Here is a 406062-nt window from a genome sequence, read left to right on the forward strand (position 1 = left end):
AACAATACAAGTCTATCATAAAACTTCTGAAACAATTTTTATCTTTCAAGAGCGCATGGGAAAAATCTAATCTAGGTGCTTTAATTTCAAACATGTAACTTCATGTTCATTGCCATATTTGGATTTGCTCTAGTATTTGGATTTGGTTCAGTAGAAGTAGCTGGAGAACCAGGAAGCTAATGCTCTTCTTTCAGTCACTATACTTTTGGAATGACAGTGGAAGGAACTGGTGGGGTTAATGGGTAAATTTTCGGGAAATATTAGTGATTTTGTCACTTTCTCTGTACACTGATAAACCTTGTGTAACATTACAGAGAAATAAAGCAGCGTGAAGCGGGAGAGAGGGCGCAGCAAGGCTGAAACAGTAAAAGGAGCAGTGTTCTCTTTCATGCCAAACCTCCCAGCGTGTGAGCTTCACCCTACAGTCAAGGGCCATCAGGAAGCGATTTAAGTCTCTTCCAAACCTTCTGGCGAAACAAAAATGCCAATCAGTTTGCGAGATAAACACTTTACTGACAGAGTTCCCCAGCAACTGTATCCTTTAATTTTTATTATAAAAGACGTTTTCCTTTACAGTGGAACCGTAAACCCCGCTAATGACACAATTTCTGGTGTTAGAGATTTGTGAGTTAGCACTACTTTGCAGGAATTAAGACTTCGAGCAGGGGCCAGAAGCAGGGATTTTTGCCAAGGCTGCTGACGAAAGACGGCGCAGACGTGAAAATGCCTCAAGTCCCCTCGAGCGGTCTTCAGTCTAGGCTCAGGTTTACCGCGACAGAGCCAGTGCCCTACACTCTCATAGCCGGGAAGGAGATGGACGCTCGCGGCCACAGCGGGCTGAGCGGGCGGCCGGGATGGAATCTCCCCGGTCAGCCCCGCAGCGTTGACGGGCGTCGCGGCGAGCCAATGGGCGTACGGGGGACGGGATTGACGGGCCGGGGGGGCGGGATTTCCCGCGCGGAGGCCTCTGAGCTCCCGGCTGGGGCGGCGGCGCCGGCGAGAGGGCGGGCCGGGTCAGCTGCTGCAGGCGGGGCCGCGCGCCGAGCCGTGGGCGGCCGCCGAGTGTCCTGCCGCCGCCCAGCCTTCGCCACGATGCCGGGGATCGACAAGCTGCCCATTGAGGAGACGCTGGAAGACAGTCCGCAGGTGAGCGGCGGCGGGCAGCGCGCGGCCTAGCGGGGGCCTGGCGCCTCCGGGGCCCGCGGCCCAGTGGGCGCCGCCGCCGTTCGGGGTCGCTGCCTGCCGGCCGGGACCGCGCCCTACCCTCCGGGGCCGGGCTGGAGGCCCGCGCGGCCGAGCCGCGGCTGTGGCGGAGCGGCCGCCGCTGTCTCCGGTGGGGCCTGGCCTGGCGCCGGAATCCGCGCCGGGTCTCCGTTGCCTTTCACGGGCGGTGCTGTTTGTATCGCGATGGCGAGCTAACTCCTGGCAGTCGGAGGAGGCCTGGCGCGCAGGGGACGGCAGCGGCTGGTTTTCTTCGGAAGGGGCTGCGGGGCGGACGCGCCTGGCTCCCCGCGCTCGCGGTGGCGGTGTCCGAGTCTCTGCTGTGCGGTGGTTGTCACTTGAGCTGTGCACCACGCGGATGACGGAAGACGCCTACGCTGCTGAGCCTTGGCTTGCAGACTTGGCCCGAATAAACTCATCAGAATGAAAACCCTGCTTTGTGCGTTGGGGAACATGCTGGTGTGGTTGCTCTAGCTGAAGACAGTTTGGGAAAATATAACTGTTGGGGTTCTTCTTCAGTACTGGATGAAATCAGTTGTATTTTAAAAGGTGTTAGGGCCTCTGACTTGCATCAACTTACATCCGCCTTTATATAGATAGTAAGGGCTTTTAGAGATTGTTTTATATATAAAACAATGTTGCTGGTGGATTTCTTAAATATTACTTGCTGAGAAATGCATATTTCATATGCATTTATAGTGTAATGTGCTCCCCTTTCCCCAAAAAAGAAAAAGGAAAGGGCTAGGGCTTGTTTTCCTGGATGACACTTTTGCCGTGGATTTTGTGCCAATTTTGATTTCCAGGTTGAAATTTGGCTCTGATTGTAGAATTGATTTATTCTTTTCTCGTTCTGAAAGCTATCTTTATAGGCCAGTTGCTCGGAGGTAATGTACTCTTATCAGGCCATATGAGAAAGAGACACCCACATTCTGGGTTATCTCACAGCTGGTTTACATTTTGTTTAATGACTTTCCCAGTGTAAGATCTTAAGCTATATTTATTTTAGATGATTTGCTACAATTTTGTGGTTGTATTGGTCAGAATAATTTTATCTTTTTGCTTTTTAAAGATTGAGATTCCGTACACTGAACTTCTTTTACCCAGTTTCCTTTTTATAGCACACAAAGACTGAAAGAGAATGAGTTGCACAGTGCCCTGTCTGTGACTTTCAGTGAGGAAATAATCTTGAACTTTCTGTGTAAAATTAGTTTATAACTTGAATCAGGCCCATTCTGTAGCCCAGGCTGGCCTCAAACAGGCCTCCTCCGCTTCTGACTACTGATTGCAAGCTTGAACCACAAGTACTTTCAGTTGTTGTTATTTTTAATTTAAAATTTATTTTTATGTATATGGGTGTTCTGGCTCCATGCGTTTGTGTACCACTTGCATGCTTGTTGCCCCAACAGGGCAGCAGAGGGTCTTGGATCCCTTGGAACTGGAGTTACTGATTGGTTGTGAGCCACCATGTGGGTGCTGAAAATTGAACCTAGATTCTCTAGAAGAGCAGTCAGTGTCTTGAACCACTGAGCCATTTCTCCAACCCCTGTTTTTTAATTGAAAACAATGATTTTTTGGAACTGGAGACTGGATCCAGGACCTTGCACTTGCTAGGTAAATGCTGTATCAGTAAGATAAATCTTCACTCTTGCTTTTATTTATTTTTTGTATGTATATGTATTGTACATGTATGTATATATGTGTTTACACATCCCTGTGTGTGTGCTCATGTTCATGGAGGCCCAAAATTGATTTATCTTCTTTGATTGCTTACCATTTATTTACTGAAACAGGGTCTTTCTCTGAACCCTGGGTTTGCTAATTCAGCTAGTCTAGTTTGCCAGCTTGCCCCAGGTTTCCTGTCTCTGTCTTATAAGTGCTGAGAGCACATATGATCTCCACACATGTACAGTTTTTACATGGGTTCTGGGGAAGCTGGACTCTGGTCCTCAAGCTAGCAGGGTAAGTGCTCTATCTGCTGAGCCACCTTCCCAGCCCTTTTAGTGTGTGATTAAGTGCAGCTACTCTTGTATGTGCATGTATAGGTTAGAGGACAGCCTGAGGTGTCCTTCCTCCTCAGCACCTGCCTAGCTGGTTTTTTTTTTTTTTTTTTTTTTTGGAGATAGTGTCTCCCCTAGAGACCTTGGTCTCTCAAGGGATCGTGTAGGCTAGGCTGACTCGCAGCAAGCCCCAAGGCTCGTTTATGCCGTCCCAGCACTGGGATTACGTGCACCTGCCACCATACCCAGCTTTTTACATGGCTCCTTTATAGCTTAAATCTCTTCATAGTATTCTGAATTTAAAATTCCAAGCCTGCGTATTTCCTTAAGTGATTTAACAGGCATCTCTTAAAATATTTTATTAGCATATATTAATTACACATAACAATGGATCTTATTATGACATTTCTATTTTTGTTGTATTTGCCCCTTACCTCTCTTGTTCTCCCTTTCTCTTCCCAACAAGTTCTCTTTCTTTCATGTCTTTTAAAAAGATTTTTGTTTTGTTTTGAGAGGAAACTCTTGTGTTGCTTAGGCTAGCTCGAGAGATCTCTCTGCCTCAGCCTCCAGACTAATTGAGGCTACAGCTGGTGTACCTTATCCAGCTCTCACTGTTGTACTTTCAGAGTTTTTCCTAGTTATGCTTTTATAAATAGGGCTGAGATTAATGTTTTCTTATATATGTCCTTCTCAGTTTATCTAGAAAGTAATCCAATAAAAATAAAGAATATGAAAACTCTCAAAGCTCCTAATGTACTCTTTCTTTTTGATTTTTTTTTTTTTTTTGTAATAGGCCTGGTTATTTTGGAACTCCATTTGTAGCCTAGGCTAGCCTCGAACTCATAGAGAGCCACCTGCTTCTGCCTCCTGAGTGCTGGGATTAAAGGTGTGTGACATTATTGCCTGGCCTCTGACTTTTTTTTTAAGTTTTGATTTATAATAAAGCTTTCAAAGTTCAAATCTAATTTATTTAACATAAAGGTATTATTGAAAGTTATATACTGGCAAAAGATCTGAAGGGGTAAATTTAAGCCTCTACTAGAACATGTTTTGTCTATGTTGTTTTGAAAATAGGAATCACAGTGAATCTTGTTAATTTATTATTATTATTATTTGGTTTTTTGAGACAGGGCTTCTCTATGTAGCCATGGATGTCCTAGATCTCGTTCTGTAGACCAGGATGGCCTACAACTCAGAGATCCACTTGCTTCTGCCTCCCAAGTGCTAGTATTAACACCACTTATGCCTAGCTTTCTTCTTTTTTAATGTTTTAAAACAGTGCTTGAGAGACAGAGAATGGACCACTAGAGGGAAGAAGAGTTTGTTACATTTGGCCAATGGTAGTTCATGTGTGTAAAAGTCTTGGCAAAGCAGAGTATGAGACTGGACTTCATATGTCACAGAGGTCTTGTACTACATCCTAAACCCAATTGCTTAAGTTTTTCCTTTGAATACAGGAAGTTAGTCAATAAAAATATAAAGTCTGTCCAGGTGTGGTGGCTCACGCCTGTAGTCTCATTACTTCAGAGGCTGAAGCAGAATGAACACCATGGGTTTGAGGCCAGCTTGGCATATCTTTAACCAACTATATGTGTGTATTGGGGTGGGGTAGTATCATCCTTTAGATTTTAAGCTTTCATCGTCCCCCACTTTTTTTCCTTTAATTTGGCTACCATGCATTGCTTTTTTTCCCCCATGCATCTTGTTTTTAGCTTTAATTTCAGGAATTTTAATTTGTAAAAAACACACCTTTGTTCTTGCTTATGCTACTTTTGTTGTTGTTGTTTTTTGAGGTAGCGTTTCCGTGTGGTCCTGGTGTCCTAGAATTCTCTCTGTAGAATAGGCTAGCCTCAAACTCAGGGATCTGCTCCTCCTCTGTCTTCTAAGTGCTAGGATTAAAGGTGTGCACCACCATGCCCAGCTTTAAGCAGCTACTTTAATGAAATGAAGCAAATAAAAAAATCTTTGGACTTCTTGACATTACTATCAAAAGTGTTTAAATAGATTACAAGTCAGAATTACTAAAGTTGTAGTATTTTAGTGCTTTAAAAAAAGTGTTTCATGCCGGGCGGTGGTGGCACACGCCTTTAATCCCAGCACTTGGGAGGCAGAGGCAGGTGGATCTCTGTGAGTTCAAGACCAGTCTGGTCTACAAGAGCTAGTTCCAGGACAGGCTCCAAAACCACAGAGAAACCCTGTCTCGAAAAACCAAAAAAAAAAAAAAAGTGTTTCATTGTCTGATTTATATACTGATTTATGTAAACTTGAATTTATTTGAATTTATTTTTATTTTTTTATTTTTTATTTTTTTACAGACAAGGTCTTTACTGGGTGTATTTGAAGAAGATGCTACCGCTATTTCCAATTATATGAACCAGTTGTATCAAGCTATGCACCGGATTTATGATGCACAGGTAAAGAATTTAAAGGCTAACACCATATTGGTTAAAAGAGACTCTCTTAGCACATAAGGACAGAGGTGGTGTCTACTTGACTTACTGCTACTACCTCACTTGTTCTTAGGCCTAGAGTAGTATCTGTTGAAAGGACAAATGCATACTGCGATGCTTTGAATAGGAACAGCCGGCTCCCAGACGTGCATATGTTTGCATGGTTGACCCATAGGGAGTGGCACTGTTGGGAGGCATGACCTTGTTGGAGGAAGTGTGTCACTGTGGGGGTGGGCTTCGAGGTCTCATATGTTCAAGTTAGGTCTAGTGTGGCATTTACTTCTGCTGTCTGCAGATCAAGCTCCTTCAGCACCATGTCTGTCTACGTGCTGCCTGCCATATTTCTGGCAATGACAATAATGGACTACACCTTTGAAACTGTAAACCAGCCCCTGTTAAATGTTTCCTTAAAGAGTTGTGGTCATGGTTTCACTTCACAGCAGTAGAAGCCCTAACTAAGACAAATATACTAAGTATATTACAGAACTTACATTTTGGTTAGATTTGTAGTATTAAAAAAGTGACAGGATTGTAGGGTCCATTCCGTCTCCTCAAACATAGTGAGAGCTTTCTTTCTTTTTTTTTAGATAAATATGCCAAGTTTTTTCTTTTTTCCTTTTTAAAATCAGGCATTTGTAAACAAGAAATCATCAATTACATAACAATAGTTCTTGTGTAGCAGAGTAAGCCGTCATATTGTTATTAGCAGCAGCGTAGGGCTGGAGGGTGCAAGGGCAGTTATGAAGGGAAAGGTGGGCTTATTTTTCTTTATTTGATGAAAATGTCATTTGAGAATCCTGACTTTAACCCAAGAGGCCCCCCCCCCCGGCCCTAGGGTGAGCATGTGGGGAGGTACCACAGAAGATACTCTGCATAGGAATTGGGGTTAATGGGTGGCCATGGAGGACACCACATGGGAAATGCCACAAGATGCCTCTGTCCCCTCTGGCAGATGAGCAATATTTCCTAAGTTAAAAACAACCCAGAAAGCAAGACAACCAGCAGGTAAGAAAAGTTTTTGGAAAAGGAGTCCCCATATACACGTCTAATACAGTGATGTGAAATGGGAAAAGCATCCACATGCCACGCGAGTTGTTTAACACTGGCTAGCTGTGTATGAAAAGCAGGACGTTGTGTGTAGAAGTTAGCTGCTCACCAAAGAGTGTCACTGCTGTTTTTTTTTTCACCTTCGTTAAAAATCTTTCAGGATAGAAATGTTGAGTAAACTGATAAAGGGTTTAACATACAGGGAGAGTCTACAGCCAACATGATGGAAACTTCTTCCTTTCTCTGAAAAGAAATTTGCAGCCTTCTCAGTAGAGAGCCAGGCGTGCAGTGCCTGGTGCCGTGAGAGCTTTCTAACGGAATCCACTGATGGATTAACTGAAAACCTCATATTGTTGTACTTAACTTGATTATGCTTTTAACTTTAAGGAGCCCCCCCCCTTTTTTTTTGGTTTTTCAAGACAGGGTTTCTCTGTGGCTTTGGAGCCTGTCCTGGAACTAGCTCTTGTAGACCAGGCTGGTCTCGAACTCACAGAGATCTGCCTGCCTCTGCCTCCCGAGTGCTGGGATTAAAGGCATGCGCCACCACCGCCTGGCCTTTTTTTTTTTTTTTTTTTTTTTTTTTGATTAAAGATTTTGAAAGTAGCTAGCCTCTGTCTAGTTAGTAGAAGGCTATGACTAATTTTTCTTGTTGAATAGACATAAAACTTGAGGCTATGTTCATATAATTTATAAGCTTTAACAGCAGCCTATTTTCTATTAATGCACTTTATTTGTGATTAGTTAAGTCTATTAATTTTGTTTTGTTTTCCTTCTCCTCCTGTCTATTGCTGTGATAGTTGTATCCCCTTCCATAGGTTTTGCAAAGCTTCATCCTGACTACAGATATTCAGTTGATAAATGAAGCATTATTTTATTATATCATGACTGAAAAAGTTAATCAAAATACCATTCATCTGGCTGTGTTGCTTTGTTATGTTCTATGTTAAGCACATTGTTTTTACGTTATTAAATGCTCATATTTCTCTAGATTGATGACTAATCAATCATTCTCATAGAAACTCTACAAATTTTGCTGACATTATGTACAGTTTACTTCTAGCTTTTAATATATTTAATGTTTAGTTTAATGTTTAGTTTTCACTAGCAGAAACCCTCAAACCAAAAAGCAGGTAAAACACATGGACCTGAAGCTGGGTATGGTAGTGCACGTCTGTGATCTCAGGGCTTGGGAGGCAGAGGCAAGAGGATCAGGGTTGGAGTTCAAGGTCATCCTCAGCTACTAGGGAGTCTGGGCTACAGGAGTCCACATCTTGTTTGTCTTCCTTCCTTTCCTTCCTTCCTTTTTTTTTTTTTTTTCCTTTTTTGAGACAAAGTTTCTCTGTGTAGCTTTGGAACTTGTCCTGGAACTCTCTCTGTAGACCAGACTGGCCTTGAACTCATAGAGATCCACCTACCTCTGCCTCCCAGAGTTCACATCTTGAAAAAAGAAAAGGAAAAATGTTACATTTCTGTAATATTGCTGAATTCTTTGACAGTGCCTTTTTTCTGGTTTACATTTTCTTTTGAAGCATTTTTAGTGGTAGTTCATTTTCTATTGCTGAGAAGTTAAAAAAATATGCATACAGTATAAAGTGATGATAAATGAAGGTGGCCTAGATATCATCAGTTACATTTTTATTAACTATAATCTTCTGCTGATTTGAATCCTGTTTTTTTTTTTTTACTTTAGAATGAATTAAGTGCAGCAACACACCTGACATCGAAACTTTTAAAAGAATATGAAAAACAGGTACATGTATTAAGGTTTAAAAGCATGATTTAACACATGTAACTATATATAACAATATATATAAAACTATATATATATATATATATATATATATATATAACTTTTTTATTCAGAATCTTTTATTTTAGTGTTTTAGAGCAAGGGACTCACTATACAGTTCAGGCTATTTTCAAACTTATGGTCCTCCTGCTTTGGCCTTCTGAGTGCTGGGAATCCAGGCTTTTACTACCATGGTCTTTTAGGACTTCTTTTTTTTTTTTTTTGGTTTTTCGAGACAGGGTTTCTCTGTGGTTTTGGAGCCTGTCCTGGAACTAGCTCTTGTAGACCAGGCTGGTCTCGAACTCACACAGATCCGCCTGCCTCTGCCTCCCGAGTGCTGGGATTAAAGGCGTGCGCCACCACCGCCCGGCTCTTTTAGGACTTCTTGAGTTTACAAAATATGCCATTGAAATTTCACTGAGTCCTTCTTGTTAGTGATTTAATGTTAGAACTAAGGCTGTCTGGTTTTTCAGAGTTCTCCTTTTTACTAACAAAGAAACTGAGCTTTGTTAAGGTTATGCTGTTAGTTGTTTGAGGAACCTGAGCTAAAGCCAAATCTTTGAACTCCTAGTATTGAGTATATTCCCGTATATCATGTTAGTTGATTACTTATAGACATTTCAAACAGTGTTTATTAATTATGTAGATTATTTTATTAAAAGGGTATTTTGGGAGTATGTTCAAAATTTTAGAAGTTTCTAAAATTACTTGAAAGCACAAGTTGTGTTATTCATAAAAACTACAGCCTTGAGCATTTTTCTCACCTGTGTTTTTCACTTCTCAGCGTTTCCCTTTGGGGGGTGATGATGAGGTCATGAGCTCTACTCTGCAGCAGTTTGCAAAGGTTATAGATGAGGTGAGTTTTGATCCTGTGTGAGTAGGTTGTTTATAATTAGTTACTCAAGTCATTTAGCTTTTACTGAAAACTATAAACATTTGATTACATTTTATTTATTTTGTGTGTGTGTCTGTGTGTGAGTGCTAGGGTACCGTAGTTTATGTGTGGCTGTTAGAGAACAACTTGCAGGAGTAGACTCTCTCCTACCGTCTGAGTCTTGGGATTAGATATCAGTCATCAGGCTTGGTAGTAGGTGATTAATACCACTGCGCCATCTTTACAGCCTTTAATGGGGGAGCCAATATAGTTATGATTCTATAAGAAGTTTTGTTACAGAGTAGTATCAAAAGGCACAATTTTCACATGATGTTTGTTTTCATAAAATTAATATTTTCTTACCTAATTAAAACGTTATTTTCCAAAGAATAGGCTTATATGTAGGCTTCTTCTATTCCTAGTCCATGATCATTCAGTTTTCTCACTGTTGTTTGATGTAGACAGAGAGGAGTGAAGCTGTCTGCTGTAGCTAGGCACTTCGTGGGTTTTCTTTTGCCCCTGAGCAACACTGTACTGTTCAGTCCTCATTAATCCATAGCCAAATTAATCCAGTAGCCAAAATTAGTCCTTAATTTTTAAACTGTTGATCGTAACAGGTCATAAAACAACGTGAAGGCCTAGGAGTTGGGAGGAAAGTAGTGATATATGTTTGGAGAACCATAACTGTTTTCTACTCCTGCTGTAAAAGCTGTGAGTGATTGTGTGGTTATTCTCGTATACATACATGCTTGGGATCCAGCCCAGGGCCTCAAGCTTGGTAAGTCCTCCACCACCTAGCCCCAGTTTTTCTAATGTCCTAATAACTCATTATAGCAGAGTATTATCTGAGGCCATCAGTATAAGTAACACTGCTGGGTTTGGGATGTAGCTTAGTGACTGAGTACTTGCCTAGGATACGTGAGAACTGAACAAACAAAACAAAATACTTGTAGGAGATGGAATATTTTCTATTTTTTTAAATTATAGTAAAATACATTAACATTCATAATGGTTATTCCATTCACAGTGTTGTACAACCATAATAGTTACCTAGATCAAGAACATTTTCATTGCTGGGTGATGGTGGTACACGCCTTTAATCCCAGAACTCAGGAGGCGGAGGCAGGCAGATATTTATGAGTTCTAGGCCAGCCTGGTCTATAGAGTGAGTTTCAGGACAGCCAAGGCAACAAAGAGAAATCCTGTCTTGAAAAACCTAACCAAACCAAACAAAAATATTTTATCATTCTAAAAGAAATCTTTTCCCTTTAATCTATTACTTTCCCTCAAATTTCCCCAAGTCCTTGGCAGTGATTACATTTTACTTTCTGTCTCTATATATTTGCCTATTTGGATATTTCATATAAATTAGTTTATATAATTTGTGAATTTTGAAGTGTGTCTACTTTCATTTTGAATATAAGTTTATTTGTGCCAGTACTTTATTCTTCCCCCCTTTTTTTGGTTTGAATAAATTTTATTATAAAAATATATATTACCACATTTTGTTTATCCACTCATGGGTGTTCTGTTTAGTTAGGACCATTCATATACTAGTTTGATCTTTTATTTTTTGTGTGCATTGGTGTTTTGCCTGCATGTGTATCTATGTGAAGGTGTCAGGTACTCTGGAACTGGAGTTGCAGACAGTTATGAGCTGCTGTGTGGGTTCTGGAAATTGAACCCGGGTTCTCTGGAAGTGCAACCAGTGCTCTTAACTGCTGAGCCATCTCTCCAGCTCCCTAGTTTGGTCTTTTAGACACGGGCTTTCAGTTCTTCTTTGGTATCGTCTCAGGAGTGGGATTGCTTGGTTTTATGATAATTTTATGTTTAACTTTTTAGGGATCACCAGATTGTTTTATGTGTGCCCTATAAACAGTGTAGGGGAGTGCTATTTTTTCTTTATACTTGCTCACAAGAATTTTCATTTTAAAAATAACCATTTGAGTTGGTTGATAGTGGTGCATGTTTTTTTTGTTGTTGTTTTGTTTTTATTCCAGAACTTGGGAGGCAGAAGCAGGCAGATCTCTATGAATTTGAGGCTAGCCTGGTCTATAGAGTGAGTGAGTTCTAGGACAGCCAGGGATACACAGAAAAACCCTATTTCGAAAGAGAATCATGTAGTCATAGTGAAGTGGTATCTCATTGTCATTTTGACTTGCAGTGTTTGGATAACTAATATGATATTGAGCATTTTTTCATGTCATTATCAATCATTTCTAGTCTTTGGGGGAAGTGTCTGTTCAGATCCTTTCCCCATTTTTAAATGGGCTATTTTTTTTATCATTAAATTGTAAGAGTTCATTTCCTTGATTCAGATTGCTCCTGAAACGTGGCTGGCAAATGTCTTCTCATTGTGTTTGTTATCTTTATTTACTGGTGGTATCTTCTGATGTACATTTTTCATTTTAATAGAGTTCATTTTAATTTTTATTTTGTTGCTTGTACTTTGATATATCTAAGCTAGTGTTGTCAAATAAAAGATCATCTTAAATTTTCTTCTAAAAATTTTAAGCTAGGCATGGTGGCGTATGCCTTTAGTCCTAGCATGTGGAAGGCAGAGGCAGATGGATCTCTGAGCTCAAGGGCAGCCTGGTCTACAGAGTGAGTTTCAGGACTGCTACAGCTATGTAGAGAGACCCTGTCTCACAAAAGAAAACAAATAGAAAAATAAGGATTTTTTGTTTTGGTTTTTGTTTTTTTGAGGCAGGGTTTCTCTGTAACTTTGGCTGTCCTAGAACTCACTTTGTAGACCAGGCTGGCCTTGAACTCAGAGATCCTCCTGCCTCTGTCACTCAAGTGCTGGAATTAAAGGTCTGTGCCACTACCTCCTGGTAGGAATTTCCTTTTTACTATACATTTCATATTATACTGCATAATTTTTATTGTTTCCATATGTAAAATTATATCAGCCTTTTAAAAGACCAGATTCAAATTTCTATATAATTAGTAAATGTCTATGTGTAGGCATTTATTAGTTGTGCCATTTGTTAGTTATTTGGTCTCTTTGGTTTTTCTTTTACTAGCTTAGTTCTTGTCATGCGGTACTTTCAACTCAACTTGCTGATGCCATGATGTTCCCCATTTCCCAGTTTAAAGAAAGAGATCTGAAAGGTATGGAAGTCAACATGTTCATTTTCATCAGTGCTAGTAGAGTGAATTTTATTTCTTATTTGAACCAGTTCTGACCACAACATGCCACTTTTACTTAAAGCAGTTACTAAACATTTATGGAAATGCTTGATAGATATTTAACTAGTTCCTAACAAATAATAATGTCCTTTCCTCAAAAAGGAGATGGGTTAGCACTAGTCTGTGTCTTAGAATTAGGGAATAAGAAGGTTCTATTGGTGCTCAGAGGAAATGGTCAAAAAGGCTTCATCAATGACATGAATGAAGAAAACTGTGTTAAGAGAAAGGAGTTTTCTGTTAGAGAGAATGGAATTCATAAAGGTGTAGGTTGTAGAAATAGATCACTTATTCTGAGAATAATAAGAAATTCAGTGCTGGATGTGCTGAAGCAATCGAGAGATGAATGTAGAAATAGGTTAGAAAGAACTAAAGCATGGTAAAGGTGTTGGACGTAAGTCTGTGAACAAAAACAAGCCAGTGGATTCTAAAGGAGTTAGGTGACACAGTCCATTTGTGTTCAGAGGGAACACATTGGATTTGATATCCAGGAGACTAAGAAGTTGTGAGTCCAGTGAGGGAAAAAGAAGAATGGAAGGTGATGGTGCTGAAGAGTAGAGGTTCATATGGGCTGGGGGAGCTAGGGGCACAGGCCCATCCAACAACCGCAGTAGTTAGTGGACTTACTAGTTGGTAGATAATGTCTCTAAGGTTGGTAGGTGACCAAATGAGTGTTTATTGATCTGGTTCTTTTTAATAATTTATAAACTCAAAGTAGGTTAAGAAAAATCAAGCACAGCAGTGAATAGGTTAGGTACTTAAAGACAAGTGTCTTTAAGAGGTGGAGCTAATAACTGAAATGATCCTTAAGAATGGTCAGGTCCAAGGTGGAAAGAATAACTCACAATCTCAGGAGACTGAATGGCACAATCTTTTCTTTTTCACTTAGCATTCGAAATTATTAATTATATATAAAAACATATTAATATGATAGAGTCTATTATTGCCAGTATTTGCATTTCTTAGCACTTAAAGTGACTTTTAATACTTGTTTGTCTCGTATTTGTGGTAAGTAGATCTTCTGGTGGTGTATTGTTAATGATTTTTGAATCCTTTGTAGACTAACTGAAACTAACTTTTCCACCTTCAATATAAATTCCTGGTTGAGTTTTAGTTATGGCTTGAACGGTACTAAGTGCTTTATAAATAGAATAAAACATTTCATAAGTATTGCTAAAATGAAATTATTTTTGAACTTTTTCAGAAATACTGACACTAAAAGAGGTATTTCAGATTGCTAGTAATGGTAAGCCCTAATATATTATACACTAATTTCTTTTATTCATCTATTTATCAACATACATCATGGCTGACTTTTTGTAATAATTTTTAAAAATTAACTCAGTTCATTGGGTAATATCATCATCATCATTTATGCCCCGGCAATGCTTAAGCATGCATGGGCAGCCTTTTATGACGGTTCTCCAGTTGTTCCTATCCGAGGCAGTCCTAGATGCTTGTGTTACTGTCGTACCCGAGGTTCCACGTCTTCCTTTATGTTGTCTATTCAGCGTTTTTTGGACCTTCCTCTTGGTCTTATCCTGGGCACTCCTCCAAGCAGTGCTATCTTGGGTATCTGCCGTTATTCATTCTCATAACATAGCTGAAGTATCTCAAGGGCTGATGTTGTATCTTGTAGTTTACTTCCTTCTGTAGATGGAGATGTCTTTTAACGTCATTGTTGTGTAGCCTGTCTCTTCGTGTGAATTCTCCTGAGACATGCCATCTTAAACACATTCGGCCCCTGTGAGGAGCATTTCACTGTCCAGGTTTCAGAGTTGTAAAGAAGGCATCTCAAGACAAGCGTCTCATAGACTTGTAATTTTGTTGTCGTATGTCTCTTGCTGACAAACCTTTCCTAGTGCCTGGAATGCAGCCCTCGCTAACCCTATTCACCTCTTGACGTCTGAAATAGTTCCCTCCTTTGAACTGAGCTTCCTCCAGGATAGACAAAGTTGACTGCTTGAGGTTCTGATTCTTTATTACAATGTTAAAATCCTTGTGTGCCCTTCCCATGTGTTGTATCTCAGTCTTCTCCATGTTTACTTTCGTGCCAAGGTTTTCACTGACTTCCACCCTCTGTTTACCATGGCCTGCAGCTCATTTGGACTTTCGGCAAGTAGTGCTGTAGTAGCTGTGAAACGCAAGTTATTGATTCACACACCACCTATCTGCACTTCTGTCTTCTCATCCTGCAGGGCTCATGCTATTATTAATTCCAGGAATATGTGAAAGAGTAGTGGTGAGGACGCATCCCTGCAACACCCCTACAATTGTCGTAAACTGGTCACTTAGTCCTCCATAGACTTTGCCTAATGCAAAGGTATCTTTTAGGCATTATCTCGTATTCTTATGCTTTTCTCTGAGTACCTGTAGAACCTCATTGTTTCCCAAAGTCTTTTCCTCCAAATGCTATTGAATGCCTTTCTGAAGTTGATGTAACAAATAAGTTTTTTCCAACTTCTTTGTATTTTTCTGCCAGTTGCCTCAAGGTGAAGATCTGGTCAGTTCTGCTCCTGTTAGCTCTGAATCTGCACTGGGCCTCTGCTAGGATTTCCTCTGTTCTGCCCTTGATCGTTTGCAGGATAATGGAGGAGAAGATCTTGCTGCTATGGCACAACAAACTAATGCCCCTGTAGTTTGAGCAGTCCACTTGTCCTTCTTGTGTATGGAAATTCTGACTTGAGTGCTTCCATTCCATGGGAATCTCTTCGTGTTCCCATATCTCTCTGAAGAGTCTGAGAAGCCTCGGCCCCTGAGCCTATTGTAGCTACCTCCAGCTCCTCCACTGTGATGCCATCCACTCCTGGGGCCTTTCTGCATTTTGCTCTCTTGATAACTTCCTCTATCTCTCTCCTGTCAATATTTAATATTTCCTCGTGGTCTCTGGTGTACAAATGACTGCTGAAGTGTTTGTCATCGTAGTCTACGTTGACAGCATTAGGGTCGTTGTATGGGTGTCAAAGTTAATATATAATGGTTAATAGAACATTATGTTTTTTCTTTTCTTTCTTTTTTTTTGGGGGGGGGGTTCAAGACAGGGCTTCACTGTAGTTTTAGAGCCCGTCCTGGACCTAGCTCTTGTAGACCAGGCTGGCCTCGAACTCACAAAGATTCGTCTGCCTCTGCCTCCTGAGTGCTGGAATTAAAGGCGTGCGCCACCACCACCCGGTTAACATTATTTAAATCAATGGAGATACTTTGAATATACTTTTTTATAAAAAATATTTGAATGGCCATTACATCAGTCTTATAACTTGCTATCTTCATAATGCCTAAAGAGGTTGTAAATATTCTCTTTTACTTATTTCCTAAATAGTCCAGTTTTCTTTCTTCCTCTTTCTTTTCCTCTCATATTCTCTTTCTGTGTCGGGTCTTGAAGTCAGGGCCTTGTGCATGCTAGGCAAGCACTCTACCACTGAGCTCTCCTATTTTTTTTTAAAAAAGTTTTCCAATTTAGAATTAAAAGTAATTTTTCCTTTTTCTTTTTATTTATTCTTCTCCTATATAAAACATCTCAACCTCATCCTCCCCTCTCTCCATTCCTCCCAATCATTTCCCCTCCCTCAGGTCAACTGCTTCTCCATTTGCCTTTGAAAAAGAGCAGGCACTTTTAGTAGATCATAGTTTTTTTGGAAATTAATATTTTCTATCAGTTTGATATATAGTCACCTAATTTAAGGGAAACTAGGCTGTGGGGAAATTTGAACACAGTGGTCACGTGGAAGGGTATTCTTAACTAGCTCTAGTACAGGTGTAGTTTTGCTAAGTACAGTTGTACTGTTAACACTCATTTCTGTTTTCCAGATCATGATGCTGCAATTAACAGATATAGTCGATTGTCAAAAAAGAGAGAAAATGACAAGGTGTGTGTACACACTTTTAAAAACATTTTTAATTATTTTTTTGTGTGTATAGCTGTTTTGTTGCAGGGATGTCTGTGTTCCATGTGTGTTAAGTGCGAGGGGAGGCCAGAAGAGGGAGTCAGAGCTCCTGGAACTGGAATGCCGGATGGTTGTGAGCCACCATGTGGGTGTTGGAGTTGAACTTGAATCCTCTGGAAGAGCTGCTAGGAGCTGCGAGTGCTCATTACTGCTGAGCCATTATCTCTCCAATTTAGTATACGTTTTCAGTATCATAGTTAATGGCCATTTCATTAGGTGATTTAGTTTTTCTTTTTTCTGCTTAAAAGTAGAGCCAACAAAGCCGGGCGGTGGTGGCGCACGCCTTTAATCCCAGCACTCGGGAGGCAGAGGCAGGCGGATCTCTGTGAGTTCGAGACCAGCCTGGTCTACAAGAGCTAGTTCCAGGGCAGGCTCCAAAACCACAGAGAAACCCTGTCTCGAAAAAAAAAACAAACAACAAACAAACAAACAAACAAAAAAGTAGAGCCAACAGATCATTGCTGTAGTATTACTCTCAAATTATTTTTTCCTAGCTGTTCAGAATCTTTCTGATAACTGGTCTCTTAAACAAAATGCTTTTCTTCTGCCAGTATTTGATGTTATAATTAAGCATAACCATTTTAAAAATGTAGCTGATTTCTAGTATATAAAACTTGTTTTTTTGTATTTTTATAATATTGCATATGTTCTGTTTTCATGTGATCACATATGTATTCAGAAATACCTTGTGAGATACAGTATATGCATGCAATAACAATAAAAAAAGAGGGCATAAATTTTAAAGAGAACAAGGAGGAGTACATCAGAAACTTTAGGTGGAGGAAAGGGAGAAATGTTGTGTTTATATTATAATCTCAAAAAGAAAGGAAAAAATTACAAAAAGAAAAAGATAATTCATTTCATAAGTATTCATGGTGATTTGGGTGAGGAAAAGGTAACCTTAAATTGGGTAACACTCTGTGCTGGAAACTCATTAAAAAAATTATATGATTAAAACAAAAAGAATAAGTCCCACACAACCTCAGTGAATTGTCACACACAGAACTCAATGAAATTCTGGTATGAGGCTTTCTCTACTTAAAGGAAATATTTATGTTTCGATATTTCTTTAAGGAATGAAACCCAGAGTATTACATAAGATTTGTGGACAAATGCACTTAAATAAAGATTAAAAAAGAGAATATTACCAAGTTCTAGGTGATTTCAAGGCCTGAGATATAGCTTCTACCAGTGCTTGCACATGAGGGGATCTCTGTGCAGGCCTTGGTGTTTGCCGCCCTGGCCACAGCTGCAGGCAGAGGCACATTGACCGCTCATGGGGACTGACAGCTGAGTAGCATTTAATGTGCAGCAGCCACTGTGACAGCAATGGGAATGATTCTCACACAGTGATGATTCCTCCAAACTGGTTCTTGTTTCTAATTTAGTTCACAAATTGTCCAATAAAACATACACAATTTGAAATTTTTTTGCCTTAGAGGAGTATATAAGGGTCTAGGCTATAACATTTGTCACATTTTATATTGCTTTTGGCTATTCCAAGTATTTTTAAAAAGCATTCATCTTTTTTTTAATTAGAATAATTGTTGAACATCTATTTATCAAGCAGTATGTTGGATACCTTGGGGGAACAATGTGAGTAGGCTCCACTCTTACTCCTTGAATGCTTTTGTGTGAATACGTCGTTTCAGAGTACAAGGATGGAGAGACTCTAGATTAACACGAGATAAATGCAGTAATAGAGATTTTCCTAGTTGTACAGCTAGAGCTTTATTGGTGAGTTGGAGAAAATACTTGGAGGTGACATGTGCATTGTAGATAAGTGGACAGCCCTTTGGGGATTAAAAAGGACTTTCCTAAACAAACAGAAAAATTCCAAACCAAAGCAGTTCTTCTGTGGAGGCATGTTTCTGGAGTTTGGGGAATATAAGGGTTTAGAATATTGGTGCTAGGGTAAAATTTTGGTGACATATCTGAGGTATGCTACTACCTTACTTGAAATCACTTACCAGTTACTTACTTCTATGCCTTTATTCTCTATGTAAAACAAAAATCCATGAAACAATTGTGAAAATAAAATTGGATAGTGAATGTAGAGTTTTAGCAGGTTTCACTAAATTTTAAGCATGCGGAGATGGGAGGAAACCATTACCTTCATTTCTTTGGATATGTTTGGGGAGAGATGGCAGAAATAACAAAGTAGTTGGGGGCTGGGTGTTGTAGCTCACACATGTCATCCCAGCACTTGGGAGGCAAAAGCAGGCGGAGCACTGAAAGTTTGAGGACGCCCTGGAGTTGAAGCCTTGCCTGGGCTACAGAATGTTTTAAAACAGAGCAACAGCGCCCCACCTCCCCAAGCCCAACAAAGAATAGTTTGGGCCCAAATTACTACATTTATGGCCTTGAAATTTGTGTTAGAGGAAGTAAGTAGTCATCAAAGGGTTTTAAGTGGGTGACATCATACAGCTATAAAACAAAAGCTGTAATGAGAATGAAAGGGGCAGTACTAGAGCAAACACAGTAAAAAGAGCCCTAACATAGTTTGTATAGTTGTGATAAAGGTTCTTAGTAAAAGAGGAGAAAAAGGAGTTTTGAGAGAAGAAAAAACAAGGAAGGACAGGTGTCACGAGGAAGAAACTGGTTTTGATTTTGTGCATTTCCGTTGCATATAAACACCCGTTTTTATACTCAGAAGCACATGAAGAACCATGTGCTTTCCTCTGGTGCTTGAGAGTGCCAGGGAGGAGATGAGAATTTACCGCCACCAAATCACTGGTGCATTGGGATAATGTTGGAACTTGATAGGTACTCCAAGGGATGGAGGGAAAGAGAGCCTAATACATATTAGACCTCTAGAAATGCTCAATGAAAATTTGTTGAGTAAAATAACTCAGGGAAATATGTTTATTTTAAATGTGAGCTTAGGAAAATGAGCAGGTGCAGTATGAATAATAAAGACCCAGAGACAGATATTGGGGTTCAAGCTGAAGATCAGAAAAGGAAAACAGCCAAGCCACTAGAGAAGTCATACCTCTAGCAAGACTGGGAGACTGAAGACAGAGCCCTGAGCATCTGTCTCCTCCATCTTATATTCCCCTTTAGTGCTGGGATTAAAGGCGTGTGCCACCACTGCCTGGCCTCTAGTGGCTTAGTTTTACCCTCTGATCTTCAGATAAGCTTTATTTATTAAAACATAAATAAACTATTACTATAAGCAGGTTCAAAAAAAAGACTGGTAGTGAGAAACCCAGAAGAGAGAATATGTGGTGTGAACAGAATAAGATCGGATATCACTGGCTAAGTATGATGGGCTCTCTTTGTCATGCTTGTTACAGGTATTTACATTTGTAGTTGTATGTAGATATTCCTTTTTGTAAGGGATATGGTTGGAAAACAAAAATCATTTTACTCAGTGTGTGTAATGGCTTTTGAATAGAGTAGAAAACAGAAAAGCTACATTCATTGATTATTTATACACTGTTTTCCTTGGTAGACTCTTCATAGCTTCTATTAAAGATAATTCAAAATTATTATTGTACTCAAAAAATTATTTTACTCTTCATTCAAAGGTAAAGTACGAAGTAACAGAGGATGTGTATACTTCCAGGAAGAAACAGCACCAGACGATGATGCATTATTTTTGTGCATTAAATACTCTTCAGTACAAGAAGAAAATAGCTTTGTTAGAACCTCTACTTGGATACATGCAGGCTCAGGTAATACCATAGTATGTTTTGGGTTATATCCGTTCTAAAAGCCTTGTATTAGGTTTGGTATTTGCATTAACTCTAAGAATATTGTAAGCTGTTGTCAACATACTAATTTGTATTGTGGTTTTAAAAAGTAAAAAGACTGTAATGATTATCCTATTTTAATGAGGTTGGGAGAATGAATTTCCTTTGCATTTGAAGTTCTAAAATGTTATAGAATAAATGAAAACACATTCTTTTTTTTTTTTTTTTTTTATTCTTTTTTACTTAAAATTTCCAACTGCTCCCCGTTTCCCATTTCCCTCCCCTTCCTCCCACATATTGCCCCCTCCCCCCGCTCCCCTCCCCCTATCCCCACTCCACTTCTCCTCCCCCTAGTCCACTCCCCCTCCCTCTCGATACTGAAGAGCAGTCCAAATTCCCTGCTCTACATGAAGACCAAGGTCCTCCCACTTCTATCTAGGTCCAGGAAGGTGAGCATCCAAACAGGCTACGCTTCCACAAAGCCAGTTCATGTATTAGGATCGAAACCTAGTGCCATTGTCCTTGGCTTCTCATCAGCCTTCATTGTCCGCCTTGTTCAGAGAGTCCAGTTTCAACCCATGCTTATTCAGTCCCAGTCCAGCTGGCCTTGGAGAGCTCCCAATAGATTAGTTCCACTGTCACAGTGGGTGGGTGCACCCCTCGTGGTCCTGATTTCCTTGCTCATGTTCTCCCTCCTTCTGCTCCTCATTTGGACCTTAAGAGCTCAAACGGTTGATCCAAATTGGGTCTCTGTCTCTCTCTCGATCCATCGCCAGATGAAAGTTTCTGTGCCATTCTCCTTGGCCTCTCGTCAGCTCTCATTGTCCACCACATTAAGAGAGTCCGGTTTTATCCCATGTTTTTTTCAGTAGCAGTCCAGCTGGCCTTGGTGAGCTCCCAATAGATCGGCCCCCCTGTCTCAGTGGTTGGGTGCACCCCTCATGGTCCTGACTTCCTTGTTCATGTTCTCTCTCCTTCTGCTCCTCATTATAACCTTGGGAGCTCAGTCCGGTGCTCCAGTGTGGGTCTCTGTCTCTATCTCCATCCATCGCTAGATGAAGGTTCTATGGCGATATGCAAGATATTCATCAGTATGATTATAGGATAGGTTCATTTCAGGTTCCCTATCCTCAGGTGCCCCAATGAACTAACTGGGGACATTGCCCTGGGCTTCTGGTAGCCATTCCAGGTTCAAGTATCTTGCCAACCCTTAGGTGGCTCCCTTAACTAAGGTATGAGTTTCCCTGCTCCCCCATCCAACCTTCCTTTACCCCCAATCACCCCGATTCCCCCAGTTCCCCTCATCTCTCCTTCACACTTTTCTCTCCCCATCTCCCCTCATCCTCATCCCCATCCCACCCCACCCCCCAAGATTCCCATTTTTTGCCCATCAATCTTGTCTATTTCCCATAGCTGGGAGGATATCTATATGTTTTTCCTTGGGTTTACCCTCTTGTTTAGCTTCTTTAGGATCACAAATTATAGACTCAGTGGCCCCTATCCATGGCTAGAAACCAATTATGAGTGAGTACATCCCATGATCTTCTTTTTGGGTCTGGGTTACCTCACTCAGGATCGTATTTTCTATTTCCATCCATTTGCATGCAAAATTCGAGAAGTCATTGTTTTTTACCGCAGAGTAGTACTCTAATGTATATATATTCCACACTTTCTTCATCCATTCTTCTATTGAAGGGCATCTAGGTTGTTTCCAGGTTCTGGCTATTACAAATAATGCTGCTATGAACATAGTTGGACAAATGCTTTTGTCATATGATAGGGCATCTCTTGGGTATATTCCCAAGAGTGCTATTGCTGGGTCCAGGGGTAGGTTGATCCCAATTTTTCTGAGAAACCGCCACACTGATTTCCAAAGTGGTTGCACAAGTTTGCAGTCCCACCAGCAATGGATGAGGGTACCCCTTTCTCCACAACCTCTCCAGCAAAGGCTATCCTTGGTGTTTTTGATTTTAGCCATTCTGACAGGTGTAAGATGATATCTCAAAGTTGTTTTGATTTGCATTTCTCTGATTGCTAAGGAGGTTGAGCATGACCTTAAGTATCTTTTGGCCATTTTAACTTCTTCTGATGAGAATTCTCTGTTCAGTTCAGTGCCCCATTTTTTAATTGGGTTAATTATCCTTTTAAAGTCTAGTTTCTTGAGTTCTTTATATATTTTGGAGATCAGACCTTTGAAAACACATTCTATTCAGACTTTTTCCACCACAGTTGAGTCAGTGAACAGAAAACTAGATGAATTTCAGTGTAATACCCACTGCTGGAGTTTCTTTTCATTATTGTTTCATAAATCTGAGAAAGAATGAGCAAGTTTGCATACTACCTGAGTCAAAAATAATAGATGAGGGGCCTAGAGAGATGTCTCAGTGGTTAAGAGCACTGACTGCTTTTCTAGAGGACCCAGATTCAATTTCCAGTATCTGTAGGATGGGGAATCTGACACTCTCTTCTGAGCTCCAAGGGTATGTTCATACACGTGATGGACAGACATGCACACAGGCAGAACACTGATATGCATGAAAAAATAATGTAGTTCAAATGCCCAAAAAGGTACACCTTAGGAAAGAGGCTAGAAACTCGAGTTTGGGGAAATAGATCAGTTCCTAAAGACAGGAGGTGGTGGTGCACGCCTTTAATCCCAGCAGTCTGGAGGCAGAGGCAGTCTAGTCTACAGAGCGAGTGCCATACAGAGAAACCCTGTCTCAAAAACAAAACAAAATACCCCAAAAATTTGAATATCACTTCGGGCATAAGAGTAGCCTGATCATGCCAGAGGCCACCCAGGGTTACACAGTGGGTAAAGTCCTCCTAAAATATGGAAAAGAATACATGGTGGGGTTTAATTCTGGTCTCCTCAGTGGCTCTATGTCTGGTAGATATCATAAGCCACAGCCTGTTCCTTCAAAAATGGAATAATCCCGTGTCATTTCTATTTAATCTGTTGTCCTAGAAATTGTTGATGGGATTTACTCTGAATATCTTTTGTGTGCACGTTTGTGTTGTATGACCTTCTACTCCTCCTCCACCTCAGATAAGTTTCTTTAAGATGGGCTCTGAAAATCTCAATGGACAACTGGAAGAATTTTTAGCTAATATTGGAACAAGTGTTCAGAAGTAAGTATTTTGTTTCCATTAAAATGAAAGTGTGGCACTACATTAACTGCTGGATGCCATAATTTAAACATTTACAACTTTTAGTTTTCCTGCCATGAGTGTATTTCTTAGCTTTATGACTAAATTTTGGACTTTTTACTATGTTTTCCCTAGAATGTAAACGCTAGATTTATAACACTGTGAAATTTGACAGTTTTAATAATTGAAAGGTAGATTTTATATCTGAATAATAAAAATACATAACAGTAATAATTTCTAAGTGAAATTTTCTTTGAAGTCTCATTCATAAAAATTACTTGGAAGATTACTAAGCAAATCTTGTTTTTTGTGCTCTAGTGTTAAGGGAGACAGCACTTGTGATCACCTCTGCTGTCTGGGTAGCAGTACTATTGATCTGGAGCATGGAAAGATGAAATTGGGATGTTTTATTTTCTTTTTTGCAGTGCTGAGGCTTGAACAGAAGTCTGCTATATCACAAAGCACTGTGGGAACTGTTTTATAATTAGGTGTTTACTAGTGTTCAAATTTGATATTGTTTATAAATATCTAAGGTTGTTTTTGTTTGTCTTTTTTGTTTTGATTTTTGTTTAGTTTTTCCAAATCAGAGTTTCTCTGTGTAGCTTTGATACCTGTCGTGGAACTAGCTCTTGTAGACCAGACTGGCCTCTAATTCACAGAGATCTGCCTGCCTCTGCCTCCTGAGTGCTGGGATTAAAGGTGTGTGCCACCACTGCCTGGCCAAAATATCTAAGTTTTAAAAGGTGTTTAAAATGAATTTATATTACTTTAGCTATCTTACAGTTGCTTCTTTAAATAATTAAATTTATGGGCACATAGGATTGATACAGCATTTTTTGTTGGTTGTGGCTGGTAGTAACTGGTCTGTTTTCTTTATTAGTGTCCGAAGGGAAATGGATGGTGATGTAGAGACCATGCAACAAACAATAGAAGACTTGGAGGTCGCCAGCGACCCTTTATACGTGCCTGACCCAGATCCCACCAAGTTTCCTGTCAATAGAAATTTAACCCGAAAGGCTGGATACCTAAATGCTAGGAAGTAAGAAAACTATTGCTATTTTTACATCTCATCTTGTAATATCCAATAAGTATAATGTATAGTTTGTATTGTTTGCCAGATGTTTTGGTTTTACTAAAGGTTTAAATCTTTTTAAAAAATATGTTTTTATTTTCTTTGTGTGTACATATTTTTATTATTATTATTTTGTGCATACGTGCTATAGCACAGTTTAGGAGTGGAGGTAAGAGGACAGCTTGTTGGAGCTGGTCCTCTCTTTCCACTATGGGGGTGCTTGGGATAGAACTCAAATCACTAGCTATGCAGGAAGTGACTTGAACCATTAGGGCCATCTTGGCAGCCCAAGGTTGAAACTTTTTAGTGGTGTATTTATATGAGCCTGATGATATATGAACATTCGTGAATACTTAAAAAAAAAATATACTACGTAAAGCCAGGTGGTGAGGTACATGTCTTTAATCCCAGCACTTGGGAGGCAGAGGCAGATGGATATCTGTGAGTTCAAGTCCAACCTGATCTACAAAGTGACTGCTAGACAGCTAAGGCTGCACAGAGGGACCCTGTCTTCAAAACAAAACAACAAAATTTTTACCTTACTATTTATTGAATAATTTGGATTTATGAAAGAGATAAAACCAATTTGAGTCTAAATAAGTCTATCATAATCACAACATTGTATTAATATTAATTACATACTTAACTATGTGATTATATCAAGTCAAATTTGAGTTTTCATTTGAAACTGGGTCAAATCCCCTCCCCCACCCCCATCTCTTTTTATTCCCTTTATCAATGCTGGCTTAGAACCCAGGTCCTTGAGTATCCTACACACACGCTACCCCATTGAGATAAGTCCCCAGCCTTCACTTGATATAGGATGGTGAAGTTGATTAATCCTAGAAATAAAATTGAATTTTTTCCCTTGAATATTGAACTAGAATATACATTTTTGATGTGTCAGTTCAACAGCTTCAACTTCTAATTTCTACTCCTGTTTTTGAAACTGTACACACTTTACACAAGTGAGTGAACGTGAATAAAATCATTTTAGAGTGAGAAAAAGTGGTATGTCTTCTTGATATCTTTGTGCCTCTTCGCAAGTTGTTTGTTTTCACATGCTTTTTCTTGTGTCTGTGGATGATAAGGGATTTTTAGGTGTCATTATTAAAATATCTATGTACTTTCTTTAGTAAAACAGGCTTGGTGTCATCTACCTGGGATAGACAGTTTTACTTCACGCAGGGTGGAAACTTAATGAGTCAAGCACGTGGAGATGTGGCAGGAGGCCTGGCCATGGACATAGACAACTGCTCAGTTATGGCTGTGGACTGTGAAGACAGGCGATACTGTTTTCAGATCACTTCTTTTGACGGAAAAAAGTTAGTATTTTTCTGCTGCTGCTAAGTCATACATTTAAAAATAAAATGCAGAATAATTCCTTTTTGTTTAATATAGACATTTAGAATTCCTATGTATTGTTGGCGTGTTCTGTGTTGTGTGGGTTGGTCAAAGAAAGAGGTCACTCCAAGATGAAATTTTTAGGCCTGTGTGGCAGTAGGAAGGTTTAGCCTCTGGTGAACAGCCAACCAAGACGTATTTATTTATTGTTCCACAGAGTTGCTTTTTGGGTAAAGTGTTTCCTCATACAGGGTCCCTATCTCATCTAATATGCCTCTCTAAAAGAAAGCACTGCATGCCCTCATGACCTTAGTCCTTTTTCCTGTGTATCTTTTGCAATACACAGTCATCCCAGAGCCTCAGGTGTTCCAGACGCTTATAGTGACCAATGTCATGTGAAGGATGCAATGCCCCTTCAGAAGACAGTTCTACCATCACGGAATCACTGTTTCCCACAAGGTCAGAGGACTTCTAGAAAACAACTGTCTGCTGTAATGTTTACCTTGGATATAGTGAAAACTACTCATTCTAATGTCTACCCTACAATGACTGCTAAATTCCTACAGCATTTTATTAAGGCAGTTTGCTTTGTAATTTAATAGACATGAGTTCATTTTTTTCTGACTTAAATGATTTTTTTTTAATACTTTGAAGTTGTCAAATCAACAAATGGTGCAGACCTGTCATTTCATGTTTGAGACTAGTCACTGAAGAATCCTGCACACTAGTGGGAAGACACTATAAGTTAGAATGCCAGCCAGGGGCTATTATTTACTCTGTGTTCTTGGACAAGTTACTTATAACCTCTCTGACCTCTTTTTCTATACATCAAATACAGGCAGAGGAGCTGTCAGTTATTGTGAGGAGTTGAAATTTAACACACCATATATGACATAGATTCTAACAATGGTTCTATTTTGAAATGTTAATCACTTACTTCCGGGTAGCTTATTTTGTCCATTATTATCATGCTCCTAAAAAATTCTATTGCTTTTGCATTAAACAAGAATCTATAGAGTAGGAAAATTCTTTTGAAAAGCATAAAGATAAATAGGATAATAGAAAAAATCCTATAATTTTATTTATGCATTTTCCTTCCTTCCCTCTCCCTATCCCCTCTTCTCCTTTGCCTTGAACCCACAACCTTGAGCTAGGCAATTCTTTACCACAGAGCTAGAGCCACAGCCCTTTTTGTACAGTTCCATTTTGTGACAGGTTCTCAGTAAGTTGTTTAGACTGGCCTTCAGTTTGTGGTCCTCTTACCTTAGTCTCTGAAGTAGTTTAGGAGTGTTTAGTAGTTTATAAGTGTGTCACCGTGCCTGCTAAGTATATTTTCTTAAATACTTGAAGGATATTTTGTATACATAAATTGCATCTGCATCCATTTAAAAAAAAATACAGGATTGGAGAAATAGCAGTTAAGAACACTGGCTACTTTTACAGAGCTTCTATATCCAGTTCTGAACACCCACATCCGGTGGCTCAAAACTGCCGGTAGTTCCAGTAATAGGGAAACTGACACCTTTTCTGTCCTCCAGGGACACCTACACTCATGTGCCGCACATCAACTCAGATACATATAAATAGAACAAATCAATTAAATAAAATCTGTAGTGGCTGCATTATAATACTTAGAAAAATACAACATAATTTAAACATTTTCCTAATGATATATATTTAAGTTAGCTGAGATTGATTTTGACCTTTGAACTTTCTTATTATTTAGAAGAAACTGGGGCTAGAGAGATGGCTCAGAGTTTAAGAGCACTGGCTGCTCTTCTAGAGATTCTGAGTTCAGTTCCCAGGAATTGAACATGGTGGGTCACAACCATCTGTAATGGGATTTCAGTACCCTCTTCTGGCCAGCAGGTGTCCATGCAGATAGAACACTGCATACATAACAAACAAACAAACAAACAAACCTTTCAAAAAATGTATAAGAAAAAAAGAAGAAACCTCTTGGTTCTCTGAAAGTCATTTTTTCACTCCATAATAGTAATGTACATTAAGGTACCTTTTTCCATAAAAGCTAATTTCTGCTCAGTATCGTAGCCACATAGTTATTTTCCTAGTTAGTCCTTCTACAGACATGCAATGAATGTCAGTGCTGTATATTAGAGTGTTCCTGTTTCCATTAGCAGGATTAGCAAGTTGCTAGCAAGTTACTATCAGTGTTTTACATTTTTGTATTTTTAGTTTTTGCTAATGCTTGGCATAGTTTCCAATTTTTCCTGAATTGATAGAAAACTAGAAAAACTGCAATATTCTCTTAAAATGGCAAAGGCCATATATTTATGTTAATGATTCATATGTTGGAACTTTTATTTAACCTTATAGAGTGTGAAGCTGTCAATAATGAAGTTAGTATTTTCTAGTCAAATCACCGGTAGAAATGCCAGGAAGCTGAAGTGCATTTTCTTCTTTTACGTTTCGTCTTCTGAGTATGGGTGCTCCTGTTTGATTTTGCACATTGTGTAGTAGAGAATCTCTTGGAGTGGTTTTCTTTCCAGAAAATCTTGTCACTTGTGTTTTTTTCTTTAATTTTAAAGTTGAAGCTAAAGCTTTCACTCTTTTTTCCCCCTAGATCTTCAATTTTGCAAGCAGAGAGTAAAAAAGACCATGAAGAGGTAAAATTTTTTATAAGGTTAATTTTTCAGCAACATTTAACATTTAAAACTAGTTTTTTTTTTCTGAGAACAAAACATAATGTATTCGTTATAGAAAATTTGGAAAAATCCTAGTTAATTAAAAAACATTTTAAAAGTTCTCTATTCTCAAGCAGCAGTCTTAGTTTTCTAGCAGCTTTACAGCTGGAGGGGCCTCAGCCACCATCTCTGTGCTGTCTTAAAGTCTTTTGTTCAGTGATGACCTTGACTCTCCAGCTCACTGACCTTGGCACTCCTTGCTGTGGTTAGAGTGTTGGAGTGCAGTGGCCGCAGGCATGCTACCACGAGAGCAGCCAAAGCTTAGAACGCTGGGAAAGTGAAAGACAGAAGAACAAAGATTTGGGAGTCTCTGTTCTTCCTTACAAGCCTTTTAGTTTTGGCTCCACTTTTACTCCTAGTATACAACACATGGAAGGTAAAGTGATAGCAAGACTGATATCTTAAAGACTTTTCAGAAATAGTCTTCATGGAAATATACCGTAGCTTACTTTTAAGCATTTTTATTTAGTATTATAATTTTATTGGTAAAAGACAGAGTTGGAAATTCTTTTTAAATTTTTTTATAATTTATTTTTATTTTGTGTTCCTTGCCTACATGTATATGTATTTATATGAGGGTGTCAGAAGCCCAGGAACTGGAGTCACAGACAAGTGTGAGCTGCCATGTGGGTGCTGGGAATTGAACCCAGGTCCTCTGGAAGAGCAGTCAGTGGTCTTAACCACTGAGCCATCTCTCCACCCCCTATAGTTGGAAGTTCTATAGAAACCTACCTGCATTTATTTCTCATGGGAAAGAGTAGTTGTGGCTTTTGAGGACACAGATGTTTTTGCTCTCTGTGTGGGTTACCAGGGTATTAGTTTCGTGAGCCTCTTAGGCACAGGAATCCTTGAGAGTGAGGCAGAAGATGTGGAATAGTGTTTTGTTTTGTTTTTTTTCAAGATTTATTTATTTATTATATATACAGTATTCTCAGTATTCTGTCTGCATGGCTGCCTGCAGGCCAGAAGAGGGCACCAGATCTCATTACAGATGGTTGTGAGCCACCATGTGGTTGCTGGGAATTGAACTCAGGACCTTTGGAAGAACAGGCAGTGCTCTTAACTGCTGAGCCTTCTCTCCAGCCCTGAAATAGTGTTTTCTATTTTGAAATAAGGAAGATAAATAAAGTTCATTACCCATAAAGAATTTGTGTTTAAATTTTTACATAGGTGTTATGGTGATGACTGAGTTCATAATACCATGCTTGGTGGGAACCAAGGGAAGATGTAGTATAAAAAGATAAATATATATTATTAAGTTACAATTTAATGTAATTACTATTTATAGCCTTATATAAATAAGTTTATTTAAAAATAATTAATCTGATATTGCTTGCATGCATATGTTTATAGCTAGGTCTCTTGTTTTTGTTTTGTTTGTTTGTGGTGCTGGGGATTGAATCCAGAGGCTTACATGTTTTGTTAAGTATATGTTCTACCACTGAGCTACATCCCCATCCCCAAGGTATTTTCTTATGAAGATTGTGTGCTATTTCTAATGAAAATTCTGTTTCAGTTTAATATTGAATAGTCTTCCTTAGTAGAAAGACTTTATTGAAAAAAAATTAGTAATCATATTTAATTATTTTTTCCTTTTCAGTGGATTTGTACAATAAACAACATATCTAAACAAATATACTTGAGTGAAAATCCAGAGGTACTATTTTTATTTTCTTATTCAGATCTATCAGAGTGAAGTAATTTTGTGGTTTATATTGCTGTTTCCTTTTTCAAATTATGTAATCTCAAGTACAGAATCCATATAGTATACCATGTATTGTCTGTCATAGAACAGTATTTTATTTTAAAATGTACTGAAATCAGTTACTTCAGCTGGTATTGAATTGACAGTTTAGCTTCATGGTGTAGGTAAAATGTAGGTGAAGCTTCATGGCTTCCTCTAGCCATGATGGTAAGGGAAATGGTAGCAGTGTGACATTTTATGTACAACATGTTGTGATAAGAAACATGTGGTTTGGGCTGGAGAGATGGCTCAGCAGTTAAGAGCATTGCCTGCTCTTCCAAAGGTCCTGAGTTCAATTCCAGCAACCACATGGTGGCTCACAACCATCTGTAATGAGGTCTGGTGTTCTCTTCTGGACTTCAGGCATACACGCAGAAAGAATATTGTATACATAATAAATAAATAAATAAATAAATAAATAAATAAATATTTAAAAAAAAAAAAGAAACATGTGGTTTGCCAGGCGGTGGTGGCGCACACCTTTAATCCCAGCACTCGGGAGGCAGAGGCAGGCGGATCTCTGGGAGTTCAAGGCCAACCTGGTCTACAAGAGCTAGTTCCAGGACAGGAACCAAAAAGCTACAGAGAAACCCTGTCTCGAAAATCAAAAAAAAAGAAAAAAAAAAAGAAAGAAGCATGTGGTTTAAAAAACACTCATGGTGATCACTCATAGGCTTACATTCTGAGAATGTTAGGATCAGTGAGGACTTTGATTTAGTGAAAATTCTGTGGAGATGACAGAAACCTGAGCTATGTTGCAGATAATACAATAAAAACTAAAGCTTAGAAACAGAAGTGACATGTAAATGAACCAGCAGTGTAAATAAAAGTTTTTGGTCCAGAATAGAAAACTAGAGTCTGCATACAGATCACCTGGAAATCTTGCTCAAATAAATATTATGATTTTGGTACATCTGTAATGATATAGCTTGAATTCTCAGTTTGTAAATTATTCTTTGAGCAGCAAGGATTTCAAACCTGGTGGACCTCAGCTTGTAAATTTAGCCATAGGTACAGTTCAGATGTGTAGGTAGAATCCAAAGGTACTGGTAGTTGAAGGCGTGGAATAAGACCATGCTGTATGAGAGTTGGGAAAAGACTCGGTCCTAGACAGGATCTGTCTAAACCCAGTCTCCGTGGGCTGGCTATGCTGTAAACCCAGGTGCTTCTCAGAGCTGGGTAGGGATTGATGATTTCAGCTGAAAGTCTAAGTCTTAAGCTCTTTACTGTACTCCAATAGGGTTTCTCTGCTTGTCTCTGCCCCTCTCCCCAACCCAGATAATGGTATGTGCCACCATGCCCAGCTTAAGCTACCATAGATGTAATGGTGGATTTGATAGGAGGGTCTGGACTAGTTAGTAACCGACTGAGTAAAAGGTAAATAAGAGAATGATAAAGATGACTTCCAGGTTTTAAATTTAAAGACTTTTCATTTAGAAAAAAGAATTTTGTTTTTGTAAAAATGAGATGCCATCCAGGATATTTACAATAATTTCATGAATTAATAACTATTCTAGAAGAGTTCTTTTATATTTAATGAGTATTTTCTATTTCTAAATTTTTATGTTCTATAAAATATTTTGAATTAGGCAGTGTGCTTGGTGATAGTACAAACCTTAATCCAAGATAACTGGTAGTTAAGAATTAATGGAAGAGTATTTTCTTATTGTGTGTGTTCTTAGAAAGAAATTAGAATTATTCTTCAACTATAGGAAGTTCATAATGATTGAAATTAATGTACCTTACTAGTAAGGTCAGAGAATGGAAATATTTCAGTAGCTTTAGTTTGTATTTTAAATGTAACTCAAAAAGTTAGTGACCATTTTGAGAAATATACCAAACTTTTAGTTTCTTATATTATTAATACTAATCTTTTTCTTTTTCTTTCTTTTTTTTTTTTTTTTAAACAAAACAAAATAGGAAACTGCTGCACGAGTAAATCAGTCTGTTCTGGAAGCTGTCACTCCTTCCCCATCTTTCCAGCAGAGACATGAGAGCCTGCGTCCCGCAGGGTGAGTTAGTATACGGGGCTATGTAACAGACAGTTAAATAAGCTGTTTAAACTGTAGTGAGCAATCTGATTTTAACAGTACTACTTAGATAAGTACCAGATCATCTCTGAATAACAGAAGAATATTTTCAAAACAGTAAATTCTCTAATAAAGGATGTGTGTATGGGTACACGTTGACATATATGTGCCTGTGCAGGGCAGAGGTTAATATGGTGGAGAATTTTATTTTTGAGACAGGGTCTCTCACACACCTGGCGTCATTGATTCGGTGGGCTGGCTGACCAGTGAGTTCCTTGAATCTACCTTTCTCAGCACTCCAGTGCTGTTGTTGCAGATGCCTGCTGCCATGGGCAGCTTTTTAAAATACAAGAATTTAAGATTAAAACCCAGGTTCTCTTGCTTAGGTAGCAGGACTTTATTGGCTGACTCATCTCCCAAGTCTCGGTTTATGATTTTTAATTGGAAAGAAAGGAATCTTTTTGTTTTGATTTTTTGAGACGAGGTTTCACTGTTTAGTTTAGTTCTGGCTGTCCTGGAACTCACTCTGTAGACCAGGCTGGCCTGCCTCTGCCTCCTGAGTGCTGGGATTAAAGATGTGCACCACCACCACCCAGCAAGAAAGGAATCTTTTACTAAATAAATAGCTAGCTAATTTGGGATTAAGCTTTTACTTTTTGAGTCAGGGTCTTATTTTGAAGACAGGCCAGCCCAGGGTTTGTGCCTCTGTGCCTTCACACCCTAAGTGCTAGGATAACAGGTCAGTGCTTCTATACCTGCCTTGGTAATGCCTTTTATTGGAATTTGCTTTATACTTTTATTGACTTAAAATATTGTTTTCTTTTCTTGTAGTCTGTTAAGCATTGCACTTCTGAAATAAAAAAACTAAATTTAGTGCCTTTTTGTTTTCCTTTGTCTTTAGACCATCTCGGCCACCCACAGCTCGGACCAGCAGTTCAGGATCCTTGGGATCAGAGTCTGCAAATTTGGCTTCCCTCTCTCTAGATTCTCTTGTTGCCCCAGATACTCCAATACAGTTTGATATAATTTCTCCTGTGTGTGAAGATCAGCCTGGCCAGGCAAAAGCCTTTGGCCAGGGAGGCAGGTGAGTGATGCTGTCATGAAGACAGGTGCTGTGATCTGTGAAAGTTATGATTCTACCTGCGGTGCATTTCTGCACTACCCAGTGAACCCTGGGCTCTACCCATTTCTGCCTCCTCAGATCTGGGATAGCAAGTGCACACAACCTTGCTTGGCCATCCATTTATTTATTTGTTTGTTTGTGGGGGGATGTTTGAGACAGGGTTTCTCTGTGTATCCCTGGCTGTCCTGGAACTCTACTCTGTAGACCAGGCTGTCCTCAAAGATCCACCTTCCTCTGCCTCCTGAGTGCTGAGATTAAAGATATGCATCACCACACCAGACTGCTTGACTTTTTTACATAAATTTTGGGAGTTAAACCCATGTCTGAGCCATGTTCTTAGCTTCTGTCCTGTTTCTAATGCCAGTTTTAGACTGCTACTTCCAAGACTTCCTTTGAACTGAACTTTTCCCTTCTATCATTGTAGTTGTGCCATAAGCTAAGAATAGGAATGGGGGGAAGTAGTTTTTAATCTTTGGTTTACTTTTATCCTTGCATTGTTACTTATATCTTGAGTAATAAAGAGTTTAGTTTTGTTTCTCTTTGTTTGGTGCTGGGAATCGAACCTAGTCTTTGTGTGCGTCCTAGGCAAGCCCTTAGTACTTATTTACACATGTAGTACCTATGTATAGGCCCAGATGTAGGAAATACAATTAACAGGAAAACTAGACAGTTTTCAAATCTTTGTAGTTAATTTGCAATTTGTACTTAACTCAGATTCAGATTTTTACAGTTCTAGGAAATCCCTGGCATTTTCATAAGTTCCCAGTATTATTGCCACATTAGTCTTCCTTTATGTTAACTTGTTTAAATTTGAAAACTTTTGGAAAACAGTTTGAGGATTTTTGTTGTGTGTGGCTGAGTTTATGTCTACTAAATAAATACAGCAACAGAAGATTGCAGTAGATAAATCAGCCAATGGAGATCCATTGGGTTGGCCTATTACTCAGTGTGAGAGTGATGCTCATGTATTTTGGCCATCCTATTGTTCATTAACAGAGAGTTCTAAAACTTCTCTTTATAAACATGTAAAGTTGTATGACTCAATTTTTAATTCTGTTCTCTTCCACGTGGCTCATGGTGATTGACCTATTTGTTCATATTTTTTCCTAAACTTCAGACGTACAAATCCATTTGGAGAATCCGGAGGAGGCACAAAGTCAGAAACTGAAGGTAGAACTCATTGCGATATTCTTTTCATATTGTTTGTATTCTTGCGATAACATCTGGGCATATGGATTTCTTAGTTTTGACTAGTATGAACAGAGCAAATTGGGTCACAAGAAAGGATGTACAGGTGGGTTAAGCCTAGAGCGGAGAAATGACTTAGGTGGAAGGAGTTCAAGTGAACAGAGTGGACTGGGCTGGTGTACAGCATTTATTTTATGGTCCAAGCCTGGAATGAAGGGCTAGGTATGGCAAGGTAGAGAGGTTGGATGTGGTGTATGAGGGCTTGTAGGTTGCGGGTAGACAGAATAGGTCTTGGTGGAATCCCAGAGGTTGGTTGCTGCTCAGCCTGGGGTGGCCAGACTAGGCTGAGGCACTTGATGTGGGACCTGGGTGGGTTGGGTGGGGGAAGGGTATGTTCAGTTTTCCAGTACCTTATATTTTTTTTAAAAGACACTTTTCAAATAACTAGACTACCTTCAAATTCACTATGTAGCCAAGGATGACTCTTGCCTTCTTCCCAAGTACTAGGATTACAAGGCATGTGCCAAGTTACTCAGCCAGTAGCTGGGTTTGTTGTTGATTTTATTGTATGTATTGTGTGTATGTGTGTTTTGTGTATCTGTCGGTTTTCTGTTTGTGTGTGTGCAAGTGCATGCATACATGTTTGTGCTTGTGTAGGCCAAAGGTCCATACTGGGTAACCTCCTCTATCCTTTTTCACCTATTTTTTGAGACATGACCCCTCACTGAATCTGGAGTTTGCTAGCCAAAAGTTCTCTCTCTCTGTGTCCCTTCCTTATGCCCGTAAGCCCTGGGGTTATAGATACCCACTGTCTCATCTGCTCTGGAAGCCAGCTTTCATGTGGGTGCTAGGCATCTGAGGTCAAGTCCTCATGCTTATGCAGCAAATACTTAACCCATAACACGCTGAGTCACCAGTCTGAGACCCAGTAGCAGCTGTCGTTCATTTATTCTTTCTTTCATTTCTTTCTCTCTCTAACCATCTCTCTTCCTCCCTCCCTCTCTTCTTCCTTCCTTCCTTTTCTTTGGGGGGGGGGGTGCTGGTTTGAAACAGGGTTTCTCTGTGTCACGGAGCTCTGGCTGTCTTGGAACTCACTCTGTAGACCAGACTGGCCTCAGACTCACAGGGATCCATTTGCCTCTGCCTCTCAAGTGCTGGGATTAAAGGTGTGCGCCACCACGCCTGGCTGCAGCTATTTTTCTTAAATAAAATTTTAAACTTACAGTAAAGTTATAGGAATAATACAAAGAATTCTTTTTTATCTGGAACTTAAAGTTTCTATTACTGTGAGAAGACACCATGACCATGGCAACTCTTATAAAGGAAAACATTTAATTGGAGCTGTCTTAGAGTTCAGAGATTTAGTCCATTGTCATCATGGCAGGAAGCATGGAAACATGCAGGCAGACCTGGTGCTGGAGAAGGAGCCTAGTGTTCTCTATCTGGATTGGCAGGCAGCAGAAAGAAAGAGTGAGCCACTGGGTCTGACTTGAGCTTCTGAAACATCAAATCTCACCACCCAGTGACACACTTCCTCCAACAAGACCACACTACTACACAAGGCCATACCTCCAATAATGCCACTCCTTGTAAGCCTGTGGGGGCCGTTTTCATCCAGACCACCACAAACCAGGTCACTGTAACATTATATTTTGCTGATTGAAACTGAGGCCTTAATTTTCCTAAAGCTTGAACACTGTAGTGTTAAAGGTTATTTTTAAATACCTCCTTTAGGTTTTATTTTTCATTGGAAAATCTAAAACCATGCAGTATATTATTTTTCTTGGGAAAGAACTTTGAGGTTTAAAGATACATAAGTATTTAAGTAGAATGGCATGTGCTTGTAGTACCAGCATCTGGGATGCTAAAGCAGGAGAGTTGTGCTGCAGAACCAAAACCAAAACACATCCCTACACCATATGTACCATGTTGTGTTGCAGACTCTATTCTTCATCAGCTCTTCATTGTCCGATTCCTTGGTTCTATGGAGGTAAAGTCAGATGACCATCCAGACGTTGTCTACGAAACAATGCGCCAGATCCTAGCTGCTCGGGCCATCCACAACATCTTCCGTATGACAGAATCACATCTGTTAGTCACCTGTGACTGTTTGAAGTAAGTAGTAACCTCTCCAAAATAAACCTTACAGGAAAAATAATTTTTTAATTCAGCCTAATTAAAAAGTTGTTTTCCAAATTCTTAATTATTGTAGGTTAATTGATCCGCAGACCCAAGTTACAAGGCTCACAGTGAGTTCTGTGTGATTCAAGCTTTAAGTATCTTTTGTTTATATATTAATTTTATAGTTTGATAATAATCTGGTCCTATGTGTCCTAGTATGACAGTATCACTTAAGATTGATCTTTAGGCGATAGTTACATATAGTGCCAGCTCCACAAAATTATTGAGCACTGTGTAACTTAAAGATTCAACACATTTTGGTGCAATTAATAGTTTTTATCTCTAGAGAATTTATATGCCAAGGAAATTAGCAGTAGGAATCAAAACATAAACATAATTGAGTTTATTCTATAATTCTATATTTCTTTATAGGTGCAACTGTATGTTTTTGTTTAATTATTTACTAAATTATTTTTGTAGTTAAATTTGTATTGATAAATATGTTATTAAATAAGACTTAGTAATTAATATGTTTTTTTCGTAATATCCGACCCAAATATAGTATGATTTGTTACTAGATTCAATTTAAAATTTGTCTTTAAGATTCTATTTGCAATATTTTTAGAATTTAACATGAGAGTTTATCATCTGAATGCTGCTGTAATGATTTGGAAGATCTCATATTTGTTTATGGTGTTTCTGTGGCAGTTTCCATTACCGTGTGTAGTTTTATATGCTACACACCAAGAAAATAAACGACTTTTTGGATTTGTTCTCCGGACATCAGGCGGAAGAAGTGAAAGTAGTTTGTCATCAGTCTGCTATATATTTGAATCAAACAACGAGGGGGAAAAGGTACCTGGCTTTCAGAATGTTTGTTTTATAAAATACCTATCAGAGTCTCTCAGGTTATGCCTAGTCGAGCTGAGCTGCTTGATGAAAGCGCGCTGCTCTGGAGAGAGCCACCGTGATGAGTGGAGCCTGTCAGGTTCTGTAAGCTGTTGATAGCTGGTTCCGTTTTCTTGCCATGTTAACTTCTCCTGGAAATATAATACATTCCCATAGTCATTTTTAGGTGTTACTAATTTATGTCAGTATCACCACCCAAAAAATTCATGTTTGCACAGCTTACTAGTTCAGTAATGATTTTGTAAAGTTTTGGTTTTTTTGTGTTTTTGATAATGTCATACGAGTGCTGTGTCTACCTCATTTCCTCTCCTCCCTCTCCTCTTTCCAACTCCTCCTTCGTCCTCCTTGAAAATCCATGACTTTAATTATTATTATTATTGGTGTGTGTATATGTGTATAAGCCTTACTGAGTCCATTTAGTGTTGCTTTTATATGCATGTGTTTAGGGCTGACGACTTAGAATTGAATAACCTATTGGGGCTTGTCCCTAGACAAAACAGATTCTTCCATTCTCAGCAACCATTGGTTGCCTGTAGCTCTTCATCTAGGGACAGGAATTGTCTATTTCCAGGTCTTGTTTAGGTAACCATATTGTTGAGATTTTATGGATACATCTTCCCTGTCATGTCTAGGAGACACTATCTTGCAGCAGATGTCCTGGTCTTCAGGCTCTTACAGTCTTTTCTACTCTTTCTCACATGATTTCCCGTAGCCTGAGGTATAGGGTTGTGCTGTAGATGAGTCGATTGGGCCTGAGCACCCTACAGTCACTTATTGTCCACACTTTGACCAGTTGTAGATCTCTGTAATCGTCTCCATCAGTAATGAGTTGATATAATGAGAAGCAGGATGGGCACACGATTGAGGGAAAAGCCAGCAGTAGAAGTTTCTTCAGAAGATTCTAAAGAAAACATGCTTAATTTTTTTTTTTTTGGCTGAAATATTTTTACATTTTTTAATTTAAATTAGTATGTTATCTTGCACTATTTTAAAACTAGTTATGTCATCCATTTGGGCATTTAAAAATTATAGTGTAATAGAAAAGTATCTGAGGTCTTTCTTTTTCCTCCTTTTAGATTTGTGATTCTGTTGGATTGGCAAAACAGATAGCACTGCACGCTGAATTGGTAAGAATCAGAGCCACTTAAATTTCCAAGGATGTCTAAGCTAAAGCAGGGTAATAAAAATCTTTCACACAAGCAAATAAATAAAATTGTTTTGCTAAACAAGATTAACAGTGGTTGCTATTGCTCATATAACATTTAGAATCTGGAGGCAGGTGGTGGTTGTACACACCTTTATTCCCAGCACTCCGGAAGCAGAAGCAGGCAGATCTCTGTGAGTTCAAGGCCAGCCTGGTCTACAGAGTAAGTTCCAGGACAACCAGGGCTACACAGAGAAACTCTGTCTGGAAAAACTATTGGTGTGCCTTATATAAAAGTGCTGAAAAGTTACAAAGGTTATGTTAGTTGAAACGTATAAAATTTAAAGTTGCTTCCTATTTAACATGTTTATTTTATTTCCCACCCCTTTTAGGATCGTAGAGCATCAGAAAAGCAAAAAGAAATAGAGAGAGTAAAAGAAAAACAACAGAAAGAGCTCAGCAAACAAAAACAGATTGAGAAGGTATTCCTTTATGTGAGATTGATGTGACTAATTCAGCACTGTGACTCTCAGACAGTTTCCAATTGGAAGTCCGTTTCTACCACATAGCCGGATGATTCATTGCGTAGTAGGAAAGGGGGACCTGAATTGCATAGTAGCTGCCATGAAATAGAGCATAACTTTCTGTTAAAGAAACATGCCAGAATTTTCGTATATCAATAATAGACATAATTGTCTTGCTGAAAGCCACAATGACTGTGAAAGGGAAAATACTTATATTAAGCATCAGTAGGCGTGTCATATTCACATATGTACACACACACACAAGCATACATACAAACATGCATGCACACTGCATTTAGCACAGGTTGGTCCTGGAAACCAGACTGGGGTAACAAGGGAGTGAAGAAAGGACAGACATGTGCACAGAAGAGCTGGGATGAGGAACTCTTCCTGATGGAGTGGTGCTTCCTACTGCACAGCAGCCCCAGAACCCAGAGTTTCTTATGAACGGTTCTTACAGAAGGGTGAGCAGTCTGTAGGGCTCTATAGGGAGCAGTCTCAGGTTGGAGCCATTCCTGAGGTTGGAGGAGGGACGAGGAAGCTGTTTTGCACACACTGTCAACACAGACGAGAAGGTAGCTTTGCCAGTTCCCATGGGTTAAAGACACTGTAGTCCTTGACAAGCTGTGCTCGTGTCAGTAATATGCATTCACTCAGAGCTTCCTCCATTTTCCCTACAGCACACCCTACTTTTTTTTTTTTTTTTTGGTGTGGTACTAATGATTAAACCTACAAAAGGGTAATTTAAAGTACACAATTTTCAGAACCAAAACTTGATTAGGTGATTCTATTAAGGGTGGTGGCATTGATGGTAGAAAAACAAGAGAGAAAGTAACTAGGGCATACTTATGTGGAGAGACCAGTAAGAACTAGACGTGAGTTGGATATATAGGCAAGATCTGAGGAAAGAAAATGACAAAGACAGCACAGAAGGACAGCTTAACTGAGGGGAGTGATATCTGGAGAGGAGCAGGGAATGGGGTGCGGAGGACAGTTTTACTCTCTGACTATACTGAGATATGAGGATATTCAGTACTTGGTTATTAGCCACAGAACAAGAAAGGGAGGATAAAATAACACACTTTTTTTGCATGTTTGTTTTTATGGTATTATTCAAAGTTCACCCTGGTGTCTCATTTGCTGAAAATACTTAGCCTTTCTTTTAATCAGATTACCAGAATTAAGCATGTGACAGGATTGGAGTGGCTCTCAAGCACAGTAAAAGTACATAGAAAACTAAGTCTGGGACACCATGTAGTTTTCCATTTGACTGCTGACAGTTAACTTAGTTTCTTTTTTATCTTTCCACCAGGACTTGGAGGAGCAGAGTCGGTTGATAGCGGCTTCCAGTAGACCAAACCAGACTGGTAGTGAGGGCCAGGTTGTTGTCCTTAGCAGTAGCCAATCAGAAGAGGGTGATTTGGGAGAAGAAGGGAAAAAAAGAGAATCAGAAGCATAATTTTTTGCTTTTTGATTGATTTTCCCCTTCCCCTGGAATGTGGCACAAGGTAACCGTGTTAAAAGATCAAGGAGGAGACTAAGCTTTATATTTGCTGTTTCAGCTTCACTTAAGAAAGACTAAGCATGATAACAAGTTATATTGAGCATATCCTTAAAAAATAAAATACTATGCATTATCATCAAATTCTGCTTACCTAAATAAGACCTGCTTACTTTCCTGTAGTAGATTGCTGAGAAATCATACTTGTTCAAGACATTTTACTTTGTGAACGCTTTTTATTTTGCAGTGTAATTGGCTGTTTCCATAAGAAATCATTTATTCTTCAGATTCTGACATTGGTATGTGTGCTCTCTCCCTTTCTTTAGGAATGTCTTGTTGGTAGTGAGGGAGTGTTCAACCAAATGAGCTTAAAATCCTTTCTGTTGAGACTTCTACAAGTTTGCTAATATTCTAACAATATTAAGTGTGCAGTAGGATTTGTATAAAATCACTAGGACAGTGGCAGATGGTGCTCTCGATTTCAGGGCATTTTCTGGACTTGCTCTACGTCTCTGATGTACTGTGACATGGCATAGGAAAGAGACTCAAGTGTCTTTGCAGGTGTTTGATGCAGTCCTTGGTATTTTGTCACCGTCTTCTCAGTTCTCAGGTTGGGACTTATTGCTGCAGAGCAGTGAGGGTTGGAATTTATTGAAAGATTTTTGTTGTTGTTGTTCAAACATTTTATATTAGAGTTGACATGTAAAGGGAGTGTTATAGAGTGATACATTGTATTTTCTGTATTGTGAAATAATTTTTTATTGATAATAAGTGACATTTCAAAAGATGTTGTATAACAATTATGTTTACTGCTTAGAATAAAAATGTGCAGTTTGGTTTAGAGAACATAATCTTTTAAATTTCAGACTGATAATCCCTGTATTTTCATAATCCCACATTTTGATAATGAATTGAATAGCCACTTTATATCCACAAAGGCAAATAATTTATGAGTGTAGAATAATTTGTACTAATTATTGTAAATACTTTTACTTTTCAAATGAACAAAAGATCTAATTCCATGAAAGACTGAAAAGGAATTGAACACCTCATATAGTATAGGACCAAGGAAGGAGTTAGCTTGCTACCAAGGTTGACATGTCCCTCAGTTCATCTTCTGTCAAACCTTTCCTCACTCAGATTTTAATCTTTTAATCAGATTTTATTTTCATGTGTTTTACATGAAAAAGTGTATATATGTGTATGTGTACAGGTTAAATATATTGAGTATTCTACATAGTCATACATTTATAGATTTTCAAGCGGTTAACCACTCATTTCACAAGTAATTTTCTCTTAGTTCTGAATTGAATATAGCTCAGTTTCACACTCTGTAAGTACAGTTTTCTGTAGTCATGAGATATCTATATATATATATATATATATATATATATATATATATATATATATTTGATCATGATACTGTTTTTAATTCATGTGCCAAATGGGTCTAGTGCTTACTTAACTCTTTAAACTTTTATGTTACCCAAATATACAGTTAATAAGTAGCAATTTATGGAGCCCATTTGGTTAAAAGTCTGTTTTGTACTTTCTGAAGGGAATGCTTTCACTTTAGTGTTTCCTTCTTGTTAAAACTAGAAATTGCTGTGCTCAGTACTTGACTACTTGTGGCAAGTCTTGCTTTAAAGATTTTTTGGGGGGAGGGGGTTTCAAGACAGGGTTTCTCTGTAGCTTTGGAGTCTGTCCTGGAACTAGCTCTTGTAGACCAGGCTGACCTTGAACTCACAGAGATCCGCCTGCCTCTGCCTCCCAAGTGCTGGGATTAAAGGCGTGCACCACCACTTTTAAGATTTTTGAGATTGGTAAGGTTTCTGACTTTTATTGTTGGTTTTGTTTTGTTTTTGTTGTCTGATTTTAGCAGTGTTGGGGATCAGACCCAGGCTCTCATATATGCTAAGTAAGCCCTCTACACTGAGCTGTATCCCAACCCAAGTTTTCAGTTTCATGAAGTGCTTTCTTGATATAAGATGTCCTGCGTACTGCAGGGGAAATCTATTTTACAGTAAGAGTGGTCACCATCGGGAGACAGCTTTAATTTCTGCTGCTATGTATGGCAGCAAAATGCTGTGATTTGGATAAATATTCAGGCTAGTGGTGAGAGTTTTCTAATTCTTTTTAAGTCACGTTTCTTAGGAATTCCCACAGTTGCTATCACGTCCACAGGTCAGACCAGAATGTGTTCCGACGCCCAGGACATGTCCTGAGTGCACTGAACATTTTCCATGGCCCAGCGTCTGTTCTGCCGCTGTTAAACTATAGGGATTTTGCACAACAGCTTTAGTCAGCTCTCCTGCTTGAAGAAAGCTGCCTGTGAGCTTCTTCCTAAACGTTGATGCTGATCTTGTTCTGTTGTACTGTCCTCCAAAAGCTCTCCCAGCTTCTTAGAAATTAACAAAATTTCTTTAAAAAGGAAGAGAAATTTAGCCTGCCTAATTCTACTGTGCATTTGGTTACCTATATTGACAGTTCTTACATAACTGTGTAATAAACTCAATAGAAAACCACTTCCTTCTGTATCCTTGCTAGAGACTTGCTGTAAATTTGCTAGAGACTGAAATTGTACCTTTGAACAGAGTCCCTGAATCTCTGAAGCTATTCTTGTTTTTGTCTTGTATTTAAAGACTACTTGGTGTTTAATTTTAAAAAAGAATTCCTAGCTTCACAGTTTTGGAATGAGGAAGTAGCCATTATCTGAGGAAAGAATAGCAGGATGTGCATAACATTGTAGGCGACGGGGTTCCGTGTGGTGGACGCTTGCGAGCCACTACAGGGACCACACTGTTTACAGTTGGAACTGACCATGCTGGCAGATCCTGAAAGCTTACCGTATTACAGAATCCTCCGGCATCTGAATGAAATGAACGTATTAATTTGCTTTGGTTAACAAGTCTGAGCATTTGTAGTAAGCAAGCTTTTCATCTTGTTTTTAGCAAGTTTGATTTATATCTCTATAATGAGATTTTTATTCTACATTAATAACAAAGATTTGAAACCAGAACCATGTGAACTTTTAATCAACCTCTAGCTACACTTGTAAGTAACTGACTTCAATTAATATGGATATTGGGGACTAAATGATAATTAATGTGCAAGACTGCTTTGTATATTTTGTGATTTTTGTAATGTAAGTAAATCGATTAACTCTTATTTCACTGATGATATTAACCAACTGTGCAGTGTACATATATTGAAAATCATGCAGATCTCTCTTTAAAACTGGATTTGTGATCATGGTATAGCTTGTGGGGCAGAGAACTTATTTTTTCATTTGTCAAAATAGGTATTTGCTGACAGGGCTTCAAGAAGTATGTTGTTGGGTTTTTTAAATGTATAATAAAGTCCATGATTTTTTTTATAAAGACTTTATGTATGAAATATTTGCTAGTTACTCTGAATTTTATTTCCCTACATAATTTCAGATATTTTCAGGCTGGGGCTGGAGAGATAGGTTAGCAGTCAAGAGCACACATTCCTCTTCAGGGCCTGAGCTCAGTTCACAGCGGCCACAGCAGATGGCTCACATTTGCCTGCAATTTCAGCTTCCATGGATCTGATACCTTCCTTCTAACATCAATGGGCATTGTGCTCACATGCACCTCCCCTCCCCCACATCCCCACATTACATACATATTCTCTGTAAAAAGACTACAAAAGTCACGGCCAGGTATGGTTGTGAATACTTGTGATTTTACCTTCTGAGAGGCAGATGCAGGTGGATCTCTGTGAGTTCCAAGCCAGCAGAGGTACTTACTGAGAAAAGACAATCCTCAGAAGTAGCATCTGCTATTTTGAGCACAAAGAAGTTGCATTCATACACTTATTATGAGACCAATACACAGCTTTAGAACTGGGTATATTTCAGTTACTTGGAATTTGTAATAGCTTCTAAGGCAAGCCTAGTAGCCTACGATGGCTTTGAATTCGAGGTCCTCCCCCTTTGCCCCCTGAATAGTTTGGATTATAGGCATGTGCTACTGCATTTGGATGAGTTTTTGTTTTTTATTTCTTTTTTTTTAATATCTATTTATTTATTATGTATACAATAGTCTGTCTGTGTGTATGCTCTGTGTGTTTTGGTTTGTTTTTGTTGTTTTCCTGAGACAGTCTCCTATAGCCAAAGCATCTTTGAATTTACCAGGTAGCTGTGGATGACCTTGAATTCTTGATCCTCTGCCTCCCAAGAGCTGAGATTACAGACATATACCACTATGCATGGTTTCAGAGCTACTTTAAAATTTATCTTTGCCAATTTCACACATGTACATATTTTAATTATATTTACCCCCATCACCACCTCTTATCCCTTTTCCATTCCTGCTGAGCCTCCTTTTCCTCTTAATAAGTTCCGCTCATGCAAGTATGAAGACAGGTCAGTACAAATGTAACATGTAAATAACCTACTGGAGTTTGAACCACTCACCACCAAGGAAAGTGACTCTCCTTTCCCTCAGCAGCTGTTAGTTACCAGTAGCTCCTTGAGAGCCCTCCCTGATCCATGCTGGGTTTATTTATTTGTTTGCTTTATTCATTTAGAGAGAGAAGTGTGTGTGTGTGTGTGTGTGTGCGCGCGCGCGCGCGCGCGCGCGCGCATTTGTGTGTCATGGTGTGTATGTGGAGATCAGAGTACAACTTGCTGGAGTTGATTTTCTCCTACCACTGAACTCTGGGGGTCAGATTCTGGCCATCAGGCTAATGTGGGGAGGAGCACTTTTCCCTCTGGCACCACAATGGAATGCTGGTGTGCTCCGTCTTGTGCAGATAGCCACAGTTTCTGTGAGCTCATGTGATCACGATAACTATGGCAAGTACAGTGTTTCATAGCAACCCTGCCCATCCTCTCTCTCTGACTTGTGTATGTGTTTCCTATCTTTTAAATTTTTATTTACTTTTTACATACCAATCCCAGGGCCCCCTCTCTCTTCTCCTGCTCTTCCCACCCCCATTCTGTTCCTCAGAAAAGGGTAAGGTCTCTCCTGGGAGGTCGACTAAGTCTGTCCCATCACCTCATTGAGGCAGGACCATGTGTGTCCCATCTCCCCCCACACCTCGCCCCTATGCCTAGCAAGGTGTCTCTCCATAGAGAATGGGCTCCCCAAAGTCAGTTCATGCATTAGAGTTAGATCCTGGACCTACTGCCAGTGCGTCCATCTACTGCCCAAGCCACACCATTGTCACCTGTATCAAGGGGCCTAGTTCGGTCCTGTCTCTGACCCATAACAGGGTTTCTGCCCCTTCTGCTGCTGTGTCTTTTGAGCCCCACAGAGGGATATTATGAATGTTTTGTTTAAGACCAAGCACTCAACAGTTATTTATTCTTAGCATTTTCATCAGTTATGAGTCTTTACCTTACTTGACACCTACCAAAAAAAGAAACATCTCTGATCAAGGCTGAGACTAATTTATGAATATAATGTGTTTAAGAGGCACTTTGAAAACATGTTCACTCAGCAAAACAGCAGCAGGATTCTTCCTAGGGCTTATGACCTCTCCAGCCTGGGGCTTTAAAAACAACCACAACACCTCCCCAAAAGTAACCCAGGTTTATAGTACGAGGCGTGAATGAATACCTTCTTGTGGAGTGAGTCTCAAATCCAATCAGCAGTTTGGTAGCTCATCGCAGTTGCATCAGGGGTACATGTTGCCTGGCAGTTCAGTACTGTCCCTAACATAGAGTCCCGTACCCCGCCCCCAGATGCCTTCATAGAAGCTCCAGCTCTAGGAAAGCTAGCCAGCAAGGAGGAAACTTCCGGTTCGTTTCTGGATATCTTTGTGTCCTGCAACCAGAGTGCGTGATATCTTCAGCAATATCATCTCACCAATGAGTCATGGCGGGCAGTCAAGAGCAAGAGCAATAACCTGTATTGTCTGAGAGACTGCTGAACCTCTTAACAGCTCACAGAGAGGGGTCCCACACAGAATGACTTTTTACATGATGTAGACTACACTGAAGTTTTAATTACTGAGCAAAGAGAAAGTCATTTAAAACAAGTAAATTGTGAAGAAAATGCTGCAGATTATACCTTTTTCCTCCAGAATAGGTCCATTACCAGGTTCCTGAAAAACTCTCTTGTCCGCAAAGGTCATATTCTTTGTAAAGGACGTAAGCTTTTAGACGGTTGGGCAATGGAAGAAATGACATAAAGACAGGGCAACGCAGATGTAACCGTCCCATACACTTCCGGATCTTGAGGCGGCACAAGTGTTTTAGAGAACGAGGGTTTGCTAAAACAGAAAGAATCACTTTGTTTTTTGGTGACTGAGGGCTTAGTTGGCAAATGTATTTGATATCTGTGTTAATAGCATTTGTTTGCCATTCTGTCTGTAGGGCAACAGCTCTTCAGTTTTCATCGCTGTCTTCTGTATTTCAGAAGCACGTCAGTTGTGAGTCTGACTTGGTGAGACTCCCAAATCTTTCAAGTACTTAAATATCAGCTCTCCCATCCTGTCTCTTGGAATTGGCTAAAAGTTCAAAGATCACCCCAGTAGAAGCAAGATATAAGAAAATCTTATTTTGACCCAAGCAAGAGAATTCATTTTGGGGAAGCATCATTTTATATGCTACAGGGTTAGAATGTAGCTTTCCCTCTTTTTATTGCCAGTTCATAACTTCTAATTCTTGGGTATGTATTGTTCCCCATAGCCATAGCTTAAATGGATTGGGTAAAAAGTGTTATCTGTTCATAAAGTAAGTAATTAGATTTCATTTGATGGGAAATGATCACACATTATTAATAACAAAATTAAAGACTAGTATTTTTCTATTCTTTTTAGGTCAACCTTTTAATCAGAAGAATGTTCTAAAATAAAATAGATAAGTGTTTTTGTAAGAATTATCTATAAGAAAGATACTTACTCAAGATCAAATGTATTTCTGGCCAGAGCTTCTGTTTTTCAAGCACAGCTTTCAATTTTGAGCAGATTTGCACTTGATCAACATAATCAAGCATCACACGGACAACTTTTCCAGAGAGATGCTGTAGCCATGACAAAGTTATGACTTCACAGAACTGAGAGGAGAACAAGCAGAAAGCAAGTAAAAGAGTGCTGAGCATCCGTGGTTTGGCGGCATAATGAAAAGAGCACTAAACTCAGTGCATGAGCTCGCCTGACCTCAGTGTGGCCCCGGAGCCTCACAGGGCAATGAGGTTTGGCAGGTAGTTACCTGTGTGTTCTTCTTGGCCGTCTGCAATAAAGATGGCCTTGTAACTGACAGTTCTAGCCATCAGATGTGAGTGGGAGTCTGGGTAGTTGGAATGTGGGTGTGTGTTTCTGTTAAATACAACACTGTCTAGTTGGAAGATAACTTAGTTCTGGATCTTGTAGGAGAAAAGAATGAGACACTTGGGTTATTTTTAAAAGACATTTAGCATCTTTAGTCGAGCCATCTTGCTAATCCTACTTTTTTTTTTTTTTTGGATAGACTTTTACTATGTTGCTCAGGCTGACCTCAAGTAATGTTTCCTGAGTAGCTGGGACTGCATGCATCATGCCCAGCTGTCATTTCACTAAAGCTTTTGTGTTTTTCCATTTTCTGTTATTTATAACCTAAATCTGATCCTGATGCTGTTTGTCTTTAAATAATGTACGTGCCCTTAGACAAGATGCTCAAATGAGAAAGTTATAATGTATGTGCTGTTCAGAATAATACCAGATGGTGTATGCCTAAATGCCAAATCAGTGTAAATAAAGTAACTCATACACTTATTCCCTGAAACACCACCTTTTCCTTCATCAAACTGTTTCAAAATCTTTCATTCACCATCTTATTTGTTTTCAATTTTTTTTTTTTTTTTTGAGAGGGAGCATGTTTTGAGACAGGGTTTTTCTGTGCAACCTTGGCTGTCCTGAAACTCACTGTATAGGCCCGGCTGGCCTCAAACTCATAAAGAATCACCTGCCTCCCAAGTGCTGGGATTAAAGGTGTGCACTACCACCACCCAACCCTTGTTTTCAAATTTTGATAATATAGGTTCAGGTGTATAGAACATCCACTATGTACAAAGCACAGACCTAAAAGGCAACAAAATGAACAAGAAGTGATGTATATATATATTTCTGAGGGATTCAAATAGTTAAAATGATAATTCTAGGTAAATGCTATTAAAGAAATATCCACAGTAAGAGAATTGATTGAGGGAGGAAACTTTTAGGGTGGATAAGGAAGGGCCCGTGGGAGAGGACACTTGAAATAACACCAGAAAAGTGAAAGAAGCCATTTGAAAGCCCTGGAAAAAGTTGGTGAGGAAAATAACAGAGGAGTTAAAGCAAAACCAAGAGACTGATATGTGATTCTTTTCATCATAAAAATGGCAAAAGGAAATGGGCTCATCAAATTTGAGAGCTAAAGAAACAGTGATTATAGGTATGTGGAACTTGGAAACATTTTAGCTAAGTAAATCATTCAAAGAAAAAGCTAGAGTACAAGATCTTTAAAACCTTGCTCTTGTGTTGAACTTGTGAAACACCTCATATTTCTGACTAAAGTCACTTTCTCCTCGGAGTTCTTTCTACTTCTTACATCTTCCCACTGTGGGTTTATCTTATGATGTAGCATACTGGAGTCTTCCCAACAGGAGCTTCTCCAAGGGCATATTGTATCTATTGTTATAGTTCTAAGACTAGAGACAATAACTGTTTACCAAATGCCACCAGTGCTGTGGACTTACCATAGTATCTTTAATAACTGTAGGTGTCCAGCCTTCAAAAGTACAAAAACGATGAACTCTGTCCCCGTGAGGACAGTCAAAACATCGCTCTGTGTCATACCCATAATTCAGTAGCATCCTGAGCATGACTTCGTCTTTCAGTGAGTATTGCAGTGCCGATGGGAAATGCAAAGGGTTAACTCTGCAGAAGTAGTTGACATTGGCCCCGTGCCTCAGTAGTAGACTTATGAGCTCATGGTTGCCCATCCTGAGAGCTATCTGTAGGCAGTTGACTGGGTCTTGATTGGGTAGAGCGCCAGCATTCAGAAGCAGTTTAACTGAAGAGAGGTCACCATTTGAAACAGCGAAATACAAGGCTGACTTCCTTTGATCATCATAATGTTTACGGACTCTCTGATCTAGCATGAAATTCACATCAAATCCAGCCTGAATGAGAATTTCCAGACATTGGGGGTGAGCCCCAGCTGCTGCACAGTGAACTGGACTGATCCCACTCCTCTTGATGGCAGCAATATCCGTAACTGGAACCAACATCTTTAGAGCTCTGGGAAAAAATTTTCAAATGCACTTCAGGTTGTTACAATGCAGAGTTAACCTATTTATGAGATTGTTAGCCCTACATTGAATGATATATGTTAACCAGATGGTATTTAGGATCCCTACCAAAAGTGTTAGTTTCTTCAAGAAACTCAGATGTCAAGTAAAATTGAATGGAACTACTGTTAAGGGAAAAACTCCGAATTAGCCAGATTACCTGAGGCCCAAGGTTTCCATGTTTCCCAAGCAGTTCTCTAAAGAAATTTAGTTATTACTATTTCCTGTTTCTTACAATTACAGAATTGAACTTACAATAAGTGGCCTTTGTCAGCTGCCACATGTATGGGCAGGTGGCCTGAGCTTTTAGGGATGTTGGCGTCAGCTCCATACTCTAGCAAGAGAGTCACAGAGTCTGGATTTCCTCCTCTAACGGCTTCAAGTAAAATGGAGGAAGAATCAGAGGCCTGACTGTGAACATCAGCTCCTAGAAAGAGGAGAAGGCTCATTAGGCAAAGATTCTTTTCCACTATTGCTTAAGCAATCTTAATATACCATCACCTCCACAGAGAAGCAGCTCAGCCGTTAAGAGCAATTGTTGCTTTTCCAGAGGACCAGTGTTTGTTTCCCAGCACCCACAAGGTGGTTCACAACCATTGGGAACTCCAGTTCCAGGGGATTTGATGTCCTCTTCTTACCTCTGTGGGCACTATACATGTATATGGTGCACATACACACATGCAGACAAACACTAATACACTTAAATATAAAATTTTTGAAAAACAGTCAGCACCTGTTATAGTAATACACTAAGAACCGAAGACATAAAATATGTGCTTCCTTTTCCCACGTGCTGTATAAACTAGTTGGGAAGAAAACCATGGGCTAAGTAGTTCAGTTGACTTTCAGAGTTTAATAGATCGTTTGATTCATATTTTACCAAGTATTCCTACTTGAAGTCCAGTAGGAATACTTGGTAAAAGCAGCTTTCTTTCTAGACCGGCTTATAAAAGTCACCCTTTCCCACAGCATGCTTACATGCAGAGTGGCCCAAGTGGCTGGCTACATTTCTATGTCAACTAATGATGTTTTGATGACAAGGGACATTAGTTATTTTTCAAATGATTACAGACTTCATAGTAAAAGACCCTAATTCTTCTTAGTTAAAGTTGAGGGCTGTCGATAGCTACAGAGGTAAGTGTATCCACACTTCGTCGAGTATGTAGGTTAAGTGTCCTCTAGAAGATCTAGGGCAGGGACTGGGAGGGGAGCTGGGAGCTGAAGAAAAGAAAGATGTCAGAGTAGATGCTAGAAGTCTCGATAAAGCCGAGTGCATTCTGAGCATATTTGGAGCTCAATAAAAAGAATGTGCCTGTAATATAGAAGACTCCTTCATCACAAGGGCTGCACAAGAACCTCATTTCTAGAATGCAGTAAGCAATAATAACCAGTTTTGAATGTTCACTACTATGTCCTGGTTCCTTTATATGTATAAAAATTTCTAAACTTGGGGCTGGAAAGATAGCATAGTGGTTAAAAGTACTTATTGCTCTTCCAGAAGACCTGAATTGAGTTTCCAACACCCAGGTTGGATGGCTCACAAGCACCTTTAACTCCAATTGTAGAGATTCAATGGTCTCTTCTAGCCTTCTTGGACATCTACACACTAGTAGCACACACACACACACACAGACAGACATGTAATTAAACATAAAATCTTGGGCAAGAGTGATGACACACACCTTTAATTCCAGTACTGGAAGGCAAAGGCAGGTGGATCTCTGAGTTTGAGACCAGCCTGGTCTACATGGTGAGCTCCAGGACAGCCAAGGACAGCCAGAGCTGCATAGAGAGGCCCAGTCACAAAAATCAAAGATAGGGGGCTGGAGAGATGGCTCAGAGGTTAAGAGCATTGCCTGTTCTTCCAAAGGTCCTGAGTTCAATTCCCAGCAACCACATGGTGGCTCACAACCATCTGTAATTACCTCTGTAATGAGGTCTGGTGCCCTCTTCTGGCCTTCAGACATACACACAGACAGAATATTGTATACATAATAAATAAATAAATATTTAAAAAAATCAAAGATAGATTAAAAATAATCTTACGGAATATCTAAACTTCACAACCTCAGAAGTAGGTTCTAATATCCTCATTTAAAGGTGAAAAAATTCAGGCTTTCTGAGTTTTAAGTTCCCCAAAGACACAGAGCTAGTAGACAAGCAAGGTGATTAAGATGAGAAAGTGGAAATTTTGATTGGTATTATTTATAAAGTAATAAAAAAGAGGAAAAAACAAAACAACAACAATAAAAATTTGTGTGCACATCTCCATAGCCAAGCTTACTTCTTTGAGACCATGTTGCTACTGTGCCGCACAGGATGGTAAAGTATGATTTAGAGTCAGATATGACTTCAAATGCTGGCTCACTGGCTAGCCTATGATGGCTAATCTAAAGGGTTAAAAAGATTTAAAATTTGTTCTCTTTCTCCATCTCTATATTTAAATCACTGATCTAAACAAAGGTTTACTCTTAGTCTAGAGATGTGGTTTATTAGAGTTCCTTTGAGAATGCAAAAGACTGGTTTAAACCCTAGCAATACACACACACACACACACACAGAGACAGAGACAGAGAGACAGAGACAGAGAGACAGAGAGAGAGAATTCTTAAAGATCTGGTATTTACTTTTTGTTATTCTAGCGAATAACATCTAACAACGTCTCTTAGATCACATGTCAGGTGTCATGCTAAAATTTAATAGGCATTTGATGGAGATCTGCTTCCTGTATAGAAAAGAAGTAAGTGTACAAAGGACAGAACTTTTCTTCAATATAGGGGACTCTGCCATCTAGAAAATTGCAGACTGGGACTACATATTACTAAAACCCAAAACTTCTGGATATAAGGAGAATTAAAAAAAGATAGGTATACTGTTGGGACTTCATACACTGCTTCATTAGACACATTAATGATGATCTCAATGATCTATAAGTTTTCTGACCAAAGGTTCCTGCTAGTCATCCCAGAATCTAGAATGGCCATCACTATAATTCAGTGTTGCGGTAAGGGAGTGGGTATACTGGAAGAAGTGTTGCAGCTGGTGCTGCCTTTGATTCTCTTTCCTCAAGTGCAGGCTGAGGTTGATATCTGCCTCACATATTTAAAGGACTGTGCGTGGCACACAGACTGCTAAATGCCTGTGGCATAGACAGTGCTCTGTAAACATGAATTGTCCTGTTTTCCCCAGGAGTTTGGCTGTTAGAGCAGAGGCTAGGACCCGAAGCGGTCAGGAGGAATTTGCTCTTATCTTAGCAACTTGGTGACAAATTGCCTCATGAATACCTTGGGGGTGTGGAGGGAGAGAAACAGAGAGGAGATATGCTAGCTAGCTAGATGATAGATGATAGATAGATAGATAGATAGATAGATGATAGATTGATAGATGATAGATTGATAGATGATAGATAGATAGATGATAGATAGATAGATAGATGATAGATGATAGATGATATATAGATAGGTAGATAGATAGATAGATAGATAGATAGATAGATAGATACATAGATAGATAGATAGATAGATAGATAGATAGATAGATAGATAGATAGATAGCAGATACACAGTAATATTAGTAGAATATTCCTTTACACTGTGTGAAGATACTTCACTGTGATTGAATTAATAAAAAGCTAAGCAACCAATAGCTAGGCAGGATTTTTAGGGTAGCGAGAATGCTGGGAAGAAGAAGGGGCAGAGTTGCTAGGAGTTGCGAGCCAGAGATGGAGGAAGCAGGAAAGCAGCATGAGCCGTGCAGCATAAAGGTGGTAAGTCCATGAGGCAGAAAGTGAGTTAATAGAAACAAGCCTAAACTATCAGTTGTGCTTTCATAATTAATAACTCCCTCATTATGCTAAGAGAGTTTTACTTTTGTGTTAGTTGCTCTTTTCTACAAAGTCTCTGCAACAATCCATGTTCTCTCTCTCCCTCCTCCTTTGCTCTCAACTTTGTCTCAACCACATAAATATCCAGTAGCTACTCACAGCTTACAAAACAAAACAAAACAAAAATGGGAGATGGCTGGCAGGACAGAAAAAGTCTACCCATTCTAGTTGTAGTGCTTCAAGTAAAATGCTGCAGGTCCCTGAGGGGCGCAGAGGCAGGGGGAGTGGGCAGGGCTTGTCTCTTAAAGGGACAGGACAGACCATTACAGTTGTGTGTTTTTTTAAAAATTATTTATATTTTATGTCCATTGGTGTTTTGCCTGCATGTAAGTCTCTGTGATGGTGTTGGATCTCCTGATACTGGAGTTACAAACAATTGTGAGCTGCCATGTGGGTTCTGGGAATTGAATGCTGATCCTCTGGAAGAGCAGCCTTGCTATTAACCACTGAGCCATCTCTCCAACCTTGGGAGTAGTGTTTTATATCAATGAGATATCTGTTTTTGTTTTTTGTTTTTGTTTTTTGTTTTTTTTTGTCTTGTTTTGTAAGCTGTGAGTAGCTACTGGATATTTATGTGGTTGAGACAAAGTTGAGAGCGAAGGAGAAGGAGGGAGAGAGAGAACTTGGATTGTTGCAGAGACTTTGTAGAAAAGAGCAACTAATACAAAAGTAAAGCTCTCTTAGCAGGATGAAGGAGTACTGGGCAAAAGTCATCTGCAGCCTCAGAATTTGTAAAATTGTGTCACAAGAAATTCATTCTCCATGTTCAGGCTTTTGTTTTTGGACAGGGTTTCACTGCATAACCTTGACTTAGCTGTCCTGGAACTTGCTCTGTAGACCAGGTTGGCCTTGTACTCACAGTGATCCACCTGCCTCTGCCTCCTGAGTGCTGGGATCAAAGGTGAGCACCACCACCGTCCAGCTGAGTTCAGGCTTTTAACAGTCAAGATTCACACACAATTTTCTCAAACACTGGTCTTTATAAAAATGTTAACATGTATTATTTTGAAATACCCCATCAGGAGGAACTCTTGGGGAACCTGGAGAGATGGCTCAGTGGTTAAGAGCACTGGCTGCTCTTCTAGAGGACCTGGGTTCAATTCCTAGAACCCACATGGCAGCTCGCCACTGTTTTAACTCCAGTTTCCAGGCATCTGACTCCCTCTTCTGGCCTCTGTGGACTTTGCATTCATGTGGTAAATTTAAATAAGTATTAAAATATTAAACACAAATAAATAGATCTTTAAAAACAAGCACTAAACCCTACTAACCAAACCCAGCCCTGGCTCTCAGTCCTCCTGTAATCAGTCACTAAGCAAATCTTGCCTTTCTGCAGTAACAGTTCCATGATTTCAGTGTGTCCGCCTTGAGCAGCAAGGGCAAGAGGAGTAAACCCATAGGAGCTCCGTGCATCTGGGTGTGCCCCCGAAGTCAGCATCAGCTTTACCATGTCCCAGTTGCCGAGCTTGGCAGCTTCATGGAGAGCTGTCCTCTTGTTGGCACATCGCAGATTGACATCTGCGCCATGACTGATCAGCAAGGTAGCCATGTCATAGGAGTCTTTCAGAACAGCTGGGAAATTGTGAGGTAGACATTATATAAGAGAGGCTTAAGGTAAGTGGCATATTAGCTAGTGCCCTGCAGTTTCTTAAGGAATTTTTCCCCTCTTTCCCATGCTCCAGCATTCTGTTTAGTGTTCTGCCCAAATCTGTGCAATCCCCGCAAGCCAACAAGGAGACTGAGTCCCATATGTAAAAGCAGTACAGGTGCTCCCTGAGGTTCTTTTGGATGAAACTGATCATGGAGTTGCAACAACCAAATCATAGTCCCAGCTAGAGTCACAGCACCACAAACACACAACATGAATAAATGGAAGGCAAACATCCAGAGAGGAAGACAGCTGCCCACCATCACTGTGAAAGGCTTCAGAGTTTAATGTGTGTTTGCCTTTATGTGACTATTATCACGCCAGACACCCGCAGTTTTGAGGGTGTGGGGCTGACCCACACTCCTGTGGTGTAGTGCTCTGTAGCTTATGCATGGCCTTCTCAGAAAGACTCAACCCCAGGAACCAGCCATTATTATTCTCTGTCTTTCCCAACTATCTTTCTTCTTCCTCAGAGGATTTTTCTTTTTTAAGTTTTGTTTCTTGGGATATGGTCTCAAAATACATGCTAGCTTTCAGTTCACTGTGTGAGCTAAAAGTCGAGAATAGTTACAAGTGGAAGTTACAAGCTGGATACAAGCTAAAACACAGGTTTCTCTGTCCAGCAGGGACCAAATGGACAGTGTGGGCATGGAGAAGACCTAGACCCTTCTTTAAAGACAAGCTGCCCATTTACCTGTAAAAAGAGGAGAACTGCCTTCAAGATTCTTAGCATTTGGATCGCAGCCATTGAGAAGTAGAAAATGGGCATTTTCTAGGAGGCTACTGCTGACAGCCAAAAAAAGTGGTGTTTCTCCATTGTGGGTGGTTTGTTCCCACATACTGGGTTTGGTAGCTGAAATAAACCCATCACACCACACAGGTTAAGATGCAGAAATAAACTTATTCTTCAGAAGCATCAAGGGGAGCGAAAAGGAGTTTACCGCTCAGGGTTATTTCCAAGATGTTCCTGTTTAACTGCACTGCCGCAGTATGCAGAGGAAGCCAACCATCCCCATTGGCTTCATCAAATGCAGAATGGTACTTGGTTAGGTGTGCCAGTGCATCTTCCTTACCTAGTAACAAGGAAAACAAAACAGATTCTTATTTGGCACACACGGGAGCCCATGCTGCTTCTGGAATCTACACCAAAACTGGTGGAAGGAGTGGAATCCAAGCACCATCTTCAGTGACAGGCAAGTTTAAATGTCATGAGACCAGCATTGAGGCCTTGCACCCAGCATTCCACCCCCAGCTCTGTCTGCACAGGAGTTCTGGCATTCTTTGATAAGTTATGCTGAAGTATTTTATCCCAGAAAAGACCACTTCAGACTCTGGGTCACTCGAATGCCTTGTCTATAGGAGAATAGTAAAAAACCAGAGACAGATACTGGGGTTCAACCTGAAGATCAGAAAAGCAAAGCAGCCAGCCACTAGAGAGCTCTTACATCTTTGAAATCTTCAGACTGAAATAGGAGTGAGTTCCTGTCTCATTCTGCCTTATATTCCTCTCTAGTGCTGTGATTAAAGGCATGCACTACCACAGCCCAGCCTCTATGGCTGATTAGTATGGTTGCTGGGATTAAAGGTGTGTGCCACCGCTGTCTGGCCTGTATGGTTGACTACTGTGGCTGCTTTGTGCAGACCTTCAGGCAAGCCTTATTTATTAAAACACAATTAATATACCAATATATTTCCCCTTTTTGTCTAAAAAATAAATAATATGAGAAACTATATGTAGTAAGTACAATTTATAAAATAAATATTGGCAATAAATACATCAACAAATCTAGTACACTTACATTTGACAAATTCTGAGAAAATATTCCATATCTATACTATCTTGGTGAGCCCAAAGTCTTGTACCTAAATTACTTTCTATCATAACTTGCTTTCTGCATCTGGCAAATGGGGAAAACTATAACTATCTAGTCTTCAACTCCCTCAGAGGCCCAAGGAGGAAATAATATTAACCACGTAAGCAGGAAGTGTGAACAAGCAACTTCCATAAAATGTGAGAAATGACAGAAACAGCTGGCAGTCTGGACAGTCACCCAAAGTTCCTCTGCAATGTTGGGGCGTCCATCCATATCCTGTAGGCCTAGCACATCTGACAGACGTTTCTGTGAAGTAGGATATTCTGAGGGGTTGTCCCTCTTTGTCTTGACAATATTTGACAGTCACTCTCTTGTGTCCTGCTTGTCTAATTAGGACAGCGGACTGTTGAGGCAAGGGCACTTTCTTGACCAGTGGCTCACATTGAACACAATGAAAGTAAACTCCATGTGGAGTTTCTTCAATGCCCATCATCTTCTCCAAAGTAGATGGAGCACGGAAGGAATGCTGCCACCACTGTAGCTCAGCACACGTTGAAGGAGAATAGGAAGAGTACTTAACTGTCTCTATTGCTTCAACTATCTTCTTATGGTCAGCACTCGAAATGGAATGGGACCTGCACAGAAAAAATACGTAGTTAGAAATCTAATGTTTCTGATGGAAGCCCAAAGGAAAAGGCAAAAGCTTTTACTCAGGGCTGAATTCCCATACGAGGCAACCATGAAACCTAGAAGACCACTTGCCACGAGGGTGGGCATGGTGGGCATGCAGCCTAGTGTTAGAACTGCTTCTCTAACATGCACAACATCTCAGGTTTGATCTCCAGTGCACATACCCACGCATGCACACACATGTGCTTGTGCATGCATGCAAGGGTTGGGGGAGAGAGAGAGATCCCATTTGTAAAATGTAGTATGTTTCCCAATACATTATAGGGAAACTGCCTCTCCAGCTCTGTCATTAAACATAACTTATTAAACATAACTTCTTGGAGGCAAGGAAAAGGGTCGACTTGGGAGCCTAGACTGCAGTATATGTCCTCAATAAGTGTTGCTGAATTGACTCAAATCTGTCTGAGATTGAAATATCATCATACCACATAAAAAATTGATAGCTACTCTATGATTTAGAAAAAAAATATTGTTAGAAAGTACATAATCAGGGTGTGGATTCCCCATAGGCATAATTCTTTCTCAGGAAACAGTAACAGTTTAAATCCTTTTATGAAAATACCTAAACATCAAAGCATTGTATATGAATTTTTAAAATTTGAGACAGGCTCTCACTGCGTAGCCCAGGGCTGCTTCAGATCCCTGCCTTGTTTCTGACTGCAGGCGTTGCAGGCAGGCACCACTGTGCCTGGAATCAATACATGCATCCTAGATTCCTTTCTCTGATTACTCAAGGAGTCCAGGTTGGATAGAATGAAATTTCTTCGACCCTTTGTCCTGTTCACAATGTGGTCAGTTGCTTTCCTTTAACATTTAAAACTGTGCTTACGGGTTGAGTGCTGTGTTAGTTTCTTTCTGTAAGAAAGGACTGCACTGTTACTGACTTTAAACAGCAAAAACCCGTTCCTTTGCAGTTCTTTGATTCTGGACTCTGGACAGATCTGGCTTCTCCTGAAGGTTCTAGTTAAGGCTCTGTTTTCTTGTCTTCTACAGCTTCTAGAGCCATCATGTGGTTTTTGGTCTGTGGACCCATTCCTTGTTCCTCCAGGTCCTTGATTGGGTGCAGCCCTCCCTTCCACGACACCTTTAGGTTCTTTCCTTTTCCTGCCTCCACCTTCCCCTAGGGTCCTTGTGATTACACTGGGCCTGCCCAGGTCACCTACACTAGGTGGTTAGCATGCTTAATCCCGTTTAAGTTTACTGCAGTTTATTATGTAAGGTTTGCACATTCAGGGTCTAGGTATTAGGGAGCAAGCACTTTCAAGTGGACCACTACTCTACACAGCAGAAGAATGTTCTTGTTTTCCTTTGTGTGTGCGGTCTGCGTGTTTACATGTTCACATGTGTAGTCATGTGCAAGAAGAGAAGAGGCCATCATCTGGTCCTTTCTCCATTGCTTCTCTACCATGTCTCTCACCTGGCGCTCATTGTGTCAGCCAGATGGGCTATTGGCTGGCCAGTGTGCTCTAGGTACTGACATGTCTCCGTCTTCCCTGAGCACATCACGGATGTACTCCACCATGTCTTGTATCGATGTGGTTGCTGGGTATCTGAAGTTAGGACCTCATGTTTGTGCAGCAAACACCATACCCATCTCCCACTCTAGATTTTCAACACCAACAAAAACCTGACCCAATTGACAATCTTCTCTGGGTATTGTACAAGTTTTGAAGTTTAATAAGAAAATTTATGTAATGACTATAATTTCAATTTCCATGAAATATTTCCTTACTTAGTCAAAATCTCTTACACTTTTAGACTAAAAATATTAATTAAAAATCAATTGCTTGGGCCAGGCGGTGGTGGCGCACGCCTTTAATCCCAGCACTCGGGAGGCAGAGGCAGGGATCTCAGGGAGTTCGAGGCCAGCCTGGTCTACAAGAGCTAGTTCCAGGACAGGAACCAAAAGCTATGGAGAAACCCTGCCTCAAAAATCTAAAAAAAAAAAAAAGAAAAAAAATCAATTGCTCGGTTATGGATTTAATACCATAATCATAAAACTGATATGACAAGACAACCTAATGGTCTGTACCCCATTTTTTAAATTGGATTATGTGATCTTTTGTGTTCAGTTTCTTGAGTTCTTTGTATACTTTGGAGATCAGACTTCTGTCTGATGTGGGGTTAGTGAAGATCTTTTCCCATTCTGTAGGCTGTCATTTTTTCTTGTTGACCATGTCCTTTGCTTTACAGAAGCTTTTCAGTTTCAGGAGGTTCCATTTATTAATTGTTTTTCTCAGTGTTTGTGCTGCTGGGGTTATATTTAGGAAGTGGTCTCCTGTGCCAATGCATTCAAGTGTATTTCCCACTTTCTCTTCTATTAGGTTCAGGGTGGCTGACTTTATGTTGAGGTCTTTGATCCATTTGGCCTTGAATTTCGTGCATGGTGATATTTATGGGTCTATTTTCATTCTTCTACATATTGATAACCAGTTATGCCAGCACTACCTGTTGAATATGTTTTCTTTTTTCCATTTTACATTTTTTGCTTCTTTGTCAAAAATCAGGTGCTTGTAGGTGTGTGGATTGATATACGGGTCTTCTATTCAGTTCCATTGGTCCTCCTGTCTGTTCCTGGGTCTTTTGCTTTTCTATATAAAAGTTGGCCTAAATACCCCTAAACTGAAGAATGTATAAAGCAAATGTGGTACATTTACACAATGGAGTACTATATGGTGGAAAAAAATAATGACATCTTGAAATTTGCAGGCAAATGAGTGGATCTAGAAAACATCATATTGAATGAGGTAACCCAGACCCAGAAAGGTGAATATATTATGTACTCACTCAGTAGTGTCTTTTAGACATAAAAGAAAAACCAGTCTACAAATCACAATCCCAGAGAACCAGACAACAATGAGGACCCTAAGAGAGACATACATGGAGCTAATCTACATGGGAAGTAGAAAAAGACAAGATCTCCTGAGTAAATTGGGAGCATGGGAATCATGGAAGAGGGTTGAAGAGGAGGCGGGAGGGAGGGGAGCAGAGAAAAATATATAGTTCAATAAAAACAAATGAACACAAAAGACAACCTAATTAATTCGCTTTCTCCATAAAACATTAAGTATTTAAATATTATTTTAATCACCATCCTAAAGCCAACACCGGTGTCTAGGAACAGTAGTGTGGCAGGAAGCACAGACCGTGCGAGCCCGTCTGACTCTTCAGCAGCGGAGTGAAGTTACTTTTCTGTGCCTCGGTTTCCTCATTTCTAGATGAGAAAGGTCACAGCACCCCCTAGAGAAGCGATGGAAGTTAAAGCTTAAGTGAGTTAATAGTCATGAACAGTTCATGGCATGCTGTGATCACACCATGAATTTGTTAGTTAGAACATACTCTAGGACACTGGAGAGATGGCTCAGTGATTGAGAGCAGGTACTGCTCTTGCAGAGAACCAGGGTTTGGTTTGCAGTTTATACCCACCTATAACTCTAGCCTCATGGGGACCTGACACCTGTGGCTTCCACAGGCACCTGTACTCAATGCGTAAGTCACACCACACATACATCCAAAATACAAAATCAATCTTTAAAAATTCCTATAGATTTGATTTAATCCTCATTTCCATATTTAATTGTAATATCACTTGAGGTTAAAAAATATCCTGCTTTACTGGTGAGTAGAGGTTGCCATGCCAACCAGTCTGAGTTATTATCACCCCAGAGAAAAAAATGGTTTCAACTTCAGGTGGCCAGTTGCCAATCAGAGAGCATGCAACTAGCTGTGTATGACTGTGAACTGTCCACACCCAGGGTGAGGGTGATTCTTACACCATTTAGAGACCTAGTGGCTGTTTTCTACCATATCGTCAACAGAACTTGAATCCACTCACCCAGAGGCATCAGAGGTTACAATCCCTCACTGGATATGAGTAGATGAAGATTGGGCTCCTCACCTACCTCGCTGAGATAATTTTCTTTGAGTTGAAGTTGAGTACCTTCAACTCCCTAAGGACAATCGTTGTATGGTCTTCTCTGGCCCTTCCTCTGCTTTCCAGTGTGCATCTTCTCACCCAGGTGTGCTGTTACACTCCTCCAATTATTTTTTTTTTATTTATTAAATTCTTAATCCTTTCCAAGATTTTTTTTCTGTGCATCTGGGCATCATATCCTATACATACTTAAATTGCAGTTATTCATTAGGAATGTAGCTCAGTGGTGTAGTGTATGCTTTGCATCCACATGGTCTTGGATTCAAATCCATCTACCACTGAAAAAAGTAGACAACTGTGGTGGCTTGAAAGAAAATGGTTCCCAAAGGGACTGGCACTATTAGGAGGTGTGGCCTTGTTGGAGGAAGTGTGTCACTGTGGGGGTGGGCTTTGAGGTCTCTTTTCTCAAGCTTCACTAGCTGTGACAGTCAGTTGAGTTCCTGTTGCTTGTAAGCTGTAGGACTCTCAGCTATTCCTCCCTCGCCGTGTCTGCATGCTTACTGTCATACTCCCCTCCACAACGATAATGAACTGAACCTCTGAAACTGTAAGCGATCCATTCAAATGAAATGTTTGCTTTACAAGGGTTGTCGTGATCATGGTGTCTCCTCACAGCAATAGAAACCTGACTAAGACAACAACTCCTGGGGCTGGAGAGATGATTCAGAAGTTAAGAGCACTCGCTGTTCTTCCAGAGGTCCTGAGTTCAATTCCTCGCACCCACATGATGACTTGCAACCACCTACAATAAGATCTGGGTGCCCTCTTCTGGTGTGCATGCTGTGGGATAGTGTTTTTGTACACTGTAAAGATTTGTCACTTGTATTGGTTTAATGAAATGTTGATTGGCCAGTAACTAGGCAGGAAGTATAGGTGGGGCAACCAGACTAGGAAAATTCTGGGGAGAGGAAAGATGCAGTCACCATTCAGAAGCAGAGGAAGCAAAATAAGAATGCCTTATTGAGAAAAGGTACCAAGCCACATGGCTAAACATAGATAAGAATTATGGGTTAATTTAAGTTGTAAGAGCTAGTTAGTAATAAGCCTGACCAACAGACCAAACAGTTTATAATTAATATAAGCCTTTGTGTGTTTATTTAGGACTGAATGGCTGGAACTGGGTGGGACAGAAACTTCTATCTACATGTGCAGGCGTACATGCAGGCAAAATACTATATATTTAATAAATCAATCTTTAAAAAGGACAACTCCCTGTATTCTAACTTTCCTTTCTGTTTTGCCACAGTAACGTTAATGTCATGACTAGTCTCAACTGTTAGATACTTTTTGACACTCATTGCCAAGGAGGCAGACATTACCTCTTGTCTTCTGATGTGTGCTGAGTTACTTCTGGCTTGTAAATATCCAGCAAACTCTGCTGAATGATGAGCTGGGTGTCAAAGTCAGCATCTGTGTCCTCATCACTGTTGGAGTTATCCATGTGGGACTTGGAGAGGTTCACTTTTGACTCAGAATGAATTAAAATACTTTTCTAGTTGTGAAAAGACTTCCAACTGCTTAAAAATAGGAATGACACCTAGAAAACTAGAAAGTTGATAGGATTGATAAATGAAGAAAATGCTCATTTTGAAAACAAATATTCATTAAAAATTTTCCCATGAAATTAAAAGTTTTCTGGACTGCTATAGATTCAATATAAATTAGAAGTTTCTGGCTGGGTGGTGGTAGTGCATGCCTTTAATCCCAGCACTCTGAAGGCAGAGGCAGGAGGATCTCTGTGAGTTCAAGGCAAGCCTGGTCTACAAGAGCTAGTTCCAGGACAGGGTCCAAAAGCTACAGAGAAACCCTGTTTCAAAAAACCAAAAAAAAAAAAAAAAAAAAAAAAAAAGAAGTTTCTGTAAACAGACATTTTTTGTTTGTTTTTCAAGACAGGATTTCTCAGTGTAACAGCCCTAGTTGTCCTGGAACTCACTCTGTAGACTAGGCTGGCCTCCAGCTCACAGAGATCGGCCTACCTCTGCCTCCCAAGTGCTGGGATTAAAGGCGTGCGCCACCATTGCTTAGCGTAAATAGACATTTATTTAAAACTTATTCAAGAAAATCTTCCCTTCATATGAAATTTAGGTCATAAGTCATTGCCAACTATACACCAGACATTAATATCTAAAATATATAAACAACTGCAAAAATAAGTACCCAAACCCTCAAATGATCTATCTAATAAGAGGGCTAATGAACTGTAGAGATAGTTCTCAAACAAAACCAGTAAATTAGATGCTATAGTACCAGAAGGTGCTCGGCAGGCTTCTGCAGGAGAGAAGACATCAAGAGCCTTCCCCAGCACTGGATCCCGCATGCCACAATAGCAGCATGCTTAGGAAGATTGTTTCCTGTAGTGTGAGAACTAACCACTTACTGATCGTCCATGATGCCTGCTCCACAGGAGAGATTTCATGCTTAGTACGGTCAGCCTGGTCATGCTGCTTGAGGAGACCACAGGCCAGTGGAGGGAGCCTACTATGGCTGTTTTACTAAGTAGATACACTATCAAAAACTGCTTTCTGTGGTTTATAACCATAAATTTATGCTGCTCTAATCCTTGCTGAAGAAGCTCCTGTTTACGATGAGTGGTAATATAGAAACCCACACATGGGTTCAGTGTGGGTGTCAGTAACTGTGAGTGCTCAGCCATGGGTGACTCACATATCTGCACCCCTATCTCAAGGCACACTGAGGAAGAAGGAGCAGAAAGGATATAAGAACTGGCAGATGGGGAGGAGAGCTGCAAATGATGTTCAGACAAGATACAGCTGTGGCACACAACTCACAGCAGCTGTGGTTATTGCACAGCACCTATGTAAAATGAAGCCTGTCTAATGCTAGCATGGATGCAGGAGAGGCCCTGTGAGGCCCTGCATCTCGCTGAGGAACCATTGACACTTGATAGCTGCTGAGTGAGGGAAGGTCACTCTCTTTCAGGAAGTGGCTTCTGGTAGTTTCTCATACTCCAGGGGATGTCCCACACCTGTCTACAGAAATGGGCAGCACTGATTGGACTCGGGGCTTTTGATAGCACTGAACCAGAGAGCATGAAGCTGGGATACAGAGAGGGAGGGGCTAGGAGGAGCTGGAGAGAAGTAGTAGTGGATGGGCATTTAAGATGGCTTGTATTAATGTATGAAAATTTCAAAGCATAAATAAAGATACTATTTAGTAAACAAAAACCAACCAAAAGAAAATGGCCAGTAAATATCTAAAGCGGTATTCAACATCAACCTACTTAGCCATTAGGGAAATACAAATTAAAACTGTTTTGGAGATGACTCAGTTTGTACACAAACATGAAGACCTAAGTTTGCACCCCAGCACCCATGGGAAAGAAGGGTGTAGCAGCGCAGACTTCTAAGACCGACACTGAAGGGACAGGGTTACATATAGGTAGATTCCTGGAACTTCCTAATCAGCCAGTTTAGACAATTGGTGAGCACAGGGTTTAGTGAAAGGCCTGGTACCAAAAAATAAGGTGGAGCAGATCTCTGCAGTCTCCAAAACAACACAGGCTGTTGCCACGACCCTTCTTTGCTCACAATAACTGATAGTTCAGTGCTATCAAAAGCCCCCTGAGTCCAAGCAGTACTGCCCATTTCTGTACACGGGTGTGGGGCATCCTCTAGAGCATGAGAAACCTACCAGAAGCCACTTCCTGAAAGAGAGTTGGTGTGGGATTAATGTCTGTATTCTGTCAATTACATTTTAAATAAACACTGATTGGCCAGCAGCCAGGCAGGAAGCATAGGCGGGACAACCAGACAGGAAGTAGAGGCGGGTCAATGAGAACAGGAGAATTCTGGGAAGGAGGAAGCCCATTTCTCCCCAGTCCTGTCCCAACCACATAAGAAGGAAGATGTGATTGCCCCACTGAAAAAGGTACCGAGCCATGTGGCTAACATAGATAAGAATAATGGATTAATATATGTTATAAGGGTTAATAAGAAGCCTGAGCTAATGGTCCAATCAGTTTATCATTAATATAGACCTCTATGTAATTTCTTTGGGACCTAATGACTGTGGGAACCAGGCAGGTCAGAAACCCAGACAACAGAGAGTGACCTTCCCTTGCTCAGCAGCTATCAAGTGTCATTGGTTCCTCAGCAAGATGCAGGGCCTCGCAGGGCCTCTCCTGCATCCATGCTAGCATTAAACTGGCTTCATTTTATGTAGGGGCTGTGCTATAACTACAGCTGCTGTGCATTGGTGTGTGCAACAGCTGTATCATGCCTGAAAGTCATTTGCATCTCTCTTCCCCATCTGCTGAAGATTCTAAAAACTTTGGCGCAGGAAAAAAAATCAATCTCAAACCAACCAGTATGGCTAGCTTTTAGTAACACTCAAGACTTCACAGCAGCCACGGTTACCTGTAGACCTGCACAAGATCAGACTCTTCAAATTCTGGCATAGATGGAGTACACGACCTCTGACCCCATCTCTTATGGCACAACCATTGTCAGTTGCTATCTCCTAGGTGAGTGAAAATCATTTTTAAAAAGGGTGTGAGTACTGATAGGGTTTCCACGCTCTGTGGGACGGCCCCACATCCACCCACACACACATGAACTTAGTGGGTGACAAAAGGAAAAAATCCCACAAAACAAAAGAAGGACAAGAAGCTGGGAGGATGACATGTTGGGGGACAATATATGATCATATTTTGTTGTATGCACCCATAAAAATGTTAAGAATAAAGGAAAAATTAAAGAGAGTGGAGAGCAATAGAGAAGTACACCCCACACCACCCCGCCTCTCTGCCACACACATACACTACAGGACAGTAGCAAGGGACCAGGAGAAGATATGGTTTTAAAGGAGGGGGAAGAGGACCAAAGGAGAGTGATGAAAACATATGATATGAAAGTCAAAAGGGGACTGTATGGGCAAGGAAGGGGCTGGGCAAGAGAGGCAGGGAGGGCAAAACCTAGGGAAAGGAAGGAGCAAAGTATAACATGTGTGTCTGAAAATGTTGTAACGAAACCCGTTTACATGCTAACTTCAAAATTCAAAGCAAAAAAGGTAAAACAACAACAAAAACAAAACATATAAATAAATAATTAAATGAAAGGTTTTTTTTTTAAGCCCAGGCCATTTTTGTAATATTGAAATTGACTTATTTTAGACAGAACTTGTCTAAATGATTCTATCACCCAGAAGCTCTTCTGGATACACAGAGCATGCCGTGCTAATACTACTTTACGTGGTAAAGTGAAAGTGAGCGCGCCATGGGAGTAAACACATCACAGAGAATAGGAAGAGCAGCAGCGGGAACAAGCCAGCGTGTTAGGCGTATCTCCATGGTTTGAAAAGAACATTGCCATTTTAGTATAGAACAGGCTCTAAAGACTAACTTTACCTTTTGTTTATCCTTGAGGATGGCTCTGGCTCCCATGTGGCAAGTGCATCTGAAGCTCCACTCCCCTCTGGCGAGCATTATAAATAGCTTTACTATAAATACTTGATCATAAGACAGTCTGGCATGTTCTCCTTGTTTTTCACATGTGGGTTTGTGCTGCCTGGAAACATGACCTCTTTTCTTCACTGCTAGATTCATCACATTTAAAAGATTTCATCCAACTTGGCAGATATAAAGTATTTGCAGGGGGTTGACCATGAAAAAAATCATTTTGCCACTGGAGACCAGAATTTCTTACTTAAGAGGAGGTGGCAGTTTTGCTCGGATGGTATTATCAGAGGTGACATGACTCCTGATCCTAGTAGCACTGGCCTGCAACCCCAGCTGCGGGGAAGGCTAAGGCAGGAAGATTCCATGCCCAATGCCTGTTTGGGCCACAGAGTGAGTTCGCAGCTAGCCCGGACAACTTAGTGGCACCCTGTCTCAAAGTAGAAACTAAAAACGTGGGCTGGAGCTATAGTTCAGTGGCAGAGGACTTGCTCAGCATGCACAAGACCTCTGGTTAAATCCCCATCACCACCAAAGAATAACTGCTCCACAGAGTCATTCTGTGGCCATACCCGCACGTTCCCTGAGCTGCAGAACTGTAGCCTTAAGCACCCTTGGAACCCCAAGAAAGGGATGACATTTCAGAAGTTATTTTTAAATTTGTGTGTGTGTGTTCAGGTACTGCACACATATGTGTACATGTGTTCAGGCAGAGATCAACCTAGAGGTATTACTCCTCAGAAACCATCCACTTTTTTTATAAGATTTTTATTTTATGTGCATGTGTGTGTACCTGCATGTATGTATGTGTCCCTCTGTGTGTAGGTGCCCTTGGAGGCCACAAGGGGGTGTTGGATCCCCTAGAACTAGAGTTGCAGGTAGTTGTGAGCCACCTGATGTGGGGGCTGAGAACCGAGCCCAGTTCCTCTGCAAGAGCAGCAAACACTCTCAACCATTGGGCCATCTTTCCAGCTACCTTCTTGTCTTTGAGACAATCTCTTTTGACTGAGAACCTAGGGTCTGCTAACTAGGCAGGCTGGACAGTGAGTTCCAGGGATCTGCCCGTCTCCATGTTCTCAGCCCTGGAATTACAAAGTGCATGCCACTACGTTCAGCTTCTTCTCTCTCTGTTTTTTTTTCCTTTGAAGGTAAACATTTTTGAGGAATTTGTTACTGCACACTTCAGAGAGAGTTATGTAAGAAAGCAAATTCTCCTGTCATCCTAGGAATAAATAAGGGCATAAAATTTCATCTTAAATCACCAGCATCCAAAATGAACAACAAAGGAAAAAGAGCATTTACTATATATTTCAGATTTCTTTGGTTGGGGCAATCCTCATGTGGTATTCATATTTCTTCTTTTAATTCATATTATCCAAACAGTAAAAAACCAGGAAAAAATTTATAAAGCTAGTGGTTGCTGAAACTGGGGAGGCTCTCCTGCGTCTGTGCAGGTTCCTGGGCTGCAGCTTGATGGACACTTGTTGGCTCTTTCCCTTTGTAGGTGTTAGCTTTTTAAGAACTTCGAATTTTCAGAAATGATGCGTATGTGTGTTTGTCTATGCGTAGGCATCTGCACATGAGCACAGTGCCTACACAAGCGAGAGGAGGTGCTGGATCCCAGGGTGCTGGGAACTGACCTCAGCTTGTCTGCAGGAGTGCTGTAATATTTTAACTGCTGAGTCTTCTCTCCAGCTACCACATCTAGATTTTGTACTTGGGTTCTGGGCACTGAACTCAGGTTCTCATGCCTGAATGGCAATCACAGCTGAGTGATCTCCCCAGACCCACGACAAAATGCAATTTTTATTAAATTCTTGTTTTGTTGAAATATTTATAAATCCACAGTGTATATTAATATTACCAGTGCACACTAAGTAATAAGAATATCAAGTATTAAAAGTAACAAAGGAGAGAGAGAGTCAGCAGGATGGCTTGGAGGGTAAAGGTGCTTGGTATGCAAGCCCGATGACCTGAATTCTATTCTCTAGCCCCCAAGGCAGAAGTAGATCTAACAGCCCCCCCGCTCCCCCCCCGCCCCCCCGCACAGTTAAGTTATTCTCTGATCCTCACACAGGCACTGTGGCACGCATGCCCCTCCCAACTCTCGCTCGCTCGCTCTCTACATTACACTGAAGAGACTAAAGTACAATTCTAGTAATAAAACAGAACAAAAAATTAAAATAAAGGGAACACTTGTTATTTCCAATGAAAAATGAAATGCCAGCCGGGCGGTGGTGGCGCACGCCTTTAATCCCAGCCCTCGGGAGGCAGAGGCAGGCGGATATCTGGGAGTTCGAGACCAGCCTGGTCTACAAGAGCTAGTTCCAGGACAGGCTCCAAAACCACAGAGAAACCCTGTCTCGAAAAACCAAAAAAAAAAAAAAAAAAAAAAGAAAAATGAAATGCCAAGAAGGGCAATGTTGCTGCAGCCATGGAAACCGGCACTGACCACCGGCCAGCTTTCCCGTTCCACCTTAGCTTCCTTGTTAGTCACAAGAGTACTTTGAGATATTGGAATAATTTCTTAATAATACATACTATGGCCTTTGCCTTAATATTTTCTTCACTGTGCTTTTAAGTATTTAAAATGCTCGTGTGTAATGGTGTCAGGTAGCTGGGAAGAAAAGACCCGTTCAAGGAAGGATGCCACCACGGTCAGTTTGAGAATGTTTTTATAAGTGAAGATTAAAAAGTTATCAGATGTTTTCTAAATCTGTTCAGTTTAGTTATCCAGCTGACAGAGCATTGCCACACCACGCTTGATCCAGTGTTGGACAGGCAGGTCCGTTTTTAGCAGCATTGCAATGACAAAGTTGGTGGAATGTCCTGTAGTGGAAAGAGTTCCTTTCCGTTCACTTGTCTTGTAGAGGGGACAGACATAAGCGTTTGACTTCACAATCTTAGATTTTTCATCTTGAAAAAGAAAAAAAAAAAAGAGAGATATTTCCATTGAAGAAAGAGGAAACAGTGATTGTTTCTAAAAGAACAACTATTTACTTTGTAGTAGAATGGCCAAGATCTTAAGTATGATATTGGAAAGATGGAGATGTTTTAACAGTAGGTATATCAAGGCAAGTGCTTTCATACACTTCATGAGTCTGGGTCTAGATATCAAGAGTTGATTATGAGAAGGCTTAGTAGTTAAGAGCACTGGCTGCTGTTCCAGAGGACCCAGTTCAGTTCCCAGCACCTACATCTGGCAGCTCACAACCTTTTGTAACTCTAGATATAAGATGTCTAATGTCCTTTTCTGACTCCTACAGGCACCTGCACACACATAGCATATACAGACAAACAAATTAATAATTAAACTCTTTAAAATAATTATGTGTATACATGTGTGTATCTTTGTGTGGGAATGAGAGTATGTGAACCTGAATTCAACTCTCCAGAGTCCAGAGAGGTCACTAGATCCCCTGGAAATGGAGTTACAGGTACTTGTGAGCCATCCAACATGGGTGCTGGGAAGGCAACATGGGTCCTCTGGAAGAGAAGCAAGTGTCCTTAATGCTGAGCTATCTCTTCAGCCTCATAAACTCTTACAAAAGAGTTTTGATCTCTGGGAAGGCATGAAAAATCTCCGGAGGATATGGGATGGAAGAGAAAGAGGACAAGATAGGGAAGAAGTCCTTTATATATAATTATTACATATAAAGTCAATTATAGTGTGTGTGATGGAGGAGATTTGGGAGAAACTGCCTAGAACTCTAATAGAACTCCTTAGAACTGCACTTGACATTTGGAGTGAGAAATGAAGCAAATGCCAAGAAGTAAGGTATCCCTGAAGGTATGAGGCTGGCTTTACCTGCCAGCCTGCCTTAACGTGCCAATTAGAAGAAGCTGAATTTCCTGCTTGTTTTTTAGCAGGTTACTAAATAAGTAAAATATGCCACCTTCTGCAAACTCAGAAAATAATTGATGTACAATTCTTAGAAGGGTTTTTCTAAATGAAAGCCACGCTAGTCATAGTTGAATCACATTAATAGGGAAGATATTCGATATGTTGGGTGGAGATTGCAGGTAACTTGTGAATATGTTCATCCACTGTATTTAAGACTAAGAAATTGGGGCTAGGGGTGTAAATCAGTGTCACACTTGTCTAATAAGTGTGAGGCCCTAGGTTTGATCAGAAGCACTTCAAAAGAGTGAAACTAAAAACAATTTTTTAATAATTAGAAAAATGAACGAGTCTCATTGTTATTGTTTAGTTTACTTTTAGAAAAAATGATGATGGTAGAAAGAGCAAGTGCATCCTCTAAGGGGTAAGTTGACCTCGATCCCATCTCCTGGTTGGCTCCAAGGCCTATGGGTCTCTTACAGCCAGAAAATGCTGGGCGCTTGCACAGTCTGCATCAAGCCCTTTGTACTATGCACACTTAGCAAAGGCACTCAGCCAAAGTGTGGGAAGGGGAAAGAGGGCTGTCACACCGTGAGATTTGTTACAGAAGTGTGAGGATGGAATAAACAAAATGGTATCTTAAGAAGATGGTTATTTTCGAATTTATATACTCTGTGCGTGTGTGTCATGTGTGAGCTGGTGCCTGCTGAGGCCAGAACAGGGTGTCAAATCACCAGGACTGGAGTTACCACCAGATCCCCTGGGGCTATAGTTACCAGATGGCAGATGTGGGGGCTGGGAACTGAACTTATGCCTTCTGGAAGAACAGCAAGGGCTCTTTACTGCTGAGTCATCTCTCCAGCCCTTCCTTAAACCTCTATCTTATATAGGCTAATAGCATAAAGAAGCAGAACAATGATCCCAAGACATTTACAGCACAGACATTCCATCTTGTGTAAATCACAAATGAATTAAAACCTAAAAGGTTTGAGCAAAAAGTTATTCAGGGAAATAATTATTTTTTGTAAAACTCTAACATATTCTGTTACATATTTACTTGGTTTTATCCATATGATGGGCATCAGGTCAAACAAAAGTTTGGGATGTTGTTCAGCAAGCAATCCACTGCAAAGAGAAATTGATGGATATTATTAGTTATTTCTGAATTTTGCTATTAGAATGAAACTTCAATTTGGACACTGGCCTTCAATATGAGAGAGGACCAAAGATTTTTTTTTTTTTTTTTGGTTTTTTGAGACAGGGTTTCTCTGTAGCTTTGGAGCCTGTCCTGGAACTAGCTCTTGTAGACCAGGCTGGCCTCGAACTCCCAGAGATCCGCCTGCCTCTGCCTCCCGAGTGCTGGGATTAAAGGCGTGCGCCACCCCAAAGATATTTTAAAAATTAGATTTATATACAAAGAGAGGAAGAGTAGAAAGGGAGAGGGGAAGGGAGGAGGATGAGGCAGTGGCGAGCAGAGAAAAACTGAAGACTGTGGAAAGGCGAAGTATGAAGCGGCGAGCAAACAGCAGCGCCCGCCAGTTTTTAAGACTCGCCCCTGAGGCAGACCCTGTGCTAGCACACTGCACCCTCACGAGGATCACGTCCATTCCCACTCCACAGACAGAGGCTCAAAGACTAGATAATCCTCCAGTTCCCAACAGGGTCGAGATTCAAGCGTGAGCTGGGCGTGGTGGCACAGCCCTGCAAGTTCAGCAGCACTAAGTCAGGAGCACTACTGAGCCCAAGGTCACTGGACACAGAGGGAGACTGATAAACAAGACAAAACAAATATAAAATAAATTAAAGTTAAAAAAATAGGTCTGCCTCTTTAGAGAACCCGTTTTCTTCTAGTATGCCACATTTCTTGGGCAGGGGGATAGGAAGGAAGGAAAATTAAATAATTTAAGAAGGCAAAAGAAAATGGCAATAAACTGATGAGGGGTGAAACCAGCCATGGTGGTGCACACCAGCAGGACTATACTTGAGAGGATGAGGCAGGGGGATAAGGAATTCAAGGCCAGCCTGGACTACATTTGTGTGTGGGGAATATAACTCAGTAGTTTACAGGGGATTATTAAAGTTAAGAGATTGTTATGAGTCTCAGAGGAGACTTTGGACTTTTAAACAGTTGAGACTGTGATAGACTATGGGGCCTTCTGCAGTTGGACTGAATGCATATTGCATTATGATAGGATTACAAGCCCACAGAGGCTATGTAGTAGCTGGGCCTCTTCATTAACTCTGTCTTGAAATTATCTCTGTAGCATTAGTGTATTGCTTCTTCTTCAGTGATTTTCCTACCTCATTTTCCACAGATTTGGGAGCAGAGTCCAATCCTATCTTTGAACAATAGAACGTGCAGGTAAATGAATTGTTAAGAACCAGGGCTCAAAGGGAAATGTTCTGCCTTGTCTTCACACCTTTACTTATTTTAAGCTGGGAAAAGCTTAATAGTTTCCTCTGTGTTTCAAAGAAAAAAGCTGGGAATCTCTGTCTACACACACAAAGAGACACACACACACAATATATACTCATTCATACACACACAGACACATATACACAGACACACACACATACACATACCCAAATTTATACATACATATTGACACACAGACACAAAGACATACATACAGACACACACACACACAGACATACACATACCTATACATGCATATTCACAGAGACACACAGACACACGCATATATACACACTCATACACACATACGCACAGACACACACACTTATACATACATATTCACACACAGACACACAATCAAATGTAAGCAGAAGATTTCCAATCACTAAGTAGAAGCTTTATTAAGCTATCAGTTGTTTAAAACTGATTCAGTCCTACCATTACAGGACGGAAGGGAGCAGTTATCAAATAGAAGCAGGGAAATAATTTCAGCTAACTTTTGTACTAACGAGACCACTAAAATATTAGCTAAAATTGTTAGGAGCTAAAAATAATCACCCACCAACTGTCCCAGCCTGAATAATGACTTGCCTTGTGTAAGAATTCTGATAACAGGCTACTTCTCAGAGAAGAGATCCTTTGGTTTGGAAAAAGACAGGAGACCCCCTATGATTAATCTATGGTGGTAAAGGGTTTGCACTTAAAGTACTAACCTGCTCCCATCCCAGCGTGCGCCATCAAGATATAACCCGTGAATGTAAACGCCATCTTCCGGCGCAGTGTCAGAGTCATGGGAAGGGATCACCTGAGAAGAGACCCACACTGTCAGTGTTCTTCAGCACACCTTCATCTCATGGAGAGAACTGTGGCTCAGCAGTCAGGCATAGCAAGAAAAACACCTGTATAGTATCTAAAAATATACAATATTATATAGTTGCTCTCTGATGTGTGCGTACATGCGCACGCGTGCATGCAGGTGTATGGACATGGATGTGGATGAGTGTGTTATTCTCCGGGAACCATCTCCCTTGCTTTGTTGGCCACTGAGTCCCAGGTATCTGCCTGTCTATCTCTCTAGCACTGGGGTTACAAATGCATGCCATCTGGCCAGAGGTTTTCTCCTTTTTTTTTTTTTTTTGTTTTTGGTTTTTGGTTTTTTTTCAAAGACAGGGTTTCTCTGTGTAGCCCTAGCTGTTCTGGAACTAGTTTTGTAGACCAGGCTCTCCTCAAACTCACAGAGATCCACCTGTCTCTGCCTCCCAAGTGCTGGGATTACAGGTGTGTGCTACCACTGTCTGGCCTGGCCAGCAGTTTTACATGAGTTCTAGGGGTAGAATTCAGGTCCCCAAGCTTGTGTGGTAAGCATTTTACTAACTGAGCTATCTACTCAGCCTTGTATAGTTATTGCGAAGTATTTTATCACATTAATTTTTGTTAACATAAAAACAATACTGGGTTATTTGTACCAGATATTGACATTACAAAAGTTCTAAATATAGTAAGACAAGAATTACATACTTTACAAAACATAAGGAATAGAAAAATAATTTGGTTATATTGGACCTTAATATATAAATTTTGCAAATCCTTCTTGCTTAAACACATGACTGATTTAATATCATACTGTTGTACCTCAAATTCGTAGCCTAGTAGATCAATCGGGATGGTATATTTTCTGGCATAATTCTGCATAGCTCCAGTTAAAAAAGCTTGGGTGAAAAAGAAACCAGAGATCCAAAACACATTGGGTTTTCCCAAGTTGTCCCATTCCTATAAAGGAAACAAGATGCGTCATGTCTGTCTTCACAGAAGTGCCACTGCACATCCCAGCCCCGACTCGGATTTCACCTGTCTCCCCAACATCAAGTGCTCCCTCTCCCCTCTTTTTTTTCTATTTATTCTTCTTGGAAATTCAAAAATGGCTTTAGCATTAATTTGATTAAATTTAACTTGAAAAAGTCAAATGTGCAAAAGGCCAACTGTAACTGTGGGTGTTCATTATATTGTGTAGTGCAATGAAGAGCCACCACCTTTAGAAATGTCAGCCCTTAACTAACAGCATAACTCGCTAGAGCTGGCGCCTTTCCAGATCTTGAGCCCTGACAATCCCTTTGTTTGCATGGGCACTGCCTATTCCTGATCAGGGATTCGCAATCTTCTTTCTGCTCCAGTGTGCACGGTCCTCTTGCTCTTGTCTACCCAGTGTCTGAATCATGTCGTTGAAACACATCAGACCTGTACAGGTGTTTGTTTGTAATCTAACAAATAAACCTTGCCTGAAGATCAGAGTGCAGAGTTAAGCCTTAGTCAGCCTTAGAGGCCAGGCAGGGGTGGAACACAGCTTTAATCCCAGCACTTGGGAGACAGAGGCAGAATCTCTGTGAGTTCAAGGCCACCTGGGCTACACAAGATTAAATCTGTCTGAAAGAGAAACAGAGCTCACACAAAGGTGATCACAACACTTGGGATCATGTGTCTTTAATTCCAGCACTAGGGAGGCGGAGATAGGAGTGATATGATTGGGCAGAGAGAGGAATATAAGGAAGGAAGAGACAGGAGCTCAAGGTAGTCTGAGGATTAGTGGAGACGGATGAAGTCTGAGAATTTATAGAGACTGGATCACGCTTTTGGTCTGAGCACTGGTAGAGGTAAGAACTCTCTAGGGTTGGCGTTTCTGTTTCTCTGATCTTGCAGCATTAACCCCTATATCTGACTCCGGGCTTTTATTCTGAATACCAATTAGGGTTCGTGCTACACTGATCATGCATAGTTTGGAGCAGATTTATCACCTTGCATAATTCTTCAGTAGTGCACCAAAGTGAAACCAGACCTCCTAGTGTCCGACTCAAGATCCCTTTCGACCTGGAGCCAGGGTGTATTTTCAAGTGTGCCTTTACTTTTAGGACGTCTTCACTCTTAGCCGGACTGCAAGGTGGTCCTGTCTGTGCTGAGTGAGCGCCTGCTTTCTTTTCTGCTTCTGAGGGGGTTTTATTGCCCTTCTTCCACTCTGCCTGCACGCTCAGCTCGAGCCTTTCTGGGGACAGAATTCTGCGGAGTCCTTGAGGGGGGCACGTGAATAACGTCCGGCCAATCACACGCCCAATCATGGTGGCCAGAGACACAGCGTAAGCCAAAGATGCAGAAACACTGGCTGAAGCTCTTGCTACAAGTTCTACCCTGCTCTCAAAGTACCCCCGCAATTTTCCTCACACTCTACCTTCCTGTAAAAGTAAACTCTCAGACGAGAAAGCAGAGGATTGAGGAAGAAACCAGTTTCTTGTCTTTTACTTTCCTGAGCTCTGAACATCTTTGTGTACATATATGCGCATGCGCGGCCTGGGAAGGGAGAGTCAAAGAACTTCTCCCATTTTTTCCTTTTGAGATAAGATAGGAAAAAAGCTCTGATTTTTAAGACGAAGGACAAATGTCAAGTCAGAGCCTTGAGCTTTTTGTGACTTCTGAATGTTAGAATCACAGGACAACATTAAACAGTCGTGTTTGGGAATCTCAAACTTAAAACTTTCATAAATATAAATGTCACTTGAGTTTGACTAAAGTAAAATTTCCATTTTCTATTCAGTACTTCAAAACATGCATTTTATATATGCATTTTATATATTCATACATTTTGGTCGGATAAACCAGGAAACAACTAATCGCCTTCCAGTCATCCTAGGGACCTTAAAATGACCTAACTGATTACTAATATCTCTCTATTCAACAATGACAACTATGTATTGTGCTATGTGGTAATTTCTGACAATATTTGAATGAATATTTTATTTGAATAATACATATTTTAAGCATAAAATTATCTATTATGCATCCACCATTTATCAATCTATCTACTCCCCCCCCTTCAATATTTTACCTTTAAAAAATTCAGCCGGGCTAGGAAATCTGTAATGTAACTTCCAAGGGGCTTCAGACTTGGGTAAGACCTTTCCGCCCATATTTCTGGAACCTTCCCAATAAGCAAGCTGCTTGAAAGGGCTTCCAAGGCAGAGTCCATTACAACCACACCTTTGATCGCCTTCTTAAGGTCCCGCAGAGTGTTACGTATCGTTCTGATCAAACTGCAGTGAAAGAAACTGTGTCATCCAAATACACTTGGCAGTAAATACCCTCGTGTCATTGGCCAGGAAAGACAGCTGGAAGCAGTCACAGTCCTACGGGAGTGTTTCCTGAAGCATGGCTGTGCCCACTTGCTAGGTAGTGTGTGAGGTAGCTGCAGGTGCCATTTGAATGAACATTTTTCATTTTAGCCATCACTTACTTTTTCTTTTTTGAGACAGGGTTTTATTATGTAGCTCTGGATGACCCAGAATTAGCTATGTAGACCAGACTGGCCTTAAACTCACAGAGATCCCCCTGCCTCTGCTTCCTCAGTGCTGGATTAAAGGTGTACACCACCACAAGTGGCATACTATTTTGAAATGTAGAATAAACCAGTAGCATATCAATTTATTATTATTTGATATTGATATCAAATAATATCAAATACTTTTCTGGCTATTATTGCTGAGGACCTAGATAACTTTAAAAATTATATGCTGATAAATATAATTGTGTATTTATGGAATAAAGGTGCTATTATAATTTTTAATATCATTGGAAAATCATGCCAACTTCATTAACACATCATTTTAAATATTTCATATTTTATGTCATAGAACATTGGATATTTACACTTTTATGATATTAAAATAAAATGTACAAAATTATTATCTGTATTATGCATGTTGTGTGACTGTTTTGACAAACCAAGCTTTTTCCTTCTGTCTAGCTGAGACTTTGTACACCTTTACTGCCGTCTCCCAGGCTCTGATAACTACAGTTGCACCCTTTGTCATAGAAGATTACTTGTTGTGCACAAACACAAAAAGATTTAGTACTCGTCTTTCTAGGTCTGGCTTATTTCACTTAGCAAATGTTCTTTGGTCCCATCCCTGCTGTCCTGAATGCCACAAAGGCCTTCCTCTGGAGGGGGAGATCCTGTTCACCGTATGGTAGGACACGTTCCCTTTATGTTTTCATGGGTACAGTTTATTCTGTAACATTGTTATTGTGAGCAGCAGTGTAGTAAACATAGGAATACAGACATCTTTTTGACATATTGATTGAAAATCTTTGGTAAATACTCAAAAATGATACTTCTGGGTCATATGATATTTTTTTTGAGGCCCCTCCATGCTCACATGATGGATACACACATATGTATATATAATCATAGTATTTGTATAAGAACTACTGAATTATGGTTGGAGATGTGACTCAGTTGTAGTACATCTTCCTAGCACATATGAGGCTCTAGGTTTCAGTCTTTAGTACCACAAAATAAAGAGGCAAGCAAATAAACAAACTACACCCCTCAAAAATCCAGAGTTAAATAGAGCAACATGGTATTTTAATATAATTTACTTTAATATATCAACAAGACCAGAAAACAAAACAAACATAAATATTACAGAAAACTCATAACAAAACAATTTTCTCTTTCTTGATCTACTATTGAATTACAAAAAGCTCATAAAAGTCAGAGCAAATAATTTGTTTATCATGGAATACCTAGCCAACTTCAGTAAGAAAAGGGAGTCAGACATAGTGGTGCACTCCTATAATTCCACAGCATCTGCAGAAGTGGAGGCTGCAGGTTTAGTGGTTCAAGGCCAGCTTGAGTTACGTAGCAAATAAGAGGCCAGCTTAGGCTATACTTTGTCTCAAAACCAACCAACATATAAACAAGGGCAAGTCTGAGGTTACTCATGGTTAACCTGGGCTACAGAACTTAAACATAAAGAGAGGAAGCACATAGTACCAGCAGAAATTGGGAGAAAGGGCATGTAGGCTCACTCTGTCTTTAATTTAAAATTTAAAATTCTGTGTATGTTTAGGTATTGGCGTACGGCTATGAGCAAATAAGAGCAGTTGCCAGAGGAGGCCATGGAGCTGGAGTTCCAGGAGGTTGTGAGCTGCCTGCTCAGGCTCCCAGGAACTGAATTCAGGTCCACTGGGAAAGCAGCAAGTGCTCATAGCCACTGAGTCGTCTCTCCAGCCCCATCTTTACTTTGTGAAGAGAACAGTAATGGAACAGATGAGAAGTTATTTGATTAATGACTATTTCTATTCAATAAGAGTAGATCTCCTTTTTATCATCATTTTTACATTATAAAAGATTCTCTCCTGGGGCAAACGGCTACTTCGCTACTTAAAGAAAAAATAAAATTGGACATTGGGATAATGTCTTAAGATTTTTAATTCAGTACCAGTCAACCACGTTTCCAGCTTTGGCCAGTTGCCCCCTGAGGTCCCGGGGATGTACTTACTTGTTGAAGCGCTCCATCTCCTGCACTAGCACGGTGTTCATGCTCTCTTCATACCTCACAGGGTAGCGCTGCAGCGCCGCTTCAATGTCAAAGTCGTTCGGGAGCTGCGAGAACAGACGTTGAAAACCACGAGTTACTCTCAGGAGAGACAATAAGTTTCATTTGCTCTAAGATCAGTAACAGTTAACATATAGATAATCATTATTTTTGCTTTACAGATTGGACATTATAGTTCTGAAAATCGGTGTAGTTTCTTTTTGCTAATTGAGTCTTGTTTTCCATGAATAACATGTGTTTACAATTTCATAACTGTTTTATGTTCATGTATAATCAAGTATCACTCTCCGATGAAATAGTTAATCTCATAAATGTAGAAATGTTCTAGAGCACAGGGAGAGGGAAAGCCACTTAGAATGTGAGTCCTATGCGATATTCACAGACACTGAGGTGAGGAGATGGGGAGGTGAGGAGATGGGGAGGTCTTTGGAATGCTCAAAGTCCTCAGACACTGGAGTTCATACCCCTGAAGTGGTCAGCGAGTTTCCCAATTAGGGAATGCTTGCACTGAGAGTTAACCTTCTCTTTCTGTACCAAGAATCTAAGTGGCATCACTCCAGTGACCCTTGACTCAGCGCTCCCCCAAATACATCTCAAATATTCTTCCAGGTCCCTCCTAGGAATCTTATTGGAGACAGCATTCATGAAGCCAACAGTCTTTCCCCACAGAGGTAAACTATAGAAGCAGGTTTGAAGGGAGGCATACTGCAAAATCAGCAGCTTGGTGGCCAAGACTGTTGGCCTCTATTATGGTGGCCTAGAGTGCCACTTCCCTCCCTGCTGTAATGACCAGAGCCGGGATTACGTGGGAATCCCGTAGTGGAATAGGGGCCGGATTCTGCCATGTCAGGGTGCCTGTCATCGAAGTCTGTGCATCTTTACAGTAGTTACACTGGGAAGAGAACTATAAAAATTGCTGTTGGGGATTGCAATCTATTTGAATTTTCCTTAGTCGCTGGACAAAGGTGGCAACAGAGTACCATACCACTTCAGCCAGCATCAGTGCGCTGGGCTATCTGCTGGGCTATCCCGTGGAAAGGGAATTGATAGCTGCAGGCTGAGCACTGATATCCCCTCCTAAGGTACAGATAAAACACCATGTTCACCTTGAACCAGCAAGTTCAGAACATTCCATTTTTAAAAAAGTCTTTTAAACTTTTTATTTAGAAATAAAAATAAATCATGTGTGCATTAGCTCACCCACAACTATAGTTACTAAGAAGTTGGCTACATAGGAGGCATTTTACAAACCACTTCATGTTAACGTTCTCCTTACTGTCCTCAAACCTTTCACTGCTGAAGCTACTCTCCACCTAGCAGACTGGAAACAAACATCCAAGGAGTAAAGCTTGTTGATAACAGTCAGAGTCCAGCTTCATGGAGCTTCCAGTGCACTTGAAATTTCTATCGCAGCACGAGCAGCACATTTTAAACTAAGTATTACCTGCTCCAGGATGTCTTCAGTGATTTCTAACAGGATCTGGTCGGTACTTCCTGAGGAGCCTGTCTGTTTGGAGCCTCCCTGGGTGAGGAGCAAGGACTCAAACAGGACTTTGGTTTGTTGAAGATCTTTGGAGATGTCAACATTTTCATGTAATCCGAATATCTCAGGTTCTTGAGTAAATGGGAGTTTCTATTGGAAAACAGATTAAGCGTGCATCATATGTTCACTGGGGGTCAGGATATGCCACTCCCAAACACACCACCTTTGCATAGCCATTATTTTAAGCTAAAGGCCCAAGATAGGCCCTAATATGCCTAACCGTGGGGTGTTTGTGTTGTGCCAAGAAGAGGTGAGTTCTTACTAGATGTACTGGGGTGAACCTGCAGATTTCACTTAGATAACTGTATCTTCCATTAGCTTCCCACATGTGTTTCTTAAGCACTTTCTCACAATTTATTGCCCCTTAAGGCCCAAGGCTTTTCCTCTGTGTTATCACTGTATTTAAATGGCCTTATAAACCCCAAAGTAAATTGTTTCTTTTGGTTTTCAGTCCTCTCACCGAAGCTCCTGTATACATGAAATATTAACATGAGCACAAATGATTTGCTATTTCTTTCATGAGCTGTGAGTACCACAAGGGCAGAGGAAAGTGTGTTTTTTCCTTCCCTACTACAAAGCGTTAATTCATAAGACAGATGTGCAAACAACAAAGGTTTAAGAATCAACTCAACATCAACTACCCCGAGCGTCAGATTTTCTGATGTCCAGAATTACCTGAACAAAATGAGTCTGAAAGTTTATTAGAATCTTGCTTGTCTAAACTTGTTTATTAGAGGGTATAACTCATCATTCAATTAAAACTCTCTCTCTCTCTCTCTCTCTCTCTCACACACACACACACACATACACACACGCGCACACATTCTCTCTCACACACACACACGTGCACACACACTCTCACACACACTCATACTTTCTCACACACACACACTTTTTCTCTCTCTCTCACACACACTTTCTCACCTCTCTCTCTCTCTCTCTCTCTCTCTCTCTCTCTCTCTCTCTCTCTCTCTCTCTCTCTCTCTCTCTCTCTCTCTCTCTCGTCTTACCCCATTTCAGACCATTTACCTTAATGAATTCAATGTAGTCCTCGTAAGTGCCTTTGGGAGGTGCAAAATAGTTCCCGCTGGGAGAGAACTTGTAGTGTGGGTTCTCGATGAGCTGCGGGCTGTAGAAGTCGGCCAGCATGGTCAGCAGGAGGCGCCTGTCCCAGTCGTCCGTGACTCTCCCTCCGTAGTTGCACTCCCCAGTCAGGTAAGTGATGGCCTCGAATGGGATCGTGTCATATTCATTTATAAACAGCTGAGGCAAAGATGGAAGTGAAAAACAACTTTAAACTCTTTTACTTCATTTCTATTTTAAAATGGTACTCTCTTTTTTCTCTCTGCCTGTGTAGAAAGGGGGTGGAAAGAATTGCTACCATAGTGCTACTGAATGTTTGGTGGTCAGTATCTTATTTTAAATTACTTTGTCTCCGTTCTTCATTTTTTTTTGTTATGAACATACTGATATTTATTTACTCTTACTCTATAGTCCAAGCAGGCTGCTTTCCCAAGTGCTGGAACGACAAGGGTGAGCCACCATGCCCGACTCATATGTTGACTACTGTGTCTGTATTTCAAGGGTGTGACTATGGAGCCCAGATCAGGATACCGAGTGTCCTTCTCTACTACCTTTTGGCTTTGCTGCCTTGAAACAGTAAAGTAAACAGTGAACTGGAAACTTGCTTTCTTTTGGCTAGGCTAATTGGCCAGTAAGCTCTGGGGCTTAGCCTGTCTCGGACTCCCAATGCTGGGGTTATGGGACATACACATAGGAAGGTGCTAGTGACTCTGAGTCAGAGGCTCAGACAGATGAAGTGCTCTTTCCCAGTGGGCCATCCTCCCACACTCAGAATGCCATTTTCTTGGAAAAAAAATTAAAAATCACGTGTGGTCATGTGCATGTGTGTGTATGTATGTAGTATGAGCTCATGGGAGTACAGGCGCCCCCAAAGCCAGATTGACATTGGATCTCCTGAAGCTGAAGTTACAGGTGGCTGTGAACTCCCAGCGTGGGTGCAGGAACAGAACTCAGGTCCTCCGCAAGAGTAGCGTGTGCTGTTAACCACTGAACCATCTCTCCAGTCTTCATGATGCTTTTTTTAAATGAGAAAAATATTTAATTTAAATAAGTGACATGGAAATTGCTAAAGCTTTTAAAAATGAATGCTAATAAGCCTTCTTGGTAACTGGGGTCCATTTTTATCTGCGAGGGGACTCAGCAATGCCTGGAGATCAGTAAATCATAATTGTGGTGGGTGTGAGGTGCTGTTGGCACTTCTTGGGTAAAGGTATGGGATGCTCTTCATGCACAGAATAGCTGCCCATAGTTCCAGAGACCAACAAGGCCAATGCTGAGATCCTGTGCCTGTCCTAGAGCACCTTTCACGATGAGATAAAAACAAAGTAATTTTAAGTCTTAGTGCTGGATCCTTGTTCACGTGGTGACATGGTTTCAATACAGAAGTTTCCTTATCATAGCAATAACAGTAAAGCTATGGTTTGCATGGCTTTCCCACTGTCTTATACGTCTGCCATTAAACCTGCAGAACATGAAACAGGAAAGTGTGAAGAGATGAGAAGACTTAAGTTTATTTCTTTCGCTTCTAGATCCTATGCTTTGCCCAGCATACAGAGGAAGTGTGCGCGCTGCAATGATATGTTACTTGCTGAGACAGTTTTGTCTGTCTCTGAATTACAGAAGAAATGGTGCATGGTTAGGAAAATATTTTTTAAGTTTTCCAGAGCCAAAGTAAGGGCTCAGTCTTTTTTGAGACTTTCATGTTTTCAAGAGGAAGAGAATTGTCAAGAGATCTGAGAGGGACTGAGGAAGAGGCAGTGTTATCCTTTGAGGAAATGAGTTATGTGCTGGATGAAAAGTTTCCCCTCCTTCTCTTTGGAGGAGGATACATGTATGTTAAACTGGGTCCCCCCAAACTGGAGGAGACCCCTAGGGAACTGAATGTTAAATTGGTATCATTGGCGGGAAATGGAGACAACTCTCTCGCTGTTGTTTAATCACTTAGCTGCCAGTTTCTGCTGCGGCCTTGGAGAGAGGTAGCCTGCCCCTGTGACCAGGTGAGGATGGCCCCCACTAGGTGAAAGACGGAGCTAGCTGATGTCTATGAATTTCTGGGAAGGTTGAGGTCATGAGACTGCCACCTGAGGCCCGGCAGATATCGAGTTCTCAGTTGCTCATAGGTTGTATGGCAAATGTTTGAAGCAAAATATTCTCTGTATCTACTACTAGTTTCAAAGCCAATGCTCAAATCAAAGTCATTTAACATTTAATTCATAAACACCCATTTCTGCAGCTATAAGGATTTTCAAATGAAAGACTTATTTGTGTTTAAGGTTTCTGATTCATTATTTTTAAAAGACTTGATAAGATACTAATAATTTATTTTAATTATTTTTTTCTCCTTCAGTGCTGGGGTCCAAACTTGGGCCTCGTGTATACTGGGCAAGTACCTACAACTGAGCTACATCTCCAACCAAGCATCAATAATTTCTATAAAAACAATCTGTAATTTTTATTGTAAAGCCTGGCATAAATACCATTAAATGTGGCCTAGGGACTGTTAAACAGTACTCCTTCACAAATGCTCATTCTGTTCTCATTTTACCTGCAGTTGCCGGATACTGATGCGTAGGTCTGACTCGTTAAATCCATATGGAATATTCCAACCCAGAGGACCGAATTTTTTTCTCTCTTGAACAAGGGCATGAAAAAAGCAAACTCCGAAAAGCAACTTCTCCCACACCTTTAATGCAAAAATTGCACAAAAGGAAAATCTAATTAGATTTTCTTCAGTAGAAGAGCAGACGCTCTTTCATTACAGAGTTCTGTGATCAGATGCCGCTGCCGACTTTGATTTTAAAAAGGCATGTATCATACTTTCTACAAAAGCATTCATGTTGTGCTTAGCTCAAATATTCAAAGCTAAGCAAACCATGATATTAAATGTTACTAAAATACAAATTATCACTATTTTATTAACGTGTTGGTTAATGATACTTGCCATTCATAGCTCTCTCTAATCTCAGCACTCAGTATTATCTTGTAGATTTCTGGGCATGTGCTTGAGACTATAATTGCAAAAGAATGACTAAACAAGAGAATATGAATAAATCCCAACATACAATTCTCAACTTTATCACTTTTCATTTGGGAACACCAATAAAAGCATTCTTCGTTGACCACTCCCTGACGTCTTCCGGTGTCTAATACGGATGCTCACCCATCTCTTTAGTCTCCCAAAGTAGATTTCAAATATATTGAAGGCATGTATTTCAAATTAGAACACCTACATAGCTCTAAGTCAATCCTTCCTGTGATAAAGTGGTATAGATTGTTTTTGTCCCTCCTTCCCTTCCTATTTGTTTTGAAATCTTGTTCTGCTGCCTAGGCTAGTCTCCTGGGCTCAAGCGATCTTCCTGCCCAAGAGTCTGGAGTGGCTAGGACTAAGTCACACTTCCCAGTTTCTTTATCATTAAGATGCGGACCAGGCATGGTGGTATAAGTGTATAGCCTCAGCTGCTCAAGCAGGAGGATTGCTGTCCAGGAGTTTGAGGTTACTCTGGGAAACATAACACAATTCATCTCAGGACTGAAGCAGAACAACAACAACAAAAACAATCACAACCCAGCCGATCCAGAAATGTAAGCACACTGTACCTTAATGAATAGACTCCTTTACTGAAATATACATAAGTCAAAGTAGATATTCATATGCCAGGTAATGGTATAGTGAAATAAACAGTCAGGGAGAGAAGAATCTTTTGAGAAAAAATACTTGTTACATAACTATGTTTCTTCCTCCAGATACTTACATAGTAGGTCTCTGCCACTACCACTCTGCCTTCTCTCCCATGACATCTTCCAGTGTCTAATATGGAAGTCACATGGGTCTCCTGTATCAGTGCTCTGGAGGACCTCTCCAGGTTTCTCACAGTAGGCTGAAGGCATACTAATAACATAGCTAGCTAGACAGAGACAGAGGATCTCCCATTGCATCAATTTTCCAAGCAAATGACATAGTTTCATTCTTATTTTTGGTGGAATAAAAAAACTCTTCTATGTGTATATGCCACATTTTTTTTTTTAAAATAATTCAGCCATTGGCAGATACTCAAGTGAATTCTATAGGCTATCTGTTGTGACTAGGGCTTCAGCAAGCATAGCTGCATGGATGCCCTGTGTTGTGTTGCCTTAGAATCCCTTGGCTGTTGTGCTGGCTAGTCTAACGTCAACTCGACACAAGCTAAAGTCATTGGAGGGGATGGAGCCTCAGTTGAGAAAATGCCCCCATAAGATCAGGATGTAGGCATGCCCGCAGGGAATCTTCTTAATTAGTGATTGATAGGGAATGGATCATCCCAGTATGGGTGACACCACTCCTGGCGGGTGCTCTTGGGTTCTAAAAGAAAGCAGGCTGAACAGACCCTAAGAAGCAAGCCAGCACCCCTCCATTGGCTCTGCATCATCCCCTGCCTCCAGGTTCCTGCCCTGTTTGGATTCCTGTTCTGCCTTCCTTCCATGATGGACTATAATGTGGAAGTGTGAGCCAAATAAACCCTTTTTTCCCCACTTACTTTCCGTCATGGTGTTTCAACGTAGCAACAGTAACCTGAATGAAGAGCTATCCAAAGGTGGTGCATCTGGGTCACACGGTAGCTCTAGCTTTAGTTGTTTGAGGAATCTTCATACTAACTCTGCATGGGCTGAACCAACTTGCATTCCATAAGCAGTATGTAAAAGGGTCTCCTTTGTCTACATCCTCGCCAGTACTCTTGTCTTTTAGATAAAGGGGGTGGGATGAGATAAAATTTCTATGTGTCTTTAATTTGCATCCCCGGTGGTTAAGATGCTGGAAAGTTCTCCATGTGTTAACTGGCCATGCGTACTACATCTTCTGGTAGCTGTCTGTGTGCTTCCATAGCTCATTCATTGCCTGGTTTATTTTTAAAGGTCATTGCATATATCCATTGTCATGGCATGTCATACACGAGGGCATCTTCAAACAAGTGTATATTGTACACTGAGTACATTTCCTCCATACTTCTATATCTTTTCTTTCCCATTATCCTCCCTAGATAGTTTTGCTTCTACTTTCATGTCACACACATACATGATTTATTATGCAAAACGGAGAAAAACATTTAAATAAGAAAAAATATTTTTGACTTGGCCACTTAATATATTTATATCCCCTGCATCCATTTTCCTGCAAATGATACAACTTCATTCTTCGTTATGACTGAAGAAGTCCATTGTGTCTGTATAGCAAAGCTCCACATCCTGGCTACCGGGAGTAGTGCTGCAGAAGAGATGTGTGCAGGGGTCTCTGTGATGTGTTCACTTGGGGTCTTCTGAATAAAGACCCATGTGTATCGCATGGAAGATCTATTATTAGTTTTTAAAAAAGATTTAAATGTTTTTATTTTATGTATAAAGTATGTGTCTGATTCCCCGAGTGTGTACCATGTGCATGCACTGCCCATGGAGGCCAGAAAAGAGCTTTGGATCCCCTGGAGTTGGTGTTACAGATGGTTGTGAGACACCCTAGGTGGGTGGCTGAGGAGTCTTTAAAGCCTCTTGTTTGTTTTCTTAATGTCTGCCATTCTAACTTAGGAAACAGGAATCTTTTCTTTACTTTAAAAATATATATAATCTATTTTTATTTTACGTGTATTGGTGTTTTGAACGCATGTATCTCTGTGTGAGGGTGTCAGACCCCCTGGAATAGGAGTTACAGTTAGTTGTGAGCCACCATGTGGATGCTGGGACTCAAACCCAGGTCCTCTGGAAGATCAGCAGTGCTCTTAACTGCTGAGCCATCTCTCCAGCCCTGAGGAACTCTTAATGTAATTTTAATTTGTATTTCTCTGATAGCTAGTGAGGTTGAACATTTTTCATATTTTACTGAACATTTTATTTCATCCTTTGCGACGACTGTTCATCTCATCCCCTTTTCCTGACTGAGTTGACTAATTTCTTGCTGAGTTTTGAAAGTTCTTTGTATGTTCTAGATGTTCATTTTCTGTCAGATATAGAGCTGGATATATATTCTCCAACTCTCTAGGCTGACTCTGCAATCGATTAACTGTTTCCTTTGCTATGCATCAAGTTTTTAGTTTCATGATGTCTCATTTGTCGATTTCTGGCATTATTTCCTGAGTTACTGGAGTCCTATTTAGAAAATTCTTGCCTGTGTCCATATCTTACAGTGTTTTTCTCTATCTTTTTTTCCTCCAAAATTCTCAGAGTTTCAGGTCTTGGTTCATTTGGAGTTGATTTTTTGCAGGGTGAGAGGTGGGATCTAGTTTCACTCTATATGTGGGCATCAGTTTCCCCAGCAACACTCGTTTCATTTTGTAGCCCAGGCTAGCCTAGAACTGCTTATGTCATCCAGGCTGGCCTCAGATTTGTAGCAATCATCCTGCATTAGCCTCCTGAGTACTGATGTGGCGAGCATGAACCATGAGCCTGACTGTGAAAGAGTTTCAGTTATGCGATGGAAAACAAAGTATTTGAAACCATTATTGCTAGAACACAAGTTCTTCAAAGGTGTATTTCTCTGTGTCTGTGTTTTCTTTGCTTTATATCTAGTACTTTGGAATGTGCTCAGCACACCTATTTATTGAAAGAATGGTTAAGTTATATAATATAAAACACACTTGGGCTTTAGTTTATAGACTAAACTACATCCACTCAAAACTATTTCAGTGTTCACTGTGCCTTAAGCAGAAGGACAAATCATATAGAAACAATTCATGCTACATTAGAAAATATACCCAGTTTAAAAACATGCTAAATAAAAACATTATATTAGCATGTTTAATTGACTATAAGAATACAACTGGAGAGTACTGGAAGCTGGACATTACCGGTTCTTTGCCCAGGCATCCCTTGAAAAACTGAGGATCGGAAATTGGATCAGAGAGATATGACTGGAGGAGATTTAGCCGAAGACCCGTGGGAGGTTCATTAGTCATTTTTACTCCGTTCTGTAGAATTGTTACTGGGAACTAAGACAAAACAAATGAAGTATTATGAAAGATGACCGTCTTGAGCCCTAAAATTGCAAACATCACTGGATTAAAAATGAATAGAGGAGCAAAATATTTCAAAATTTCTGAGAGTTTTAAAACTTAAGCAGAATATTTCAAAATCTCTAATAGTTTAAAACCTAATTGAGAAGTATAGCACAAGAGCTAAGTAAGCGCACTGGACTCTATCACAGGAAACTTACCTTTGGGGACGGATAGCTTGTGAGCCAAAGCCTAAAAGTTGAATTGCAGATTTCAGTTGAAAAATCTTCACATATTTTTTCCAGTGTGGGCATCCAGGAAACAGCAAGGTGACAGTTTTGTAGACAAACCCAAGTTCCTTCTTCTATCGCAGCTGTAATCATTTTTGCTGCGACTGGTCCTTGTCCTTGTCCCAGTGAAATAGCTTGGAACTTATTTCCGGACATAGATTTATCATTTGCAAACTTCAGCAGACCTACAAGGGCAGAAATAAAAGACACCATTTCTGCCCTATTCTAGTTTATAGTTCCTGTGCATATGTGCTTTATCATGGAAAATCCTAGTTATCTTCCCTAAGCACCAGATTTGTTAACAGATTTACAATCCTATAATAAATGCATACTGAACAAAATGTTTTAAATTATAAATTAAAAGTGTACAATATATGCTGGACACACAGTGCATTTATAAAAATATATATACATTTACATATATGTATGTGTATACATATACATTCAGGCAAAACATACACTGAAATAAATTGTGTGTTGCAGTACATATACTTACTGGCCATAGGATCTGCTCCTGGAGACAGCACAAAAATCAAGGGAATGGTGCAGTTCGAATCCAAGTAACTCTTTGTCAGATCAAATGGTGGTGGTTCTACAAATTTTTTCCCTAGTTTGTCGGTTACATAATTTGTTATAGCTGGGGTTATCTGGGAATAGAGAAGATACAGTCTTTTGAGAAAGTTTTATTGCATACCACAGATTTACTGGAAAACAAACAAAAAACAAGAGCATTGCTGTGGTCTGCAGGGATCATGCAGTGAGAATGCAGCCGGCCAGGGAGAAGGCTGACCCACCAGAACGAATGTGTTCTGATGAAGGCAAACCAAGTTTGCAGGGCGCTGGGCCCACCACCTTTTGCATATTGACTGGTTCTCACAGTGGGTCTCTGGTGAAGCCATAAGCACTCTCCCTTGCTGCAAGTTTCAGCAGAGTATGGACAAGGGGGAACAACTCTTTCCCACGTACTGGCGTACTGGGTCATTCCCCCAACCCCACTCTGTGACCTCCAGTGGGAAACTCAGTCACGCAGTCAATAACCCTGGTTCCCACAGTCTAATCTCTGCTTCATTCCCTGAGATACATTAGAAGCTGGAGATGTGATAGCTCGGTGGTTGGGAGCAGGGGTGGGGTGTGACAGCTCGGTGGTTAGGAGCAGGGGTTGAGTGTGACAGCTTGGTGATTAGGAGCAGGGGAGGGGTGTGACAGCTCGGTGGTTGATAGCACTTTTTGTTTGGCAGAGGACCTGGGCTTGGTCCCCCGGACCCACATGGCAGCTCATGGTTGTTTGTAACATCAGTCTAAGTGATCCAATTCCCTCTTCTGACCTCCATGGGCACTTGGCATCACATAGTATACATACTTACATACATAATGCAGACAAAACGTTCACACTCATAGAATAAATAACTCTTGAAAGGAAGGAAGCAAACATAAGCAAATATATTAGGCTACCTTGCCATTTGTCTTTGGGCTGTTGGGAGTGAAATTAACTTCTTAGCAGCTGTACTTTTTTGTGTCTTTATTATAGTGTGTTATTTTATATTCTTATAACCATTATAAGAAACATATAAATTATAACCATACTTAGATCTAATATATTGCTTCTCATGCCGCCATATAAATAAACAAAAGATGTCTTTTTAAGGCCATGAAAGCCAAATATTTGGTCAAATAGTAGTCTACACTTTGTTGCTGAGACTAATATTTGGATCAGTGGACTAAGTAAAGCTGATTTCCCTCTATAAAGCAATGTGGGTCGGTCTCATCCAATCAGCAGAACAAGTTACAGGACAAAAGGGCAGGGGGAAGATGTCTTCTCAGACTGCCTTTGGATCTGAGCAGCAATCTCAGTATTTCTCTGGGTCTCAGGTCTGTCTCCCAGGCTCCCTGTAGACTTACCAGCTTCACCATCTCATGACCCACTTCCTTAAATTCAATCAGACTAGAACGTCCCACATGGCACGCTTTAATTCAGTTTAGTTCAACCCACTTTGTAGAAACTGACTGACCTTATAATATCTACCCGTGCAGTGCTTTGAGTCCTGAAGATACACAGCAAAACAAGATACGGATTTCCAACATCAAGAGTTCCCTCGTCTATCCAGGAGACCCTAACAAATCAGCAAGTACTGTGTGTTCTAGGGATGAGCTCAGTGGTGTGTACAGTAAGTTCAGCCTTCAGAGCATGGATGGTAAACAGTACCCACAAGGGGTGGGACTAACTCCATTGCCACCGAGATTCAATCGCGAGGCACAGATAGGTGTTCCCACATGCAAAGCAAAGCAAGACTCTTACCAGGTCAGTTCAGCAGAGGTTCTCATCTTCACGAGGAAACTACCCTTAGTTTACTATAGTTTTCTTAGCTTCATAAATGTATACAACTTTGAAACTTTTTGACATAGACATACATAGCTTACATAGACATTGCACAATATTCAAAAACATTTCCCTTTCTGGCCCAACTCTACATGATTTTTTTCTACATTTAAATTACATTTAAATTTTTATGATTTTTATTGAGGATTTTTGAAGCTAGGTCTCACTCCGTAGCCCAGGCTAGCCTGAAGCTCCTAGCAGTCCTCTTACCACATTTTCTATGAGCAAGACCCAGAGAAATGGAGGAATTTCCCCACTTCTTCTTCATACTCTGGCTAAAATTGTAAGTAAATTCATTTCCTTTAGCTTATTGTTGTTTATAGGTTTTCATTACCAGTCAAGGAGCAAAGCTCGGATCTGGCTACACAGTATTGGCTGGTTAAGAGGCCGCCATGGACTACGGTGTCATCATGCATCACTAGGCTGTTATCTTTAAGACTGGCATGCCGCAAACTGCAGTTTATCTGAATCTCAGACTTGTCTTTTACCTTATCAGGCCTTAAACACCGAAGAATTATTATTTTCTGCAATTCATTCAGCGTCTTGTCCATTGGTTCTGGAAATTTCACATTGTGCGGCTCTTTGCTGTCATAGATCTCCCGCCACTCATCTGTGTGCTCACAGAAATGCTCCCTAGTGGAAAAACCATTGTTTTATTGAGAAATATTTTAAGAGATAATCGAGCAAGGGAAGAAATAAGACAGTAAGGGGACCATGTTAAAATCACTAGACTACAGGAGTTACTCTTTTGTTATTGTTTGGTTTTTTTCACGACAGGGTTTCTCTGTGTAGCCCTGGCTGTCCTGGAACTCACTCTGTAGACCAGGCTGGCCTTGAATCTCTGCCTGCCTCTGCCTCCCGAATGCTGGGATTCAGGAGTTGTTCTTGAGGGGAGGCAGGGAATGCATTCTATGTAGGAATAGGTAAATAAACACTTCTGGCAGAGGAGGAGAAGATGTGAGAGAAGAAGCCAGAACCCCTGATTCAGGCGGTGCAGTTCTAGGGAGAGTGATGGCATGGTTCTCCACAGCCTGCAGGGCTCTGGCTTCAGCAACCTCACCCAGCTGTGATCTCCTCTCTGACAGATGTAGCACGGTGTCATCTCAGTCCTGAAAAGAAAGGCCACTTTTCCTTGCTCCCTGGACATAGAAATTGTAACAGCTTCATAAAGGAGAGCATCAGGTAAAAAGAATTGGAGAGTGATATGAAGAAAAATAAAAAAAGCCAGAAGTGGGTTTTTTTCCAGTGTCATCAAATGACTGCCAAAAAAGAAATGTCATCATGGTCTGAAACATTTGGGGCTGATGCCCTCCACCCACTTTGGGTCTGGATGCTTTTGTGCCCACTTGGGGTCGGGAGAAAGTAGCTGAGACAATGCCCATGGCTCAGTGTTCCCTGCCTGGGTAGGCGGAATGGAGTCTGCTAGGAGTGCACAGGCAGGAGAGCGTGGTGGATTCCCGCCGCTATACACAGAGATACTTCCAGGCTGTGCAGTGTGCTGCATGGCAGATTTAGTCATTACTCAGATAAAAGGGGTTTATGTGCTGCATGCTCCTTCTCAGAGTTAAAGTGCTGAGTGTGGCTCCTACCTGGTGGTCCCAGAGTTGGCGGTAATGGTACCTCCGCCAAAGGCAGAGAGTGGCAGAGCCAGCATCCAGAGCCGCTGCAACCAAGCTGCTTACCATTTAAAAAGTGCTCCTGGTCAGAAAATGATTACAGATACGCAATAAAGACAGATTTGGATAAAAAAAAAGACCTCTAAATGGCTCAAAGTGTTGGATAAATATATGTAGTCTTGGGAGAGAGAGAAAAAAAGAATATAGACAGTTATAAAAGAAAGTAAATGGCTATAAAAAGTCTTTAAAGAGTCAGAGTACAGACAGTCATAGATAAAAGGAGTAAAGAAAAATAAGCCACGTAAAGATGGAATATACACAGAGAGTCTGGATTATGTATATTATTGTGTTGAATTTTTTGACTGTGAAAGAGCTAAGTACAGAGAGACATTTTATTGTACAATTTTGTTTTATATATATATTTCTGCTCTTGATTAATGTATTGTGTTTGTGCAGCTCATTTAAAAATGTAATGTATAATTAAGAAATATAGGTCAATAGAGATAATCATCTATAATAGTCAAGCTTGTAGTCATGTTAGTTAGGTTTTCTAGATATATAGATATATTTTAGTTAGATAGATAATCTTTAAACCTTTCAAAGACCTATGGAATATGGCATTTAAAATGTTTTAAGAACTTAGGACTTTTTATAACAGTGAGACACATCTGCTCCTGGCAGCACCAATCTACTTCAAGAGAATGATGGGCATCAAAGAGGCTGGCTCCTCATGGAGTTTGTTAGCAATTTGAACAAGAAACTGTTCTTGTCTGGACTGCTTGATGTTATGCTGTATGAACTGGACATGCAGGACCGACAGAAAAATGACTGCTGAACTTGCCTAATAGTGAGACAGTCCTTCAGAGTTCCTGCTTCATGAAAGAGTCTGCCAGATATTCTGCAGGGCACAGAAGAAAGTGACTGACAAACTGCCAATATAGGTGGTACTGTCTTTCAAATTTCCTGCTTCATGGAAAAGTCTGCTGGATACTATGGGTCTGTAGGCTGAAAATGGATGCCCCAGTGTTACAGAAGAACTTTGGGTGACTGTCTAGGCAGCAAGATGTCTCTGTCAATTCTAGTGTTTTGGAAGTTGCTTACAATGTACTTCTTGTTTATTTTTATAGTATATATACTATATATATTATAAGTATTATATATTATATATAGGTACTATTTCTTTCTGGAGTCTTTGATGGAGTTGAAGAATAGATATAGTTTTTCTTAGGTATGATAAAAGTTAGATATAAATATTGTAATTATAATTCTTGCTTGATAACTGTTTTGTCATATGTAGTTAAAGTTAAAATCTTCTTCTTCTTTTTTTTTTTTTTTTAGACAGAAAAGGGGAGTCCCATCTGTATGCTATGTATTGCCACTGGTTAATAAAGAAGCTGCTTTCAGCCAATGGCTTAACAGAATATAGCCAGGCTGGAAAAGATATAGAGTAGGTGGAGTCAGAGAGATGCCATGTAGCTGCCCAAAGGAAACAGATGCCCAGAAACTTGTAAACCACGAGCCTCGTGGTAAAATATAAAATAATAAAAATAGGTTAATTTGCCAGGTGGTGGTGGTGCACACCTTTAATCCCAGCACTTGGGAGGCAGAGGCAGGTGGATCTCTGGGAGTTCGAGGCCAGCCTGGTCTACAAGAGCTAGTTCTGGGACGGGCACCAAAGCTACAGAGAAACCCTGTCTCGAAAAACCAAAAAAAAAAAAAAAAAAAAAAAAAAAAAAAAAGTTAATTTACGGTATAAGAGCTAGCTAGCAATATGCTTAAGGTATTGGCCAAGCAGTGTTTTAAATAACATAGTATCTGTATAATTATTTCAGGTCTGGACAGTTGGGAATGAACAAGCAGACTCTAGCATCAGGGGGAGAAGGGAGGGTGGAAGGGAAAGAGGAGGGAGAATGGGGCAGGAGAGAACTCCAGGGAAAGGGATAGTCGAGATGGAGGAAGGATAGAGATGAGAGCAAGGAAAGAGATATTTTGATTGAGCCATTATGGGTCTGACAAGAAACCTGGCACTGGAGAGATTCCCAGGAATGTACAAGGATGACCCCAGATAAGACCCTAAGCAATGAGGGGGGCCCGAACTGGCCTTGTCTTGTAGTCAGATTGATGACTATCTTAAATATCACCATAGAGCCTTCATCAGCAACTGATGGAAACAGAGGCAGAGACCTGCAGCTGAGCACTGGGCTGAGCTCCCAAAGTTCAGCTGAGGAGTGGGAGGAGTGAGAATATGAGCAAGGAAGTGAAAACTATGATGGGGTCACCAATTGAAACTGCTTACCTGAGCTGATGGGAGCTCACTGACTCCAGCCGGACAGGGAAGGAACCAGCATACATCTAAACTGGTCCCTCTCTATGTGGGTGATGATTGTATGGCTGGGGCAGACTGTGGGGCCACTGGCAGTGGTGCCAGGATTTATCCCTACTACTTAGACTGACTTTTTGGAACCTATTCTCTTAGGATGGATACCTTGCTCAGCCTGGAGGTAGTGGTGAGGGCCTTGGACCTTCCGCAGGGTAATGTGCCTTGCCCTCTCCGGGGAGTGGATGGGGTGGAATGGAGAGGTAGTTGGAGGAAGTGGGAGGAGGGAAGGGAGTGGGAGCTGAATTAGTGTGTAAAATGGGGGATAATGGTTTGTTTTCTTTTTTTTAAAAAAATAAAAGAAAAAATATATAAAGACTTCTTTGGGTCCCCTTGCAGGACTGGAGCAATGATCGAGAAGATGCACCCTTGCCAGTGACAAGAGCAGGAGACAGAAATCGGTCAGGTAGTTTAGGACAGAGACCTTGGTTCCTGTACTTGGCCAGCAGCTGGAAATATCTGTGTTCTGTTCAGGCCAGAGGCTAGAAACGTCAGAAAAAGCAGGGCAGGCTTGATTCCTACGTTTGCTTTTTACCTTGTTTCTCTCCTAGATGGACACTCTTGCCTGGAAACTGTTTGTGAGGGTACCACTGAAACTGAGAGGCATCTTGGGTAAACTGACTGGACTGGACTGTTCTCCTCTCCACGTCTCACCCCAGCTTCTGCATAAGCCTGACAAAACCCTCCTAGGCTGGACACTCAATAGCAACTCGATCCCTGGAATCTGTTTCTGCTGTCCAGGAGCTCTGCCTTCCTCATAGTAAGTTTTATATTAGGATCTATTCTAACATGTCTAAAGCTCACCCTTCTGGGGTTCTGAAATTTCGTTTTTCAAGTTTACAAGACAAGAACCTGGAGCCATGGACTCAGTGGAAGTTGTGTGTGTTTCTGAGCGTATACACCCTAACTCCTGGGTGAAAGCCCACCTGAGGCCAGGATCCTCTGTCACACTCAGAGACCCATCTTTTGACCTTTTCTCGGTGTTACTAGGGTGATTAATTACACACATTTCTTGCTCTAAGCCTTCCTCTGTAGGCCTAAACCTCATGCCAGTACACTAAATATGGGCTTGAAGGGATGATTGGACCCCTGAGTTTCTCTTCCCAGCGTTGGCCACTGTCACTTGTTTCTTTCAGTGGTCTATCCGGATAGATGACAGAGCTGCAGGAGACCTTGCTTCTGTCCTATGTGAAGTGGCACATTATGTGAAGAGCCTGTCTTTCTACTAATCAATAAACTAGAAAGAATCATGGAAAAAATTTAAATTACAAATTTAGTAACGTTAAGTAATCAAATGTACACAATTACCTGAGTCCTTGGAAGACGGAAAGTTCACTTGCTCTACAAATTTCCTCCCAGCTTTTATCCTGTAGCCATTCTGGAGCAGGATTTTTTTCGGCACTCTTAAGACTCACTCCTCCAGTTAAAAGAAACATCAGTTCCTGGTATTCAATCTCTTTCTTGGCCCTGTGTTCCCAAACAATTGTAAACTGTTGTAAACGGTTGATATTAAAATGGGATTATAGCAGCTTCTGTGTCCAAGCCTGGATGGAGCAGCTCAGACTGTGCTTAGCCTCACAGCTAATGAGGCAACAGCTGTCGTGGGAACTCAATACACCGCGCAGAATGTAGCCACTAAGAGACAGACAAGGTGGCTTATGGTTGTTCCGCTGTCTTCCCAGTGACATTCCCCAGATGCAGAGCAGAGGTGGTAAAAACTAAAGCCTGGCAGTGTGGTTCAGACAGGAGGCAGAGTTGGAGGGCTTGAGAGTGGACCCGTCACGCACTGCTGATAGTGGCTGTAGCTCTGCTGCTTAGGGACCTCTGCTCAGGTAAAGCTGAATCTTTACCTATGCTACAGAAAAGAATGTCAGTGTGGAGCAAAGTTAACACACTTCCAAAGCAGAGATAAGGAAGAATAAAAAGGCACAGAAAACTAAGGGGACTGGGCAGGGGAAGGGAGTGTGCTGGCAGCCTGTCAGAAAGGAGTCTGGGAATCTCACACAAGTCTGCTTAGTCTTTGAGTACAGTAGAAACATCTTAACTTCCTCTGTGACCCTTGTGACCTAGGATTTTACTGCATCAGTTGTAATCCCACCTAAGGCACACTAGGAACTATGTTCTCATTTACTGAAAACAAAACCCTCTGAGATATAACTTCAGAATGCAACAAAACCAGTATATCTGGCTACTGTAAAGATACAAAATTGCAACTCTCTTGGGAAGCCCATAGCCACAGCCATGAACGCCTTATTGCTTTCCTTACTGGCCCACTTTCTATTAACTCCCGTGTTTAAAAGCTATGTTCAAGGCATCTTCTAGCAAACTCCAACTCTGCTTCTCTGATGTTCAAGGCATCTTCTAGCAAACTCAGCTCTGATGCTGGCCCATCCTGAAACTGTTTTCTGCAGTGAAGCCAAGGATCAATGACCCAGCTTTCCCTCACCGAGGTCCTTGACTACTCAGTCTGCTGGTGCTAGGAGGGGCGATGGCTCTGCCCCACCACTGCTGACAGAAATAAGAGATTGTACGCACTTTAATTCAGGTGGCAGGGGGACAGAGAGAACACGTTTACTTAACGGAAAATAATAGCACACACCTCCTGTACACGGCACATTTCTAGAGAGACGGGTGCTTAAGTATCTCTAGTGGATACAATAGTTCTGTGTTTTGAAAGGATACTGTTAAAAGCATATAATTTATGACAAGGACTAAAGATTAAGCAATATATAATTGAAGTACAAAAATATAAGCTAACTTGTTTTATTTTTTAAATCTCTCTCTCTCTCTCTGGGTGTGTGTGTGAGTGTGTGTGTGTGAGTGTGTGTGTGCGTACTCACTGCATTCATATATGTGAGTATAGGCACATTTGCCATAACACATGTGTAGCTGTCTGAGGATGACCTGGGGTGTTGCTCTTTGCTGTTCAACCTGTTTGAGATAGGCTCTGTTTGTTGCTTTTTATGCCAGGCTAACTGGCCCACAAGCTCCAAGGGTGTCCTCCTGTCTCCACCTCCCACCCCACCCGAGAGCTTTGGGGTTACGGATGCTTCCATGTCACCTCTCCGTGGTTACCAGAAATTCAGGTTTAGGTCCCCACTCTGGCACAGCGACCCACCTCCCGAGTCACATTAATTTTTCTTATGTTAAATCAATTTCTTTTGTAAATGAAATTTTGAGGTGGTTTTATGAATTCACTGTGCTCAAAGGGCACACACATCCTGATCTCAAGTAAACATAATTTTTTTTCTTTCCATCCTTGTTTGAGATGGCTTTAGGAAAATGAACAATATACAAGGCAGACCTATAGAATAACACCTGACTTTAATGAGTGGATAGCTATATAGATAAAAGGTAAAGTTTGACATCTATTTTAGATTAAACCCACAGATCTGTTACATCTGGCTTAGATCTAAATGTAAAAGGAAAATAATGAAATTTAAAGATAATTATGAATTTCTTTATATCAGTGGAGTTTTCACTAAGCACAGGTCATAAACCAGACAATATTAAAATTAAGAATTTGTGTTAATTAAGAGAATGAAAAGGCATTCTAGATAGTGAGTGACAGTCACACACTGTTGGTGGGTTTGGATTTACATATATAAAGAACTCATATAAGTCAGTTAGAAAACAACAAAAATCCAATAGGAAAAATGGAAAGTGATAAAGATTTCTTTTTTAAAAAAATTTTTTATGGTTTATTTAACTTTATTTTATGTGCATTGGTGTGAAGGTGTCAAATCCCCTGGAACTGGATTTTCAGACAGTTGTGAGCTGCCATGTGGGTGCTGGGAATTGAACCTGGGTCCTCAGGAAGAGCAGCCAGTGCTCTTAACTACTGAGCCATCTCTCCAGCCCCGTGATAAAGATTTCTAAAGTTCCTGTGTGTGTGTGCGCGCGCACACACACACACACACACACACACACACACAAAGCTTGACATCATTAATCATCACAGAGATATAAGTTGAAACCACAAAGGAATAGTGCTTATCACATACTGAGACATATTTGGAAATGACAATAAATGACCATACTTATAAACCAGCACTTGGGGGACTGAGGCAAGAAGATTATGATTTCAAAGCCACCATCTGGCCATTGAGGACCCTGATGCAAAGAGAACAATACAGGAACTTGACTGCTCAAGGGATACAAACCAGGACAGGCAAATAATTTACATATTTCTTTCTAGATTTCTTCCAAACTAAAGTGTGTGCACTAGAGCACCAAGATCTTCATAAGCAATGCTTGCGGCATTGTTATTTAGATGACACCGAGGGACAAAAGCAGACAGAATGCCTACTTTTGGATACTGTTTATATAAAAACAAAACTAAACTACAAGATTGGAGAATAGAAGAGCAGTCACCCTTAGGGGGTGGACAGGGGTGAAGCTCACAACGGTTCAGGGATGATAAGACCATTCTATTTCCAAGTTTACCTTTGTAAGAGCTGACTTAACTCTGTGTCATATTTTATGAACATTTATGTGATATATAAACATTAAGTATTAAAAATAAACACCAGAATATCAATATTATTGTGGAAACTATTGTTATGAGGGAAATACTGAATTAAACCAAGCAAGGCATTATCCTATTCTCTACGAAGTCATTTTGTAGATTATATTGCAAGGCAAGCTTTTAAAGTAAATAAAATATGAAAATACAAGTCACGTACAGAAGAAGATTGGCACATAATAAAAAGGAGAAGAGTAGCTTGTCCTTCTCAAACAGCGATCGGCAAATGTTGCAGTATAAGTTGTATGTGAAGTGGTCATTCAAATATCGCAGGCGCTTTTCCAAAATTTTGGATTTGTTACTAAAATGTTAAAAAAGAAAAAATATGTTATCAAATCAAAATAGGAAAAATAAGTGACCTGAGTTAACTTATAACAAAATGGTTTAAATTTATTGAAGTACTCATCACTAGAAACATTTGAAATTACTCATAGACAAATGTAAAGCTTTTCAAATCTGAGTATTTGCTAAGAGTCCTAATTCCTCCATATCATAACTGAAACATACGTCAGTTCTTCATCTTGACATTCCTCCATCATGAGCACTGTATAAATTCACATTCTAAGCCACAACTGGGAAATTTTAGGGATTTTGATTATTCAGGAGACATTGTTCTACCAAGAGCTCACATAGAAGAAATCCCTTACGGTACACGTGTGAGCTCAAGTCCCATGTTTATTCTGCTCAGTGAGTGTAGAACTTACCAAATACAAGATGCTGTTCTCAACACTCTGAAAACATCTCACTTAATTCCCAAAGCAGCCAAAAGAGACAAATACAATTATTATTCCTGTAGTAAGGGTAACTTACTTACCTATAGTCTTGTAGCTGGTGTGAGGTAAAGCGGAGATTGGAAGACTCTAAAACCTGTATATTGTGACAGCTAAACTTGGTTGTCAACCTGATGGATTTAGGACCTTGTTGTAAAGTAACCTCTGGGAATGTCTGGGAGGTTGTTATACACCCCCCCCCCCCCACTGGTTAACTAAAATGGGTGGTACCATCCCTTGGGCTAGAGAAGGATTACATCTGTCAAGGATTCCTTTAGACTATGTTAATTGAAATAAGTTGTACCTCCTATGGGCTAGAGGAGGAAGAGAACTGAGCGCCTGTGTGACTAAGCCCCTCACACCCTTCTGCAGGCCTTCCAAGCTCAATGGACCTGCAACTGTGAGCTAAAATAAACCTCTCTTTCCTTAGGTTGCTTATTTCAGGTATTTTGTCCTACAACAAGGAAAGTAACTAATGCATTTCTGAATCAATTAAAGTGAAAATACCTAGCGAATAAATAGAAATGTGTTATAGCCTTTTAGACACCTCAAAGCTGGAGCATGAGACATTAAGATTGTCAGCTAAAAGAAATCCTGAAGCCAGGTGGTGGTGGCATATGCCTTTAGTCCTAGCACTTGGAAGGCAGAAACAGGCAGATCTCTGAGTTCGAGGCCAGCCTGGTCTATAAAGTGAGCTCCAGAATAGCCAGGGATAAACAGAGAAACCCTATCCTGGAAAAACAAAACAAAAGGAAGAAAAAAATGAAGGAAGGAAGGAAGGAAGGAAGGAAGGAAGGAAGGAAGCAAGGAAGCAAGGAAGCAAGGAAGCAAGGAAGCAAGGAAGGAAGGAAACCTGAACATCATTGGAACACTTAAAAGACAGAAAGAAGAGCCAGGTGTGGTGCCACATGCTTTAGTCTCAGCACTCAGGGAACTGGAACAGAACAATTGCCAGAAGTTTGAAGCCAGCCTGAGCTAATAGCAAGTACTAGGTCAGTCAGGGCTACATAGTGAGACCATTTCTATATGTTTAAATCTTAGGAACACGAAACAACATTTTAAGTCTTTCTCTTTCACTTCCTCACACTTAGTATTCTACAATGAAAATACTAAAGAAGTAAATGGAAACAATTAGATTTTTTTTTTAATGGAAAGGATGGTGAAAAATCCAACCTAGGGAGAATGGCTGAAACTAGAAATCTGCTTACCTGTCATGAATAGAGTTGATATAGAGGTTCACAAACCAGATGAGAGAGTATTGGTACATGGGATCGATGTTAGCCAGGTCTGCAATGCTAAAGAATAACACTGATGAATGTTTGGCGATGGGTCTATAGCCTTCCCGGGACTCTGCTATTTTGAGTTCTGTTTTTTCTGCAACCTGGTAGAAGAGAAAAATCAAGATGAATGAATAGGGAGTGTCTTAATCATTTATTTTTCATATAATGAATTTTATATATATTTGAAAGTACTTTAACCCAATAACAAATTACATGAACTCAAGAATATACTTTAAGTACATTGTACAAGAGAGGAGTTTCTTCCTAAAAGAAAGGAAAGGGAAAAATCACAGAGGAGGAAGAGGAAGGGGAAAAGGATGAGCTTTACACTAGAGATTAACAGTGCAATCGCCCACTAACCATGACTGCTCATCTGAAGAAAGTTAGTCCTCAATCTCCGCCCGCGTCTAACATTATCTATCCTCTTTTGTTTTAACAGGTCAGAGGAAGGAGGAGAGGGGAACAGAGAACAGCGTGCACATGTCCATGTCGAAGATACTACCATGGGTACTAACGCTCAGGACAAACTCTATCCAATAGTAGTTTCATATACGCTCACAACACTTTTCTCAATTAGTTTCTCACACACTTAACTTCTTTGCAGTTAAATAGTACCATAGATATCCAACCCAATCTGCTAGGTTGATAGTCACTCTATGGGAAAATGCTTAGAACACTGCCCCAACCCACCCTCCTTGGTTTGCTATGGTTTCCTATCCACCAGTTGATGGATGGGTTTGCATATGCAGCCTTGATTCTGTAGAATAATCCCTTTTGTCACTATACAGTCAGGTGACCCAAGAGAATTAGAACTTCAGTCAGGTGGTGACTGTCATAAGTGCTAGCAGATGGGGAAACTTTCTGTGTTGTTTTCTACATCTCAGATACATGTATACAGAAACGAAGACAGAAGTTTTGCAGAAGCAACTGATCTTTTGATAGTGTACAGAAGCATAGAAGGGCCACATAACCCCAGTAAGGGAAGAGACAGTGTGGAAATTCAGCGTTTCTGTTCATCCTTCAGCCCTTGATACATTTCATATCATAGGAAATAAAATATTCTAATGTAGATTTTTTATTTTAGCTAGTCTAAATGGAGTTCTATTCTTTGTCAAGTTTCCCCCAAATTGATAAAATATAATCACAAATGGCCTGAGAGTTCTGAACCTCAGTCTTGATTATAAGAAGAAAAACAAATTTAGTGGCAATTGAGAATTAACAGTATTTTGGGCGAAGAAGCGCCCACCACTATGGCCACCTTTCCTCCTCTCTTCCACCCCCAGTCTTGCTTTTGTCAGTGCCACCTTTGGGCAGGTGGTCCTGTGGTGCAGAAGAAATCAAACTGAGCAAGTCATGGAGGATAAGCCTTGCCTCCAGCTTCCTGCTTTGGTTAACCCTGATTATGGACCGGAACCTGTGAACTAAATAAACATCTCTTTCCCAGGTTGGTTTCGGGCAAGTGTTTCATTACAGCAACAGAAGTAAACCAGGACATCTCTCCTTTGATAATCAGTGTGGTGGTGGGGATGATGGGTTCATCAGTTTCCTCTGCTCTGATAAACAAGAATTGGGAAGACAGACACCACAGGGTATCTCGGCCATGCTCTCGTATGTGGGCTGCCATAGAGTATTTATCTATGACATTGCCTTTTTGGTTCCTCAAAAAACGTAAGATAAGGGACCAAACACCTGCCAGAAAGAATCCTTATCAACACATTAGTGTAAAACCAAACCTCTTGGACATCTGTCCCCAAGTGGAGCTGCACTGGAAGGGGAGCAGAGGGAAGAAGGTGAGTGATTAACTCAACCTCTGTTTGCTGTAAACAAGTGACAGGGGCTGCAGAGCTGACTCAGTAGTTAAGAGCCCTAGCTGCTCTTGAGAAAAACCAGGGTTCACTTTCCAGGACCCAGACATCAGCTCAAAACCATCTAACTCTGGTTCCAGAGAATCTGACCCTCTCTTCTGGCCTCAGAAGGCACCAGGCAATGCATTAGCAAACAGATATATAAGTATACAAAAACACTCATATATATGCATCTATATAAAAACAAATCTTTGAAAAATTTAAAATTATTAAGACTATTTTAAAAGAAAGAGAAAAGAATATAAAAGTTTTAAAGGTCCTTAACTGAGATGATGAGATGGCTCGGTGTTCAGAGTACTTCCTGACAACCCGAGTTTCTCCCCAGACCACATGTAAAAAGCCAGATGAGGTGGTTCCCATCTGTAACCCAGAACTTCTATAGCAAAGTGGGAGGTGGAGACAGGAGAATGAGCTGGAAGTGTGTGATACAGAGGAGGAGCAGAAGCAACAAGAAAGACCCAGCTTCAGTAACGCAGGAGGAGGGAACCAGTTCCAGAAAGCTGGCCTCCGACTTGCATGTGTGGAAGCCCTACCACTTGCATGTCCCGTTTCACAGACACATCCCTGGGGGGAAAGAGATGCGCTATAGAAATGGCCCCTGCCTGAGTGATGAATTAGATATATTATCGGCTGTAGACCACCTGCCTCCTTCCTCCACTGCCACTTACGTCTCCCGTCCTCTTTGTCTCTCCTCCCTCCCTTCCCCCATCTCCAATAAGCCCATGAGTGACAAGCTGATGTCAGAACATCCCCTGTTGGTTCTAAGAGTCAGTTATTGCTTGGTCAGTCAGGACTTATCTTCACATACCTCAAACTCCAATCACTAACTGGGCAAGACAACTTTTACAGTTTTTAGATGAAGAGAACTAAACTAAACAAGCCTGATAGACTGCACACACAGAGAACACCTGTCTTTCTTCTGTGTGCAGATAATGTGTGGATTGAACTAAGTTTAGATAAGTTCAGCAGTAAGATACCTTCTAAGCTTACAACTAGTCTCTAGTTGTTCATATTTTAGCAATTTTTCTTTTCCTCTTAGAATGTTAGAATCCAAACATTTCTAGGAGTCTTTCTTTTCACCTGCTGTTTCTTCGTTATTTCGTTAGACATTATTTTGGCAGAGTCTAAGACTTTTATTGCACTTTCATCTTCCAAAATGTTCCCTTCTGAAGACGACAATGTTTCCAGAATCCTCGTCTCTATGTCTTTCAGCTGCTTCTTATTAGCTGCAGACTGAAGAATAAGGGCATTCCGTTCCTCCTCTAATTCTGGTCTAAAACAGACAGAAACATCTGCTGTAAATTTGTAACAATTAACCTAATTTATACCTAAATATCACCTATAACATTTTGTGACTATTTGTATCATCTTATAGCTGTAACAAAAACTAACCAAGTTTATTATGGTAAGGGGAACACTTGTATACTGTGATAGCTCATTTCACTAGTCAATGTGGTACAATCTAGACCTGCCTGCGAAGGGAGCCTCAGTGAGACCCTGAACCATGAAAAGGAGAGAGGGAGCTGAGTGCAGACAGACATGTATCTATTGCTCTCTTCTTCTCATAGCTGGTGTCATGTGACATGTTCATCCATTCTCTCGCTGCTGTGACTTCCTTGCTAAGGACTATAAACTGGAACCGTGGGCTAAAATAAACCCTTTCTCTCCCAACTCCTTTTTGTCAATGTATTTGATCATAGCAATAGGAAATGAGAAGGCTCATACAAATATTGAGTTGAGAAGTTTAAACAAAGAAAACATCATTTGCATGCTTAAAATGTGAATGTATTAGATAAACCCTGATGGCATAGCTGGTCACATACAGGGAAATAAAAAGACTGCAAGGAGGAGCTTATTCATTCTTTGCTTTGTCATCATTAACTCTTCTAAAATAACAGTCACAGGAAGAAGGACTGTTCCTCCTGGCTTTTTTAGTGAAAGGCAAAATTGGCATTAAGCATTAATGATCAAAAATAGGATCAAAATTCAAAATAATAGCATCTGGTGTAGAGTGTGCTATAACATAGGTCTTGTTCATAGTTAAAGTTTTGAAGTTAACAAAGCTACTTTTATATACTTGTAATTTGATCTCACTCAACGGACCACTTAATAATGTCATATTAATTTTCAACTAGAATCAATTATTTTCTTTCAGAGAAGTTTTTTTTTTCTTGCAGCTTTTCTGGGTATTGTTATTTTATCTTATTTGAAAAACAGTGAATTTTAGTAACAGAAAAATACCAAAATACCAATAAAACCATAAAATTGCCTATGCTCTTACATACTAAGCAAAATAACTGCTAATATTCAGGTATATTGTGTCTTAATCTTTTCCTTTCTTTTTTCAGTTTTGAATACAGACAGATTCATTCATCAATTTTTTTTATTTTTCTGTACAATAATTTATTGAGATCCCTCCCTCAAAGCCTTTGCAAGCTCGAGGTCACTTTTTCCGCTTGTAGATCTTCTTTGCTAGTTCCAGGAAGATGGCTGGGGGCAACGGTGCAGAGTACTGCTCCACGAGGCTCTTGAGGCGGCTGCAGCTGTCTTCCTCGTACTTTAGGAACACAGCTGGCAGATCCAGCGCTCCATACGGCGCTTTCACCTGTGCCACCTTCTCTGGGTCCTTCTGCCCGTAATTCTCCTCTAAGATCTGACGCTGTTGCGGAGTGGCTCGTAGCAGACACTGAACCACCAGCCAGCTGCATTTGTTGTCCTGGATGTCAGTGCCGACCTTTCCAGTCACACTGGGGTCACCGAAGAGATCAAGGTAGTCGTCCTGGATCTGAAAGAACTCGCCCATCTCCAGCAGGATCTTCTTGGCATTGGCATGTTCCTTCTCCCCATCAATGCCTGCCATGTACATGGCAGCCGTGACAGGCAGGTAGAAAGAATAGAAAGCCGTCTTGTACTTGACAATAGATTTGTACCTCTTTTCAGTGTATCTACCAAGATCCACATGGCCCTGGGGTGCTGTTATGAGGTCAAGGGTCTGCCCAATCTCTGTCTGATAGGAGCTCTGCAGAAAGAGCTCCAGCAGGTTCAGGTAGTAGGGCTGCTCCCTGCAGTACAACTTCAGCAGGCGGTAGATGCAGGCTTCCAGAAGCAGAGCATCATTGACAGCATCCAAGCCTATGCCTGGCTTCTGGTACCAGCAGATCTGTCCGCGTCGAGTGAGAGAAGAATCCATGATGTCATCTGACACAAGGAAGAAAGCGTGGAGCAGTTCCACACACCAGCCCACAGTCAGGGCCCGCTGCAGACTCTCGGCATCCTGTTTCCCGGCTCCACCAGCTCCCAGAAGGCTTGGAGCACAGTCAAACCCCGATTGTACTTGCCTCCCACAGCATTGTACTCCAGGACCTCCTTGAGCCGGGCAATGGCATCGCCTGTCTCCGGGTGTCCTAGCTCGTCCTCAGTCAGCACCTTGACAATCTGGGAGAAGTGCTGGACAAAATCCTGCCTGTCTTGGTTACAAGCCTCCAATTTCTGGTTCCCATTCATTCTGCTCCTTAACGCGACTTCTCCCGGGTCCGTCATTCATCAATTTTTAAAAAATACAATATTACTTATACTACATATGTAGTTTTATATCCTGTTTTCACATCCTATCCCAAGCATTTCTAAATTTAATATTCTGTATAGAAGTCTGAATACATTTCTGATTATATCTATGGCCTATATTACTATGGGCAAAATTTCTAGCTCAGTCTGATAGAAGTCACAGTATGTACTCTGAATCTCACCTATAATAAAAGGCCAATATAACATGACCTGGCCTAAAAGTTATTACTGAAAGGCCATTTTAAAGGATTATATAATTGCTTTACTTATAATGACAAAATATAAACTTTAGTCTTTTCAAAATAGTCACAAAACAAAAATGCTAAAGGCTTACAGATATTCTCTAAACCACATACCTCTCCTTTGCAACAACAATGCCCAGTAACTGGTCTTCAAGCCCTTCTGGTGTTATCATGAAGTTGAGCAAAGACACTTTTGTGGCCAGCTCTGGCATGTAGTGTGGGTTTCTCAATTTTGTGGTGATATAAAACTTAAAATCAAAAGAATATTCAATAATGACTTCACCAAGCCGGATGCAATCAATACCACCTGTATTTCAGGAAAAAAGCAGATAATCAATGAGCCAAAGTTAGTCTCTTTTCCTATGTACTCATAAAGCCTCACCTAAGCAATAAGCAAAAAGACCTAAGCAGGCTGGAAGGGAAAACAGGGGACAAATGCACTGGGGTCGAGATGGGTAAGCAATGACACAGCAGGGCTCATCCTGGAGCAGCACAGACATTGTCTCCGTTGTCATGGACTTTTGTAGATCAAGATACTTTTAGAGTTTTTTTCTATCAAATTTTAACTGTGATTCCAAAATTTTTGTATGATTAAAGATCACCAGTGCTCACCAGCAGGAAGCTACGTCGTGGGTAATGTTTACCTGTGTCCAACTCTGGCCCACACTCTTGTCATTACTCAGAACTAAGTACCAATTTTGACTTTCTGAGGTCAGTGATCATAAGATAGGGTTTTTTGTCTTGCTTCATGTGTCATGCTCTCAACAGAGCTATTCCGGGTAGTACTGGCTAAGGCAAAGAAGGAGGGCAAAGTGCTGATCTTAGGATGCCCGGTCGAGGTCACTCTGAAAGCTGCTTTCTTTGCCTACATAATAATGCCACAGGAGTTCTACATCATCATCATCATCATCATTAAGCTTATGTATTGTTTTTCTTTCACGCCTCAAAATAATCCAATCATTTAGTTCTACCTTGTTTAAAAGTTTGTCTAAGTAACAGCGGCTCCAAAGAGGGGTCCAGATCTTCACCAACATTTTCCAGCAGGAGTGGACTTCCAAACTGAATGCAGTTCTCCAGAGTTCTCATGTAGTCCGTATCTGAGAGCTTAATAACACTAAGCTGGTTTTCTTTCTCAGAGTTTTTGATCCACTTATTGGCTTGACCCTGGGGGTCAATCATTAAAGGCCTAGAAATTAAGAAGAAAATTACAAGAGGAATACGTAAATGATGCAATTTCTTAAAATCTATTCAATTTAATTAAATGTTGCCATCAGCTGTTACAAAATATTTTGCATCAAGATTTATCTTCACAAAATCCCTAAGATTATTTATGTATAGGTATGTAACAATAATAACTAAAGAAGAGGTCATGAATTTGCCAGAGAGGGGAGCACAGGAGGAGGAGAAGGGGGAGAATACACACACACACACACACACACACACAGATTATTCATATACGCAATGCTAAAAAAATTAAAAATTTAAATTAAAACAAAAAGCAGAAAAAGTACCCCTGGCTAAATTGGGTGTCACAAAGCAAAAACAAAAAGAGGGGAATGTACGATGGGTGGGAGGAGCTGGGAGAGGACAGGTGGTGGGAGGAGCTGGGGGAGGACTGGTGGTGGGGGAGGAGGATAAGAGACAGTAAAAGGATGAGTGGGACCAGAATATATTATATACATTTATGAAATTGTCAGGAGAATAATTTTAAAAATAAAAAAGAATTTTATTCTTATAAATGAAGAAATTCAGTCTCACATTGGCCCAAATTCCAAGATTCTAAAACTAGACCTAACTAGTGTTAGAAGAACTAGGAATTTGTGAGTCTGTGAGTGTGCTGTTTCCAATAACATTGACATCACAGCAATCTTAACACATGGCATCAGTTACTGTAATGTGAGAAATAACGGTACAAAACATTTGCTACAAGTTTAATATAAAAAATACACCAGCTAATAAATGATTCTTACAAGTTTGTGAGTGAAGCTGTGTAGAGCGAGAGCCCATGCCTAGCATATATTAAAATCTATTTAGGAATGTTTTTCTAGGACAGTAAATAAAAGCTTTGTGTTTGATAATGTGGCTGGAGTGACAGCTCAAATGAATAAGAGCATTTGCTGCTCCTGCCGAGGACCCACGTGGCGGCTTACAAGTGCCTGCAGCTCCAGTTCCAGGGGACCACACACACTTTTCTGGCCTCTCCAGGCATCTAGGCATGCATGTGGGTCATAGAAATACATGCAAACAAACATTCATGCACATAAAATAAATAAACGTATTTTTTAAAAGAGTATATAATTAATTAGGAGAGAATAGAACAGTGGCTACTCAACCTGGGACCTGCTGGAGAGTGGAGGCTGCAGAAGAGAAATGGGTATTATATTCAACTTCAATATGAGGAGCAATTTCTAATATTTAGAAAATTACTCTCTTTGAAAAAGAGTCTCTTCAGTGGTTATTCAGCCACATTATCATTCAGTTTTAAATCTTCTCATTTCTTTTTTTGTTTCTTTGTTTTTGTTCTTCAAGACAGGGTTTCTCTGTAGCTTTGGGGCCTGTCCTGGAACTCGCTTTGTAGACCAGGTTGGCCTCGAACTCACAGAGATCTGCCTGCCTCTGCCTCCCAAGTGCTAGGATTAAAGGCGTGTGCCACCACCGCCCGGCTAAGTCTTCTTATTTCTAAAGCATGCCATGATTATACTCTTGGGTTCTCATAGTCATCTGAGTGAATATGGGGTCCTATTTTAAGCACCCCACCATGTCCTTACAATATCCTGATTTAGGCATAATTATTGTCCCATTTTATAAATAGAGAAGCAGGCAAGAATGATTTAGAAATCTTTAATTCGATAGGATAACTGAACAAATGGTGGACTCAAATGCTGATGTGTTTATACAATGAAATATAATCCTCCCTGAAACAATGTACGCATACATGGAGTAACATGGATGAATTTGAAAACATTTCTGCCGAGAGGAAGATGTTTCATATACGTTTCAAGAAGTAGAGATGATGTTCTATAACAGGCATAACTAATCTACGTTGAGAAGTAATTGGAATGATGGTTTCCTGGGTGGGATGAGAGCAGGAAAGGAATTAAAGGAGGTACGTAGGAGGTATGTAGCCTTGCCCTGCATCTGGATGTATGCACAGGTGTATACTCTTTTGAACTCGCTAAATGGTACATTTGAGTATTCCTATTTTGTTATATATAATTTTTTTACCTCAAACAAAAAATACAAAACCTGATATTGATATATTCGACAATATGCATGTAAATACATTTAGAAAGATGGGTTAGCAGAGATCTAGGTGGGTTCGTGATTAAGCAACAAATAAAACACAGTGCTAACCGTAGAGTCTAGGGGTGACTCATCACACTGGTGCTTCTGTATAAGTCTTTCAACTTTTAAAGATTTTTGAAGAGTTCCACATAAATGCAAGGAGACCCCTTATGTTCCTTACCATCGTCTGGAATTATTAACAATCACACCGTTGTCTATGGAGAATGCATCTGTTGGCAGCCCGGCAATATTCCAAGCTCTAATTTTTACTGGGTCACCCAAGGTTTTACTCAGTGAGAACTCCTCTGAACATGGGATTTTTTTCTCCTGAAAGAAAGAAACAAGAGTCTGATGGTCTTTTTCACATTACTAATTGAAATATTAAGTTAAAATACATATTTAATTGCTATAAATAAGGATTGTAAAAAACAGCATTGAAAGTTGGATTTTGAGAGTATTTTACAAGTTAAAGAAGAGGAAGGGAGGAAAAGAGAGAGAGAGAGAGAGAGAGAGAGAGAGAAAGAGAGAGAGAGAATTTCCATATTTTTGGTGTTCTTCCTTTCACTGTCTTAATCACCATCACATTTTCTAAATACACATAGAACATTCTGTTCTAAAACAAAATTTACTAAGTGTAAACCTGGTACCTTGCATAACATGCTCCAGTCTTCTGTGCACTCTTGTCGGAATCCAGAAGTGAAAGCGCCAAGGTAAGCTATTACTCCTGCTGACACTAAGACATCACCAGTTAAGTTCTCATATGTTATTTGAAGGTCATTGGCAGCTTGAGACCATCTGTGCAACAAACCAAAGGCAAATCAAATAATAACAGACGATTGTATGGGAAGGGCTGGCTGGAGGGAAGGCTCGGTGGTTAAAAGCACTGGCTGCTCTTCTAAAGGACTAGGGTTCAGTTTGCAGCGTCCACATGGTAGCTCATATCTATACGTAACTACAGCTCAGGGGATCCAACACCCTCTCCTGGCCTGCACAGGTTCCAGACATGTATGTGGCCCACAGACATACATGCAGGCCAATAAACAGATAAATAAAATTAAAACAATAGAAATGAAAGCGCAGGGGTCTTCTTTTCTAAATTCTGTAAGAAAAATATATGATGCTTAGTAGTGGTGGGCCACCACACCTTTAATCCCAGCAATCAGGAGGCAGAGGCAGGTAGATCTCTCTGTGTTCAAGGCCTCCTGAGCCTCCTGAGCCTCCAGGACAGCCAAGGTTACATATCAAAGAAAAAAAGGGAAAAAGATATGAAATATTGGGCTTATCTGTAAGATGAGAAGGGTTGGATCCCTTGCAGCTCTGCTATGCTACATTATATGAATTTCCACATTTCAATATTAGAGCAATAGGCATATCTTGTAGGACTCAGCCTTTCCAACAATGACAACCCCAGCATTTTTGCTTTGGAATTTTCTATTTGGTCCCACTGTTTGCTTAGGTATTTATGTTTAGAAAATTCATAGTTCATCCCGGAAATACTATTCTGAAGCAAGACTCTTTGATACTCCTTAAATTAAAAAGCTGAGATCCTACAGATAAAGTCGATAGCTTTTCCATTCACCAAAATCATCACGATAGAGGTTATTTCAAAACCATCTGACCTGGACTAAGTTACTACATCATGCTATTCATTGAATAAGCATTACCAGTAATGAGATACTGTCCAGTCCAATTTAAAGCTACATAGAAAACTGGAAAATATCTGCATAACCAACAATTACCATCTAGATTAAAAACTGTTAAAATTGCGTTTTCTTTTCTCCTCCTCCCCTCTCTAGATTTTTTTATTATTTTTGGTTTTGTTTTTGAAAACAAATTATAAATTCTATCCTCAACACTTAGCTTGCTCCTTTGGAGAGTCCCAGCCAGGTGCTTGACAACATGCCGGCTCTTCTCAATCAGCCACTGTAACTGTGACCAACAACCAATAATGGTCCCCCCTCAAGTCTGTTATCCTTAGCTCTTGTTAGAAGCAGCAGGCTCTACCTTGATTTCTCTCCTCCCAGCCCTCCTATTAGCTTTGAGGCGCGTTCCAGCTTCTTAGCACACAGTTCCACCTGATCTTCCAAAGCTGCCTTCTCCTCTGTTTTCTCGAGAAAAATCTTCTGTAAATTTTCCAAATGATGCTCTACTTCCGCAAGTTCCGCCCTCTTCTGATTCAAAAGCTCCATTGTCTCAGCTAAGGACTTTTGCGCCTCTGATAAGCGAGCTTTCTTAGGAGCCACCACCTGTTTGGGAACAATATGCAGATACTGTGTGTTCTATGTAAAACTTAGATGTTATGGGTCAGACATGGGATAGAACAATAAATTATACATAATAAGTATTTAAATCTTACATAAAACAAAAACACCTATATACTTAAAAATATACAAATCATTTGGTTTTGTAAACTATAGTATGTAAAAAAATTACAAGGCATTTTAACGTAGAGTAAAAAGTATCACAATATCCAGCAATGTGTTTTAAAATAATGAGAAGATGCCAGTCAACTGAAAATGGGGAGAGGGAGCCAGGTGATTCTGTTTCTTCCTTTTCGTTTAACTTGTTGATTGCTCTTTTGAGACAGATTCTTTTTTATGATTTTTTTTACTTTTTTAAATTTTATTTTACATTCCAACCACAGTTCTCTCTCATACCCCTCCTCCTGCCCCCCCACCTTTCCCCCAGCCCACTCCCTATCCACTCCTCCCAAAGGGTAAGGGCTCCCATAGGAAGTCAACAAAGCCTGACCCATTAAGTTGGGGTAGGACCAAGCCCCTTCCCCCTGCCAAGGCTGAGCATGGCACCCCACCATAGGCAATGGGTTCTAACAAGCAAGCTCATAAACCAGGCATAGTTCCTGATCCTACTGCCAGGGGCCTCAGACAGACCAAGTCACACAACTGTGTCCCATATGCAGAGGGCTTATTGGGTACTTTGGAGGCTCCACAGCTGTCAGTCTAGAGTTCATGAGTTCCCACGAGCTTGGTTCACCTGTCTTGAACTCACCATATTTCTCTCAAACTCATGACAAATTCCCTTGCCTCAGTCTCCAAAGCACAGGTATTAGAGACATCAACCACCATACCTGGGTTCTCGTTCTGTTTCTATGTAGTTTTTTTTGTTTTGTTTTGTTTTTTTGGTTTTAATGGTTTTTAAATTTTTTTTTTCCTAAGTCTGTGGCCTTCTTCCAAGTCACACCAAAATCATGCTGGCCTTGGAGAGATTAAGACTATGATAGTAAAAATACAAAGACAGAAAAGTTTTGTAGTAAGTCTCACTAAATTAAAATTTCCTCAAGAACTCTTAAAAAGACACTTTTCTTCTTGAAGAGAAAAATGATTTTTAAAATTGCTATTTTCAAAACAAAACAAAACAAAACAAAAAAAGGCCGGGCGGTGGTGGCGCACGCCTTTAATCCCAACACTCGGGGGGCAGAGGCAGGTGGATTTCTGGGAGTTCTAGGCCAGCCTGGTCTACAAGAGCTAGTTCTGGGACAGGCACCAAAGCTACAGAGAAACCCTGTCTCGAAAAACAAACAAACAAACAAAAAAACAAAACAAATAAAATTGCTATTTTTGTGCCCTTAGAATATCAAGAATAAGCTTTAGTTAACTCCATCACTGAATCAAGCCATAAGTCACTGGTATAAAAAAAAATTAGAAGATGATCAGAGAGTCTGGGCCAGTCAGAAAGTGAGTAACTCACGGTGGTACAAGTTAGAGGAAAAGACGGCAGTAAGCAACACTTAGCAGATTCAAAATGTCTCTCTCTGGGCTAAAATTCTAAGGAAGAATGTAGATGCCAGAAAGCTCCCCCTTCCAATTTTGACTTCAGAGGAGGCATTGCTAAAGTCTCTCCATCACCTTCGTGTGCTGACACGGAACAGCTGCACTGCTATGGAAATGGCATGCAGAGGTACAGACGGAAGCAACGCTGTGGGGTCTCTGGAACTGAACTGGGCGATAGCAGACCTGTCATGACACTACTCCGTGGAGAGAAGTTCAGTAGGAGATCCTAGATGAATCTGTTTTACTCCCTGAGCAGAACTACACGAGACTCTGTTCCATAAACTCAAACTCAAAAGCGCCTACCTGACTCTCAGCATATGCCAATGGCTGCAGCCTGGTCATTCTGTGCCTTGAGCTTATTCTAGTACACGTTACCAATAGTTCCATCTCTCCTTTAGCGTATGCTCCTCCTTTCCTGGGTATATTCAAGTGATGCCTGTGTTTTTATGTTCATTTACTAAACAAATTGTAAAACACTCAACTAAATTCTCTTGATTTCTCAGGAATCTGGGCCAGTTGGATATTCCATTAAAAAAAAAATCCCTGCTGAATTCAAGCCATTACTTCAAGGGATCTTCCTTCACTCTGAATTTAGCCATACTGGATCTTCTTACACTGATGGATCAGCTCACTTAGAACCTTTAAGATAATATAAATTCTTGTTATATTTATCTATTTATATGTGCGTGTCTGTGCATGTGTGCAGTATGGGTGCATGCACAGCATGCCACAACATACATGTGGAAGTCAGAGGACAACTAGTTGAGACTTTCCTCTTATCATGTAGTCCCAAGGGTTACAGGCCTAGTGGCAAGCATCTATATTCACTAGCCCATCTTGCTTACCCTGAATCGACTTTCAAAACAGAACTTTATTGAGCTATGTCACAAATATGTGATAAAGATTTGCTATTGTATAAGCTAAAAAAAACCTTCTAAATATCAAGAAACCAAGCAATCCAGTTAAAATCTTGTTTATGGAACTAGAGAGTTCTCAGAAAGAAGAAAAACAAGTAGCTGAAACATCATTTTATAAAAATGTTCAACATCCTTAGTCATCAGAAAAATGTAAATTAAAATTATTGAGATTATTAATCTTATCCAAGTCAGGAAGTCTATGATAAAAGAAAGCAAAAAGCCAAATTATGACAAGTTCTTGGGTAGAAATGGGGAAAGAACACTTATCCACTACTTGTGGAAGTGAAAAAATTGTATATGTGATATGGAAATCAATGTGAAGGTCCTTCAAAAAATTGAAAATAGATCTACCATACAGTCCAGCCACACCACTCTTGGATATAGACCCGAGAACTTTATGTCACCATAGAGATACCTGCTCATCCATATTCATTGCTGCTCTGCTCACAACAGCCAAGGAATACAAAAAACTTAGATGTCCAACTGATGGACAGACAAGGAAAATGTGGTATATTTTCATAATGGAATATTATCCAGATATTAAGGATAATGAAATTAGCCAGGCGGTGATAGCACACGCCTTTAATCCCAGCACTCTGGAGGCAGGGGCAGGAGGATCCTGAGTTCGAGGCCAACCTGGTCTACAAGAACTAGTTTCCAGGACAGGCTCCAACGTTACAGAGAAACCCTGTCTCAAAAACAAAAACAAAAGAAAAGAAATTATTCTTAATTCTTAATGAATATTCTTAATGAATGAAATGGATGGAGCTAGAAATAATCATTGTGAGGAAGGTGAGCCAGACTCAGAAAGATGAAGGTAGTTACATGCTTTCCTTCATTTGTAGATAGATGTTAGCTTTGAATCTTCAGATGTGTATGTTTCATTTGGAATACCCACAGAGGTCTGGGAATAATTAAGAGGCCACGGGGTGGGGTAGAGTTGGACTTTCAAGGGAGGGGATATAGAAATCACTGATTTAAAAGCTTAAAGGGGCCAGGCGGTGGTGGCACATGTCTTTAATTCCAGCACTCAGTAGGCAGAGGCAGGAGGATCTCTGTGAGTTCGAGGCCAGCCTGGTCTATAAGAGATAGTTCCAGGACAGACTCCGAAGATACAGAGGAACCCTGTCTTGAAAAAGGGAACGAATAGAACAGAAAAGGTTTAAATTGAGGTGGGGGATGGGAGGGAAGGTTAGGGAAAGGAATACAAATTTTAACTCTAAAGACTTAAAAAATCATATAGAAACCTATTTACTACTATAGAAGCTTACATTCTCTCTCTCTCTCTCACACACACACACACACACACACACAGAGCATACATATATAACGCACTTATCGTACAGTGGAACAACTATGGCTCTATTCTATTAGACAGCACAAGCTACCAGAAGTCCAATGCTGTTTGGAGCTGCTGATCAGTGAAGTCCCACAGACCCCCAAACACTACAGGCTGCTGCCAACAATATTGGTTACCCTCTAGAACTTAGATAAGACCCCTGCTGCTGAAGATGCCATGTACTTGAGTTACAGAACTTGGAGATTCCAAGTAGGCACTAACCCAGAAGCTCCATCCCATTGGCTACTTCCACAGTGCTGGGAGGTGCTATGAAAACCACCAGAGGGAGAAAGTAACCCTCAGTCTTACCCAGCTGTGAACCCTGTGAGCTACAGTAAGGATGAGCTTTGGCAAGGCACGACACTGGTGTAATAACGACATAGAAATTATGGACTAACCAGCCACTTTCTGACTGGGTTTACGGTCCACTCCACAAGATGAAGCCCATACATGCACTATTGTTCAGCCAAGAACTTGTGGCTAGGATCAAAGGTCTAGGGGAGAACTGCTAGTCTGCTAAATGAGCAGAGTATTAAACCTAATCACTGACTTATTTGTGGAGCGGTGTATCTCTCAGCCTTCATCAAGGAAGCTTCCATGTGCAGTAAATGGTCATAAACAGAGACTCACAAATGACAGAGGTATAAAAGCCTGCAGAATACTTAGCCCTAAACTGGACACATATACTGTGCCTGCCCCTAAAACTTGGGGATCATTGCAAAAGAGGGGGCAGAACGATTCTAAGAGCCAGAAATGGTAAATAAGGAAAAGGAAGCCGTGTCCTCTGATACAACAGAGCAGCTTCATATGTGAACTCACAGCAGCCGTGGCAGCGTGCACGAGCCCACCAAGCTCAAACTGGGCCGGATCCCAGGATGAACAGGGGAAGTGGACATGAAATCCATTTCAACTGAGGAGCTGTTGGCAACTGAAAGCTACTGGGAGAGGGAGGGTCAATTTCCTTTAAGGGTGTTGCCACCAGGGGTTGGCCAAGCTCCAGTGGAAGACCACACGTTTAAGAACGTATGGGCAGCACAAGCTGGACTTTATGGGTAGAAAATCACAAAGAGAACACAAAGTTGGGTGGGTGGGCAGGGGAGGGGAATGAATCTGTGAGGAGCTGGGGGAGGTGAACACAGTAAAAACTCGCTGAGTGAAATTCTGAAGGACCTAATGTGGAATACATTTAAAACTTAAAGTTCACGTTTTTATTTATGGGACTGTTTGAGTTGGGATTGGGTGTGCACGTCATGAAAATACCTTAGCGACTCGGTCATACACCTCCATGGCCATGATCCACTTGCACAGCCCCTCAGCTGCAGAAGAAGCCTTAGCAACCTTAGGGGGATCAAACTCGGGGTTTGTCAAGTACTCACTGCGGATCTTCTGCATAACACTCACCTGTATGACAGAGATTTAGACTGTAAGATTAACACATTCATCACATAATCACAAAGAGGAAGAAAATCATAGGTAATGAAAACATTTAGATTTTAAAGAGTTACACTGAGGGCCCTTGAGATGACTTATTGGGTAAAAGACACTTGCTGCCAGGCCTGGTAATCTGGGTTCAATCGCTAGCACTCACATGACGGACGGAGAGAGCAATCCTTTGGCCTCTACCTGAGTGCCATGGCACACGTACCCACACTTATAACACACACACACACACACACACACAAAATAAATAAATAAAATGATTTTTTAAAGTTATGTTGTTTTTAAAAGTAAAAATTTTTGGATAATTGTAAAAGTATAATTAAAGCAGAAACAAATATATTTATGATAAAAATATATAGATTTATAATTATTGAAGAAAGGTGCCTCTTTCAAATATGCTAACAAGACTGTGGATTGATAGAACATTTGAAAACAGAATAATTAGCATTAATAAATAACAATTCAAATGGAAAATGTTACCTTCTTTATGTAAATATGAACAAGATTTTCTAATAAAGGAACTATTATATGAAGGTATTTAGAGAACTTTTCAAGTCAACAGTACACTAAAATATGAATTTATTGACTTTCTAATTATCTGAAAGTGTCTTTTGTTATAAAAATATATTCTACATCCATTAATAAATGTTAGTATTCCTTTATCAATTATCTTAGTCTCACAAAAGGATTATCTCCTTATGTCTTATCAGACAGTGAATAATTTAAAGCTCTTTGACGTCAGGACAAAGTCGCATTTCGAGAAGAAACTCCAATATAACTTACTGGAATATAACTTACTGGAATATAACTTACTGGAATATAACTTACTGGAATATAACTTACTGGAATATAACTTACTGGAATATTGTCCTTGTCGTACTCTCGCAGATCTCTTAAGAAATTCATATCTCCCAGAAGTTTTTTGCTAGGTCCCCAATAATCCAATATCTACAAATGAAGTTTATGGAAATGTACTAGTTATACAATTAAAAGCACATACTAGTCAGAAAAGCGTTTATATATTTTTAAAAATCTTAACTTCTTGAAAATAAAGGCCCATTCCATGCCAGAGCTGGTGGCGCACACCTTCAGTTACAGCATGCTAGAGGGGGCAGGTCGATTTCTGTGAGTTCAAGGTCGGCCTAGTTAACTTATACTTACAGTGTTCCGGGGCAGTCAGGGCTATGGGTAAAACCCTGTGTTTAAAAAAAAAAATAGGAAGAGACTCTTCTCCCAAAAACATGTTAAATATGTAAAACATGATGTATTTTAAACATGGATATAAACTTAATATTAAAATTTTAATCATTGACCTGAAGGCTATATGTCACATTCTTACAATCTTAGCTACTAAATACAGGCCTCAGCACGTACTGACATAAGAACAGGAAGTCTGTATGGACAGAGAAGAAAATAGAAACAACTGGAACCACAGCTTTCTGATACCATATTTACTTCTGTAGTTATGAGTCCATTAAACCTGAAAAACAATATTTCCCCCCTGGATTACAGGTTGTTAGTATTTAATCTGATAATGGTAAAATAAATTCTGTTTTTGCCATTCAATAATATGATTTAATCTGTGCCCAGTTATTACCTTTCCCCCAGTTCCTGAAGGATCTGAAATTTTTTCTGGTTTTATATCTTTCATGACACAAACAGCAGCCATAACGAGTTTAACACCAGCTGGAGGATTCTTCATTGATTTCACAATTGTAATATCAGCCGGCTATATCAAAAGAAAAGAAGACATCCTTATAAAATAGCTTACTTTTAAATAATGAGAATTAAAGAAAAAAGATGTTGGGGCTAGGTGTGGCAATATTCTTCTATAACCTCAGAACTCGGGAGGTGAAGGAAAGGGTGCTAAGCTGTGGCCAGCCTGGGTTACACAGTGAGATGCTATCTCAAAAATAAAAACAAAAAGTAATTTTAGGAAATAAACATCTTGAGAGTGGAGCAGAGACCAGGCCCAAGTCCTTGTGAAATGATGTAAAGGAGCAACAAGCACGTGGTAGAACTACGATCCGCACCTGTCTATTGTTAGGAAAGATAGCACCAGGTGTCTTAGTATCCCAGTGTCCTTCTGAGATGATCTCTGATATTGATCTCGTCATGGATCAAGTGCTGGAAAGCTAGTGGGTATCTTGGTCCCTATGTGGTACAGGTTCCACTATCACAGCCCCCAGGTCTCACTAGAACTCACACAATGGGTGGCTTGAGGAACATGTCTCACTGCTATGGGTGAGTGTGGAGCCGTACAGTTCTGTAGACAAGGTCTGTGGGCTTCATTCTTGGAGAAACAGTTCCTCTATTAGACCGTTCTGTGGTTTGTCTTTGTGTGTTATTCTTAGAAGATCTTAAGATCTTCTGTTGTTCTTTCAATAAATTGTTATTTATTCATAAATTTCCTTAAATCTTCTTGACTTCTTATACTAAATAGAATCAACTAGGGCCCTAACTCATGTTAATAATACTGCATAGCAGGAAATACATAGCAGCAGACTCTGACCAAAAGCAGAGGCTTAGACCAATGTCCTGAACTGGCAGGATTTGAAGGGACTAAGATTCTTGTATTAGAGATTAATCTTAAAGTTCTTGGAACACAGTGATAAAATAGTTTCTTAAATAAATGGTCTTGGCCGGGCGGTGGTGGCACACTCCTTTAATCCCAACACTAAGGAGGCAGAGGCAGGCGGATCTCTGTGAGTTCGAGGCCAGCCTGGTCTACAAGAGCTAGTTCCAGGACAGGCTCCAAAGCTATAGAGAGAACCTGTCTTGAAAAATTAAAAAAAAAAAAAAAAAGGTCTTGGTTGCCTGGAATGATGTTTCTATTAAAAGCAAATTGTTTTGGGGTTCAGTTCTCAGCACCCACAGGGTGGCTTACAATCATTCTTTACCCCACACTTACTAAAATAACCTAAAACCAATTTTTAAAATATAAACAAAATCTTGTTAAATTCGTCTGCGGTGACAAACCTCTACAGGGAAAATATGCACCACGTGACTTTTAAGTGTGGCAGGAAGCATAAAGAATGGTAACAATGGGCTCTGGGTGGTGGATTCTGCTTTGTTCTATAACAATTTCTAAGCTACACTGTTTATTGTACTGCTTGCAACCAAACCAAAGTGACAATATGCCACTACAATTATGCAGTTTCATCTAAATCTTTACCACACTTCAGGTACAAAAATATTGGGACATAATTTCAAAGAACTTTTACTGGGCATGTTGCCCACGACAAACTATCATAATACTGTGTTTTTAGACCAAGATATCTGAGTACCATAAGTTCCATGGTGATTTGGTTTTCTTATGGAGATTAAAGATGTTTTTGTTGGGATAAATGCATCACAGAATACAATCCAGTTAAACAATAATGCCCCTTTTGCCACAGTCCAGGAACTTTTAGGACATTCACCCAACACTAGTTTTGTTTTCGAGGCCTTAGCCAGAGTTTTGAGGATTCTACCTGTGCACTGTGACCTTAAGTATATCTGTGAAAGCTGTTCTTTGATAGTCTAGATGAGAGAAGTTAATCGGATGATCCATTTATCTAGCACCTGATTGTTAGTTGAAGATATTGGTTAATTTGATCATTTTGACATTGAATGATGTTACGTAACATGCACTGCATCAGGAAGCTCTCCATATTAACTACATCTAACATTAACTACATGCTTCCTGTGTAAGGCTCAGTTTTATGAACACTGGTGTTTATAAGGGTTTTGTAAAAGATCTCACTGTGTGTTCATATTATTGGAGTGTTCATGATGTTGTGATTCGTGTTAAGACTCATTTCAAATTCAGTGATATCATTATCCTGACAGCCATTGACTTGATTTGCCATTCCTAGAATTTCTGTATGGCTTGGTTTTCTGTGCATCAAATGGATTTATTTCACATTTCATTTCATTAGTATATTTGCTGAGACCAGCTATTTGAAATGAGTTGCAATTTTGACTTCCTGATTGATTATAATTCCCCAAAGAATCAGCACATTCCTTTCTCTGCTCACCACTCAAGTGCGTTTTGCTAACACACTGTGTTGCCCTCATTGTGAGGGACGGCAAACTTGATGGGAAGAGACTCCACAGGGTGCCTTAAGGTTTTTTTGTTATCTACCTGTGTTCTCTGTACATTTGACCAAGGCAAACATTTTGAATGACTTTCCCCCTCTGATGGAGGAAGGTTATTGGTTAAAAAATAAAGAAACTGCTTGGCCCTCATAGGTTAGAACATAGGTGGGTGGAGTAAACAGAACAGAATGCTGGGAGGAAGAGGAAGTGAGCTCAGACTCGATAGCTCTCCTCTCTGGGATAGATGCGATGAAGTTCCCGACCCTGGATGGATGTGGGCTAGAATCTTCCCGGTAAGCGCACCTTGGGGTGCTACACACATTATTAGAAATGGGCTAGTCCAGGTGTGAGAGTTAGCCGAGAAGAGGCTAGATATAATGGGCCAAGCAGTGTTTATTTATTTTTTTATTTTTTTATTTTTTGGTTTTTCGAGAAAGGGTTTCTCTGTGGTTTTGGAGCCTGTCCTGGAACTAGCTCTGTAGACCAGGCTGGTCTCGAACTCACAGAGATCCGCCTGCCTCTGCCTCCCAAGTGCTGGGATTAAAGGCGTGCGCCACCACCGCCCGGCCCCAAGCAGTGTTTAAAAAAATACAGTTTGTGTGTTGTTATTTTGGGGCATAAGCTAGCCAGGCAACCGGGAGCCAGGCTGTGGGAAGAGGCCCACAGCTCCTACAACACCCCTCAGGCCATCTTTTCTATATCAGTCTGACTGTTGAGTTTATAGTTTTGTCAGGTCTCCCACATGGAAAGTTATGGTAATGATTAAAGAAGCAGGCAAAGAACAAGGTCTGGATACTCTCAGCCTCCCTAGTCAACAGGTCATGACTCTCATATTCTGTTGGGTGAAGTGTTCTGGTTTTGCCTAAAGAGCCTTAACAGTCACACACGACACAATGTACAGCAGAAATTGCAACTCACAGTTTTCTATGCACATATATCCAGGAAGCCGCAAAAGCAGCTACACATTAGTTCTTCCCTTTCCTTTCTGGCCCATGTGCAGAACCTCTTGGGATTCATAAAGACCATTCATTGCATTTCCACTAAGCTATCCTGACTGAAAATTATACATAACCAAGGAAAAGCAAACATGCAAATATAGCACTGTATCAAAGAAGAACTGTTCGGATGTAAGTTTCATTTAACTTGACAAATGAACAGTATAGCCCAATATAAAATAGACATAAAATAGAGTCATATAAAATTTAAAATGGAGCTCTAGCCCATTAACCAAAGATGTGTATATTCCTTCCTTGTTGATGAAACCCAAGGTGGCAAATTCAAATACTTTCCTTGAGTGTGTCCAGCGCAGACAGAGCTGCCTCCAAGGCTGGGATCGCCTCAGCCAGATCACTCTCACACTCATTCTTCAGAGCCTGGGCTTCTTCCGCCTTCCCACTGGCTATCTCTTCATCCAACTTCACAAATTTTCTTTTTGCCTCTACTTGTGCAGACTCTATCTCAATAATCTAAAGAAAAGAAATAAGGTGAAAATAGAGACACATTTTCAAGCAGCCTATTGTTTCTTCAAGCCTAGAGAAAAAAACTGTTTGGGAATTAGGGAATTCAACACATCATTTTGAATAGGAGAAAGGTTTGTTAAGAAAAATTAAGTTGTGAAGTTTGAAGGCAAATGGCTAGAGCTGGAAACAATCATTCTGATGGGTTGGTCACCCAGACCCAGAAAGACAAAGGTCCTATGTCTTTTGTGGATGTTAGTTTTGAATTTTTAGATATGTTTGTCTCGTTTAGAATACCCACAGATGTCAATAAATTAATAAGGAAATGAACAAGGAATAGATTTCAAAGGAGGGAAGACAGAAGTAGTGATACAAAGGGGGAAAGAGGAATAGTGAACAGGAATGGTCAAATGGGGATGGGGATGAGAAGGCAGGTTAAAGGAAGAAATACAAGGAGAGATAATTAACACCAGAGACTTTCTGAAAAGAAAACCATATGAAAAACTACTATTGCGGAAGGCTCCTAAAATGTAAACATCCACATACACAGAGAACTTCAATAGATTTGCCCTATAATGATACCCTACTAACCAACCACAGGTTAACAAAAAGCTCAAAATCAGGAATATGCTACCTCGATAGGATTTATTGGCCAGTAAGGGCCTATAGACACCCAGATATAACAGGTTGTGACAAAAAATTAAGACTTAGTTTCTTTTTTATTTTATTTTTTTATTTATTTTTCCATTCAAAAATTTACACTTCCTCCTCTCCTCCCATTCCCCTCCCACTTCTCCACTCACCTTCCTCCCTCCCCCTCCCTAAGACTTAGTTTCAAGAGTAGTTTTACACACCTCAACTGTCCTTTTTTTTTTTAAATATTTATTTATTTATTATGTATACAATATTCTGTCTGTGTATATGCCTGCTGGCCAGAAGAGAGCACCAGACCCCATTACAGATGGTTATGAGCCACCATGTGGTTGCTGGGAATTGAACTCAGGACCTTTGGAAGAGCAGACAATGCTCTTAACCTCTGAGCCATCTCTCCAGTCCCCTCAACTGTCCTTTGATATCAATAAAAATATTGCTTTCCTACCTGCATCATGCGTGCATTTTCAATTTTAGCCTCCTCCAACTTGGGCTGTAATTCAACAAGCTCTAGTTTCATTTCACCAACCTAAACAGACAGTTTGTCATTAAGTTTTCACTGCTGTAATAGGTGACATAGAAATTAGAGACTTAAATGCATCATAAAATTCTGGCCATGAGAAATCTTAATTTTTCCAGTTCTTTGCATGCTAAAATAATCGTGAGAGCATATCCAGTTCTTCTCACAAAAGGCTTTGACTATTTTAGGTATTTCACAAGGCACTGGGACAAGTGACCATGGAGGAAATAAAACCATAAGAGAAGTGCCAGCTCAGGTACTCTCATCATACCATGACATATAAACAAAACACCAGTGAGTATCAGTAGCACTGGACTCGTTAGAAAAAGCCTACCTTATGTTTAGCATCTGCTACAATAGAAAGCCAAAATAGATTCTTCTACTCTCAAATGATAACAAATTATTTAAAAATAAAACAATGTATTTTTAAGTCGCATTTGGGCAACTTAATGAGTTTCTCTAAAAGTTATTCATCTATAAAATGAGGACCTACAAGTCACCACCTCTTGGAGTTGCTAAAAGAATAACTGAAACAATGTGAGTGAAATACATAGCAGAACCTCGTACACATCTTACTGTCAGCCAACAGTTGCTGTTGTTTTTGTTATTAATTTTTTACATTTATCAGTATATATTATTATTTTGGACAGCTTATCAAGTTTACCTGAGACTCAGCAAAAGCTAACTGGTCAAGTCCATTCACGTAGCGTTGTTTTGCTTCCATGACAGCTTGCCGCTTCCTAGTCAACAGTTGCCGGAAGGAGCCAATAAGTTCAAGATAAGAAGTAGCAGTGACATAGTTATGTCTTCCCAGCTCTTCTAAGAACCTAGAAAGGAGTCGGGCAATGGGCTACAGCATAAGTAATGGATTCCACAACGATGTAGATTCAGCGCAGCATTAACCATAGGTGATTATGAATAAAAGTTAAGGTTTATGCAGAACATGCTAAGTCTTTAAACTTCATTAAACTCCAGAAATCTATATATAACCATATTCAAAGTCCTTATCTGAAAAAAATCAAAGAATAATGACACATTTAAAAAGAATAAATCAACCAACAAAGATGTCTATAAAAGGTGAACTACAGCAAAAAAAAAAATACAGTTTTTATTTTTCTATGTGTCACACACCAGGAGGCTCTAACCTTGGTAGACAAGGTAAGACACTCAAATCATTGTGTGAGATGGGCAAGCATCCAGAAAGGGAACTGCAAATGGGACAAGCATGAGTTACACTGTATGTTACATGTTGACTGAACGTATAAGGCCACACACGTGAGATATATATGCCTTAAAGTAACTCTTCTGTATTACTGCTTCTAAAACATGCCTCCTCTCAACAGCTTCCTAGTTAGGTCTACATCTTCCTCTTACTCTTTACCCCACTGCTGCTGCTCTGCTTCCTCTGCTTCCTCACAGCCAAACTCCGGACCCGACCCATTCTCCAAACCCAAGAGAAGTAACTTTGTTTCTCATATATATGCGATATGTATGTGATATTACAGGGGATAAACACGGGAGGCAGACTACAGCACACTTCTTGGTACCACATTCCCAGTCACTCATACTGGCTAACTGACTCTATGTCATCAATACAAGAGCACTTGAGTTCACGCCTCTAGGAGACAAGGACATAGGGATCAATAGTTAGAACATACACGATGGAGGTATCGACCCTCTCCCCACCATTCAGTCAACTCACCTTCTCAGGAATTTCCGCCCAGTGTCTCAGCAACAGTGTTTTACCTAAGAAATCTGCCACACCAACCACTGTTGATCAGATCAGGTCTCGGCATGAGACACAATGATAATCACATTTGGGGATAAAATTGGAGCAGGAAGCTAGAAATAATTGGTTAGCTTCTTCCTCCAGCTAAAACTGCAAGAAGTACACACAGAAGCCAAGAGGCGGGCAGCTTCCTCCAAACACAGTCAAAGAGAAAGCAAGGAAAGGCCAGAGGTGAGCAGTGATGCACACCAGAGAAAAAACAAGTTGTACGTTTCCCGCAGATTCTAACTTTTGGCTGTTTTTCAGATCTTTGTGAGACAGACTTTCATAAGTTCTTCTTTTCTATTACTTGCTAGTTGAGGGTTTCAACTAATTACATAACCAGAAAGATCAGAAGAAAATGAAATAAATATTAAAACGCCGCACTTTGGTGGAAATTGCAAGGCATTTGCATATTTTCAGCATCATTATTCCTGACCTTTCTGAGAGGACCATAATGGAAGTGTGGAAGTGTTTACAGATCGGGACTATCTCTTGCCGCTCAACCTCAGTCAGCTCCAGGGTTTCTAAGAAATTCACAGCCACACGCTCAAGAGCATCTTCAGGCCATGGCTGGAAAGAAGGAGAAGAAAAGTTTATGAAAGATGAGCAGTCTCCAGTGGTTAGGAGCACTGGTTGTCCTTCCAGTGACTCCAGGCTCAATTCCCAGCACCCATATGATAGCTCACAACCGTCTGCGGCTCCAAGGTGTTACACCCTCACACAGACACACAGGCAGGCAAAATAACAAAGCACATAAAAGAAAAATAAATGAATTATTTTAAAAAATATGAGCAGTCTCACTCCAACAACATAAGTAGTGACTTCATATAGAAGAAGAGTTTAGGAATATGAAGTTGAAAATGGAATGAGGAAAAGAGAATTAAGCAGACTGAGGTTCCAATATTTTTTAGATTTCTTTATACATGACAATGAGAATAAGACTAGCACAAAAAGCATTAATGACATGTTACATATTAAGAACATAATTATGTCACTTTCACCTCTCCTCTACTTGGACACCTGTTAGGCATCTCAATTTTAGCATGTCCATTGTAGGAGATGCTTTCTACTCAATATTAATTAGTTCCTTTCCCCATATGAGAACAGAGTAAAAAAAAAACTTATTTAATTTGGATTTCTGTCATTAGAAGTCCTTCATAATCCCTATCATAACATCCAAAGCTGAAGTTTTTATTTTCTTCTACCCAAATGTTCTTCTTAGCTAGTCTTTTCCACATTAGTGAAATGCTTTCTTCTGCTTTATCCAGAACTATGCCGATTGTGATCTCACTCCAGTTCTTTCTTTCTTTTTCCTCTGACCAGAATCCTGCTTTCTCAGACCTTTATATGGCTCACTTTCTCATTTCCTTCATATTTATACCCCAAAGTAACATAAAGTGTTCCTGAAACACTCTTTCTAGAACCATCTTCTCTCTGTTATTATTCAGCCTCTTGTGATGAGTGCTGTCCCCAGAACATACTAATACCTCACGTTCCATTTACTCATTTGTCTACTACTGGCTTCCGTTCAACCCTTCACAAAATTACAAAACCCTTGGAGGCAAGCACTTCCTTTTTATCACTGCTGGATCTTCAGTGCCTAAAACAATACTTTGCAACAAACATTTCAAATGTTTAATTAAACAGGTTTTGCTTCTTTATGTTTTTATTAGAATATTTTCCTTATTTCCTTTCTTTCACTTTTAACAAGATGCTTGAAAGTTTTTCCTTTTAGAGTAGTGCACATTTTAAGATTTTTTTTTTGTTGTTTGTTTTGTTTGTTGCTGTGGAATATTCCTTCTGTACACTGTGTAAATGAGGCTGAAATTGGTTTAATAAAGAAGCTGACTGGCCAGTAGCTGGACAGGATAAGGTTAGGCAGGAAAACCAGACTAAGGACACTGGGAAGAAGGGTGGAGCCAGAGGAGTTGCCAGTGAGACAAGGAGAGGAAACAGAATGCAAGATGAAAGAGAGGTAATGCCATGTGGCAGAATTTAGATTAGTAGAAATGGGTTAATTTAAATGTAAGAGTTAGCTAGTAACAAGCCTGAGCTATTGGTCAACATTTATAATTAAGTTTTCACATGGGTTATTTGGGAACTGGTGAGCGGGGAAAGAAAAGTCTGGGTATGGTTTATTTATGTTTCTTAGGACAGGGTTTCTCTTTGTGGCCCTGGCTGTTCTGGAACTTACTCTGTATACCAGGCTGGTCTTGAACTCAGAGATTTGCCTGCCTGTGGACTGAAGAAGATCTTGACAACTGTAAGGCTCCATAATCATGGGAACCAAATTCATTCATAATCCCCCACCTGTACACACACACACACACACACACACACACACTTTTCTTTGTATTAAAATTTAAAATATGGGGGCTATTGGAATTGGGCTCGGTAGCTAAGAACACTAGCTGCTCTCCTGGAGGATCCAGCACTCACATGGCACTCACAACAATCTTTAACTCCAGTTCCAGAGATCTGATGCCCTCTTTTGGCCTTTTGGGGCATGACTGGTGCACAGGCATACGTGCAGGCAAAATACCCATATTCATAAAATAAATTGAAATAAAAATAATTAATTAATTAAAAAACATAGTAGTCGAGCAAGATATGCTACTGGTGCTGGGATGAGGTTCTTTACCACTGTTCAATTAGATTGGAGGCTTGCTCCACAGGAGTAAACACACACACACACACATACACACATACACACATACATACACACACACACACACACACACACACACACACACACACCTCAATCCTCAAATGGCAAGAACCAGCATAGGCCCAAACTAGACTCTCTGAATGTAGCTGACAGTTGTGTGGCTGGGGCAGACTTTGGGGCCACTGGCAGTGGCACCAGGATTTATCCCTATTGATAACTGGCTTTTTGGAACCTATTCTCTTTGGATGGATACCTTATTCAGCCTAGGGAGGGCCTTGGCCCTTCCTCAGAGCAATGTGCCTTACCCTCTCTGAGGAGTGGATGGGAAGTAGGGTGGGAAGAAAAGTGGAGGGAATGGGAGGAAGGGAGGAAACGGGAACTGGGATTGGTATGTAAAATGAAAAGAGATAGTTTGTTTTCTTTTTTAAAAAAATAAAAATAAAACAATTAAAATTTAAAATGCAAAAACCCATAAAATTATAATAAAAATTTGGATTAATCATATCATATACAATATACAACATATATGCATTATTATATATTATGTTAAACACACACTATCCTTTGGTTCCAACTAACCTTCGATGCAACTGGTTAATTTTTATAATTCAAAAATTCACTGTTTTCACCAGTCCACACTTTGTATATCATCATCATGTCTCTCTTCTTTCTAACTATTGCTTTTATGCTTTCTAGTCCAGACTATGAACCTTCTCAGTCTTATCCGCTCCTGGTGCTAAGTGCTATGCCCATCATTACAGTAACTTATCGATAAACACGTGCTGAGTACTAATCCAGCTTAAATATGACTTTGGTAAAAATTTTCAGAATTAGCAACTCTACTCCCTTGAAACAAAACGAAACAAACCTGAAACCAATCAATAGTGCAGCAATTGATGAGGGACGGGAACTGTCTCAGCCGGTTGCGAAAAGCGTCTCCTATGGGGCTGAAGGCCACGACGACATGAAGGTTGTCTTTGCAGCGGTTCACAAAGAAAGCAAACAGGGCCAAGGGACTGAGCTCGTCATGCTTATTGCCAGCCTGAGCCACCGGACGGACACCCTACAGAGCAGAAACCAGAAGATCAGATATTAGGATAGGAGGCTTGTATCACTGTCTTTAAATTCTTATTTTCATACCATTGGATGTTTAAACAACTATCTGTCAAGAATTTACCTGGTAAAGATAATCAGAAAAACTCATCAAGATTATATGTAGGCCTAAATGCAACATCATTTTAGAGGAATAATGTAAACTAATATAATGTCCGTCAGTAAGAAACTGACTAAACTCACAAAACATCCTTCTCACTTTCACATTAGCTTTTACATAACCTTTAAACAACAAAGAAAAGCCAGACTCAGAAAGACAAGCATTGAAAGCATGCTTTCTCTTATGAGCAAAATCGTGTGTGTGTGTGTGTGTGTGTGTGTGTGATCCACACGATGTGCAGTAGAAACGTGAAGAAAGGAGTCTAAAGAAAGGGTGAGGAGAATGAGAGGATGCTGGGAGGGGAAGGACAGAAAGACAAATACTGAATGTTCCCTCTCAAACATGGAATTTAAATCTAAAGCAGAACGAAGCCTACATGGAGGGAGGTAAAGGCCAGGGGGCGGTGAGAAAAGCACAAAGTCGTAAGAAAGCTTTAGTGTGCACGCATACGAAAACAGGGAAAACGAAAGAGGTATTGTGTATGCGGTATGGTAACACTGGCAAAATAAACAAAAACTAAGTTATGTAAGAACACACAAAATATGATTCCCTTGTGTTAACTTTAAAGATATGTCATCTGGAGGTAAGGTATGCCCACTGGTTTAAGAGCAGCATAATGGGGAACTAATAGCTTTCTGATTGGATATGAGGCCTGCTCCACAGAAGGGAATTTATGCCTGGGACTGTCAACTTGGTCAAAACTCCATGGCTCAGGAGGTCCTAAGGCCTAAGGGAAAGCCTGCTACTGCTGCTTTGCTAAATGGACGTGTTGTCAAACTGCCTTCTAAAAATTCCTGTTTATCAGCCAGTGCTGTCCTCATCTTTGGTTAGCGAAGCTTCTTTTTGCAGTGGGCCGTGGTTAATGCAGAAACTCACGCCCGGAGAGTGAGTTTCTCTGCAGAGTCCACAGACCCAAATGGGCCATCTCTATCATATTCCCCTACCCACACCCCAAGGCTCAGAGAACATCATAGAGGGAAAGGTGGAAAGAATGTAGAGGAAGGAGAGGGGGAGGTGCTGGGAGACGCTGTCTTCTGGCTGTGAGTTGCACTAGTGAACTCATGGAAGCTGTAATTACCTACACCAAAAAGTCAGCATTCCAGCATGGATGAAGTAGCAGCTCACTAGTCTTCACTCATACCTGAAGTGCTACTGAACTGACAGCTGCTGGAGAAGGGAGAGTTAATTCTATTCAGGGGCATGGCCACTGGAGGCTGCCTCTGCCCCAGTGTACGGCCCCACACCCAGGTACATGCTGGTAGCGCTAACTGGATTCACTGAATTATTTAAACAACAACAACAACAACAAAAAAAAAAAACCATGAGGTAGGAAGGAGGGGGTTGTATGTGAGGGGTCTAAGGAGGGATAAAGGAATTAATGAATGGACATGATCCAGATACATTGTATACATGTATGAAACTGTTAAAGAATAAAGAAAATATTTTTAAAAATATGTAGACTGGATGTACCAGTGCATAACTATATTCCTAGCACTTAATAAGCTGAGGAGACCAGCCAGAGCTACAGTAATGAGACCCAGTTTCAAGAAAAAAAGGCAGATATAAGCTGGGTGTGTTGCACATCTGTTGCCCCACCTATTTAGATGGCTCAACCAGGAAGACTACTTGGGTCCAGGTACTTGTGGCCAAGCCCCAGCAACACAGAAAGTTCTCATCCCAAAAACGTACGCAGGGGATAGAGAGATGCCTCAGTGGTCAAGAGCACTCACTGCTCTTCTAGAGGACCAGGGTTCAGTTCTCAGCATCCATGTCTGGTGGCTCACAATTGCCTGTAACTTCAGTTTCAGGGGATCTGAGGTAGGTACTGGCACACAATCACATACAAATAAATAAAAGTAAAACATTTTAAGCCGAGCAGTGATGGCACATGCCTTTAATTCCAGCACTCGGGAGGCAGAGGCAGGTGGATCTCTGTGAGTTCGAGGCCAGCCTGGTGTTCCAGGACAGGCTCCAAAGCCACAGAGAAACCCTGTCTCGAAAAACCAAAAATAAAAAAAAGAAAAAAAAAAGAAAAAGAAAACATTTTAAAAGTGTGCATAAAATATACAAATAAAAAATAGGGAAATAGAGAAAAGTTTAATAACAAATAATAACAGTTAACAGCTAAAGTAAGCAGTAAAGTCAGGCAAAGATAAAGAAGTCTTACCGCCATGAAACAATATTTATACACTAAATACTTGATAACTGTTTTTGTTGTATATAGTCTTACTACGCTAAAGTCAAAACCTTCCTTTTAATTAGACAAAAGGGGAAAATGCTGTGAAACAATATTTGCACACTGAAAATATATAATGTTCTTATTGTTACTAAAAAGGCTGATTGGCTGAGAACTGGGCAGGAAGAGATTGGTCAAGACAGTCTGACCCAGAGAGAATCCTGGGAAGAAGAAGGGCAAAATCTGAAATCACGAGCAGACACTAAGGGAGCAGGAGATGAACTTACCATGCTAATAAAGGTACCTCCATGTGGTAGAGCACAAATAAGGAATATGGGTTAATTTAAAATGTAAGAGTTAGGTTGTAACAAGCCTGAGCTATTTACCAAGCATTTGTACTTAATATTAAGTCTCCATGTTGGTCATTTGGAAGCAGATGGTCAGAGCAGGAAAACTCTGACTATATCTAACTCCCCACAGGTAACTATTTTTTGTTTGGGGCTATGAAGAATGAGATCTTCCTATTATTTGGGAACATCATCATTCAGGAGTTGTCTTGATGGTATTGCTCAGGAAAAAAGCAAAAGCATTTTTTTTTCTTTTCAACCCAGGGCCACAAACTAATAAACATACCAAGGGTTGCTGAAGGGTTTCTAAGTGTTAAACACTACGTTAAGTGCTTGTTTTGTTTTATTCCCTTACCTCATTATAACCCTATGTAGGGGGGACTGCTGTCTGTGCTCCTATTTCATAGAAGGCAAAAGCAGAGGGCTTAGACTACCAGGCTGACTCCATTTCAATCCGGGAGGAAACATTCAGATATAAGTAATTAGTTCCATGGATAAAAGTAAATATAGTCAATGTAAAAGGAGTAAGTCTTAGAAATGGGGACCAAAGTGTCTGACAGTTGACAGCAGTAGGTGCTATACAATTGTATCTTGTCATTTAGATCACAAAACTTGACTTTCACATGTATCATATATATATTAGAACTGTAAGAAAACACAGTTTTAGTAAGACTTTTGAAAATTATACCGGACAGCAGAAAGTCATACAACTAATCAAGGTAGATATTGGTCATGTTTCCTTTCTTCCTGTGTCTTTTGTTTATGTCTTTGTTTTGTTTTTGAGATAGTATCTCAAACTATAGATCAAGCTGGCACCAAAATGATGATCCTTGTGCTTCAGTCTCCTGAGTGCAGGCATTAAAGATCTATACCACCACACTCAGCTCTGATTCTCTCACAAGCTTAAGAGATGATATTAAACTCTCATCGACCATAAGCATGCTAAGTAACATATATTTTATGAAGATAACAATTATAGAATAATTTCTGACTTAAAACAATGCTAGATTTTAACTTTACTAAAATGACATATTAAACTAATATGGTTTAAATTGTATAAGCTATATTTAGCTAATTGCTTGATTGTATAAGTTCTGTGTATCCTGAAGAACAGAGCAAAGTGTTTATGATAAGAAAATTCCTGTGCTGGGTGCAGGATTTCCCCGCAACGCGCTTACCTCCATTACTTCTTGCTTCTCATCTGCTGCAAAAATGTTAGGAACCTCGCCAGTATTGAGCACACTGTCAATATCTTCTAGGAAAGCTTCCTCTTTAATCTGAGTGTCTGTGATCAGAAAGACTGTCTTCTGGCCCTTCATGCCTACATTTCTTAACAAGGTCTTAAAGGAAAAATGTACTAATCAGCAGAATGCAGTGGATCGTGTAGGTTTTGCTTTCCCCTTCCTTTTAGGCTTGAGTTTAAGGGTTTGATTCTAGTGGGGCTGTCGGTCAGCAACTCCATTTCTCCTATACTATAGGTGAGCAATACAAACCACTTAGTTTCCTGAAGCTCTGAGACATAACAGTTGGTAAGAGGCATGTGATTAAGAATGGCCTATTACTTAGTGACAGTGTCCTTTGCTTTACAGAAGCTTACTTTAATGATTGAGTTGGACTTAAAACATGGCTCTTGTACTGAGAAGGATGCTTACCAAGACTAATAATACAAAATACTTGAATCAACTGTGTTGCCTCATGGACTGAACCAGCTGGAAAAGTGAGACAAATGAATACTTAAGGGAGTATAGAGAAATTTCTAAACTGGGCCCTTAAATTGTATCTATCATGCTAAATTACTATCCACCTCTGAACACTTACATAATATAAACAACTTCCTCTTTTGCTTAAGTTAGCTAGAGCTATTTTTTCCCCGTTGTTTTTGGCCAATCACAAACAAAATTCCCAACTGAAATGGACTTAGTGGTCTGGTGGACATGATGTGCAGATATCTGTTAAAACTGACCACTAAAATATCAAGAACTTCTTAGGAGATTATAGGTACAGCCAGGATTAAAATTAAGTGATATGATAAAGCTCCTCCCAGAAGTCATAAATTATCAAACGAAAAGTATAGTCTCTGGTGTAGGTTACCGCCTTTGGAGCTATTGGGCAGGGGCTTCCCAATGATCTTCCCTACAAAACAAACAAACAAACAAAAACAAAAAACAAAGACCACACAGGCAAGGGAGTGGCGAGGGAGACTTGGTCACTCACTGGACTTGGTGGTAGCCCTACTACTGACTGAAAGGTGCGTAGCAGGCAGGAAAGGAAGAGGAAAGGCCATCCACAGTCCTACCGGGCTGTGACCCCTGGGAACTACAATGCCCAATGGTCAAACAGTGGCATGGACATTATGATGTGGGGAAAACAACAGTTTTGATTGGTCTAAGGCCTGGTCCACAGGAGAGAGCTCATGCATGGTACTTGTAAACTTGCCCAGAAGTCTTTGGTTGGGGGTGGTGATTTTCCCTAGAGGGATAGCAAACTAGTGTTATTTTTGATAAGTGGACATAACATTTGTGCTGGATAGTTTTATGTCAACTTGGTATAAACTAAAGTCCTCTAAGAGGAGGGAACCTCGATTGAGAAAACATTTCTGAAAGATCAGGCCGTAGGCAATCCTATAGGACATTTTCTTAATTAGTGATCAATGCAGGAGGGCCCAGCCCATTGTGGATGATGTCATCCCTAGGCTGGTGGTCTTGGGTTCTATAAGCAGCACCCCCCATAGCCTCTGCATCAGCTCCCACCTCTAGGTTCCTGCCCTGTTTGAGTTCCTGACATCCTTTGATGATGAACTGTGCTATTGAATTGTGAGCCAAATAAACCTTTCCTCCCCAACTTGCTTTTGGTCGTGGTGTTTTTTTCAGAGCAATAGAAACTAACCAAGGCAGCATTAAACTGCTTCTAAATACTTACCTTTCTACCCACAGATTAGTCTCTCACCCCTCATTAGAGAATTTTCTCATTATAGTGGGTGGTCATTAACACAAACTCACAACTAGTAGAGACACAGAGAATAACTGAGCACAGTGTTCGGCCTCAAACTGAAAGTCCACGTCATTCCCTTCCCGCTGGGGCTCAGGAAACATCCCAGAAGAGGGAGAAGGACTTAAGTGCCACAAGCAGGGAATGACTGCTATGAGATTCGATTTGGATATGGGAATCACATATTCCTGTGAAATAAGTCTTCCCAAACCAGGATGGAGACAGAGGCAGGGGCATCCGTGAGAACTTGCATTACAAAGTCTTGCTCTGCTATAGAGAATTTCCTTTAGCTTCAGTGTCCACAGTGAAACAGAGACATCTATACCTGCCATACCCGAGGGCTGTACCAATGGAATGAGATCATGTAAGTAAAGCGCTCATAGCAGTCACCTAACGGGTAGAGCAGTATTACTATAACTATATAATATTATAGTAATACTGTAGTAATATACAAATACACACAGCTACACAGTCATTTTCGCACTGGATATCTTCATAATTTTTTTACCTTCATATCCTCTCTCCATTCATTCATACCATAACTCTTAGAAATTTCTGGTTGGAAAATCTGCATTTTTGCCATCGATGTAGCCAGACGAGTTAACGATTGCCGACCGCTTCCTCCAAGCCCAATTAGCAACGCATTTCCACCAGACTGCTTTAGAATGCGGCATATTCTTGATAAATGTTCCAAAACATACCTACCAAAAATAAGTTATTTTCCATAGCAATTTACATGAACCTTTACTTACCACTTTATCATACATATTTGATAACATCATGTTGCACAGTAAATATACAACAAAATTTACTGAAAAACTAAAGCATGCAGGAACTGGGGTTGGGGAAGTTCTTGCCTCAAAAGCTTAATGACCTAAATTCAAATCTCCAGAACTCACATAACAGCTGGATGTAGTGGCATTTTATTTGTATTTTAATAAATGAAGTTTGCCTGAAGATCAGAAAAGTGAAACAGTCACACTGGTCAGCCATACAGACCAGGCAGCAATGGCACACACCTTTAATCCCAGTAGCTGCACTAGCTGCCACAGAAGCCAGGCGGTAGTGGTGCACGCCCTTAATCCCAGAACTAGAGAGGATTATAAAACAGGAGGAGACAGCTCTCAGTCTCATTCTGGGATTCCTGGAAGGCAGGATCATCATTTTGGACTGAGGTAGAGGTAAGAGCCAGGGGCTGACTACTTTGCTTTTCTGGTCTCAGGTTGGCTCCCAATATCTGTTTCTGAGTTTTTATTAATCATGTTTCAGCTGGATCTAATAAGCATTTGTGATCCCAGCACAGCTACAGGAAATGGAGGCACAGATCTGAGTCCTAGATGTCCATCAGGCCAGTTAGCCTGGCTTATGCAGTGGCAAAGAGGTCCTGTTTTAACAAGATGGGAAGGTAAGCACTGGCACCTGGAGGTTATCCTCTGAACTCCATACTCTGTCTGAAAAAAATCAGGAGTTTCTTTTTATTAATAGAGATTAAGGGGAGTGTTGGCTGAAAGAGGCAACTTAATAAATTACTTGTACTTTATATTGTAATATATGTGACAGATATTTACTATATATTTCATGAAAATTTATAAATAAAAGTTTCAAACACATACATAAACACAGGTACCTAGTTTCTTGATGGCTTTTTGGACCCCATTTCCTATGGAGGGATACCTTGCTCAGCCTAGATAAAGGGGGGGAGGGCCTTGGTCCTGCCTCAAGTGATGAGACAGACTTTGTTGACTTCCCATGGGTGGCCTCATCCTTTCTGAGGGGTGGAGGGGGTGGGGTGGGGGGAAGGTGGAGAGAGGGAGGAGGGGAGGGAGAGGGAACTGAAATTGGTATGTAAAATAAAAAAACATTGTTTTAAAAAATAAAATAATAGAAAAAATAAATAAAATATAGGTACCTAAACACAACAAGATTCATTCTGCTTTTGTGAGTTTGATTATACTCATCTAGGCACTGGTCAACAACAATATTAAACTGTTGAATACTTGAAATTTCAATGTAAATTCGGTCATCTCCTTCAAGATCAGGATTCATATAATCCCCAAACATGAGATTTCTTACGTCTTCTTCAGTTACCTGTAGAGTATAAATCATAAAGTTATAAAAGTTAAATTACAAAATAAATTTAATAAAAAATATAAATGGTTTTATGTATGTCATGGGTTGATTGCTAGCTAATTACTTTAAATATTAAGATAGCAAACAATGTCTAAAATTAACATATAAATGATTATTTGGCAACTAAAAAATTTTGTTGCATTTTCTATAGACTGGGAATAAAAAGATTTGTTTTTATTTTATGAGATTTTTGCTGGTTTGTATCTAATTGTGTTGTGTGTGTGCTATGCCTGAAGAGGCCAGAAGTGGTTGTCAGAGTTCCTGGAGCTGGGAATGTAGGTGGCTGTGCACAGCCATGAAGGTGGTAGGAATCACCCCGGTCCTCTACCAGAGCAGCCAGTGCTCTTAACTGCTGACCCATCTCTTCAGATACTTTTTCTATAGACCGGAAAGCCATCTTTTCCGACTCGCTTTGCTAAGAATAGCATATGAGTTGGTACCATGCTATGCACTCTGTACGGTCTCATTAACAGCCATTATAGAATAATCTAAACACCTAAATAACTCCAAATGACCTCTATACCACATACATTCTTATGGACTAACATCAAAATAAACTCCTACCCACAAGAAAAAGTAAAAGAATGTGTTCAATAAAAAGCAAGCACATTTTTGTAAGATAAGTTCATTAAAATTACTCATGAAATCTCATTTTAACCTGACATGCTTTTGATTGCTATACTTACTGGAGCATTCTCTTTTCGCAGATGAGAAAAGATAGCATCAAATGGCTCCTTAAAGTGGTCCTTGATAACAGTTTTAATTAATGTGAAGAGCCAGTTTCGATCATCATCATTAATGAGGCGATCATAAAACACGCGGAGAACCTCATGCACAAACAGGCGGATCATAGTGTGCTTGCTCTCCACAGCCTCTCTCTCAATGAGCAAGCATCCCCGGATGACACGTGAGAAATCACGCAGATTGAAGGTATAATGAGATTTTGCAGGAGTGGGCAAAAGATTCTCCATAGATTGCTTATATATCTGTGGAGGAAAGAATGCAACAATTCAAAAATGAAATACCTATAATTAACAGCCCTAAAATAGTATAAATAATATTTCATTTATCCTATTAGATTACATGGCTCTGGAAAGCATGTAAACATTGAACCTAGCATGGAGTATATGTTCATTTTGATCTCTAGCACTCAACCAGGTACTATGAAGCTGAGTGAACTGAATAGTACCTCAACTTGGGTTCCATTTAATCTGACTTTAGTTCCCATTCACTGTCGTTGTTCCACTTACAGGAAATCTAGAAGTTATTAAGCAGTTTAAAATCGCAATAGAAATTAAAATCAGGTAACTCATTCTAAAGCACCCCAAATAAAGAAGAAATAATGTCTTTGAGATTAGCAATGACTTTAAATCTATCAATTCTCTCCCTTCCTTCCTATTAGACTCCTCTTATTCTTCTTTTATCTTAATTGACAAAATATAGAAACAAAGTATATTTTTCCTGAATGATGTATTCATCATAGAAAAGTTAATTCTCTTTAAAAAGGTTAATTAATCTTTTAATATATCCTGACAAAAAAGAATGACAAGACTATTTTTTTTTTTTTTTTTTTTTTTTTGGTTTTTCAAGACAGGGTTTCTCTGTGGCTTTGGAGCCTGTCCTGGAACTAGCTCTTGTAGACCAGGCTGGTCTCGAACTCACAGAGATCCGCCTGCCTCTGCCTCCCGAGTGCTGGGATTAAAGGCATGTGCCACCACCGCCCAGCAACTATTTTTCATTTGCCTATGTTTGTAGTTTATTCCCCTGCCTACCCATGGTAGATCTCTAATACTTCAATGACAGAAAAAAATCTCTTCTACATGGCCAAGGCCCACTCATACCAAGTAATATTTTAAATATTATATTATACAAACAAAGCACTTTCCTATATCAGAATAAGTCTTCCTCTTAGTCATGGTTTGAATCTGAAATGCTCCCACCAGGGGCTCTCATGTTGAAGGCTTGAATGGCAGAAGATGGGCTTTGGGAAGAGATTACATCCTGCACTCTGACCTAGACGGGTTCACAGGGCAGTGCGCTAGCAGGAGACGGAAGAAACTACAAGGTGTGGTCTAGTGGGAGGAAGTAAGTCACTGTAGGCGTGCCCTTCAAAGATATACCTTCTACCCAGACCTCTGTTTATCAAGCCTCAGACAGTTCAGTTTGGTGAGATTATTACTAAATTACCTTTGAGTGCATTATTTTCCCTGTTAACACTTGCTATGAGGTTGGTTCTGGCTTATGAGTAAGGGCAGATAACACACCCTGAATCAGGAGGTGTTCTTTGACCACATGGGCATAAGTATTTTATTCCCATCCTTGCTTGCTCTAAGTTTTCACCGAAATGTATGTGGTCTGAATAAAAGCAATGTGTATATAATACGATGCTTACATTTATTTTCTTAAAAAATTACACCCGTAAGACCAGGTCAGTCCCTAGCCTAATTACCATCTAAGAGGCTTTCTCCAGCAGCTGACGGGAGCAGATGTAGAGATTCACAGTCAAACTGTAGGCAGAGCTCAGGGAATCCCACAGAACAGGGGGAGAAAAGATTGAAGGGGACAGAGAGGTTGAGGACACCAGTAGAACACGCTACACAGAATCAACTAAGCAGGGCTCACAGGGCCTCACAAAGACTGAAGTGGCAATCACAGAGCCTGTGTGGGTCTACACTAGGTCTTCTGTATATATGATATGGTCGTTAGCTTGCGGGACTCCTAACAGCGTGAGTGGGGGGTATCTGTGACTCTTTTACTTTCTCTTGGGACCCTTTTCCTCCTAGTGGGTTGCTTTAGCCAGCTTGATATGAGGGTTTGTGCCTAGTCATTGCATCTTGTTATGCAGTGTTTGGTTGCTATCCTGGGAGGCCTGCTTTTTTTCTGAAGGAAAATGGAGGAGCCGTGGATCTCAGGCAGAGCAGAGGTGGGAGGCTGGGAGGAGTGGAGAAAGGGAAGACTGCGATTGGGATGTATTGTATGAGAGAAGAATAAATAAAAAGAAAAAAGTATGAAGAACAAGAAGGAAGACAGAAAAGAGGAAATTTAACAAATACCACAGTGGGAACCTAACCATCAAGAAAATAATTATGATGTGGTAGGTACTGGTTATGAGCAAATTCCTTACAACCTTAGGAAACATGTATCATATCTCATTTTAGTGATTAAACATTAGGCCTCCAAAAGGTCAAATTGCTTGTCTTAGAACATCCAGTTAGGGATAGCAGCCAAAGCTCACCCCCAGTTAGGTTCTCCATTTTCAAAATCTATGCTCTTCCTGCTCTTAAACCATCTGGAACAGGATCTCAGACAAAGGAAACCACAGATGGCCCAGGGAATGACATTTTTTAAAGAAGACCAAGTAAGGAAAGTATCTGCCACTAACACGTCTTACATTGCACTACTTGCTCACCTCCATAGTTCCACTGACTATCTGGTTTCCAATTATAAAGTAATCTGGAGGAAATTCACGAGACCTAAGGTAGAATGCCATGATTGATGAGAAAATTCGGACCATAGTTTCATCACTGAAAGAATTGATGGTGCAGATATTGAAATGTCGAATAAAACGGGGAGTGACTGCATTCCTTCCACCACCTGGAGGACCCATGGCTGCTATCAGTTCTATGTCAACCAGTGTGATTTTACTGGTGTCCTTAAGGTCATACCTAGAAAGCACACACAAAGACAAAGAAAGAAAAGATAAAATGAAGCACGGATAACCTTAAAAATTTAATCTTAGCTTTAGCTTTTGTAAAGGGAATAACTATAAGTTAGGGGTGCTTGTTCCACTTTGCCTAGGACGAGTCTGGTTTGTGCTTGCTATCATCAACACTGTCTTTCTATTCTTTTTTCTTTTTTTAGGATTTTCGAGACAGGGTTTCTCCATAGCTTTTTGGTTCCTGTCCTGGAACTAGCTCTTGTAGACCAGGCTGGCCTCGAACTCCCAGAGATCCGCCTGCCTCTGCCTCCCGAGTGCTGGGATTAAAGGCGTGCGCCACCACGGCCCGGCTGTCCTTCTATTCTTAGCAGTGTCTCAGTTTGAACAATGAAGTATACATCACTCTGGTATGGTAAAGTCCTGATCTTCCTGTCATCTAGGGTCTTTAGAGTGCATTAACAATGTCTAAATATTACCCACACAACTTGTATACAGAGAAGACTCCACTAGAGAAACATAAAGCTTCAAAGAAGTCCTAATCAGGTATCCAAATAACAAGATCTAGTGACTATTTTCATCTGGTTAAGTTCTTCAATAATGAAGCTTTCATGAGAAGGTGTGAAGCATGGGGAGTCGGGCTCACAGGCCTTGCAAAAATTAATGCTTTTACACAAATAATGCCTTATGTAGAAAAATAAATGTAAGCACTGATTTTATATACCTTTCACAACAATTAATTCAAAATGGATTACACACCAAAACATTAAGTGCAAAACCATCACAGTCTTAGAAGATAACATTGGAGAAAAATCCTAATGACTTTAGGTACAGTTGGTTTTTAAGCTGTGGTAACAAAAGCCTAAACTGTGAAAGAAATAATTGAAAATGGGATCTTCATTAAAATAAAAACTTCTATTTGTGAAAGGCAATAAAGAAGATAAGAAATAGATTAGGAGAATATATACATATATATATATATATATATATATATATATATATATATATATATATATATACTGGGTTTTACTTTGTAGGGCTAGCTTCCTGAGTGCTGGGATTATGGGACTGTATTACCATACTCGTCTTAAAACCAAACATAATATTACCATAACAATTTGTGAAGGTTAGTTTTAATTGTCAAAATTTACAATTCCTCAGGAGATGGGCTCTGAGAATATCTATGTGAGATTATCTTAATTACATTAATTGAAGTGGGAAATCCCGTCCACTTTGGGCGGTACCATATCCTAGGCTGGGGATCCTGGGTTGTGTAAGAGTGGAGAAAGCAAGCTACACTTGGTGCCTGCATTCTCTTCCGACTGTAGATGGACTGTGGATAGCTGTATAAGTTCCTGATGCCCTGGTTTCTTTACACCATGGTAGACTGTAACCTGGAAGAGCTAAAATAAGCTCCTTTTCTCATAAGTATTTTATCATAGCAACAGGAAAAGAAATTAAGATACTAATTACACTAGCTATTTATGTAGCTGGTGTTTATCCGATGCAGTTTAAAATATATCCACAAAATATTTTCATACAACTGTCTGTAGCAATATTAACAGTTATCTAAACCTGAAAATAACCAAGATATCCTTCAACAGGTGAGTGGACTAATAAATTATAGAACATCTATACAAAGCAATATTAACCCAGCACTAAGGAAACATGAAAGAAATTAGAATGTGTATTACTAAGTGAAAGAAGCCAGTCTATAAATGCCATACACTGATTCCAATTATGTGACTGCTACAATTTAAATGTGGAATAGTTTCCAAAGATCCAAAGAAAAAGCTTGGTAGCCAGCATGAGAAGTAGCAGAACTCTGAGGGAGGAGGACGAGCAGAAAGTATTCAGATCCTTAGAGATCTTCTTCTTTGCTTCCCAGTTATGAGATAAGCAGTTTTGTTTTCCAGGGAACTCCTACAGCTGATAAACACCTTCAGCAAAGTGGCTGGATACAAGATCAACTCCCTAAAAATCAGTAGCCCACTTATATACAAATGTCAAACAGACTGAGAAAAAAAAAATCAGGGAAACAACACCCTTGTGCAATAGCCTCAAATAATAGAAAATATCCTGGGTATCCTAACCAGCAAATGAAAGACTTATATGATAAAAACCTCAAGTCTCTGAAGAAAGAAACCGAAGAAGATATTAGAAGATGGAAAGATTTCCCCATGCTCATGGATCAGTAGGATTAATATAGTAAAATGGACATCCTACCAAATGCCATCTACAGATTCAGTATAATCCAATCAAAATTTCAACATAATTCTACAGACATTGAATGGACAGTACTCAATTTCATATGGGAGAACAAACCCTGGATAGCTAAAACAATGCTGTATAATAAAAGAAATTCTGGAATAACACCATTCCTGATTTCAAGTTATACTACATAGCTATAGTAATAAAAGCCACATGGTATTGGTATAGGCAGGTTGATCATTGGAATAGAATCAAAGATCCAGACATAAATACACATATTTATAGACACATAGTTTTTGATGAAGAAGTCAGAAATACACAATGGAAAAAAGAAAGGATCTTCAAAAAAATGGCACTGATCTAATGGGATATTGGCATGTAGAAGAATGCAAATAGATTTCGTATTTATCAACCTGCACAAAAACCAAGTCTAAATTAACCAAAGATCTCAACATAAAAACAGACACACTGAACCTGATAAAAGAGAAAGTAGGGAATAGCCTTAAATTCATTGCATTGAAGACCACTTTCTGAACAGAACACCAATTCCACAGGCACTAAGATTGACATTATGGGACTTCATGAACTGAAAACCTTTTGTAAAGCAAAGGACATAGTCACTAGGACAGTTTACAGAATGGAATAAGATTTTCACCAGCTCCACATCTGATAAAGGGCTAATATCCAAAACATATAAAGAACTCAAGTAACTAGACATCAACAAGCTAAATAATTCAATTAAAAGTGGGGGTTACAGATCTAAACAGAGATTTGTCAATAGCGAAATCTCAAATAGCTGAGAAACACTTAAAGGTTCAACATCCTTAACCATCAGTGAAATGCAAATAAAAACTACTTTGAGATTCCATCTTATACTCATCAGAATGGCTAAGATAAATACCACAAGTGACAGCACATGCTGGTGAGGATGTGGAGCAAGTGGAACACTCCTCCATTGCTGGTGGGAGTGCAAACTTGTACAGCCACCATGGAAATCAATATGGTAGCTTCTCTGAAAATTGGGACTCATTCTATCTCAAGACCCAGCTATACCACTACTGGGCACATTCCCAAAGGATTCCCACTTGCTCAACTATGTGCATAGAGGCTTTATTCATAATATCCAGAAATTGGAAACAACCTAGATGTTCCTCAATCAAAGAATGGATAAAAATATGTGGTACTAAAATTAGTGGAAAAAAAGAGACTATATGAATTTGAAGAAAAGCAGGAAAGGGTATGTGGGAGGGCTTGAAGGAGAGGGAAGGAAGAGCTGTTGTAGCTAAACTGTAATCTCAAATATTAAAAAGTATGACAAACTCTTCAAAAATGGAGTATTACTCAACTGCTTAAAAATGACATCATGAAATATGCAGGTAAATGGATGGAATTAGAAAAAACTTCCTTAGCAATCAGGGAAATGCAAATCAAGACAACATTAAGATACCATCTTACACCGGTCAGAATGGCTAAAATCAAAAACACCAATGATAGCCTCTGCTGGAGAGGTTGTGGAGAAAGGGGCACTCTCATCCATTGCTGGTGGGAATGCAAACTTGTGCAACCACTTTGGAAAGCAGTGTGGCGGTTTCTCAGGAAAGTCGGGTTCAACCTACCTCTTGACCCAGCAATACCACTATTGGGAATATACCCAAGAGATGCCCAAACATACAACAAAAGTATATGCTCAACTATGTTCATAGCAGCATTGTTTGTAATTGCCAGAACCTGGAAACAACCTAGATGTCCTTCAGTGGAAGAATGGATGAAGAAAGTATGGAATATATACATATTAGAGTACTACTCAGCAGTAAAAAACAATGACTTCTTGAATTTTGCATACAAATGGACAGAAATTGAAAACACTATCCTGAGTGAGGTAAGCCAGACCCAAAAAGAGGAACATGGGATGTACTCACTCATATTTGGTTTCTAGCCATAAATAAAGGACATTGAGACTATAATTCGTGACTCTAGAGAAGCTAAATAAGAAGGTGAACCCAAAGAAAAACATATAAGCATCCCCCTGAATATTAACCTTCATCAGGCGATGAAAGAAGACAGAGACAGAGACCAACATTGGAGCACTGGACTGAAGTCTCACGATCCAAAGGAGGAGCAGAAGGAGAGTGAGCACGAGCAAGGAACTCAGGACGGCGAGGGGTGCACCCACACACTGAGGCAATGGGGATGATCTATCGGGAACTCACCAAGGCCAGCTGGCCGGGGACTGAAAAAGCATGGGACAAAACCGGTCTCGCTGAACATAATGGACAATGAGGACTACTGAGAACTGAAGAACAATGGCAATGGGTTCTTGATCCTATTGCATGTAATGGCTTTGTGGGAGCCCAGGTAGTTTGGATGCTCACCTTAATAGACCTGGATGGAGGTGGGTGGTCCTTGGACCTCCCACAGGGCAGAGAAACCTGCTTGCTCTTTGGGCTGAGGAGGAAGGAAGACTTGATTGGGGGAGGGGGAGGGAATGGGAGGTGGTGGCGGGGAAGAGGCAGAAATCTTTAATAATTAAATTAATTAATTAATAAAAAAATCAGCAAGGAAAAAAAAAAAGAAAAAAAACCATCCTGAGTGAGGTAACCCAGAACCAGAAAGAAGAACAAGATATGTACTCACTTATAAGCGGATATTAGCTGTTAAGTGAAGGATAGTCCCACTACAATCCACAGACCCAGAGGGTGATGTGGGATAAACTTCTGTATATATGTTGCTTTTATTGGCTAGTGAATAAAGCTGAATAAGGCTGTCTTGGCCAACCTCTTAGCAGAGTAAAACCAGGTGGGAAATTCGAACAGAGATATATAGAGAGAGTAGGCAGAGTCAAGGACATGCCTTGTAGCTGCCAAAGGAGGCAGACACTGGAACCTTACCTGGTAAGCCACAGCCTCATGGCAATACACAGACTAATAGAAATAGTTTAATTTAAGATATAAGAGCTAGGTAAGAATACACCCAAGTCGTTGGCCAAGCAGTGTTGCATTTAATATAGTTTCTGTGTGATTATTTGGGTCTGGGCAGCTGGGACACGAACAAGCAATCTCTTTCTACAAGAGGGCTAAGTAACAAAGAGTTCTAAGGGGCACTACCTGGATCTCCCTAGGAAGAGGAAATAGAAAGGACTATGTGGGTGGACTGAGGGTGGGTATGGGAACAGAAGGGATCAGGTAGAGAAGGGAAGGATGGAGGAAGAGATGACTGGGATTGTGGGGGAGCACTTAGGAGCTAATGTGGAAACCTAGTGCAGTGAAGCACCTTAGAACCTGTGAGGATGACCCTCGTGAGGACTTGTAGTAATGAGAATATAGAGGCTAAACCAGCCATCATCTTCAGTAACCAAGCAAGACTTCCAGTGGTTGGGCTAGAACACTGGCAGCCACCAAACCTTTGACCCATAACCTGTCTTGCCTGAAGTCCTAGGGCAACTGTGGCTCAGAATTTGGAGTGGGACTGGTTTTACTTGAGGCTCAGGCCACAAGAGGGAGCCCATGCCAGACACTGTCTGAATCAGGAACTGGAAGCTGGACGGCCCAGGATCCTAGGACAGATCCAAACAAAAACTGGCAAAAGAAAAAAAGTCAATGAAATGATTCCTAATGATATCCTGCTATGCTCAAAGATCAGTGCCTATCCCGGTCATCATCAGCGAAGCTTCCTCTGGCAGAGAAGCAGAGATCCACAGCCAGACATTAGGCAGAGTTCTGGGAACCTGAAGAGTGGGAGGAAGGACTGTAGGAGCCAGAGGGGTCAAGGACACCAGGAGAACACGGCCCACAGAATCAGCTAAGCAGGGCTCACAGGAGTTCACAGAGTCTGAAGCGGCAATCATGGAACCTGCATGGGTCTGCACTAGACCCTCTGCATATATTGTTAGCGTGTGGGACTCCTAATAGTGAGAGTGGGGGTGTCTGTGACTCTTTTGCTTACTCTTGAGACCCTTTCCCTCCTACTGGGTTACCTCATCCAGCCTTGATATATAGGTTTGTGCCTAGTTTTATCGCATCTTGTTATGCCATGTTTGGTTGATATCTCTGGGAGGCCTGCTCTCTTCCAAAGGAGAGCCTAGGAAAAGTAGATCTGGAAGAGGGGGAGGTGGGGGGCTGAGAGGGTGGAGGATAGGAGGCTATGGTAGGGATGTACTATATGAGAGGAGAATAAATAAAAAGAAAAAGACTTTAAATAAATTATTTACCAATGTCCACAATCAAAAAACTGTCGTAATAACTCAATAGGAGGTTGGGCTCCATATTTCTCTAGTGAAGGCATATTCATATCATCTATAAACACTACACACTTCTTTCCCATAGGTGGTCCAAATACTCCCTTGCGCCTTTTGTCCAATCTAGCCATGATGATGTTCTAAAAATTTAAAAAGAAAAAGTATATTTATCTATGACAGTATTACAAACTTAATATTATCATCGTTGATTAAGTCAGTATTAAGATCTATGTGGTCAGGATTCATTGAATACTAGTAACAGCTACTGTTTTTTAGTCAATAGCTTAACATAAAAGTTAACATTAGAAAAAATTACTAACAATCTTTGAGAGGAAATAATGTTATGTGTTTAATTACTCTAAGTTACTCTTACTTAAAATGATACTAAACTTTATACTCAACATCATTTCAAATAACATGTGTTGAAATGCTCCCCTGCACTTAGAGTTATCATAGGTATTTACACAGTAAGCTTGCATTCCATATACACATCTATAATTCTATAATCCTTTTTTCACACTGGATACCCCTTTCCCTAAGGTTTAAAAGCATTATTTTTTTCAACCTTTGTTGTTTTTTATAGCCAACATAAATGTATATGCTTTTTAAATATTTCTGATACATTTTAAACATGCTTGTCTGTTGTAAAACTGAATGCCAAAATTATTTTATTCAAAAATTTTACAGTATGCCAACTTAGCAAGACTTTTAATTAAGAACAGAAGTAGGGTTGGGGAGAGTAAGAAGGCACAAATTTAGGAAGAGATGCTAAGTGTGGCAATTACAAGGAGTTTCATGAAATAGCTTCAGCTTGTTATATTTAGGGGCAAAAGAAGATCATGCAATAGATCATAGTGGACCAACAGGTGAGCAGCAAATGCCCCTAAAAGCCACACAGAAGAGTATAAAAAAAAACCAGATATTCTCCTGTGCCCGCCCACCACTCTTCTATGCACATATGTGAATGTCTCTTAGACTTTCTTCTCCAGTTAAATCAATCATTGCTTCTCAAGTCAAAATTAATGATAAATCTTAAAGGGCTAACGTACAAGTGTTATCTTTCGATCCATGGATTTACAAAGTTGCATATTTAACATATAGCGTTAAATACTTTAATATTTATCAAACAAGATAAAGTATAATGTTTACAAACCCAAATCCGGTTTTATACATACCTGAACCTGATTGGCACTGGTCCGTGCAGAGAAATTCACATAGAAAGGAAAGTACTTGTCTTTTTCCAAGTGATTCATTAGCTTATCCTTGACATACACTGACTTTCCTGTACCAGTCGGACCCACAAAAAGCAGTGGCCTTTATAAAAACAATGAATAACATAATTCAAAATGGAAGAAAGTATAAAAGCATTTTTCTGGAAAAAACTCAAGTAAGTATTTTAAAAACTTTAAATAGCTGGGTGGCGGTGGCGCACGCTATTAATCCTGGGGCTCGGGAGCAGAGGCAGGTGGATCCTTGTGAGTTCGAGGCCAGCCTGGTCTACGAGAGCTACTTCCAGGACGGGCTCCAAAGCTACAGAGAAACCCTGTCTCAAAAAACCAAAAGAAACAAAACAAAACAAACAAACAAACAAACAAACAAGAAAGCCAAAAACAAAGAAAACAAAATCTTTAAATAGTAGTCAAGTCATTTCTACTAAAACTCCACATATGTGTAATTGTTCATGAGGACTAGTAAAGACAGAGCCAAGCACACCTGCCAGCCTGATGCCCTGAGTTTGGATCCCTGGAATCCATGTAACAATGTCCTGGTAGCTGGTGTATGCAATCCCAGCGTTACTAATGTGGGACGAAAAGCAGGGATAAGAGTATTCTCCAAAAGGAGAGACTGAACCTGTACATAAAATGCATAGATTAGAGAGGTGGTGGTTTTTGTGAGTGCATATGTATGTAAAGGCATGCTCAGGCACCAGACGTATGGAGTTCAGAGACGACCATGGTGGTATTCCTAGGTACTCACCACCTTTTGTTTGAGGCAGGGTTCCTCACTGGTCTGGAACTTGCCGAGAAGGCTAGGCTAGCTGGCCCACGCGCTTCCCGGGTTCTGCCTGTCTGTCTCCCATCTTGCCGGGGCTGTGATTACAAGCGTGCACCACCATGCCTGTTGCTTTCTATGTGGAGTCTGATTCTGCATCTTATGGATAAATACTTTATTGACTGAGCCATTCCCCCATCCCAGAATATATAGCTTTTCAATAGTAACACTGCAGGTGATTTTTGGTGACGTAAGAGGTAATGAACTATGGGTCTGTTAAAACTTCAGAGTGAGCAATAAGAGAGCCGAATTCTAGGTTTTCCAATAGTAGTAAATATCATTTAGAACATGCTAATTAATTCCCAGCCATGGTCTCAGTCACCTGAAACTCAATGACTTCAAAGTTCACTTTTTAAAATGCTACCATTTTATTAGAATGGTACTGTTTTATTTAGAATTCATGTTTATAGTAGAGTTTCTTACTTTGCATAGGTAATACTCAAATCCATTAGAAAAGTATATCTAATTGTGTCCATTGTAGGGATGATGAGATCTTGAATCTTGGTTCGTTTGTCTTCTAAATTAGAACTTTTAATTAATTCATTCCAGTGGAGCCAGCGGCCTCGGTTTTTTAGCTGCAGGAAAATATGTTTTAAAATATTACAACTATGCACTTGCTACATCTGAGAGCATCTGTTCAATACTTACACCATTTGCTTGTAAAGATGTGAGCCTTTAGATAAAATATAACTGTAACACAGTAACATTTTAGCATTGACAAGGAAAAGTTCACTCAGTCAAAAGATGGGTAACAGACACAAACGTGCAGTTTACAGAAGAATAAATACAAACGGGCCACAGACGGCCGCTGCGGTAAGGGTTTGTGACCCCGAGACACCATCAAAAGGCCATTGACATCACAGTCAGAGCCTCTGGGCCTGGATGACAGGGGACTTTACTGTCTTTTTGAAAAGTAAGTTTTATTAAAAATTCTAAATCAGGGAGAGATGGCTCTCTCTGCTGCTCTTCCAGAGGACCCAGATTCAATGTCCAGAACCCACATGTCAGCTAAGAACTGTCTGTAACTCCAGTTCCAGGGGATCTGACGCCTTTTTCTGATCTCTGCAGGCACTAGGCACGCACATACATACATCCAGACAAAACACCTATAAACATAAAAAATTTTAAATATTCTAAAGGAAGCTTCCCAAAATTAAAAACTTTAGCCTTTTCCTCCTCTAAAATGAAATATTATAATTATTCATATAAAATATAAGTAATATCTTCAGCCCATAAAGCAGATTAATAAATAAACATCCATTAAACTACCACCCAATTAATACAACTAATTTTTAATGATAATCCAAAGAAAGTAAATATCACTTTATCATAAACTCAATGTATCTAGAATTTATGACCTTTAGTTTTTGAGACAGCTATAGCTGTGGCTGTCCTGGAGCTTACTATGTAAACCAGGCTGACCTTGAACTCTGTCTCCTGAGTGCTGGGACTAAAGGCACACACCACCATGCCCAGCTGAATTTATGCCCTCTTAATATCTAATCTTTCCTAAATGACTGTAATATGTCCTTTTGCATATGCTGAGTATTTGTTTCAAACTATTCTAGTGTAACTTAAGTTACAAGTTGCTAAATTTTGGTTTTGTATTTTTCATGTGTTGAAGTAAATGAGCTATAATCTAACTAAAAATAAAACATCATTTGAGGCATCTGTATTCCTTTGCCATTTTACCTTTTTGATCTAGGCTGATGTTTAGACAAGATAATCAGCAGAGCTGTACAATTAAAGTCTTTTAATTCCTGCTGAGTGGTTAATTCCAGCACTCTGGAAACACAGGCAGGTAAATCTCTCTGAGTTCAAGACCAGCCTGGTCCAGGACAGCCAGGGAGGGCTACAAGGAGAAATTTTATCTTGAAAAAGCAGAAACAAAACACAAAACAAAACCAAAGTCTTTAAATTCTTTTGAGCCACTGGCCTGACGTGCTGCTGTCCTGATGTCTTCCAGTCAGGACCAGCTCGACCATTACTTTCTTCTGATTATTCTTCCCTTTCCCTGTAGATCCCCAAGTCTTCTACTATCTAATTATAACAGTTAATTCCGGCAAAGTAGTCAGAGTCGAGGAGCTGCTCCAGTTCTAGAGCTGGGGCTAACAATTTCTGCTGCATTCTATTGGGCAAACAGGTGCCACAGCGCACAAATGGAAGTCAGAGGACAACTTCCGGGAGCCCTGCTCTCCTCCACTGCGGGGCAGACAGGGTAGAACTCAGTTTGGGTGCCAAGTGTTTTTTACTCATTGTCATCTCACTGGCTCAATAATTCATTTTTAAAAAAACTTGTAGAGTCATATTAAAGTTACACACACATGTATTTTAGAGTTAAAAGTTTTATTTGATTAAGAAAAAGATGCCAGATATGATGGTGCACACCTTTAGTCCCAGCACTTAGGAGAGTGAGGAATGCAGATCCCCGAGTTCGAGGCCAGCCTGGTCTATAAAGCGAGTTCCAGGACAGTCAGGGTTACACAGAGAAACCTTGTCTCAAAAAACAAACAAAAAGATTAAGCAAAAGAACAGTTAACTCCCATTTTCTCTTTCCCAAAGGCAACTACTTTTATCTATCTATTTATTTATTTTATTTTTAATAATAATTTATTTAACTTTATTTTATGTGCAGTGGTATTACTGTCAGATTCTCTGGAACTGGAGTTACAGACAGTTGTGAGCTGTCATGTGGGTGCTGGGATCTGAAGCCGGGTCCTTCAGAGTAACAGTCAATGCTCTCAACTGCTGAGTCATTCCCCTACTTTAACCTGCTTAAACTAGATATTCTGATATTTACTTTCAGTTTTTAGAAAGCATGCTTTATGCTATTGTCTCTTGATTATTTACCTTTAGAGATTATTTCACTGACTTTTTTCTATGACTAATAAAGATAAAACTGGTTTTGGTCATATTCGTAAAACTCTAAGTATGATTTGGGTGAAGGAGTGAGTTTTCCACTGTTAGTTGGGTTTGAGTCCATTCTCTTTCTAGATTTCAGTAAATTAGGTAAAATTATAACAAGGCTCTAATTAGATCTTATAACCATAAAATGAAATTTGCATGAATAAATGACTGATTAAATATTTTCTGCTTTAAAGAAAACATTTGAGTCCTTTAACAGAGTGGAAAAGTAAATTAAGTTGTATGTGACATCATAACTGGACTGGGTCTATGAGAGAAGAGAGAAGGGACCAAGCACCTCACCACAGAGCCACGACTCTGGTGAACTCGGGCACTGTGGGTGCTGACACAGGTTTTTGTGTTTCACATTTGTCCTGATATGCACTTTAGGTCATACCTCATACATGTAGTCATAGACAAGGCCTTTTTCATCAAATGGGCATTCCCATTTACCCACAGAGTTTGGCACTGGGTCTTCTTCGTTCTTCCCTGATACAATGGATCGTATGAAATTATCAAAAGCAAGGCGGCCATTTGTATCACAACTTGCTCCGATTGACCAAATCAAGGAGAATATAAAACAAGCCTGTTGGTGAAAAAGTTAACTTATAGTGATTATTTTTAAAGAAAATTTAGAAGAAATAACTAAAATTTAATATATTAAGACCTGCTTACATTACTGGGAAAGGTCATACAGATAAACAAAGTAGAACTTAGTACAGCTAAATTATATATAGAAGCATTCCTTTGGGATAGTGATAAAAACTTAAATACCTACATCAAATGGCCTAGGGACCTGTATTTAATTTGCCCTTAAATACATTCCTAGCAGTGAAATGACATATGTATAAAAACATTGGTTACATCACTATTTCTTCCTGGAAGTCTGGGTTATTTAGAGTATGCCACACATGCTGATGGATATACAGCTTTTAAAAATGATGTAACTCTGTACCAAGACATACTGCAAGTGAGATGCAAATTAGTAAATATCATTTGTAATATAATAGTAATTAGTGACACATAAAATACATACACAGGAAACAGTGTGTGTGTGTGTGTGTGTGTGTGTGTGTGTAATGTCTTTATAAGGCTCTGTGGGGCACTAGAAATCATTGCCTTGAGGGTGCCTGGGAGATTGGTATGAATGGAAAATATGCTTTTAATTTTTGAATTTTATTCTATGTACATGTCTTATCTGACTAAACAAAAACATTACCCCCAAATTTTTAATCAGGAATGAATCTACATAAGTCTTATGAAGTGATCTGAACCATCTGATAAAGTTGCAAGCTTGGGTTTATCAAGAGAACAAAAATTTTCTGAAAATATACAAAATTATATACAGATGGATAATTCCTGGGATCATTTTATGAAGCTAATGATAATAACTGTGGAAGAATGTGAAGAGATCATCTTAAAAAGACAACCCAAAATATAAGGAGAAACGGATAAACAAACTTCACGTAACACGTTTGTGCAGGGCGGGAAGGTGAGAAGGAAGGAGTGAGGAGGGGTTCCCGGACATCAGGAAAGCCTCGAATGTGAGATGTCTGAGAGACTTTCCAAGGTGAAAAGATTGTGTTGCATTTTGTTTATTTATTTGTATGTGTGTGTGTGTACACATGCACACACACACACACACACACAAGCACACATGTGGCAGTCAGAGAATAGCTATTGAGGGTTGACTCTGTCCTTTCCACTCATGTTAGTCCCAGAGATTAAACTCGTCAGGCTTGGCAGCAAGTGCCTTTCCTTACTGAGCTATCTCCTGGCCTGCGAGGCAGATTTTTTTTTTTTTTTGTAGCAACAAGGTAGAGGAGAAACAATGAGAGGGAAATGCTGCTGCTGTCACACCACGGAAGAGAAAGGGAGGGCAGGGTGCAGGAAAAACAAGGTGGCAGATTGGAGAAAGGCATACACAGGGAACAAAGATTTTTAAAATCTTTCTTCTTTTGTTTCCCTTTGCTCACAATTGCCATAGTGTCTGATCTTCGAACTCTAGACACTAGCTAACAAGGGCTACCACTAATGTCTCCCTAAGTCCTCCATGGACTGTGCCTGCATCCTCCCATCTGGCTGCATCCCTTCTCCCAGTCTGTCATGATTTCTAGATGCCCGCTTAGCACTGAGACAAAACATCAGTGAATCTGAAGCACATGGACTTAATACCGCACCACCCCGTCAAGGACTATCAATATGAGGTCTTTCATTGGGAATGCGCAACTTGAGCTCACCCTGATGTATTTTATTTTCTTTAGAGTTGTTTTTAGAATTAGATGCCAGGTCAGGCAAACTTCGTGCCCCACCTATTCTTCAGTGATCATCAGAAAAGTTGCTCTGGTTTATACAAAAAGTCTTTCTGAATACAAATATTTTCTGTAACCACATTTTAATTTAAAACCACCTTAAACATGAAACAAACCATGGTCCAAACACGCGTGTGCTTGGTAGTGGGCTCATTCTCCAGCACGCTACAGAGAAGGACCTCAAAGAGGCGTGTGAGGGAGACGACCGCGTTGATGTTACTTGTGGGAATCAGTTCCTGCAAAGCGAAAACAAGGAAATGCTTTTTACACTTCCCATCTCATTTGGAGAAGAAATGTAAATCATTTTATAAAAACATATATTCTTTATAACATATATTCTTCATATAATATAACATTCGATATATTCTTTATAACATTTAAACTTATAGAAAACAAAGTGTAGGCACAATAAAAACATCTCTCCAAGATTTTTAGTTTGGCTTATTATAAGACAAAATTGTACATAATGTATTCTTATTCTAAATCCGATGATAAATAGAAATTATGTGCTATACAAGAATAAACAATATTCTAAGGAGAGTGGAAATCAAGTCTTTGACAGCCATTCATTCAGTTATCTATTCTGTTTATGAAAGACATATTATACTTATAGCCATAGAGCAAAGTAGGAGATGTGGAAATAAGAGACACGATCTCTGAAAAGGAGCAACGCCGAAACAAAACAGGACCGTATAATACAGTGAGATACTTATATGAAGGAGGCAGTCTCAGAAGAGAGAGATGGGACGAGATTACTCAGGGCAGACACAGGTCCAGAAACTGATTTCAGGGAACTGGAGAAGGATAAATAACAACAGTCCTTCCCAAGGAAAAAGAAAATGAACTGAATTATCAAGGAAAATAAAAGTTAGGAAAATAGAGGAGGGGAGGATATTTAGGGCAGTAGAATTATGTCACAAATACAAGCAGATACAGATTACTAAGGTGAGCCTACAGGATAGAAAGGAAAGAGGACAAAAAATTATGCTTGGGAAGCAGACAAGAATCAGACCCCAAGAGTCATATGGGCTTTGTTAAAGGAGATTATAGGAAGAAGGCTCCAAAGAAGGAATTTAAGTAGAGAATGGACAGCACGGGTGGACATTTAGAATCTCCATTCTAACTGTGAGGTGTGGACTGGACCAGAGCAGTGCTACTGTGATGGTCCAGGAAGGAGAGAAATCAGCACCGAGGCCACTCTCCAGGGAAGCCTGAGCTGTGGGAATAGCTGGAGAGATGACAAATGCAAAGATTACCAAGGAGGATATAAACCCGCATTGCTTTAGAACTGCTGCATACAGAAACCATGACAAACATGGAAAGGAAAGCAGCGGTCATTGCCTGGGAAGACGGAGCTTATCTGGATTATTTGCTTGTCTAGTAGTAGGGATTTAAAACCGACAGACTGCTAAGAACTTTTACTTTCCCTATGAAGTCACCATAAATAATATGTGCAATGTGCAATTGTCTAGTGTTTTTCTTTCAATACCATATCTTTTCTCTTTCTTAAATCCTATTATAGGATGGGAAGCCACTGAGTTTCTTTCTGTATCAATATATTAAGTGTTTGTGGGTGTTTATGCACAGGTGATCACCACTGAATTGTGGTCTTCTGAAAGATCCTTCTATATTATAATCCCAAAAAGTTATGGTAAAAGATCTTTGAAGATGTAACTAAGAGTCTGGAGGACAGGACATCATTATGAATTATCCAATAGGCATGAAATCTGAGACACGAAGAGAGACAGAGAAGTGCCACAGAGAGAAGGCCATATGAAGCTGGAAGAAGGGATTGGATCTTATAGCCATGAGCCTCAGAACTGGGACCACCAGAATCTGGAAGATAAAGGAAACATTCTCCTTCAGCGTTTCCAGGAAAGCATAGCTCTGCCAACATACTGATGTCAGCCTCTAAACTCCAGAACCATAAGAAAGTAAAGGTCTGTTATTTAAGAGACCACATTGGTAGTAACTTGTCAGGACAGTCTCAGGAAACTAGCACAGCATAAAGAATCTTCATAAAATGCTAAAAGCTCATGTGAGTTTAAAAAGATGCATATTTAAAATATTTTAAAATCTATTTTTATTAAAGTGTGTGTGCGTGTGCACATATGTGCACATCTAGTGTAGGTGGGCAGAGACCCTGGAGTTGGAGTTACAGACAATTGTGAGCCACTCAGCATGGGAGCTGGGACTGAATGTAGCTCCTCTACAAGAGCAGTGAGCATTCTTAACCACTGAGCAACCACACTAGCACCTAAAATAGTTTTAAAATATAGAAAGTAATTGGGATTTTTTTAAAGGTCTAGAAACTATGACTTGATATAAATAGTAAAGCTAAAGTAAATTAACTTGATATAAATAGTGAAGTTAAAATAAACCTTTTAAGTTATTTGTAATTTAAGAAGTATAAAACCAAGGAAGGTTGGGCATAGAACAAACATGCTTGCAATCCCAGAACTTGGGAGGTGGAGGCAGGAGGGTTAGAAGTTTAAGGTTATCCTCAGTTACATAGTGAGTTCAAGGCCAAAAATGATAAATAAATAAATAAGTAAACAAAGTTAAAGAAAAAAACTAGCTTTAGTTAGTTGTTCTAGCATAGTGACTGTAGATTTAGTTAAGTTGAACAGAATCTTCTGAAACTGGAGTAAGTCAAAGAATTATAGTGCTGTTACCTTGCATCTCTTCCTGCGGAATGCTAAAGAAGGTGGTACTAGCCATTTGAAAAGTTCTTTCAGCAGGGTTTGATGCTCTGGTTCATTTAGAGGCTCTTTCAATGAATTCAACCATGAAGCCACAAGCGGTTCCCATCCTAACTGTGATGGTTCCAAATAAATCATGCCACAACGACTCACAGTGGCAGGCTGGAGAGGAAGCAGAGTTCCTTTTACCTGATAACGCTCAGTTAGCACTGCTACGTCCATCCACAGTCTAGGTCTGCCTGTTTCTACAGTTTAACACACACCAGATGTCCCCTGTACAGAAAACTATTTTCAGTTAGGTCCTTAGACATTCTACACCTCTTCGTGTTTATGCATCATCCAGTCACGATTTGAAATACCCAAACCTAGTTAATCTCCTTGAAGACGTCTTGACTCTTCTGCAAAACTAGGTCAAATACAAATATCTTTTAAGGTCTTTCTCTCCCCATCCCCCATGGATACCAATCTCCTCCATACTCTTAGAGCACTTATGTGTAACTGTGCATTGGGAGTAGTTATTAGCATGCTTCTCATCCCTTTTAAACATACATTGAGTCTTATTAATCTCCCTATCCCCTGTGTTAAACCCATTTTAGGACACAAAATATTTTGATTCAATTAACAAATAAGCAAACAAATATATCAGTATTATATTAAGAACTTACGGAAGCCTGTGAAAGGTCCATTGTTTCAAAGATGAGGCTCATTTGAGGAGACATTTGAATGATTTCTCCACTCATAAGGCAAAGCTAAAGGCAAATATTTTTCAAATATTTTAAAATTTAGAATAATAAAAAGCCAGAGACAGATATTGGCGTTCAAGCTGAAGATCAGAAAAGCAAAGCAGCCAAGCCACTAGAGAGCTCTTGCCTCTATCCTCAGCATGACTGCAGACTGCAGTGATCTCCACCAAACACAAACTGCAGACTATGAGCCTGAGCGCCTGTTTCCTCCCATCTTATATTCCTCTCTAGTGCTGGGATTAAAGAAAGGCATGCACCACCATCGCCCGGCCTCTACAGCTAGCTAATGTGGCTGCTGGGATTAAAGGTGTGTGCCACCACCGCCTGGTCTGTATGACTGACTAGTATGACTAGTTTTGCACTCTGATCTTCAGGCAAGCTTTATTTATTAAAATACAAATAAAATACCACTATAAGATAGAATGAATATGTTTATAGAGAAAACATGTGCTATGATATAAAGACATTAGTATGGCTGGAAATCAAAAAAAACTAGTCTAGCCCCATATTTATGAAGTCTCCTTAAATTCTTTAATCTAAAACACTTCCTCTTTTATTAAATATGTAAAAAAATTCATCAATTGAATTCAGCCTTTTTCTCAAATACGTATCTTTTCCATTATTATTAAAGCTACTTTATCTCAAGCTTCTTGGCTTTGAGATGTTGTGGGAGGTCCTTCCGCTCCTCCAGCCAATAGCCGCTGAGATACCAGCCCATTGGGGCGTGGTCTCTTTCCCTTTAAAAAAAGCGGCTACTTCCCTCCTCCCTCTCTTTACTTCCTGCTCCGGTTCCTAATTGCGCAGAGGGCTGTTGTTTGGGACGGTTATCTGTAAGTTTTTTCCCCTTTAAATAAATACCACCCTATTAATCATAATTCCAAACTGGTGTGGGATTGTTTATGACTTACACCTTCATTGAGATTACTAAATTTTAATAGTATTAGTAACTATTACTATTAACTATTAATATATCAAATTATTTTTGCTACAATGTCTTTCCCACATATACTTTTCTGTGTCCTCTTCGTTTCTACAATCACCACTCTAGACTCAGGTTTTCCTTGTCTAGTCATAAGTCAACACTGAAGCATATAACATTTCTGGATTCAACTCCTTACGTATAAAATAGAGTGGCAAAGAGTTGCATTGTGTAATATGGTAGCTACTAGCCATAAAGAGCTATTTGTATTTATCAATGTCAAATTAATAAAGTTTACAATGTCAAATTAAATAAAGGTTAAAGTTCAGTACTTTAACACTTTTATTTTCCTGGTGCCAGAGATGGAGTGAGGGCCGTATGTATGCTAGGCCAGCGCTCCACTTCTGAGCTTTCTCGGCACTGCTCGCTGAGTTCTCCTACTCTACTAAGGCATTCTACAAATGAAATATTAACAAGCCACAGGTGTCTGATTGATGCAGATATTTCCAAAACTGTAGAACATTCTACCTGAGAGAACGCATCTAGAATACTTTTAAATGTCTATCAGGTTATATCAATAAGTACTCTTCCACTTGCTACCACGTTGGGATAACATCATCGCTCACCCCTGCTGTGTTGTCTACTAACTACGTACACTTCACCATCACGTACAAGTCAGCCGTCAGGCTACCCTTGCCTTGCTGTCACCTACCAGGACCCAAGGATTCTCCCCTTAGCAAAACCCTCAGCTCCTGACCCAATCTCATTCTAAATGCAGCCTGGGCCAGGCTTCATAAGAATCAGCATTTTAAAACAAGAGCGTCATATGTTCCTGACCACCTTGTCTTCATTTATTTACTGGTCCCAGTCATTCATTTCATATAGCTAGAAATTTAGCTCTTGGGGGAAAAAAACTAAGCAATTTTGAACTATTAAATTCAAGCATCTTCATCTCTCTCCACAGCTCCTTACCATCCAGTTCTCCCTTTCCTCTGCCACTGATGCCTAATACACTTCCCCCTTTACTAAGAGTAGATTTTCTTCTCACATAATATATCCTGATTAGTTTCCACTCCTCCATGCCTACCAGTTCTCCTTCCCTAATACACTTTCTCTTCAGTTTTGTAAGGAATTTCTCATTATCTCCTTTGTGAGGTAAGTTCTGCTTTATATCCATTGCTTTCACTATTCTCGTGCCCTTGTCTTTGAAGTCTTTGTGTATTTCTAGGACTGCAACATCACCTTTGCCTATGCCAGGCTGCTTATCTGTAGAGAATATTTCACAAAGCCAGCCTTTGGCAGAATGAATGGTGATTCGAGCATTTTAATTTAACCAGGTCTTCAGTACCCACAGATACTTCTATATTTCCCTAAGCCAGTGGTTCTCTACCTTCCTAATGCTGTGACCCTTTGATACAGTTCCCCATGCTGCGGTGACCCCCAACCATTTCATTGCTACTTCATAACTGCAATTTTGCTATTGTTTTGAATCATAATGTAAATATCTGATATGTGACTCCAAAGGGTCATGACCCACAGGTTGAGAACCCCTGCTAAGCAGATCTGCTTCCCAGTTTGCACTATGGCTTATTAAAATTCTCCTTACATCTGTCAAGTACTGAGGTATACCACTCATGAAGACAAGCTGTCATAAGGTTTCTCTTCATCTTTCATCATCACCTCTGTCTATCCAAACTTTCCGGCTACACTCCACCTTTCATCTAATGTGAGAGCACCCTTATATTTGAGTTTAAATTCTATACTTCATCCTACTGATTAATTCCTGCTTTCTGACTTATCAAGGCTTGCCAGTTTACTTTTTACTCTGAGTGCAATCAATATTACTAAGTGAAAAGAAAGAAAAATATAATGACCAACAATGATAAGGTACTTGAATATAATTTGAGTACTAATTAAATGAATTTATTACTTAGTAGAACAGTAATTTCATATATGTATGGAAATAAAATGGGCGGGGGGATAACCTAATGGTAGAGTACTTGTTTAACATGTGCAAGGCCCCAGGATTCAGTCCCCAGAGCCACAAAACAAGTATAGAAATAAACTAAAGTACATTCGATAGGAGAATACTAATACAGGCATGGAAATACATTAAAATACATTAGATAAGAGAATACTAATACAGGCATGAAAATACATTAAAATACATTAGATAAGAGAATATTAATACAGGCATGAAAATACATTAGATAAGAGAATACTAATACAGGCATGGAAAAGAATAAGGACTAAAGTAGAATACAACAACACAAATACCTCATTACATGGATCAAAACAGAAAAGCATTAAAGATAGAAATCCATTAACAGGAAACCCAAGATCTGCTAAAACCAATTATTATTGGTTAAATGATGATCTCTAGAAGATATACTGACTTCTAGTATATCTACTTATACTAGATTATGGAATGTGTACGAATGAACCTTTGGGTTTAGAGAATTTTATGCATCTTTATTTTGGTAACAGTGAAGAAAGTGTACAAATACATTAAAATCATAGCATCTCTTTTTAGACTTTTATGACCATTTACTCTTAATTAAAATAAATATTATAAGACTTTCATTGTCTAGTTCTTTTATATACTGCTCATGTCCTAGGGTAACATTTTACAGATAAAAACTAAAGTATTCAATTTAAAAAAAGAAATAAGACTTCTTTTCTTATAAAATATTAAAGTTCTATATGAAATTATATCATTGAAATAACCTTCTCTTTTTTATGGTATGAGTGTTTTGTTTACATATATATCTACACACCACGTGTGTGCAGTGCCAAGGACTGAGTTACAGGTGACCGCTGGGAACCGAACATGGACCCCGGGTCCTTGGTTCCTTGAGGAGTAGCCAGTGTTCTTAAGGGCTGATCAATCTCTCCAGCCCAGCTTGATTTGCTGATAGATTACTGTGGTGGCTTGGATAAGAAAGACCTCCACAGGCTCATGCATTTGAATGCTGAGTCACCAGGGAGTGGCACTATTTGCAAGGATAAAAAGGATTAGGAGGTGTGTATGGCCTTATTGGGAGAAGTCACCTGCGTGTGGGCTTTGAGGTTTCAAAAGCCCACACCAAGCCCCAAGTTTCTCTCTCTGCCTATGCGTGATGTAGCTCTCAGTTACTGCTACGGTGGCTGCCTGCAGGCCTCCACGCTCCCTGCCATGATGATAATGAACTAACCCTCTGAAACTGTAAGCAAGCTGTTAGTTAAATGCTTTCTATTGTAAGAGTTGCATTGGCCATGTTGTCACAGCAACAGAACAGTGACTAAGACAATAATTATGTCGACGCAGTAGCTTTAATACAATACACTTTCATTCTATTAAAAACAAAAAGACTTCCTATAGCATAGTCTTTACTGAAAAGGCAATTTATAAATGTATTCAATTTTTACACACTTTAGCTTGAATATATAGCCCTAGGATTACTTATGTCTGAATAAGTTCTGCTCTAAACAATAGTGATTTACCTTTTTATTATCATCCAAGACTGTATTCATACTTTCTATCCACAAAGTGTCAATAGGACCATCAAATACAACCCATTTCCGGTCAGGTGATTCTGCTAAGGCAAATTCTCTAAACGTGTTCGCCACAATGCCATCAGTCCACTGAGGAGAGAAGAAAATGCTGAAAGGCTCATTCATAAATTAAACTGGATTTATCATTAAAAACAGAAATACTTATAGTTTCTTGCTTTAATATACACTGACTACAGGCAAGAGTGTTATCTTGTAGATTACCTCATGAGACACGGGGTCAAACTGCCCAAACAGCTGGCCCATAGTAATCGACTTCGGGTTTACAGTCCTGAACATGACCTTTTCTTCCTCTCCATAGTTGCGTTCATTCATAAGAGTTAAAGTATCAGCCAGCACATGCAGAACTTTTGTCTTCGCAGAAAAAGGCTCTCCTACTAGCATAAAACTATGAAAGAGAATTATAGAATAAGATGGTAAAAATATGGCTAATTAAATTATTTATACCAGCATAGAAAACATCACTTTGTGTTAATCACCATATATAATTTTTAAATTTCTAAAATGTTTCTTCCGGTAGATGAAAATACTTCTCTTCTAAACTGATCGAGTGTACACTGAATTTTCCACATTCATAACACTATCAATAGTAGAGTATAACAGAAAGTCTTTAAATGACAATAAACTTTTATTATTTATATATTCTTAAAATAAAACCCAAGGCAGGGGGAGAACTGTTTCTAAAGCTTTCAATTGCTGTAGTGGCAAAATGCTCTCTGCCAAAGATTTCCAGGCCACCTCCAGGCACACAGGCCTCCTTGCCACATCTGTGGAAACACGAGGTGACTGATTGCAATGAATGTCACATAAGGCAGGTAATTTCCAGCAAGGGAACTGACGGAGTCGTCACCCCTCTAATAAGAACGCAATCCACAATGTGAGATGGCGGCTACTCTGTGTGCCTATTATAAACAGAGTCTCCCTGAGAACCTATAAATGAACATACAGCATGCATGAAAAATACGTCTTTGTATTGTAAATCGCTAACATTTTAGCACTGGTTGTTCCTACAGTGTAGTCAGCCTATCATAGGAAGGCTGTTCTTGCCATAATAAAAGAAAACCAAAATATATGATGTTGACTTAGAAGCCAGGGCAAATTAAGATTCCAGGGGATTAACAATTGTAGTTATACATGGTAAACCATTTGATGAATTTAACCATTTAGATAAGTTGGAAGACTGATGATACACCTAAATAAAGAGGAAAGGGTAGTGAGTACAGTATTATTAGGTACAATGAAAAGATTGCTGGGTTTACTAAGACTGTAAACAAAGAGCACACAGGATGGGAGGGAGAGGTCTGCCTGCAAGTGGGGGCGGGGGGTAGAATAAGGGAGTTCAGAAATTCAGGGACATGTAGAATCCTCATGCATATTGGTAAAAAATTAAGAACATTTTTCAACAATAAAAACTCAGATTGACATAAAGGATGAAATCAAGGACAGGGCTAGTTTACCATATTATTAAAATCTATGAAGGTTCTCAGTACAGAAGTCCTCCAGTCTTTAGGAGTTACATTCTAGTCCACTCGTGGATACCCAAAACCATATTTTCTGTAGAAGTGTAAATAATACTATGTTATTCCTGCATATTCATAACTTTTACAAAGGTTAATTTATAAATTGGACATAGTAAGAGGCTAACAGCAGCTAGTCATAAAATAGAATAATTACAATAATGTACTTTGAGAAGATGAGATGACAGTGGTCTCTCTCTCCAAATATGAAATTGTCCCTTTAGTATTTTTAGACTGCAGTTAGCTGATTGTGGGTAAATGAAGCCATAGAAATAACAACTGTGAATAAGAAGGGCTATCGGAATCATTTTATGAGAACGTGACTTGCTGAAAACACGCTAGAGGTGTAGAGTCTACTAAGCCTGGCGGGGTTAAGGATACCGCAAGGATCTAGAGAAATAGGACAATAAACCTGTACTTAGGGAAGATGGAGGGTAAAACACATAAAAGTTGATTAAATTTCTGAAGATGCCCACTGATTTCTACCTCCTGATTCTGGTCTAACCTATGTAGGTGCTCAACCCTAGCTGCATGAGGATTGATTTACTATTTCCTCATTTTAGTATATGTTTGAAGTTTTATATAATATACAAAAATCGTGATTATTAAACCCTAACTTTCTGTGAGCAGGAAATGGCTGGAATAATTTTTCAGTTACTATGAATAACACTTTTCTTTCTTGTTACTTCATGCATATTGAGGAAAGAAGACAAAAATAGGGAGACCTTTCAAACATTAAGTTGAGCGTCTTGAAAACAATTGATTATAAAGACCTTCCCAGGAAAGAAAAATCAAGCAGAGTTAGATACAAGATGTTATAAAGAGCCTTAAGTTCAATTTAAGTGATCTAGTAAAGGAAAAATATACATATAATTATGAACACAAAATTACATATCTACTTTAATAATGCCTTATAAAATAAATTATATATACAAAGTGTTTACAGCTGCTCGAATGGTTCCCTACAAGGAAGAGGTCCTGAAGCTTAAACTCCATTAGCTTCACAGTAAATCCCTCTCTGGAAATGGGCACCATGTGTCCAAGTGGATTTCAGAATTGTTACCTAACAGTGAGCTGTGTTTACTTCAGTTTCTGAGATAGGATCTTCATATATGGGCCAGTCTGGCCTGGAACACAAGATCCTCCTGCTTCAGTCATAAGCTATGGTTACAGGTGTGCAACCCACTCCTGGTTGCTATGGTTACAGGTGTGCAACCCACACCTGGTGGCTAGGGTTACAGGTGTGCACCCCCTCCCCCCGCTTCTGGTTCCTAGGGTTACAAGTGTGCAACCCACTCTTGGTTCTTGGTGTTTGCTGTAAGCTACTGAGAAGGGAGAAGTCATTTGATCTCTAGCCTTCCTAATATATAAAGTTTATTGCCCTTTGGTTCTTTAGTTTAATTTAAAATAACATAAAACTATGGCGGATCATCAATACTCTTACCCATGTCGAACAATCATCATTTCATACGTCTGAATAATTTTTTCAAGAAAAAATTTAACAGGCTGAAGATTGTGTGCTTGGCATGCTTCATGTGTACACTCCAAAAATTCCTGAAACAAAATAAAAATGGAATGTGTTTCTATGAAATGTTATTAAAATCATGTTAGAAAGTTTTATTTTTCAAATAAAAAATAAATAAAACTAAAACGCCGTTAGCAGGCCAGGGTATTTTATTAATGGTCACAGCGTCCTAGTGCTGGTTGCGTGTTAAATAAAAACAATTCTTTTTAAAGGTGTTTGACAAAAGTCTAATTTTGGTTAAGACACAAAAAAATATGCTAGATAATCCTTCATATCATAGCAAGTAGGAATAAACAGAAAAGCTAAAAAATCGTTTAAAATTTAAGAGTCATAAGGTATTAAAAATGCAAATCATTCTGAAGGAACTTAAGTTCAGACGGGGTTAGTCTTTCCTGGGTTTCCTCGCTAGTTTTATGTCAACTCAACACAAGCTACAGTCATCTGAGAGGAGAGAACCTCAACTGAGAAAATGCCTCTATAAGATTGGCTGCAGATGAGCCCGTAGGGCATTTTCTTAATCAGTGATTGATGTGGGAGGGCCCAGTCAACAGTAGGTGGTGCCACTCCTGGGCTAGTAGTCCTGGGTTCTATAAGAAAGCAGGCTGAGCAAGTCATGAGAAGTAAGCCAGTAATCAGAATCCTCCATGGCCTCTGCAATCAGATCCTGCCTTCTGGTTCCTGCCCTTTTGAGTCTTGTCCTGAGAACCTTCCATGATAAACTGTGATGGTAAAGTGTAAGTTAAAGAAATCTTTTCCTCCCCAAGTTAATTTTAGTCGTGGCGTTTCTTCACAGCAACATAGACCCTAAAATACAGCTACAGCACTTTTAACGCAGTGCAAATTTCTGATCCCAGCACTTGGGAGCAAAAGCACGTAGATATATATGAGTTTTGGGCCAGTCTGTTTTACATAATGAGATCCAAGCCAGCTAGTGATACATTGTGAACCGACTCAACCCTACCCTGAACCCTCTTCAAAAAATAAATTTCTGCTGAAGGAAAAGACCTATACTATAGATGATTAGCATATCAAAAGATGGAAGAATGAAACTCACTGCCAAGAGTTAAGTATACCCCAAGACCCAGCTATTGGACATATACCCCAAAGATGCTTCATTCTGCCATAGAGACATTTGCTCAACCATGTTCATTGCTGCTCTATTCATAATAGCCAGAAATTGGAAACAACCTAAATGTCCCTCAGCAGAGGAATAAAGAAAATGGAGTATTACTCAGTCATTTAAAAAATAAAGTCATGAGTTTCACAGGTAAATAGATGGAACTCGAAAAAATCATTTTGAGTGAGTTATACCAGACCCATAAAGACAAATATGGTATGTAGTTGCTTATATGTGGATATTAGCTGATAAGTCAATGATTAACAAAGTGGCCATCTGCAGAGCCCCAGAGGGTAGGTATGGAGTCAGGGAGTAAGGACAGATAGATTTTGTTAGGAAAGGGAAATGGAATAGACAGTGAGGGACGGATGGGGTGGGCCTGAAATGGGAGGAGCAAGTGGGGATGGGGAACATGAGGAGAGACAGCTAAAATTAAGGGGCATTTAAAAGGTAGTTAGTGAAATTATTAAATAACGGGACAGTGTCCCAACTGGCAAATGAAGCTTCCAGTACCAGGATTGGGTTACATCTAATTGAGTTTTGGCCAAAGAAATCCCATGGGAACCAAACAACCCAGGCTGTTGCCAAGACTGTACATAGTTCTCCACAAACTGAGAGCGGGGCCCAACTGCTGAAGATAACACCCATACAGTTTATTGAGCATGGACAAGTCAAGCTGGTGCCTGCAGCGAGCCTTCACTCCTACTTCTACCACCTTTCCTACAGGAACGGATTCTGTGTGCTACCAAAGGAGAAACACAAAGACCAAGCCAGCTACAAATCCTTTGATCTACAATGGTGTCCTGCCTGCAAGATATGCTAGGGCAATGGTGGCACAAAGCTTGTGGGAGTGACCAGCCAATGTCTGAAGGCTCGCTCCATGATAGAACCCATATTCAATACTACTTAGGTCATGAATTGATGCTATGAATCAGTTTGTGGGGATACTGTCATCCTAACCATTTTAATATCCCCATTCTATGAACACGAGATACCTTCCCATTTATTTGGGTCTTGTTTTGCTTCCTGTCCTTTCCTTTCATCCCCTTTCTTCCTTCTCCTTATGGTGATAATTTATTTACATTTTAATAAATAAAGTTTGCCTGAATATCAGAAAGGCAAAGCCTTTTGGTTAGCTTTCAGTTTCACTTCCTGCCTTAGACCCTTCAGAACCCCTAGCCTAGCTCCCCTGGCACCCTATATCCTAAGGCTGGGGTGAGCCCCATACTCCTCATACCTCCAGATGGGGTTCCACACATTCCTGGGGGAGGGAGGGAGGTATTGAGGCCTCAGTTATGCTGGGACCAATATAATGAGTTTACCTTTCTGTTAGTCCACCCTCCTGACCCTGGGTGTGTTCCTGCCACTAGAGGTCAGGCAGTGGTAGTGGACACCTTAATCCCTGGATTTGGGAGATGGAGGCAGAAGGGATCTCTGTGAGTTCAGGTCCACCCTGGGCTACACAAGATCAATGCAGAGACACATCCAGGTGAGGGTGGCTCACACCTTTAATCCCAGTACTAGGAAGTCATACACCTTTAATCCCAGCACTAGAGGGAATATAAAATGGGAGAAGAGAGAGGTTCTGCCTGCTTAGTCTGCTTAGTCTGCTTAGTGTGCGGTCACCCAGCCTTGGTAGAGGTAAGACTTTTCTGGTGGCTTGGCTGCTTTGCTTTTCTGGTTTTCACGTTGAACCCCAGTATCTGTTTCTGGGTTTTTATTATTCGTGCAGTATTTCCTTTCTGCTTCTTTTGTCCTACGCTCATCTTGAGGTACAGCCCAGAACGGCCTTGAACAATTGAGCTTCCTGCTTCATACTCTTTGATCTTGAATGCTGGGATCCTAGAAATGCACTATTTCACTAAGCTTGTTTACTTCTGTTTGAGAAACTTTGTACACTGCTGTGGGATAATGCTCTTGTACACTGTAAAGAATTGTCACTCGTATTAGTTTATTTAATAAAACGCTCATTGGTCAGTAGCCAGGTGGGAAGTATAGGCGGGATAACCAAACTGAGCACCGAGCCTCTGTCTCCTCCTGTCTTATAGCCCCTCTAGTGCTGGGATTAAAGGCGTGCGACTCCCTAGTACTGGGATTAAAGGTGTGAGCCACCACCACCTGGATGTGTTTCTGCATTGATCTTGTGTAGCCAGGGTGGACCTGAACTCATAGAGATCCGTCTGCCTCTTTCTCCCGAGTGCTGGGATTAAAGGTGTGTGATACCACTGCCTGGTCTCTAGGGGCTTAGCTTTACCTTCTGATCTTCAGGCAAGCCTTACTTATTAAAACGTAAATAAAATATCACTATAGTAAACATTTTGCACTTTTTTATCAAATTAAGAATTTTTTTCTTTTTGTTGCTATTGAAAATGAACTCTTTTCTTAATTTCACTTTGGATTGTTCATTGTAAACATACAGAAATGTGGCTGGATTTTGTATAGTATAGCCTATAGCCTTGCTAAACTATGTATCTCTTATAATTATTATGTAAGTTGTTCAAGATTTTCTATACAAAATCATATCATTTGTGATTAAAGATAAGTTTCATTTCTTGCTTTTAAAAAAAGAGTAAATATACTGTCACATCCCAAACACTAATAGGCAATAGGTAGACAAATTTTATCTCTAGTAGAACATTAAAAGACGAAGCTATTAAAAGCAAACAAGTCAATTGTAATGAAGTTATACAAATTATAAGAAGTTATAAAGTGTGATATTAAAACAAAATGTAGGAAAACAGGAGTTTAAGTATAGTGTGTAAATATAAATTAAAGCTGCTACCAACTTCAAAAAGCCAGCTACAATTATGTTTTATGTAAATCTTAGGAATGCATATCACTACAGGAAGCCTTTAAACAAGGAAGGAAACAAGGGAGAAACAGATGTGCAAACAGAAGACAATTAGCAAAATAGCATGAGTTACTCCTTACAGATGAATAATTAACTGTGGCTGACTCAGCAGGTGAAGGCACCTGCACCAAGCAAGCCTGACATCTGTCTCAGTCCTGAGAAGCACACTCTGGAGGCAAGAACTGCCCCCTCCCCTGCAAGCTGTCCCTGGCCTCTCTGTGACACCTGTCTCAGTCCTGAGAAGCACACGCTGGAGGAGAAAACTGCCACCACCACCACCCCCCCCCCCCCCCCCCGCCCCGCAAGCTGTCCCTGGCCTCTCCGTGAGTGCTGTGGCAGGCATGGGTTACACAGACACGAGAGTAAAGCGTTCGCTGCTCATTTCATCTTAGAGAACTCTCTAGAGAAAGAGCAAATGGATGAAGAAGATATGCTGTGAAAATAAAAATGAAAGGAGAGCAGAGATGGCTACACCTATTTACAAATAGTAAAAGAAAAGATGACGAGGAAAGCTTTAACTCAAACACTGTAAAATGAAGTAATAAAAATTTAAAAGATAAAGAAAGTCTTCAACAACAACAAAGAGGGTAGTTTTCCAAGAAGATAAAGCAGTTATAAATACACACCCAGAACTGGATACTGAGTGATAAACAGCAAACACTAAGGCTCTCAATATCCACAAACAATCCAAACATCAAATCAATAAAGAAACAGACCTGAATTACACTCCAGTCCAAGTGGAGCTAACAGACCCGAACATTCTCCACAACAGCAACAAAACAGATATTCGTAAGTATGAATGAAAAAGCTTACATAATGGACCATATATTAAGCTCCAAATCATAACTTAACAGAGTTAAGATAAAATTTTATCAAATATCTTTTTATCTGTAAACTTTTTCTATTTCAAATTTTATTTGAATTTTGTGGATTTTGAAGGTCACAATAATCACAGTTGGTTTTGCTAAACCTTTAAAGAGATAATGTCAATGCTTCTTAAACTCTTCCAAAAAATTTTGAAAAATAAGAAATAACTCCAAACTCCACTTTACAAGACTATCCAAACAGAATAAGGTCCCCGATTTAATAAAAAGTTTATAAATAATTGAGCCATCAGTTGAATTTATTGAACAGAGTAGGTCATTCTGTTGGATTCACTTACATTATAATCAGCTTCAGGAAGTTTAATGCCAGGAAATAAGTCACTGGTTATTCCATTAAATAAAGGTATGTCATGTGATAGAAACTTTGGTTCATTTACATCTTTAATTGATCGAAGAAGCTAAAATCACAAAAAGGACAATGTAATTTAATTGCCTGCACTTATATATGCTCACGGCACACACACATACACACACACACATCCTTAGCCAAAGTCAGTTTATTTTAGATTGCTCATAAAATCACCATAATGAAAAACTAAAACTATCGGTATCAAACTGAAAGGCCTCTGTATTGATATAAAGTACAATAAGTAATCAAAAATTACAATTTCAATCTTACTTAAAATACTTGGAGCAACAACTCTCTCTGTTGCCTTGTTCAGTCCCTGGTTGATTTCACTAAAGAAGCTATTTAATTGATACTTACCAATATATCCTCATTTTCATCGGGATATTTTAGCTTTAGATTTCCAGCTGCCACTAGCACTGCTTTCACTGCTCGCATCCCATAGTCGTAGTGAAACTGTGACGACAGCTGCTCTGAGCAAAGCCTGTAGGTCATCACTATCTTCACAGACAGGGGCTTTGCATTCAGAAATCCATAGGAGTAGAGGGAGATCTCTGCTATGAGGGCGTAGTTTGGAACCATCATAGCAACTGTTCTAAAAAGAACCTGAGGCATATAATAAATGAAATACATTACTTATGTAAAAGAATCCATTTTTAGAGCTAAGCAGAAACGGGATCAAAAGATGCCGATAGCCAAGTTTATTCCTTAAATGCAACATCTATTTATAATTTTTTTCAGCAGCAGTTAAATGTTTTATGTCCTTGGTAGTTTGGGATTTCTAAAAATTATTTAGAAGGTGGGAACGGTGGCATATAGGCATAATCCTGGTTACTCAAGAGATAGAAGTGGGAGGCTTGCACGTTCAAGGCCAGACTAGGCAATGTAGTGGGACTGTCTCAAAATAAAAATAAAAGCAGCCTTGGGATGTAGTCCAGTGTTAGTATGCCTCAGCCAAAGCCCCTGCACTACCAAAGAAATGAGAGTTCGAGGTTTCCATTAGAGCAAAGAGAAAAAAGGAAAAAAGAAATGACAAAATATATGGAGGAATTTATAACAGTTTGAACGGATTATGCTACCATTTTTTATTGACAAACTAATACTCCCAACAAATTACCTTGAGGTTGTCTGGCAATTCGGAACGTCCGGCATAACCAGGGTTCATAGTAATAGCTACAAAACAGTTCGGATTGAGCTTAAGTTCTGTCCCTTCAAAAATGAACACATCCAGTTTCTGTTGAATGGCTCTCTGGATGCAAAGAATCTGCTGTGCCACCACTGATAACACTTCCAGTTCAATTCGATTAAACTCATCAAAGCAAGCCCACGCACCTGAAGAAGCCAAACCTTTAAAAAACTAAGGATAGCCAAGAAAAACGGTGAATATTCTTAGGAAAGGGCATGATTTGTAAACAAAACAAACAAAAGCATCGACCTTCTACATCCCAATTAAACGTTAAGCTTAAAACGCTCCAAGGATATTGTCAATGTCATTACCACGACAATCCAAGGTCAAGTAACATCGAACTACAAGCCGGTACTACTAGCACAGCATCTCCTCAGTAACAGACCCCGCTGTAACACCCGGCGTCACTACCTTTCCCATCGCTAGGTAGTCTAGCCCATCAGAGCAGTTGAACACCACACACTGCACAGCCAGCGCCTTCGCCAGGTCTTTGGTGGTTTCAGTTTTTCCTGTGCCTGCTGGCCCTTCTGGAGCACCTCCGAGGTTTAAATAGAAGGCCCCGATCTGGAAAAAATTATGTGTGAAAAGAAATCTGTGATTATCTAGGGAAAAAAACAAACTAGATAGTTGCTAGCCAAATGAAGTTATTTGTATTCATAGCTTCAGGGAAGCCAGTATTATTATATTGTCCAGTTACTGCTCAGTTTAGAACTTTACGGCTGTAAAAACCATTGTCTAATACTTTAAATATACATAGTTCCCCTTCAAGAACAGAGAATCTAGCACTGAAGGAGGAAAATTAACTCAGGATGGTTTTCTTCGAAAGTAGATGCGGAGATATTGGTAGAAGATAATAAGGATACCTTCTAGATGGCAAACTGCCAAAAAGGGTAAACACTGAAATAAGTGGTACAAACAGGGCCCAAGTCTGGAAGACAAACATGTGTCATCTGTGATTTCTCGAGATTTTGCCTTGGTGTGTTCTTCGTTTTCTGCATCCCCAAAGAACTGCTCTACCAATATTATTGCTTTTTTACTTTGTATTACGGTTAATACGTGTTCCTCTTTTAAATTAATCAGAGTTTAAATTCATCAGTATATGAATTATTTCCCTAATAAACTATACGCACAAGAATCCTCATTTTATTTAGAACTAGTGAATTCAGCTTTACACTCTAACCTACTCAGCATTAAATGAGTTGCTATTCTTTCATGTATCTTCTTAGTTCCCAGGTTGGTAGATGTAGCAAATAAAAATACAGAATCCCTAGGAAAACTTAAATTGCAGATGAACAGTGGATTATTTGTTAGCACTACCCTTGCTTCCTTTGCACTATTTAGAGAAAACAACACACACACACACACACACACACCAAACACCACGTAATGATTCTGCTAACAAGAGATGGTATGCCAAATGTCATATAGCCTCACTCTGCTGGCCTTTTGGAAAACATCTCATTTCACAAATGCATATTTTGTGGCACTTACATGGGACACAATTGCCTAAGAATATTATATAGAATGTTTTTTATTCTTAAATGACACATGAATAAATTTTTTTCACTTGAAATGTAGGTTTATCCAGGATAATTCTATTCATTATTACCCTTATCAGGGGTTTTAATAGTTGTACCTCTGTCTTCATAGCTTCTCAGCTGAGTGCAGCCTTGTGCAGTGTCCCCTACTTTGGGCTCTGTGGTTCAAACTCTGTAGCAGTAATTGGGAGTCCTGGAGTGTAGCTGTACCCTGACCTCCCTGTCATCTCTCTGGCACTCCAGACAGTACTGTAAGAGGTGATCTATTTTCTGAAGCACTGGTTTTGCCTTTTATCTTCAGGACCTTTCTTTTTCTAATCAGTCTCCATGGAAGTAACTCACAGCTTGTATACTGCAGAGTTCAAATACTTTTGTATGCTAAATGGGGCAGGGGGACTGAGAAGTAAATACTCAGTATTACAATTCCACATAAAGAGAATCTGGAGGTGCGACAGTACCTCCAAACTACGCAGTAAATGTGCTTGCCACACAAGCCTGGGAACTTGAGTTCAGTCTCTGAATCAGTGGGGGAAGCAGGAACAGACTCACTCCTAAAAGTCGTCCTCGGTGGCATAAGCACACGCTGGGGCACACGCCAGCATTCTCATTCACACGCACACATTTTATATTATATATATAAGCATAATAATAGCATATATATGATATAATTTTTAAAAGAGAAGTTTGGGTTATGAAAGAATAAGTGCATTAGGTTATTATAGATGAGTTAACAGATGAGAAGCCAGGGAGATGGCAAGCAGGTAAAGCTATTTGACACCAAACCTGATTGATGACCTGAGTTTAACCCTCTAGTATCGTAAGGTAGGAGAGAACAGACCCCTGAAAGTTGTTCTCTGACCTCTACACATGTATTGTTGCACGTGCACAACCCTCTCACACATACATAGAATCGTAAAAAAAATGTTTTAAAATAAATGAGGATAGTCAATATTTGGACAAGAAAATAAATTCTGTATCCAAAGTATTATTTAATGTGTGAACAAAATAACTGCATACCAATGTCCTGTAACATCTGTCAGTCAGAGGGGTTATGACAAGCCGAGGGGAGTTACCGAGATACTCATAAGCATATTTTACATTGCAATTAATGATGCGAACTCGGGCATTGTCATATTCCCAGTAATAGCGAAGTTGAGCAAGCCACTGGAAATCTGTATCATGTGAGACACCTACAAGGAATGAAGTAAAATCGTAAGTGAAAATAATTAGAAAAGCAATCTATTATAACAGCAAATATTAACTCATGTTTTCAAATTAAAGACCATTCCAAAAAATCCTATTAAAAAAAACTCACAAGTCTTTGTTTTTTAGAAGCTATCAATATTTTATAGTTTATATTAAAAAATTACCTACCCATTTCAATCATGTCCATAACGACATCCCTAGCATGGACATCAATTGTAACCAAAGCGCCCAGTGTGATCCTGGTCTGTTTAGACAGTTTTCCTCTTACTAGCTCTACGATATCATTTAGTTGATACTGAAGTTCCTTGTAGTACTTCTTTAATCCCTACCAAATAATAAAACAATTTAATTGATGTTATATATAAATATATTATATGACTCAAAACATTCAAACTATTTCAAAATATGAGTTATAGAGTGAATTTATGTAATCCTAGTAAAAATAACAAGCTTTCTAAAATTTCTATAATTTTAATACCACATGTAGAAATTGAGAATATTCTTTTCAATGAACAGACAAGCAAACAAAGAAATATAAAGAGGAAGAAAGCATGTTGTTGTTTAAAATCAAACAATGCTTTACCTCTGTCCCACTGCTTATGACCTCCTGTGTCTCTGAAGTCCAGAACATCTGAGAAACACAAAGCACAACTTGGCCAGGCCACTCTCTGACCCAGTCTTTTCTTGCAGATTCTGGATAAGCCTGAAGAATTAAAATGAATTTCTATCTTTAAAAGGTCACAAAAGGCTTTCCTCTTTGGGCACATAACACCATTCAGCTCAGTCTGTCTGGCGCTGGGGGCAAATCCTCAGGGCAAGTAGGCAGGCGAGACTTCCTTTGTCTCTCCAGCCTGCCTGCATCAAGCAAGGCACATAACACCATCCAGCTCAGTCTGTCTGGCGCTTGGGGCAAATCCTCAGGGCAAGTAGGCAGACGAGACTTCCTTTGTCTCTCCAGCCTGCCTGCATCAAGCAAGGTAAGGCCTTTGTTTACAAACTACCCAACCTGCACGGAGATCTGATCTAGGTACCAGGAGAGACAGCAGCGGGGTGAGTTTGTGACCTGACTGGCGGCGGCGGAAGCAGCCCTGGACAGGGAACTCTGAAGTTCCTCATCCCCCACCCTATACTCCCTGGGCTCCCTGCAGGGGCTCTACACCCTGCATACTGCCTCTCTCTTCTTGTCCCACCCAGCTTGCATCCAGAACCCTTCTTCCTTCTGCCCCCTTTCCTCTTTGGGCACATAACACCATCCAGCTCAGTCTGTCTGGCGCTGGGGGCAAATCCTCAGGGCAAGTAGGCAGACGAGACTTCCTTTGTCTCTCCAGCCTGCCTGCATCAAGCAAGGTAAGGCCTTTGTTTACAAACTACCCAACCTGCATGGAGATCTGATCTAGGCACCAGGAGAGACAACAGCGGGGTGAGTTTGTGACCTGACCGGCAGCGGTGGAAGCAGCCCTGGACAGGGAACTCTGAAGTTCCTCATCCCCCACCCTATACTCCCTTGCCTCCCTGCAGGGGCTCTACACCCTGCATACTGCCTCTCTCTTCTTGTCCCACCCAGCTTGCATCCAGAACCCTTCTTCCTTCTGCCCCCTTTCCTCTTTGGGTACATAACACCATCCAGCTCAGTCTGTCTGGCGCTGGGGGCAAATCCTCAGGGCAAGTAGGCAGGCGAGACTTCCTTTGGTTCACTGGCCTGCCTGCACCAAACAAGGTAAGGCCTTTGTTTACGAACTACCCAACCTGCACGGAGATCTGATCTTGGCACCAGGAGAGCCATCAGTGGTAGAGCTAATCTGGGTACCAGGATTGCCGTCTTTGGGCACGGAGATCTGATATTGGTACCAGGAGAGACATCACTGGAGCACCAGGAGAGCTATCACTGCAGGGTGCCATCACTAGGAAAGTACATCAGTAGGCAAGGAGACCTGATCCGGTAAAAGAAGATCCATAGGGGAGCATTCGGAGAAAGAGATGGGCAGGCGCCAATGCAAGAATTCACCCAACAATCTGAAAAACTATATGAAACCACCAGAACCCAGCGACCTCACAACAGGAGGACATGAACACCTTAATCATGAAGAAGTAGATAAAATTGACTTTATGAAAGTGATTGACGCCCTTAAACAGCATGTAAAAAATGCCCTTATAGAAATGGATGAGAAGTATAACAGAAAGTTTGAAGAATTGAGTAAATCAGTGAATGATACCCTAGGAAACCAAGGAAAAACAATCAAACAAATAATGGAAACAGTTCAAGACTTAAAAACTGAAATGGAGGCAAAGAAGAAAACACAAACAGAAGGCCAGCTGGACAGGGAAAATCTAGGTAAACGAATAGAGACTACAGAAACAAGCATAACCAACAGAATACAAGAGATAGAAGAAAGAATCTCAGATTCTAAAGATACCATAGAGAAAATAAACACGCTGATCAAAGAAAACAGCAAGGCCAACAAATTCTCATCACAAAACATTCAGGAAATATGGGACACAATAAAAAGACCAAACCTAAGAATAATAGGAATAGAAGAAGGAGAAGAAGCGCAGCTCAACGGTCCAGAAAATATATTTAATAAAATTATAGAAGAAAACTTTCCCAACCTAAAGAAAGATATACCTATGAAGGTTCAAGAAGCATACAGAACACCGAATAGGCTGGATCAAAAAAAAACATCCTCTCGCCATATAATAATCAAAACACAAAGCATATAGAATAAAGAAAGAATACTAAGAGCAGCAAAGGAAAAAGGCCAAGTTACTTATAAAGGTAAACCTATCAGACTTACACCTGACTTCTCTATGGAAACCATGAAAGCCAGAAGGTCCTGGATAGATGTACTGCAGAAACTAAGAGACCATGGATGCAAGCCCAGACTACTATACCCAGCCAAGCTTTCGTTCACTATAAATGGAGAAAACAAAATTTTCCAGGATAAAAACAAATTTAAACAATACGTAGCCACAAATCCAGCCTTACAGAAAGTAATAGAAGGAAAATCACTAATCAAGGAGTCCAACAATGACCACAGTAACTCAGACATCTAGAAACCCTTTACCAGCACATCTCAAAGAAGGGAAACACACAAAATCTACTACTAAAAAAAAATGACCGGAGTTAACAACCACTGGTCATTAATATCACTTAATGTCAATGGACTCAACTCACCTATAAAAAGGCACAGACTAAGAGATTGGATACGAAAACAGGATCCAACATTCTGCTGTTTACAAGAAACACACCTCAACCACAAAGACAGGCACCTACTCAGAGTAAAGGGCTGGGATAAGGCTTATCAAGTAAATGGACCTAGGAAACAAGCAGGTGTGGCCATACTAATTTCTAACAAAGTTGACTTCAAACTTAAATCAATCAGAAGAGATGGAGAGGGACATTTTCTACTCATAACAGGAACAATTCATCAGGATGAAATCTCAATCCTGAATATCTATGCCCCTAATATAAAAGCACCCACGTACGTAAAAGAAACATTGTTAAAACTCAAGGCAGCCATCAAACCGCACACATTAATAGTAGGAGACTTTAATACTCCTCTCTCACCAATGGACAGGTCAATCAGACAGAAACCTAACAGAGAAATAAGAGAATTAATGGAGGTAATGAATCAAATGGACTTAACAGACATCTATAGAATATTCCACCCAAATAGGAAAGAATATACCTTCTTCTCTGCACCTCATGGAACCTTCTCAAAAATCGACCACATACTCGGTAACAAAGCAAACATTCACAGTTACAAAAAAATATTAATAACCACCTGTATCTTATCAGATCACCATGGATTAAAGCTAGAATTCAGCAACAATGCTACCCCCAGAAAGCCTACAAACTCATGGAAACTGAATATTCAACTACTGAACCATACCTGGATTAAGGAAGAAATAAAGAAAGAAATTAAAGTCTTCCTTGAAGACAATGAAAATAAAGAAACAACATACTCAAACCTATGGGACACTATGAAAGCAGTCCTGAGAGGAAAGTTCATAGCACTAACTGCCCACTTAAAGAAAACAGAGAAAGCACACATTGGAGACTTAACAGCCCACCTGAAAGCTCTAGAAAAAAAAGAAGCAGACTCACCTAGAAGGGGTAGAAGACTGGAAATAATCAAACTGAGGGCTGAAATCAACAAAACAGAGACACAGAAAACAATTGAAAGAATCAATAAATCAAAAAGCTGGTTCCTGGAGAAAATCAACAAGATTGATAAACCCCTATCCAAACTAATCAAACGGCAGAGAGAGAATTTGCAAATTAATAAGATCAGAAATGAAAAGGGAGACATAACCACAGACACAGAGGAAATTCAGAGAATCATTAGATCTTACTACAAAAGCCTGTATGCCACAAAACTGGAAAATGGAAAAGAAATGGACACTTTTTTAGATAAATACCATATACCAAAGTTAAACCAGGACCAGGTGAACAACCTAAATAGACCTGTTAGTCGTGAAGAATTAGAAGCAGTTATCAAAAACCTCCCTTCCAAAAAAAGTCCAGGACCAGATGGTTTCAATGCGGAATTCTACCAGAACTTCCAAGAAGACCTAATACCTATACTCCTAAAGGTATTTCACAATATAGAAACAGAAGAGTCATTGCCAAATTCCTTTTATGAAGCTACAGTAACTCTGATACCAAAACCACACAAAGACCCAACCAAGAAAGAAAATTACAGGCCAATCTCACTCATGAACATCGATGCAAAAATCCTCAACAAAATTCTGGCAAACCGAATCCAAGAACACATTAGAAAAATTATCCATTATGATCAAGTAGGCTTCATACCAGAGATGCAGGGCTGGTTTAACATACGCAAGTCTATCAATGTAATCCATCATATAAATAAACTGAAAGAAAAAAACCATATGATCGTTTCATTAGACGCTGAAAAAGCATTTGACAAAATTCAACATCCCTTTATGATAAAAGTCTTGGAGAGATTAGGGATACAAGGGTCATACCTAAATTTAATTAAAGCTATATACAGCAAGCCGACAGCTAATATCAAATTAAATGGAGAGAAACTTAAAGCCATCCCACTAAAATCAGGAACACGCCAAGGCTGTCCACTCTCTCCATACCTCTTCAATATAGTTCTCGAAGTTTTAGCAATAGCAATAAGACAACATAAGGGGATAAAGGGGATTCAAATTGGAAAGGAAGAAGTTAAACTTGCATTATTTGCAGATGATATGATAGTGTACATGAGCGACCCCAAAAACTCCACCAAAGAACTCCTACAGCTGATAAACGCCTTTAGTAATGTGGCAGGATACAAGATCAACTCCAAAAAATCAGTCGCCCTCTTATACACAAAGGATATGGAAGCAGAGAGGGAAATAAGAGAATCATCACCTTTCACGATAGCCACAAAAAGCATAAACTATCTTGGGGTAACTCTAACCAAGGAAGTGAAAGATCTATTTGACAAGAACTTTAAGGCATTGAAGAAAGAAATTGAAGAGGATACCAGAAAATGGAAGGATCTCCCTTGCTCCTGGATTGGGAGGATCAACATAGTAAAAATGGCAATTCTACCAAGGGCAATCTATAGATTCAATGCAATCCCCATTAAAATCCCATCAAAATTCTTCACAGATCTTGAAAGGACAATAATCAACTTTATATGGAGAAACAAAAAACCCAGGATAGCCAAAACAATCTTATATAATAAAGGAACTTCTGGAGGCATTACCATCCCTGACTTCAAACTCTATTACAGAGCTACAGTAATGAAAACAGCGTGGTACTGGCATAAAAACAGAGCAGTCGACCAATGGAATCGTATAGAAGACCCGGATTTTAACCCACAAACCTATGAACAACTAATTTTCGATAAAGGAGCTAAAAGTATACAATGGAAAAAAGAAAGCATCTTCAACAAATGGTGCTGGCACAATTGGATGTCAACCTGTAGAAGAATGAAAACAGACCCATATCTATCACCATGCACAAAACTCAAGTCCAAATGGATCAAAGACCTCAATATCAATCTGAACACACTGAACCTGATAGAAGAGAAACTGGGAAGTACCCTACAACATATGGGCACAGGAGATCGCTTCCTATGTATAACCCCAGCAGCACAGACATTAAGGGCAACATTGAATAAATGGGACCTCCTGAAACTGAGTAGCTTCTGTAAAGCAAAGGACACTGTCATTAAGACAAAAAGGCAGCCTACTGACTGGGAGATCTTCACCAACCCCGCTACAGACAAAGGTCTGATCTCCAAAATATATAAAGAACTCAAGAAACTAGACTTTAAAAGGATAATTAACCCAATTAAAAAATGGGGCACTGAACTGAACAGAGAATTCTCATCAGAAGAAGTTAAAATGGCCAAAAGATACTTAAGGTCATGCTCAACCTCCTTAGCGATCAGAGAAATGCAAATCAAAACAACTTTGAGATATCATTTTACACCTGTCAGAATGGCTAAAATCAAAAACACCAAGGATAGCCTTTGCTGGAGAGGTTGTGGAGAAAGGGGTACCCTCATCCATTGCTGGTGGGACTGCAAACTTGTGCAACCACTTTGGAAATCAGTGTGGCGGTTTCTCAGAAAAATTGGGATCAACCTACCCCTGGACCCAGCAATAGCACTCTTGGGAATATACCCAAGAGATGCCCTAGCATATGACAAAAGCATTTGTCCAACTATGTTCATAGCAGCATTATTTGTAATAGCCAGAACCTGGAAGCAACCTAGATGCCCTTCAATAGAAGAATGGATGAAGAAACTGTGGAATATATATACATTAGAGTACTTACTACTCTGTGGTAAAAAACAATGACTTCTCGAATTTTGCATGCAAATGGATGGAAATAGAAAATACGATCCTGAGTGAGGTAACCCAGACCCAAAAAGAAGATCATGGGATGTACTCACTCATAATTGGTTTCTAGCCATGGATAGGGGCCACTGAGTCTATAATTTGTGATCCTAAAGAAGCTAAACAAGAGGGTAAACCCAAGGAAAAACATATAGATATCCTCCCAGCTATGGGAAATAGACAAGATTGATGGGCAAAAAATGGGAATCTTGGGGGGTGGGGTGGGATGGGGATGAGGGGAGATGGGGAGAGAAAAGTGTGAAGGAGAGGATGAGGGGAACTGGGGGAATCGGGGTGATTGGGGGTAAAGGAAGGTTGGATGGGGGAGCAGGGAAACTCATACCTTAGTTAAGGGAGCCACCTAAGGGTTGGCAAGAGACTTGAACCTGGAATGGCTACCAGAAGCCCAGGGCAATGTCCCCAGTTAGTTCATTGGGGCACCTGAGGATAGGGAACCTGAAATGAACCTATCCTATAATCATACTGATGAATATCTTGCATATCGCCATAGAACCTTCATCTAGCGATGGATGGAGATAGAGACAGAGACCCACACTGGAGCACCGGACTGAGCTCCCAAGGTTATAATGAGGAGCAGAAGGAGAGAGAACATGAACAAGGAAGTCAGGACCATGAGGGGTGCACCCAACCACTGAGACAGGGGGGCCGATCTATTGGGAGCTCACCAAGGCCAGCTGGACTGCTACTGAAAAAAACATGGGATAAAACCGGACTCTCTTAATGTGGTGGACAATGAGAGCTGACGAGAGGCCAAGGAGAATGGCACAGGAACTTTCATCTGGCGATGGATCGAGAGAGAGACAGAGACCCAATTTGGATCAACCGTCTGAGCTCTTAAGGTCCAAATGAGGAGCAGAAGGAGGGAGAACATGAGCAAGGAAATCAGGACCACGAGGCGTGCACCCACCCACTGTGACAGTGGAACTGATCTATTGGGAGCTCTCCAAGGCCAGATGGACTGGGACTGAATAAGCATGGATTGAAACTGGACTCTCTGAACAAGGCAGACAATGAAGGCTGATGAGAAGCCAAGGACAATGGCACTAGGTTTCGATCCTAATACATGAACTGGCTTTGTGGGAGCGTAGCCTGTTTGGATGCTCACCTTCCTGGACCTAGATAGAAGTGGGAGGACCTTGGTCTTCATGTAGAGCAGGGAATTTGGACTGCTCTTCAGTATCGAGAGGGAGGGGGAGTGGACTAGGGGGAGGAGAAGTGGAGTGGGGATGGGGGAAGGGAGCGGGGGGAGGGGGCAATATGTGGGAGGAGGGGGAGGGAAATGGGAAACGGGGAGCAGTTGGAAATTTTAAGTAAAAAAGAATAATAATAAAAAAATATTAAATAAACACCTTTACAAGGTGAAAAAAAAATAAAACATCTCTTTAAAAAAAAAAAAAGGTCACAAAAGGAAAGGGATCTGCAAACATCTAACAATTTTATGTTCTTTCACTGGACTAGATGTCAAGTTTTTGATAAACAATACACATTATTTCTATTATTAAAAATTATTAAGCTATTTAAAAAGTCACACATGGGGAAGGGTATGAAATTTATAATTTATGAATGTATACAAATATAATATGCACATGATGTTAAGTTTTAATTGCAAAGAAAAGTGCTTGATAGTGTTGTCAATTTGATAGAATCTACGGTCACCTGGGAGACAGGCCTCTGGGCTTGACTACAGGGGTTATCTTGATTAGTTAATTGATTCAAGAAGACCCATCTTAACTGTGGATGGGACCATTCTCTGCACAGAAGTTTCTGGAGTAGAATGGAGAAAGAAAGCTAAGCACTAGCAAGCATTCATGGCTCTTCCTCCTGGCTGTGGTTGCAATTTGGCCAGCGGCTTCTGATTCCTGCTATCCTGACTTCCCTGCCACAATGAACTGTACCTTGAGCCATGAGCTAAAATAAATGTTTCCTGCCTTCAGTTGCTTATATGAAGTTATTTTACCATAGCATCAGGAAAAGTGACTAAGACAGAAACCATATATTGTATTTCAAAGCTGGGCTAGTGTAAAACCAAAACAGGACAAATACACCTGGCAGGTAAGGGTTCTGTTTGCAGTCAATTAGATTAAGTTCCTGTTTGTTTGCTCATCTGTACCAGATGTGCTTGGTCACACGTGGGCCTGAGATATGTGGACATGAAATACATCAGTATATACATTTGCCCCTGGATGGGTATAGGCTGGGAGGTACGCAGCATTCTGTTCTGTCTACTCCACCCACCTAATTTTCTGTTCTATCAAAGGCCAAGCAGTTTCTTTATTGATTAACCAATGAAAGCAACAGATAGATACAAGACCCACCTCTATCAACGGTCAGACTTGGCAGAAAGAACCTCTACCTGTTTAGCCATTCTATGGTCTCTAGTTTGCTTTTGACAGAGTCTCACTTTGTAGCCCAAGCTGCCCTGGAACTTTTTACTTACTCGAGGCCTCAAACTCGGGGCAGTCTGCGTTCCTCAGCCTCTCCAGCACTAAGATTGCAGTTATGAGCTACTATGACTGGCAACATTCAGATTTGGACATTTATGAAAAAAAAATTTGATTTTTCACAAGCTCTGCAAGCCTACTTTTCTTCCAGGCATTCCCCCAGAGTAAATCTCACCTCTGTGCTCATTTAAAAATTATTAAGTAATTCTTGAGACCCTCTTTCTTCTCCCCCTTTTACTCTAAAACCAATTTAAGGCCTGCTGAAACTAGATTCAAATATATTTCTTATTCATCTAATTTGCTTCATGTTTCCCAGCAACTGTCTAGTGTCAGACCACATCATCTCTCTTCTAGGCTAACTCAAGGGAGTATGTTTTCCTGTTTTGACAGTCTGCTAATACCATAGTCTTGGTGGTATAAAAATATAAATCAGATTATGACTTTCCCCTAACTAAAATATTTTTTACCTCCCTATGTAAAATAAAAATGAATTCCCTGCTCATCTTCCTTTCAGTCTTCATTTATCTTCATTCTCTATTATATTCATTCTACTCCAAACACAAGTATCTTCTACAGTTGCTTACAAATCTTGAATCTTTCTGGACCCAGAGCTACTACACAGACTATCAACATATTCTTTAATTCACTCTCATCTATTTTCTGTTTATCCTTCAGTCTAACTTCCTCTATGAGCCTATTGCTGGACCCTCTCCCATTTTAAGTTGATAAACTCTATTATTCTCTCGCATAATACATGGTCCTCTTATAACATACCTGTATCGTTGTATATGTTATTATATGTCTTATTCTCATCGATTCTTACTAGCGATATTAGAAATAAACAGAAAAAAAATGTTTGCCAAACAAACAAAAAGCCCAGCATTCGTAGAATATAGAGTATGCATTTAATCCCAGGAGACATACCAGCCTGGACGCAGCGATCACATCATGAATACTCCTGAGCATTAGATCTTCCACTTGAATGAGCCATTTCTCCACAGCGCCCCTTGCTGCAGACGTGGAGATCAGGGCAATCAGCTCCACACGCTCACCTTCAGAGCTGTACATGGCTTTAATATCCAGATTGGGCAGGAACTCCAATTTAGCAATGCCTTCAAAGCATTTTTTTAGGTGTGGCTGAACTCTGAGTGGATCTTTGGTCTCTGACAAAATCTCTAACATTTCATCATTAGATAAAAAGAAAAATCTAGAAAAAAAAATATGGGAATAAAAAAGCTTTAGTGACAATTCACCACACTCTAGAAAGCCTTTGAAATTATAGCACAACTGATTATCTACCATACCGAGGGAAGAAAAGTCGTTTCTTTTCAAGATATGCATTCAACCCTTTCATGATTTTTTCCAAAAGGTCATTGCAGTTTAGGAGTTTTTCTAGTAAGCCTGTTAAAGAAGTGGCAGCGAGAACCTAAAAGACACAGTTTCATATGAGACACACTTACATGCTTGGTATAAGACTTAAGCATTAATACACACATGGGAAAATGTCAATGTTTTTAAAACTTTATGAAATTAGTAGTGAAAAATCCTCCTCTTTTCTTGAGACAAGATCTCACTCTGTAGCCAAGGCTCGCTGTGGACTTGCAATTCTCTTCTTGCTCTAGCACCCAAACGGATCACATCCAGCTTTTAAATTTCTTTTAGAATGTAAAAATATTAAAATTCACTAAATCATACATGTTGTAATCTGAGGACATTAGTTACAAATGATGTTATGATTATTGTGTATATTTTATTATATTCTTTTAATAACTTTTTCATTTTTAATAGTGTTATGAAATGAAGGGTTGTCTGAACACGGGTTTGTGCATGTGCTGAGGTCGAATGTGTCAGACACCGTGGAGCTGGAGTTGCAGGCAGTGAGTGGTGCTGGGAGCTGCACTTGGGCCTCTGGGAGAGTGGGAGGTACTCTTAGCTGTAGAGCATACTCTGTAGTCTCTCTCTGTTCTTGTGAGAGCAAGGGAAGAGTCTTTTTGGATGCTGTGTGATTTAGTTTTAATTTTTACAATTGTAAACTTTAAACTTAATCCGAAGCAGGTTTTGACAGTCTATAACTCACTGACCAAATCTAACCAGCTACTAGTTTTTGTGTGATCCTCAAACTAAGAATATTTTTATACTGTCAGAAGGTTAAAAAATTCAAGGGAGGCTAGCAAAGTTGCTCAGCTGGCTGCATGCTTGCTTAGTATGCATGAGGCCTGGGTTCTATTGCCAGTGCCGTGCACAAACTGCGTGTGCTGGCACAGCTGCAACCCCAGCGTGCCCCAAGTAGACGCAGGAGGGTCACAAGTTCAAGGTCATTCTCAGCTACATAGAGAATTTGAAGCAACTTAGGCTTGAGACCCTCTCTCCCAAAGTTAAATTAAATAATAAAAATGAAGATGATAATGCTATTTCAAAACATAAGTAGAAATGTTGTCAGTGTCTATAAGCAAAGCTTTATTATGGTAGAAATATACCTATTTATTAGATATTAGTTCTCACTGCTTTCAATATATAATGGTAGAAGTAAGCATTACAAAATTACAAGCATTGCAAAGCCTAAAATATATATTAACTGGCTATGTACAGAAAAATCTAATCCATAAGAAATCATGTACTGAAAAGTTCCTAAAGTCATAAATAAGATAAAAATTCTTGAAACTCATAAATTTATATAATTAACTCTCAATAAGTTTAGCACTTATTTGTTTTCTTCTCAGCATTGGAAAATGTTATTTCTTAAGTTGAATATATTTTAAAAGAAGATTCATAGCTATGATTTATGCTAAATGTGTAAAAAATACTGTTTTTTCGACATTAGACCCCTGTACAGGGTACTCTTAATAGGAAAGACTCGTAGGGACTGGGTAATGAGAGTAGCTTCCTTCCCCAATAATATTGAACCCCAATATCTGCCTCTGAATTTTTATTATTCATGCTACATTTTTCTGGGGGATAATGCTCTGGCACACTGTAAAGGTTTGTCGCCCATATTGGTTTAATAAAACATTGACTGGCAGGACATAGAGGTGGGGCAACCAGTCTAGGAGAGTAGTGGTAAGAAGAAAGGCAGAGACACAGTCGACATTCAGAGGCAGAAGAAGCAAGATGAGAATGCCTTCTAAGAAAATAACGACAACTTGTGCTGACGCAGCATTCTCCACCCTCTTCTTCGTCTCATGGTCTTGTGTATCTGTTTACTTTGTGAAGTGGTGAACAGTGGTTTTATGTAGTGCCCGTCCAGTGAGATAACTGCATCTGAAGTAGTTGCACTATGCTTGCACACACACACACACATATTTATATGAATGAGTTGCAAGTGGTATTTTTATAAATTGAAAAATAAATTATTTTCATACTTTTGAACTTATATTTTTAATGAACTTTCCAATTTGTATACAATGAGTAAGTTTTATTTTAATAATCAGAATCAAAAGTCAAATGCTTTCTTTAAGCCCCGACTAAGGTTCACTGACTACAAGAGAGACAACAAGCACTTCACCTTCGGATCTTTCGCGCAGAACTTCATGATTTCCCTCCAGTGTCTGTCCACCGTCTGGAACTGACGGCCTTCTTCTGGCATCTGCTGCATGATATCCTCAGAACAAAAGATGGGCTCTAAGTAGAGCCACTGGGCCTGCACTTTTAACCATTCATCAATTGTTTCCTGGATTCGGATCAGACGGTCCTCCCAGGCCTTGATAAAAAGCACACTGCACTAACTTCCAGTTTTTAAAAGAAAACTATATATTATAGCAAGAATAAAGTAGTAGAATTTTGTGTTTTAATAAATAAAGCTTGCCTGAAGATCAGAGGGCAAAACAGCCACACTAGTCAACCATGCAGCCGAGGGAGTGATGGCACACAGCTTTAATCCTGGCACTCAGGAGACAGAGGCAGATGGATCTCTGTGAGTTCGAGGCCACCTTGGGCTACACAGATTGACTCTGTCTAAAAGAGAAACAGAGCTCACACAAAGGTGATCCCAGACACTTGGGATCATATGCCTTTAATCCCAGCACTAGGGAGGTGGAGACAGGAGCGGCAGGGCTGGGTGGAGAGAGGAGTACAAAGGGGGAAGAGGCAGGAACCCAGTGGAGTGTGGAGTCTGAGGTTGTGGAGAGCACTGCAGAATCTCCCCTTTGTTTGTTTGAGCTTTGGTAGAGGTAAGATTTCTCTAGTGGCTTGACTGCTTTGCTTTTCAGGTTTTCAGGGTGAACTCCAATATCTGCCTCTGGGTTTTTAATTATTCATGCTATAAAAATTCTCTATTGTTTTAATATCAATAGAAAACAACTTATACCTTAAGATCACTTATAGGAATCTTACATATGTTTAGAAAAATATAGGAGCCATAAGTTTTCCTTAAATCAATGAGACTCACAGTTGGTAGTGATTGTAAAATTATTTCATTTCCTAATCTCTCAGGGAATCACTCCAAACCTTAATGTATATCCTGCTCTACACCAGGTATTGTCAACTATGGATGATGTTGTCCTCCATACCAGGCAATATTTCAGAGTGTCTGAAATGTCACAAGGTTGGTTATTACAGCTAATAGGGAAGATAACTTCTAACATCTAGTGTATGGACACCAGAAATACTGCTAAACGTACTACAATATGCAGGGTTATCCCCATATGTAACAAGACTTTCTCTGTCTCATCAGCCAGCTCCCAAACAATGACATGGAGACTTATTATTAATTACCAAAGTTTAACCTTAGTTTAAGTTTATTTTTAACTAGCTCTTATTACTTAAATATTTTTATTAGTCTGTGTTCTACCACATGCCTTTTACCTCCATCCCATCCTGTGTCTCTCACGCCTAGATTCACCTCCTACTTCCTCTGCTCCTGTCCAGAAGTTCGGCTATACCTCTTGCATAGCTATTGGCCCTTCCACTCTTTATTAAAACAATCCCAGCAATGTATTCTCACACAGTGTACAATTATCCTACCACACCCATAACCAAGAATTATTCAGTCCAAGACCAGAGAAGTGGCTCAGTAGAAAAAGGAACTTTACCCAGACATCCTGAGTTGGTGCTCCAAATGGGGGCCCATATAGTGGAAGGAAAGAACTGACTTCTATAAGTTGCTCTCTGACCTAGTCACATGCGCTGTGGCCTGCATGCATGCACACATGTACATGAAGACACATACACAGTAATAAATAAACATATGAAAAAATAAATGTATATAAAAAAATTACTCAGCCCCAAATGTCAATAGTGTAAAGTTGGAGGATCTTGCTCTGTATTGGGACAGTTTGGAGAGAATTGAACTTAAATTTTTAAAATAAAGTAAAACAAGCCTCCCAACTCTCAGAGATTGCCTGGTGTTAACAAAATATTTCTCAAGTGTACGTATGGCTTAAGGTCCTAGGTTTAGAACTTAATTCCTTGTTTTTTAAAACATAACATTTTAAATTTCTCTATAACTTTTTAACACACACGTGCACATGCATGCATACTCACACACACATGCACACACACACACTTACACACACTTGCACACATGCACACACACGTGCACACACACACACACACACACACTGAATAAGAAAGGCCAGGCTAGCCTGGCTGTAGGGCAGATCCAGTGCTAGGTCTCTTTGAAAAGCACAACTATTTTCTACAAATGACGGCAACCAAGACCGTCTATGAAACACTGTTTATGCTTAAATTAAACCATTCACATTATAAAAATGTATCAAAACATCACAATGTATGACAGGAATATATAAAGTTGTTACTTGTGAATTCAAATTATATATAGTTTTAAAAAAACTGCCTTGGTTTGAATCTCAATTATATCATTTACTAGCTAAGTGAATTTGGACAAATTATCTGTCCTCAGTTTTCTTACCTATTTAGATAGATAATAACAATGTCTACCATGAAGATCTGCTGTGGGGAATAAATCAGCTAGTAATTGTGAAACCACAAGACCATTGACTAGCAAAATTAACATCAATCAAAACTGGAATCAACAATCCAGTAATTTAAGCCGGGCGGTGGTGGCGCACACCTTTAATCCCAGCACTTGGGAGGCAGAGACAGGCGGATCTCTGTGAGTTCGAGACCAGCCTGGTCTACAAGAGCTAGTTCCAGAACAGGCACCAAAACCACAGAGAAACCCTGTCTCGAAAAACCAAAAAAAAAAAAAAAAAAAATCCAGTAATTTGTCTTTTCCTCAATTTATATAGCCCCCAGTTAGAATTCTGATATTATTGTTGTTACCTAACAGAAACTTAAAGTGTTAAAGTAGCAGTGCTTGGGTTGGAGGACAAAACTGCTGATTGCAAACACCCTGTCAAGTTGGTTTTTTGTTTCAAATAAAATCAAGGAGCTGGGTAAATCAACCAAGGTTACCCAGCTCCTCTTCCAGGTCACAGAGAGTAAGTTTTGGTTCTTGTTGTTATTTGTTTGTTTAAATATGTAGAAAATTTTCTTTCTGCCACCTTTAAACATTCAATGTGTTTAAAAGCTTGACCTCTTTTCCTTATTTTTTTACCTTTTTTTTTGAGACAAGGTCTTGTCATATAGTCCAGACTTGGTTCTAACTCGCTAGATAGCCTAGGGTAGATTGGTGTGCACGATGATTCTCCTGCCTCAGGCTCCTGAACACTGGGATTACAAGCTTTGCTAGGAGCAGCTAAGGTGTTATTTATAGTTGTGTGTGCACAAGAATGTGCCTACCTGGCTACCTCTACACTAGATGACAAGTCTTTCCAGTATAAATGTCATCACATGCACACACACGCACACATGCGCGCGCGCACACACACACACTCAGTGCTTCCCTTAGTTTATACAGTTTATAACCCTTTCTTAGTCTTTTATCTTCTGGTTGTGCTTTATTGGTTTTGTGCTCACAGAGGGGAAAAACTACTGGACTTTGTTATCTATGAAGCTATGATCATAATTTGTATGTTTTCCATAGTTACCCAAATCAACAATAAAGATATATTATTTACTTTTTGAAGTAAACAGCAATTCATTAATTGCTTGTTATTCAAACTAGAATTAATAGTGATAGATAACTTTACTGTGAGGATACCGTGTGATATGTGATTTGATTGAGCTTTCTAAAATTAGCTGTATTTAAAAATTCCCAGGAATGAAGTTTTGAAATTTCACTTGCAATAAAAACTGCTTGTGGGTCTAGAGTGTTCACTTAATATGTGTGGGGACCTATTACAGAAAGGAAGGCAGGAAGGAAGGAGGAAAGAAAAGAAGGAGGAAGGGAAAGATGGAGGAAACAAACCAGAGCTAGGTGTGGTGGCTCATCCTGTAATTCCAGTACTCAGGACCTGAAGTAGAATAATCATCACCAGTTTGAGACCTGCTTGGCCTATATAGTGAGTTAAAGGGTAGCTACAGAGTGAGTTCATGTCTTAAGGCGAAGTAGGAAAGAATCAGGAAGACGCAGAGGGAAGCAAGAAAGAGTTTGATACTGTTTCCTTTTATCTTTATCACTGGAGATAAATCTTAATAAAGTATGACTTTCTTCTCAAAAACATTAGTTAATATATTATTTTTTTATTCATTTTTAAGCTTTTATATAGATGAGCGTTTTGTCTTTATCTATCTGTTTATCATGTGCATAGATAGAGCAGCCACGGAGGACAGAAGAGGGCATCAAATCCTCTGGAGCTGGAGTTGCAGATGGTCGCTAGCCACCTTGTGGGTGCTGGGAACTGAACAAGTGTTTTTACCACGGTGTCGTCTCTTCAGCCTCCTACTGCATATTAATCTTCAAATGTGTATTTTTGTATCTCACCACATACCAAGGCTCAGTTGTATCACTTGAATAGACATTTTAAAAGCATCCAAGAATATTTTCATGAGAACATATATGAAACAAGATAGACATTTTTATAAATGACAAGGAGCTATCATATGTAACATACCTTGATCTCATTTTCAAATGGTTTGATAAATGGTGAGCCTCTCATTGTCTGAGTTTTTATAATTTGGTCGTCAAGAATTGCCTGAATCTCATCCACTGAAGAAAGGATGCAGACTCCAGTATCACGATACAGACTTATGTGAAAAGAAATATCATCCCACGCTGCTATCATGGCATTCATGGCTCTCTCCAAGGAAAATTCCTAAAAGGGAGAAATGGAAAAAGAAGAGGATGAAGAAAACTGGAGGCAGATAGAAATAGGATGACGGGAAAAGGAATTTACAGCTAGGTGGTGGTGGCACATTCCTTTAGTCCCAGCATTCAGGAGGCAGAGGCAGGCAGATCTCTGTGAGTTCAAGGCCAGCCTGGTCTACACAGCAAGCTCCAGGAGAGCTAGGGCTGTTCCACAGAGAAACCCTGTCTTGAAAACAAAAAGAAAAATGAAAAAAAGAAACTTATTTATGCTATTTAATTTCCCTAGGCAACTCAGTGAGCATTTTGCTCATTAAATTGTAATCTCCATAACTGTCTGCCTGTCATCTGTCTGTATCTGTCTGTCTGTCTGTCTATCTTTTATCTACCGTCTATCTATCTGTCTATCAAGAAGGCATAATTTTTAAATGATTTAAAAGTTCCTTAGAGAAGTTATGGACCTAGGAGAGAAGCAGACACCACCGTTCTGCTGAAGGAGAAGAACAATAAAATGGCACTCTCCTATATCCACAGCTGCCTTGCTCAGTTACCATCAGAGAAGCTCCTTCCTGCAGTAGATGGGAACCAACAAACAACCTATAAATGGCCTGTCTGAAGAGAGTGGAAGACCTTGGAACACCCGATCCTAAGTGAGATGTTTCCACCAAATTCTTCTTCTCTGTGGCAGAGGAGGTGGAAAGACTGTGAGAGCCAGAGGGGAAGGGGGACACCAAGGAATCAAGGCCTTCCAAATACAGCAGGACAGATGCGTATATGAACTCACAGTGATGGTGGCAGCATGCAGAGGGCATGTGCGGTCTGTGCCAGTTGTCCCAGTGCTGGGAGGGAACCCAGAAGCTATCTCTAATCGATAACTTCTCATAAAGGAAAAATTAGCTTTCTCCAATGGCTTCTCACTGGGTATACAAACCGCTCTCAAGGGCAGGCGCCATACCCAGAAGCATATGGCCAACAGAAAATTAACCCAATGGTATTCTTTTTTAAAATCTTACAGGTCTTCCGTGTATATATTATGGTTTCTGATTTTGTGTTTATATGGGAATCCTATGTGTGCAAACGAGTGAGTCATTGAGTCTACATGTGTTTCTTGTGCTTTTTCTTTGGCTCTTTTCTTCTGTTTGTTTTGTCATATTCTAATTTGTTGTTTTTATTTTAATTTACTTTATTTTACTATATTTTTAGATGCCTGTTTTCTATTGAGAGAAAGGAAAGATGTGGGAAGAGTTTAGGGGAGGGGAAACCATAATCAGAATATACTATATGAAAAATTCTATTTCCAATTAAAAATAGAAAAAATTCCTAAGAAAAATGAAGTGTTTTGAAGTTTAGTTGTTATGGAAACTCTTGTTGTCACTGTTAAAATGGGCAACAGAATGAAACACCCACTGGGTTGTCTCCAAAATGGCCTTTTTGCAGGTAGCCTGTAGCTTGAATTTTCTGTGTATTTCAAGAACCTTCTTTCTAAGCCATACTTATTTGTTGGAACATACACACAGACACACACAGTCACAGACACAAACACATACAGTCACAGACATAGACACACAGATACATACATACACACACACACACATACAATGTGCTACATACATATCCATTCACTCAGGTTCTTAATAGAACAATCATATAACAATACTAATGTATCATCCAATTATATCGCAACATGGCAGAATTAGGAAAGTATCAAAGGGGCAGTTTCTAGTCTGGATCTCAGAGAAGCAAGCGCGTGTCTACGTCATGAAAGAGTGGTCCTCTATGGCCTTCCACTCACCATTGTTATCTGTACTATATACACCACAGCAAAACAAAACCTGCACCCCTCAGAGAACCAACCCATCAAGTATTTCAGTTTCTCTTCGTGCTTACCTTGCTTGCACCTGCGCTTATCACTTCAAATTTTTCTAAATATGGTGTAAGGTTTAATTTTAGAACCTTTCTCAGTGTAGTTCCAGAATCTGGAGTTAAGTCATAACCCACAATCTCTGACATCTGTTTCCAGTGACGAGCTCTCATTCCTGGGTTGCACAGAATGGAGACAGTAGGGATGTACTCCTGAGGATGGAAATGCAGACAATAATCTCATTTGACTAACCTTAATAATAGGAAAATTACATTTCTTTAAGTTATTTAATGTGAGTGCAATCAAAACATCAACTAGATTGAGAGGAAGGGAACAAGGAGCAGAAGGATTCTAAAGTTCACCTGCAATATTAGATGTGCATAGCAATCAAGAAATTACCAAAGTAAGAATTAATAAGGAAAAATTTCATGAACCTTAGTATCACAAAAAATAAAGTGCTTAATAGCAAATTTAAGAAATGTGAGGCCTACATAGTAAAAATGAAAATATAATTTTAAAGGGAATGGAGATCCAAATAACTGGGAAGATGTTAAGGGCAGAGTAGAGAAGGGATAACCACTACTACAAACCTTTTGAAAAAGTCACCTGTAAGCCTGCTGCTGTGGGGCTTTCTAAGACATATACATGCACATATATTGAAAGAGTGACATACATCAGACAGCACCCCTGCTAGACACCACAGGTCAACAGAACCTATCTTTATGGAAGACGCCATAAGCACTTTGTAAAGAGTAAACATTGAAAGACCCCAACCCTAGTCTCTATCTTAAGATGTTTTTGTGATCAACTAGGCCAGGGAAAAACCAGGATATCTGTGGGTAGCAGAAGCAGCCTTGAGAAAAACACCCAGTCTTTTGTGTATCAAAGCTCAGGGCAGCAGAAACTGGCTAAAAACTGGTTTAATTTAGACTTGTTTTGTCCTGATTTTTTGTTGTTGTTGTTGCACAGTAGTGTCTTTTATTAATAGGTATATTTAAAAGTTTTTCACCAGATATTTTTCTGTGATACAAACAAATTTAAATTAATAGTGAAAATATTTTCAACTAGGATAATTTGTATGACTTTTTTTGGGAAATTAATTTCTGTTGGCACAAAAATGGGTCTCCACAAAAATAGACAAGCACTTTGGGCTTCGTAATTTCCTACTAGTCCATAAGGACTATAATTGTTTTATTTATTTATTTATTTATTTATTTATTTATTTATTAGAGATTTCTGCCTCCTCCCCACCACCACCTCCCATTTCCCTCCCCCTTCCCCAATCAAGTCCCCCTCCCTCGTCAGCAATTTAGACAGACATATAACCCCTAGTGAAAAAGAAGCAGTTAAAAGTCCCTCCCCACAAAAAAGCCCAGGGTCAGATGGTCTTAGTGCAGAATTCTACCAGAATTTCAAAGAAAACTTAATGCCAATACTTCTCAACTTATTCCACAAAATAAAAACAGAAGGAACATTGTCTAATTTGTTTGATGATGCCACAGTTACCCTGATGCCCAAAGCACATAACAACCCCATAAAGAAAGAGAATTACAGAACAATTTCCCTAATGAATATAAATGCAAAAATTCTCAATAAAATACTTGCAAAAATACCATTCACCATGATCAAGTAGGCCTTATCCTAAAGATATAAGAGTAGTTCAACGTACATACACTGATGACTGCAATATAAACAAACTGAAAGACAAAACCACATGATCATCTCATTAGATACAGAAAAAAATCAATGACAAAATTCAGCATCCCTTCATGATAAAGGTACTGAAAAGACTAGGTATACAAGGGTCACACCTCAACATAATAAGCGCAGTTGACAGCAAGTCCATAGTCAATATTAACTTAAATGTATAGAAGCACAAAGCAATTCCACTAAAATTAGGAACAAGACAAGATTGTTCACTTTCTCCATACCTATTTGGAATAATACTTGAAGTCTTACCTAGAGCAATAGGCCAAATGAAAGAGATTAAGGGGATACAAATAGGAGAGGAAGAAGTAAAAGTATCTTTATTTGTGGATGATATGATAGTATACATAACTGACCCTAAAAATTCCCCCGGGAAACTACTGCAGTTGACAGTTTCAATGAAGTAGTTAAATGCAAGGTTAACTCACAAAACTCAGAAGCCTTCCTACATACAAATGACAAATAGATGGATAAAGGAATCAGGGAAATAACACCTTTCACAATAGCCTCAAGTAACATAAAATATCTGGGGTAGCTGCAACCAAGCAAGTGAAAGACTTGTATGATAAAAACCTTAAGACACTGAAGAAAGAAACTGAAGAAGATATCTAAAACTGGAAAGAGCTCCCATGGTGCAGGACATAGATCAAGCTGGAACTGATCAAAAAATTTCTTCCACGCTGATTAGCTTGTATAATGATGGGAGGTGTCATGCAGGCTACTGGGTAAGAAAAGACATCAATGGTATTACACAGAGCTGGACCCTTCATAGTACAGCACCAACTGCCAGGCAAGATGTGCTTACTGGTGCAGCGGTAACATGATGGCTATTGGGATAATCAGCTTCTTTCTGATTGGATCTGAGCAAACTCCACAGAAGGGAATCAATGTCTACTACTGTAACTGTAGTGAAAAGCCCATGGCTCAGGGGGTAATAGGCCTTAGAGGAACCTGCTACTGTTGTTCTGTTAAATGTACATGTCACACTGCCTTCTAAATAGCTATTACAGACCCATAGGTTAGAAAGTACTTCTCTCTACCTAGGGAAAGAAAGTTCTATCTTTGGTGAGTAGCAGTTAATGCAGAGACTGCCAGAGCGCTAAGAATAGGTTCCTGTTGAGTACTTAGACACCTAAACGGGACCTCTAGGTCATGTAACCGCCTTGAGGGTCGGGGAACATCATAGAAAAGCAACTGTTAAGAATACAAGAGCCAGGAGAAGAAAGGAGTGTTGTGAAATGGTGTCCTCTAGACATGCCATGACTGCATGGACTGACTGTAGCTACAGGTAGTCTGTACGAGGCTGCCATGACTGCATGGACTGACTGTAGCTACAGGTAGCCTGTATGAGGCCTGCGCAAGTTCTAGTGAACAGGATCAGGTCACATTCCAGCAGACATCAGTAACTGGACTGACTTAAAAAAAAAGGGGGGGAGAGGACACAAAGAGATGGGAAAAAGAAGAACAAAATGGGTAAAGTGCCTGTAATCACAACACTCAGGAAACTGAGGCAATTGCCAGTTTGGGGCCAGTCTGGGCCACACAGTAAACAGGCTAATGGGGGGGAGGGGGCACAGACCAATCTTGTCTCAGAAAAAAGGGGCAAATGATCTAAAAAGGCATTTCTCCAAAGAAGGCACAAAAATGTCCAGTAAGCATGTGGAAAGATATCCAGCCTTCAGGATGATGCAAGGCAAAACCATGATATACCACTTCACCCTCACTAGAGTGACAAAAGCCACCAAGACTGACAATTAAAGTGTAAAGTATGTTACCCAGCAAGCATCAAGTTCCTTTCCTATCTCCTGTGACCCATGGAAATATTACTGGAGGGACTGTGGGTATAGGCAGAGTACAGGAAACCCAGAGAGAGAGAAGCAGATATTATATAAAAACAAAGAAATGTTATGATCAGTCTTATAGTAACAAATTTAACAACTTATGATCTTCAATGTAAATTAAGCGAAATAATGGGGTGATAACACATGCTACATCCTATAGGAAATAAGACACTCTACTCACACTGTTGTGTGTGTACCAGAGTTCTGAAATATTCAAGTGCTAACACTCATCCGTGGCATAATAAAGATAAGAAATATGAGACGAGAGTTTGCAGATTTTAATTTTTGGACTATGAAATGTACTAAACATAGAAAGTAATCCATAAGTAGTCAATGTCTTTAATGAGACAACTCATCTAATCATTGGAAGAATATGATGCAGACAGGGCAGAACTTAAGCAGCCTCACCAGCCTACAGTCTGGACACGCTAGCTACACAGCATTGCCACTAGAACCACTAGTGCATTATCAGCTTCACAGAAGAAGGAAATGGCAGCCAGTGTTGTGGTCCATGCCTACAGCCCTAGGACTGGAAAGGTATAAGTAGGAGGATCATGAGTTTGAGGCTAGCCTGAGCTACACGAGGTCCAGACCAGGTTGGGCTGCACAACAAGATTGATGACATAAGTTCAATTCCAAAATCCACATGGAGGAAGGAGAGAGCTGACTCCTACATGTTGTCCTCTGACTTACAGACACAGCTAAGGCATACATGTGCATGCATTTTAGTAATAACAATGTTCTCTGGCCTCCATACACATGTGCATGGATGCCTCACTAACGTGTTCCTCTATACATGAATACAAAAGAACACACATAGTTGTGCACGTATGTATATACATTAATATTGTCTAAAATAAAGAAGGTGAGGATTTGACCAAAAGATAAGGGAAAAAAAGTATTTCAAAACTACACACACACACACACACACACAAAAACTCCACTGTTATGTGGGTCTCTGCTTATCTCTGTTTTTTGTTTGTTTTGGTTTCAGTGAAACAAGTGGGTATTTCACTAGATAGCCCACGTTAGCCTGGAACTTGTAATCGCTGTTCTTCAGCCTCTAGGTGCTGGGATGTGCTGCCACACCAAACTCTATATTTCCACTTTTCTTTAGGTGTCAGAGTTACTCTATCAAAGCAGCCATCTCGAAACCACAGGAAGTTCACAACTCATAGCCTTAACAGCTTCTGCAGCAACAAACAAACAAACAAAACCAGGTTCCTAGCATCCAGCCAGTTTAAAAATGCCAAGAGGAGGCCGGGGGGGGGGGGCGCACGCCTTTAATCCCAGCACTCGGGAGGCAGAGGCAGGTGGATCTCTGGGAGTTCGAGGCCAGCCTGGTCTACAAGAGCTAGTTCCGGGACAGGCACCAAAGCTACAGAGAAACCCTGTCTCGAAAAACAACAACAACAAAAAAAATGCCAAGAGGAATATTATTGGCCCAGTTTGGACTATAGGCGTATCCCTGAACCAATCACCACAGCCAGAGAGACGACATAGTAGGGTTGACTCATTTTGTGTCAGGCACGCCCATGAGATACAACTGATTAGTTACTGACCCAAACTTTTTTACATGGAGCCGAACTACTGAATACACATTCTTACTATTGGAGAGTTGATTTTATATTTTATATACTATATAGCATGACACTGAGAAGAGATGTATGATATTTAAATGCCGTTAAATACATGTATACCTTAAAAACCTTTATTTGCTCCATTACGATAGCACACATAGCAATTGTAGGATTCTCTTTTGGTTCTTCTTCAGGTTTCTCTTCTACCAAAGATCGTTTTCTTGCTGCCTTTCTTCTTTCTTGTAGTTCTTTCTTTTGCTTGGTTTGGAAGAATTTCAGTGTCTTAAAAATTTCCCGGGAAAACTCATCTACATCGGCTTCCATGCTTTCCCCATTAAGGTCCAAAAACCCTCCATCCATCCATCTGAATAAGAAGAAAAAATAATTTAAAACTCAGACTTTTGAACTATATATAAGTATTGGGAAACTTTTCTGTGGAATCATTTTGTTCTATACAAGAGTCAACTGAGTCACACAGGTAGAAATGACGGTAAAGGGGCAGAGATAACATCATCATTTAAACTGCAGGGCCTGCAATAAAACATGCATCCAGTGACAAGTAGGTAACTAACACTATTCAGTAAAATGCAGACTTGACTGCGCTCTTCTAATTTTGTTTGAGTATTAGTAAACTAGTTCCATAAAATGTGAACTGGCTCTGATAAATGTAGCACAATTATTAAAAACCCTGAGACAGATATCGGGGTTCAATCTGAAGGTCAGAAAAACAAAACAGTCGGCCACTGTCTGTTCCCTCAGTCTGAAATGGCGATCCTGCCTCCAGGAATCCTCAGAATGAGACTGACTGAAAACTGTCTCCTCCCATTATATAATCCTGGCTAGTGCTGGGATTAAAGGCATGCACCACTACCACCCGGATTCTATAGCAAACTCGGGGTTGGAGAGATGGCTCAGCAGCTGAGAGCACTGCCTGTTCTTCCAGAGGTCCTGAGTTCAATTCCCGGCAACCAGCTGGTGGCTCACAACCATCTGTAATGACATCTAGCCTGGCTAGCTCAGTCGGTAGAACATGAATCTCAGCGTTGTGGACTCAAGCCACACATTTGTGCCAGATATAATTACAGATAAATCCAAGCTCTATTGCACAGTTCAGCAGCAGGTTAGCATCATCTGAGGCTCTCCCATATGACACTTGCTTTTCACACGAGTAAATGAATAAGTACTACTTTGAAACCTTTAACAAGAAATGCCTTATATTTATACACTTTTATATCACTTGCTTAATTTTTTATTATATTACCAAAAGTTACCTTTTTTCTGTTCTTTGCCACTTCAAAACAAAATTAAAAAACTTCTGGTAGGGCTCGATGTTAACTTTTAATTTTTCCAGCTCGGGATACTTTGTCAGTTCCCATTTGAAAAGCTCCTCCTCTTTATTAATGAACTGAACTGCTTCTTCGGATTCCTGAATGCGTTTCTGTAGTTGCCTTACGTCCATCACATACTAAAAGCAAACAAATGTCTTTTCCTGAAATATTCAGATGGTATTATAACAAGATGACACAACTAATGTTCTCCTGTTTATTTTTTTTTGAGACAGGGTTTAGGAATGTTCTCCTGTTTAAATATCTACTTCACAACATCACCATGGTGATGAGCAGGCTATGGTTATGCACATTGTATGGCAGTAAACTAAGTCATAGATGTCAGGTTCGATAATCAAGTAAACCTTCATTTGACATGCTAAGTGCATGTTTCCTCTACATTTTAAAAAGTATTTGTCTGCCCTGTGCTAACCTATGGTTAGCTACAGTCACAGCCCTAACTATGTTTCTGACCTGCTGCATGCGATCCAGTTCTGCAAACTCCCTGAACTCTTCCATGCGACGCGATTCCTTCTCTATTTCCAAGATCAGTTTCTCTCTCTTGGCTATTAGTTCATTCTCCTTCAGACGCTTAGCACTCTCGATGAGCTTTATGAAAAGATAATTTAATGATGTTAACAAATGTAGTAGAAAGATAAGAATTTTGAAATAAAACTATCAATGTTTTATAGTAATTTAGAGAAAATGGAAACAGAATCATTGTCTCTAAAGACCGATGTATAAATGCAAAGAGTAAATCACAGAGACAAATCTTCCCACATCTTTCAAAACTCAAAATAGTTAATTATATAGTTTGACTATTTAATGTCTTATGGTATAAAATTAAAAGCCAGCATTTATTGAACATACACATACCATATATTAAGAGCTGTTAAGTACCTTTTCTACGTTATTATGATTTTCTCTGCAAAGATAAAGAAACTGAGATGTATGAAAATTTTGAAGCATGTCAAGGTTACAAAACTGTAAAAGCAAAAAGCTGAGATTAAAACCTTGTGTATCCCACACATTTTGTAATTGTTCTATTTTGTCTCCCAATTTTGGATAAACTGTCTGATTACTTTTCAGGATTTTAAACTATATCCAGTCTGATATAAAATCCTAAATCTGTTACCTCCAATCTCTGAAAATTTGAGCAAGTTACTCAGCTTCTCTCAGTTACATTTTAATCATCTATAAAAACGGGAGAAATTGGAGGAGCTGGGATTTTATGAATATTTAATAATAAGTGGAAATCACTTAGCTCATGTTCACTTTTAGTTCACATAATAGCTCTGACCTCTTTGTTGTTCATGCTACACTTACCAAACCCGAAGAGGTAAGACCTAGAAGCCTCTTCTAAGCTGACAATACCATAACAGGTGAAAGGCACTTACACTACATATATGAAGCTTTTTAAAGTCAGATGGCAAATTGGTGTGAAAATTAAACAACCATACTACTTAAAATGTCAGACTGTGGACAATGAGATGGCTCTGCCAGGAAAGGTGTCTGCCACTAAGCCTGGTGGCCTGAGTCCAATACCCAGGATCCACAAGGTAGAAGTAGTGCTAACTGCCACAAATGATCGTATTTCAACATGCATTCCATAGTGTTCATACAAACACACACATACACTCACACGGGGCAGGGGAGAGAGGTAATAATAAAACTTCCAGAACACAAATAATACACTTAAAAATATACTTACTTCATCATTCTCATTAAACACGGGGTTAATTTTTGTAGGCCACATGAGGACAGTTGCATTTAAATTTAAGTCTTCTTGAGGAAATAGAAAAACATCTAAAAAGTAACTCATTTGCCGTTTAGATTCCTACAAAAGAAACTCTAGATATATCATATAAAAAAGAACATAGCCAACAATTTCTAATGTTCCTTCAAATTTAATATTTTGTGCTCTGTCCAAATCACAGGTATTTATTTGTCTTCAAGTCATACAACTGTACTTCAACAAGGGTTTTAAAAAATCTTTAAATGCTTGCGTCTGGGGCTGGGAAGATGACTTAGTGGGTAACATGCTTGCTGAACAAAACCTGAGTTTGGATCTCTAGCACCAGTAATAAACAGAAATAGTGGTATGTGTCTGTGATACCAGAATGTGGAAGCTGGAGACAGGCGGATCCGAGGGGCTTACTGACCAGCCAAACCGAGTATGTGAGCTGCAGACTCAGTGACAGAAACTCTGTCTAAACATAAATAGGGGAGTAACAGAGGAAGACATCCACACACATAGCCCATGTAATACGCCCCTATACACACACTCCCATACATGAGATTATTTTTCTCTGACTGCTGACTTAATATAAAGGTAACTCTTTGACTTCCTTGTCCATGATTTTATAAAGTGATCAAGTGTTTGACAACCTCTGAAACTTTCGATTTTAAACTATCTTAAATTCTTTTTGTTCTTATGATTTGATTTTTAATCTTTGATGCTAAAATACTAAATATTTTATCATCATTTGTTATTCTGTATCCTTAGTAATATTATCATATTTTGGCTTCTTAGCATACAGCAGGAAGAGTTCCAGAGTGAATGGTAAAGGAAAAAAACATAACACAGTAGATGTAATTGGAGAAGCACAATTTTTTGACTCCTAAGCACGAGCATCCTAAACATACAACACCAGGCCCAACTTGTTCTGTGGATGCTGGGGCTCAAGCCTAGTCCGCATGCTAGTGCAGCAAACTTAAAAACTAAGTCCTTGCACACTGATACAGTATCAGAAATGGACTCTACTGCAATGAAAATAAGCTGGAAAAAGTGTCATTGGTTGATACAACACTGGTGGTGTGCAAAGAATACAAACAAAATGATTTCTCTTAGATAAATATCAAAGCCAAAAAAAATAATAAACTATGTTACTGGAAATGCACTCTTACAGTCCCATAAAGCTGTAAGGGAGAGTAAGAAAGCAAACACAATAAAAATGAAGACAGTATTCACATGCTAAGCCTGTGATGATGGGCTTCCAGACATTGGCTCTATTCCTTCTCTGCATTTGGAATTGTTTTACAACATCCCAAATTATGTTGGATGTGGTTTTTAGTAATCTGTTATGTTTTACAGTATTAAAAGCCTTCCAAACAGAATGAAAGTTAAATATAGTTGAATGGATATAGAACCTTGTGCAGGTTTTAAGACTACTCTTTAATGTAAAAGTCTAAAAAATTAAACTCCATATTGTTTAAGAATGTAAACATAATTGGCAGTGATGGTGCACACCTTTAATCCCAGCACTCAAGAGGCAGAGGCAGGAGCATTTCTGAGTTCAAGGTGAACTTGAGCTACATAGTGAGTTCTAGGACAGCCAGGGCTACCCAGAGAAACCCTGTCTCAAAAAACCAAAGGGAAAAAGATTATAAGCATAATTGATGAAACTAAAGAAAATCAAAAACATCATTTCAGAGAAAATCAAGTAGATGCCTTCTACAGGGGATGAGGAGAAAGAGCAGAAGCCTATAATGGAGAGGGGAGAAGGGCAGCACAAGGTGTGACCAGAAGAACATGTGAGACCCTCTGGGCTATTCTGCGTTTTTTGCCTGGTTGTGTCAATACTGATATCTCACTTCATAATAGTTTCTAAGTATTTTTTTTTAACCTGGATCCTTGAAGCCAAATCACGAATTCCTTTAGTTCGAGCTTTTTCTACAAAAGCAATTAGCTCCATCATTTCTTCTGTTGTGTCAGGAACTCGTAGAGCATGGTCTTTGATTGTTTCAAATTCACTGCAAATACTGACAGAACACTCTGATTATGACTCTGATTATTCATGACAAGTAATTTGCAGCATATTTAATAAACATGTGCTATGATTGTTATAAAACTGAAACTCTCTATCCTAAAAACAACTGGCTGATTCCTTAAGAGATCATATGATATTTAAACTTAGTTTGCCTGATGCCACCACATATCATATGAACAAAAATTAAGGTAACATTTTCACTTGAAATTATGGCATACTTACTTATTTTTCTAGTGATCTCTTAAGCTCTCTCACGAGTGAGACGGAATGCGGCAGACCTTAAATCTGCCTCAGCGGCTGCGAAGGTGCAGGCTAGTTTTGTCAGCTTGACACATGAGAGAGAAAACCTCAACTAAAGACGGCTTCCAGCAGACTGGCCAGGGGGCACAGATTGATTGATATAGGAAAGCCTAGCCCACTGTGGGCAGCACCACTCCTGAGCAGGCAATCCTTGGGGTACACCAAATTAAGTGGAACAAGCCGTGGCAAACAAGCCATGTGCAGAAGCAGACTGCATCCCTGTTGTTCCTTCACTTCCTGCCTCAAGGCTCCTGGCCTGAGTTCCTGTCCTGACTCCCCAAAGTTATGTTTGCCCTGGAGTTTATCACAGCAAAGAGAAGCTCGCTAGGACAACTAGTTCTGTGAATTTAGACCAAACTTCAAGATCCAGTCTCTCTATTTATAAAATGAAGCTACTCATCCTGCTGAACTGAATAATTCAAGGATAAATGGAAAAGGTATAGCATAGCATAGCTCATGTTCCTGTGAAGTAAAACAATATAACAAATAAAAAGATCTTAAACTCTATAATATCTTATGTATAGAAGGATATTCTTACTCTCCCTTACAGCTTCTAGGTACCCGGTGTCATTATTCAACAAAAAGTATATTTTTTCAGGCTTACCTTCCTATGCCTTAAATTGTTTGTATTGATATACCACTAGAAATATCAGGAAAGAATACAGCTAGGCTGGAAAGTTTTTATTAGCTGTGTGTTTGCTTGTTTGTTTGTTTTGGTTTTTCAAGTCAGAGTTTCTCTGGATAGCTCTGGCTGTCCAGGAACTCACCATGTAGTCCAGGCTAGCCTTGAAATCACAGAGATCCACCTGCTTCTGCCTCCCAATTTCTGGCATGAAAGGTGTGTGACACCACTGCCCTGCAATCTTTTGTATTTTGAAAGAGAGTAATTTTAGAGAAAATTTTTTGGCCCTGTTATTCTGAATACAGTGATTAATTCTACTTACGATTCGTTTTCTTTTCTATGTTTTGAAGCTATGTCACTTAGCAATACGTTTGCAAAGGCTCTTGCTTTGTTGGTCAAGCCTGTCTTCAAGTCCTCACAGTCCAGACGAACCATAGGGTAATGAACCCATTGAGGCAAAAGCATTATTTCTGAAGCAAGACTGAAAAACTTTTCTATAAACTTAAGGAGAGTGTTAAAAAGAGTTAGAATTTTATAATTAGTGATTTTATAGTACTATATTATGATGAAATTCTTAGTCATGTAATATATTATTTTTGCTAGGTGACTCATTCTGTTTGTTACACAATTTTTTTTTCACTTGGTGCTAAGACTAAACACAGGGTCTGAGGATGATTCTGGCCAAGTGCTCGACCACTGAACTAACACAGTCAGTGCCTAAATGTTCTTGTTCTTTTTATGGTGGAATTTGATCGACTGGTAAATACCAATTGTGCTGACTTGAATATTTCATTAGGTTTCTTCAATCAAAAAGTATGCCCAGAGTCAATTAGTTTCTGTTTAGGAGCAAACCTGTATTATGCAACAATGTTTGTAGCTGCATATATTTGCTTTGCCATTATTGGATAGCTCTCTGAATGTTCAATCTCTAGGAAAAGAATTATAGAAAATCTTTTATGCTAAAATAGGACAGAAATACTATGGTCTACCATGATCAAAGATCTAAGATTTTGGAATTTATATCAATTTCTTAATACTTAAAAACTGGGATGATTTTCAAAAATCACACAAAGTAGTATAAAATAAAACTCTGACAGCATACATTGTATTTTGTGCAAATAAAACACGCTTTCGAACTCTGAACAATCTTTGACTTAATGTTACAATCTGCTTTTAATGCTCCTATCAGCCTTCTTCCTTGTTATCGTATTACACCTACAGCCAAAAATCTTGTTTCTTTTATTCATTTGTGAAAAGATTTTCCTTCATTTTTATCTCAATGTTATAATATTCTTCTACAGTTTACAGTAGGTAAATGGGGTTTAACCTTTTCATTGTCTGATGGATCAGAGGACATTAACTAATTTAATGATTATCTTGAATAATTGCTTTTTTGTTGGATGGAAACATAACAGAGAGCAAATAGTGTTGATATTAATAGAGAACAATGGGTAGCAATGAATTTAACAATAAGAAGAGAAAAAAATCACTAAAAGTGATCACTATAGCATGTTTTGTATAAACTTATCATGTGACAAAAATTAAACAATGCTAAATTCATATCATACTGGGGGACATGGAAAAGCCCTATATGACACAGACAGTCTCTCTGTAGTATACTTTAAATATGCTCAATATGTTAAAGAAAATAGAGGAAATATAAATATAACAAGGAAAAATGAAAGTCAACAAAGAAACTGTGGAACACAAAATCTGAAATGAAAATGTCACTTAACTTTTCCAGAGCAACACAGAAAACAAGTTACCATATAGCTATCATAAGGCCTTATCAGCAATTCATCAATGGATTAAATTCTACAACCAAAAGAGAGCGACGGATGGGCTGGGGAGATGACTTCAGTGGTTAAACTGCTTGCTGCCAAGCATGAAGACCTGAGCTCCATCCCTGGCAGTCATGTAAAATGTGGGTATAATAGTGTGTTCATAGGGTCTTTATTCTTATAGGGGCAGCATAAATAATATGAACAGACTACACAACAAATCTCAACAAAATTTGAAAACTTGGAATCATATTAAATAAGCAATGAAACTAGAAATCAATATAAGATACTATGGAAACTATATAAACACGAGGAAATTAAACAACTTCCTTTTAAATAACAAATGGGTCAAAAAAGAAATTAAAAAGGAAACAAGGCATCCGTGACCACTGGAGCCTTGGACCAGACTGCCCCTGGAGAGGTTAGTGTCTGGGTTCTGTGCTGGAGGACTCTGCTCTCTAGACTAGCATTGGAAGGCACATCCTGTGCCAGACCCAAACCCAATAAACTCCAGAGACCCCCAAAGCAGATCCTCCACACATACAACAATTCCCCCACCACATCTGTAACCACTGGAGTCTTGGCACAGACTACCCCTGGAGAGTAGTTGTGACTACCACAGTCTTTGCCCTAACTTCCCCTGGAGACAGCCTTGACCTGGGCTACACCTGGAGGAGCCCCAGAACCATATCAGTGTCCACTATAGGCATGGACCTGCCTGTACCCAGAGGAAGAGCGACCACCTAAGCCACAGGCCTCACCTTCACCAACTGGAGGAAGAGGGAACCCCTGGAGCACAGGCTCCACCTGCACTTACTGGATGGGCAGATGGGCAGCGTAAGCACACATTCAACAACATAAAGAGCAATGTGGCACCACCAGAACCTAGAGATCCTAAAACAGGAAGACCCGAACATCCTAACCCAAAAGAAACACAAGAAAATGACCTTAAGTATAACTTTATGAAGATGAAAGAGACCCTTAAAGAGGAAATGAAAAATTCCCTTAAAGAAATGGAGAAATGGGGGACTACTTTATTACAAACTGCAACAAATTGTCACGCCAATGTGGGGTAATTACATCCACAAAAAACCTGAGAGAGCTTAGGAAGGAATTCTAGACACAAAAGAACAGAGTTTTAGTGAAGATTCTTGGTAGCCACATCTTTTTTTGTATGGGCTCAGTTTGCTGATGACTCCCTTTAAGAGAGGTCTGCTTGATTCAGCATTGGCAGAGGAGGCTGTGTGGCTTCTTTAGGGGAGGGCTTCCTGGTTCCTGCTGCATAAAAAGCTCTGGCTTTTTAGGGAGGCCCGACTACAGAGCATTGAAATGGGGTTTGTGAGCACAATGCTACAGATTGATTGATGGCGAAGTGGACCCGCTGCATCCCTAGAGTTGGGGCAGAGAGCATGGCTCATAGGGCTGGTGGCAAACAGAAGGAACATTACCAAACACTCATTAAGAGGCTACAGGTACCCTGATACACAAACCACACAAAGATTTGTCTAAGAAAGAGAATTACAGATCAATCTCCTTCATGAACATTGATGCAAATATACTCAATAAAATACTGACAAATTGAATCCAAGAACACATAAAAAAAATCATTCACTGTTGGGCCTCATGAGGCCCTAGCGTGAGGCCCAGTATAATTTCCTGAGCCTAGCTAGAGTTTGGAGACCTGTCTCTGGCTACCAGAACTAGACCTGCCTCTGCCTAGCCACTGCTAGTGTGGCAGAATATTATTGGCCTTTGTTCCTTACTCTGCCTCAACCCATCCCAAGTTTTTCCACCCACATCACAATCCTATAGAAGTCCCTGATTGATACTATTAAACTAGATCATGCTTTGACAGACTCCCTACTCAGTAGATGTGTTTCTCCCTGGTGGCCAAGAGGGGAGGGCAGCTGGTTGTTTCAACACACACCATCCCGCTCAGCCCCAAGGAGAGTCCAGTTGTTCTGGCTCTGCCCCTGCTCTTTCTGCCAGAGAACCTGGCAATCCACCATGATCAAGTTGGCTTCATCCCAGAGATGCAGGGATGGTTCAACATACAAAAATTTGTCAATGCAATCCACTATATAAATAAATTGGAAGAAAAAAATGACAAAATGTTACACCCCTTCATGATAAAGGTCTTGGAGAGATCAGGGATACAAGGAATGTATCTAAACATAATAAACGCAATATACAGCAAGCCAAAAGCAAACATCAAATTAAATGGAGAGAAACTCAAAGGTATTCCACTAAAATCAAGAATAAGACTGATGTGGGATTTCCTTCTGTATGTCGTGAATATCATTGGTTAATAAAGAAACTTCCTTGGCCTGTTGATAAGGCAGAACTTAGGTAGGTGGGAAAAACTAAAATGAATGCTGGGAGAAGGAAGGCAGAGTTAGAGAGAAGCCATGAAGCCACTGCCAGAGACAGATGTGCTGAAACTTTGCTGGTAGGCCACGACCTTGTGGTAATGCACAGATTAATGGAGATGGATTAAATTAATATGTAAGAGTTAGCCAATAAGAAGCTAGAGCTAATGGGCCAAGCAGTGATTTAATTAATACAGTTTCTGTGTGATTATTTTGGGGCTAAGCAGCCAGGCACCAACAAGTGACCTTTTACTACACAAGACAAGATGTATTAATAATATAGTACTAGCTAAAGCAATGAAACAACAAAAGGAAATCAAAGGAAATACAAATTGGAAAGGAAGAAGTCAAATTTTTGCTGTTTGCAGATGATATGATAGTATATATAAGTGAATCTCAAAATTCTACCAGGGAACTCCTACAGCTGATAAACACCCTCAGTAATGTGGCAGGATATAAGATCAACTCAAAAAAACCAGTAGCCCTCCTATATACAAATGATAAAAGGACTGAGCAAGAAATCAGAAACATCACCCTTTACAATAGCCACAATTAATATAAAATATCTTGGAATAATGCTAACCAAGGAAGTGAAAGACCTGTATGATAAGAATTTTAAGTCTTTGAAGAAAGAAATTGAAGAAGATATCAGAAAATGGAAAGATCTCCCCCCATTCTCTTAGATAGGTAGGATCAACATAATAAAAATGGCAATCTACAGATTCAATGCAATCCTCATCAAAATTCCAACACAATTTTTCACAGACCTCAAAAGAACAATACTCAACTTCATATGGAAAAACAAAAAAACCAGGATAGCCAAAACAATCCTGTACAATAAAGGAACCTCCAGAGGCATCACCATCCCTCATATCCAGCTCCACTATAAAGCTACAGAAATGAAAACAGCCTGGTATTGGTATGAAAAGAGAGAGGTGGACAGATGGAATCAAATCAAAGCCACACACATACAAACACCCGATTTTTGACAAAGAAGCTAAAATTATACAATGGAAAAAAAGCATTTTCATCAAATGGTGTTGGCATAATTGGATGCAAACATGTAGAAGAATGCAAATAGATCCATATTTATCTCCATGCACAAAACCCAAGTCCAAATGGATCAAGGACCTCAACATAAACCCAGCTACACTGAACCTTATAGAAGAGAAAGTGGGAAGAAGTCTTCAATGCATAGGCACAAGAGACCACTTCCTAAATATAACCCCAGTAGCACAGACACTGAAAGAAACAATTAATAAGTGGGACCTCCTGAAACTGAGAAGCTTCTGTAAAGCAAAGGGCACAGTCAATAAGACAAAATGGAAGCCTACAAAATGGGAAAAGGTCTTCACCAACCCCACATCGGACAAAGGACTGATCTCCAAAATATATAAAGAACTCAAAAACTAGAAATTAAAATACCAAATAATCAAATTTAAAAATGTGGTTTGGATCTAAACATAGAATTCTCGCGCCAGGCGTGGTGGCGCACGCCTTTAATCCCAGCACTCGGGAGGCAGAGGCAGGCGGATCTCTGTGAGTTCGAGACCAGCCTGGTCTACAGAGCTAGTTCCAGGACAGGCTCCAAAGCCACAGAGAAACCCTGGCTCGAAAAACCAAAAAAAAAAAAAAAAAAAACAAAAAAACAAAAAAAAACAAAACAAAAACAAAAACAAAAAAAAAACAAAAACAAACAAAAAAAACATAGAATTCTCAACAGAAAAATCTCAAATGACTGAAAGACACTTACGGAATTGCTCAACATCCTTAGCCATCAGGGAAATGCAAATCAAAATGACTCTGAGATACCATCCTACACCAGTCAGAATAGCTAAGATTAAAAACACCAATGATAGCTTATGCTGGAGAGGATGTGGAGTAAGGGGAAAACTCTTCCATTGCTGATGGGAGTGCAAACTTGTACAGCCATGTTGGAAATCAGTGGTGGTTTCTCAGAAAATTGGGAATCAACCTTTCTCATGATCCAGCAATACCACTCTTGGGCATATACTCGAAAGATGCACACTCATACCACAAGGACATGTGCTCAAATGTGTTCACAGCACATTATTCATAATAGCCAGAACCTGGAAACAACCTAAATGCCCCTCAACCGAAGAATGATGAGGAAAATGTGGCACATTTACACAATGGAGTAATACTCAGCAGTAAAGAAAAAAAAAGACAAAAGGAGGTGGAAGTGGAGAAGGGAAGGAAGAACATGAGCAAAAGAGATATCATGGTTGGAGGAGCCAGTATAGGACTAGTGAGAAACCTGGTAGTAGGGAGATTCTCAGGAATCTACAAGAATGACCCCAGCTAAGACCCTTAAGGGTGCATGAACTTGCCTTCCCCTATAACCAGATTGATGACTACCTTAAATTGTCATCATGGAACCTTCAACCAGGAACTGATGGAAACAGATGCAGAAATTCACAGCTAAGTACTGGACCAAGCTTCTGGAGATCAGTCCAAGAGAGAGAAGAGCAAAAATATGAACAAAAGGGGTTGTGACCATAATGCGGATACCCACAGAAACAGCTGACCTGAGCTAGTGAGAGCTCACTGACTCTGGATCGATAGTGGGGGAACCAGCATAAGACCACACTAGGCCCACTGAATATGGGTGACAGTTGTGTGGGTGGGGCAGACTGTGGGGACACTGGCAGTGGGACCAGGATTTATCACTAGTGCTTGAACTAGTGCCTTTTTGGAGCTCGTCCTCTTTGGAGGGATACTTTCCTCAGATATGGGGGACGGCCTCGGTCCTGCCTCAAAGTGATGTGACAGACTTTGTTGACTCCCTTGGGAAACCTTAACCTCTCTGAGGAGTGAATGGAGGACTGGGGTGGGAAGAAGGTGAGGGGAGCGGGAGGAGTGGAGGGAGTGGGAACTGGGATAGGTATGTAAAATGAGAATGATTGTTTTTTAAAAAATTAATTTAATAATTAAAAAAAGGAAACTTAAAAAACTCATCTTCTTGTAAGCCACTGAGATAGCTCAGTGCGTAAAGGCACGTGGTAGAGACAGAACTGACTCTTGCAGGTTGTTGTCTCACCTCCACGTAAGTGCTATGATAGGTGTACGCACACATAGACACACACATGCACACACATGCACATACACATGCACACACACATGCACGCACACACAAGCACACATACATGCACATCCAAACACATGCACATACACATGCACACACACATATGCACGCACAGATGCACGCATACACACAAGCACACATACATGCACATACACATGTGCGCACACATGCAAGCATACATGCACGCATACACACAAGCACACATACATGCACACACAAACACATGCACACACACACAGCTTTGCTCTATATCTTCTGTCTCCATATAAACATCTGCTTCAAACCAGAGCTCAGCTGGTCCTGATATTGTGTTCTTGTAATCCTTGTATTTGAGAGTTGGGGGCAAAAGGCTCATGCATTTAAGCAGACCCACCTGGGCTACATAGCGAGTTCCAGATTAGCCTTTCAAAACAGTGAAACCCTGTCTACACCCACATCTGTGCTCGTTACATACACTTGAGTTAAGCTCACTTTTGTTCCATTTCTTGCATGAAACCTTCATCTTTAAAAACAATAGCAATTTTCTTCTGTGTTTACATAATACTTTGTTAATCTCTATTCTAATATTTATATCAACTTATCATAATTGTTATTTTTTTTCTTTTTGGTTCAATGTTTCTCTGTGTAAACCTGACTGTTCTGGAACTCACTCTGTAGATCAGGCTGGCTTGAACTCAAAGATCCTCCTGACTCTGCCTTCTGAGTGCTGGGATTAAAGTTATCATAATTGTTATTTCTACATCAATATTTCATTGACAAACTTAAGCTCCTGAAGAAAGTCTTTAGATATTGTTTATTTTTAATCTTACTGTAATACAAAAACTTTTTATAAGTGGGTGAGATGGCTTATCAAATCAAGGTGCCTGCCTTCAAGCCCAAGTGCCTGAGCTCCATTTCTGGGGCTTACACAATAGAAAGAGAGAACCAGCTCCTCTGACTCCCACATGCCATGGCACATGTGCACATGCTCTTTCTAGAAATAAATAAATAAATCCCATCTTAAAATGTTTAACTAAAATTTTATTAACTCAACGGGTGACTAAATGAACAATTAACATAATTATGAGGCAAATCAATGGCTTTACTAAAATGAAGCCTTGAATAAGAAGTTCTATTTATATTATTTGAAGCATTATACCTAGAGCAAAGAGATATTAATTAAAGAAAATTCAAAAAGTATTAAGAATAAATGGAATCATTTTTCTGAGTTAACATGTCTATTCATATTATAATTATTTGGGTCCTGTTTTTGCAGCTATCTCTAGGAGGCACAGTTTCACAGCATGGTATACGGTATTCCGGTCCTGACACTCTGGCAGCTAATGTCTGAGAGAGGGAGAAATAGCCTCTTCAGGGCGAGACCCATATTAGTTATCCAAGACAAAGTAGGTGGTCAGTCCTGAAACCATATACACACTAAGCACAAAAAGAAGTCAGTGGGTTTTACTTGTGTCTGTGTGTGTGTGTTTGAGGGGGGTGGGGACTGGAGTGAGGAAAAGGAAAGAGAAAATATGTAATTTTTGTTGTTGTTGTTGTTACAAGGTTTTCTTGGGTAGCCTTAGCTGTCCTGGAACTCTCTCTGTAGACCAAGCTGGCCTCGAACTCACAGAGATCCACCTGCCTCTTCCTCCTAGTGCTGGGACTAAAGGTATGTATGCCACACCTGGCTCAAAATGCATTTTTAAAAATAAGCACAGAACAAAATTAACAGTTGTCTGTAATGTCTGCAGCTGGTCAAGCGCGGAGAACAGCTGATAACGAGGTGCCCAGCAGCAATGGGTACATATATGACGCATTTCCTGCGCCCTAGGCTCAAGGACCATTGTTGACTGTGAAAGACTGTAGAGTTAGACCAGGACATCTGCTGTGAGGCTGTGTCTCCTAGAACTGACAGGGAAGCTCTACCCAGGATACCACAACCATAAGGCTGCTGAAACAAGATCTGGAAAAGGATGACACCAATAGTCATGCTTGTGTGAAAAAGGAAAAAATCTCAAGGTTTGGGGGCCCGCACCCATAGACAAAGAATTACAAGAACCTAGGGACTGCTGAGTAAGGGTGCATTACTTTTCCCCAAGGATGAAGCCCCTAACTGGTTATCCAATACCAGTGGTTAGCCCTGAAATCATATAATAACAAACAATATTAAATGGACTCAGTAGGTTATATTTATATATTTAGGTGTATATATATATGTGTGTGTGTGTGTATATACATGTGTGTTACACACATGTAACATATCTGTATTGCATATATATATATATATATATATATATATATATATGAAAGAAAAAGAGAGCATGATACATGGGAGGCGCTGGAGAAAGGAAAGGGAAGGGGTAATAGTGTAATAATATTTTAATTAAAAATAAGAATAAAATGAGAAAACAGAATTACCACTGACCTCTGTGTACTCATCAAAAGTATGGTCTTCTGCCTGGAAAGTCTCTATCATAGTTGTTGCAGTCCCATCAAGGAGCCAGTTATATTTTTCAACTGAAAATCAACATTCCAGTTAAAATAAGGATAAAATTTTAATATAGCAAAATGTTTCTGTATTATCACAGAACAGAGTAGCCTACTCAAGCATGATTTTAATAGGGTGTTGACAGATGTAGATTACAACATTTAGAGAAATAAGAAGAGGTAAAGAATTTAGGAGCCAGCCGGACGGTGGTAGCGCACGCCTTTAATCCCAGCACTCGGGAGGCAGAGGCAGGCGGATCTCTGTGAGTTCGAGGCCAGCCTGGTCTACAAAAGCTAGTTCCAGGACAGGAACCAAAAAGCTACGGAGAAACCCTGCCTCAAAAATAAAAAAAGAAAAAAGAAAAAAGAATTTAGCAGCCATTACTTTGTATACTAACCTAAAATAGATAATAAAAATGCTTAAAGATTCAAGAGGCAAACCAAGTAAAATAGGTTTTGAAGCCAAAAAGACAAGTTTATTTAGTACATTGCAAAGAGAGTAATAGAACTGTCTGCCCAAACAAGTGTATCTTTACATTTTTATGTGCTACAATGGTCGAAACTTTGAAAATAATTTAAAGGAATAGATGTCAGATAGCAGTTTTAGGTAATAGCCTGTCAAAGGGCAACTATCCATCCTGATATCAGAGACAATTTGCATTAAAGTTAAACCTCGGGCTTTACAAAACTGTTCTCTTATTTTTTCCTTTCTTTCTTTTCTTTTTTTTTTTTTTTTTTTTTTTTTTTGGTTTTTCGAGACAGGGTTTCTCTGTGGTTTTGGAACCTGTCCTGGAACTAGCTCTTGTAGACCAGGCTGGTCTCGAACTCACAGATGTTCTCTTATTTTTTAAAAAATATTTTTATTGATTCTTTGGTAATTTCACACTCATTTCTCAGTCCTTCCATGTCCACCCTCCCACCCTTGTGATTCTTCCCTCCACAAACCCTAAAAACTAAAATTTTAAAAACAGAGAAAAAAAATAAGTTCAATGTGTATTATCTATATACGCACTGAAGCATGGCCAAAGTCACATGATTTCAGCCTTTTTGTAGCTTATTAATCCAGCATCTCTGATTTTATTTTTCCCTGCTCCATTAACGTTCACCCCTCAAACCAGCCAATAAAGTGCAAATTTTTAGGTCTGATCCATGACTATCCATGATTCTGCTTATTTCTGGCTCTTTCATAACAGCACCAGAAAACCAGATATCTGCTTAAATCCTAGCTAAAAACAGAATGATGAAAATCCCCTTCATATATACCATATGAATCATAATGTGCTTTTGCGCCTTCTAGGTTCTGGTGCACTGCCATCTTCAGAGTATTGAGAGCCCACTGTAATACGTGCTCTGGAAGTTCTGTGTCAAGATTCACGGGTGATGTCGTTCCTGACAGCCAAGACGGCACTGTTTGAACATTCTAACACAAACAAAAACAAAATTGGATGCCTTGCACATGTAGCTGAACTCATCTATGACATTCTCTTTAAATTTCTATGGTTGAAGAAAAGGTAACTCAATGGAAAGTATTAATAGTGAATAGTTTTTAATACAATATAAAAACAAATTGGAACTGAGCATGATGCACGTCTGAACCCCAAAAATTTCCTTATGGAGGCTAAAGTAGGAGGATAAAGCGCTCTGAGGACAGCCTGAGCTACAACATGACACCATGTCTCAAAACGTAAAACCTCAGAGATAAAATCAAACCACCTTAAGTTTAGTTGGTTTTCTATCATTTAACAGGTATTTAGAAACTGAAAAGCTTCTGTGAAGCAAAGGACACGGTCAACAAGACAAAATGAGAGCCTACAAAATGGGTAAAGATCTTCACCAACCCCACATCAGACAGAGGTCTGATCTCCAAAATATACAAAGAACTCAAGAAATTGGTCATCCAAAGAACAAATAATCCAATAAAAAAGTGGAGTACAGACCTAAACAGAGAACTCTCAAAGGAATCTAAAATGGCTGAAAGACATTTAAGGAAATGTTCAATATCCTTAGTCATCAGAGAAATACAAATCAAAACAACTCTGAGATTCCATCTCACACATGTAAGAATGGCCAAGGTCAAAAACACTGATGACAACTTATGCTGGAGAGGCTGTGGAGTAAAGGGAACACTTCTGCATTGCTGGTGGGAGTACAAGCTGGTACAGCCCCTTTGGATGTCAGTGTGGCGATTTCTCAGAAAATTAGGAAACAACTTTCCTCAAGGTCCAGCAATACTACTTTTGGGTATATATCCAAAGGATGCTCAACTGTGCCACAAGGACATGTGCTCAACTACGTTCACAGCAGCTATGTTTGTCATAGCCAGAACCTGGAAACAACCTAAATGCCCCTCGACTGAAGAATGAATAAAGAAAATGGGGTACATTTACACGATGGAGTACTACAAAGCTGAAAAAAAATAATGACATCTTGAAATTTGCAGGCAAATGGATGGAGCTAGAAAATATCATTTTGAGTGAGGTAACCCAGACCCAGAAAGACAATTATCATATGTACTCACTCATAAGTAGTTTTTAGACATAAAGCAAAAAAAACCAGCCTACAAATCACAAGCCCAGAAAACCTAGACAACAAAGAGGACCCTAAAAGAGACATACATGGATCTAATCTCCATGAGAAGTAGAAAAAGACAAGATCTCCTGAGTAAATTGGGAGCATGGGGACCATGGGAGAGGGTAGGACAGGAAGGGAGCAGAGAAAAATGTAGAGCTCAATAAAATCAATAAAAAAATAAATAAATATTAGTTTAGAACAATAAGAAAAGGTAAGAAGGAGGAAAACATCTCCAAATGACAGAGTTTTCAAAGAAAAAAATTATAACTTAAAATAAGTGGGAGGGAAATAAAACTGTAATATTTTATGTTTATCCAGAGTGCAGTGAGATTCAATTCAAATATTCTGAAGCAGAATAGTATGAGGACGCATGGTGGTTAAGGATGAGGTAATACCTGCAGAGTTTCAGATATTCGTTCTATCAGACCTAAAACGACATCTTCCAAATCTTGAAAGGTGGGATAAAATTCCATTTTATCTTCATCAAATGTCAATTCCATCTTAAATATTGGAAGCCGGTCTTGGTGTTTTGGATCAAAGAGTTTTACAAATTCTTCTACCGTTCTCCGTAAGAGATCCTTTAACTACATGATATCACAAATTAGTATTACTTCAGAAGGTATAAACTCAATCTTTACCTTAAATGAATGGTGTATAATTACATGATCTCCATAAATTTGCTCACTCCTGAAGTCATAACCACCCTTAACAAATGTCTAAACAATAAATAGAACAATATATGGAAACCATTTTTTAATAGAATATCAGCACTCTAAACATGGCAGTGTAGAATTTCTGCATTTGCTAGTTTGTCTGTCCCTGGCACATAAGACATTTCAAAGAACCAAACAATATGGTGGTGCACAATCAATAAAAGCTCAGAGACAGATATTGGGGTTCAACCTAAAGACCTGAAAAGCAAAGCAGCCAGCCACTGGCTCTTACCTCTACCTCAGTCTAAAATAGTGATCCTGCCTCCAGTAATCTCAGAATGAGACTATGTCTGAGAGCTGTCTCCTCCCATTTTATAACCCTCTCTAGGTCTGGGATTAAAGGCATGCACCGCTGGGATTAAAGTAAATCATGCACCGCCCGGTTTCTATGACAACTAGTGTGGCTACTGGGATTAAAGGTGTGTGTCATTGCGGCCTGGTCTGTAAGGCTGGCCAGTGCGGCAATTTTACTCTCTGAACTTCAGGCAAGCATTATTTATTAAAATATAAATAAAATGTCACTGCAAATGGAGAAGACTGGGGATTAGAAGGTTTACACCTTACACATGAAGGCAGGAGCAGACAATGGCCCTGATCCTAAAGATACCTCCTACGGTCACAAGAGCCAATTGTTAAACAATCACAAACTTGAGGAGTTGCTAAAGCTTTTAGAATCTTGAATTCCACATGTTGAAAGTATTTGTGCCGCAGAAATCAGTAAGCAGAACTCCAGGTACTTTTCCTCCTGGAGAAGTCAGGTTTCCATCACGTGCTTGGTGACAGCACAGGTAGAGCCATGGTGACCGAGGAATGTGTACATTTCTAAGCATGAAAGTACATTCTTCGGATCAGTTCTTAGATATTTGGTCAAGAAGACATGCTTGGATCTGAACAATCTCCCAAACATGCTTCATCTTTTCTTAGCAAATAATCATAGTCCTTACGAGAGTGACAGCAGGAGGAAGGAAACTGCATATGCTTGGTACCATGTTAGCTCCCCTGCCAATTGAGTACTGCATTGCATAGGGACGCACCGTACCCTCTTAAACAAACAAGGTCGAATTAATGCCTTTTGTAGCTCCTCACTGAAAAGGAATGTTTTCTTTTTCTTTTCTTTTTTTTTTTAAATTTATTTATTTATTATGTATACAATATTCTGCCTGCAGGCCAGAAGAGGGCACCAGACCTCATTACAGATGGCTGTGAGCCACCATGTGGTTGCTGGGAATTGAACTCAGGACCTTTGGAAGAGCAGGCAATGCTCTTAACCGCTGAGTCATCTCTGCAGCTCCCGAATGTTTTCATTCAAAACATTTTCTAGAGTTTTTTTCTAGAGTTCTATGTCTGGAGTAGTAAAAATTTAAGGGAGCCATAAAACAAAATTGTGTAAGGTTGATGTTTTTATGTTTACCATCTAAAGATGATCAAAGGCATTCCAAAATCGACATTTCCTGAGAATCAGATGAAAAGTAGCCATCTTGGAATTTAATAAATATATTTACTGGGCTAGTCTTTCTGTTAACACACTGCAGGAAAACTGGAGTCAACTGGCTTACAGGCTTTCAGCACAGGTCAGGTGAACTCGCTGGCACACGCTGCCATGCTTTCTCGCTTTGTTTTTACTTTACTAGGAATGTGCTGAGTTGTCTTGGAAATAGGATTCTCGTGTATGGAAGATGAACATCACTGAGCTATATTACCAGTCCCTTCTCCCTTTAGGCTGTTTCTGAACACGAGTATTTCCTGATACATTTTTAATTAAATAATAATAAAATATTTTCTTTATTTTAAAAATGTATTTGGGAAATATGTATGTGAATATGTTGGGAGTCATTGCTTTCGTTTTACCTCGCTGAGGCAGGGCCTCTCTTGTTTCTCTTGCTGCACTGACTATGCCAGCTTCTGAGCTTGCATCTCTACTGCAATTGCATCTCTACTCTACTGCTGTCTCTACTGCCCACTGTAGGATTACAGACACAGGCTGTTGCATCCAGCTGTTTACAAGGACCCCAGAAATAGAACCTGGTTGTTGTATGGCCAGCTCTTTTACCCTCTGAGCCATTTCCCTGGCCTTATTTAATTTATTTTTAAAATTTTGTTTAGCACTATGCTTTAATAAATTTTATTTAAAGTACTGAATCTAAGTGTTATCACTCAAAAGGTACACATATAGCACATATATCTGATTTGACACGATAGCACATATACCTGATTTGACATAAGTATGGAAACACAGTTATAAAAGGAATCCGTTTTTTCAGGCTTAATGCCTTCTAGTGCCTCCTTCCTAGTAAAGAGATTTATAACCTTTGGGTACCATGTGTTCATTATTTTCTCTTCTGATTTTTTAGCTTGAATTGATAGATCATTTCTCAGAGCGTCACAATCAATTGGGCCTCTAGCTCTGTAGATGGACAAAGGAAAATAATTCAGACAAATGGCAGATTGGCCTTCTATACAACTGTTGAAACAGATAAGATAAAATTTTAAGTTCTAAAATATAAAGAAAGGTTTTAGAGATTTATAAATCAGCTTTAAAATTACACAATAAAATATTTCAGAAAAGGAGTCATTCAGCTTTTAAGTTTTAATCAATACATATTAAAAATTTACCTAATTCCTGTTAAGTCCAGCAAAATTATATCTGCAAATGTTGTATAACCAAACTCCAACAAAATTTTCATAGTTGGATGAACGATGTGCAAATTAGATAATATTTGGTTTCTTGCCTGCACAAAGCTAGAATGCCAAGGATTGGAATAATCCAGTCCTCTGGAAAAGCAAAACAACACATTAAACATGACTGAAACAATATACCCTAAGCTTTGAGAAATTAATGTTAAAGTGAAAACATTGGGGACTGGAGGAAAGAATTGCAGTCAAGAATGGAAGCCTTCGGGCTGGAGAGATGGCTCAGTGGTTAAGAGCATTGCCTGCTCTTCCAAAGGTCCTGAGTTCAATTCCCGGCAACCACATGGTGGCTCACAACCATCTGTAAAGAGGTCTGGTGCTCTCTTCTGGCCTGCAGAAATGCACACAGACAGAATGTTGTATACATAATAAATAAATATATAAAAAAAAGAATGGAAGCCTTCTGAGTTTGCACACACAGTTTTGAAACTACATTATCTTCAGAGGAGAGAAATCATTAGCGGCTGAAACAAACACCTGGCGCTAGTGTGTATGCCCAGTTAATGTCTACTTTGGCCTAGCTCAGCTACACAAAATATAGAAGTTAAGAACAGTGTTAGGCTTATGGGAAAATTTATCTGGCATAATATATCAAAAATTACTCAAGGCTAAATTGAGTTTTGGTATATTATTATTATTCCAAGTTTCATGTAGCTTAGGTTAACCTCAAACTCACTATGTAGCTGAGGCTGACTTTTTTTTTTTTTTTTTTTTTGGTTTTTCGAGACAGGGTTTCTCTGTGGTTTTGGAGCCTATCCTGGAACTAGCTCTTGTAGACCAGGCTAGTCTCGAACTCACAGAGATCCGTCTGCCTCTGCGTCCCGAGTGCTGGGATTAAAGGCGTGCGCCACCACCGCCTGGCCTGAGGCTGACTTTGAGCTTTTGGTTCTCCTACTTCCATACAGAGTCCCAGGATTACGGGTGTAAGCCACCTTAAAATGCTTATCAGGTTACTATTTTTCATGTTGGTCCTCCTACTATTGTAAGTAGAATTCGATGATTAATGTAAAGAATAACTGGAGATTTTTAAAAGAAAATACATTTACATTTTATGACTACAGACTTGAATATAAGGTTAGCTCATTTTAAAATTGTGGACAAAGCTAGACGATATGCTGCTTTTAAAAATAGTTTACTCACACAGGAGATTCCGGCAAAGGGCCCCCTTCATCTTCAAGCCATTTAACTTGAGGTTTCACAAGAACACTCTGTACTAAAATATACATATGTGTTAAAATTTTCTGAATATCTTTCCAGGATCTATTCTCTAAGACTAAGATTTTTTTTTTGTCTAAATCTCTAACTTGATACTGTAAGGTAGAATTTACTATACATTAAAATGAATATAAGAAAAAAATCCCTTTCTTTCATATAATCAAACTCTTAGCATCATTTTGGCCTTCCATTGGAGATGAATTCAGATATAGGAACACTTTTATTAATAATAATTATTACTATTATTATTTAATTGAAATTTTACATACCAATCCCAGTTCCCACTCCCTCCCCTCCTCCAGCTCCTTCCACCTTCCCCCTTCCCCACATTCACTCCTCAGAGAGGGTAAGGCTTCCCATGGGAAATCAACAAAGTGTAGCACATCTCTTTGAGACAGGACCAAGTACCTCCCCACTATACTAGGCTGAGCAACGTATCCCTCAAAAGAGCCAACATAGGAACCCTTTGCTTTTCAGTTCTTTGCATTCTGTCTATTCAGAGATCACTGGCATACACTTCAGAAATTCATTCTAAGACAGCTACCAGGGACTGGGGAGAAAGGGAGTTAGGGAGATGTTGGCAAAATGTTAGAGAATTTCAGTTAGCTAGGAGGAATAGGTTAAAGAGATCTATTGTACAATAATATGAAGATAGTGAAAAATGATACTCTGTTTATAAATACTTAACTACTTTCAATCATCTCCAGCACATGGAGTAGTACACTTCAGTTGGTTCACCTTAGACGTTCACAATGCCTACATTATTTTGAAGCAAACTGTATATTATAAATAGATATAATATTGTCAATTAAAGAAGAAAAGGCAGAGTCTAGCATGGTGGCTTGTATCTGTAACCACAGTACTCGAGAGACTGAGGCAAGAGGATTGCCATGAGCTTTGAGGCCAGCCTGGGCTGCAAGTGATACTCTGTCTAAAAAGCAACAACAACAATATGCTAATAAAAATCACAAAGATTAAAATACACTGGTATTTTCTAACAATCATAAAAATAGGATAGCTAAGACTATAGAGAAAAAATAAAAAAACAAATAGCAATGAATAGTATCTAATAAATACAAAAATTATCCTTAAATTAAAATCTTTGATTGGCCTGCAGTCTCAGAATATAGCTATTGGTAGAAATCATAGTGAAGAAATACAGGCATTTGAAATAGATAGAATTCAATATTCATTTTACATGTATTTTGTCTTATTTTGCTTTTTTGAGACAAGATCTCATGTATCTTGGGCTGGTCTCAAACTCACTATGAGTTGAGGGTGGACCTGGAACTCTTCATCCTCCCACTCCCCCTCAAGCGCTGGTGTTATAGATAGATGTATGCCAAACACGCTGCTTTGTTCTGCTTCTGATTCGTGAGACAGGGGTAAAAGAAGTTTGGTCCATGTCAAACGTTACTTACCCAAATATCTCTTCATGCTTTTTTCAAAATCATTCGACACCTCCTTTACGAGACTTCCAAGCAGTTCTTCTCTCTTTTTCCCCTCCTTTAAGTGCTCAGGTATCAGCATCAACATGTGGTCCAGCCATTCTGACTGAATAGGCACTATAGGACTACTCTCTACACACTGCTTCATAAAAATGTAGTTTAACTTGGGAACATTAAAAGAACAAGCCAAATGGGTCAGAATGATAAAGCATTTCTGTGTAGCTCCTAAATTCTATTTTCTAAGACAGTATTTTTACAGGATGAAAAATATTCTAAGTCGTACACACATCTCCACCGGCACCAGCAGCATCACCACCACCACCAGCAGCACCAGCAGCAGCACCACCACCACCACCAGCACCAGCAGCAGCACCACCAGCAGCACCACCACCACCACCAGCACCAGCAGCAGCATCACCACCACCACCAGCAGCACGAGCGGCACCACCACCACCCCACCTCATACCATACTACACCACAGTATAAACAAATGTAATGGATTTTTAAAAAAATTAGATAAACTAAACCAAAACCATGACTAATAAAAGGAGGTTGTTTCACAGTATTCTCAGTTCATAAGGAGAATTTCATATTCATATTTTCAGTCCTTTATCCCAAAAGAAAATCTTCATGGACTTAGAAAATTTACAGCCCCATCTGTAAATATGCTTTATAATTTCCTCTTATAAGTAACCAGCTCCAAAAATTTCTGGATCCTTTACTATTAAATAAATTTTGCATGCTTGCATGTTTCTTCCTATCATTTCACAGCCCCATGTTTCTACTCATGCTATCAGTGTCTGGCCAAAATCTCTAGCACCTAGCACATAGGTAGTATATAGTAACTCTCAATAAGTACTTATTAAGCAAAAAATAAACATTATATCAATATTGGGATAATTAGTTATTACACTATTTTTACAAGAGAGATGTATTTTTCTATAATTGATATTTTGAATATTTTTCAATAGCTTGGGATAAGAACTAAAATACTTATATAGATAATTTTATACAGATAATCCTCAAATAATGAATGGCAACACAAATACAACTCTTGAAAACCTCATTTGTGGCCCACAACATGCTTGCCCCATTGGGTGTAGAACTATAAAACTGTCTACGAGGTCTTTCTTAGAGGAGGCTCTGTGGATGGTCTTAGGAGAATACTTTGTAATAATTATTTTGAACATTTACAGAACATTTTCAAAACAAGAAAATCTACTCACTCCCTTTTTTTTAATTTCACTGGTCATCTGTGAAAAATAAAACAAAAGACAAACAAGGAATAAGTTTAAAACATTTAAATCAAACAAAACCTTAAATATAACTGTTCTTTTAAAAATGTGTTCTATTGAGATTCACTTAAGAAATAAAACAGTACAGGGTGGTTTTAAGGAAAGAACTCACAGTCGGAGGGAAGTCTGGCTCTGGTAATGAAGGTATTCTTTTATCCAGGGTTTTGTCTAGATTTTTTTTTGCTCCAGAAATTCTGAAATTTATTATTAGAAAGATATATGATAAAATGTAAATTAACTACTAAAATACTTCAAGTTGAACATTTTAGATATCTATACTAATACTAAACAGAAATTTCAAGAGATTTTTAGACTACATTTTCATTTCCTTTACTTTTTTAAGGAGGGGGTACTGAAAGACCATCTCACCCAAGCTGACTTTTGACTTCCTGTGGGCTGGGGATGCTCTTCTATTTATGGCAATGCTACTGCCTCAGTTTCTCAGTGTTGAAATTACAGGCATGAGTCATCATATCTGTCTCTGAAAGAACTTTTTTCTTTTCTTAATATTTTTATCTATTCTTCTCTCATACAATACATCTCCACCACAGCTCTGTCCATGCATGAGTTTTCTTTTTAAAATTTTTACTTTTGTTTATTTTTGAAATTACAATTTAATTACATTTGACCATTCCCTTTCCTTTGTCCAAACCCTTTGCTATACTCATCCCTACTCTCCTTCAAATCAATGTCCTCTTTTTTTACTAATTGTTTTTTTGTTTTTTTTTTGTTTTTTGTTTTTTTTTGTTTGTTTGTTTTTCGAAACAGGGTTTCTCTGTGGTTTTTGGAGCCTGTCCTGGAACTAGCTCTTGTAGACCAGGCTGGTCTCGAAATCACAGAGATCCGCCTGCCTCTGCCTCCCAAGTGCTGGGATTAAAGGCGTTACTAGTTGTTATTACATACAAATATAAATTTTCATTACTGAAGTTTCCACTGAAATTTTACTTATTTAGAAAGACCTTGAAACACTATGACTACATTAATCTCATAATGCTATTTTCACACATCTCCAAGAAAATGGTTTTGACATAACTTTTTTAATGAGAAACAAACCCTAATGGTTATTACCAGTGATATCTTAAATTTTAAATTATTCAAAATACTGTAATACTAAAAATAAGATAACTTTCAATTTTAACTTACTGATAATTTTAAAATGAATTCTAATATAGCCTAAGCCATGTCTGTTAAAAAGTCAACATGTCGCCGGGCGGTGGTGGCGCACGTCTTTAATCCCAGCACTTGGGAGGCAGAGGCAGGCGGATCTCTGTGAGTTCGAGACCAGCCTGATCTACAAGAGCTAGTTCCAGGAGAGCCTCCAAAACCACAGAGAAACCCTGTCTCGAAAAACAAACAAAAAAACAAAAACAAAAACAAAAAAGTCAACATGTCAGAGAAAGCTTCCTCACTCCCTGTGTTAAGAAACACCCCTTGAGGGGCTAGAGAGATGGCTCAGAGGTTAAGAGCACTGACTGCTCTTCCAGGGGTCCTGAGTTCAATTCCCAGCAACCACATGGTGCCTCCCAGGTACCTACAATGAGATCTGGTGCCCTCTTCTGGCATACAGGCATACACACAGGCAGAACACTGCATACGTAATAAATGAATAAAAAAAAAAAAAAGAAAGAAAAAAAGAAACACCCCTTGAAGGCTTCACAAAGTCTTCTGTCTTTCAGCTGACATGCCAAGGAGAACAAACTCACACACATGAGCCAGGGCGATATCGAGCAAGCACCAGAAATACTTAGGAGGCCAGAGCAATGGAAAACTTTGAGGCAATATATTTTATCAAGCAGCAAATGAGAGATCTTACAGATGTCTAAGATCCTGTCTTGAAAAGCCAAAACAAAACACTGTCTTGTGTCCATACAGTTCTGTAAGTAGCACCCCTTCCGCCTGCTGTTTATTAAAATATTTCTAATAATTTCCTGCTATATTTCTATTTGAACAGTTTCTCCCTCCCTCCTTCACTACCTCCCTCCCTTTTTCTTTCTCTCCCTCCCCTCCTCTCCTTTTCCTTTCTTCTTCTAGCCCTGGCTGATCTGGAATTTGATATATAAACAGACTGGTCTTGAAGCCACCTGCCTCTGGCCTCAAGTGCTAGGATTAAAGGCATGCACCACCACCACCTGGCTTATTTAGAACATTTTAATGGCATCCACTGTTCTAAAAATACATCTTGAATTCCTTGTTATGGCCTATAAAGCTCTGAACAAGCTCCTCCAATCTCCTCTTCACCTTCTACCAGTCTTCCCTAGGCCTATGGTACCTTCATGATATTGGCTATTGCCAACTGCTATGTACACTAAAAGCATTCATATTTCATGGCTTTTGGGCTTCCTATCCCCATCCCCTGATTGAGTTTCTCCTGTTTAAGTGGAAGGTTAGTTCCATTCTTTTTTTTTTTTTTTTTCTTTTTTGGTTTTTCGAGACAGGCTTTCTCTGTGGCTTTGGAGCCTGTCCTGGAACTAGCTCTTGTAGACCAGGCTGGTCTCGAACTCACAGAGATCCGCCTGCCTCTGCCTCCCAAGTGCTGGGATTAAAGGCGTTGCGCCACACCACCGCCCGGCTGGTTAGTTCCATTCTTTAGCTCTCTACTTAAATATTGCTCCCATGACTCTTTCCTGCGTGCTCGTGGGATAATCTTCCATATTTCTATTATATTATCTTATTACTTATTTTTATTCATACAGGGGCCCACTATATAATCCAGGCTGGCCTTGAACTCGCAATCCTCCTGCCTCAGCTTTCTCAGTACTAAGATTTCAGGTATGTTTTATCACATTCTTTCTCTATCTAGTTTATTCAAAGTACCCATCATCCTAAGGCAGTGGTTCTTAACCTTCCTGCTGTGATCCTTTAATACAGTTCCTCATGTTGTGGTGACCCCAACCACAAAATTATTTTTGTTGCTACTTCATAACTTTAATCTTTCTATTGTCGCCGGGCAGTGGTGTGTGCACGCCTTTAATCCAGCACTCGGGAGGCAGAGGCAGGCGGATCTCTGTGAGTTCGAGACCAGCCTGGTCTACAAGAGCTAGTTCCAGGACAGGCTCCAAAGCCACAGAGAAACCCTGTCTCGAAAAACCAAATAATAATAATAATAATAATAATAATAATAATAATAATAATAATAATCTTTCTATTGTCATGAATAGTTATGTAAACATCTGTGTTTTCAATGGTATTAGGCAATCCCTGTAAGAGCTGTTCGGCCCTTGAGGGGGTATGTGGCCACAATGTGACAACTGATCTAAAGGGTAATATAATGTGTTTTTCACGTGTTTACTGTCTTATCCTGCTGGTAAACAAACTTGTTAAATGCAGTCCCTTTCTTATTGTTTTTTGTGATCTTCCTAGTAACAGGCACAGTGTACAAGTAATTAATAATGCCACATAAAGTGATATAAATCTGTAGAGAGGATTAAAGCAATGTGGGAAGGATTCAAACACTTTCTAGACATGGTAATCTATAAATTAAACCTTAATTGCAAAGCATATCTTTATTTATTTATTATGTATTTAAATAACATTTATTTTACATACCAACCAGTTTTCTTCCCCCTCTGATCCTCCTATCCCCTCCCCTTTCCTATCTACCTCCCTCCCCATCCATACCTTCTCCATCTCTATTCAGAAAGGGACAAGCCTCCCATGGGCTTGTATAAAAAACAAAACATATCTTTAAATGATAAAAATATAGTATATCCATGGAACTGTGAGTAGTTCATGGCAATGAAAAACCATAACTCTGCTGAGTACCATCCTGAGGCATCCCTTCTAAGTTCCTACAGTATCAAGGAGAATCTTCAGAATGGACCAGGCAAGAGGCTAGCGAGAGGGCTCAATGCTTCAGAGCTCTTCTGCCCCTCCAGAGGACCAGTGTTTGGTTCCCAGCACCCATGCTGAGCACAACTGCCAGGTGATAGGATGTCTTCCTACAGTCTCTGGGGCTCTTGCATACACACACACACACACAAAATGAAATATCGTGTAAAAGAATGAAGAGGGTCTCTAACAGCAAACACAATAATATTCTTCGTAAATTTAAGTTTAAAAATGAGTAAGTAAAGGATAGGCTTATAAAAATATGTGTAGGGCTGGAGAGATGGCTCAGAGGTTAAGAGCACCAGCTGCTCTTCCAGAGGTCCTGAGTTCAATTCCCAGCAACCACATGGTGGCTCACAACCATCTAGCGCCCTCCTCTGACATGAGAGCATACATCGAGGCAGAATGTTATATACATAATAAATAAATAAATCTTTTTTAAAAAATGTAAGTCTAAAGATGTTATAGGATTCCATGCCTGTTTAACTATAATGTGTAACTACCAAAATTTAAATGATTATTTTTGACAATATGACAATCAAACAATGTGGCAGTAAAATTTAAGTCAGCTGCAAAACTACTTTTAAAAGAAGTTAACCAAGAAGGGAAAGTCCTGATTCTTTTTCCGAAATCAGTAAAGTTATGACATAACAGCAGACACAGTAACAAGATACTTGACCCGCAGAATTAGACCACTCGGGACAAAACCTCACCTGTGTGAGCAAATTACTTTTCTGTTCCTTAGTTCACTCATTTAAAATGAGCTGGATAAATGGCTCAGGACCCAGACTCAATTTCCAGCACCCACAGAGCAGCTCATAACTCTAGCTCCACGGGATCTGACCCCTCTTCTGACTTCCCTGGGCTCTAGCATACATGTGGTAAACATACATAAACTTAGGCATATACACATACATATAAAATAAATATTTTAAAAATAAGATTTAAAGACTATTTTACCAATAATATACACCTCATCAAGGGGCTGTGAGAAGCACAGGAAAGGCGATCTGGACTAGCAAGCACTTTACAAAATTGGCTATCATTATGACTGATTCTCAATTGCTTTTCTAAATAATTTGAATTTTCATCCTTATTTTATCCATGGATAACCTATATAGTTTTTAAAATTTTTTATGAGTCTATTTCATTAATCATTAATTCCAAGTAATAATTATTTACTAATATGCAACTTACACTAACTGGTTAATTTTCTTCTGCTGCTCCTTAGATCTTCTGTAATTTAGCAGCTCACTTTGTTTTGGTGTGTCAACACCTATGTCTTTGGGGGGACGGACAATAGGGGGCAACTTCAAGTTCAAGGCCTCCTTTTCTGCTGTAATGGCATTTTTTTTTGGATCTGACATCTTGATCTCCTAAGGATTAAACCACTCTATATCCTGAAAAGAAAAAGGTCATACAGACATAATTGCATGAGATCAAGCCTCAATATACTCAGTGTATCTTACACACCGATAGCATAAGTGAAATTCCATACCTTCTCAGATTAACTTGCCAAGTATAGTAGTGGTTAAAGAATGACAGTTGAGATGAGTGGGCAGGGGTTCTAAACATAGCTCTACTGGTCACTTCCTATGAAGAAACGAAACCAGATATTTGTTCCTTACGATTAGAAACTAAGGAACTGAATTAAGTGCGCTCTGAATAGCCTTTCAACTCTGAAACCCAGGGTTTGTTGTTTCCCCTAGAGGCAAACCACAACAAAATCTAGTTGTTAAGACAGAATGCCCCTCCCCTAAGCTGGTATTTAACAGCATTAACATTTTTCAAAACATTACTGAATCAGTCTGGCTAACATCATAGAAAGTGATGTTATGATTGACAAAAATAGTCATACTTAATGCAAAGCAAAAGTAAAACATATACACACATGGTAACTATGGTATCAACTACACTTTCTCGAAAGCCCCAAGGATTTGGAGATTTTTCTGCAGGCAACCAATTAACAGATCTCAGAGGGATAGGAGGAGAAATACAAAGGACTGGTACCTATTTAACCGTCTTATTCGTCCTGTAGAGACAGTCTTAGGAGATTTTCCCTCTGGTGGAAGGAACATGGATAAGGAAGGTTGAAACCTCCAGCAAGTATCCAGTGGAGGGCGTATTCAATCCAATAGAAACAATTTAGTCACCAAGGAAACTGTCCTGGTTGCCCGGAAGGGCTGCAGGTTGTTGGGAGAGGCAGTTTCTGAACTAGGACAGATTTAAGATTAATGGTCACACAATTTTTCACTCATTTGAATGGAGGGCGAGTTGTTTTTCTTGTTGCTGCTGCTGTTTAATTGCCTTTCCTTGCAAGGAGTCCAGGAAATGGGGTTTTCAAATTGTAGAGACTGGCACGAGCAGCTCCACTGGAAGACACAGATTTATGTAAATATTCCAAGTGAGGAATGCAGCCTACAAGTGTTCTCAGAGAGACTTTCTGTATCTATGTAGCTAGTGCTCAATATAAGTTATCTTGTTTTTATATTTGCTATTTATTTATACAACACCTTCAAAAATCAAACAGGTTAAGGTGCAAATTTTGCAGCTATGCTTGAGGAAGGGATGCTGTGATTTGAAACTCCTGTGTACAGTCCAGCAAGACTTGTGGAGCATTTTCTCAGTTAGCAAACCAAATAATGGGTTTCACGATGAGATGTCAATACATATTCATCTTTCAGTTTTATGCAACCTCCTCCTGTTTTCTCTTCACACTGGCTCCTTTTCTTTACCCTTCCAATTTTATCACTATATATGTATTTAAATAAACATTCTGCACCTGAGAATACATGAGATACAGGTCTATGTCTGGTTTATTACATTTGGCATGACCTGTCACATCTAATACCTTGTCCTCCCACCAGCCACAGCCTGCTCTCTGGTGGGCCAGGGGTAGCATTTTATATTGGTAGTTTTCAAGCTCCAGGTGGGGGTGGGAACAGTGTGTGGACACTGCCAGTCTTCCTGGACCTTGAATTTTCCCTTAAGGACCTAGTTTTTGCCTGGGTATATTTGCTTCAATGATTCTGTCAGGTTTGGTTTATTTCTCTTTGCATGGTTGGAGGGGGTCCTCCCTTGCCTGCTCAGGGGAGCTGTTTGGTACTTGTTATGTCCCAATCCACGAAATCCCACCCCCAAAACCAGCAAGGAGACCGAGTCCTATATGTAAAAGCAAAGAGCCTTTATTTTATGCAAGTTTGCAAACTCGTCTCTCCATGCATCCAATGTATTGGAATAAACACAGAGCCCTGAGCTCAACACCTCTTCATAACGGAAAAACTAGAGATACAAGGGACATACCTCAACATAATAAAGCAATTTAAAGCAAGCTCATAGTTAACATAATCCTAAATGAAGAGAAACCTCTACTGACGTGCATTTATGATGCTGAAAGGTATACCACACGCTACTGGAAGAGAAAGGTAGTCATCAATATCACCCAGATACAAATTCTGTGACCTATAACAATGACCTGCCCACAATATACTGCTGCAATAGTGGCACGAACGATACAGGAATAGCCAATGACTTTTAATTGGATGAAAGGCCCACTCCATGTCATGAAAACCACACATGACACTGTAAAGTGACCAAGAACCTGATACTGGAGAGGTCATAGGCTTAGGGGAAAGCCTGCTACTATTACTCTGCTAAAGGAACATGGCAATAAAAAGACTCCTAATGACATATCTCTATACCCATAGATCAGTGCATCACTCGGTGCTCATCAGAGAAGCCATTTCTTTCAGCAGATAGGAATAAGACAAGAGACTCACAACTAGAAAATGGGGAGGTTATTAGAAACAAACTGAAATTAGACCAAAAAAAGAGATGTGCAAAAAATGAGACTTTGAAGCATTCAGCCCCAAATAGATGTCTTTGTTGTCTTCTTTTTTTTAATTAACTTATCTTTTATTTTTTTATTTTATTTTTTTAAATATTTATTTATTTATTATGTATACAATATTCTTTCTGTGTGTATGCCTGAAGGCCAGAAGAGGGCACCAGACCTCATTACAGATGGTTGTGAGCCACCATGTGGTTGCTGGGAATTGAACTCAGGACCTTTGGAAGAGCAGGCAATGCTCTTAACCACTGAGCCATCTCTCCAGCCCTAATTAACTTATTTTTTAATACGATCTTTTCTCCACACAGCCATCCTTGTTACCGCTCTCTCCCTCTCCTGCCCCATCATTCCCTCTGTCCATTCCCCAGAAAGTGCTAGGCTCCCCCTGGTGAGTCAACAAAGCCTCTTCAAGGCAGGACCAAGGCCCTCCCCCCATATCTAGGCTTAACAAGGTATTTCTCTAAAGAGAATGTGCTCCTAGATGCCAGATCAAACAGTAGGGATAAGTCCTGGTCCCACTGCCAGTGTTCCCACAGACCGCCCAAACCTCACAACTGTGGGCCAAGCTTGGTCCCATGCAGGTTCCCTGATATCATTCCAGAGTCAGTGAGATCTCTTTACCTCAGGTCAGCTGTTTCTGTTGGTATCACCATCATGGTCTTTACACCCTGCTCATATCATTGCTCCTCCCTTTCCTGGACCGGCCTCTGGAAGTTCGGCCAAGTGTTCCGCTATAAATCTCTGCATCTGCTTCCATCAGTTGCTGGATGAAGGTTCTATGATGACAATTAAGGTAGTCATCAATCTGATTACAGGGGAAGGCCAGGTGAAGCGTTCTCTCTGCTGTTGCTTAGAGTCTTAGCTGGGCTCATCCTTGTAGGTTCCTGGGAATTTCCCTAGTGCCATGTTTCTCTCTGGCCCCTTAATAGCTCCCTCAATCAAGGTATCTCTTTCTTTTTTCCCCCTCTGTCCAAGCCCCTTCTGGAGCATTCAGTTCCCTCATGCTCTCCTCCTCCCATCCCTTTTCCCCTCTCTTTCCCCGCCTCCAATTCCCAATTTTCTCAGTTCTTGTCTGCTTCCCCTTCCTAGAGGGGATTCATGTATGTCTCTCTTTGGGTTCTTGTTACCTAGTTTCTCTGGGATCATGGATTATAGGCTGGTTATCCTTTGCTTTATGACTAATATCTACAGGGTCTGATGCCTCTTCTGGCCTTCTTGGGCACCAGGCACAAACATGGCATACATACATAAACAAATCTTCATAAAAAGAAGAACTACACTCTAGTAACATTTTCTGAAAAAGATTGTCTTTTGCCACTGATGTGCATTGGCATCTTTATTAAAAAAAAAAAACCCACTTGAGTAGCCACAGATGGTGGTATACATGTCTATAGCTTCAGCTACTGAGGAGGCTGAAGCTGGAACTTCAGGGAGTTCCAGGCCAGATTGGACAACATAGTGAGACCCTATCTCAAAACAAAACAAAAACCAAACAAAAATAACAAAACCATCTTGACTATAATGTAACCATAGGGTTTTCTTTCTGAATTCTCAGTCTCTTTCATTGATCTGAATGCCTACCTGTACACTATGCAACACTGTCTTGATCACCGTAATTTATTAAAACAATTACAGTCTTAAAATTAGGTAGTTTTCGTCTTCTTTGATCTTTTATAAAAAAAAACCCCTATTTTTCACTATTGTAGGTTCTTTGTATTTCCATTGTTTAGATTGTACATGTCTTTTTCTTTCAGATAAGATCTCACCACTATTATAGCTTTGACTTCAGTTTGCACATTGTAAATTTCTGTAAAAAAGTAAAAAAAAAAACTATTTAACTTTTCCATTACATCTATCAAATCTCTTTTATTCGCCATTACTGTGTTGGGGTTACATCTGTGACTTTACATCTAGCAATATGCTTTTTATAATTGGGTGCACCCATGCTTGATGTATATAATTTTGAATTGTTATACCCTCTTGCAGATTGTTCCCGTATCAGTATGAAGTTACCTTCCTTAATTTCTCTGCCTACTTTTACTGTAAAATCTCGTTTGTCAGACTTTAGAACAACGACACGCGCTTGTTTTCTATTGTCATTTGTTTGGAAAAACTTGTTCCATCTTTTCACCCTAAGATAGCAACTGTCTTTGAAGTGTATTTCTTGCAGAATACCCCTGATCCCAAGTCAACCAGATAGATCCTGCTTTTTAACCTTATCGGCTAGTCTGTATTTTCCAACCAGGAAACTGAGACTAACTATATTCATAGCTGTTATTGCACAGTGAGCACTAATTTTTTTTTTTTTTTTTGGTTTTTCAAGACAGAGTTTCTCTGTAGCTTTGGTGGCCGTCCCGGAACTAGCTCTTGTAGACCAGGCTGGCCAGAGATCCGCCTGCCTCTGCCTCCCGAGTGCTGGGATTAAAGGCGTGCGCCACCACCGCCCAGCAAAGACTTTTTTTAAAAAAATATTTATTTATTATGTATACAATATTCTGTCTGTGTATATGCCCGCTGGCCAGAAGAGGGCACCAGACCTCATTACAGATGGTTGTGAGCCACCATGTGGTTGCTGGGAATTGAACTCAGGACCTTTGGAAGAGCAGGCAATGCTCTTAACCTCTGAGCCATCTCTCCAGCCCACTAATTCTTGTCAATTGTTTTCCTGCTCCTAATTTGCTTATCCCATTCCAGTGAGTTGTTTTCTGAAGTCTTGTGGGTGTGTATCTTTCTCTTCTTCTAAAGGATTCAAGCATTTTCTGTAGATACTGTAAATTGTCTTAGTGGTCATGAATTCCTTTAGCCTATTTTTTATTACAGAAGGGTTTACTTTCTCCTTCAGTTATGACATAGCTTTGGTGGCTATAGAAGTCTAGGTGGCAGTGTCTTTCAGCTTTCTTGGTGTTTAAAGTTTCTGTTGAGAAATTAGCTATTATTCTGATGGGCCTACCTTTATTCATGACTCATTCGACCGTTTCTTTATATTTAGGATTTTAACTAGATGATGAAGGGAGCTTTTTAGCTGGTCATAATTGTTCTAAATGTCTTCTACAAATCCTTTCCCTTGATTTGGAAAATTTTCTATGATATTATTGAAACGTTTTGTACCTTTAACATAATATTCTTTTTTCATGCCCATATTTCATAGACTTGATTTTTTAATAGATCTCAAAAGCTCTGTTCATACGTGTACATGTGTGAATATTCCTCTCCTTGTCTTCAAGTCCTGACATCGTCCTTCCCATGACCCATTTCACTGATGACACTGTCTGCAGAAACTTTTGTTTTACTTATTGAATTTTTAATTTCCAGTATTTCAGTTTGGTTTCTTCAGTATTTCCATCTCTTTGTTAAATTCTATCTTTATAACACACATTTCCTTATTTAATTCAGTTATTTGTGTTTTCTTGGAATTCATTTCGTAAATGAGTGTCCTCTTTGATTTCTATGAGCATACTTAGAATCATTCTTTTGAGTTCCTTTGCAATTGGAAGCCGTTACTCAAGGGTTAGTAATCTGTGAAGCAGTTATGTTGCTTGAACTTTCATGTTTCTCGTGTTTTTGTCCTTTGAGTTGTGTATCTGGGGTTAGTGCTTTAATTTACATTTTCTTACTTTGTGTGTCTCTGTGTGTATACACATATGCTACAATATGTGTGTGCAGGTCAGAGGACAACCTGTAGGAGCTGGTTCTCTCCTTTAACCAAGTGGGTCCCAAGTATCCAATACAGGTCTTCAATCATGGAAACAGGTGCCTTAATACTCTGAGCCATCTTGTGACCCCAGGGTAAATTTTTAAAAAAACAATTCTTATTCTTTAAGTGGAAATATCTGCAATATTCAAGAATAACTAGGCTGTAGTAGAGTAGAGATGTCATTTTCCTGTTATACTGTCTGTGGTACCTGGCTGATCACAGTACTTCCCCCCCAGAGAACACTGCATGCAAAATAACCACTCTCACACAGTAGAAATATTATGAAAATAGTAACAGCAAAAAAGTCATCCCTAATTGCCAATCATTGTAAGAAGGAATACTGTTAGGGCTGTGTTCAGTAATATAGTAGTTGCCATGGGCATAAGTGAAATGCACAAAGAGAATAAGACTACTACTAGTTAGGGAAGTACAAATAGACATAGAACAAAAAAACAAAAACCTAGAGACAGATGCTAGGGTTCAACCTGAAGATCAGACCTCTACCTCAGGCCAAAAATGGATGAGATCCTGTCTCCACAAATCCTCAAACTGCACACCACACACTCCACTCTCCACTGAGTTCCTGTCTCTTTCCCCTTATAGTCCTCTCTCTGCCCAGTCATATCACTCCTGTCTCCACCTCCCTACTGCTGGGATTAAAAGGCATTTGATCCCAAGTGCTGGGATCACCTTTGTGCGAGCTGTTTCTTTTAGACAGAATCAATCTTGTGTAGCCCAGGGTGGCCTTGAACTCACAGAGATCCGTCTGCCTCTTTATTAAAACACAATAACATATCACTATAAATAGGAGGGACAAGGGAGAGAAGGTGAGACATCTTGGGCTAAAGGTGGAATGAAAAAACGAGAGGCAAAGAAACGTAGTCAGGCTGAAGCAGTCATAGCTCTCAGGAGGCTGAGGCATACACCAGGTCGGGCTGTGGTCTTTGGGAAAGCCTATGAAAAGGAAAAGGAAAGGGCGAAGAAGGAAAATGGACGAGAACATAACAAGACAGACCTGGTTTGCGTCTCTGACATCTGACATCATCCTAGTTATGGGGACCTAAAGAAAATTTAGAGTTATAATCAAGTCTGACTGGAGTATCCTGTGAGTCTTGATCATCTTGGGCAGCAATCTTGAATCTGTTCTGGATGTAGAACTCAGACATCTGGGCCATCTGTTTCTACCGAAGATTTTTCAGGTGGTCTTCCTTGATTGAACCTGATTTTTCTTAACTCAGAATGAATCCACAGCCTCTCATGTTCTGTGGAAACAAAAGCAAAATCTCTTCTCCAAAGTAACATACCTTTTGACTTCATTTTTGAAAATACCTATCTTGGATTAATTCAGCAGCATTTATAAGCAAACATCTTTTAGCAGCTATTGCCCCTTCCTCAGCATTCAAACAATTCAAAGAGAGCATAATAGCATACAGTATCAAGATTCTCTGTGTATTTTCCATCTTTATGTGTCTTTACTTTAATCTCTATTTCTTTTATTTTTACTTTTACTTTTTGAGACAGGTTCTCTTTGTCCTGGAATAACTCTGTAGACCAGGCTGTCCTTGAACTCACAGAGATCCATTTGCCTCTGCCTCCCAAGTGTTGGGATTAAAAGGCAAGTGCTACCACACCTTGAACTCACAGAGATCCCCTTGCCTCCGCCTCCTAAGTGCTGGGATTAAAGGTGTGTGCTACCACATCTTGAACTCACAGAGATCTGTCTGCCTCTGCCTCCCAAGCAGAGAATTAAAGGTGTGTACCACCACACCCAACTTTCTTTCTTTCTTTCTTTCTTTCTTTCTTTCTTTCTTTCTTTCTTTCTTTCTTTCTTTCTTTCTTTCTTTCTTTCTTTCTTTCTTTCTTTCTTTCTTTCGGACTTTAACCTTTAGCCTGCATATATTTTTAACACACTGTAAACCTGAGAAATTGCTGCTACCAAGAAAACATGCTAGCCGGGCAGTTGGTGGCACACACCTTTAATCCCAGCACTCGAGGAGGCAGATGCAGGCGGATCTCTGTGAGTTCGAGGCCAGCCTGGTTTACAAGAGCTAGTTCCGGGACAGGAATCAAAAAAAAAAGAGAGAAAGAAAAAGAAAAAAAAAAGAAAACATGCTTTATTCTTTCCCAAGCTTTCTCAGGCTCTCTGTGGATGCAGTTATCCACATGGGCGCCATTCTGTAACATGAGGGGCCTGCTTGTTGGGGTTTCTTTCCTGCCTGATACCCCACAGCCGGCAAGCCCCAAAGAAAACCACACAGAGATCTCCATAAGTTATAAAACTGAATGACCCATTAGCCCAGGCTTCTTATTAGCTCTTGTAGCTTACTTATATTAACCCATTATTCTTATCTATGTTAGCCATCTTGCTTCTTGGTGGTCTGGACTGGAATGTGAGGAATGGGCTGGCCATCTATAGCTGGGCCTGCAGCCCATACTTAGGAGTAGTTTGTTTTCTCAGTGAGATTCCCTTGGAGAAAGCTAAATTTTTATTTGCAAATGGTTATCAATTGGGAGATAGCTTTCTGGGCTAGGGATGAGGACATGTGTCCACTTCTTTCAGCTCTAGGACTCCATCTGGTAAAGAACTGTGTAGACCCGTGGATGATCTTTCAATCTCCATGAGTTTACACATGCACTAGCCCTGCTGTGTGTAGAGACTCCTTGGTGTTCTCCACCCCCGCTGGCTCTTACAGTTGTTCTACCTCCTCTTTTGCAGAGTTCCCCGATCCCTGAGAGGAGGGATTTCATGGAGATTATCCCAATTAGGGCTGAGTGTTTGTTCCAAGGTCTCTCGTTCTTTGCATAATGTCTGATTGTGGGTCTCTGTATTTGTTTCCATCTGCTTCAGGAAGAAGTAAAAACTCTAGTTCTGAGTCCAAGAATATAATTTGTATTATATTATTATTTTTTTCAAAGCCTTGATTATTTAAAAAGGATTTATTTTATCACATCAAAATGTGATCCTCTTATCGCTTCTCAGCCTTTTGGCTAAGATCAAGTGCAAAATGTGATCCTCTGGCTAAGCCTGGTGGCACACAGTGCAGTTTTAGAGCTTGTGTGGCTGAGTCAGGAGGACTACATGTTTGAGGGCAACCTGGACTCAGTAAAAGCCTGTATCAAACAAAACAAAACACCAAACCAGGCAATGGTTACACATGCCATTAATCCCAGCCCTCAGAAGGTAGAAGCAGGTGGATCTCTGTGAGCTCAAGGTCAGTTTGTCTACAGAGACAGTTCCAGGACAGCCAAGGCTACACAGAAAAACTATGTCTCGAGAAGCAAAAGCAAACAAAACCACAAAAAACCAAACAAAACACAAAAAAGTGATCCTCTAATATGGATACCAAGTTTCTTCTTTAAAAGAAAAATTTGTGTATAGGTGTAATGGTGTGTCCTGTCCCTTTAAGAGACAAGCCCCACCCACTTTCTCCCCATCCGCTGAGGCAAGTGGAACTTCCTTCTGCTTCCAGCCTGAGCCCCCTCCTTTCTGGCTCTCTCCTAAAGAGGCAGCTTCTGCTTCACTCCCTTCTCCCCAATTTTCCCCTTCCCTCTCCCCGCTGCTCTTTTCCTTTCTTCCCTTCCCCCATTTCCCTTTCCCCTAAATTTTCCCCATAACCCACTAAATAAAAGCCTGTTGGGACCTAATGGAGTCCTGGCCTTCCTACTCACCCTCCCTGTTGGTGACCTTTCTTGCCTTTGTTCTGAGTTTCTGAGAAACTTGCATGTTCCGTACAGTAATGTCCCCTTTGCCTGGTGCCAGAGGGATAGCAAGCAACCCCCACTAGCCATGAACTCCCACTGGGCTCTACCTGGCCTAGCCCGGATGCACTCAGCCCCTAATGCATCCTTTGTGTTACAGATACCTTTTGTTGCCCTGTGTGAATCTAGTCTGAGTGTCCCATGGATACAAAGCCTATGCACAACTTGGTTTAGGGAAAACCGTGGCACCTCATGAATCAGGTATTTGCACCTGGCATTGTATTGTGGGAAGCTCCATTCAGTTTGTTTTGGGATATGGAAATCTTCTAGCTAAAGTGTAAGCACAGGAAAAATAAAGATGCTGGGAGGCAAAGGGAAAGCGCTGCAGTTCACGGAGACGGAGCCCCCTGCACTGCAAAGAGTACGTCCATTATCAATGTGTCCCTGAATCTTCATTTCATAGACCCGTGTGAACCCACACACCCACGCCAAGTTACACATGATGAAAGACCCCCCCAGCCGGGTGGTGGTGGTGCACGCCTTTAATCCCAGCACTTTGGAAGCAGAGACAGGCGGATCTCTGTGAGTTTGAGACCAGCCTGGTCTACAAGAGCTAGTTCCAGGACAGGCTCCAAAACCACAGAGAAACCCTGTACTATGTTAAACTCTGCTGAAAATTTAGCTGCCCCCCTCAGCCAATGCTAAAACTGGATATATATGGGTTGCAGACTCACTGACGAGGCTAAGGAGAGGGAATCCTCCACCCCCAAGGCATTCTATCTAAACTGTCAACTCGCTGCAGGGGGTTTTATCTGGCTTTGTGGTTTTTCGGAGATAAATACAAGACCATGAAAACAAAAGAAGGTCTGAGCAGGCAAAATGGCCCAGTGGGTAGAAGCGCTTGATGTCAGACCTGACCATCTGAGTCAGTACCGTCGATGCTAATGTCCCCTGGGTTCACTATCCTGGTCAGGCAGGGCTTCGTTTTGGTCTACAAATATGTCAAGATCATTCATTCTTTAAGAGTTTTGAAAGAAATAAAAATCGGAAGAAAACTCTCAGCCAAATTTAAACTTCAGATAAAGTAATACGGGGAGGAATTAAGCATTTTCGTTTTTAAAAAATTCTCTGTGTTTTACCTGAGCCATGTATTTTTATTTGCTAAATCTTGCAACCCTACAAAGACAAGGCCTTCCAAGCTCTTTACAACTTAGTAACAGTTTAGAAACTTGTCGGGACTCCCTGACAACTTCCTATGTTGTGCGGCTTTGACCCTGTCTTTCCCGGTTCCGCAATTCTAAGCGACGGATTGGAGACCTACCTCAAAAACAACAACGTGAGGCTTAAGTAAACCGTGTGCCCTCAGTGCTGACTGCATGGGTAAGGGACCGGGCCGAGCTTCACTCCACCCGCTACACCTTGAAATTCGAAAATCAGGGGGCAGGGCGGCCAAACTGTGAGAACTGTTGCAATCCTGGTAGGGTTCCCGCCATTCACACTCTCAGGCCGGTGCATTGCCAAGAGAAGTGACAGAAAGCCTAGTATCGCCGCGAGACCAAGGCGTGACGACACTGCCCAATCATTTCCGGTTCTGGAAGCCCGCACTTTCGACAAAACTCGGGATTTGGTACCCACCCTACCCCCCGGCGCCTTTACACTTCCTCCTCTCTTTGCATTTAAACCGCGTTGAACACAAACACACCAAGGCGCGTCCTTCGAGACACAGGCGGCTCTACCAGAAACGAGCCTGTGAGTGAGTGTGGTGAAAGTGCGCGTCGCGAACCCCATGAGCTTCCTTCGCCCGCCGCCGACCGGAAGTCCCCGTTCTGAATGGGGCAGGAGCCGGTTGCTGCCGCTTCTCCGCGCGGGCTCACCGGCGAGCGACTCTGGCTCTCAAGTCCCATCGGCCTCTAGGTTCATGTGGAGGCTTCCGGGCCGCGCCGCGCTGCGTGGGGTCCGGTCGGTGGTGGAGCAGCGCAGCCGGGCCGAGGCGGCGAGCGAGCAGGCGGCGTGCGCCATGGAGCGGGCGGTGGTGCGCTGCGTGCCCTCGGAGCCCAAGCTCAGCCTGTCGTTCGCGCTGGCCGACGGCAGCCACAAGAACATGCAGCGCGACCAGAGCGAGCCCCTGGGCCGGGCCCTCAGCCGGATCGCTACCAACGCCCTGAAGGGCCACGCTAAGGCGGCGGCCGCCAAGAAGAACCGGAAGAACCGAGCGCAGTCGGGCGGTGGCGCGGCCTGCGCTCCGGAACCGGCCGCGGCCTGCGAGCCGGTGGTGAAGCTGTACTACCGCGAGGAGGCCGTGGCGGACGACGTGCTCAACGTGGATGCCTGGCAGGACGGCGCGGTGCTGCAGATCGGCGACGTCAAGTACAAGGTGGAGCGCAACCCGCCCGCCTTCACCGAGCTGCAGCTGCCGCGCTACATCATGGCCGGCTTCCCGGTGTGTCCCAAGCTCAGCCTGGAGTTCGGGGATTCCGCCAGCTCCGTGTTCCGCTGGTTCAAGGAGGTCAAGCCCGGTGCGGCCGAGCCCGGGGACGGCGGCCTCGAGTCGTCGTCGCGCCCCGGGCCGTCTTCGGCTTGGACCGATACGGGTGTGGCCGAGCGCGTGTACACCCCGTGCAACGCGGACATCGGGCTGCGGCTCAAGCTTCACTGCACGCCGGGCAATGGGCAGCGCTTCGGGCCCAGCCGCGAGCTGGAGAGCGTGTGTCCCGTGGAGGCCGGGCCCGGCACCTGCACGTTTGACCATCGGCATCTGTACACCAAGAAGGTGCCGGAGGACTCCATCATCCGGACCGTCTCCTACAACATCCTGGCAGACACGTACGCCCAGACCGAGTTCTCCCGGACCGTCCTCTACCCGTACTGTGCGCCCTACGCGCTGGAGCTTGACTACCGCCAGAACCTCATCCAGAAGGAGCTCACGGGCTACAACGCAGACCTCATCTGTTTGCAGGAGGTGGACCGCGAGGTGTTCGCCGACAGCTTGGTACCGGCCCTGGAGGCCTTCGGCCTGGAGGGCGTGTTCCGGATCAAACAACACGAAGGCCTGGCCACTTTCTACCGGAAGTCCAAGTTCAACCTCCTTAGCCAACACGACATTTCTTTTCAAGAAGCCTTGGAGTCGGACCCGCTGCACAAGGACCTGCTAGAGAAACTCGCTTTGAACCCTCTAGCGCAGGAGAAAGTACTCCAGAGATCGTCCGTCCTTCAGGTCAAGTAGCTTTGCCTGTCTTCATACTCACCATGGTTCGGGGCCTTCGGAGTGGAGGGGTGGTGGTACTGTCTAGATCGCATTTCTTTCAAGTATGCTTGCCCTAGCGTCTTCTACAGTGTGGCTTGGTCATTAATCCAGCACGTACAAAACACCTCTAGTGTATCAAACCCCGACGCAGGGCGCCTTGAACAAGATGAATAGAGCAGTCTTAGTGCTCACGATCCAGGTAGATACGGAGAAATGCAGTCATGGTCAGAACGTGCCAAGCACTTGTAGCGCGCTTTAAAGCGGTTACAAGTATAAGTGCCTCTTGTTTTAAGACCTGTTTCACGACTGTTGTTAACCTAGTATGTAAAAGAAATCATTGACTTTGGTTTGTTTTACAGATACTATTATTTCATACATGAGAAAATATTCAAATGCGCTTACTCTGGTTCATAGAAGTCTGAACCGGGATTCTTAGCCAGTTGATTAGGCTAGCTAGCTAGCTTTGTTGTTCAGGGTGTGAACTGCTTCTTAGCATAAAACTCTGTTATTTTTTGCCTGTTTGGTTTTTTTTCTTTCTTTCTTTTTTCTCTTTTCTTTTTTGGTTTTTCGAGACAGGGTTTCTCTGTGGTTTTGGTTCCTGTCCTGGAACTAGCTCTTGTAGACCAGGCTGGTCTCGAACTCACAGAGATCCGCCTGCCTCTGCCTCCCGATTAAAGGCGTGCGCCACCGCCCGGCCTGTTGTTTGTTTTTGTTGGTATTTTGAGGCAGGGTCTCACTGAGTAGCTGTGGATGCCCTGGAACTGGCTATGTAGGCTAGGCTGGCGCTGAGATTCACCTGCCTTTGCCTCCCAAGTGTTGGGGTTAAATTATTGTTTTTTGGTCCAAAGCATTTAGGCAAGAGAGATTTTGTTCTGAGTAAAACAAATATCTACCTGTTTTTAAGCACTGTTGTGTTCTGTACACTTGTATGTAAATTCGTTTAATTGAATGCACACTTCTATGAGGTAGGTGATACGGTTGCTTTGCCATTTTAACACTGAAGAGTGTCTTGCTCCACGGCATAGCACTGTAAACGCTAGACTGTTCAAAGACCTGCCTGACTCCAGGGGCATGTGCTGTCACACTTGAAAACAGTATCCAGTCTTAATTTTCAACTAAAGTGTGTTTTCCTAATGGTTATGTATACTGGATGGTTACTAAAACGTTATTACCTTTTCTCATGTTAGCATACCTTAAAACATGCAAGATCAGATTTTAAAAATGTTATCTTAGTTTTCAAGGGTCTGTGAAATAAAGTAGCTCAGTTGTTAATTTTAAGTACAAAACCTTCTGCAGGGTGGGATGTTGTGGCACCTGCCCTTAATCCCAGCACTTTGGAGGAAGAGGCAGGTAGATTTCTATGAGTTTTGAGGCCACTCTAGTTTACATAGTGTGTTCCAGGACAGCTAGGACTATCTGGTGAGAAACTGTCTCAAGCAACAAAATCCAAGAAGTTTTCAGGAGGTGGGCAAACACCAACTGAACTCTTGATGTTTTCTATTGTAGATTTCAGTTCTTCAGTCTACAAAGGACTCTTCTAAAAAGATATGCGTTGCTAATACCCATCTCTACTGGCACCCAAACGGTAAGTTTTATTTAGTTTTACAAGTGACTAAGTTATTGAAGCTGTTTTACATACACATACACACACAGAGAGATGTACACATATATCTTGCTTTTAGTTGATTTTTTTTTGATGGAACTTTGAAATGTATGTTGGCCTAGAACTTGAAACCCTTCCGCCTCAGCCTCCTCAGCTGAGATTCCAGGTATGCACTACCACCCCAGCCCTATACAAACATATGTTCTGAATGTCACTCAGATGCTGTAGGTGTTTAAAGTTGCTAAAGCTATTTTACAGAAATGTCTTGGGCCCAGGTAGCTCAGCTGGTAAAGGTGCTTCCATCAAGCCTGATGGCCTGAGTTCAATACCAGGGACCCATGCAGTGGAAAGAGAACCAACTCAATGTAAATTGTCCTCTGACCTCCATACAGACACCGAGGCACACCCCCTCATTGTCCTCTGACCTCCACACAGACAATGTAAAAATGTGTTTGTATGCACATACATATACATAGTGAATGTTACTTAGGTACCATAATTTGTGAGAGCCCTCCCTCTCTTCTTAGGAGGGCTTTAAAAAGTACTTACATTAATTTTGTTTGTTTGTAGGTGGATACATTCGTCTCATTCAAATGGCAGTAGCCTTGGCACACATTAGACATGTTTCATGTGACCTGTATCCTGGCCTACCAGTTATATTTTGTGGAGACTTTAATAGTACACCATCTACAGGAATGTATCATTTTGTCATCAATGGCAGCATTCCAGAGGATCATGAAGACTGGGCTTCCAATGGGGAAGAGGAAAGATGCAATATGTCTCTCACACACCTTTTCAAACTGAAAAGTGCTTGTGGAGAACCTGCTTACACCAACTATGTTGGTGGCTTTCACGGATGTCTAGATTACATTTTCATTGACTTAAATGCTTTCGAGGTTGAACAGGTGATTCCGTTACCTAGTCATGAAGAAGTTACCACCCATCAGGCCTTACCTAGTGTTTCTCACCCTTCTGATCACATAGCACTGGTTTGTGATTTAAAATGGAAGTAGATTTTGCTGCATTGAATGAAAAGGGAGCGAGTTACTTTTCAGAAAATTTAATATGAATCAGCGCTTATATATAAAAATCTTCAGAGGACATCTAGATACTAACTTTATTATGGTCATTCCCTACTAGTTATGTTTCAGGTGGCTTTGTTACATACCAGTTCATAATGTTTGCATCATATATCTTTATCCTTTTTTTTAATTTCCTACATTTGGAGGAAAACATATGACTAGCAAGAAAAAATGAACTATTGTGTACAGCTAGGTTTTTTTAAGCTGGCAATTAAGGTTTTTAAGTACTATTTGAATAACCTCAATTTTTCTTTCATAACACTTTACATTGAATTATGTTCATATAATTGGAGGGGGACATGCAAGTAAAAGGTGAAATACTTCAGAGAGACATGGAATACATTAGTCTATCACTACCTCAATTTGGTGAAGTTATTATAATTTAGAGCTTTAACAAAAGATTAAAATATACCATTAACAATTTTTATAGCTTCTTCATTTTTCAGTTAGCAGGGTATTTCCCTTCTCTTATTTCTAGCGTTTTTTAGTGCGTATATGGTGGCACAAACGTGCGTAATTTGTGTTCTCATTCACAGTTCAGACCATTTTAACAGTTAGTGTTCCCAGGAAGCAGCGACACAGTCTGATCCCCTTGTCTTCACTCTTCTTCAACACACAGGGTACTTGACCCTATGACATGAAAAAATAGAGCACAATTATTTTATGAGAAACTTCTGATTGGGGCTTCAAATTATACTTAAACCATCGAGCATTTTCAAAATGATAATTTTTTATAAGCAGGAAAAAGAGATCGTAGCATGGTGCTTTTTATAGCACTCAGGAGTCTGAGGTAGGGCTGCTTTGAGTTCAGTGCTAGTCTGGGTTACACAGTTCAAGGTCAGTTTGGGCTACATAAATGGAAAAAGGGAACAGTGGGCTTTTTCCCAGTCTCTGAAATAAACTTTATAGACTTACAGATAATGAAGTATAAAAAGATTTGACTTAGTCAAATCTCCAGCATACAGATGTCAGGACGACTAGAGTGCAAAGCTAGGAAACACTACAAAAATTCTATAAATATCATACCTGGATTTATTTGTACCTACAAATTAATACAAGGTGTTCATCAGAAGTGTTTAAGCTATCTTTGTGATTGAATTTTTCTACTACTTTTGGAATTTTTAGTACATTTGATTCTAATAAATATGGGAAATCTAGCAACTTTGTGGTGAAGCACATTTATGTCCTAAGTTCTTGCTGAAGAAGGCGACCATTTTAGAGCATGTTATCCTGTGAAAATAACTCTTATGCGGTTGTCCCCATAACAGACACTACACTTAGTCATTCGTCAAAAGAAGACCATTTCTGACTACAGTGTTTTGGCTTTATTCACTTGTATGTTTTCCAGGTTCATCCATGTTACAGTATGTACCAACACGTCATCTTTTTTTTACAGCTGAGCATTTTCTACTGCATGGATAATACATCTTGCTTATCTGAACATCTGGACTGTCTCTTTGCTCTTGTGTCTAGTATTATGGGTATTTGTGCCCAAGTTTTTGGTTCTACATCCTTTTTGGCAGTGCTGGGGAATCACATCCTGTTAGGCAAATACTCTACCACTCAGCTATACACCAATCCAAAACATCTGCTTTCAGTTCTTTTGAGTTTATATTTCAGAGTAAATTGCTGGGTTGTAATTCTCTTTAGCTTTCTGGAATACTGCCAGACTTTCTTGCCATAGCAGCACTGTCTTATACACTTGCTCACTGTAGTGCACAGGTTTGGTTTTCCCTACATCCTCTCAACCTTATTTCCACCACTAATTTTCCCTGAACCCACCAAGACAGCCTTTTTCTCTGTGTAGCCCTGGCTGCCCTGGACCCAACCATCCTCAAACTCAGAGATGTAAACCCGCCTCTGCCTCCTGAGTGCTGGGATAAAAGGTGTGCCACCGCCAGGCTCTTACTCCCATTTTTAAAAGTCATCCTAGTAAATATGAAGTAATACTCTAATGATGCAGTTTTAACTTCCTGAATTGAAGTTGTTACAGTCATAAACATACTTTACTCTCAATAGTTTACCAAACCCTTTTTCAGAGCCTACTTCACCAACTGCTACTTATTTTTATGTGTTTGTGCCAAGTGGAAAAGGTGCTTCCTTTAAAGAAAAGTATAAAAATCCAAGTTCAAAAATACAACCTTGAATGTAAATGAAAATTATGGTAAAAAACTAAGATGTTCACAACAAAAGGCTATTTTTTAACTTCAGCAATTTCAGAGAACTTTTAAATGGGACCACTTTAAATCCAGATTAGTAGATAGCAAGAATGTATAAAAATAGTAATTACTGAGAAAATGAGATAAATATGAGTATAATAATAAATTATGTGTAATTATAAAAGGTTCAAACTATTAAAGATTTTTTTTTTAAATCCCTAAATTTAAGGCAATTTTTAAGCTGTAAGCCAATAAATTAAGGTGACATATTTCCTGTTAAATAACGGGTAGGGAACTATTTTTATTTGACCACCTTTAGTGTATTAACATATAGTTGCTAAAATTTATATAATTATTTTAACATTAAGCTTAATCATTTGAGTTGGCTTTACCAGCTTCTATAGAATTATTAATGAATGACATCTGAAACATTATAACTTGAGCCTGAAAAGACCACTCAGTGATTAAGAGTGCTCACTCTTCTAGAGGACCTGGGGTTCATTTCACAGCACCCACACAGTGGCTCACAACCTCTTTTAACTCCAGCTCCAGGAATCCATCATCTCTGGGAACCAGGCATGTGCATGGTACAGACACATGGCAGGCCCATACCCATATATTAAAAAACTTTTTAAACAAAAAAAAAATCAACAAGAACCATTAAAGCTGTCCAGCTGGCTTTATCTTTGATCTGATAGGAAGCTCTTGTTCTGTCAAAACCCAAGTTCTATAATGTTTTGGGGTTATTATTTGGTTTTTAAAGACAAGGTTTCTCTGGAACTCTGTAGACTAGGCTGGCCTTGAACTGCCTGCCTCTCCCTCTGGAGTGCTGAAATTAAAGGGGCAAGCCACCACCACCTGGCTTAAACTGGTATGTTTATTGTTAAGAGCTATTGGTATTTGGGTGTCAGACTAAGTCTAACAGCTGAAAGAAACCCTGATAATCCTTTACCTACTTTGTCTCCATGAAATGTCTATTTTGGACCTTCACAAATGCAAAGAAATATGTCCTTTGGTGACTGGCTTCTTTCAGTTAGGCTGTTTAGTTACTTCCATGTTGTAGTGTCAATACTGGGTATTTTTTTTAATGAATTTTCCATTGTTAGGTTATACTACATTTATCTTATAGATTGATGGGCATTTGTACTGCTTCCACAAATAATGTTGCTATAAACATTTGTGTACAAGTTTTGTGTGAGTGTTTTTATTTTTCTTGAGTATCACTCTTAGACAGGAGCAGAAATATTGGGTCATATGGGAAAAATATTTACCTTTTGGGAATATTACTGAAGGCAGGTACACTTCCCCACCAGAAATACATGAGTGCTCTAATTTCTGTACATCCTCAACACTTACTAGTTCTATTTGGTAACAGACTCTAGTATGAAGTGGTACTGGTTTTGCTTTTTAATTTAAATTCCCTCTAGGGAACATGTCTTCTCTATTTATAAGACTCCTAATGGGGCTGAGAGATGGCTCAGAGGTTAAGAGCGCTGCCTGCTCTTCCAAAGGTCCTGAGTTCAATTCCCAGCAACCACATGGTGGCTCACAACCATCTGTAATGAGATCTGGTGCCCTCTTCTGGCCTGCAGGCATACACGCAGACAGAATACTGTATACTTCCTGTATCCATTTTTGTGTGTGCACATACTTATGATAAAGTTTAAGTGATAAATTAAGCACATGTATTATCAATAAATAGAAAAATTACAATGTCATAAGTTATTTAAAACCTATTTTTAAAATTTCCATTTTTTTTTTTATTCTTTTTTAATTAAAATTTCCACCTGCTCCCCGTTTCTCATTTCCCTCCCCTCCTCCCAAATATTGCCCGCTCCCCCCACTTCCCTCCCCCTATCCCCACTCCTCTTCTCCTCCCCCCACTCCATTCCCCCTCCCTCTCGATACTGAAGAGCATTCCAAATTCCCTGCCCTGCGGGAAGACCAAGGTCCTTCTATCTACGTCCAGAAAGGTGAGCGTCCAAACAGGCTAAGCTCCCACAAAGCCAGTTCATGTATTAGGATCGAAACCTAGTGCCATTGTCCTTGTCTTCTCATCAGTCTTCATTGACCGCCATGCTCAAAGAGTCCGGAATCAACCCATGCTTATTCAGTCCCAGACCAGCTGGCCTTGGTGAGCTCCCAATAAATCAGTTCCACTGTCACAGTGGGTGGGTGCATCCCTCGTGGTCCTGATTTTTTGCTCATGTTCTCCCTCCTTCTGCTCCTCATTTGGACCTTAAGAGCTCAGACCGTTGCTCCAAATTGAGACTCTGTCTCTACCTCGATCCATCGCCAGATGAAGGTTCTAAGGTGATATGCAAGATATTCATCAGTATAGGATAGGGTCATTTAAGGACAACATTGAATAAATGGGACCTCCTGAAACTGAGTAGCTTCACACTGTCACTAAGACAAAAAGGCAACCCACTGACTGGGAGATCTTCACCAACCCTGCTACAGACAAAGGTCTGATCACCAAAATATATAAAGAACTCAAGAAACTAAACTTTAAAATGCTAATGAACCCAATAAAAAAATGGGGCACTGATCTGAACAGAGAATTCTCAACAGAAGAAATTCAAATGGCCAAAAGACACCTAAGGTCATGCTCAACCTCCTTAGCGATAAGGGAAATGCAAATTAAAACAACTTTGAGATACCATCTTACACCTGTCAGAATGGCTAAAATCAAAAACACCAATGATAGCCTTTGCTGGAGAGGTTGTGGAGAAAGAGGCACACTCATTCATTGCTGGTGGGAATGCAAACTTGTGCAACCACTTTGGAAATCAGTGTGGCGATTTCTCAGGAAATTTGGGATCAACCTACCCCAAGATCCAGTAATACCACTATTGGGAATATACCCAAGAGATGCCACATCAAATGACAAAAGTATCTGTTCAACTATGTTCATAGCAGCATTGTTTGTAATAGCCAAAACCTGGAAACAACCTAGATGCCCTTCAATGGAGGAATGGATGAAGAAAGTGTGGAATATATACATATTAGAGTACTACTCAGCAGTAAAAAACAATGACTTCTCGAATTTTGCGTGCAAATGGATGGAAATAGAAAACACTATCCTGAGTGAGGTATCCCAGACCCAAAAAGAGGAACATGGGATGTACTCACTCATAATCGGTTTCTAGCCATAAATAAAAGACATTAAGCATATAATGTGTGATCCTATAGAAGTTAAATAAGAAAGTGAACCCAAAGAAAATCATATAGTCATCCGCATGGAGAGGGGGAAGTAGACAAGATTGCAGGGCAAAAACTGGGAACTTGCGGGTGAGGGGGCATGGGGCAAAGGGGAAATGGGATGAGAAATATGAGAAGGGGAGGATGGGAGGAGCTCGGGGGATTGGGATGGTTGGGATATAGGAAGGATGGATACGGGAGCAGCGAAGTATATATCCTATCTAAGGGAGCCATCTTAGGGTTGGCAAGAGACTTGACTCTTGAGGGGTTCGCAGGTGTCCAGGAATATGTCCCCAGCTGGTACCTTGGGCAACTAAGGAGAGGGAACCTGAAATGACCCTATCCATTTATTTTTTTAAAGCAAGGACTGAAATTGTAGAAAGCAAAAGTGTAGATGAGAAAACTGCATTTCTATGTGAATGGTTCTAAGTCTGGACAAAATAAGCAGAACTAAAGCACTGTGACTAAAGTCAGAATAGCTCCGGAAGCGCCCGATAAACTAAATACACACTACTCATAGGGAAAGTAGAAACTACTGGCAAGACGGAAGGGGACCTCTTTCCACTTCTATCGAGACACTGACGTACAAGGCCACAGCTGCTTTACTTATTTTTTGATATGAATCTTGGTATTGCTGTTCACTGAATCCAATTTAGATACCTAAACATAAATTTTTAACTTATGGCTGGAAATAATTATTGTTATTAATATACGTTTACCTAAATGTTAACATAAAACTAAAAAAGAATCTTTAAATGGCTGTTTTAAAAAATTACTATAACTTAACAATTACTACCCGAGCTTATGAAGTTTCATGCTTTCTACTTTATACACCATAAAAATATACTGTACTGTATTTTAGTTTTCTCTAACAAGAAATACGGAAGTTTCAATCACATCAAATGAAGTAGACCAAATGAATACTTTATTCCAGTAACCTACTTCAGATATTCATAAACTGCTTAGTTTAGTTTCAATTTATTTTGCTAAATTTATCAAAATTTTTAAAATACACATTTTACAAGTATAGAAATAAATTTTTGAAGCCGGGCCTACAGTGGCACACATCTTTAATCCCAGCACTAGGGAGACAGAGGCAGGTGGATCTCTGTGAATTTGAGACCAGCCTGGTCTACAAAGCAAGTTCCATAATAGGCAGGATTGTTAGAGAAGACTGTTAAAATAAAACAGCAAAAATTTTGATCCATGAGTTTATATAAACCCTAAGAATCATAAAAAGCAGTTTATAATAGGAGGCACTAAATAGAGAACAATACCCTCTAAGTAGAATAGTTATGATATGCACCACTGTTGTAAGTTGCATACAGCTTTGACATCGTGAAATGCTAAGTTACAAAGTGCCTGCAGCCTGTTCTCTAGAGTAGCATCACTTACAGCTATATATTCCACCCAATGTTAGCTGCCAAATGTACAGACACCACTTGTTACTTTACTTTTTTTTGAGAAAGGTCTTATGTTTCCTAGCCTGGCTTCAAACTCACTAAGGAGACAATGACAATTTCTGACATGCCTGTCAGACATGCATGTCATGTCTATGGGACATGGTACAGGAACCAAACTGGGGGCTCTGTGCATACAAGTCAAGCACTCCACCAACTGAGAGCTTCATACCCTACTTCTGGAGTTCAAATTAGGACAACATTTTACTATTGATCTGTTGTTTGAACTTTACAGCTTTAAATTATATTCTCCTAGCCGGGCGGTGGTGGCGCACGCCTTTAATCCCAGCACTCGGGAGGCAGAGGCAGGCGGATCTCTGTGAGTTCGAGGCCAGCCTGGTCTACAAGAGCTAGTTCCAGGACAGGCTCCAAAACCACAGAGAAACCCTGTCTCGAAAAACCGAAAAAAAAAAAAAATTATATTCTCCTAGAAAAAAGTAGTACATTACTTTAATGCACTTAATAAACCATGGTTAAGTTTACTGCCAACTTAAACCATTAGTAAACTCCCTGGGACTTATATTATTGGCCATATCATGTAAAATATGCAAAAATCAACCTTGCCTTGTAAGGAAATCAGTTTCAAATATTCCAAAGACTGAAAAGAACACACAATCACATTTTTTATCATTTTATTAGGAATAATTTCAAATGGGTTATGAAGAAAACTTATTCACTGAATTTGATGAGTTTTCAAAAAATTCTTTATGAAGATAGGTTCATCAATAAACAGTAAAATATCAGCAGAACTATCATATACTGGGCAAAGAGTCAGGCTGATTCCAAAAGCAACATGCAACATAAAAAAGGTAACAATATAAAGGAAGACAATCTGCTGAGTATTAAAAGTTATCTCAATATGAACTCTTTGCAACCAGCACAGAATTAGCTATCAAATACAGACCACATTAACGAGGTAAGTTTGGCTGATGGAAGCCAGGAGTCATTAATGGCTGCTGGTGGTGGGGCATCCTCAGTCCAAGAAAACTCAATAGTGTTTTGGAGCACTTCCCTGGCTGGTACAAGCAGTATTAGAAAAATCTTTTTTGGTAAGGGGCAGAAATAAATACAAATGGAATGCTACATTGTACATCAGCAGACTGTCCTAGGAATGATCAAGGTGTCAGTAAAGTACCAAGGGAATAACTTTATAACATTATTGGTGTGGGCTCAAAAAACACTCAAAACAGATTTGTGTAAAGGTGTCACAATAGCTGTATGTCCAGGCATTTAGGCTTCAGGGAAGTATAACAGTGGATACTTTTTTTTTCCCAAGGAGAATTTCTCTTACACCCAAGCATATTGCTAAACAGCAACATTGTGCTTGGTAAACAATAATTGGCAACAAAGTAAGTTTTAAATGCTGTAATATTCTGCCCAAACCTGTCTCAGATATTCTTTAATAACCAAGATGCAAACTAATTTTGTTGTAACAAGTCTAGACCAATTCTATCAAACATGTCCTTGGTTGGATATCCAGGTTCATTTAACGTTTTGAAAGTTCATTTGACAGCCAATCGAGTCCCTCATACAGACCAGTTCCTTGTGTAGCACAAGTGGCTTGAACATACCACTGTGAAGAAAGGACAAGAAAATACTTGATTAGCAAGATAATACCTACTTTCACTTTTAAACAGAAAATATTAAGTCCCTCCCTCCCCATAAATGGCCACGAGCACTACTAAGACATTATAAGCATAAAAAATGGAAACGATTAAATCACAGTAATAAACATTAGGTAACCTACTTGCATCCCACAAACATGAATCTAATCCTTTCAGTAACTACAAAAGTCATTCAAAAGTATCTTTTAGGAATTTCTTCACTCTATCCATTTAAAACTCCGTCTGTTATTCAATGGATTTATTAGTTTATTTTCCCTCACATAATCTGCAGAGTAATGGGAGAATCTCTAACACATTACCTACCTGGTCCTTAAGACCCTCTTATTGCACCCCATAACTAGGAGCTTTGTTTTGTGTAGTTCTCATGCCCAGGCCCTCACATGTGCTAGGCAAGTCCTCGGCCATTAAGCCACACCCCCAGTCTAAAAGGGGTAAATTTCTGAAAGATATTTGTTGGTATTCTAAGAACTAAAACTTTTCACATAATTTTACTTCTTTTTGAAAAGTAATTTTAGCATTTTGATCTTACATATTCCAAAAAGTTTCACTTTTTAAACAGTAAAGATTCTTAGTTACTTCTGTGAAACACAATAAAATCTAAATAATAAAAGATGTCTCAAAAAAACAAAAACAAAACCCCCCAGAAAACTTGAAACACCCAGAAAATAACTCTCATTAAACAGATAATTTATTCATTTTTAACTGACTAGTCTTATTTCACCTTAGAAGAAAAAAAACTTATTTTAATGTTGCAAAGCCATTGCAGGTTTACCATGTTGCCAATTATCTGACTATCAAATACCCTAGCAACCCAGAAGGAGGGAAAGGGCATAAATTCGTATCTCCACAGTTTTTAAGTCTTTTACAATATATATTTTTTAATTCACATGGGACATCAAACAGTCTACAGAATAAACAGTATCTGCCTTGTTAACAGGTCAATGTAAAGCTGCTGTTGAGTGTGGGACACTGGGTTTTTGACAGTTATCTTTCTCTTTTGAAAACATGGTCTCATGTCTGTGATACAGTTTCCATGTGTACATCGGACTTTGCCAATATCAAATCACTACCTGATAGGGGGCACAGTATTTCTCGTAATTTTGTATTAGAAAAAGGTGTCAGCAGAGGTTCCTCCATAATGTTTTCAAGTTTAAACAAAGACAAAGACATTTAATGATATGATTTAAAATACGGTTGCTATAAACAGCACAAAACCTAAGGCTTTCTAAGACTGCACATGCCTCTAATCATAGCACTTGGGAAAGAAAAACAGAAAGTCAAGGCCAGCATCGACTACTCAACTACAGATGCTGCTCAGCGGTAGGGTAACTATCCCACCACATGAAAGAATCACTCAACCCCAAACACAAAAAACAGTAAAAATAAAGGCATTTAAAAAAAAAAAAAAAGCTGGAGAGTTATTTAAATGGCACAAAACTAAGAATGTCTGTAATTTCTATATATTCAACTCTTAGTATTGATAATACAGAAGATAAAAATAAAATTAAATAGAAAACTGAGACTATCCATATTTTTAAAAAAAAATTTAATGCAGTATTTATAGTTTTGACTTAAAGCCCAAAAGGGCTGGTTTTTAGGATGTATTTTCTATAAAATATATTACCATATTCTTATAATCCTGTCTGTCTAAAGGAAATAATTACTACACATTTAAACTGGGTGGGCATGGTGGCATATGCAGAGGCAGGCAGATCTATGTGTGTCTGAGGCCTGGTCTACAGAGTAAGTTCCAGGCCAGCCAGGACCACAGTTAGACCCTATCTCCAAATAGTAACAACAATAACAATACTAATCAGCAGCTGAGTATCACCTTCCAGTACTTACTGTTCTGTTGCGGAGAGACTGAAGACCTAACTTATCCGTCATCTCACTGATGGCCATAGCGTTTGGCAAATCCTGTTTGTTTGCAAATAGCAGCAGCACTGCGTCCTGCAGTTCATCTTCCAGAAGCTGGGGTAAAGGTTCAACTGTTAGTTGCTTCTAAAATCAAACTGACTATTCACAAGTCTTCCTAACCTAAATATACATTTTATTCAACATTAAACAAGTTATTAAACATCAATTAAATTTCTATATGTAAATTCCAAGCACTCTTATAAATCTCATATCCTTCACTTTGAGCAAATAATGATTGGCCTTTAAGAAGGTGGTTCTCAACTTTCCTCGTGTTGTGACCCTTTAATACAATTCCCATGTTGTAGCGATCTACAACTATAAAATTATTTTCGTTGCTACTTTGTAATTGTAATTTTGTTATTGTTATGAATCGTAATATAAATATCTGTGTGTCCTGAAGGTCTTAGGTGACCCTGTGAAAGGGTCATTTGACCCTCAAAAGGGGGTCTTGACCCACAGGTTGAGAACTTCAAATTACATAAATAAATAGACCTTAGAAGGCTTTTTTTTTGTGCATTCTTAAGAACTTGGAAATAACATAAGTTTCCCAAGCTTATTTCTACCTCTAGGTATGTAATCACGGACAGTACCCCCATAATAAATCTTGGAAATAATCAACTTAAAATACATACTTACCATTTTCTGCAGCACAGCTGCTCCTTCTTGAATTCTTTCACGATCATTGCTATCTACCACAAAAATAAGACCCTAGGGAAAAATATTTCAATAAATTATAAGTTAAACTTAGGGGCCACACTAAATATTCAATACTAGCAAGACAGCATGGAGAGTTTGACAGGTGTTAGAAAGTTCTGCATTCTGGCTAGGTTTACATCAACAAGCTAGATCACCTGAACACAGGGAACCTCAGTGAGAAAATACTTCCGTGATGTGGGAGTGCCCAGCCCATGATGGGTAGCGCTGTCCCTGGGCAGGTAGTTCTGGGATGCTTTGACCATGTTTTATCACAGCAGTAGTAACCCTAACTAAGACTGAGTGTTTAAAAATAGTTTTTAGGGCTGAAGAGATGGCTCAGAGGTTAAGAGCACGGGCTGCTCTTTCAGAGGTTCTGAATTCAATTTCCAGCAACCACATGGTGACTCACAACCATCTGTAACGAGATCTGGTGCCTTCTTCTGCAGACATGCAGAGAGAGCACTGTATATATAATAAATAAATCTTATAAAGGATCAACAGTATGGAAGAGTTAAGCTTCTGAAAGCACGTCCATCTGTTCTAAGAAAAGATTACTTTTGCCAAACAAACTGGGGTCAGTCACTTCTGTTCTGATAAAGGATCCAGGTTCAGTTCCCATCACCCACATGGCAGCTCACAACCATCCTTAGCTTTAGTTCCAGGAATCTAACAACCTCTTCTGGCTCTGTAGGTACCAGGCATGTATGTGGTGTTCTTTCTCCTCTCTCTCTCTCTTACACACACACACATACACACAAACACATGTTTGGGGGGACCACATACACACAAAATAAAAATCAACCTTTTTGAAAAAGCCAAATTAAAAAGAGATGGAATTATCTAATGAGGGGAGAGGAATTTACCACAATAAACAATTAGTTTAAGTGTTAGGAGTTAAAACTGACTAGGAATGCTAGAAATACAAGCTAAAAGAGCTAGCTTAGCTGTAATTAAACCAGGCCACATAGAGCTTTCCCTAGAAGGGGAAGAACTATCTAGGATGAAGAATTCTCTGGCCTTTAACTCTAAAGTCATCCAAAGAGACCAGGATAGATTTAATCCCAAATTCATGATTCACATGTCTTATAAAACATTCTAAACAAATATAAGGATAAGACTATTATTATAAGGTTTAAAATCAGCAAGATTTACATCATGCCTGATTTTACTTCAGATACATGGTTTATTGTGTTAGCTTCTATTTCCACAATGAAGTTTTTTAAAGCCTATACTTTTCAAAAATCTGTTTTCTATCCAAAGCCATGTGAATTAACACATTCTTGTTTTTTAGTAAGAAATTATGCCTCATATTTACTTTTATATTCATACACTTATTTAATAAGATATTCTACTTAAGCCAGGATTGTTCCAGCCACTCAACAAGGGTGCTTACTGTTACCAGGCAACAATGTACCTCAATGGAGAATAAGCACAACACTACAAATCTTAAATATCTCAAAAGTTAAATATAGGCCGGGCGGTGGTGGCGCACGCCTTTAATCCCAGCACTTGGGAGGCAGAGGCAGGCGGATCTCTGTGAGTTCGAGACCAGCCTGGCCTACGAGCTAGTTCCAGGACAGGCTCCAAAACCACAGAGAAAGCCTGTCTCGAAAAACCAAAAAAAAAAAAAAAAAAAAAAAGTTAAATATACTACTTCAAGAAATTCTCAACTTTGGTAGTAAAACAAGACCAAATGTGCAACCCCCTCATTATAGTAGAAAAGACAAGAGAACTGGGACCAGGTTAACAAAAACAAAAAAGAACCCCTCAATCTTTTCTTTTTAAAGACAAGTTCTCCCTATGGAGCCTTAGCTGGCCTCGAACATGCTATGCAGGAGCAGACTAAACTGAATTTAGATTCATCCTCCTATTTCCCAAGTGCAATTACAGGTTCCCAGTTACAGGTATGTGCCACTGCTATGTCTTGAAGTCACTTCTAAGTTTCGGTTTCCTCACTTTGAGAAACCCTAGCATATGGTACACGTCTGCAATCTCAGCATTCAGAGGACAGGTGGAGAGGAAACACAACAACAGGAGAACTAGCATAGTAGTTCTTACCAGGAAATAATTTTGTCCCTCGGGAGGTTTTTTGGTTTTTGCAAGAGTGCAATCATTTGTAGTTGTCAGAACTTGACGTGGAAGGCAGAGTGACTACTAGCATTTAGTAAGTAGACACTGAGGACACAGTTAAGCATACTACAATCCGAGAGGCCTCCCCACAGTTCAAAAATGACAATAGAACTTTTGATAAGAACCCAAACTAGCAAAATCAATACCACAAGAGAACTTACTAGAAGTATCAAATCTAAAAAGCTTGTCCCACTAAATCAATCTGTATCTTTAACAGATAGCCAGGTGAGCCACACACATACTAAGATGTGGAACACTAAGCCTGCTGGCCTTGTGTGTTCAAGATTCTGACTTATGACAACTTTAGAAATTTTCAAAACTCCCTCAAGAGTGTAGCCAAATTTGACAACTCCTTATCTACATAATCACTAAGGTCTCTTTCATGCCAGTATATCCTGTATGATAATATAAAAAAGTCTTATAAGTTAGCAAAGCAGACTGAACTAAATCAAGTTCTACCTCTGTGATATATAATTTAATCTCAAAATTAAGGTTAAGAATCAAAAGAACTACTGATGAAATACGTAATTCATTCTTGAGAACTCATTTACTCCTATCTAAAATCTCGCTGGAGCAGCTACATTTAACTCTTCCACACTATGTACCTGAAATTTCAAAGGCATGAGTAAGTACATACTAAAGAATGTAAACAAGTCAACACTCAATATAAAATGCAGAATATGAAATCTATAAATTAAAGTTACAAATACATGGCATATCTCACCTGGGTATTCTGGAAGTAATGCCTCCAGAGAGGCCTAATTTTATCTTGACCACCAACATCCCATACTGTGAAACAGATGTTTTTATACTCTACTGTTTCCACATTAAAACCTGTAAGAAAAAAATGACCACTGTTCATAATAAAGTACCAAGAATTAAACCCCTGCAATGTGTAAGTCTCTTAGAATAGAGATATTGATCATCTCTTAAGATTAACAAAAACAAAACTATATTTTCACTGTATAGAGTTAGCTATAAATTTCTTACCAATGGTAGGAATGGTGGTGACTATCTCCCCTAATTTCAGTTTATACAGAATTGTCGTCTTGCCAGCAGCATCCAATCCAACTAGAAGAAGATATCATAAATTTAAAATCTGAATCAAATATACATAAGCAATTCAACAATAATTTAGTTTCAAAGTAAAAGTTAACTCTTTGATACACAAATGAGTTAAAATGTACTGTGTCACCAACTAGCTGAGTGCCTCTGTTGGAGACAGTGTCTCTCATATATCCCAGAGTGCCCGCAAATCATTATCTATGGCCTTCAACTCTTGATACTCCTGCTTCTCTCTCCTTGAACACTGGTGCTAGGATTACAGGTGAGCTGAGCCTGTTAGACATGGAGAAGCTAGCACAGCACACCAACCAAGCCACATCTCCAGACCGAAAATTAACCTGCTGTTTAATATTTACACAGTTTATTTTGAATAAATGCTCTTCATGCTGGAGAGATGAGTTAGTGGTTTAGAGCAAGTGTTGGTTCGGTCCTGGCAGCCATCATCACATGTCTTCTAAGTGCCTTTGCTAAGAGATCCAATGACCTCTTCTGTCCTGCACAGGCACACACTGACACACATAGACACACAATTAAAAATTAAAAGTGAAATCTTTCTTTTAAAAAGTTCTTAATGCTAAGAGGGAACATATATAGCCGTGCCAGTGACTAGTCTGCCCTCACTTATAGACCCCAAAGAGGCTAACTGTTACATAAAGTATTGGTTTTCAAATGTGAAATAGGCTATCAACAAGATGAGCAAATCGGAGGGTGGGAGCTCAGCCATAGAGCCCTTGCATAGAGCAAGTATAAGGCTCTAGAATTGGCATCCTCAGTGAAAAGCCAACTTGTTCTTTCAACTCTTCTGTGAAGAGGGTAAGACCTTTTTGATTGTGATCAAATTGTATTAACATCAGAATTGACTTTTGGGCCAGGTAGGGTGCTTTTAATCCCAACACTTGGAAGGCAGAGGCAGCTGTGTCTCTGAGTTTAAGTCTACAGACAAGCTTGTTCACAAACACACTAAATGACATCATTCACAACAACTAAAATAACCAATTTCCATCAACTGATAAATGGATAAACTGTGAGTTTCTAAACAACGGAATTACCATTTGGCCACAAAACATCATGGAATACTAATAGATGTTATATAAATGTTGAAAACAACTATAAGTGAAAAGGTCAAACAGAAAAAAGCCTTATATCATTATTCCATTAGCTGAAATGTCCAGAACAGAAAAACCTACAAAAGCAAAGACTATTAGTGGTTGCCATGGGTGGTGAAAGAGAAAACTGGGAACGACTGATAAAGTTATGGGACTCCAATGCCACTGAGACGAATGGAGAGGTTCTGGAGAGGTGGGAAGATGAAGAGTGGAAGTGGTTTTGTTTGTTTGCTTTGATTTGTTTTTAATCAATATTTTTAATTTTTCTTTTGGGGGGATGCTACAGGGATGAGGGGCAGATATGGAGAGACTGGGAAATGAGTGGGATTGGGGTACACGATGTGAAATTCCCAAAGAATCAATAAAAATTATGTTTAAAATGTTATAGGATTCAATTTGGGCAGTCATGAAAATGTTCTAGAATTTGATGATGGTAACTGTTATACAACTTTATAAACATAAAAATTATACTTTAGGGGTGGCACATTTTTATTACGATTATTTATTTTGTGTATGAGTTTCTATGTGTATGTGTGTGCATGAATGCACACTGCCTGTGGAGGTCAGCACAGCTTGCAGGAGTCACTTCTGTCCCGCCACCATTCCACTCCCAGGGATTGAATTCCAGTGGTCAGATTTGGCAGCAAGTACCTTTATCTGCTGGGACATCTTGAAGATTCAGGGTGGCTTATGATTTGTGAACATACACCTCTACTTACAAAAATCAGAAAAACAAAACAGCTGGATAGTGGTGTAATGCCAGAATATGGGAAATGGGACAGAAAAACCAGGAATTCAAACCCAGTCTAGGTTATATGTGACCTTGTGTCACAAAACACCCACCAATCTATGAAAGCTAATTGGATGCTCAAGCTCTCAAACTGTATTTATAAACTGTGATCTTACCTTTAAGGTTTTCTTCAGACCACCATATCGTAATATTTTATCTAGTTCTTCAGAGCTTTGACCATTTAAATTGAAACTACCAGTTACAGAAAAAATAAATTTAGGTTTTGCTAAAATGTTTGGATTTTGCTTCTACCCAACAAAATTGAGGAGTATTTTCCCTTTTATGAATGAGCTAATTAGCAACAAATTATCAAAGGCTAGTAATTATGTTTGCAAATAATGGCATAAGAAAATGCTTGTAATACATTAATTGAAAAGAAACACAAAATAATCTAAGAGGAATAAAGCCTTCTAAACTGGAGGATAAGCGTGACAAGTAGGAGCTGGAGAGACGGCTCAGCAGTATGCATTGCTGCTCTTCTAGTGGACCCCAGTTCAGTCCCCAGCACTCACACTGGGCAGTACACCACCTGTGACTCCAGTTCCAGGAGATCTCTCACACATAAAATAAGTAATGATAGTCAAATGGTTGAATTATAGGTGATGATCACCTTTTTGCATATCTAAGTTTCACAAAAAGTTTAAAAAAAGAATCAGAACCAAGAATTAACTAATAAAAAAATTTATGAAATGTTTTTGAGAAAAAAACATGAAATAACACTCTACCTTAAAGCCTCACTTATTAGTACTTATTACTCATTAATGCATTTTTAATGTTGGCAAATAGAGGCTCCTTCCCAGTACTCAGGAGGTAGATCAGAAAAAAGGTCAAGGCCATCCTTAGTTACACAGTGAGTAGGCCAGCCTGCACTATATGAGACCCTATCTCAAAAAACCTGGCAAGATGGCTCAGTGGGTAAAGACACTACATTCTCAGAAGCCCTTTTCCCAAGTTCAAAGAAAATAGGTTAAAATTAGTAACTCTTCTACAAATTCATTAGTAATTTCAGAATTAAATTTAAGTATTTACCAAAAGCACACCTTATCATAGACCTCTAAAATACAATTCAGAGCGACTGCTTTCTAACTCTGGCTTCCTGAGTAATCTAAGGTGGAAATTAGTCGTCCTTGAATTTAAATTTTTTATTCAAATAAATAAATTTCCCTTTTAAATAACTAATACATCATTTCTGTTGATCAATAGTCTAGAAGATTTTAAATTCAATGTATCGTATTGGCTATCTGTTAGTGTTTGAAACACTGGCCTCCTTGGTGCCAGGATTACGGGCAAACGATATCACACTAACCCAGGCTTGGCTTATTTTTAATTATGGTTAACTATGAGATGTATCTTCCAAAATCTTCTCAAATTAATTTTGGGAGAACAGCTAGTATGGAAATTAAGTTTTCATCTCCACAGAAGTTGGGCAAACCAGACACATTGGTTAACTACTACTGTCTCTTAATATGCTTTTAAAATCCAGGACTTCAGAGTAGCTCAGTGGTTGTGTATATGCTCAAAACTCAAGAGACCCTGATTTTAATCCCTGCACCAAAAGAATAAACAGACTATGAGAAGCTGTTGACTCAAGGAGGCATATATAAGCTTGATAAGGAAAGCATGAGCCAGGTGGTGGTGGTGCAAGCCTTTAATCCCAGCACTGAGGAGGCTGAGGCAGGTGGTCTTGGTGAGTTCGAGGCCAGTATGATCTACACAGTGAGTTCTAGGACAGGCTCCCAAGCTATAGAGAAACCCTGTCTCGAAAAACCAAAAAAAGAAAAGGAAGAAGAGCAAAAAGGAAATAGGAGCCCATTAATGAAAGAGAGAGAAATAAACAAAACAAAACCAACATTCAGGGCTAGGGAGAGGGCAGAGTTCATACAAAAAGTCTTGAGTTCCAGTTCTCAAAACCGCACCACAAAGCAAATACATAATACATGTGCACACGTGTACATACAACCATCCACTCACTGATGTTCCCAATGCTTGAATGGGGAAAATACCATAAAAGTGATTATTCATTACAAGGTCACTCAGAAAACCACAAAGAAAACCACAACAAAACCCCCAAAACTCTTAGGAATTACCAGACTCCCTAAGCACTGTGCTCTCTCCATGCGAATAACCCTGACACTTTCTTGGATCGGTTATCATAAAAGTTAGTTTTCTGAACCAGTGCTGTTAGACAAGAAAAACTTCAGGTGTGGTGACACCACCTTTACTCCCAGCACTCAGGCAGAGGCAGGTGGATCTCTGTGAGTTCAAGGCCTGCCTGGTCTACAGAGTGAGCTCCAGGACGGCCAGAGCTGTGGAGAGAGAGAGACCCATATCATAAAACAAAAGCAGCACAAGCGGAGCAAACCTGAGCTATCATACCCCTAACACGAAGAGGAATCCCACCCGTGATCCGGCCCTTCCACTTCCACAGCAGGTTGAAGGCTGCTCTTCGCCCTTCCTGCCAATCACTACTTGGGAAGGATGTAGAATTTCTCAGAGTAAAGCACTTAAGGTGCCTATCTCCCTTCTCCCTATCCCTTAGGCCATCACAAGACTATAACAAAGGAAAAATAACTCATTTATAATAAATTCTTTAGTAACACACTCTTCTACTGGTTAGTCTCGAAGGAACTCATTTATCTCAGTCTGAAGTCCTCCCTTTGACTTCAGATCCTTTTTCATACGGCCAATTTCCAAGCATTTAAGGCTTAAATAACACACCGGCCCTCCTAAAAAGAACTGTCCTCTTCATAAAGGAGATCTGAGTAACTGTGAAAGAAAACATTTTCACTTAGCTTTGTGAAGGAGTCACGAACAATTGTTTTTACGGCTGTAAAGAAGCTGAACAAGAGAGGCACAATAACCAGCTTGTACCCCCATACTCTGCACCACAGAAACTGAGGCACTTCGTAGTAGTGCGTGCTCAAAATGATCCTTTTCTCTTCACACTCGACAAGTGTCAAAAGATACTATTCAGCTCCTTGGAACTCAGCTGTGAGGCAGGCTGCTGTAGTAGGGACACAACTAATCCTTCACCCTAGTGAACAGTGGGCAATAAAACCTGCCACTGGGAAGCAGTTTAAACAAACGATTTCAATACATTACCCTGAACTCAAGAGTCATATTCAGTTCAGGTGCTTTAGAATTAACGGGATAAATAACGTTTTCGTTTCTAATAACTGACGTTGTCATTTTATTATTATCCAGGCCAGATGGATTAAAATTAGTTTGAAAGATAGTAAACCAAATAGGTTTAGTGTTTTAGGTTTAGAACGAATAAATTCGGATTTCACAGAATAAGCTTCATAAGCATGAAAAAATAAAGCCGAGTGGAGAGCAAGGCAAAGTTTAGTGACATGAGCTCAGAGGACTCCGGACTTTTTCCTCAAGCCTTGGGTGCTCCTTCGCCACAGTGGGCCTGGTCACTTCCTGCCCCAGGGCTGCTCCAGGCTGGGCTCACATACCAATGGTGTGTGCAGAGGGCGTACACGACCAGGAAAGGGGGGGTGGGGGGGGAGACGGCTGGAGTCGCCCGGGCTCACTCTCGACCGCTGCCCACAGCCACAAACGTGGGGCGGAAGATTGCACCCTTAGAAAGGGCCTCGCCGGGGTGAACTAACCCTGGATCCCTGCTCCGTCTTCTCAGGCTCTCAATTAGATCAGGAAGAGAGAAAGAGACAGACAGAGACAGAGGGAGAGAGAAGCGAGCATGCAAAGCCGAGCGCGAGGAAATCTGGCTCAGCGTCTGTGGGAGACACCGCTCGCCCCTCGCCCCCATTGTTTCCCCCGAAGGATTCTTCTTGGCCGCCCTCCCCCACCCCGGCCGGGGAAGGCTGGGCTGGAGGCCACGGCGCAAACGCTTGGCCTTCCCCGGTTCCCGGCCGCACACTCACCCATCAAAATGCGCATCTGCTTCTTGCCGAAGAGGCGAGAGAAGAGAGAGGAGATGGTGAGGCCCATAGCGGCGGTGGCACGAGCGACGGTCAAGAGAGGGGGTCCGATGCGTCCTCGGGCCTTCTCGGTCCCGGCTCCCGATCAACCGGGCGGCGGAGGAAGGCAGAAGAGCAGGCTCGCTGGCGGCGGGTCGGCGGAGCCGCGGGGACGCGACGCAGCGGGACCCGGAGCTGCTCGGCGACTGGTGCGGCGGCTCCGGCGCGGCGTTAAGTGTTCGGCTGTGCCACGTCACACGGCGGCCGCGGAGACTCTGGCGGCGGCCCGCCCGCTCCAACGCGGACAGAATCGCGTCACTGCCGCCCCACCCCCCCGCGCTGCGGACGCCGCCCGGCCCACCGCGCCTGCGCACACGGACCCGGAGCCGGCGTCGAGCCGGCGTCGCCGACGTGCGCCCTGGCGGAGGCGGAGCCGGGCGAGGACAGCTGGCACGGGAGGACGGAAAGACGGGCCGGCTCCCAGGAGTCCTGGTTTCATCACGTCCAATGGGGTTCCAAGTGGACGGCTTCCGCCCGGATGGGTGAGTTGTAGTCCGAGGTTCCAGGAAGGCGACATGTGCATTGTGGGCTAAGCAGTGACGTTCTTGGCCTTTGGGTGACTTCCTCCTTCCGGGGAGCTTTGGTAGTTACCCCACTCCCACTAATGCCGTCGAGCCTTGCACGCCACCAAGATGTTTACCGCAATGAAGAAGCGAAGATAGACCCAGTTTCAAACAATAAAGATTCTTTCCAGGCTAGGTGAGGAGGTGCGCTGAGACGAATTTCATGTGAAATAGCCTTAATACTCGGCCGCTCACAGCTGTCTGGGATAGATCCAACGACAGCCTGCACAACAAAGGAAACTGGTACAGAACTTTATTACTTATAGACCTCTGAAGTCTTCCACAAAGGGGAGAGAGGTCTCAGAGTTTAGCAGTTTAAGAAAGTATTAGATAGTAAATAAAGCGCATTAAGTAAAGCATCCAACAGTCCCTAGCTTCTCCGGACATAATTAAAAGTAGACCTGCTGGCAGAGGAAAGGTGAAAACTCCTAGGCCCAACGCCAAGTTATACTGACATCACTAAGCCCATTAATTGCAAGACGAGAGTGCTCGAAGGCTTTTCCTTCCGCTACCAACACTGACATTGGAACCCAGGATCTCAAGCGTGCTAAGAAACATTCTACCACTGATGGGCAGAAATGGCAGACCGACCTCGGATCTGTGGTCCTCCTACTTCAGCCCCCGGAGTGGCTGGGTTTCCAGGCTGGTCCCACCACACCCAGCTAAGTATTTACACTTTGAGAAGTCAAGAGAAGACTGCTCCTCCAAGATCTTTTCATTCCCAGAAGAATAATGAAAGATACTGTTTTACTGGTTACAAAATAAGGTGTAAATATCGTTGTTGTTGTTTTTTTTAAGAACTTTACCTCCTCCCACATATTACCCACCCCCACATTGCTACAGTTTATTGTTAGTAGTGCCCACAATCCACCTTCTTAGTGTTCTCAGCTCTGAAGGTTTATAAGCATTTTCTCTGGGAAGGTAGGTATTTTTTGACAGAGAGATTTTCCCATTTATTAGGCTCAAAGTGTGATGACTTCTCTTCAAAAGTAGGGCCTCATAGTTAATGTTATTGGCAACAGCCCAGGTTTCCCCTCTTGTCTGAAGAAAGCACTATGAAAGTACAGAGGCTGACACACCACAGTGATAGATTACTAAATAAACTGTGGGATAGCCATACTCTCCAATACCAGCAGGAATTAGAATGAATTACAACTATACACATATCCTAATAAAAAGATCTCCAGCCGGGCGGTGGTGGCGCATGCCTTTAATCCCTCACTTGGGAGGCAGAGGCAGGCGGATCTCTGAGAGTTCGAGACCAGCCTGGTCTACAAGAGCTAGTTCCAGGACAGGCTCCAAAGCCACAGAGAAACCCTGTCTCGAAAAACCAAAAAAAAAAAAAAAAAAAGATCTCCAAAACAGGGTTAGTGGAGCGGATGAGGAACAAATAGAAAATACAATAAGGTGATATAGAAATAGATTTCTGGGTATATAGCTTGGTTAGTGAAAGTCTTGTCACACAGCTTTGGGTTCATTCATCCCCTGCACTGCGTGAAGCAAGTTGTGGCATATACCTGTGAACCCAGCACTTGGGAATGGAGCGAGGATAGTCAGAAGTCTAAGGACATGCTCCACTACAAAGTTTAAGGGCAGCCTAGAATGCATGAGACTGGCTTTAAAACAAAACACAAGTTCCTGCAGCCTGTAATGGGGCACATTTGTGATCCCAGCACTGGGGAGATAGAAAGTGGAGGGTCAGGAAGACAAGGTCATCTTGACTAGATAGCCAATATGAGGCTAACCTGACGATAGGAGATCTTGCCCCACAATAATACAGATTGTCGTTACGTGTGCATGCTTGTATGCATGCACGTGTGTGGATGCAGCACAAGAGTTTCAAATAGAATTCAGCAATCATTAGCAGTTCCCTGATTAACTGTGGAGGAAGGGAACCTTTCCAGGGAATGGAGAAACCCGCACTGAAACAGTCAAAGCAGAGCTTTATTTGTACTTTTAAAAAATTACTTTATTGCTGGGCAGTGGTGGCACACGCCTTCAATTGGGAGGCAGAGTCAGAGGATCTCTGTGAGTTCAAGGCCAGCCTGATGCACAGAGCTGGTTCCAGGACAGCTAGGGCTGTTATACAGAGAAACCCTGTTTCGCAAAACAAAACAACAACAAAAATCACTTTATTAAGATTTAACTTAGCGCAATGATTTACCAATTTTAAGTGTGCAATTTAATAACATATTCTATAGTATATTATTTCTAAGGCTGGTGAGCATAGGGATAGCTTGACAACCTAGGACCCTTCTTAGCTGGAGCCACACACACATCTTTCCCAACAATGAACTTTTCACCTGCATTAAGCTGAAGTAGGTCCTGACAAACTGTTAGTAACTCCCCTTGGCCAGACACAACCCAGGAACTAAGAACAATGGGGCAATCCAGCTTGGACTGGCTTTGGATGCAAATGCTGTAAGGCAAACTGTGCTGTGAGTGAACTTTAGGGGGAAATCACCTGTTGATTATCTTATTCTTGTTTATGATGGGGCATGCATATAACAAAAATCAGGTCCACTATAAGAAAGGACATGTGCAATGAACAAAGACTTACAAAACACGAGCCTGAATATCAAAACAAAACAAAAAACCCACCCGCGTACCACCCCCAGGAAATAACTCTTCTGTTTTATTGGCCTACAAAAGGAAGCCCCAAGCAGTAACCACAGCTTTCTGGGGCACATTGCTCCCCTCAAGCATATATATATATATATATATATATATATATATATATATATATATTTCACTTTGCCTTGAGTAAAAACCTTTGCTACATTCCTATTTGTGAGGCCACTGGTTACCCACAAAAGCAAGCTTACCCATACTCCTTTGTACGTAACCTCTCCTTGCTAACAACCTCTAGCCAATCCCGGATTTCTAGTGTTTTTTTACGCTTATTTATGTGTATATGTGCATCTGAGTGTTTCTATTATACATGCATGCAAGTCTGCAAGGAAGCCAGAGGAGGGTGTTGGATCCCCTGGGACTGAAATTACAGATGGTTGTGAGCAGTGAGTTCCAACTCTGGTCTTTCGCAACAGCAGCAAGTACTCTTAGCTATCTCTGTACACTGAGCTATCTTTCCAGACCCTATTAAATAATTTCTTAAAGCCCCAAATGAAAACAGATACAAACAAACTAGATATCTTTTTTAAAATTATAATAATAAGGAAACACACAGACAATTCAGATAACCTTTAAAAAAGATAATAAAGGGTACTGGAGAGATAGGTCAGTAGTTAAAAGTACTTGCCATTCTTCCACATTCTCTCTCTCTCTCTCTCTCTCTCTCTCTCTCTCTCTCTCTCTCTGTGTGTGTGTGTGTGTGTGTGTGTGTCCCAGCCCCCATCTCTCCCAGAGTCTCATATATTCCAAGCTGGCCTCAAACGTGCTATGATGGGCTCAAACTCCGGGTTTCATGTATGTTAAACAAACACTTGCCAACTGAGCTACATCTGCACCACTGAAAAGATTCCAGATTTAGTCTAAATTTCTCCCAATTTTGTGCAAGTACCCCTTTTAGGGCCTGAGTTCTGATCCCAGAACCCAAGAGAACTTCTGTATCCTCTTTAAGTTAAGAATAAAGGAAAAAAAATGTTCTATAATTCTGTTCATCTTTTCAAAACAAAATAAACAAAAGGAATAGTGATGTCAAAACAGATTTTCAGATTTCCAACTAAGAATATGTAGACAACTGATATATCAGTATCATGTAGGCAACTGCTCACAAAAGAGAATGCTAACAGCTGGAATGCATTATACAGATGATTCAAGTTATTCAGGATCAGAGAGATTAAATAACATACCCAAGGTCACATGGTAAGGGCAGTAGAATTAGGATAGGAACCTATTTCTTTTTTTAAAAAAAATATTTTTATGGTCTATTTAACTTTATTTTATATTGGTGTGAAGGTGTCATATCCCCTGCAACTGGATCTTCAGACAGTTGTGAGCTGCCGTGTGGGTGCTGGGAACTGAACCCAGGTCCTCTGGAAGAGCAGTCAGTGCTCTTAACCACTGAGCCATCTCTCCAGCCCTCAGCAACCTATTTCTTCAGATGATATATAGCTACTACACACAGTAACTTGATACTTTAGGAAACTGAGCCCCACAAGAAAAAAAATTGCTACTGTATATCCAGGTCAAGTACTATACTTCTAACAAGTATGAGGAAGATGTGATAAAGTTACCCCAACTCTCATCAACACACTAGTTCACTCCTCATGCCCTTCTCTCGTCCCCTCTTTTTGTCTGTGTATATGTAAGTATATACATATGTTGTATATTTGTGGTATATGTGCTTATGTGTGCTGTGTGCATTGAAAGGTCAGACAAAAGGGGAAATATAAGTGACATTTCTTTTGTATTTTAATAAATAAAGCTTGCCTGAAGTTCAGAGAGTAAAACAGCCGCACAGATCAATTTTACAGACTAGGCAGTGGTGACACACACCTTTAATCCCAGTAGCCACACTAGTTTGCCAAAAAAAAAAAAAAAAAAAAACTGGGCCAAAAATAGTGCCTTTAATCCCAGCCTAGAGAGGAATATAAGACAGGAGGAGACAGCTCTCACGCAGTCTCATTTTGAGATTCCTGAAGGCAGGATCACCATTTCAGACTGAGGTAGAGGTAAGAGCCAGTGTCTGGTTGTTTTGTTTTTCTGACCTTCAGGTTGAACCCCAATATTTGTCTCTGGGTTTTAATTAATTTGGCTACAGGGTCAGCTGTTTCTGTGGGTTTCATCATTATGGGCGTGTCCCCTGTGCTTGTAATATCGCTCCTCCCTCTCTATGGCTGGACTCCAGAAGTTCAGCCCAGTGCTTAGCTGTGAATCTCTGCGTCTTCTTCTATCAGATTCTTTCTACCTTTGTTTATAGGGTTCTGGTTAAAGGAATGAAGGCAAGAGGAAATAAGAAAGGGTGTGTGTGGTGGTGGTAGAGGGGTAGGGGAATCAAACCTAGGTCTTTCACACTAGGTTTCTCAAAGCTAAATGTTTAAATCCACTTACTATGTACCATAGCAACATTACCAAAAGAAGGTCATGTCTCAATGCTTCCCTTCATACAAATCTATGGCCTTTATGTGTTATGAATATTTCCTTCTGTTTTTATTTTCATTTTTTGTTTGTTTGAGACAGGCTAACACTGCAATCCAAGCTGGCCTCTACCTCACTATGTAGCCGAGGCTGCCCTCAAACTCATAATAATCTTGCCTTAGCCATGCTGGAATTACAGATAAGAGTCACCATGCCTACCCAAAGCAAATGTTTTGTATGCTGCTAATTATTAAAATAACCCCTGTGCTTCCAAAAATTTGGAATAAGCTATCTAACAAATGTTCCCCAACCTCCAATTAGATTTAATGAGTCACCAATCCTATCTTCAGAGCTATTAGTGATAAACAATTACTTTGTGTTAACAGGATGTGGTAGTGTAGATACGTAATCCTGGCATTCAGAAAGCTGAGGTAGGAAGATCACAAGTATGGAGTTACCCTGGAATGGCAAGTTCCAGGCCAGGCTATATAGCAAGATGCTGTACTTTAAAAAAAAAATCACCTACTGTTAAATTTATATGTATATGTTCTCAAATTTTAAAACTTCTCAAGCCTAGAAACCCATTGAAACTAGCTTTCTAGGTCTTCTTACTAGCGAAGATCAAGGAACAAGAATCAAATTTATCACCAGAATAGCACAAACACCAAGCCAGCAATATATGAAATAATGGTTTTAAGATGCAGTGAGTACTGGAGACATGGCCAATAGTAAAAGTGCTTGCCACACAGCCAGCGGTGGCTGACCCACATGAAAGATGTATGCATGCTCCTGAGGGGAGAGGAGAGGCAGAAACAGACGTAGCCCTGGAAGCTCACTGGCCAGCTACCCTGGCAGATGTAGCATCCACTCACCTGTGTGAGTGAGTGTGCACATGCACACACACAGAAGCAAACAAAAGGTAAATAAATGTAAAAGAACTTGTCGATTAATATTATACTTGATTAGAGACTGCATATTTTCCTTTGATACCAGGAATAAAATAGAGGTGTCTACCCTTCTCAGAAACATTCAGTATTGCACTACAAATACTAGTCAATACAGTTAGACAAGAAAAATTAATAAAAAGCCATCCAGACTGATGGAGAAGTAAAAATCCAGTCCTTATTATATGTGGCATAATCTTTATGTAAAAAGTCTGAAGCAATATTAAAACTTTACAATAAAGGAGTTGTCGGATAACAAGATCAGTATATCAAAATCAGCCACTCTTCAACATACTAGTATTTTACCTGAATTTTCAGATGAAGAATTCCAAATTGAAAACTAAAATTTTAAGAACAGAATTTAAAACTTCAAAATATATGACAGGCCTGAAGACAAATCTGACAGAAACGGAAAAACTGCACCCTGAAAACTACAAAATAGTTCTGAGCAAAGTTAAAGAATACATAAATAAATGAGAAGACACACTCTGTTCCTGTTTCAACCTCTGTGTTAACATGCCAATTTTCTGTCAGTTGTTTACTGTTGGAATCCCAACACTTGAAAGGGAGAAACAGAAAGATCAGAAATTCACTGTCATCTTTGATTACATACTGAGTTTGAACCTAGTCTGAAAAAAAAAAAGATTAAGACAATTTTAATAAATATGTTAATAAAACGTGGAAGGGAGTTACAAACCGAGAGAAAGGTAGAACATTTATAAACCATGTATCTGTAAGCAGTAATTAAAATTTGTCTTTTGGGTCAATTATGGTGATTTATGCACACCTTTAATCCCAGCACTCAAAGATAGTGAAAGGCAGATAGATCTCTGTGAGTTTGAGACCAGCCTGTCTATACAGGACATTCCAGGTCAGACAGGGCTACATAGTACAACTTTATCAAAACAAACAAATAAACCAGAACCAAATGCATTTCCCAAGATGGCTCAGAAGATAGACATTGGCTGTTCAAATCTAGGGACCAGAGCTTGATTCCACCTCATTAAACCTTACAGAACTTATATAAAGGTGGAACCAATTCAACAAAGTTGTCCTCTGACTTCTGCACACACATGCACACACCCATACATACACAATCATTTAAAATTTTAAAAAGAAATACTCTAAACCAAAACTTTGACTTTGGCGGCTACAGAGAAAGATCAGAGGGTGTGAATGCTGCCTGTGCAAGCAGGATGGGACATGTGAGTCTCCAGCAGCCACAAAGCTGGCATGGCCTTACCAGTATAGCTGAAACTGGGCTTTAGGGTCTCACAAAGTAAGGTGGAGAGGGGTAGAGAAAGATACGGAAAGCCTTCCTCTGGCCTCTCTGTTCTTGTGCTCATGCAAATGCACCAGCACACATGGGTGGGTGTTCATGCACCAAAAGCACCCCATGAGAAACTATCTTTTTTCCCCCCATTTGCTCTTAGTTCAACCCATTTGTTCCTACACGTCTAAATTTTTCCATTCCTCATAACTCAGAGGAAAAAATACTAATTTTCTAATATTAGTTCTCCTAAAGTAGTTGAAGAAAGCAAAAGGCTCTGTAATTACAAATTACCTGGTTTTAGACCAGGTCTTACTATGTAGCCTAGGTTGACCTCAAACTCAGATCCTCTTGTCTCAGCCTCCTAACTTCTAGGATTAAATCATATTCTACTCTGGATAAATATTTTAATGTAATAGATTAGCTTTTTAAAAAATATTTACTTTATTATATGAGTGCTCTATTTGCATATGTACGACTTTATGGGAAGAGGGCATCAGATCCCACTATATATGGTTGTGAGCCACCATGTAGTTGCTGGGAATTGAACTCAGGACCTCTAGAAGAGCAGCCAGTGCTCTTAACCACTGAGTGAACTCTCCAGCCCCTAGATTAGCTTTTTAATAGCAACTACATTATCACGTTGCTTAACATCTATTTAAAATACAATACTTATACACCCAACTTGGCCCAATTACTATACAATATGCCATATTTTATCTAAGTGGAAATCAACATTTTAAAATAAAGCTCTTAGAATCCAGTTACACTTGCCAGTTTTAAGTAGGTGAAACAATTTGACACAAGATACAGAATTATAACCATGCTTAGTTTTTGCACACCTGTAAATTAGCACTTGGGAGGCTGAGGTTGAGTCCTGAGATCAAGACCAACCTGGCACGCTGGGTGGTGGTGGCACACACCTTTAACCCCAGCACTCGGGAGGCAGAGGCAGGTGGATCTCTGTGAGTTTGAGGCCAGCCTGGTCTACAAGAGCTAGCTCCAGGACAGATAGGGCTGTTACACAGATAATCCCCTGTTTCAAAAAAGCCAAAAAAAAAAAAAAAAAAAAAAGAGAGAGAGAGAGAGAAAACTTGGACTAGTGAAGCCTTGCTCTTCTGTCCTGTCCCCCCTCTAAAAAACAAACAAACAAAGAACAGAATTGTATTGCTAGTAAGAGTTTCATATCTGCTTGGAAACAACTTTAGGATTAATGAAATAGGCATATTTCATAGCTTTTCTCACGCTATATAGAGGCCTACTGTACCTTTTTCTCCAGTGTTTCTTCTGTTTTCTAAGTCCTGTCCTTTCTCTGCTACTAGAATGCCATGGCTTTCTCTACAACTGGCTCATAATAATCTCATTTTTTGTTTTCTAGTTTATAGTGGTATATTATTTATAATTTTAATAAAGCTTAACTGAAGATAAGAGAGCAAAGTAACCATACTATCAGCCACACAGGACAGGGAGTGTTGGCACACACTTGGGAGACAGAGGCAGGACAATCTCTGTTAGTTCAAGGTCACCCTGAGCTACACAAGATTGAATTTGTCTAAAAAAGAAACAGAGCCCACACAGTGGTGACCCCAGCACTTGGGATCACACACCTTTAATCCCAGCACTAGGGAGGTGGAGACAGGAGTGATATGGCTGGGCAGAGAGGAATATAAGGTGGGAGGAGACAGGAACTCAGCAGAATGTGGAATGCAGAGTCTTCAGAATTTGTAGAGACAGGATCTCACCCATTTTCAGTCTGAGGTAGAGGTAAGAGTCAATGGCTGGTTGCTTTCCTTTTCTAATCTTCAGGTTGAACCCCAATATCTCTGAGTTCTTATTATTCATGATACATTTGGAGCCCAAGGTATGGGATACAAATTAACAACAACAACAACAAAAAAAGCCATTTGCCTGTGACTTTATAGCCACTGGCATAAGAAAGCTGGAGCTACATGAGGCTAGAGTCACTGCCCTAATGGCTAGGTTTTTGTTTTTGTTTTCTCTCCTGGCATGCTCTCCCTGAACTCCTTTTTGGGCTGCTCCCAAACTAGGTAGCTGCTTTGAAAACCAGTTAGGCTTTTCCTGTTCTACACAGCAGCAATCAGCCTCACATGTTCATCAACATCAGCAGTAGATTTGGTAAGACAGTTGGGAATTCTTAAAGGGAGGAGTTAAAAGAGAGACTTTTTTCCCCACATTAAAAAATGGGAACCACCATTACATTGGAGGGATTTGAGTCTCTGTAATGATAATATGCTGGACAGTTTGAAAATGGAACAATTAAGAGAGAATAACTTATTTATATGGGATTAATGTAGTGTCAATTGTAAACATTATCAGCTCTTATCATTTTTATCTTATCACTAAAATAGTTGGTTAATCTGAGTGCTAAGATACAGGTCTTAGAAAAACCTAATAAAATGGATCACAGAGATATTTAAATCCAGAGGGAAATTTAATGGAGAACCAATTTCAGCATTGCATTGTAAGACTAGAGAAGAACACTCTAAGGTTTTCAAACAAACAACCTTAATATATCCAGTAACCTTACAGCAATTGCCAAATATTAGAGGCTCTGTAACAGCTAACTGGACTCCTGTGCCAATGCTAGACTTAAGGAGATTCAAGGAAACAATAGTCTCATATGGCATGCATTCACTTTTTGTAAATGTTTAACTCTTGGTTAGTTTGTAATGGAATTATCCCTAAAGACTGGATAGAATTGGTTAATGGTGTTTTAGAGCCTGTTTCACAATTGCATTGGAGTACCTGGTTCAGAGAAGAGGCTAAGGTTATTGAACAATAGAGTGAAGCTAGAGGTATGGTAATCTCCCAAGATCAAATTCTTGGAGAAGGAAATTATGCCAATATAGAAACGCAATCTTTATATGATGTTCACATCCTAGATTTATGCCATGCAGGAGCTTTGAATGCTTGGGACAGAACTGGAAAATTAGGAAAGAAAATTGAATCACTTAGTAAAGTTATACAGGGCCCAAAAGAAATCTTACAAAGATTGATATCAGCAGTAAATAAAATGATTACAAATTCAGAAGCTAGACAAAGAATAATTGAATCTTTAGCTTTTGAAAATGGTAATTTTCACTGTAAAAGGATAATAAGGCAAAGGCAAGGCCATCACCTTTGGAAGAATGGACGATTAACATTGAATCTCATGACCAGGAGGATACTTGGACAGGAGAGGTGATTTCCAGAGGGTTGAGGAAAAATTTAAATGTCAAAGCAAACAAGGTCAATTAAAAGGGATTGTAGACAGGTGTTCCTAAAAACAATGTTTTTTTCTAAGCATAATCCATTCAAACAACCCTTCCTCTGGATTATGCAGCAGGTGTGGCAAAGGCAGTCATTGGACTAATGAATATAGGTCAACAAAGGATATTGAAGATAATTCTTTGCTGTCGGGAAGCTCCATGGGGGGGGGGGCTCTCACAGGCCCCTATTACAAATCCAGTATATTTGTTTTCTGCCATTATAGAGGAAAAGTCTTCCCAGAAAAATTAAAGAACCTAATGCCTATTAGTATGGAGCAAGAAACCATACTGCTCTGGATAACAGAATAGCTAGAGAAGACAACAAAAAATTCAGGGGAAACCATAAGGCAAGTATTTTGGCAAACTTCTACAAATGAACAAAGACCAAAATAAAAAATATGAATAAATGGTGTCACTGAAGGTCTAGTAGACACAGGTGTGGATGTAACAATCATTTTTATTAGAATCTTGGCATTCAAATTGGTCTCTTCAGGATGTAAATGTTTAGTTTTTAGGGATTGGAACTTTATCTCAGGTAAGCAGAGAGTGAGATGGGTTGAATGTATAGGGGCAGAAGGATAGAGAGGAATATTAAAATCATATTTGGCTAATATAGCAATGAATTTGTGGGGATGTGATTTGTTACAGCAGATTAACATTAAGATTAGTGGAGGAATGTTACATCAGATTAACATTCCTCCACTCATAAAAACAAACATAAATTAATGTATGTTTCTGGGGAAAATATTACAAGATATATAAAGAACAGATAGTGACCATTCAGGTTGTACAAGAAGAGGGCACAACAACTACTGATATTTCAAAGGAGCCAACAGCCCTACCTTTAGAATGGTTGACAGACAAACCTTAATGGGTTGTGCAATGGCCTTTAACAACAAAGAAACTACAAGCTTTATAACATCTGGTACAGGAGCAACTAAATGCTCAGCGTATCAAAGAACCTTGGAATTCTCCTGTATTTGTTGTTAAAAAGAAATCTGGAAAATAGAGAATGGTAACAGATTTAAGAACTGTTAATAAGGCGATTAAGCCAATGGGTTCTGTACAATCTGGAATTCCTTTGCCTTCTCTATTGCCTAAAGGATAGCCTTTTACAGTTATTGATTTAAAAGATTGTTTCCTCACCATACCTTTAAAAGAAAAAGACAGAAAAAAATTTACCTTCACAATGCCTACTTATAATAATTCTCAGCCTGCTTAGATATATCAATGGAAGATTCTCCCATTGGGAATGTTAAATAGCCCCCACCCTGTGCCACTATTTTGTAAGTAATGATACATAAGCAATTTCCTAAATCTATAGTTTACCATCACATGCATGACATTATGCTATCCGATTCAAATGTAGATACTTTAGAAAGAATGCTTGAAGAAGAAAATTTTGCTCATGAAAAAATGCAAAGAGGTGATTCTATTAATTATTTAGGCTATAAAATAGTTTTATAAAAAATTAGACCTCAAAAGGTGCAAATTAGGAAAGATTGATTGCAGACTCTTAATGACTTCCAAAGACTTCTAGGAGACATTTCCCATCTACGGCACACTATTAGGATAAAACCTTATGACCTGATTAATTTAAACAAAATCTTAGATGATGACACGGACTTAAATAGTCCCAGGGAATTATCAGCTGAAGCTGAGAGAGAATTGGCTTTGATTGAAGGCATATGTGGATCATGTGGATACAAATCTTAACTGCATTCTGGTTATATTACCCTCCAAACTGTGCCCTACAGGAATTTTAATGCAGAGGGAAGATATTATCTTAGAATGAATCTTTTACCACATAAACCTTGTAAAAAATAAAAACTTATGTGGAAAAAGCCTGTGAGTTAGTTCTAAAAAAATTGAGATATCATCAACTAGCAGGAATTATAGTACATTGTAATAATGATGAAATTGACAAATTATGGGAAGAAAGTGAATCCTGGCAAAGAGCTTATAGCAATTTTTTGGGAGAGATTAACAACAACTATCCCAATAAACAAGAGAATTTAACTTATAAAGAGAATTAACTCAATCTGTCCTCACATAGTATGGGACACACCAATACTGGAGCCCCTACATTCTATACTGTTGCAAATAAATCAGGAAATACAGGTCACAAATCAGAGATTTTAAGTAAAGTCCTTATGTATTTGTTCAAAAGTGAGAATTATTTGCTATTCTCATGCTACTAAAGGATTTTTAAGACCCTCTCAACATAGTTACTGCTTTGCAATATATAGAAAGAGTTGTTTTACTTATTGAAACCACTGAGTTTATACCATATGATACAGAATTGACTTTATTATTTATTCAGTTTCAAGATACAATCAGTAATCAAAATCATCCCAAATACATAACAAATACCTGATCCCATATGTTTCTGCTGGGTTCTTTAGCACAAGGTAATGCAAAAATTGATCAATTATTCATTGTAAATGTGCTGAAACCTAAGAATTTTATTAAAAACATCATGTCAATAACAAAGGTTTAAAAAAGGCCTTTTCATTCAGATAAAACCAAGCCAAGGAAATTATAAGGGAAATGTCCTACTTGTTCTATATATAACCAAAGACCACTACCAGCAGGAAGTAACCAAAAGGGTACTCAAAGGAGTTAAATCTGCCAGAATTTGGAAAACCAAAATATGTACACCACAACATTGATAGCTCTTTTTTTTTCTTTCTTTCTTTCTTTCTTTTCTTTTTTTTTTTTTTTGGTTTTTCGAGACAGGGTTTCTCTGTAGCTCTGGAGCCTGTCCTGGAACTCCCTTTGTAGACCAGGCTGGCCTCGAACTCACAGAGATCCGCCTGCCTCTGCCTCCCAAGTGCTGGATTAAAGGCGTGTGCCACCACCACCCGGCCATTGATAGCTCTTCATGTTTTCACCAGGTAACTGCTTTGAGTTTGGAAAAAGGTGATTCAGTAATTGCACATTTCCTACAGTTATGGCCATCATGGGTATACCTGTACAAATAAAGACTGGCAGTGCTCTAGCATATGTCTCTAAAAAAATGAAACTATTTTTTGTTTATAGTAATACACAGCATATTACAGGTATACCACACAATCCTACAAGGCTGGCAGTTATAAAAAGATCAAATCGAACTCCAAAGGATATGTTAAACGAACAGAAATATATATATTTGGTTGGGAGACTTTTGATGACTGTTTCTATTTCTTTAACAGATATAGGTTTGTTTAATTTGCTTATCTGGTCTTGATTTAATTTTGGTAAGTCATATTTATCCAGAAAGTTGTCCATTTCCTTTAAGTTTTCCAATTTTGTGGAGTAAAGGTTTTTAAAATATGACCTGATGATCCTCTGTATTTCTTCCGTGTCTGTTGCTTTGTCCCCCTTTTCATTTTTGATTTTGTTAATTTGGATATTCTCTCTCTGCCTTTCGGTTAGTTTGGATAAAAGTTTGTCTATTTTATTGATTTTCTCGAAGAACCAACTCTTTGTCTCATTGATTCTTTGTATTGTTTTCTTTGTTTCTATTTTGTTGATTTTGGCTCTCAATTTGATTATCTCAGTTCTCTTAGGTGAGTTTGCTTCTTTTTGTCCTAAAGTTTTCAAAAGTTCTGTTAATTCACTAGTGTGGGATTTTTCCAGCTTCTTTATGTAGGCGTTTAGTGCTATGAACTTTCCTCTTAACACTGCTTTCATTGTGTCCCATAAATTTGGGTATGTTGTGTGATCATTTTCATTGAATTTTAGGAAGTCTTTAATCCCCCCCTTTTTATTCCTTTACCCATTGATGACTCAAATGAGTATTGTTTAATTTCCATGTGTTTGTGGGTTTTCTGGAATTAGTATTGCTATTGACTTCCAGTTTTAGACCATGGTGATCTGATAAGGTACATTCGGTTATTCCATTTTTTTTTTTGTATTTGTTGAGGTTTGTTTTGTTACCAAATATGTGGTCAATTTTTGAGAAGGTTCCATGAGGTGCTGAGAAGAAGGTATATTCTTTTCTGTTTGGATGGAATATTCTATAGATGTCTGTTAAATCCATTTGAGTCATAACATCTGTTAATTCTCTTATTTCTCTGTTCATTTTTTGTCTGATTGGCCTGTCCAGTGGTGAGAGAGGAGTGTTGAAGTCTCCCACTATTAGTGTGTGGGGTTTAATATATGATTTAAGCTTTAGAAGTATTTCTTTGACATATGAGGGTGCCTTTGTATTTGGGGCATAGACGTTCGGTATTGAATTTCCTCTTGATGGATTTTTCCTGTGACTAATATGAAATTACCTTCTTTGTCTCTTTTGACTGATTTTAGCTTTAAGTCTATTTTGTTAGATATTAGGATAGCTACACCCGCTTGTTTATTAGGTCCATTTGATTGGTATACTTTTTCCCAGCCCTTTACTCTGAGGTGATGTGCGTAAACAAATGCAGACAGATTGTAAAAATATACAGCTTTAATGGGGAAATAGACTTACAGAACCACCGGTCCCGCGGAGACCAGAGACCAGGAAAGCAGAAGCAAGCACTGCGAGCATGTTCGCCAGATTTATAGGTAAACATTAGCCGGAGGCAAACACGCCCCCTAAGGGGTGGGACTTATCCCTACATCTCCCCCTTTTGTCTAAATAAGACAGAACTAAACCAAATACAACTATATACAATAATAACAAATAATAAATATAACAAACAATATTGAGAATAAAAGTTTTGCTAAACATTCTATCTCAAGGAGTCTAAATAATGTAGAGAGTAACTACAATTACATAATCTTCAACTCCGTCAAAGATCTGAGAAGGGAATAAATATTACTTAGCAAACGAGATAGAGCCAAAATGTGCAACAATTGACAGAGACAACTGACTACCTGGGCAATCACCCAAAGTCTCATTTGCAATGATGAGTCAACCAACTTTGGCTAAAGCCTAACATAACTGACATACCATTATTAAAGGCAAGGACCTTTTCAAAACTATCTTACCCTGTCTTGGCAGGATATGACAGACCTGTTTTATCCATTGATGCACGCTCTGTATCTCTGTCAGTGGTTGAGGTATGGGCATTTCTTTGCCCAAAGGCCAGTTCTGCCAAAAAGAAAGGCTCCAGGTGGAGTGTCTTTGGTGCTCAACATTCTCTTGGGAATAGAGCGGTGTTGCCAGGAGCAATTGTGTCTCACTATCACAAAACTCTGAGTTAGATTAAAGGCCATTTTCTACAGCTCTTTGAAGAGGTTGAAGATTATCTATCTATACTGAGTATAATCTCTATATATCTAAAGAACCTGATTAGTCTAATTATAAATGACAAACTTAGATGACTATTAATCTATATAATTCTCAATATCTATCTAACTTAAAGACTAAGACAATAAACAACTGTGTAACAAATGAGGATAATGACCTCCAAATATAAACACTGTACAAATATACATTGCAATATGGTAAATATATATCAATACACAAACATTATATAAGTATCTTAATCAGAGGTAGAATTGTACACTGCAATATGGTAAATATATACTATATATATCAATACAATATATGTCAATACATAAAAAATGTTTTAAACAGAGGTAGAAACATGCATGCATACAATAGTCAATATAATTTAACTTTGTATCAATATAAGAGAATCGATACCAATATATTTGTCTAAAAACAGTAACTCACAATTATAAATCTATTATCCCATTATTCCCTCTTTTTTTTTTTCAAAATGATCCCTGAGCTTATAAAATTCCTCCCCAATCTCCCAACCCCTAAATGATGTCCCTAAACCCAGGGGCAAACTTTACTGGGAGAGGGGACGTCGTCCTCTAGAATTACTTCCAGCTGTCATGGGGGTGACGTTCTTTTTGGGGATCCTGTGAAAGTAAAATGATGGTTAAATTTCAAGATCAATGTCTTTTAAAATTGCAAATAGTCTCTGAGTATTTTGTGGAGGTCTGGCCAGAATGTTGTACAAGATGTGCACCATTTCGTCTAACCAAGTTGGGATCATCTTGTGCAGCTGGTACCCAAAACAGGTCTTGTAGTAGCGCTATTCTAATTGTTCTTGAACCAGCTGTTCTAAAGCCTGTAACTTTTCCTCAGCTAAAGGCCATTGCTTTGTCCATATTGGTTTCTCAGTCAACCATTTTAGAGGCAAGGCTGTTGGTATCTCTGAAGAGACATCGATTGCTTGTTCTTGTACAGCCCGAATGACCGGTTTTCTCCGTTTGTAATATCTTTTAATATTATTCTCAGAAATATAGGTTCTAGAAGTAGCAGGAATGTTAATTTGGGTATTCCATTGTTGTAATAGGTCACAACCCCATAAATTCATTGCAATATTGGCTACATATGGCCTTAATTTTCCTATTTGTCCCTCTGGTCCTATACATTCAACCCATCTCGTGCTCTGCCTTACTTGAGATAGGGTTCCAATTCCCAGGAGCTGAACATTTACATTCTGAAGAAGCCAATATGGATGCCAAGATTCTGGGGTAATGATACTTACATCAGCACCTGTGTCCAGCAGGCCAGTAATAAAAATGCCATTTACACACACTCTCAGTTTAGGTCTTTGATCATTTATAGAAGTTTGCCAAAACACACGTAACTTATCTTTCTGATCATTATTGCTTGTAACAGTAGGCATGGGGCTTCCTAATTGTCCTGACGAGGCATGTTCTCTGCAGAAACTGGAAATGACTGAACCATGTTTGCCATGGGGGCCTGTGAGGCCCCCCCTCACGTTTCCTGTCTGTATTAGGTTGCCTTGTCTATCTCTTGTAGACCTGCATTCATTCGTCCAATGTCTGCCTTTTCCACATCTTCTACATAAACCTGAAGGCTGAGTCCTCCTATTTCTGTTATTTCTAGAAGATGCATTATTATTATTTCTGAAAATCCATTGTCTACAATTCCTTTTCATATGACCCATTTTGCCACAATTAAAACATTTGGTATTCTGGTGTCTCCTTTTACCATTGGAAATTGCTTCTTCTACCCATGCTTCAGTGCCATAATCAAATGTATCAACATTCAGTGTATGCAAGACCCATTCTTCCAAGGGCGCTGATCTGAGCTTTAAAGGCCCCAAAATCCTTTTGCATTCCACATTTGCATTTTCATAAGCCAAAGACTCAATCATTATACATCTTGCTTCTGGGTCAGATATCCCTATTTGTACAGCCTTAGTCTTTGTAAAAAGTCACTAAAGGGTTCTCTCTGACCCTGTTTAACTCTGACAAATGATTCCATTCTCTGTTCTGGGTCTTGTACCCTGTCCCAAGCCCTTAAGGCTGCTGTAGTACACATAGAGAGTGTGTTTTCATCCAAATTAGCTTGTTCCTGAGGGTCGGAAAAGAGCCCTTCACCTAGAATTTTATCTAGGGAAATGTCAATTCCCTTCACTTTTTCCTGCTGTTCTAAAAGTCTAGCCTCTTGCCTAAATAAGCATTTCCATTTCAATTGCGATCCACTCTCAAGTACCGCAGAGCTCAGCTGGAGCCAGTCCGAGGGGGTTGCTCTGCTTGTCGTGGCCCAAGATTTTAGCATCTCTTTAACAAAAGAGATGCATCCCAAAAGTCATGACAGCCTGTTTAATTTCTTTGAGATCATTCATACGGACAGGCTCCCATGTATCTTCCTTGATGACCCTAGGGTTTCTGGAACCAATCACCTTCTCTGTTGTTATTACTGAAAAGGCAGGTAGAGCTGTAGGTAGAGCTTTGTGGGAATTGTCCCGGAGAGATTTACCCACAGATGTAGTTAAAATTTGCCTTTCTACCCTTTGCTCTTCTTCATCAGAATTTAGAAATTCCTCAATCTTTTCAATTCTATTCACCATTGCCTTCTGCAATGTCTGAATCTCCTGTCCAGAATTATGTTCCAAAGCCTTCATTGAGGATTCTAAAGTATGAAGTTTGTCCATTAGAGATAACATCTCATCTTTGGACATAATTTTTATGGCATAAACCGTGCCTTCTTGTATTGACAATCTTTCCGCCAATCTGTCATAAGCTTTAGACAAAATCCGATTGTCACATTCAGTAGTTTTGATTCTCTCAATTAATGTTTCAGTTCCTACAGAAAGGGACTGAAGCTTACGATCCAAATCAGCTGTTCCCTCTTCCATAGTAATGAATTTCTCCTTAACATCAGCCTGTACCTTTTTTAAATTTTGCTCGGTTGATCGAGTCATGTTAAACAAAGATCTGTTCTCTTCCTGGAGGACTTTAAACTGATTCTTGAGAAGATTGTTGTCAGTCTCAATTGTTTTTAAGCGTTCAATCTCTGCCTTAAGAATCCTGGATTCGTCTTGTAAAGACTTTATCATATTTCTGTTATCAAACCATTTAGTGCCAATGAAAACTATGAATCCCAGAAGGATCCATAGATGTGGGGTGATAGACACCTCTTGTAATATCTCCCACATGGTACAATTAAAAAAACTGTTAAATTCTTGAATGGTAATGTGTTCAGACATTTTATTTATAAAAGAAAATTTTTTTACCTGCAATGACCGGTTCCTGCCAGTGGTGGTCTCTGTGGTTTTGGAGCCTGTCCTGGAACTAGCTCTTGTAGACCAGGCTGGTCTCGAACTCACAGAGATCCGCCTGCCTCTGCCTCCCAAGTGCTGGGATTAAAGGCATGCGCCACCACAACCAGGGAGCAGGCGGGGCAGAATGGGCCTGTGTGGCTGAGTGTATCTGGGACTTGGCACTGGGGCCCGAGTCACGAACTAAAAAACGGCACCGGGTGTGTGCTGTGTTAGCTAGCGGGCTACGCACTTGAGTGGGGGGCAAAATAGCCCAACGTTGGACATCAAAATGTAATGGCGTAAACAAATGCAGACAGATTGTAAAAATATATACAGCTTTAATGGGGAAATAGACTTACAGAACCACCGTTCCTGAGGAGACCAGGAAAGCAGAAGCAAGCGCTGCGAGCATGCTCGCCAGATTTATAGGTAAACATTAGCCCGAGGCGACCATGCCCCCTAAGGGGCGGGACTTATCCCTACAATGTCTTTGAGGTTGAGATGCCTTTCTTGTATATAGAAGGATGGATCCTGTTTTTGTATCCAATCTGTTAGCTTGTGCCTTTTTATAGGTGAGTTGAGTCCATTTACATTAAGGGATATTAATGACCAGTGATTGCTATCTCCTGTTAATTTAGTTTTCATTGTTGGTGATGTTAATTTGTGCATTTTTTTCTTTGGGATTTGCTGTAATGAGATCATCAATTGTTTGTGTTTTTGTTGGTGTAGCCATCTTCCTTGGGTTGGAGTTTTCCTTCTAGTATTTTGTGTAGGGCTGGGTTTGTGGCTAGGTATTGGTGAAATCTAGATTTGTCATGGAATATCTTGTTTTGTCTTTCTATGGTGATCGATGGTTTTGCTGGGTATAGTAATCTGGGCTGGCATCCGTGGTCTCTTAATGTCTGCATAATGCTTGACCATGACCTTCTGGCTTTCATAGTCTCCAATGAGAAGTCAGGTGTAATTCTGATAGGTCTACCTTTATATGTTACTTGACCTTTTTCCTTTGCAGCTCTTAATAGTCTTTCTTTACTCTGTATGTTTAGTGTTTTGATTATTATGTGGCAAGAGGACTTTTTTTTTTTTTTTTTTTGGATACAGTCTATTTGGTGTTCTGTAAGCTTCCTGTATCTTCATAGGCAAATCTTTCTTTAGGTGGGGAGTTTTCATCTATGATTTTTGTTAAATTTTCTGTGCCTGAGTTGAACTTCTCCTTCTTCTTTATCCATTATTCTAAGATTTGGCCTTTTTATGGTGTCCCATATTTCATGGATATTTTGGGTTAAGCTGTTGTTAGATTTAATGTTTTCTTTAACTGATGAGTCTATTTCCTCTATTGTATCTTCAGCACTTGAGATTCTCTCTTCCATCTTTTGTATTCTGCTGTTCCTGCTTGCGTTTGTGGTTCCTGATTTCTGTTTCTATAATTCCTTCGGCTTGTGTTTTCTTTATTGTTTCTATCTCAGTTTTCAAGTCCTGAATAGTTTCTTTTATAGGTTTGAATTCTTTTTCTTGGTTTTAAGTGATTTGCTGATATCTTCCAATTTTTTGTTTTTTCTCCATTTCTTTAAGGGAATTTCTCATTTCCTCTTTAAGAATTTCAAACATTCTCTTGAGGTTATTTTTTAGATCATTTTCTTTTGGTTCATCCACATTTGGTTGTTCAGGTCTTGCTTTTGTAGGGTCTTTAGGTTTACTGGTATTGTGTTGCTCTTTGTGGTATAGCATGTGGTCTTACTTTTTCTACTCGTCTTTTCCTCTAATAGGTGTGGTTGGGGCTGTCTGAGATTCTTTTGAATAATTTTCTAGGTGCCAGTGAATCCAAAGCTCAGATGGTTGTTCCTTGTGGTATAGCCAGTGTCACAGTTCTAGTTACCCCGTTGGTTACTCCTGTTCCTAGAGATAGCTCAGGGCTCCTGTGGTTTGGACTGCTCCCTTGGAGTTTGCTGTCTCAGGCTGGCTTTGATCTGTTTCTGTAAATCCTGGTGTGGATCTCCTCCTGCAGAAGTCCCTGGCTTGGAGTTGGACCTATTCTGGTGGAGATGGCAGACTCTGGATCTGGTCGCAGGCTCAGTCCTGATCTGCCAGTGTTCCGGGACTGGATTGGCTCCCAGGACTGGATTTGCTCTTGGCTTCTACTCTTGGTGGAGCTTGTTTCCTTAAGCCCTCTCTGTCCTAGGTGTCCTAGGTTCAGTTCCACTCCTGTGGAATTTGTTGCCCAAGGTGGCAAACTCTTTACCACTGTTATATCATTGTTGCTATCTTTAAAAAGAGTAAGACACAAAAGCAAACTGAAATTTAAAGGTTTTTATATGTTGTATTCATGTTTGGGTATTTGGGTTTTGGACTTGTTTCTGAGACCAGGTTTCTCTATGTAGCCCTGGATTTCCTATGTAGACTAAGCTGGTGTTGGACTCACAGGGATCCTCTGCCTCTCCCTCTCAAATGTTGGGATTGAAGGTGAGTGTCACCATGCATGGGTGCACATCAGGATGTGCATGTGTAAGGTGTTCACTAGGAACCATCTACTTTGTTTTTTAGAGACAGAGTCTTTGATTGGCCTGGCACTCACTAAGTAGATTACAGTGACTGGTGAGTGGCATACAAGGACCCACCTTCGCCATCTTCCCAGTGCTGGGATTAAAGGCATATGCCACTGTACTCGGTTTTTTAAATGTGTCTTCACACTTGTAAAGCAGACACTTTATCAAGTGAGCTATCTTCCCAGCCTCTAAGGTTATTTTTTATTAAAGGCAAAACAAAATAAAATAATCAAACAATACCTAGATAATGACACTAAAGACGTTTTTTGTTGGTCTTGTTTCCACCCAGGCAGTGGTGCTAGGTGGTGCTATGTTGTCCAGGATACTCCTGAGATCAAGCGATTCTCCTGGCTCAGCATCCCAAGTAGCTGGAACTATTGGCATGTGTCATTATGCTTGGTTAAATTACTTACCAGATTATTTCACAATCTAAAATTTTGGGGTGTTAAATCTATTGCTCTCTTAGGACTAAGATAATAATCTTTTAATTTTATTCTGTTCATAGTAAATATACAGAAAAGGTTTTTATTTTAGTTTTGTTTGAAAAAAAACTGAAAATAAATGTTTTATAATATACAAGCTTTATTATGTATGCTTTCCCAAGTATTCCAAATTAGGGCTGGGGATGCAGATCAGTTGGCACACAGCTTGCTAAGAATGCATGAAACCTTGGGTTCAAACCTCAGTACTGCATAAACCAGGCACGGTGGAACAGCCTGTGATCCCCAAACTGAGGAGGTAGAGGCAGGAAGATCATAAGCTCAAGGTCATCCTTTGCTACACAGAGAATGTGAAGCCAGCCTGGGACACAAGAAAGCCTGTTTCCAAAACAAAAATTGACCAGAAGAGAAGAGACAAAACACAAATAATCTAAGTGTTTAAAATCCAAGGCTTTAATTCAGCTTTTGGTAATGACCATAAATGCCTCCACAAAACCTCTTTTCCACTGTAAATAGAAGGCACTAGGCATTACATAACAACCTAAACGCACTGATTCCTTCTTATGCTGGTGGAGATAATACATTAAATGGCACAGTTTAAATACTAAACTCTTTAAAAAAGACAACTCTGAAAATCACATAAAAAATTGTTACCATTCAGTTTCTGATGCAACCTTAAGCTATTCTAATAGGTACATGATTTGAAATTAAGAGACAGAATAGGTGAGTATGATTTGGTTTTCACGTGTGTTAAGTTTCTATTACATGTGGTAACGTAAAGACAGCATTACCATGCTAATTGACATCTCATGTTATTCTTTAGGTGTGCAAAATAAATCCCAAATGATATATCTTATAGAAGTATTTTTCAAAAGATCCTTGATATAACACTAATGACTTCCATATTTATGTCACAAACTGTATATAAACTGTGAAATTATTAAAATACATTGTTTTGAAAAATAATAAGATGATCATTTCTACCTAAATAAAGTTTCCCAGAATATGAAGTACTTTAGCATATAAAAGTAGTTGCCCTTTTTCTGAAAGGCCAGTATTGTTTCACAAAATAACCCATACAATCCACACAAATGATTCTCTCCAAGCGCCATGTTCTTTCTATGACAGTGGTATGCTTCAAGAGACTGTATCCATGACTAAAGGGTACACAGTCACAAGCAAGGGAATCGTTCTTAGATTAGGAATGCCCTTTAACATCAATAGAGAACTAGAAATGGCTTCTGAAGTCCTTCTTTGACGAACACATACACCTAATTTTGGCTGTCTGGACGATACTTAAGACCAGCTATTTACATATGTGCTACTTCCTATGTGCCCATTTGAACAGTGGCTTCTGCACACACAAACCAAACAACCTTAATACACCAAATAATACTAGTCTACTTTTGGCAAGGCAGTATAAACAAAACAAAAAAACAAAACTATAATATTGATTTAGACAAAAGTTCCCACATCAAACAACAGAAGGAAAAGTATTCTGGAAATCATTAATTTAGGGGAAAATAGTATCGCCCAACAAATAATGTTGGAAATTAAACTTAAAATTCTCAAATAATTATTACATGAATGACTTATGAATACTTTTAACATAAAAATAATTATTTAAAAAGAACAGCTTACTATGACATTCATAGTGAGAATGTCTTCAAGACATTCAAGCTAATTAATTCATACTGGCGCAGTTAGTCAAAGAGAAGATCAACCCTTCCATAACTAGAACCACACATGCCTCCTTCTTCTGGAGAAAGTCATGAGATGTAATTTTGAAAATGGTAAGGAAAACAGTGAAATGAAAACCTACATGATGATTTAAAACACCCATCAATAAAAATAAAGGGCAACAAAAAACTTTTCTGAGAAATCGTTACTTGACATAATGCTTTCTAAAGTTATGTATCATAATTAAAAAAGAAAAAGCTTTACAATCAGCAGCTGGACCTTGTGAAACATACAGGACAATGGAAGGCACGGCACAAGCCTCGGTTATATCTAAGTGTAGTTGGAAAACTCAGTTTTTCCTTCTTTAGAAGACAGCCAGTGTGAACATTATTTTTATATCCCCTGAGTTTCAACATGATTGGGCAAAGCAGCACCAATTAAAAAAATACCTGAAATGCCGGCACTGCAGTCTGGAGTCACTCTCGCCAACGGCCCCACAGGTCTCTCTTAAGAGCACTTCTGAACATGAGAAAAATATGGAAATGTCTCTCGGTATTTCAGTATTGTGGAACCACCACAGAGCGCACTAAAGATGTCCTTCTACAACTCAGTCTTTCCACCTGTATCCAGCACCTGCTGCTGTTTCCCATGTCACTGCCACTCAGCCTGCTCCTTTGTGCAGTGGGAGAAACGTCAGTTTGCTTCATGGTGCACAGTCCTTTCGGGCTGGAGCCTTGCATCATGTCATGCCAGTCTTGAGCAGTATGCCTTGCAGGTCCTCTGGCAATGCTAAGATAATTGCATCTATGTGTGTCCGCAACTTCGCCACAGTGTCAGGCTTCACAGGTAAGTTCTCTCGGTCAGCCTGCAACTACGGGAACAACAGTCTAAGGGAATCTGTATTCATGCACTGGGCTTACTTTATAAAAACTTTTTATAGCCTGATGTCTTGAAACTTTAGGTCTTACTCTAGAATTTACAGAAAATAAAACTGTAGAGAACATTCTACTAAGTAGGGAAGGGGGTTTCAAGGGACCTCAATAAAAGGTTATTCTATAAATTCACCAATGATGCCTGGGACTATTATGTGGTGTAAAATCTAGTGAGATCATGGTTTTGTAGCATTCAAAAGAGTTCATTATGAGTATCTTTGGGGCGGGGGCTGGAGAGTTAGCTCAGCAGTTAAAGCTGCTCTGCTCTTGTAGAAGACCTGGGATCAGTAATCCAGCATGCTTAGCTTCAGTGTTCCAGTTCACATGCATATTCACTGTTCTTCTGGCCTCTGCAGACACTGTATGCATGCAGTGTACTACTAAGTACACGCCAAACACTCATATACATAAAAGAAATTTAAAAAATATTTAAATATCTTTAGAATAATTTGGAATCACTATGATCCGTCTGAATGATCAAATATTTCTAGTGGTATCTGCCATCAATTGTCCAATCTCCAATCTTCTCTAAAATGTTACTTCTGTGGTACATAATAGTCAGCATAGATGAGAAAAACATTTTCACACAATTATATTATAACTTCATCTCTTTCGTTACATACCAACTTATTTTTCAGCTTCAACACAAGGTCTACTGTTTCTACTTCTGTATGTTTCTGGATCCAGAGGAGGAGGTCCTAGACAGTAAGAAAATCTCAGATTGGTACATACTCAAAAAATACTTGAGCCTCTCCTCTCTATTTCAAGCCGGGAGGCTAGTGGAAAGAAAGGACAGGACAGGAAGGAAGACAGGTCATACAACTCCAACACAGCAGAACAGGGCAAGAGGAATTTCATCTAAAAAGTATTAAGTAGATAATTTTTTACAATAGCCCAAACAATTGTAAACAAAATGTAAGAAAACTCCTTTCTGAGGTGGCTTTTTATTAAGAGGGGAAAAGAAAACAGCAGCTCAATGCAATACTAATCTTTGTTTATTACAAGAGTAATTTATGAGGAATTATTAACTGACAAATCAAAAATAACTAAACATGAACGCGTTACTCGACATAAATTTTGTATCCTCAAATAAGATTTTCAGAGGGCTTACTTGTGGCTGCTTTCATCATGGATTTTTCTAAAAGCCACAGTCACTAGGAGTTTATTAGAAAAGATAACACCGGGACCAGCCCACCTCAATACTGAAAGTGAAAAACAAAAGAAAGTAAGATGACATCATCTCAAGAAGTTGACTTTGAAGTAGGCTGGTGGTGGTTACAAGTATAAGACGCAGCCCAACTACATGAACAGAACTGTCAACCTAACTGGAGATGGTGACTAAGTCACACTGGCAGCAGCTGGAGAGAGACTGCAGAGACGGGAGTCCTGATCCCAGGTGTACTCTGCTTTATAGAATTTGCCAATTTCTGTGGTATAATATTCCCACTGCAGGTGACTTCATGCTACTAACTGAGGTCTGAACAAGAACTGGGAAGAGATGTGCACAATTAGTTCATGAAGACCAAAAAGCATACTATAGCACCCCATGGCTTCACAACTTGGGGTCGTGAAAACTGACACAAGCTCACCGAATCCTAAACCATGGTTGTAGCATAATGCAGATCACAACATCTCTACCTCAACGAATTTTTGTGACAATTAAGAGAGCCCCTGACTCATAGGATAAGATATGAGCACCTTAGCTCTGAATACTATTTATAATAAAGTGGGGCTCAGTGGATAAAGGCATTACCTCCAAACCAGAAACCCTAGTTTAGACCTGGGACCTTCATGGCAGAAGGAGAGAACTGATTCCTGAAAGCTGTCCTCTGACCTCCACACTCACATTATAACATGCACACATTCATGCACACACACGCATGCACGCACGCACACGCAAACACACACACAGAAAGCAAGTAAATGTAATAAAATGGATTCTAGGTATTATTTTCAACCTTTAAAATTTTTTTTGTACTCTTAATATGCACATCGTGCTAACATACTGTTTCTGACCTCTTCACAAAGAGCTTCCAGATGAAGTGCCTCCAGTTTTTGGGTCATTTCTTTCCGCCGCGTTTTGAACCAGCCATCAAAATTTGGAGACTTTAGAAACTGCCTACAATTTTTTTTTTTTAAAAAGCAAAGTTTGGTTAATATTTATTTCTTCTTTCAATACCCCTCTTAAATGCTAAACAAAACAACAAACAAACAAAAAAACCCAAGCCGGGCGGTGGTGGCACACTCCTTTAATCCCAGCACTCGGGAGGCAGAGGCAGGTGGATCTCTGTGAGTTCGAGGCCATCCTGATCTACAAGAGCTAGTTCCAGGACGGGAACCAAAAAAGCTACAGAGAAACCCTGTCTCAAAAAATTAAAAAAAAAAAAAAAAAAAAGAAACCAGGGTCTCAAGTAATCCAGGCTGGCCTCAAACTTGCTGTGAAGCTGAGGAAGACATTTAACTCCAGGTCTTCATAACTCCACCTTCCAAGTGTTTGGATTATGATGTGCCACCATGCCAGCCTTTCATTCCTTCCCCACAGTTCAGAAATACATGCCACATGAAAAGTCTAGGTTTTACAACTAGTTATTTTTTTTGTTTTTTTTTTGTTTTTTTTTTTAAATAAAGATTCATAGATAGGTGGAAAATAACAAAAGAAATTAACCGGTAAAGTCCAATCCAATCGCCCTTTATTCCAGATGTGAGCTGAGGACCCGTTTTCTCAAGTGTTTTCATAAATTCTTCTGGAAGGAACTGTCTTAACTGGGGTGGACTCTAGAATACAAGATATACTATATTTAGAGATAAGGAACTGCTCTAGTCAAAGAAGGTCATTATAGCCAGACAACTCAAACAGGAAACTGCTTGGCTATCACATACCTTCCACGGAGAAATACTTTTCTGCAAAGGCATCAAGCTGGCCACGTACCTTTCCTAAAGCCAAAATAAACAAATAAAAGCAAATAAATGTTCGGAGTTCTTATACAGTTTTATTTAAAGGATCTTATATTTTAATAAAATAGTTTTTAAGTTATACTGACACACACTTTTTTTTTCACCGATTTCTGGCTTATAATTTCCTACTATAGGTAGTTCATAAAATCTAGAATTTCTCTTCCCCACAGTAGATTCCAAAATCTTTTGTCTTCCCTGACCTTGTGGACCATGAGTTCTCTACTCATCTTGCCTAAAAGTGGTTGTTAAGACCTCCATTTCAGAAAGGGTCTGATTCACACCTGCAAGGAAGGAACCTGACAGGCTGTGCTTACTTTCACCATCCAGCCTGACAGCATCCAACCAAAGCATGCACTCTCTGTACCAATAACATCTGGAAACAGATATGCATTCTTCAATCATGCTTATGCAATGAAATCTGGGTAGTGATCCAAAGGACATGGGTTGGAGAGTTTCAAGACAGCAGAATACATGACATTTATAGAGGGTGACACATTCAGAGACATCATGCAAGCCCTATGTCTCTCCCCCCATACCCTATTCTATCTACTTATCTGTACTCTGTAATGCTCTATATAATAAGCCAACTAACATCAAATGTTTCTCTAAATCATTAAATTAGTAGAACCCCAAAAAGGGGATCATGGGATTTAGAGTGGATCAGTAGTAAGTACAGACTGGAACTTATGACTGGCATCAATATGGAGTAGAGCAAACTCAAGAATGCAGCCCTCAGCATTTGGGATCTGAAGCTGCCAGGTATAGAGTCAAAATTGAATTAGGGGATACCTTGGTGGTATCTACTGCAGAACTGATTGCTCCCTTGGTGGTGAGGTACAAAACTGCAAACCTCGTAGAGTCACAGAAGTGATATAGGTCTGGTAAGTATATAGAAAGAAAAAGTGAGCCCCAGTGTTTTTTAAAAAAATATTTTTAAGTTATTACATTCATGTATTTACTGTGTGTGCCTTGGCACATATGTGCATGCAGATATGCATACGCACACATGCATGACATGTATGAGGAAGTAAGCTCTCTTCCCTTCTACCATGTGGATCTCAGGGGTCCAGCAAGTATCTTAACTCAGTGAATCACCTTGGCAACCCAAATCTGAGTTTTCTATCATATTCCTTCAACGGTCTCACCATTTCCTACAAAAGACTGCTCCAGGTGAACTGAGTCAGGTTTCAACAAAATCTAACTAAGACTTGGATACTCAAAACAGATTACTTTTTCTTTGTTACTTTCTGAAATTGGTGGCCTGCTGTATTGCCCAAGCTGATCTTGAATTCATAGGCTCCCAAGTAGCTGGTATCTACTGTGTCCACTTCGTACTCTCATTTGTCTAAAATAATTTACATATGGGCTTGTGTGCCACAGCACGCATGTGGGAGTCAGAGGACAACTTTGTGGGGTTGGTTTTCTCCTTTCACTTTTACACAGGTCTCAGAGATTGAACAAGTTGCCAGGCTTGTGCAGCCCTTGTTTGGTTTGCTGAAACAGGGTCTTACTATGTACTCCTAGCTACCCTTGAAATCATTATCTTCCTGCCTCCATACCAATTGTTGGGGTTACAGGATTATGCTATTCTACCTGGCTCTAAGCTCATATATATTTTTAAGTTTTTTAAAATTTGTGTGTGTACATGCACATGCGGTGTGCACGCATACTCATGGACACCAGAAGCTGGTGTTGAATGCCCGAAAGTTAGAATTACAGGTCGTTTTCAGCCTCTGGAAATGGGTGCTGGAACAAAAACCTGGTACTTTCGACAAGAGCAGCAAGTGCTCCTAACTGCAGAGCCATCTTTCCAGCCCCTTATAATTTTAATGACAATCATTAATTGTGTTGACTATGTCAGAAAATGTACTTAACACTTTACATGCTTCATCTCATGCAATCCTTGAAACCATGCTATGTGAAAGTAACTACTGGGAAACTGAAGCTTCAAAAGTTAAACAGCCTGGCCAGACTCATTAAACTTGAATTGGATATACTTAATATTTTTTCATTTTTCTTTTCTTTCTTCCATTGTTGCTATTGAAATTTTGTGATTAAAATTATTTTATCCCCCCCTTTCCCTTTCATCCTTCCCAACCTTCCATCAGCCCACACCCCATCCCTTCAAGTTCATGGTCTCTTTAATTTTTAAGTGTGTGTCTATTTAAATAAACACACACACACACATGCGCACACAATGGTGGTTTGAGTAAGTATGGCCTCCAGAGGTGCATGTGTTTGAATGAATGGCCCATAATGAGTGACATTATTAGGGGGTGGCATTGTTGAGTAGTGTGGCCTTGTTGGAGGAAATGTGTCATGTGAGGGTGAGCTTTGAAGTCTCATATATGTTCAAGTTTTGCTAGCCTGCTGACTATGGATCAAGATGTAGAACTCTCAGCACCTCCTCAAACACTGTGTCTGCCTGCATGTTGCCATTTCCTGCCATGATGATAATAGACTAAAACCTCTGAAACAAAGCCAGCCCCAATTAAATGTTTTCCTTTATAAGAGTTGCCATGGTCGTGTCTCTTCACAGTAATAAAACTGTATCATATACACACATCCTCTCTCTGCTCTGCTTCTATAATGTTATTTGTATCTGTTTTCAGAGCTGACTACTTGGTACTGGATAACCAGTTGGTGTACTCTATTGGTGTGACTATTTCTCCCACTTTCACTATTTCTTGGTTGCCTGTAGTTTTTGTCTAGGGTAGCAGCTTTATGAACTTCCCCTCCTATGTGAGCAAGATATTGGTGCCATCATTGTTCTGGCCATGGTTAGGCAGCCATGCTTGTGAGACTTTGCGAGTGTAGCTTTCTGATATTTCTAAGATACAATCTCACAGAAAACTTTCTATTTCTCTGGCTTACAATCTTTCCACTCCCTTTTCCACAGTGATCCCTAAGTCCTGGCTGGCTTCCGACTTGTGACAACCCTTCTGCTTCAGCCTCCTGAGTGACAGGATTACAGAAGTGAATTTACCAGGCCCATTTTAGTCTACATCCTTAAGTATCAAAATAGTTGTTTTTACTTAAACAAGCTGTTTTATTTGTTTGATTCTAGGCATCAAATCAAAGATCTCACCAATCTTAGTGTACCACTGAATTACATCCCCAGCACAACACAGGTTTAAATGGATCAAAATTTCAACCCCAAATGAAGAAAATACTTTTTTCTAATATGAATAACAAAGAGCTTCATGTTGCTTTCATATAATGTTTATAGATTCTATTAATAACTATATAAAAGCAATGATGCAATCTGCAGACCAAGTCACTGTAATACTGCCTATATTTATATGTCACTCCACTAAATTTCTTAGAATGCCTGCATTATTTAGTCATTTATTCAATAAATAGTTAAAAGTCTACCCTACATCAGACTGAGAGAGTGCCAAGGAGCAAGACACACATAGTTCCCTTTATCATAGCGTTTTATAGCTTCTTGGATGTGGTATTAAATTCTTTTCAAGAAAAAAGTATCAGACAGACATGGTGGCACATGCCTTTAATCCTACAACCTAAGAGGCAGCAGCAGGTAGATCACTGATGTGGGATTCCCTCCTGTGTGCTATGAATGTGTTTACTACCACTGGTTAATAAAGAAGCTACTTTGGCCTGTGTCAGGGCAGAATATCGGTAGGTGGGAAAACTAAACTGAAGGCAGAGAGAAAGAAGGCAGAGTCAGGCAGATGCCATGTAGCTGCCAAAGGAGAAAGATGCTGGAACCTTACCAATATGCCACAGTCTAGTGGTGATACACAGATTAATTGAAATTGGTTAATTTAAGATGAGAGCTAGCTAGGAATATGCCTAAGCTGTTGGCCAGTGTTGTAATTAATATATTTTCTATGTGATTATTCAGAGCTGGGCAGTAAATGAACGTGCAGTCTCTGTTTTTAGATCTCTGTGAATGGGAGGCCATCCGAATCTACAGAGTGATTTCTAGGTCAGTCAGGGCTACCTAGTGAGATCCTGTCTCAAACAAAATAAAACCACCACCACCACCAACAACAACAACAACAACAAAAAAACAGTATCAGAGGAAGAAATTCCAAGGTGACCTTTTAAGGTATGAAATGCAGGCATTATATAGACTTTCATGACAGACTATTTCAGTAGATGTATAGAACAGAAGTACTCCCTGGGCCAACGTGAGCCCAGGCACAGCATACTGCCCCGCACTGACCCTGACCAGACAGACAGAGGCAGCTGCCCCCTGGACCCCTATCATAGAGGGCAACTTGCAGGGTTGCTTGTGTACTTCAGAAATAAGGAAAACAGTAACAAAGTTCCAGCCTTGGTTTCTATTTATAAGGGTGTTGGGGGGGGCAATACTTCCAGATGCTTAGTATGACTCTGAATATAGAAGTGCCACAAGCTCTCACTATAGCAGATGCCTCACTCCCAGGAACAAAGCAGGAATAAAGCTTTAGAAACAGATCCTCACAGCACTGAAGAAGAACAGAGCTCCTAGTCTGAGGAAGATGGTATTGAAGAGAAGGAATGAAGTTGAATGCATTATGAAGAAAACCATAAATTGAATATGGGATTGGTTGAATCATCCAGAAAACATTCCCCTCAGAAAGTTCCTGAAAAACCCAATGAGTACAGCTCCTCTCAGCATCAGAAACAACAGTACTATGGTGAAAGGGGCATTTTCTTCACAGTTTTTCTGGATGCTTCTTTCTCGTTGCTGCATCTGACATCCTCTACCATTAACTAGTTTCCGATAAACAGATAAATCCAGCTTTGCCCCCACTGTGGGGATTTACATCTGTGTCTGGAACAGCTGACACAAGCCTACCTGACCCTTGGGATCTGCGTCGCCTCTAGTTATTTGTCCTATGAACACTGTACTATAAATCCGTAGAACAATCACCAAAGCCAGGTACACACCTTTAGTCCCAGCATTTAGGAGGCAGAGGCAGGGGAATCTCTGTGAGTTCCAGGCCAGTCAGATCTATATAGAGAGACCTTGTCTCAAAAATCAAACAAAAACAACCACTAAAAACATTGATTATACCTGAGAATAAATTGGTATGCATGCTGAACTGGTTATGTAGCAATGTGGTAGTAAATTATCTTTGGATAGGTGATACAAATATCTACTAATAATACTTCACTACACTAGTTACGGTGTAGCTAGTAACTGAAAAAATTAATCCAGTTGCAACATTTCAATTCCTAAAGAATGAGTAACACTGATACTAAAATCACTTTTAAGAGGGTCCTGTGGTTGGATATAAAGTATCCTACCAAAAAGACTCATATGTTGAAGGTTTGGTTCCCTAAATGATAATGAAACTGAGAGGTGATTGGATCATAAGATTACTAAATTCATCAGTGGGTTAATCCACTGCTAAGTTTGTATGGAATGGGCTACTTATAAGGCAGTGTCTGGTCACTAACAGTAACTGGTACAACCCTAGATGTACTTCCTGTCACAGCCCCTTTCCCATGTAACAGCCTCTGTTATGAGTTCACACTGCTATGATCGTCTACTTTGTCTCATGCCTACAACAACAGTGATGGGCGGAACTTTCACTCAAGTCTCTAAAATTATGAGCTAAAACAAATCCTCTTTTTTTAATTGCTTCCCCCCCAGGAATTTGTCACAATGATAAATAACAACTGAATAATACAGAGTTTATTGTTGTAGATATTTGTACACTGTGTAGATGTACTGCTGTGACTGGTGTAATAAAGAGCTGAATGTCAATAGTTAGGCAGCAGGTATAGGCTGGAAGAAGAAAGGTGGAGTTGTCAGCCAGACCCAAGAAAAAAGCAAGATGGGAGTACAGAGATGAGATAACATCATGGGACAGAATATAGATTAATATAAATGGGTTAATTTAAGTTATAAGAGCTAGTTGAGAAAAGCCTACACTAAAGGCCAAGCTTTCATAATTAGTAAGTCTCCGTGTTGTTATTTGTGGCTGGCAGTTCCAGTGGAAAAGTACTTGTACAGTTTGTCTAAAATATTGTAGCTTTGTAGTGATACAACTTTAATAATGTACTTAATGGGTGTTGGGGTACGTAATAAACAGGATACTTGGCCAGGTGTGGGGCTTATACATATAATTCCAGCACTCACAGGCCAGGCTGATCTCTGTAGCAGGTTCCTTGGCCTTCAAAGTTAAGGACCAAAAGAAGGGATAGAGGGAAGAGACAAAGGGAAATAGGGAGGGATTATACTTGACTAATGGTTCTTAAGTATCAAAATATAAATGAAAATATAGCCACATGTTCTACTGTACAGTTTATAAACTAACCAGATCTCACTTTTAGAACAAAGCCTTTCACTGCTGTTGTTTTGTTTTTAATTTTTTTCTTTCTTTAAATTTTTTTATTTTTATTTTTTTTTTATTTTTTGGTTTTTCGAGACAGGGTTTCTCTGTGGCTTTGGAGCCTGTCCTGGGACTAGCTCTGTAGACCAGGTTGGTCTCGAACTCACAGAGATCCGTTTGCCTCTGCCTCCCGAGTGCAAATTTGTTTTTTTAAAAAAAGAAAACTATCTTTTTTCATTTTACAAACCAATCCCAGTGCCCACTCCTTCCCCTCCTACCTTTCCCTCCACCTTCTCCCCCCCCACCTCCCATACACTCCTCAGAGAGGGTCAGGCACATTGCTTTGGGGAAGGTCCAAGGCCCTCTCTACTACCTCCAGGCTGAGCAAGGTACCCATGCAAAGAGAACGGGTTCCCCAAAAAACCAGTACAAGCAGTAGGGATAAATCCTGGTGCCACATGAGAGCAAGGAAGAGATAATTCGATTGAGGGAGTCATTATGGGGCTAGCAAGAAACCTGGCACTAGAGAAATTCCCAAGAATCTACAAGAATGACCCCGGCTAAGGCCCTAAGCAATAGAGGAGAGGGTGCCTGAACTGGCCTTGCTCTGTACTCAGATTGTTTTTTTATTTTTTGAGACAGGATTTTTGTGTGTACCAACCTTGACTGTCCTGGAACTCACTCTGTAGACCACCAGGTTGGCCTCGAACTCACAGAGATCTGCCTGCCTCCCGAGTACTGGGATTAAAGGCATGTGTCACCATGCTCAGCTCTACAAGGCCTTTTCTGTGTTATTGTTTCGATTTTTGTTCTTTTGAGGCAGGGTTGGTTGCTCTGTGGGGCCTTAACTGGCCTCTAATTTTCAATAATCCGCCTATTGCTGTCTCTTAATTGCTGGGATAACAGGTGTGGACTGTTCCACTCCAATATCTGATTGTTAGGTAATCAATAACGTTGGATGATCAACCACTTTTTATAGGCAGCTAGTTAGTATCTTGTATTGTTTATCCCCTGGAACTATGGATTTAATCTTACAGTTTGTGCCCAACTTTTTCATCTCTTAAAATCAGTAGATGTAGTTCAGTGGCAGTGTGTTTGCCTTGCACGTGCAAGGTCTTGGATCAGTCACCAGCACCACCCTCCCTCATCACTGCCTCCCCCCTTCAGTTTACTTCTGTGCATTCTGTGTGGTGGTGGTTTGAATGTGAACGGCCCCAAAGGCTCATATATTTAAATAATTGGTTCCACCTGGCAAAACTGTTGTGGCCTTGTTGGAGGAAGTGTGTCCCCTAGGGGTTAGTTTAAGGTTTCAAAAGCCCATGCCATCCCCAGTTAGTTCTCAGCTACTGCTCCAGCACCACGTCTGTCTGCACACTGCCATGCTCACTCCACGAAGGTCACACACTCTAACACTCTGCAACTGTGAGCTCCAACAAACTCTTCTACAAGTTGCCTTGATCATAGTCTTTTATCACAGAAAGAGAAAAGCAACTCAGACAATTCTTTGTCTATTTAAAAATGGTAAATAAGAAAAGATAAAATTTTTATCAAGTCAAAAACCTTTTATCAGTATCTCAATCAAGACTTACAACACATGACTATCCTCCAAGAAGCCCACAGTCATGTTCTTAGGGGTGTCTTTCTGAGTGCTAGTCTTTCTCTCTTAACCCTAGTGATTGAAATGGATGCTAAAGGGTCTTTTAATAAATTCCAACCCTACTTAAAAAATTTCATAACAAACTTGAAAAGTATTTAGGGACCATAGAATTGGCCATATATGGACAAGCAATCTGAGGATTAAATGACTTATCAAAGTGAACAAGAACTAGAAGAATTCAGGTCTCTCATAAATGGATCTATTTTAAATCAATAAACACACTAACTGGTAAAGCATATAATTTAAGGTTTGGAGGCTGGGAATCACATTTATGTAGCCCTTAATGATTTATGTAAATCATTGAGATTAATAACTTACTAATGGAATGATGAAACTTTGTGTCAGTTCCAAAAAATAGCGTCGGAGAATAGCACTTTGAGCTTCAGACGGGCGTTTCTGCTGTACACCCTTGACAAAAGAAAACAGAAACCAGTAAACAACCAAGTCCAACTGCTTTGTAAATAGGCATTTCAATTTAATACCAACAAACCGATAAAAAAAAACCTCAGAACATTATACTGAAGTAACTTAATTAGAAGTTCATTTTGTAAAACTCTGTAAAAGAAGTTTTAGCTGGAGGCTAGGGAGTCTGGGTAAGGAGGAAAAGGCTGACCTGTGACTGTACTAAGTTTGAGTTGAAAGGAGCAAGCAATTTTGGTGTGTTGTCATTGTACAGCAGGGTGACCACAGAACAATTATGTACTAAATAGCTCAAAAAAACATAAAAGAAAGAATTTTAAATGTTTCACCACAAAGAAATGATTAATGTTGGAGAAATGGGTACATTTAACCAGACTTAAACATTACACAATGTATACATATATCAAAATATCATAGTACTGTATTGATTAATTATAATTTGTTTTTATCACTCAAATAGAATTTTGAGACTCTATAGATTTATTAATATCACTTATCCTATCAGTTCATTGTGAAAATAACCTTTATTTTGCACATGCTGTATTAACATTATTGACATTTTTAAAAACCACGCTCTTTACTGTTAGATGCTACTGACAAGTTACGGCACTGTCTAAGCGTCCAGAATGGCTGGTGTCTTCCTACAGCTACAGACCAGCATTCAGGTCTCTGACTACTGCTGCCCTGGTGTCTCCATTACGTGTGCCTGTGCCTTACCCACCCAGCCATCTCTGCAGCCACTAGTCTTTTGATTCATCAATTGATTGAATTTTGGTTTTTCAAGACAGGGTTTCTCTGTAACAGCCCTAGCTGTTCTGGAACTCGCTCTGTAGTCCAGGCTGGCCTTGAACTTACAGAAATCTGCCTGCCTCTGCCTCCAGAGTGCTAGGATTAAAGGCATGCGCCACCACTGCCCAGCCTTTTGATTTTCTTTAAGTAAAATCTTTTATTACTTATTTGTGTATATGTGTGCAAGTGCACATGTGTGCCGAGGAGTGCTGCACAGACAGAGAATAACTTGCAGGAGTCAGTTCTCTCTTTCTCCCATGTGAATCCTGAGATTCAACTCAGGTTTATGCATTTATTTCTGTGTGTAGCAATATGTGTGCATGACCAGGAGGTGGGAAGTGGCATACATGTACCATAGCAAAATGTATGGAGGGCAACTTGTTAGAGTTAGTTTTCTCCTCCCTCCCCCCTCCCACTGGTTAAATTCCGGCTGGCAGCTTGGCAGCCAGCACCTTATCTGCTGAGCCATCTATCTGCCCTTGCCCTATCTATTTTTGAGGTAACGAGTCACTGTTTAGCCAGGTTTGTATAGAATTTAAGATCCTCCTATCTTAGATTCCTAGTGCTGGTGTTACAGCATTGATCCACAACATTCAGACCTAATCTTGGGTTCAAAAGTAATTCAGGGCTGAGGTGTGCAAGACAATAAACAAAAGTAATTCCGGGCTAGCAAGATGGCTCAGTGAACAAAGTAATTGTTCCCAGAACTCACATAAAAGTTAAGAAGAGAGAACTGATTCTATACTACACACACACACACACATTTTTTAACTTTTGAAAGAGAATCCAAGCCAAGACACAATGGCACATGCCTGTAATACAGTACTTGGGAAGCAGAAGCAGGAGGATTACAAGTTTAAGTCCAACATGGTTTTCATATTGAGTTCTAGTCAAGACAAGTGAGATTCTTGGCTAGGGATTTGCCTCAATGGTAAAGAACTTGCCTAGCATGCATGAGGCCCTGGTTCAATCAGCAACATTGTTTTAAAGTGAGATTCTACTCCACATTACTACACAACAACAACAAAACCCCACACAGTGCCTAACTAAATATCACGTATCTCAACAAGGAGCTTTAAATTAATAATCTGAGAGAGTATTTACCTTCTGGAGTTGTTTTATAATCTCCTCATCTCTGTTTAGATATGGCTTGTAAGAAGTATAAACTCCTAAGAAAAGAAGAGAGACAGAAAAACCTGACAACTTAGATGAGCACACAGTTAGAATTAATACAAGTCTGGGCCCGCAGGATGGATAAGCTGGGAAAGGCACTTGCTATGCAAGTCTCACTCTATGAGCTCCATCCGCCCCTGGAAGCCATGGTGGAAGGAGAGCAGTGACTGTCCTTTGACGTCTACACATGTACTATGACACTTGCATGCAGACATTCATAAATATACACAAAATAAGTCATTAATAAAAACCAATACCAGGTTTAGAATCCAGAGTTTTTAGGTTCTTCAATTTTTTAACTTTAACTTGCTTAGGAATTTCACCTGAAAGAAAAAAACATAAAAGTTCTTATAAACTGGGCTGAAGATATAACTTAGTGACAGAACCTTGCTTGGCACGCTCATCTTTAGCATCATAATATTCTTAGTTATATCATACATGCCATAGGACTTATACCTTATACCTAAATTTTTTTCTCTATGCAACAAAAACAAAATTTTGGGGAGAGAAATAATTTAGTGGTAAGTTTCATATTTCTTATAGTCACCAAGTTCTTGGTAATGGTGGAAATGTATGGTAATCTACATGCGTTCTTTAGGATGAGGGGTGACAAGAACACCAGTACAGCCGGCTTCACTCTGATAAGGGGAAAATCATCAGGTGAAAGACAGACATTGAGCTCCAATCCCAGACATTAGTGGAAGGAATGGCAAGTAGATTTGATCAAAACACATTGTATGTATTTACAAAATTCTGAACCAATTGTTTAAAAACATAAAATAGATGCCAGAAAGCTCTGGGGAAAGGTCACAAATGTGAGGCAACAAACTGCAGTTCTCTGATTATCAATATTTAATTTACAGAGTTATTCAGTGTCTGATGTGAACAACAGACAAGAGAGGCTTAATATTAGCAGAGTCATCTTAATGCACCTTTATATGTTTGCATATAAATCTTCTTGACTTAGCACAAACATTTTATCTTTCCTGTGGTGAAATCACCAAATCCACTTTCCCATTAGAAATGACCAGTTTCAGGGCAGGAGAGGAGACTCACGGGTTAAGAACACTGACTACTTTTCCAGAGGACCTGGGTTCAATTCCCAGCATCAACATGGCAGCTCACAACTGCCTACAACTCCACTTCCAGGGGGTCTGATACTTTCACACAGATGCACATGAAATAAAGTTAAATTATTTTATAAAAAAGAAATGATTAGCTTCTAATTAGAGCCAATATAAACCAGTTCACTTTGCTTTTTCTTCAGCAGACATTATTCTTAGGTTTTATTTAATACAAAGTGGATAAACTGAGTAGGTAAACCACAAAAGAGCACCCTCTCTGCATTGGAGCTCATTACCCTGCAGTGTTAAACCCAAATGCACACTTCTAGGATGATTACAAACTTCTGAGCCCAAGAGAGACACTCTGTTTTGCCATGCCTTTCCTCAGGAGCCTGCAGGATATGCTTTTTCTGTAATTCTATATGTTCTGTCTGTTTTGAGTTTTCAAAATCAGAATCCCCACCAGGGTTTAGTGCTGCACAACCTGTGCAGCAAATGCAGCAGGCCTGATTTTGAGTTCAAGAAGCCAAACAATGCCTAAGACATATTCCAGCATTCACACAGTTGTGAGGTTAAATCTGAATTCATGAATATGGCTCTAAATCTACAAGAAATAAAAGGAAAACACAGATATAATGAACTTCATCAAAACAAAAAACTCTAGTGCATAAAAGGACTCTATCCAAACAGTAAAAAGACAGTCCACAGTATGTTGGGAAATTTACAAAGCATGTCTGAGAAGAGACCAGTACCCAGTCCTTTTTTTATTTTTTTATTTTTTTGAGACACGATCTCATTACGAGAACTTGCTAAGAACATCAGGTTGGCCTCAAATTCATCAAGATTGGCTTGCCTCAGCCTCCCAAGTACTAGGGTGCTGGCATTAAAGACATTTGCCACCATGCTCAGCTCCCCTATGGCAATTTTTAAAACAAGTTTATTAGTTCATACTATGCCACCAATGGTTTCTGGCAGAAGTTCCCCTACCTCTATCCCTAAGGGAACCTTTTTCATAGGAAAGAAAAATCAATAGCAATGTATTATACTACAGTCAACCAAACAGGCTAGATTAGTAAAAAAAAAAAAAAAAAAAAAAAAAAAAAAAAAAAAAAAAATCAAACCTGATAAGTATAAACATAAAAACTTAAAAACCCCATATCTTTTGTGGGTAGAGCTCTTAGAACTACTATTTGTATCTCATCAAACTAATGGAATAATGGGAGCATGACAATCATTAAATTGGGATTTAAATTAGACATCCAATCTCAGAATTACTTATTCATGTAATCAACACTCACTAACTTCCTATAATAAGTCAAACACTATACATATTTTTCTCAAGGAAAGCACAACCTGTGAGGACTCCCTCCCTCAATATAATGCACACAACACTTATCTTAACATCTACCTGAGAATTTCATGCCAAGTCTGGAATAGTTCTAGCTTTTTGTTGTTGTTGTTGTTGTTGTTGTTTTGAGACAGGGTTTCCCTGTGTGTCCCTACCTGTTCTAGAACTCACCCTTAGACCAGGCTAACCTCAGAGATATGCCAGCCTCTGCCTCCTGTGGGTTTGGATTAGAGGTGGTGTGCCACCAGTGCCCAGCGTTCCCTTCCTTATTTTGAGATAGGGTCTCCAGTCTATAGCTCATGCTGACCTGGAACTATGAGTCCAGGCTAGTCGTGAACTCACAATGCTCCTGCCTCAGTCTCTAGAGTGTTGGGGTTACAAAACTATCATTTTAGTTTTCTGTAAGACTTTCCTCAAGTAAACTAGAATTCCCAATTATATCTGGCTTATAAAATAAAACCTCCGTTTCCTTTGGCTTTATAAGAATACTTTTTGGGGGAAAAAAAAGAATACTTTTGGGCTAGGGTATATGCCCATTTTAGTGAGAAGCTGTAACTTAGTGTGGGAAGTCCTTCTGTCTATGTGTTGCTTTTATTGGTTAATGAATAAAGAAGATGCCTTGGCCTGTGATAGGGCTGAATAGAGCTAGGTGGGAAAACTACACTGAATGATGGGAAAAAGAGGCGGAGTCAGTGAGATGCCATGTAGCCACCAGAGAAAGATGCAAGCTATCAGCCAGAACCTTGCTGGTAGACCACAAGCCTTGTGGTAAAATATAAAATAATAGAAATGGGTTAATTTAAGATATAAGAGCTAGCTAGAAAGACACCTAAGCTATTGGCCAAACAGTACTGCAAATAATACAGATTTTAGTGTGATTATTTCAGTTCTGGGCAGCCAGGAACGAACAAGCAGCCTCCCCCAACAGTAATTCTCCTCCAAAGGCTCTTACCTAGGCTGTCTACATGAATATTGCCAATAATATAAACATCAAGAGATGACCACAAGGGAAGATACAAGTAAGTGACCAGTCCCATCACACACTGTGAACACCAAGAAGACACATTACCTGCAGGTTTCAGATCTCCTATCCGAATAATGTGTGGCCAGTGCTGTAGTGTTTTAGCAAAAAAAGGGTTGGTTACTCCTAAGATGACTGAGGGCCTGGATAAAAATAAAACAAAATAAAGAGGTGCAAAACAAAAAATTTTAAAGAACGCTAAATCACAGAAGAGTAAGTGACAGTTTATGAGCAAATGATATATAAACTATAGTTCCTTTTACTTAGCTTATTACATATCAATATGACAGGCAACATATTCAGTATTAGACACATGAAGATAAAAAGATATGATTATTTTTATTAGATTTATTCATTTTATTTTATGTGTGAATGTTTTGCCTACATATGTGCATGACATGTATGCTTGGCACCCTAGAAGGTCAGAGAAAGGCATCAGATGCCCTGGAACTGGAGTTAAGAATGGTTATGAACCACCATGTGGGTGCTGGGAATCAGACCTTGGGTCTTCTGGAGGAGCAGTTAATGCTTTGAACCGTGAACCATCTCCCAGTCCCCCAAAAACATGATTCTTAAAACAGAATATTGGTATAAAGGTAAGCACACTCAATCACAATGTCAACAACTGGAAGACACTAAAGAACAAAATGAGAATGAAATGTACAGTGATTACCAGGAGAACCTCTGGTCTGCCAGGGTTTTCAAGGACAGATTCACCAGAGACATGATACAGATAAGACACGAAAGATGAGTAGTTTACTACCAAGTAGACAAGGAAGGCAAGGCCAATGCAGAATAGCACACGCCCAACAATGAGGTGCAGCCGTCTCTACCTAGAACTACACACAGAATCACAGGTACTCTGCACTCCTGAGCAGAGTAGGGAGGATAACAGCTAAAGAAGAGTCAAGGGCAGCACAGAACATATACAATTAATATGCTATCTAGGGTTTTTGTTTGTTTGTTTTTGAGACAGGGTTTCTCTGTGCAGCCCTGGCTGTCCTGGAACCTGCTCTGTAGACACACTTTCCTCTAACTTAGATCTCCTGCCTCTGCCTCTCCCCGAGTGCTAGGATTAAAGACATGCACCACCACTGCCCAGCTAATATGTTATCTTGTAAGCAAAGAGAAGCCACAAAGAATCAAGTGGAGGTATGGCACATAAAGGTTTTAGGTGTAATTTGGAGGATGTTCTGTAGGGACAGGAAGCCTGGGAGAAATACAACAGTGGACAGAGAAAAACTAGAGTTTGAAGGAAGAAGACAATAAATAGGTTGAGAGATGTTTTAGGGTGATGAACTGACAGAATTTAGTTAAGGGTTGTTTTGGGCCATGTTAAGAAGACATAATACTATGTTTTTGATAACTAAGTCAAAATTAATACCATTTATCATGAAAGTAATGAGATTAGGACAAAAAAGAAGGAAATAAAAAGAAATCAGTTAAACATGCTTAGTTTTAGATGCATTAAGACATATGGTGTGAAATGGGCATGGTGTTATATGCCTGTAATCCCAGCACTTGGGAGGCAAAAGCAGGAGGATCAATAGTTCAAAATCATCCTAAAGTACATTATCAAATTTAAGAACACCCTGATTTATAGGTGAGTTCTAGATCAACAGTGCTAGGGATTGAGATCCCATATCAAAAAGAAAGAATACAGGTGTAACATTCTATACCACCAACAATATAAAGTCTGTATGTTGGAGAGATCTAAGGTACAAAGATATATTTCAGTCATTAGTAAAGGATCTTTAAGTTTCTGTTCTGTAGTTAGTCCAGAGTGGCCTTGAACTCACCTTAGTCTTCCTATTCAGTTTCTCAAGTACTAAGATTATAGGAGTAAACTACCATTATCTCTGTCCTACAAACACACACACACACACACACACACACACACACGCAATGGAGTTCTTGTTGGTTACCTCAAGCAATAAGAATAGAAAATATTGATGAATATTAAGAAGTTAGCCTGGGGTTTAGAAAGACAGCTCAGAGGTTAAGAGCACTATCTGCCCTCTCAAAGCACTCAGGTTCATAACATTTCCTAGCACCCACATGGCAGCTCACAACTATTTCAAACTCCAGTAACAGGGTATCTGATGCCCTCTGGACTCTATGAGCACGGAACATACATGGTCCATAGTCATCCTTGCAAGCAAAAGACTTAGACACATAAAATAAAATAAATAAATAAAGATTCTATTAAAAACAACACTTTTAATGCCAGCACTCAGAAGGCAGAGGCAGGCAGATCTCTGTGAGTTCAGGACACCCTGGTCTACAGACTGAGTTCCAGGACAGCCAGGGCTACACAGAGAAACCCGCTTTCAAAAAACAAAACAAAACACAACACAACCAAACAAAAACCTCCCAAAACTGCAACAGATACTGTGATGTTAACAGAAAATCAAGAAGTAAAGAAAGTAAATGGAAATTAATTTTGTTCTTCTAAAACTTTAGCTAAGAAGATAAGCAATTATAAAACAGGGGCTAACATAGAAAGAATACGATCATTTTTCCCTTCCATAGATTGGAAGAATTTTTCATAATCAGAGTAACAAATCCAAGGAACAGCTGGGTAATTGTTAATAACAGTACATAATCTATGAAGTAAAATCTCTCAAAGAAAGCAAGTTACTACTCTTCAAATCTTAAATTATTACCAACAGCTCCCAAAATCTTTTAGAAAATCAATCTGTCAGCAAGTCAGAATTTTAAATTAAAAAGTTATTACACAACAAAATTTATTATACAGTTCTATAAAATTCTGGCAATAAAGGTACTACGTAGTTAACAAAAGTTATTGTGTTTACTCACGGAGCTTGAGTACGGGTAGTATATTCTTTGAATTCACTATCATGAATTGTGAAGTAAGGTCGGAAATCACTGAAGTACTTTAATGGAGAGATGCAGCTGTGGAGCAGAAAGACCCAGAAATCTGCTCCATAAGACACTCATATAAACACCATATACCAATAGACAAATTATTCCAATACTGCCTTCAGGTAAGCACTGATAACTAGTATTAACTGGAATCTATCAAAGCCTAACTTCACATAAATGAACATGTGTGTGTATGTGTGTGTGTGTGTGTGTGTGTACGCGCGCATGCGCATCATCCAGAGGCGCAGAAACATGGTTCTAGCCCTAACTGACTGAAGTCAATATTTTCATCCATTCTGAGAAAGTTGTTGCATGGATTGATGCAATGAGTGAGGGAACATCACAGACTGGAGGTATTGAAAGTGTCAGCATCAAGAGCCCAATATACTCACTTAACAAGGGCCAGTACAGTTTCTGAAGACTCAGATGGTGATGGTGCCATAACCACAAGGGGCTCTCCCAATAGCACCAACTCCCACAGCATTTGGCTATGAAGGAAAACTGGGCAGAAACACCTAGAAAGTGTTTACACAGTAGAAATACTTTATTATTTATCCAATTTTGCCTTTCAAATTCCCAAATAATCATTCTAAGAATTTGACATTGATACAAATTCTCCTGCTACTGACAGCTTGACCTGTAAACTAAGAATGTAGTAATATATACAGACATAAGTCTCTTATACATACTACATACATACATATATATGTATATACATATATATAAAAAAAATCAAAGCCAGGTGTGAGGCACACCCTTGTAATGAAGCACTTGGAAGGGAGAAGCAGGAGGATCAGAAGCTCAAGAGCATCCTCAGATAGTGAGTCCAAGACCTGTCTCAAAAAGGAAAAGAAATTAAAAACAAAAACCAACCAATGCATCAGTTTGACTTATTCCAATTTTTATAAAATTAGCTGTAACACACACAGATGGTAAACAATAAAAGCATGTTATCAAATTGTGTTAACATATGACAGGCCTATATTATTAGCAATCCTGTTATACTTGAATTTCTATTCTAAGTATTTTGAAGGAAACAAAATAATACTCCAAGGGGACATTTACAGAATGTCCGTAACTTAAAATTCAGTGCTAGGCCGGGGGCACAGTTTTGCATAGAGCATGTACTTTGTACAGTGCAAGGCCCTGGGTTCAATCTAGAACACACACAGATGCACACATTCTACAAAGAGAAAAGTGGATACTTAAAAAAAAAAAGTTAAGTGCAGTAGAAAGAAGGAAAAGAACAGAATGAGAAGTTCATCTGTGGCTGACTCTGATTAACTGAGGTAACTACCTTTATACCAGCCCAAGAGCTGAAGCTTCTGATATCAAAGGATGATGATAATAAATCTCAGGGGCCTCTATATAACCAAGGAATTAATTCTTGGACCAATCCTCTTCCAAAGAAAGACTGAATATTTTTACAGAGGCGCTGGAGTTAGTCTGCGCTGTGAGGATACAAGTCCACCAGTGTGTTTAAGTCTCAACATTTGTTAACCTTTACTTATTTAGTTTTCTTCTTTGTTTAGCAACAATTTGTTCCTAGCAGATTAGAGAAGAGAAAAAAAAGTATTTTTAAATATCATAACCAATCTCACTAGCTAAAAACACAAACACTCCCCCCAAACTGAAAAACATGGAAGTACAAAAGCTTGAGATAAATAATAGATTAATTTAAGTAAAAATTAAGAAAAAAAGAGAAATGCAGAGCAGGGTCTCTCTTCAAAACAGCTCAAGCGTCTCAAACCTAAAACAGAACATAGGCATCTCTGCCAGAAGAGCCTGGTGGTGGTTTGTGTGTGTGTGTGTGGGGGGGGTTGAATAAAGAAAAGAAGTGATGGTCCATGAAGCTGGTGGACTCAGCTGTGGTGAAAAGGGGGGTATATGGTACTGGGGGGGGGGGACGTCTAGGACACACAAATGAGCTCACAAACCAGAGGAGTGTCTTACTGTGCACTATCAGAGCTAGAGTGGACCAAGGGGCTTTACTGTGTGTGTCTAAGTGTGTGTAAAAGTACCTAATTGAAGGAAGTTTATATTTATGAAGGTTCACAGCAACAGGAGTAGAGTCCATTATGACAGGGAAGGCAGGGTACTGGAGGTTCCATCTATGGGTAGGAGCTGGTGGAAGTTTGGTTTATCACTTTTCAACAAAGCAGAAAGCTATGAGCTCAGAGGGGAATGGGACCAGGCTCTGACTTACTCCCAGTGATTTACTTCCATCAGGCAGCATTCACCTCTTACAGGTTCTGGTCAAAAAGTACCTTCCAGCTAGGGCTCAAAAATCTGAGGCGTGGTGGGGCATTTTACATTCATACTGTAACAGACCATCTGTGGTGGAGGGCATTTTACATTCCTACTGTAACAGACCATCTGGAGTCGGGGGGCATTTTACATTCATAATATAACAGATCATCTGGCACAAGGGTCAGTGGCTTGAAAGGGAAGTAGACTAAGGAGGGCACTCACATGGCACTGTGAGCTAGAACCCAAGTGGATGGAACTGGCATTCACTGGAGAAGTAATCTAGCTGGATGGTATAAGGAGTCAAACACTGAGCAGGGTAAGAAGGGCTTGCATGCGGCTAGATGTGGGGTTTCGGAGCCCAGTGGAGAAAGAGATGTGCACAGGGGACAGGATTACAGTGGAGAGGGTAAACTGCTTACCGTCTAGGTAACTAGGGGTTGATCAAATCAGTAAATCAACTTTAAAAATTGTAAAAGATAATTTCTCAAGGAAAGGAAATACGAGTATATAAAAGAAGAAAATAAAAATAAACTTTGTCACATAGCATTGGACTTGAGAACATTTATTATGACTTTGTGGTTTTTAATATATGTGGATAGAGAAATAAGTACATATATAAAATTTGTGTATATTATATGTATATGTATTATCAGATACTAAGAAAGTCTAAAAGCTTTGTCAACTCAGTCAATGGGGTCTATCCAAACTGCTTCATTCTGAAATTTCACGGTGTGGGGAGGTGGAGTAACTATGTGCCTCTTATTGCACTACGAACCATCACCAAGTAACATCACACAGAGTCCCTGACTTATTTCTTTCAACTGTTTTGGAAACTACCCTTTAATTTCTATTTCAACTTAAGAATTAAGAGACTACTTGTGGGATTCAGAGGAAGCTAAAATCAAAGGTCCAGTCCACAGACAGTGATGTATGGAATAAGTGCTGGCCTAGTGAAAGCACAAACATTGGCTGACCCTCAACTTTATCTCTACAACTTCAGCGGTCCTTTCTCTCAGAGTCTGAATGTAAAAATATCATTTCAACATAACAAATGCCACTTACATTAACAAACATAAAATGAAAATTGAGGCAGGTATGGTGCAAACTCGTGTAATCTCAGCAGTTGGGAGGTGAAATCAGGAAGCCCAAGGCCAGCCTCACCTATACAGTGAGTTTGGGGCCAGTAAAGGTTACCAGAGAATCTATCTCACAAAACAAAAACAAAAACAAAAACAAAGAAAAAGGAAAGCTCTACACACTAGTACTATCATGGGAAGCATTAGTGTGATCCTTTGATATTGTGCCTGGGATGATTTTTCATGGCTTAGTTTTTATTTGTAAAAATATTTATTTATGCTATTTTATATGTATGAATGTTCTGCCTTATGTATGTCTATTCACCACATGCAGGCTTGGTGCCCATAGAGGCCAGAAGCAGGCATCAGATCCCCTGGAACTGGAGCTATGGATGCCTGTGAGCCACAGTGGGAGCTAGGAGTCAAACTTGAGTCCTCTGCAAGAGCAGCAAACGCTCTAAACCACTGAGCCATCCCTTCAGCCCCCATGGCTCAGATTTTTCTTTATTTCCTTTTTCCTTCTCCCTCTTCCCCCCAAATAAAAAGATTTAACATTCTCTGAAGGTCAAAAAAAAAAAAAAAACCTTCTTGTACATCTAGGCATGATGGCACACACACTCCTTGCACCTGGGAGGTTGAGGTAGTAAAGTTATCCTAACACACTGAAACAAAATGAAAGTAACCCCTCATACACACAAACCAAAAACCATCCCACAAAGCCCCCATAACAACAATAAAACACAGAAAACAAAAAACTAGTAACTGAAGTCTGAGTCAATTTATACAAATTCTTAGCATATCTCTCAATGACAAGTATTCAAACTATTAGCAGTATATAACCTCTATGTATCTCTCCTGTAGCATTAATTTTTATAAATATTCCACCTTTATATACAAAGCTAAAACTTGTAAAAATTATAATTTTACACCTTCCTCATATTTTATTTACAGAAAATTGAGCCTTGCCAAGATTTAGAAACAGTTCCACCATCCTAAAACTCCCCCCTTCTCAAGCTTCCTTTCTTTGGGTTCTGGCCCTGTAGTGTCGCCTGTGCCAAAATTATGTAAAAAAAAAAAACATCTATTAAGTAGTTTACAAAAGTCTGATATCTGTAATTAGCATACTGTCTTTGAAAGTCATTTACGCTGTTGTATCTATCAAAGGTTCATCCACTTATTTATTATTGCCGAGTAGTTTTCTATGTGTATAGGTATTTGGGTTGTATCCTATTTCAGGCTACTATGAATAAAGTAACTTTTTATTTATTGGTTTTTAAAAAGATTTTAATAGTATTGTATTATTTTTAAATTTTATTCACTCTATTTATTTGTTTATGACAGGATTTCTCTGCATAACTATCCTGGCTGTCTTGGAATTCTGTCTGTAAACCATGCTGGTCTCAAATTCACAGAGATCTGCCTGTCTCTGTCTCTTAAGTGCTGAGATTAAAGGGTTGTGCCATCACCACTCTATACTCAAGCATCTTGTCTGTGTCTATCTGTGCACCAGGTATGTGCCTAGCACCTGACGAGGTTGGAAACGACACTGGATGCCCTGAGGCTGGAGTTACAGGAAGTTCCGAGTCACCATGTGGGTGCTGGGAGTCAAACTTGGGTCCTCTGGAAGAGCAGTCAGAGCTCTTATCCCCTGAGTCTCTCCCTACCCTGATAGAAATATATTTTGATCATATTCTTCCTCAACTCCTTCCAGAATCTACTCACCCACCCAACTTCATGCTCTTTCTTTCTCAAACAATCCAAAAATACAAAAAACAAAACAAAACAAAACAACAACAACAAAGCATACAAGTTGTGTTGGCCAGCTATTCCTGAGCAAAAGCCCTGTGGATGATATTCCCCAGGAATAAGGGAATTATGATACACGTGCATCTGCATGCAAGTCTTTGTAGGGGCTGTTGTTTCTCTATTTGTATGGGCTGTTTGATGGAGGAAAGCCATTGGCAAATAAAGAAACTGCCTTGGCCCATTTGATTGGCCAGCCTTTAGGTGGGTGGAGTAAACAGAACAGAATGCTGGGAGAAAAAGAAAGTGAGCTCATACGCCTTAACTCTGCTCTCTGGGCAGATGCCATGAAGCTCCAACCCAGGATGGACGTAGGCTAGAATCTTCCCGGTAAGCGCACCTTGGGGTACTACACACATTAATAGAAATGGGTAATCAAGATGTAAGAATTAGCCATTAAGAAGCTAGAGCTAATGGGCCAGGCACTGTTTAAAAGAATACAGTTTCCGTGTAATTATTTCGGGGCATAAGCTAGCCAGGTGGCCGGGAGCTGGGGCAGAAGGGAAGCGCCCGCAGCTCCTTTCAACAGCTGTTGTTTCTCTATTTGTATGGGCTGTTGTTTCTCTATTTGTAGGAGCTGTTGTTTCTCTATTTGTATGGACTGTTGTTTCTCTATTTGTAGGGGCTGTTGTTTCTCTATTTTTCTCTACTGAAGATTTTTTAAAGTAGACCACAAAATTGAAAATTCAACTAAAAAAAAAATACTCTACTTTTTCTAACATCTCCACAACACAAGTCTCCTACTAAATGAAAGAAAAACTATTTTTTTATACAACAGTACCCGGTGTATGCTCTACTTTCCTGTCTCATCAGGTGCAGCTGGGATGGAACACTATCACCAAAACATTACAAGTATTCTCCATAAACAACAATTATCACAAAGTAAAAAGACAAAGTAGTTAGCCATTCTTTAAATTCTTTACCTGAAAAGATCCACCTCATGAACAGTAGGTAAAATAATAGATGTGTGGGTGTCTGCCTAAAGGATTAAAAGAAAAGAAGAAAATTAGGGGCGATATCACTAAACTTTACAGAAACTGTTTTTCGGTTTTGTTTTTAAGACAGGGTTTAATGGTGTAATCTTGGCTGTCCTGGAACTCAATGTATAGTCGAGGCTGGTCTAGAACTCACAGACTGGTGCAGAGATTAAGGGAGAACTGAAGCAAGGTCAAGGTCAGCCTCACTAGCAAGTTCCTGGCCAGACAGGGCTGCACAGTGATATCCCCATTCTGTGTTTTTCACGAAAGAGGATTAATACAGAAGACAGAGAAAAAATATGAACACTGTGGGTAAGGACCAACCCACTGGCCAGATGTGCGACCAGGCACACCTGCAGTTTGGCTACCGGTGACACTGGGATATACGCAGCGAGCAGCCAGTTTCCTGCTGCTCTCAAGCTTCACTCAGAGAACGAAGGGAATGGGAATAGATTTAATCAAACTGATGAACAGAAACTGCTTTCAGAAAAAAGTTCTGAATCCTTTCGACTGAGTCTTCTAAAATTAGGAGTCTTTTGGCTACCCTTCTAAGAGAAAACTTTTTCCAGAATCAACCCTCTTTTAAAAAGAATTTGCTGCCGGGCGGTGGTGGCGCACGTCTTTAATCCCAGCACTTGGGAGGCAGAGGCAGGCGGATCTCTGTGAGTTCGAGGCCAGCCTGGTCTACAAAGGGAGTTCCAGGACAGGCTCCAAAGCTACAGAGAAACCCTGTCTCAAAAAAAAAAAAAAAAAAAAAAAAGAATTTGCTGTCCTTTTGTCCTCCCAATTACGACACATACTCTAGTACCAACTAAGATAGTAACAGCAACAACAACCAAAGCCAAGAAATGTTAGAAAGTTTATCAACAACTGTCTAAGACAGTAATGGGTGTTTCAGAAGCTGCACTGTGGCCATAGCGTAGCCTCACACTACCTGCTGAGTTAGCTGCGCCATCTGAGTGGTCCCAGGCTTGTCATGACACGTGGGAATCCGGACCTTAAAGACAAAGAGAGAAGCTACTACCTTCATCTGTACGAGAAGTGCTCTATCTGGCTGCTAAAAAAAGACATACTCAACACTTCTAAAATGCTACAAATACCAAGTATTTATGTCGAATTTCAGAACTAAGGATATTCACTTTTAGATACAGTGTAAGTAGGGGAACCAAAGTTTCCATATGTACAAACAGAGATCACTAAACACCAAGAAGCAAAAAAAAAAAAAAAAAAAAAAACCAACAACAAAGTAAGGACACCAACCTTATAGGGCTTCCTGCTTATCTTTCCAGTCTCTGCTTTATAATATACACACACCCAAACACACCCTCTCAAGTCTGCCAAATTTCTGTATAAACCCCACAAGAAACAATGGAAACTCTCAATCCAGTGCTATCAGTATTATTTTTTATGTTTGCCAAAGGAGTTGCGGGAGAACACATCTTCAAAACAGCAGATCTAAAGAAGGGACTTGTGAAGACGAAAGCCAATGCCACAGATACATGAATTACAAAGAACAAAGAACCTGGGCATATTCATACAAAATCTGAAAGAAAGCTCAAATTCCTTAGGTAGAAAACTGTGGGCTGGGGATATAGCTCAGTGGGAAAGCACTTGCCTAGCTCCGGTGAGGCCCTGTGTTCAACCCCAATATACAGAGAGAAAAACAATGAAAAGAAAAAGCAAAAAACCTCACTGTAGCAGAGCATATTCCAAGGTAAGTATGCTTGGTCTGACAGTTATCATTTAGACCTGAAAACCAATGGCTTTTCTAGTTTACCCTAATTTTCAGCAATTCACACTCAATTTAAGTGTTCTGTTTTTGCTCGTCACCCATACTGCAGAATTTCACATTCCTGTGCAAATTCTACAAGGCGCAGTGCCTAACTGGAAGGGCCTGGCGTTGTGTGAAGGATTCTGGGAAGCAGGACAAACAGTGGTGGATCTGAAATGCTCACGCAGTAACAACAGCAATGGCAGTAGCGCTACTATGTCATAGGACGTTAAAAACAACATCCACGTGTGAGCTTTCTGCACAGCTCTTAGAAGGGCAGAGAAATGAGATGGTGAGTTGTTACCTTCATTACTACCCCCATGATAGGCAGATGCAAAGTTTTCCCTGGCACTGGGGCAGGCCATCGGTCAACATCATTACAAGCTGAAAATGTAACAAAATATTTTCTTAATGTAAGTGGAAAATTAAAATACTTAAAATGGACACTGCAAGTTAAAGCTCTTTTGTAACATGGGAGAAACATTAGTAATAACAACAGATAAAGTGCAAGTGATGAGATCTTTAACTTGCATTTCTTTCAGAAATACTACGTTAAAAATACTAGGATATATATTGGTCAGTTGTTCCATGGGAGATAAAGAGATGGCTCAGCAGTTAAGAGCATTTCCTGCTTTTGCAAAAGACCTGAGTTTGGTTTTTGGCACTGATGTCAGGAAACTCACAAGCACCTGCAATTCCAAGACTGTGGTGCCCTCTCTGGTCTCCTTCAGGCACTCACACAAATAAGGCACACATACGGCTCTCTCACACACACACATCAATCAATTTTTTTAATTTTTTAATTAATTTATTTTATGTGCAGTGGTTTTTGTCTTCATGTATGTCTGAGTGAGGGTGTCAGGTTCCCAGAACCTGGATTTACAGCCAGCTGTGAGCTGTCATGTGGGTGAACCCAGGTCCTCTGAACTAACCCCAGGTTCTCTGGAAGAGCAGTCAGTACTCTTAAGCACTGAGCTATCTCTTCAGCTCAATAAATATGCTTTTAATTAAAAAGAAAAAACCTGTTGAATGACAAATAGGTTCAAGGGCAGTTTTCGTATTTATTTTTAACTACTAAAATGTTGCACACTAAAAATTTCTGTTCAATAGTACTTCAAGAACTATCAGTTCAAAACCATATTCCCAACTCTAATAAACACCACTTATGTTGTTACAGTAGATAGAACCACAAAGCACTTCTGGAATTTATAGGTAAAGATGTCAGAGCAAAAATTCTGATTCTTTAGAATATCAACTTCCACTTTATGAAAACATTTTCATTCACTGGGGGGTGAGACACTGCTCAAATGTTGCTGCTAACAGCTCTACCAAAAGACCACACCTTGGCTCCCAGAAGCCGTGTCAGGCAGCTCAGAACCATTTGGAACTCTAGCTCCAAGGGATCTGACACTTCTGGTCTCCAAGGGCACTGGTACACATGTAGCAAACACACACACACACAAAGAAAAAAACAAAAATAAGTATTTTTTAAAAGACGAAATAACTCGGGCTGGGTAAAGTGCTTGTTGCACAAGCAGGAGGAACTAAGTCTGACTCCCAGAATTCTCAAGAAAAGCCAGGCATGATAATGACGCACGGCTGCAACTCAAGCACTGGGGAGAAGCAGGCTCACTGAGACTCACTGGTCCATCAGCCTAGACTAATTAGAAAGCCCTAGGTAAGAGAACCCATTTCAAAACTCAAGGCGAATGGCTCCTGAGGAATACCACAGAAGACTGACTGCTGGAGTCCATACATATGCTCACACTTTGCATGTGTACTTGCACACACACATGCATCTGAAAATATGTGGATATACACACATGAACAGATATACTTGAATAAAGAATACATAACTCATGTAATATTTAACTTACCTGCTTCCAAGCAAGGTTCATTTTTTTCAAAATACTCTGGTGCTATCTGTTTGAGTACGGTGTTAAAAAAGTGAATATAAGGTAGTTTGCTGATCAAAACCAATGACTGAAGAAAGAAAGGGGACAAAGTTTTCTTAATGCCTAATAATTATAATTTTGGTTTATCATTTATTTTGCATGAACAATTATTAATGAGCTAAAATTCAGCAAAAAAGTATTGATTTTGACATTAAAAGGTTTTTACACTACAATGTTAAAAGAAAATACAAAGCCATAACTGAGGAACGAAAAAGTTTAATCTTATTATTATGCTTTAAAAACTAAAGGTATATCACAGATATTTCTGTTCTTCAAGTAAAAAAGTTATTCCACAAACAAACTAATATAATGAACAATTTTAAAAAGCCCAGCATAATTGTTAGTTTTAACTGTCAACTTGAGATAAGCTATAACCACTGGGAAGGGACTATCAATGACCCTCTGTACCAGGTTGGTCTATGTCTACAGGAGATTATCTTGATGTTAAATGAGGTAGGGATGAAACCATTCTCTAGGCAGGGGATCCTGAACTAAGAGTGTAAAGAACAGGCTGGGCGTGCTATGGGCACAATCACATGGGTCCAAGTCATCAGTATCTGAAGCTATTGCCACTGTGATCTCTCTACAAAGGTGGACTAGACCCTGGAAGTAGGGCTAACATCTGCTGCATTCTCCCCTAGGTTGTTTGGGTCAGGGTATTTATCACAGCAACAGAAACAAATTAAGATGTCTACCAACTGTCTATAACATAGCAGCATCAAAAAAACAAAACAAAAACAACAACAACAACAACAACAACAAAAACCAAAACAGCCACATGATGTCTAAGGAAACAACAAACTGTGATGCTTGGCTCAGATCCCCATGGCTGTGAGTTCTACAGTTCAGCTGTGTTAATCCCTTAAACACTGCATTTTTCATCATGATCACTTTAGATACAAACACACTGACTTTTACATGTAGTTTTTCCCTTGAAAGATGCTAATTTATTTTAAGATTTTACTTTTAGCCAGGTGGTGGTGGCGCACGCCTTTAATCCCAGCACTTGGGAGGCAGAGGCAGGCAGATCTCTGTGAGTTCGAGTCCAACCTGGGCTACAAGAGCTAGTTCCAGGACAGGCTCCAAAGGTACAGAGAAACCCTGTCTCGAAAAACAACAACAACAACAACAACAAAAATTTACTTTTATTTATGGGTATATGTGTCCACAGCACCCAGAAGAGGGCTTCCGATCCCCTGGAGCTGGAGTTATAGATGGCTGTAAGCTGTCCCGTGTGGTTGCTGGGAAGTGAACGGGCAGCCTCTGCAACAGCAGCACTACCCTTACCAGCTGAGCTGTCTCAGCTGAACTACTTTCTCCCTTTCTATGCAGCACCAGCTAATGGGCGCTGAATGTCCTGGCTACAGATGGAGAAGGCATGTCCTAACAGCTCACATTAGGCAGGACTGATTCATTTTCCTCTAATTTATGAAAAAGATGGTACATTTAGATTGGAAGCAATAATGGCAAAAATGTTGCTAACTTTACTCACTGACTTGGGATAAAAAGAAGAAAACAAAAACTGCAGTGCAGGTTTTCACGGGTGGTTAATAATATTACAACTTGTTTATTTTCTCCCTTATTCTCCAGTGTCAATACACAGAACTCTCCCAGGTATTAACTGAAACACTACAGTTTATCAGAAGGCCAGCACAGAGATAGCAACAATTTAACAGTTAAAAATTACAAAACATTGTGGCACCTTTAATCTTTAATCTCAGCACGAAGGAGGCAGAGGCAGGTGGATTTCTGTGAATACAGTGAGGCTGGCCAGGTCTACAGAGCAAGTTCCAGTTCCAGAACAACCAGAGTTACATATATAGGCAGACCCTGTCTTAAAAAAATGAATAAATAAGATAGATGCCTATAATCTAAAAAGCACAAGTGAAACATAAAAGCCCTCTAATCATTCCTACTTTCGAGTGGAGAACTGAGACAGGCTTTCATGGAGCTTAGGCTGGCCTCAAATTCCTGCTTCTTCTGTCTTTGCCTCCCAAGTGTTCAGACCAAGGACAGACACCATTAAGTCCAGTGCTCACCTTTTCTAATCACAACTAAAAATATTAATAGTTCATTTAAAAATTACCTTCTGAAAGTAGCCTCTTTTAAGAGTTTTATCGCGAACTTGTCGGAAATACACATATCCATAAAAATATGCAGGATCTTTCTATGAAAAAAGAGACAAAAATTGTATGTGTGTATGTATATACATATGTAGTTATCCTTTAACAGTAACACTGGACTTCCTTAATAACCCAAGTTAGTATGTGAGAAATGCACAAAAGCCAGTCAGACCTTCCTACCAACAAACAAAAATCAGAAGAAAGTACCCTTCGACTTGCCCAAGATTAAACTGCGGCCGAGAACTAGAGGTGGGACTTCCCCCAGGAAGCCTGAGAACTAGAGGCGGGACTTCCCCCAGGAAGCCTGAGAACTAGAGGCAGACTTCCCCCAGGAAGCCATCAGCTTATGTTCTTTGTTCCTATCTAGACTTGCAAACTGAAATCAGAAAAACATCAAATTCAGTGTTCCCCAGTGTACACTGTTTCAGTAAATACAGATGGCTGTAATAAAATCTGAGGTGTTGGCACAGGGAAAGTATGATGATATTTACTGCATAAAGCCACCCCACCTACATATCTCAGATCACAATTCAAAACGGCATTGTTTCCAGAACAGGAACTTCACAATCAATTCCACTGGCACACTGAGTCCTTAGCATTCGGACTTTCTCTGAGAAACCCAGATAGACAATAAGCACCCCCCAAAGGCAAACAACAATAAAATGTCATCAAAGGTTACTGAGTATACCAGCTCTAAAGGTCACTGAGTATACTAGCTCTAAAGCAACAAGCGCTAACACTCCCTCTCACATGGCCACTTTTCCAACCTTTAAGTAAACTGGTAAATCTTTGTCAAACTGATCGAGAAGACAATGTAGTGACACCCTCTTCCCAGAAGACTGTCGGAATCGGAAACAAAACTGGGTATCTCCAAGACAACCTAATGAAAAAAAGAAAGGAAAAGTCAGTCAGGATGGCTCAGGGTGCCGTTTAAACAGTTTCGTCAATATCAGAGTGAAAGAACTTTACAAGTAACTTAAACACATTTCTTCATGTGTAAGAGAAGAAGAAAAAGACAGCTTAGAAATTCTAGGATTTACCAGGTGTGGCAGCACACACCTTTAATCCTAGTACTTGGGAGGCAGAGGCAGGCGGATCTTTGGGGGCTGAGGTCTGGTCTACAGAGTGAGCTCTAGAACAGTTCGAGCTACAGAATGAGACTGTGCTTCGGAAACACAAACAAAATAAATTCTGGACTTGCTCAGTTAGAGGAAAAATACACAGCTTAATTCTTAAGTGTTTTTGCAATTTTTCCTGCTTCATTTTCCAGTGTCATTCATTGTTTTAATTTGCCTACGTATAATATCGTCTCACAAATATAAACTAATGGCGCTAAACACACAAGCACTCACACATCAGCACGTGCACACACATACAAAACACACCTTTTGTTCAAATCTATGTCTATACTAACTTCTGTTTTGAGACAGGTTCTCACTATGTGGATGGTCTGAACTCTACATAAACAAGGCTATGTAAACAAGAACTCAACAATCTGCCTGCCTCTGCCTCCCAAGTGCTGGGATTAAAGGTATGTGCTACCATATCCATGTATATAAAATGTTTAAAAATCTTTTTGAAATAGGGTAACACGTAGCTAAGCCTGGCCTCAAACTTGCTATGCAGTCTTAAAGTCCTGGTCCTCGGGTCCCTGCCTCCCCAGAGCTGAGATTACAGTGATGCCATCAGGCCAGCTTTATGGATTGCAGTGCAGTGAACATAGGGACTCTTGATGCTAAGTAAGCACTACCTCCAGTAGACTACAGACCCAGTTTCTAAATACATAAAAGCAGACAAAGATGCAGTGTTTGGGGATACAGGACCCAGTGAGGAAAAAATATATAATAAAATATACTGGGTGTACTTGGAGGACGGAGCAGGTGAGACAGAAGAGGCTTGAGGAGGAGACAGTGCTGGCAAACAATCGTCCTGTAACGGTTTCTATTTCACAACAGGAAGCTCCTTTAAAAATACATAACATACAGCCAGGAGGTGGTGGTGAATGCTTTTAATCCCAGCACTCAGGAGTTAGAGGCAGGCAGATCTCTGTGAATTCAAGGTAAGCCTGGTCTATTGAGCAAGTTCCAGGACAGACTCCAAAGCTACACAGAGAAATCCTGTCTTGAAAAACAAAAACAAACAAACAACAAAAAACTCATAATATACAAGATTCAGTAAGAGTCCAAGTAATCAACTTAGCATCTTAATCATCTGAATTAACAATTTCAACTTTAATCATTTCAGCAAGCCTCTTAAAATGCAAATTTTAATTAAACTTGTCAAGCAATAATTACTTTTTAAAAACAATTAAACTTTAAAAACTAGGTTCTTAAAACACACGTGAGCTGGTGAAATGGCTGAACTAGTGAGATGACTTGGCAAGTAAAAGTGCTTTCTACCCAAGTCTGGGAACAAACTGCGCTCAATTCCCACACCCACAGATGACGCAGAGAACTGACCTCTGACAACTGTCCTCTGGCCTCCATCCATGGATGGCAGCTCAGTGGCACATGTGTACCAGCATGTGTGTATGTGCACACAGAGTAATAGTTTTTAAAATTATATTAAAATTTAAATACTTGCAGTAATATCACTTAGATTTTTCCCAAGTAATACATTAGAATTAATATAATAATGTTCAATATTTCTACAATTACACATGTTACTTACTACTTTTTATTTTTCTTATATGACATTCTAAACAGGAAGCATAGACATCACAACTGTTCAACCTTCTCAAAAGCCAAATTAGGTAAGTACACCTAGTGGCAATTACAGACACTAATATTTCTTTCCTATTAGAGAGAAGAAGTGAAAGAAACTGAGCTTCTCTATGTTGAAACAAAGTCCTGCTATGTTTTTCAGGCTGGTCTGGAACTCACTATGCAGCCAAGGCTGGTGTCAAACTCAAAATCCTCCTGCCTCAGTCTCCTGAGTTCTAGGATTACAAGTATGTACAATACATCTGGATCTACATGCTCTGTGATACGCTCTAGTAGTGTTTTAGTTAAACAAGCGTGTATACCAATGCCTCATATTTTCTCTAGAAAATGCTAGCTTGAGTATGGAGTGGTCCTACAAAAGGTGCGTCCCCAGTGAACGGCACTATTTGGGAGGTTCTGAAAACTTTAGGAGGTAGAGCCTAGATGGAGGAAGCAGGTCACTGGGGCAAGTCCTTGAGGACATCTTTGCATCCAGCTTCCTTCTGCTGGACTCTGTTTTCTGTCTGTAGTCATGAGGGAGCTATTCCACCATACAGAACTATGCATTTTATAAGTGAATTGCATGTTAAGTGAATTGAAGTATGTGTAGGCATGCAAGCCCTTTACAGACTGAGTCATCTCCTCAGCTCCAAGCTGTTGTTAAGATTTATTTATTTCAATTGTATGTGTATGAGTGTCCGCCTGCATGTATGTATGTGAACCACAGAGGCTAGAAGAGGGCATCAGATCCTCCCCTCCCCTTTTATGAGACATGGCTTCTCTGTGTAACAGTCCTGGCTGCTCTGGAACTAACTCTTTTTTTTAAAAAAAAGATTTATTTATTTATTTGTTTGTTTGTTTGTTTATTATGTATACAGTATTCTACCTACATGCATGCCTGCAGGCCAGAAGAGGGCACCAGATCTCATTACAGATGGTTGTGAGCCACCATGTGGTTGCTGGGAATTGAACCTTTAGACGAGCAGGTAGTGCTCTTAACCACTGAGCCATCTCTCCAGCCCCATAGCAAGCTTTTCTTAAGTTATTCCATCTACCTTTTTCCTCTGGGATTTTACCTTTCTCTATTCTATACCTTTCTTTACTTTCTACTCCACAGAGGGCTGTGTGGCTGAGTGTCTGGCCCCTTGCACCCTCCTCTTCTTCTCCTTTTTTCTCTCCCCTTCTTCTCTTTTTCTCCTATTTATCCGCCTACTCTGTCTCCCTGAGTGCTGGAATTAAAGATATGCGTCATCATTGCCTGGCTCAGACAAATTTCTTATAACAAAACAGTCTCTCAAAGATTTAAGAAAAAAAATATTTTTCCTGATGACAACAGACAACTTTAAAAGATTATTTCTACAATATCACAAACATATGAATATGGTGTGTGTCAGGACACATATGACTAAGATAAAACTTCAAGGCTAGCTCCTTGCAAGGCTCAGAGGTGCACTCTATAATCCCAGAACTAGGGAGATGGAGAGAGACTATCACCAAGTTTCCAGGCCAGTCTGTGCTGCATCAGAAGACCATGAACAACAACAAACAAGAAAGAAAAAGATAAAGGCTCTACTCTGTGGTCCTCAGGTCTTTGTAGTCATTCATCCTGCTTTCATTAGAGCGGCTGAGATGGAACTGCTCAGAGACAGTGTTTCAGAGCAGAGCCTCTCGAGTTTCTAGTTGTACAAGTATAGAAGAAATGTAGACGTGTACAAGTACAGAAGTGTACAAATGCAGAAGTACAGAAGTGTGCGAGTACAGAAGTGTACAAATGCAGAAGTACAGAAGTGTGCGAGTACAGAAGTGTACAAATGCAGAAGTACAGAAGTGTGCGAGTACAGAAGTGTACAAATGCAGTATAGAAGTGTGAGAGTACAGAAGTGTACAAATGCAGAAGTATAGAAGTGTGCGAGTACAGAAGTGTACAAATGCAGAAGTATAGAAGTGTGCAAGTACAGAAGTGTACAAATGCAGAAGTATAGAAGTGTGCAAGTACAGAAGTGTACAGTGCAAAAGTATACAAGTATAAAGGTATCTAAATGTAGAAGTGTATTAGTTTAAAAGTACAGAAGTTAAGAAATGTAGAAGGGGGCTGGAGAGATGGCTCAGTGGTTAAGAACACTGGCTACTCTTCCACAGGACCTGGGATCAATTCTCAGCACCCATATGGCAGCTCACAATTGTCTGTAACTCCAGTTCCAGGGGATCCTACATCTTCATATAATATACATGTAGGCAAAACACCAATGCACATAAAATAAAAATGAATAACTTTTAAAAAGCAAATATAGAACTTTAAGCCGGGCGGTGGTGGCGCAGGTCTTTAATCCCAGCACTCGGGAGGCAGAGGCAGGCGGATCTCTGTGAGTTCGAGGCCAGCCTGGTCTACAAGAGCTAGTGCCAGGACAGGAACCAAAAGCTACGGAGAGCCGGGCGATGGTGGCGCACGACTTTAATCCCAGCACTTGGGAGGCAGAGGCAGGCGGATCTCTGTGAGTTTGAGACCAGCCTGGTCTACAGAGCTAGTTCCAGGACAGGCTCCAAAGCCACAGAGAAACCCTGTCTCGAAAAACCAAAAAAAAAAAAAAAAAAAAAAAAAAAAAAAAAAAAAAAAAAAAAAGCTACAGAGAAACCCTGTCTCGAAAAAATTAAAAAAAAAAATAGAACTTTAAGTGTATAAGTTTAGAAATGAAGTATAGGACTGTAGTGTATAAGTTTAGAAGTGTTTAGTGTAACCTCTACATTAACAAAAATCCATAAACTTATAAGTACATAAGTTGAAAACACTTAAAAGCTTTTCTAGCAGTCTGACACTAGTGTAACAAATTTATTTTGTTTTACTAATATTTTTAAATTTCTATTTTCTAATATTCTGTTTCCCTTGCATTTCACAAAAAGTATTAGTTCACCAAAACAACAGGTCCTTCAATACAGGTAATTTAAGGAGTGTACCATATAGTGCAGTGTCTGTGCTCCTTAACACGAATAGTGTCTGCAAGCCAAGTCTACCCACAACGAGGACTGTGCCTTCCTTGAATTCATTGCTACTTAAAATTCTTTTTGAGACTAAATTTTCTTCCTTGACACGTATTAAATACAGACTCCTGTCCTTGAGTATAGCTTACTTTGAGGAGCATCTACATCCAGATGGCGATAACAGTAAATAATGAGGGACAGTCTGGTGTATGTAGATGGGGGCAACACTTTAAATTCATACTCAGAAAAAATGCACTCAAAACGCAAAAACAAACCAAGTATGTTTTTTCTAAAATCATGAAGATGTAAGGTTTACATGAAGGGAGAGTTGGAGAATTGGTGAACTGTTTCACTGTGAATTGTAAAAGTATTTCCTTCTGTGGTTTTCTTTTTTTTTTTTTTTTGCTTTTTCGAGACAGGGTTTCTCTGTGGTTTTTGGAGCCTGTCCTGGAACTAACTCTTGTAGACCAGGCTGGTCTCGAACTCACAGAGATCCGCCTGCCTCTGCCTCCCGAGTGCTGGGATTAAAGGCGTGCGCCACCACCGCCCGGCCTCCTTCTGTGGTTTTCATACAGTCTAAACTGCTATTCTACCTTTTTATTTGAGTGGGGGTGTATCATGGAAAGGAAATCTTGATTTATGATTCTTTCCTAAAGTCTGCTCTGCTGTGCCAAGATTTCCTTCCACAGTAAATAAAAGCTATTTTGGAAATTTTAAATCAATCTCAAAGTTGGAGCAGTAATTATAACTTCCATTTACAAGACACAGAGGAAAAACAGTGGTTTGGATAACCACCATGAGCTCTGGGCTCTGAGATACTCTCTAGAGCATGCTCATTAGACTATCAAGATGCTGCCTTCAACATACCTAAACATAATAAAGGCAATATACAGCAGGCCAACAGCCAACATCAAACTAAATGGAGAGAAATTAAAAGAGGTCCCATTGAAATCAGGAACAAGACAAGGTTGTCCACTCTCTTCATATCTATTCAATATAGTTCTTGAGGTCCTAGCTAGAGCAATAAGACACCAAAAAGAGACCAAATGATATAAATCAGAAAAGAAGCCAAACTCTCACTGTTTGCTGATGATATGACAGTTTACATAAGCAACACCAAAAAGTCTACCAAGGAACTTCTACAACTCTAAACATTTTCAGTAATGTAGCAAGATATAAGATTGACTCAAAAAAAAAAAAAAAAAACCAGTAGCCCTCCTGTACACAGATGATAAATGATGGAGGAGGGTCATCTGTCTATTTGTTGTGTTCACTGGTTAATAAAGAAACTGCCTTGGCCTTTGATAGGACAGAAAATTAGATAGGCAGAGTAGACAGAACAGAATTCTGGGAGAAAGAAAGCTGAGTGAAGCAGTCGCCATAGCTCTCCTCTCCAAGATGGATGCAGGTTAAGATCCTTTCCGGTAAGCCACTACCTCGTGGTGCTACACACATTAATAGAAATGGGTTAATCAAGATGTGAGAGTTAGCCAGTAAGAGGCTAGAGCTAATGGGCCAGACAGTGTTTAAAAGAATACAATTTGCGTGTAATTATTTTGGGGCATAAGCTAGCCAGGCGGCCGGGAGCCAAGCGGGAATGCAGCCCGCTGCTCCCACTACAGATAAAAGGGCTGGGTGGGGGGGAGAAATCAGAGAATCAACACCCTTCACAATAGCCACAAATAGCATAAAATATCTCGGAGTAACTCTGACCAAACAAGTGGAAGACCTGTATGATGAGAACTTTAAATCTTTGAAGAAAGAAATTGAAGAACATACCAGAAAGTGGAAAGATCTCCCATGCTCTTGGGTATGTAGAATTAACACAGTAAAAATGACAATCTTACCAAAAGCAATCTACAGATTCAATGCAATGCCCAGCAAAATCCCAGCAAAATTCTTCAAAGACCTTGAAAGAAGAGTACCCAGCTTCATATGGAAAAGCAAAAAACCCAGGATAGCCAAAACAATCCTGTACAATAAAAGAACTTCTGGAGGCATCACAATCCCTAACTTCAAACTCTACTACAGAGCTACAGTACTGAAACAGCTTGGTATTGGCATAAGAACCGACAAGAGAACCAATGGAACTGAATCGAAGACCCAGATATCAATCCACACCTTCGAACACCTGATTTTTGACAAGGAAGCAAAAAATATCAAATGAAAAAAAGAAAGCATATTTCTTATGCCAAATGGTGCTGGCATAACTGGATATCAACATGTAGAAGAATGCAAATAGATCCATATCTATTACCATGTACAAAACTCAAATCCAAATGAATCAAAAGCCAGCCACACTGAATCTCAGAAGAAAAAGTGGGAAGTACACTTGAACACATTGGCACAGGAGACCACTTCCTAAATATAACCCCAGTAGCACAGACACTGAGAGAAACAATTAATAAATGGAACCTCCTAAAACTGAAAAGCTTCTGTGAAGCAAAGGACATAGTCAACAAGACAAAACGACAGCCTACAGAATGGGAAAAGATCTTCACTAACGCCACATCAGACAGAGGTCTGATCTCCAAAATATACAAAGAACTCAAAAAAATTGTCATCAAAAAACCAAATAATCTAATAAAAAAGTGGAGTATAGACCTAAACAGAAAACTCTCAACAGAGGAATCTAAAATGGCTGAAAGACACTTAAGGAAATGTTCAACATCCTTAGTCATCAGAGAAATGCCAATCAAAACAACTCTGAGATTTCATCTTACACTTGTAAGAATGGCAAAGATCAAAAACACTGATGACAACTTATGCTGGAGAGGTTGTGGGGTAAAGGGAACACTTCTGCACTGCTGGTGGGAATGCAAGCTGGTACAGTCCCTTTGGATATCAGTGTGGCGATTTCTCAGAAAATTAGGAAACAACCTTCCTCAAGGTCCAGCAATACCATTTTTGGGCACATATCCAAAGGATACCCAATCGTGCCACAAGGACATGTGCTCAACTATGTTCATAGCAGCTTTGTTTGTCATAGCCAGAACCTGGAAACAACCCAAATGCCCCTCGACTGAAGAATGGATAAAGAAAATGGGGTATATTTACACAATGGAGTACTACAAAGTAGAAAAAAATAATGACGTCTTGAAATTTGCAGGCAAATGGATGGAGCTAGAAAACATCATTTTGAGTGAGGTAACCCAAACCCAGAAAGAATGTACTCACTCATAAGTGTTTTTTAAATATAAGGCAAAGAAAATCAGTCTACAAATCATAATCCCAGAGAACCTAGACAACAATGAGAACTCTAAGAGAGACATACATGGATCTAATCTACATGGGAAGTAGAAAAAGGCAAGATCTCCTGAGTAAATTGGGAGCATTTGGACCTTGGGAGAGTGTTAAAGGGGAAGGCAAAGGCAGGAAAGGGAGCAGAGAAAAATGTAGAACTCAAAAAAATCATATATATATATATATACACACACACACACACACACACACACACACACATATATATGAAGCTGCTTTCAATATCACTTGACAATTTCACTTATATGTTCCAACCATGCTTTGGGTAAAATAAACTATACTTCATTTGATGGGTAGCTTATTAAGAAAATATTTAAAAATCTGTAGGTCATTCATATGCTTAAAATATTAAAATTTTTAATTATATAGATTTACACTTGAGTCTAAACTTATCAAAAAAAATGATCCACACAGATACTATTAAATGTTATCAAAAAGGCTATCAAGTTCCAGGTGTGGTGGCGCACACCTTTAATCCCTACACTTGGGAGGCAGAGTCAGGTGGGTCTCTGTGAGTTCAAGGCCAGCTTGGTCTAGTAGAGAGTTCCAGGACAGCCAGAGTTATATAGTGAAACCCTAGCCCAAATAAACCCCAAATCAAACAAAACAAAACAAGCCTATCAAGTAGCTTGGTGGTAGAGTTCTTGCCTGGGCATGCACAAGGTTCAACTCCCAATACTATAAATAAATAAAATAAATGAATTAAAAAAAATTTTAAAGGCTGCCAAAGTACCATGGAATTATTAACACTGCTTTTTAGCATTGATGTTTGGAAGAGAAGGGAAGTTTTTCTTCTAGTCTCTGTATTTCAGGGGCTAGGATCTGTGCATTAAGTTGAACAATAAAATATTAACAATAGAAAAGATTTAGCGGGGCCTGGTGGTAAGCCTTTAATCCTAGCACTTGTTAAGCTGAGCTAGGTGACTCTCTGTATTTGAGTACAGCATGGTCTACAAAGCGAGTTCCAGGGCAGCCAGGCCTATAGAGAGACACCCTGTCTTGAAAAACCGGTAGGGGGAGGGGATGATAGAAAAGACTTATTTTAGGGCTGGAGAGATGGCTTAGAGGTTAAGAGCATTGCCTGCTCTTCCAAAGGTCCTGAGTTTAACTTCCAGCAACCACATGGTGGCTCACAACCATCTGTAATGGGGTCTGGTGCCCTCTTCTGGCCTGCAGTCATACACACAGAATATTGTATACATAATAAATAAATCTTTTTTTAAAAAAAGAAAAGACTTATTTTACATTTCTGAAAACCTTACAGAAAAGGTTGACACTCCAAAGGAAGTTAGATCTGGGAGCTTACATAAAATTTTAACAGAAATTAAATTCTGATACATTAAACAGCTTGGCCTTCTAGAAGTAGTAAACTGTGGGAAGGTATATATATGAAAAACTATACAAGTTAAATATTATTTATCTAAGTTTGTTTATACTGATTAAAGTGAATACCATCTCTAGCAAATCTTGAAACAGCAAAATGGCTCAGATCGTAAAGGTACTTGCCGCACAAGCTGGGAAGCCTGAGACTGACCTGTGGAACCCACTTAAATGGTAAGAGAGAATCAATTCTATGAAGTTGCTCTCTGACCATGCCTTCCATAGCATGTGCAACTACACACATCACACACATTACACATATGCACACACCTACACACACAGAGAGACAGAGACAGAGACAGAGACAGAGAGACAGAGAGAGAGAGAGAGAGAGAGAGAGAGAGAGGACCTATGACACCCAGTTCTAGATTGACAGAATAGTACACAACCAACTGGGAAAATCTTAAATGAAATAAGGTTAGATTCAGACAACTTCCCTGTCACAATATCATTATGAACGAAAACTACTGTAAGTTTTAATCAGTTCAGATCAGGACAGCAGATCGTCTAGACTGAACCAAGAGCAATATCTATTTACTAAAACACTAGTTTTCTTTCACATCTCTTACCAAGGCAGAGCTCAACATAAATAAGAGGAAAACCAAAACAAAACTGCACCATTTGTACAGAAAGAAAAGTAATAATAATCTGTCAAATCTCCTAAATCAAATTAACTGGCCTAAATTGTCAGGACATTAGAAATAACCACAAAATAAAAGAAAACTGGAGGAATTCTGTCTTAAGGGTTCTGTGTGCAGCCTGAGGGGCTGAGTGTTCTGTCACTTTAAGTCTATGAAGCTGTTAAGAAAGTAAAAAACAGAGGTAGCCTGAGAGAAGTCAATGGTAAGCACCACACAAGTACAGCTCATAGGAACCAGAGAATGCAAGCTTAATGACAGGCAAATGTGTATCTTTGCCTAGTCTAGAAACTAAGCACTACTTCACTATTTTATTTCAACTCATAAAAACAGCTGCAACAAATTGATGGGAGTATGTCACAACTATATCGCTGCTGGTTTGTGAATTTTTAGAAAATTTGGAGCCAGAAAAATCACTCAGTAGTTAAGAGTGTTTACTGCTCTTCTAGAGACCCAGCTGGAGGCTCATAACTGCCCCCAGCTCTAGGATCTCCTGACCTCTTCTGGGCCCCGAGAGCACTGCACTCATGAGCACAAACCCACATTCAGATATACATGAATTAAATTTTTTTTTTACTGCATTTGCAGTTCCAGCAAATTCTTAAGTTCTGAACTGAAAAAATAAAAACCTGTACAGTTCCCAAATATACTATCTAATCTTTATTTTAAGAATTTATTGTTCTTTCTATGTTTTATCTCATCATGCTTTAACAGTTACCTTAAGAGCTGAAAAAAGTGAAATCAACAATGACAGGACAAGGCATCATTAAACAAAAACTCAAATCATAGATATGTTGAGCTAAAACTGAGCATGCATTCCAATGTGCCATATTGATTACTTGTCGTATGTGAAGACTATCATCCATATTAGTACAAGATTCAAGAGAACCATATATGATAAATAGTTACCTGAATTTGAATCTGGAAAAGACAAATAGCAAATGTTGGTTTTCTGAAAAAGAAAACAAGAGCTATCAATGCTGGCATACACACACCCCAACAAAAACAAAAATATATGTAATAGTAGACTACACAGAAAAACATAGTTACTTACTTCTTTATCTGTAAGTTTGGAATGTTGAGGATAAATTACCTGGAAGAAAAATGTTACATTAGGTTAACATACAACGGGTACTTCTAAAGTTCTGTGTAGATGGAAGTTTCTGTCTCACCCAGTTCTTCGGCCATTCAGTCCCAAAGAAACATACAGAGGATTATATTAATTATAAACTGTTTGGCCTATTGCTCAGACTTATTATTAACTAGCTCTTACAACTTGAATTAACCTATAATTCCTGTCTATGTTTAGTCACGTGGCCTGGTACCTTTTCTCAGTGAGGCATTTTCATCTTGCTTCCTCTGCATCTGGCTGGTGACGGACTCTTTGCCTTTCCTCTTTCCAGAACTCTCAGTCCGGTAGCTCCGCCTATATTTTCTGCCTGGCTACTGGCCAATCAGCATTTCATTAAACTGATATGAGTGACAAATCTTTACAGTGTACAAGAGCATTGTCCCACAGCAGTTCTGGTTGGCTATGGCCAGAAAAGGTTTTAAGAAATCACAGTCGATGCTGTGGTGTCATTGTATAGTCACAGCTCCTTGCAGGGTTGAGTCAAGTGGGTACCTTGAAACTGGTCATTCAAGGACAGCCCAGAAAACATGGCAAGACTGTCTCAAACATAAAAATGTTTTTAGTAACAAAACAAGAAAGAAGGTAGGAGAACAAAGCAGAACTTACATTAGCTCAAAAAGTTACATCAAAATTACCTCTAATTATCTCTAAGACTGAAATCTAAACTCATTCTCTTTTTCTGTTTGAACCTTAAAATGTAAAGAAAACATAATCCATATTTCAACTCATATCTGTTCAAGAAATAATACTTTTCAACTGATTCCATGAATGCTATACATCCTTTAGAGAAAAATAAAAAAGGAAAAATAACCTAAAATTTAAAAAATCTCTACCATAAAGCCTATCCTAACCACACACCCCTCATTCCTTTAAATAACCATTCATTAAGTATTTTCTTTTTAGCACCTGCAGTGACCACAGATCCCTCTGCTGGGAAACAACTACACATTAGCCTCTGTAATGGAAGGTCTAGGCCAGGGCAGCTGATGCCAGAACCAGCAACAGCCAACAAAGGACTCAAGGACATTCATCCTACAGATCAACCACTCCCATGAGTGATTAAAAAGTAGGTCCTAGCATGTTGTGGTGACACAAGCTTATAATCGCAACACCCATGAGACTGAGGCAGGTTTTGAAACTAGCCTGGGCTGCAGAGTAAGTTTCAGGGCAGCTTGGGTTAAATACAACTCTGTCCCAATAAATAAATAAATCAAACCTAGAAAGAAAAAAATCACCCTTATCTCCTTAAGAAACTATTCAAAGCCGGGCGGTGGTGGCGCACGCCTTTAATCCCAGCACTTGGGAGGCAGAGGCAGGCGGATCTCTGTGAGTTCGAGACCAGCCTGGTCTACAAGAGCTAGTTCCAGGACAGGCTCCAAAACCACAGAGAAACCCTGTCTCGAAAAACCAAAAAAAAAAAAAAAAAGAAACTATTCAATACTTCAATATGTCTTTCTTGTTTGTTGTTCTGAGATGGAATCTCATATATCCCAGACCAAGCTGTCTGAGACTGAGAGGCCTACACATATACACACAGGCCCATAATTTACTATTTCCTATATACTAGACATTATGACTCAGAACTTTGTAAACTTCTCCATATGAAGTAGTTTGTAATTGAGTTTTTGTTGTTTTGAGGATGGTCTTGACCCCCTTATCTTCTGGTCTCTGTTTCCCAGGTGTGGTTTCACAAATGTAAGTAACTAGTATGTCTGTTTTTTTTTTCATTTTGTTTTGAGAATTTGGAGGTTTTGTTTTGTTTTAGTATTTTTGTTCTTTGAGAATTTTATGATATAGCCCAAGCTGGCCTCAAATACAGAGCAACCTGTCTTAGCCTTCAAATACAAGGATTACAGGCATGCATCATTAGACTGCCCTTCTTTAATTGTAAAAATACCAATTATCTAAATTATACCACATGGTTTATATTTTTAAATTATATGGGGTTAGGGGCAGAGCACTTATTTAGCCTGCTTGAGGTCCTGGGTTCAATTTCCCAACACCATGGTAAAGTTTAGCAGTAATATGTACTTGTTTTAAATTGTATTAGGGAGCAAATTCCAACACTAAAAAGTCAAAAGGGGGCAGCTGTCAGTTGGTAGAATGTTTCCTAGTGTGAGTGGACCCTGGGTAGTTGGCCTTTTTTACTGGGACCGTTGGCTCCCCAGTAATGACATGGAGACTTATTAATTATGAAAGCTCAGCTGATAGCTCAGACTTGTTTCTAACTAGCACTTATAACTTAAATTAACCTATTTCTATTAATTTATTTCCTGCTTCATGGCTTTATTATGTCATCTCCATAATGCCCATCCTGTTTGCTGTGTCTCCTGGCGTCTCCGCCTTTTTCTTCCCACAGCTCTCTCTGTCCTACCTATACCTCCTACCTAGCTACTGGTCAGTTAGCTATTTATTAAACCGATCATAGTGACACACCTTCACATAGTGTAAAGGAATAATCCACAATAGCCCTGGGTTGGATTCCCAGAACCACATAAATTTGGCACAGTGGCACATGCCTATAACCCCAGACTCCAGAGACAGAGATGGGAGGATCAGATCAAAAAGTCAAGGTCAAAGTCTTCCTTGGTAATACAAGTTCAAGATCATCTTGAGATACTTAAGATGTTGTCTCAAAAAAAAAAAAAAGAGTAGCATGAAAACAAGGGCTAACTTTAAAAAGAACAGTGAGATGAAAAGTTCTGTTAAATAAAAACATTATTACAAATATGACCAGAAATCAATGGAATTAAGGAAACAAGGTCTTCAATTGTTTAGTACTTACTTTCTTCTAATATTTTAAGAGCTTTTTCTTATTTAATTCTGGGCCAGAGCTCAAATTGATTTGCTTTCAAATTTCTTCAGTCTTCTTTGCTTCCAACAAAACCCTTTCCCACTGTAGCTGGGGTCCAGCTTGGTGTTTAGAGTACCTGCCAGCATGTGGACAGCTTTGGGGCCCATGCTTAGCTTCAAAGTAAGAAACAAGTATGCAAATATATTTTTAAATATTTTCCATTGATAATATACTGTACTGTGTTGTTTTCTAACAACTCTTCCTGCTGTTCATATTTTATATTATTTTATTCAATCTACAGAGAAAGAGAAGGGTGGGGAAAAACCAACTTTTAACAACACTGTTTAGCAGATAAACATAATTGTGCTCCGAGTGACACTTAGTTATGGATTTTGAAGCAGTATTCATCAATAAACTGTTTTCTCAACTAGGTTTGAAGGCACAGGTCTGTAATCAGAACTACTTGAGAAGCTAAGGCAGGAGGATTTTAAGTTCAAGACCAGCCTTTACTGCAGAGAAAGATCAAGGTCAGCCTGGGCAACTGAGTGAGATGTGTCTCAAAACAAAAGGAAAGAAGATTGGGGATGTAGCTTGAGAGTTACAGTGTTTGCCTACTATTAGTTGAGGCCAGTATAAACAAACAAACAAAATCGTATTTCTTTTTTTTTTGGTTTTTCGAGACAGGGTTTCTCTGGTTTTGGAGCCTATCCTGGAACTAGCTCTTGTAGACCAGGCTGGCCTCGAACTCACAGAGATCCACCTGCCTCTGCCTCCCGAGTGCTGGGATTAAAGGCGTGCGCCACCACCGCATGGCAAAATCGTATTTTCTTATGCCAACTTGGGCTAAGATTTTGTCACTTTTAACAACAAAAATAAAAACAAAAAAAATCATTGTTAATTTTTCCCCAAATGGAAATTTATAAAAGAACTGTCTTATTTTATTTATCACTCCGTCTTTAAACTTAGAACAGTCTCTAGTCCAGAGTAGATTCTTAAAAAACAAAACAAAACAAAAGCAGCTCTGCTCCAGCAGATACACTCTCAAAGTAGTTCTACTGCACCAGTAGGACTTAATATATAAACCCAAGTCTTCCTTCCTTCATGTCCAGATTATTTCACCCGCAATTTTTAAAGCTGAAATTGATGGAGGAGGGTCATCTTTCTATCTGTTGTTTTCATTGGTTAATTAAGAAAGAAACTGCTTGGCCTCTGATAGGGTAGAATTAAGATAGGCGGAGTAAACAGAACAGAATGCTGGGAGAAAGAAGCCGAGTCAGTGAGTCGCCATGATTCTCCCACTCCAGACAGACGCAGGTTAAGATCTTTCCTGGTAAGCCAGCTCGTGGTGCTACACAGAATATTAGAAATGGGTTAGATCAATATGTAAGAGCTAGCCAATAAGAGGCTGAAGCTAATGGGCCAAGCAGTGTTTAAAAGAATACAATTTCCGTGTAATTATTTTGGGTAAAGCTAGCTGTGCGGGCGGCCGGGCGCCAGGAACGCAGCCCGCTGTTCCTCTTACTACATGAAATAACACCTAAAACCATTATTACTGCATTCTATTTAAGTCATGGTGTATGTGAATATCAGCACAAGCTGGGGGAACTGGTGAATGCCCGTAACCCTAGGACTTGAAAAGCTCAGGAAGGAAGATTTTAAAGTCAGCCTGGTTTATACATAGATTTCAAGACAACATGGACAGCACAGTGAGGCTGTCTCAAAAACAAAGTAATGTCTGATTACAGTTAAGTTAATCTAGGGTTTGCCGGATTCACTCATGCTGGCAAATTTAGTGACCTGTAACAACTTATCTTCAACAATTCTACAATCAGTTTTATGGGACTATCCTTATGCTTATCACACACACATACACACATATATACAAATATAAATAAATTGAAATATAGGAGACTATCATGGGCTCTGTTAACTGTATTAGATTCTTCTGAGTTACAACAGATGTGATTACATGACAAGACAAAAATAAGAACTAAGTGTGATAACAGAAAAAGTTCTCAGAAAAATATTCATATATATATTCTGAGAAAAATATTTCATATATATATGAAATACCTGATCTTATTTACTACTATCTCTTTACAGAGAATATGTGCATATGTGTAATATATATTACATACCTGCCAAGAAGTGGTCTTAAATGAACTATTTCTACAAAAGGAGGTGTATCTGCTATGACTGTATACACCTACCTTCCCACCTGAAGACTGTGGTCTCAGAAGAAAGCATCACATGCACACATATGTAAAAAACAAGTTGGAGCTATAACTAAGTCTTGCCTATCATGCTATCATGTGGAACATTCTGTTTAATCCCTAGTAGCATCAAAAACACAAACAATAAATAATCAATAGCTAATAAGCCCACAAAGACACTCAACATCATTAGTTGTTAGAAAAATGCAAATGAGAGCAAAATAAGAGATCACCCTTATCCATTTGGATGTCCAAAAGGACAGATGATAAAATGTCAAGATCACCCTTATCAATTTGGATGTTCACAGGGACAGATGATAAAATGACAAGATCACCCTTATCCATTTGGATGTTCAAAGGGACAGATAAGTGACAAGGATGGGAAAAACCAAAACCCTTAATATTACTGGTAGAGACATTTTGGTACGTTTTTGGTTTTATATTCTAAACCACATATACTATGCGGTTTGAAAGAAAATGGTACTCAAAGGGAATGGCATTATTAGGGGGTGTGGCCTTGTTGAAGTAGGTGTGACCTTGTTGGAGTAGGTGTGGCCTTGTTGGAGAAAGTGTGTCACTGTGGAGGCAGGCTTTGAGGTCTCATATGCACTCATGTCATTCCTAGTAAGAAAGACCTGCAAGTCAAAATATCAGACACTCAGCTGCTTCTCCAGCCCGTGTCTGCCTGCACACTGCCATGTCTCACAATGATGATAATGGACTGAACCTCTGAACTGTAAGCCACCCAATTAAATGTTTCTCCTTTCTAAGAGTTGCTGGGGTCATTGTGTCTCCTCACAGCAATGGGAACCCCAACTAAGACATATACCATATAAAGCCAAGCAACTTCGCTTCTATGAACATAACCAAGAGCAGCGAAAGATATGCTCACATGAAAACCGCCAAATGATAAACTACTTAAAACCTTTTTGAGATACTTTTTTGTGGCAGTCCCACAGTCCTCAATTCTCAAGTATGACCTTTGTAGATGACAGCACTGTATTGCAAGATCAAAAGACTTTACATACCTGACAGATGAAACCTAACATGCTAAGTAAAAACAGACAAAAAAAAAGCCCCAAGTGTGATTTCATTTATGTGAAATGTACGCAAGAAGCAAATTCATAGTCAAACATAGCTCAGTGGTTGCCAAAGGCTGGGAAAAAAGTGTTGGTTTTCTTTTCGAAGTGATGAAAATGTTCTACAACTGGATTAGTGGTGTTAGTTGTGCAATTCAGGGAAACACTAAAATCACTGAGCTGTGATGCAAATTTCTGAGCTAAAACAAGAAACATTCTAACAGTCTGTGCCTGAGCACAGCTAATAATTCACTTTAAATTCATCAAGTGGAAATTATAGCCCTTCTCCCTCTTCCAGTATAACCATCATTAAACATTTTCCTATCAAAGAAAAATATTCATATATTTTTTGTTTGTTTGGAGATAGAGTCTCATTGTGTAGTTCCAGCTGGCTGGACACTCACTATGCTATGTAGACTGGGCTGGCCTTGAACTCACTGAGATCTACCTGATTCTGTGGGTGATCAAGACTAAAGGTGTACACCACAATTCCCAGCTAGCTATTCACATTATCTTTAACCTCAATTACACTGTCTCACACCCTTCTACTTAACTGAAGATCATAACATTACACTATAGAACCTATTCACTGATCTGAAATACGCTTTGGATTTGCCTGTGATGTCCTTTGGCCATGCTTAAGAATTGCTTAACTATTTTAATCCTGGCTACCAACTTCTACCCAGGACATGAAACAAATGATTTCTCCTTTCCTCTTTTCTACAGTTTTTCTTAAATGAACATACACAAAATCTTATGATGTGAGGTAAAAATTTTTAACTTAAGTTCTAATATTCAAAATAATTTTCATTTTCCATTGGAAAATTTTCACTTAGTTTCTAGAAAACTTGCTGCATGCTCCTATTCAGTAGGTAGCTGAGAGTAAGCTTCAACTCCTAATCCTCCTGCCTTCACCTAAGTGCTGGGAAAACAGATGTGTACCAGTATGCCTGGAACAAGAATCCATCTCTTTAAAAAAGATACCTAAACAGGGACAAAGAGATAACACAGTGGTTAGGAGAACTTGCTGCTTTTCCAAGGGACCCAAGATTGATTGTCAGCATCCATGTCTTATGTCTCACAATCACATATAACACCAGTCGCAGGGGGTCATGATGCCTCTACCCTCTGAGGGCACCTTCATTCATGTGCATATACCCATAATTAAAAACATTAAAAATAATTTTAAAAAATTTAAAAAGGTACTTGACAGAATCTGCTGTCTGCGCATGATTTGTACGTATCCATGTAAAGTTCCCATGCAGGAAGCTTGGTTCCCAGTGTGATGCTGAGCAGTGGCCAGAACAAAAATGGGAAATTAGTTCTTATGAGAGGGTTGTTAAAACTTTTACATTTTAAGGAACCAGGACCCCCCCCCCCGCCATGATCTCCTGCTTTCTTTCTCACCACCCTTCTCATGCTCTCACCATATCGCCACCCCTAACGTAATGGAGACATAAGACCTTGCTAGCAGATGTTACAGCCACACTCCTGGATGTCTAGGTCTGAGTGCTAAATAAAGGGTTTTTTTTTTCCTTTTATATATCACCCAGTGTCCACTTTTTGCTATCGTTACAGAAAACATACTAATGCAGAGCTTTCTGCCATGATAAGAAATAAACAAGCCAACTATTACTGCCTCTCCAAACAGCCTCAATGTTCCTATTATAATGGGCACCAACATAACTTAAATAATACTGGCCTCAAAACTGAGACTATAGTACTTAATGGGACCTTATGAACTGATCAAGTGAGAAATCTAAAGCTCTAAAGAAAATTCATTCTACTTAATTTTTTTTGGTTTTAAGTTTTGAAGCATTTCATTTCAGACTTCCAGGTTAGAAGTGCTCAGCATGTTCTATCTGGTATTATTGTATAGAGGGAGATACTCTAGAGAAGGCAGACCATCATTGCCAATAACTTAGGAGTCTCACTGGAAGTTATCCCTGGCATGCACAGGTCCGCACTGCTTCTGTTTTCTATGAGTAGCTTCATTTTTCATGCAGGATAACTTACATATTAATAGAAAATCAAGCTTTTAGAGTTGGAAGGAATCAAAATCCTGACTTACTAAATATTATGATTTGGGATAAATTGGTTACGTTTCAGCTTCCTTACTTAAAAAAAAAAAAAAGATTTCTACAAAATCAATATCACCCAAACACATTGTTAAATCTCAGTACTGTTCTGAATGATTTTCCAACACGTTTACTTCACAAAGCAATGGTGTATGTACTACTGTTATCCCACAAGTAGAGCAATGTATGGCTCAAACTCACAAGTGCTGTATTTTGGTGCTGCTGCATGTTTTCCCAGTGTAGACTAGACCCTTCTGCCTCTGCAGCACCACATCCTGCAGAGACTAGGGTCCGGACTGTTGTTCCATGCTGACTCTTAGAAATGACTTAAAGTGGCTCTATTTCTGCATTTTGTTTTAATTTAAGAAGGCTGATGTCCCTGTATGGCTTCAACTGTTCTGCATAGATAGATTATTCATTTGGATCTCATTCTGACTAGAGTTAAGTATGTATCTGATTTCATCTTTTGTCACATGACTAAGTACTTATTCTGCATTTTTAGGAGACAAATACAGCCTTTCCGGCATAGTAGAAGAGCCAGCAGCCTTTCAAGCCTGATTCTGGGACCACTGGCACTGATGGGCTTCAGGATTCTACTATCCTAATTTGTTTCATCTTCTTTAATCCTCCTTTTGAAATTCTCTACCTGTAGTGTGCAAACACAGGGCTAGAATCACTTTATAAGTCACTCCCAATCCAAGTCTTTCTTTTTTTGTTTATTTGTTTGGCTGGTTAGTTTTTAGAGATAGGGTTTCTCTGTGTTGCCCTGGCTGTGCTGGAGCTCTCCGAATCTCTGTAGACTGGACTGGCCTTGAACTCAGAGATCCGCATTTCTCTGCCTCCTGAGTACTGGGATTACGGGGCGTAAGCCATCAATGCCCGGCTGGCTACAAGTTTACCTTTCTGATCCCATCCTAACTACTCTTGCTGGCCATTTCCAATACAAGTACAGATTCGAAAAAAGCAAAATATATCTTCAACAATTTCTTATATTAGTTACTGCCTTCTGTTCATTTTAAAAAGAGTAAAGGCAAAGACCCTCTATGTCTCTTTCAGTTAACAAATAAAGAGGAGTTGGAGAAACGGTTAAAAGCACTGACTGCTCTTCCTGGGGACCTGGGTTCAATTTCCAGCACTCACATGGTGGCTCACAACTGTCTGTAATTACAGTTCCAGGGGACCCAACACCCATGGCAAAACACCTGTACACATGAAAATAAAAAATAATAATAATAATAACAAAAAATAGAATAAAGGGCTGAAGAGATGGCTCAGCCGCTAAAAGCTAGGCTCATAACCAAAAATAAAATAAAAGGCTGGGCATGGTGGTATACTCAGGAGGCAGTGTACATAGATCTCTTGAGTTTGAAGCCAACATGGTCTACATAAAGAGACCCTAAGAACAAAAGCCAAGAACAAGTGAGATGGGTCAGCTGTTTAGGGAAAAGAAATTTGCTGCTTCCAAGCCTGAAAACCTGAGTTTGATCCCCAGGACCCATATGGTGAAAGGAAAGAATCAATTCGTTCCTGCTTGTGTTCTACCGTAAACACACACGCACATGCACATAAATAAATAAATGCACTATTTTTTTTAGACAAGCAAAACAAAATTGCTTTGTCCCCAAACATGGAGACAGGAAGGCTGCTGTGAGTTCAAGGCTAGTCTGGGTTACGTGTACTCCAGGGTTAGAGTGGGCTCCAGTTTCCAAACAAAACAAAAGTCATTTTGCATCTTATCATGCTTATCTTTCTTTAGGTCCTTTATGAAGGAATCTCCCCAAAGCTCATCCTTACTTCCTAGAGGCAGATCCTGAATCTGGACACAAAGTAAAACAGAAGATCGAAGAATCCTGTCTTACTTATTTTCTGAGGGAATTCCTACTGTTAATACTTTTCTTTAAATATTGAGGAAGAAAAAAAGCTAAGAACTACATTATAAAGAAAACCGCTGTGCAGTGGTAGCGATGGGAGGTAAAACAGTATGCACCCTTTAGTGATTCATAGTTTTCAGCATCCCAACTAATATTATTAAATATTTATATTTGTTAGTATTCAACTTGTTTAAAATTATACTAAAATTGAAAATATTCCACTTATTTAAAAAATACTCATGTTAAAAGCAATGTTCCAAATGATGAGATTACAAAACCAATCAAAGGGGCTAAAGAGGAGGCTCAGTGGGTAAGAACACTTAGGCTGCTCTTCCAGAGGACCAGGTTCACAACCATCTGTAACTCCCCATCAGAGGGCTGGATGCCCTCTTCTGACCTCCGGGTGCAACAGGCATGAGTGTGGTGCAGAGACACACATGTAAGCAAAAAACCCGCGTGTAAATAATTTTTAATGCAACCAATACAACAGCCTCTGCTCTCTAGTTGAGTTTCATTTTGCTACACATATAATTTCAGTTTATCATCAAATAGCATAAAACATTGTCTTCAGGGGCTGGAGAGATGGCTCAGTTCTTTCAGAAGATCTGAGGTCAGTTCCCGGCACCCATGTAGGCAGAACTGTGAAACTCCACATCCCGAGACTCTGATCCCTCCAGCCTCCACGGACATGATACAAATGCTCTGTACATATAGTCATGGAGGCAAAATACACACATAAAAAAACTTAAATGTCTTCAGTCTTTAGAGATTGCTATTCCTGCCTCAAATAAAATAACTAATTTCTCTACGTACTAACTCGATCTATTATCAACATTTACTGAATATTTATGTCAAGCAATAAATTTGATCCTAAGTACTACCGAGATTAATTCTTGGATCTCCACCTTATTGTCTAAATCTACAAATACCGGTTTATAACATCCTTTTATTTGTATAGCTTCTATCCAACAATGTCTAGATCGTAGTGAAAACTCAGTATTTAATGAACTGTGTGATGGCAGAGAAGACAGAAAGAAGGTAGAATACAAATGCAGTAGTTCACTTGGAACTTCCCTGGCCAATTCAGGCCACCAATATTACATTCGAATTTTTCACTGACACCAATAGACTAACAACAAAAATGCCAAAAACTTTAGAACATACGTCTTTCTAATAACACTTCCTCTTGGAAAAATAAGACAAATCTCTTAAGCTACAAAGAAGGATGCTAAACAAAATCAAAAGTGAGTTGGATTCGAAGGCCTTAGGCAAGATGTTATAAAAACGGGAAACTGACAGACTTACAAGCCAATGATTTTCCATATGACATCAGGTTTGGGTCAACTGTTACAGAATCAGTATTAAGATTAAATGACAGGGGATGGGGATACAGTGTGAAGAGCTTGCCTAGTGCTCGGAAGTCCCTGGATTTCATCTGTAATAGAAGAGACACTGGAGGGAATAGGGCCCAACGACACACCAAACCAGAAAACAGGAACAAAGAGAGGAAAAGGAGAAAATGCATGCTGAGATAAGCATTTTCGCTTGGATTTAGATGAGTTGGAGCAACTGACAATACAATCTGTCCGCCCACACGCTTGGACGTGCACGTTTGGCCACTATAATTCACCATATGTCGGGGGCATTGTTCCTTTCTTTAAAGTCCCAAGCAAACATCCTATCTGCTGCAGCCTTTTCTGGGTGCCACAAATCCTTCCGTTATTAACGTGTTTTTAAAATAAGGAACATCAACTAGTATTTAGGAGGGGCCTATAAAGAACTTTTCACCCCTAGCCGCAGCCCACGATCCTCCCACGGAAGGGCCAGAGGAGCGCCGCCCCGTTGAGCCCTGCAGGGGCTGCAAGCCACGCCCGGATGCGCGGCCGCCAGGACCCGGGCGGGCTAAGGGTGGAGACAGGGTGCGGCCCGGCCTCACCTCCACCGCCTGGCCCAGCTCCAGGTCGAAGCCCACCACGCACACGCAGTGTAGCCAGGCCGAGAAGCCGTCCCAGCGCAGCAGGCCCCGGCGCCCATCGTCCTCTTCCTCGTCCTCCGGCGCGACTCCCGCCGCCGAAAGGGCCGCCGCCTCGCGCCCCTCGGCCCCGGCCTCGTCCAACGACCCGCGGGAACCGGGTCCGAAGGCCGCCGGGCCCCGCAGAGCCATCCGCCACCCCCTATCCGCACCCGCCGGCTCCACCGAGGACCGCGCCGCAGAGCGCGCAGGCCTCCGCGCACGCGCACCGGGTGCCGCCGCAGACGCTCCGGGGCCGCCGGATAGGGGCGAGGACGCGCGCCACGTGACCCTGGGAGCGAAGCTCAGTGCAGTTCCCTGCACCCCGGCTCCACCACGACGGGGAGGCTCTATGGCCTGTTGGTGTCACTGCTCTTTAAACAAACAGTGGCTCAGGAATGGCATCTCCACTTCAAGAAAGGAAGCGATTCATTATTCTTGGAATGACACCGTTCATTATCAAAATATTATTAAAACATAATGGTAACAGTAACTAGTATTTGCTAAACTCTTAACTCTATGCCAGTTGATGAGCCAAGTTCGAATATAGGTATTAAGTTTATTGAACATATCATTGCGAGTAAATGGTAGGTGGACATTATATCTCTATCTTGTTTGTTAATGTTGGGACTCTCTCTCTGTCTCTCTCTCTCTCAACTATGTCTTAAGTAGTTCCAGCTGGCTTCTACCTTGTGGCATTCTTGTCTCAGCCTCCTAAGATGGTAGGTTTAGTAGCATGGGCCCCCACATTTGGCTAATTTCTTTCTCTTCACCGATAAGGAAACTTACGTTCTGAGAGGCTACATACATGACTAGTCAGTCCCAAAAGAATAGGAACTCTAATGCAAGTGTGCGTTCACCCATGCAGTCCGCTGATAAGAAGATGTACTTTTCACTCGGCTGTGTGCGCTCTACCAAGGCAACGCCCTCCTTATTGGAATGACTCACTCACTCAACTTTCGTATATCTCCAGACTTTCCTGGAATGCCAAGTTGGTCAAGCCACTTTTGGATCATGCTCTCTGAGCACTGCAGAAAGGGCCTGGTCTCAAACTACTTTGTTAGAGGTCGGTCAGCACTAGGCTCGGCACTCAAGAGGCACCTGCCCTATTCAATTGCCATTGACTATTGGCACAGCAGGAAACCACTGAATAGGATCTATTCAGTACCTACTAGGATTTATTCATTGAAAGTAGTTTTAAAGCACAGTAATCCTTGGGCTAGTGCATAGAAGGCAACTGATAACACACGCCACATTTTCCAAAAAACAGCCTACTATTTGCTCTTTGGCACTCATTCCCATGCCTGAATCTCTCGACAGCCTCAAAAGACAGTGCTATTGTTTCCATTTTACATAGAACAAAATTGGGGCTCCAAATGATGACGTCATAGCTAGTAGGTGGCAGAACAGATGTAAATCTGAGTCTTTTTGATGGATAAGAATCTTACTATAGAAGGATGGGGAGTGGCTAGGAGCACTTGCTGCTTTTACAGAGGACTCAGGTTCAGTTCCCAGCACCCATGTGGTGGTTCATAATTATCTGTAATTCCAGTTCCAGGGGATCTGGTACTCTCTTCTTATTTCTGAGGACACCAGAAACATATATGGTACACAGACAGGAATGCAGGAGAAACATTTAAACACATAAAAATACGTGACCATTAAAGAGATATATAGTCAAGTATTCTCAGACATCAGTAGTAGTACATGCTGAAGACTTTTTTAAAAAGAATATTTTTATTTTATTATTAAAGATTTATTTGTTTATTATATATACAGTGTTCTGCCTGCATATATGCCTGCAGGCCAGAAAAGGGCACCGGATCTCATTAGAGATGTTGGAAGCCACCATGTCGTTGCTGGGAATTGAACTCAGGATCTTTGGAAGAGCAGACAGTGCTCTTAACTGCTGAGCCATCTCTCCAGCCCAATTATTTTTATTTTAAATGTGTGAGTATTTTACCTTTATATATGTATGTGTACTGAAGTGGCGTTTGATACCCACAGAGGCCAGAAGGGGGTGCCAGATGCTCTGGAACCAGAGTTAAAGAGGGTTGCAAGTCCCTGTGTGGGTACTGAGAGCCAATCCTTAGTCTTCTGCAAGAATAGCAAGTGTTCTTAGTTGCTGAGCCATCTCCTCCCCCTATCTGAACCTTGGAACTTTGTATAGCACAGAACATTAACTAGGGACAACATTTAAATTAGAAGCTGTCACGCTAGGCCATGGTGGCACACACCTTTAATCTCAGCACCCGGGAGGCTGAGACAGGTGGATTGACCTAAGTAAAGTTAAGGATCACCCTTAGTAGCAGAAATATTGATGTGGATAGATTTAAAAAAAAAAAAAGCCATATCCCCTTCAGAGTGTGTTATGGTCTGAAATAAGTTTATACAATTTCTTCTTTGAGTGATATTGTCATTTACTATTATTAACTTTTCAAGGAGCTGGGAATATGTGAAGTCTGCAACATATTGAGTTAACAAGTATCTCAATGAATCCTTATGGTATTCAGAATTTTATAAAATTCTGGAAAGCACGGTTCACTGAATGATCCCAGAGATCAGTTTTCTGATCTCCAGGGAGTCTAGGAAAGTCTCTCTTCTCAATCAGTACTCTAAAATGCTGCTTCCATAGAACAAGACAATGAACCACTGCTACATACAGCCTTGTAGGTGAGTCTCACACAAAAAATCCTTGTAGGAGAAAAGCTGAGTGTGAAGGAATGATCACTCCTGATTCCGTGTATATGAAATTCTAAACCTGGCCAATCACTTCGCAGGGTTGGAAGCTGGAAAGCTGCCAAGCACAAGATGGGGCTTGTCTTCTCAAATCCCCATGTTCTGTTTTGAGGCATATTTACTGGTCACAAGAACACATTCAGAGGATCTCTGTGAGTTGGAGATCATTCTGGTCTACAAGAGCTAGTTCCAGCATAGGCTCCAAAGCTACAAAAAAACCCCTGTGTCCAAAAAAAAAAAAAAAAAACAATTAAAAAAAATTAGAATCTGTCTTTGACCAAAACAACCTGTCTGTTAAACAGAACCAGTATAGTTCAGAAAGAAAAACAATCTGCATTCAAGTAAGGTTCCAAACTACTGTTTGGAGGTAACAGCACCGTTTGATATTAGGAAGAACAGTGGGCTAGAAATAAAAAGTCTGTGATCCAGTAGTAGCGCCATCCATTATCATGGTAGCAAGCAGCTACAAGAACTAAATTCTGGGCTGGTAAATGAAAATGATGATGACTAACCTGCCTCCCTGACCACGAAGAGACAAGTGGTCCCAGTGTATACATGTCACCGTATGCTACTTTGTTATTAATGATTAATAAGCTCTAATGACCAGCTGTTCCACCAGCTGGATCTTTGACCTTTGGGCACAGACTACCATTCTTTGAAATACGACCTTTGGTTGTTTGTTTGAGACAGGGTTTCTCGGTTTTCTGGCTTTCCTGGAACTAGCTCTGGAGACCAGGATGTTCTCAAACTCAGAGATTCTGCCTCTGCCTCCACAGTACTGGGATTAAAGGTGTGTATCACCACTCCTGGATGAAATACTATCTTATATAACATTTGGTTAAGGACATGTTGTCCAAATGGTGCATTTTGAAAACCACATATTAAGATGGCCAAAGGTCTAATGAGAAATTAGGTACAGCAGGCATCTGGGTTTTGTGACAAAAACATGCATTCATATTACTGCTTCTTAGACCATTATACAAAAGTTCTACAAACACCGGGAAAGCTTGAAAGTAGGGATGGGTTTGCTTTCTCTCCATGCTTATAACTATGATGCTCTCCCACGGTATCTGATTTTAAGATTTTATTGTGTTTATTAATTTATGTGGGGGCACCCATCTACTGTAGCTTTGGTGGTCACAGGACAACTTGCTGGAAATGCTTCTCTCCTTCCATCATGTGGGACCAAGTTGCCAAGCTGGCAGTGAGGGCTTTCACCACTGAGCCATCTTGCTCTGTAATCTGGAATAGTTTCTGTGGTTAATACTTGCATGGGGTCTGGAAGAGGGAAATGGTAACACCTTCTTTCTTCTTAATGTTTGTCATTAGAACCTTGGAATCTGAAAGAATCTCGAGTAGGGTACTTTCTCCACACTTTCCTTCCTGTTTGTGAATCTGATGATGGGCCCGCCACTCCCTTTTTGAATGCACACATGTACTGACCCTTAAATGTAAGTCCCGCCTGTCAGAGTTGCTCGTCTCTGTATGTTTGTAAGGACTGGGAAAGTCTTCCTCTCACTGAGTCCAGCTCTTCTAAATGATGGCCCCGTGGGTTTCAGAATGGCCATCCTATACTCCTGCATCTTCTAGTTTCCAGTGTAAATTATCCCAGATTCTCCACCTGTTCTCCAAAGGATTCTAGCAATTCATCATCCTGTAACCCAACTTGGGTAAACTTCAATTTGTCAAATCAGTTTTAAGACACAGAAGCAAACACCATTCTCTAGGTGTAATCCAACCCCAGCAGAGTGAACCCTGGGACTATATCCTTCCTTATCCTGGCCAGAAGTCTTATATTGGTGCCATTTCGGATCACATTTGCTTGACTTGGCAGCCAGGTCACATTCCTGGCTCAGGTTGTGTTTCCTGTCAACAGAAGCCCTACATGGAAGGCTTTCTGTTGGTGGTGGTGTTTTTTCACCATGTGAGAAGCACTTAAGTCAAGGTAGGCTGTTGAGCCAAAACACTGACTAAGTTCATGGCTTTGCTGCTCTTCTACTATTACCCAAAACACTGCATACAAGATTAAAAACATCCCAGATTCCCCACTCATCCATAACCAAATTCCTGGTATTTAAGCAATTTTCATAACTTAAAAAGGAAAGAATGAACACGAGACATGAAATGACTTGCAATGTCATGTTTTGAAGCTTAATTTTTACCAAAAGAGTCTGACAGATTAAATGTCCTAGACATTCACTTACCTGGGTAACCAGCAGAGCTCCTTCTCTGTTTTCAAGTGTAGGCATAACTACAATGCAATGGTAAGTGAATACAAAAAAAAAAAATACGACTGTCTATATATTTCAAAGGTAGGGCACTTGGCTGGCATTCGTGAGGTTTCATTTCCAGTACCAAAAAAACAAAACAAAACAACCAAGCACCACCAAAACCAAAACCAAACCATCCAACCACCCGAAGTCACCCCGGGCTTAGTGGTTCGCATTTGTATCTCTAGTACTTGGGGTGGAAGCAGGAGCATCAAAAATTCAAGGTCCTCCTTAGCTACATACGAAGTTTTGGACCATCCTGGGCTACATAAGATCCTATCAAAATAATAACAACAAAACATAGACAGGCCAACTACCGTTATGCTATTATTACAAAGCTGAGTTTACTGCGACATATCTCTGAAAGACAAATGTTTATGTGCAGGTTTTGAAGGGAAGGTTAGACAAAAAGTAAGAGTTAAATGCACTGGAAACTTCCTAAGCAGTGTCTGTGAAGGTTCTAAAAGGGGTAATTAAGGGCTAGAAGAATATGACTCCATCAGTAAAGCTCATGCCGTGAGGATTCAAGGAGCTGGATTCAGATCCCTAGTGCCCACATGAAAGCCCAGAGTGATGACTCCGTTCTGTAACCTCTGTTGAGCGGGTGGAGAAGAGAAGATCCCCAAAGCTCACTGGCCACCCAGGCTAGCCAGGCATTGAATTCTGGATTAGGTAAGACACGCGGTCTTTAAAAAAAAAAAATGAGGAGCACCCTGATGTTGACCTGGGGCCAACACACACACACACACACACACACACACACACACACACTCACACTCACATGGGTGAGAGAAGGGGGCAATGTTGTAAAGCTTTGTGTTTCATGTTTATATTTGGAACATGTCTGACACATGGCATGTACTCAGGAAATATCCACTGAGTAAACTGTGTGTGTTGAGTGCACATATATGTAACTGTTCTCTTATCTTTTAATTTGAAACAACCCATTTAGTTTATCACTATTTCAGTTTAGTTTTTACAATGTACAATGTACACTTTAAGTTTTTGAATCACAAAAGGCAATTTTATTTCTCATGGTTCTGTGGACTAAGAAGTTCAAGATCAACGCACTGGTAGGTTTGACTGAGAACCAAGTGTTTCCCTGAACACTGTGTTTCCTTGTTGCTTTCTTTAAAGGAATATGTCACCAGCAACTCTATTGGCGCCACTTTCAAAATCTTGACAATGTTTTTTGATTGACATCTCTGCTAAAACTATCATGATCTGGTGGGGAAATAAAGTCTCAGTAGGGACTATCAGCCTTTCTGCCAGTGTGTGACGCATACAGGTTCAGTTGGCTGGTGCATCTTCCTTTGGATTACCCATGGCATCTGTGTTAGAGTCCTCCAGAGGAACAATAGAATATTGGCGTTATTAGACTGGCTTACACGATAAGATCATAAGTACTTCCTCATGGCCATCCATGAGCTAGAGAGTTAGAGAACCCGATAGCTGTTCAGTGTTCAGAACAGCTGGAAACCTCAGAACTGTCCAAGGCTGAAGGCCTTCCTGAGAGCTGCTTCTGTGAGTCTTCATCAGAAGGCTGAAGAAGTTGAAGTCTCATTCCTGTTGCCATGGCAGCAACAGCAGGAAATGCACTCACTCAGGAAGCGTGGAGCTTGTGCATGCTGGCTGGCTTCCCTTCCTTCCACGTTTACTCCACCAGCGCCCAGGTCCCTGGATGTTTGCTCACAGTCAAGACAGGTCTTTCTCCCTCACTTGCCGGACCACATGCCAATCGTCTCTGGAAATGGCCTGTACTCTGATTTTATAGAATATTCTTTTCAGGATCTGTAGTCTAAACAAATAAAAGTTAATACTAAACTTTTTATTTTATTCTCTCTCTTTCTTTTTGGTTTTTCAAGACAGGGTTTCTCTGTGTAGTCCTGGCTTTCCTGGAACTCACTCTGCTGGCCTCGAACTCAGAGAGATCTGCCTACTTCTGCCTCCTGAGTGCTGGCATTAAATGTTTGTGTTACCACTGCCTGGATAAAAATTTTCTTTTTAAAAAGATTCATTTTTTATTGATGTGTGTTTGTGTCTGGTGTGTGTGTGTGTGTGTGTGCGCGCGCGCGCCCATAGGGTTCAGAAGAAGGTGTAAGTTTTGAATTGCCTTACATGGATGCTGGGGACCAAACTTTGGTTCTCTTAACCACTGAGCCATTTATTTAGCCCTTGTATTTGTTTGTTTTGTTTTGAGACAAGTTCTCACTATGTAGCCCTAGCTGGCCTGGAACTCATGATGCAGGCTAGGCTGGCCTTAGATGCACGGAGATCCTCGCAAGTGCAGGGATTAAAGGTCTCTCTCATGCACAAACATTTTTTCTTTTATTATTATTATTAAAAATTTTCACCTCCTCCCCTCCTCCCATTTCCCTCCCCCTTTTCCTCCCCCTCCCTCTTCAGTCCAAAGAGCAGTCAGGGTGCCCTGCCCTGTGAGAAGTCCAAGGTCCTCCCCCCCCATCCAGGTCTAGGAAGGTGAGCATCCAAACAGACTAGGTTCCCACAAAGCCAGTACATGCAGTAGAATCAAAACTCAGAGCCATTGTCCTTGGCTTCTCAGTCAGCCCTCCTTGTCAGCCACGTTCAGAGAGTCCAATTTGATCACATGCTCCATCAGTCCCAGTCCAGCTGGCCTTGGTGGGCTCCCATTAGATCAGTCCCACCGTCACAGTGGGTGGGCACACCCCTCGCAGTCAAGAAATTTTAATATAGATTTTAGGCAGGAGAGTTAGGAGAAAGAGAGGTGCCTGGGATGAAAGTGAGAGCATGGGCGTGGGTTTTCCAAAGGAAGGGTGTGCATGACACTTCTTAAATGTAGTGCGCACTCTTAACTTAAAAGGGTAAAGCTAGAAATAGCTCACTCATTTGAGCACTGCTTTGTAGTTGTCTCGCACAGTGTCAAGAAGTGAACTGCTCTGGAATATCTCTAAGAGTGTTCGTGATGAGGTTACCAATACAATTGCCTTTCCGGTTGTGCCTGAGTGAGCCAATACGAGAGGGGGCTGGGGGAGAGAGAGAGTCTTATTCAGTTTGTCTGCAGAATAATACCGATTATGACGTCATTAGCAGGGTTCTGCGATAACAAATATTTAAAAAAGGAAATTGGGCTGGAGTGATAGCTCTGTGGTTAAGCGCATTGGCTGTTCTTCCAGAGAACCTGGGTTATGTTCCCAGCACCCACATGGTGGCTCATAACTGTCTCTCCTAGTTCCAAGAGATCTGACCCTCTTCTGGTCTCCAAGAGCACTGTATACAAGTGATGCACAGACACACATGCCATCAAAAGCCCCATATTAATAAAATAATAAAAAAATTCCGTACAAGTGAAGTGGCTTTGGAGCTGGTTAATGGGTGTGGGGTGGAATACTTTTGTAGTGCAAATGGGAGAAACATGAAGACTCAGAAAGGACTATTTTTGTTTTGTTTTGAGATAGGTGTTATAGTACAGGCTGTCCTTGAGCTTGCTGTACAGCTGAGGATGGCCTTGAACTTATGTTCCTATTGCTTGTAATAGTGCTACGATTACAACCGTATGCCACCATTTCTGGTTTGCTTGCATCTTTTCAGAAAAGATACAAGTAATCATAAACACAACATTAGTAAGAATATGGGCAATAAAAGTCATTCTAGTGAGGACTTAGTGGTAGCAAAAGACATGTTATTCAACAATGGAGAAAAGATGATTCTTTTTTTTTTTTTTTTTGGTTTTTCGAGACAGGGTTTCTCTGTGGCTTTGGAGCCTGTCCTGGAACTAGGTCTGTAGACCAGAAAAGATGATTCTTGATAGAATCTGATAAAGATATTTGCTATATTCTATTTTGTGGAAGTTGGAACCTGTGAACACCAAGACTGGATATTTACCTGAACTTTCTAAGCAAATTCAAGTGCCCTAGTTTCTCCTCAATGGAGAAGGCAAAAGGGAGAGAAAGTAGAAGATGTTATTAAGTTCAAGGGGACCAGAAATTAAAGGTCTGAAAAATTCTCAGCCTATTCATAAAACTAAAAACAAACAACAACGAAACAGAGGGATTGTTTGGAAGAGGATACCGTGTGCTTACATCACTGTTTGACAAGGGTCAGTGTGAGTGTAAGCCCCAGAGCTAACCAGATTTCCAGCAGGCATGTTAGTGTTAACAAAAAGCAATACACATAGACAAAATTAAGCAAGACTGTGGGACTTGTGAAATTCTACAGGACCGGGAAGTTATGTGTCTGTGTGGTGGTTTGAATGAGCGGTGTCTCCAGCAGTCTCCGTCATTCAACCACTGGGCCCCAGTTGGTACTGTCGGGGGCAGTTTAGTGGGATAGCCTTGCTGGGGAAGACATGCCACTGGTGGCAGGCTTCCAGAAAAAAAAGCCTGGGGTCATTTTACAGCTTGTTCTCTCTGCTTCCTTCTTGTGCTAGGATGTGAGCTTTCACTCCCCTGTTCCTGCTGATGGGTCTGCTGCCTGCTGCTCCGCTGCACTACCTTTAGGGCATCTAACCCGCTGGAACCAAGAGCCCCAAATAAGATGCTCTCCTTTAAAATTTGCCTTGGTCACAGTGTTTCAATCACAGCAACAGAAAAATAACTAAGACAAAGGGGAAAGATGAGGTTTAAGGCCTTTAATCCCAGCACCTGAGAAACAAAGGACGAAGGCCTTTAGTCCCAGCGCCTGGGAAGCAGGGGATGAAGTCCTTTAGTCCCAGCGCTTGGGAAGCAGAAGACGAAGGCCTTTAGTCCCAGCGCCTGGGAAGCAGAGGCAGGTGGATCTCCGAGTTTGAGTTTGCAGTCCATCCTGAACTACATAAACAGTTCCAGGCCAACAAAGGCTACATAGACCCTGTCTCAAAATAAGTAAATACAGAAATAAAGATAAAATTAAATATTTCCTGAGAATTTATTTAACCAGAAAAAAAAAGCTGTATGATAGAGTATTGACCTAATTCATTGTTGCTGGGTCTTTATATTTTAAAACATCCCATAAGTTGGAGAGCTGAGGACAAACAATGGGAAATAACAGACACCTAGCTAAATGACGCTTATGTCACACAAAAGACACATTCTTATTGAAACATGATATTCACAATAGAGGAGATAATTAAGTTCTTTCTTTCTTCAAATATTTATTTAACTTGAAAAAGATATAGTGCTAAACTGAGTGTTTTCTGGGGATTCACGATTTAGTGGGGAAAACAAGCACGTATGCAGGTGAGTCCCACAAGTTCTCCTAGAGTTGAGGAACTGTCAGAAAGAATGCTTTTTCTGTCCCTTTACGATGCTGACCAGAACCTAAAGACACTTTTTGTTTTGGGTTTGTTTGTTTGTTTTGTTTTCTGATTCTCTGGACTTCTTTACTGTCTCACGCTCTCTCTCTAAAGCCCTGTGACTCTTTCTGCCACGTGGTGGACCTCTGGCAGTAACTCAAACCCAGGCTTTTCCCTACTCTTCTCCATTCTCCTCCATGAAGTTGTTGAGACTTAAAACTCGCCTGCCACTGGGTGGTGGCAGTGCACACCTTCAATTTTAGTACTCAGAGGCAGAGGCAGGCAGATCTCTGTGATTTCGAGGCCAGCCTGGTCTACAAGAGCTAGTTCCAGGACAGGCTCCAAAACTACAGAGAAACCGTGTCTCATAAAACAAACAAACAAAAAACTTACCTGCCCTAACGTATTTAAATTCTATAATTCTGTTTCTTTTTTCTCTCTCTCTCTCCCTTCCTTCCTCCTCCCTCCTCCTCCTCCTCCTCCTCCTCCTCCTCCTCCTCCTCCTCCTCCTCCTCCTCCTCCTCCTCCTCCTTCTTCTTCTTCTTCTTCTTCTTCTTCTTCTTTTTTTTTTAAAGACAGGATTTCATGTATACTAGGTTGGCCTAGAATGTATTTTAAGATGTAACTTTTTAAAGAAAGATGACTTTAAACTTAGGATATTCCTGCTTCTACCTCTCAAGCATATATACACACAAGTACATACTAGGTACATAGGTATGTGATACCAGGCCCAATTTCATTGGTTGTATGCCTGCCATTTTATAATTTATTTTTTAACAAATGGCCAAGGCTCTGCTTCAGTTTGACTTCAATTTTTTCATGGCTTTTCAATCACTGATTTTTGACTTTTATTAGCCTAACCTTGAACATATAACAGCCCTGCCGGAGAAGCATTCCAAACAGCTACTTTTCACTGTTCTATACAAACCAAATGAGTCTGACAGTACAAACTAAAAGAATTGTCTAAATTAAGCTCAAGCCAGGAAGGCTTCCTTGACTAGTTCCCCAGCTAGTCAGTGCCAGCCTGCACAACTCTACCTTACTACAAAATGAATTCCATTCTGACTAAGAGCTTTGTCTATCTATGAAAAGTACAGGATAGAGAAAATTTCCAAGCTAGAGTGCTTAGACACTTCTCAAGAATTTACAAAGTAACAGGATTTGATCCGCAGCCCCAATATTAACAAGAGATAATTAATTATGGCATAAAGGGAAGAGTTGGAGAAGCGGCTTAATAGTGAGAGTGCTTGTCTAAGATACACAGGTCTCTGGGTTTGGTTGCCAGTGACTTAGATAACAAATAACGATGTACAAAGAGGATTGGTTCTAATTACAAATAATCACTAGATGTATATATTTTTCCAATGTTACTGAACTTACAATCCTCTAGGAATAATGTGAGATGGAGATTAAACAGAATCACATTTTTGTTTACAAAAAACGAAGTCAGAGGAGTCATATTTTCTGGTATCAAAACATATTACAAAACCACAATAGTAAAAAGTGTAGTACCCTAAGCAATAGAAGAGAGGGTGCCCGATCTGGTCTTGCCCAGTAGTCAGATTGATGACTGTCTTAAATGTCACCATAGAACCTTCATTTAGTAACTGATGGAAGTAGAGGCAGAGACCTGCAGCAGAGCTCTGGGCTGAGCTCCCAAAGTCCAGTCAAAGAGTGGGAGGAGTGAGAATGTGAGCAAAGAGGTCAAGACCATGATGGGGACACCACCTGAATCAGGTGACCTGAACTAATGGGAGCTCACAACTCTGCTCAGACAGGGAAGGAACCAGCATAGGACCAAACTAGGCCCTTGGAATGTGGGTGACAGTTTTATGGCTGGGGCAGACTGTGGGGCCACTGACAGTGGCACCAGGATTTATCCCTACTGCTTGTACTGACTTTTTGGAACCTATTCTCTTTGGATGAATACTTTGTTCAGCCTAGGGAGGGCCTTGGTCCTTCCTCAGAGCAATGTGCCTTACCCTCTCTGAGGAGTGGATGGGGAGTGGGGTGGGAGGAAAGGTGGAGGGGATGGGAGGGAGTAGGAACTGGAATAAGTATGTAAAATGAAAAAAGATAGTTTTTAAAAAATTAAAAAAAATTGTAGTAATTGCAAAAGTACAAACCTACAAATCAGTGGAATAGAATAGAGAGACCAGAAATACACTGTTGTAAATGTGGTCAAATGGTTTCTGGAAAAGGTGCCAAGAACATTTGTTGGAGAAGGGCCAGACCGTTCAACAAATAGCGCTAGAAAAACTAAAAATTCACATGCAGAGATAATGCAGTTGGAGCCTTATCTAACACTGTATGCAGAATAGAGTTCAAGATAGATTAACAATCTCAACATAAAAGTTAAACTGCTAAAACTCTTTAAAGAAAAAAACAGGAAAAAAAAGCTTCATTATATTGGATTTGGCAATAATCTCTTGGGTGTTCCACCAGAAGTATGGGGTGCGGCAACCAGTTATACAATGCTTCGTCACCCAAACCTAGGATATTGTACATGCTAGGAAAGCACTCTAAAACTTTTGTATATCAAGGATACCATGACCAGAGTTAAAAGGCGACCCACAAGACAGGAGAAAACATTTGTAAATTTCTTTTCTGATAAGACGAAACTATCTAGAGTGCATAAATAATTTTTATACAAATTACCAACAAGCAACCTGTTCTAGATTGTTTTTCTGTTGCTATAAAAAATACCATGAACGAAAGGCACATGGAGAGGAAAGGGTTTATCTGGCTTTCCGGCTGACCATCCTTCATCAAGGAAGTTCAAGGCAGGAGCTCGACAGGAGCCTGGAGCAGAGACATGGGGGACACTGCATGCTGGACTGCTTCCTCCTGCTCAGCCTGCTTCCTGACACCACCTGAAACCATCTTTCCAGGTGGGGGTGTGGGGACTGCCTCAGTGGGTTGGGCCCTCCCACCTCAATCAGCAATAAAAAAAAATGTCCACAATCATGCCCATAAGCCATTCCCTTGAGGCAATTCTTCAGCTGGGGTTCCCTCTTCCCAGATGACTCTAGGTTTGTACAAAGTTGATAGGTGAAGCTAACTGAAAACTGAGCAAACAACTTGAATAGAATTTTTCCAAAGTAGATACACAAATGGCCATGTAAGCACATGAAAAGAGACTCTGTATTAATAATGCAAATTAAACCATGGGTAGGCAAGTCATTTGGGCACAAGTTATTAATCTCAACACTCAGGAGGCAGGGGAAGGAGGATCTCTTTGAATCTAAGGCCAGCTTGATTTACATGATGAGTTTCAGGACAGCCGGGACTGCATAGAGAGACCCTACCAAGAAAAAAAAAATGTAGTAAATATTATTTCACATCTACTAGGCTGGCTCTGAAGAAAAAGTGAAAACAGAAAGGAAGGGAGGGGGAAAGCTAACAATGACAAGTTTGGGTTTGGATGTGAAGAAATCAGCACACACACATTGTCTGGAGGAATGTAAAATAGTACAGCTTCTATAGAAAACAGTATGGTGGTTCCTAAAGTAACGAAACATAATGGGGCTGGAGACGCAGCTTAGTAGGAAAGCAATTGCCTAGCAAGCACAAAAGTTCTATCCCAAACACTACCCAACACCTTTAAAAACTAAACAGTTAACTTATGATCCAGCAATGGCACCTTTGGGTATATGTTCCAAAGACGGACTATCAGGGAACCAAACAGGTATTTGGACACCGTGTTCATAGCAGCTCATTATAGCCTAAAAGTGAAAACAATGGAAAAGTTTATTTGCAAGTGAACTGACTTTAAAATATACGTTGGCCACAGTTCATGTGCTCAGGGCAACATGTGTTTGGTGGACAGTGCAGAAGAAGAGTCTCCTTTTTTACAGAACATTCTACTGGGCAGAGGGATTCTACAATCTTAGAAGCCAATGTCTTAGATACTTTACTACTGCTGTGAAGAGACATCATGATCAAGGCAATATATTTTAAAAAGCATTTAATTAGCTGAGGACTTGTTTACAGTGTCAGAGGGTGAGTCCATGACCATCATGGCGGGGAGCATGATGAAAGCCCACCCCCAGGGACACACCTTCTCCAACAACACCAGAACCCTTCCCTAAACCGTTTTTACCAACCAGGGACCAACCAGTCAAATAGGTGAGCCTGGGGAGAACATTCTCGTTGAAACCGCCACAGCCACCATGGTTAGAAGGTGATACGGAGGAGAGCATCGTGACACGAGGTTGGAGAGGAACGTGGCGCTGATAGTAGGAACTCGTACAAGAAAGTTTGTATCTTAGTCTAAGTCCAACAAATATCAAGTATTATACATTTTAACACACTAGTTATTAACTAATAACTCTAGTTAGTAACTGAAGAATGGGTTAGAAAAATGAATTAAGGCAGCAGACTTAGGGCTGGAGAGATGGTTCAGCAGTGAAGGGAACTCACTACTCGAAAAGGACTGGAGTTTGGTTCTCCTCTCTCATGTTATGTGCTTACAACAATCTGTAATTCCAGGTCCAGGATATCTGATGCCCTCTTCTATCAACCATGGGCACCTGCGTGTGCACGTGCACACACATACACTTGCACGCACACACACACACACGCATGCACACACACACTCAGGATAGACCTGTATTGGATCAGAATGTATATCTATATTTGTTATATATTTTCACACACTTATGGTAACTCGATTTTTACATGAGTTAAGATTTTTTTTCATCCAAGGCTGGCCTAGAACTCGTAATCCTCCTGCCTCAGTCTCCTTAAGTATGGAACTATGCCCAGCTGATAAGTTTTAAGATATAAACACTACTGCTGGGAACCTAGGATGTATTCTCTGTTCTTCCTTTCTTGATCTCTTTTTGTTAAGATTATAACTTGATTTAAATCTAATTTTCAAGAAGTATCATTTTATTAACAACACTCAACATCTATTACTGTGGTTTCAAACTGTTTAATTTAATCATAATTAGTAGCCATATAACAAGTGCTACCAAATAACTTCCACTTTTTCTCCTCTACTTTCATATCATCAATATGTAGTGACAAAGAGGAAGACCAGGAACCTCATCCTCAGTGCTACTATCACTCCAGTCCAGTTCCCAGGCAACTCCCTTTGTGACTGACTACACAGCTGACTGACCTGATGTAGGATGTTGATAAAGGGAAACTAAATGCCTTTTTTTTTTTTTTTTTTTGTCTTTCAGAACAGGGTTTCTCAGTAGCTTTGGAGCCTGTCCTGGAACTATGGAATTAGCTCTTGTAGACCAGGCTGGCCTCGAACTCACAGAGATCTGCCAACTGAGTGCTGGGATTAAAGGCGTGTGCCATGACCACCCAACCTAAATGACTTTTATAAGCTTCAGATGGGGCAGGAGAGATGGCTCAGTAGGTAAAGCACCTACTGCAAAAGCGTGAATCACCAGGGCCCTATATGAGAAGAGTCTCCGATCCAACTGGGAGATGATAGAAGGCAAAGTCAGGAACACCCCAAGAGGCTTGAGGGCCAGCTAGTCTGATGTACACAGAAGAAAAGCAACAGAGTTCCTGTCGCAAACAAGGTGGACAGCAAGGGCCAGCACACAAGGCTGTGCTTTAACTGTCCCATATGCCTGAATTCACAAACACAGAGACAGACAGACAGACAGACAGACAGACAGACACACACACACACACACACACACACACACACACACACACGTGTCCTTAAAAGGGGAAGGAAAAAAAGAACTAGAAACTAGACAGTGGCCGTTCCTCCAGAGAACCTGGGTTCGTTTTCTATCACTCACATGGCAGCTTACAATGGTCTTTCATTTCAAGGGGATTTGATGCCCTTTCCTGGACTCTGAGGGAACAAGGCATGCACATGACGCACAGACACACATGTAAGTGAAATACCCATACACATAAAATTAAATAATGTTTAAAAAGAAAAAAAGTCAAATGGAATAAAAAAAACTACTTTTATTATGTAGGAAAATATTAAGAGGTCTGGAGAGATGGTTCAATGGTTGAGAGCCCTTGCTGGTCTTCAGAAGTTCTCAGTTATAGTCAAGACCATCTGCAACTCCAGTACCTGGGACCTGACACCCTCTTCAGAGCTCAACGGTCACTGTATACAGCACACATCATACACAGAGGCAAAACATTCATTTAAAGAGAATAAAATGAGTTTTAAGAAGAAATTAAAGAAAATATTGAGAAGCTGAGAAGTAAACACTTTAAAGTGTGTCTGAGAGTTTTGCATGGATGTCTGTGTACCATATGTGTACCAGGTGTTTGTGGAGCCCATAATGGTGTCAGATTCCCTGGAACTGGAGTTGAGATAGTTGTGAGCTATCCTATGGGTGCTGGAAATTGAACTTGGATCTCTGGGTCAGCAGCCAGAGCTCTTAACTATGGAGTTATTTCTCCAGTCCCTGAATATTTAATTAGTAGACAGAAGCATTAATATTTCATTTGCATACTGATGAGTGGTTAACAAAAATTAATTTCTAGAATGCTTTTAGCATACTTTTAAAAAGAAATATTTGTGTATGAGCACTCAGGTTCTAATAAGCAAATTGTAACTGATGGCATTTTAAATGACCCTCTGCAGAACAGGATGAAATATTAGTGATGAGCCAAGCAGCCAGGCACGTTTAGAGGCAAACTACTATGTTAACAGACCTTCAAAGTGGCCTTTCCTTTATTTTCAGCTAAAATTTTATGGTATAAGCTGAGTGTGCCCAGATGCTCTCTGCCATTTTAACCGTCCAAACCTGTGCTCCATGACATTGAGCTAAGCCTAAGACCAAAGATGTGTCTGTCCCTTTTCTTCCTTATGTCCTTAAGTGGAACATGATAAGATATATGTGTACTCTTCCATTGTCTTCCTCTCTGCACCTGTGTAAGCTGTCCACGTAAAACCCCAATGCTTCCTTTGTTTAGGAAGGCCGTTGCTTGGGAAATAACGCCCATGCGCTCCTTACCTGTAGAAACAAATCTTTGCTCACCCAGGGGTTGTCCATGCGTGTTTGGACTTTGCTTTCACCAGGATGCAGACCGATTGCATCTGGTTACAAAGACTTGAGAGTTAGAAAGAACATTCGGTACCAGGAAGGGAGGTGCTGAGTCAAGAACAGCATTTAACGACACAAGCGCTCTATGGTGACTTCTTGATGGTGGGTATACATCATGTCTTTGTTGAAATACAGGGCCCAGACCTCCAAAGACTCAGTTGGCAAGTATAAGGTAAGGAAAAGGGGAGGACTTGGAATTGTTTCCTTCCTTCTTTCTTTCGTTCTTTCTTTATATCATTAATTTTATTTTTGAGATTATAATTTCAATATTTCTCCCTTGTTTCTCCCCTTGCCAAACCCTCCCATTTACACTCCCCACTCTCCTTCAAATTCATGGCCTCTTTTTTCACTAATTTTTATTGTATGCACACATACACATACATACATGCATTCTTAAATACAACTTGCTCAGTCTGTATAATATTACTTTATTTTTTTGTAAGGCCTCATATAGTCCAGGCTAATCTCAAACGTGCTATGTAACTTAGTTTAGACTTGAGTTCCTGATCCTCCAGCCTCATCTCCCAAGTACTGAAACTACAGTCATGTGTCACACCTGACTCAAAATTTTTTTTAAAAATGTAACTCATTGTTTTCTCTATGAATCTTAAGATATCATAAACTCATGTTCTTATTACCTCTGTCTCCAGAGTGCTGGAGTGTGGATACATACCATCCCATCTGGTTGTATCTTGCATTTTTAAAAAACCAATTCATTTAATTTTATGTATATATGTGTTGCCTGAGTGCACATATGTGCAGAAGCCTGCAGAGTGGACTCTGCATTGTAAAGAAACATGCTAGGTCACCGAGAAGGTGCTGCTCTGAGGATCAGCTCTTGAGAAATGCTGCACACTCACAGGAGTTGCTGCTTCGTGTTTCCTGTACTCAGATATGAAAAACTCTCCAGAGGGAGGGCACTTGGCCAGAAAGCTTGTTTTGAAACCAAACATGTATGTTTATTTGAGGTTTTGAGGGGCCCTTGAGGGAGACTGGAAGAGCCAGAGATGCTTAATAACAGTGCTTCTCAAACTGCAATCCCTAGGGATCTTGGTCAATTCAGATTCTAATTCAAGGGGGTGCCCGGATTAGGGGAATTCTCTCTTTCTCACCCCCCCCCGTGCGTGTGTGTTTATGTGCACTCACCACTACATGGACATGTACAGGTCAGGAGCTAACGTTGTACATGCTCTTATATCATTCTCCGCTATGATGATTATGGGGGCGAGAATGATGATGATGGCAACAATGATGGGAATCAATATTTTTTGAGCTAGGATCTCATTATGCAGCTCCAGCTGGTCTGGTGCCCACTGTGCAGACCAGGCTGGCCTCAGACTCACAGAGATCTGCCTGCCTGAGCCTCCCATACACTAAAGGTGTGTGCCACCATGCCTGTCCTCCACCTTATTTTATTTTGAGACAAGAGTCTCTCACTGAGCCTGAAGTTCACTGCTTTGGCTAGGCTGACAGGCCAACAATCCTCCAGGTTCCATAGCACTGGGGTTACAGATACACACTGTCACACCTGCCCAAGAATTCTGTATCTCTGGCATGTCCTCGAGTGACACTGATGTTGCTGGACCCTAGAGTACACTCTGAAGTCTTTAGTTTGATAATAAAGAAATTGAACATCAAATGGGAAACCAAGACATGAAGGGAAGCCAAGGTCTGAAATAGACTTAATTGAAATGTTTCACAAATCTGAATCATAACGGATGGAAGAGTTGAGTTCTACCCCCATACAACTCAGACCAGCTAAAAGTAAATCCCCAATACCCTGGGTCTTTCCCGTGCTCACCACAACTCTCTTTCCTTTGCGGACTATGTTTGTTGCCTGTGAGAAAGAGCATGGGAATAAAGTCACAGGCCAGCTCCTATCAGCCTATATGCGGAAAAACAAGCAAAAATTTCTCAAAGTAATTATTTTTCCTCTCTCAAATTCACTCCTCACAAACTAGAACATGCAACTTTGTAACACAGGATAGCAGATTATCCCCTAAAGAAATTTCAAAAAATAATTTAGAGCCAGTGTGGTGGCTCTTAACTATAATCCCAACACTCAGGAGGCTGAGGCAGGAGGATCACAGTACCTTTGAGGCCATCCTGGTTTACATAGTGGGTTCTGGGCTGGCCTGATCTATAGAGTGAGGTTCTGTCTTACTCATCTTCCCCATAAAATGCTGCCTCCGATCTTCCCCTAAAATCCTGCATAGTTCCTCACTATTAAGAGCAACACCTCTGCACACTGCTTCATGACTGCACCTGCAGCTCCGTCTCCTGCAGGCACCAGCACTCTTCCACAGACGCAGTTACTTTTCTGTTGCTGTGATGAAGCATTATGTCCAAGACAACTTGCAGAAAGAAGTGTTTATTTGGGGCTGTGGTTTCAGGGGGCGCGAGTCCATAACCATAAAGATTGGGAAACATGGCAGTAGGTGGGCAGGGAATGGAACTGGAAATTCAGAGCTGACAGCTCACATCTCAGATCACAAATAGGAAGCAGAGCAAGCAAACTTGGGGTATCTAGAGGCTACTAAACATCAAAGGCTCCCCAGTGACTCACTTCCTCCAACAAGGCAATACGTTATATCTCCCCAAACAGCATCACCAACTGGGGATCAAGAATCCAAGTGCCTGAGAACACAGGGACCATCTCATTCAAACCACCACACACATTTAGCACAGGCACACCTATCCACAGGGCAGCTCCTGATTCCAGGTTTCTGCTTCAGTGTTTTTGCCAAGCCTTCTTCTAATACCTTTCTAAGTCTATCTGAAACATAACAATAGTGATTAAAAGCAACAGTCTAGATGTACATAGTTTTACTGCTCGTTACACGGTTCATTTTCTCAAAGAATTCTGACTGCATCTCTGGAAGATAAGAAATATTGAATCCCGTTTATTTGGGCCAGGAATGATGGTGCATGCCTTTAATTCCAGGATTCCAGAGACAGAGATAGGCAGATTCCTGTGAGCTTTTGTTCAAAACTAGTCTGTCTACATAGTTAATTTTAGGCCAGCTAACACTACAAAGTTAGACTGTGTTGAACAGCAAAAAACAAAATAAAACAAACAAAACCCAACCCCCCCACCCAAATAAATAAATGATATTAATTTTTCTTTAGAAAAATTTTGACTATTCTCTTGTGTGTACCAGGTCACTGAAAAACTATGTAGACAAATCCTTTTCCCCAGCAAGCTTACATTCTAGCTTACCGAGACAAATAATAAGTAAACAAGGAAGCATAAGATCAGACAACAGACCAGGCGGTGGTGCATGCCTTTAATTCCAGCGCCCAGGAAGCAGAAGCAGGCAGATACCTGTGAGTTCAAGGCAGCCAGGTCCATAGAATGAGTTCCAGGACAGCCTGCTATATACAGAGAAACCTGGTGATTTAATGCACTGGCTGCCCTTCTGATATCCTAAGTTCAATTCCTGGCTTCCACTTGGCAGTTTCGAACAGTCTACAGCTGTAGTCTCATGCAGTTCTCATGAAATCTGATGCTCTCGAAATACACACAGACAACACACACACACACACACACAATACATAAATAAATCTTTTAAAAAACCCAAACACCTTGTCAACTAGAAGCCAAATGAAGCAAGGCATGAGGATTGGAAGTCTTGATGACTGCTGGAAGCAGAGAAGACAGCAGACGCACAGGGCGGGCTCGGCATGTCTGTCAAGGGTAGAGTGACTGACAAGAATGGAAGTGAGGTCTGAGAAGTGAAGGGGACATGGCAAGCCACACGGGAGGGAGGGTTTTGTAGGTGGCTCTACAAATTTGGCTTTTTCCTTGAAATAAGATTGATGTGGGATGCCCTTCTGTATATGTGTTGCTTTTATTGGTTGATAAATAAAGTAGGTTCGGGCCAACGGACAGGCAAAATATAGCTAGGCATGAAATCCAAACAAAGATACAGAAAAAGAGAGAAGGGGGGTCCGGGAGATACCATGTGGTCACCAGGGAAGCAAAATGTGACGTAACGAGCTCCAAGCCCCATGGTAAAATATAAGCTAATAGAAATGGGTTCATTTATAGTCAGAGCTAGCCAGGAAGAAGCCTGAAACATTGGTCAAACAATTGTAACTGATATTAAGACTTGATTACTCTTACTTTATTTTTAAAGAAAGGGTCTTTCATTGAATCTAGAGCTCAAGTGTTCAGCAGGACTAGCTCTCCAGAAAGCTCTGGGGAGCCTCCTATCTCCCTCCCTAGTGCAAGGATAACAGGACCCAGATTTTTATGAGATCTCTTGGTATGTGCTCAAGAGTGGGGATTGAACTCATGCTCTCATGCTTATCTAACAAAGATTTCACCAGTGGAGTCACCTCCTTAGCCTATTTATTTATTTATTTATTTATATTTACTTATAGACAGGATCTCTTGTAGGTTGGCCTGGAACTTGCTAGGTGGCCTACAATGACACTGAACTCCTGGCCCTGTTGCCTCCAGTTACCAAGTACTAGGGTTACAGGTATGTACCATTTCACCTGTCCGTTAAACTGCTTGTATCTATGATATTTTGTACCTTAGAAAATTTTTTTTACGCATCCATTTCATCAACTGAGCATTGAAAATGTTAAGTAGACTGTAGTGTCTCTTTATACTTAAGTTCTTTCCACTAAGCTAAACACTCTGCTCCAGTTGCTCTAATTTTCTTTCTTTTTCTCTGAACACTTTTCTTGGACCTTTGTACTGACAAAAATTAGGTGGTTACTTTTTTTTTTAAAGCATTAACTTTTATTTTAATTTTCCATACATCCGACTATTAACTTAGTCTTTATGTCTCTTAATATTTCATGCTTTGTACTTATGATTTATCCTTACATCTTTGAAAAGCAGTACAAGCAACTGTTTTTTTATAAAGGTTTTTTTGGTTTATACTCAAGCTGTCTTTGGTTGTTCTGCACTTTACTTAAAAACATCTTCGCTAAATGATCATTGGTATTTTTAGAAAACTTAAGAGATTTCCAACATTTTTTTGCCAGTAACAAACATGAACCTTAAGCAAATGGGCCTCATTGCCAGGGGAAAGATCAGCCATTCTGTCTACAAGAGTAGTTATTTGAGAGAAACATCTCTTTGAAATACAGGTGCCACCAGCTTAACAATTCTTTTTTTATCTCCATTTAAACAATATCTGTGTGCGTATAGATCGTACATAAGCAGCCACTGCAGCAGTACAATCTATGCAGATGTCAGTGCATGTGATGGAGAGTCAAGGTAGAGTTAGTTCTCTGAGCTTCCGAGAGCGGTTGTGTTGCAGCCCACGAGCACCTTCTGTACGTTGGGACTGTACCAAGGTTAAGAGAATCAAAGCTCCACAAAATTATAAGCAAAATGTCCACTGCACCAATAAGAAGGCAATCCTGCACTGCAGAAGTAAAGGTCTGCAAGGTGCAGGGAATTTAAGGGGTCTTAGCACAGTTATTCATCTACACTGTGGATGATCAAACTTTCAGTTTTTAAATTCTTGCACTGCATATGCGTGTTTGTATTTTTATGTGAAATAGGTGGTTACCTTTTAAAAACACAGTTATTTTCAGAGATAAGATAACATGAAGTTCACTGACTTTTTTAAAAAAGTTTTTGAAGACAGGGTTTCTCTTTAGTTTTGGAGCCTAACCTGGAACTAGCTTTTATAGACCAAGCTGGCTTTGAACTCACAGAGATCCACCTACCTCTGCTTCCTGAGTGCTGGGATTAAAGGTGTGCGCCACCACTGCCCAGCCACTGACAATTTTTACTGAGGCACAAATAGCTTTGAAACAAGCAAAGGGAAAAAATGCCTTTGAGAGTCTCTTGCTTTCTTGTGTTCTCTCATTTGTACTGTGTGTATATGTGTCTGTCTGTCTATCTACCTATCTATCCATCTACCTACCTATCCTCTGCCTGTCTACCTACCTACCCACCTATCCTCTATCTAGCTCTGTAAAAAGAAAGGAGATTATGTGGAAAGAAGAAGGGGTAAAAATAAAGGACTAAGCTAGGAAGAACAAAAGGGAAGGTATGCTTGTTCATAAAGGAAGAGAGAAGATGGGGAGATGGTGTAGGCAGAAGTTTCTGTCCTGCCCAATCCCACAGCCATTCAGTTCCAAATAAACACACAAAGGCTTATATTAATTACAAACTGTTTGGCCTATTAGCTCTGGCTTATTACTAACTAGTTTTTTTTTTTTTTTTTTTGATTTTTCGAGACAGGGTTTCTCTGTAGCTTTTTGGTTCCTGTCCTGGAACTAGCTCTTCTAGACCAAGCTGGCCTCGAACTCACAGAGATCTGCCTGCCTCTGCCTCCCGAGTGCTGGGATTAAAGGCGTGCGCCACCACTGCCTGGCTGTTTTACCATTTATTAAATCAAATCCATACACAATGATTACAAGACAGAAGGAGTCCAGGTCTCGTGGGTTTGCCTTTATAAGCACCAGAGGATCATATTTGCAGCCATGGTCTGGGGAGTCCTAAGTAGGGACCTCACCAGTATTTAAGTTTGCTTCAAATTTGGCTCAAATATTGTGGTAGTGGTCTTATTCTCACCCAGCTGGGATTAAAACTAATCCTCCTGTTTTTAGTTCCTAAGTGTTGTGTAATTTCTACATTTAATTAGGTACCAGGTTCCTATGATCACTTGTTGTGGGACATTGGTCTGTATTCTGTCAATTATATTTTAAATAAACGCTGAATGGCCAGTAGCCAGGCAGGAAGTATAGGCGGGACAACCAGACAGGAAGTATAGGCGGGTCGATAAGAACAGGAGAATTCTGGGAAGAAGGAAGCTTGGTTGGCAGTCCTGTCCCAACCACAGAAGAAACAAGATGTGACTGCCCCACCACATAAGGTACCAAGCCACATGGCTAACACAGTTAAGAATAATGGGCTAATAAAAATTGTAAGAGTTAATAAGAAGCCTGAAATACTGGGCCAATAAATTTATAACTAATGTAGACCTCTGTGTGATTTCTTTGGGACTTAACGATTGTGGGAACACCAGACTGGCCTTGAACTCACAGAAATCCTCCTGCCTCTCTCTCCTTAGTGCTGAGATAAAGGCATGCACTACCACTGCCCAGCTCTCAATTTTTAATGTCACTTTCATTTCCCAATGGCTTTGCTATCAGTGAAAGACAAATATAAAATGATAAAACTTATTTTTTTCTATTCTGTTCAGGGAATTATTTACATTTTATTAAGAGGCACCTGTATGCAAAAGTCTTGAAAACTCAAGTCTCTGTCTTCAGCCTGACCTTGTTTTCTAATTTCCATTTTTTCAGTCATGTTTCAAGCTGCCCTTTAAATGTCTTTTCCAAGTTCTAGCAATCAGGGTGCAGATGTAGTTCTGTGGAAGACTGCTCGTCTCGCATGTATAACTCCAGGACTACCACGAACCAAAAGAAAAGAAAGAAAATTTTTATAGACCACTGAAATGTCTTCTCTCCACAAAGAACTTGATGTTCTACTTGAATCCCATACCTTCCTTTTCCTTTTTTCCTCATATTCTAAAAACTGTACCTGCTAAAGTCCTCCAGATCCTCTTTGCCCTTGAGTTATACTGCTAAGGCCTTAGTCCATTGAACCATTTCTCATCAAGACTAAACAGGAGCTTCTAAATGTTCTTTCTGTTTCATTGGCCGTCATTCTAAAGTCTGTAGTTAATTATGTCATTCACCTGTTTATAAAGTTATTACAAGGGTCAGTAGTAGAGAGCTGGTGCTATTGTCGCAGAGGACTGAAACTGAAGTCCCAGCATGGAAGTTGGGTGGCTCACAACTCTCATAACTAACTCCAGCTCCAGGGTATCTGACACATCTGGTATTCATGCTCACTGGTATGTATAATCTTAACCCACATACAAATAATTAAAAATAAAATAAAATCTTTTTTTTTCTTGCTGATTTTTTTATTAATTAATTAATTTAATTATTAAAGATTTCTGCCTCTTCCCCGCCACCACCTCCCATTCCCTCCCCCTCCCCCAATCAAGTCTTCCTTCCTCCTCAGCCCAAAGAGTAAGCAGGTTTCTCTGCCCTGTGGGAGGTCCAAGGACCACCCACCTCCATCCAGGTCTATTAAGGTGAGCATCCAAACTACCTGGGCTCCCACAAAGCCATTACATGCAATAGGATCAAGAACCCATTGCCATTGTTCTTCAGTTCTCAGTAGTCCTCATTGTCCATTATGTTCAGCGAGACCGGTTTTGTCCCATGCTTTTTCAGTCCCCGGCCAGCTGGCCTTGGTGAGTTCCCGATAGATCATCCCCATTGCCTCAGTGTGTGGGTGCACCCCTCGCCGTCCTGAGTTCCTTGCTCGTGCTCACTCTCCTTCTGCTCCTCCTTTGGATCGTGAGACTTCAGTCCAGTGCTCCAATGTTGGTCTCTGTCTCTGTCTTCTTTCATCGCCTGATGAAGGTTAATATTCAGGGGGATGCTTATATGTTTTTCTTTGGGTTCACCTTCTTATTTAGCTTCTCTAGAGTCACGAATTATAGTCTCAATGTCCTTTATTTATGGCTAGAAACCAAATATGAGTGAGTACATCCCATGTTCCTCTTTTTGGGTCTGGCTTACCTCACTCAGGATAGTGTTTTCAATTTCCGTCCATTTGTATGCAAAATTCAAGAAGTCATTGTTTTTTACTGCTGAGTAGTACTCTAATATGTATATATTCCATACTTTCTTCATCCATTCTTCCATTGAAGGACATCTAGGTTGTTTCCAGGTTCTGGCAATTACAAACAATGCTGCTATGAACATAGTTGAGCATATACTTTTGTTATATGTTTGGGCATCTCTTGGGTATATTCCCAATAGTGGTATTGCTGGGTCAAGAGGTAGGTTGAACCCGACTTTCCTGAGAAACCGCCACACTGCTTTCCAAAGTGGTTGCACAAGTTTGCATTCCCACCAGCAATGGATGAGAGTGCCCCTTTCTCCACAACCTCTCCAGCAGAGGCTATCATTGGTGTTTTTGATTTTAGCCATTCTGACCGGTGTAAGATGGTATCTTAATGTTGTCTTGATTTGCATTTCCCTGATTGCTAAGGAAGTTGAGCATGATCTTAAGTGACTTTTGGCCATTTGAACTTCTTCTGTTGAAAAGTCTCTGTTCAGCTCAGTGCCCCATTTTATAATTGGATTGATTAACCTTTTACGGTCTAATTTCTTGAGTTCTTTGTATATTTTGGATATCAGACCTTTGTCAGTTGCGGGGTTGGTGAAGATCTTCTCCCAGTCAGTGGGTTGCCTTTCTGTCTTAGTGACAGTGTCCTTTGCTTTACAGAAGCTTCTCAGTCTCAGGAGGTCCCATTTATTCAATGATGTCCTTAGTGTTTGTGCTGCTGGGGTTGTACGTAGGAAGTGTTCTCCTGTGCCCAATAAAATAAAATCTTAAAATACGTTTCTTTACCAGCTTCTCATGATCTTTGGGATAAAGTAGCAGATACAAACATGGTATGTAAATCCTAGTGAACTGTTTCTTTTCTACTTTTCTAACCTATCTGGACTTCATTCTTTAAACATACTGCATCCCAGTCATACAGAACTAACTGCAGTTCTTCAAGTAAGTCATGTTCTCTTCCTTTTGGTCCTACAGTCAAGATTTTACTTTAGTCTGAAATAATTTTTTTTTTTTTGCTCCACCTTAAATTTACCTTCAGGGCAGGTTATCTCCGAGACCCACATCCTGTTTCCTCTTTCTAAAGACTTTCCTAACTTTTTCTAAAGATTTATTTAATTTTTATTTATGTGTGTGTGTCTCTGTGTGTATATGAATGATGATGCCTTCCAAGGCCACAAGAGGGCTCCAGTCCCATGGAGCTAAAGTTACAGGTGCTTGTGAGCTACCCAATGTGGGTTCTGGGAATTGAATTCTGGGCTTCTGCAAGAGTAATAAGTGCTCTTAACTGTTAGGCCATCTCTCCAGCCCCTTTAGGCACAAGTTTATATAAACATGTACTATATGGAATCTATTTATATAGTATTAATTATTGATAATTAATTTTAATTATCAATCACTACATAACATAGTATCCCCAAATCCGGGGATTTAATACGAACATAAGCAATTATCTCTTACCTTCTACAGACCATAAATTTGAATCTGAGAGATACTCCGCTGAGCAAGAGTGGTCAGTCCGAGGCCAGCCAGGACCACAGCCGTCATTACTGACTTACTCACATTGCTGGATTAGTGATGAAAGCCTTGGCTCCTTCCCTAATGGGCCTTTCTCCAAGCTGTTTGAGATGTCTCATGAGGAGACTGCTGGCAAACAATCCAACACACAAAGCTCAAGTCCTTTCCAACCTTCCCTTGAGAAACACCCAGTTGGACTTCTGCTGCGCTCTTGTTCACATCACTGACCCTGACTCATTGTGAGAGAAGACTACATAAGTACTAGAATAACAGTGTGAGATAGGAGCCATGTTGGACACTGGTTCTCACATGCAGAACAACTTCCATTTTACATCATATTTTAGTAGCTTATGACTGAAAAATAAGACTATGTTTTAAAATGACAAATAATTGTATGCATTTATTAGACTCAGTATTAAAGATGCATTATAGAATGAGTAAAACAAATGAATTAATAAGTCTGTTATTTGACCTATTGATAATTATTCTGCAGTGCTAACATTTAAAAATCTGTCTTAGCAGCTGGGAGGTGGTGGCACACACCTTTAATCCCAACGCTTGGGAGGCAGAGGCAGGTAGGCCTCTGGGTTCGAAGGACAAAGTGAGTTTCAGGGCAGCCAGGGCTATATAAAGAAACCCAGTCTTGAAAAACAAAAACAAAACAAAATCTACCTTAGCAAGTTTAAGACACACACTATTAATTCTTGTTACTATGCTGTACTAAACAGATCTCAGATCTTACACCCTTTTTTGTCTGTTTGGTTTTTCAAGACGGGGTTTCTCTGTTTAACAACCCTAGCTTTCCTGGAACAAGTTGGCCTTGAACTCACAGAGATCCACCTGCCTTTGCCTTCCAAATGCTGGGATTAAAGGCGGTGCCATTACCCACGTCTTACACCTTACCTTTTATCTAAAACTGTGCCCTCTGACCAAGCCTCTAGCGGCCACCATTCTCCTCTAGTAGTACTCTGAATTTTACATATGACTGAGCTCGTTTTACCTTCGTGTGTCCAGCTTATTTCAATCAGCCTAACATCCTCCAAGTTCACCCATGTCATTGCAAATGGCAGCATTTTATTTTTTTTAAGGCTGTTATTTCATTGGATACATGTAGCACATTTTTGCTATCTGTTCATCTGTTGGTGGATATTCAGGTTAATTCCATACTTTGGCTACCACAAACAGCACTGCAGTGAACACAGGAGAGCAAATGTCTATTTATCTAACTGCTTCTGGTTTCTTTAGATGTGTTTCCCAATTGGATTTCCGGGTGATATGTTTACTCTTCTTTTAATATCTTGAGGAAGATTCATGTGGTTTTTTTTTTATATATAGGCAATTCCTATCTACATTCCTGCCACCAATGCACAAATGCTCTCTTTTCTTTCTAATTTTTAAAACTTCATTTATTTTAGAATCTTCATACAACTATATATTATATTTTGAGCCCCATACCTCTTCTCTTTTTTAATTATCCCCCTAATGCGATTTTTCTTTTTCTGTTTTTACCAACACTTGCTACTTTTCATCTTGATTTTTTTTTTCGCAGTGCTGAGGATTAAACCCAGGGATCTGTACCTGCTAAACAAGAGGCTCTAACACCAGGGATCTGTACCTGCTAAGCAAGAGGCTCTACCACCGAACTCTTCTTGGTCCTCTTAGCATTCAGCTTCTCGTTTGGTTTTGGAGATAGGGTTTCACCACACAGTAAGGTCAGATCCTGGACTGTCTATGCTGACCTTAAACTTGTTGCAACCCTCCTGCCTCAGATTCCTGCTGGGATTATAACTCCTAGCTCAGCTAGTCTCGTTTTGATCATAGCCATTCTAACAGGTACAAGATGGTATTTCACTGTAGTCTCACTTTGCATTTCGTTGATAATTAGGACTGTTGAGGGTTTTCTCAAATACTTGTTAGCCATCTGTGCGTTTTCTCATGAGAAATACATACTCAACTTGTTGCACATCTTTAATGTGGGTTTTTATTTTATTGTTATAGAGATGTTTAAGTTCCTTATATAATGTAGATAACAAATCTTATTTATTTTTGTCTAATGAGACAGAGTTCATGTAGTTCAAGCTGGTCTCAAACTTTTATATAACTGAGGATGAGCTTGAACTCCAGATCCATGTGCTTCCTCCTTCAGAGTGCGGGGCTGACGAGTGTGAGCCACTAGGCTATACCTAGGCACAGTCACTTTTCATACTCAATTATGATGGCTCCTTTCCTACAAAGAATAACTTCTCCCTCCCCCCTGCATTTCAGGCAATACCCAAAATATAGCTATTGTGTTTTGAGAAACAGCTCCTCCTGTTTTTCTGCCCCAGATTTTTGGATTTGGCACAGTTCTCTTTCCCACCCACCCACTGTCCCGTAATGATGAACATCATCATTGCTTCTGCAACTGACTTTGTGAAGTGGTTGATACTCCTGCAGAGAAGTCACACAAACCCAAGAGCACATCTGAGGTCAGGCTGTGACCAAGTTACCAAACTTTTGCATGTCAGAAGCGGATATGGCAATTCACACAGCCATTACAGTCTGTTCTAAGAGGTTCACAGTCTAAACTCACTCTCAGAACGGCACAAACTGGTCCTCCAGAAATTCTACAAACATCCAATGATATCCCCGTACTGAGTTCTACAAAGGGCAAAGTTCAGTACAGTCACTCACCAGTCCAATTCCTTTTAAAGTCTGGGAAATTTCCGTGAGCGGATCTTGCTATCCATTTCCTGGAGCTCTGACCAAGAGTCATCCATTTCTCAGTCAGAGCCTTTCTTCCCGTTGTGGCTGGAGGAGCTCACATGCTCTTGGGGTTTATCTTCATCCCACCTCCACGGCTCGCACCAAAAGCATTCTTGTCAATTCTGCACAGATGTCTAGCAAACCAGAAACACAGAACAACCTGAATCCAAGTGAAGACACTTAAATGTAGAAACAAATCAACAGAAGCAGAGCATGGCTGAGAACCACTCGTAGTAAGAAATGCACATTGCTTTACTTTAACCGTTTCAGGCCTTCACCTTGAATTAGACACAGTTAATTGCTTTATATTTATATAATTCAAGGAGCTACTTCAGGCTATTTCCTAGGACTAAAGTAAAATTAGAAGCAAAATGATAAATAGTCTTTCACCCTTTGAGAAGTTACGTGTTTCTAGCTGATTTACTCATCAAAGTTAAAAATAATATAATCTTGGCTTTAGCCAACTTGCCGGTAATATCACCTGCCATAATTACTTGTTTGAAAGCCCATCTCCTCTTCATTAGAGTCTGGAAGATAGACAGCAAGAACAGAGCTAGAAGAGATATGAAAAAGAATCAATGGTGCCTAATGATTGAAAATAATGTCAAGCAGATTTTCATGTGAGAAAAGCAGACTGGTGAGATGAGAGATTTTGGATTAAAACAGACATGTGTCTGCTACACCGTCATGGATGATGGATGGATGGATGATACTTCCTCCAGAAGATATAGGTTTGCAAGTGAAAATTGAAGTGCTAGACATAAGATATCTTCAAAGAAGTCCAAGTGGCCCCCAAACAAGACATTCCATTTTCATTATTTTTGGATGCTCCCATAACTAGATGGTCAGACCTTATTATTGAAGACAAAACACATTTGGTTCAGAACATAGAGAAACAGAGCTGGAACTGGCTTAAATACTGCTTCCTTGCAGGCTGACTTCTGGAAGGTGTTATGGAGGCCATGGGGGCGTGTGTGTGTGTGTGTGTGTAGTCATCAGTCATGTAAAACCTCCAGAGTCTGACCTCCAGGTTCTCTAATGAAGAAAAGGCATACTTTCAAATAAGTAATAACTCAGGTGATATTACAGGAAAGATGGCCAAACTGAATTCTAAATGCTATAATGCACTTCACACAAGATGTGTCCATGAAGGTTATGGAAATAAAAAAAATTGATTGGATTTGAGGCCTGTTCTACAGGACAGAGTTCATGCCTGGGAGAGTAAATCTGGTCAAGCCTGTGGCTGAGGAAGTCATAGGCCCTAAGGGGAGATCTTCTGCTGTTTTGCTAAACTGACTTCCTTGTTAATACTGATGCTTATCCCACAGATTAGTGCAGTTATCAACCTTGGCTGTGGTGATTTCTTTTTGTAGTGAGCATCAGTCAACACAGAAACTCATAACTGGTCAAGTACTAAGAATAAGGGGCTCTTGAGTTCTTTGGTCTAAATAGGGCATTTGTATCAACCTCCCCAAAGTTCAGGAAACACTGCAGTAAAGGAGGTAGACAGGCTCTAAAAACCCATCTTAGTTACTTTGTTTCTTTTTGAAGGGACATCATGATCATAACTGAGGCAACTTACATTAGAAAGAGTTTATTGGGGGCTTATAGTTTCAGAGGGTGAGTCCAGGACCACCATGGTGGGAAATACGGCAGCAGGCAGGCAGGCAGACATAGCACGGGAGCAATAGATTAGAGCTTACATTTGATCCGCAAGTGTGAGGCAGAGAGAGTTAACTAAGAGTGGCTCAAAGCCCATCTCCAGTGACACACCTCCTTCAACACACACAAATGGTTTATAACACTATATTAAAGCAAATGAGTAGGGTTGGAGAGACTCAGCAGCCCATCAAAATTGCTGCTCTTCAAAAGGACCCAAGTTTACTTTCCATCACCCATATAGGGTGGTTCACAAATCTAGCTTCAGGTGATCTGACACCATTTTCTGGTGTCTATGGGCACCCATACTTGAGTGGCATATATATAATTTTAACAAGTGAAATATAACAAGTGGCATACATATATATTTCCTTAAAAGGAAAAATATTATGTAGAAGTGTATCATAAATCATTGCAAATCAATTCAGTATAGCTCAATCCAAATGAACAATGATTAAATATATATTATAAGCCTGTGGGGTTAGCTAGCAATGCAAAGGAACCAGTCCGAAAACATCTGTAAACAGACATTTCCTATAACCGACTCAGAGGCTAAATATGAATTACAAATGTTCAGCCGATAGCTCAGGCTTGTTACTAGCTCACTCTTACACTTAAATTAACTCATATTTCTATTTATGCTTTGCCACATGACTCATGGCTTCTTATCTCATTTTCTACACGTCCTGCCTGCTCGGCGGCTGATCAGCATTTCTCTCTCACTCTGCCCTCCTTCTTCCCATCATTCTCAGTTTGGCTTTCCCACCTAACTTCCTGCCAAGCTACCAACTGTCAGCTTTTCATCAACCAATGAGAGTAATACATATCCATAGTGTAGAAAAGGGTTGTTTCACCACAAACATTCACAAGTTGACAGGATCCACAATTTGTCTGGCTAAAGTGGTTAATCTGTACTTGAGTGGCATAAGAATGACCTCCCAAAGGACTGTTCCTAAAGGAACAATGATTCCTATATTAAATTGAGACAAAACACAAAAGGTGTAAGAGAGAAGCAGTTCCCCCACCGCAAGTGCCCTCCAGATCTGTACCTGCACTTATTGTTCCCCCCACAGAAATGACCCGTTATCAATTTCCTGTATATCTTCTCAGAAGAGATTCTTTCTCTACCTATTACTTATTGCTCATTCATGCAATTTAAAAATATAGTATCATTATTCTTTGTAAGATCTTGCATATTGTTCTTTGTTTGTTTTTTGAGGGTTTCTCTGTGTAACAGCCCTGACTGTCATGGAACTTGCTTTTGTAAACCAGACTGACCTTGAACTCACAGAGATTCGGCTCTCTGCCTCTCAAGTGCTGGGATTAAAGGGGTGCCGCCACCACCACCTAGCGGCATATTGTTCTTAAAATATATATTTGAGATTTTCGTGTCTATATAGAACAGCTTTAGTTAGTTTTATTAAGTTAAGGTATCCCTGCATTTGTTTATTTAAAGATTTACTTTATTTTTTTAATGTGTGTGTGAGGGTGAGGTGGAGAGAGAGAGAGAGAGAGAGAGAGAGAGAGAGAGAGAGAGAGAGAGAGAGAGAGGGAGGTGTGTGAAGGTACCTATGGAGGCCTGAAAAGGGTGCTGGATTCCCCAAGGGCTAGAGTTATAGGTAGTTGTAGGCCACCCAACATGGGAGATGGGAACCAAACTCAGGGCCTCTGGAAGACCAGCAAACATTCTTAACCGCTGAACCATCTCTCCAGTCCCTATTTATTTATTTACTTGTTTTTGAAACAGGATTTTACTATGTATTCCCAGGCTCTTCTTATAGTCATAATCTTCCTTTTTCTTCAGAGTCCTGGGATTACTGCTGCATATTATCACATCCGGCTTCACGTAGCTTTTTCTTTAAATGATTTAATTTCTACTCTTATGGATCGGCTCCATATGTTCTCGTCTGTCCTGGCTAGGTTTTAAAAAATTATTTATTCAATTTTATTTAACGGGCATTGGTGTGAAGGTGTTAGATCCCCTGAAACTGGAGTTACAGGCAGTTGTAAAATGCCTTGTGGGTGCTGGGAATGGAACCCAGTTTCTCTGGAATAGCAGCCATTGCTCTTAACCATTGAATCATCTCTCCAGGCTAGTTCTTATGTCAGGTTGTCACAAGCTAGCATCATCTGAGAAGAGAAAGCCTCTGATGAGAAAAATGTCTCCATAAGAGCAGGTTGTAGGCAGGCAAGCATGTAGACAGGGCATTTTCTGGAGCCTGGTTGTCCTGGGTTCTATAAGAAAGCAGGCTGAACTAACCAAGAGAAGTAAGCACCCTCCATGGCCTCTGCATCAGCTTCTGGCTCCAGATTTCTACCCTGCTTGAGTTCCTGCCCTGACTTCTTCCGATGATGAACAGCAATAGAAGTGTAAGCCTTAAAAATAAACCCTTTCCTCCCCAAGTTGTTTTTAGTCATAGTGTTTCAACACAGTAAGAGTCACCCTAAATAAAATAAAAATTGGTTCACAGAGTATTACTGTGGCAGGGCTTGATCAAGTTTGGGGGGGGGGGGAGACTGTGGAAGGACTTGGCAACTTTGGGCCAAAAAAGCCACTGAATTTTCAGAGCTTGGCAAACTGACGTGAGAATGTGGAAGATTAGAGGATAACGCTGAGAACAGCGCAGATGATGGCGTCCTGGCCTCTCAGAGTTTAGCGGAAGCAAAGACTATCGGGGCCATTTGATATTTTGAATAAGAATCTGTGGTTCTGGTCGGCTGGGGTTGAAGAATCAGCTGTGATGAATGAAAGACTAGCATGACTGAAGTAAAACCTTTGCTTTACTGGGACAATTGATGCTGATTAGCTAGGGAGCTGAGAAATTAATGGTGACTAAGAAGAGACCAGCGTCATTGAGGCGAAATCTTTTGGGAAGTATTTCCTCAGGGTCAACACACAGAAACTCTTCCAGAGGTGACTGAGGTTGTACTTCATGCTGTAGCCGAATTTGGTCATATGGAAAAGTCAACCGGATGGTACTGGTTTTGAAGGCATGAAAGAGTCACAAAGAGCAGCTAAAGTTTGGCACTGTGAGAGGCCAGGAGAGGTATCGGTGAAGGTACGGGCTTTGTAGCAGTGCAAATCCCAGTACTGAAGGGGCCATACAGAGTTGAGGTTTGGATCCATTAAGAGAGCCCAGAAGGCTCCATGAATTTACATTATTGGTGAAAGTACAGCCCAATTGCAGCAGGAGACCGAAACATGGCGGTACCAGTGTCATGGGATGACCACCACAGACAACAGGAGCTGTGGAGAGGAATGGGCCTGAGTCTAAGAGACAAGCTGTGTTTACTGTGGCAAGCCTGTCTGAGGACCCACAGAGACCATGAGTGAACCCTAGACACTGGACACTGAGTTGTCCAATGTACTGTTTGAGTTGGTTTTGTTTTGTTTAGACTGTGATTGTACCCTGTTCTTGTTTCTTACAATAAAAAAAAGTACTTAAATTTTTTTTTCTGGAATCCACAGTTAAGAGACTGTACTCTTATAGAGATTTTGGAATTTTATAGAGACTTTGTATTTTAAAAGAGACTGGATATTTTAAAGATTGATTTCTATTGTGTTCGAACATGTAAAGTTGAGAGTTTTAAGTTTGTAGTATGTTTTAGATTGTGATAATTATTAATATGAGATTTGGGAGATGAACCAAAAAGAAAAGGTTATTGTCAAGGGCTGTTCTATTGTCAAGTGGACAAGGGATCAATTGTCCCTTCCCCCACCAAGTTGCTTTGGTCACGGTGTTTCAGCACAGTAAGAGCAACCCTAAGTACAACACCACCTATGCAATATTCCTTTGCATTAATGTTATTATGGATGGTTGGACCCCAAACTTTGCTAATTTCAATGCTGTAACAGTTATTATTCTATGGATTAGAATATTTTCATAGTAAAAGAAGAGTTACTGTGGGGTTAGTAATACTCTGCTTCAAATTCAGATAGTAAGAATGTGAGAGAGAAAATTTTTGACTTATAAGGGAATACTAAAGGTTATAAACCAAACTGGGTGTTGTAGCGTATGCCTGCAATCCCAGTGTCCAGGAGACAGACTGGGACTGGAGGCTGGAGATTGAGGCCAGACTGTAGTAATACAGTGATATTATGTCTCAAAAAAAGTACAAAGCATTAACTATATTCACTGTGCCTGAAATACATTTCCCCAAACAACTGTTAAAAGGATAAAAGCCAAAGTCTCTCTTCACCCGCGTCGTCAGACTGTTCTAGAAGGGTGTGTCAAAAGGCCTCTCCACCCATGTCATCAATGTTCTAGAAGGGTGAGCAGAAAGACCTCTTCACCCGTGTGGTCAGACTGTTCTAGAAGGGTGTGCAGAAAGACCTCTCCACCCGTGTCATTAGACTGTTCTAGAAAGGTGTGCAGAAAGGCCTCTCCACCCGCGTTGTCAGTGTTCTAGAAGGGTGTGCAGAAAGGTTATCCACCTGTGTCATCAGTGTTCTAGAAGGGTGTGCAGAAAGGCTTCTCTACCCGTACCATCAGTGTTCTAGAAGGGTGTGCAGAAAGGCTTCTCTACCTGTACCATCAGTGTTCTAGAAGGGTGTGCAGAAAGGCCTCTCCACCCGTGTCGTCAGTGTTCTAGAAGGGTGAGCAGAAAGGCCTCTCCACCCGTGCCGTCAGTGTTCTAGAAGGGCGAGCAGAAAGGCTATCCACCCATGCCGTCAGTGTCCACGAGCCTACAGAGGACCTTTGTCACGGCCATCACAGCAGCTCCAGCCAGGCCTTGCCTTGGCACTAAACACCCCCCGGAGAGCTAGGACCTAAAAATACAGACATACAAGCGTCCTTTTGTTGCATAATAATTTATCAAAAGACTTTTGGCCATACAAGTGGGGAACACATTTCCTTTTGTCCTGTCCAGTGACATTTATTCAGTTTTATTTTGAAATGCTTAAAAACTTAGAAAACTTTCAAGAATAGCAAAAAGAACTTCAATTTTTCCTTTATCCAGATCCACTGTTTAAAATGTCACTGAGTAACTTCACCAACGGCTGCGGGACCAGGCTGAACAGAAACCCCTGGCAACATGAGGAGGCCAGAATATGGCATCAGATCCCCTGGAACTAGAGTTACAGACCATTGTGAGCCATGCAGATGCTAGGAATCTGGAAGAGCAGCCAGGGCTTTTAACTGCTAAGTTATCTCTCCAGTCCCCAAGATTTACTTTTTTAGAAGTCCCCTTTCTCTGAACTATCATGCATTCTGGTCATATACAAAGGCTTTGGTTGGCCAGGGTCTTTCCTCATCTCCTTCTCCTTCTTCTTCTTCTTCCTCTTCTCTTCCTCTCTCTATCTCTCCTTCCAATTCCCAACTTCTGTGGTAGATGGCAGATACATGTGGGTATGGGTGAGAATGTCTGTGTGTTGGTTGTCTCTCTCAATCTTCATCATATATGTGTGTATACATATACATACACACAGAGACACACACATATATGTTTTGAGCTTGGATCTCATATGGTACAGGCTGGCATCATTCAATAATCAAGAATGATGTTCAACTTCCAATCCTCCTGCACCTACTTCCTGACTGTTAGGATAACAGGCACTCACCACCATGATCAGTTTATGTGATATGGAGATCCAACCCAGGGCTTTGTGAACACTAAGCAAGCATTCTTCCAGCTGAGACACACCCAGTTCATATCCATTATATTTTTTAAAGGCAGAGTCTCTCAATGATCCTGGAGCTCATCCTTTTTGTCTACCCAGACTGACCAGTAATTCTCCACTTCTATTCTCAGCACTGAGATTACAGGCTTGTGCTACCACATCTTAAGCCTGTTTTTTAGATGGGTGCTTGGGATCATAACATAGGTCCTCATATTTGTGTAGCAAGAACTGTAATCATGGAACCATCTTCCCAACTCCCAGAATAAGTTCTTTTTTCTTTTGCTTGTAAACACAAGTCAGTAAAATGAAGGCGCAAGTCATAAACAATCCCACACCAGTTTGGAATTGTGATTAATAGGGTGGTATTTATTTAAAAGGGAATAAACTTACAAATCACCGTCCCAGACAACAGCCCTCTACGCACGCAATTAGGAAGAAGTCTAGTCGCCGGAACCGGAGCAGGAAGTAAAGAGAGAGAGGAGGGAAGTGGCCGCTTTTTTTAAAGGGAAAGATACCACGCCCCAATGGGCTGGTATCTTGGCGGCTATTGGCTGGAGGAGCGGAAGGACCTCCCGCAACACCTCCCCCTTTTATTTAAGTAAGAGAGTTCTAAACCTACTATGAAATTATATACAATAAGTACAAATATCCTATTCTAACTATCTTAGGTCTTATATAATAAATAGCTTGGCTAAGTCATGAGTCGAAAGTAACTACATTTATATAGTCTTCAACCCCATCGAAGATCTGAGAAGGGAAATAATGTTACCTGAGTAATTAGGAAGTGCAATCAAACAACTTCTAAAACATGCAACAAATCACAGAGACAACTAGCTACCTGGGCAATCACCCAAGGTCACGTTTGCAGCGTTGAAGCAACCAACTTTGGCTAAGGCCTAACATAACTGACACACCATTTTCAAAGGCAAGAAACTTGTCAAAACTATCTTACCCTGTCTTGGCAGGATATGACAGTCCTGTTTTTTCCCTTCACAGATACTCTGTATTTCTGTCAGTGGTTGAGGTATGGGCATTTCTTTACCCAAAGGCCAGTTCAGCCAAGAAGAAAGGCTCCAGGTGGAGTGTCTTTGGTGCTCAACATTCTCTCGGGAATAGAGCGGTGTTGCCAGGAGCAATTGTGTCTCACTACCACAAAACTCTGAGTTAGATTAAAGGCCATTTTCTACAGCTCTTTGAAGAGGTTGAAGATTATCTATCTATACTGAGTATAATCTCTATGTGTCTAAAGAACCTGATTAGTCTAATTATAAATGACAAACTTAGAATACTATTGATCTATATAATTCTCAATACCTATCTAACTTAAAGACTAAGACAATAAACAACTGTGAAACAAATGAGGACAATGACCTCCAAATATAAACAATGTACAAATATACATTGCAGTATGGTAAATGTATATCAATACACAAGCAATATGTAAATATCTTAATCAGAGGTAGAAATGTACACTGCAATATGGTAAATATATACAATATATATCAATACAATATATGTCAATACATAAAAAATGTTTTTAAACAGAGGTAGAAACATGCATGCATACAATAGTCAATATAATTTCACTTTGTATCAATATTTAAGAATCGATACCAATACATTTGTCTCAAAACAATAACTCACAAGTACCAACCAACAAGTACCAATCTATTATCCCTCTTTTTTTTTTTTTTCAAATGATCCCTGAGCTTATTATAAAATTCCTTCCCCAACCCTCAACCATATACCAATTTATAATCAACCCCTAAATGATGTCCCTAAACCCAAGGGCAAACTTTACTGGGAGAGGGGACGTTGTCCTCTAGAGTTACTTCCAGCTGTCATGGGGGCGACGTTCTTTCTGGGGGATCCTGTGAAAGTAAAATGATGGTTAAATTTCAAGATCGATGTCTTTTAAAATTGCAAAGAGTCTCTGAGTATTTTGTGCAGGTCTGGCCAGAATGTTGTATAAGAGGTGCACCATTTCAGCTAACCAAGTTGGGATCGTCTTGTGCAGCTGGTACCCAAAACAGGTCTTGTAGTAGCGCTATCAGTATCATGACGTCATATCTACCAGGTGGAGTCGTTGTTATGGGGCCCCATCTTCTTCCTGGAAACTTTAAATGTCACTTCAGGAAAAACTCATTGTTCATTGTGAAAAACTTAAACATTAATCATATAGACATACACACACACACACACACACACACATATATATATATATTCAATGAAAGGAATGATAGATATATTCAATGAAAAGTATGATAGATATGAAGAAAAGCAAAGATGTTTTCTAAACTCATATTTCTTTCTGTCCCCTATCATGGCTCTTGACATGAGACAGAAACTCCAGAAACTCTGGGTTTTTCTCTTACCAACAGGCTTGGAATTGGAGAGGGACTGAGCCAGAGTCCAACTTCAAAACCAGCTCTATAAATTTAGAAATATGGTTTAGTATATTTTACTTACACAACTTAGTCAGTTTTCTTGATAGTTCCTATTGGGCAGGTATTTTTCCATCTGTCAGTATCCAAACATCCAGGATCCCTTGAATTTTTCAAAGATGAGTGTTTTCCTGTGGAGATAAGAACAGAACCCTGCCCCCATTCTATATGTTTTTCTTACCCCCTGTAGGAATATCATCATTGTGGATGAGTTGTCATTTCTCCTTTCCAAGAGGTTTCTCCTCTTCAAATCGAACCTTTATTAATTTTGATGGTATCCACAATTTTTCTTCTCCTGTGGAAACAAGAGCAAAACCCCTTCCCCAACGTAGCACATCTCCTGGCTTCCATTGAGAGGTCAGCACATCTTTGAAATAAATTGGTTGATTTAGTTCAGCAGACTTTTCCATTATCCAATGTCTTTCTGCTGCTGTCGTTCCTTTCTCATTAGCGTTAAGAAAATTCAAGGTCAATAAAGCATTATGTAATCTATTTCTGGGGGTATTTTCGGTCCCTTTCTGTTTGTTCAGCATATCCTTTATAGTACGATTTGATCTTTCTATAACTGCCTGACCTGTGGGATTATGTGGTATACCTGTAATGTGTTTTATATTATAATAAGCAAAAAAGCGTTTCATTTTCTTAGATACATATGCTGGACCATTGTCTGTCTTTATTTGTGCAGGTATTCCCATGATGGCCATAACTTCCAATAGATGTGTGATTACTGAATCAGCCTTTTCTGAGCTCAGGGCAGTAGCCCATTGAAAACCTGAATATGTGTCTATGGTGTGGTGTACATATTTTAATTTACCAAATTCCATAAAGTGGAACACATCCATCTGCCAGATTTCATTTCTCTTAGTACCCTTTGGGTTACTCCCTGCAGGCAACGGTGTTTGATTATAGAAGGAACAAGTAGGACATCTCTTTATAATGTCCTTAGCTTGTTGCCATGTAATGGAAAATTCTTTCTTTAGGCCTTTACTATTGACATGATGCTTCCTATGAAATTCTGAGGCCTGCAACACGCTTCCAATCAATAATTGATCAATCTCAGCGTTGCCTTGTGCTAGAGGACCAGGCAGACCTGTATGGGACCGGATGTGTGTTATGTACATCGGACAAAGCCTGTTCCTGATTATGTCTTGTACCTGGATAAACAATGAAGTCAACTCTGTGTCATCTGGTATAAATTCAGCAGTTTCAATATGCAAGATAACTCTTTCTGCATATTGTGAATCTGTAACTATATTAAGAGGTTCTTTAAAATCCCTTAGCACCATAAGAATGGCATATAATTCTGCCTTCTGGACAGAATTATAAGGGCTTTGTTCCACCTTACTCAATTCATCTGACTTATAACCTGCTTTCCCTGATTTATTTGCATCAGTATAAAATGTACGGGCTCCAGTTATTGGAGCATCACGTACAATTCTAGGAAGAATCCAAGAAGTTCTCTTTATGAGGTTAAGTCTACCACTTTTGGGATAGTTGCTATTAATTTCTCCCAAAAAATTAGCACAAGCTCTTTGCCATGGTTCATTGTCTTCCCATAACTTTTTTATTTCTTCAGTAGTAAAAGGCACTATAATTTCTGCTGGGTCTATACCTGCTAGTTGACGAAGTCTCAGTTTACCCTTTATAATTAATTCAGAGACTTTTTCCACATAAGTTTTTAATTTTTTACTTGGTTTATTAGGTATAAATATCCACTCTAAAATAATATCTTCCCTCTGCATTAGAATCCCTGTAGGAGAAATTCTGGAAGGCAATATGACTAGGATGCAGCCAAGATTTGGGTTCACCCTATCCACATGTGCCTCCTGTAATTTTTCCTCAATCATTGTCAGTTCCTTTTCTGCTTCAGCTGTCAGTTTTCTTGGACTATTCAAATCTTTATCACCATCTAAGGTTTTGTTTAAATGAACTATTAGATCAGGTGTTATCCCAACAGCTGGTCGTAGACTGGAAATGTCTCCTAACAATCTTTGGAAATCATTAAGAGTCTTTAACCTGTCTCGCCTAATTTGTGCCTTTTGCGTTTTAATTTTCTCTAACCCTATTCTGTAACCTAGGTAATTAATAGAATTTCCTCTTTGAATCTTTTCAGGGGCAATTTGTAATCCCCACCTAGGCAAGATTTTCTTTACTTCTTCAAACATCCTTTCTAAAGTATCTTTATTTGAATCAGATAACAAGATGTCATCCATGTAATGGTAAATTATGGACTTGGGGAATTGTTTACGAATTATTTCCAATGGCTTATTTACAAAATATTGGCACAATGTAGGACTATTGAGCATACCCTGTGGGAGGACAGTCCATTGATATCTCCTATTAGGCTGAGAATTATTATAAGTAGGCACTGTGAAGGCAAATTTTTCTCTATCCTTTTCTTGTAACGGTATGGTGAAAAAACAATCTTTCAAATCAATAACTATAAGAGGCCATCCTTTTGGTAATAGAGAAGGCAAAGGAATTCCAGATTGTAGTGGGCCCATAGGTTGAATTACCTTGTTGACAGCTCTTAAATCTGTCACCATTCTCCATTTACCGGATTTCTTTTTTACAACAAACACAGGAGAATTCCAAGGGCTGGTTGATTCTTCAATATGTTGAGCATCTAGTTGCTCTTGCACCAGCTGTTCCAATGCCTGTAATTTATCTTCAGCTAGAGGCCACTGTTTGATCCATATTGGCTTCTCAGTTAGCCATTTTAAAGGTAGGGCTGTTGGTACCTCTAAAGGTTTGGTATTTGCTGTATGTTCTTGTACAGCCTGAATGGTTGGTGACCTTTTCCCATAATACCTCATCATATCCTTCCCAGAATTATGAGTTCCTGGAACTACAGGAATGTTAATCTGGGTATTCCATTGCTGTAGCAGGTCGCGGCCCCATAAATTTATTGCGATATTCGCAATATATGGCCTTAGTCTTCCTATTTGCCCTTCAGGCCCTATGCATTCAACCCATCTTGTGCTTTGTTTTACACGAGATAGGGTTCCAATTCCCAGGAACTGAACATCTACCTCTTGAAGAGGCCAATTCGGATGCCAAGATTCCGGAGTAATGATACTTACATCCGCACCTGTGTCTAATAAGCCTTCAATAAAAGTGCCATTTATACAGACTCTTAGCTTTGGTCTTTGATCATTAATAGAAGTCTGCCAAAATATACGTTTACTCTGTCCTACTGGGTTTTTTGACTCATCCTCCATGTGTAATTCATCATTTAGACCAGTAATATTTTTTACAGCAGAAATTGGAGCTTTTAATTTTCTTGGTGAGGCACGTTCTCTACTGTGACTGGGAATGACTGGGCCACTGTTGGCTTGGGGGCCTGCGAGAGGCCCCTCAAGGAGTTTCCCGACTGTATCGGGTTGCCTTGTCTGTCTGTTGTTGACCTGCATTCGTTAGACCAGTGTCGGCCTTTACCGCATCTCCTACATATACCTGAAGGCCGAGGTCTCCTATTTTTGTCATTCCCAGAAGGGATATTATTCCTAGAAATCCTTTGCCTGCAATCCCTTTTCAGATGTCCTAATTTACCACAATTAAAACACCTGGCAGTTTGATGTCTCCTCATTGCTTTGGAAATCGCTTCTCCTACCCAAGATTCATCATTATAGCTAAACGTCTCGACATTCATTGTATGCTGAATCCATTCATCCATAGGTGCTGATCTAAACTTTAAAGGCCCAATTATCTTTTTGCATTCTATGTTTGCATTCTCAAAAGCTAGAGATTCAAGAAGTAGTCGTCTAGCTTCTGGGTCTGTTACCCCTATGTCCAGAGCCTTAATTAATCTTTGCAAAAAGTCAATAAAGGGTTCTCTCTGTCCCTGCCTAATTCTGGTATATGATTCAACCCTTTTTGCTGGATCTTGTAGCCTATTCCAAGCATTTAAAGCTGCTTGGTGACATAAACACAGTACTTCATCATCATAAAGAGCTTGGACCTGTGGGTCAGCATATTCTCCTACACCAAGAATTTGATCTTGGGAAACCTCCACACCTTTTGCTCTTCCTTGCTGTTCCATATGTTTGGATTCTTCTCTGAAATAGATTCCAAACATCAAGGAAGGTCCATTATCTAAGACTGCAGACACTAACTGATGGAAATCGTGGGGGGTAGCTCTAGCATTAGAAGCCCAAGTCCTTATCATTTCCTTAACATATGCAGAGTGCAAGCCAAAGGTAACAATTGCCTGCTTAATTTCTTTTAGATCATTCATTGCTATTGGCATCCATCTAGCTTCTCTGACTCCCTTTGAGCCTTTAGAAGTTGACGCTTTGTCAGAATGAATTACAGGGTATGTCGCTAAAACCCTGGGTAAGCCAGATCTAATAGCTGGTGGTGGCATTGTATCCTGTCCTTGTGCCTTCTTACTCTGTTCACCAGCTCCAATAATTTCTTCAATCATTTCAAGTCTTTTTATCATTGTCTCTCTTAAATCCTGAATCTCCTGAGCTACATGTGTTTCTAGTGATTTCACTGAGGTATCAATTTTTTGGTCCCCATTCTGCACCTGTGATTTCAAAGCTTTTGAATCCTGAATCTCCTGACCTGTATTAGTTTCTGGTAAAGATTGTATGGTTCTTAGGACCATATTTTTCCTAAATAATAGAATATTCAAAAGAATACTGAAACCTAGTAACCAGTAAATTAAGTTATCTCCATAGTCGTATAAACCTTGCATGAAAAAACCCATTGTTTTGGTAGTCAAAATAGTAAAATTCATGTTGGAAACGAAAACTGCCATATTACCTATTATCCAGCAGGTGGCGCTGTTCCCAAGTCGTGACGAAAACGGGGTCCTGTTTCAGTGTCCGCCTAGTATTTGTTAAAAACTGGGAAATGCACGTTGCTCAACAAAGTAAATGTAATTAAATCAATTCCGTACAAGGAACCATAAACCCAGAATCCAGGGGTAGAGAAGAGTAACCCGGAAGCCGTGTATGCCTCCACGTGACAGTGTCGTCCCAAGGGGTTGCAGCTTTCCGCAACCGGTAACCGCGTGCTCTGGTTCGCTCCGCTTAAGAGCTGCGCTTGCAAGGGAGATTTGAAAACGATTCAGAAAAGAGCAAACCACGTGGGCAGAGACTACGCGGGCCTGTGGAATTTAAATCCACGTAGCGAGGCAAACGATAGGCTGCGTGGGGACTTGAAGTCAATCTGAGGTGTCTAAAGGGAAAATATAAAGAACTGCAGCAAGAAAAGCCACTGCGTGATGATTTATGTTAAACTGCTGGCTCCACGCACAAGGCACAGGCCGCAAGGCACAGGCCGTGCCTTGCCGCGGCCGGCCGAACTGGCGGCCGGCAGCCGAGCGGGGGAAGGAGGGGTTCTAAAACCAAACGTTGGGCGCCAGATGAAGGCGCAAGTCATAAACAATCCCACACCAGTTTGGAATTGTGATTAATAGGGTGGTATTTATTTAAAAGGGAATAAACTTACAAATCACCGTCCCAGACAACAGCCCTCTACGCACGCAATTAGGAAGAAGTCTAGTCGCCGGAACCGGAGCAGGAAGTAAAGAGAGAGAGGAGGGAAGTGGCCGCTTTTTTTAAAGGGAAAGATACCACGCCCCAATGGGCTGGTATCTTGGCGGCTATTGGCTGGAGGAGCGGAAGGACCTCCCGCAACAGTAAAAGTTGATTTAAAAAAATTAATCTGTTTTCAGAAATGGTTACCTATAGTTAGTTGGAGGCAGCTCATTCATTCCTGGCTGCTAAGACCTGAAATAATCACACAGAAACTATATTATTTGCAATATTGTTTGGCCAATAGCTTGAGGATACTGGTAACTATCTCTTATATCTTAAATTAACCCATTTCTATTATTTTATATTTTTACCATGAGGCTCATGGCCTACCTACCAGCAAGGTTCCAGCTGCCAGCTCATGTCTTTCTTCTCTGGTGGCTATGTGGTATCTCACTGACTCCACCTACTTTCTCCCAGCATTCAGTTTAGTTTTCCTGCCTAGCTCTATTCTGCCCTATCACAGGTCAAAGCTGTTTCTTATCCATTAAACAGTAAAAGCAAAACATATACATAAGGACTATCCATACCATTTCTCCTTTTCTGTCTAGATGAAAAGGAAGGTTTTAACTTTAAAATAGTAAAATTACATATAACAAAATAGGTATCAAGCAATAATTAGTTACAATATTTATATCAATTTTATCTTTTACCATAACTAAGGAAAACTATAACCATAACTATCTATTCTTCAATTCCATCAAAGATCCCAGAAGGATATAATATTACCTAAGTAAACAGAAAGTGCATTATAAGCAACTTCCAAAACTCTAGAATTTACAGAGACATCTCACTGCCTGAACAGTCACCCAAAGTTCTTCTGTAACATTGGGGCATCCATCTTCAGCCTACAGGCCCAAAGTATCCAGCAGACTTTTCCATGAAGCAGGAAATTTCAAAGACAGTTCCGCCTATATTGGCAGTTTGTCAGTCATTGCCGGTAGGCCATGACCTTGTGGTGATGCACAGATTAGTAGAAATAGGTTAATTTAAAACGTAAGAGTTATCTAGAAATATGCATAAGCTAATAGGCCAAACAGTGTTGTAATTAATATAGTTTCTGAATGACTAGGTCAGAGCAGCCGGGGAACGAATAAGTCACATTTTGGAATTATGTGCCCAGTAGGCACACCTTTCCCACCACTCATAGCAGCCATGCCTTATCAATAAACCTCTGCAGTTTAGTCTGATACCCTTTTTATGCTCCCAGAAGTCACCATTCTGGAAAAGCAGAGCAACCTTTCTGTTGTAGCATTTTAGAAAGTCTCCAGGAAAGGGGTACTGTCTTAGTCAGAAGTTATTTGAACTCCTTTGCTCCAAACTTGCGCCACCTGAGTGTTAATAGTCACAAAATACAATCTGTCTTGAGCACAACGCTCATCATGCCTGATTGATTTTAAGGTTTGCTGCCAACAGGGAGTAATGACAGTGCTCTTTGTTATTCTTGACAGTCTGTTCCTATTACCTATGAGCAGGAGCTCACACATATACCAAAACAGACTGATATCTTTAGAATGACATTCAGATAGCACAATCCCATATCATATCTCATCGAAGCATAATCTTAGTGAAAGGGTCCCTATACGCAAATTTGCCCCTACTCATGTCACTCGCTTGCTCTTACTCCCTTGCTTGCCCCGTCTCATTATGCTGTAAGCAGTTGATTTTCTCAGTCACTCATGACACAAACATTGACTTTGACTTTACCTTTGCATAAACAAAAACTTCAGTCATTTAACAATATCAGCGGCCTAAGGTGTGGCTCAGTGGAAGAGCACTTCCCTAGTATGTTCAAATTCAGATCCCTGGGCTTGATCCCTGCTGTGGGATAATGCTCTTGTAAGCTGGTAAGATCTGTCACTCATATTGGTTTAATAAATGCTGACTAGCCAGTAGCCAGGTAGAAAATATAGGTGCGACGCCAGGCAGTGGTGGTGCATGCCTTTAATCCCAGCACTCGGGAGGGAGAGGCAGGCAAATCTCTGTGACTTCGAGGCCAGCCTGGTCTATGAGAGCTAGTTCCAGGACAGGCTCCAAAGCTACAGAGAAATCCTATCTTGAAAAAAACCAAAAATAAAAAGAAGAAGAAGAAGAAGAAGAAGAAGAAGAAGAAGAAGAGGAGGAGGAGGAGGAGGAGGAGGAGGAGGAGGAGGAGGAGGAGGAGGAGGAGGAGGAGGAGGAGGAAAGGAAGGAAGGAAGGAAGGAAGGAAGGAAGGAAGGAAGGAAGGAAGGAAGGAAGGAAGGAAGGAAGGAAGGTGGGGAGGCCAAATTAGGAGAATTCTGGGAAGAGGAAAGTCAGAGATGCAGTGTAGAGCCAGACATAGAGGAAGCAAGATGAGAATGCCTTACTGAGAAAAGGCACCAAGCCATGTGGCTAAACACAGATAAGAATTATGGGTTAATTTAAGTTGTAAGAGCTAGTTAGTAATAAGTAATAAGACTGAACAATAGGCCAAACAGTTTATAATTAATATAAACCTCTGTGTGTTTCTTTGGGACTGAATGGCTGCGGGACTAGGAGTGACAGAACTTGTCTACAGAATCACAGCACTGCAACAGAATAAAAATAAATGATAAATAAGTAAATCAATGAGCAAATATTTACCTGTCTACTATGGGTCAAGAAGTGTGTAGGTGCTGGCAAAATAACAGAAAGCAGAAACAGAGCCCTTACAATGTTTATAGTCTAGAGGTGACAGAGACCTTAATCAAGACGTTATATCCAGATCAACAAATTGTTACTAGTACTAGTAACTAGAAAGACAAGTTTAAAGATCTTTTAAGGAGGTTAAGAGTAAACAATTTTATCCTAGACAAATATGCTCCATAATTCTAATTAAATTTCTTAAGAGGCTGGAAGATCATTCTTCTATCACATGAATCTGTAAACAGCCTGTGAACTCACCAGCCTGCTTCTCCCCCATCACCCCAAAGAAGATCTAGTTCCTCTTTCAGAAAAAAAACAAAGGTTTTATTTTTTATTTTCTCAATGCATCAATTATTATTATTTTCAAAGTCAAATAGAAAATGAAAATGACCTAGAAAGACGTTCCAAAGAATAGAAGACTAGCATTTCACAGACAAACAGAAAACAAAGTACATTTGCTTTCCATTGCTACCATAAAACAACAGATTCACCGGGTGAATAATACAGGTTCACTCTTACAGTCGCCCAGATCAGAAATCTGACGTGGCTTCACTAGGCTAAAACTGAGGTACTGGCAGGACTGAAGCCCTCTCTGGAGGCTGGAGGGAGCACCACTTCCCTTGCCCCTCTCTGGCTTCCAGAAAATGCTTTTATTCTGTGGTTCATGGCCTCCTTTCTTCCATCTTCAAAGTCAGCTACTGGAGGTTGAGTCCTCTGTCACAGCTCTCTGACCTACTCTGTAGGTCTATTCAGATAATCCAACATAATCTACTCAGCTCAACTTCTGCACCTTTAATTATATCTGCCAAATCTTTTTTTTTCCATATGCTATAACATGTTTCTAGATCCCAGAAATTGCATGTGGGCATCTTTGAGGAGTCATTATCCTGTGAAGCACAGGAGAAAAGGAAAATACCCTGGGGGAGGATGAAACAAGAAGAGAAGCAATGAACTACGTGGACAAAGCAATAAGTACAAGATAGTCTTTTTTTTTTTTTCTGTAGCGCACCAAATTGCTTAAAGTGGTTAGTCTCCAGCAGTGGAGTTATGAGTGCCTCCTCCTTTTTATCTTTGATTTATTATTATTGTCACCATCATCATCATCTTGTTTTTTTCAGACAGGATCTCACTATGTAGCTCTGACTGTCCTGGAACTAACGATATAGACCAGGCTCTTCTGGAACTCACACAGACAAGCTTGCCTCTGCTTCCCAAGTGCTGGGATTGAAGGCTACGCCAAGCTCATTCTTTACATTTTTTTCTCCTTTGTTTTTTTCCAAGTTTTCTACATCTACAACAACATACTTTGGGACTGGTGATGTAGCTCAGTGGTAGAGCACTTGCCTAGGATGCACAAGGCTCTGGGTTCAAGCACCAACAACACTCTCACTTTTTCTTTCTCATACATACAGAGTAAAACAAAGTGATAAAATATTTTTAAAAACCATACATGTGGTTACTTAGTAGATTATTCTTATTAGAAAATTATTATTTGGGTGAAATATTATAATGCCCACAACTTATCATCAAAGGATTGGGAACATGGACATGGTAGTAACTTTGAATCAGGGAGTTGAATGTTTATTTTAATTGTATTACAATATATAGTTGATGTTTTATATAATAAAAAATTATAAAACATATTTTTAAATGCTAAACCTTTGTGACTAGAGATTCTGTATTGATTTAATATTACTGTTATTTTCATTTTCTTTTTAAAAATTTTATTATTATTGTGTATGTGTATGCATGACATGTGTGTGTAACTGGAGGTTTCTCTCCTGCCTGCCAGTTCCCAAATAACCACTGAGACTTATTAATATTAATTAGAAACTGTTTGCTGATGGCTCAAGTTTCTTCCTGGCTAGCTCTACATATTTAAATCAACCCATTTCTATTAATCTGTGTATTGCCACATATCCCCATGGTTTATCAGTGATGCTCTGGTATCTTACTCCTCTGACAGCTGCTGATGGCTGCCCAAATCTGCCTTCTTTCTCTCCTTCTCTCTGCTTGAATTCTGCCTGGCTGTTGGCCAAAACAGCTTTTTTATTAACCACTGGTAATAAAACATATTCACAGCATACAGAAATATATACCACATTTTGTGTGTGTGTGTGTGTGTGTGTGTTTGCATGTGCCATGGTATGCATGCAGAGTTCAAAGAACAACTTTGTGGAGTTGTTTTTTCTTTCTGCCTTTCTGTGGGTTCTAGGGATTGAATTTAGGCTGTCAAGCTTGTGTGGCAAATACATTACCAGCTGTCTTAATTAGGGTTTTATTGCTATGAATAGACACCATGACAGCAGCAACTTTTTTCTTTTCCTTTCTCTTTCTTTTCTGTTTTTTGTTTGTTTGGTTGGTTTTTATGAGACAGAGTTCCTCTGTGTAACAGTCCTGGTTGCCCTGGAATGCTCTTTGTAGACCAGGCTTAGACTGGCCTCAAACTCACAGAGATCTGTCAAGTGCCTGGATAAAAGGCATGCACCACTATGCCCACTATCACGGCTACTCTTATAAAGGAAAACATTTAATTAGGGCTGGCTTGAAGTTCAGAGGTTCATTTCATTATCGTCATGGTGAGAAGCATGGCAGCATTTAAGGAGACATGGTGCTGGAGAGGAAGCTCACAATTTCACATCTGGAAGATGCAGGCATCAGGAAGAGAGAGAGGATGACACTGGGCCTTGGCTTGAGTTTCTGAAACATCAAAGTCTGCCCCTAGTGACACAGCTCCTCTAGCAAGGCCACACCTCCTAATAGTGCCACTCTCTATGGACTTATGGAGGCCACTTTCGTTCAAATTGCCACACCAGCTGAGCTGTCTTTCCAGCCCCCATTTTCAAGAACAACTTCTGCTAGTTGTGGTAGTATACAATCCATAATCTTAGAACTCAAGAACTCAGAGACAGGAGGATCAAGAATCTAAGACCAGCCTTGGTAAGACACTATCTCAAAAACTAAAACAGAAAACCACTAACTTCCCCTACAGCACTGCAAAAGATTGTCAAAAATTGACACCCACAGCAATGGAGGCTGGGAGATTGAAGCAGTATGTTTAAAGCTGATCAGCTATCTCATTTGAGGACCAAGTACAAATGAAGAGAACTCTTGTTAAATAAAAAATTAACAGAAAATGTCAAGACAGGAGTCCATTCGTGTATCTGAACACAGGCCCTACACAAACGTGAAACCCATCACTATCCAGAGTTTGTAAGGGCTCCATAGATGGTCTCCCCACTCCTTATCAAGCCTTGAATGCTAAGTGTTCTGGGTGGTGACTGAGGAATAGAGGTGTTCTAGAGTTGTAAACCTCTTCGCCCCATACCAAGCTACCTTTTCAGGAATCCTTAAGGTATAGTACCACTGAGAAATCTGTCAGCTCTTCCAACTACCCACTCAGTAAGACGTTGATGTTATCTATGCCAGTGCTGTGCAGCAGCAACAAAGTGTATCTCTAAAACAAAAGTCTAATGGACCTGAGTAATGAATCGCAAATCATTACAAACAATTAAACTGCTTTTCAGAATGCCATAGTTTTCTAAAATAAATACCATACTTTAAAACATCTTTCAAAAATCACTAGTTATGACCACATATAAACAGGGCCTCCAATATTTCACTTGCTAACTGAGATATTTAGAAACAAATCAGATACGTTGGTAATATTCAGAAAGAAAATGCCTCATGTGGCTCCCTGACCCAGCTCTTTTATTCTTAAGCCTTTGCTACATACCAGGTAACACCTTTAAGTTAGTTATAAAAGACACACGATGAGGCTTACATAAGAGTGATGAAACATACCCAATTTCATCCCTTCTCTTCTCCACAGGGCTCTTGTCACTTTTGGGAGTAAAGTTCTTACTGTTGACTTTCCCATTTCAGTTAAATGATATGGAATTACAAAGGACGTGCCTCGGATGACTGGGGACACAGCTGACAATAGTGCCACACTTGGCATTTATCATGATTCTAGAGGACTTCTACTTGAATAACCAAAAAACATAATTTATACCAATCAAGAAAAATTACCCTTCTAATCTGTATTCTGGGTCTGTATGGTGATTTAGGATGTCACATGGAAAAATCTTAGTATTTGAGCTAGAGGGTCAGTTTCCCTACCTATAAAGTAGTGTTAGTGCTACAGTTCAGAAATGTAGTAATGATATAGTAACCACACATCTAATAAAATTTCATTTTTTGGGCCTCAGGTTCCTTGACTGTAAAATGAAGAAGATGAATTAATTGTGATTCTTTCTAGAGTTGACATTCTGATTCTCTCTTTTTACATTCACAGGAATAGTATGTTAAATGAAAAATAAATGTCTTTACTTGTCTTTAGGTAATTATTTTTCTTTTATTTCCTGAAGAACCAGGAAGCCAAAACCGATGAGCAGTGCTTCTGGAATGTGGCAGCAACTCCACCCTGGACACCTGGGAAATGATGGGAGTTTCCACTGAAGGGGAGAGCCTTCGTGGGCAAAGAATCAACTTTTTTTTTTCCTTTTAAATACAGGGTTTTGTGCAGCCCAAGCCAGCTTTAAATTCTTTATGTAGGCCACCTTGGCTTTGAATTCTTGATCATCCTGTTTCTACCTCTCCAGGGCTAAGGTTACAAGTGTGTACTACTACGACTGGCTCAGCTTCGATTGTAATAAGCCAGCATGTGCATTTGGAAATACTAATGCTCAGTGGATGGATCTAGAAAACATCATATTGAGTGAGGTAACCCAGACCCAGAAAGACAAATACCATATGTACTCACTCATAAGTGGCTTTTCGACATTAAGCAAAGAAAAATCAGCCTACAATCCATGACCCCAGAGAACTTAGGCAACAAAGAGGACCCTAAGAGAGACATACATGGATCTAAACTACATAGAAAGGAGAAAAAGACAAGATCTCCTGAGTAAACACAAAATTGTAAATGTATTTAAAATATTATGTATTTTTTGTTATTTTTTAAAAATGCAGGTGTGAGTACTTGGACATGAGCAATGGGAGCTGGAGAGATGGCTCATCAGTTAAGAGCACTTGCCGCTCGTACAGAGGTCCCAGATTCAGATCCGAGTATCCACATGGGATGGCTCATGACTGTTTATAACTCCACCTCCAGGAGATCAGAAGCCCTTTTTTGGGCTTCTTTGGATACCAGGAACACACGTGGTATACATACATATATCCACAGACAAACATTCACACATATAAACTAAAACTAAATAAATCTTTAAAAATACATGTTTAATACTAATAAAAAAGAAAGTGAGTTTTATAATGACCATATCCTATTTGCGATATCAGAGGTCTGGAAATACCTGCTTGGACAGTATTTTCAAACCAGCAATCTGTTTGAGCAGTTATATAAAGCATTCCATAGTTTATTATATCCAAAATAATTAGTTGAAATCCAATTAGGACATTGTCAGTTTTGGAAGGTTGTACATTAACTGAATTTACAGAGTCATCCCTGATATATTTGACAATTCCCATTTGAATGGTACTATGATAATAACTGTACAATTTTATCTTTACTCTTCCAAGATTGAAAAGTAGCCTAGATCACAATAGTGGTAAAATAAAGAGTTACACTATCAGGAAGTACTGCCATTCCAGTTTCTTAAAACATGGTGCTGGGCATTGGTGCCACAGGCTTTTACTCCCAGCACTCAGGAGGCAGAGGCAGGCAAATCCTGCGTTCGAGGCCAGGCTGGTCTACAGAGCAAGTTCCAGGACAGCCAGAGCTACACAGAGAAACCCTGTCTTGAAAGCAAACAAAACAAACAAACAAACAAATAAAAAACCATGGCATATTTTTAATTCAGTTAAAATTTTGTACAGATATAGAATCACAAGTAGGAACACCCACATGGCCTACAATTCAAAATATCTCATGTATGAGAGTTCTTAATTTAAGCCTTTTCTGTGCCTGCCAAATAACAGTGGGTGAAAACCGCCTTCAATGCATGTGGCATTTCCAGTGTCCCGTATGGCAGAGGAGGATTCTTTACTCTGCAGATTACAGCAGTTCCAAGCCTTTTCTTGCTAGAAAGCTCATTCTGTTTACGTAACATTAATTCTGGGAGATAGTATAGTAGAACTGAACATAGACATTTCTTTTTGTGTTTACATTTAGAGCCAAGATTCTCTATATACAAACCAGAGGTAAAACATCTTGCGCCTTACTCTGTGTGTGTGTGTGTGTATGTGTGTAAGGCTAGGAGAATTCTGTTAGTACCAATAATAAAACAACATTTTCAGAGAACCTACTGTTTTTAAATCATTATGGTTGGTATTTTTTTCTTGAACTTATAACTTGAGCAAATAAGATTCTGGGAAATATTATATACATTTTTCCAAATGAGGAAACAGACTTAGTGAAGCTGAGTAATTTACTATCATGTTATTAAATGGCAATAGACATCATGTTTGACTCTGCAGTTTTTCTTTAAATTACTATACTCTGTGAATATATGTCACTCAGATTAGTTTAATAAAAAGCAAAACAACCAATAGATAGGCAGGATTTTCAAGCACAGAGGATGATAGGAGGAAGAAGGGAGGAGCTGCCAGAAGACAAGAGGGAACGGACATTCAAGAATAGAGGTAAAAGCCATGAGTCACTTGGTAACACCTAGATGAGTAAAAATGGGTTAATTTAAGTTGTAAGGAGTAGTTACTAACAAGTCTAAGCTACAGCTGAGCTGCTGTGATTAATAGCACGACTCCATGTCATCACTGGGAAGCCTGTGGTCCCGAGAAAAGCCCGGCAACAGTCTGTTCACTGGGTACAAGTTCTCCACCTCTGACTCCTTCCCACTCATTCTCTCACCCACTGTGGGAGCTCGAATGTGATTGGCCCCATAAGCTCAGAGGGAGTGACACTATTAGGAGGTGTGGCTTTTTTGGAGGGGGTATAACCTTATTAGACGAAGTGTCTCACTGTGGGGGCGCGCTTTGAGGTTTTCTTTCTTTCTTTCTTTCTTTTTTTTACTTATTTTTTTTTTTTTTCGAGACAGGGTTTCTCCGTAGTTTTTGGTTCCTGTCCTGGAACTACCTCTTGTAGACCAGGCTGGCCTTGAACTCACAGAGATCCGCCTGCCTCTGCCTCCCGAGTGCTGGGATTAAAGGCGTGCGCCACCACCGCCCGGCGCTTTGAGGTTTTCTATGCTCAGGATTCTGCCCAGCATTTCAGTCAATTTCCTGTTGCCTGCAAGATGAAGGCTACTCCTCCTCCAGCACCATGTCTTCCTGCATCCCCATGTTCCCCACCATGCTTCAGGATAACGGTCTGAGCCTCTGAAATTGTAAGCACATCCTCTCAATTAAATGTCTTCCTCCTAAGAGTTGCCGTGGTTACGGTGCCTTTTCACAGCAATAGAAACCCTAAAGAAGACAACCCTATTCTCCAGTAATACTGATCTCCTTATGATTCTCTTAGAATCTTCTCAAGTATCTAGCCCTTTGTTCAGGTTATTGCTTTGACTTAAAACGGTTCTATCTCATTAGTACCAGATTAACTGGCTTATGTCAACATTTTTGGTTGTTTTCTTTTGTGTGTAGACAGATTTTTCTTTGGGATGCTAGCTCACAAATAACACAGTGACTTATTAATCATGACAGTTCAGACTATAGTGTAAGTTTGTTCCTGTCTAGCTCTTACAACTTAACCCATTTATATAATTCTACTGAAAGAACAAGACAGACTCCATTTTGAGAAAGAATTCCATTTTAGACAGAACTTGACCTTGTTGAATTTAGTTACAGGAAGAACCAAACAGTTCCAAGAAAGACCACACACTGCTAGGGGTCAAGATGACCTCACCCGGGTGGGCCACCCAATGAGAGACTTCGGTAAACAACATCTGTGACTTTATGGTTTTCTGTTAGCTTTGAAACAAGCTCCCCTAAACCCCAGCCAATGATTTCAAAGGCTGCCCACCCTTACTTAATCCTTGTCCAATCCAGAAACGCCAAGGCATGTACCACTCTGCTTGCAGTTTTTTTAAACTCGGAGCCGTTCTTCTCCATCCACTACATTGGAGGCTGGATGATGGTCCGAGCTCAAGCTTGTAATCAACAAACCCCTGTGTTTGCACTGGACACCAGCTCTGTGGTGGTCTCGTTTGGGGGTCTTACAATGCGGGTACAACCCGGCATTCTATCACATGACATTACCTCTCCTTCATCTTGCACCTCTTGTTTCCTCTCTGTGTCTCCTGGCATCCCTTGTGTACCTCCGTTCATCTCCTAGTTACTCTCTCTGCCTGGAAGTCCCACCCATACTTCCTGTCTAGCTATTGACTACTCAGCACTTATTAAACCAATCACAACAATATATCTTCATTCGGTGTACAAATATCCCACAACACTTGTGTTCCTGGGGTGGACCCAAGGCCATGCAAATGGTAGGTCATCATTCTGCTCCTGGCCTACACCCCCAATTCCTACTAATTTTTGAGTCCCAGTTTATAAATTATTCTTCCATGCTTCCATTATTTTTGAATTACTCCAAATATAGCAAGGATCTTATTGTGCCTTCATCTAAACTATAAGAAACTTTAAGAATTCTTTACTTTTCTTCTTCACTTTGGAAATTCCAGGGCATTTGACAGTTTCTGTTTCCCAGTGGGTATTCAATGAAATGCTTGCAGAATGAATAAAAACATGATTAAATAGCTTTAAAATTCATGCACACAACTTACTAGAGGTTTGTGAAATTTTTTCTTACTTTACTGAGACAGGGTTTCATTATGTAGCCTAGAACTTGCTAAGGTTGGCATCTAACTCAGAGATCTACTTGTCTCTGAGTGCTGGGGTTAAAGGCATGCTCTACCACATATGGTTTACTTCATTATTTTAAGGCTAAAAGTTATCAGAAGCAAAACTTTTCATATTGATAACAAAACTTTCCAGTATGTTCTTATTCTCTAGGACAAAACACCTGGGGTATTATAGTTATTCAATATATTTGTGTTGCTGTTTCAACTTGCCTTCCTAAGGCACCCGATTTGTCTAATAAAAAGCTGAACAACCAATAGCTAGGCAAAGGAGGGATAGGCGTGGCTGGTGGG

At 40.0% G+C, this 406062-nt stretch overlaps 7 protein-coding genes and 1 long non-coding RNA gene across 9 annotated transcripts; 3 read left to right on the forward strand and 5 right to left on the reverse strand.

Moving 5' to 3' along the window:
* The first annotated feature begins 1029 nt into the window (after positions 1 to 1029).
* Appl1 (adaptor protein, phosphotyrosine interacting with PH domain and leucine zipper 1) lies at positions 1030 to 44176 on the forward strand. The gene is made up of 22 exons (XM_057769434.1): positions 1030 to 1146; positions 5534 to 5632; positions 8406 to 8465; positions 9289 to 9360; positions 12405 to 12492; positions 13772 to 13813; positions 16375 to 16433; positions 20042 to 20183; positions 23251 to 23338; positions 24237 to 24395; positions 25565 to 25753; positions 28357 to 28399; positions 30078 to 30134; positions 32142 to 32233; positions 33153 to 33335; positions 34492 to 34544; positions 36503 to 36677; positions 36775 to 36811; positions 37392 to 37538; positions 38669 to 38719; positions 39129 to 39218; positions 40573 to 44176. Exons 1-22 carry the CDS (start codon positions 1093 to 1095, stop codon positions 40717 to 40719), a joined length of 2127 nt encoding a protein of 708 aa, XP_057625417.1. The 5' UTR covers positions 1030 to 1092; the 3' UTR covers positions 40720 to 44176.
* Asb14 (ankyrin repeat and SOCS box containing 14) lies at positions 39126 to 67415 on the reverse strand. Its single transcript, XM_057769435.1, has 12 exons — positions 67377 to 67415; positions 66388 to 66490; positions 63331 to 63556; positions 57937 to 58022; positions 56515 to 56646; positions 56268 to 56426; positions 55252 to 55497; positions 50298 to 50469; positions 49449 to 49992; positions 47636 to 47789; positions 46803 to 47004; positions 39126 to 40650 (listed from the first exon to the last, which is right to left on the reverse strand). Exons 3-11 carry the CDS (start codon positions 63450 to 63452, stop codon positions 46826 to 46828), a joined length of 1794 nt encoding a protein of 597 aa, XP_057625418.1. The 5' UTR covers positions 63453 to 63556; positions 66388 to 66490; positions 67377 to 67415; the 3' UTR covers positions 39126 to 40650; positions 46803 to 46825.
* Positions 67416 to 70135: 2720 nt separating this feature from the next.
* On the reverse strand, positions 70136 to 232062 carry Dnah12 (dynein axonemal heavy chain 12). Its single transcript, XM_057770077.1, has 73 exons — positions 231893 to 232062; positions 226980 to 227061; positions 226799 to 226825; positions 225546 to 225735; positions 224050 to 224122; positions 222832 to 222990; positions 222427 to 222622; positions 219901 to 220089; positions 218198 to 218354; positions 216873 to 216964; positions 207535 to 207713; positions 206147 to 206282; positions 204232 to 204357; positions 202995 to 203129; positions 202467 to 202660; positions 201316 to 201559; positions 196094 to 196279; positions 194016 to 194216; positions 189605 to 189799; positions 187407 to 187528; positions 187027 to 187309; positions 177360 to 177479; positions 176945 to 177101; positions 176588 to 176760; positions 174444 to 174596; positions 173964 to 174203; positions 173207 to 173452; positions 172779 to 172898; positions 167568 to 167677; positions 164811 to 164994; positions 164538 to 164678; positions 160058 to 160141; positions 159366 to 159554; positions 156807 to 156926; positions 154776 to 154964; positions 151898 to 152049; positions 150598 to 150736; positions 149396 to 149562; positions 142732 to 142987; positions 140009 to 140308; positions 139102 to 139280; positions 137701 to 137893; positions 135383 to 135544; positions 131337 to 131531; positions 128237 to 128370; positions 126694 to 126856; positions 125958 to 126038; positions 124693 to 124867; positions 120919 to 121052; positions 120180 to 120269; positions 119142 to 119282; positions 113839 to 114080; positions 112482 to 112629; positions 112016 to 112161; positions 109521 to 109735; positions 108664 to 108856; positions 105824 to 106016; positions 102807 to 102979; positions 100989 to 101129; positions 97612 to 97770; positions 92799 to 92943; positions 90430 to 90580; positions 89865 to 90118; positions 89500 to 89640; positions 85236 to 85373; positions 82637 to 82870; positions 81509 to 81697; positions 80008 to 80111; positions 77553 to 77757; positions 75314 to 75451; positions 74395 to 74486; positions 72323 to 72390; positions 70136 to 70340 (listed from the first exon to the last, which is right to left on the reverse strand). The coding sequence occupies exons 1-73, from the start codon at positions 232060 to 232062 to the stop codon at positions 70150 to 70152; spliced, it is 11883 nt and encodes a 3960-aa protein (XP_057626060.1). The 3' UTR covers positions 70136 to 70149.
* Positions 76264 to 104257, forward strand: LOC130874665 (uncharacterized). 2 transcript variants are annotated; one of them, XR_009057147.1, is made up of 3 exons: positions 76264 to 76329; positions 96855 to 97063; positions 103318 to 104257. It is a non-coding gene; the product is annotated as an uncharacterized LOC130874665 (long non-coding RNA). The 2 variants fall into 2 exon arrangements; XR_009057148.1 differs by lacking the exon at positions 76264 to 76329 and adding an exon at positions 82761 to 82822.
* On the reverse strand, positions 107140 to 108267 carry LOC130874664 (farnesyl pyrophosphate synthase-like). Its single transcript, XM_057770078.1, is given in 2 exon segments — positions 107140 to 108025; positions 108028 to 108267. Coding segments are annotated over 2 exon segments (1059 nt in total). The 5' UTR covers positions 108248 to 108267; the 3' UTR covers positions 107140 to 107186.
* An 11692-nt stretch (positions 232063 to 243754) lies between the features above and the next one.
* On the forward strand, positions 243755 to 251356 carry Pde12 (phosphodiesterase 12). Its single transcript, XM_057770310.1, has 3 exons — positions 243755 to 245152; positions 246689 to 246767; positions 247356 to 251356. The coding sequence occupies exons 1-3, from the start codon at positions 243857 to 243859 to the stop codon at positions 247796 to 247798; spliced, it is 1818 nt and encodes a 605-aa protein (XP_057626293.1). The 5' UTR covers positions 243755 to 243856; the 3' UTR covers positions 247799 to 251356.
* Positions 251357 to 255308: 3952 nt separating this feature from the next.
* Arf4 (ADP ribosylation factor 4) lies at positions 255309 to 268044 on the reverse strand. Its single transcript, XM_057770297.1, has 6 exons — positions 267910 to 268044; positions 262049 to 262129; positions 261783 to 261892; positions 258869 to 258940; positions 258161 to 258286; positions 255309 to 256263 (listed from the first exon to the last, which is right to left on the reverse strand). The coding sequence occupies exons 1-6, from the start codon at positions 267974 to 267976 to the stop codon at positions 256177 to 256179; spliced, it is 543 nt and encodes a 180-aa protein (XP_057626280.1). The 5' UTR covers positions 267977 to 268044; the 3' UTR covers positions 255309 to 256176.
* A 22965-nt stretch (positions 268045 to 291009) lies between these two features.
* On the reverse strand, positions 291010 to 349128 carry Dennd6a (DENN domain containing 6A). The gene is made up of 20 exons (XM_057769450.1): positions 348812 to 349128; positions 336763 to 336801; positions 336618 to 336660; positions 325519 to 325631; positions 324715 to 324795; positions 322551 to 322656; positions 320978 to 321057; positions 319837 to 319899; positions 318849 to 318904; positions 313189 to 313311; positions 312731 to 312826; positions 309959 to 310053; positions 306735 to 306800; positions 306409 to 306473; positions 304414 to 304503; positions 296071 to 296124; positions 295856 to 295965; positions 295207 to 295309; positions 293814 to 293888; positions 291010 to 293129 (listed from the first exon to the last, which is right to left on the reverse strand). The coding sequence occupies exons 1-20, from the start codon at positions 349037 to 349039 to the stop codon at positions 292998 to 293000; spliced, it is 1818 nt and encodes a 605-aa protein (XP_057625433.1). The 5' UTR covers positions 349040 to 349128; the 3' UTR covers positions 291010 to 292997.
* Between the last annotated feature and the right edge of the window lie 56934 nt (positions 349129 to 406062).

Source organism: Chionomys nivalis, chromosome 5 (genome assembly GCF_950005125.1).
Source record: "Chionomys nivalis chromosome 5, mChiNiv1.1, whole genome shotgun sequence".
In the NCBI taxonomy this organism is placed as follows: Eukaryota; Metazoa; Chordata; class Mammalia; order Rodentia; family Cricetidae; genus Chionomys; species Chionomys nivalis.

Bases quoted from the DNA above. Each gene is read 5' to 3' on its own strand.
- Appl1 (XM_057769434.1), top strand. From the start codon at position 1,093: ATGCCGGGGATCGACAAGCTGCCCATTGAGGAGACGCTGGAAGACAGT. The intron at 5,633-8,405 runs GTAAAGAATTTA...TTTTTACTTTAG, and splicing joins ACCGGATTTATGATGCACAG to AATGAATTAAGTGCAGCAAC. The intron at 36,678-36,774 runs GTAAGTAGTAAC...TAATTATTGTAG, and splicing joins GTCACCTGTGACTGTTTGAA to GTTAATTGATCCGCAGACCC.
- Asb14 (XM_057769435.1), bottom strand. From the start codon at position 63,452: ATGGATAACTCCAACAGTGATGAGGACACAGATGCTGACTTTGACACC. The intron at 56,647-57,936 runs GTGCTGAGCTAC...CCTTGTTACTAG, and splicing joins TTCCTATTCTCCTTCAACGT to GTAAGGAAGATGCACTGGCA. The intron at 47,790-49,448 runs GTAAGTCCACAG...TTCTCCTCTCAG, and splicing joins CAGTTATTAAAGATACTATG to TTCTGTGAAGTCATAACTTT.
- Dnah12 (XM_057770077.1), bottom strand. From the start codon at position 232,062: ATGTCAGATCCAAAAAAAAATGCCATTACAGCAGAAAAGGAGGCCTTG. The intron at 222,991-224,049 runs GTGAGTAAACTA...TTGCTTTTCCAG, and splicing joins CCTTTGCCGGAATCTCCTGT to AGGACTGGATTATTCCAATC. The intron at 80,112-81,508 runs GTAATACTTAGT...CTGTTCTCGCAG, and splicing joins CTGAAGACATCCTGGAGCAG to CTCCCGAACGACTTTGACAT.
- Pde12 (XM_057770310.1), top strand. From the start codon at position 243,857: ATGTGGAGGCTTCCGGGCCGCGCCGCGCTGCGTGGGGTCCGGTCGGTG. The intron at 245,153-246,688 runs GTCAAGTAGCTT...TTTCTATTGTAG, and splicing joins AGAGATCGTCCGTCCTTCAG to ATTTCAGTTCTTCAGTCTAC. The intron at 246,768-247,355 runs GTAAGTTTTATT...GTTTGTTTGTAG, and splicing joins TCTCTACTGGCACCCAAACG to GTGGATACATTCGTCTCATT.
- Arf4 (XM_057770297.1), bottom strand. From the start codon at position 267,976: ATGGGCCTCACCATCTCCTCTCTCTTCTCTCGCCTCTTCGGCAAGAAG. The intron at 261,893-262,048 runs GTAAGAAATTTA...TTTTTCTTACAG, and splicing joins CACCACCATTCCTACCATTG to GTTTTAATGTGGAAACAGTA. The intron at 256,264-258,160 runs GTAAGTACTGGA...CTTTCTTCACAG, and splicing joins AGTCTCTCCGCAACAGAACA to TGGTATGTTCAAGCCACTTG.
- Dennd6a (XM_057769450.1), bottom strand. From the start codon at position 349,039: ATGGCTCTGCGGGGCCCGGCGGCCTTCGGACCCGGTTCCCGCGGGTCG. The intron at 295,310-295,855 runs GTTAATTTCTTT...AAAAAATTGTAG, and splicing joins GATTGGATTGGACTTTACCG to GCAGTTTCTAAAGTCTCCAA. The intron at 293,889-295,206 runs GTCAGAAACAGT...CTTACTGTCTAG, and splicing joins TGGAAGCTCTTTGTGAAGAG to GACCTCCTCCTCTGGATCCA.